This window comes from Ciconia boyciana, chromosome 17 (genome assembly GCF_034638445.1).
Source record: "Ciconia boyciana chromosome 17, ASM3463844v1, whole genome shotgun sequence".
In the NCBI taxonomy this organism is placed as follows: domain Eukaryota; kingdom Metazoa; phylum Chordata; class Aves; order Ciconiiformes; family Ciconiidae; genus Ciconia; species Ciconia boyciana.
In genome coordinates this window covers 6570295-7026128 of record NC_132950.1, presented here as the reverse complement: position 1 = coordinate 7026128, position 455834 = coordinate 6570295, and the positions used below count along the sequence as shown (strand labels likewise).

Genomic DNA, 455834 nt, shown 5'->3' with positions numbered 1-455834 from the left:
GAGACCCTTTCCTTGCGGGGTGATGCTGTGGTAGGCAATGGGACCCCTTCCTAGCAAGGTGATGCTCAAGTGGCTGAGGGACACTTCCTCGTGGGGTGATGCTCAGATGGATGAGGAGACCCTTACCCACAGGGCAATGTTTGGTGAGGCAGTGGGACCCCTTCCTTGTGGGGTGATGTTCAGGTGCGTGAGGGACAGAATCACACAGTGGTTGAGGTTGGGAAGGACCTCAGGAGGTCATCATCCAACCCTCTGCTCAAGCAGGGCCACCCAGAGCCGGTTGCCCAGGACCGTGCCCAGAGGGCTTTTGGATATCTCCAAGGACGGAGACTCCACCACCTCCCTGGGCAGCCGGTGCCAGTGCTCCCCTCCCAGTGAAAAAGCATTTCCTGATGTTCAGAGAGAAGCCCTGTGGTTCAGTCTGTGCCCATTGCCCCTGGTCCTGGCACTGGGCACCACTGAGCCCGGCTCCGTCCTCTCTGCACCCTCCCTCCGGGTATGAATATACACTGATAAGGTCCCCTGAGCCTTCTCTCCTGCAGGCTGAGCAGTCCCAGCTCTCAGTCTCTCCTCATAGGAGAGATGCTCCAGTCCTTTAATCTTCTTCATGGTCCTTCACTGGACTCTCTCCGGTATGTCCACCTCTCTCTTGTACTGGGGAGCCCAGCACTGGTCCCGGCACTCCAGGAGTGGCCTCCCCAGCGCTGAGCAGAGGGGAAGGATCCCCTCCCTCGCCCTGCTGGCAATGCTCCTCCTAACGCGGCCCAGGAGACCATTCGCCTCCTTTGCCCCGAGGGCACATTGCTGGCTCGTGGTCAACTTGGTGTCCACCAGGACCCCCAGGGCCTTTCCTGGTGATTTACCCCCGGGATATCGCGGTGCCTGGGGCTGTTCCTCCCCAGGGGCAGGGCTTTGCACTTCCCCTTGTTGCACTTCATGAGGTCCCTGTCAGCTGGAGGGGGCAATGGGACCCCTTCCTTGTGGGGTGATGCTGGGGCAGACAAGGGCACCCATCCCTGCAAGATGATGTTTCCTGGGGCAGTGGGACCCCTTTCTTGTGGGGTGATGCCTGATGGGGCGATGGGACCCCTTCCCTTTCAGATGATGCTCCGTGGGGCGATGAGACCCCTTCCTTGTGGGGCAACAACTCCTTCCATCCTCCTCATCGACCAGCACCTTCCCACCCCCAGGCTGACGCTCAGGCAGGTGAGGATCCCATCCCTGTGGGGTGATCCTTGGTGAGACGATGGGACCCCTTCCCTTACGGGTGATGCTTCATGGGGCAGAAGGACCCCTTCCTTGTGGAACAATGCTCAAGTTGGGTGAGGAACACTTCCAGTGGGGTGGTACTTGGGGGGAGAGGTGTTAAGACCCCTTCTCTGTGAGATGATTCTTCATGGGGCAGTGGGACCCCTTCCTTGTGGGGTGATGCTTGATGGGTGATGGGACTCCTTACCTTTCAAGCGATGCTTCATGGGGCAGTGAGACCCCTTCCGTGCGGGGCAATTCTCAGTCAAACAAGGGCACCCATCCCTGCAAGATGATGTTTCCTGGGACAATGGGACCCCTTTCTTGTGGGGTGATGCCTGATGGATCAATGGGACCCCTTCCCTGCAGGGTGACGCTCAGGCAGGTGAAGAGCCCATCCCTGTGGGGTGATGCCTGATGGGGTGATGGGACCCCCTCCCTTTCAGGTGATGCTTGGTGGGGTGATGGGGCCCCTTTCTTGTGGGGTGATGCTCAAACAGGCGCACCCATCCCTGCAAGATGATGTTTCCTGGGGCAGTGGGACCTCTTTCTTGTGGGGTGATGCCTGATGGGGCAATGGGACCCCTTCCCTTTCAGATGATGCTCCGTGGGGCGATGAGACCCCTTCCTCGTGGGACAACAACTCCTTCCATCCTCCTCATCGACCAGCGCCGTCCCACACCGCCCCACACCCCCTTTGCAAACCCCACGGGTGACCTCCCCCTCTCCACCCACAACAGAGGGCCTCCGCTACAGCCCCTCCCGCGACGGAGACACGGCTGCAGCCGCTAGTGGAAAGCCCACGAGATGGCAGCAACGGGCCACGCTCCGGGATGCGACACCCCCCCCCCCCCGCCCCCCCGGGGGCCGATCATCCGCCCCCTCCGCCCCCCCCGCCCCGGTCCCCCGACGCGCACCCCCGGTGCGCGTCGGGGACCGGGGCGGGGGGAAGGCGGCCCCCTCGGGGGTGGCGGCGGCGGAGCTGCACAGCCGGTTGCGGGTGGGCCGGCCCCGGTTGCTGACTAATCCCGGGGCTGAGTCACGGTTGCGGCGGGGAGCGCTGCGGCAGCGACCCCCCTTCCCGAACCGGAGAGCCCCGACGGGGCGGGCGCCGGTCCTGCGTGGGAAAAAAGGGGAGGGATCCCCATACCCTCGGGAGGGGGGTAAGGAGTTTCGGGGGTTCTAGGGGGGTGGCAGCACCCTAAGCCGGACTTGGAGGATGGAGGGAGCTGCTGGCGGGGGGGGGTTGGGGGGGGTGTCATTCTCTGAACCCCTCTGCAGGCATTTGGGGGTGTAAGTGAGGAAGGGGGGGTTGTGGCCTGGGCCCCCCCATAGCAGCGTGCGGCCTTGCGCAGCTGCGGATGCTGGCGGGCGCGGATGCTGCTGTCAATGACAACGCCGCTGTTGCTGTGGCGACCGGTATGATGCTTCGCCAGAGCAGAGTGAGGTCAGAAGGCTCCAGCAGGAATGGGGAGGGGGGGAATGGATGGATGCATAAGGGGGGGAAAGGATCCCCCCCCCCCACGTCCCCCTGGACACGGCTCTAGACCCATCTTGGCGGGGGTGGGGGGAGCTGGCATTTGGGATGGGGGAGCCAAAATTAATTCAGCCCCAAAGCCACAACCTGTCTGGTTCTGGGGCACCGATGGCTTTTGGGGAACCCAGCCCCAGTGGGAGAGCGGGCCAGGCCCTGCTGCGAGGCCGGAAGGGTCAGGGCAGCACGGTGCTGCAATGGGGTGCCCCCCCCCAATACTCTAAACTTGCCCCCACACACCACTTTGTGCTGCCCCATCCTCCTGCAGGCCATTGGGCTGGCACCCATGGGTGCTCGTGGCACCGGAGGGATGGGGGTTCTTACTGGGGGCAGGTGGGAGGTGCTGCCCAGGAGATCGCCGTGGGTGGGAGGTGCAGGTGGGCAGGGGGCACCCCCAGGCTGGTACCCACGTGTGGGCACCCCTGGGACCCTGTGCAACCCCTTCCCGTGATGGGGGGGCTCAGGCAGCCCCACATCGCCAGCCCCACGGTGACACTGCGAGGCCACGCACTGGGCCCAGTGGGGTGGTCAGGGGGCGATGGGCGTCCTGGGCCCCTGTGGGTGCCCCGGGTGGACACCTCGGGGCTGGGGCAGGGGGTGCCCCACGCCGCAGCCCTCGGGGTCACGGCCCCTCTGCTTGTGCCTCGATGGGCGCACAGCCGTGGGTCCGGGGGCAGGTGGAGGAAGGATGCAGGGCGCTGGGTGCTGCTCCTTTGCGCACCTCGAGGAGCCGGGGCCCGGCGGGTCCAGGGGGGCCGGGGTCCCGGTGCAGCCCGGACCCCCTGCCCGGCTCCGGGCCGCTGTCCTCCCCCCGCGCCGATATAAATAGTAGCGTCTTCCCGTTCCCTAAATTTCCTCGCTGACGTAGCGCTCACGTCATTGTGTAGGTTGATGCTTTTCTATGAATGAGCCGAGATCCCCGTTACTACGAGCCCGATCCTATAAAAGCCCCGCGCTCTGCGGACAGCGCAGCACCGCCACCGGCGCCGGCCCCGCCGGGAGCCGCGGGGCCCCGGGCCCGGCCAGGGAGGCGCCGGGGCCGGCAGCAGGTAAGGCACCGGCAGGGCTGGCCCCAGGTAAGCAGGGACGGAGCCCGGTGCGGGGGCGGGAGGGGGCAGCGGAGCCCCGCGGCACCGGGCGCTGCACCTGCCCGCCCCGGGGCGGGGGGAGGGAAACGGGACGGGCTTGGACGAACCGGGGGACCGGGACCGGGGCCGGGGCGGGGGGGACACACACGACTCTGCGGCGGGCGGGGGCGGTGCGGAGCCGCCTGGCGCAGCCCCACGTGCGGGGCCGGGCGGCGGGGGCGGCGGGGGCGGCGGGGCCGGGGCGCGGCGGCGGCGGGGGCGGTGCGCGGGGGCGGGCGCTGTGCGCGGAGCCGCCCCGGGGGCCGCACGGCGGGGCCCGGCCGCCCGCACCTTGCGGGGGCTCGGGGGGGCGGGGAGAGGTGACGAAGCGCATCCGTGTGTGTGTGTGTGTGTGTCCCGTGTCCCCCCACCCCCCCCCCCCCCCCCCGCTGCGGGTGACACCGGCGCCCGCTGTCCCCCCCTCCGAGCCTCGCCGGATCCGTCCCCGACGGGACCCCCCAGCTCACTCCCACGGTGCCGCCGTGCCCAGAGACCCCCTCCCCACCCCCTCCCCTCGGGTTCCCCGCACCCCGGTGCCCCCGCCCGGGTGCTGCCAGCCCCGCAGCCCCGGCGGGTCGATCGCCTTCACCCCGGTGCCCCCCCCCGGGGCGTCGGAAGAGCGCGGAGACCCCGTCGAGGAGAGCCCGAGTCAGCGCGTCGGCACCTTGGCTCTAGACTGCTTACTGCTGCGTAGGGACAGGACAGTAACAGTCTACAGTCATGGCTACTGAAGCATGACCCACCGCCGGCACCGGCACCGGCACCGGCACCGGCCCCGCCACCGGCACCGGCCCCGGCCCCGCCGCAGCGCGTGGGGGGGCGGGGGGGGGGGGGGGGGGGGGGAGCTGTCCGTGGTGCTGAGCCGTCGGGGAGCGCTCCCCGTCGGGCGGGGGGGGGGAGGCGGCGTGGCGTGGCGGGGGGGTGTCCCGGTGCCCGCCTGACCCCGCTCTCTCTTTCCCCCGCAGACACCGACCCCCCCACGGCGGACGCCCCCCCCCTTCCCGCTGCAGCCCAGGTAGGGGGGTCCCTCCCGGCGGGGCGGACACGCGTGGGAGGGCGGGGGGGCCGGGAGGGTGTGTGGGGGAGGATGCTACAGACACTCCCCCCCCCAGCCCCGGGAGCCCCCCCCCCGCGCCGCGGGTGGGGGTCGGGCGCGCTCGCTGCGGTGGCGGGGCCGCCTCCTCGCCGTCGCCAAGGCACCGGCTGCCCCCCTCCCCGGTCCCCCCCTCCCCGACGCCGCCCGGGCGACCGTGGCTTTAGATTGTTACTGTGCCGCTGGGGGGGTAACAGTCTACAGCCATGGTCGCCGGGCCCGGCGCACTCGCACCGCGGGCAGCACCGGCCCCCCACCCCCACCCCCGGGGGTACCGGAGGCGGCGGAGCAGGGGGCGGGCGGGGGGCGGCGAGGGTCCCGTCGGGGGCGGCCCGCCTCCCGGGGCAGTAGGAGCTCACATGCAGGGTGCAGCTCGCCGCACATCAACTCTTACTGTTCGGGGGGGCGGGCGCCGAGCGGCTCCTCCTGGGGCAGCGGGAACGGCGGCGACTCCCCCTTGACCCCCCCCGTCCTGCCCCCCCCCCCCTGCCCCGCAGCCCCTCACCTGCCCTCCCGGCGGGGCCCCGGGGCCGCTCGGGGGCTGCCCCCGCCGGGCTCGTCCCGCCGCATCTGGAAGCGGCTCCCGGAGCGCGTCGGCAGCCGCGGTCCCGTCCCGTTCCCCCCCTCCGCCGCCGGTGTGCGCGGTGCTGCGGCGGGGCGGGGGGGGCCGCGGGCCGTTCCCGGGAGCGGAGCGCGGCCCGGCTGGCGCGGCGGGGACTGAGCGCGGCCCGACGGGACGGGACGGGACGGGACGGGGCGGGCGGCGGCCGGGGGCGGTCGCAGGTTGCACAACCCGCCCGGCGCGGCCAGGAGATTCCTGAGCGGCGAAGTCAGAGCGGCCCGGCCTGCCCCGACACCGGGCACCGGGCCCTCGGCAGCCGGCGGCGACCGGTGCCGGCCGGGCAGGGCCCCTCGCAGGGGGCACCGGGGACCCGAAGCCCCGGAGACGGGGCAGGAGGGGGGGGGCTGGAAGGGGCGCAGTGACTGCAGAGAGCCCGGAGGGGTGGGGGTGCCTAATCCCATGGAGGTGGGTGCGGGGGACACTGGGGAAGGTGGGGGGACAGGCCCAGGCGAGATGAGGGTGGCAGTGGCAGGACAGGGACACAGCCCCCGAAAAAGGACCTGCAGCCCTGGGGGAGGGCTGCAGCCCCAGCACGGGGTGCCCACGGGTGTCCCCCCACTGGGTGCCACCTAAACCCGGGTAAGGGCTGTGCCAGGCGGGGCCCCCTGCCCACGCTCCCCCTCTCCAGGTCAGAGCAGCACCCTTAGGAGCACCCACCCGTCGGGGTCCTGCGCCCAGCAGCTCTGCCCTCACCCTGACGGGCACAGCCACCCCCGGGTCCCCAGGGGCCAGCGGGGCCGTGGTGCTGCAGAGCAGCCGCGGGCAGGGGGATATCGCAGGCCCCGTCTCCTGCCGGGTCCCCTTTGCCTCCCGGTTTTCCCATCGCTGCCGCTGGCAACGGGCCGTGCGCTGCACACCTCCAGGAAGGGGGTCTTTGGGCAGCCCCGCCAGCGCCCAGGTAAAGCCGCAGCTGCATTCAGCACAGCGCACCGCGGCCCAGCGCAGGCGTGCTGCCAAGGCGCTGCTGGTCACGAAAACCACCCTCCGTCCCCCGGAAAAAACCTCCTTGCTCGTGCCCGGGGTGGGCAGCGGCAACGGCAGCGCAACGAGGTCCAGGCCACAGTGGCATCTGGATCCCCTCCGGGGCATCCCCAGGTGAGGGGACACGTCCCATGGGCTTCACCGTGCCCCCTCGGACCCCACGCTCCGGCCCCGGGAAGGCTCCGGCTGCACTGTTGTTGTTTTGAAGGCCAAGTCTCTCCCGCTGACACCTTGGAATTAGTTTTTCTTCCAGAGTCCTTAAAAATATCCTGGATTTCTGACACCGGGACTCGGCTTCCAACGGCACTTCCAAGCTGCCGGGCCTGGGGCCAGCCGTCGGCGCCGGGGGACAGAGGCCGTCCAGCTCCCATGCTCCTCCTCAGCGCGGAGATGATGGCGGTGGCAGGGAGGAACGCGGCGCTGCCGGGGAGGAACGCAGCCCCTGCCACGGCCGAGCTGTTACTTGCCATTTCTACGGCAGGATGGTGCTCAGCGGGGCACGGCGCAAACGCTCCCTTACTTTGGCCTCGCTCCCGGCAGCTCGCGGCACTTCGGCGAGCGTCCCTGCGCACGGCTGGGAGGGTGGGAAGGCTCTTCCCTGGGGACCTCCGGCAGCCGTGACCCTACGAAGCCCCACGGCTGAGGACTGGGCCACAGCGAGGGTCCCCGAGGGACTCTCCCCAGCCGGGATTTCTCTGTGCACCCCTGGGAGAGCACGTGGCCCCCAAAACCAGCTTCTGGTTGAAGCCTTTGACCCGCTCCCGGCTTTGCCAAGGGGCACCCGTGACATGCTGGCACGCCGGGATTTTGGGGCGGGCCAGGGCGGCTGAGCCAGTGAGGCTGGCGGGGGGGCGCAGGGAGAGGCGCTGCTGTTGCCCCCCAAAAGGGCGGGCAGCTGCCTGCCGCCCCTGGCTGCCCGCACACGGCACGCGCTGTTGTTGCCATCTGACAGCTCTTGGCGAAACGGCCTTTTGTGATTCAGCCGTGTTTATCCCAGCCCGCGGCCCGGCCCAGCGTGGGTTTCCATGGAAAACTTCCATCCAAAACAAGGAGAGAAGGAGCTACAGCAGGAGTGACTCAGCCACAACTGGAAGCTTCTGTGGGTGAAGCGGGGAGGGGGGGGCTGTTCCCAACGGCTCGGTCCCGCTCTGGCACCGGGGCCCGGGGATGGCCCCCGGCTCTCCCCTGCCCGTGCCACTGCGTCCTCGCAGGCAGGAGCCGGGCAGGCCTGGGGGGAGCTGTGTTGTATAACCGTCCGTGAAACACGTCACCTTCCCGGATCGTCCCCTCCCAAGCCACCTGCGTCAGGCCCCGCTCGTGGGGACAGGGGAGGAAGAGCGTGAGATGAGTAAGGCTCAAACCCCAGCAAGATCTGCACCCGATGCCAGGCTCGGCAGCAAGTTGCTTTTTCCAGCGCTGCCCACGGGAGCGCCTGCCTGTGCCCGGCGAGCCCGCGCGGGCGGCTGGCGCGGTGGGCAGCGGAGGAGGGCCTGAGTCAGCAGCGGCGCAGGGGGAAGGGACGTGGGGAGCTGAGGAGGAGGCGGTGGGTGTTTGTGGGGAGGCAGCAGCGCTGGCAGTGTCTCTGCTCGTGCTGGTCTTCTCCTGCCCTCCCTGGGACACCGGGAGAGGGCTGGGGGCTCTGCACTAGAGGCTCTGCTCACCCGGGACGGAGAGAGCAAGACCGTGCCCCACCGAGCCCCGGACCCCGTGCCCACGGCAGGCTCCTAGCGAGTACAGCCCTGGGCAGGGACCTACTGGCCCCGGGGCTGGCACTGCGGCCACGCAGGGGGCTCTGATGGCTGCGCTAGGGGATGGGAAGGGCCCCATTTGGGAGCAGAGGGGTGAAGCCTACCCTTGCCAAAACACCCAGGCTCCCGGTGCCGCTGGGTAACACTGGTGGCCGTCCCCAGGGCGCCCGTGCGCCAGGCCAGCGTCACAGCTGCCACCCAGAGCCTGGGCTCGCTCCATCACCCTCCCAGCAGTGCCCCTTGCTCAGGGAGAGCAACCGCCACACGCTCTTTTGGGGGAAAAACCAACTCCCCTGGGGCCACGCGGGGTGGGGGAAGAGGAAAGCCCCAGACACCAAGCCGAGCGAGGGGCGGGAGGACCTTGGTCACTCTTGTCTCCAGGTCAGCTCTGCGGGCAGCCGACGAGGGCAGCTGCGCCCCGAGAACAGCAGCACGGGAAGAGACCTGGACCCGCGAGAGGCAGGCAGGGGCCGGCACGAAGGTGTCTTGCCATGGAAAAGGAGGCACAGGGCAGGATTCCCGGGGCAAACCCCTCTGTCCGGCAGGGACACGCGGTGACGGCCGCAGGAGCCACTTCCCTCCTCCCATCGTGCCAGGGGCCGAGCACGACCTTCCTCCACTGCTCACCCAGGCACCTCCCGCGGCTGAGGGTCGTGTTTATTTGTTTTTATTAATTTGTTTAAACTGGTACAGGAGCCACCTGGCAGGAACCATCTTTTTACACACCCTGGGAAGAGGAGGCAGGTACTGTAGCACCCCAGCTCAGGTCACCCATCCCTCAACACCCCTCCACAACCCGCCCGACAGAGCTTCCTGCAGAGCCGGGACCGTTCTGCTCACTCACCGCACGCCTGGGCTGCTTCCCCCTTCACCACACCAGCGAGCTGCGGCGGTGCCTCCCCCCGGGAGCGGGGAGATGCCGATCGGCGGCTGCGGGGCCGCAGTGCGGGCTGGCAGCCGGGCAGCGCCGCTCGGCAGCGGCCGCGGTGAGTGGACGTAGCTGCAGTGCCTCCTCCGCACCGTCCCACGGAGCCGCTGTGAGATGCTGCACCGGGAGACCACCGCGGCAAGCTGTAGCTCTGCGATGATTAAACGGCTAACGGCGGGCTGGCGAAGCGCTGTCTGCTGCCATCCTTCCCCAGCGGCCGAGGGCTCAGGTGGGGGGAGCGGCGGCGGAGACAAAGGCCCTGGTGCTTTGTCACAGCTGGCCGCCGCATTCGGCCTCACTCCCCAGAGCTGCTGCTGCTGCAGCCGGGCACGCAGCCCCAGGCTGCATCCCTCCCCCCGCCAAAATGGCCTCTGGTGTCCCCACCGTGGTGACCGAGGGGTGACAGACACCCCATGCCTTCACATCATCTGAGCAGGCAGCACAGATGCGACGCAGCCCATGTGGCATTGCTCTGCGAGGTGGCAAAGAGGGCAAGCACTGCCTGAGCCCCACTAGCCCCCCGGGACAACGCCAGCCCAGGGCTGGGATGCAGAGAAACCAGCTGCATCCTCCTACCGCCATCTCTGCCGTGCTGCCGCACAACCAGCAACAAACCAGAGGGCAAAAAACTCACAGGCGTGAGAACCACTCGCTTCTGCTGGGTTGGTTTTAGCCCGTGGCAGCTCCCAGGCCTGTTCCCAGCTGAGCGAACACGGAAAGCGCTTCTGTCCCCTGTCCCGCTCCTGCACCACAGCCTCCACTGCCCCTCGCCAGCGCCGACGCCACGCTGCCCGGCCACTCCCCAGCTCCCAGCGCTGCACAAGCAGGGGGCAAATTCAGAAAGTTTCATCCAATTCCTCTCTTTTACCAACCAGATTGCACTGTATGCCCGAGGAAAGCCGTGGTTAGAGAGAAGCCCTGCGAGCACAGCCCGGGGCGCGATACCTCTGGGCTGCAGACTGGAGAGCCCAGCCTGCCCCAGCAGCAGTCAAGCAGGACGCCTGCTATTGTAACAATAAAGATTTCCGTGTGCTTCTGGAAAACATCAGAGCCAAAAATGTAGCGACAAGCTTTTCTTGGTCATGAAGGTGCTTCGTACAGAGGAAAATACAAAAGTCTCCCAACACACACACGCTGAACCAGCAGACATTTCATTCCTGAAACGAACACCAGCCCTGGCACTGCCAGACAGACAAGAGGATTTTGTAGACCCAGACCAGCTGGAAGGTTGGCTTAATAGCTTTCCCTATATATTAAATATTAAAACCACAGATCTTTGGGGTGTAACAGCTGCAGGAGCTGTGTGCTCTGCAGACAATTCCTGTGGCCAAGCTGAGGGACCCTAATTTTGAACGGCTATTCAAGTCTCTAAAAGCACCTCACACACACAGAGCAGTATCACCCTCCTGTCCTCAAACTCCTCACTCTCATGCATACAACAAAGCTGCAAAAAAAAGGGAGATAACAAAGACCCATTTAGCCTGGCCCTGTGTTAACACTGCAGAGCAGCACAGTGAGCTGATGAGGACTCTTTGGCCCCTCTGGAAGGCATGGAAACACAGTGATGTTTCACCAAGATGGCAGGCTGCACGTGACTCACTGGAGCCCCATTTATTACAGAGACTGTTATCAAACGGCCCCAGCCCTCAGGGGCTCAGCCTGTCCCTGTCCGGGGTGGAAGCGGTCCAAGAAGTCCAGGTAGGCCTTCTTCTGTGGCGCAGCCGCAGGGACGAAGTGCCCACCGGGGTGGGTGAGGACAACAGGCTCCACGAAATGCTGGGCCAGATCCCTGCTGAGGGGGGCAGCGATAACGGTGTCAGCATCGCCCACGACGTGCAGCGTGGGCAGGGCGATGGGCTCCTGGTAGAAGTGGCTGTGGGCTGGGGCACGGCTGGCGAAGCCGGCCACCAGGATGGCGAACGCCACAGGGAAGCGGGGGTCGCCGCGGGCCCGCAGGGCGCACACCATGGCAGCCAGTGCCGCACCCTGGCTGAAGCCCAGCAGCCCGTCAAAGGGCCCGTGCTCCGCCAGTGCCGCTGCCACGGCCGACAGCGACTCCTCCAGCCCCGCCGGCGCTGCCGCCACCTCCCCCGCCTCAAAGGTGCCGGGCCCGGAGAACCACCAGCCGCGGGGAGGGTCGTCCCCGTCGTCATCCTCGCCGCCGCCGGGCACGGGGTGCGGCGCGCTGACCGCCACCAGCTCTGCGCGGCCACGCAGGGCCTTGCGCAGCGCGCCGGTGCGCTGACGGAAGCGGCGCTCGCTCTGCCGGTAGCCGTGCAGTCCCAGCAGCCGCAGCGGCCGTCCCCCCGACATGGCGCCCGCCGCCACCGGAAGCCGAGAGAGCCGCTTCCGGCCAGCCCCCCCTTCCCGCCCAAACACGTCGCGCTCATTGGACGGCGCGGAGAGCGGGGCCGTGCCCCTCCGCGCTCAGGCGCCAGCGCGCCCCCTGGCGGCGGGAGGCCGCGGCGCGGGGAGCGGGGTGGGGGGCGCGACGGGGCGGCACCGGCGGGACGGGACGGGACGGGACAGGGACGGGACGGGACAGGGGCGGGACCCCCGGTGCGAGCGGGGGGCTGCCGGGGGCAGAGCCTGCAGCACGGGCTGGCCTTGCAGGGAGGCACTCCCCGCAGGCAGCCGGGACAGTCCTTGCGGGCAGCGTTGTCGTCGAGGTACGGGGTGCGTCCCCATCCATTCCGGTGCCGGTACCGGGAGGCCCCGGCGGTGCTTACCCTCGGGGGGCCGGTGTCAGTGCCCGCGCCCGGTCCCGGAGCGTGGTGGCAGCAGGACAGAGTGCAGGCTGCGCTCACGAGGCTGCTGGGCCCCCGGTGCTCGGCCTCTCCTCGCCCTCCGCCGGGGTGGGGGGCGCGGGCGGCTTCCCCTGCAGCAGGGAGCGGGGGGGTCAGGATTGGGCCCCAGCCCCCGCCTGACCCGTGATGAGCCTGCCCGTGCTCGGCCCACAGCACCCCATGGGGCACGGCTGGGGGGATCCCCCCTCCCGGGTTGCCGTGGGGCCTGGTGGGCTCTTGCCCCGTCCAGGGCTGGGGGGAGCTCGGGTGTTGGTGTCGTCCCCCCCCCGCCCCGGCCGGGCTGGCACCGGCCCCGTTACCGTTCACCGGGAAGGAAGCCACAGGGTGGCGCTTTTGGCACGCGGCACCGGGCACCGTACGGCACCGCACGCCGTGTGGCACTGGGTGTTCAACCTGCGACAATGCTCCCACCGCCCGTCCCCTCCGCCCCGCAGGGCCACCAAGAGCGAAGGGACAAAGTGGGGACCCGCTGCCCCGGTGACATCCCACCGCCCCGGTGACGCCACGCTGCCCACCTGCGCCGGCCGGCCATGGCGTGGGGGCTGCGTGCCGGCGTGGTTCACCGTCCATGGCCCCAGGGACTGGCTGGCGTAGAAGTCCATGGGGTAAGGCTGCTGCCACTCGATGTCCTGGAGAGCCACCGCAGCCTGCGGAGGGGACAGGGAGCTGAGTCCCCGAGCAGTGACCGCCGCGGGGGAGCCGGCAGTGCTGGGAGAGGTCCCAGCGTGGTGGCTTGGCATGCCGAGCAGGGCACGGCTGGAGGGAAGCTCGCGCCACCGGGAATCCCACTGGTTTCACAAGAGATCGGAAATCCCAGTAGCACACGCAGACTGTGCACGGAGCACAGACGGGGTGAGGAGGGGACGCTGCCTGGCCGCAGGGACGTCCCCGTCCTCGTGGCTCACAGCACCACAGCACTGCGGGAGGCTCCAGGGTGTCACCCCAAGCCAGGGTTGGTCTCCCCAAAATGGGAGGGGGGTGCTCACCTCGTAGGGTGTCAGCAGTGGCTTGCTGAAGGCTTCTCCCCAGTCGATGGAGAGTCGGGGACAGGCTACCTGCACCCACCTGGAAGAGAAACACGTGGCAACGGATGGGGACGAGCATTTTGGGAAGAACAAGATGCAATGAAGCCCTGCAGCAGCTCCCTGGGGAAGGGAACGGAGTGGGCAGGGAGTGAGGTCCCCACTGTGCCGGAGCCACCCTGCCAAGGACAGCCATGTCCTCAGTGCCCAGCCACCCCGTCACCTTTGTCCCCTCCCTGCCCTGTGGACACAGCGCTCGTGGGGGTGCACGGTGCCAGGGCCTGCCCAGGTGACAGCAGGACAGCTTCCAGCAGGAATCGGAGGCCCAGACAGGGATGGGGAACCCTGGGGACCCCGGCATGGGGGACCGGAGGGGGATCAGCAGCACTCACGCGTCCACGTCAGGGAAGAGCCGCAGCTTGCTGGGGAAGATCTCGGACAGCAGCACCCGCACGAAGGGCCGGCCCAGGGCGCAGAGACGTGACTCCAGGTGCTGCAGGGGGAAAAGGCACCCGGGGGCGTTAGGGGAGCCCAGGCTGGTGCCCCTGGCAAGCACCCCAAGCCCTGCCCACAGCCCCTTCCTGGCCATCAGACCCTCTGTGGGTCCCAGCTCTGCCCCACGGCCACATCCCCTCGGTGGTCGCAAGCCAGGCGCAGTGATGGGGACGGGGGCCATGGCTCCGGCTCGTGCCCAGCTCTCCCCAGCGTGTGCCTCAGCCTAATGAAGTAATTACCGCTCAATGACAACAATCTGTTCTCGTTAGTGGCTGTCTTCCCTGGGACGCCTGCCTGCCACGGGCTGGCCACGGCCAGAGGCTGCAGGAGGAGGAGAGGGGCCCAGGAGGGGCCAGGGACGTCCTTGTCCTCGTCCCCCACTCCCTGCGGCCACAGTGGGATGGTGGCTGCTGGGCTCCTGCTGCCCTGCTCTGCCCACCGGTCCTTGTGCTGCCCCAAATCTCACCTGTGGCTTCCCAAAAATTTCTGGGTGTGAGCAGGGCTGCCGTGCGCAGGACACCCCACTCCCATGGGGCAGGACACTGTGGTCCTGCTCCCCTTGCCCGGTCAGGGTGCAGAAAGCGGAAGCGTGGCGGCTGAGCAGGGACGGTGAACCCGATCAGAAGTTCATCCAATTAAAACAAACCCAGGGAATTAATTGCCAAGCTGCCCATGCCGGGGGGGCTCTCTGAGCTGGCCAGCTCTCCCCAGTGACGGGCAGGTTTAATAAGCCCTTGTCTGGCCTCCCTCATCCGCTGCTAATTGCCCTGCCTGCTCGGCTCAGGGGCACGCAGACCCCGGCCAGTGGCAACCGACGGGCCACCAGCAGTGCCAGTTCCACCCCTGCCCCGGCAGCGAGGCCACTGTGCCCATGGTGCCTGGTCCTTCTCCCTGTCCAGGAGCAGCGGCCGGTGCCCAGGTGGGGGCCATGGGGAGGGGGCTGGTACCTGCAGGATGCCGGGGGAGCCCTGCCGCCCCAACGTGCCCAAGATGAGCCCCCAGCAGCGGGCGCTGGCGGCGGTGTGGATGGCATCCTGCCGAGCACGGCGCATGCGCTCGTGGCCGTAGTGCTCCTGGGAGAAGACCTTGCTGTAGGGATCGTACCTGCAAAGCAGAGCCGGGCTCACACATGCCCCATCACCTGCCCGCACCCCATCACCCTGCCCCCCCAAATGATGCCCCTCCCTCCTTAGCACTAATTGCCTCCCAAAGCGTATCTCCCCCCGGGCCGATGCGGGGCCCAGCTGGCTTGTCACGGCGCAGAGAGGGGACAAGGACGGGGACAAGGCAAGAGTCCCACCGTAGCCCCCCAACACCCAGCACAGCCTGGCTGCGCGGTCTGCTCCATGCTTGGCTCCCCCCTGTCCTGGCTCATCAATTATGAAGAAATCTTTGATTTGTTGCTTTGTTTGACGAGGAGAATTTTAATCAAATCCCGCACGGGTTTCGGCAGCTTCCCCAGCACCATAAACCTGACGCGCGCCTCCCGTTAGTAACAAACGACCTACTAAGAAATTCAGATTTTGCCAAATGGGCCCAGCCTTTCACTCTTGATATTTCATCTGCTTTCAGCGGCCTCATCATTGCGCTTTATGGCCTCTGCCTGCAGCAGCCAGGCTTTAATGGCTGCACCTCCATGAGCTTTCACAGGTACTTGTCAAAATGTTTATATTCAGCTGGAGTAAATGGCTGGCGTTCGTCTCCCTGCCGCACCTCTTCACCCTCCCCACAGCCCCTCGCCTGCCTGTGCCCGCTGCAGGCAGCTGCCTGCCCAGCCGCGGGGTAGGGGTTGCTCCTGGTCCCCAGTGGTCCCCAGCGTGCCAGGGGAGCTGGGGTGCTCCCTGCCGTGAGGCTGCTGGGGACCGGAGCAGGGGCCCGTGGGCTGCCCGTACTTACAGGCAGGTATCCCCTGGTTGCCCGTACCTGTAGGCAGGTATCCCCGGGTTGGCGATCATGATGGACTCCAAGTGGAAACGCCCGTCGCCCAAATACCTGCCAAGAGGGGAGGGAGAGCTACAGCACGCGGGAAACAGCAGTGCCCATCTATGTGCCCACTGGTTTCCCAAGCCGTGGTGCATGGAGATGCCGGGAGCCTGAGCTCCCATGCTGGGACCTGGGGGCAGTGGGTACAGCCAGGGCTCCCCGTCTCCGTGCAGCCCCCCGGCATGCCGGGGCGGGAGAGGCGGCCGCGCTCGGGGTGAGGAGGGATGCCCACGCTGGCGTGGGGCGGCCAGGAGCTGCTCCATCTCAACGGCTGGTTCTAGACGTTGCTGCTTCTATTTCTAATCGGATTTCAAGTCAGCAATTACATTTCAAAGCCTTTCATTCAGCTGCCCTAATGGAGTGAGGGCTTGGAAAATGAATTCAGACGTAAAACTTGACTAGATTTTGCCCTTAATTGGAGAATGACATTTTGGGAGATCAAAGCTAATTTGTCTGCAAAAGTTAGCCCCAGAGACGGGCAAAAGAAGAAAATAATAACACGGGGAGGACGCAGGTACGCTGGCTGTGTGCACAGGCGGCCGGTCAGTACCGCACCGCGGCTCCTCCGGTGGTGGGACTCGCTCACGCTGACATGGTGCTGGCCCAGCCACCCCTGCCCGCTCCCGATGCCCTTGAGGAGAGATGGAAAGCAGTGCCTCTCCCCCAGCCCTGGCACGGCTCAGGGCAAAGCCAGAGCCCTGCCAACCCCCTGCCCTGGCAATCATGAGCCCGGGTCCCTGCATGGCCGTGCTTGGAAAGGCGCTGGCGCTGCTGGCTCCTGGCAAGGCAGGCGAGAAGGGGCTTGTTGGGGCCTGAACCCACACCTGGGCTCCCCGGCTCCCCCCAAGGGTGGGGTCCTTGTATTTATTTATTCTGCAGCACACTGTATTCACAGTACATTAAGCATTTCCATTACCTAAAATAATTAGGTGATAGGAAGCGAAGTGCTCCCTCTAATTTGCTGTCCTTAAATAAAATTAATGTTGCTGTGATGTTGGGCCCCAGCCATTTGTCTTTTCCGATTATCCACCCGCCCTTCCATCTATTATCTATTCTGATATACGACTCAATTATTTCCTCTGTGCTACGAGCACACGCCACTCCGAGCAGCGTGGGGAGTCAGAGGGGGCCTGTCCCAGCCCACGGACATCCCCCCGCCACTCAGAACAACCCCACGGCCAGGCAGGGGGTACAGGCAGGGCAGGCAGCCTGGGCCAGGCAGGAGGGTCCTGGAGGACCCCGGGTACTTACACGATGGCGTCCGTGTCCTGGGCAAGCCGGGGTGATGTGCAGCCCAGGATCTCCCCTGGGGACAGTGGCTTGCACTGGGGCACACACACTTTGTACTGGGAGCGCAGCTCCTGCGATGCCGCCTGCGGGAGATGCGGGGTCAGCCAGCCATCAGGGACAGACCGTGGCACAGAGCATGGCTGAGGCTGGTGGTCCCTGGCACTGCTGGGGACCCCTGGGGACACCCTGGCTCTGGCAGTCCCAGCTCCATGGGGCACCAGCAGCAATGGCCATGCTGTTGTGTCCCAGCATGGCGGCAGCGGAGGGGAGCCAGTCTGCTCGGGGCGGCACTGTCACGGAGGGTAACGGCCCCGCACAGTCAAGATGCTCAGCGAGGCTCAGCCAACGTATCAATTAAAAGACAAGGGAAAACGCTTAACGCTTCGATAGCCCCATGTTTAGATAGACATGGCTCAAGAGGCTCATTCATCTCCTCCCGTCCTGCCCAGCCGGCCATTCAGGGGCAGACAGACAGACCCGCTGGAGCTTCCCCTGCCACTGCTGGCACTGCATCAAAATGCCAAGTGCTCCACCGCCTGCCCTGACATTTACAGAGCAGCTCCCAGGGGAGCCAGGGAGGGGTGCTGCCATGAAACATTGATCAGAGTTATTATAAAGTACTTGATCAACATTACGGCAGCAGCATATTATCGCAGCGACTCGTCGGAAGGGAACCGTCACCACCAGCACCCCGGGGCAGCCACTCCAGCCCCGGAGGAGACGGGGCAGGGAGGGACCAAGCCAGGGCCAAGGTGGGGGGAGGCACAAGCTGTGTTCCGTGCCCCACACTGCCGGGGGTCCCCATCTCACCTGCACCGTGGAGACGAACTGGATGGTGCTGACGAGGGCCAGGGAGGTGCCTGCTGTGAAGTTGAAGCGAATGGTCTCGAGGAAGTGGGATGTGTCGATCTTTATGTCCACAAACACGTAGAGCATCTTCAGCCCCTGCGTGGCGTCGATGGGAACTGGCAAGAGGAAGAGAGAGAGTGTGAGGGCGAGGTACACGCAAGGCCCCGACAAGACTCTGCCGCTGCTGCCCGCAGCTGGGGGATAAAGCACATCGGTGGGGCTCCCTGCATCCCAGCTGCCCCAGTGCGGGCAGGCCAGGGTGGGCTGTGCCCTCTGCCTGCGCTGGCACCCCCGGCACCCCGGGCAGGGGGTGTAGATGGGAGCCGCGGAGAGCACCCGCTCATTTCTCTCCGGATAATGGCAGCCTGGGGAATCAATGAACACAAATCTAATTACCCCCGGTGCTAAGAAGCCTGTGTCACCACGATTAAGTGAATAATTAAAGTACACAGAGTCCACATCGATCCACAGCTCCGCGTTCACTTCCCATTTTGGTGCTCTTCACCTGATCACAATTAAGTGCAAATTACTCCCTCCCGCGGGGCACGTGGGGCTAGGAGGGAGAGGACAAGTGCCTGTGTGCTGCGCTGGGATGCGCCCTGCCATTGGCCCCGGGGCTCCCCACCAAGGCGGCTGCACCGAGCCAGTGCCAGGAGCACCATGGGCAGCCCGAAAGGAGCCCAGCACCCTCTCAGCACTCTGTGGGCACCCCAGGGTGCCCTGCGATCCATCCAGCCCGGTGCAGGCAAGGACCACACAGCCATGGGCAGCGGATGGTGGCTGGCGGGGGACAGGCAGCCTGGCAGTGCCTGCCCGTCCCTGCAGGGAGCAGCTCCAGAAGATGTGACTCCCGTCCCCCAGAGCAGCCCAGCTCTTGCACTGGTGCGCTCCCGAGCACCGCTGAATACGGCCCCTTCCTCCCCTTCCCGCTGTTCATTCATGTAATAGCAAGCTACAAACCAGGGGTTTTATACTCCCTGTTCTAGTGGTGCCCATAACCTTCCTTCCATAACAAAGCACCTAGCACAGATATTTATCACCGCGAACGCTCACGCTGACGTGGCTTTCGGGACACAGTTCTCGAGCAGGGAGTCAGTATTTCATACGGAGCCCGACGCAATTCTTCAAACCCGTTTATATGGCCCCATAAACGTCCAGGAGGGCCGCCGGGTGCTGGGAGCGCGGAGGCAGCAGCGATGCACGCGCCTGCCGCTCGCTACGGCAATTCTGCCGATCCACCTTAAAACCCAGAGTGTCTTATTGTTATTTTTGGGCTGATTCCATCCTGGGTGGACTTCAAAGTTAGCAGCATCTGGGACAGCAGCGCAGTTTCCATGGCAACTGGATCCAGAGTACCGTCCGCCTGGGGAGCACACTGCCTCCTCCTCCCTTCCCTTCCCCGCCCAGCCTGCGCTGCACCCGCAAAGCAGCCTTCCCCCCGGCCCTGCGCCAGCCTCCGGGCGAGCGGGACCCCCAGGCCATCGCTCCCCTCCACCGTCGCTCCCGACTTCCCCCAAAGCCCACAGCTGTGGAGTGGGGGGCGAGAGCAGCCCCGTCCCCATCGGCGGCTCCTGGGCGAGCGGGGTCCTGCCAAGCCATGGCCTTGCTGCTCTGCTTTTGGGCACAGGGCTGCGATTTGGGCACTGTGGCAGCGCATGGCCGAGCAGGACAAGCATGCCCTGCTACCTGAAAAACCCTGCCCGCGGGCAGCCACCCAACCAGCCTGGCCCCATCCAAAGCCAGCAACCGAGGCTGAAGAACAGAAATCCTTTTGGGAAGGGATTAGCCCTTGGCACTAAGTCTACAAGCTGGCGTCCAGCGGGGCGGGGAGCTGCTCAGCATGGCACGGTGGCGGTGGTGCAGCCTCCACGGTGCCACGCGCGGCCGCCTCAGCAGTGCCCCGGGGCCAAGTGTCACCTACTCAGGCAGCTGTGTCCATAGTGCACCAAGAAGTCAGCGCCCAGGGCCCGGGCCGTGTAGTCGTCCACGCAGCACGCGCCGTAGGTCACGTCGCCCATCACCACCGCCTCTGCATCCGTGAACCTGCGGGGAGGCACAACAGTGAGGGTCACGGCTGGCTGCCGTCACCACAGCTCACGTCCTGCCCCCCAGCCCCGTGGCACGCCACTACTGGGGGACCCCGCGCTGCCATCGAGCCCCTCGCCACGCACCAAAGAGGACGAGCACTGGCTACTCTCCGAGATGTCAACATGATTAAGCTCGAGAGCGGTAATCCGCCTCTTCAATTGGGTAAAGCTGTTTGCAATTCAGCGGATTATCCGCTCATCAAACAATACGCTGCCAGCTTCCTAATGCTCCAGCGGGAGAGGAGCAGAGGGAGACCCGGCACAGCGCAGTGCTGCCGCTCCCGCCAGCCGGCCCTGGGGACCAGAGCTACCAGGACAGGCATCCCCAGCTGTGCCAGCCAGGCCGGCCGAGCCACCTGTGCCCGGGCACCGCGCGAGCCGGTACACCCCAGCCCACACCCGGCTGCGTCACCCGCAGGTGCCAGTTTGGCCAAGCTGGGTGTGCTCCAGGAGCAGCTGGTACTTAGGTAGCCCTTGGCGAGGAAAAGCACCGAGCGAATGCTGGCGCTGTCCCCCATCCCTGCTCCGGCATCCCGGCGCTCCGGCCCAAGCCCACCCGGCACACCCACCAGCCAGCGGAGGGGCACACACCGGCACCAGGCAGCAAAGCCGGGGCTCTGGCATGATTTAAAGGCACCACCTTTCTGGGTATTTTATTGCACCATTTCGGGGGATTATTAGCTTGGCTGCCTTCCCAGGGAGCTGCCGTGGTAGTTTACGGATGAAAGCAGGTATCGCAATGACAAAGCCCCATGCCTGGAGGGGCTGCTTAAACCAGATCCTAATTCCTTATTTACGCCGAGGTTCGCACCCGCGGCCGTAGCTCGGTGCCAGCGCGGTCCTGGTGCCAGCGCGGTCCCCCCTGCCGCTGGCGCGGGGCTGGGGCAAAGGGGCCCGGGGAGGTGGGTGACCTGGCACTGCATCACCCCCCACCGGCACCCAGCGCTGGCTGGGGGCCAGGGTCCCGTGCGCTCCCCCCTGGAGCACCAGGCAGGGAGCGTTATGTCGGCAGCAAGAATAGAAATGGTGGGCAGAGCTGGGCAGATGGCAGAAGGTGGAGAAATGGCGGAGCGTGCTGAATATTAACAGCTCCGGCCCATCCGTCAGCGCCTGGGGAGGGGGACAGGGGAGCAGCTCTGCCGGAGCATCCCCGGAGAGGGGGCAAAGCCATCCCCTCCTCCTGCGTCCAGCCCGGGCATCTCCCACTCCCCGCGGTCTGCCAAGGGCTGGGGACGCAGTTGGGGACCATCAGAAGATGGACCAGATCCTGCCAGCACCCAAATCCCATGGTCCCTCGCCACCAGCGTGGCCCGGACGGGAGGACGGCTCCTCCACTGCCTGCACGGCCGTGCCGTGGGGCTGGGGGTTGCCGGCAAAGGTTCGAGAAGGCTCTTTCCCACCCCCCCGAGCCCCCAGCCCCCTCCTCTAATGAGAGGTGATGAGATGAACATGAATCAGACTCCACACATCTCAGCAAAAGTGGAAAATTATTCAGCTCCTTAAGATTCAGGACGGGGAGGTCTGACTCAGAGCAGCAGCCAGCGCCGCTTAATTTTTTATAGATTAAAATGTATGCAAATTGGCCCAAACCCCAGAGAAAGTCCCTGGGGGTGAAGAGCAAGAAAGTGAAATAGCAACGGCGGAGGGAGGAGGGCAGAGGCTGGCAGAGGCACCCGTGGCCCCCGCCTGGCGTGCGGGACTGCAGCCGGCAGTACGTGGCCACCGGCCCACAGGCAGGGAGAGAAGGGGCTGGGCCCTGCCCCGGCCACGGGGAACCGTCGTGCTCCGGCTGCGGGGAGCGGAGCCATGGCTGAGCAAGGAGCAAAGTGGCTGCGGGACAATGCCTGGTGAGGAGGGAGCCCAATGGTGCTGCCATCGCGGCTGGTGAGGCTGGAAAGGTGCCGGCAGCCTGGCGGTGCCAGCAGGAGAGGTGCAGAGGTGCCAGGACGGCACGTGCCGGGGTCACTCGCGCCAGCCGGGCTGGATGGTCGAGCAGAGCAGCAATCATCTCCTGAGACAAATCAAAGGCAAGTGCGGGGGCCTCCCCTTGATGTTTTAATCAGTTCGGTGTCGCCGGAGCCTTTCATCAAACTACAGAGGAAGGAAACGTCAATTAGCAGCCACCTGCCTCTGACGTGGGCCGGGGAGCTGCTCGCCAACCAGACCGGACAGGGATGCGGGCAAGGGGCAGCCATGGGAGCGTCCTTGCGGGTGTTTCGTGTCCCTGCAGCTTGTCGTGGCCACGGATGGGTCCCAGCGGCGTGCCGGCAGGGAGGACGCGGTGACGGGGCTGTCCCCACCCAGCGCCGAGCCAGTCACTACAGCTGAGAGCTCATGAATATTGAACACGTGGGGAGGTTATTCATCTTTTACGTCCCGCAAACCCCAGCTCATTCTGAAAAACCGCCCGGTCTTAGCATTTTTCTCATCTCCCCCTAATTCATTATCTCCTCCTTTAAACAGATGGCTCCCGAAATCCCATTTATAAAGCGCCATGCTCAGCACTGGCAGGATGAGCGCTCGGGCAGGCCAGGTCCTGGCCCCAGTCCCAACTGCAGGACCCCTGGACCCTCCCAGCCCTGCTCTTCCCCAGCCAGTGCGGGACAGAGGTGACAGCAACCTGGGGACAAGTTTGGGGGCTGAAAACGCTGGGACAGACAGGCACACACAGGGCCAGCATGTCCCCAGGCACAGGGCGGCCAGTCCCTGTTACCCGAGTGCAGGAGCCGGGCTGGAGCAGCCCTGATTTATCCTGGCCCCTGGACAAATAAATGAGAGTGTTTGCTGCCAGCAGGAGCACGGAGTCCCCTGACATCGTGGTGGTGTGTGAGTGATACCGTGGTCATCCTCACCCCATGAAGCAGAGCCGCTCTCCCCAGCAGAGAGGAGTCCTCAGCCCTGGCATGTCCATCGTGCCTGGCTCCAGCAGCCCTGGGCAGGGAGGGGACTGCAGGGACTGAGCTGAAAGCATCAAGTCTTGGCAACGCGAAGCTGCCAGAGGATGGAGGCAGCACCGAGATGCTGGGGCGCCCGCATGTCCCGCTGGGGTTGGGGATGTGGAGCGGGCTGCTCCTTGCTTCACAGTCACCTGCTTTGCCTGTGCGTGGCCCTTCAGAGCACGGTCACACTGTAACATGGTGTCACCTCCCTGCTGGGAAACCCCTGGGGATAAGCAAGAGGGTTAAGCCCTGCAAATACCCCACACCCTGTCCCTCGGGGTAAAGGCAGAACCCATGATCACCCCACAAACCCTACACCCACTGCCTGCACTGCGGCACCCAAGCCCAGCCCATCCCAGGGATGGGTGCCAGTGGGTGCTGCTGTCCTGGGGCGTGGGGGCTGATCACAGCCCCGGCTGAGAACAATGAGCTTAATTAGCAGAGAAGCCCGTCACCAAGCCCCATTACCAGACTCCCAACTTCATTAGCACAGGAAGGCTGCACGTAATTAAAATAATGAGTTTGCAATTTTACTGCAAACGGCCCTGGAAGAGCCCCGCTGCAGCTGGGCAATCACGGGCGGCGCAGGGCCCTGCAGAGCATCTGCAAGTGGGTCAGGACAGAGAGAAGTGTGTGTCCCTGCAGCCCCCCAGGAGCAGCCATCTCCAGCCAGGTCCCCTCCCTTGAGAGGACCTCCCCCTCCATCCTCACTGGAGGTGCCACGGCCAACCCCAACCCCACCCCTGTCCCGGGGGTACCCCAGCTTTGCTGGCCTTGCAGCTGCAAAAAAGCCAAAGTAAGGCAAACCAAGGGCCCAGCGCATGGTAGTGGCAAAGCCACCGCGGCCGTCCTGCACCCAGATGGTGCCTGTCCCTTCTTCTTCCTGGCCGGGCCACGGTGCTGCCTATCGGTTCCAGCTCCCCAGGCTCCGTGGGGACACGAGGAGGTGGCACAGGGCACATGGTGGTGGGCACCACACCTGCGCTGGCACGTCCCAGCCCTGGGAGGTGACAGCCCTATAGATGCCACACACTCCCCCCTGCCTGGTCCCCCCCACGCCGTCACTGCCCTGGCTGAGGTTAAACATCTCCAGTGAAGTGAGAACTTCATTCTCCCTAATGATGCTGTTGTGCGGTTAATGACGGTGATTAAATTCCCCTGCACAGCGTGCTGCACCGCGCTGCCAGCGCCTCCAGGTTGTGCTTAAAGGACGAGGGGAGAAGGGAAGGCAGCGCTGGCCGGCAGAGCTACAGCACTGTGAAGCTGAGGCCAGATCCTGACTTGTGTTAGTGTCCGAGGATGGTCCTTTGGGACCTCCCGGTGATGCCTCCGGCTTTGCCGGGGTGCTCAGTGCCCCACTGTGCTGCGGCATATCACAGACCTGCCTGGCCAGGGGACCGGGTGCCCTTGTTCTGCGCACCCACCAGCCCCAGGAGGAGACAGCCTTCATGGCACCGGGGACCTGCCAGGCACATGGGTCTTCAGGGAACACTTTGTCCTCACTATCACAGCCACTGGCCATAGTGGGGCCATAGCGGGGCATTTCAAGTCGTGTCAGAGCTGCTGGGCTGTGTGCACGATGTTTAACTCTTTGCTGCTCAACCAGAGACGATTCAAGAACCCCTGTCACTCTGAAATGTCCCAGTATGCTCCTGGGTACACCACGGCACTGTCACCGGGACACTGCGCACCCCCAGCACTGCCTCGCACGGATGCTCAAAAGCCATCGGGCCATTGGGAGGTGCTAAGGCCGCGGCATGGCAGCCTGCGCAGGCATCAGGATGCCCATCGCCCGTCCTCTCCGCCATCGCCCGTCCCCGCTGCCGAGCCACGGCTGATTATCAGGAGCCACTCGCCCCGTCGCGGCGCAGAGAGACAGAGGGATTGGCAGCTGCGAAGCCTGACAGCCGACTTTATTAACAAGGAATCAAAAGCCCAGCTGAGAGCCCAGCTGATCCGTCTGCTCCAGCCCCGGCGGAGGGAGAGGAGGGGTCCGCTCCCGGTTGCACCCCCCCTCACCAAGCTGGCGGTGCAGGGGGCACCGCTGCCGCCTCCCTGGCATGATGGTGGGTGGGCTGGGGGGCTGCCCCCCTCCCCGAGCCGTGGTCCGAGCTCCCCCCACGCACCTCTCCACGCTGCCGCCCCCCAGCACGAGTTACCCTCCGCCGAATTACATCAGCCATGACAAACGGAGCCAATTTGGAAGGTGCCGCGAGAGCGTCGTGATGCGGTTTCGGCAGCCCGCCGCCCTGCCAGCTCAGCAGACCCCGGCCCTGCCACCCCCCCAGCCCCCCGCAACCGGCCGCTCGCCCCAGCACAGGTTCGATAATGACAAACCTATTAACGCTAATTAACTGGGCCTCACACTGGTCAATGCTGTAAGTGCGCTCTCAATTTCAAAGGCTCCAGGCTAAGTACCCCACCAGCCTTTCCGGAGGCAGCGGCTGTGACACTTCGGCTACATCTTCATCCCCACAGCCCCTTGGGGCTCAGCAAGCACCAGTGCAACACTGCGGAGCCTGAATGAGGCATTGGGGGGTCCCCACCTTGCAGCCCCCTCCTCTCCTTGCCCCTGCCGGGGCTCCTCAGGGGCCTGCTCACTCCCACATTGCAGAGGGGGACACAGTGACAACGCCATTCCCTTGCATAGGGACAGACGGACCCACAGAGAGCACCGCATCCTCCCCAAGCCACCTGTGCTGCGGCGGAGCGAGGCCACATCCCCGCTCTCGGCCCTCCCCAGCACCACCAGACCATGGCGCAAATATTTTATTAAAAGGCAGCTCCAGCAGAAGGGATAAATATTCCATCTGAGCAACGGCAGACACGGATCCGGTTGAGCCGGAACACACAGGGATGGGCACCGTCACCCCAGGGACACCAGCCCCAGGCACAGCTCTGCAGCCATTACCAGAGCATGCAGGGGAAGGGGAGCTCGCTGGCATCCCCAAACCCCAACTCCCACCAGCAAGGAGGAGGCAGGAGGCATCGGGGATGGGCTGGAGAGAGGGGCTGCTCGCTGAGCAACATTCCCTGTGGGCGCAGGTATCTCCAGCATGCTCAGCCCTCGCATCCCCTCTGTCCCCAGTGAGAAGGGGACATGACACCCCAGGGTTGATAGTACCCCGAACCCGTCTCCAGCCTGGCCGTGGCAGCCACTGCCGGAGCACGCGACTGCAGTGATTCCCGTCACGTCGGAGGCTCGTCCGGCCCCAGCGCTGGGTGAGGAAGGCCAGCAGGAGCGGCGGCCAAGCTGCGATTCCACATTAATGCCGGCGATGAATATTAATAGCAGGAAGAGGCAGGCACTAACGAGGCCACCTGCGATTCACACCTCACCTACGGCAATGTAACCAGGTCCCAAGCGCATCCCTGAGAGAGCGGGGACAGGGCTGGACTCAATCCTGCCCATGGCCACAATCCTCCAGCCGGCAGTTCTGGTGCCTGCCACGGCCACGTCCCCAACCAGAATCATGGATGGCACCCGGTGCCCCCAGCAAGGGACTGGCAGTGGGGTGTCTCTGGGTGCTGCGCGGTGGCAGCGAGGGAAGGATATGGCCCATTTGCTCGGCCTCAAAGACATCCCCCATCCAATCGCCAACCCATCGGTGCTGCCACGTTCCTCCTCTTGGCCAGGCACCTCTCCCCAAGCAACACCCATCTCCCACCAGCACCCCTCGCCCCGGCACCCAGCAACCCCCCTCAGCCCTGCGGAGCACCTCCGGCAGGGAGGGCAAGTCCAGCAGGGATGCCAGCACCCCGGCATCCACCGGGAAGTGGTGCTTACAGTTTCATTCAGATAAAAGAGCCCCTTAATCCGCTGCCTTTGAAGTCGGAGACATGAAAGCGGCTGGGTGCCAAAGCCGGAGAGGAGGCAGCTCCGCTTAAAGGGACAAGCCCACGCAGAGCCGCCCGCACTCGCACCCGTCCCCTGCCCCCCGCACCCATCCCCTGCCCGCGCCCACCTTCCCACCGCTCCCTCACCCAGCCCGAGCTGGGGGCTGCCACGGTCCCGCGGGGGAAACGATGGCAAAGCGGGGACAAAGCCCGCAGGAACGGCTGCCTTCCCACCTGGCATAGAGGCGGCTGCTCGGCTAGTGGCGGTGGGGAGGCAAGCCTGCTCGCCCCAGGAAGGCAGCTTACTAATGAGTGCTGCGACCCTGATGGCAGACAAGGCACGCCGTGCTATTAGCACTAATTCACTGTGCGAAAACAGAGAGGGGTTGGGGAGGGGGCAGCCGCAGCGGGGAGAAGCCAGCGGGCGGGGAGGGATGGAGGGAGGGTGGGAGGGAGGGAGGTGCACTCGGCAGTAAGGAGATTACGGCCAATTTCTGCAAGGTGTCTGCATCTGCTGCCGCTGCAAAGCCCAGCTCCTCTCCGGAGCCTCCAACTTCACCTCCCAAGCGGCACAGAAAATCAGGAGAGGAGCCACAGGGAAGGGGCCGCCCAGCAGGAAACGCTTGCAGTCACCCCCTCTGGGCCATCATCATGGCCTCGGGCCTCCCCAGCTGGAGAAAGGCTGCCCCCAAGCACCTCTGTGCTGCCCCGAGTCTGGCTGTGGGGACAGGACAGGGCTGTGGGGGAGCAGGGTAGGAGACCTGCGCAGCAGCGGTGGCCCCGCTGCCAGCCCTCCCCTCACCAGCTGCGCTGCTGCGGCGAGCGCACAGGCACCGAGCTGGCGTCAGCCGGTTGTTAACACGGCTGCTCCCTGGCTCCATCACCCCGGCGAGGGCCCCAACGTGCTGAGCTTGTCAGCAGCTCCCGGCAGAGCGACGAGGGGAGGAGAAGCTGAGCAGCGAGGGCCGGGCTGGCGCGGTGCCGGTCCCTGTCCCCAGGGCTGGCAGCAGGTCCCTGCGACCTGCCGCAGGGCAGCAGCGTTGCCCGTGCCCAGCTAGGCTGTGGCTGAGGTGTCCCTGTGAGGGCAACCGTGCCAGGGCCCCCTGCACCCCCCCTCGGCTGTAGCCCTGGGCCACATCCTGCCCAGGCAGCCCTGTCCAGCGGCCATCCCATTTGTGGCAGCAGCCCCCATCCCCTCACCAGCCCCGGAGCCAAGCAGGGAAGCACGGAAAAGCCACTGTCTTACCGCTCAACGATGTCTGCGATGGTACAGGCAAACATGAGGAGCCCTTCTGGCATCTGCAGGGCAACTGGGAAAGAGAAACAGCCCCAGGGTTAGGAGGAGCTGCAGGGGATGCCCTAAAATGGGGACCTGGGCACCAGCCCCTGGGGCCAACGTGCTAAGCTTGAGTGACAGCCGCAGGAATGACCCTCCCCAAAACAGGCAGAAATTGGCCAAAACGCCCAGCAGCTCCAGCAGCTGGGGTGCACGTGGTCCTGCCTCAGGCCGTATCCATTCTCCCTGCTCGCACCCAGCCCCTGCGCACACACCTCATCCCTTTTTGAACCCGCTGACACTGCTGGTCTCTCCCGCTTCCCGCAGTAATGAGTTCCAGATTTTAATTATGTGCTGCACAGGAAAAGGTGCTTTCTTCTGTTTATTTTAAACCCACTCCTAATAATGTAAACGTGTGCCTCTGATTCTCCCGGTACAAGAAAGAGTGAATAATCATCCCCTATTCAGCTTCTCCGCATCATTCACAATTCTATCATATCCCCCTTCGTTCGCCTCTTTTCCAGCTAAAGGATCTAAATCTATTTAATCTCTCCTTGTACAGAAGCTGTTCCAAACCTTTGATCGTCCTCGCTGCCCTTCTCCGCACCTCCCCTCCCTGCTTCTCTCCCCCTTTCGGCATCAACGAATGATGTTTCCTGGTTTGCTCCCTCCTTGCAGCTCGGAACAATCCCTTTGCCTCTGCAGCTCAGCTGGGACCCCCAGTGCTTGGGGTCCAGCCAGGAGCCCCCCACAGGTCCCCCCAGGCTGCCCCAGGGCAGTGGGGAGGAGCAGGGACCATGCTGGGGGAGATGAAGGGAGGGGGCCCCATTAATCCTGTTGTCATTTCACCTCCCGATCCCACTAAGACATCCCAGCTCCAGCAATATCTACCCAAATGTCTTCTCCAGATCCCCCTCCAACAGAAATCCCTGCGCTGCCAAGCCCAGCCTGCTGGCCAGCACGGAGGTGCGTAAAGACCTGGCCCAAACGGGGCTAATCTCACCCTGCTCCAGCCCGCAGGCCCAAGGAAAGGTGCACACGCTCTGCCAGGCCCTGTCCAACCTGGCAGGGCCGGGCAGCTCAAGGTCCCAGCGTTCCCCAGCCTGTTTGGGACCATTTGGGACTGCCCTCCGCCCTGGACTACCACCAACAAGCAGACCTGCAAACAGCTCTGCCTCCCCCAGTGAGGGGTTGGCAGGAGGCAGCTGGGTCACCCTCCGCCCACACAGCACTATGGGGACAGGGGGTGACACACCGGCCCCCCCAAACCCCGCAGCAGGCAGGGCGCAGGCAGGGCTGGCCACAGCCCGGCAGGAGGCTGCGTTCCCCCAGCAACGAGCCCCTGGCTGGGCTCTGCACGCGAAGATTTTTAAATCCCAGCACGGCTGGCTGGCTGATGGGCTCCACTCCCAGCTCTGAAGCCTAAATCCCAGCCGCATATTTACATTTAATTAGAAGGTGCCAAGCAGCAAAACATGGCAACGAAAGCCGGAGCGGCACGGCTGTGCGGCCTCGCTGCATCCTGATGGGCAGCCCTGCCTCCCGCACCACAGCCGGGCTGGACCAGGCGGCCCTGCAGCCTCCAGCCCCTTGGCCTTACAGCTGGGACCAGCTCAGGCAGCAGCTCCTGGAGCGTCCCCCGTCACGCCTGCCAGCTCCTACCAGCCCAGTGGCAGCAGGCAGAGACATTCCCTGGTGGACAGAGTGTTTCAAATCTGGCTCTGCCCAGAGCCCCCAGCACCGCACAACCTCGCGAGCAGCCCCTGCCTGCGTGTGAAGTGAGGGTGGGGACGCTGGTGACACCCGGGGACGGAAGGGGAGGCTCCATGCCCTGATGCCGGCAGCCGATCACACACCGAGAGCCAGCTCGGTCACAGTGGGATGCACATGTCAGGTCGGGGACAGCCCTGGCAGCACCCCGCAGCACCTGCTCCAGGGCCACCATGGCTACTCCCCACCCCTCCGGGGCTACAGCAAACCCCCGAGGAAGGTTCAGACCAGGGCGTAGCATAGCTTAGCTCCCCGTTCAGCCCCTCAGAGCCGGGTGTTGTGGGGCTCCCCCTGCCCGGCCCTGGCAAGCATGGCAGGAAAGCGCAGGGAGAGAGGAGAGCAGCAGGGACCTGGCCAGTGTCCCAGACACATCTCGCAGGCTGACAGGTCTGCGCAGCTCAACCTGTCCTGTCCGATGTGATTATAATCCAGAGATACAGATCTATTAAGCCACCTCGAGGGGAGGAGAGCTAAACATGCCGGGACACGCCGGGGAGCTCGGCACCATCCTTCCCTCAGCAGCACCGGCCCCGTGCCCTGGCCCAAGCGGGTCCCCTCGCCGCCGGGGAGCTCAGCGGCACCAACCCGCCACGCTGCAGCCCCAAAACCCCTCGTCCCCGGGACCGGCGCTCACCCTTCTTGGCCTGAGCCTGCTGGATCCGCCAGATGGTCTTGGGGATCTCAAAGTTGTAGTTTCGGGGCAGGGCCTCTGCCGCCTCCCGCAGCTCCGCGTTACTGAGGATCTCCTCAGGGATCTGCTGCGCCGCTCGCCGTGCAGGACCTCGGGCTGCAGGACAAACGGGGTGGCCTAAAGGAGTGACTGGGAGGGCAGCGCACCCTGTACCCCATGGGCGACCAGCATCCCCGCTGCCCTCACGCCACCCATGGGGACGAGCGGGCCAGGAGAAGGGGGTGGGCTTCTGCCCTTCGTGCTCGGGACAGGTCGCTGGCACTTTTGGGAGGAAAACACCTATTTTTTTTGCCCAGAAAGCACCACTGTAACTATGTGAAACCCTGTGAGTGGGGCTGGCTCCCCCTAAGACGGGACAACACCAGGCACAACCCCCCATGGCTCATCCCCAAGCACCCCGGGGGCACCCTGGGGGGTCCCTCCTGCCCCATCGAGGGGATCCCGTTATCCCACCGGGGAAAACGCAACAGCAGCGGGTGAGCCAAGCCCGTCCCCGGGAGCCTCATCCTGAAGTCGGCCCCCGCCAGCAACCGCCCCCCTACAGCTCGGCAAAGCCGGAGAGCGGCGGGGGAGTGACAGCAGGGGGATTATTCACTATTTCCAGCCCAACACCGGCACTCATGAGCCACCAAACCCTCCGCGCACGGCCCACGGTCGAGCCGCCAAAGGGCCAGCTGGGCCGGGCCGGTGGCGGGGGAGGCCGGGCCGGTGGCTCCGCCACCGGCCCGGCCTCCCCCGCCACCGACCCGGCCTCCCCCTCCGAGGCAACCGAAATAGTGCCTCGTACCGGCACCGGGAACCCAGCGTTGACCCGGCCTCAGCCCACCTGCGGCGGGCACCGGGACCGCGCTCCCGACCCTCACGGAGGCCGCCATGGCTCTGGAGCACGTGAAGGCGGGAAGGCAGCACTAGGCGAGCCCCGCGCTAGGCCAGAGCAGTCGCTGGACGAGAGATCGAGTGCGGGAGCGCGCCGCCGGGCCCCGACGGGACGGCCGGCTCAGCCGGTGACCGATGGGTCCCGACACGGTCCCGCCCGGCCCCTGGGTATGCAGCGGGCTGTGCCAAGCGCTGCGATGTCGGGGCTGCCCCTCCTCACGTCGGGGCCGTGGTCCCGTTGCGTCCCCCCCGGTGCTTACAGCCCCGGGGCTGCCGGTCCCACGTTAACGCAGGGACGGGGCGGGGGCGCCGGGGCCGTTGCCATGGTGAAGGGTCCGTGTTCCGCCACCCCCGTGTCGCGGGGCAGAAGCCAAGACCCTGCGAGGCGTGGGGCAGGAGGGATCCGGGGGTAGCGGGGACCCCCGGGGGCGGCAGGGGACCGGGGAGGCAGCAGAGACCCCCCCGGGGACAGCGGGGACAGCGGCAGGGCAGTGGGGACAGCAGCGCTCCCAGTGGGATAACGGGACCCCCGGTGAGGCAGAAGGGACGGGGCGGAAGGGACCCCCGTGGGGCAGGAGGGACCGCCCGGGGGACAGCGGGATCCCGGTGGGGTGTCGGGACCCCCATGGGGAGTGCGGGTGCGGGGACAGCACGGACCGGAGGGGCAGAGGGGACAGCAGAGCAACCCGCTGGGCTGTCAGGGACCCGGAGGGGACCGGTAAGGGGCGGAGGGCACGTAGGGGCAGCAGGGACCCCGGGGGGGCGGCAGAGACGGTGCCGGGGCGGAGGGGACAGCGGGGACAGCCGGGACCCCGATCGGGTGGCGGGACGGCGGCGGGACACCGGCGGGCGGAGGGGGCGATAAGGGCCGGAGGGGATGGCAGGTCCCCGGGAGGCGGCAGGGACGGCGCTGGGCAGACGGGACAGCGGGGACAGGCCGGGACGCCGGCAGGCGCGGGGTGGGCGGCAGAGCCCCGGTGGGATACCGGGGCACCGGGGCGGGGGCGGAGGGGACGGCGATGTGGTGGGGGTGACAGCCGGTCCCGGGGGGACAGCAGAGCCCCGGGGGGGCGGCGCTGGGCCATGCCCCCGGTGTGGCGGAGGGCCGGGGGCGGGGGTGGGGGGAGAGCGGGCGGCGCGGGGAACGGGAGCAGCGGCACTTTCACGAACTGTCCACGGGAGGCGGGAGAGGCGGTGGCGGCGGCGGCGGCGGAGGAAGGGGGGGCCCGGCCGGGCTCGCCCAGCCCAGCCCAGCCCTGCCCGCCCCCTCGCCGCCCCCCCCCCCCCTGCCCAGCCCTGCCCGCCGCTGCAGGCAGCGCGGCACCGGCACCGGGCGCCCCTTTATAGGCTCGGCCCGAGGGGGTGGGGGGCGGCGGCGGCCCCAGCCCCGAGGGGGCGGCTCCCCCCTAAAAGCCGGCGGCGGGACGCGCGGCGGGCAGAGGCGCGGCCGGCGCTTCCCGGTGCCGCTGCGGCTCGGCCCGCCATGCCCCCGCGGGGGCCGCTCGCCCGGGCCCCGGCTCCGCGTTCCCGGTGCAGCAGCAGCCACCGCTGCCGCCGCCGCTACCGCTCGCCGCCGCCGCGCCCGCGGCTCTGAGCGCCGCCGCCGCCGCCGCCGGGAGACCGCGCCCGCCCCGGCCCCAAGATGCTCCGCCAAGGTGAGCGCCGCACCGGGAGGGCACCGAGTACCGGGGGCAGCGGGGCCGGCCCCGAAGTTTGTCTCACCGACGAAGTTGGGGCCGCGCCGCCGGGCGCCCCCCGCCGCCGCCCCGTTACCGGCGCCGCCGCCGCCACCGAGGCTCGGGCACCCCCGGGGTCCCCGGGGAGCGGCACCGGCAGCGCACGGCGGGAGCGCAGCGCGGCGGGGAGGGGGGGTGGGGGACCGAGAGGAGCGCGGGGGAGGGGGCACGGCAGGCGCCGGGTCCCGCAGGACCGGGGACGCGGCGGGTCCCGCGGGTACCGGGGACGCGGCGGGTCCCGGAGGCAGCGGGGCTGCGGCGGGCGCGGGGGGGCACGGGGGCACGGCGGGTCCCGAGGCGCCGGGGGCACGGCGGGTCCCGGGGGGGGTCGGTGCCCGTCCCCCGGGGCGAGGGAAGGGGAAACGGGGCTCACCGGGGGACGCGGGGGGCTCGGCGAGGAAGTTGGGGCGAGCCGTCCCGTTCCGCCCCCCCGAGGAGATTCGCTCCGCTGTGACATCACGCTATTTCCATGGCAACCGCCTGGGACATCATAGGGGAGCTTTTTGACATCACAGCGAGGGAAGAAGCCGGCCCTCCCGGGGGTCCGGGGCGGGGGGCGCGCAGGACCCCCGGCCCCGCCGCGTCCGGGCCAGGCCCGGGGAGATGCCGGAGACAGCGGTGCGGTGCGGGGGGACCCTGGCCGGACCCCCCCGCTCCCGTCCCACTCCCCGGGGAGGGGGCGGCCGCGCAGCCCCGGGCCCAGCCCTCGCCGCCACCACCACCACATGCCCCTCTCCGGCGAGGCTCCAGCAGCAGGAGAAGGTGCCAACGCCTCGCCCGCAGCCCCCTGCAACCCCCCGCGTTGGGATGCGGACCCCGGGGCAGGGCAGAGCCCCCGCTGCCGCCCTGGGGATGCTTTTTCCCGCTGGGGGGAATGTCACCTTGCGGCTGCGGAGCCTCGCGCTTGGATGCTCCTCTCTCCGGCTCCCGCCTCGGCTTTGTTTGGCGTATTAACCCAACCGGGCTGGCGGTCTTGAGAATAAACCCCGAGCCCTCGGAGCGGCTCCGGTTCCCAGCCCCGGTTCCCAGCCCCAGTGCTGCCAGCTGGAGGAAAAGCATCATCCAGGCTGGGAAATGGGGAGCCCGAGGTGGAGGCAAGCGGCGGGGCTGCCGGCAGGGTTGCATCCCACCAGGGGTAGGCTCTTAAGGTCAAGATCTACAGCTTTCATTTCTGGAGCTAGAAAAACAAAATGCAAATTGAAGAGCCTGTGGGCTAATGCAAAACCTATTCTTAAAGTTTTTGTCTTGTTAAGCAAGGAAATAGAGTGCCAAATAGGCTTTGTTAAGTGGCAGTCTAATTAATAATTTAAAATCTTGTAGCTGTCTTTCATTAGAATTTATCTGTACATCAACCACAAAATCAGTCAAACACACTCATTTATAAGTTAATGCCATTCCTGAATAATTCAACAGGCAGTTAGAGGAGGCCTCCATCCCAGCAAGAGGCTCTCTCCTCCCCGCCTTGCCGTGGCCAGGTGTCCCCAGGTGGGGGGTCCTGGTCCCCAGCATTTGCCCCAAAGGGGGGTGTGGAGGGGACACCCCATGCAGGGGGCGAGGGGAGACGGGGCGAGCTGCCGCCGGGGCGCGGGGCTGGGGCCAAACCCCTCGGTGGGGCTCGGGGGCAGCTGGCTTTGTCGAGGGACGTGGCAGCGTGAGGCTGTGCTGGTGGGAGGCAGCGCAGGCTGGTGGTGGTGCTGCCACCGCCTTCCCCGTCCCGCTGCCGGGGACCGCGGTTGGGCTTGGGGCTGGGGGAGGTGGCAGGGCTTGGGGACCCGCAGGCGATGTCCCTGGGGGAAGCAGCTCCGTGTGCCCGCTCGCGGGGGGATGGCTTCGTGTGCGGTACCATGCAAGGCAAAGGTGTTTGCTGCTGGAGGTTTGCAGTAGGACGGGCAGTGGCAGTGTGGCCAGGGCAGTGCTGCGATGCCCGGGGGCATTTTGGGCCTCCTGTGGCCCGTGAGCTCCAGCCGCGGAGGCACCGGCCACCCCCGGTGGGATTCGTGGTGGATTTTGGGCACTGGGACCTCATCATCAGTGTAGCAGTGGGTGACAGCGCAGGGTGCAGCTCCAGCCTGGGCAAGGGTGTCGGCAGGGCCAGCGCTGCGCTGTGCATCCTGCCGGACGTGGACGCAGGCAGGAGTGCAATGCTGGCGATGCAGGCTAAGGAGATTTCCAGGTCAAGGATGACACCAAGGTCACGGGCAGCCACATCCCCATCCCCGCCGTTACTCAGCCCATCGACGGGGTGTCCAGCCCCCATCCCTCCCTGCAGGGGAGCAGCCAGCGGACAGGGTACGGGCGCAGGCTGGGCTGCGGTTCCTGCGCCGGGGAGCCGAGAGCCCAGAAACCTTTCTGCTTATAAAAGTTTAATTTCCTAAAGAGCTGAGAGGAAGCCACAAGCTCTCTGTGCCCAGCGAAGCAAGGGGGGGGTCAGGATGCGGCCCAGGCTGTCCCTGCGGTGGTGCTGGGGGGAAACGAGGGGGGCTCGGGCAGGTGAGACCTGCCTGGACCTGGAGCCGGAGCCGGGATGTGAAGGAGCCGTTGCCGCTCGGTGACCTGCGCTGATGGAGCCCGGCGGGGTCAGAGCTGTGGCCACGCTCAGCTGAATGTTATTCCCACCTTTTGCCTAAAGTGCCATACCTGGTGTCCTGCGGTCCCATCTGGGTGCCCAAGGCCACGGGTGACACTCCAAGTGGCCTCAAAGCGCTGCCCTAAAAACACCAGTGAACCTGCCGGGGAGACATAAAAATATGCATTTTCCGCTGTGATTTCACACCCACCTTTCCCCAAGGCACCTGGTGGTGCCGGAGCCGGTGGCGCGGGCCAGAGCCGCAGGCAGTGGGTCCCTGTGGTTTGCAGGATGAGGCTGTGAGTGGGACATGGTCACCCTGGGGCCGGGCAGGGACTCAGGCTGCTGAACACAGCTGGGTTTTGGCAGCAAGAGCCAAAACTGCGTTTGGAGGCAAAAACCAGGCAGGGGAGTGTGGGAGCCTGGAGGGATATGGTGGTGGCCAGGTATGGCCAGGGCCACCCCGCATCGGGGTGTCCCCAGCTCCTGGTGGTGCCCCTGGCCAGCCCTGGCGCAGCATGGAGGCAACCCCCCCTTGCAGAGGAGTGACCCAGGACACGGCCGCTTCAGCCCACATCACTGGGGGCAGCCACCCATCCTGCTCTGTCCCACATTGGGGCACCCCAGGGTGATGCAAGGAGCTGCTCCAACCGCCCCCAAACAGCCGAAAACTCGGGCTTTGTTTGCAAAGTACAATCCCGGGGCTTAGCTGCGTTCAGTATAAACTCTGGTTATTAACAGCAGATTATGTCTTTAAAAGCGCTTTGGTGGAGCGGCAGGCGGGCGAGGTGCTGGCACCCGAGCAATGGTGGCTGTTTGGGTTCCCTGCGGGGCGGGACGGGCAAGGTGCTGCCCCGACCTGGCACCCGTCGAAGGAGGCTGGCGACTGATTTACAAGCAGAGGCAACAAGTGGGAGGCTGGGAGGCCGTGGGGAGAGACGTGGGGCCGGCAGCAAGTGGGATGCTGGTGGGGGTCAGCGAGGATGAGCCGGGGGGGTCCATGTGCCGGTGTGGGCAGGGGGTGCAGGGCATGGCCCCAGGGGCACCACTGGGGTGCAGGAGCATCCTTATCCTCTCTGGCGAGGGTGCTCCTTCCCCGCTATTTTGGGTGACGCTGCCCGAGCCCAGGGGGGGATGAGTCAGCTCGGCCCCAGGTCCCTCCACCAGCAGCGCGGCTGGTGCTGTCCCCGCTCCGGACGTCGGCACCACGTCCCATCTCCCAAATTGAGGAAGGGCCGATCCCCCGTACCATCCCTGTGGAACGGCATCGCCATGGAAACCCACAGCCCTGCGCCTGCCGCCCGGCAATTGGGGGGGACACTTTTAGGAATATTATTTTTACTGATGACAAATGATTGAGGCTCGGTGCTGACGGAGGCAACGCCTGTGCCTGGCACCGGGCATCGCCTGCCCTCCCCAGCAGCCGGTCTTTCTCCTGCCTGTTTTGCCGAGGGCAGGGCACAGTTTGGCACGTGCCAATCCGGCAGCCACGGCACTGCCCGCGTGTCAAGTGCGGGCAGCGGCGAGCGGCAGATGCAGGACGGGGAGATGCAGGGGGCAATCTTCTTTGCGCAGATTAGGATTGGGGGGTTATTAAGCAGAAAATGCTCCATTTGGTGTAGAAAGCTCCTTTTCCTCTTTAACAGCACATGTGCCCACTGGCTGCTTGCGTCCCGGCGGCACTGGCACGGCGGCTCGGAGCCGGCACGGCAGCTTGGAGGCAGCCCAGCTTTGGCGAGCAGCTTTTTGTGATGCTCCTGCCTGGGCTGGTAGTGCCGTGACCACCCCAGTGGCTCCCAGCACCGAAAGCTAGTCTCTCCCCGGCTTGTGGCCAGCAGGACGGGACAGCAGCAGGTTTTGGCCCCGGAGAGGTGATGGCATGGTAGGCTGGGGCTCCATGCTGGTCCATCGCATCCCGACGGTGCCTGGCTGTGGGGAGAGCGAGGCGCCGGTGCCAGAGGGTATCGGAGATGCTCCACGTGCACCCCAAGTCCCAGCATCACCATCACACGGGGAGGCTGCGGCCGTTGTTTACCGGGGAGCAGCGGCAGGAGGGAATTTGGCTGCTGCGCTGGCAGGGCTCCTTACGGAGGCAGCCCTGCAAGCAGAGGGGAGGTGCCAGCAGCTCCGCCAGCCCCGTGTGCCGCACTTGGGAACCGCTTTTTTTTTTTCTAGCTGTGTTTGCACCGCGTTTGCACTGGTTTGCTGGGGGAAACCCCAGCCCCATGGCCACGGGACCCCCATGGTGCCATCCGAGGGGTGCAAAGCCCATCCTCATGCATGGAGAATATCCTGGCGCTTTTTGGCCCCATGACGAGCCTGCGGTGGCCTGGGTGAGCTCTCGTCCACAAGACTTTCACCCAGCCGGGCATCAATGAGCATCTGGGCATGAGGATGTGCTTGCGCAGGGCAGAGCCCCTCTGATCCCCCGGTGTGAAGGCAGAGGGGGGCAAAGGCTGCCGGCTGCATCTGCTGCCTGCCACTGCCAGCTCCTGCCCACCCCCAAGCCGCCCTGCCTCCTCGCTGCCTGCAAATTCAGCAGCCCATGGGGTGCTGATACGGCCACCCCCTGGGCAGCACACCGGAGCCGGGAGAGGGGCCGGGATGATCCCCCCTCGGCAGGGATGTGCCGGGGTGTTTTTGCTAACAAGCCCAGCGTATTATAATTTCAATGGAATTTAAAAAACAAAATAGTCCTCAGACAAATGGCTCCGCAGTGCCTCTGCCAGGGCCTAAGATCTGCTGCTATCTATTTTTTAATAATTGAGGGTAATAAATATGTATTTCTTTCTCCTTTCTCTCCGTACTCCGCAGCTTGTCAGCTCCCTGCGTCTCTCCTCTGATCAGACCCCATCTTTGCTGTGTGAAAAGGAAAAAAAAAAAAGGGGGGGAAAAAAGAGAGGGGGAAAAAAAAAAAAAAAGATCCTTTAAGCAAAAAGGATTAAAGCCTTGAAAGTAGGTCTGCCCGAGCTGCTCTGCTCTCCCTGCTCCCCACCAGCCGCAGCCAGGGCCAGGGAGGGCTGTGCCAGGGCGAAAGCAGCAGCCCCAGGCAGCTGAGTCCAGCCCCAAGGGGTGTCTGTGGGTGCGGAGCCCGGCTGGGCAGCGGCAAAGCCCCCGGGAGCCAGGCAGAAGTGCCGGGCAACTTGGCAAACCGCTGTTCAGAGCCAGTTGTGCTTCAGCGGCAAATATTCCCCAGCGCTTTATTCCCTCTGGTTTTTCAGATGGGGACGTTGGCCTGAAAACAAGGAGGGGGTTTGATGGCAGGGCCGAGCGCGGGGCAGGCTGTGGGACCCCCCCGGCCGTGGGATGCTGGGGCGGAGGAGGAGGCACTGGTGTGAAGGAGGCGGCTATTTATAGCTTCCCTCGGCTTTTGTTCCTTTTCCAGTAGAGCTCCTCTCGAAATAGAAACAGCGCTGGCTGCGTGGCCGCTCCCGGGGCCCAGCCTGGCCGTGGGGGGCAATTCCCGGCCCGGGGTGGGGGGATACCCCCTACCATGAAGTGCCGTCGCGTTGGGCATCCCCCCGTCCTGCATCCCTTGAGATGGGGCTGGTGTGGGATGGCGAGGGAGAGCCGCCCCGCTGCAGCCCCCCCCTGCGCTGGCAATGCTGGTCCAACCCTGGTGGGGGTGAAGGGCTCTGGGGGGAGCAGCTCTGCGGGGGGCACGGCACCGGGTGCCCCCGGGGAGAGCGGGTGCAGCCTTCTGGAGCGCCCTGGCAGGTTCCGTCCCCGTCTTGCAGCTCAGCCGTTGCCTCTGCTCTTCCCTCCCAGCATCTGACCGCCCCCCCCTCCCGCTCCATCTCTGATCAATATAGCTGGGAAAAACAAAACAAAACAAAGTAAATATTTAATACGATCCAGGGAGCCACGGCGAGCGCTCCCCCCGTCTGTCTCCTCCGCCAGCCGCTTGCAGCAGCTCCCCGGCCCTAATGAGCCTGAGTGCAGCAGGGATCGATGGCGAAGGCAACCTCCGCAGAGGGGTCAGGTCTGCCACGCTCCCCCCCTGTGCCGCGCTGGAGCTGGGGCTTGGCCCCCCGTGCTCCCCAGGGCCACCAGCCCTGGCCCCCCTCCTCCTCCTGCCCTGCTTCTCTCCTGCGTCCCCTTTGTCCTCTCTGGCTCCTGGGAGGGATGAGGGCTCTGCTGCTCCAGCGCAGCATCCCTTGTCCTGCTGCCACACAGGACACGAGCTGCGTTGGGCATCAGCTCCGGGCTGGGGGCTTCCACGGGGTTGCGGGACGGGGCGTGCATAAGGCTGGGTCCAACACGGAAAGCTGGTGTCTGCCCCCGCACTTGGGGAGCAGCTCCTCGTGGATGGGGTCACGGAGCCCAGGGGGAGCCCCAGACACCCCCAGAGCTGGCACCAGCTTCCGAATTGGTGCCAAGATGCTCTCCCTGCTCGTGGTGTGACCAGACCTGCCTCCTCCTCCTCCTCAGCAGCCTCTCGCCCCCTCGCCTCGGTCCCCACTGGGACCCCAGGCACTAACATCATTCGGAACGCACCAGTGCCGGGCGGCTGGCAGACTTGCTCCGGCGATGCTGACGTGGGACCTGCCTCATCCTGCTCTGGCTCCATGTGTTTTCTGAGTTCGGATGGTCCCTGTTGCTCCGACGCCAACACCGACAGAGGGGCACTCGTTAATGGGAGCTGACAAATCGCCTATCGCCCCGACACAACCGACCTCCACCGGACAAAGTCCCCATCGTACCCCCCAGCCTGTGCCGTGGGTTTAGGAGAGGGGCGGAGCCGTGCCCCCAGCCCGGCATTCCATCGTATGGACCCGTGCATCACCACGCGGCCTCATCCTACCCCAGGCCGTGGCTGGTTTCCCAGCGGGATGCAGACGTGGCACACTGAAGGCAAAACTCAAGAGGAGCACCTGGATGTGCTTCTCTGCCACCATTAGCACTTTGCAAATTGGTTTTCCATGGAAAAGTCAATTGTCCTTGGTGGCACCTGGGATGAACCCAGGGCCGAGCGCTGTCCCCGTGATAGGACTAGAGGAACGGCCGCCCTGCCCGATGCCCCTCGTCCAACCCTGCCAAACCTCCAGCAGCGTGAAGCCCCCGGCCAGGCTGCGCCTGGGGATGGTGACTGAATTTACAGCTGGAAAACAACCTGGTGCGCCCCGAGCACAGAGCGGGAAAGGTCCTTCCCTGGCAGCTTGGGGACCATCTCATGTCTCCAAGGTGACACCGAGCATCTTTCATTCCTGGAGGTATTTAAAAGCCGTTTGGATGAGGTGCTTAGGGACATGGTGTAGCGGTGGGCTTGGTAGGGTTAGGTTTACGGTTGGACTCGATGATCTTAAAGATCTTTTCCAACCTATACGATTCTGTGATTCTGTGATCTTCCCGCAGCTCGGGGGTCTCTGGGCAGGCGGGAGAATGCAGAAGGGCCGGGACACGACTCCCCGCGGGAACTACGGCAGCAGCGGTGCGAGCTGGGACAGCGGCGCAGGTCCTGCGTCACAGACGCAGGCTTGTGGCAAAGTGCCGAGGAAGTTTTGCAGCAGCATTAGAAAATGTTGACATGTTTTTTGAAACAATTTCAGATCTGATATCTGCGCCAGATTGAGTTTGTAACCAGCTTTATTGTTTAAGCCTGCTGGGATTTCATCAAAGGCGTCTGCTGTTTACCCAGAACCATTTCATTGGAGAAAACAGCAAACAGACCTGCATTTCTATCTGATTTCACTTTTTCCTTTTCCTCCTGAATTTAAGTGCTTGTGAAAAGCATGGCTGATAAGGCAGAGCAATGTGGATAAATCCCGAGGACCAGCTCAGCGGAGGCTCCACCAGCTGCTTCGAGTTTATTAATAGACCGAAGGCAGTTGCGGGACCGGCTGCCAGGCTGCCCTAGCTGGTTTTGGGATCTCCATCCTGGCAGGTCTCGCTGGGTCCTGGCTCCTCGGAATGCTGAAGGCCGGGGAGAAGATCCACGTGGTGCTTTTCTACCGCTTTCAGTACGACTTCAGATTTAAGCTATGAAGGAGCTGATGTCTGTCCCTCCCCAGGGAGCGGCAGTGACCCTGGCAAGCGATGTGCTCCACGACAAGCTGAACCAAAGCCGATGCAGCCATGGGAAGCAGAGAAAGACGAAGGAGATACCAGACTCGAAAGGAGCCTGGCAAAAACCACATTAATCCTTCTTGCACCTTGGTCCCTGGGGGCTGCGGCGGCTGCCTGCCCGGCTCTGCCTTCTGCCCATCGCTGACCTTGGAAACACGCCAGAGAGGAGGGCTGGGGGCTCGAGACGGGGCCCAAGGGGGTTTTACGAGGAGCTGACCCAGGGGCTGTAGCCCCCTCTGCCGCCGACTCCTCTACCCCAGGCATCCTTCCCACAGCTGCTTCATGGGTGCTCCTCATGGTCACCCATCACCACCACTGGTTTCACCAGGGTTCGGCATCTTCCCCGCTTGGGAATGGCCTAAGGTGGCTGTCCCCACCTTCCCTGGCCTTTGGGACAGGGACACGACGGGCTGGGGTCGGTGAAGCGCACTCCGCCGCCCTTCCCCAAGCCCCTTCGGCATCTCCCGGGGGCTGGTGCTCCCTGGGCGGGTTGTGCCGGTGGCACCTCGCCGGCGCTCCAAGGGCTTGTCTCTTCCATCGATCACACCTGCACGGTGACAATGTAATTTTTATCTCCGGTTGTTTATTTCTCAGACAGAACTACTTGTAAATTCCAAGAAGAATATATATCCCCGCGCGTGACAGATCCAGCACACGGCGATTAATCTGCCCTCTTAAGACCTGAATGCAAAAGTGTCCTAATGTCACTCCTGGACAGGGTGTCGAGCCCTGGGGCAGCGCTTTGGGGACACGTGGGGACCCAGTGGCAAAGCGTGCCCTGGTCCAGGCGATGCTCCCCTACTACTCATTGCACTTGCTACCAGCTCCGGTGGTCCCCGTCCGACGCTCGCAGCTGCTCCGGCTCTCCAGGCTCAGGCTCCGGCTCCTCTTTTTGGGAGGTTTATGCAAATAGAGCTTTTTTTTTTTTTCCTTTCTTTTTTTTTTTTTTTTAATTCCTCACCACTGCTGCTCCGCTGTGCCCCAGATAGCAGAACTGCTGAGGACAGGCGTTTGCATCAGGTCCTGCGGCACCCGCGTCCCGGCTGGCCGCCTGGCCGAGGGGAGGAGGGGTGTGGTGAGGGGATGCCCCAGGGGGAAAGGGGCAGAGAGCAGCCGGCAGAGGCCAAGGGTGGAGAGGTGAAGGTCCTTTAATGGCCGGTACCTCCGCACCACGCTAGCGTGGATGGGCACCGGTGCCAGCGGGTGTAGGTCTGTCCCCAGCCCGAGCATGGATCTGTCCTCAGCGAGGGGCAGGACGGGGATCGGGGTGTCAATCTGGGCTCTGCAGCAGCCCGCAGCCCCGTCGGCAACACCCTCCGTGCCATAAAGCCGCTTATTTACAACCTCCTACTCGGGAGCATCTGGGAAGCGAAGCGCGTCATTTCCAGAGAGAGCAAAATGCTGCATATTTCAGTGTCTTTTGAATTTTTTAGGTTTCCCTGAACTGTGCTAATGGGTTGGCGGTGGTGGGGGGGAGGCGAGGGCCCAGCCCCACTCCCGGTCTCCCTTGCTGCTCCGCCGCGCGGCCATGACTGCATTGCTGCTCTTAAAATATTCAGTGCTGTTGGCCACAATTTCACAGCGGGTCAAAGCGCGCCGAGCCAGCAAGAAGGAGGGAAAGTGTGACAACGAGATTAACCCCAGCCCGGCAGGCCCCTTCCGCGCTCGGCAGGCTGAGCACGATGTGCTGCAGCCGCCTCGTCCCAGGGGACGGGCAGCGAGGCTGGGGGGGGCCATGGCACCCAAAATGCCTCTGGTCGCCCCATCTTGCTGCGCCCGTGGCGTCACCTCCAAAATGCTGCGAAGGGACAGTGGGAGCATCCCAGGTCTCGCCAGGAGGGCTGAGCATCCCCTGGGCTCCAGCATCTTCCCCAAGCAGGGGACGCTCCCCTCCTTGCTCCAAGCTGCTGCAAAGCCGGAGCCGTGCCGGGCGCCTGGCATTGCCCTGGCCGTGGATGAAGGGCTGAGGACACGTCCCGGGTCCTGGGGACATTGCTGAGAGTCCTCAGCGCTTCTGCACCCTGAGACGTCATGGTTCCCAGGCCTTGCACAACCATCAGTTAGTGCTAATGATGGAGCGGCAGATTTACGATGCAAAAAAGCAGCCGCTTGAACCTAGAGGGGATTGTGGACGGGGATTTAATAATCCTGCTGTCAGCCCGGAGTTTGCTCTGCAGTTGCTGGCTTGTCTGCCAGACTTTTCTAAGAAAACTTCTGTGGCTGGGGGAAAAATTGAAGAAAACCGAGTGGTCTGTGCCACCCGTGCAAGGGGGGATTGGTGGAAGGTGTCCGGGCACCGGCACAGAGCCCGGGGGGATGCAGGATGCCGCAACGGGTAGAAGGGTCCATGCCAGGCTCAGCCCCAGGAGCCACGTGGTGTCCGGAGGCTGGAGACCCCCAGCAATTGCCCTTTGCATGGGCTGCGTGCCCTGGAGCTGGGCTACTCTGCATGGCCAGCTTGGCTGAGGCTTGGTCTTGCATCTCCTGCACTTTCCTTGGCTTCTCAGTCCCATGCTGTAACTTTGGAGCTCACCGACAGTGGCACAGATGATCTGCAAAACCCTTCTCCTTGCATGCAAGCATGGTGTCATTTGCGGGAGGTGCTGCAGCTGATGGATGCTCTCCCAGGGTTTTAATGACGCTATGGCTGAGCTTATTGGGGTGTCCTCGGGGGTCAGGGTCAGCCCCTGGCACCCCACTGGCCTCCGGATACAAGAGGCGGCTGCTGGGTTGGGGACTCTGGCAAGTGCAGTGACCCTTGTCCGTCCCGAGCGGCCACCTCCAGCACGAAGGCAACCAGCCCCATGGTGACAGTGCCGGCACTGCCCCGTCCCCGAGCACACCCAAGCACACCCCGAGCACACCTGAAATCTTGCTCCCCAAGCGTGCACGGCCACGTTGGCATCTCTGCCGCTGGACCGGCGGTGCCCCCCTCAAGCTGGCCCCGGGGGTGCCCTCCCGCGCCCCGCGCCAGCGGCGAGCCAGGCTCGTCTCCCTAATTCTGCTTGATCCCTGCTAATGTACCAGCAGATGTTCTCATTATCCATTTAAACATAATCCTCCCCTGAATCCTGCTAAGCTCCTGGCCTCCCCGATACCTTGTGGCAGTGCGTTCCACAGGTTAATTATGCATTTTTAATTAATCACCGAGCAGAGAGTGACCCATGAATAAGGGATGCGAAGCTCCAGCGGCTGGGAATAGTCGGCAAACCGTCCCCAGGCGGAGCTGCGCCGATGTCGCGGTCTCCCTGAATAACAAACCCGGCTCTAAAATTCCTGGTTTGTGGATCTGACGTGACCAGAGGATGGGATGGAGCCATGCCCCGTGCGGATGGGAACCCCACGCCCCACGTCCCCCACCAAACGGAGAGGAACTGCGTCCGCACCGGAGCTGTCTGGGCCCCACTTGGGAGCGATGGAGCGAGCACAGGGGGAGGAGGAGCAAGGCAGAGAGGGAAAAAAAAATCACATGTTGTTTTTAAAAGGCATTTTTGAGTGAATGCTGAATAGGGTTTGGGAAAATTGCCTTAAAGGCCTGTTCTCTGCAGGGATGGAGCTTTTCATGGAGCACGAGTATTTTGAAACTTAATTGCACATTTGCACGGGCTAGTGTTTTTATTTCTCTCAGGTCTCCGAGGTGGTCTTTGAAGATTGCTGTCTCTCTGTAATGGTTTTCTTTATCTCAAATAAATTCCGTACACCTGCAAGGTGGAGCTGCTTGAAAGAAATGATGTCGAAATTGGCTCTCGATTTAATAAATCTGCAAATGGAGCTGGGATGCAGAGAGGCGAGGTGGCTGGTGGGGCTGGCTGCGCCTCCTCCCCGCTCCCCACCTCTCCCTTCCCTTTCCTCTTCTGTCCTCTCCATCGGCTCGCTTTCAGCCTCTCCGCGGGCCAGGGTGAGTGCAGGACTGAGCGATGCGGGTCCAGATGCCGCCTTTCCCCCCCGGCAGCCGCTGCCGGCACGTCCAAGAGGGCTCCAGCTGAACACCCTGCCATGCAGACCCCTCTAACCCTGCCCGGCCGCCTTCTCCGGCAACGCGTTACCCTGGCACAAACCCGCCTGTGCTTCCAAAACCGGCGGCAAAATCCATCATGCAAGCGTTTAGAGCCCTGCCACGTGCCATGAGCCTGCTGGGCTGTGCCAGCCAGAGACAATGCTATAAGCCAAGTGCCAACTATCCCAAGGACCCTCCTTTGAGGACCCTCCGATGCCATTTTCTCTCTTGGCCTCAGGTTTGGGGTTTGGAGCTGTGGTTTGCTCCGACAGCTCCTCCTGCAGCCGCCCACCACGTGCTGCCACCATTTCTCCTGCTCCGGTAATCCATGCCATGGCTCCCAGGCTCACCGGGGGACATTTAGCCGGCTCTCCATTTTGGAAGCAGAGCAAAGCACTGGAGAAACGCCTGCGGCACAGTTCAGCAGTGCTGGCTGTGCCGCTGCAGCAGGCAGAAACAAATCCCCAGGCGCTGGGGCAGTGTGTCCCGGGCAGCCCGGCTGTCAGGCGGAGAGGAATGGGCAGCCGCGGGAGTACACAGACAGGTTAATGGCAGCTGTGGATGTTGCACAATTGGATTTTGCCTCCCCGTTTCTTAAGGAATCAGCATCTCTCCCTTGCTCAGAAATCCGGCAGTCCCACTCCTCTCCCCAGCAGCCTCGGTGGCAGCGGGGTGACCTGTTGCCTGTGGAAAGCACCCGAAAGGCCATTTAAAACCCTCCCTCCCTTTGCTGGGCTCCCCAGACACGAGGTTACCCGCAGAGGCCGCGCTGCCTCCTGCACAAACCCCAGCTGCTTGCGCTCGCTCGGCTTCAGGCGAACAAGACACCGGGCGATTTTATTGCATTGCTGGATTTTGTTCCACTCTCTTATTCGCCACGATTGAATTTGCTGCCACAGAGGCAGGAGCCAGCCCAGCCAGAGATCCTGCGCCGCCCTCGCTGCTCCGGTGGGACCGTGACCTTGTCTTGGTATCTCACGTAGCCCTCGGCTGGGTAATTTGGTGCCGGCGTGGGAGCCGGGCGTTTGTCTTCCTCCTGCCGAGCATCCCGGTGCAGTCTGACTCCCTTGCCTGAGCCAAATCCTCGCTCTGCTCCACTTTTAATCATTGACCTTGTAAATGCTTTCAGGGAAAGCATCTGCCTTCCCAGCTCCCTCCTCTCTCTTTCTCACCCAATTGTGTCCCTCCATCCTCATCTCCCTGAGTAGCTGTCGAAGTTTCGATGCCACGCACATCACCATGGTACCTGAACCCCTGGGCAGAGCAGAAACGCACATCCCCATTATGCAAACCCTCCCCAAGTTTTAGTCACGCTCGCTGGTTCACGGTGTCAGTTGGGAAACGGCACTTCATCTTTCTCCTTCCCTGCTTCTTGGGCTTATGTAAAAAACACCTTGGGCTCTCCTGAAACGGTGGTTTCTTGGCCCCTTTGCTCTTTGCGCTGGAAGCTGTGAGGCCACGGGGTCGGGGAGCATCCCACCTTTCAGTGCGAGTGGTCTCTGATCAGTGCAAACCCATATGGTGGCACCGATGCCCACTCCTCCCTGCTGGCACCGCAGCCGGACTAGCCCCAGGACCGTGGCTTCTTCACACCCCCGGCCCTTAACGGAGACACGGAGCCGTTCCCGGTGTATTAGGAAGCACAGCTGGGAGCTCCATGAGCTGCTGGGGGCAGAGCCGGCCGGGAAGGCTGCCGAAGCCTCGCTCTCTCCGTATCGACAGCGACGGCTCTTGTCCCCCACCGCCTGCACCATCGCCTCTGCTCCTTGATTGAATTAGGGGGCTGTAACCTGCCTCCCTCCCGGCTGCGGTCCCTGCCGCGCCGGGCTCAGATGCTGAACTTGAGAGCCATAATTTAATAAGTCTCAGGCAGACAGAGCGCTCGGATAGCCGTCGGGATCTCTCGCCTCCTCCCCGCCCAGCGATGCACTGATTTATGCTCCCAGGCAACAGCCGGGATCTCGCCTGGGATTTTTGGTCTGCCGGGATGCATTGCTCTTTTCCCAAAGCGGGAAGCTCGTGGGGTGAGGCAGGAACGGGAGCGGGACCGTATGTGCTGCAGTCGGTGCGGTGTTCACCTGCACGACCCTTCGTTAGGCTGGGCCTTCGTTTGGGGAAGGGAGCAGCGACGGGGAGCGGAGGGACCCTGTGTCCTTATGGCAGCGGCTGCTCTCGGGCTTCCTGGGCACAACGAGTTAAAAGTTGCAATTAGTAAAGTGCTGACGATGGGAAGGTGGGGTGGGAAGTAAGCGGCGCTAAATGAAACCTGAAAGGTTATTCCAATAAGCGGCAGCGCAGTTTGCAGCTGCGCTCACTTTCCTGGGAGCCAGGGGACGAGGGAAGGGATCCAGGGAAGGGTGAGAGATGCTGGGCGGGACGAGGGAGTTGCTCGAGGATTCTCAGGCGCCGGCAATGCTGGAAGCACATGAGGGCTGCCCTGTGCCCTCACCGGGAGAGCGACAGCATGAGAAAATTTTGCAGGGGTTTCTTTGTAAGTGCCCCCGAAGGAAGCCTGTCGGAGGCTGGCAGAAGCTTGGCACTTACTGGAGTGAAAAATATGGCAGGGGAATCAAAGCAGGAGGGGGACAGGCCACTTGCACCCAAGGATGCTCACGCCAGCACGGGGAACATGGTGGGGTGGGTGCTGCCCGTTCTGTGGCCCCGGTGGCTCCTCTGCAGGGGCCGAGTCCTGTGGCGGGCAGGGAGCCCGGTGCCCCCGTGTTTGCACAGGGAGGGTTTTGGGGAGCGGCGCGAGCCATGATGCTTTGTGCAGGGGATCTCTGTAGCATGGAGAACTGGCTGTGAGCCGCCGTGGGGGCTGCAGGAGGGAGCAGAGTGGAGCAGGGTGCTGGGATGGAGAGGAGCTGGGCAGGGCAGAGGTTCCCAGGAAAGGCGTTTCTCTTCCAGCTGAGCAGGCAGGAGCCCAGGCAGGCAGAGGCAGCCGGCGGTGGCCTCTCCCCGTTCCGGCTCTGCACTGGTGCGACACCACGGTGCTATTATTAGACTCCAGTAGGGCTCTGTGGGTAGCCGTGAACTCCCCGATGCCTCCAGTAGCTCAGCAGACACAACAGCAGAGTGGGATCTGCCAGCACCGGTGGGGACGAGAGGCTCTGGCGAGCTCAGAGGGGGTGTGGGTGGCAGCGAGGGGTGGCAGAGCCCCCCCGGCACGAGGGCACGGGGAGCCGTGCACCACAGCCTGAGCTGGAGCAGCAAAAGGCAATTAGTTGTCTAGCAAGAGGTTTGGCTGATGAGGAGGGCACAGAGCCCCTGGGAACGCCGGCGGCGAGGAGGGCAGTGCTCGGGGGTCGGTGGTGGCCAGGAGAGATGCTGCCCCGGCAGACATATGGGACGCAGGGCTCTGCATGAAGCCGCACCTAAAAACCACATCTGAATTTCACAGCATCGCTCTAAAATGGAAACACGATGCTCCATCAGCGATGTCTTCGGCAGGAGGCATGGGGGAAGTGCGGTGGGGCTGTGGCACACCGGGACAGCCCGTCCCGTGCCGGAGGAGGGCTGGGGCTGAGGACACATGGCGTCTCCCTGCTCCCACCCTCTCCCCCAGCCTGGTTTCCAAGCAGGAGTGTTTAAATGCCTTTTATGTTGTGACTCAAATGATGAAAGGCCCGAAAATGGGACTAACAAAGACGAGTTGTACTTCAGAATAAAAAAACCCATGAAAGCAGCAGATGCTGTCATAGGAATAAATTTTATCAACAGCGATCAGATGGGAAGTGAAAAGTCAGAATGGAGTTGCTCCCTCTTTCCTGTTTCCAGCAAAAATGTCTGGGTCCATGAATTTAGCCAGAATCAGGTAGGATGAAAGGCTTTGTCTGACAAGGCATTTCAAAGCATCTGGAAGCCTCCGGAGAAGATGTGGCCACTTGGACAGGGAAACAGAGCCCCTCAGTTTTAATGAGCATTTCAGTTGCCTTCCTTTATCCTTCTGCCAAGATCTTCCCTTCCCCCCCCCCCCGCTAAAAAAACCCGATTTCTGCTGTTTGCGATTTGTTTTAACATTGCAAAACGTGCATTTAAGCAACACGACATGAGGAGGCCGAGGGTAAAACGTCCCTGTCACTCCATACAGCCTGGCCTGTTGCTTCTCGCCATAAATACCTCCCCACTATGGCTGGCCCCGGCCATTGCGGCTGCTGCCAGATTGGCACCATGTGCCTGCAGCCAGGACCCTGGCACCGGGACCCTGGCACCGGTGCAGCCACAGCCCCTTAGTCCTCAGTGACAGTGCTGGGAAGGGCAGCGGGGCCAGGGGAAAAGCGGCCGCTCCCCCCAGCCTCCCCCAGCCCCTTTTCCAGGAGCTGAGCCGTCCATCAGAGATGCTCCTTTGGGGACGGGTTGTGTGTTTTAGGAACAGCCCGGCTGAGCATCAGTGAGCAGCGCTGCATTCCCAAAGGTTGCGTCCGGTCCCCCCCAGCCCAGTTTGCATGACCTGCCCAGTCCCAGAAGGATGCTGGCAAACTGGGAGGGGGAGGAAAGGATGCTTGCTCACCTTGCAGGGAGCAGGATTGCTTTCAAAGGCAGATGGCAGTGCTCAAAGCAAACTCTTAATGCACACTGTGAGCCCGTGGGCACAATCCCCACGGCCATCCCACGTTCCCCTGCTTCTGCTGACTCAGCAGCTCCAAAAAAAATGGGTGTCGCTGCCCCTGCAGCCGGACAATGCGCCCAGCGCATCCCCCCAGCCCTTCCCCAGCTCCTTCCACAGCGCAGCCAGGTCGGATGCTCTCACTGCTTGGCCATACCCCACTTCTCTCCAGCTCGCAGTATTTCTCCACAGCAGTATCCCTATTTTGGGCTGTGGGCTCCAGCCCATCCATCCCCAGCAGGAACATCTGCTCCTGGAGAGGCTTGGGTACACCGGTGTGGAGGTGCACACCTGCCAGCCTGCGGTACACCCCTCTTCGGATGCAGCTGTAGGTTTTTTCCTTACATTTCTGGCTCATCCGCCTCATCCTCGGACAGTCTTGGGGGATGGACTGGCGAGGGTCCGATGCCCGACTTGTCCATCCCACTGCTAGCACAGACAAACGCTGGTGTGGGTGGCTTTACACCAATGCATGTCTCGCGCTCACCGTTATTACCTAGCGGAGAAGGGATCATAACAGGATTTGTAACGACTTACTGAGAAACGGGCTCTGATTAGCTTGATGGGAAGCAATGGGCATCACGCGAGGGATGTTGGCAGCTGCCGGCAGCAGGGCAGGGCTCCAAAAAGTGGAGGGTGAAGGAGGCCAGCCCCCCCCGCATCCCCCCGCTGCAGCAGCCAGGCCGTGAGGGTTGTGCCGTGCACTGAACAGGAGCCCTGCCAGTCACGAGGAAAGTGAGGATATTGGCTTTGAGTTTTTAATTGGCTCCTAAAGCAGTAGGAAATCGCCGGAGCCAGCGGAGGGGCAGGACTGCAGAGCCAGCGTGGTCTCCTCTTTGCCCCCTTACACATTTAGGGGGGCTTTGGCGGCTCAGGCAGCACCTCCCTGCCCGTACGCTCCCCTCCAGCCCCTCCATGTGCTCACGCGTGGCCCCATGCTGCGGTGACAGCCCAGCCTCCGCAGTGGCCGCAAGTCACAGTCGCTGCAAGCATTGCCTCAATTCCCATACACCCCCTTCGGTCCATGAATACTTTTCCTGCCCCTCCACTCCATGCGCAGAAACATTGTCCTCCTTCCCCACCAGTTACAAACCACCCAAATAATACACCCAGTTTGGGGCCGGGGTCACATCCCCTTCCCCAGCCCCCCGCCTGCCCTGGGTGCAGAGCGGGTACCACTTCTCAGCCTCTTTCAGCATCTCCTGTTCCCTCCCCAGCCCCTGCAATGATTTACCATCTCCCCGTCTCCCCTTTCTGCTGCGACTGGATCACATGTGGGCTATAATTAATAGAAATTAGACTGTTGAGACCTTGCAGCCCCCATCCCATAATTACTTGGCCTTGCTGCATTCGAGGCACAGAGATCGGCAGCAAGCTTGCAAGCCACCAGCAATGGCAACGCATCCCGTTAACAAGCTATTTTTATTAAGCTTTTAATGCAGGCACGTGCATGGCGCTGGGGGATGTGCAGCATCTCCACTAAGTCCGCTCCCGGGGGGATGCACGGGGGGATATTTTGGGATGAAATGCCGGCATCGGAGCTAGACAAAGCAGGATATTAGCAAAGTGCCGTGTCCCGACCACGTTCATCGCCCACACATTAACTCCCGGCAGCCAATCGCTCCAGACGCCCGCTGTCCAACCATACAGATTTCAGGGGCTTGCCAAAGCGTTGATGCTTAGTGAGCGGTGACCCCCTCCTGGTCCTCAGCTCTCTCACATCCCCCCGCGCCCCGAGAGCCGCACGGGAGCGTAACGATGCCCGACATCTGACTGGGTACGCAGCATCTCCCCACCGGCTCATTAAACCTCCTAACGGCCCCCGTGTGAGGCGCGGGTCGGCCCCGGATGATGGGCAGAGGAGCGGAGGAGCGCAGCTATTCACACTGCTCTGCTTTTATCGCTGTGCTTTTTGCGAGCCAGTAAAAAGTTCAGCGTGAAGCACAGGACCGGTCTCTGAAAGGCAGCTGCACTCACGACCCAGCGTGCCGGCACACGTCTCCGGTGGGGATGGGGTTTTGCCGGTGTCTGCGATGCTCACTTGGCTGCTGACCCGCAGGGACGTTCACTTGGAGGGTGCATGGCATCACGCACCCACCCTGAGAGGAGACCAAGGGCCTGGGGAAAGGTGCTGCTGCCCATTTCGGGTGCGGAAGAGAGACCTGAGGCTGCGGGCTGGGCTCCAAATGACGCCATTGCTTCTTTTTTTTTTTTCTGTGGGAAGAAAAATGTGACAGAGACGGTGGCTTTGATGCCCGCCCGTCAGTCTCCTTCCCCCCTGCTGCAGGCAGAATGATGTGCCGCTGAATGGGGAAGAAGGTACATGACAGGCTCCAATTTGCCCTCTTCTCCACCAAACACAAGGACATCCAGTAAATCTGAAATGCAGAAAGACTGAAAAAGGATGAAAGGGAGCCTATGCGGTATGGTATGTAATTGGCTTGTGGATCTCAGTGGCACAGGACACTGCTGGGGTCGGGACCTCAGCAGGATTACACGTTTATAGAGCTAATTCTCTCCCTATTAGCCATGCTAGCATAGAAACACCGCAGAAGAGCCCTTCACCTCCCTGTTTCAGGCCGTCATCCACTCCCTGCTCCATCCAGGTAACGATCTGTCCGGGCCAGTCCATCCAGTGTATCCCTGGTTTTCTGCAGCCTCTGGTTTTTGCATCTCCTGTGGACATGGGCTGGATGGCAGGGCAGCCGAGCGTGCACCGAGAGCCCGGGCAGCTGTCACTTTGCTCTTCCGCCTCACATTTGCTCTGTTCTGGCTGTATTTCTGATCCTAAAGAAACTCTTTGTAGGTCCCAGCCAGCTGCTGGCAGGGAAATGAGCTGGTGAATCTGCTTTCCCTACACATGAGCTTGTTCAGCATTTGATACCGATCTGGCTGGTGCTCATCTGGGGTGGGTTTTGTCATTTCATCTGCAATTGTTTTGCTGGAAAGCACCTCGGAGGGTTCGGTTCGCTAGCTAGCTGGCTGTTTTAGAAAGGACACCATCCTTATTACTCTTGTGAATGAGCTACTTTGCATTTCTGTGAATGGGAAGGAAAACTTGTCACCTCAGGACAAAAAGGGAGTGGAAGTATCTGATGATCCCCTGAGAGCCTCAGACAATCCACTAAGCTCAAGTCATCCTCCTGTATTTCTCTCTCCTCGGGGGCAATTGGAATTATTAGTCTCTTCTCAAGGACCTCAAGATGTCTCTGTCCTTTGCCAATTCCCGTCTTCGCTGCAGGCTGGTGGCGTGTCCCTCCGGAGCCCTGTCCTGCGCCGGGGACCAGCAGAGGATGCCTGGTGCCTGCTGGGGGTCAGGACGGCAGCACCGGGAATCGGTGAAGCCCCCAGCTGTGCCTGAAATCCTGCAGTATCTGTGCATGCTGTGCTCGGGCTGTCCCCCGGGCCACGCCATCCTCTCCCAGAGGAGCGGGAGCATCGCGGTGTCCATCGACACCTCCAGCTGCAGCAGGACCCAAGGACTCGACTCATCCATCTGTGAAGCCAGACGTGCCGTTTCCCTCCGGCGTGCCTCCGCTCCAGGAAGGTCCCAGTGGCTTTTGAGACGCTGGTCCATCACGTGCAATAGGATGAGGCGCAGGGGCACAATAAACCCTCCGGCAGCAGGGCAAGGAGAATCAGGAAAAGAAGATGATCTCTTCTCCCTGGCATCCAGTGATAGGATGCATGGGAATGGTTCAAAGCTGCACCGGGGGGGTTTAGACTGGATATTATGAAGCATTTCTTTACCGAGAGGGTGGTCAAACACTGGAGCAGGCTTCCTAGCGAGGTGGTCGATGCCCCAAGCCTGTCAGTGTTTAAGAGGCATTTGGACAATGCCCTTAGTAACATGCTTTAACTTTTGGTCAGCCCTGAAGTGGTCAGGCAGTTGGACTAGATGATCGGTGTAGGTCCCTTCCAACTAAAATATTCTATTCTATTTTATTCTATTCTATTCTATTCTATTTGATTCGATTCGATTCGATTCGATTCGATTCGATTCTATTCGATTCTATTCGATTCTATTCTAAAGATTTACCTCCAACCCCAAGCAAGCAGCAGCCCAGCCTCTGATTTAGCTAATCTTCTCCCAAACACTGGCTTTTAGGCTCTGCACTGAGGTACTGGGTTTGTGCCCCGTGCCTGCAGCTGTAGGACCAGCAGCATCCGACCGCAGCTGTACTCCAAGGGCATCGCTGCAGTGGAAGGCGTACTGCAAACTGGGGTTAAGCAGAGCAGATTACACGGGGAAAACCCACTCTACACTCCATTTCTGCATATGTTAGTCCTGAAACAAGCATTTAAATTAAACAAGTTTCTATAGCCGAGTTTCCAATCCCACAGCCACTTCCACCATTGGCCTCCTTTTTTTCTCCCCTTTTTCTTTAGCTGGAGTAGAGGGAGGAGGAGATGCAGACAGAGAGAGGAGTGCTAATTAAACAGGGAGTTCCACATTAGGGTACAAATCCTCTGGACCAGCACAAACCCTGCCAATTTCTGTATTTATTTATTATTTTTTCAGTACAGTTGTAATTTCCAGTGGTGCCTCCGGCACCGGGAGAGAGTTCAGGGGCTGCTCTCGGAGAGGATTAGCGCGCTGGAAGCATTATTACTTTCCTTCGCTGTGAATTCAGGAGTGATTCCCTGATGGCTGCACTCTATATAGAAGTGAATCGGTGCTAATTTGTTTTTGAGGATCACACATCCACCAACATGTGAAAGACAATCCTGCCTCTCGATGTATATTTCGAGTCAGTGCTACAGCAAACAACGGAAAATAAGCAAGCAAAGGAAGCCAGACCTCCCTTGCCCGGAAAGCCAGAGCTGGAAAAGAACAGACTTTAATCCTTTTTTTATGCTGATGTGAGTTGGTGCTGCATCTTTCCAGGAGTGTTTTGGGTTTTGGCTGCGCTGCCCGTGGCGATGGGCAGCGGGGGCTTGGGCATCCCTCGCACGGAAAGCCTCAGGGACGTTGCATCGGACGGGATGTTAAAGAGACTGAGCATAGAAAGCTCCGTTTTGTTTTTTTTTTTTTTCTTTTAAATCATCCTCGAGTTTAACTGCAAGAGAGGAATAAATTAACTAATGGAATCTGTAATGACGGAGGGGCCGGGCACCTGGCGGGAGAGCAGCCGCCCCGCCACCCATCGCTCCTCTCTCTTTATTTGTGTGATTCAGAGGGACGCGGTCCATGGGGAGATATCAGAGCTGGCTGAAATGGAAGACAAAGCTATTGTTTCAAACAGAGTTATTGATTTTTACATTATTACACTATGAAATTTATGGTCTGGTTTCAAACTGCAATAGGAGTTAATGACCACCATCCAGAAACTTCCAGGTGACCTTGGCCTCGACTTTGGTGGAGGAAGGTGAATAGCTCCAGATACCGGGTCAGCAAATGTAAAATGAACTTGCAGCACTCTAAAGGACTTGATTTTGGGGTGGTCTCTGCCCTGAGCTTTAGCTCACAGCAAACTCCAAGCTGGTTGACAGCAGTGATGGAGGGGGGGAAATTGGACCTTCTCAGCTCCAGACAGCTGAGAAGGTTAAGCTTCTCAGCTGTTAAGCAACATTTTGCTCCTCTTGAAGGACCATGATGTCCTCAGAGCTCCTGAGCACAGTTCTCCATCCTCAACCACCCGCCCGGCGCAGCCTGGCTGACCAAGGGTTTGCTCCAGTCAGTCACCACTGGAGAAATGCAAACCAGGGGGCTCCGGGATGGCTGAGAAGCACCTGGGAGAGGAGGAAACACAGCCCGGAGCAAGAGAAACCCCGTAAGAGGGGAGAGCAATGGGCAGCACCCGCAAAGCAGGCAGCTGCCTGCAAAGGGCATGGCCCGTTCCCGGTGCCGGCTGGCTCTCCCATCCCAACTACGCAAAGAAGTTTTGCTTTTTAACGCTGGGGCTACCAAAGTGGGGTCAGGAGGGAGTCCAGTTAACAGATGAGATACTGGTGCTACGGAAGGGTTCGTAGGGGCTGCAGCACTCCTCAGTCTAAAGCCTTTTCCTGGCTTTTCTTTACAAGGTACCTCCCAATGCATCTTTTGGCACCAGCCTCTTCCCAAAGCTTTCCTTAGCAATATTCCTTCCAAATTTCCTTGTATGCTTCTTCCTCTGGGAACAGTCTTTCCACTTGCCAGCAAAGAAACGCAATTTCCAGCTGCTGGAGAAGGATTTTTTCTTGTAGTACCTTCTCCCTGGAACATCCCTGACGCTGCACCCCGAGCTAAAGTCGTGTGAAGCCAGTAGCCTCCAAGCTCATCTTCTGCCTCGGAGGTCATAATTGCCATTAAATCACAGCTTGCCTAACCAAATTATGCAAAACCGAAATTATCTCCAATGATTTTTATGTTGCTGAAATGTTCCAGAACTGCCGGGGTGATGACTGGGGGATTGGGAGCAGCTGTCACTCCATCAGAAACCATAACTCCAAACAGCTGGGATCTGTCAGTTATTTATGACACGGTTCACGAAAAAAAAAAAAAAAGATGAAGGTGGATGGGTGGTTGCCACTCTCCGGCTGAAAGGCAGCTCGTGCAGAAAGCAAAGCCCCATGTCCTGGCGCTGGGCGCTGCAGCCGATGCTGTGGGGAGCGAACCCACCGAGGATGCTCCTGCTGCCGAGCGCTGCAGGGCTGCAGGGCAGCACCTGAAGGGCTTTGCAGAGAGGCTGAAAGCAAGCTGGGGAATTTAGTCTTCATGACAGTCAGGATGGGCCTGTTTGTTTTATCCTCTGTGTTGCAAAAAAAAAAAAAAAAGAAAAAAAAAGAGGAAAAAAAATATTACGCAGCTACTAAGCACAGGTCTGACACCGCTTTGTCAAACCGTCCCAGATCTGAAGTTTCACTCTTGGCTCGCGCCCAGTTGCCATCGCTGCTCCGGCCTTGCCTTTCATCGTCCTTCACTTGGCAGATGAAATTGTGAACATTTGAGGCTTCTTTTTCTCCCTAAACAGTTTCTGTTTAGGAAACTCTCTATGGCGGTGCGAACGTCCCGTTCTGAGTTAGTTCCCAAGTTTCAAAGTATCTTTTCCCCCGGGGATCGTAGTTGTGTCTCTGTGCTCCAGTTCATTCGGGGTGGATTTAGAAAGCATCCTTTGATAGATCCAGGGTGTGAACGGGGCAGGAAAATCTCTCTCTGGAGCTCCTTGACAGCGAGGTGGTGGTGTTACACCAGGTGTGAATTTGGCCTCAGAAGAGGGTGAATGATGAGTAAGCTTCTGCCTTTTTGATAATGCCGGCTGTGAGCAGAAGCCAGATGCTTTGTCCCCACTTGTAGCTCGTTCTGGTTAAGTATTATTATTTATATTATGTAGTAGCTATACATAGTGTTTTATGGCAGTAAAGATACATAAATCAGCAACCAGAAGACGAGGGCTTTGCTCTAAAGAGCTTATAAATCTAACAGCTTGAGCAGCACCGGTAATGGACACAGTAAGCAGGCAGTCAAGTTGCATGTAGACATGAGCTAAGATAGGTCTCCCAAAGCAGATGGCGGTTTAGGAGAGATTTGAAAGAGAAGCAACCTGCTCCATCCTCAAGACCAGATCCTGCCGGAGAATTAGACGGGCCGTGACCCATATAACTTGCCTGGGTGGAGAGGTGAAAGCGTCCGTCTGAGAAAAGCAGCTCGCAAAGAGGGAACGGGCAGGGGGTGGCGAGGGCTCGTGGCAGGGCTGCCTTTTGGGGGGCTCTGCAGGCGCATCCCCTTGGGGCTGGAGCGTCTGTTCTTGTCCTAAGTGATTTCTTCCCCTTGAGCCTGAAGACTCCTAATGATAATAAGTGGCATTACATCTTCCTAAATAAACCAAGGCTCTGCCTTGCTCCCTTTGGGGGTCGGTCTCTTCTCCCAGGTCACAAGGGATAGGACGAGAGGAAATGGCCTCAAGTTGCGCCAGGGGAGGTTTAGACTGGATATTAGGAAATTTGACTTCACTGAAAGGGTTATCAAGCATTGGGACAGGCTGCCCAGGGAAGTGGTTGTGTCACCACCCCTGGAGGTATTTAAAAGCCGTTTGGATGAGGTGCTTAGGGACATGGTGTAGCGGTGGGCTTGGTAGTGTTGGGTTTACGGTTGGACTCGATGATCTTAAGGGTCTTTTCCAGCCTATACGATTCTGTGATTCTGTGAGATACAGTAAAGCGTTAAAAGCCTTAAAATGCAAGAAAACTGCCGGCACAGGTACCCCCTGCTCTCTGGATCGAGCAGTGCCGTGGGGACAGGCTGCCTGCAGAGCAGAGCCGAGGCCAGCGTCCCTGCCACGGTGGCAGAGAAGTGCTCCAACCCTTTGAACCTTCCCCCCCTGATCCTGGGTATCAAACCAGCCTTTTTTAAAAAATTTCTTCCTGTGCTGGCACTGGCCCGGGAAGAACCAGGTCTGGGCTGGAGAGAGATGTGCTGTGTCTGGCCGAGCACGCTGGCTCCGGGCGTCTGCATTCTTCTGGCCGCTTTCAGCTCTTGCACAAATTGAGGCTTCACGCTAAATGCATTACGCTGTATAACAATTAATCCCATGCTACATATAGAAAGTCCTTACTCATCAATAATGCATGCGGGAGGAGTGATTTTCACTCTCAGTAATAAGGCTAAGACAATGGAAACAAGCAGGTAATGGAGAACATTTATAATGATGTTAATCTAATAATGAGTCTAATGCTGTTAAAAGTAAGACTGCAAACTGGACGCATCCAAAGATAAATTATTTCAAGCATTCATTAACTGATGTCTAATTAATGCCCAATTAGAGAGATGCTACATGGGAAATGGTTTGGACAGTTGGACGAATTCATTCCAATCACTGAAACCTCAGTCAAAAGCAGAAGGCGGCAGAAGGACACGGCAAGCAGAAGCCGGGGTGACACAGCGCATCAGTGGGAGAAAGCCAGGATATAAACACCCCCTTGCTGGTTTTATCTGTGTCAGCAGGGCTTTGTTGTTATTCACTTCACTGGCAGGTTTCCGTAGGATTTTTCCGTGCCGCTTTTGAAGCTCTCCCTCCCTGGTGAGCTCCGACACACGTGCTGGTGACCCTCCATCTGCCTCGCAGCCTTTACAAGATGAAGTCAAAAGGGCTGTGTCAGGAATAACGAGTTCAACAAGTTAGGCAGGGTCTAACTCTCACGGGAGCCGGGCTGGGACCTCTGGGAAGCTCCCACCAGTGCTTTCCAGCCTGGGAAGCCCAGCGAGACCCAAGTGCTCCCGGCTGTCTCGTCGCGGTGGGCTCAGCTGCTGGCCATCACGATGCCGGCGTTACCAGCCTCAGGAGCTTCATGGCGCCATGACCACAGCCTCCTTGTTTCTAGCGGGTCTCATACCTGGATCTAAACTGTGACCAAGCCCAGGACATTCCAGGAGCAGCTTCTCACAGCACCAGGCAATCGGCAGGTTTTATGGGCTTGGAGGGAAAGCATCCTTGATGAGACCACGTGCCCATAGTGCATCCACACGTTTCCTCTTTCCAAGTCTTGCCTGCCTAATTATTATTTTTTCTAAGCATCCATTCTGTTTCCCCATTCTCCTTACCCCCAAGTTGCAGCACATAGGTAGAAAGACATCCCTGGTTTTTCTTCCTACCAGCCTACTCTTGGGAAGCCGAGAACCAGAAACACCCCAGCCTATCCCCGCCACCATCCACGACTGCGGGAGTCACATCGCCCTCTCCATAGGAACTCCAGCCATTAACTCACAAACGCCTGTTAATTAAAGAGATGGACTCAGTTCCCTCCGACCTTCACCTCTGGAGTTATCCCTGCAGGCAGGGAGCCATTAAACACCGCTCTCCCTTTCGGCAGGAGCCTCTACCTTGGCCGTGCTCCAGGGAGACCCAAGCTGCCTTCGTCCATCGCCGCACATTGCTAACAGCCGCCTGTCATCACCATCCCTATACGTGAAATCGTGTATGCTCCGAGATCCCTGCCCGGCTCCACCTCCCGTCAGTAATCCCATTAGCCTGGCAACTGTCATGTCACGGAAGAGCGCATAAAACTGTTGTTTGGAAGCAATATGTAATCTTCCAACCTGCTGCTTATAGCTGGGAGATGGTTTATTGATTCAGACCCTTGTGATTTGGTATTTGCAATAACAGACTCCGCATGTGGGAGATCGTCACAGCGCTTGTGCCTGGCAGGATTTTACTGATAAACATAAGACCTACAGAAGGCTTCGTACTTCAGTGTCACCGAGGTAAGACGGGGAACGTGAAGCCGTCCCACCTTGGCGAAGCACATCCGCGGGTACAAAACCCAGCAGAATGTATCTGCAAATGTAGCTTTATCTTTACCATCATTATCTGGCACTCAGATAATCACAATATCCCCAGGATACCGCTGTTTCCCAGGCTGTGCTTGCACAGCGAGTTGCAGCGAGGGCTCCTGTTTTGGCAGGGAGCGCTCAATAGTCAGCACCAGCATGATGCTCCCACCAGCACAGCCCCTCTCTCATCACAAAGGCACGACAGCAAAGCCAAAATGGTACGGCGGTGACTTGGAGAACGTTCCTTTTCCTACACAGCCGTAGGAGTTGTCGCAAATTAAACGTTCCTGACTTACAGCCCCTTTCTGGCAGTGGCGCAGGAATGAGACATCCCTCCTGGTAGCCGATGCTTAATTTCTGAAGGGCAGTGCCTGGAAGAAGTCCCCCCTTCTCATCACAGCCAAGGCTTGGTTCAATGCTTTGGCTGGCGATGCTATTTTTTTTTTTATTAACAGCCCAGTCAGAGATGACTGCCTCTTACTGGTGATTTATGGAGAGTCTGAATAACCCAGTTTATCTCAAAATGCGACAACTTTGCCTTGAAAGGATGGGTCCAGATGGACGGGTCACCTGCTGTTAACTATACTGTAATAGATCTCCATACCAGGCAAAAGGCAACGGTATATATTTCAAACACGGCAACGGAGTTATATTTCAAACACAATTAATAAGAAAACAGTGAGGGTTTTTTTGCCTCCCACTTGTATTCAGCTGTAGGCACTGAAAAGAGGGACTGTAAAAGCCCAAGGGGTCCAGGCTCATGGACTAGCTCGTGATAATGACATGGAGTAATTAGAGATGAACTCCACTTCCACTCTCGTTTTTCAGATTATTACAAGCCGAGTGCAAGGCGAGGACTCGTGGGCAGGATGGCACCGGCAGCTGTACGCTGCTCCGATGTTACTCCTTTCCCCTGTAAAGTCCAGAGGCAGAATTCATTAGACATGAGCAAATTTTGCGTGTAAGAGGAAAAAGCCAAATCTAGGAGGAAAATCTGAATGAGAAATGACAAGTCTGGTGCAATGAGTCTGAAAAGCCACTCGGTGCAGAAGGAATAGCCTGAAAGCAAGCCTGGTGCGAGGAGTGGGAGCGAGACGGGAACGGGGCGGCGAAACCGGCACTCGGAGAGCTGAGCAGAGGGAGGGGATGATTACTGCCTTGCTCACCGCTGCTTCTCTGCAGCGAGAAAGCCCCGGTCACAAGCACATACTGTAGCATTAGAGGATGCAATATGCTTTGCCACAGGACATCCATTTAAAAATATGTCTGAGCATCCCACTTCCAAACAGAGTTTTCAGCTCAGCCTTTTCCACCAACTGCTGACAACATATTTTCCTGCAAATCACTTGGTTTTCAGGGTGGATGGTGGCGTCTAACAACTGTAGTAAAAAGAGATGGTGGGGATGGGTCTGTGGCTTTGGGGGAGCTGGGTGTGCTGTGCAGATGCGCTGCACGTGTGTGATTTTAGGTGATTCGCTGGGAATTACTAAAGCTTTTCCTCTCCGACATGTAAGCGCGGGTGATTTAAGAGATGCATTTCAGGAGGGGTGGACACCTATGAGGGTTTGCATCTCCTCTGTTTGCTCTCACACATTTGCACAACTGCCTTTCCCCTGACTGCGCTGCCTGCCTGCAGGCAAAGGACTTTGCTGCCTGCATGGGTAGCGTGAATTCCCCCAAGAAAGTTTCTCCTGCATGGCTGGGGCTGGGAGCGCAACCACCTGCCTGTTGCAGGCAGGGCGAGGAGGCAGGGAGTACTCCATACATCACGTTTAAACTACCGTGGGTGATGAGCCCACTCATCACAGCCGCGCGGGTAATTCACGAGCAGAGAGGAGGGCTGAGTTAATTGGGGGTGTTTTTCACCCGGAATAGTCCCCGTGGCAGCAATGGCGGGGCGGGGGGTGCCCGAGTTCCCGCTGACACCACTCTCCCCTCTCTCCGCACAGGGGGGTTTGCAGAGCTGCTCCTGGTGCTGCTGGGGCTGAAGGTGCCCGGCACCCTGGGCTGCCCCACCGACTGCGTGTGCTACCCGTCCCCGATGACCGTCAGCTGCCAGGCTCACAACTTCGTCACCATCCCCGAGGGCATCCCCGAGGACAGCGAGAGGATCTTCCTCCAGAACAACCAGATCACCTTGCTGCTGCGGGGCCACTTCAGCCCCTCCATGGTCACCCTCTGGATCTACTCCAACAACATCACCTTCATCGACCCCAACACCTTCGATGGGTTCGTCAACCTGGAAGAGCTGGACCTGGGGGACAACCGCTACTTAAGGGCTTTAGCTGCAGACACTTTCCAAGGGCTGGTGAAACTCCACGCCTTGTATCTGTACAAGTGTGGGCTGAGCTCCCTCCCCAGTGGGATATTTGGTGGCCTCCACAACCTGCAATACCTTTACCTGCAAGACAACCACATCGAGTTCCTTCAGGATGATATTTTTGTTGACTTGGTTAACCTCAGCCATCTTTTTCTCCATGGAAACAAGCTCTGGAGCCTCCATCAGAACACGTTCAGGGGACTAATAAACCTGGATCGGCTGCTCATCCATCAAAATCAGCTGCAGTGGATTCACAGGCGGGCTTTTCATGACCTCCGAAGATTGACCACCCTTTTCCTGTTCAATAACAGCCTCTCGGAGCTGCAGGGGGACTGCCTGGCCCACCTGGGAGCCCTGGAGTTTCTCAGGCTGAACGGGAACCCGTGGAGCTGTGATTGCAAAGCCCGTTCGCTCTGGGAATGGCTGCACAGGTTCAGAGGCTCCAGCTCCAGCGTCATCTGCGAGTCCCCCGAGCAGATGCACGGCAAGGACCTCAAGGTGCTAAGAGCAGAAGACTTTAGGAACTGTTCGGGGTCCGAGTCGCTCCATCAGATAAAAACACATACTTTCTCCACAGCAGACAGAGGAGCCTCCAAAACCCACCACCCTCACCACTCCTCCAAGGAGAAGGGGAAGGAGAGAGGGGCCGAGAACAGTTTGCACAGCAGCCAGCCCGCCGCCCCCCCCGGCTCCCGGCCGGGCTATCGCAAACCCGGCAAGAACTGCACCAGCCACAAAAGCCGTAACCGAACCTCTAAACCGGTATCCTTGGGGCCGCGGAAAAACGGGCAGGAGGTTCCAGACTATGTGCCTGATTATCAGCACAAATTCAGTTTCGGGGTGATGCCAACGCTCCCCCCAAAACGCAAGGGTAAGTGTACCCGGCGGATGCCCATCCGCCCCCCCAGCGGGGTCCAGCAGGCAGCCGGCTGCTCGGGGCTCAGGGCATCGCTCCTGGTTTTTATGATGGTGTTAGCGGCCGTCATACGCTGAGCCCCCGGCTGCGGACGGAGCGAATCTGTACTGCCACCAATCTACAAAGGACCAGAGTTTCTTTTCTTCTTCTTTTTTTGTACGTGGCGAGCATTGGTCTGGCGAAGGGAAGAACGTTGTCTCGGCTTCTGACGGTCTCTCCGTGCCTGGCCGGGCTGCCAACGTGGACTGTGCGAACGCAGCGGGAGCAGATTAAAAGGCATTATCACACCTTGTCACAAACAGCCTAACCGAGCACCTACAACAAAAAAAGCCAACCTTACAAAAACCCAGATAACAGGGATGGTAGCCAATTCGTCGGTGACAACAACCGGACAAATGGACTGTATCCATGCTCTTGTGAAATCCCGTTCATTTGAGAGCGCTCTGAGTGACCCCTCCAATTACCGAAAGGAACATAATTGCTGTAAAAACGATGACCAATTAAGCCTACACTGTTTCTCTGAAAGCGAGTGCAAGGACACTGATACCGATGTAATAAGGACATTGGTTCTCCCACGTTTTAGCCCTTTTGGCTCCAAACCCAGAGGCCAAAGTTGGCTAGGAATCTCTTAGAAGACAATCTCAAACCCCTGAATATCTCAGGCATTACAGCAGAACAGGGCTTGCCTGCTGGGCTTGGAGTAGCCAACAACCAAAGGAAAGACTGATTAGAGGTGGAATTAAACAAAAAAACCAACAAACCCAACACTTAAAGAAATGAGGTACCCGCAGGAGGTGTGTTTTTTTGTAACCATGTTCACACATCTGAAAAAAACCAACCCCAACAGATGCACAGGCTCCCCCCTTCCCCTCAATTATCCATATGTATGTCTTATAATGTTTATAAACTATATGGAAACTATATCTTCAGAACTAAGGATTGTATTGTTGAATTTATAGCAGACCAGTATATGATTTTTTTTTTCTCAAGAAAACAAACCGGCAGCAGTGCCTACAGATGCTGAAAGCCATCGGGCGGGCTCAGTACGCACGGGGGAACCACAGCGGACCAATGTTCTCAGCAATTCAGAGCACTAAACTTTGGGAGGGGTGGGGGGGGTTGTATGCAATGCAGCAAAGTCCATACCCAGAGAGCCAAAACTCACCCTTACATCCTAATTTGTAACTGGGGGGAGAGAGAGGTTAATTAGTCCAAATAAATAGAGCCATAGAGCTCTGTCTCCAGAGAGCGCTGTGAGGCCCCGGGGAGGAGAGGGGCTTTTTTGGGGCTGGAGGCAGAGAGGGGCTTCCCAGCCGTGTTGGTGGCGTGAGGACCTTTATAGCTGGACTAAGGTTTTCACTGGGGCAGCAAGGAGCAGTTCCCAGGCTGCAGATAGTCCTGACAGCGTCAGGAGGGGTTTTGTTTCTTAAAAGGAACAGGTTGTGTCACGGGAAGAGTCAGAGAGGGGGGAAACTACAGCTCGTAGAGGACCGGCGAGAAGCGCAGTGCCCAGGGCTTCTGGTCCACCATAGGAGAGAAAAAGAAATGGTCCAAGACAGCTATACGAAGGGGGTTGTGGCAAGGTGGAGGAGAGGGAGCAGATCTGCTTGTTCCCCTCGTCCCGAATTAAACCCCGCGGCAGAGGGATGCATTTGCTGGTCGGGGGCACGGCAGAGCCGGCGGCATCACCAACGGCAGCCCATGGGCTCGGGGAGGTGCTGCCCAAATTCTGCAGTCGGTGTGAATTCCCTGTCAGCGTGGATATGTGAGACCAAACAGACACTGAAGTTAATGAAACAAAGGAAATAAAAGTGATCTTGGACAAGAAAAGGTTGCTGTTCATTTCATAATACTATCCCAGTGGCGGCATGTTTCTAGCCCGTAGCTCACGTGTGGGGCTGGAAAGCCCAAAGGAAATGGCTCGTGTTTTCCATCAGACGTACCACTAGCTTCAGGAAGAACGGGCTGGCTCGGGAAATCCGCTCTCCCAACTGCTTTGGGGACGGGGAGAGGGTATTTACGCAGCGGCACATCCCCTGGAGGTATCTGGAAATGAAAAGGGAAACTCCCAAGCACAAAAAAGAAGAAAATTCTCCAATGCACTAATTTTTAAGAGGGGTTGGGTGCTGGGAGTGGACAGCTGGGCGGGGCACGGCGTCTTCCATCTGCCTCGCAAGTGGAGGGGCAGGGGCGTGGATGCTTTGCTTTTAAATACCCTTCTTGGGGAAGAGCAGGAGTAACTCTGGGAGGAGAAAGGAAGAGGTTACTTCATCAAGCCCTCTCCTTCCCAGCTCCTACCCAAACTTTTCTGTCTACAGGGCTCTAAAGCTCCACTAAAGGGATGTCCAATGCAGCCAGAACAAATAATCCGTGATCTGAAATAGCTCCCTCATGTCCTACTCTCTATAACCAATAGCAACTGAATGAGTCTGGCACTGTCCCTTAGAAGTGGAGAATGTTGTTATGTTGGTTATTTCCTTTCATACTCTGGAAATCAAAGCTCTCAGTGGGAGAATGAAGAAGAGAAGCACTTTATTAATTTTTTTTAAGTCTGTGTGTAACTCCTGTAATATAGGAGTGAAATGTCAGCACAGGAGATGCTAATGTTTTATAAATGATTTGGGTGCAGCAGGCACGATGGATAGGCTTTGAGATGAATTATATTAGAACAGACTACGCCTGGCTCAAAACCATAATTGTATTTTTAGTATCTTTTCCTTTAACATGTAGGAAAAATAAAGGCAACTCCATGGTGTATTACAAGCCTTGTCAATCAAGTGCTCTAACTCCTAGCAATAAAGGCTACTGTTTAAAAACCAGAAGGGAGACATGATACACTGCTAAATAGGAGGTGTCACTTGACATGGACTATAGATTTCTGATGTTCCTCCTGCCTTCCCCTTAGCTGCCATCCCTCCCCGCGCCCATCCTTCCTCCACGACCACAGCTCTTTGAGGATAAACTAAATTTTTATGGCATGCTCTGACACTTAGCCTCAATAACTAACTTCCCATCTGCATGCTTCAGCTCTACCATGGCCCCTGGTTCACTCTCGTGTGTTTTTTCCCCAATCCCTTCATACAGCATGTCTTCATGCATTTTGAATGTTGCTCTGAGGGCTGGCATAAATCCCCTCTTCTCTGAAGCAGCGTTCCCACAACCTCAAAGCAAACATCTCTCCAGTCGAGCGGACGCAGGTATAACCACGACTTGCCAGAGCTAGTCTGGCTCAGGTTGGAGAAATTTGAGATTTAATTAGAATCACTCCCAGGCACCATACGTTGGGCAGGGAGGTCCCTGGGGTGAAGGGCTGAACCCCCGAGGTGGTGGCAAGCACCTTTGAGGCGATGCTGGGCAGTGGTCCACATGCTCCCATTTGGACAGGCTGGGTCAATGGGCCAAGGCCAACAGGATGAGGTTCAACAAGGCTCAGTGCAAGGTCCTGCACTTGGGCCGCAACAACCCCATGCAACGCTGCAGGCTTGGGGAAGAGTGGCTGGAAAGCTGCCCGGCAGAGAAGGACCTGGGGGTGTTGGTTGACAGCTGCCTGAATATGAGCCAGCAATGTGCCCAGGTGGCCAAGAAAGCCAATGGCATCCTGGCTTGTGTCAGAAATAGCGTGGCCAGCAGGACTAGGGCAGTGACCGTGCCCCTGTACTCGGCGCTGGTGAGGCCGCACCTCGAATGCTGTGTTCAGTGTTGGGCCCCTCACTCCAAGAGAGACACTGAGGGGCTGGAGTGTGTCCAGAGAAGGGCAACGGAGCTGGGGAAGGGTCTGGAGCACAAGGCTGATGGGGAGCGGCTGAGGGACCTGGGGTTGTTCAGCCTGCAGAAAAGGAGGCTGAGGGGAGACCTCATCGCTCTCTACAACTGCCTGAGAGGAGGCTGTAGAGAGGTGGGGTCGGTCTCTTCTCCCAGGTCACAAGGGATAGGACGAGAGGAAATGGCCTCAAGTTGTGCCAGGGGAGGTTTAGACTGGATATCAGGAAATTTGACTTCACTGAAAGGGTTATCAAGCATTGGGACAGGCTGCCCAGGGAAGTGGTTGAGTCGCCATCCCTGGAGGTATTTAAAAGACATGTAGATGTGGTGCTTAGGGACATGGTGGGACAACCGTGGTGGGCTTGGCAGCGTTAGGTTTACAGTTGGACTCGATCTTAAGGGTCTTTTCCAACCTAAATGATTCTGTGATTCTATAAACCTAAACTGCTCCGTGCTCCACCGCTCCGCCTGGGCTGCCCTGGCCGTGCCACCGTACCCCTTCCCAGCGAGGGGGGAACGAGCCGTGAACTGGTGCAGTTCACTATCGCAAGCTCAACCTTCGGACGTGCATCGATTCCCCTCCCCGGGGTCCGGGCAGACAAGCTGCCTGTTGCCAACGTGGTTAGACGCTGCTGATCGCTCCCCACAGCTTGGCTGCAAGCTCTAAATGCCTCCCTTGGGAAACATGTCACTTGAGCATTTATTTGCTCATCGGTTTCCCATTCCTTTAGCGTTCTCCGGTCTGCCGCCTGCACCATGCACTGCTCTGGCAGACAAGACGAGTCCCTGTCGGTGCGGCTGCCTTCCCCTTATTTACCTGATTGCATCAGTGAGCTTTAATGCTCTAACTTTGGGCTGTTCCTGCAAATCTTTTCAATTTAAAAAAAAAAAAAAAAGCTAGAGAACCCAGAAGAGACCCCAGACTGTGCCTCTGGAAACACCCCTGGCAGCAGAATCCTGTTTCCTGAGTCGGAGCCAATTTTCTCTCCATTGTACCACTTTTCCACAGTTTCATCCTGTAATCGCTAATACGGAGCTTTTCATACATGCTTTGAAAACACAAACCGTACGACACTGCATGTCTTTTATCCTCCCAGGCAGGAGGAAAACCAAACACCTCTCGGATATTGAGAATAAATTTTTAGTTTATCAGTCTAAACCAAGACCACAAGTCCGCAGTTTCTCCTGTATTCCCCATCGCTTTCCAGACAACGCTTGTGCACCCCGGCACCAATTCCAAATGATTTCCTTTGTCTCAGAAAGTTGCTCTGCAACACGTACCCCCCTTCAGAGGGACAGAGCAGAACCAAAGCATCACTTCACATTTCTCATAAGCTAAAGGACCACTTTTTGTGGTCCTTCAAGTTCACCCTTCCCTAAATCCTCCGTCCACGTATGCTTTCCCTGCCTTAGCTTCAACTGCACCCCTGGGAACACTTCCCAAGATCCCATTTCCCATTGCATGGCCAAGAATATTTCCCTTTCCATTGCTTACTATCTCCGTGAGGTCTTGTAGGTTGACATCATTCCTCTGTTCCACAGCCCTCTTCTCTCCCTTAACGTATCCAACAGCCCCTGGGCTCACGATTGCTTTGGTGAAACACGAGATCGCCGACACCAGACGATGCTGACAGGGACGGCGATTACAGGCGATGCTCTTGTATTGCTGACTGCGTCGGAGTTTGTGGGTTACAGATGGAAGCAAAAGCAACTATGAAAACAGGACACAGAGGACTGCAGCGGTGCTCACGTTCTGCAATGTGTGTTTTTGGGAAGGTGTCACGCTGGCGAGCCAAACCACCTCTCTACCCACATAAAAGCAGCCCCAGGAGCAGCACCCCTCCAGGGTCCCCATCCATCTCGCTGTCTCCCAATACACTCCGTCCTCCCCTCTCCCAACAAAACTGTCTTCAAAGGGGAGAAGGATCTTTCATCACGGCAACAACCTCAGTCCCTGGCCCCCGCTCAAAACCGGCCAATTAGGCAAACAGAAGTGAGCATTATAACGCAAGCCCCTCGCTACCTGGCTCGTTGCTGTACGGAGCCGCTTGCTAAAATCCATTTTTTTCCCCACCCCGTGAATATGGGTGAAATTCTCCTGACGTCCAGCCGCTCTGCAGACACATCTTTATCTCTCTGCAGGCTCCTCGGCTCAAACCCACCCTCATCCGCACAACCCGAGTCCTTTCCGGAGCTGCCCTCCATCCTCTTCCTCCTTTGTGAAAACAGAATCAAAATAACTGTTTAACAAATCAGCCATTACCTTCTCCCATGTCACCAATTCCCCGCTATCATTTCGTAATTGGCCAATTTTCTCTTTTACCTTCTCTCTGCTCTGAATACATCTCGGGAAGCTCTGATTGTGTGTTAAAATATCCTCCCTAATTCACTGCTCAATATCTCTTTCTGCTCTTCTAATTGCCCTTTTAACTTGCTTCTAATTTTTTTATAAATCTCCTAATCCTCTTCCTGCACAAGTTGTTTACACGCACTGGAGAATGTATATGTATTAGCAGATGTTCCTGGGTAAATAATGCACAAAAGAATATTACTGCTTCACGCAAGCTGCAATTACTGCTTTCCTCAGAATAAGCCCTGTTTAACCCTCCTATTTAGGGCACACGCCCCTGCTCTCACTGCACATCTCCAGGCTATTTCACTCCTGCTGCAGAACATTAACACCACCAGCTCCACCACCACAGCTCGCTCGCTATCTTCTGGAAAAAAAGAATAAAAAAAAAAAAAGAATCAAAGGATAAAGGGAATGGTACAGTTACGTTCCAACAAATCTTTTTTTTTTTTTCAGGAACACAGCTAGAAGAAACGAAACAAAATAGCTACACGACTCGAACACAGCGGCACAACCCCAAGTAATAAACAAATTTGATAGTCTCGGTGCTTTTGATTTATGGACAGCTTACTGCGCTCCCTGCTCTCAGGGCGTTGGTGGTCAAAGCCCTTGTGCCGCAGACAGGCAGAGGGTCAGGCAGGCATTGTTTGCCATCCGCTTTGTAAAAGACTTCCTAAAATTACTCAAAATTTCTCCTTTCTCTTTTCCATTTCTTCACTCAATTTGCTTGCGGTCTCCTTCTCACAAAACACTGCAGTACCCGCCAGATGCTTTGAATTCTGTATTTTCCAGCTAAAGGGTGATGCTAAATCATGGGTTTAAAGTTACACATCTCATTCAGATGAAAAGACTTGGGCCATCGTCCAGGGAAAGCGACCCTGGGTCCAGGCAGAAGTCAGTGTTTTGCAACCCAACCCTTGACCTCGCTCGGGGACAAAAGGCATCGCTGGTACCGGGAAGCTCTGGGAGATGGGAGCTATTTTGTACTTCCAACCAACACTTACGGAGGCACCTTGTTGCTGCCTAAATACCAAATTGCGATTATCAAGAATGTTCTGGCCACCAGAACATCTCTGGGCACTGCGTCCACCTCCGTCACCTCCATCCTGCCAAAACCAGGTCCTGCTACGCCCCACGAGGCTGCCTGCACCCGTGCCGAGCATCGTGCCTGCCTGCAGCCGCCTGCCCGAACCTGCCCAGGGGACAGATGATTAAAAAAAAAAAATGGAGCGGGAGGAAAACCAAAATCAGATGGAAACAGTAAAAGCTCACCTCCTGCTTTTCAGAGGCTGCTCTGCCACACAAGGTCAAAAGCAAAACTCTTCTATTAAAATACAAAATTGTTCTTATGACAGACTGCAGATTTCTGAGGCCATTATGGAATAACGAAACTCTTGGCTATTTGCTGACTTGCCCGGAAAGATTTCCATTTCTTCCCCACATCCGTACACTTTATTTCCTAGAGAAGCAGATCCCAGCAAGGGCTGCCATCCCCAGAGACGGATTTTGTTTGCTTCAATTTGAGCTGCACCAGTTTCATTTGATCCCCCTCCACCCCAGGGTTCCTGCGGGCAGGTATCGCAGCATCCTTAGCACAGGACTTTGTGCTGCACCTTCCCCACCTCGCAGCCGAGATTTCACACCTCTGCTTCAAGCCTACCAGCGTGACTTGGTTATTTTTTTTTTTCCTACAGACCTAGTGAAACTTCTCTCAGACCTGATTTCGCAATAGTGCATACAAATTGCTCTCCCTGGAAAAGGTTTCCGTAGTTATTCCCTCAGTCAGTCCTTCTACAGCTAAAGTATCCTGTAATCAAAGGTCTTGGCTTCTCACAGGTCTTCTCTAAAGAAGTGTTTCTAGGTGGGCTGTCTCATGAGCTGCCTTGCGTGCCTTCGCGTCTTCAGAATAAGCCCTGTTTACCCCTCCTGGGAGTTCACAGGGTATCTGTATTATTTTCTACTCATGCATTAACCTCATTCTAAAAGATAAAAATTTTTAAAAGGTAATGAAAAGGCAAAGCAGAGCGACCCTTTTGGCACATACCCTGCCAGAGGGTCCTGAGAAGGACCAAACGTGCAAAACCCAAAACTCATCGGCACACAGAGCTGGCTGCCTGCAGGGTACCATTGCACAGCCCTGTGTGCCCTGTCCCCCAGGAGAATCCCTGTCGCTGGAGAGACCTTGCCACATTTTCAGGGGTTCCCGATAGAAAGAGACCCTGGGACACTTGCTCCTCTCCAGCTCTTATGCTCATGCTTTTCTAAAGGCAGAGCTCGGGGAAGCAGCCCCACAAAGGAGAGCGGCACGCGGAGCAGTGTAACTGCATCCTCGCCGTCACGGGAAGGCTTCTCGACTCCTTCCTGCATCTACTTAGCACGTAGAAAGCAAAAGGAAACAAGAGAACACACACATATGGAGCTCCCATTAAACCTGAACTAAATATACTGTGGGATGCTAACAGCCTGCCTCGACTTGCTGGCGCTTCAGCTGGCACGGCAGGACCCCGACCACCGGGTTCGCCGGGCAGCTGGAAGGGTTTTGCACAGAGCAAACATAGGAAACCTCCAAAATCCCCCTCCGAACACACTGTGAGCACCGCTACTAGCACAGCACCGCCCTGACATTTTGATGCAAGCATCCAGATAACAAAGGCACGCTGGGAGAGACGGGGCAGCCCTGCCTCACAGCATCTCTTCTGATACTCCATCGTCCCGCGTGCTTGTGGGAGCCCCTTCCCCGCAGCGCCCGAGCACGCTGGGTGGGGAGCAGCACCGGGACCAGCCGAGGAGATCTGCGTGCCCGAGCTGTGCAGCACACCAAGGCTAAGGAAGCCCTCGCCATCAACCAGGTGGATCTCCAGGAAGGGAGATGGGAACTCTCAAGATTAAAACAGTGAGAGATGAGGCAAGTGCGCAGGAGAGGCAGGAGCAGCGGGAAGGAGAGCATACGTGCAGGCTGGAGCGGGTGCGTGCAGCCTTGTAAAGGGGAAGGTGGTCATATTTGACTCAAGCATGAAGGAAAGCCAGCTGAGAAATTATTAGAGGCAATTATGTGAGTAGAGTACGTGAAAAGTAATCCCAGCTGCAGGGAGCTGGGGGGGGAAAGAAATCATGATGTGATTCAAGGGGGCCCAAGAGAAAAAGCGCAAGAGCAGCGATGACCTGGTTTGCAGATGGATCCATTTCTATTTCTGCTCGGATGCTGAAGCCGAGCCTCATCCAGCGCACTCGGCTCTCCGATGGCTTGCGTGACTTCTTCCCTGACTGGTGCAAGTGTCAGGCACGTGCGTGTACTGCGTGTCATCTGGGAATCATATTTGCCTTAACAGTCTGCACAAATGCAAGTGCAAACAAGAATTCACTATTAACATGAACCGTTTTCCTTCCAGCAGACCTATGGTTTTTAGTCCTATATAATACCCTGTCCCTGGGTGTCAATATTTGTGACATACACTAATCACTTTATTTCTATTTTCTCTTTCTTATTTTTCACATCTTTGGAAATAAAAACCAACTCATTGTGCTGATTCTAATAATTTCGAGTCATGCACTAAATACAGCAATTCTCAAATAGATTTTTTTTTCTTTCCCCCAGCTGCGTAACTTCCCCCAAGTTACACTATACACAGAAAAACCAACAACAGCTTCAAAGACCAGGGCAAGAAAACAAAAAGCAGCTCCTACATCAAGTCAGATCCCAGCTCCTCAGGCTTCCAGCACATCTCAACACAGAACTAGAGCAAAAGGGCAGATTATTTAAAGCCATTGCATGTAGGCCAATTTTCACTGCAGTTCCTTTTGGCTCTGATTTTCAGGCCCCAGTGGAGTGGTGAAGTCATGAATAAATGCAAGTAAACTGAGCTTATCCACTCTTATTTTGAGCAGTGGAGTTTACTCACCTCATGCTGCTTCAGCTGGAACACCAAAAGGTAAGTTTAAAGGAAAAAAAAAAAAAAAAAAAAAGAGGGGGGGAGCAGGGGATAATCTACTGCTGCCCTTGCCTACCGACTCAGCGAGTCCAGCCCGGAGTAAAGGCAGGGCCAGGATGCTGCAGACCTGCAGCGTTTCACGCTCCAGGTATCGAACGTCCACGGTTGCCTCCTGGTGCTGCGGAAGGGCTGGAGCTGGTCCCCTGCTGTGTGATGGGCAGGGTGAGGCTCCCCGTGCCCCCGCCGCGCAGGAGGGATTTACAGCGGGATCCCTACCGAAAACACGGCACGCAGAAAGCTTCGTTTGAGGAGAAGACATCCTCAGATGATATTCTCCGTCAGAAGGCAGTGTTTGGTGGAGGAGGGCTGGATTTTGACTGCAAACTGCATTACAGCCTTACGAATTGAAAATAAATAGAGCAAATATTTGAGACTTTAAGAGGTCGCTGTTAGTCTCAGAACACTTCACCCGGCCATCGGTGTCCTTCCAATTAAGAAAGCAGGACCAACAACCAAACAGTGCTCACCTGAGGACTTTCCCCAGGGACACCGCAAGCTGAAGACGCTTTCAGAGCTGGCCAACTACGGTACTGCAAAGGTTGTGTAACAAATTAAATATGCTAAATATCGTATTCTGCTCCTCGGAGCTGGGACCATACTTGCCCACTCGCCTGCTTTGTGCGACCTACAAGTTCCTCTGAGCTCTGCCCAAGAGCGGCGGAGCCTGTGGAGACCCACGTAGACAGGATCTGAAGTCTACAGAGATAAATCCATTATGATTATCACATTAGGGAAAAAAAAAAAAAGGAAGGAAAAACACCCTGCAATTTTATCTCCCTGCAAGCATCCCTTCCGCTTAGCTTTGACCATAGCGGAGTGACTGCCGCACTTGTCTCCTTGTGGTCAAAACAGCAGCGAGAGCCAGTTTCTTCAAAGTTAAAAGAAAATAATAATAATGGAGTCCCCACATTCCTGCTGTGTTTATAAAGAGATGTTTTCTTCCTGAGCTATATAGCATGGCAGGCTTAATCTGAAATTTCTTTTTAATCATAGCAGGAGTCCCAATTAACGTGTCAGGTAATCGTTCAAGTAGAACTGGAGTTTCGTGGCTGCAGCAAGGCAAGGAAAGGCACAGGATCAGGGTACCAGGGGATGGGCAGGGACCGGGCGCACACCCGGGTGCCGCTGCCAGCCTCGCACCCTCCCTGAACCACAGATGGGCTGCCGGGGAACGGCGCAGATCCCCCCTGCAATATTACATGCAAACAGGTCCCCCAGCTCCCCAAGCATGGGGGATGCAGCAGCTCCGAGAAAAATGGCATGGCGAGAGCGACCGCACCGGCACGGCGAGAGCGACCGCACCGGCACGCCATAAAGCGCCAAATTGCTTTTACATGCACCTTCCCAAAGGAAAGAAAAAAAAAACCCCATCACGGTTGGTCCTGCTTCAATCTGCAGGCGTGTAATCCAACACATGTGCTTCCAGCGCGCAGGCGGGGAGGGGGACCTGGCACTGACCTACTTTCTTTTGTTGCTGGAAGTGCTGATCTCTATGCAGAATTCAGCGAGCAGGCAGAAGCCGTTATTAGGATCTGGCTTCACCTCTGCCTTACACCACTTCTTACATCACTGCAACCACCAATTCCAGCCCAATTACTCTCGATTTATACCAGTCCCAGCGACAGGACGCTCTGACCTCGTCCTGCCTGCAAGCAAAGAAAATTGCCGTCTGTCACGCAGCAGACTTTGGCCATGCAGGGGGGTTACCTGCAGCTTTAGTAGCTAAACGCTGTACTTACCCGGAGGATGCTGCTGCGGTCAGCATACCCTAACAGCCTAAAGCAAAGCGGCACGCAGGCAGCCTTACTCTACATCTTTTTATTTTTCATTCACAGGGAAGTTGGGTCCGAGTTCGGCACCACGCTGACCTGGAAAGCAAAGCTCTTTAAAATTCAAAAGCGTACACCCAGGGTGGATCTCATTGGCAAGCATTACAGAAAACACGGGTACACAAGCTCTTAAAACACGCAGGCTTTCTTCTTCAGGTATAACAGGTCCGGCGCGGGCGGCTGACCCTCCTCCAGCTCTCTTGTGGTCCCCGAGCATCTCCTGTTAGGATGCTGAGCCGCAGCCCTGAGGTTTGGGAGTTACAGGCTCACTGCAGTCGCTGGGGCTTGTATAAATTGGTCTTCAGAGACAAGCAACTCCATCGCCTTATGCAAAACCACTCCTTAGTAACCTACTAAAGAGCTTCCCCTGAATTTCTCTTCCCTGTTCTCCCAGGTACCTGGGTAAAACATACTGCCTTGATTCTGCAGATTTGGAGATAAAAGGATGTTATGTTTAACTCGCATCCTTCAGACCTCGTAAGGCAGTTATTCGAAACAAGCCTTCCCTTCTGCCATGGCTTAAGAACGGACCTTTTTAATTGATTAGTTTGCCCATTATGGATAAGCAGAATAACAGACTTGCAATTGAACTTAGGTCCTTGAAATGCAGAAAGACATCAGCCTGCAGTGCATTTGCAAGCCTCAGAGGCTAATTTCTACCCTTTCTGCTGTTCCACTCTCCCAGTCTGGGATTTACCTAAGCACACAGGATGCGTCTCTACACCAGGCGGGGGGAATTGCTTCGCATTGACGTTCAGTCAACAGATTCTAATGATAAAACAATTTCAAATCCGCACTTTGATTAAAATCAAAGCCATGGAAAAATCATGCTAAGGTTCATCTAATGAGTTTTTCTTTCCAAGACTAGCAGAAGCCTGCCAGGGACTAAATCCAAGGGGCTAAAGCTAAATTTGATAGTCTGATAGTCGTCTTCACCCCAACTCCTAGAGCAGGCTTAGCAGCATAAATAAATCTGGCATGGCCACCGAGAAAATAATCCCATCTATTTAGCAGCAACAGTCTACTGGGGAGAGGATAAGAGGCATTTGAAGACAAAACCAACAATCTCAAACTGTATATATATGAAATTAAAGGATGTAGGTAATTAATTGTTTGATAAGATAATAAAATCTGCACTAAGCTAGGGCCACATGAGTCAGAGAAATAAGAGCTAGAAAATACGTTCATCACTCAGTCCACCTCTTTACCAACACATATTTTCTAGCATTTGTCCAGTGTAGGTTTTGTTTTGTTTTTTAAGTCAATGAATCAACTTTTTTGATATTCAGCCCAATGCCAAACAGGAGCTACTGGCATTTGCCGAGGATGAATAAATAACTAGTAATGGTGCAATCGCGTGAGATGGTCCAGGAAAATCCTGGGAGAGGTTTCCCCAGGACACAGCTAGCTCAATCACACTACCCTCTGCTTTCTAAAAGGACATATAAACCTACATATATATATCTCGTTACACCAACCGCCGACGATAGCCGCCCATCCTTCACCTCTCCACTGATGCTTTTTTGCCTGCTGCTCCCATCTCCCCTAAATACCAAGTGACTTGTTTTGAGAAAGCTCATTTCTCCCGGCACCCTTACCTCACTCTTAGCAACCTTCTATTTAAAGTCACAATCTGTTGCAGCAAACCAGCTTAGGAGTATATAAACAAGCTGTTATGACCCCGCTGCAGGAAGGGGAGGAAATGGCCTATGCTTTAAAGTCAGCTGCCTTCAATAATTAGAAGCAAGTAGACAAGCATGAAAGCAATGATGCTTCAATGTTCTGTTATTTAAAGGCTACGCTGGTGCTCCAGTCCCTCCTTACCGCCTAGGTATGCAGACCCAATGCAATTAGTCAAGCAAAGAAGAGTGTCACCTGCCACAGGAGGGGGTCACAAGCTTTTTCACCATTGCCATTACTGGAAGAAGTATGTGGGGCTTTTTTTTTTTTTTTTTTAAACCAGTCTTTGTTTCTTAGCATGCAAGATCAGCTGCTTCTCACATCAGAAACCCTGAAAGGTTTTTATTAGTCCTAATGCTCCACAGAAGAATTAAGAGGTAACAGCACATATGTTCTGCTCTGCCCCAAAGAGTGGGGAAAGGGAGGAAAATTAGCTCTTCTGCAGCAATACAGCTACGCGCGTATGCCTTGCTCGTACCATAGTCAGCTGTTGATGAAGTGAACGCATCTATGCACAAAGCACTCCCTTTGCAAAGGAGCAGTCTCTGCGTTATTGGCCTGAGAGGGGGAAGCTAAAGGTCCCATAAAGAGGGGACGTTCTTTTGGAGCTGTCAGCAGAGGAGACAGTCTCCTTGAGAAAGGCAAAGCGGGGCTCTGCTTTATTCCATCTCCCAGATGGAAAGTGGAGAAAAAGGCAAAATCAGCACTAACATCACACCTGGGAAGCTTACAGTGCTGCACGGTTTAAAACTGAACGGGGCACATATCTCCCATTAGGCTGTCTTGACATTACACTCACAAATAACCCTCAAATGCTCTTAGGGTAAAAGCCTGAAACTTGTTTGCTGAGGGACTCATTCACATCAGCATCCTGAGCAGGGAGCAGACTTCTTCAAAGCATCTTTCTTTAGGGAAACACAACGCCAAGGAGAGCAGGCACTCAGCTCTTCCAGGAGAGATTAAAGAGGAAAATTAGCAAAGCTACAGTTTATGCCCATACCAATAAGAGCAGGCATTTACCACCACTTAAATAATTAAAAAGATTTTTCACTAGTGACCAGGTTGTCACTGACTCATCTCCCAGCACCCATGGATGCAGGCAGCAGAGTTGGTGGCTGGGGGCTGTCGCAGGGCTCTGCTCCAAGGGGATTCTGCAACCCCAGTAATCCCAGCCCAGTGAGAGGGAGGGAAGAGAGGAGGCAGAAGAGAGGAGGAAAAGCTCCCCGCTTCTCCCAGAAAGCTCTGACATGATTTCTTTTGGGATGGGACCCAAGGTTTGTTCTGAACAATTTTTAGCTAGACCATGTAATACTGACTACATTAAAATGCTGAGACTTTGGGAGCAATTATCCCAAAAAATAGCATGTCAGGCGGCGCAGTGCGAGTAGGCAATTAGGCTGCATGTTAAGAGGCAGAATCCAGGCATTAGCACACAAGCCAGCGTGCACGGGATGCGTACCGCATTTAGTGTATTTACAACACATGACCTAATAGTAAAAGCAATAATTAGCTACTATTAATACCAATGGAAGAAAATAGAGGGAAAGGGAAGCCGCATAGCTAAACGCAAGTTTTTTAGACAGAGGTGGCTAATGCAAGCCAGGAGTAAAGATGGCACGGTGTTGCGGTGCGAGCATGCTCGTCCCAAGCCCCAGCCACGGAAAGCGGGGACGGGATGGTCCATGGATGAGGGACGGTCTTTGGGAACCTCTGCAGCTGCATCATGGGCACTCCTGCTCGCCGGGCAGACGGGTACTCTAGGCTGAAGTAGGTGGCTTTGAGTCCCACCTACATCGCCACTGCATGTACTGAGCTCGGCCGTAATAGCCGCTTTCCGTGGAGAACCTCTCCCAGAATTTCCAAACGAGATGAAGTCATCTGCAACCTGCGGAGGGTCAAACAGAAGGATGACATCCCCCCGCCTTTTTACCTACCCAAAGTATTTCCAGGCAGTTGGGCAAGGCAACAACCGCGATGATGCAAAGCAACACTGCACCGTCTCCTAGAGCAAGAAACAGGACTGGCTCAAAGCTTTTGTTAGAGAGAAGAGGGTGCTTTCATAATACAGTCCTTTGTTCTGCCGGCGGAATTCAACTGCTATAAATTCATTCCCCTGGTAAATGCAGCAGTTATCAGGCATTTTACCACGGGATTCCTGGTCTCCTAGTGAAGTTAAATGCAGTGCCATTACAGCAGCACTTTAACGTGTAAATATTACATTCCCGGTTCTTTAGGAGATGTTCATTTAGTGAAATAAAATCCTGCTAGTAAAACACCTGATCAAACCCTTCAGCTGAACTGGCCCAGTAATTGCTCTAGGACTGGAGGGAGTCCAATGACTGGTTGCAATTTATGACCACTTTAGAAAAAAATCTACCTTGAAGCATCCGCTAAGGACTGAGTTGTAGATGAGATCATGGAGTACATTTACATCGCAGCTTTCTATAACGTTAAGTGGCCACTAATTTGTGCTGAATTCCTTTGTAATTCTGACGGAATCGCATCTGACAATCACATAAATAGCAAAAAATTCCTCGGGAATAATGTTACTACAACAAGGAGTAAAAGGCAAAGGAATGATTCATCTTTCATGGTGAGACATGCCCTTTTCTATCATCTCTACTCACCCAAACCAATTTGCCCAGCCCAAATTTCACAGCCGGGGCTGACAGACACCAAGTTGTAAAGGGGTCACTCTCCTGAGCCACAACCAAACCACAGTTGTAGTTTGAGGGAAATACAGTTAAAAGATGAAGCTGTGAGAAAGCATAAAGACAATTAAGCAACGAGATGAGCTGCCTGAGGGAGGCTGCAGGAAAACCTTGATGAAGATTTTGCTGCAGGCAGGGGGCTGCATTAAATGACCATCATCTCCGCTATTATTAAAAATCCAAGGGTCGTGGTTGGAACCGGCCAGAGAGAACGGATGCAAAATACGACCATTTTAACCATTTCAATTCAGCATAGAGAATCAGGATTAGAAAAGGGGGGAAAAAAGACCACAAAGCAGGAAAAAGCAGAGTCATAAGCATATCAGAAGCCTACGATCCAGCTGGAGATCTGAAAATGTCAGACCAGAGTTCAGAATAATGTCAGAGAGATGGAGCGGTGGGACCTATACAGATTTTAAGGGGTTTGGTGTTTTCTCCTTCCTGCAGTGAGGGTGCATCCTCACCGCACTCTGGAGCCAAGGAGTAAAGGTGGGCTTAGGCTCTCTGCATCCCCCCGGCTCCAGAAGGCAAATGCACTGCTTCTGCCCTGGAAGAAAAGCGGTTTCACCACCTTCAACAGTACAACCCCACTCCAAAAGGGCTTTACTATAGAAAGGCCACGATCCTTTGGCACTTGAATAGCACCAAAATTAAAAAGCCAGCTCAGCGCCCAGTCGAGCCTGTGCACGGGCAGCTTTGGAGACAGCAGATTCCCCTCCTGCCTCCACATCGCGCCTAGGAGAAGAAACTCCTGGGGAAGCCACCGGGATATCTCCTCGTCTTGCTCCGTGGACCAGAGAAGCCTGGAGACGGTGAAAAAGAAGCCGTATTTTGACTGCCTCAATTAACCAAATAGCTTAAAACTTTGTTGTTTGCCTGGCACTAGTAGAAACAGCGTCCATATGCTGAACTAGAACAAGAACTTGTTTGAGGAATCGCTGCCTCAACCGTGAGATGCCAAAAGCCAGATGGGGGATTTAGAACAGTGCAAGGCTGGCTTAACGGGTAGGGGCAGCTACAGCACAGCGTGTTCCTGGAAGAAAGCAACAGTCACCAAAGCTACGGGAAAGGGTTAAAAATAAAAGCGAGCAACTTTCTTATCATGCACTCCTTGCCTTCCACTAAATTAACGTTGGAATCAGAAATCAGACGACACTCCAGGCTGCCTGAAAATTGTTTTTACACTTCTAGTACGCCTGTGGCCAAAACCTAGACAATATATGTTCAGTGTGAGGTGATTATTTAATGAATTAAAGGAGCAGATACATTAGGAGGAGCTGAAGCTCCGTTCTGCTGTTCTCCTCCTGAACAAAGACTTCAGGACCAGCTTCACCCAAATAGCACTGGCATCACCGGAAAGATGACTGGCTGATGCCCCAACTCTTTTGGAGAGCAAATACGCCCTCCGTCTCTCGTTGAAGCTAAGTGGCATGGGTCTGATGCAAGGCAGCGCGATACACAACGTGAACTTGCATTTTTAGATTCCCGTTGGGTGCAATAACTATGGGTACGGAGTAGCAGCAGCATCTCTCCTTAAGGCTGTTAATAAAGTTCACCTTCACCACTAAGCCCATTCCTCTTTCCTAAAGACTGGAAGAGATTTTATAGCAGATTCATCACCTCCACCCTTTAATTCTATTTCTGGAGTCTATTGAACTTTTGCATATGTTGAAATGAAAAGAGTCTATATTAACACAACCACTTTTTTGTTACTGTAATAAGAGCCTTGAAACCACCACAAAGAGAAACATGCCTTTTAGCAGCTGAAACAAATTATTACAGCAACTGAGTCTTAAAAGGAATTTCAAGTAAAAATATAGTATTGCATGAAGTTGTTATGGCAACTGATGTTGTAGAGTAACTGCACTGGGGCAAGTTTTCCTCCTTCATCCTGCTCAGCAAAGTCTGGGAAAAACTTTATGATAAAATTGTGCCTTAATTAGTCAAATAAGTCATAAATATAGCTTATCCCAAAATCCTTAATATTCCAGCCTCATGCAGTCTGCGTGCAGCTAGTCTACTAATGAGAAAATATATCTACTAAAGCCCCACTTACCATTAAAAATCCTATCCAATATTTTTCTAATACAATTTATCAATTTAAACACATTGCACAATGTAATATTCTGCAGCATTCCATTAAAATGATAAATAGCTATGGAAAAAACAAGGGATTAAACATACTGTAACGTAATCTGACAGTATTTAAACGTAAATAAAAACTTAAACACAGACAGGGAAGCATACCGTATTTGAGAGCAAAAAGAGCGCAAGTTCAGCTACCGCTCTCTGGATTGGAGTATTAATAGGACAGAGGAAGCAGGGCAATGAGAAATGACAGTCAACTTCAGAGGATATAAAATTTCCATTAGGCTTTGTTATAAGATTACATCAAAGCAGTTCATATGTTTTAATCTGGGGAAAGAGAAAGCAGCTACTTGGGGTCTGTGCCTGGGGGCTGCCTCTGTGTACTGAACCAGACAGTTTGCATAATGAACAATTTTTATTCAATCAGGATTTCAGCACAGATAGCTCCCACTCAATGGGCTCTAGCACAAATGGGGTTGGAAATTGATGCTATTCTTCAAGCTCCACCTGCTGGCTCCGGAAGAAGTGCCGGTGGCTTTCGAAAGGACCAGTTTTTGGAGGGAGACCAAGTTAAAATCCCTGCATTAAGTTATTGGGATCAAAATCCAAGCCCAGGTTCTGCACTTCTTGCCTTTCTGAGCTAAAAAACCCAAACCAACCCCCCCCCCCAATCCCCAAAAATAAAATAACCACCCACCCCCAAATCCCCAAACCCTAACCCCATGTTTTTCTTGGGTTGTACCAATAATTTAGCTGATTTAAGTTTGCTTAGACAGCTCTTGAGCAGCAATAGTGCTCCTAGAGCAAAGGTGCGCGAGCTGCCAAAATCTGCCTGTTTGAACCCACCTGATTACCGAGGGAGTTGTCTTGGGCTCAGAGTGCAGCCAAAAGGGCAAAGCAGCCAGGAAAATCGTTCCATTTAGCGTGCGCCTTCTGCACGATAATTACTTATTTAAATTTTACTCCGCTGGTTGAGCCATTAGAAAATGCACTATAAACAAAGGTGATTTTATGCAGACAATAGCTGAGCCAGTCATTTTTAAAGACAGGCGCACGATGACTTATCTCCCAGGATGAACAGCTCTTATGAGATAGCTGAAACGAGGTTTATAGCCTAAACCCTATTTCCAAGGGTTATTCCAGTGGCTGCGCTGCCAGATCACCTCCAGCTTTAGCAGCAGCACGGAGCTCGCTTGCCCCGCTGATGCAAACCGGGGTCACTAACAGCTTTATGGGCAGGAAGAGCCCAGGCAACACTTAGCTGCACAAAACTGTTTGCTACATCCTAGGATGATCATTTAAGGGTTTCAAATATCCACCTGATAATTCAGAGTTAATTACCGCAGGCATATTAGAGACGTTTCTGCCAGCACCTCTGGATTCTGCCTATTGATTAGGCACTGTGGCTGCTCTCCGGCTCTTAGAGAAACCGTTGCAGTGAATTTAGCTTCCTGCCTGAATCGGGTAGGCTTTGCTTCTGACTGGCACCAAATCCCTTCTTCCTATTTCCAGAAGAAAAATAGCTACATTTTAATCTAGACCTTCCAAAGCTCCTGCCATGCCTGTGACGTCCTGAATGCAGAATTATGGCTTTCCCTGGTTTTTGCTCATTTGTCTGGAAGCCTGTAGATTGTTGTATCTCACCCCCAGTACTTTTTGGCTCAATCCAGAAATATCCTTTTATCAATTCGTCTGACAGCGATCCAACAAGAAGGGTGTGTTGGAAGATGATGCTAATCCAGAGAGACTATTGTTCAGTTGGAGCATTCATGAAGTCTAATGAATTATTGGCAGAAAGGGACTTCTGTAGCGCAATTAAAACTTGCTTCTGCGAGACACAAAATATTGCAACTAAAAGTTAACTGTGCCAAGCAGGGGAGGTGGATTAGCTCAAGGAACATAAATTGGTGAGAGAAGCCACCTCCTTCTCCCCCCCGCCCCAAGCCTTATGCATTAAGCAAAGCCGAAATAATGAATATGCATTGCAAGGTGTTTGCTACCAGCCTACTTACAAAGTGCACAGCCAGGAACTCCTGGAGGGGGGATTTATGGCTGCAGTCACACACAGCTGGCACACTATGTTCTGCAAGCTTCAGTTGGGATGAATGCCCCCCCTGTAAGCACTTACGACCCACCACAATAAACTAAGGTGTATAAGCGGAGTCTAAAGTTTATTTTCAGGAGCATCCCTTGGAGGGAATGCTAAATCATCGCCCTTAGGTCTGGGAAATTTAACGAGAAACCTGAGCTGGGAGAGGGGACGCGGCACATCTCCCGCCCTTCGTGCTTTCCTTTCGGGAGCAGCCATCGGAAAGCACGAAGGGCGGGAGATGTGCCGCGTCCCCTCTCCCTGCTGAGATACCAAACACCCTCGAAATGCTCAAAGAATAGGAGGCAAGGCATGGGAATAGGTTGCTGCTTGGGGACCGGACCTGTCATTAACACCAGATGACATCTCATTAGTCATAGGAAACGACACTAACAGGGATCATTAAAATGCTGTGATCTTTAAAAAAAAAAAAAAAACACACCACCAAAACCCATTAGAAACTAAATATTAAAGTTTCAAAAAGAAATTCACATTCATTGCTTCATCCTTTTGTGTTTGTTTCCAAACATGGTAAGTAAAATTCTAATCAAAATACAGGGTTTTTTTTCTTTTTAAGGAAAAGAGTAAGTTACTCTTTTTCTTAAATCTTGCTTAGTAATGAGCATGCTCTCTCCGCAATCCGGTACAAGACTAAAGTATAATGAGAGCAAGTCAAGCAAAGCTTTCTACAAGGTGAAGGCAGCTCCCGGAGCTTTAGCATCCGCGAGAGCTGCGGCGATACAGGCTTCCTACCGCCAAGGCTGGCTTAAGGACCGATACTCAAGGCCATGTCCACTGATGGGTGGTCTATTAATGCCATTCCTTTCTTCAAACCTCGTAAGTCTGTATTGCTTCATGGGAGAGGTTTGAAATTAAGCTATATTTTTTTGTCTTATTAATCTCTTTGCAGAAGCTGTACACTTGGAGACAGCACAGAAAATAGGTTAAGGCTCACCATAAGCTGAATGAGTTAAATCAGAATCAGGCAAGTATGCTGACAGCCAGTTATTGCGACTCTTAAGCTTAAGGGCCAAGGTATGAGCACAAAGGAAACGGCAGTATCAAGTCAGACAAAATGAATATGTTGGGTTTGACTAGTCTATAAGCAAGGGTCAAGTATTGTACTGGCTGGTGGGACCTATTGCCAACATGAAATGACTGGCTGAAGCAAAGAAGGACTGACATTACTCCTCCAAATTATAAATTCTGCTTCCCAATCTATCTGAATGGATTAACCTCAAAACATGAGATCCGGAATTTAAAGATTCAGAATTCAGAAGCTATTATGAGTCAAGAGCAGGAATTAGCATTTGAGTTATAAATATGCTCTAGCAAACTGACAGGAGTCGGCTTGCTGTTCCTTCCCTTTTTGAAGATGGTGGCATCAGGCTCGCAATATTTAGAGATATAAACCTAGAAGTGATTTTCACATCCCAGCTGGATGTTAACAACATGGCTTGTTGGAAGAACACTGCTCCTCATCTTCTAACCGGTGCCACCGTGCAGTAAGCCGTTACGGCAAGGGAGGGTCTTTGCTCTCAGCACAGGGGATGGGGTTTGTCCAAAGAAAAAGCACTTTCCCGGGCCGTGAGGCTGTGGCATGCCACCGTGAGCTCTACAGGTCCTCACCTATCCAAAAGACAGGCAGAAGAGAGGCAGACACAAGCACGCCCTGAATAAACAGGAGCCACTAATATCAGCGAAAGTCTCCAGGCAGTAAGTAATGAAGGCACTAAATAACTGTACCCGCTATTTGGATTTTCTGCCAAACATTAGCCAATTTAAAAGGCAGCAAGAGGCCTTTTACAGAGAGAATTTCTTTGAGCGCCGACTTAAAAGCTGGAGTTTGGCAGGAAAGTGTCTGAGAAGGATGGGGGAGAGGTAAAAGCCAATTTTACCTGGTAATCTGCTACACTATTTGTGTCCTACCCAGACCACACTTCATGCATTAAGAATACACTGCAGCTCTCCTCTTTGCTGGGGTAGCGGAGAAGCTAATGGTTTCTATTACAGGCGTGTGCAGAGGGTGGCTGTGGCATGCACATCTGTCTGCAAAATAGATGTTAGCTTTGGAAACTGCCTAAATACCTTCATTCCCCAGCAAACGGGGATGGCAGCAGAGCTTTTTGGGCCCCCTCCCGGTGACAGGCAGGTGATTGACAGGGCTCGGAGCTGAAAGCCTGCATGTGCTCCCACTGTAAATAGTAATGCTTAAAAGCAGCAGCCCTAACAGACTATTTCACAGACTTAAACTCAGTGACTCTAATGAGGATTTCCACACACACACACACAAAAAGAGTCTACACATTCTCAGTGCAAGGGGGAAAAAAAAAACCCAAAACCAACACAACAGCTAAATAAACAGCTGGTGAAGTGAAATATGAGGTTAGAGCCCTCTCTGATTCAAGAGAAGATTATTAAAACAGCTATAAAGATGGTGTTGGCATCTCTTGAAATGAGTTTGTTACATTCAGAAGAGGCAGTTACACATGACAAACCATTTTCTGTTTAATTAGAGGGCTCTGTGTGGAACACTTCCAGGCGGAGGAGGGGAGCAGATTGCTACCCAGCATCTCAATTATGGGACAGCGCCTTAACGATTCAACATGCAAATGTTTTTAACTGACCGCAGAGGAAAAGAAAGAAAAAAAAAAAAAAAACAGGCTTTGTTTGTTCCGCAGGGTTAAGGAATAGGAGCTTTCCGCTAACCTTCAGCAAAGTTGGGCTTTCTTGCAATACGTATTATTGCGTAAGGTTTATTTCTGCCCAAAGAATGGCTCCTACTTGCTGGCTAAAAAAAAAACTTCTGTGAGGGACACCACAACAGAGATACCTGGCTGTCCAGCCCTGCTTAAAAGCTCTCAATTATTCCAACCAGGTAAAATAATACGTGGTTCGTGAATAGAGAAGGACCTCGGTATTTGCACCAAAGCTCTGAAAGTAAGCAAGCATGGAAAGGAAATTCTAGCTAATACAAGTTAAATATAGGTTATGTTAGCTGCATTTTACAAGCACTAAGAATGTTATTGGAGAAAGCTGTCATTTTTAATGACAGCACAAGCTCCAATTACCAGATAGCTGATACACTTGGGATTTGGAAGGTTTTTTTAAATCACTTGAAATCTAAAAAAACCTTCATTATCAGCTTCTGAGTTCGATGTAAATAACTTCACCTGGTGCTAAGAAGTTTAACATTTCACAGGGCACACGAACAACTTAAAGCCATTTACAAATGTAGCTTCAGCTTCCTGGCAATTTAAACACAGTTTATGGCAACTTAAGCAGCAGCAAAGAACACGAGGCTGGGCAGCAAGCAGAGCCCGCTGGGGAAGACGAGCAAGGCTAAGGGAGAGGGGGTGAGCTACCAGCCGAGGTCAGCCAAAACGACGGGGACGCAGCACCACCGACTCCTGGAATAAGGCAGGAACGCGCACTGGGCTGCAGATCATCTGTCACTTCAGGGAGGAGACTAAATCTTGCTGCTAGGCTTAAAAAAGGACACTTTAGCTTAGAACAAAACCACCTATCACCTTGAGCCTAAACCAGAGCATGCGCTCCCCAAGCCCACATGAGGGCTGCTTTAAACACACAATGCAGCTATACCAATAGAAACGCTCCGTCTGATCGTACCCTCCCGGGTCTATCAAGGTGTCCCTTGGATTTCCCGTGTTTTCGTCACTCGCCAAGGTTAGCAAAACCAAAAGCAAGTCAAAAAAGTCTTCAAACTTGCTTACATAAAAGCAGAAAGCTGCTTGGCAAAGTCTGGTTTCCCAGCTGCAAGAAACAGCACCGCGCACACGGACGCTCCAGCTCCAAAATCTAATGCAATAGGCAGCAAACCTAAACACTGAAAATTTTAGTTCCCCACAGATAATACGAAAGCCTTACAGTCAGCAAGAAGAACGGCAGCCTTCTAGCTTGTGGCAAGCAGAAAGTGGGATTGAATCATTACTTGAAGAACGTGTTTCAATGTCTATAAATAAAAACCTGCGAGGCACGTTGCCAAAGAAGCGCAAGTCAATATAGCTTTTCTATATGCGCTGTCAAACTTTACTTTTAGACAGTATATTAATTACATAGTCAATAATTGCGGGTTTCATTAGTGTATTAAATACCTCAATCAATAATATTTATCCTTCTCAGAGACAGTCTTCACCAAAAAAAAAGGGAGGAGTATTTTTTGATCCTGCAGTTCAAAAAGTCAGTGCAGCATACCAGCAAGGCTTTAATGGAAAACATAAAACACTAGAAACAGACAAAAATCTGATTATTACTCTTATTTTTCAGCCTTTTGTACAATAAGCCACGAGGGAATTCCAAGAACTAAACTGATGGCAAAAAAATTAGATTTCTTTCTCTTAATTGCTCAACGGTGATGTCAGAGTGGGCATGACAAATGTTCCCATCTTTCATTTCTACATCAGATAAACCAGCAACCCAGCTCTGCTCAGCCAACTTCCCGAGGATAAACTCTCAGAGCAAAGAACCCATTTCTGGTGCATCCCCACAGGGTCGTCTGCTGCAGCGCAGCTCTCGAGGTGCCCTTATCGTAACCTGGACCATCCCTGGAAAATACGTCCCTGAGAAGTAACAGACTCATGTGGGAACTTCACTGAGCTCAGCCAGGCTGAGCCCAAAGAAAATCACATCAGGCAACAGAAAAGGAGTTCAGGAGGATTTTTGTCTTTTAAAATCTCCCTTTAAAGGGCAAGAGGTTTGGGAGAAATTAAAAACATGCCTTTGCAAGTGTCCGGTTTATTTTAATTAACTTGTAAGAACAGTTATATACAAGGATGGATAAAGAAAAGTACTACAAGCCGCCTAGAAACACTCCCAAAGGCACACTTTTGGCATGGCAGAAAGGCTGAATTTAACAACAAATCAATGCACTATAAACAGGAAAAAACTAAAAACAAACAACACCCCACCCCCCAAACACAGACACCTAAGTATTCAAATAAAATACACAGAAAAATGTGTAACAGTCCTCAAGAAAAAATCCATCTGGTAATTCAAACCACTTTTTTTTTTTTTTTAAATATGCATATGAATGAAATGTCAAAATGTAAACATGAAAAACAGACTAAAAAAACTGAGAGAAGGTCTGTGGGCCTCTTGCATCCTCACAGATAGTATATTAAAGAGAATTTCCACTCCCTGTAATAAGATTACTGATATTTACTGCACTACTCCAATATTTATAATGCATAATACGCTGCAGACCACTCCCTCCCTGAACACAGGCTTTGGAAGTAGGCAGCCTGCTCCATTTCACATTTGCATGAGCTTTTATACAAAAAGCGATACCAAATTTCTCTTTCTTTCCCATCTGAGTCACCTAGGCAGCCCTACAGCTGCCTGAGAGGCAACTCCTGCAGCCAGCGAGGCCGGCCACGGTGAGGAAGAAGCCCTATGGGGTGGCTCCTCTTCTCCGAAGCAGCTAGTTCAAGGGCTGGAAAAAAAGAAGGCAAAAGGAAAGGAAAGATGACGAAACAGGACACGGAAGGAAAGTACGTCTTCCTCCCCCCCTCAAGATGTTATGCTGTATCTTGGGCAGCAAATGCAAATATCACCAAGAATCAAAACATCAGACTCATCAACTTCCACTCTCACACCCGTTGCACTAAAAGGACAATCCGATCATGCTGGAACACGGAAGCCCACACACACACTCATCCAAGCTGCCAGGCATAGCATACACAGCGTAAAGCAACTAGCTACCAAACACACGCAGAGCAGTCGCTTCTGATCCGTGCAAGACCACCATTTATTTTTTACAACAGCTCTTAGAATATATGACTCCTCGAAGCTTTATTTTGGGAGGGGAAAAAAAAAACCCAAACCACCTGATGCATCTTACAAACCAGATCTGACTCAAATGGAATCTCCCCTCCAGAGACTTGTAAGGGTCACTAACAATTAATTTAAAATTCATGTAGAGTGAAAACATAGTCAAATCGTAACAGTGGGAATGAACACAAACAGCAAACTACCTGAAGGCAGCATGTCAAAGCATGCTCCAGATCTTCCCTCAGCCATGCAGAACTTGACGTTCTCATGTAATTGCCCTTGCACCTCCCTGTTCAAAACCAGCAGCCTCCCAGTTTCACCTTCGCTTTGTACATTTAATTTAAAGCAAAACCTTAGCGGCCACAGGAATCTTCACAGAGATCTAGTTACAAAGTATTCCAGCATCCTTTCAATTGAGCAAATACATATTCAGCCCAGGTCATGGTTAAAGCCATCCAGCGATAACCTGGACGCTAGCAGGGGGAGATTTATGATGAAGGGAAGGAAGACACAGGCTTGTTTGCCAATAATCCCAATTAGCATTGTGAGTCCACTCACTTCTCCTTAATTAGCACAGTCCAAAGAGCCCAGAGCCTTCTGAAGAGTCCCGTTTTCCATGTCAGTGCCTACCGTGATCTACCAGGGTTTGGATGGCTGCGGCCACCTGGCAATGAGGTGGGAGAGAGAATGGAGACACCTCCATAGCTTCCCTGCCCTCGCTCCTCAGCGAGATGGCTGCTTCAGAACCTCACTTTCTTTTGATTGACAAGCTATTTATTAACCAATTACCTTCAACAGTTCTAGCCTATGATCAGGGGAAGGAAGCAAGATATATAGATATATGCATATATATTTTATATGTGAGAAATCATATCCCCCTCTCAGGATTCATTTTGCTAAATTAGCTCTTCTAGGCCCCTCCTAAAAAAGATCTTCATTCTCCTACTCAGCAGTGTAGTCCTCCTCTGTACTCGCCCCAGCTGAGATTCTTTTTTGCCTCTATACGTAGCAGACCAGAACTGTACATAGCATTCAAGATGAGATCTCACAGCAGAGGCTTATATAATGCTATGGTACTTGTATAGCTATACTAGAAATACCTTGCCTTACATAGCTTGATGTTTTTATCATATACTAGCTGATTAAAGCATGATTAAAACCCTCCAACTCTTCAGTCACTAATGAGCATCCACTTTAGAGTAGGGTTTTTTTTATTAGTCCTCAAATAAATGACTTTTCACACAAACTGTTTTAAGTTGATTTTCTGTTCCAGTTCTCAAGGTCATTCAGCTGATCCCGTAAGATACCTTAATACCCTTGAGTATTGATACCTTCCATCTCCAGTGCTCTGGCTGCTGGCATAGTAAACCCAGGGATACGGATGCACAGCGATTCCCTCTGGGGAGAATGAGCTACCCCAACAGAGGCAGGTGTGCAACATCACCTCATAAAGCTGCAATGCCAGCAAATACATGCTAACACAAGTGCCATAAAGACACTTCCTAGTGTATATGGGCCTGAGAATTGGAAATAGCCTCAAGGAACATTTTGCATTATCACTTGCCACCGGTCCCCTCAAAGTGGGAAGGAGGGACAGGAAGGGAGGAGCAGAACTAAAAGACTGGTTAGCAGAGTGGAAAGATAGATTATCACCGCTAACCTACCATTTGTCAATGCGGACCTGTGCTGAAGACTGTAATATTATAGTCGATGCTTTATAAGCAAGGTCAGAGGGAACAAATACTTCAACAAAAAATTCGAGACATCAGCAGAACCCCCCAGTCATGATCCACAGAATCAAAAAAAAAAAAAAGAGGAAGGGGTTGTTTGTGCAATTAATGGGCCCAGAATAACGTCCTTCATGTCCATCAATGGAAATGGCATTGACAGTTCTTAAACATAAAGACTTAAGATGACAAACAGGAAGTTATGGGAAATAAAGGGCACCAACTGAATACATGAAGAAACAGTGCTCTATGGAGCAAAATAAATAAATAAATTTCAGTTTTGCTACCAGAGACCCACTTCAGTATTGCCTGGATGCTTGGAGCTGTGCAGCAAATGCCAAGCTGTGAGCTGCAGCCAGGGAACACATAATTAATGTGATTAGGAGCACACAGAACTAGCATGCTCTGCTGACTGAAAAGCCCAGTAGCATAATTACTGTTTTCTGTACTAGCTCTATGTCTGAACAAATCTCAAAGCCTGGTTAGTTTTAGACTGCTGTGTAAACGTCAATAAAAATCCCAGAAGTGCCAGCTCATCAGCATTCTCAGGCACAGAAATGGTGAAAATATCACTGCATTTCCATGCTGTTAACATCAGGCAAAGAAGTCTCCATTCTTCAGTCTAACCTTAGAGTTTGTAATAAGGTAACATCTCCCCCAAGTGAATGCTTATTATGAAAGCTAATTAATTGCTTTCCAGTAATGAGAAGTCTTTGGTGTTCAAAGAAAGCAAAATTCACTACACAGGAATTAAACAGTGTTTATTGAAACAAAGCTCCCCCCATTTAAAGACCTGTTTCTGATTAACATCATTACAAATAAAACCAAAGAAACTGAACATACAAACATACAAAACATGTATAGGCAGGAAATGTGTGCTAAAATCAGTCAAAAACCCATAGTATTAATTGAAGAGAAAAACTAAAGCAATGCTTTGTAGTTGCCTAGATTTCCCTGGGGGATGGAGAGTCAATGCTTATCTGCCTTCCTCAGAAGAGACAATTTTGATTAATATCAGACCCATCTGACTCAGTCTATTAAACCCTGAAGGAAGGATATTCTTCAGATATAGGAGATATGTCTTTGATTAATAATTCTACCATATTGCCATTCCAAGCATTAACAACTGCATGGTACCTGTGGAAAGAGAAAACCTTTGAATTCTATGGAAAGGAACTAACTTGTGCTAATAGACTTGTTCTCCTTCGTCCGTATCTGAAAGCTGTATGACACTCTTCCTCCTACCCTCTGCTGAACAAGTCAAAGTGTCAAGGTTGTCACTACTTTCTTGCAAAGAAGCCACAATGGTTATATAATTCAGCTTTACATATAGTAAGAAAGCAAAGTTACTTCAGACATTCTGAACGGTTTGCCTAAAGACCCTGGCAATCTGTCTAGAGATTCCTCTTTAGAGCTGTCACAGCTTAATAGACCACAACAGCCTACAATATCGTGGCCATTAGAGTGCACCCTTATCTACCAAGGGCATATCTTCAGAGAAACACATTAAATGACTTAGCCCACTACACTGGACTACCATGCATGGTGTAACTAATGCCAAATTGTCACACACAGGGTGGGGAAAAAGTCAGTTTAATATAATCTATTGAGTTTTTCCTGGAAGTTCTAGCTTCAATCAGTCAGCACCAGCCTCCTCACCCCAGCTGAGCATTTCTCCTGATGCTTGCGATCAACCTCTTGCTGTATTCTCTGTAGTTGACAGGTTTGACGTCCACTGCTGTAGCCTTAATACGAGACTCGTCCTGTGAAAGAGAAATATGGCATGTAAAAGAAGAACACTAAGCACTCCAGGCATTTGGTTCTAACCTCCTTCTGCCCCAGTAACTTACTGCTCTTGGTATCAGGGTTAGCTGGGAGTGCAAACTTGACTCCCAGAGCAGCTATGTTGTTTCCATTTGAAAAAAGCCAGGCTTGATGAACCTGAGAGGGAGCAGCGTTAATGAGTGGATCCCTCCTTCAGTGCTCAAGACTGACAGTATTTGTGTGAGCAAGTATCTTTGGAAAATTCTCCCCACAAACGTAAGAGGAGGAAGCCACCTCCTATGGAGACAAGTCAAACTACAAAAGCCACATGCTACATCATTTGCCTTTTGGGGGATACTTACGTTGTAAGTCTCCAGTTTTACTCGGATCCTGAACTCATACGTGTTGAAGTTTGCATTTTGGAACACTTCTTCAAATGCCTGCTCGTTCTGTGAGGACAAAGACAGGTATCAGCTGCAGACACTCCAGGCTTCTGGTTAGTACCATGAACTTTCAGAACAGCTCATCTTTTGCTGATGTTGGTAAAACGGTGGAACTAACTAGATCACGTAGGCAGAGCTGAATCTTCCGTAAAATTTTACATGCCAAAACCGTAACTTCTAAGAAAAATTTTAGTTCAAGGTGAAAACTTTTTAGCTACCTAAACAGAGTATTGTACAGTTGCACCGAATCTGCAACCAAGTGTACCGAATGAAAATACTATACATCTACCTGAGATTCTCTCATGCTGCTTACTGGATAATTCTGCTGTTCTGCTATGATCACGAACACTGACAGAGTTAACTATTTCCCTATTAATTGTCTTATTAGGCATTCTGTTTCTCTGCTTATCCGTCAAGGCTGTATGTATCCTTCACACCCTGACACAGACCTATTTAAGAGGGTGTTCTATAAAAAACTGGATGCATGTTTTGAACATGCTTTTATAACCATTAGAAGACTCTGTCATATTTATAACATAAGCTGCTTCTAATTACCATATGAACACTAAACATCATCATCATTTATAACAGACAATTTGTCAAAACAGTAGAAAAGAAGCAGACAAGTTGGAGACTGTGGAAAAAGTTTATTTTTGTAAAAATTAGTTGTAAAAACCTTTGCTGACATTCCACAAAAATCCTGCAGCCCCATGATGATACAGACAAGTAATTATTAATGCATTTATCTACCAGATGCACTTGACTTGATCAGTCACTCCAGCAGCAGACAGAGCATCTGATCTGGAATTGAACCCACCTCAATTTCACTCATATTCCAAGTGTTACATCTGCTGTTTTTAAATGTGTGCAGCACTATTTTACACTACACAGTGATTCTCCTAAGATTTAGGAAAGCACAACAAATGAAGGTGAACAGGAGTAGCTAGTTTCACAGACTGCAAAATTTAGGCATATCTTTCCTGAATATTAAAACCCCCTTCGTCTGACCATCGTATGGATTAGAGGATAAGAAAACTCGCTTAATAAAGCATTTGGCTTCTGTTTCCAGCTCTGCCGCAAACTATGCTAACCATTAGTGAGTGGAAAATGCCATTAGCACACCAGTCACTGCTACCCTACATTACCTCCTTTGGTGACAAGCACAGTGGCGAAGTAGATGAAAAACCATGCATGCATATCTATGCTTAGCGTGGTCACTGGCTGTACGTGGACTCAATACATACTGTGAGCAGTGGAAAGACTCCCACCAACTTCACAGGATACTGCATCAGGTCTTCAGAGAAAAACCACTAAGAAAAGCTTACTGAAAATGCATCAAGTACCATTTTTTTCTCACAAAAGTGTCAAATCAAAAACAATTTCTCCTGGCACACAAAGCATTCCCACTGAAGGGCTCATTCCATATTATGTTCCATTTTCTATCCTGAGCCACTTCCATTAGGCAGCTCTTCAAAAGACATTACATGTTTGTACTGTTACATAGGATCTGCCATCTCTCCCTCCCCACCCAGTTCTCTTCAGCATTAAAAGTGACTAAGAAAATTGTTTGAACTCTAGCAGAGATTAAGCACAACCAAAGTAAGAAAATATTAACAAGTTAAGAATGTGTGAAAATGGAAATGTAAAAGTGCAAGCACATGTAATTAGAATGCCCTAGCAATACATCTTCCTACAGAACAAAGTGTCCAGCCTTCATAATACCACAAAAACTTTTAGCATCCCAGAAGCACAAGCTTTGTACCACTTATCTTAGAGAACCAAAGTGCAGGGAATTTCCAAAAATCATTCTTGTATGCAAGTTACAGGAAAACTAGCCCTGCTTTGCAGAAGCAGATGAGGTCTACCACAGTGTCTCAGGACAACCAGGACTACAGCCTCAACAATCCCTCCTGCTTCATTTCCCTCCCACAGCCAAGCAATGGGTTAACCAACAACTGGTGCATCTGTAGAGCCCTAGTATCAACAACCAGCCTCAGCCTGGGAGCACAGCAATGCTCACATGCAATTCAAGAACTTATTACGCTTTCCACATCATCCTTTAAAAAAAACAAAAACAAACCAAACTAAAACAACACAGTTTTTATATAGTAGACAACTAAAAATCAGGAAAAGATTATTTCGGTTGGAAGAAAGGAAAATGCAGCACAGAAGTGTATAGTGACAAAGGGAGGAAAATACTGTCTGTCAGTGTTTAATGGCTTACAACCTTAAAAACTGTTCTAATCTGTCAAAGAAAGATCACTTAAGCATCTCTGCCAATGACCTATTTTACAAGTCATGGTTTTCGTATGACCCACAAAGTTTCTAATGATACTTGGTGGGAAAAAGAGCCTTCAGAAGTGGGCTAACACACATTAGTTCAAAAAGCTTCCTGCCTACTAAAGATACATACAAAGTGTTCTGGAACTTTTTGGTTTTGTAAACAAATTTTTGGAACACATTAGGGATAATGTTGTTAGCGTTCATGGCTAAAACTGTTTTTTTTTGCTGATTCTTCCAATCTAGGTACAATGATAAAACACCCTGTCCTTTCTATTGGAGTCAACATGTGTTAAAGCTGTCAGCCCTCTAAAGGCTGTAGTCCTAGTGACAAGTAATCAGCTGTCTCTCGAGGCCCAGGTGATAAGGACAGGCTGATCTCCAGCTTTGAACAGCCAAAAGAGCTCAGAGGTAGACAGACTGACTGTGGGAGCAAACTATGGGGGAAACCAGGCAAATCTCTGTTCTCCAGGCAGATGGCCCGTGCAAAATAATCCTGAGGAGAGTAAACAAGTCCCTGCCAAGAACTTCAGACTAGGGAGAAGCAATGATTTGTGAACTTGTAAAAGATACTGAAGTCCAACATCTGGAGAACAATCTTGGGCTGCCAGGCCCCTGAGCTGGCCTACCACTTAGAGAATGGGCGAGATCAAATTCTTGCCAAATGAAGCAGAATATCCCTTTCTTTCATATGGCACTTTTGTATTTGTTTTAATAATGCTGTTAATTTCCACAGCAACTGCATGAACATAACCCACTGCCTTTGCCACCTCTGCTGACTTAGGAATGCTATATGTGCACACACAGGGATGAGATCATGCTCTCTGATGGATCAGCACTGGTGTTCCACACATACCTCACATCTTTCTCCAAGTTGCCTTCAAAGTCAACGTTACAAGAATATTTTCTTACCAGGGTGATCAAAAAAAGCAAGAAATTTTAGGACAGCCCAGCAACAAGATGTCTGAAGCATAGTTCAACTTCTAGACATTTACTAAAAATACAATATGCTAATTGACTGACCTTTTCCTTCAGTTCTCCCAGGAAAGCTGCGTTTTGCCCAAGAATGAATTCTGCTGACTCTTGGAAACAAGTCACCCACTGATACTCTAGACAGTCTGCAATGGTCACCTAAGAAAAAAAAAAGTCACTTCATCCAGTTGCCTATTTCTCAAGGAAGACAGAAGACAATACAAAAGAAAGATTTATTTCACAGCTAAAGAGTTTTACATTTCCAGTAACTATCAGAGCCCTATGCACCATAGGAATTTTCCATCACTGAGGGTAGAAGGCAGTGACTTACTACCCTTTTTTTTTTTTAAGCTCCACAGAATGCCACAGTAACTTAACGCAAGTTAATATTGACAGTACATCGTGTCACAGGAAAAGGCCAACAACATCACAGTGCTGTACACCGATGGATATTCAGCTCTGTTCCGCTGTCACTGATGAGCTGTGAGCAAGAACAGGTAGCCCAGAACAACAACAACCAAGGGGGACACCAGAAAAACCGCAACGTGCATTTATTTTGTACGTACCCGAGTATAAACACGTGTAATACTACATTATGAGGAAACTATCAAAACATTCAAGGACAAGACAGAGCAGTAAAAAGATCAAGTACTAGCCTTGCGTGCATTTCCTGGCTGCTTTGACAATTAGGAATGGGAAAATAGGAGACACACTGTTCTGAAGGCCATGATTGTACCCTCAGTATCCCCTTTATATTCTGCGAGAATGATTCTGCTATGTAAAGTAGTTCATGCATTCCTAGAAGTTATCTGTGAGCAATTATTCAGAAGCAGTTTGTGTTTTAGTGAGACTGCAGGGATAGTTCCCTTCTCTCTGCATGCCCACCTGGCACAGCATTTCCAATAAGCAGATACAACTCTAACTTACAATGTAAACCAGAAGAAGGTTCAATGCTTACGGTGTAAGTGGGCATCACAATAATAATCCTCAGACAACTTTCTGAAGCAGGCTCCATTAAAGCATGAGACAGAACAATACCTACCAAAAAAATTGTACTAAATATAGGTAGCAGCTGTAAAAGTGCAATTACTGCTCTCCAGAAATGCCATTTTACTTCAGTTTATCTTCACTACTGAAGAGGCGTAGGCCATCTGTACTCTGCACTGCATAGTACACTTGGAAACCAGAATCAACTGAGCTAGCATCAACTTTTTGGCAAAGAGAAAAGCTTTTAATTGGAGCACTAGGAAAACAAACTGCTAATCAGCTCAATGAAACATCCCTCACTCAGGTACAGCATACAAGCAATTTAAATATCCTCTAACCCACAGGCACCACAGATAGACAAACAGCACTCTAACACCCCATTCTCTCAAAAGATTTCTATTTGGACTGTACAAAGAAAACAGCAAGAAACACACTCTCCTCTAATCCATTTACTTACCAGAAGCATCATGCGGTACTTGAAGTTGGGGAATTCGCGATCACACTTTTCACAACGATACAGTCCATTTTGTTGGTCTATCACTTTCTTATTGCAATCCTGAGAGGGACATGCCTGGTACATACAGTTCTCTTTGCGCAGATGTACGACAGTGCCCACACAGCTAAAATAATCTGCCTAGGAGAGTGAGTGTGCAACATTAGCCTCAAAATACTCAATGTTTTCCAATTCTGAATTAACTACAAAGCAAGGCACCCATACTTGGATATTTAGGATTAGAAAGCTTAACAGCTATGGATTATTGGGAAACTGTAAATCAACCCCTCTGCTGCAATCATTTTCAGGCTTCCATTATGTTAACTAAAGCCCCTACAGCAAGATTATTTTGTGTTTCCATTGCAGGAAACTCCAATTGCTAGGTTTTCTTTAGATAAAGCATATTTGCTTCTCCATTGTGTCTGTTCAAATCTCTACTTTTTCACAGGATTAAGATTCTGCACTTTCCTATGCTTCTTTTGGGAGTCAACACAGAACCCAGAAAGCCTACTGTGTAGTATTACAGATAAGCATTTGATTAAACTATAGCCTACAGAACAAAATACCCACTCACCATACTAAAATAGTAATCCTAATGGTTTAAGACCACGGTCAAGTCTTTCAACAGATAAACAGAGGTTGCTTAAGGAGCATGTGCAAAAAATCTCACAGAAAACAGATTAATTACAGGTAGAGGTTTTTTTCCTTAGACAGAAGTTCTTGCATATCTCAAATGGCTTAGCACTTAAGTTTGGGGGAAAAAAAAAAAAATTTAAAAATAAGTCAAGAAGCAGTATAAGCCTAGACAGGTTACTGGACTGGAATGCCAGAGACCTGGGTTTTATTCCTAGCTTTTCTATTGACCAAGTGTGCATCCTTGAAAACCACTTCCTCCTAATGCACCCATTTCTCCTAGAACACTTTGTGCTATTTATATAAAGATCTTTGGGGTGAACTCCCCCCCGCCCCCATTTATACAAGGCTTAGAATTCTCTTGCAAACACAGTATCACGTTGCAACATCAGCAACAAGCTTGAATTTATTTGAAAACAAATTATTTAATAGCATAAATTCTGACAGAGTAAGCACATACTGCTCAACAACTGGACTACTTCAATAAGCGGAATGCCTGCATAAAGCCTAGCTTTTTATTTTCTCCCCAATACACAAGGCTTGTACTCAGTGGCCATGCTTTACCTTATCTCCTTGTCCCAAGTTCTCAGATTTGGCTTCAAACAAAGTTTTCCAATTGGTATTCGCCCCAGATGCTGGCCCACCCCTCACATCAGAGATCGAGGCACATTCCAGAAGCTGCCCCTCAGAGTCAAACCTGGAACCACAAAGATGCACTTCTATTTTTGGATAGCAGACCACATAGACTTAGCAAAAGCTTACATTTAGTTTCATGTACTTAATACATGAGAGATTTTTTTATCAATGATTGCAAAGGAAACAATTACAATAATTTGTGTATATTGCAAACAAAAATAGCATTTCAGAATAAGTTAGTCCAACTTAATTAGCACAGTATTTCATAAACCCACAAAAGGAGGACAGCTTTGTTCTATATAACTGCAATTTGTTTGCCAGCTAGTGGTCAAACCTCACACTGCATGCTTCTTAAAGGCAGTCAGATAACAAGATTTAAGGGCATCAAGATATTTCCACAATTAAAATTAAATTACATGGTACCATTATCTTTGCAGCAGCTTCGAAAGAAAAAGCAAGCAGCATTGAACAGATTATGCTTCCTCTGTTAAAATAAGAAAACACTGCTTTTCAGCAAAAGGTTGTACTGCGATCCCATTCTGGTGTTTTTTGTGATTTGAGAAAACACACCAACAAGACTCAAAAACTAATTAAAGTGTGACGGTAATAGCTAAGACCCACAATCAATTTTATCTTCAACAACCCTCTGAAGTATGGGAGAACCACAGCTCAATGACAAATGGAGAATGCCACTGTATTTTATCCATGTTTGGGTGATTTAACTAGAACCTGAAAACCCAGGATTCATGAACCTGATGCTGTCAGCACTTAACCCTATTCGTACATATGCCACATCTCACCATATTAGTAGTTATAGCAGACAATTTAGCAATTACCTACAGTAGAAGCAATGAGCCACCAAGAAATCACTTTGTTTTCCTGACAACAATCAAAATGTTATTTTGCTATCTGAAAAATATCTGATAAGGAATAGACACTGGAAGAAGTCAACATAGTTCCTCCAGTCCATACTAACAGAGTGCGTATCAGATTCCACACAATGGAAAAAGTCTGTGAAGAAAAATATTGTTCTCTCAGATAATGCCTCAGAAAGTAGAGCTGGTCAAGTCTGATTTCATGCTGCCTTCCAAGGCTCTGGGTCAGCATGCACTACTCCTATTTCAATTTTTCAAGGTCTGTCATGGAATTATAAGTTTTTGAATTGAACAACTTAAAAAGGACAGCCTTTCAGGCTCTAGTGCTTTCAAGGAAGAGAAGTTTCTATAACCCTGGAACGCATATCCTCTGCTACCTTTCTTCAGTACTATACAGACTGCTCAAGCACAGAGAAACAGAATAAAACAAATACTCTGCAGCAGGCTGGAATGAATCAACATAAACACACACTCATACCATCCTCGGAGCTTAAAAGCCTCTGGGCTATCAGGGTTGATGACAACTGTACTTGAGGACAGGACAGACAGGCTTCTACCACCAAAATCAGAGACTCGGGCTCCTTTGATGGCTATCACAGGTTGTCTAGAACCATCAAACTGTTCAGCCTGCATGTGTGAAGAGACAGAAAAACATTAGTAGCACGCTACAGTAAAGGTAGTGAACTTGCGGTCATAATTCACAGATCATGACAAGAGACCAAATCCGAATCAAACTATCTTTCTGTATTTAGGAGGTAAGGTTTTAAATGGTATCACTAGGAGTTTAAGAAGAGGCAGCTAACAATTAAAGCTGTAATCCCAACACCCCATTTCCTGGGGAATCAGAGAATCCTTAAGTCACACCACTGGTTTGGAAAAAAAGGACTGGTCCCCTCCATTAGGAGTTTTACACAAGGATTTTAGAAAGGGAGATGGGCTATGGGAATGGAGGTTTCTCCAAACAGGAGAATTTATTTGGTCAGATTAGACTCTTCAGGAGATGAAACAACTCACTTGGCTTGATTGACTCAATCATGTCTATTCTACTACAACTTAAAAAGTAGAAGTGTAGGTATGCTGACCAAACACTTCCCATTTTCTGTTTTTTAATCTCATAAAGCTGCTTTAATGCTGTTCAATTGCCATCAGTTTGTTATCTGAGTAGAGTCTGACACTAACAAAGAACCTTTTGGCATGAGAGAGGTTTTGAAAGGTATAGATTTTCTGGACCCCACACCACTTAGCAAGCAAGGGGAGGATCATGTGCTTAAAGATTACAAAACAAGCTGGAGTTTGCAGTAGCATTCACTATATCCATGAGATGCAAAATGAACACAAAACATATCGCAGCAGTTAGGGCAATGACTGTTATAAAGGAGATACAGATTCTAACCCTAACTGTGCCAGCTGCAAGCCATACGTCACTTCCCCTCAATGCTTGTTGTTGTCTCTATTCTACAAGCAAGCAAACAGATTTAACTTTGTAAAATGCAGACCCCGATCTCTGTTGGAAGAGTTATGTCAGGAATTGATTACCAGTAGCCTCTCCTATAACAACCTGGTTCAACCTCAAACCTTTGTGATATCAAACTTCAGTTTACTTCATTTATATCAGCAGATGGTTAATGGTGTTTAGCTACCTACAATATCAGGGCACTTGATCATTTAGCCATAAAGCACCGCTGTCAAGCTGGCAGGATCGCTCCCATTTTATAGACTGGAACATAAATCCCTAAGTATCTACAACATCGCTGGAAAACAAAGTAGCCTGTTAAAAGGATAAAGAAGCAGTTTACTGCAACTACTCAAACTTTCAATTCCAAGGCTCTGATGCTTTAAACTCCTAGTCTGAGATACAGCCTCTCAACCCCCTAGTTAAGCAGCAGGGTAACATGTATGCCACCCTACAAATAAAACTCATTTCAAATGAGACAGCTGTAGCCACCGGGCTTTTCCATAATCAAACTGCAACTCGTATCCTTTCCTAAACTAGAAGCCTGTTATCTTCAGTCTTTGGGCTTGAGACATAATGTCTGCAGTTGTTCAGAACACATTAGTCGGATCATGTCAGCAGTTTGTCAGAGAAAGGTTAAGAACATCACACCTGAACGAAACCAGACAGTCTTTCACCTTCTCTCTGCCCCAATCCTTAAACACCCAGGACTCTGTCTCAGTGCTATGCCCATCTCAGATGACAACAGCACACTCATTTCCTCATCCTACACAAAGGAACCTTTGCTTAAGAACAGGTAAGAGTACATACCTCATTTCCCCATAGCGTAGCTGTCACCAGTTTCCCTGACATATCCATCAGATGCACATTCCTCTTCGATACCTCCCTATTGTTAGCTTTCACTATAATTTTAGTGACGTCTTCATAGCTCTTACAAATTCCAATTACATCTGAAAAACAGTTACAATTTAGTTAGAGTTACTCAAGGGTCACAATTGGGGAATACAAGATCACAAGAGAAGAATTCAAACCTAGTGTCAGATTTTTACCTTGTATCCTAGCTCCCTATTCAAATCAAATCTGATATGGAAATTAAGTGTATTATGGTAGGAATGCTCCACTACAGAACTCTTCAGTGCTTTAATTTTGTTGACGAATGCATTAAGATATTCATGAATGCAAGCCTCACCACATTAGCGAGATCAAGGCATTGTACTACCTTTCCCCATCACATTCCATCAAAGGACTTCAGCCCTGATCCTGTAACACACACTCCTGCTGTTTAAGCACAAGTCTCTAAGGCAAGGGGTTTCAAAGCAACTGTAACACAACGAAGCAACTGGATAGTGCCTTCACTGGAGCCCTGTGACTGTAAGCTGCAACTTAAACAAGTCTGCATGTTTGGGTAGCAAGAGCTAAAGCAATCCCCTTTGCACTCCCTAAAAATATACCATTTTTAATATTACAGAACTACCTTTAAAATTCCTAGCTGAATGCCTCTGAATCACAGGCATCTTGTGCCTGTGAAACCTGAGAACCCTCGCCCCCACCCAAGCCTCTGATTTTTCCGGAGTACTCTGCCCAACAAATTACAGAAAAACAAACCTCCAATACTTCACAAAGCAAGCCAAACCAGTCATGCAACTTGGACTTGGATGCAACGAATTATGCCAAAATCACTACAAAGATAATTAGATAGCAAAAGAAAGCAAGACCACGGAAGATATGAAACGCACACGTGCTGAGCAAGGACATTTTTCTTTCAGCCCTTTTCTGTGGGGAACAATGATCATAGTACAATAAGCAAGTATCATTTGCTGTCTTTAGTTTGAAGCACAAGTTTGAAGAACTTTGTTAGCAGAACAGGGCAAAGACATCTTACCAGGAAAACTGCCCAAGGTATTTTTAATGGCAACCATCACTGGATAACTTCATTTAAGAGATCACAACACTCTAAGCATTGTACGCTTACTACCTCCCCAGTATTCAGGACACAAAGTAAAAACTTCAGAGCTTTAGAGCTTGCCATTTTGCTACTTAGACTGACCAACAACTGAGTCTTTGGGTGTGTTCTCCAAGTCAGAGATGGGTACAAACTCAAACTGAACCGATGGAAGATGCTGGGCATCATCACAGGGCACAACTGAAGTCTCATTAGTGAATGTAATCTCATAGTCATTCTTAACAGCTGTATATTGCTTGTTAGCAGTCTTCAAATTGCCTTTGGTAAAATAATATACCTACAAGAGAAAGCAATGAAACAGAGGACGTTATCAGAAGTCAGACAGAGAAAATAGATTGTGTTCACCTTTAAAAATCCTTGCTACGCTGAAGTTCCTCTTTTCTAGCTCATGTCAGTCTATGAAAGCACAACACTACCATACCTTGTTCAATTCAATGAGTGGAAAGAACTTGTCTGCTTGATCATTGAATGCAGTAGCTCTAATCTCACCCTGCAGGAAAATAGGAGAGCTGGTCAGAACTGAAATTCGGCATGAAAAAAAAATAAAAATAAATCTTTGCAATGTTAAGTGGCATCAGTTCTACAGACACAGTGTGGTCTGCCAGGCTAGCTCCAGGCACGTGAGAAACAAACAACATTCTCCTCGCATTTGTAGTTATAGCTAAAGTGACATATTCTACACCTGACCATCAAATCTCATATTCAAGTATCATTAGTATATCTAGAGCTTCAGAATGAAATGTATAAGAACTACATATATCATATATACACCTTTGAAAAGGTACTCTTAAAACTGGCATTAATTGCCATTACATAAAAAAAAAATTTAAATAGATCAGGCAGCTCCAGAAGTTAGCACACAGTATATTGTGATATCTCCCACTCGTACATGATGTCAAGTCTTTAAGTAAGAATTAGTAACAATTATAAACTCACTACATATAAATATTGTTTTAAAAAAAATTTGAATACAGACAGTATGCAGAGAAAACAAATGGCTGATGACAACATGTTACATTATTAACCTCACATTTTATACTAAACATAATGTAGCAGAATCTTGTTTGTTTTCATGACAGAAGGCTGTAATTTGATAAGAGGTTTGACACACTGCAAGTTTAGTTAGATTAACCAGATACCGTTCCCCAAACAAACCACAGATGAAATTTCCTCGTATTACAGTAATTTGTACTGTGATTTCCTCATGAAAATGAAAGCTTATAACTTGGAGGCAATGCTCCTCTCACTCCTTGTTTTGTAACATATATCTAAGCAAGTATGAGATCGCATTCTCAACCTACAGGAAACCACCACAAACCTAAGTATTAGGTTGTCAGTTTCCATAAACAAATATATTTTGAAGCTGCAAAAATTTAGTCACACACTATAGACTTTGATGAAAAATAATCAGTAATGCCATACATTTAAGATTTCATTCTGGATAAAAACTGGGTCGTTGATGCTCAATTTAATGAATACAGGAACACAAGCTTAAGTCGTAATAAAAAAACCATTTCCTATAATACACTTTATTTCCTCTATTCTGTCTTTATGAAGAGTTCATCAGCATCTGACATACATTATCTTTTTCTCAACATATGACACTTACGCTTTCATCAACTAGCTCTACAGAAAAGAGCTTTCCTTCACCACGGGAGTTGCTCCATGTGCGGATCTGGCCTTTTTGGGTAACACGAGCACAAATGGTCCACCTGAAATTGTACAAGAAATCACTGCTGTGTGTCTTTTTGGTTTTTTTTTTAAAGAAGCAATTGAATTTACAAACCTTTGGAACTGGAATGTCACTATTTAAAAGCCGGAATCTTTCCACTGCACCTCAGCAACTCTACCTGCTTTTCTGCTGCTTTCTATTTTAATGGCCTAGACCATTAAAGGCAGAAGGTTGTAGAGAAAGCAGCAACAAAGCCAGCCATAAAGCATCTAGTATGATAACAGTAGCGAACAAGCCTTCTGCATAGAAGCAGGCCTCAAGTCTTTTACTCTTCTAGGGTACATTTCTCATACAGCAGTTCGCCTGTTCTGAAAAGCCATGCTAGAACTCAAGAGCTCAATTATAGGATTCACATTTAACTTGGGTAATCAAATCAGTTTGCATAACTTAAAAATGTCATTCACGAAATAATTACATCCTCATGCTTTTCAACAGAACAGTAGCCGAAGTGAATAGCTTACTGAGCTGTTTTGTCATTAAGTTAGCAAAAAGAAGGTTGCTTTAGGAAAAAAAGAGAAGTCAATTGATTTTCAACTAAAATATTAAAAAACCTATCAAGCTCAGCAGGGTAACTTCACCAAGAGAATGCAAAGGCAAATCTCAGATTACCAGAGTGTTGATGAAATAAAAAAATTAAAACAACCCAAACCCAAAAACCAAAACACCACCACAACCCCAAACAAAAAACAAACCAAAACCCATACAGCTGTTTTTAAAAAGGTTTTTTTTTTCTTTGTTTCTTGGGTGGTTTTGTTGTTATTGTTGGTTTTGTTTGAAGTTAACCAATAAAGTCAAAAGAACTCAAAGAATGATTTGACAGAGCTTCATACAGGAGAAAGCAAAAAGAAGCTATTGTTCCTTCACGCATGTGACATGGAGTAATACCTGGCAAACCATGATAACTCACTTAGATTGGTACGGGTTCAAGCTGGCGATCGGCACTACTTTGGCCTGCGATCCCCCTGGTGTCTTCACTGAGGTGGGAACGCTCGCTTTACCAAATTGGTTTGAGGGAGCATGGTATTTCGGAGCAGCAGGACCTTTCAAAAAATCACAACAAAGCATAAAGAGTTTCAGCCTTGCAGACAAAAGCCAGGTTAAAAACAAGTCATGGTACAAAGTCAGGCAGAACTTTTCCCACCATGCTACAGGGAGCTGCATAGAAGGCAAAGTTATACTTAACATTGGGTAGGCACTTAAAGTTCCATTCACGGTGCTACGTGGGCAACACAGAGTGGCTGAAAGTTTGCTGAATCACTTCTGCTCTTGGTCACAAGTATTTTCTAGGCTGCAAACTGCTGCAGAAGAGACACTCAGACCTTTAGAGCACTTACACTGGAAGTGGAGATGTGTCCAGAGTCAATCACTTAAAGACAGTCTAAGTGGGAAACAACTAGTTAGCAGTAAATTCTCTAAAATACGGCACATCAAGCCTCAGATCTACACCATTTGGGGGAACAACTAAGGAATGGTACCCCACAATCAAATAATTCCCTGACAAAGCAATACCGCTAATTCTAAACTGAATCTTGTCAATGTATAAGCACAGAACTCCTACGATCAGCTTTAAGTACAGAAAGGAAGAGCTTGTTTTCTGCTGCAGTAAGCAAGTGTCAAAGTTTTAGTATTTCAAAATACTTCTTAAACACAGTGGTAAAGAATACAGACAAGTTAAAGCAGTACCATGAGCTAGGACTGACAACTTTTTTGCTTCAAAAAACTCTACAGGTTGACATTTAAATTGACTGCCTTTTTCAGTATCTCACTATTTAAAGCCTTGATCAAAAAACTGTTATTTATGGATGTACTATCAAATAATTTCAGTCCTGTACCACCTTAACTGTTTGGCTTCAATATCTCAGCATCAATAACACACCTGTTGGCCCGCTCCAAACTGCAGCCTACTTGGGTGTCCACAGAGCACTGTTTCAAGAATGCAAAATTGCATCAGACTAGATGTACAGTTTACACTGCTTCAAAGTTGTTTCCTGTTTTTTTTTTTCCTTGGGGAAGAGAAGGGGACAGATCCCTCCCCCGCCTTTTTTAAAATTTATTATTAAATCCAGGTGTACAGTAGCCTCTTGAGAGAATTCACCTTGTCAAGCTATAGGTTAGTCTTTTAATGGAGTGTTTCTTGTGCAACACCAGTATAGAAAGGATCTTTTTTAAAATTTAAGCTGTAGTTTTTCACTGTACAAATGGAAACCAGAATTCCTGCCCAGGGTTACTCTTACCTGCTACTGACACATTGTCATTTTGTTGCTGTGGCTGTGGTTTGCTGGGTACTGGGCTTGCTGCTGGAGCTGAAGAACGTTGCTGCCCTTGCCCTGGTAATCAAACGGAAGGAGACCATATAGTACAGTAGGGAGCATAGTAATTAAAACTACCCTTAAACCTTTTCAGGAAATAAGACTTGCATGAAAAAAATAACTTAAAACACAGAGAACACACACTAAAATTCAGGTGTTATAAGACACAGCAGTAGCAAGCTATCTGTTGAACAGTATTACCACGGAGGAATTTCAGTCAGATCTCTTTCCTCAAGCAACTGCTTTCTACTTCGAAAGAATTCAGGGTTGACAGTTATTTAACAGGACAGCACTGAAGTAATCTTGACAACTTCTCAGTTTTTATAGGCTTCTGTTGCTCTGACAGGTAGTTTCTGCTACTACCTAACAACTAAGATAAAAACTGTAGGAGAATTCTCTCTTAAAACTCAGAAAGGGCCAAAAACCCACTGGGTGAAGTCGAACCTGAAGTTAACGCAAGACAAAGAAGACGCCTGCTATATTTTATTTCCAAAATATGAAGATATTTAATGCAGGGATGATGGAGTCTTAATTTCAGCATTCACCAGGGTTCCTCTTGGGACACAGCAGTATATTGCATAGGGAGCAAAGTGATGCCATAGTAAGTACATATCGTACTTTTTTTTTAGATTCCAGGACTTTTACTTGCTTTATACTGATGATAAATTACAAGAGAAAGAGCGGAGTGACATAACTAGAGACATAGTACATTAGAACACTAATCTACAGTTCAAAAATTTGAATTACTTTATAGAACAATTGTCCCATCATATTTTGCCTCCAGATGAGAAAACATGCAACGTTTTTGTCTTTCTGGATGCAACTAACTCTTAAGCCATCGGTTGGCAGAATTCCCAGACCTGAGCAGGCAAAGCCCCCCCGATTTGGGGTGTGAGGAGTAGGACAGTCAGGGAAAGTGGAAAAGAAGGTCAGACCTAGCCCATAAGCACCACAAGAAACAAAAGCAGAGAATCCCCGAACAGAATGGCAAGGAAGGATGGCGCAGAATTAAGGTAAAGGAGCAGAAGCAACACAAGGAGACCCTGATGTAGTGTTGCCCGATGTTGTCTAGTCTACAGAGGTAACCCTCTGGTTATTTTCAATCCAGAACAAGTTCCTTGAACAAAACCAATCTGCTCCTCTAACTTGCCGCAGTAGAGTCACATCGGTGAACTGGTGACAGTCACCCTGGCAACAGAGTGACGTAAAACAGCAATGTGTATTTGCTGCAGAATCCGCTAGATGGAGAAGCCACATTTCACCCTCGCTCAGCTGCCTCAGGTAGTTGGTGGACCCAGTCAGGGTCAGTGCTCAACACCCCAAATTCATTTTGTGTAAGAGGAGAAGTAAAAAAACCCAACAAAACACGTTGAGAGAAAAATATGTCTGGTCAGTGAAAGAATATTCAAGAACAGGAATGTGCATATGAAACAGCAAGAGACTTCCTTGCTACTTTTGTTCCAAATGTTTTTTTCCCTAGAACTTTTTAATTAAAAAACCTCCACCAAAAAACAAACAAAAGACTACCACATACATTAGAACACTTGTGTATTATGAAAGACAAATTCACATTTTAATGGCTGCCTACCCAGCCTGGTGTTTCTCAACAGGTTAAGAATATATTAAACACATCTGTGCATGCGTTCACATACAGAAGTAGCAGAAACAGCTCTCTCATTTTCTCGCTTGTAGAGTCTACGGACTCTTAAACCATGATTTTTGGTGGCTGGTGGCCTACAGATCACTTAAGGTGCTCAGAAAACTGACTCCTCTGCCTGGTTTTCGCTTGTTTTTTAGTAGCAGAAGCTGAAAAAGACACTTGAAATACCTCGTCACATTTCTGCTATATATACTGGGTTAGTCAAACCCAAGACCTTTGGCCAAAGCTAGCCACGCAGCCCACTCTAATATAAAAGGCGTATAACAGCAGTCCTCTGCTTCCAGTAATTTGTTACCAAGAGGTACTGCTACAGTGCCATGGTGACAGGAGACCTGTCCCAGGACTGAGCAGCAGCATGGGGGGAGGAAGAGGAGGGAAGAAAATGCACTTTGAAAGAGCACACACCCAATCACAATGGTGGGAAGGGCAAGAATAAACAGTTCAAAGGAATGTATAGGTATACAAACATTTCAACATTGAAAGATTAATGGCAGAAGTTAAACATAAGTAGCAAGTAATTGTCATAGTAAGAAGAAAGTCAAGCATCAGAGTAATCTCAATGAGATTAATGACAGTAATAACATTACTATCTAGTTTTCAGCAAGAACTAAACTGCTCAATCTTAATTTTCAATACTATTATGAAATGCTGCCTGAAAAGTTTTTATGATATGTATTAAGAAGATTGTGTCTCCAGCTTCCTTGTTAGGCAGATTAACCTCCTACTGCTCAAGCATAAAGTGGCCAAAAGCCAGTTTCTCACTCCCCAGGTCCTACTGTGGTATTACAGTCTAGGAAAGAATATTCCTTAATCCTAGGTCTAGCAATTTGAGATCTGTACTTCAAGTAAGATCAAAAGTAGGACTAAACATTATTTTTAAAATACCTGAACTTTTTTTCCATGAAACCCACAAAGTGGTCTTAGATACTCATTCTGCATTAGCTGAGTGTTCCTCAAAAATACAATCTCTCAATATATACAGGAACTTGAATCTGCAACTTGAAATACACCTCTGCCATTTTATCAAGGCTTTCATGACAAATCAGGCAGCCCTGCAGAGCAGAAAGGCTGGGTTAAGCATACTTAATCTAAACTGTTACTCTCTTCTGTAACTGAAACCTTATTTAGCATCAAATAAAAGGGTATGAAGTCTGCAGAATAACGTCAGTGTTAAAGTGAAATACACATCGCATCAAATTTGGCATCTCCTAAACTATCTAGTGCAAGACCACACTTACTATGATCATAGACCCGTATCATCTCCAAAAGCATTTAGATTTGAAAACTTCATTGCCGAGTACTTTTGTAAGCCCAAATGAAGACACAACTTTGATCAAAGTCATGGTAATTTTATGAAAATTTATACTCTTAAAGGTATATTTTCAGCTCAGTTCCGTAAAATATCACATTCCGAGTCGTTTCTAAGCAACAATATGGTAACTGAAAAACACTATAGTTCACAAGCTCTTGTATCACACAAGCAAGGGAAATGGGAGAAAGACACAAAACAGTCTGCTCAATAGCTATTCTGAAAATCTTGGTCTCTACAGCAACTGTGGGATTAAACGATAAAATCTGAGATGTCAACACATTTTTTAAACAGCAATTAGCTAAGTAACTATCAAAGGAACAAAGGATTCTTTAGGCTCATTTAACAAACGCCCCTCTAATTCCCTAGGAAAAAGAAAAGCTAATGAAGAAAGATGTCTTTGCCTTTGCAATGGAGTCGAACTTCTACTTCGATTAGTAAAGTAGATTTTTAACCAGAATGGCAGTTTATCTACCACCACTGTTTGTCCAAAATATCCTACAGAAAATTGTTGCCGCTAATGTGTGGTCCCTTAGTAATAAAAATATATTAATTCACTTCCACCAGGAAAAAAAAATAATTCTTCAAGAAGAGCTATTTACTATTAAATTTCAACCATTATCTGTATATATGTCAATGACAGAGCTGTTCAAATATTTTCTTTAAGCGCTTATTATCCTCTCTCTTTTTTAAAGATTAGAACTGGAAGAACAGAACATACTTTTGAATATATCTCAGGGGGAAAAAATTATATTAATTCAAAAAACGTTTGCCTGAGAACTGTAAGTTCAGCATATTAAAATGAAGAACACAGTTATTTATGCAACATGATAAAAACAAAAGATTCATGGCAGGTCGGATAAAGGTCCGCCCAGCGCATCATTGTTTTTCAGATGGCAGGGTAGGAATGGGTGCTTAGGAAAGTCTGTATGCTGGCCATGTTTTCCTACCAGTATCTCATCTATGTACTTTGAGCAATCTAAGTTTTAGTGCTTCCTGAACCTAACATTCATGCAGAGGATGTATTGTTATGTTTAACAGCCTTTAATGGCTTTTTCTTTCACGTCTAATTGCTTTTTGAACCTGTGCCAATTTTTGGCACCTACCTCAACAAGTTCCATAATTTAACTACGCACTGTTTGGGGGTGCGGTACAGCCTTTGTTTTAATACCACTACCTGATGATATGAGAACTAAAGAGCATCAAATGAACACAGAGAAGAAAGAGAGATTCATCATTCTTTATTCATCCCCTCCATACCATCTTATACTTTCATAGATCGTTATTACATCTTCCTCCTGCTGTTTTCTTTCCAGACAGAAGAAATTATCATCTATTTGATTACTCATTATGAGGAGACATAGAATAGCTTCCGCATACTTACTGGAACTCTAGGTAGAGACTACTAACATATAATAAAAACCTGTCAATGTTATCATAAGGTATAGCTACTTCCCAATACCATGTAGAGACAAGCTTCAGCCATGGTGTAGAGTTTATGAAAACATGAACAAAACCCATTTTGTGTTACACAAACAGAAAGTATTTTCAAGATCTGGACATCACTGTTCCAGGCATAAGAAAGCTGAATATCTCTGACTGCTTCTTTTTAAGCGAAAAGAAACAGACAGCTGAAAGACTATCATAACAGACAGGCTGTTCAGAAAGGTATTTGTTTACAGAGGACACTCACCTTCATTGTATGGCACTGGATTGCCAATATTCCCACCAACCTTATCAGCAGTTTTCAGAACATCTAAATCCATCAGTATAACCACTCTCCTACAAACATAGAATAGACAGCAATAAAGACTTTCACTCCCTCTGCAAGTCTATCAGACTCTGAATATCCTTTGCGTGCAGATAAGAGAACCAACCATTAGGGGCTGATTCTTTGGACAAGGGATCTGGAAGACAAAAGCTCTCCACTGTCAACTTAACCCTCTCATGAGGTACAAGTAGGCTTGAAACAGTATCACATTTCATCAAGGACAGCAGATGGCAGGCTGAATAGGCACCCAAAAATGGCTTGACACAACATAGTGTTTTAAAAGTATCAAAACCATGACAGATTTTACAAGAGAGAATACATTCCCTGCCTCAAAAGAAGTTATATTCCCTCCACAAAAACGCCGAATAAAGAGACACAGAACCTCAGTTCATATTCTCCTGGACACATACACAGTTTTTATATAATCACTTCACTCAGATCCCTTCTCATTTTGCAGCATCCTACCTCCCTTCTCTCAAATTTTCATAAAAGGCCAGATTCCACAACACCTAAGTAACAAGAAATCTTCACTGTTTCTTTTCCACAGCAGATAATTTTAAGTTAATTTTAATGAAACTTTGTACAATTTGGAGTATTCCAACTGGAAACTTTAAATTACTAAATCACAGTACTAGACATATCTGAACCCACTGCAGTCACATTCTGTAATTTTTTTTATTTCTGCTATTGCTTGTGCTGTGTACTTTCCCTCCTGCACCCTAAAGACCTTATTTTCAGATAAACCCAATCAAAAGCATTTGGCCTCTGCTTAGTCACAAAGGACAGAGCATCCACTAGTGCAGCTGCCTTTCTGTAGAACCGTACTTTAAGAAACGCATATACCTTCCATCTTTCAGGCTGTTGACAATGAATCTGTTAACCTGGCAAATACATTGGGCTGATAAGTGTTCCTCTTCCACCAGAGAGTTCAGCTGTGTCGCCAACATGAATGCTGCAGAAACAGAAGAAAAACAATTAAACAATTGACACATGCCAGCCTTAAACGGGGCTGCCATGGCTGGCCACAACTTTTCCAGCCAGTCTGCTTACTGTTGCATTAGCTCCGTTAGTTAACACATAGAAAACAGTCTAACCACTAACACGTCACCAAAACTGAGCATAAACTATACTGTATTTATTCCCCAAACTTCAGAGTGCAGTGATAGCTAGAATGATCATATATCAAATAAGTCAGAGAAAGATTAAGCTAAGTTACTTTAAAATCACTGTTACAAAAACATGTACAGGTATTCTATATTTTCATTATACCCTGTAGCAAGTTAATTGCTTAAAGCTCACAAAGAGAGTTCCAGAAGAGAAGGATTTTGTCCAAATCTTAAAACGCAGCTGCACACTTCAGAGTCTGTGGTCCCCATCGAAGCCACATTCTCCTTCAGTACTCATTTCATCACTACGCACCTTGACACTAGACCGGAAACTTTAGCACTGTTAGCATCTCCACACTTGTAAAAATCTCACTGCAGCTTGTCATACTTACAGGAAAGTGTGTTAACCCCATCACTCATCAACACTCGGTAACGTGGTGGCCCGTTTCCTGTAGCAATAGCCCGTGTATTCTATGCAGAAACAACAGATTATTAGTTCTCATTTCTTCGGAAACTCTTCAAAAACATAAAGTGACATCGTTAGCAAATGACCTATCTGTTCAGCTTTATTTTTTGAGCACTGATGTCAACAGCATAGCCCAAGTCACGTAAAACGAAATTAAGAGTGCATCAGCCTTGCTGGGCTCCTCTGCAGAGGAAGTTTGGCTGCACTCAGAAGCACACGCAGTCACTAACAGACTGGCACAAGAGGTAACGGAGAGTACTCACGATGACTTGCAGCACAGGCTTGGGGACGTACTGCCCCTGCATTATGGCCTGGAGAGAAGAAAAAGAGACCCTCAGAAAGGTGCCACCACCACCTCGCTCAGGAACGCTTCGAGACCCACAGCTGAGGAGGAATTGCCGTGGAACGGCCACAGACACGGGAACGGCCGTCACCGCTGGACGAGGACAGGGCTCTCCCCGCCTCCCGGAACCGGGCCCAGCTCCGGGCCTGGTTTCCCCCCCTCAGGACCGGGACGGACTCGGTGCCCAGCCCCCTTCTGCCCGGGCCCAGGCCCGGCGTGGGCCCCGTCTTCACGCCACACACCCGTCAGGACCGAGCCCAGCCCAGGCTCCCCCAGCCCGCCGTGCGCGGGCCCCTCACCGCGATGGCGCCCTCGCTCAGCCGCACGCTCATCCCGCCGCGTCTCCCGCCACGCTCCGCCGCTGCCGCCAAATCCTCCCGCCGCCCGGAGCCGTGACCCCTCCTTCCAGCGCGCCCTTACGTCACCGCCGCGCGTCACCGGGCTGGCGGCAATACAGCGCTCCTATTGGCTGCCCGGCGCCGTACGGCGGAAGCGCTTCCGGGCGCGTCGTGCCGGTGCCGCTGGGCGCCGCCATTGGGGTATCGGTGATGGCGCTGCCCGTGGAGGAGTGGCGGCTGTGTGCCGCCGGGCGCTGGGCCGCGCTGGAGCCGGCCCTGCGGGAGCGATTGGCGGCGGCGTCGCTGCACGACTCGCTGCGCCTGGGCTGCGGCCTCCTCCGGTGAGCGGCGGGCAGGGCAGGGCGGGACGGGACGGAACGGAACGGAGCGGGGCGGGCGGTGCGCGGAGCTGACCCCCGTGTCCCGCAGGCCCGAGGCGGAGGCGGCGGCTCTGCGGCGGTTGTGCCGCCGGGCGCGCGCGGGCAAGGAGCCGGCGGCCGCGCGCTTCTACCGGGAGGAGGGAAACCGGCTGTTCGGCCGCCGCCATTACGGTCCCGCCGTGAGGCTCTACTCGCAGGTAGGTGGGGTGGGGGCAGCCCTGGGGCGGGCCCCTCACGGCCCGGGGCCTCCGTCGAAGGGCTCCTGCTGAGGGGTCCGGCGAGCCTAGCATGAGGGGCGGCTCCCGTGAGGGGATCCCCGGGGAGGGAGGACCCGCAGCCCCCGCTGAGAGGGTCCTGTTGAGGGGTCTCCGCGGCCCCCCCCCCCAGGCAGCAGCTCTGTGTTTTCCACAGGCGGCGTCCCATGAGCTCCCCGGTAGCCCCGAGGTGTCCGTCTGCTTTGCCAACCGCTCCGCCGCCCTCTTCCACCTCGGGCGCTTTGAGGTAAGCGGTGGTGGGGCAGCGGGACCCACGGCAGCCCGGCACCCCCCCGGGGGTCCTGGGTGCCCCCGAGCAAGTCTGCACACCCAGAGGGTGGCCTGAGGCCTCTGGTGGAGCAGGAGCGGGGATTGGGGCAAGGAAGAGCCCAAGCACCATCTGAGGTGTTACCGCACAATATTTGCGCATAGGGTTCAGGGGGGTGCTTCTGCAAACCCCGCAATAACAGGTATTTGATTGTTAGAACAAGAGACTGTAGATCAGATGTGCTTCCAAAGCTGTGCTTAAAGCATCTATCATGACTTAAACTTTCTGAAGGGTTCCTGCTTTCCTTCTTGTTCTATGTCAGGAGGCTTTATTTGGCCAACAGATTGGCTACGCACATGGAATTTGCTGATTAACATAGTCTTATTGAAACATTCTGCGTCTTAGATGGAATAAAAGAGTGCGAGACTCAGCTGGTTTTCAAGTACATTTAAAAGGCCTTGTCTTCGTTTCTAGGTTTGTTTGGAAGATATTGCCAGGGCTGAAAGTCATGGCTATCCAGACAGGCTGCTGCCCAAGGTCTTGCTGCGGAAAGCTGAATGTCTGCTGTGTTTGGGGAGGTTACAGGATGCAGCAGACGCCCTCAGTGTGGTGGAGAATAAAATTGCTATGGATGGGATCATGACTAGTCCTACACACCAGACACTGCTAAAAAAGTTAAGTCAACTGAAGATTAAAATACATGAGAAAGAGAGCTGTCCAGAGCCTGCACGAGAAGCATGTGGTGACATTCAAGAAAAGTCAGAGATCTGGGAAGAGAATGACAGTATTTCAGGCGCATCTTCATCTTTGAGCTTGAATTTTGATACAGAGAGAGGACGTCACTTGGTGGCTTCCCAGGACATCCTGCCAGGACAGAGCCTGTTAAAAGAGGAGGCCTTTGTAAGCGTGCTCTGCCCGGGGGAGAGCCTCCTTCTGCAGGACAGCAGTGAAACAGCGTGGGATACTCGAGTCACTAATGCAGATCTTTATTGCCACCGTTGTCTGAGGCAGCTCTTAGCCTCGGTGCCTTGCCGTGGGTGCAGTTACGCAAAGTACTGCAGCCAAAACTGTGCAGATATGGCATGGGAGCAGTACCACAGGACAGAGTGCTCCTTGGGAGCATTGCTTCTCACATTGGGGGTCTTCTGCCATGTTGCCTTGAGGACTGTTCTGCTGGCGGGATTTGCAGAGGTTAGCAGGCTGGTGGAATGGTCCCGTCATGATGACAAGGACCTTCATAACCCGGAGGCAAGATGTAAACCTCCCAGTGAGGCACCAGATACCAGAGGTATCCCTGGTTGTAATGACAGTGGTCAGTACCAGAGTTCTTACCGAGCTGTCTTCAACCTTTTGCCACATGCTGAGAAGCATAGCCCTGAACATAAGTTCCTTTGCATGCTGAGTGTAGTAGCTATATGCAAACAACTGCAAGAAGCTGGTCTAGAGGCTGCTGTTTTGAATCAGGAATCATCTGAGAAGTGGTCCAAACCAAAAACACGTGAAAAAACATCGGGTGAATTGTCTCCAGAGCTGAAGATTATGGCAGAAGCGATGCTGAGGCATGTGTTGCAGCTGCAATGTAATGCCCAAGCGATCACTGTAATGCAGGAGTCGGGTAAGATGAAAACTTCTAAGCCCTTCTCTGTTGTCCTTGCTCATCTAGCTTGTGTGGAGAGATTGAATTATCAGTTGTAAAAAGCTCCTATTGCAGATGGGAATGACTTGCTTCGAATTTAATGGCCTGTCCCATGCTGGCTTGTTATTTGATGCACATGTAGAGGGTATTTAGATATTATTTATTGCAGCAGTGTACCAGAAACCTATTCACTGCTATCTGCAATTGGTCACAGTGCCCGTTGCATAAGTTGCGTGGGTTACTGAGCATTCATTCTCAACCTATTTGTCTTTCCTCTGTCTTTAGGGTCCGGAGATGGTGCTGTTGTAAATAAGAAGCCTGTGCGCCTGGCAACAGCCTTCTTTCCTGTCCTCAGCCTTCTGAACCATTCATGCTGTCCCAATATCAGCGTGTCATTTAGTGGGACAGCTGCCACTGTTAGGGCATCGCAGCCAATCCCAAGCGGCCAAGAGATTTTCCATTGCTATGGTAAGTATTAACTCTCTGTTTGTCTCAAGGCACAGACATCCTTTCACCTCTACTTGGCATGCTAACTGATTGCTATTAATATCATAATTCCCAGTATAATGTTGCTAGAGTCTTTGTTTATGTATAAGCTTTGATCAAAGATATCAATGCAAGAGTTTATCTCCTGAGCCCACTGTTACATTTTCAGTCTCCAGTTATGTCCTCTCCAAAATTTGATATGTTTAGTCTCAATTATAGCAAAGATATATTTAGTCTGATGTTATGAAATGTACCTGTTTAGTGATTTCTACCCTTGCCATCCCATTGCAGGGCCTCACCGATGTAGAATGAGGGTTGCTGAGAGACAACAACTTCTCAGTCAGTATTTCTTTGAGTGTCGCTGTCAGGCATGCCTTGATGAGTTAGAGTCTGATGTCAAGAGTGTGGTGTCCATGAGAAACTCATTCTGCTGTCCCAGCTGCCAGGCTTCAATGCAGGTAGTTACGATTGTATAACTTACGGGGATGTGTAACGTTTGGGTCTCTGGGAAATTCAAGAGTCAAAGACCCGAGTCCATGACCTCTGCTCAGAAGGCAAAAGCCCCTTTAGAGTCAAGACAGTATCTCACTGTTCTTAGCAGCTTCCTTGTAATGTTCTTGTATGTCAGTCTTCCAGCATTATAGGGAAAATAATGCCTTTTAATAGCGAGTTAAAATCCCTTTGAACTTGCTGAGGGAACCTTAGAATATCAGGTTGGGGGAAGGGAGATATTTAGGAAAGAAAATGGAGGCCTGGAAGGTGTACATACAGGGGCTGTATGTAGTGAGAATCACACTCTCTGCAGTTCACAGGATGTGAATGAAAACACCTAGCCTGGGTTAGATGAGGAGAAGTCAACATAGTATGTAGTTTGTATCAACATTATTTGTGTACCACATGACCCTGCTTTGGCCTAATCTATAGCTTACATAGGTATTCCTGGAAGTTTCTCATAAAATCCAATAAGCTAATAGCAATTTACAAGCAAGTCACTTTGCTTAATGAATGCAACTGAGAAACTATTTAGCACCTCTCTAACATAATACAGAGATAACGGAGATGGAAAGTAAGCTTTGAGTTGAACGTGAGCAGGAATGATCACAGGGATGATTTCCACAGGGGGAAGACATGCTTTGTTGTTCAAATGAAGCTTGTGCAATCTCAGTCAGCAGAGAGAGCCTGTCACGGCGTTTACGGGATCTTCAGCAACAAATCAAGAAAGGATTAGAACTGCTAAGAGACAGGAAGGCTGGTAAGGCTCAGCTTTCTGCTTTAAGGTCAGCAGCTAATGAGTCCACATCGGGAGACATAGTTCTAGCCATGAGATGGCACTGTTGCTTATGCAGTTGGGGTCTTCTGGCATGCAGCCCGGTGTCCCTGGGGACTTGAGCTTTAGGTTTTTTATACCCCTGATCTGGGTGTTAATCTAAGTCACACGTTGTTCCATAGTAACTAAAAGAACTCAGGGTAACATTGGAGTTACGCATTTCCAGGCCTTGCTTTCCTGCAGCGAGTGTGGCCAACACTGCGTTAGAATAAGCAGGGTTGCAGATGAAGTCCATGTTGAATCCTAACCAAATCAAGATCTAGCTGTGTAAGATGCAAAGATGAGATTGGACTGATTTTATTTTATGAATCATGGAAAGCTGGAGACTGGCCAGTAGGATGAATTTTATACTCTGTGTTGTTATAGAGCAGGCTATCAAAATGCTCCTAAAGTGTCAGATGGATGCTGGAAACTTCTTGTCTCCAGAGCATTTGCTGATGGGAGAGATGGAGGATCATCTGGCACAGGTCTATGCTACTCTTGGTATGGCATTGTCTTCTCATTATCTTTCATTTTCTGAACTTTGAATTTAACATGACTAGCCTTTTCTCTGACTAGCCCTTTCACTTTTCTCCTACTGCGTTTCTCTAGTTTTGACAGCAGGGCTCTCAGAAAGACTACTTTAGCCAAAACTGTGTTCCCAGCAGCCAGTGAACAACAATGTGATCTCATGTTCTAGATTCCCTGTCCTGGTTCTGAGGTCAGCAGCCTCCCAAGAATGCGGTGGACATAGTTCATCACATTTTGCATAATGCTGTCAGATTGTTTGGGTGGCAGTAGCTCTAGAAAGTATTTATTCATTACTCATTTTTTGGTTTGGTTTGTTTTTTTCCATCAGGGAAGTGGCAGGATGCAGCCAGACACCTGGAGAGGAGTATTGAGATTGTGGAAATGCATCACGGGCCATCAAGTGTAGAAATGGGTCATGAACTTTTCAAGCTGGCACAAATTCTCTTCAATGGGTAAATCTGCTTTTATTCTCTGTCCCTTCCCTGCACCACTCCTGTGTGTCTGGCACAATATCATGGCAGGTGGTCCTTGGCACCTTGCAGGGTGTCTCACAGGACCCTGAGCAGTCTGGCACAGGTACAAAAGTTGGCCTCAAGTGCAAGTTCGTTAACCGCATTGGGGTTCACTTATACCTCATGACTCTCTTTGGACCCATTCCTCTGCTTTATGCCTGTCTATTCTTTTCTACTCCCTGGCTCCATTTATTCCCTGTCCTATTGTTTTATTTTGACAACTAGTCACCCTTGGTTTTTACACTTCCGTTGTACAGTGTTGCTGACACCTTTTCAAAGGAGGAAATAAAATCCCCTTGCTGTATTTTGGCCCTCTTTTGGCAAGCAGATAGCTTGACTGCTTCTGAAAATCTAACAATACCTGCCTTTAACTGAATGAATTTTAGCAGGAGCTGCAGTGATGAAGCAGTGGGTACCTATACTCAATGTTTTAAGTTTTTGTCCACCTCCTTACCTTTTTTTTCCGCCCATCCTCCCTTTGCAGCTGAAGTGCATGCTATTTGCCTGGTGCTGAAAGGCAGTGGGATCCCTCGTAGGATCTATACCCATGAACAGGTTTAGGTTTTTGTTGGGGAGGGATTGAAGGTTCTGGAAGTCAAGGGAGCTGAATTAAGTATTTTGTATACTCTGTTCTTATTCTCTTCCTATTTCAGATTTGCAGTTTCTGAAGCTCTGAGCACGATTGAAAGAGCAGAGGAGATTTTGTCAGTGCACTGTGGACCTCAGAGTACTCAGATTCAGGAACTACAAGAGATGAAGACCTGTCTGTTAGCACTTCCCAGAAGCATCCTTCAGAGGACTTAATTTCCCTGTCAAAGGAAGCTGCAATGTGATCTTTCATCAAAGCTAAGTTTCATGTGGTAAGGTAGTCGTGTAGTACAAGCTGCAAAATCATATGTAACAACAACTTGAATGAAATCTGAAATGCTTTTTAGTGAGACTGTTGTAAATAAAATGACCAATTCTAACATGAGGGGTCTGTGTGTGGTATGGTGGGAATAGATGCTGTTGTATAATTTCTGCATGTGGGTTTGAAGCAAATGTTTGAGATGCTTGTGTATGCGTGTGTTTCTAGAGACGCGAATCTCCCATGTGTGCTACCCTGATGGTTATGAATGTGCAGTCATCCAGACCACACTGCTTTTATTTCTAATGCTGTGAAGCACTTTTCTTCTTGCCAGCGCGAAACATAAATGGTTGGAATGGGTGAGGCAGCAGGCTGGGAAGTGCAAACTCACAAGCTATAAGAGGGGGCACTGCAGAACTTGGAGGGCTACCAGTGCAGACCTGTCAGTGATGAGGGATTCAGTATAAACAACTGGCGTCAGGTTGGAAGACAGGATAGGGAAAAATGCAGCATACACCAGATGATGCTTGCATATAGGACACAGAACTGCATTGTGGCTCATCTGGGGAAAATGGGAATGTGAAGGCATATGACGTAGGCAGACAATCGTTCAAGGGAGAGTACTGGGGCTTGCTGAGATTAATAGCAAAAGCTCTTTTATTGCAGCATGAAGGCATAAGATTTGCAAGTTGTGTCTTTGTGCAGCAGAGCAGGGAGCCAGTATCCCTCCCAATACCACCTTTTCCATTTGGGCCCTACCATTGCAGATTATTGTGAAGGGATCTAAACACTCCTGGGATCCAGGATCTTGCCAATGAAGAGGAGGGTTCCAGTGGTATCATCTCGCAGTACAAGCAGGAAAGGTCTGTCCACGTGATATTCTATGGGGAAGGTCAGACGAGCAGCATTCGCCTCAGGATTTGGTGTGGATCTTTCCCCATCTTCACTAAGCTCCAGAATTGCCTTGTGTTGCACATGAGATAGCTTAATAGGTTTGGCAGAAATCTTGGTAAAATCAGGTGATGTGAAAAGTGATTGGAGCCCTGGAGGAAAGAAAGAAAATTCCATTAGCTGAAAGCATAGATTGCAGGTGGGGGAGCAGTACTGCTAATGCTGTGATCCAGGAGGGCACGTAGCTGCTCTGGTAGAGTTTATTGGGGTAACAGGGAGAAGAAGCTTACATCTGTTTGTACTGAGCTTCTCCCTCTCAATCTCAGAAGCGTTGTACGAGCTTGGTGGAAAGATGTGATAAAAAGCTGAGGAGTCCTGGACCAAGGTGATTTAGTTGCTGGTGAAATCTCTACAGACTGACAGCAGGACCTAACTAATAACCCACCAGCTTCATATTCTTCTGAGAGCAGGAAGCAACTTGCCTGCTGCTTTGAGCCCTGGCAGTCTGTAGAGAGTGTGTGATGTACATACTTGTCTCCTTTAGCGTGCTGCCAAGTGCCTCTTCATAGTTCAGCTTTAGTTTGGGCAAGCTTAGCACAGCGTGGACTGTCTTCAGCTCCTTGTCTACATCGTGGACAAACTCTGAAGTAAGGCTTTCCTCAATCAGAGTCATATTCTGGGTCACCTTCGTAGGCAGGAAGAACATGGCACTGATTCCCTCTGTCAGTGGCAGCTGGGCGATCTGGAAGGCCGGTTATAAATAAGAAAGGGTCACATCAATAATAAACAGTTTTACCTGTCCCATACCAGGCACAGGCCTGAATCTCGACTGCCTGGTCAGCCTTTCCAGTTAACATTTGGTCTTTTTCCCTGTTTGCTTTTATCGGACATGATGCTTCCTGACCCCTCTGGCGCCCAGGCTTTCATCAACCCATGCTGCACTCTTTCTGCTATTACACGGCAAGTGCTCTCTCTCACCTGTTGACTCCTGTAATGAACTGCAGTATTGCTTTGGGGGATTCTCAGCTGGAACACCTTTGAGCTCATGCTACAGTTGAAATTTGTTGAAAGAGGCAGAGATGGAAAAGTTTTGAGGAGTGCGCCCTGCCCTTCTTGCCCAACTTTAGGTTGAGCAATACAGGCTAGTAGGACCTGTGCATTATTTAAATTCTGGGCTGCTTGTCACATAGCCAATGTAGAAGTAGGATATTCTAAGAATCAACATACTGCCTTTCAAAACAGGGATTGCAAAACTAGCCTGATGGGAGGAGCAAGGCTGTCTTCTGGAATGGGTTAACAGGTAAGTGTAGATGAGCCTGTTCCTCAGTAGGTTTAGGAGATCTTGTGCAGTATTTGCTCTCTGACCTTGCAGTTGAGTTCTGAATCAAAACCATATCGCAGTATGGCTTTGTGGTCTGACATCATGGACACCTTCACAGTTCTGTCCTCATCCAGATGGAAGTCCTTCAGGGCAGTCTTCTTGGTGTCAAACTTGGTTTTCCACATCCCTATTTTTTAAAAGATAAAATGGAGGGTTTTTCTGGAATAATAGCATATGAAACCAGGCTTGTGTCTGTTGCTGAGTAATCTTGCGCTTTATATGTACAGTATTTGTGCTTTAAGAGTTGAGGCATAACTGAATGATGATCGAGATGGAAATAGACTGATTGGAGCTACTGATTTACTGCCACTCTTTGGCCCCTCCTTTTCATCTGAGAATTGGCTAAATGGGAAATAAAAAATCAAGCCAGTGTATGGGTGGAGTAGCTATTGGGAAGTTGATGTCTACTTATGTAATTACAAAACTATTTTAAAGGATAACAATTGTGTCAATGCATATAAAGTGCTTCTCTCCCCACCCTTTATTTTGCTCCTTGTCTCTAAGCAATAATTCTCCAGGACACTGGCTTACAACATGTTCTAGAACAGCTCTCTAGTATTTCCCTCCATTCCCTCTACCGTGGTAAAAAGGCTTGGTACACTCTTTAAGCTGTGCCTTCCCTAAACGGTAATATTCTGTCTCTTGCTGGGGAGTTTTGTGAGCTTAAACTTTCTTCTCTGGTCTCTTACTGTAAACAGGTCAAGATTCAGCTTCCCAAGAGTAATAATTCCTCCCTCAAGGACTATTTCTGTTCAGGTACCATGCATTTTTTTTCCTTTACTAAACGTTCTTAAACACTTTCTTCTTACACTCTATCTCTTTGGCAGTCTGTTTACTCCATTGGAAATGAGAACATTCCGTCGCATCTCTTCTAATACACGCTTAACAGACTCTCTCTGTAACCAAGTACACAACATTCTTACCCTTGAAGTAAGCAGCCCCAGCAAGGAGAATACTGACATCTGTGGGCATGTCCTTCATAAACCGCATAATCCTTCCCTTTGTCTGCTGTCGTACCCAGTTGTTGATTTCTTGGAGGTCTAACTGGTTATTGCCACTTAGTGCCCTCAGACGCATCTTGTAGGACTTCTCTAGTTGGCTGTGAAAACCAGTCTTCACCCTCAGTCCTGGGGAACAAAAACATCGATATTGCAGCTAGCTCCCTTATCAAAACAATCTCAAGGCAGCAGATTGCAATCCAAAGCCCAGCAGCAGTTCTCTCATAAAACATCTGTGGCTGTGTGTATACAGAAATCTGCTTTGAAGAATAATGACTGAAGGCATATGGAGGAAACTGATCCAAATCCTATAGCCACCCATGCTGGAGTATGGGATAACTCTCTTCTGAAAAGTAAAGAAAGGAGATAAGAACAGGAGGCTTGGACACAGCTTTTCCTACATCAGTGTCTCTTCTTTCTCCAGCTTGCTTTATGAGTACGGCTTATTCAACCTATTGGATTCTTGGAACCAGGAGGTTCCAAAAGATAGCTCTTAGCTTTCTCAGCAAATATTTATTGCACGCCTAAAGCAGACATTTCAAATAGTTCTGCAAGGAATTAAACAAAGGAATATGGCTGAATGCTATCAAAAATAGAAAATGTGATTTGTTGTTCCTGGAAGTTAGCAACACCTGCCAGAAAACCTAGAGCGAAGGCCAAATTCTCACCAAGTTTTTTCTAGGTCTTCCACGCGTTAGCTGCTCTGTCACCAGTGTCTTTGTGTGCATAAGTCTGGTCTTTTATTTATGTGCACACAAACTTTCCAGGCTTTTTGTGGAACAGCAACAGCATTCCATGCACTGTCTGCGTCTTGGCTCAACAGTATGTCAGAGCCAAAGCTGTTAGTGCGGTGTTATTCAGTGTGTTCTACCTGCTGCTAGTTATTTAGGTAAAATTTGATAGAGGGGAAGAAGGACTTTTACTTTTCTCCAAGACGATACGGGAGGCACTTTTCATGCTCTTCTCTGGTCCAGTCACGCTGGTCAGTAGGTCCTTGTAAGTGTCGTGGACCTCAGCTTTGTTAAGCAGATCATAGAAGAGAGCGCGAGAAATCACATCTTCTGTTCGTTCTCCAGCCCCTGCCAACAACAAGGACAACAGTATGAGGGAAGGCCTGTCAAGCCAAACAGCGCGTGAGGAAAAGGGGCAAGAACTCACCAAGCGAGAGACCAGAAAGTGCAGTAGCCAGACTGAACGGAGACAGTAGCACATTGGCAGTGGCTGTCCGGCTAGATTGCTGACGGTACAGGTCATAGCCAAAGTTGGAGACTGCAGCTGCCAGCTTGTTTACAGGGCTCTTATAGAATGGATCTTCCTCTTCAGCCTCGCCGGCGTTAGCTCCATCAGCGGTGGCAGAATTCTAGCAGGTACAGGGAGTGCTTTGGTTAGACTTGCAGTTTACAAGGGCAGGTACAGTTGTGATAAACATTTCAAAGGCAAGCAATCTACAGATACTGTCCTATGATCCACAGAAATACTGGCTTAATCTTACTGATAGAGAGAGCGTAGGAACAGTGATGTGACTTGAAAGTGTCCCAGTAAAGCCAAAGGCAGCGCTCAGATTGGAATCCGCTATTTCTGCCTCACATCCCCTGATGTAACTACTGTGGTTTTATCTAGGTAAAGCAGGAGTTAGTCTCATTATGTTGCTAAATAAAATCCTAGTAACTTAGAAGGGTAGTGCTTAATCCTTCCGTAAGATTCTCTAAAATTAAATTTCCTACTCCAAGTATCTCTCCCTCACTCTCTGCTGTTGTCTTCTACTCACCTGCCCAGTAGCTGAGTTCTGGGATCTGCTTGGGACAGTTAAGAGACCCAGGAAAAGGAGAACCAGTGGAATCTGCATGCTTGAACCTACAGAGTAAGAACATGACAGAGGTAGTTTGAGCAACTGAGCAAACACATCTCTACCACTACTGTTCACTGTAGCTGGTTGTGACAGGAACTGCAGTGATACATGCTACTGCTTGTCCTTTCCCAGTTGTGAAACACACACCTGATCTTAGCTGGGTTTTCTTCTTCTCTAGTTTGAAGTATTCAGCCAGCGTGGCCCCAATGACTTTGAAATTGGGCAAGCACACATGCGTGGGTGTGCCTGAGCACAAAAGCAGATGTGTGTGGCCTGAACCACACTGATGCTGGCAGTTACTGAGTGCCAAGGTCCAGAAAAGCACTAAATCATATCCTCTGAGTTTCAGACTTTAAAAAATTCAATACTTCATTTATAAAAGGTAGCAAATCCATATTGTTGAATGGGGCAGAAGACGAAACTGACTGGTTACTGCTCTGCTATACAAGTTACCTGCCTCAGGCAGTAGTTTGTCATGTTTCTTGTGTCTGCATGTACCTGGAAGGCTTTACAGCCTATATGCATCCTTTGCTTCTTATTTGCAATTCGATAAAGTAAAAGTAGAAGAGTTTTCTTAAAAGACAGTAAGGAAAGGAGCTGGGAGTAAATACCTAATGCTGGGCCAGATCTAGAGAAGAAGTAAGAGACAGAGCTTGGCTTATTCAACATTTTTCATGGAGGTGGGAGAAAAGTACCAAGCTCCCCAAAGCTGTTCCTTCTGCGGAATCCACTTTTAATCACTCCAATATTGGCATATGTGGCCCTTCCAGACAGATCTGTCTGGTCCAAAGGGCAGTGTGTAATCCAGGGTTTCGCTGTGGGTAAACCAGAGCTACTGCAGAAGTGTCATGCCCCTGAGAACAGACGCCACTGAGGCTGGTCTGAAGCAATGTTTATATAGATTCCCAGAAATTAAAGGAAGAGGGTTGTATTTAACTAACCTCTGTGATCCAGGCATCCAGTGAAGTAGGAGAAAGAACATGTGTTTCAGATTAACTTCAGCTATAAAGAAAATGCCTGCTGGTAGAAATACAACTTAAAGCCACGTGGCTACAACAGCCCCAGTTCAGGACCCAGTCTGTTCAGGCAGAGGTTTTACTTCAGTGAAAAGCAGTTTACTGTTTCCCTTTCCTGCCAAAACCTTTTTCTTCTGGAGGTAGTTCTGCCTGGAGAAAAACGTGTCACAGTGGAGGTTTTAAGTTTTCATCTATGTTTAGACAGTGTAACACAGAAGTGGTACCCTTTTTTCCCTGTGCACTTGCATCCTGTGACCTGCTGCTATCCTAGCTGCAGAGTAGATGAGGTATTCTGGTGCAGATGTGTATCAAGAGTATTTACTATACTGGAACAAACCAATGCGTTTGGTGGTATGGCAGTGGAAATGATGTTGGGATTGCTCATATCATCACAGAGTTTTACAGTGAATAGGCACCGTGCTGAAAGAGAGATGACAGAAGCCCTGCGTGAGTCTAAGTTAAGCAGGTCTTAGCGAGGGCTTTGTGAGGATGCCTGCACCAAGCAGTACTCTTGCATGCTGAGCGGAAGAGGTTTGGCCCAGTCTAGTTTAGAGATGAAGGTTTTCCATGGAGCGTAACCTTTTCTCTGAAAAAAAAAAAGAATAATCTCAACACAACTTCTGCTTCCAACTACGCTGAGCTCCTGGGAGCATGAGAGCGGAGATGGGTTTTGCAGATTTGTATTGTTTTTGCCAGTACTGTCACCAGCTTCATATTTCTCAAACTTTGCCAAAAAGCAATTTCCATTTTAGAAAGACAAAGCCTTTTGCGTTTGAATTGGCCTGCACATCTGGATTCTATTTGCATGTCTCTTAGCACACAGCCAAAAATGCAGAGAAAAGAATTTGGTTGGAGCAGAGGTGGGATGGTTTCAGGCATAACATTAAAATCCGTGGCTGCCTTTAAAGAGAAGAGAAGGAGCAACAGTATGCAGCATGTGATTTTACAGTCAGGAAGGTACAGGAAGAAAACTTTGAGAAATGAGCTGAGAAGGAACTTTGTGTCTGGGAGTTGTCTATTTGTGAAGGCCTGCAGGTGCAAAGGAAGTATTTTGCTTTCCATGTATAGCGGTACAAGTCTCACATCATTTATAAACAATTCTGATTTTAGGGGTGCGATGAAACATCACCCATGAGTTCAGACTGCTCGCTGTGATCGCTCCGCCCCACAGCACTAACTCCTTCTGAAGCATCTTGCAACCACTAGCTCTAGAGGATTTGACTATCACCAAAATTGTTACCATCGCAAAGAAAAAGTTCCCAGCTGCAACACAGATGCTAGAAGGGCTGAAAACCACCCCAATTCCCAAGCACGATTCAGCCCCAGAGGCAAAGAGGTGCCCTAGGATGCTGGTGGCTCCCAACCCTTGGTGAGATCTCTCCTTTGGTGGGAATCCCACCCTTTCACACCTGCAGAAGAACCGTTCTTCCCGTTTCCCAGGTCCTCTGAGAGCTCCCCGGCCTCAGCCCCTGCCCTCTGCTCCCCTCGCTGCGGGCAGTGAGCAAGGGCGAGCTGCCCCTTACCTCGGGCTCCTCTCGGCCGCTGCCGTCGCCGGCTCCAGCGGGTGCGAGTCGGGGACAGTGTGGGTTTGGTGCAGCCACATCTGCTTTTTGCTGCTTCCCCCAGCCCAGCCTTCGGCAGGCTTCAGGTTACAGCTTCCCAGGGCTCTCTTAAAGTGCTCTGCTCCCATTTTCCGCTGCTGCCATCCTCCCGCTGAATTGCACTAATTTTTTAACCCCGCATTCCAAAACACATGTGCTCCCTGTGATAAGGGCAGTCTAGCGGGTAAAGCGCAGGTCGGAGAGGCAAATGGTCCCTGCCCTGTATGAGCAAGTCTTTTATTCCCGTGGTTTTGACATATGTCACATGAGGGAATTTCTTCTGTCTCAGAGGTATGGTTAATGCAGCAGTGTTTAATGGATTTATGGATTTATGTCCAAGATTTAATGGAGAGCCTTGTCGAGTGGAAGCAGGATTCTGTTGCTGTTTAAAGCAGTTAAGGGGAAGATGTTCAGAAGTGCTTCTATCCAGTGATGGTTACTAGTTAACAAGAATTTATTAACATAACTGGCTTAAAGTTTTTGCCCGAAAAGAAAGAGACTAAAAAGCCAAGGACTCTTGGTAAAAAAGATGAATGAACAGAATGTTGTAGGAGCTTACAGAGCAGTAAATGATGCGGAGAAGGGAAAGGGGCAGAGGGGTTTAATTATTTTTTGCAATAGAAGACTCTAGGGGAGCACCCATCAGTGCACATTTAAATCCAGAGAGTGTATTTTTCATAAGTATTAAATTGTAAAACTCATTGTAACTAGATATTGAAGAAGATGAAAGGTAAATAGATTGGGGCGGGGGGGGGACACCAACGCAAACCAAATTAGTGGAAGATGGGTCCATTGAAGGCTAACAATGGTCGGATGTAACATCAGACTCAGCAGCTGGGCGACACAACCATAGAACAGTTGTTTTTCTTTGTTCCTAGTCATTCTTGGCTTTTTTTTCCCCAGTCATTAGTTACCGGCTACTGGGCGAGCCAGGATACTGGGCTAACTGGACACATAGCTAGCCTGATCCAGGGCAACTGTTTGTCTACTTGGAAATGCGGAAAGTAAATTGTAGCCAGTAATGTCAGTGCCCCCGGTCTCAGCTTGCACCGGGACATCTCCTTTTTGGGCTGCCAGCCTCGCCGCTAACAGGTAATGAGGAGTTACTTATGCATGCTGGCACTGAGCTCGTACCGTCCCTCAGCAAAGAGGAAAGGATGGTTTTAGAGGAGCATTAGCTGCTGGTTTTGCAAGCCAGAAAGGCAAATCAGGTAGTCGGCCCTGTGATTTGTCAGTGCTTCAAAGGTGACCCTTTCTAACAAGAAGAGTAACAGCTCTGCTTTCAACTGCTTCTCAGCTTGCTCTGTGAGAAGTCGTCTGCAGAGAGATGTTTGTACTTGTTAGTCTTCCGTCGTTGGCCCAAGAGTAGGCTGTGGAGATATCTTCTGGTGGTTTTCATCTCTTTTTGATACCTTATTTGTGGTGTTAAAATGCCCTTTATGGAAGGACCACTAGAGAAGTTTTTACATAGTGTCTCTATCTTCAAATGAAAGCCCATCTGTTTAAATACAGGTTTGGTTTTAAACCCTTTAAATCAGAGTGGCAGTTGTATAGAATGTTATTATAGACCAAAGCAAGCTTTGTTCCTGTAGGTGAAGGGTGTCCCTGAAACAGTGCATTATACTCATCTAACTAGATGCAACTGCTTAAATCAGTTTTGTTAAATCAATACAAACATTTTACTGGTGTTCTGGTTTGGGTTCAAGATAGTAGGCAATATGCTGTCTGAACAGTGTTCACCTCTGCTGTGGAAGTACTGATCACGTTCGTATGAATTTGCTCTAGTAAGGAAAAAATACATCTAATATTAAAGATATTGAGACTTATTTGATATTCTCAGCCAGTGGTGCAGATGAGCTATAGAGCAGATGCCCTGCGCTAGTCCTGTCTTTTCAGAATAGAGCTCAGTCAAAATGAAAGCTGAGCAATGCAAAGTGGAAATTCCTGAGCAGAGACATTAATATTACTTTGCATTTTACAAACTGCCTCTTCTGGAGAGTAGGTGGAGTGAAAAAGAGTCTTAAGGTTGGTGTAACTGATAATTTGTTGAGCAAAGCACAGCCATGGAGGGCTGCTGTACTGTCAAATAAGATGAAATTAATAGTTTGACAAGAATATCTTGGAGGAGGAGGGACGGCAGAAAGATGGAAAATAGGAAATAACAACCAAGCTGTTCGGGAAACTGAGAATGAGGGGGAAAAACTTTATAGAAGAGGGGGAGCTGGAGGGCAGAGGCATGAAAAGGAAGACTTGCACTTCAAATTTTGCACAGGTTGCAGTGCAACAGGGTGGAACTCAGGCAGGTTAGCACTGAGGTTGCAGTAGCCAAAGCATGACTTACCTAAGGCATGGGATGGTATTTCTAAATGTTAGGAATAAATCTGTATAAATAAATAAGCTAAAATGTTCCCTGTGGCCTAGAGCTATGCCCTCATAGTAGGGCTGAATTCTTGTGGGCTTACTTGTTAAAATTACATGGCCCCATAATTACACCCTCTTTTTGAAGGGTATGTGTCATTGCATTGGTTAGAGGGGTAGACATTATCTTTAGCCGTTCTTCCCCTTTTAGACTGCAAGAAATGTGTAATTGCAGGTTTGAGCCAGGACTTTTTATTCCCCAAAGTCTCCTGCATCCCCGAAATTCATGGGTAGTGAGTCAGTCCTTCTCTTATTCCAGCAGATGGTGCAGACTATTCAGGGACGGAGGCTCCCAGAAGCATTCTGCTCCTTCCTTTGAGGGAAGGCAGACTTCCCGAGTGAGGAAAACACTGCCAGAAGGATGGCCCTTGTGCTCTGTAACTGCTATTTCATAAAAGCAAAGCACCATTCTTTTTACCCAGAAGTTGAGGGAGTTCGGAAGCAGAATCTACTACGGACAGCAGTAGTTTTGTACAGAAATAGCTGCAGCATGGCAGGCTACAGTGAGTTAGACTAATATTTTTAAGTGGTAGGATGGCTTGGTTGTGTGGAGGGTTCCCAAGATTCTTTCGTGGTAGCTTATTTCAGACGTGCACGGCTACCTCAGAATGAGGACCCAGGGAGCTATGCCCATCTCAGACAAAGGTGAAGCTGTGACGGGACATTGCCTTTTGCCAGAACAGAGCAAAAGCAGTGACATTCAGCTACAGGTGTCAAAATCTGCCCCTCCTTCCCCTGGAAGCTGTCCCAACCATCCATAGCATTGTGCTGTGGAGCCAGGAGTATCCCAGTAGAAGAACAAACTGCAGATGGCAGATGCCAGATCGGCACCCTTGAACCTCGTAGTAGATACCGGCAGTGGTCAGGATTTGCCCAAGAGAAAGGTTAAGGACTGTCACATCCCTGCTTATCACTGCCTTGCTGCTCACAGGCAAAATACTCTCCTGTCCCTATGCCACTGAGCTCATGCCCTAATTCAAGGAATTCTGCCCATTTCATAGCTCTGATCCAGTGAGTGTTCCCTGCACACTCTGCAGGTGAGATGCCCAGAGCTTACTGGACTCGGTCCTTGGACAGTCTTTACAGATTAGCCATTTCACCTCACAGCCCTGTTGTCCTCCGTGATGAGGTGTAGCAAAAAGCAGATCCTTTGCAAGAGCCCCTCCTATCTTTCCATCTGTCACGCCCAGACTTTTTTCCTCCCAGTCTTTGCAATTATTCAAGTTGCATGCCTTTTTCCTTTCTCTGTTGGGTCTTTCAATGCAACACCTTAAGGAAATATATTCTGCTTTACTCTTTATTATTCTGCCAACATAAAAATTACTAAAAAACACTTTATAAAATATGTCTCAAAATCTAGCATTACCCAAGAACGTAGAGTTTCCCAGGAAAAGGGCTGGACTTAAGGATCCAAAGGGGTTTCCCACTGCAGACCCTCCCCCATCAGATCCCAATAGCCAAGGAGTGGGAAAAGGGAATCTTTGAAAAGAGCCTGTGCCTGGAAATGGCTGTGACACATCCTAGAGAAGACAACTGGTTACTGGTCCAGTTGATCTAGAGGTCGTTTTCAAGGTGGGTACAGACGGTTTTCAGAGGAACACTTTGAGGGAGACATGTTCACAGGAACTGCGGAAGGAAGAGCCATATTAATATCTCTGGCTGTTGTCCAAGCTGCCAGATGCTAATGATGATTCCAGGCTACGGGGGACTCTAATAAGAGCTTAATAAAGACTCTAAGAGTCTGGGGACAAGGAAGTCTGCCTTCTAGGACTGAGAGCCCTGGAAGGGAAATCCAGGCAGAGCAAGCTTTTCAGGTTCAACAGAGGGGAACCCCAGCCTGGAGAAGCTCATCAAGGCTAGAATGGGCTATCCCAGGACTTGTCTCTAGGGATCTGTAAAGGAAAACAGCAAGGGATTGCCTCCTGTGGCCTCAGAGGGAGGTCTCCAAGGACAGGAAGACTCTCTTAGCTGGTCCAAAGGGTCAGGTAGCAGTCCCAGAATGCTTAGGTTCTGCTCCTCTCTTATTTGGGCATGGGGTACTCATTGTCATCTGTTGCTTCACGTGAGTCCCGTGGCTCTTTTATCTGGGGAGCAGCATTGGGGTTAGGGTTCTGGACATTGCCTATAAAAAGTGGGATGCCTGTTTCATCTTCAAAGATAATGAAGACAAAGGGCCGGTCAAGGCTGAAGGCAGAGACCGAGCGTGAAATCGCGATGCTGGTAGCACCAGATGCTTCTACCCCATCTTCTTTAAGCTCCAGGGTAGACTGATGCTGTATACTGGATATGAAGAGAGGCTCATCTGTGATCTTCTGGAGATTTGGGCTTGTGAACAGCTCCTGGAGGCCTACAGAGAAATGAGACTAAGTTAACCTTTCCCAGCTGGTGCCACCAGCTCTGATTTTTCTCAAAGCTGTCCGAAGAAAGCAATTCCCTGACCTGTTGCTACATGTGTTGCCCACCATGGAGGACTGGAGAACTGGCAGGCAACAGAAACAAAAGCTACAGTCCAGTCAGGTTCCCCAGTCCCTCTCTGTGTGAAGAGCTGAGGGTGCCAAAACCAGAACAGTTTTCACAAGCTTTGTCCACCTCTTTAAGAATAGTAGCATAAGAACTTAAAGCCTGCCTTAAAAGCAGCAGCAAGTCTGAAGGCTCTTTCTTGCTAGGCTGGAAACACTTTTACAGAGATTATTTTTTTAAGCAGTTCTGCAAAACAAAGTGAACTCTTAATTTATTCTCATCTAGAAATGCAGTGCATGGTATTTTATTTCAGTAAGCTCTCAGGTCCGGGTTTTGTGATCTGCATTCTCTCTGTTGGCAATTTCTATGTCCTGGACACTATGTTAAATGACAAAGTAAGAGATAAAGGTTGATGCAACAGGAGGAAGTTGGTCTTGGCTAAAAACAGGGGAATAGGAAGAACTCATAAAGATTATGAGGAACTGTGAATGCTGCCTTCTCTATAGTATAATCTTGTTGGAGCAAAACATTTGGTGCTAGGAAAGCAAAGAGCAAGGAGGAGGAGAGGAATAAGATATGAAAGAGTTTGGATGTTATCTGGAGCAAGCTGTGAGGCACAGCTTTAGAAACAAGGATGGCAGTTTTTAGTGTCAGCGAACAGATGCCATATAGATTGATCAGCTTCACTTATCCTGTGCAAATCCTGTTAGAGGCCTTACCCATTTGACTGAGAACCTTGTTGAGTTCCAGCTGGTAGTCCAATTTTATTTTGGGGATCTTCACTGTGGTGGGTACCTCTTTGGGCAAAAGGCTGCACAGTTGTTCATAAGGGAAGTTCTCCAGCACATGAGAGGTATTCCAAGTATACTGGTTTGGTACAATGACCACAAAACTCATGTTACCCTTAAAGGGAAACTTGGCCACCTGGAAATAAAACCAACCAGAATATTTTATGGAAGAGGAAGGAGAGTCCAGAAAGTGATGCTTTTAGTCTTTTTCCAATTGGTCTACAGAGCCAATCTAGCTATCGGATGAAAACAGCCTGGTGGGAAGGAGGTATCTGATTTCTTCAGAGAAGAAAGTTTGTTGGAATAACAGCATCAGATTTCGGTATTTAGCCACTGACTGGTAAAGACTGAACACATGGCAGAGTAGAAGCCCACATGCACAAACATTGTACCCACTCTGGCAGTAGCTGTATTCTGAAGGGCTCCAACAGTACCTTGTCTGAGGGAATTCCTTTCCATATTTCCTCATTTATCTTTAACTCAGGGCTTTAAAACTCCATTAATTCCCACTTAGTGGGAATATCTCATTGTGGTTTTTCCTAGATACTGAGAGTGAAGACTCAACAGTCTTGCTAGAAGCAAGGACAAAGGAAGCTTATTAAATTTTTGTGTGCTATGCCTGTTAAGAGACATTTGTTTTTTGGAGAGAATACTTGCAGTCAGTAAAATACCATAGCATGAGGAAATTCCAGTCAAAACTTGTAGTGCTCCTAATAGAGCCCTACCTGAATGTCCTGGGACTCCAGTGTAAACCAGCTCAGGGAGTACTTCTGGGCTTTCATCATCTCAACCGGGACCACAAACTCATTGTCAAGGTGGAATACATCTGGCCCAGTGAAGCTAGCATCAAACTTATTCCTCCAAAACCCTATCAAAATAAAAGTTTAGAAATCAACAAAGTTAAATTTGGGCAGGAAAACAGAAACTGCCTAGCTGACAGTCCTCCTATCATGAGTTCTCCAACAAGGCAGATAGTGACCAGGCAAGTAGAAATACAGCGAAGAGAAGTCAGTACCAAGGCTGGAAGAGCCCTAACAGCAGGAAGCTCTTATCTTCCAGAGAGGGACTATGGAATAACAAAAAGAACGAGGATTAATCCTCATGCCTCAGCGTGGGAGATTACCGAAGGCTATGAAGATAAAGTAATGGATGTTTGTGCTTTGAAAAATGAAGAATATTGCATTTGTGCTGTGTATGGTGAAACAGTGCTCTGAGACCAAGCTAAAACACTTGCAGGTTTACACTGGAAGTGTTTGGTCTGTGTTTCGATGCAGAAGCCTCAGGGAGTTAAAAGAGGAAGATGTGCCTGGCCACTGCGCTGTAGTCAGAAAGAAATCCACAGAAGCTGCCTCCGAGCTCTGTGGTTGGTGTGTAGTGAGTTGCATGTGACCTGGTTAAGATGAGCAGTGATGTGCCACTGTCTGGGATCCTGAACCAGGAGGCAAAAATACTGCAGGTTCCCCCTGCTGCATTCTGGCTCTGCTGTCAAGTAACATTTTTAGCACATGTGAAGCAGTTGGGAATCATTACTGTAAAGAAATCTAAGCAAGAAGAACAGCAGATGTACAAGAAAAGAACAAGCAGATTGACTAGCAGGAAGTAATGAAAGGAGATGCCATTCAGCTACAGTGCTTGCAGAAAACTAGTAGATTTCTAACTATTCCTCTTGAAAAGGAAGGCCTGTGGAGCTCACCATGGAAATGGATTGCATTGAGCAAGAGCATCACTGTGTTTTCAGGGAGCTGCTGTAGGAAGGTGGGTATTTGCCCATTAGTTGCTTCCTTTACCCACTTGTTTATGGCTACGAGGTCATCCTCACTGATCCCAGAAAGGGTCATGGGCTTTGCTCCGTAGAATTTCTCTGAATCCTCCAGGAACTTCTCTTTCACCTCAAATCCTGGCAGAGGGGAAGAATTCTACATGAAGTCATCAGACATTGAAAAAAATTTTCTCAATGGCTCAGCCAGTGGCATGACACTCCCCAGGAGGAGTGCTTAGGGAAACAGAGACGTCTCCCAGTATGGCAGCATGGTTCCATCACTCTCTGTCACTGAGAGTTTTATTCTACGACAGTACAGACCCCCCTGTGCCAGCTCTCACCTTTCTGCAGGTACAGACGCGACGCAAGGCTGAGGGTGGATTCTGTGAGCCTTCTGCGAAGGGTGCCCAACATGTGGTGGAGACAGGGCAGCGACTCCAGATGCATCGTCTCCAGCAAATGCTTCTCTGTCTGATTTGCTGCTCCTAAAAAGCAAAGTCAAATTCCTGTTAGGTCATGCCCGTGTAGTGGAAAACAGGGACGTTACTCTAGCTGCCTCCTGTTAGAAACATACTGTGCCTTACAAAAGAGGCTGGAGAAACCTGAGAGTAGGAGCCTCAGCAGGGCCACAGAGGGCAGCTTCAGCTGTAATCGTACCTAATTAAAGCTGCAGGAGTAAGATTAAGTGGAAGGTGCCATATTTAATCTTTTCATTTTGCACATTGGTTCCTAGTTCCTCCAGGAGGGGGTACAGGGAAGGGCAGGAAACGGTGCTTTTGTAACTAAGAAGTTACCCAGTGCCAGGTGAGACAAGGCGAGGGCGATGCTGAGGGGTGACAGGATCACATTGGTCCTGTTGGACTCCAGCTGGACCTCTTTCAGGAGATGGATGCTGAATCTCATCAAGCCACCTGCTAGCCTCTGGCTCTTCTTCCAAGTTATCTCACAGCTTTTATCTTCAGTCTCTCCTTCCTCTTCAGAAGAGGCAATTTCCCCAGATGGTTGCTGTTCATTACAGCCCACAGCCCCAGCTATGGCTTCATTTTCTGGGTTCCAGTCATTCCTCGTGTCTGGCGGGGTGGTGGTGAAAGGTAACATGGGTCCATCAATCTCCTGGAAGTTGTCATAGGTAAAGTCTGCCAGCTCTGCATTCGGCAGGGTTGGGATGTCTCCCAGCAGAGCAGACTGTACAACTCCAGCACTTTTCACGTCCTGGGGAGAAATGAGAAGGATAGCACTGGGAAAGCAGGAGCACGGCGCTACCTTCCCGCATGGGTTTTACTGCACACCTAAATGGGTTGAGAAAACTCTCCAGCTTCTCTACTCTGGTGGTGTATTTGCTTCAGTTTGCCTTTTAACCTTGAGGTTAAAAGCAATTCAATGAGTATGGAAAACAGGTCTTGTATCCTGGGAAAATGGACTGGGTGAGGGTCTTGCAGTGGTTCCTCCTCCACTTGCTCTCAGGGCCTGCCCCAGGCAAACGAGCCCAACAGGCACACTTTGAGGGCAAGAACAACCACCTGCTCAGCACATGTCCTGTGCCTTCACCATTTATAGATCCATCATCCCCAACCTTGATTTCACCACCTCCTCTCACATATTTTAGGACTGCTGATCTGCCTCGTGCATCGGTCAGCACCCTCTACTGCTGTCACAGCCTTGATCCATTTTGGCTCAAATCCTCCTCCAGGCATCTGTCTCTTCTTGACTCGTCTGTTCTATTCCATCCCTTTTTCTCTCCAAATTCCTCATTTTCCAGTTTTGTAAGCTTTAGCCTATAGCACTGCTGCTACTGTCCTCACATTTGCATGGTCTTGAACACATGCTTTTTTCCTCAGATCTCTCTGTTCCCACTGGCATCCGGATGACATCCCTCTACTGCAGGAGCGCTGCACTGTCAGAGCCAGGCTTGACGGGTACCATCAGCTATGGGTCTTTCTCCCTGTCACCTGCATAGCTAGCTGTTTTCCTCACCTTCCCTTATCCATCAGAAATTAAATAATCCACCTGCCAGGCCCTGTACACACCAGCTACTGATGTTTACTCCATACACTGCCCAGTTATTTAGGCTGGAGCTTCCAACATGAAGGAGCACAGCGCTGGCAGCAGCAGCGAGTGAGGTGGGGAGGGAAGCCTGCACAAAGATGGACTTTCTCATTGCACTGGCGCTGCTAGATTGCACTGCCTGGACTCATCCTATCTCAGGACAAACTGGAAAACCATTGCAAATACCACAGCATAACTTCAGTCCTCTTGGGTGGAACCAGTCATTGCTTACCCTCAGCTCCCCATCTTTGTCTAAGAAGAGATGCTTTTGCTCAATGACGTATGCTGAAGAAAACTGTAGGGGGGGGGGGGAAAACAAAAAAAAACAACAAAGAAACAAAGTCAGGTCCTAGATAATTTCCTCTGAATTCCCACAGTCAGTTTTTGCTCCCACTCCTAACACATTCCCGTGGGGCCAGGTCAGACTGGCACCAGCCTGGCTGTAGCAGTCCTCGCATGGCTACAGCACTGGAAGGGCTTTAGGATGCAGACCCAGAGGCAGCAGGGTCCGCCGTGGGGAGGTGGAGTGAGCAGGAGCTGGGAGAGAGTGCAAATGCTGGATTTGTTTAGAAAGGGACCAGGTCAGAAGAGTACAAAATAATGTATCCTCTAGAGAGTGAGCAGTGCGGTTTTGCAATCTCAGATCTGACGGGGATCCAGATTTAAAATGGGAAGGAAAAAAGCTGTTATTAAACAACCTCCTGTTAACCCCTGAAGGTCATGGTCACTAAATACAGTTGAAGCCAAGTTTCCAAAGATTTTCTACAGAAATCCACTTGAATAATGAGAATATCCACAGCTATTTTAGCTGGGAAAAAGATTAGAAACCTTGCTGCACTGGGGCATAGGCTGACCCCATAGCAGAGAAGCAGTGTCCTCCACCAATCTGCCTTCCAGGGCTTCTCATGTAGAAGCATCAGGTGGTATTTGCCCCATGGTCTGGTGCAGGAGAGCCACCTCGCTCCCCCTGCCCTTTGCTGGCTGGGGAGAGAGCTGTGCTCACACCATTGCTGGAGTGAAGCAACTTACCCGTAGGTGACTGTGCAGAGCAGACAGGCAGAGCAGCAACAGACCCCAGAAGAACACCATATTTCTGGAACAGAAGGACCAGCCGAGAGAGAAGTTATTTCCAGCTGCCTGGCAGCAGCAAGCTGAGCCTATTCAGGTCTACAGGGAGAAAATTATCAACCTGGCCAAACAGGTTGGCGCAGGAGCTTGCGGAAAGCAATAGGGAGATGAACAATGCTGCAAAGAAACAACACAGGACTCCTGGGTCCAACGCCAAGGCGGCGAAATCAGAAAGGAACAGGGACCTGCGCCGGAGCAGAGCTGTAACCCCAGCCAGGCTCCTACATGACACTCTCCTGCTTGGATCCTGCATTTCTGACCCCATCGCCCTCATTTCTCTGGATTGCAGATGGTATTTCCCTAATCAGTCCTGCACACACTGTGCCTCTGGAAGAAGACAAGAGCCTCTGCTCCTTTCCAGTGCAAACCACCGAAGTATGGGCACAGCATCCTCAGCTGTGCCCCTGGCTCTTAGGAGAAGGGATACTAACCTGCCTCACAGGGGCTGTAGGCACTCAGCAAGTGCTGTCTGAGAAGGACTTTGCAGGTAGAAAATGCAATACCGGAGCAGTTTCTCAGCAATATGTCCTGGAACAGAGAGTCCTCCCCTTCCCAGCACTCGCCTTCTCTCTTTGCTGGCAAACCCAGCCTCTCCCACCCCCGCCCTGCGGTTCCTGTATGGGACAGTGGGAGCAGGGCTTCCAGGGCCATGGATGAAACCCCACCCATTCCCTGGCCACCGCTTCACCCAGCCACTTTTCAAACAGAAATAACATATCGTCTTCTTAACATAAAGCCTCCATGCCAAAGCTCAGCTGTTGACACACTTAATTCCTCGGGCTGCTTTCCAGTCTCTGAGCTCTCCTTGCTTTCACCTGAAACTGCTGGGCTGCAACCCCAGCTGCCAAGTGGAAGAAGCAAAACTTTAGGTCATTTCATTCCCCCTCCTCCCTCACCCCAAATCCTACAGCCACATAAAACCCTGAATACCCCTTTCCTCCCTGCTGGTACCTATCCTTTAACCCTCAGCCAAATTCACCCCCCTTTCCCAGAGAGACACTATTGTTTATTGGAGGAGCCCCCATTTACTGTCAAATCCTCATTTATTTGCCCCTTACCTGAGGTTGTTCATGTCCACGGTGGAGCTGGCACCTGCTTTAGCCCGGCCGATAGCTCTGCATGGGGCAAACGCAATCTCTTGTCCAGCCCACCCCGCCTACCCGCCGGCAGCGACCTTCGGCACCACCCCCTATTTGGGAATTTGGCAGGCAAATATTGACCTACAACGTCCAGTTAAACATTTGTTTGGGGGGTAAGAGTGAATTTGTGGTGCGTTTGGAGATGGGGAGACGCTTTAGGCTGCTGTACCCTCAAGATAATGTTAACACTGAGTTTTACCAGCTCCAAAACTCCCATCAGCAGAAGTAATACGCAATGTCAGTTGTCCCTAGTAGTGGCTCTGCTTTCCATACACTCCCTGTGCTGGGAACACGCTCTTTTATTCATAACCTTTAGAGAAAATGTAGGGCTTAGTATTTATTACCACAGGGCTCGCTCTGTTTTTGGAATTTTCTTTGCAGAAAACCCCAGATGTTTACTCCCTGTATCCCAGCTGCTTCTGCTGCAGCAAGGGCAAGGCACTGGTTTTAACAGATGGCAGGTGCCCAAAGCCCCGTGGCCGTGTAGCCGAGCAGGAAGCGGTGATGCTCAGGCTGGGCTGAGCCAAGAGCAGCTGGTACCTCCCTCGGGGCACAGCACGCACCGGAGCCTTGCCAGGGGACTTGGCCCCGGTGCCGGGCTCCACAGCACGCACGCACCGCTGTGACAGAGAGGAAGCCTTGGGGACGGGCAGGACTCCAGCCGTCCTGTCCTGTGCGGTTTTGTGCCATATGCAGAAGCGATGGTGATCCTTCCCGGCTCTGTCCATGTCCTCAGTGAGAGAGGAGTCACTAAGGAGCAGTGGGGAACGCTACCGGGATCGCAGTGTTTGCAGGAATCCATTCCTTGCAGCAGCCCTTGGTTCCTGAACTCACCCCAGACACTGGGAAGGAGCGGAAAGGAGACAGGTCTGCGCTCTGCAACCAGAAACTACTTTGGGACATGCCGCTGCAACATGGGGAGATATTTCCTCTTGGAAAGCAGATCCAAGTCCCTGTGCAGCAGAGTCCCACCTTACATCCAGGGCATCTTCACAGCATCCCTCCTCCAGCTCACCCAGGAACACAAGAGGTGCCTGAAGGCAGAGCTTTAGCTTTGGCTGCCAGAGCAGGAGAGCTGCAGCCAGATCACCCAGCCCTGTACCGCACCGCACCTGGGCCCCTCCAGCACAGAGCTTCCCCACACACCCGTCTCTGCATCTCTTTCAAAGAGTTTATTAGAAGTAAGTATTTACATCTATTGCAAATGGTTAATAGGCAACATGGGACTGAGAGCTCCCCTTGGGTAGGGAAGGACAGCAAGGGCCAACTGCTCACCTCCCCACCCTCCCTGGAAGCGGAGGGCAGCCTTCCCAGCTGCAGGTGGCTCAGATGAACCAGCAGCAGGATGAAAGCCCTTTCCTCTCCCAGGACAACCCACAGCAGGCTCCTCCTCTGCCCAAGATAAGAGCTTCCCGCTCCCCTGGTACTGGCTCTGACTAGGCTGAAGGACGGATGGGAAAAGGGCTGCAATAGAAGTGAGGCAACTGCTCCTACTGCTGGGTCAGAGAGCACTCTCCTCGCCTCTGGGGTGGGAACAGACGGTGCTGTCCCAAAGGGAAGGTCAGAAGGAGACCATGCTGGATGATGCCTCCTGGCTCTCACCCTACAAGGGCAGGAGGAGACAAAACTGAGCACCTTTTTGCTGTCCTCTCTTCCCCAGGAGTCTGACCAGCACAGAGGAGAGGATTAGGAGGATTTCTTGAGAAACACTGCCAGTGCGTGGCACACAGGGCATTCCTCACCCCTTAGATAATCACGGGATGCAGTGCTGCTGGGGCAGGAACCAACAACTGCCCATCCCTACCCTACTGCTCCAGAAGCCAAAATCCTTATGGAAGCATCTAGTTCTGGCCTCCCTAGAGGGTCACGTTCCCATCCCAAACTGTCCATCTGCAGCAGCCCATTCCTAAATGAACTGGCGGAGCAGATGGGGTTTGTGCCTTGGCTGACTTCCATTCCAGTCTTTGCCCTGGAGCCAGTAAGGCAGCAGAAGTGCTCTAGTTAACCTCTCCTCCTCCCATACAGGCTCTAACTCAGCCAGCAGAACCTAAAGTTAATAGAGTACATCCTCTGGGCTTTGAACACAGACCACAAGAGGAGGAGACGCCTGGCACCACGCAGTTCCGAAGGCGGCAGTTCCCAGGCCCAGCTTATGCTATCCTAGTAAGACTGTTCACTGGTTCAGGAGTGGAAGTGAAAGGTAAGTGCAGATGGCAGTAGCTATACTGTCATGTTCTTGTCAAGAGGCACCTCTTACCCCTTAACTGAAGGAGGGAGGATACCTGTGGTCCATATTACTCTGGAGGGCAGCTCACAGTCCCCTGGGGATCAGGCACACATGGTACGGAAAGCTCCAGGCCTCTCTGCAGGGGTGACAGTGACCTACAACACCCAGTATTTCTCCCAGCAGCAGTGGAGGTTTCTCAGTTATGGCTTTTTTCTTTTTAAAGATACAGAAAGAGGTTAGAGATGCTTTACCAAGTGCTGACTAGCAAGTACACCTCCCTCCTGCATCCTCTGTTCAGAAACATCTAACTCTGCCTCCTCCATAAGAGACACTGCTGGCTTTCAGCTCTACCACCAGCGCTGTGGGACAGCCACCAGCTCCTGGGCCGGGGGTCACTATGCCAGGAGGCGTATGACACTGTTGTCTGAGCCCAGCAGGAGATGGCATTTCGTGGGCAGCACCGCCAGGCTGGTCAGTGTACCCCGAAAATTCTCCGAGCTCAGCTTGGTCGTGCTGATGGGCAGGGCTGAGGACTCCAGCATGGAGTAGACACCAATCTTGTTGGCCACAGTGCCAGTGACCACTTCGTTGCCATAGAGGTCAAACGCATGGATGGGTTCAGATGCAGATTTGTAGTGGTGCAAAGGTTTCTGCTCCAGTTCCTTCCAGACAGTCAGGGAATGATCCGAAGAGGAGCTGATTAGCACATTGCCCTCTGCAGCCTGCAGGAGAGGAAAGGCTAGTGAACCAACACTGCTGCAGTAAAAACTCCTAATCTCATCCTGCAAATGAGATTAGCAGGTAGCTGCCAATAATCCAACAGTTGCAGTGCAATCCCTTGGGACAGTCCCAGCCATTTCCAAGCAACTGATGGTACTGAGCAGTATTAACAAGGCATCCAGGTGGACGCTGCAAGCTACAAGACTCTCTGGTAGCTGGCAACTTCCTCTAGCGCTATCCTCCAAGAGATGGGCTGTGCCTCTTCGCAACAACATCCTGATACCCAACACAACTAATTTATCATCTGTTACTACCGCAGCGGGTAAAGAGATTATTATGCGGTCTCCCTCTCCATTAAACCACCTGCCAAATTATCTTCCTTCTCAGGAGAAGGAATTGGGAGGCTCTCTCACAGTAGAAAATACTGCTGAGGGTAGAAGAAGCCCGGAGCTGCTTATTAGCAGAGCTAGTGAGAGGGTAAACAACTCACACCGCTGAACTTTGTTTAACCTGCATTTGGGTCGAGGACACTGGAGCCCCAGCGCTGCTCCCTGAGAGTGGGTAAATATAGACAAGAGTTATTCATTAGAGCAACACTCTCCCAGGGGGGCTGAGAGACCTGTGGAGAAAGCAACACATTTGCTTCTTCACGGGAGACGTGGCTCCTCCCTGCCCCTGCTGCAGACCTGCTCGGCAGGGACTGACACCTGGGAGGGCTGATCTCCGTTCAGCACAGCTTGGACCAAGAACAGCCGCCCACAGCACTAACTATGGGGCAGGAGAGCTTGAGCAGCCTCTTAGGGACACAGCAAGGGATGGAGGAACGCCCAGAGGATGGAGCAGACAAGCCTTGCCAAGCAGCACGTGCCAGAAGGATGCTCCACGCAACCTCAGAGGATCGATGAGGCCCACAAAGCAGCCCCCCACCCCGATCCCAGCTGAACCTCTCACCTTAATCTGCAGGATGTCTCCCTCATGGGCAGGCCACCCTCGCATGATGAGTCCTGTCCTGGTGTCCAGCAGCACAATGAAACCAGAGGAGAAGCCAGCCATAACGCTGCGCCCGTTAGGACTGACAGCCAAGCAGCGGATGAGCCCAGCGCTCACCCCACTGGCCAGGCGAAACTCGTGCTGCAAGAGAGAGAGTCCAGCTACTGGGGGACGAAGATCAGGGGATCCTGCATTTAGGGGACAAGAGACCCTGGGGTCCATCTGGCTTTTGCAGAGTCATCACAGCTGGCTTTGGGCCAGCCATGATCCCATCATTAAGTACACGGAAGAGGGTGACTCGCAGAGCGCCAGACTCCCTACCTGTAGTCCTGGCTTCCTGTGATCGATGAATCGCAGCACAGAGTCTGCGCTGGCCACAGAGATGCTGTGATAGGGAGGTGGCATGGTGGTCACAGCTGTGATGGGGACTTTGCTGTCTAATTCATCAAAAGTCCGGAGAAGTTTGCCTGTGAAAACATGATGGAGAAGTTACAGCAGTAGATGTACGGAGCAGGTACACAGGAAATCTCCAGTTCTGCACTGTTTTTTAACCGGAGCCATCAAAACTCAGTATGGCCCCTCTGTTCACTCCAGCCAGCCCTCACCCTTTCCCTTCTTACCTGTGAACTGGTCCCAGATGTGTACGGTCCCATCACAGCTCACCACGTGCTGCGATGCCTCCAGCTGGCTCACGTAGAAAACTGACTTCTTGTGCTCTGCGTACGTGAAGCGCGGTGGCACCTCACTGGTGCCATCCCCGTAGTTGTACAAGGGCCAAAGGCGGACAGTTTTGTCCTTGCTGCCACTAAGAAAGAAGTCCTCGCTGCTGAGCGGTGCCACGCACTTGATGGCCCCTGAATGCCCTGAGAAACTCTGCAGCTTGATCTGGTGGAAGTGGAAGCGGGGGTCATGTTGGCTCACCCCAATCTCATACTGCCAGTAGGCCAGCCAGTTCCCACACAGCATGTGGGTGCTGCGAGGAAGGTCATGCTTCAGGGCATTCTCCTCGCTGGATGAGCTGGGAATAAAGCCATCAGTGCCAGCACCGAGGCGAAGTAAGCCAAGACCCTCACGCTGCGTGTCCACAGGGACCTGGATGCGGTTGCCTACCAGCACGCTCCCAAAAGTACCAGAGTGACTGTCCTCGTGGTGGCTAGAGAAGGGCTCAGTCCCTCGCGTATCTTGGTCTGAGCCCGCTGCACTCCGTGTTTGTTCCAGGCTAACCACCTGCAGGCTCTTGGGGTTCACGTTCTCCAGGTAGAGGCTGGCCAGCTTCTCAACCAGCGCGTGGTTGGGCACAACCGTCCGGATAACATCACCTGAAGAGAGAGAATGTGGCTTCAAGGGAAGGAATTTCCCCATCGTCATTCCCCCGCCACCACCGACAGAACAAGGGTCAGCACAGGGCTGAGAACACAACGTGCCCCACAAGCCACTCACACACTGCTCCCAGCCAAAGCAGCCTGAAGCCCAGTGGGCTCCCGACCCAGCAAGCAGACCAAACCACAGTGTAGAAGCTGTCGGTTTCTCCCAGCAGCCTCACACCCTCTGACTTCTCCTGCGTTCAGGTCCAGCATGCCTGCGCAGAGCATGGAGCGCTCTCACAAATGCCAGGAGATGGTGGCCAAGCCGTACCTAGCAAGCAAGAGAACGGGATGTAGGTGATGTAGGCCATCTCAGGGTTAAACACCTTCTGTAACTCCATCAGCACAGCCGGATCCATGGCCAGCAGCTTCCCATCCGAGAGGGGCACCTCCATCACCGGCACCTCACAGCTGCTCAGTGACTCTGCCGTCAACCCCTAGAACAAGAGAAAACAGGAAGATACCCAAGATCAGATGCTCTCACCACATAATTAATTACACAAACACAGCCTGGGATGGATGCTGCTGACACCAGTGCTGGTGTATGCAGGTATGCCCACCACATTCCTGCGACTGGGTACTGGGGGATGGCAGGAGGACCTCTCCCTCATCACTGACCTGGTCTTGCAGCTCCTGCAGCAGTGAGAATGCCCCAAAGAAGTTTCTCACTGTGTCACTCAAATGCTGCTGCACCATCTCCTGCCCAATCCGCAGGCAAATCAAGGCAATGAGGCTGATTGTCTTAACGCACAGGACAATACGGGCCTGGGCACCACTGGGGAAACTGAAGAGGACATCCATTACCAGCTTGCCCTCCACATATCCCTTTTCCCCTCCTCTGCTTCATGCTTCCTGCCTTGTCTGTGTTATCAGAAGGTCTTGAGCAGCACAAGCTCTACACGCATGCTCTGTACCAGTGCAAGGAGGCGCACATCAGGGCAGGAGCAGCCCCACAACCCCATGAGCGTTAAGGCCCTCAAAGAACCGTTTCCAAATCCCCGATTTTGATTTGTGCCGATCCTGGCTGAAGGCACGGCAGACTGCAGTGCTTACCCAACGGCCGGCGAACTGAGGAAGCCCAGCACCGGGAGCAGCACCTCCTGGCTGATCTTGGGGAGAATGTCCATGAGTGTGGTGTCCGAGAGACACACCACGATCTTCTGAGTCAGCGTCACAGCAGCCAGGAGCCCTGCCTCCTTCCGACTGTTCAGCCGGCCACCACCGGCCACACTGCTGGGCGCAACCTGCAAACGGAGTCCTTCAGTGCCAGGGCCACCATCTCCCCAGCAGGACACATCAAGGGTGATCCCAGGATCACCCGAGCTCAGCCTCAAAACCCAGCACGGTAGTGCTGGTCACAGCTCCTGGGAGAGGAACCTGAGCACTGAGTCTCAACAGCAACTCGTGTCTTGCACTCAAGGGATGAGCCTGAAAACTGACGGACAGCTGTCAGCACAAGAGATGAGCCTGGAGAGAATGGGGCACAACATCCCGACATCGCACACGTCCTCTGGAGGGCATCTCCCTGCAGGATGCTCCCGCAGCTGGGAAACTCAGAGGGGAGAGAGACAACCCTGGACTGGCCCAGACCGTCACCAGCCAGGACACCGCAGAGGTGTCCTGAGTTTGCCAGCACAGGAAGAGGGCAAACCTATTGCATACACGCAACTTAAAGCGAGAATCAGTGTCTTCATCCCATGCTACGTTGAGCCTGGATGCACAGACTGCAGAGGAGCAGTCCTTGCAGGAAATATCCAAGCACAAATTATGGGCAAACCTGCTGCTGACTTTGAGAACTCCAGCTGTTAATAACTTCATTAAGCAGAAGAGCGCATCCTTTTTTGCTGACAATGTACCGATGCTGGTTACAGCAATGCCAAGGAGTTAACATCAGCAGCAACACTAAAAGATTTCTTTCCAGATTGTCCTATTTCCTAACTCCTAGACAAATCAAACACCCAAGAAGAGAGAGCCAATAGCAAAAACCACAAACAATTCCCAGTTTCCACTATATTTCTTGTACACCTGCCATCTTCCAGCTCATCACAGAGGCTCTTCCTCTCACAAAATATCCACTCTGCCAAATCCTGCAAGAAGGATTGACTTTATCCTATTTGTGACCCGCAAGCTTCATCGTTTTAATATCAGGTTGCCAAATGCTGTTCACAGGGGTATTAATCCCCCCAGCGCCCCCAGGCAATTAGTAAAGCAAAGCACAACAGCTGGACCAATGATTGCAACTGGGTGGAGAATGATTTTGCTGAAAAATGGGATTTTTTCCCCTGAAAAATCTCCCCTTCAACACTGGAAAAACTGACAATGTCTTTTTGTTTTCTTTAAATGAACAGCTGTGGCCTCTTTTCCTCTATGTTTAAATTATCAAAAAGCTATTGAAGTTTTCCATTTAAACAAGAATCCATAACCAAAGTGTTTATAACCACTAAAAAGGGAGCAATATGAAAAATAAGCCTGTTTAAAACATTTTTTTTAATGAAAAATTGGTTTGTTTTTCAACCAGCTGCATTACACACATTTTCTTCTTGCTATTCAGCTATGAATTGCAAGCTGAAAAGTTTGTAAGTCTTGCCAGTATTTTTCATACAGTTGAAAAACCTCCTTTAGCCTCTCCCCAGCTCATCCCCTATCTACCCATACAGACCTCTAAAAACACTCCGGCAATCCCACAGCAACCCAAGCGGCTCCGCCTGCCTATTATCACAATCCCACCCTTGTGCCAGCTCTGTTTCGGCACGCTCACCCAGCAAAGCAAAAGAAAACCTTTTTCTCCGGCTTCGCGAGTGCCAGCAAAGGGTCTGGACAGGGAAAGCCCCCGGCTGGAACGGGGAAGGAGGGGCTGCGGCAGCCCGATGCAGATCCGCAGCGGCTGAGGCTTGCTAAAGAGCAGAGCCCACGTACGCAGCTGCGCGCTTCACTGGAAGCAGATGGGAGCTTATGGCTGGGGGTGAAAGTGCCTCTTCTGGCTGCATCAGCACAGCCCTTCTCGGCCAACACAGCAAGAGCTGCTCAGCCCACGCTGGCCCAGACGGAGCTCAGCCAAGCACAGATTTCTATGCAGGAGGCTCCCGGTGAGGCTGGACTATTTTCTGCGTATCCTCCTTTTGTGCCTGGACGCAGCTCTCGCCCCAACACGCACAAGAAGAGGAGAAAAGGCAATACTAACCAGGTAGCTGATGTAGGGCAGGTACTGGTAGGTGAGGACAGGCTCTCCGTACAGGTACGCCACGTGCACGAGACAGGCCAGCACTGGCTTGGACACCTGATCTCCCAGCACTGGCCGTTTTTGGTAGATATTTCCTGTACTCAGGGGACTGTTCTCATCGTTGCTTGGTACAAACTGCTGCCTGGTGGGGCCTGCCCAGAGACAACATCATGAGCTGAAGCAGCAGGCTACACCCAAGCCACAAGGCACCCAGCAGACTGTTTTGGGGCACAGCCCACCCCAGGACCCTGGGGTCCGAGGAGCAGACATTACCAACGTAGCAGGACGTGAGCAGACGGAGCAGGTTCCTGGCGATGAAGCGGGACGTGACGGTAGGGCCCAGCTTGGCTGAGAGCCACCTCACCATCTTACAGGCTGTGTCTGCAAAACAAAAACAGTCGCAAGGACAGAGCCCAGCACAGCGCAGATTAGCTATCACCCGCCTGCTGCCCAGACCCTGCCTGCTGCAGGCAGCTCCCTGGCTCTCAGATCCACACGCTTCAGTGGAGACCTGGCCTTTTACACTGGTTTCATCGCTGTCCCCAAGCTGGGACCATAGACACCCCCAAATCTGGACCCACTTCTTCCCAGGCTCTCCCCTTCTCCCGCTCACTGCTCTACTGGGTGTTTGCCACGCTCGGCAGAAAGGCTCAACACTAGCAGGGTCTTACCCAGGAGTATCGTCTGCTCTTTGTCATCGGAGTGATCTGGCAGCTCCTCTCCCTCTCCATCCTCTGGCTCGCTGCTGTCATCAGCCAGGGTGACATCCACAGAGGCACCAGCATCCACAGCCACTGTCAGCTCTGCATCAACTGCAGCGTCATCGTGCTCCTCTTCATCATGCTCCTCTTCCTCCTCCTCCGAGTCCTCGCTCTGTTTCAGGTCCTGGCTGCTGTCCATCGACTTCAAGCTGCTCTTGTCCTTCTGGGAATCCCCGTCTGCAGGTCTGTCCTCTCCCAGGGACACCTCGCTGGCACTGCTCTTGTCGCTCAGCCGCCCAAGGCTGAGAGATTCCTGCTCCTGAGGCTGCAGGGACTCCCCGACATAGAGGCCGCTCTGGAAGTCCTCACTCTCGGGCAGGTAGGCTTGGTCGTGGAAGCTGACACCAGAGGTGTAGTCAAGGAGGTCGAGTGCAGCGGAGCTGTGCTCCACATCCATTTTGATCTCCTCCCCAAACACGCATGACACTGGGCTTTCCCCTCCACTTTCATCATCTTCAGCCGTGCCGAGGAGGGACTTGCTCTCCTCCCGCGAGCTCTCGATGCCAACAAGAATCTGCAGGATGTGCGGCAGCAGGTTCAGGAGGAAGGACTGCAGCCCCAAGCGCACTATCAACTGGGCGACAAAGCAGTCTGTGTAGAGGTAGAACCTGCCGTGGCGGTAGCAGGGAGTCTCATACGCTCCGATCAATGGCTTGAGCAAGTATTTATTGGCATTCTTCGGACCTAGGGATTTAGCTATAGGTTCAAAGAGATACCACGCTGCGTAGACAGCCGTATTCTCCTCAGACATCAGAGATAATATGAAGGGCAGAAGAATCTCCAAGCCTTCAGGAGTGATTTCAGAAAGGATCCCCTCCAGCTGCTGCCACAGCTGGAAAACAAGTTCCCGGCCCTCACCTTCATCCTCTATCTTCTTTGCCTGATAGGTGAAAATGAATTTGTGCAGGGCTGGGAAGTATGTGGGGAAGGGGACAATAGAGCTGAAGGGACTGAGGAGCTGCGTGGGACAGGGTGGGGGGAGGCCCTGGGAGATGGGGTTGTATTCAAACAACTGCACCGCGCCCTTGCCCGGCCTGGTCTTCAGAAGCTTCTCCACCGGCACGCTCAGCTGCAGCAGGACGTGCAGCACGTGCTGCAGCGGGGCCGGGATCTCCTTGGGATGGTAGCGGCACAGATTGCGCACCATCAGGAACCGCTCCAACAGGGATGCATCAGGCTTTGAAGCACGAATCCTTGGTGCAAATATAATCTCAGCTACCAGAATGCCCAAAGCTTGCATGTCCCTCTGGAAGAGGTCCGAGAGACCCAGGGGTGGCTCTTCCCATGGCTGCTCCATTAGCTGCATCTCACTACTTAAGCCTTTAACCAAGAAATTGTCCAATTTCTCCAGTTCTTCCAGGGCCTGGAGCGGATTGAAGCCTTCAGGAAGCGTGATCTTCATGTCAACCTGATCCACAGCACCTGCCTTGCTCCGACGGAGAGGTCGGACACCTGAGGTTTTCCCTTCGGTGCCATAAGCAGGAAGGGTGGAGGGCTGTGCTGAAAGCACAGTGGCACAGGGCTGATCAGCAGCTCTAGTAGTAGCAGAAATCGAATCCAGGGCTTCCATGCCTTGCTCTAAATCATCCTCACCAGCGAGGGGTTTCTCCCCAGACCAAGTGGTTTCACTAGGAGTAGCCTCCAGGACCAGTCCATTCACCGCATCCGTCACCTGGCCTTGGATATCCTCCAAAAACACAGTCTCCCTGATGTTCTGGAGAAGAGGCCGGGCGATGGCTGGAGCTTCAGCAGGTGTGTAGGCAGGTCCCACCATGCGCCTGGGATGCGGCTGGTCGAAGAGCTGCACGACCCCGTAAGTCGTCAGATGCGTGTGGTTGTCTACTAGATGGAGGCAGACGTTCTTCTCCTTGACAGCATCCTTCCCTAGCAGCTTGTACCCAAAAGTCAGATCAATCCAGTGGTGGAGGTCCTGAGAAACTTCCCGGCTCTCAAGCAGCATGCGGTGGACTTCGATGAACTCCTCGTAGGAGCTACACCAAGACGGCACATCCAGGTCAGGCATGTCCGGATGGATGGATCGGAAGATGGAGGGGTCCGTATAAAACTCTGGGATGCACTCATCCGGGGTCCAGCTCTGCATGCGCTCCATGCTGGCTGGATACTCATTGGGCTCCCACTGCGACCTCACGTGGCAGCACAGCACTGCCTTGGGTGTCCTCCGAGCCGTGTACACATAGTAGGTGATATCCGAAAGGACATCGGAGATATGGTGGGGCACGTGAAGCTGCTCCCCACTTGACCCACCAGCAACAAACGCCTGCTTGGTCATCTCGTAGGTGAAGTCCAGCTGCTTGTCTCCCTTGTTGAGTCGGAACTTGGATTTCCTTAGGTCCCTGAACTTGCCGTTTTTGGTAGTGAAGTCCACCACCCATGGAAGAACCGGGTGATAATTGGGGTCTCCCATTCTCCTCCCAGCCAAACTGTTTAGACGCATAAGGTAGTCAAAGTTGCTGACCTGCCCATGCACCCACTGTAACACCAGGTCTCGGAGGTCCTTCTGGCAGGCGGCGCACCTCGCCTCCTGCCCCTGCACGCCAGCACTGCTTTGCTCGCTCGTTCGTTCCAGACCAGCCTCCAGATTCACTTCCTCCTTCTTTGGTCCCTCGTACTCTCTGAAGTTCACACGGAGCTGGCTGCACAGCTTCTCGTCCACAGCCACATCCCGAAGGGAAAAAGCACCGCAAGCCAGACCTGCCTGGTGACAAGCCTTCATGGCCTGCAGCACGTGGAAGAGGAGGAAGAGGATTTTGGCGTGGCTGTTGGTGAGCTTGGCCGGGCTGAAAGTCACGATGTCATGCAAACAGTACTGCACGTAAGGGTAAACGACGTACAGCATGTTGGCCGACTCCAGCAGAGCTTCTGCCTGCAGCACATTGGGGCAGGAGGGCACCCCCTTGGTGGCCGCCACGCTATCCTTGGCGGGAGAAGCACCGGGTACGCTCTTGCCCACCTGAAGGACAGGGCAGCCGTAAGCCTTCTGCAGGGCGGCCCGCAGCGCATCCAGGGCCGGCACGGTGGGCGGCGCATCAGCGTGCCAGTACTGCCGCACATGGAGGCAGTGAGCCCGGCACCACAGGTTTCGGTAATTCTGGGAGGCGACGCTCTGCATGAAGCCGTGCAGGGTCTCCAGGCTGCCGTTACGCTGGTCGGAGGCGGGGGGCTGCACCCGCAGGGGGTACGTCAGCCGGTCCTTCCGCAGCCCGTGGATCTCCACCCGGGTCCAGCCCGTGGGCAGCTTCTGCACGGAGTGCTGCAGGAACGTCCTTACCTCCACGTCACTCAGGCCCTCCGGCCGCGGGCACAGGCCGGGCAGCACCCGGCGCTCTTTGAGGCTCGCCAGCCATTTCACCGGGACGAAGGCGGTAACGTGGGTCCCCTCGGCAGCGGCGGCCAGCTGCCGGCAGTCGATGTTCAGGTCCTTCTCCACGTTCTGGAGGAAGCCGTCCATATCGGCTTCTGCTGGAAGAAAGATGGCCCAGAGAGGCTGCGAGTGAGCGGATGAGCGTGGCACCGTCCCTGCCCTCCCCGTGGGAGCCCCAGCTCCCCCGCCAAGCAGACACCACGCAGCAAGTCTCACTTCCCCGTTGCCACCCGGGGAAAAAAATGCTGGTTTTAGGAGCTTGCTCAAAAGATGCTATATCTGGGAGGAGCGGGGGGGTTGAGAAGGGACCAGCCCTGCCTGGGGGAGGGACAAGATGGGACCTCCGCAGCCAAGGAGGGGGAGCCGGTGGGACCTCTGCAGCCCCACGGCCATGGAGGGGGACACGATGGGACCGGTGGGGGGGGCATGGTGGGACCTGCAGAGCCACAGGGCTGGGGAAGGGGACACGATGGGACCCCTGCAGCCCCAGGGCCGGTGGGTGGGGGGAGACGATGGCACCCCGCAGCCCCCGTGCTGGGGAAGGGGGGCCCGATGGGACCTCTGCAGTGCCAGGGCCAGGGAGGGGACACACAATGGCATCTCCGCAGCCCCGGGGGGTGACCCGAGAGGTTGCCCATCAGCAAGGAGCACGTCCCCAGCCCCAAGCCAGGGGCCACGGCCGGAGAGGCTGCCGCCAGCGCCGTGCCCTAGCCCCGGGCCCCCACAGGACTCATGCTACCGGGGGGGGGGTGGGGGGGCAGAGCCCGGGCTGGGCCCCACGGGCCCGAGGACTCGTCCCGGGAGCCCTCACCCGTCCCGGGGGGGGCCCCTCACCGCCCCGGGGCCCCCGCAGCGCCCGGCCCGCGGCCCCGCGTTACCTGGCGGCGGCGGCGGCGGCGGGCTCAGCCGCGGCGGGCGGCGGCGGGGGCGGCGCGGGCCCCGGCCATGTTGGTCAGGTGACGGCGGTCACATGCGGCCGCCGCGCCGCCATGTGCCTGGGGGACGCGGGGCTCGGGGACACACACACACGGGACACACACCCCGCCGAGCCCCGGGGCCCCCGGAGCGGCCGCAGCAGGGGCCGGGAGCCCCACTCGGGGCGCGGGGCCGGGCTCCCTCCAGCTGCCGCCGGGGGGGGGGCGGGTTGCGCAAGGCCGGGGCGCGGTGCCTATACATGGGCAGGCGGCGGGGCATGACGCGGCAGCGCCGCCGCCGCGGCTGGCTGAGGTCACCGTGACGTCAAAGGTGCTCCGGGCTGTCAGCTGGAGTCGGGCGAGCCGCGCTGACGAGGCAGCCGGCCTTAAAGGGGTCCCCGCGGCGGCAGGTGGACCCCACCGGCGGCAGGTGAGTGCCGGGCGGCCGGCGCAGGGGAGCGGGGCCGGGCCGCCCCCCTCCGCCCCGGGGCCCGCCTGCCCGCCTCTCCGCGGGGCCCAGCGCAGCCCCCGCAGGCTGAGGGGGCCGGGGCGGAGCGGGGCGGCCGGGCACTGCCCGGGCCCGGCCTCTGTGAGCCGGGCCGTGTCCCGTAGCCACCGCCCGGGCTCTCCCGCCAGGCGCGGGGCCGCCGGGTGCGGCGCTGCCCGCGGGGGAGGCTGCCTGGGCACCCTCCTGCGGCCGAACCCCGCGCGGCCCCTTTAAGGGCGCGGGAGCTCCCGGCGGGCAGCGCCGCATGGCGCGGCGGCGGCAGCGCGTGGGAGTCACGTGGGCGGGACGTGGAGGCAGCCCATTGGCCCCCCGCCCCCTGCCCGCTGCAATCAGCTGTTACTGGGGCGAAGGGCAGGAAACGTCCTTAAAGGGGCATCGCAGCCGCAGACCCCCGCCCGGCCCCCCCCCCCCCCGTGCTCGGCCCGCAGCAGCCAGCCGGAGCCGGGCCCGGGGCGGGAGCTCCGCGGCTGCCCGCGGGGCTGTGGTGGGCCCCCCTCGCCGGGCCGGGCCAGGCCGGGCCGCCCCTGCCCTCCGCTCCCCACGTCCCCGCGGCTGGCGCGGGAGGGCGCGGCCCCTTTAAAGAAGTTGTCCAGTCATCGCGCGGCGCTGCCAAGTCATCGGGGTCAGCCGAGTTCCCGCGGCCCCGCCCCCCGCGCCCGCCGATTGGTGCGCGGGGCGAGCGCTTACTTCTGATTGGCCGCCGACTTAGAGCAACTTCTCGGAATCGGGGCTGTGCCCCCGGCCGCAGCGCTGCAAGGCGCGGGCGGCGCCGCCCGAGGGCGGGAGGGGGAGGCCGGGGCGGCCCTGCGACAGCGCCGCGCCTCGCCAGGGGCCCTCCGGGAGGGCCGGGCCCTTTAAGAGCCGCCCTCCCCCCCCGCCGCCTGCTTCACCCTCTTGAAAATGCCAACTCACAGCACGCGGGGCATGCCGGGAGCGCCGCGCCGCACTACACCTCCCGGCATGCCCCGCGGCGGGGCGGGCCCAGCCGTTTCCTAGACAACCGCCGGTTGGCCGGGGGAGAGCCCAGCGCTCCCCCAGCGGGGTGGGCGGAGCAGAGCGCCTGCTCTACCTTCCCATTGGCTGGGCGGCGGGCCGTGCTGCGTCGCCATTGGCGGGAGCGAGCAGCAATCGCGGCGGGGGCGGGCGCGCCGGGGGCGGGGCGTGCGCCGCCCGTGCCGGCAGGCGATTGGTCGGGGGTGGGGCCGGTGGGTGGCTGCGTCATGACTCCGCCAGCTGATCCGAGACGGGAGCCGGCGCGCGCGGCGGCGGGGGGAGGCGGCGGCGGCACCGAGCCGGGCCGGGCCGGGCCGGGCCCCAGCGGGGCGGTGGCGCCGGGCCGCGCCGCGCAGGTGGGTCCGGCGGGGCCGCGGTGGGGCCGCGGTGGGGCGGGCGCTAAGGGCAGCCGAGCCCCGCGCGGGGCCGCCGGTGCGCCGGGGGGGCGAGGGGCTCGGCAGCCCCGCCGCGCCCGGTAGTCCTGCTGGGGAAGGTCACCTTTCCCCGGGGCAGGGTGGCGGCGGGGGGCTCGGCTCGGCTCGGCGCGACCCTCCCGGGGCTCCGCGGGCGCCGCCTGGGCCCGGCGGCCTCGTCCCCACTGGCGGCGGGGCGGAGGGGAGGGGGGTTGGGGCCGGGACCGGGGCGCGGTCCCCGCTCCGGGGGGTCCCGGTGGGACGGGACGGGCCGCGGCCGGGGCCGCCCCGCGACGGGCGGTGGCCGCCCCGGGGGTGACCTTCACTCTGGGACTGGGCGGGGCAGACTTTGACCCGAGGCCGCTCCCCGCCGTGGGCACGGACCGGAGCATCCCGGGCGGCGGAGGGGGCGGGAGGTCGGCGGGGTGCCCCGGGGGACAGCGGAGGGACCGGCTTTACTGTGGAGCGGCGGGGGGGGAGGCTGTCTCCGTTAGAGGGGGAGGGGGAATTGGTTTTACCGAGAGGGGGGATGCTTGGGGGGGAGGGTGACCCGGTTAAACCGGGAGTGGGGCACCAGCTGGGGGCACAGCGGGTTTTATTAGCGGGGCGAGCTCCCACCGGGGCCCTCCCCGGTGCCGGTGGGGTCTGTCGGTGCCGAGAAGGGGGTTGGTAGGGCCCCTCCCGTTACCAGCAGGACCCCCTCCCCCCTCGTTAGCCCCCGGTGCCGGCGGGGCCGGTGGCTCGGCGGCGGGTGCTGATTCACGGGCCGGCGGGGGTGGAGCAGGGCCGGGACCCGCTCACTGGAATCCGGACCAGATGTACCCGGCACGCCAGGAATGCTCGGCATCCCCGCCAGGCCCCGCCGCCGCCGCTGCGCCCCGGCCACCGGCCCCGCACCGGGAGCCTCCCCGCAGCCCCCCGCCGCGACACCCACCGGGACTCCGGCCTTCCCCCGCCGCCCGTGAAGGCTCGGGGCCAGCCGGGATCCCGAGTGCCTTTGGGGTGGCGCTGGCGGGAGGATGCTGCGGGGCAGCTGCCGTGGTGACCCCGGCTGGGAGGGTTCCCGGGGCCGTCTGTCCCCACACCGGGGCCGTTTGTCCCCGTCCCCCCCCTCCCCCAGCGGGGCCAGACACCCGGGGGTTTCCCAGAACTCAATCCACGCTGGGCGGTACGGAAAAGGGGATTTTTCCCTGAGTGGAAGGGGAAGCAGCGGGGTCCCACAGCAGGCCCCGGGGCTGGCGTCCTCATTCTCTGATAAAATGACACGGAAAAAGGCTGCGCTCCCCGAAATTCCCCTGGCAGTGCCTTGGCAGCAGCCGCCTGACAAAGTGTCTCCCCGGCGGCAGCTGGCCCCCGGCCAGGTGGGACCCTGCCAGCTCGGATGCCCGAGGTGAGCAGCCGGGGAATGCCTTAACCCCTACCTGCGGTAGCCTCCCTGCCGTGGCCACCGGTCCCTGCCGGAGCAGGTTACCTTATCTCTTATTTTCTGGCAGAAATGGCCTTGATTTCCCTGCCCGTCGCTCGCATTTTAGGGCTGGCTGCAGGTGCCGGAGCTGATGCACCAGCTGCTTTGGGAGAGGGGAGGGATGGGAAGAGTCAAGGTCAGAGCTGCCTCTGGATCCCCTGCGACAGGGGGGTGATCCTGTGGGATCTCTGCCCTTGGGGGGGGAAGGACGAGGAGGTGGATCAGGACTTGGTGCCGGGGTGGGGAAGAGGAGCAGCTCTGCCGTCTGGGCTGGCCGCTGTGGGTGACAGCTCGGTGCGGTTCAATCCTGGCTCTGATGTGCGTGTTCCCTTCCAGGTGCTGCCCTGCCGCCCCGCTCCTGGCTAACCAGCACCAGTTCTTCAGTGGCAAGCTTTATGTCCTTCTCTAGTAGCTAAAGCTGCCAGTTGAAGAACTGTTGAATGTAGCCACTCTCTTCTCGTCACTGGGACCTTGGATGTCAGCCGGACCTGTGCCCTGAGCAACCGGGATGAGCCAGTCTGCAGCATCCCGTGGATTTGAGGGCTGAGGATGAGCCTGACCGGGATGAAGTCTCCTTGCAGCCTCCAGACAGAGCCTTGGCTCTGGCAGCCCTGGCAGCGGGGCTGTCGAGCGGGGTCCCCCCTGCCGGTGGGGTGGCACTGAGCTGAGATGACTAGAGAAGACCAAAAGAGGCATTAAACTTTCTGTTTTGCCCAACAGTTCAGTTTTAGGAAGTTTGTTGCCTGTGGGGTGCCTGGACCTGCCTGGTGGGAGGATGGGGGGGGCTGTAGCTCCGGAGCTCAGTCTCCAGACGATGCTGCGCTGGGGTCCATGGGTGGAGGGTTGGTTGTTCAGGTCCCCTTGGTTTGTCCCGAGCAAAAGAGGTGACCCAAGGCTGGGTGTAACTCACAGGACTGACCTGCTGCTGAGCTCAGGAGCAAGATTAATCCTGCAACACTCTGGGCAGTGGGATGGAGCCAGAGGAGAGGGCTGGCTCCACACCCACGCTGCCCTGGTGCGGGTCAGGGCTGGGCTGCCGGGAGCAGGTGACTCAGGGCCGAGTCACGCATGGCCCCAGACATCTGTTCTGGGAACTGCCAGGCAGCCCTGTCTGCAGCTGGCCCTGGGGCAGTGCCGGATTCCAGGTATTTGGAACCGGCAGCGCTGAGAAGGGCCCAGGTGAACCTTGCTGGGCTCCTCCGTGGTCCAGGCTCTGCCTCGCTGGTGGGCAGAAGCAGAAGACTGCCCCAAAGGGGACTTGGAAGCTGCTCTCCAGGGATGGAGACCCCTCTGCCTTGCACCGGGTGAGAGGGGAGCTGTATGGCTCTCCTACAGCTCAGTGCAGGGTGAAATGTCTCTGTGTGGATCCAGCAAGGGCTCCTGGGGGCCTCTGCACCCCCGGAGGTGCCTCTCCCATGGGCCTGCCGGGACCAACACCTCCCAGGCTGCCTTGGTGGCTGGGAAGCAGAGGAGCGTCCGGGCGCTGCTGCTCGGGACCTGCCAGGAAGATCACTGCTCATCCCAGCTCCGAGGGTGGGCAGGGAGGCATGGCCCTGTGCTGAAATGAGTCTGCACAGTCTCAACTAAAGCTGTCTGTCCAGGCTTCAGTCACCCAAGGTAAGGCTGCTACCAAATTTTGGCACCTGGTAATGTGCAGAAAGTGACCTGGTGCCCATTAAGTGGTAGAAGTGGAGCAAATCTGTTGTCCTGGGGTTCTTCCTTATATAAAAGCTGCTCTCCTTGGTGTGTGCTTGCTGATGGCTACAAGAAGCCGAGTTTCTTTGGGGTCATTGTCACCCAGAGAGAGAGGGGCTGCTTGAACCCCTTCGGATTGCTCTTTGAGCAGAAAGGACCGCAGATGAACGCCTCCAGCCTGAAGCAGAGCCAGACTCTTCCACTGCAGCTGCCCTGCTGCAAGTCCATACAAAATAGCTGGTGCCTGCTCAGCGCTCGAGTCCTGGAGTGCACCGAGGGGGCAAGAAGTTGTGAGTGCGTGTGTGCAGGATGCCCGGGGGCAAGGAGGAGCAGCTCCCGGGCCGTGCTCCCCCTCCCATGCATCACGCGCAGTGCTGTTGATGCTTGATACGGAGGGGAGCTGCATGCCCTGGCCACCAGCGTCTCCGCCCTTGCGTGCTTCAGCAGACGAGTAATGCTTAGGTTTGCTGCTTCCTCCTGTCGTTGCGAAGGACTGACCTGCTCTGCTGAAAACCAGCTCTTTCCCCAGTAAGATGTGGCTATTTCAGGGCAGAGAGTTGCTCTGAGCAGCAGCACCAAGCCCTTGAGGTCAGGAAATGTAGAACACCACCTTTAAGGTCAACTTTTCATACGTGAGAAGGTGAAGAGTGCAAGTTTGTGCGTTTAACACAAAACCAGCATTGCAGTAGCTCACCTGCTGAGCAAACAGGCTTGGGCTCTGGCTAGCCTGCGTTTAATGTAAAAGCAGAGGGGTTTTAGCCTGACAAAGTAAGCGTCCCTGTGGGAACTTGCCCCGCTCTCCAGGCTTACCCTTCCTCCTGCAAAGCCCCATGTGACCGGTGAGTAAGTGCAGTGTTTCCTGTAGAAAGCACAGCCTTGCTCACTGTTGCCTTGCAAAAATCTAGTAACTCTTTCCTCTAGCATCGAGGCTGTTTCCTACAGCATCTGGCCACCTCCTCGAAGCATCCAGCACGCAGGAACATGGCAGGAGAAGGGATGCCGGCCAGGGCTGGGATTTCTCTGCTGGAGCCTGGCTGCTGTCAGGGGGTGGGAAGCGCTTGCTGCGGCAGCTAATGCAATATTCAAGACCTGTAGCAATGCCAGCAGGTGCTGCTCGCTCAGAGGTCGGATGGCAGCCCTCTGTCCTTAGGGGTAGGACATTTCGTGCAAGTTCCTGCACACAGACTATCTAGTTCCCAGCTGGGAGAGCAGCTTGCCTCGGTCACAGCTCCCCTCGCTGGGAAAATGTGCTTTTGCAAAGCAGAAGGTCAGCGTGACCGGTGTGCTGAATGAAAGCTCCCTGCCAACAACCAGCGAGAGGAGCAGGAGGGGTTGGTGGATCTGTGAACGTGTGGCTGCTTCTGCCTGCTCAGACCCTCAGCTGAGGACCAGGACGTAGACATCCTTCTTTTATCCAGCCCAGAGAGGGGAAAGTGCTGCTTCACTTTGCCCCAGCACGCAAGCGAGCAGCCAAGGGCTGTCTGCAAACACAAAATGCAGGCGCTGGGTTCAGCTTTGCTCGTGACTTTATTTCTCTTGTGCCAGGACGGGAGGATGCGGAGCTGTTAACACTTGGTTGACTCTGTGCCCCTCACGGCAGGGCATGTACCGAGCTTAGGTTTCTGCCAGCGAGGGTATATTGCAGATGTCGCAGGCCCTGCAAATGAGAGGTATGTTGGGGATTTGCAGTAAATCGTCTTGACTTTGTGTCTCTCAGTGGGCTCTGCTAGCATGGGGAACGCAGCGCAGAGCCGCCCACCAGCTCGGTCAGGGTGTCACTTACTCTGCTTCTTCTTTAGAGATTTGTTTCCCTAAGTATAAAACTTCTGCAATCAGAGACACCATGGGGTCACAGTTCAGGCTGGCAGCTGCAGTCACGAAGCCATCCCTGAAAGGGAAAGCGGAAGAATGTGGATCTCTTCAGTGTACGTAACTCAGCACGGCAGCATCCCTGTGGCACCCTGGCTGGAGGCCAGCTGTATTTTGGAGGGCTCAGGGCAGGGTGCCTGGTACTGCAGGGTGCACGGGGACTTGTGGCAGATCGCCTGGCGCTGCTGGGAGCTGGGCACCCAGCCTGGGAGCAGTGGGGCAGAGGGAGAGGAGATGTGTCCCAGGCTCCCTGCCCAGCTGGTGTCTTCATCGAAGCTCATCCTCTTCTGCTTCCCTGCCCTGCTTTGGTTTGCTCTGCAACCACCTCACTGCTGGTTCAACGGCCAGCAGCTGCCTGCAGTGCGCAGCTGTGGGAGGTGATGTGCAGCCTCGGCGGGAGCTCTGCAGGCCGTAAGGGAGAGGACGGTGCCCTGTTCCCAGGGCGCTGCCGTGTGAGGGCACAGACTGGCCACGGATTCACTCACCTGATGTAAAAGATCAGGAACTTCTGTTGCTCCAGGCTGCCCTTCACAACAGTGTCCGTGTATCCCTTCCCACAGCCTGCAAGAGAGAGCAGCGCAGCCTGCTCGGGGACCCTGGTACAGCAGCTGCCACCCATCCCACCTCAGTGCCATCACAGGTAGGGGCAGAGGGGACGGTGACTGGCTGGGCCAGGGGTCTGGGCTGGGGCTGGGACAGGGCTGGGGAGCAGGCATGAAGGCTCTGGACAAGCAGAACTGACCCCAAGCCTCTCCTTGGCTTGGAGAGGGAAGTTCTTCCTCCTTTGTGACCTCTAAGCCACTGGAGATCAGCAAAGAACAACAGCTCTGGGTAATGTGCAGGCCCGGAGCTCAGAAACAGGGTTCACAAACCCACCGTGGCAGTCAGTCCAAAACTTGAGCTGCTTCAGGTAAACTCTGCAACCGCTGTGCATTTACAAGCCCCAGACCCAGCTGGTGGATGAGCAGATGGGCTGGGAAGTGGTTCGGCTGTTCCCATCTCTCTGCCCTCTCCTACCTGCGTAGCGGATGCTTTTCCCAAGCATCGTGGTCCAGAAGAAGGGGACGGTGTGCAACTCCTTCTCTTTCTTCAGCATGTTTAAGGCAGCAACGTGACCTGTGGTGAACCAGCAGAAGAAATATTTTTGTTTCTTGTAGGTCCTCAAAGAAGTGCCCCCTGCCTCTTGTTATCCTGCTGTCCCTTCTGCCCCGTTGCCTCGATGCCCATCTCCAAGGGGAGCTGGAAAGCGAGGCGGCTGCGCTGTCTCACCGTGGGCCTCGGCCACCTGTTGGTGATGGATGCTGGACCGGTCCCCGTTGAGCAGCGCTACAGGAAAGGAGACCACATCCCCCGCAGCGAAGACATTTGGGATGTTGGTTTGCATGCGCTAATGGGACAAAAAGCAATTAGTGCGATGATGAGAGGGATGGGACTGGGTGGGGACCGGGAATACTCAGCTGGCACTTACCAGATCCACCAGGATGGCACCGCTGTCATCCCTGGCGATGGAGGTGCCCTTCAGAAATGCTGAGTTGGGGAACACCCCTGCAGAGAGAGGAGCAAGGACAAAGGCAGCAAAGCTCTGCAAAGGCAGGGAGGAAACTTGGCCTCGGCGCTACAACAGGCACGTGCCCGTGGTGCCTGTTCAGCCTGCTTGGAGCGGAGCAGCTCGCAGCAGTGACCGGCGCTGGTGCTGCGCTAATCCAGGGCAATAAAACCAGGGCCCAGAACAAGGCAAGCTCTGATAACACAGCAGGGACCTACGGAGCTCAGCAAGCGTGCCAAAGTCATACTGAGAGTGTAAGTAGCTCCTTTCCTCCTGCCATTGCTCACGGGCTGCTGACTTTCTCCAGGTGTTTGAGGCAAGAGGTATGGTTGGATGATAACAGAGTGGGAAAGAGACTGTAGGAAATGGTGTCCTGGGAATGCACTGGGATGCTCTGCGTCTGCTGGCTGTTCTCCCTGTTCCCAAAGCCGCCTCTTTCTCCTCTCTCTCTCTCCGCCTCGCTCTTACCTATTCCCACCACTACCACATCTGCAGGTAGTTTCTCTCCACTGGCAAGAACAGCCTCTGTGACCTAGGAAGGAAGCAAGAATCATTAACAAAGGGTTAAAAACTCTGTCCTAATTCCTGCAGCCTCCCTGCTGCCTCTTTCTTTGCTGTCTTTTTTCTTCCCCAGGTTCAGATCACCTTGTCCAACTAATGTGTGTTGCCAGGAATGTAAGAGAAAATGACGCTGTTGTCCCTGAGATATGAACACATACTTGTGCCCTTGGAGCCCAGAGTTGTGCTCAATGAAAAGAAATGTGAGGGTCTAGACCTGAGAGAGGAAAGCCTAGATGTAGGCACTGGGTTATACCTCAGTTAGGGATTTTTTCCCCCTAAAATTAGCAGTTCAGGGATCACAATGGCATGACTGACCTTTCCATCCTTTCCTTTCAGCTCACAGAGTTCTGTTTTCATGTAAAACTTCACCCCTTTATTTTGCAGCAACTGAAAAGGAAGAGGAAGCTGGTTTGAGTATTCACTAGGAAATTCCAGGCTGTACTGCTGTAAAAACAGCCGTACCCAGCCAAAACCCCGGCAGGCAGCTTAGCTGCTGCTCCAGGCTGCAGGGAGGTTTCATTTGTGTCCCTGGCTGGTGCAGGCCGCCTGGAAGCCTGGCTTTGCTCTGCTGTCCTGGTCAGGAGTGGTGCATGAGGTGGGTCTAGGATAAAGCAGGGCTTGGGGACGAAGCTGAGCTGAGGAGCGTGACGTGTGTGGGAGGGAGGTTGGGACCAGCCATGTGTGCGCAGCTCCTTCAGAGAGCTGTACATGAGCAAGGTGGCTGGGCACACAGGGTTATGACTCAGCGCAGAGGCTGGATTTCCTGGGCTGTTGCAGATCACAGGGCTGCTTGGGTAGCATACGTTCTCCATCCTAAAAATTAGCACCAGGTTTTCCTTACCTTCATGGCGACACCTCCAACCTGAGGACCCAGTGCATTCTGGAAAGGGAACTCCTTTTTTTCCACCACTGAGATGTCACCAGCCTTGTCTGAGAGGAAGGCAGCTACCTCCATTCCTGCAAGGGAAAGGCATGCTCAAGGTAAGCCTGCTGCAAGCATGAACCTGCACCCTCTTCCTTTGAAACCTTTTCCCTTCCAGGTAAGGAGAGCAAATCTGATGTAGTGCCAGTGCTTAATTGCTCTTCCATGCATTTCTGGGCTGAGGTATTTAGCCCCCCCGTTCTTCATCCTCATGCACTATGGACCCAGATATTAGGAAATGCAAAGACCAACTCCTGGTTGTGTATAAAATAGCTCCCTTTCTGTGCCTTACCCCCTCACTTTCTCAATGCTTCTGGGGAGTCCATCTCCTCTGAAGGACAGTGACCTTTTCATAAGGCACATTTCCCTCTGTCCATGTCCAGGAACTGTTTATAGCTCTCAAAGTTTCTGGCTATCAGAGGAAAGAGTGAGCGCGTGCTGTGTAATGCATACCCCCACCAGCTATAGGGCTCCGGGGAGGAACCCAGCCAGGCAGTGAATGAACATCCCTTCCCCGAAGGCCTGTGGTTAATCTGCACATGCAGCAGAAGCAGATTTCAAGGCTATCACTGATGACTTGATATCCACTCCAGCATGGTACCTATGAATGAAGCTCCTATGATCACCAGATTCTTCCCAGTTGCCAGCTCTAAGATCTTTCTAGAGTTTTCTGGGGTGTGGAGAATGCACACGTTCTGCAGGTCTGCACCTGGGACTTTGAGGGAGTTGGAGCTGAAAGAGAGAGAATCCAGATGTGTCTCATGATTAGAAATGAAACAGAAAGCATGAGGGGGGGAGCACAAACCCATGCAATCTCTTGGCTGTGTCATCCCATCCTGTCCTTTTATCTCACCTCCTACCACCTCCCTCTCACACGCCTCTAGAAGACCTCCAAGCCCTCTTGTCCTGTATAAAATTTTGTGTGTGGCAAATGCTTTGTGTACTCACTGGCTGCCTGTTGCAATGAGCAGCTGGTTGTACGTCTGAGAGGACCCATCCATGAAGCAGACCTTCTGTTTCTGGAAATCCACTGATACTGCCTGCAGGAGAAAGGAGGCAAAGATCAGACAGGTACCTTTGGTCCACTGGTGTCCTGCCACATCAACCCATTCTGCTTGCCTGTGACTGCATGCCCTAATTCTGGACACCCCGGTGAGAAGAGGAACGCTGGAGTCCTCTCTCTCACTTCCTACAGGTCCTAGGCTTTAGGAGCACAAAGTATGACAGCACCAAATCTGGGTTCCTCTAAGGGGTGTGCAGAAGGCTGGTTTCAAGGGCCACCCTCTTTGCATGTGACAGGCACATCTGTCCGCGGGTAGCACAGGTCAGTGTTACCCCCAAGGCATGCACACCGTGCCTAGCACTGGCCTTGGAGCGCTGTCCCAGATGATAATGTGTGTACTTAGAGCCCTAATTTCTATACATATAGCGCTATGCCTGCAGGTCTGGGCACCCCCTCCCCATGGCAGGGACAGGACCACCCACTGAGGACTGAGCTCAGCTGCTCTTGTACCTCTTTCTCTGTCCAGAGCTCTATGCCATGAGCATTGAGGAATTCAGGTTTCCTCAGGTAGATGTCCTCAGCTTTCAAGTTCATTTCCTAGAAACAAAACAGAAATATGAAATAAAGCAATTCTTGCAGCAGCAATACTCTTGCAGGGTTTACTGGGAAGTAAGTTTGCATAAGAGGTAAATTTTGCATTAGTAAATCACAGCTCCCCACACTGCCCCATCCCCATCATCTTCTTGTCCATCCTCAGAAAAACCCATCAACTCAAACTCTAGTGGGAAGAACTCAGTGAAAGGGGATAAAATCATTAGCTTATGGTGGACTCTGAGCAAAGACTTTCTGGGAGGAATAAGTGAGATGTTAGCTGGAAATTATACCCCTTCTCCTCGTGGGTGCCTCAGCACTCCTGCTGCTGTGCCAGAACAGCTTATTCGATTGTTCAACCTGGTCCTGAGCGTGGGCCATGTCCCTAACTCACACAGGGTACCCAGGCACAGTCCTGCCCTTCTCACGTACAAACCTTGCTCAGTTTGGACTTGTCATATGGCGCATGTTTCTCTTTGGTGGCCATGATGATCCTGCCAGTAAAGCCTTCTTGGCGAAGTGTCTCTGCACACGTCAGGGCAGCCACACCTACAAGAGATGCTCGTCTCAGCCCTCTTACATGTCACTATGGAGCAGGAGGAAGACGGCAAGTCCTCCCTGGAGAAGAGAGTGGCAGCTCACAGCATCTGTGGGGAAGGCACGGTACAGACCACTTCACTGACCTCCCCCTAGAAGCAGCTTCGTGTCCCGGTTGAGAAGGCATCGCTTGCTTGTATCCTTCACCCTCAGGCTGCTTTCAAGATCCTAGAAGAAAGTGAGAAATGCTGAAATCATGCCTAGCCTAAGGTGCTGCTTGTGCTTAGTGACAGCAGGCAAGGTCAGTACCTTCTTTTTTGCTGTAACAAACACCTTTCCGTCTTTCACTGTTACCTGCAGGGGTGAAAGGAGAGTGCATTTAAGTGCTGCATTCATGAGGTTGTGGTAGGGGCTTTCCTGGGGGGGGGTCTGGTCCAGCGGGCCATCTGTCTCTGATACACCAAGAATGACTTGTAGGGATCTTGGATGTCAAATGATGCTGAAGAGCTCATGAGCTTTTCTTCTCATCCCAAGGGCACTCAGGAAGAGGTGTAAATCCTTTTTTCTTTCCAAAAGAGCTGTGCTGGCTGTGATGTGTACCAGGATGTATGGCATCACCTTTGATTGAAAGGAGCTTTAGGGCAGGGAGTTACATGATTCCAAGAAATCATCCCACATGTAGCTCTATGTGACCTGGACCATGGAGCCGTGGCCAGGGCAGGATCCTTTCCGTTGGTGTCGGGAACACGGAGCTTGTGGGAGTGAATGAATGTGAATGGAGGACGTGGCCCAAGCTGGGAGGAGGAAGAGCCAAGAAGTCACCTTAAAGCAGGGAAGGCAGTCCAGAGAAGGGTACTCCTCAATGTCTCCAGTTTTGATATTAAAGCAGGCACCGTGCCAGGGGCAGCGCAGCCTCTCTCCTTTCAAGACTCCTGCAACAGAAAAGCCCCCCCACAACCAAGCGGTGAGAGCTGACCTCCCTGACATGGCTGCTCCCCCTGCCCAGCACCAGGGTTACCTTTGCTGAGCGGGGCACCATAGTGGGGGCACTTGCTGCCCAGGGCGCTGAACTCCTTCTTGTTCCTCACCAGCAGCACCGGGTAGCCGGCCACCATCACCTCCCACAGCCTGCGGGACAGGCGGAGAGGTGGTTGCCCTGGGGAGCCGAGGCTCGGTGCCTCGCAGCCAACATCCTGCTCCCTCAACCAACAACATGGCGGCCACCAACATGGTGACTGTTGCCATGGCGATGCCACCCCTGCTGCCTGCAGGCCAGGCCTCGGCCTCCCCTCTGCGCTGGGTACTCACTCTCCATCCCCAACATCAGCCTCCTTGCAGACCTCGGCGGTTACGGTGTCGTCGCCGTCCATGCTGCGGGTGAGCAGAGGGAGGGGTTGGCTGCCATGGATGCTGTTTTCTGTAGGCGCTGTCTTTCGCCCCTTGGCAGACGGTCCTCCCCGTGCGCCCTTGTGCTGTCGCTGCAAAATCCCACCCCAAAATGTAGGGCCACCACCGCCCCGGCTGGGAGCAGGTCAGCACCGCATTCTCGAGGGGTCCCAAACTCCTGGTACCACAGGAAAAAACCCACAACTGGCAGAAAACCCACATTTCCCCCTCCTTTTTAAACTTTGTCTCCAAGCCCAAAGCCCATTCCTCTGCCCTTTTTTCCTCCAGTTTAACCCACTTTTTTGCATTCAGCCCCTCGTCCCATTAAACTCAACTGCAGCGCAGGGTGAGCAAGCAACTGTGATTAACAACAGTCGTGTCATAAATCAATACAATTATTTATGGCAAAGCACTGCCACCGTAGCCCGTGGCTCCCCCAAATCGGGGTTCTTCAGCCTCTCCCAAACCTCTCCAACATTTGGGCAGAGTCGTTATTTGCACTAAATGCCATGAAAGCTGTAGTTCCTGCCCAAAATTCCTCCTGGGCTAGAAAGGAGCCAAAACCCTTGGTCCTTACTGCTGTCCCTACCTTAGCAATCAGCTGAGAGGCTGATTAGAAATCTCCCTCTCTGTTTTGGAGGAAAAAAAGCAAGAAATGGAGCAGAGGGTTGTTTGAGGCAGGTTTTGGTGCAGGGTGGTGACTTGCTCCTGCAAATCCCCACCGTGCAAACGCCCCGCTCCTGGGTCCCTTAGGAGAAGCATTGGTGGGTACTCACCCGGTCCCGCCGTGGGGGACTCTGGTGCTCGTCTCCCAAGTCAGAAAGCCACCACCACCACCGTCCGCGAGTTTCTCTTCCGCCAAGGTGACACCCTCGTGTTTTGTCACAAGTGCTCTCCCTGCCACCAGCCCACGGCTGGGTGATGCTCTCCCCGGGTTGCACAACGTCCCTGTCTGTCAGAAGACGCATCTCCTGCAAGCGGCCACCTGCCAGCGAGTCTTATCTGATTTCTGCAACTGGTCTGCGCCTAATTGAGTGTATTTTGCTCGGGTATAGAATTGCAAAAGAATTGAGGGCACGTAGGAATTATGGCGCAGGTGTGGTCTAAAGACCGGGTGCGTTGTGTGCAATGTGAACAGAAACCTGAGCGGATGCAGTGATACCCTGCTGCGGCTTCCCATTGCCCCTTTTCTCGATGGAAAGCGCTCTAGCTCAGCGCAACGCGTTTTTGCAGCACTTTGGAAGGCTATCACTACTTCTTATATATTTCTATAAGATTTAAAATTATTTCATTTGATCTTTTTGTAAGACACAGCCTCTCCCTCCATTGGTTTTAAGGAACATGAAGTGTTCGGCACCCCTGCACGTGCCTTAGGTGCCAGCTCTGCTTCTGGTTCAGTCCGCCAGTGTCCAGGCATGTGATCCCATCGTCTCTTGGTCCGTGAAGGATGGCACAGAGCAGCGTGCTGCTTGCTGTACTATTTTTGCAACAGAGTGGGAGTTACAAAAAACTGGGAGTAACGCCTACGCTGTTTGTGTCTACTCCAGTTCTTATCTCTATTTCACAGTCAATATGTTTCACAACCTTAAAATATGCCTCAAAATTTAGGGGGGAAAAGTTACTAGCAGTGTGCTTCCATCATCTCCATTGCAGAACCGGAGCTTCGCAGGGACTGGCTTTCTGCCACACAGCATGTTCCCAAATCCAGCGGGCAAGGGGACAAAAATCCTTCGGTGGGCATGGCCCGGAGAAGAGGGCGTACACAGGGATGCTCGGTAAGCACAAGGTGGCTTCTTTGTGAAGCAGCTCACTTCGTCAGGCCTGCCAAGCCGTGAGCACAGCGCCGGGTGCCGGGGCGCTGCCGTGTAAGGAGTGATCTTAGCCCACGGGCAATGCACGCCCATGATGGGCGCAGGTGCGAGGTATTTTCTCACAGCGCCAATGAGCAGCTTTTGGGCTCTGCCTTCCTGGCCAGGAGCCTGAATGTGAAGCAATTTGGCTGCTAAACGTCCCTGTTTAAACTCTCTGTAATTATTCCCCAGAAGCGCATTCCCACGTGGAGAAGCAGAAGCAGCAGCCCTCGCGGAGACATTCTCTGACTCAGCAGAAATCACTGAAAAACATTGTTTGCTTATGGATGAAAGCTGCAGCGCACCAGCAAAGTGGCAGGTACAAAGGCGTGCAGCTGTGGGAGGCTTCAGAATGAGCCAGGTGGAGCTCGGTTCTGTGCGGTGGCGTTCACACTGCGGGGCTGAGCAGCTAATTCGGCTGCTGGATGCCGATGGATGCTGCTGGATGCAGCCAAGCACCCGGGGAATCACAGAATCACAGAATCGTATAGGTTGGAAAAGACCTTTAAGATCAACGAGTCCAACCGTAAACCCAACGCTACCAAGCCCACCGCTACACCATGTCCCTAAGCACCTCATCCAAACGGCTTTTAAATACTTCCAGGGATGGGGACTCAACCACTTCCCTGGGCAGCCTGTCCCAGTGCTTGATAACCCTTTCAGTGAAGTCAAATTTCCTAATATCCAGTCTAAACCTCCCCTGGAGCAACTTGAGGCCATTTCCTCTCGTCCTATCCCTTGTGACCTGGGAGAAGAGACCGACCCCCACCTCTCTACAGCCTCCTCTCAGGCAGTTGTAGAGAGCGATGAGGTCTCCCCTCAGCCTCCTTTTCTCCAGGCTGAACAACCCCAGGTCCCTCAGCCGCTCCCCATCAGCCTTGTGCTCCAGACCCTTCCCCAGCTCCGTTGCCCTTCTCTGGACACGCTCCAGCCCCTCACTGTCTCTCTTGGAGTGAGGGGCCCAACACTGAACACAGCATTCGAGGTGCGGCCTCACCAGCGCCGAGTACAGGGGCACACAGGGCTTGTGTAAAATGCAAAGGGATAAAGGCAAAACAAAATGCCTATCTCTGATGGGGGCAAAGATGACGACAAAGGATAGAAAGTTGAAAAGGGCATTGGATGTAAGAGGGAAGGTTTGGGTTAGCTGCAGGGATGCTGCATTACTGCGTCTCTGAGAGCCAGCACCTAGGAACACGCAATGTGCCCTCGAGGGCATATTGCAAGGGGATGGTATTGGAGGCAGATTTTCGGGAAGATGCTCTGTAGGCATCTTTTGGCCCTTTGTTAGGCTACTTTGTTAAGCTAGGTTACTTTGTTAGGTAACCCAGAGGTGAATACTCAGAGTGGTTAAGACCTTTGCTTGTAACACACAGCAGGATTAAACATAGGAAGGAAGAGAGCAAAAGGAAGCGGTGCCCTCAAACACAAACAGAGCCCAGGTAGGCATCGGAAATCTCTGACCAGACCTGCCGCCCGCATTGGTGCTGACTCACATCAGCCGCTGAGCTGCCCTCATATTTTATTAGATATCTTTGCTTCTGCTGTGTCTCTCCAGTGTGGTCAGCACTCCGGAAAATTCAAGTTTAGAGGCGAAGATTTAATGGGATTAGCTCTCCTCCCTTCAAGTCCCTACTACCATCAGCTGGTGTAGCACATTTTTTCATGCTGCACGGCAGCTGTGGCTGTATCATTGTCCCACCTTTGCTTGCCCCCAGCTTGCTCAGGTCAGGGTCCTTCCCTGCCCTAGCAGATTTGCGATTTTAACTGAGCATTACCCACAGAGTCGAATGTTATTGAAGACTGTTGAGGCGCAGGAAGAGGAAGCGAGGTGAAAACTGCAGCAGAGCTAAAATGATTAATGGGACACCGCTCTCAGAACAGCTTGGTTTGTGATATTAATAACAAGAGAATTCAGGAGGGAACCTAACCTGCTCCAAGCTGCGGAGCCGGCAGCAGCAGGAGACGTAGTTAGGAAGCTCCTGTGCTTATATTTGTAATGCAGGAGGAATCGAGTGGGCTCAGCAACGTGTGATACTGCACAGAGCGCATGTAGGGGCTGAGACGTGCTTCCACCTTGCAGGGCTCATTCTGAACCTGTCTGAACTGCCAAAAAAGCATGCAGTCATAAATACATCATGATGTAACCAGAAAACACATAGTTATCCATCAAAAATTACTTAAGCTTGAGAATGGTGAACTAAACAGGGAAAAAAATGTTTATCCCACAAGGGAAGAAGACATGGAAAAGGGAATACTTAGTGGGAATGAATTTGCTTACAGGGTAAGAATAATTATACATGCTCTTTCACATTTTCTTCCTGGGTAAGAATAATTATACATGCTCTTTCACATTTTCTTCCTAAGCATTCATGTCTGGCAATGGTGAGAGATGGGATACAGGCTGGGTGGACACCAGCCCCACGTTTCACTGTTCACTACAAGGAAAGAAGGAACCTGAAACCTTACTAAGAGCAGCAGATAAACAATTCAGAAAGTAGACAAATTTGGGGCATGTCAGCTACTGAAAGCAGAGGGGAAATATAAGAAACTGCCCATGCTGCTGTGCTTGAAGGGATTTTGCCAGTCAATGAGTCTGTCGATGCAATTATTTTTTTTTTTATCCCATGACATACCTGTGCAACCAGAATGAGAAGGAGAGAGCACATCCTTTGCACAACCAAATCATGGCAGCCGGTCCAGCCCAAGCCCTTGAGAGACAGCTGAGCCCGCAGCATCCTTAGGGATGCTGTACTGTTGTCACAGGTTTCTCCCACAGGTCCCTTGTGCCAAATCCTGAGCAAAAAAGACTTCCACTCCTGGGAAAAAAGAAGGAGGCCAGAAGCAAGAGCATCCAGAGCAACCTGCCATGGGGTTGTTTATCACATGGGCTCTGCCTGGGTGGTTCTGGCTCTCAGGTGACCGGGACATTCCTGCACACCAGGCTGCAGAAGGCAGCATGCTGTGCCCGGCCAGGCAGTGGCCAGCAGCTGGCACCAGAGCATCCCGGCACTGTGCATCTCCCAGGAGACATTGTATTATTCAAGGAATGATCTCAGGAAGGATGACCAACCTGGGCAGCAGAACACCTGCAGGGTGGAGGGAAGGGAAGAGTCTTCCCCTCGGGAGGTCGAGGTTGCAGGCTTGAGCAGGGTGAATGGATGGGCTGCCGGTGCAAAGCCAGATGATTTCCTCTGCCGGACAAGATCAAATCCTGAAGTCAGTGGTTAAGTGGTGCGCACTTTGGCACTTCTTGCATCAAATCCTGGAGCTCTGTGTGTGCGAAACGGAGCTAAGGGCTGGGGAAAAAGGTAGTAAAAACTCTCTGCACTGTCAGTGCTAGCAGAAACCCTTCTCCTGCTCACCGTGCTCACAGAGACTGATATGCCTTTCTCCTGTGGCTACAGTGAGTATATCCCTAGTTCCACCTGGAGAATATCCAGCTTCCACATCAGGAAGGTGTTTCTGGCTGGAAGGGGTAGACGCTCAAGTTTGCATTGATTTCAGCTCTCTTCGCAGCTACCTCTGCAATGCCTGGGCACGCTTTGCCATACACGGCGTGCATTTTGCACAGTAGATCCTTTCATAACTGTGGAGTTACAGACTTTCTGAATGAAAATGTGGATATATAGAGTAAAGCTTTCCTATATGGTCTGACTTCCTATGGCCTAGCAGATAGAGCAGTGACACACTTCAGATAGGGATGAAGACGATGGCTAAAGTTTGGAAGCCAAGCTGCTTGATTTGTGAGATCTTGGATTCCTCAAATTATTTTAGGTGTGAGCCAGGTCTGGCAGTAGATGAGCAGATGGGCTTTATGCCTCCCTGGCTGGAGAGAGGCAGATTAAGGGAGTGAGGCTTTCCAAAAACAGGAGCTTGACTTTTGCCAGGAGGACTTTGCCATGTCAGAAGCTCCCACATCTGCTGGATATGGAGAGCCCCAGGCGGTGTTTGGAAGCAGAGCAGGCTTCTTCTCGTGTAAGGGATGGCATTGCTGTGAAAGCACACCCACACCCCCGTCCAGAAGTAGTGGGGAGCATCTCGGGGAGGACACAGTTTATCTGGCAGAATTCATATAGGGGATTATCAATAAACTGCCGGCCCTTTTTTGTGGAAAATTAGTTCTCTCTCCCAGATGTGCTGCAGAGAAACTTCTGCCTGTGAGAGGGAGAAAAAAAGCCACTGTCCAGCTATTGAAAAAACTGCTGCACCTTTGATTTACATCCCGGCTGGTGCTGTAGAGCCCCTGCTATGGGCCTAGCTGTGGTCCCCACCGCGTTACGGGACGGACCTAGGCACGTCCTTGCTGGTATCTGGAAGGAATCCCCTGCCCTGCTGGGAGCAGGCACCGGCAGCGACCCGTCACCAGGCTGAGCTGCCTCCCTGCAGAAAATGAGGCCGTTTGGGGACTGTTGGAAAAACTTCTCGAAATTTGGGTGAAAAAGGCAGTATCTCCAAATAAGGTGTGAATGAAGAGTCCCATCGGGTCGGGCTGCTCTGCCCGGCTCTCCAGCGAGCGTGCAGGGACCTCTTGTGGCAGCTGCGCCCGAGAGCTCCTGTCCTGCTCTTCTGTACGGCTGCTTCTGGGACAAGCCCGGCCTCCGAGCCTGGGGCATGTGGCTGAATATTTGGCCTGATCTGGTGTCAAGGGACCTGTTTGTAACTGGGTTTGGAAGTCTCCAGCTCCGAAACCATCCCCAGCTAATGCCATCGCTGCAGAGGAAGGAAGACAAGGAGAAAAGGCTGGAAACAGGGCTTGTGAGAAACCACTGCCCAATGGGAAGTCCTGGTAAAATTAAGCAAAACCCAGGCTAAAATTATCTGAAAAGTAGTATTTACGTAGCTGTTGCTAGTGCTGTAGCAGCGGGGTCAAAGCCCCTGAACCAGAGGCTCAATTAATCATGGCTTAAATTCCTCCCATGCGGAAGTAGTAGGTAAAAGCTCTCCAGTGCCCAGAAACATTTTAACTATTCCTGTCCCCAATCCAACAAATATTCATCTTTAGAAGAAGAACACCGTGAATGGAGGAGCCCAGACAAACAGGGCCGGGCTCACAGGCGTTCCACGGTCTGGGACTTCTCCCGCAGGCAGGCGGAGGGGAGGGGAGGGTTGTCACTGCGGAAAGGGGCAGTTGAGATTTCTGAGGCTAAAACACTGCAGATGACTCCTCATTAGGGATCAGCTCTCTGCAATTTTATATTGCAATTAATTGTTAAATAATTTTCCTCCTCGGTGCCCTGAGCAGCCCGGCATGTCTCCAAGGCATGTCTCCCTTTCCTCGCCATATCTTATGCTAAAGAGAAATGTCTTTGCATTTGGCCTTCTCAGTAACAGATTAGCCTATGTGATCCTTCAAGTCCTAATACATGAGATTATTTATAATCCCCCGAGCAGTCAGGTCTGCCGATTACTTCAAGCAACGTCTCCCCGCCACTTAACCACTATGAAATTACATTGTCTTTTCCAGCTTTTAAGCAAATTTCTGCAGCATGAACAGATGCTTTTCTATCGGTTGGGACTATCTTGCCCCTCTCCTTCAAGTCTGATTTAATCACTCCCCTCCTCAGTGTCCCTTCCATCGGTGTATTACTTGTTGATGTTCTAGTGTCCATCACCCCAGCCAGGGCAGCGACTGAGGCTCAGTTTCTGTTTCAGCAAAGAGAAAGTAGAAAATTTCATCCAAAATTAATACCTCAAAGGGGAAGCAGAGTTTGACATTAATCAGTGTGTACACAGTGACTCATCCCGTCTGCAGAAGAGAAGCAAGGTCTGTGCAGCAGCCACACTTCTGGTGGAGACATCAAAAAGCAGCAAGGGAGCGATCAAATTACGGGAAGCTGGAAAAGCAGCATAGTTGTAGGATGGAACTAAAGAAATTGTGGGTGAGGGATCCTGAATTCCCACAAACCCCGGACAGCAGAGCTGGGGTATCCCAGACGTCAAGGAGCTCCTCTCGGGACCAGACACGGGACAGGGGGATGGAGGACAAGAGGGCTGTGGGCAGAGCGGGTTTTTTGGCAGGGCAATTGGACCTTCTTGCTTGCTTGATGTGCAACCAGATCTGGCAGAGCGTGTGTCTGCGTGAGGGACGGCTCTCCAGCACAGTGCAACGGTGCAAGAGCTTCACTGGCTCATCCTGTGCCGGGGATGCTTTGGGGCGAAGGACCACCGGCCGCAGCACCTCACGGCTGAGCTCTTCAGCCACCCGGTGTCACGGAGGTGGAGGAGGAACCTCAGGGGGACGAGGAAGGTGTCCCCAGCTCCAGCACGGCGACGGGACACCCAGGCCCCCCGCTCTGTGGCACGCTTGGGCCGGCCGTCGCTTCTGCCGTGCGATTCCTGGGGAAGCTGGCGCACCCCCCGGGGTGCTCGCTTCCCATCCCCCCCTCCCTGAGTCACACGCTCCGGGGGGAAGCACTGCCCCTGCGTGTCCGCGTCTCTGCGTGGGGGAATGCGGGAAATGCCGGCGCCAGCAGCGGGGCGGCTCCCGCAGCCCACCCGGCCCTTCCCTGCGGGGACGATGCTCGCTGCCCGTCCCCCGGCCGGGGCAGGGCGGTGCCGGCGCGGCGGGTGCGGGCCGAGGCGGCGCCGGTGCGCTCGGGGCGGGTGCCCCGGAGGTGGCGGGGCGGTGCCGGTGCCCGGGGCGGTGCCGGTGCCCGGGGCGGCGGCAGGGCGGGTCCCGGGGCCGGGCGAGGCGGAGCCGTCGAGCAGCGCGGCCGGTGCCCATGGGAGCCCGGGGGAGGCTGCGGGCCGGTGGATGCCCATGGCTTTCAGCCCGGGGCTGCTGTTGGTGGCCGGTTCCTTCGCCGCTTTCCGCCTGCTGAACCGGGGGCTGGAGCGGCTGGTGCCGCCGCCGCCCTCGGCCCGGCGCAACCGCTGGAAGTGGCGCAACATCTGGACGTCGCTGGCGCACAGCGTGCTCAGCGGCGGCGGGGCGCTGGCCGGGTGAGCGGCCCGGGCACCGCGGGGCCCCGGAGGGCACCTGGGGCCGGGGGCGGGCACCGGCCTGCCGGGGGGACCGGGAGCACTAGAGGGGAATGGGCGCGTCGGGGGACCCCGACGGGAACCTGCAGCGAGGGGGGCACCGAGGGAGATTGAGCCCACCCGGGGCGGAGGGGGGGGGGAATGGAGGTGTTGGGGGACCCTGAGGAGCACTGGGGAGGGTGTGGACCTGGAAACTGGGGGGCACTGAGGGATGGCGGAGGGATCAAGGGGCACAGGGGGACCGAGAGGCACTGGGGCAGCAGGGGACAGGGAGACTCGGGGGGAAACAGGAGGACAGGGGTGCTCATGGAGGGATTAGGGGAACAGGAGGGCTCCGGGGGGGTCAGCAGCACCGGGCGGGCACCAAGGACACTGGAAGGGAATTGGGGGACCAGAGGCACTGCCCGGCACTCACAGCCCCTCTCCCCACAGGTTCTGCCTGCACCCCGGGCTGTCCGAGGACCTGGTGGGCACGCACCCGCCCGGGGCACACAGCCTGGTCGCCATGTCCGTAGGTGAGGTGAGGGGAGCGGGCTGCCCCCCATTCTGCCCCCCCCGGGGGGTCTTCCAGGGGCTCGTCGGTGCCTGACACCAGTTCCCCGAGCCACGTCGTGGGCAGCGATGTCTCGGGCACCCCAGACAATCGCCCTATTCTTGGCAAAGGACAGTGCGTCCTTTCTGTCCCACGACACCCGCAGCCAGGAGGTACTGGGCACCAGGCTGCCCACCACCGTCCTCGTGGGGCAGCCAGGGCTTGGAGCATCCAAAAAGTGCCCATGATAGCGGGGCAATGCAGATCCCCCCAGAGCCTCGAGCTAAACCTGCCAGTGTGGAGGCCAGGAGCTTTGAGTCCTCTGGCTGTGTGAAGCCTTTCCTCCCCCCTCCCCTTGTCACCTTCTTGCAGATCTGTCACCAGCCCTGTGGTCAGTGCTAACAGGCTTCCCAGCATGGCTACAGCTCAGCGAGGAGGTTTGAGTATCTAAAATGCCAACATGGGGTTGGTTTGGTGGCAGCAAATCCTGCAGCTGTTAAGGGCTCCAGGCTGAAAGGATGTGGGATGGGATCCAATCCCGGGACATTAACGTGGGTGAGGGTCCATGTGCTGCCTTCACTCTCACCCTTCTCCAAGAACAGACCCAAGTGATCAGTTAGTTAGTGCCTCTCCCGAAGAGCATGTCCTACAGAGCGATTGCAGGAGGGACCCGAAACACAGCAAGTCCCTTCTTGCTCTGTGTGTGACTCACCACCCACCCAGGGCTTGGGCTGAGCTGTGGCCATCACTTCCGTGGAGCCCAGTCAGGTGCAGAGCCTGCTGCGGGGGGGAGTCCCTTGGCACAGCCCTTCCTGGCCCCGCTTCTTCGCTCACGGCCTCTCTGTTCCCAGGTTATTTCCTTGAAGACTTTGTGGACATGTTGTGCAATCAGAAACTTCACCAGTCCTGGGAGCTGCTCTTCCATCACTCTGTGGTGAGTCCACCGGCCGCTCTCCGAGGGACAGACCTTGGCACTTGTGCCACCAGGAAGGCTGGGGGACCTGCTGTTGCTAGTGTGGGTGTTTGCTACCTGTTACAAAATCTGATTTTTCTGCCTGGAGAGAGAAGCCCGGCAGCCCAGACAGCAGCGCTTGGAGCTCCTCTAGGTCCTGTGGGACTCTTCAGGGTCTGCAGAAAGACACCCAAAGACGGAGCAGGAAAAAACCCCAAGTGTGTGCAGAGTAGGGGGGCAGAGAGCTGGGCCAGGCGGCTGATCAGTAACAGTGGCATGGACAGGCAGTGAGTGACCCAGGTGTCCCCACCGGCACAGGCGAGCAGCTCAGCTCCTGCCAGCTCTCGGCCACTTGAGTAGCTGCCAGGAAGGGCTGCACATTGCCTCCTTCTACCTCCCGCTCCTTGGGGTGCTTTCCTCTCATTCGGGTCAGAGCTGTGGCCACGGGGCTGGGGTGGCTGGAGCCACATCAGTGCCCTCTGCCTCCCTTGCTCCTGGCTGTGCCCGGTGTGGGTTTCTCTTTGATCGCCTCCAATGTCCGGGTGCCAGAGCGTTGTGGATGCTGCAGAGCAGGGGGGTGGCACGGCCCGGAGCTGAGCAGCAGAGATGCTGTGGGGTGCAAGGGAGGCACAGGGGTCTGCTGGGGCTGGAGATGGGGGACAGGGACAGCGCTGGGACCTACCTGGGATGAGGCGGGGGAGGCGATGGTCAGACCTGCTGTCTCGCAGAGTCCAGCGAGCCCTGCGGCTCTGCCGGCTGCTGCTTGCGAGTCAAAAGGTCATCTCCACAATAGAGCTAATTCAGGCCAAGATGGTGACTTAGCAAGCAGGGAGCAGATAATCTCATTAAAGAGCCAATACAGAGAACAGCATTAATGGTATAAACTGAAGAAAGGACCGAGTGTGCTAAGGCGCAGGCAGGCAGAGCCTGTCCCCCAAGCCGACAGGGAGGGTGCGGGGCAGGAATCGCGCCCGCTCTGCCCTCAACAGCCCTGTCCTCCGCTGCAGCCTCCAGCAGCCCCAGGGTGCTTTAGGCCAGGCTTGGGGCATCCCACAGGGCTCTCTGATGCACCAAAGCCGCTTAATCCCTGCATCGTGCCTGTCCGGGGGAGAATCCCTGAGCCAGCAGCAACCCTAGCCCTGGGCTACGCGTCTCCCTTCCTGCCCGTTCAGCCGTTCACTGTGTGCGGAAAAACCTGCTGGGCCACAACCAACTGTGTTTCCCAGGCCACAAAAGCAGGGTTAGGTCGGGCTGCTCTGTCTCCTCTGCCAACCTGGAGTTTATAGAAGTGTTTCTTTCTCCTCCCACTGGAAAAAAAAAAACACGCTCAGGTTTCATGCAACGGTGGGGAGGCTTTATCTCGTGCCTGAGGCTGCAGTGCTGGCTGGAGGCTGCAATGCTGCAGAGATATGTGTGGGGTGACGAGCAGCGGTTTGGCACTGGCACGATAACTGTTTCTGTCTCTGCTCCACGCTGCGCCCAGGCATGGAGGGCTCCAGCTTCCACCAGCTGAGAGCAACCAGCTCCAGGGCTCGGCCTCTCTTCTTTCTCCTTCCCAGGTGATTGTCTGCTTTGGTATTGCAGTGCTGCTCCATCAGTACATCGGGTTTGCCCTCGTGGCTTTACTGGTGGAGATTAACTCCATCTTCCTCCACCTGCGGCAGATCCTACTCATGGCTAACCTGGTGCACACCGCCTGCTACCGCCTCAACAGCATCATCAACCTGGGCACCTACGTGGTGTTCCGCATCGCCACGCTGGCCTGGATGACCCGCTGGCTCTTCCTCAATCGGGAGAACGTGCCCCCAGCAACATATGCCGTGGGCACAGTGGGCATGGCAATCATGACGCCCATGAACATCATTCTCTTCTACCGCCTGCTGCGTAGCGACTTCTTCAAGTCCAGCCGGGATGTGCAGCGGGAGAAGCAGCAATAGCCCCCTTCGCCGCAGGGTCTGGGGGATGAGCAGCCCCGAGCCCATGGAGGAGGACAGCAAAGTGCAGTGGAGAGTGAACGTGGCTGTTTCAGTACCTCGCGTGGAGGGTCCACACTAACAGAGCATCCAGGCTTTTCTTGTGGCTGCAGATCCTGGGCCCTGCACAGCAGAGAAGGTGCTCAGGGACCAGGCACTGGGGCTCTGCTCCCCCCGCACCTTTGGATGACGTGGTCAGACGACTGGGAGCTGCTCAGAGAAGCCTCAACAGCTCTCGCAGCTCCTCGAGGCACCGCTGAGATGAGAAGGGAGCAGAAGAGCACTGTTTCCGCACTGCTCTTCCGGACATCCAAACACCACAGTGTGTTTCTAAACCCTTCGGTGGTGCAGCCCGCAGCGTCCCATCAGCCAGGGGACACTGCGCTCAGCCCTGCGTTCTCTGTGGCACTTCCCACGGGAGCACCACCAGGCAAGAGAGGCTCCAAGGCTTTGCCGTCGAGGCCAGGGCCAGTAAAAGCCAAATCCTGCACTCATGAGTCCTCCCCGAGGAGATTGTCCCAGGTGGGTGATGGAGGGAGAGGCTGAGACCTGTCTGGGAGGGATGCTGCCCGCTGTGGGGTCCAGGTCGGGGGCAGAGCACTGAGCAGTGGTGCTGTGCTTGGGGACGGGCTGCCAACTTCTCCTGACAACTGGAGCTTTTTCTGTGTTGTTTTGTTCCCAGATATGTTAAATGTCCATAAATGAGCGTGGGAGAGCGTGAGTCGCTGGCCAGGATGATGCTATGTGATGGTCACTTCCCACAGATGTGGAGTTTTCAGGCATAGGCATCTATTAGGATTTAGGCATCTATTAGGAATGAAAAGTTCTGCTGCAGAGCCCAGTGTAACGCTCTTACCCAGCAGCAAGAGCTCTTAATAAAAGCTCTAACACGAGCTTTTAATAAATGGCTGCAAATAAAACGGCTCAAGGGGAAGGGGCTTAGAGGGAAAAAGGGACTTGGCATCCCAGCCTGCTCCAGGGGTGTCACTGCTCAGCACAGGGCTTCTTATCCTACGTCTCCCCACCACGGAGTAAAAATACACTGTACACCGGCAAAGTCTACCTCTCTTGGGGTTTTTCCCCCTCTCCTTTCTATGGAGGAAGATGAAGGTTTCTCCTGTTCCTACTGATGCTCTCCTGCCCTCCTAGGCAAGGGGAGGCTGCGCTTTCCTTGCAGCTGGTAACTGGGAGGCTAAACGGCAGCAGGATGGGTGCCAGCTCGCACTGTGGCTCTGCCTTTAGCCCTGCTGCACCAAGCCGCTTGAGACCTGCCGGGGTTAGGAAAGTGCCGGCTGTGAAATAGGGCAGGCTGCAGGCAGAGCAGACAGCACGTGGCTGCGCTGCTCTTTCCCGATGCTGGACGCCAGCTTGCAGCAAAGCTAGGATCCTTGTGGTTTGCTCTGCCCGTCCCTGGAGGCTTCCTGGGACAAGGAATTGGAAGTTTTTAATCCTCCCCCCCCCTCCATTTCCTTTTCCCCACCAATTCCCACACACTGAACTGTTCCCCAGCAGCCCAGCGCCGTGTATAAAAGCAAGATTATCCCACTCGGGGTTGCGTGCACTGGTTTTGAGAAATCCACTGGATCTGTCCTGTTTTCTGTGTGGCAAATAACCTTTAACTCAAAGTCTCTCCTTTGGTTTGAAAAGCTGGGGGACAGGCTGAAACAACGCGCTGCTCGGAGTGGGCAGCACTTGTTTTGAGGAGGAAAATAAGGGAACAGACACATTTCTGCCTGGGTAGGGAAAGACGAGCGATGCATGTGGACAGTGGGAGCCTGGAGACGACTTGTGGCCAAAGCCGCTTATGTTTCTATTTGTGGAGAGCACAGGGAAGCTTGCAGGTGCCGGAGACGCCCACTCCCTGTTTGGTTTGTCACCTCAAGCATTGGTTATGTGCCTTTGTGCTGCTTGCGGCTCCCAGCCGGAGCAGAGCTAGCAGCCAGGGCTTGCTTTCAGGGTTTGACCCATTTACACCAGATTTTCAGGAGCCGCTCCGCCAATCCCTGCCCTTAGCACAGCCTCTGCACCCGCTCAGCAACGCTGGCTCTGTCCTCCGGCCCCTGCCCACACCAGGGACATTTCTCAAGGCCTGGATTGTGTTACCGCATTCCTGCCGTCACGTGGATGTCACGTACCCCGGGCACACGGGGTTAAGGGCCAGGGAAGCCTGTTTTTGGGACCCTTTAATCAGACGTGATTTTCCCACAGTGCTATGGTGGGATAAGCGGTGGCTTTGCAGCTCACTGCAGCCGGGCACAGGGGCATCCTGTGCTTGTCCGTCCTGATGAAAAATGCCACAGCCTTGGCTCGAAGGGCTTTGGGAAGGAACCTGCCCTTCTAATCCCCCCATACAGGGGTTCGCAGGCCTAGAGGGAGCGTCTCCATCAGGGAATTAGTCGCTGGGGAGCTACGCCCCAGCCTGCCACCCGCCCGCACCCCCTTCAGCCCCATCCCACATCCCAGGAGCCAATATCCCCTCCAGCACAGGCCCCTCTCCCTGTGGGGACCCCCCAGGGATCCCCCACCCTGCCGAAGCCCTAAGGCGAGCAACCGCCCAGCTGCAGGGTGGCCCGTGGGAAGGCGTTGAGCCCACTTGTCTGCCTGCAGCGAGCTGGACCTCGGTTGTCGCAGGGCAGTGGGCGAGCACAGAGGGCCGGGGGGCATGTGTGCTGCTGGGGGGGGGCAGGAAGGGGGCACTGAGCCGCTGGCTACTTGCTGAGGCATTGAGGGCCATAGTATGGCCACGGGGACAGTGCTGTGGGGGGGAGACATCGCTCCCGGGGGGCTCTGGGGTGCTCCTGCCCTGCCCTGCCTGGGGCTGTGGGGTGGGCCCAGCCCGGGGGGGGGGAGCACAGTCCCTGAGAGGGACGGGACACGGGGGGTGGCCGAGGTGGGCACGGCCCCCACTGAGGGGGCACTACAGGCCTACGCCCCACGCCATGCCCTGCGGGATCGCCCCACACCGTCCCGCGGAGGGTCCCCCTCCACCCTACAAAGGCCCCACGGGGGGGGGTGGGGGGGTGGGGGCGGCCCCACACGGGCCCCCCTCGCCTCGGGGCACCGCCTGCCCCACAACGCCCCCTACAGGTAGCGTGGGCTGATCCGCGCCACACATTGTCCAATCAGAGACGGCGCCGAGCTGTCACCGTTGCTTCTCTCCGCCAATCGAAAGCAGCGAAAGGCGGGACCGGAGAAGGCCGGGCATCCCACCGGAAGTGTACTCCAGGCACAACTTCCTTTCCTCTTCCGCCCTTGGTCCCGCCTCTTACCCCTCCTCCGCGTTCTGATGGGCTCCGCCTGCTGTCTCCGGGGCTACCCGAAAGCTGATTGGACAGACCTCCTAGCTGCGCGACCCGCCCACATCCGGGTCTCTGAGGCGCGGTGGCGACGGCGCTGGGCCGCCATTGTGGTGGGGAAGCGCGGGGCGTCGCGGCAGCCGGTGAGGGCGGGCAGGGGGGCGATGGGGGCCCGGGGGCGGGCAGGGGGTGTCGCTGGGGATGGCGGGGAGAGGCCGGGGGTGGCTCCGTCCTCGCCCTGAGCCCCTCTCCACCCCCGCAGGTGCGTCGCCATGGCCGCCGTCTTCCCGTACCGCGGCGGCTGCGCCCCGGTGCCCAGCCCGCTGGCGCCGCTGCCCGACTACATGTCTGAGGAGAAGCTGCAGGAGAAAGGTGGGTAGGGCCGGCCCCTGCACCCCCATCCTCCCGAGCGGGACCGGGCCTGACCCTGCCGCCTCTCTGTCCCTGCAGCTCGCAAGTGGCAGCAGCTGCAGGCCAAGCGCTATGCGGAGAAGAGGAAATTCGGCTTCGTGGACGCGCAGAAGGAGGACATGCCCCCCGAGCACGTCCGGAAGATCATCCGCGACCACGGCGACATGACCAATAGGAAATTCCGTCACGACAAGCGCGTCTACCTGGGGTAAGGGAGCCCCTAGCTATGTGACACACGGGGAGCCGAGCTGAGTCCTCTGCTGCCCTGTCAAAGCTCCTCGTTGATCGTTAAACGGAGAGCCCGTTCTCCAAAGGGCTTTCCGTGTCAGTTGTGCATAGAAAGCAGCATAGTATCTCGAGGAAGATGGGATGAGCCATTGCCCTAGGGTAGCAATGCAGAAGAGGATATGCGAAGGAAGTTGTTGCTTTGAATTTTTGAGAAAAGCATTACGCTGGATGACAGATTACCTTAGAAGAAGTTGGGGGAGGGTATGAAGTAGTCAGCATACGTTTTTTGCATGATTGTGAAGCACCATGAGTGCTTCTTTGCTGTTTGGGTTCAGAGAGCTATCTCACACAGCTCATGATCCATTGCGCTAACTTACCATTACCCATAAAAACTCCAAAAACTCATTCGAAATTTCTCGTTTTCATTTGTAACATTCTTAATGTGTGACAGTCTCTTGGAAGCCAAACCAGTAGAAAACTTTTTGGTAGTGAGATGTATAAAGCACAAGGATAGAATAAGAAGTTCGTGGATTTGTTACTGGAGGCCTTTATGAACAGGTTAGATGAGCAGTTTTCAGGAGTGAAAGGTGTAGAGGTAATTGGGCTTGCGGCAGATGGATGGCTATTCTCTTGAGATGCCTTCCAACCCTGATTTTCCTTGTTTTGTGATTGTAGTGCTCTGAAGTACATGCCTCATGCTGTTCTGAAGCTCTTGGAGAACATGCCCATGCCCTGGGAGCAAATCAGAGATGTTCCGGTCTTGTACCATATCACAGGTGCCATCTCTTTTGTGAATGAGATTCCCTGGGTCATAGAGCCGGTGTACATTGCTCAGTGGGGGTAAGTGCCTTCTTCCTTCACCCCAGTGGGAGCTTGTGAGCAAATACTCGTGCAGCCACAATAAAAGTAATGTTTAACGGTCTCTGGGTTTCTGCCAGGTCAATGTGGATTATGATGAGGCGAGAGAAGAGGGATAGGCGTCACTTCAAGAGGATGAGATTCCCCCCATTTGATGATGAAGAACCCCCTCTGGATTATGCTGATAACATCCTGGATGTGGAGCCGCTGGAAGCGATTCAGCTTGAACTGGATCCAGAGGAGGATGCCCCTGTGCTGGACTGGTTCTATGACCACCAGCCACTGAAAGACAACAAGAAGTATGTGCCTCTGTGGTAGAACAATTCACTGGGAGAGAGGAAAAACAAATGCACTACATAAATTAACTATACATAGCAGTATATAGCCTTTGATTGTGTTATGCTGGGCTGTGTGTGATGTTGGTGGGCAGAGAAAAACCTTCCCTCAAGGATGGGAGGGAAAACCTGATTGTTGTAAAGCCATACCTCTTGTCTTCAGCATCCAGCGAGGGCAAGCAAGGCCTCTCTGTCCAGGAGGGCTACTGCCCAGTTAACTGCTAAAACTCTGATATTTCTTACCATGCCATAAAGATGACAACCTGGATTGTCTAGTTGGAATTTGAATTGATATTTGCCAAGAGCGCACAGATGTTGTGTATCAGTTTGGATCTGGAGGAGGAAAAGAACTGGAGCAGTCAGTATTTTCTGGGCAGATGTAGTCCATAGTGGTCTTTAGCCATCCTTCAGCCTTTCTTCTGTCTAGAGGGGCCGGTATGTTAGCCGTCCTTAGTATTTTCAGCAAATGATGGGCAGTGAAAGGTGTTTGGTTATTTCTGGTCCTTTGGTAAAGGCCCGGTTGTCTTCTGGCTGTGTAGTGAGTGTCTGTGCTTTGTTCTTTTGCAGGTATGTAAATGGTTCAACGTACCAGCGTTGGCAGTTCACTCTCCCGATGATGTCCACGCTGTACCGGCTGGCCAATCAGCTGCTCACTGACCTTGTGGATGACAACTATTTCTATTTGTTTGACCTGAAAGCTTTCTTTACCTCCAAGGCGCTGAACATGGCTATTCCTGGAGGTCCCAAGTTTGAACCTCTTGTTAGAGACATCAACCTTCAGTAAGTGTTGGGTTTAGGAGGAAAGATAAGTGGTTATCTGGGAAAAGGGCTGGGAGGGTTAATCTGTTATCAAGTGTCTTGCCTTGGGTGAGCTATTCCTGGGTGTTTGCTCCCTTTACCATTAAGTCTGTGATGTACGTGCTGCTTTGGACACTGAATGGTTGTTAGTGTGAAGGGAAGGCTAAAGGAAAAGCACTGATATCATGTCTTCAGTCAAAAATGTTTGCCTTTCTGTCCTCCTGAATGCTCATATAACTATTTCTTTTTGTCTCCTTTGAGGGATGAAGACTGGAATGAATTTAATGACATCAACAAAATTATCATCAGGCAGCCGATCAGGACGGAATACAAAATTGCTTTCCCATACCTGTACAATAACCTGCCGCACCATGTCCACCTGACCTGGTAAGTGCAGTAGCCTCAAGAGCAGGGAGAGGAGGGGAAAGCTGTCAGCATACTCTAACGCATATTTTGCATTGTAGGTATCATACTCCAAATGTTGTTTTCATTAAAACAGAAGATCCTGATCTCCCAGCTTTTTACTTCGATCCACTGATCAACCCCATTTCACACAGACATTCTGTTAAGGTGAGTCACTGTCCAAGAGAGCCTGTGATAAACCCTACGAGTGGAGGTGATTTGGCTTGTAACCTTGCTTCTGATAGCAGCACACGCATAGATATTTCAGGAGAAAGAAAAGCCCTTTCACAAAAAACCCCACAGTTGCCATTTTAGCTTTGTGCAACTCTAGAAGTAGAAAAAAATTATCTCCTTTGGTCTCTGTAGGATAAAGCCCAGTGTGTAATTAACAGTGTTATTTTAGAGTCTTCTGATAGGTTATTTATCTTTTTGGTTGCTCTTGGAGTATTCATGGAGCTCTCCCTTGAGTTACCTCCGTAACGCCTAGCTCGGGGTCTAGTAGCCAAAGTTAGTTCTCCACCGGCCCACTGGGGCCTTGCAGAGTGCTTTTTGCTTCTCTGATGCTCCGTACTGTCACACTTCTTCCATAAGAGCAAGGAGATGATTTTTACTTGGTTAACTCAGAAAACTGAGCTGAAGCAACCAGGAAACAGATATTGTGTGGTGTTGCTGCATTTCAGAGTCAGGAGCCGTTGCCTGATGATGATGAAGAGTTTGAGTTGCCAGAGTTTGTGGAACCTTTCCTGAAGGATACCCCGCTCTACACAGATAACACAGCCAACGGCATTGCGCTGCTGTGGGCCCCACGGCCCTTCAACTTGAGGTCTGGGAGGACTCGGAGAGCTCTTGATATCCCCCTGGTCAAGAACTGGTGAGTTCTTTCCTGGGAGAAGGGGTGTTCTAGTGGTTGTGACGTTATTGTCTTGTTACAATGAAAATAAAATAAAGAGATCCTGTGGTGACTGGTTTCTGGAGATTTTAGGAGAATTTCTGGAGGCTCATTGTTTTCTAAGGAATATGAGTTATCTGAAAATTTGAAATATGTTTTATCCCTAGGTATCGTGAGCACTGCCCAGCAGGCCAGCCAGTGAAAGTGCGAGTCTCCTATCAGAAGCTACTGAAGTACTATGTTCTGAATGCGCTCAAGCACAGACCTCCCAAGGCCCAGAAGAAGAGGTAAGTGGGGGTCTGTTCAGTGGGGAACTGCTGATGAGGTGATGAGGATTCAGCGATGAGGATTCAGCGATGAGGATTCAGCTGATTTTTCTCTCCTCTCTTCAGGTACTTGTTCCGCTCCTTCAAGGCTACGAAGTTTTTCCAGTCGACGAAGCTGGACTGGGTGGAAGTAGGCCTGCAGGTGTGTCGCCAGGGCTACAATATGCTGAATTTGCTGATCCACAGAAAGAACCTGAACTACCTTCACTTGGATTACAACTTCAACCTGAAGCCTGTGAAGACCCTCACCACTAAGGTATTGGCCTATATGCTATTTTACTCAAGAGTAAAGTTTACCTGAAGATTAAGTAGCTAGTGTGGTAAGACAGGCCACAGCGCCTCAACTGTTCAGTTGTTGTACAGACTGACCAAATTGGACCTGTTTCACTTTTATATAACACTGTTACATAAATTCTGGATTTTTGTCTCTTCCAGGAAAGGAAAAAATCTCGTTTCGGTAATGCTTTCCATCTGTGCCGAGAGGTTCTGCGGCTGACTAAGTTGGTGGTGGACAGCCATGTCCAATACAGACTTGGAAATGTGGATGCGTTTCAGGTAGGCTTAATTTTTTTTTAATTTTATTTTTTTAAAGGTGAGGAGGGGAAGTGAGAGGAGGAGTGGAATATCTGGACGGGCTTATATAGGATGCACAAAATGACTGAATGTTGCAGTGTTACGGAGAAGAGGGGGAACAATGAAGGCATGCAGCATTGCGTGAAATTCTGCTTTTACCCTAGTTTATAAGAATTGATCATTGTGTGAGTCAGTGTTAGGAGCTTTGTATGGCCTAATACGCTCTGCTCCTGGCTGTAGAATAAACCTGGCTTCTTGAGGCAACGTATGTAGTGTTTATTGTTATCTCTGACTGTGCTCCCTGTGTTTCAGTTGGCAGATGGCTTGCAGTACATCTTTGCCCATGTGGGTCAGCTGACAGGAATGTACCGATACAAGTACAAACTGATGAGGCAGATTCGTATGTGCAAGGACCTGAAACATCTCATCTACTACAGATTTAACACCGTAAGTTCCACCTTTGCACGTGATGGTGACCCCACATAAACAGCAACAAGAGAGGGATTCTGGAGTGTCAGTAAGTGACCTGCTGTTACCATGTCTCTCTTCTTCCAGGGGCCTGTGGGCAAAGGTCCTGGCTGTGGCTTCTGGGCTCCAGGCTGGAGAGTATGGCTGTTCTTCATGAGGGGCATCACGCCACTGCTGGAACGCTGGCTGGGGAATCTGCTGGCCAGGCAGTTTGAAGGTCAGCAGATTGTGTAAAATCTTGGACCTGGGAGGAGTGTGTGGTAAAGATTAATACTGTTTACTTGCCAGCTTGAACTCCAGTTTTCTCTTCCAAGTGGTGGTCTGTATCCATGCTCCATGTCAATCCCAAGAGCTATTGACAGGTTTAGAGCTCTTACGAGACCAGAATAGGTTCCAAATGGCAGTGGGATTCCCTGCTCCATAGCTCTCTGGGGTCCATAGCCTCCTAATCGTCAGCTCCAAACTCATCAGTGATGTTGTGGCAGTGTAATTTCTTCAGACATCCTGCACCTCTGTGCGAGAGACTCCTGTATTAGGAGCCCTGCCCAGTAATGTCTTGAACTGCTAAAGTATTTTGCTTTTTCCAGGCCGTCACTCAAAGGGTGTAGCAAAGACTGTCACAAAGCAGCGTGTGGAGTCTCACTTTGACCTGGAGCTGAGGGCAGCCGTTATGCATGACATTCTGGACATGATGCCAGAAGGAATCAAACAGAACAAAGCCAGAACCATCCTGCAGCATCTGAGTGAGGCCTGGCGGTGCTGGAAGGCCAATATCCCCTGGAAGGTAAGTCTCTCCCTTGGCCTTTCGGTTCAATTTTAACATCTCCCGGGTAGAACTGCTCTTCTCACTCCTGCCTTCCTCATGTTACTGTCCCTCCCCAGGTGCCAGGGCTGCCAACTCCTATTGAAAACATGATCCTGAGGTATGTGAAGGCAAAAGCTGACTGGTGGACAAATACAGCTCACTACAACAGGGAGCGGATCCGTCGGGGTGCCACTGTAGACAAAACCGTCTGTAAGAAGAATCTGGGCCGGCTGACCAGACTGTACTTAAAAGCTGAGCAGGAACGGCAGCATAATTACTTGAAGGTACTTCTGTGCTGCCTGAGGTTGCCCAAATCGGTACTATTTTCATAGGGAAGCTTTCACTGACTAATGCTGGTGGTGTGGTTCTGCAGGATGGGCCTTACATCACTGCGGAAGAGGCTGTTGCTGTGTACACAACCACAGTGCACTGGCTGGAAAGCAGGAGGTTCTCACCCATTCCCTTCCCCCCGCTGTCCTACAAGCATGACACCAAGTTGCTCATATTAGCCCTGGAGAGGCTGAAGGAAGCTTACAGGTAAGCAGTGGGAAGTGACTGTTCTGCCAAGGCACAGACATCTGCGCTGGGAAAGGCTTCTGAAGCTGTTTTGTTATCCATTTTTCCTGGAATTGAGTGTGCTGTAAAACTTACCCTGATGGGCTGGTGAAGGCTGTAGGTTGTGGTATTGCCAAGGCCGCCTGGGGGTTCTTCATGGATTCTGCCACTTAGGGCAAAAACAATGCTGTGTTTGTAAGGGTCATTGGGCATCTTGGGGATGTGGATTGCGAAGAGTTACAGATCTTGTCTTGAACCGCTTGGTTGAACAGCGTCTTTCATCACTTTAATGCAGTGGCCACTAGTTTGTTCGTGCTTGGGTGCATGAGCTGTTCTTTCTCACTTTCAGTGTGAAATCTCGCCTGAATCAGTCACAGAGAGAAGAGTTGGGCTTGATTGAACAGGCTTATGATAATCCTCATGAAGCTCTGTCCAGAATCAAACGACACCTTTTAACTCAGAGAGCCTTCAAGGAGGTAAATATCCTGGTGAAAACCAGACAACAGTAAAAGTTACGCTGCATTCAGGAACTAAATGGCGCCAAGGGGACTTTGTGTTCTCTGTCAAGTATAAGCCTCGGTTTTGCCTCTTCTTTTCTAGGTGGGTATTGAGTTCATGGATCTCTACAGCCACTTAGTTCCTGTTTATGATGTTGAGCCCTTGGAGAAAATCACAGATGCTTATCTGGATCAGTACCTGTGGTATGAGGCCGATAAGCGACGACTCTTCCCTCCATGGATCAAGCCTGCTGACACTGAACCTCCCCCACTGTTGGTGTACAAGTGGTGCCAAGGTTAGTGGGGTCTTGTATTCCATGCAAAAACGAGCTTTCTTATCGGGAGCTTGCTTCCTACAAGTCCCCTTGGGAGCTGAGTTTTCATATTTGCAACTTGCAGTCAAGAGTCATTACAATCAGAGGCTATATTTTGTAGGTTAACATATATATGTATATACTGGAGGAGGAGAACTTCCATAGCTTTTGCGGTTGACTACATATTTCTATTCCCATTTCTGCATAGACTGGAAGGACAAAAGGCTGAAAAATCGGGCATTGCAGGAAATATGCTGACTTCCTGGGCCCAGAAGGGTGCTTCTGCACTCTCGATGTGTCAGATAACATGACAAGCTTGTTTGTCTCGTCAGGCATTAATAATCTGCAAGATGTTTGGGAAACGAGTGAAGGTGAATGCAACGTGATGCTGGAATCTCGATTTGAGAAGATGTATGAGAAGATTGACCTGACGTTGCTGAACAGGCTGTTGCGTCTTATTGTCGACCACAACATTGCTGACTACATGACAGCCAAGAACAACGTGGTGATCAACTACAAGGTAATGATTGCTGTCAGGAAAGGGGGTGTGTGGACTGTAAAATTGAGAGCTTTTGGACCCATGGGGGAGGAGGGCACACAAGACTTGCCAGAGAAAGAAGTAATGAGGGAGTAAGAAAACCCTTCTGGGTCCTACTAAAGAGCAGCTCCTCAGGTAAAAGGTCTCTCGTGTATTGTCACAGTCAGGTTCTCACAATTCCCCTTCGTTTCCTCAGGACATGAATCACACAAACTCCTATGGGATTATTCGTGGGCTGCAGTTTGCTTCCTTCATTGTCCAGTATTATGGGCTTGTGATGGACCTGCTGGTGCTGGGTCTGCACCGTGCCAGTGAAATGGCTGGGCCTCCCCAGATGCCAAATGACTTCCTCAGCTTCCAAGACATTGCCACTGAGGTGGCCCATCCCATTCGCCTCTTCTGCCGATACATTGACCGTATTCACATCTTCTTCAGGTGAGAGCTTTCTGGGGCCCTGCTTTCCTCAGGTGAACTTCTCTTCTGGCATCTTGCAGCAGATGCTATGGAAGCGGGAATTAGTATGCTCTTACTCCCAGCTTTCGTTCCCTTTGCTAGGAAAGATCAGGAATATTTGAATTGACAGACTTTCCAGAAGAACTGGGTGTTCAGATGTCTCCTCTTGCTTTCTCAATTTGCTATGTTAATAGAGGAGAGCTTTTTTACAGCTTCATGGGACCAGTAGAAAAGCAATGATGTGAAAAGTCCAATTGTTACAGGTTTTCCACTGGTAAATAAGCCTTTTCTGGCTTCCTAGCTAGTGGACATAAAATTTTATGTCTGTTTGTGGAAAGATAACCCAAACTGTCATGAGTTGGACTGTGCTAATGCAATTAAAGTCCCCTTCAATGGGAAGATCCAGGAATTGGATAGTTACCTTCAAACATCCTTGGCTATCAGCTATCCATAAGCAAGTCCTTGTCTGTCTGGGTGTTCAGAGAAGTTGGTCACGTAACTTCAGGTCCTCTTCTGTACATTTCCAGGTTTACAGCAGATGAGGCAAGAGACTTGATTCAGCGGTACCTGACCGAGCATCCAGATCCCAACAACGAGAACATTGTGGGCTACAACAACAAGAAGTGCTGGCCCCGGGATGCTCGGATGCGCCTCATGAAACATGATGTGAACCTGTAAGTGCTGCAGGAAAAAACTGCTGAAAAAAACAAGTGGTGGGAGGGTGGGAAAATTAATTGTAATAAATAACAGTTGGAGTAATAGGCAGGTGCTCAGGAAGAAAAGTAAGAAGAGGTGAGGGGTCTGTGCTGTAATTCTGACAGTGAGTGATGGGTGTGAGAGACTGTAGTGCTGGGAAAGCACTGAGAACTTGCCCAGTTTCTATTTTGCTTCAGTAGTGACAGCCTGTCACTGTGCACATCTTGTTTTTCAGTGGTCGAGCTGTATTCTGGGATATCAAGAACCGTTTGCCTCGATCAGTCACCACAGTGCAGTGGGAGAATAGCTTCGTATCCGTTTACAGCAAGGATAACCCCAATTTGCTGTTTAACATGTGTGGGTTTGAGTGCCGCATCTTGCCCAAGTGCCGTACCAGCTATGAGGAGTTCACTCACAAGGATGGTGTCTGGAACCTGCAGAATGAGGTAGGGGGAGGGTTTAACAGGCTGGGAGAGCAGTCCCTGCTTGGCCTATACTGGCATAAAAGCAGGGCTTATACCTGCTTGTGGAGGGTGCTGAACAGCATGTGTTTGCCAGCTGCGTAGCTGGGACCACTAGCAGGTAGAGTTAAAATGAACTGGGTATGAACTTTCCTTCCGGGGAGGGATGGGAAATCCTTGGCTGGGGATGAGCGGAGGACCTGAAACTGTAGAGGTGCTGTTCAGCCTCTTCTCTCCCCGTTTCATAAATGCCTAATAGCAAGAGCTCACCTTACTGTCTGTATTGGAGAGAGGGCTCCCAGGAGGGTACTGATGGGCCTGTGCTCTTGTAGGTCACCAAGGAGCGCACAGCTCAGTGCTTCCTGCGTGTGGATGATGAGTCTATGCAGAGGTTTCACAACAGAGTGAGGCAGATCCTCATGGCATCTGGCTCCACAACCTTCACTAAGGTAAGATGGGAGGAGGATGTGTGACAGAGCTTTCTGCAGATGCTTGGAGAACGGGCTGAGAACTGATCCTTTGCTTTCCTTTCTAGATTGTCAATAAATGGAATACAGCTCTGATTGGCTTGATGACATATTTCCGGGAAGCTGTTGTAAATACTCAGGAGTTGCTTGATTTGCTGGTGAAGTGTGAAAATAAAATCCAGACTCGAATCAAAATTGGTCTGAATTCCAAAATGCCCAGCCGTTTTCCACCGGTGGTGTTTTACACCCCTAAAGAGCTAGGAGGGCTGGGCATGCTCTCCATGGGCCACGTTCTCATCCCGCAGTCTGACCTGAGGTGAGTTGTGCTGCTCTATCCTAAATGCCCACATGAGCTGAGTGTTTGTTAGGTACTCTTTCCCGTAAAAATATGTGAGAATGCTAAATCGTGCCTTGTTACAGAGATATGTTGCCTTTACAGTAGGTCACGGCAGTGTGACCTGTGAATTCCTGTCGCTCCTACCTCACTCTTGTGCCTCGTTGCTGCAGGTGGTCCAAGCAGACAGATGTTGGCATCACTCACTTCCGCTCAGGAATGAGTCATGAGGAGGACCAGCTCATCCCAAATTTGTATCGTTACATCCAGCCATGGGAGAGTGAATTCATTGACTCTCAGAGAGTATGGGCAGAGTATGCCCTCAAGCGACAAGAGGCTATAGCCCAGAACAGGTATGTTCCCACGTGCAATCAGATCTCTCTGTGTGTGGGGACAGGCGGTGGGGTGAAGCACCACACTGTCTCAGGGTTCTGGAGACCATGCTGGGCCTATGATACATGCTACAGGCCGCCTGCAAAGCTGCTGTCTTACCTCTGGAGGAGGTACAGACTCTGCAAGCAGATAGCACACCCATGGCACAGTTTGAGGGAAACGGTATGCCAGGTGGTGCCAGGAAAAGCTGACAACAGACCCATTTGTAGTTAGCTCTGCGCACGTACAAGGGCAGGCTTTTCCTTTTGGCTGTTTGACGTCAGCGTGTTCATAGTGATGGCTGTAGATGCTTTCCTGAGCCTCTGAGTGCTTGGCATTTTAGAACATCTCCTGCCAGAGCCCTGAGGTCTGTACTATTTCTGTGATCTCATCACCTGAAACACTCATTAATGTATTGCTATAAAATTGAGAGGTAACAAAGTGTGGGGATTTTTTTTCTTCAGGCGTCTGACGCTGGAGGATCTGGAGGACTCATGGGACAGGGGAATTCCTCGTATTAACACCCTTTTCCAGAAGGACCGGCATACCCTAGCTTATGATAAAGGATGGAGAGTCAGGACCGACTTCAAACAGTATCAGGTATTGACTGGGAATTTCTCTGGCTGAGTGTGAGGTTCAGACAATGTCCTTTCCCCTTGCATTATTGCAGGTGCACTTCCTTGTCTGTCTGCTGCAGGAAGAACTTAGAGCCATGGGTTGGGACTAGTAGAGGCTGTTGAGAAACAAATGCTCCAAAATCTGTAGCTAGCCACTTCTGAAGCATTTCAATAGATGGCAGTGTCTTGGGGAACACCACGCTTAGCGCAACTGAGTATTAAGAAATCAGTTCTGGGGAGGGAAAATAAGGTCCCAAAACAAACATTCCAAAATCTTAAGTTCTAATAACAGTGGAAAAATGTATTATTTAAAGCCTCTAATGGGGGCTCTGTAGAAGGCCAGTCTCTGAAAGATAAAAACATCGTCTTAGATTCTACCCAGTCTGAATTGCATAGTAGTACTGACCGAACTCATGTTGTAGATGAGCTGTGTCCTCCAGGACTGCGGGCATGAGGCTTTTTACTTGTTAGCTGACATCATCATCATCATCTTGGTTCCTACAATCAGTGCAGCCAGGTTAAATGATCTGAATACAAAGCTGCTCACTTGTGCACTGTTGTCTCCAGGTCCTGAAACAGAACCCGTTCTGGTGGACACATCAGCGCCATGATGGCAAACTCTGGAACTTGAACAACTACCGCACAGATATGATCCAGGCGCTTGGTGGAGTGGAAGGAATCCTGGAGCACACTCTCTTCAAGGGCACTTACTTCCCCACGTGGGAGGGTCTCTTCTGGTAAGAGAAACCTTGATGTGGCCTTGTCTTGCAAACTGGAGCTTAGTGGTGCAGCACAAGGAGTCCTTGGCTCACGCTGTAGTGATTCTGTTGAGCCTTTTGCGTTTTTCAGTCATCACTTGAGCACACTGTATAGTTCAGTTGTGAGGGCACCTGGGACTGGGCTGTAACTGAACTTCAGCATGCAAATCTGTGGAAATTTCGTTCCATGAAACAATCTTCCCCACTCCCGGTGTGTGTGTTCTCTGCCTCTATTATATGTGGCACATGGCAGTCAGCGGAGATGAGGGACATCTTATGCAATTGATTGTCTGCCCTTTCTAGGGAGAAGGCCAGTGGCTTTGAGGAGTCCATGAAGTGGAAGAAGCTGACAAATGCCCAGAGATCAGGTTTGAACCAAATTCCAAACAGAAGATTCACCCTGTGGTGGTCTCCTACCATTAACAGAGCCAACGTAAGTGTCTGGAGTTTGTACCTATAGAAACTTCCACTAATTGAGAGCAGTTAATTGATCTAACTAATTCTTCCAGAACATCTCTTACAGATGAACTAAACCTCCTTAACATTAGCTGTTCTGTTTTCGAAACTTCATCAGTTGTGCTGTTGCATGTTCTCACAGCTGCTTTTCCTTTGCAGGTATACGTTGGGTTTCAGGTGCAGCTGGATTTGACAGGCATCTTTATGCACGGCAAGATCCCCACGCTGAAGATTTCTCTCATTCAGATTTTCCGAGCTCACTTGTGGCAAAAGATCCATGAGAGCATTGTAATGGATTTGTGTCAGGTGAGCAGTACGTTAACTCGGTTTGTTTCTGTGCAGTGCACGCGTGCTCCTTGTGTACCACCGGCCTCCTGCTAGCAAGAGAGATTGTCCCAGGGATTGTAGCAGGGCTACCCCTTCTTCTGCAGTTTGATGGGGAAGGGGAGGAAACGGGATTTTCCTGGGTGCCTGTTTTAGCTCTGTGTTGAGGATAGATTCTTTAGCTAGGTTGCTTGAACACAACTCATCTTTGACTGCCTTTTCCCCAGGTGTTTGATCAAGAGCTGGATGCTCTGGAGATTGAGACAGTGCAGAAAGAGACGATCCATCCCAGGAAGTCATACAAGATGAATTCCTCATGTGCAGATATCCTTCTATTTGCTTCCTATAAGTGGAATGTGTCACGTCCATCATTGCTCGCAGATTCCAAGTGAGTGTTTCCCTTTTCCCTCTCCTTGATCTTGCTGCAGAGCAGAGCTGCTGAGCCTGTCATCCTGAGCCAAAGCCCGTATCTCTTGGGCACCTAGGGTTGGTTTTCTTTGGGGACGCAGGAGGACACAATCATGCCTGGCGAAGTGCAGGGCTCATTTAGGTAGATGGTTGCAGCACCTCCTAGCGCTGCCTTCTGCAAAACATGAAGACTGTCTTTGCTCCTGTTCTCTCCTCCAGTTGATCCTTCCCTTGAGCCAGAGCTCAGGAGCTCTGAAGGGTCCTTCAGAAAACCCCACAAAACCGTGCTGTCCTAGGGGCGGAATCTGGAGTGAATTGGACACTATCTGCAGCCGTGCTCTGTTCAGTTTGAATGAATCCTCACCAGACAGTCCCTGGGGGAGATGACTGTTGTGACTACACAGCAGAGGAATAACTGTGCTGCTTTGTTTAAACCTGCATCTGAACCCCATTGTCTGAGGGTTTCTCTGAACAGCTTCTGCGTTCGGCTGCCCTATGGAGAGAGTAGTAGAGTCCCTTTTCAGGATGGTATGCAGATAGTAGCTGGCTTCAGTGTTCGTGCTTGGTGGCAGTTACTCTCTGTCAAAGACATGCAGCAACTGCAGGGGAGTTTTGTGCAAGATTAAATTGTTCTGGCTTGCTTTCTCCTTAGAGATGTGATGGACAGCACCACCACTCAGAAGTACTGGATAGATATCCAGCTGCGCTGGGGAGATTACGATTCCCATGATATTGAGCGCTATGCAAGAGCCAAGTTCCTGGACTACACTACAGACAACATGAGTATCTACCCGTCTCCTACTGGTGTGCTCATTGCCATTGATCTGGCCTATAACTTGCACAGGTGAGATCTGCACCTTCTGTATTTTAACTGTAATTGGTAGTTCGTGGCTCTGTCTGCATCTTCGAAGTGGGTTGTATTCTAGGCAGGAGGATGAGGGAAGAAGGCAGAAGCTGGAGGTAGGCAGGGAATGGGATAAGGCATCTAGGCAGTCCTTTCAGGTTGCCTGATGTCTGCTCGTTCAATAATAATGGTTCAGTTCTCCCAGCTCGCTAATCACTTGTCTTCTTAGGAGGTTTCTGTCAGGCTGTTCTTGGAGCTGAAGGACAGGCCTTGTTTCAAGGCCCCCTATAAGTGGGGACAACTGTTCTTCACTGGAAAGCTAGGGAAAAAGTCCTCGCAAGCAGGCCTCTGCTCCAGTGTGCTTGTTGGAGAAGATGCAGCTTTTCTGGGATTGCAGCATGTGTGTGCTGTGGCTTCCCGCTGAGAGGAGGTGTGGGGAAAAGCCGTAGGTGAACAGGTGCCAAGGACCACCGCAAGAGAAATCATACAGTAGTATTCAGCAGGCAGAAAGGTGCCTGGCTGCTGCATGGAAAGACTTGTGCATGGCTGTTGTCTCTTCATCTCAGACCTGATGGCAACAGCTAGGTCTTCTGTTTGTTTTCTTCTTCAGTGCTTACGGGAACTGGTTCCCTGGGAGCAAACCTCTGATCCAGCAGGCTATGGCCAAAATTATGAAAGCAAATCCTGCGCTGTATGTGTTGAGAGAACGAATCCGCAAGGGGTTGCAGCTGTACTCATCTGAGCCCACAGAACCATACCTTTCCTCCCAGAACTACGGAGAGCTCTTCTCCAACCAGATCATCTGGTTTGTAGATGACACCAATGTGTACAGAGTGACCATTCACAAGGTGAGGCCAGAGGTGTATCTGCAGGGGGAGAGGACAGGGACTGTAAATGTCCTGTGCTCAGGATGGTTGTGGAGGCATGCATGATGGAAAACTGGGAATCAACATGGACCGAAGTTTTTGCGGTGTGCGCAGAGCAGCTCTTACATTTCCCGTACAGTTCCTGCTCAAAGCGAGTCGGCTGCTGTGTAAAGGTGTGGATAGGCTACATTTATCTCCCTGTGCTTCTCACTTTCGCTTGTTTTCTCAGACTTTTGAGGGGAATTTGACCACAAAACCCATCAATGGAGCCATTTTCATCTTCAATCCGAGGACTGGACAGCTATTCCTGAAGATCATCCATACCTCTGTGTGGGCAGGACAGAAGCGTCTAGGACAGGTAGGGCCTGGCTGCCTGTTGTGCTTTGGCTGTGAGCTGGGGATGGGCTCTGACCGCTTGGGACACTCACTTGAGCAGAAGACATCACAAGGGTCTTCAGCTTCCTGCCTCTCAACAAGTTTGGAGCTCCAATTCCCAGTGTGTAACCTGTGCTCAGGCAAGCATTAGCATGGGATATAAAAGTAGAAGAATGCAGGCATTGATGTTGCAAGGTTTTCGAGGCGCTGATCTGTAAAGAGCTTACATCTTCAAGCAGGGCTTGAGAAACAGTGCTGTGCTCGCTGTACAGCAAATCACGTTGCAGTTGGCCGTACATCCAGTGCAGTGAGAAGACTCTCAGGTGGCAAAGCCAGGGAGGCGGTGTAGCCAGCTATTTTTCTGAGCCAGTCAGGAGTAACTGAACTCCAGGAACGGGAACTGCCCTCTGTGATCAGTAAGAAGGAAATGCTGGGCCTTGTCACTAATCTGGAACAAGCCATAAATTCCAGTTGTATTTTTAGAATTTGGTTTGAGTCTCTCGAATTCCCAAAGGCATGGAGATGCTGCTGTTAGCAGAGAGAGATTTCCCTAACCCTGCTGTCTTTCTGTAGCTGGCCAAGTGGAAGACTGCTGAAGAAGTGGCTGCCTTGATTCGATCACTTCCTGTGGAGGAGCAGCCTAAGCAGATCATAGTGACGCGGAAGGGCATGTTGGACCCACTTGAGGTAACACTGCAGATACTGCTTTGTGAGGACGTACAAAAACTTTGGGAGATGACAGGACAATCCTGCGTTTCTGTGAAGGACTTGATCTGGACCAATGTTCTGCAGTAGTTGTGAGCTAATTCCTCTTCTCAATAAACTCCAGGTGCACTTGCTGGATTTCCCCAATATTGTGATCAAAGGCTCAGAGTTGCAGCTGCCCTTCCAGGCCTGTCTGAAAGTGGAAAAGTTTGGTGATCTCATCCTGAAGGCTACCGAACCCCAGATGGTTCTCTTCAATCTCTATGATGACTGGCTGAAAACCATCTCTTCCTACACGGTAAGCACAGCATGCCTAGTCTGCATTTTGCTTTGCCGCTGATAAATGAGGCAGGAGCCAAGCCTTCAGAGATCCCTCACAATTTGTTGCTTGGGAGCACTTGGTTCTGAGTCTGCCTGGATTTTTCTTCAGATCGATTCAGCTGGCACTTATGGAAGGTGGAGTGCTGTACTAGGGCCTTGTATAGTTGGTTTCCTTCTTTCTGACTAGCTGCATCTTTTTTTCTTCTCCAAGGCATTCTCTCGTCTGATTCTGATTCTCCGGGCACTACATGTGAATAACGATCGAGCCAAAGTTATTCTGAAACCAGATAAGACAACCATAACGGAGCCTCACCACATCTGGCCAACCCTGACAGATGAGGAGTGGATCAAGGTGGAGGTGCAGCTGAAGGATCTCATCCTTGCTGACTATGGCAAGAAGAACAAGTAAGCCACTGTCCAGCTGCAATAGTCCTGTCAGCCTTTCCTTCCTGCTCTAAGGACTGTGTGGCCAGAGTGCTCCTTGTGGAGAGTAGACTTTCAAGGGCCTTTGGCAATGAACTGTCAGCTTTGTAGGGAAACTGGTTACTATTATTAATTGCTTTCTAGTAAGGCAGATACTAATGACTGTACCAAACCTTTTCTGATCTGCGCATCATGTGATTTGGTCCCTCCTCTTGTCTAAAAACTTGTGGTTTCATTTTTCATACATCCACTCAGCGCCCTGAGTGGATGTTCTGAGCTTGTGCCTTGGTGAGAAGGGTCCAGAATGTATTTTGCAATGTCTGACTCGGGTGGATTTTCTCTTTCAGTGTGAACGTTGCATCCCTGACACAGTCAGAGATCAGAGACATTATCCTGGGCATGGAGATCTCTGCCCCCTCTCAGCAGAGACAGCAGATTGCAGAAATTGAGAAGCAGACCAAGGAGCAGTCACAGCTGACAGCCACGCAGACCCGCACTGTTAACAAACACGGGGATGAAATCATCACCTCTACAACCAGCAACTACGAAACCCAGACTTTCTCCTCCAAGACTGAGTGGCGAGTCAGGTAGGAATGCAGGCAGAGCTGTTGTGCAAGGAAAAGGTCAGAGTGCTTGGGAAGGGATCTGTGCACCCTCTAATAATTGTCTCCTCTTCACAGAGCAATTTCTGCTGCCAACCTCCACCTGCGAACAAACCACATTTATGTTTCATCAGACGACATAAAGGAAACAGGCTATACCTACATTCTTCCCAAGAATGTGTTGAAGAAATTCATCTGCATCTCAGATCTGCGGGCCCAGGTGAGTGAGCACTGAGTCCATTACAGTTGTACTCCACGCTGCTGGGGCACACACCAGTCCTGGGCAGTCAGGAACTAGTGGCGAAGGGCTGGGAACTTGCTGCTGTCCGTGTGAAGCTCTCTGTGCTCGAGACAAACACTGGCAGTGTGGCTGAGCACACAAGTTCTAGCCAGGTCCTCGTGGCTCCTTGTGGCCCACACTTGGGGGGAAACTCAGCACTGAACCAAACTATGATGTTCTCCTGTAGTGAGAACCTGCCGGCGAGGAGATGCTCTCCTCGGGAACTAAGGGCAGGGCCCACCCACTCCACACGGTTACACAGAGGTCTCTTCTGGGCTTCTAAGGCGGGTGTCTGTGTTCCTAGATTGCAGGTTACCTGTACGGAGTGAGCCCTCCCGATAACCCCCAAGTGAAGGAGATCCGGTGCATTGTAATGGTGCCCCAGTGGGGAACACACCAGACCGTCCATCTCCCGGGGCAGCTGCCGCAGCATGAATATCTCAAGGTGAGTTGAGCTTCTGCTCCCGGTGGGGGTGGAAGATCACCATCTCCAGTAACGGGGACCTAAGGTGGTGGGGCAGCTTCCCTTGGTGTGTTGGGGATGTGGGACTCGGCCTGAAGCCAGCCTCATCTGGGATGAGGTGAAAGGGAAGCCTTTAGTCCCTGCGTGCTTTTTGCCATGCTTGAAGCCGTCTTGTTTTAAACGTCTTTCATTTCTCTCTCAAACACTCCTTTTGTCAGGAAATGGAACCTCTGGGGTGGATTCACACCCAACCAAACGAGTCCCCTCAGCTCTCGCCGCAGGATGTCACCACCCATGCCAAGGTCATGGCTGACAACCCCTCCTGGGATGGGGAGAAGACTATCATCATCACCTGCAGGTGAGAGGCAGGGAGGCTTCTGTGTGCCCCGTCTGCTGAGGGGGCCTGTGGGTGCGGTGCTTGGGAACACACTGAGGTCTCACACTAGAAGTTTGGCAGAAAGGGAGTGTCTGCTCATTCCTGGTTTCCCTCCTCCGCCCCACACCACTCTGACTTGCCCCATCTCTCTTTCAGTTTTACGCCAGGCTCCTGCACGCTGACAGCCTACAAACTGACCCCGAGCGGCTACGAGTGGGGCAGGCAGAACACGGACAAAGGGAACAACCCCAAGGGCTACCTGCCATCCCATTACGAGAGGGTGCAGATGCTGCTCTCGGATCGCTTCCTCGGCTTCTTCATGGTACCAGCGCAAGGGTCCTGGAACTACAACTTCATGGGTGAGCTGGCACGGGAAAGGGAGAGGAGGGGAGGCAACGTGAATAGCTTGGGGAGGAGAAGGAAGTCGCTCCTCAGGGAAGCGTTCCTTACCCTTTCTGAAACTTGACCTTCCTTGGAGCGGCTGGCAGGGCTACCAGCAGCGTGTTCTGACCTTTCCTTGGTACCAGCACGGGGATGTCAGTTCTCAATGATTTTTTGGTGGCAAGAGAGCAAACTCTGATAGAGGGGAGAAATAGACATCTTCTCTTTCTGGATCCTAGTGTCTGCGCTGTTGCCACTGAATAATTAATCCTTGTCAGGCGGAAGAGAAGGTAATGGAGAATGCGAGAGAAAAGCTGTGCCCAGTAGGGGAGTAACAGGAGGTCCTGGTATGATGAACCACAGAGAGCTGCAGAAGGGGTCCGGAAAGGAGGAGAGTGGCAGACAAAACACTGGACTCGCAGAAAAGGACGAGGGGGGCGTTGCTCTGTAAATCTCTAGGGGGAGGAACCCGAAGGGGGATGATGATGTGGATATAGAATTCTCTCTCCCTGCGTGGTTTGCTTAAACATCACCTCGTGAGGGTAGAGGCCTTCACTAAGCTGCCGGTCAGTGGTGGAGGCAGGAGGGGCTTTCGGGTGGGTGATGGACTCTCTCTTCCAGGTGTTCGCCACGACCCCAACATGAAGTACGAGCTGCAGCTCGCCAACCCCAAGGAGTTTTACCACGAGGTCCATCGCCCTTCTCACTTCCTCAACTTCGCCCTGCTGCAGGAGGGGGAGGTCTACTCCGCCGACCGGGAGGACCTCTACGCCTAGTCCTGTTGATGGGCGTAGTCCTGCTAGTCCGCCTCGTCCTGCTCTTCGTACTGTTGATATTCAACAGCGTGTGTCTGTCCCCCGCCGCTCCTCGCCCCCTGCCCTGCTCGCCCCCGCGTACCCCCCTTTGCCCCCGCGCCGTCTCTCGGGTTGTTGTACCCTGTCCGGTTCCTCAATAAATTTTTTTAACGAACGGGAGCGCTGCCGCCGAGGTCCCGCCTCGGGGGGGGTGGGGGGACGGACGGCCCCGGACGGGGCGGGCCGGGACAGGGCGGAGCGGAGCGGAGCGAGGCGTCTGCGGGGCCTCGGGCGGCGGCGGCGGGCGATGGCGGAGCCGCGGCGGGGAGCGGAGCCGCTGTGGCGGACGCCCCCGGGCCGCCTGGCCCCGCCGCACGTCTACCGCATGGCGGGGGCGCTGGGCGCCGAGCTGCGCCGCCTCTCCGCCCGCTTCGGGCCCGAGGCCGTGGCCGGGCTGGTGCCGCCCGTCGTGCGGCTGCTGGAGCTGCTGGAGGCGCTGGTGGCCCCGGCGGGCGCCGAGGGGGAGGCGGCGGCACCGCCGGCCGGGCGGCAGGACGCGGAGGTGAGCGGGGCGGGGGGGCTCGTCCGACCCTTCTTCCGTCGGGGGTCCCCTACGGGGTGGCACCGGCCCACGCTTGTCCTCGCAGGAGTGCCTGTGGGGACAGCACTGACCCGGCTGTCCCCGTCCCCGGGGGTGGCTCTGACCCGGCTGTCCCCGTCCTCCCGGGGGTGGCTCTGACCCGGCTGTCCCCGTCCCCCAGGACCCAGAGTGGAGGCTGTGGGAGGCCGAGCGCCGGGAGCGAGCCCTGCACGGCCGCCTGGCCCGCCTGGAGGAGCAGAACCGGCAGCTCCTGGGGCAGCTTGCGGAGAGCCAGTCCCAGGAAGGTGGGTGTCCCGGCGGGTTCAGGGTCGTCCCCCCCCCGCCACCGCGGGGTGTTCTCGTGGAGGACGGCGGGCTTGGTACAGGGCTGAACCTGTTCTCTGTGCTGCCCAGCCCTGGAGACCTGTCCCACCAGGGAGCATGAGCACTGTCTTGTTCTGCAGGCCACAGGGACCCCAAACACCCAGAGCACCCGCAAGGCCCCGGGAGGGTGGTGGGGGCAGACGCAGGGTGCAGGCTGCTGCTGCCAGCGTAAGGATGCGTCGGGCACAGCCTAAAGCTCTCGGCTCCCCTCTTTCCACTGTTCCTACTCTGCCGTCTACCGGGAGCAATAGTAGAACGATGCTTTGCAGAAGCATCAAGAAACCCCATAGCGTCGTGGGGCTGGGGGATTCCTTGGGTCTCGGGGGCCACTCACGCCTGTCCGCCCGTGTCTGGGCTCAGACAGCACGGCGCGGAAGGAGCGGGAGCTGATGCTGCGGCTGAAGGAGGTGGTGGACAGGCAGAGGGATGAGCTTCGCGCCCAGGCCCATGAGATCGTCTGCAAGAGCCGAGACACAGAGGCGGTGAGCGTGTGGGAGCTCGTGGGTGTGGTGTGTGAAGGGCCTGGGGACCTGCTTTCATGTCACCTCCCCCTGGGGCTGCCGTCACGGCTGGTGAGCCTGCTGGGGCAGATGCCTTTCCTGTGGCTCTGCATGCGCTGATGTCCCTGGGTGGGGGCCCAGAGCTGAGGCCGTGCCTCACTCCCGGCTGTCCTGGGCCCTCCAGCTGCAGGAGCAACTGCATCGCTTCATGTCCATGAACGAGGACCTGCGTCACAAGGTGGCCGTGGTGCAGGCTCAGCTCAAGAGCGCGCTGGAGAAGAAGTCAGACCTGGAGGCCATGATGCTGCAAACCCAGAGAGAAATGAGCAGGAGGAGCAGGACCGCCTCTGAGATCCAGCGGCCAAAGCCCAGCCTGGTGAGTCCGAGCCTGTAGTCCTGCTGCTGCAGGGCATCGCTAAACGCTGATCTGACCTTCCCGTCCCTGCGTGGGGCTCCTGGCACGCCCGGACCCACCGGCTGCCAGCAGGACACGGCTGCTCGAGTAAGCCCCACTGCTGAAAATTGAACAGCGTGGCATCTGCGATGCCAGTAACACCTTGTCCGTAAAAATTGGTAGGGGTGGAGGCAGGAGCGAGTAAGGCGAGGTGATGGGAGGAAAAGCCAGGTGGGACTCAGAGGATGAGGAGGGTTTGCTGTGTGTGGTGATGGGTGGCGGGTGCTGGCTGAGCTGGGGAGCCACCATGGTCCCTGGAAGGCTGCAGGAGCTCCAGGCTAGCAAACTTATTCCTGAGACTTTTCCATCTCTGCTTGCACGTGGCACCCAGCCTTTGGGTGGGGGCTTTGGGGTCTCCGCTTGCCTGCTGACTCTCTCTGTCCCTGCAGGAAGGAGCGCCGTCGTCCACGGAGGAGCCGCAGCACCAGGACGCGGATGCGGGCAGGAGCCCTGCTCACTGCTGCTTCTCCAAGGAAGAGCTGCAGCAGATCCTGCAAGAGCGGAATGAGCTCAAGACCAACCTGTTCTTAGTGCAGGAGGAGCTGGCCTATTACCAGCGGTGAGTCCTGCCACGGCGGCGTGGGGCAGCGAGCCGGGTCCCTCCTGTCCCTGCAGCCACCTGTGGCCCATCAGAGGCTGCTCCCGGCACAGTCGGCGCGGATTTCTTTGCCAGGCTCTCGGTTAACCAGCTGGATGCTTTTTGCCAGGGAGCTGCTGAACAAAGAGAGAGTTCCCAGCTTCTTCTTGGATGCGATGAAGTCGACTATCAAAAGACAGAGAAAAAAAATCAGAGCCAAAATGCTGGGAACGGCAGAGGAGTCGGCGAGCAGGTGAGTCCTGCTCACCGGGAGGGAGGATGGGGAGCGGCCCATGCAGGGCGGATGCCGGCTGGCGGGCTCCGGTGTTTCCACGTGGTGTGACGCCCTGGAAGGGAACTCCCCCAGGCCAAGAGCTGCCTCCTCCCTGCCTCCTTCCAGAGACCAAAGGTTTAGTGTCTGCAGTGAATGTCTTGCTCTGGCTTAGCCCTGGGAGCACCGCAGGGGCTGGGTTCTTCTCTGCTGCCACTTGCGTGTCCCTGTCACCAGTCACACATGGCCTGGCCAAATGCCACTCGTCCCTGCGTGGATGTGGCAAAAGGGGAGGCGAGGTGGTGGCACCGGGACCACCGGACGAGGCAGGCCGGTCCCTGCGCTGTACGGTCGGAGGCTGTCCAGCGGAGAGCCTTTGAAGATGGCAGTAGCGGTGTTCCCTGGAGGCTCTGCAAGACGTTCGTGGGCAGCGTTGGCTCCAACAGACTTCTCACGATGGGGAGGGGAGGACCCTGCCAGGCACCAGCCCTGGCTCTGCGTGTCTGCTGGTGGCGGGGGGCGAAGGCTGCGCTAAAGCTGCTGTATGGCATGGGGGGAGCTGCATCTCACGGGCCTTGAGGGGCTTTAATAAAGGTCTGAAGGGGGCTGAGCTCTTCTGTGCTACTGAAACCTGCTGCTTGCTTGCGTCAGGGTCTCTGCTGGCAGTGGGGGGGTCTGGGGGTGTTGGGTCCTGCCTGCTCGCCTCCCTGCCCGGCAAGGATAGCCTCTGCCATATGAATGCTGCCCTGCGGTCACCTCTCGTGTGTCACCCTGCTCCCCTACAAGGCCTGGCTGTCACCCGCCTCGGTCCCGAGCCACAGCCAGCAATGCTAATTGTCAGGCTGTTCCCCTGGAGAAGCAGGCGCTTGCCGTGTGGGGTGAGATGCCTAAAGACTTTACTGCTGTGGTAACCGGGGACACACCGTCCGCTGACCAAGCACCGGGGGTTTGAAGCCAGTGTCTGAAGAGCCTTGTGGCTTGAGATCACCGAGCTGGGGTTGGGCTTGCCATGAAACGTGGCTGTGTCTGGGGCACGAGCATCGCTACAGCTGGCTGTGGGTTTGTGGCAGGTGACAGCCCGACAGTGAGTCATGGGGACAGCAGCTCCGGTCCGTCTGCCCCAGCTCTGCGGCCGCCTCCGCACGTGCGGCTCTGCGGGGACGCTGCTCATCTCGGGAGGGAGCCCCACGGTGGCTCTGGCACTGGCTCGTGGCGAGCCTGTGACTCAGCGCAGGTTTTTCCCCCGCTCCTTTGTGCTGCAGCGATGAAGATGAGGGCTCCTGGCTCCCAGCTCGCAGCGCAGACTGTGTGGATGCTCAGCCTCCCGAATCCAAAATTAGGACCTTGTAAGTTCGCTCCCATGCTCCGGTGCTGCTGGGGACGGGTGGCTCTGCTGGCGGAGAGGAGGTTTGGGGCTCGGCTGTGGACCCGGTGCCTGCTGAGCTTGGTGCCTGCCCTGCTGGGTACGACGGGGACGGAGCCGGGGTGCCCGGCGTGGGGCTGGCAGGGATGCTGCTGCAGGGGGGTCACTTTGTTCAGGGGGGATCTGCCTTGCGGGCAGGCAAGGGCAGCCCTGGGTGCCGCCTCAGGGGTGCTGCACGCTCCCAGAGGCTCGCAGCCGGGCTGCGTCCTGCTGCTGCCACCAAATGCAGAGGGAGGTTGGGATCTGGCCGCTTCCCTGGGAAAGCTCTTCTCCCCCACGGCCGTTATCTGCTCTCTCTGCAGTTTTGGGCCGTGGTATCAGGGCAGCAGCAAAGACCCCCCCGCATCCAGCTGCTCTGGAGCCTGGGAAATCATCGACTCGCTGGACACGCAGCTGGAGCAGGAGGGACAGAGCGAGGCGGCGGCTGGCTCCCCCGACAGAGCCACGCCACCCCTCTGACCCCACCTGAACGGGAGCTGGATCTGGCCTCGCAGCAGCACTTCCTGGCTCCTCTTCTGGCATTTTCAAGAGTGGCACAGCAGCCCTGGCCGCTTCCCCCACGCCGTGGTGACAGTGAAGCCGCAGCGTGGGCAGTCCTGCAAATCCACTGGGATGCTCGGCCACGGGGTGCGGGTCTGGCACAGGACGGCTCGGCACCTTCGGGCATCTCTGCCCATCGGCCACCCTTGTATTGTGCCCACGGCTTAACTATGGGTGTTCTGCACAGCCGTGCCCCCGCTCCCCACTTCTCCGTGCTGCTCAGCGTGGCGGGGGTCTGCACCCGCTTCCCGCTGCCGCACCCCAAAGGGCTCTTCCCATCTGCTGGCGGCTCTTCCCGCCAAGCACCTCTGCTCGCAGCTCAGGATCCCGTCACCGGACCCTGCCCTGCGGGGGTATTTCGCTTCACCCCTTTCCACTCATACCTCCCCCCCATCCCTGCAATGTGAAGGTCAAGTTGGGGTGCCCGGGCGGCTGGGTGCTGTCCTGGGGTCACCGCGCGGCTGGGAGGGGCTGAGCACGCTGCACCGGGTGTCCGGGTGCTCCCATGTCTGGGAGCAGTCAGGATCAGCACCGCCAGTGCCACTCCTGCACTTTTCAGTCGTGGGGTGAATCGGTTTTGTACTGGGACCTCTTCCTGCTGCTACTGGGAACTGGAAGACTGAAAGAATCCTTGTGTTCACAGGGGCGAGTCGGTCCCCTCAGGTCAGGTGCTTTCTAGCTCTAGAACTGGGGTCAGAAATAAACGTCTCTTGTTTCTCCTCCGAGGTACCCACCGCGGCCTCTGCTCTGTCCTTGCTTGGGAAGGGCTGGGTGATGCTGCCAGGCTTCGGTCGCAGTTCTCCAGTGTAGCCGTCGCTTTTCGTGCGCTGATGCAAAGGGCTGTGGCCGGCCGTGCTGTGCCAGACCCCGGAGCCCCTTTTGGGGGTCAGCTACGATGGGGAGCGGGGCTACAGGGGCTGCAGCGCTGGGTGCGGAGGAGTTAAGTCCCGCGTGGCAGGGGGAACAACGCGCTTCCAGCCTGGCCCCCCCCGCCAGCCGAGCCGGCCTTGGGTAGGAAAAAGGTGTTTCCTGTGCATCTGCTGACACAAAGCTCCTGGGGAGACGGCGAGTTGGGATGGCGGCCAGCAGCGGTTCAAAGGCCAGCCTGGGGCACGCCGTGTCCCCGGGGGGGACGTGGGGACCCCGCTTCTCAGGCTCTGCCAGGGATCGGCAGTGCCATGGGGCAGATCGCAGGGGTCGGGGCAGGGGTTGGCAGCAGATGCCACGTGGGTTGGGGGGATGTTGGCTAAAACCGCTTTGGGGCGATGAAGGATGGCACAGGGGGAGCAGGACGACCGCGGGTGAGATGTTCGGGTGGGTGCCAACCCCTGCGTGGCCATGCCGAGCCTCTGACCACCCATTTCTGCTACCGGGGTGGCAGCAAGGGCCAAAAATATCCCATGCAGCAGCATTCCCTGCCTCCCCCTCCCTGCCGCACCCCTGACGTCTGAATCGGGGCGCCTCCTCCCGCGTTTCCTCAGGAAGAAACCCAAGGCTGGCGGGAGGAAGAGGCCGCACCACGGGAGGGACGGGACGGACGGGACAGACGGACGCCGGTGCGGGGCTGGGGAGCTGCCGGGACTTGGGCCCTTGTGCCCCGGCGGGATGGGGAGCACCCGGCCCATCCTCTGCCTCCAGCTGTGGCTGTGGGTGCAGAGCTCTGCCCAGGAGCTTGACCCTGACGGCAGGAACGTCTGCAGGTAGGTGCCGTGGGGGTCCCTGCTCGTGCCCCTCCATCTCCTGGGGCCTCTCAGTAGCCCCGGGGGGCCGTCATCCATCTGTCCTTCCACGGACAGAAATCTGCAGCCTGGCATCGCGTGGGTGCTGAGACTGGGGTGATGCTGGGGAGCGTGGTCGGGGCACGCAGACCCCTTCTCTAGGGGTTATTTCTCGTGTACCCGCAACACACGGGGCAACGGGGGGATGTGGGAGCATTGGCAAAACTTTCGTCGTGCACCAGGTGGGAAACATAGGCATAGCAAACCCCAAAGGGCTTTTGGAGCTGCCATCCCCTCTGCTTTGCTGCTGCGTTGCCTTTCCCGTTGGTCTTGCCATCAATGGCAGCGCCTTTGGTTGCCTTCACTTCAGTGCCTTTTTTCTGAGTTGCTGGCAAAGCTTTGAGCTGCTCCCAGAGCATCGGGGACCCGGCGCAGGCTCCGTAACGGCAGTCCCAGCAGAGCTGGGCAGGCCTGCCCCAATGCCCAGCCCCGCCGCCCTCTGGGGCTGCAGCCTCTTAAATTTCCTTCTATTTTGCTGGTTTCCTTCCGGAGCGATGCTCCCAGGGCCTCGCCACCTCCCCGCCCGCCAGGCCCAGCTGGGGCAAGCGCCTGCGTTCACTTTGCCTTAGCCAAAGCTGCGAAGCTGTGTGCAAACCCGTGCTGGCCCCGGCTGATGGCCCCCGGGTCTCTCCCGCAGGCTCCCCGCCGGCCCAGCGTGCTGCCCCGGGTGGAAGCAGGAAGGGCGGGAGTGCACGGCCGGTGAGTGGTGGATGGTGACGAAGCCCAAAGCTCGGTCCCCGTGCTTGGCTAGGTGGCTCCTCCATGGTGCTGGGTGTTGGGGGGAAGCCCTACAGCTCTCCCCGAGCAGCGGCAGTGGAGTCCTGTGCGGTGGGAACCCCCAAACGCCCACCGAGCAAGCTGCTAACGGTCCTGCGTCTCGGCCGGAGGGATGGAGCGGGAAGCGGGATGGCGGTTTCCCCGGGAACGCTGCCTCTGCGGGAGGTGGCCGGGTGGCGGGTGGTCTGGCAGAGGGGCGTGAGCCCAGGGGGGCCATCGTGCGCTGACGTGCCTGCCCCGCTGCCGACAGCGCTGTGCGAGGGGGAGAATGCCTGCGGGGTGGATGAGGTGTGCGTGAGACCCGGAGTTTGCCTCTGCAAACCCGGCTTCTTCGGAGCAGACTGCAGTTCCCGTGAGTATTTCCCCAGGGCTCAGCCCTTGCCACCCCCTTTGCCAGCCTGGATGCCCGGGGGGGAGGTTGGGGGCTGCCGGGCTTCCCCATCACCCCTCATCCTCGCCGTCTCCTTCCCTTCACAGCCTGCCCCAAGCAGTACTGGGGCCCCGACTGTAAGCGGAGCTGCCCGTGCCACCCCAATGGGCGCTGTGACCCGGCGAGCGGGCGCTGCACCTGCGACCCCAACCACTGGGGAGGGCTCTGCCAGTTCCCTTGCCAGTGCGGCCCCCACGGCCACTGCGACCCCCTCACTGGCGCCTGCCGCTGCGAGCCGGGCTGGTGGGCACCCACCTGCAAGAAGCAATGTCAGTGCAACCCCGCCACCTCCCACTGCGACCCGCTCACCGGCCACTGCCGCTGCCTGCCGGGCTGGTGGGGCAGGAGGTGCAGCTTCAAATGCTCCTGCAACCTCTCGCCCTGCGCCCAGGAGACGGGCAAGTGCGAATGCAAGGCTGGGTTTTGGGGGCCGGCGTGCCAGCGGCGCTGCGACTGCGTGCATGGCTCCTGCAGCCCCCTCAGCGGGCACTGCAGCTGCAGCCCCGGCTACCAGGGCAGGAGCTGCCGGGACTCCTGTCCGGCGGGGAAATATGGGTCTCAGTGTGTGCACAGGTAAGCCGGGGGCAGTGGGGGGGTCTTGAGGGGGTCCAGGGGCCGCAGTGAGACCTTTGCGGGGGGGGAAGTCATCAAAGTCGTGTCTGTCCCTTTGGCTGGGCAGGGAGACATGTTCTGGGGGGTTTGAGCATCCCTGGCTGGATGCAGCATCAGTGTTGCCCCAAAAGAAATATCTGCTAATGCCAGCAGAAAGTGCTGGTGTCACCCCAAAATCTGGTTGTCCTCGGTACCGCTCCCCAGGGCGATAAAGCAGCATCTCTCCCTGCTTGCCTCCCGCCCCGTCGCTTCTACAGCGCATTAAGTGCTGTAGAGTATTTCCCCGTGATCCAAACTGATGCTGAATGCCGGTGCGGGGTGAAACCTGTGTTTCAGGGGGGCCGGGGGGCGGGGGGGGGGATGTCAAGTCTTCACTGCCCCTCTGCCCGTGCAGCTGCGGGAGCTGCAAGCGTAGCCAGCCCTGCTCACCCGTGGATGGCTTCTGCCTGGCCTGCCAGCCCGGCTGGAACGGGACCCTCTGCAAGGAGCCCTGCGCGCCCGGCTTCCACGGCGAGGACTGCCTCCAGCCATGTCCCCACTGCCGGCACGGGGAGGTCTGTGACCCAGAGACCGGGTCCTGCCCGCACTGCGAGCCTGGCTGGACGGGACCCAGGTATGCCCAGGATCAGGCCACCGGGTCCTTGCGGGGGGGTCCCTGCTCCGGAGTGCAGCGGGCTGATGCTTCACTCTCTGTCTTGGCAGCTGCAACAACTCCTGCCCTGCGGGCACCTTCGGCGATGGATGCCAGCTCCTCTGCCCCGAGTGCGTTGCGGGGAGCTGCGACCCTGTGTCAGGAGCTTGCATCTGCCAGGCGGGCTACTGGGGAGCCAGGTAATGCTGGGAGCGGGACAGGGCCGGGACCCCACTCTTCCCGGGGGCATTTCCCTCCTTTTCTCTCTCTTCCAGCTGCAACGATACCTGCCCGGAGGGGTATTTTGGCGTGAACTGTTCCTCACCCTGCCAGTGCTCCCGGGGGACCTGCCACCCCGTGCGGGGTGACTGCGTGTTGAGTAAGAGCAACCTCAAATTTACTCCTTGGCAGCGGCCAAGGGATCGTAACATCCTTGCTGGGGATGGAGGTGGTGGGAGGCTGCAACGCAGCCTCCTGGCCGTGCCACGAGTTGCCAGCTCCTGCGCGCTCTGTGCAGGGCAGCTCTACGGGCTCGGCAGCCACAGGATACGCCAACTCAACCCATCTTCTCCATGCAGGTTTTAAGGACCATGGGGCCCTGGCAGCTGCCATCCTTGTCCCTCTCCTGCTGTTGCTGCTCTGCATCACCTGCTGTTGCTGCGGAGCTGGCCCAGCGGACGCTAGAGACAGGTATTTGTTATATTTTGCAACCTTCGATGCAAAACCCCGTCTCCCACATCCCTTCACGCCCATCTCCCTGTGCAGGGCAGCCGTGCCGGATGATGATGTTGTGGCCCGGATGAAGCACCACGTGCGGGGGGTGCTGGCGAACCTCAGCGCTATGATGCCTTGCTTTTCCCTGGGTGGCTACAAACTTCCCAAAGTCACAGGTAAAAAAAAAAAAAGCAGAGCTGCCGACAGCCCTTCCAGGGTGTCACTCCCACCCTGTGCTCTTTGCACCGTCACTGTTTGGGGGGGAGCCTGCGCTCATCCTACTGCACAGCTCGGGACAGATGTTGCTGTCCCACCCTGGCCCCGAGCACCCCGGGGTGCCCGAGCTCAGCGGGGTGTCTTCTCCTCCCCAGTTTCCCACCACGACACAGAAATCCCCTTCAACCCCAGCTTCATCGAGCCGCCGTCAGCCGCATGGGTTTCAGACAGCTCCTTCTCCTCCTCCTTCGACACTGACAACGAGGGACCCGAGTACTCCATCCCTCCCAGAGAAGGTGACGTCCACGGCTGCTCCTCTTCCCGGCCACCCACAGCCCTTCTGGGCTGCCCGGAGTCAATCCTCCCGTTTTTAACCTTGGGCATCCCCGGGATGGGTGCTGGGCACAAGCAGCAATTATTTTCATACGCTCGTTTTCCTGTCTGCAAGGACACACCGGGGCCGTGCTTGGCCTCGTGTGATGGGATGTGCCCTGTGTGGGCAACAACATTTCACAACCTCCTCCCGGGGAAACGTTCCCAGGGACAATCCTATTGCATCAGCCCCTGTCCCCATGTCCCCGAGCGTGTCCCTGGGCAGGGGGGTGGCTCCAGCAGCCCTAACCCTCGCCCCTTTCTCCCACAGGCGTCCTGCTGCTGGCAGGGGCCGAGCTGCAGGATGGGGTGTCCCCCCTCGGTGAGACGCTCCCGGACCCGTCTGCCTTTGACTCTGAGGACGTCTCGCAGCCCTTCGCCATCCCCCGCACCTCCAGCATTGCCAAGGCCAAACGGCCCTCTGTGTCCTTTGCTGAGGGGACGAAATTTGGGGCGGCAGAAACCCCCAGCCCCGGGCGGAAGCCCAAGACCCCGTGGGGCCCATCCAAGCTGTCCCCAGCGCCAGGGGATGCGGCAGCTGAGCCCCCCACTGAACAACCAGCCAGTGATTGCTATGAGAGCCCCGAGCCCCTTGGCAAGGGGGAGGAAAGCCACCGGCCATCGCCCCGGGCCACCCCGGGGGGACGCCGGCGGGTGGTCTCCAGCACCAGGCATGTGGCCCAGAGAGTGGAGGCGCTTGAAGCGGCTGCAAAATCCGGCAGCTGGGAGGCGAAGGGAAAGGAGCCCAACGTCACCACCATCTACATGATGGTGGGAACGGCCGGGCAGGACCCCAAGGCGGAGGGGGCTGGTGAGGGACCAGTCCAAGCCGTGCTCAAGCGGCTGGGCAGCTTGCAGAGGGGCAAGTGGGCTGCAAAGGAGGAGCCCAAGGTGAGGAGGAGCGTTGAGGCCATCCAGAAACCACCCCGCCGGGCCCTGGCGCAGTGCAGAGACTCGGTGAATAGCTGCAAGCAGAGGGAGAGTGTCCCGGGAGCTCCCACCGAGCTACCTCCTGGCAAGCACCAGCATCTCCCTGGGAAGAGACAGTCCTTCCTTCTTGCACCTTCCTTGCCAAAAAGCACCGGGGGCCAGGATGGGGCCAGCAATGATGTAGGTGCCACAGAGAGGGGCAAAAGCCCTGAGTTAGTCCTCAGCCTCGAAACGAAGGGACAGGCTGCCCCGGAGGAAGAGCCAAAATACGAGAACGTGATCAGCGGCAGTGCCGATTCGCCCCCCAGCCCCGCCAAGGAGCCACCGGCTGCCCCTGCAGCCACCTGAGCCACCACTGCCCGGGCTGGGGCAGCGGGAGCCCAGGAGGGCCTGGGCTCTGACCCCAGCGTGGGGGGAGCTGAGGTCCCCCTCCAAGCTGTGAACTGTAGAAGCATCAACCCTGCCCATTGACCCCCTTTCCTCCACGCCGCGTTGCTGGTGTGGACCCTTGCTGGCCGGCGCAGCCAGCAGGATGAGTGATGCTGAGAGCTGCAGCAGCGGCAGCCCCATGGGGTTGTGGTGCTTCAGGGCTGTTTTCTGCTCCCCCCTGCCCTCTGTGCCCCATTTTGTGTCTGCAGCAGCCTGGAGGGACAGCAATGCTCTGGTTGCAGTGGTGGCACGTTCTTGTCCCTGTCGGCATTGGGTTTGGGGACACATATCCTCCTCATAAATGGGAGCGGGGCTACTAGGGGCTCAGCTGGGAAACACACGGGCAAAAACAGGCAGGCAAAAAACAAAAACCCCATCAGCTTTCACCTTTCCCTGTCCCGGCTCTGGTAATGCTGCTCGGAGCCTCTTGCTGTAAAGGTGCTTCTTGCTAGAGGGGATTATTTTGTGGAGCCGGGCTGGGGAGAGATGGTGGGCTGTCAGAAGCAGCTTCAGCGAAAATTAATTTTAGCTGCTTATCTCGAAGGGTATCTGGGTCTGCAGGGGTTTATCTGCATGGCTCTGGCTTTTGTGGCAGGCTCTGGCTGCCTTCGTTTCTATGTACATGCATAGTACATGAAAAGGCTCATGGCACAGCACGGGATTTATCGATGGCCTTTTAAACTCCACACGATACCAAGCTGCAATTGTGCAAGAGCAAACATGGCAGCTGGGCTGTGGCCATCAACCTGTGCACCCGGCACGGTGCTAGACCTGATAAGGACGAAAGCTGCATGGAAAATGGCATTTCCATGGGTGCTCTAAGCTCCTGCCATCTCCCACGCCTCGTTCCTGCTGCAGCAACGTGTGACGACGGGTGGCCGAGATGTGATGAAGGTGCTGCAGCATCTCCAGCACAGTCAGAGGACCTCGGGCAGCGCGGGTGAGATGGGCACGAGGGCTCTGCTGCCTGTGTAAGGCGGTCGAGATGCCAAAGAGGATTTGCAGCGTGAACTGGTTTTAGATGTATCTAAGTGGTAGAAGTTTCTTGTATATTTTTCTGTTATTTCGCACAGCATGAAAACCTCTGAATGAAAATTAAATGTTACCAAAGCCCTTCAGGATTTGGCTTTCCCAGCTGCCCTCCGAATCAAAAAACATGGTCAAAAATATTCTCCAAAGTGTGGAAACTGTGGGCAGCCTTAGGCTTTCAGTTTGTTTTTTTTTTAATTTTCTGGTTCTGTTGAGTTCTGAACTCTCACTTAGGGAGCTGAGCCCAGAGCAGTGCCGGAGACTGGAGGGCAGAGGGAATGCGAGTGGGCTTTGAGCGTCCGGAGCACCTACGTTGCAGGCTGCATCTCACGTGTCATGTGCGGAGCTCCGTGTGAATCCCTCTGGTCTGGCACTGCTGAGTTGGGGTTTAGGGTTCGGGGTGTTTCAGAAAACAGAGTGGGTTTTGCTTTTTCCCTTTGGCTTTTCGTGGGTGCTTCTCTGCAGCGCAAGGCACCGAGTCCCGACGGTCCCACATGGGTGAGGCTTCCAGTTTTGCAGAGAGCATGCAGCACTTCTTCCTTCACTGGTATAACCCACTGCTGTGATTATAACACCAAATATTCTGGTATACAAATGAAAATGCTCATCCTGGCAAGACTTGAGCAGCAGCCTGGCCAGACCTCTGTTCTGCACAGGCTAGTTTTTGTTCTGACACTATTTTATTACAGTGGCAGGAACAGTCCCACATTTTATTTATAAGCAGCCATTTTTTCCTAATCGGTTGGATATTTTCAGCCTGTGAGCCGAGCAGCGTTGTGCCAGAAGTGAATGTCACGTGAGCCCGTTTGCCCTGGGTACAGCATGTAAAAATAGCTGACAACAACCCAACAGCCTTCCCTGACGTTCATAGCACCCAGCTTTGAGAAAACGCTGCTGCTACTGCGAGAACCTTTCATGTTCACGGGCTGAGCTGTGAGGCAGGATGTTTCCCCTGCTTGAAGATAAAACATCTTCACCCTGTCTGGGCGGTGCAAGGAAAACAAGCGGTGGATTTTCAGCGCGTGCCTGCTCATGCACACGCCTGCAGCGTGGTTGCGCTGGTGTCTTCTTGTTAGGGATGCTTTGGTCCGGCTTTGCTGTGGTTTTAATTCTGGATTCGGGAGGTCCGTGAGCCCGAGCTGGTGGGTGAGGGAGGGGTTAATGTCTTCCCGTGCTGGATCTCTGATTTTCCAAATCCTGCTGTCAGCCGGTGGGAAGTGGTTCCTGTGTGCAGGTCCTGTCCGTAAGCAAAGAGGTGTTGGGGAGCTCTCTGCTGGGGCAGCTCTTGGCCTCCTGGAGGTAGGAGCAGAGGCTCAAGCCACCTCCCATGGCCACGAGGGTCTGTCCCCCATCACTACAGCCTTGTCATCTCCTTTCCCAAACCGTCTGAGCTCTGCCTTTGAAGAAGACCACGTCGTTTACCCCAGTGGCTCCGTCCGCGGCTGCTGAGGACCTTCCTGCGTGGCCGGGCAGGAGCTGTCACCTCCCTTCCAGCCTAAACTCATTCCTTGTCCAGTTGCTCTAAATGTGTCTTTGTGCCAGTGCTGTCCTTCAGCTTCACTTTATTTTTTTTATCTCCACGATGTTTACTCACTCCCCGAGTGTATTTATAGATGGCAGCGGATCACCTGATAGCTTCTTTTCTCCTTCTAGGATAGGAAAACCGAGCCTCCCCATGTCCTCGCTGTAGCAAAGGGTTCCCGTGTCCCCGAACAGCCTCCGAGCCCTCCTCGTGCTCCTTCCCATCGCAGTTCATGTTTCTTGGAAGCAGCGACCGGGTCTGGGTGCTGAGGTCTCCCGGGGCCTCGTGCTGTCTCAGCCTTCCTCTACCTCTGCTAAAAACACGGTACCGATCCAGGCTGCCTTGTTTTCTTTGGGCTTTTTTTTTTTGTTCGTTTGCTTTGGCTTAAATCCACTTTCCAGCTGTTGCAATATTGGACCCTTATCCCACAGCCAAGGCTGAGGAGTTTCCTCTTCCCACCCACCGCAGCCCGCCCCTTTCTCAGGGATGCAGTGGTGGGTGCATGTCCGTCTGTCCGGGCTCTCGGCTTCCGCTGAGCAACTCAGAGATGTTTACCTGGCACAAGCACCGTTTTCATCTCTTTTGGCCAAGAAAAAATCCCCTATAATGATTTCCAGGGATATACGGCCACCTCCTCTGGCCCAGGACCTCGCTGCTGAGTGACGGGTTTATGGCAGGACTAGAAATCCCGCAGAGGAATGCTTGAAAAATAACGTAACGTAAGAAGAGGGCAGAGCCCCGGTGAGCTCGGATGCAGAGCCGCTCCCGTGGCTCGCAGTGCTTTGACTTCTGTTGCATGGAGCAGCTCACTGTGCTCCTGGGCCAGGGCATCTCGAGGGCTCGTTGCCCGTCCGGCCTTGCCGTGACACCGGTCAGCCCCGGGCTGCGTGTTGGATGCCTGCCCCCAAAATGGCCTTTTAACGGGGGACAGCTTCTCCGCTCCCTCCTCGGGCGGGGGAGCGGGGCGGCTGGGCTTCGCCGGACGGATCCGGTGCCCGTAGCCGCAGCGGATGAGACATAACGCGGGTGCCGTTACCGAAATGGCTCCGTGTGCTCGGCTGGGGCCGTACGAGCGAGAGCCGTTCCGCCGTTCCGCGGGGAGCGGCTCTCCCGGCTGCCGCCCGGGGCCGGTGGAAACCGGCAGCAGCCGGCACCAAAGCCCGCGGGGACTTTCCCGCTGTCCCTGCGGGACCGCGCCGTGCCGGGAGGTGGAGCGGGCGGGCCGGCGGGGCCTCGTCCCGCTCCGCGCCCGGCATCACCTCCCGCCGCCGGCGGGCTCCCGTTTTGCTCCCTTTTCCCTTCTTTTTTCCGTGGAAGGCGGCGAGTCCCGTCACCGCTCGGGCGTCGCTGTCCCCGGCGGTGCGGAGAGCGTGCGGGGGGGGCGCTGGTGTGTTTCACGGTCCCCGCGGAGGGTTTCCCCCCTCCCGCTCTGCCCCGTGCCCAGCCCCGCAACGCCGCCGCGGGCTCCGGCCGCGGAAACAACGGTTGTTGTGTCCGGGTGTGTGTGACCGTCCCGGCCGAGAGAGCCTAGGCGCAACCCGGGGCGGGACTACGGGGGGTAACGGGGAGGGAGGGGTAACGGGGGGGGGGGGAGGGGAGTACCGGGGGTGCGCGCGTCCCTGCACGCGCCCCGGCGGCAGCGGCACGCGCGACTCGGGGCCCCGCGGAGAGCGCGGTGATTGGCCAGGGCGGCGACCAATCAACGGCGGCGCCTGTTTGCTCCGGAGGACGGATAAAAAGCCCGGGTGGGACCGCGGCGGCGCGGAACGGGGGCGCGGTGGAGGGTGAGCGGCGGGGGCATGGAGGGGAGGAGGGGTGTTGTGTGGGGGAGAGCGGGGTGCGCTGAGGGTTTGCGTGGGGTGCACGAGTGGGTGCACGCGGGGTGGGGTTTGTATGGGGGAAGAGTGGGGTGAGGTTCCCGTGGGGTGTGAGAGCGGGGGCGTGCGGGGTGGGGTTGCATGGGAAGGGGGTGGCGGGGTGCATGGGGGGTTGTGAAGGTGGGTGAGGGGTTGTGGAGAGGGAGGGGTGCGTTGGAGGGGGCAGGGTTTATTGGGGGTTGGTCAGGGGAGGGGCTGTATGGGGGATTCGTGCGTGGGAGTGGCGTGTATTGGAGGAAGAGGGGGTTGATGGGGAAGAGCCGGGTGCGTGGGATTGATCTGTGGGTAGGGAGCAGGGTGCGCTGCGGGGAAGGAGAGGGCAGGATGCAGCAGGGCTGTTTTGGCAGAGCTGGGTGCAGGGGGAGTGATGAGGGGAGGGCAGCGCATGGGGGGAGCGGGTAGGGAGGGGGGTGTGTTGGGGAGGAGTGGGGTGCATGGGGGGTGACTGGTAGGGGAGAGAGAGGGCTGCACCTCTCGCCACAGAGAGGATCTGTGCTGAGGAAGAACGTGTGGGACTGGGGAGGGGGCGTGCGGGTGCGGGGATGAGGAAGAGGAGGCGGGGGAGGAAATGCGTCGTGGGCTGCCGTGGGCTGCGCTGGGGGAGCGGGCCTGCGCGGTGGGTGGGTGTGCGGGGGGGGCACGGCGGCAGGCTGGCTTCCTGGGGCAGGGGTCTCTGCACCAGCCTCTGTGGCTAGAGGGTGGCCCTGTCCTCCTGGCACCCTTGCGGGAAGCTGGGCCAGACCCCCACCCCCCCACAGCAACCCCAACCCAGGGCTGGTGCCTCTGCCTTATGGAAAGCCCTGAGAAACTGTGTTGGGCTGTGGTGTGTAGCCAGCTGATTTCCCCATAGCGCCTGATCGGGACATGCTCTGGGCTGGGAAAAGGCTCAGTTTGTCTAAAATGGCCACCTGCCTTATGACCCAGGGTTGGCCCCGGTGCTGCACACCTTTGGGCTCCCTGGAGCAGCCCCTCGGCCAGCCAGGTCTGCTCCCGAATCTGCTGCTCGCTCTCATGGGCCCCAGGGATGGGGACCGGCGGAGCTGGAGACAGTTAATCCAGCCGCAGCATCTGTGAGGCAGTCCGGGGATGCCAGCGTGCTGAGGTGGAACAGCATGTGCCATGGGCTGTCCCTGCCAGTGCACCTGGCTGTCTGCACAGCTAGGATGGGGCAGGATGCGACCCACCTTGTCTGCCAGCTGGGTGGTCTGGCAGTTAGCAAAAAGTGCTCCTTGCTGTAAACTTCTGTGCTATAAACTGCATCTGTAGGACCCATGGCACACACAGGACCCATGCTTGCTTTCCAGAGCAGGTCTGTGCCCCTCTGTGGGGCAGAGCAGACCTGGTGGGTCACTAAAGCCACTGTTAGGGCTGTGGGGCTGCCTCCCCGGTCCCAGCTTCTGCCTGCAAGCGGCCAGGAGACTGGGGTGCTGGCTGAAGCCCCCCACTCTGGCACGTGTTTCCTCGCTGCCTTACAAATGAGCTGCCTGCCCCATACAGGTGATGGGGGAGTGGGCTCTGGGCAGTTGATATTTGCTGCATTTTCATACCTGTTGCTCAGGAAGTGGAACGGAGTCCTTGAACGTTCCTCTGTTGCATGGTCTGTGCACTGGAGGGGCTGCTCCAAGGGCACCTGTGCTCCCCCATCCCTCCGGGTAACTCAGCAAGCTGGTACCTGCAAAAATGAGTTTTACACCTGAGTGCCTTACATTCAGCAGGCAGGTTTGCTTGCATTCCAGTAGAGAGATCTCTTAAACCGTGCTTTTTTGCACTCTTTGAGCAGCACGTGCTGTGTCTGTGGACTCACTGGACGATGTTCTGGTCCCTGCAGGTTGAGACTCTGAACAAGGCCACCTTCCCACGCAGCAATGGCACCCACGCTTGCTACCGCCCATCGCCGGCGCTGGTGGATGGCATTCACAGCCATCATTGAGAACCTGTTCTTCTCTGCTGTCCTGCTGGGCTGGGGGTCCCTCCTCATCATGCTGAAAGCAGAAGGGTTTTATTCCTACCTGTGCCACGAGTCAGGTAAGGATGCTCTGGAGACTCGTGTGAATAAGTTGCTGCTGAGGTTTGCTGGTGTGGTTCCCTGTCTTAGGGTGGTGCGGAAGTGGCTGGAGTAGGGCTGAGCTCCAGGTCAGTCCTGGGGTAGAAGGAAGGGATGTGCTCTCCTTTCCAAAACCAATGGCATCCTTGTGATGGTGTAATGTGCCTGTAGTTGCTGTTGCTTTGCAGAGTGATTGGAAAAGAAGCCTTAAAGATTAGGTAAAGCTTTTCTGGACAGCCTTTTCCACTTGACCATGAGTTCTTCCTTTGCATGGTGGCCTGGCTGATCTCTGCAAGGGAAGGCCCAATGGGTTCTGGAAGATGATGATTTGTGGGGAGGGTGTCCTGAGTTTGTAGGAGGAAACTATGGGCACTCTCTTCTTAGTGGTAGGAAAGAAAAGAGCATGGGTGAAAATGAGATTGGGGGAGTCTAGCGCTGCTGTTGAGGAGAAGTTGCAGAAGTAAACGCTACTGATGTTTTGTTCCTCTCCCTCTTCAAACACCCAGGATGTGCTCAAACCAGGCTGTGTCACTTAGGGCTTGAGATCCACCTTCTGGCCCAGCCAGAGGAAGCAGTTGTCCATGTTGCAGGCACAGCCTTGCAGGGACGGAGGCAATCTTGTGGTGTGGGAAGGATAACCCTGGGAAAAACGATATGTAGGTGGACATATATGCTCAGCCTAGGCATGGAGAGGGTTGTGGTCTGGGGAATCCCACAGTGTGGTAGGGTGGACAGCGGAGTTAAAAGGAACCTGAGGGTAAAGGTGTGGTGTGGGTTTGGAAAGCTGCTTTAGTGACAGAAGGTTTGCGTGTGCTCAGAGAAGGGAATAGCAGAGTGAAGAGAGGCAGGAGCTAGGTGTTTGGGCTCTGTCCAGAGATGTGTGATGGTGGATGAGATGAGAAGGTGGATCAGCCCATTCAGGGCTGGTGAGCATGGAGATGGAGCAGGAAGCAGTAGGGGAAGAAAGAGGTGGAAATAAGAGCATGGACCCCAGGGCTCTCAATGAGTAATGGCTGAGAATAGTGGGGGGAAATCTGAAATGTGGGGAAACAAAGTCCAAGCAAAAAGTGATTGTGTATAGTTGTGATGATACTTTGTTGTGGGTTTTTTTTTCATTCATCAGCTACTTTTTATAGTCTTTTCTGCTTTGTGTGCCTGTGGGTGGCTGCCTCAGTCTTGTACAGCCTGGGTTGCTACACCTGGCAAATATGCATGTGTTTGAGTCTTCTACTGGCTGTTGCTTGGCTGCTTAATCTCCTTCCTGTCCTTTGCTCACTGTGCAATGCTTCCAAGCGTGTCTGTGCCACTTAGGTCTCCAGTGGCGCTCCAGACTGCGTGAGGGAGAGTCCTGAGCGGCTGGAGACCGTTTAGGACTCTGTTCAAGGCTGATTTGTTCTTGCCAAGCCACAGTGACTTTGTCATGGGCCTGTGTAAGAGATCTCATTAAACTGATCAGGTGGAGGCTTTCTGCCACCAAGATAAAACACATGAGAGTTGATAAGCAAATGCTGACTGTCTCCAAAAGCAGCCATTTTCCTATCTGCTTCCTGAGATGTGCCCTGCTGACAAGAGCCTTGCTTCACTTGGGGCCCACCTCCTGCTCTTTGCTTTGATTGCTCTCAATTCATCCACCTTTGCCCCGAACCAGTGAGATTCACCTTGGCTTCTCACCCGTGTTTGCCAATCTGTAGTCTGTCTGGCTCTCTCTGTGGGAGTGCCTGTACCACAGACCGCAGGGAAGATGCAAATGTTTGGACAGTGGTGAAATTGCTGTCCTGGGGGCAATTTCTTCCTTCCAGTGACCAACCCGTGCCCTGAGGCAAGAGAACTTAATGCCTCAAAAGAAATTTATGTAGTCAAATGTTCTCATTGTCCTCAAATATCTGGCCATCACTGCTGAACTCAGTGATGGCTTGTGATGAGCATCGAGGACCAGTTATGCCGGTTTCTTCGTTCATCCATGCTCACTCACTTTTCTTTCTCTGTTTTTGTCCTCACTGTAATAATCTCGGCGATTTGGTAGGGAAGAGTCCTAGCTCCAGGAGAGCAGACTCCCTCGCAGTTGCCCTGCAGTGGCCACTGAATGACCGGCACCAAGCTGAGTTTGACCTTTGCTGGGATTAGGATGGCCAAGCGGTTGCCTTTCTCAGCATAACCTATTGAATCCTGCAGCCGGAGTGGGTACTTGGCTGGAAGGTTGCTGCAAACAAATCCTAACTAGTAGCCTTTGGGCACTTGTTGTTCCTAATGCTGCTGTGTGCATGTAAGTATTGCAAAAAAAAAAGACTTTTCCTAATGAGCCAAAGGTTCTTGGCAGGGCTTTTCGTTTGTCAGCAAAACCTCTTGCACTTTGTGATGCCTTCCAACAAAAGAGAAAACTAGACCTTGTCCCTTCTGCAGGCTCTTCTCTGAAGGTAGCAGCAGCTGCCCAGAAAGTGACTGCAATTCATGAAGGGCTCCTTGTCTTCCTGTTGAATCCCCCTGCTTTCCCTGCCTGCCTTTGGCTTCTGGTATTGGATTTTACTCAGCCACTGTGCAAACATGTGGGGTCTGCCGGACTCTTAACTGGGTTGCATGAGGGTGGAGGTGGACACCTAGAAAAAAATCCACATCAAAATAACAAATGGTTTTAAAGCAGTTGTGCAACAGGGTTTGAGTGGGGGGTTGTACCCGTTCTGGGCGGCAGGTTTGGCCACATCCTGAGAGGTATGTTTGAAATTTGCTGACAAGGAGTCTGGTGGTGGTACTTTGTTCCCTTTTTAATTTTACTACGCTACTACTTGGCCTTTAACCAACTGAAGCAGCATCTTTTATTCGGTACAAGTGCTGATTCCGCAGTCTTTATCAGGATTCAGGCCTTATCAGCTGTTGGGGAACTTGCTCTGTTCAGGGTCTTGCATTGCTGTGATGTTACTGGGATTGGGAAGCTCAAGGCTTGGGTCTGAGACATGTTTGGAAAAAAAAAAATTGAACTTGATAATCTGTTCACAAAGAGCAGAGATAAGGAGCCAGTTGGACAGAGGGCCTTCCTCTAAGACAGGGCTGCAGAAAACCAAAGGGATGATAAGGTAATTCACCTATGGCAGGTTAATGCGCCTTAACATGGGCATAGGAGGAAGGTGCTGCCTTACAGAGCTCTGCTCTTATTTATTTGGGGTCTGTGGTGGGGAACTTGCAGTTTGAAGGTCCCTTTCAAGCTGGTAAGATGTGACAGTGGCTTGTGGAAAGGCTGCGCATGCCACCCTGTAAACAGGAAAAGAGTAAATGTAGTAAATGTTTGATTTCTGCAGGAAACATGCTGTGTTGATTAGCAGCTGTCGGTGGTATCCGAGAGCTCCATGGGAAGGTGCTGGCCCTGGGTGAGAATTGCTGCAAAATGAAACCGCAGCTGGGGATTGAATGGGAGTTTAACTGGAGACTGTGCCTCAGTTACCAGGCTTTCAGCTGGGTGCCCAGAGAGGGGGTCCTGGAGGTGCAAGTGGACCGGCAGAGAGGGAAACCCAAATTAATTGCATTTGCAGTGGTATAAAGCAAGAACATCTCCTCCCAGTTCCCAGAAGTATGACACCATCATGAAAAGAGAAAACATGTTCTTATGTGGGCAGACTGCAGATCAGTTGTTTGCACATGCCTTTCACTGTGATTTTTTTTTTTAACCCATGCTCCCAGACTCTTTGGCCCTGATTTTTTTTTAATATCATTCTTTCTTTCCCTCTTTTAAAAAGAGGAAGGTGAGGCTGTGCAGGCTGTGTTCCACAGAGCTGTTGCCAGGGTGGCTGGGGGTGTCTTGCCTGCTCGGCCCAGTCTGATCCACAAAACAAGATGAAAGGAAACATCCTCTCCGCCGTCTGAGATGGCAGTCACTTGAAAAAGCCAGACTCATTCCTCTGGTAATGTGGTGTGTGCCTGGGATTTGAAGAGGTCAGCAAAGAGTAGTTAATGATTGACCCTCTCATGAAACCTACAGCACTTAATTTGGGAGAAAGGATGACTTTAAATGTTCCAGTAACAGCCTGAACAAATCCCAGCGATGAGCTTGACATAAATGATTATCGAGGCAGCCTTCCTCTCACCTAAGCTGTCATTCTTTAAATAGTAACTTGAACTACTAATTGGGCAGTAGAAATCCTGCTGCTTGTACGGGGAGTGCTGTAAAAATAGGCAGTATGTTCTTGTAATTGCTGATAAAGATTTGCAGCTTCTTCTAACTTGACAGTGAGACAGCAGTGAGCATACATGGACTGAGCCTGTGCTGCTGGCTTACCCGGGTGGCACTCTTGCATGTCAGACCTGGCGTGCTTGTATGCAGGTGGACTTGGCAGGAGAACTTGGGGAGGGCACCACTGTCAGCACAGAGACAGCCCTTCCCCAAAGCACTCTTGCAGATGGAGCCAGGCACGTAGGAGACTTTCCCCAGCAGTGTGGCGTGCACTGATCTGGAACAGGATCTGAGCTGTGATTGAGGGAAACTGCTGTTTGCTGTAACCAGGTGCATTAGGTAGGTGAGTAGTTAGGCAGGTTCTCTGCCCCATTAATCTCCTCCTAGCTGCATGTCATATGCTGCCACTTGCTCTCCTGTGTTGGTGACCTGCTGGCACATGAATCTGTGCTCCCCAATGAGACAGCTCTCGGCTGGACCTTGTGCATGCTGCGCACACCTGCAGCCCCTCCAAAATTTTCTATTTATGGAGGTGGCTCAAAGGATCAGAGCATGTCAGGGTGCCAAGGGCTGCTTGAATAATTTCCATTACGCCTCAGTGGATCTTCTCTTGTTGCTCAGGGGCTGCTTCTATTTTCACAAACGATTTGTATTTCCACATAGTGCTGTTGCCTGGCCCCTCCTTGGAGCTGGTGATGAGCAGCTGTAAACAAGGTGGTTGGTACAAGCAGGTGCCCTGTTCCCAGCCTTCCTGGTTGCAGCAAGTCTTCAGAGAGGGCCAAGTTTCCTTGCTGTTTGAGCTGTGTCCTCTTTGCCTCCTGGTGTTGCTGCTCATCTGCATGCCATCAGAGGGTCTGCTAGCAGGCGTATGCTGTGGGAGCTCCTTGGGGTCATGTTGCAACTGTACGTGTCAGTACATTAACAGTAACAGTAATTAATCTACTCCAGCTTTAAATGCTGAATATTTCTGTTTTCAGATCTCTCCATGGGGAGGGTTGACAGGCTCTTTAATGCATGCAGCCAGAAGTTATAAGGTCACTGCACTGTCCACATCCCTCCACCCTTCTTCAACTCCACAGCTGAGCTATCTCCGTAGAGTGCTGACACAGGGAAACCACTACTACTTTGTCACTCTCCCCCCCCCCCCCCGCCCTGTTTTCCTGAGTTTAACCTCTCACCCACATCTGTTTCCTATGAATTTATCTTTGTGGAGAGCCCAAAAAGCCTTGATGCTGTGGGTGAAGCTGTGTGCCTGTGCCTGCCTCATGGTGATGCTGTCAGAAGTCAGTGGTTAAGATCCTGGGCCACACCAAGAGGAGATTGTGAGGGAAAGATGGATTAAAAAGATTGAGATGTAGTGTGAAAACTGCAGAGAGCCTCCCAAGTCTGTCCAGGACTGATTTTTAAGATGTGACTTGGGATCTTCAGGCTGGAGTGCTGTCCTCCCTGCAGGAGGGATGCTGATGGGACATGTGGCCTTCTGGGAATATCTCTGTTGCTTACTCTGGCTATCCATGACTAGGAGGGCAAGAGAAGGGACAGATGAAGTTCTCAATCAGGAGAACATGGCAAAGGGAAGGAACAGTCATCACTGCCCACAAATGGTTTGAGACCATGTTAGTAAAGGTGTTGGTGAGAGCAGTGTAAATGGAGAGAAATGCCATGTGCCTTCCCTGGAGTGCTGGGAGGGGACAGAGGAAGGTTTGCAGGCAGCTTGTAAGCCTCAAATATCAGCATCTGAATTCCTGCTAGTACCTGATGTCTGGAGGGTGCAGCATGATTTGTTTGCAATGGACACAAAGCTGGGAGGGTTGTTTTGGCCAGCTAGGAGAACCAGGGTGAAACCAGTAACTGTAATGGTGCTGAGGCTTGAGTAGAAGGGAAGGAGTTGCAAGATGGGGCTGTGTGATCTCCAGAGACACAGAGAGGGCAAGAGCAGCCAAGGGGATCTCCTCGAGCCGCACCAAGCAGTGAATGTGAAGTCACTTGTACGTGAGGGATTCCTGCTAATTAACTAACTAACGAGGGCTCGCTGGGAATCTCTAGTCTTGCTTCATGTGGATGGTTATGTAGGTGACTTCTCTCTCTATTCCTCCTTTAATATTGAACTTTGTCAGATCAATTATTAAACATGGAGGAGAGCGTTTTATGTCACTGGCTTGCGGCAGCAGTAAGAAAGCAAGTGCTTTGTCATACCAGCAAAGGTTACTTATAAGTCAGATAAGTGCTGGGAGAAGGAGAGGTGGAGTGCACTAGAGCTCTGGGTTAATGAAAGTCTAAAGGCACATGTGCTCGCTTGAGGAGTTGTAAGCCACCTTGGGATAGGTTTGTAACAGGAGCAGGGTTGACATGAGGCAGTAAAACTGCTGCTGCAAAGAAAAGGGAAGTTCTTTCTTTTTTTTTTAACTGTCCTGTTTCTGTGTCTATTACACAACTTGGGCTCTGTTCAGCATGGGAGTTTGCATGCAGAGTTCCTTATGTAAGGGCAAGAACAGAAAGCTGGAGATATAATTGATCTGTATGGCCTAAACCCATTTGAAAAGAAGAGAAAATGCTAATTATGGGGCAGAAGTTAAAGATGAATCAGTCCTCTAACAAAACAGAGAAGGCAGGTGAGCTGCCAGCCCTCCTGGGAACAGGGTAGTTAAATCCAGGAAGGATTTTTCAGAGCCAGGGCGGTGGGGGAGTCGGGTGGCTACTGCAAAGCCATTCCTCATCCCGATGCCTGCAGTGAGAGTAGGAAGCTTTTTGTTTGAGCAGGCTGTTGCTCTGTGCCAGGCCTTGTCAGCTCAGTGTCTGGACCCGAAATAACTGATTTGGCTGTAGTTATGGCTCCCAGTTTAGTTAGGGAAAAGATCTGTGAGAACATGCCAGTTGTAGATTAGGAGGACCTTATTTTTGTATTAGTCCCTTCAGGTTCTGCTGGGTTTAGTCCCCTGTAATTGCCAGGGCCTTGCTGTATAGTTGTTTTCATAAGTTAAAGAATCTCTGTCCTTAGGTTGTTACCCTGCTGCTGCTTGGGATAGTTGTCCCCTGGGTGCCTGTGCATCCTTTTCCTGCTTCCAGTTGAGCTCATCAGGTTTCCCTTGTCCTTCTGCTGCTCTTCTTTCCCTTCTCCATTTCTCACTGATTCTAATAAAAAATGGAGCGTGGAGGGTGTATGCCCAGTGTGTTGTGGCACCCTGCATGCAGGGCTTTTCTCTTCCCTCCTTCCTGCAACGCTGCAAGCCTCATCCTAACACACTGCAATGATGATCCTCTATCATCCCGTGGTAGGAAACACCACCAGCAGCCCTGAACACGAAAACAGCACAGCTTCAGAGTACAAATGGCCTTCCTGCAACGCCCAGGATGAAATGCTGAACTTGGCCTTCACCATTGGGTCCTTCCTGCTCAGTGCGATCACGCTGCCCCTGGGAATTGTCATGGACAAGTACGGCCCTCGCAAGCTGCGGCTGCTTGGCAGGTTGGTGGTCTGGGCTCCCCGGGTGGGCTGAGGGGCCAATTCATGTGTTGTCGGGGGCAGATGGGTGCTGTGCCTGTTGCAGGGTCCCTGCAGCCTGGGGAACTGTATGAGGGATGGGGCTGGGATCTACTGGGAGCTGCTGGTCATGCACAGGGTACTGGAGCAGATCTGGGATGATTTTGGCCAGCACAGTGAATTGCTCCATAAGGGAAGGGCCTGGGACTCCATGTCCACACTTCAGCTCTCCAGTGTTGCTCTGTGCTCCCTGGCCAGATGGAGCCTGGAGGAAGAGCAGAGTCATTTGTGAGTCACAGAGAGTAGCTTTTTCCTTGAGCTGGGAGCTATGTCCTGAGAGGCACAAACCCAAGATGTTACATCATCGTTTGCAAGCTGGGGAGTTAACTTGGGGATAAACACGTCCTGCCCGCCTCTTCTAGGGCCCTTCTCTGCCATGTGGTGCATGTTGGTTTCTGCCTCAAACAGCAAGGTCGTTAGCTGCTTCCATCATGGCATGTAGGGATTAGTGACTTGTTGGGCACAGTGGACCCCAGCACAGCTGAATTTTAATGCACTGAACTGTACTGGAAATCAAACTGGCCTGTAGGCAGAGTGGGAAAAACAGGACAAGTCTCTGATTCAGACCCTACCAGAGAGGAGCAGGTAAAGGCTGTGAGTGCTGTGACCACAGCTGGGTCTCAGGACGAAGGCTGCTGCTGTCTTTGGTCACCTTGAGGTGAGGGCTGGCAAAGCTCTGTGCTGGAAAACCAGTGGGGAATTTGAGTCCAGCAAGAGCTGCGTCAGTACTGGGAGGAAAGGTTGCTGCCTCAGCCCTTGTGCAAGGCTTGTCTGTAATATTTGGGTATTTCCCTGGATTTTTCTTTCCAAATCGCCAGCTTCCTGCCCTCTTACAGAAATTATACTGCGCTTGCTTAATGAGGTGCTGAGGAGGTAGAAGCATATGTAATTTACTATGTGTAAGGCCAGCTGTAAGAAACTCAGGGTTTTGGTTCCCTTTCAGTGCCTGCTTTGCTGTGTCCTGTGTGCTGATCGCGTATGGTGCCAGTAATCCAGACTGTAAGTAAGCTGAGTGGGGAGGGCTTTGGGGCTGTGGCTTGAGTTTTTTTGGGGAAGCAGACAAGCATATATGGCACTGTGTGCTCTGACTGTCACACTTCCTGTGCTGTACTGGGGTCTTGCTTAGGACACAACCCAAGCATCTGCTGGCCTGTGGGAGTTAAGTGGCTCTGAGGAGGACTGGTGTTTCACACCTGTAAGTGGAGAGCATAGGAAGGGCCAAATATCTGAGATAGCCAGGTCTCTCAGCTTTGCATTTGGGCAGGGCCAGGTCCTGTAAAGGAGCAATTCCAAACAAGTTTATGGCTTTTTCAGGGTTGGGAAATAGGTAATAGCACACGATGCGTAATCAGCTGCTTTCTCACCAGGGATACATGGAGCTTGCTTCTCAAGACCAGATAAGTGAGATGACACTTTGAATCCAGTTCTTTCAAGTAAATCTTCCTTTTAAGACCCATTCAGACAAGCTGCATCAGCAAGTCTGTTCATTAGAGAAAAGAAACCCTTCCATCCTGGAGAGAGATGATGCCATCCCAAACTCTGTCTTGCAGGAGAGGCCTGGCCCTCCCCCTCTGCGTGGCTGGGGAGATGGGTGCAGGGTCAGGAACAGTGTGGCACATCCCGAGGGTGTTGATCCACTGGGGTTTTTGTGTCAGGACCAAAGCTCTCAGGGCTCTGTTTCCTTTCCCTCTCCACCCCAGTAAAAGCTAAGGGTGTCTTCTTTTATTGTTGCAGCTCTGTCTGTGCTGATATTCATTGCGCTGGCTCTGAATGGTTTTGGTGGGATGTGCATGACCTTCACATCGCTTACGGTAAGTGAAGAGTTATTACCTGGCTCTATTTTATTCCTTACTAGGGCTGTGAGCTGGGCTAGCAGGAAAGAACAAAGTGGATCTTTTGCCTGTGGCTTGAATAGCACGTTTTTGTTTGGTACAAAGGGTCAGTCACTCTTTCACCTGAAAGGCTCAGTACTAGGTGGTTATTCTAAGGCTTTTTTTTCCCCCAGTCCTTTTTTTTACCTGCCCCTTGCATCTCAGGTGAAGGTGGGAGGAAAAAAAGGAAGTGTTTTTGTCTAGGACTCAAATTGTCATATGCCTGTACATGCAGTGCTCAGTTACCTGGCACAGGATGGACATGTGTTTGCACTGGGTTTAGCATTGACATACTGCAGGAAGAATCAGCAGGGCATAAACCCTTGCAGCTGGGTATGACCAGCTTTCTGCAAGTGCAGTTTGCATCTCTCCCCAGGAAAATGGTTGTTCTTGAGCACAAAAGCTTTTGCTCTCAGAAGGGTGAGAGTCCCTTCCAGGTTTCCTTAGGAATGCTGCGTTGTTGAATGCACTGAGCTCCATCTGCACAGCCTGCTTAGGTCTGTTTAGTCCGTGGATTGTATTGCAAGCATTGGTCAACGACTGTCAGCTGGATCTCTACATTTTGAGGTTCTTTTTTCCTGGAGACAGAAGCAGTATCATCCTCCAAGTAGCTGCTTTATTTTCTGCCTCATTACCCTGATCCTTGTCTGTGTGGCTGAAACAGGGCTGGGTGGAAAGTCTCCCAGAAAACAGTCTGTGAAGCACTGATGTTTCTTGAGGTGTAGTTGAAAACTTTCAGATTTAGACTGCATTACCTTGAACTTGCTATTGAAGGAAAACTTTCTGTTAAGGTTACCTCTAATTTAACAAGGCTCAGACACTGGCTGAACTCCTGAGACCTAAATTTGGCAGAGGCTGGGTTTACAGATCACTGTGTACTGTGATGTTGCTGCTGCTGTTGCTTTCATATATTCAAAGCTTTCAAAACTCTGTGCAGATGTCAGTCTCTCCTTCGTATGTAGTGTTCTTCACTGGAAGCCTTGGCCATGGTCCCAAAGAACTATGGGGCAAATGTCATCTTGCCATGCTTCAAATAAGAGCACGGAAGAGAGGAGCACATCAGTACTGCTGTGGGAGAGGAGAGGATTCCCATGCTGCTGCTGCCAACATTGGTTATTGTGTCTCTGGGTGGTTATTAAGGTGTTGCAGGTTATTTTAGAGCCACTGGTGATGATAGAAGTGAGGGCAAGGATAGGGCAGAAATATATTGGATGTGCTGTACTGTGGCTTTTAGCACCAGAAGTAAGCAAAGCCACTTATTAGTGCCCTCATTAGTGAGCCAGTTCCACAGCACTAAGGAAGTACAGCAGCAGGAAAAAGGTCAAATCTTCCAAGAAGAGATCCAAGCCTTGAGGAGGTCTGAAGCAAGTAGTGATGCTGTGAGTTCACAGAGGGAGACCTCAGGTGGAGCCCATCCCCTCCAGACAGCAGTGTGTCTTGTAAAGAGCTGAGGTGGCTTCAGGCCTGACTTTTCAAATCCAGATTCAGGTGTAGCTGCTTGTGCCTCCCTGCAGAGCTGCACAGAGACATTTCTGTACCTGAGGCATGTGAATGTGATTAAAAATAGTCTAAAGGGGGAGGGAAGCACTTCTTCACCTGCATCACAGTGTAGCTGTGGTGGTGACTGTTAAGCAGGTGTATTTTGCTCATTGGCAGCTTACTGTTTTGTCCCTGTGTGGTTCTGCCTGCAAGCTGGGGTGCTCACAGTTGGTGTGTCAGTCACAATCTTCTGTGGTGACATGGTGATCTCTTGTGGGTCCCTTCCACCTGTGGCTCATGGAGACAGAGAGTGTGGTAAGAGGGACACGAGGATGACAGGTCTGTGGCTTGCAGGCTCTGGGTGATGTGGCTTGCATGCACTGTGCTCTGCACTGTGCCCAGGAGAGGCTGAAGTAAGCGCTGAAAGGAGAGACTCAAAGACCTTTTTAAGGACGTTCATTACACAGAGGTGGTGAGCACTAATCAGCTTCTGGTGCCAAGTAAGCTTGTTCTGGCTGACACAGGCACTGACTGCCGAGCGCGCACGTGCACGCACAAATCAAAGCAAGGTGACTTCCTTCTCCTGCCAGCTGCAAGTGACCTGAAGTGCTCCAGGAAATGGGTCAAACCCACTGGTGCATGAGCTGGTCCTCTGCCACCCCAAGCAGATTACAGCTGCTGCTTGGTTAGCAGGGTGGCTGTGAAGGGAGCCCCTGCAGCATGTGAGGCGGGGATGCTCCCCGAGTGCTGCGGCTTGCGGGGCTTTGTCGGGTGTTGAAACCTCCCGGTACACCTGCATGCGTGGGCATGGTGTGATCTGACGGGAGGGCAGGAGACTGGGATCCTCAGTGCCTGTGCAAGGGATAAACAGGATCTCTGAGGATTACAGCCTGGGACAGTACTCCACGAAGCTTTGCCTCTTGGGTTTAAAGCCTTTTTCAGTAACGAGTCTCCAGGGTATCATGAAAGCACATGGCAAGCTGTGGAGCCAAAGCAAGCTGCCGTTCCTGGGTGCCTTGCATTGTGGCTTGGGGAGGAGGGTGAGTGAGTGAGCGAGCGGTGCTGTTCCCAGTTCTAGGAACAAGGTCAGACTGTGCCTGTTGTTAAAATGCAGAGGGGAGATTTCTGCCTCGTGACTTGGTCTTAGCCAATATACGTGAAGATTGGAAATGGAAACAGATCTGTGTTGGTGGCTCTGACAGCAACACAGGAATCTGGCACTGGTTCTGCTTCGAAGCTATTTCACGCAAAGAAATAAACATGTGTGATAAATTACCACAAAGAGCCTTTTATAGATTGTTTTCTGTCCTGTTTTCCTTTCAAAGATTACAGCTGTTTTGCTCTTATTTTCTGCTACAAACAGCACCCTTTATTCAGAGCGGGGGGGGGGGCATCTCTGTGTAGGGAATCTTCTCTGCTTGGAAATATTAGGAAAACTTAGGGCTCTGATCTTTTGTTTGTTGGAGAATGGGAACAGGAATTTCCATATGCTTTGGACAAAGCAGGCAGTTTGAGGCTTTCCTGGAGAACATATTTTTAGTGTCTGTATAACTTCCAAATATACCCCCGATAGGGAAAACAAAGTTTAGCTTGAACAAAAATACCATTTTCCAGTAGTCTAGTTCTCAATCCCTTGACTTTTTCCACTGTTCTTTCAAAGAGTCCTTGCAAGAGGAGGGAAACTGAGTTTGGTAATACTGCTGTGGTATCCTTTGTATATGGATTGTCTCCAGGAAAAAGCTGACAATTATAAAAAATGATCGAAGGTCTTAAACTTCCTATAGGGCAGATGAGAAAATAATCTGCAAGAGGAAACTATCAGTTTACAATTGCATACCTGTAATAAAGGACTCCAGGAAAAAAGTTATGGTATGGCAAAATTAAGTTAGTATCTTTCAGACAGGGCATAAAGTTAATAATACATTGAGTATTATTGACCTTTAAACAGAAGGCATACGAATTTTTGTCACTGTAGGTTTTGTGGAATTGGGGCTGTCATACCAGAATGGGCAGAAGTTAGTGGAGGAATCCCTTCTGGCCTGCAGGAATAAGATCAGAGTGAAGATCAAATCTGTTTGGTGGCAGAAAAACAAAGAGCCCACTTGCTCAGTGGCTTGGTTTTTTTCTCTGTGGTTCATTTTTTCCAATGCTTGCTGCTGCAAAGACAGCATGAAAAATGGCTTAGTAAATATTGTGTGTTATTTTAGTAGCTGGTCTTTAGGTGAGACCTGCAGAGGCATTGCCAGTGCTGGCACTCAGTCTGAGAGGTTTTCTGTCTGGGTATAGACTATTTCTTCCCTTTGCCTCCCCTCTGCCCCTCCAGGTAGTCTCAGATTACTTTTTCCTTCCAAGTGCTCAGTGTTTGCAGTTTCTGCTTTGACTGAGTTGGATAAGACCTTAAATCTCCTATGTCCAATTTTTATTCATCTAGCTGCTTGCTTGGTGCCAAATAGGATTTTAGGAAATCTCTAGCCTTTCTAGGACTTCTGTCCCCATTGAGGCAGAAGCAGACTTGGGTTTTCCCGGACATGACTGCTTGCTTTCAGGCCTGCTCTATGTCTCCAGTAGCCCTCAGAGCAGGAGGATCCACCTGGGAGTTGCTTGTCTGCTATATGAAAAAGGCTTTTTGTGATCTCTGGGGCTCTGGGGAAAACGAGCGTGAGCCAAGAAGCAGCTGTGTTTGTGGAGCTCTTGCCCTGCTCCGAGCTCCCTAGCAGGAGCAGCTGTTTGTTGTAAGTTCTGGAGATTATTTTAGGTTTGGGGTATTTTAGATCAAATGAATGCCCTGCCTGGTGACAGTGACTAGCCTTTTTGCAACCTGCAGATACTGTATTCTGCAGATGCTATTTTCTGGGGTGTGTATTTAGGCCACTGCTTCCAAGGAGAGATTTTTGTGCCTGGTAACAGACCTTCGGATCCTTTGCTGTTTCCTGTCTGCAGCTCCTGAAAGCAGCCTGTTGGCAGCTCTCCCGCATGCAGGGATCTGGGGATGGGTGTGGGGATCCTCGCTGCAGAGGAGTGCAGTGTTTTCTGCCTCTGCCGTGTGCGTCTGCTCGGGGTTCACCAGCAGCATCAGGCTCGGCACATCATTGCTGCTGTTCCCTGGCTGGGGTTATCTGAGGACCTGGAGGCTGCACTGCATAGGAAGCTCTGCAGTGAGACAGAGGGATGATAAACAGCCAGATGGATCCTAGAGTGTTCCTGCACAGGAATACTTGTGTTGTAAACACGCTGGTCCTGCCGTGACACAAGCCAGATTTGCTTGCCTTATATGCTACTCCTGGGAAAGATGGATTTGTTTTTCAGCAGTGGAAGGGGAATGTGATGACAGCATTTGCTTGCTCAGACTCGGTCTAATGTTCTCTGAATCATTTTGTTCAGCAGCATCTTTAAACAGATAAAATGCTGGTTATGCTTTCAGTCCTAGAAGGCACCCACAGTGTCCTGCTTTGAGGCCCTCTGAGGCTGACGTGGTAGCGATGCCCAAGTGAATTTGGGGAGTAAGTGACCCAAAAAAGGAGGTGGGAGGGAAATCTATCTGTCTGCCTGCAGCAGAATCTCTGCCCATTGACCAGCTTCAGGAGGTATCAGCTGAGCTCTCTGTAGACTACAACTCTCTGTAGACTACAACTTTGAAGCTTCTCCCTGTAATTTCCAGTTTGCAGGCCATCATTAGTCAGTGATGGAAACTTGTTCACTTCTGGTTTTTAGAAAAACAGAGAGTTCCTCCTTTCCCAGAAGTGGGAAGGTCTCACAGCTCTTTCTGCCTGCGCCACTCTGCTTTTGAGTCCTTAGTGGAAGCAAGGGCTGGAGGGCCAGCCTGGGAGTGCTTTTGTTGTGGAGGTGGCAGAAGTGGCTGCTGTGAGCTGCTTCTAGCTGCCCCTGCCGAGAGCTTTGCTTTCCCAGCAGATCCTTGCAGAATCAGCCTGGTCTGCTCTCAGCAATGCCATCACATCTGATAGGAGCCCAGGCAGCAAAGTGGGGTGGGTGGCAGGAATAGCAACATGAGGTGCTGTTGCCTGTTTCTTGCTGCAGAGTTCAGCAGCTTTGTAGCTCTGCTGGGTAATAAAGCCTTGGATATCTAGTGTTTGTGATTGCCTTCCTGCACCTAGCTCTAAGCTAGTGCACTTGGGCATCTGAGCCATCCAACTGATGGAGAAATGAGGAGGTTTATCTCCTTTTGTAGAGAGAGTCTGCTTTCACAGAAGGAGCCAGAGACCTAGCTAGAAATGGAAATGCAAACAGCAACACAGTTTGTGTTTGTCTCTGTTCCTTCTTGTTATAACAGGAACTTTCTGGTCTACTGCAAAGATTTGGGTGCTGACCCAAGGTGCATAAACAAACCTGGTAGTTCAAGGTGCAGGGTGTGTTAAAGATTGTGCAGCAGTCACAGCCTGCATCTAACAACTCTTGACTAAAAAGAGGGTGATATGTAGAGAACTTGGGCACATATTTTTTGGAGGGGAAAAGAGGTGGTGGCTACAGGCTTGGGGTAAGGAACTCTTAAAGAAAGCACAAGGGCTGGAGCAAACACTCCTGTTCTAAAGGTAACCAGTGCAAAGTATGCTGTCAGTCTGGAAAGAAGCAGTGTCATTAAGCACATAAATCTTGGATTGCAGATGTTCCCTGACACTGGAGACACCAATGCAACCTGCAGAGCAATATCCTGAAGAGCTAAGTCATTCTTGAGTAAAACTGGCTGCTTCAGATTCTGGTATCCATAAGTCTTAATCCTAAATGCCAGATTTATGTCTGCTATTAGCTTTATGTCTTTTCAAGAAAGCCTCCTTCCCGCTTCTTCCCTTCTCTTGGCAGCAGTCTATTTCAACAAATTTTTCTTTCCCCAGCTGCCCAACATGTTTGGTGACCTTCGTTCCACGTTCATTGCTCTGATGATTGGCTCCTATGCTTCCTCTGCTGTGACTTTTCCAGGAATCAAGGTGAGGCCGTGGGATTGTGACTCATGACTGGTGGTGTTTTGCACCATTTAGCAATAATGTGGCAAGAAAGAGGGACTATTTGTTAAAGCACTTGTCTAGAGATGTGTGTTTGCAAGATTCAGTTCCTGTCAAGACTTCCCAAGTGACTGCCTCAAGAATGCAACAAATAAACTGCAAAGAGAATGATCTGTTTGCTAATAGATGGTAAAATTTTAAAGGTGCTAAGTAAAAGTGAAAAACTGAAGATCTTTTTTATGAAAGGTTGCTTTTTTTAAGCTCTCAGGAGCGTATATATGTGTATTTTTAATACACATGTGTATTCTGTGTAATTGTCACTGATGGTTGGCTTTGAACATAGTTCAGAGCTAGCCAACAGCACTGAAGGGACAGAAGAGATGGTCACTTGGGCTGCCTTGGTAGGTCGCTAGTGATTCTGAACCAGAGATGTTTCATTGCAGAGTTAGCGTAAGGGTGATATAGTAAAGGTAAGGCAGCCTCAAGTGTGCAGGGAAGTTTCTGCAGGCTTTCCAAGGACAAGGTCCTAGATGAAAACCTTTGGCAGTCATCTGCAATAATACAGCTGTGTGCTATTCCAGCTGGACATCATGTTGTTGTTGCTATAGCTGCTGTTAAAGATGTGCATATACATCTTTCTTGAAGCCTGCGTGTCCCAGGATGTTCTTTGTTACCACTTGAATTAAACCCATTTTAAATGTAGCATGTTGTTCTTTCCCACAGCTTCCTCTCAGACCTCATTCAAAGAATATTGAAGTATCTTTCTGCTCTTATAGCCAAAACCATATTCCCTTGTGATTTCCAGGTTATATATGACTTTGGGGTCGCCTTCATCCTTATTCTGCTTGTCTGGGCAAGCTGTGCAGGACTAGTTTTCCTCAACTGTTTCTTCAATTGGCCACTGGAGCCTTTCCCAGGACCAGAAGACATGGACTATTCGTAAGTGTCCTCTAGACAGGCTTTGAGGGCTAATCCCATTCTTAATCCTCTAGAAAGTGCTGGCACAGCTAATTTAGAGGAGTGGACAGGGAACTCCCTTGCATGTTTTTTATTGCTGCCACTGCTGCTTAGGTTGAGGATTTATGTCTGCCATGAGTGTTATGTGTTGACTGGTGAACAACTGTGGAAAGTTGAACTTTCCAAAGTGTAGGAATTATGAAGGAAAATGATCTGTAAGTAGTCATAAGTGTTTCTGTATTGACCTGTGCCAAATTGGCCCAGGGCAAGTATCTCTCTGTGCTCTGGATCCAGACCATTTGTGGGTTTTTAGATGGAAACTAGTGCCTTAAATCCACACATAGCCTTTCTGACTCCTGCAACTTTGCTGCCTCTGATTCCCCGCCCTGTGTTGCAGCTCTCATGCTCTTTACTGCCCAACAGGGTGAAAATAAAGTTCAGCTGGCTGGGATTTGACCACAAAATCACTGGGAAGCAGTTTTACAAACAAGTAACGACTGTGGGGCGCCGTCTCAGTGTGGGGAGCTCCATGAAGGGCCCTAAGGAGCCGACAGCCTTGCAAGAGAACAACAAGCTCTGTCTGTCTACAGTGGACCTAGAAGTGAAGTGCCAGCCTGACAACACAGGTGTGGTTCCATGGGTGCCCCAGGGATGCTTGAGCTGGCACAAGGCCGTCAGCCTCTCTGCTAGGCTCCAGACCTGTTTAAGATAGTGATATGTGATCCATGCATTGCCAGGGCCACACGCCAGTCACCATTATTTAAATACAAGTTCAGTTATATAAGGAATCCTGTCCTTGTATACTTGCCTAAATACACCATATGTTGTTGTTGGTGGTGGGGACAACAGCATAGGTAACTGGTATGGCTGCAGAAGGACAGTGCAGTTGGTCACTGCTGTCTCTTAGGTAGACTGTTGCCATCATGACCAAGCCTTCCTTACTCAGGGGTATGGCAAAAGCAAATGGCTTGAAGCTTCCTGTTGCTCTAATCCACAGAAATAGGCGAGTCTTCCTTCCTGTTTCCCTTTCCCCAGTTACCGGTAGCCAAACTCCAAGCATCTATAGCTGTTCATTATGGAAGTTCGTAAGGCACCAGATAGTTGCTAACTGTGAACTCCTTGGAGATGCCACTGGCACGCAGCGTTGGAATGACTAGCTAGAAGATGGGCTAACCCAGAGGCCAAAGCCTCTTCTGAAATGGTATATGTTTACAAAGGTATGCTGCCTTCTTCAGAGACTCTATTTCTTCTGCAGCTTCTCCCTCCTTCATAAAGAGTGTCTTCAGTCCTATCTTGTTGCTCAGCCTTATCACCATGTGTGTCACTCAGCTACGGCTCATCTTCTACATGGGGGCCATGAATACCATCCTTGAGTTTCTGTCTGGAGATGAAGATCAAGGTAGGGTAACCTGAAGATTTTTATCTGCTTCCTTGGAACTGGTACATGACCCAGACTTGGTCCTTGCAAGAGGCCAGCAAGCCTGATTACTCAGCAGATACACCGTGTATGGCAATTAGTGGTGTCAGTGTGGCTGACAGCTGCTGGTAGGGTCTAGTGGAGGGCTGGAACTGGCCCAGGACAGAGGGGCAGTAAGGTAGACACTTGAATGTCAACCTAATTTTAGCGCAGTGTCTGTTAAATACTATTCCATGTTATTTCCCCAGATGGGTTGTTGAAAGTAGCCCCTCAGGGTGGACTGTGATAATTTTTTTTTTAACTGGAAACCCTATTTCATCAGGTATTTGCTTTGCTTATTCTAAGCAAGCACAAAGTACAGAGCAGCTGACTCTCATGAGTAATGGTTGGACTAGGTGTCTCAGCCCAGCAACCGGGGGTGGGAGAAGTGAAGTCATAGCTGTTTTGTGTAGCTTTGTGTGTGCCGGGGAGGCTCAGGGGTGCTCACTGCGCTGGACTCGTCTGTATTTATAGCTCTGATTCAGTACATGGAGCAAATGGGAAAGAGTACATTAGTTTACTGTTGTTGAAAATATCCAGGATTGCAAAACAAGACTTAGCAGACTTTTTTTTCTTCTTGTCCTTTGTAGTAAGATCCAGTTTGAACTTGTTAAATCTGGATTGTGTGTAGCTGATAAATCAAGAGGCACTCCTCTGAAAACAGGAGTGAGCTCTGGGGGAGGGAAGGAAACTCAGGAAACTCCAAGTGCCCTGGCATTCCCTGAATTGCTTTGTTTCTTGAGCCTTTGACAGCTTGCAGCATTCAGTTCTTTATCTCCTGGCTCAAGAGCCAGTTTAGATATTAAACAGTAAACAGGACAAACTTCACACTGCCTACCTTTCCCAACACTGCATAGTTTTCTGCTTACCTTGTAACTCTTTCACACTGACTTTTTTTCTTCTTTCTTTTTACCCTGGCTTGCTTAGTTATTTCTCTTTCACTTTTTCCTGTCCTCCTTGGTATTTTAGAATTAATATTAACTATATAAGCTGCCAATTCTGTTCAGATCAAGCTCCATATTAAAAAAGGGATTGTGCCCCTTGGGTATATTGCGTTTTTTCTGTGCCACCTTTGAGATTTCTTCCCATTTTCCCCCTCCTCCCCCTGAATGTAGCCTGGGCTTGCAGTGCAGTCTGCTCACTGTCTTGGTGTTTCCATGGCATCAGCAAAACAGTGGTATTGTCTAGGCGCAGCAGTGTCAGGCTGCAAGAGCAATTCCAAGCTGCGTGCAGCTCTCGAGAAATGTAATCTGTGTGGATCAGGAGAGGATGGGATGCTGCTCCCTTGGATTCCTCGTTCTTCTTGCAGTTATTTACTCGAACGTTGATTTGTTTAGAGAGCTCCCTCCACCCACAACTGCTCTTGGGAGCATTCAGCAAGGGAAGAGGAAAGTTGAGTCAATCCTCTAAGTGTTATGGTCAAAGAAAACTTAAATATTCCTGGGAGCAGAACAGGAGAGAAGGGTGTGGAGAAAATAATTCTGATAGGGAGTAAAGTCTTTAAATTGCAGTGAGGCACTGTGTCCTTGAAAGTCCTGCTTCCTGTGCAGATGATGGTGACTTAGACCTGTCATTTCCACCTAGAGGTGGAAAAAGCACTCAGCCTTTGGCTACTTGTCTTCTGAAAACCCCCAAAAGATGGGGGAGAAGCTAAGGGCTTCAGTAGCTCTGTAAATGATGGTGTAATTGTGTTGTGGGAAGGCAGGAGAGAGTAGACTTGTGTCTGGAACCTGAAATTTGGATGCATCTTTTGTAAATTGTCACCTTGCTTTCAAATGTGGTAATACTTGGAAACCTTGTGTAGAATCAGGCTGGGCTGGAGAACTCAGCTGTATGGGGTGCTTGCTCAGGATAGTTTTGAGGGAAAGACATGTAGAACAGTGGATGTAAAGGGTTGTGCCCATGTGTGTACCCTGTGTCTGTTTGCTCTATCCAGGCTTCTACTTCTGCCATATCTACTTCTGCTGGTATTTGCTAGCTATTGTCCATTTTTTTTCCCCTCCCTCCTCAGGAAAGAATGTTTTTTAAGATGATAGATAAATTGAGGAGGCCCTGTTTTGTAGCAGCTACTGTCTCTCCTTCTCTTCTCTTGCTGACCCCATAAATTTAATTCCCTGCTTCAAGTTGGCTTCTGCTCTTGCTGTTTAGAGCCCAAGATTAAGTGTTCAGAATAGCATGAAGAGGCAAAACATGACAGCGTGGCTTGCTTCTTACCCTCTATTAAAAAATAACCAGACAACAGCAAATCAGCTCCAGGAGCGTTTGTAGAGGGTGATGCCACCTGTCTCTCTTGGCTACAGCAGTTGCTATAATGAGATGGGTTGCGGGGCCACTTCAGGGCTTGCCTTTGCGGAGGTAATGGGGGCATGAATGTGAGTTTGGAGGTTGGAGCTGGAAGTTCCTCTTGGTTCCCTTGCCAGCAACTGGAGCCAGGAAAGTATCATCAGGTGCCATGCCTGGGCACAGCAAGGCAGCCCTGCTGGTGTTTACTATAACTGTATAGGAGAGAAGGGCTTGTTGGAAACTTCTCTCCATTACCAAGTTGATTTTGGTATAAGTCCTGGCTGTACTGCTTTGGCTAGATCTAGAAATAAGTTGGGAGGGACAAACTACAATTCTCTTTGGTTGTTTTGCTTACAGTGGTGTAACTTGTAAGCACTCTGTGCTGAGATGGGCAGTTTCAGAATTATGTCCTTATTTCAGAGCTGCGGTACACCGTGACTCACCAGCCCTTCTGCGAGATGCTTAAAAATCTATCACGTGGGCTGCAGAGAGGAAGTAGAAAAATCATTGTGGGGTGGGAGAACTGTTCAGTAACAGGAGGGGACAGTTCTTCTAAGTCCGCTGGCATCAGCTTTCCCTTAGCAAGCCTTGTAGACACTTCTCCCATCTTTAACACATGGGGAATTTTCATCGCTTTGAGTTTTTAATCATTGCTCTCAGATGCTGTGTGTTTTGCTGCTAATCTCCCCTCCCCCTGCCTCCAAACTTGTCTGTTCTGCACAAAATGGGTTAGTGCTCACCTTCCCAGCCTGGCTTGTCCTTGCTGGAGCTTCCCAGCTGGAAAAGATGCAGCTGGAGCTCCCAGGAAGGCAGGAGAGGAGATGACTAAGGCAGGGTTGGCTGTGCAGGATATATTGCTTGTACGAACTTTCCCTGTTGGTCCTAGCCAGAAGAAACCTCACTGGCACTAAGCAGTTGCTGGGTCCCATTCCTGGAGCCCTACTTGCTGTTGGGCTGATGCTGCTCAGAATACTGGTGCAGGATCAGAATGGTTGAAGCAAGGGCGCTCAGTATGTCCACTCTAATGTCGTGCCTCTGGGAGGCTAAATGATGAAGTGAGGCTTTGGTGTCCCAGCTCCTTCAGCCCTGCCTGTTAGCCTGTGAATATGTGGGGTCTGTGCTCTTAATGAGAGCGTGATCAATGGGGAGGAACAGTTTCTTTTCTCTCTTTTTTCTGTTGCTGCTATGGTACCACTTGGACCGACTTTTTTTTAATCTTTTTTTTTCTTGCAGTGGCACTCTACACTTCCATTTTTGGGGTGTTGCAACTGCTGTGCTTGCTGACAGCGCCTGTGATTGGGTACATCATGGATTGGCGACTGAAAGAATGCGATGATGGCTCAGAAGAGAATGAGGAGAGCAACGCTGAGCAGTGCGTAGTGTGCGCCACACGGGACATGCAGCCACGTAGCCGGCCCCCTCTGCTCTGCATAGTGTGTTTTGTGATGAAAGACTGAAAAGAATATTGGTTCTTCAGTATAGAAAAGAAAGCCTGAAGGAAGACTTGCTAATTGCAGAGGAAAGGACCAAACTATCTTCTGTGTCCACTAAGATCAGTCAAGAAGAGCAAATTTAAATTGTAGCAGGGGAGGCTCAGCCTTCCCTTCTAGCCTAACAGTAAGAGTAACAGCACTGAAATAATTGCCCAGATGTTCCTCAGATTCCATTGATGGAGATCCCACCACCTCCTTAGGCAGACCTCTAGCCAAACTGGTTTAGATAAGAGTTGATGTGATATGTGGAGAATCTTGCTGTGAGTTCCAGTAGCTGCTGAAAGTGCTTTTTGTAACATAGGTTTTGCTATCCTTCCAGAAGTGACAAGAAAAAGAAAAAACGTGATCGTCAGATCCAGAAAATCACCAATGCCACCAATGCCTTTGCATTCACAAATGTCCTGCTGGTTGGATTTGGAATCACCTGTCTTATTCCTAATCTACCGTTGCAGGTGAATAGGTCAAATGGATGGGTGTGCTGGAGGGGCTGGCAGCATGGGTCCTGACAAAATGACAGGCAGGACAGTGCCAGGAGTTCCTGCAGGCCAGCAGAACCAGCTAGTGGCAGGAGGGCTTTCTGGTACTGCTGGGAGACTTCTGTACTGCTTTGGGAACCCCAGTCTTAGAGCTGCAACAAGTAATACCATGCAGTTTATCTCTCTTGAGAGAACCTAAAGAAGCAGCTATAGTTAAAGTGTCAGAGTTGATCCACAATTTATTCAAACTTAGAACTTTCTGCAGCTGAGCTCTGTAACAACAAATGCTTTCCTACTGAGATCCTCTCAGCAGTGCCTGTGCATTTAACCTGGGCTTGATTTAAGCTGCTGACGGTCAGAAAGGTTGCTGTAAGAAGCATGACACTGATCTATACAGCAGGTTATTTCTGCATCAAATGCTATGCCAATGGTACCCATGGGATTATAAACCTGTTAAAATATTTATTTTGTGGCACCACCTGTTTTTTGGCAGAGGAGTTTAGTGATTTTATGCTGTACTTAAACATGCCTTGATGACATAGGCAAACAGATATAGCTTGCTTATACTTGCATATTGTCTGAAATAACTTGTGGAAGATTAACTAAATAGGCCACAAGTGCAATGAAGAAGCATTGTGACCCTGTCCAGAGGTTGCTGGGGACGTGTCCTTGCAGCAGTGCCACTTACAAATGAGATAGGTCTTCTGTGTGGCTAACCTCAGGGGGTACTACATGTTAGCCTTTGCAAAGTAAGGAAAAGCAGTGCTTTTAGAGAGGAGTACAAATTTCTTCCCTTGTGCTGATCTTTCAGGTTTTGGTTCTGGGTTCCTCAAGCCTACCTTTGTATTAGAAAGGAGAACAGCTTTTAGGAATGGTTGTACGTTGGGGTCTGGCACACCTAGGTGGTATCTAGGATGTGACATTTTTCTCCTTCTCTTTCCAGATTCTTTCCTTCATTTTGCACACAGTCGTGAGAGGATTCATCCACTCAGCTGTGGGAGGCCTCTATGCAGCTGTGTAAGTCTCTGCTTACCTATAATATGTGGCTGGCCAGATAAACTGGTTTGGGATGGTAAGCTGTCCAGGTGAGAGGGAGATCAGGAACTGAAGTCTTCGTGGTCAGAGGGGAAAAATGATGCAACTTGGTTCCTCGGTCACCACTGGATATGACAGTAGCTGGACTGAAGTCCTAGCTGATGCGTTCCTTGTGTAGAAACAGCTAACCCCTTTGGCATAGCTACTGCAGTGAGACAGGTGCAGCTATATATGGGCCTCAGGTGAGACTAGGCTATCAACACTAAGGTTATGTAGTAAAAACTCAAGGCTTTTTTTGTCATATAATGAGTAGCTATGTGCATGTGTCCAGGTAAAACATTAACATAATTGAATACACTGCTACTGATCTGCTCTGAAATTACTTTGGTAAAGCATTGCTCAAGATGCCATTAGTGATGCCTACTCCCTTTCCCAGGACAGATCATCCATCCTGTTTCCAACTTATCAAAATTATCAATAGCTGAATCTAAATACTCTCTTTCATATTAAGCAATGGTTTTGAAAACAGATCTGCCCCTCTGTCCTGAGCTGTTGGACAGAGGAACAGAAAGAAGCAATCTTTCAGAGAATCACAAAATTGTTGAGGTGGGAAGTGGTCTCAGGAGACTATCTAGTCCAACCCTCATGCTCAAGGAGGGTCAGCTAGAGCAGGTTGCCCAGTACTGCGTCCAGTTGGGTTTTTAATATCTCCACAGATGGAGACTCCACAACTCCACAGACTCCTCCTGTCAAAGGTTTCGGTCCCAATGTCTGGGGAATCCAGACTAGAAAACCCATCTAAGACTCTGCTTCAAAAATGCATAAACTTTTGGTTCCCTGGTAGCTAAAAGCAAAAGATTTTTGTCTTAGGCAAGGTAAATGCCTGTTGCTGTACATATCAGCTTTCTTGTAAACTAATCCTGTTTGACCATTGCAACTCTCTGGAATTTCCTGGAGTGAGGTGTTTTTGCTTTGAATGTGACTTCTTTGAATATTTGAAGGTTTTGATCCACTTCTTTCTTTCTAAGCTTAGTTTAACCTGACCCTTTTTAAACACTGCTCAGTCATGGAAAGAGAAAGATTTTAGACTGTTCCTGAAATTTATTTTTCCATTAGTAGTATCTGATATTCAGCACTTTCCAATCAACAGTATTCTTTAGTTTGACATAAGATCAGACTTGTCCTCTAAAAAGGAAAACACATACTAACCTGTTGTGCAGGTTTCACTCACTTCTAAAGGGAGCAAATTGTTATGACCAGATGAAAATGATTGCTCAGCCGCAAATGCTGTCATCTGGATGAAGAGGCCCTGCTTTTAGCCTGTAAATATCAACACTCTTCTCCCTTTGCAATAGGAACTGTAGTTGCATAAGCACTTCCACCTGCCTACAGTACAGCTGCAAAACAAGCGCTGGATCTGATGCTTCTTAAGTTTGAGAGCTCAGGATGAGAATAGTCTGGAGAGGAAGGCTCCAGCCTTGTCACCAGCTGCATTCTGCTCTAGAGCACTGTGCACGCCATCGGGTATAGCTAAATACTCTATAAAAAGAGGTAGTTATACATAAGTCCAGGAGAGAGAAGTTCTTAATATTATGCCTGTTTTGGGACTGTGCTTTGTTGTGTTAGTCGACTGGGGATGTAATCTGATCTGGGTGGTGTGAACAGTCAAGGTGACATATAATAATGCTGTTGCTTTCTCTGTTGACAGATACCCCTCTACTCAGTTTGGCAGCTTGACAGGGTTGCAGTCGTTGATCAGTGCCCTTTTCGCCCTTCTGCAGCAGCCTCTTTTTATGGCATTGACGGGACCTTTGGAAGGAGATCCTCTCTGGGCAAGTTCTTCTCAAACTTAATGTGAAGGCTTGGTGGTTAAGATTTTGGCTTGTTTCTTTGAAAACAAAAGGACTCCTGTGCATGGACCAAGGTTAAAAACAGCTGGAATTTTACATGTCCCTCAGTCTGCTGTTACCTTGGTACTGTCCAGGAGACTCTTCCCTGTGTGAGTAATGATCCCGTGGGAGGGAAAGCCATTAGCCCTTATGCTGGTGTATGGAAAGGGAGGAAGGGAGCAGGCTGCGCAAGTGCTTCCTGCTAACAGTTTGTGTGGCGAGTCAAAATCTGTCAGGTAAAAGTGAGTGAACCTGTGTGGACCTCAAAATGCAGCAGAACTACTCTGTTCTCTTGAGAGCTATTAGCTCCAATTACCAGTAAATTTGGGTTTGCTGATGCTAATGTCCGAAAAGCCAAGTGGCTATTGAGGGTAGGGTTAATGTGGTGTCTTGATGAGAGTCTGTCTGGGCAGCTCATTAAAATCATGACATGGGTGGTCTTGGGGAGAGTCCTGGTCTCTAGGCTATATGTGCCCACCCCAGCAAGCCTGTTGTCCTTCAGTCAGTGAACTTGGTGTAAAAGAACTGCAGCTTAAACAGCCCTGCCTGTTCTGTGGAACAAGACTCCTGCAGCCATAGAATCATTTAGGGCGGAAAAGACCTTTAAGATCGAGTCCAACCATAAACCTAACACTGCTAAGCCCACCACTAAACCACGTCCCTAAGCACCACAGCTACATGTCTTTTAAATACCTCCAGGGATGGTGACTCAACCACTTCCCTGGGCAGCCTGTTCCAATGCTGGACAACCCTTTCAGTGAAGAAATTTTTCCAATAAATTTTGCTGGAATGTGTCCAGAGGAGGGCAAGGAAGCTGGTGAAGGGTCTGGAGCACAAGTCTGATGAGGAGTGGCTGAGGGAACTGGGGTTGTTTAGTCTGGAGAAAAGGAGGCTCAGGGGAGACCTTAGTGCTCTCTACAACTACCTGAAAGGATATTGTAGTGAGGATCCAGAGCAACAAATTCTTGCAGGATTTAGCTTATACATGTGGTGCTCTGGGCACAGGACTGGAAATATAAATATGGGGGGGGTTGTTGCCAATACACTGAGCAGGGCGTCTCCTGGTTTGCCTGCAGCTGAGTGACATGGGCTGGGTTCTGACACTTTGGCATGCGTGACTGGGTTGTTGTCTTCCCGGCCTGCCTAATTTTGTTTTGTCTGTCTTCCTGCAGGTGAACGTTGGCTTGCTTGGGTTGAGCTTACTGGGTTTCTGCCTTCCAATCTACCTGGTCTGCTACAGACGCAGGCTAGAGAGAGAAAAAAAACAGAAGATGGATGATGCCAAACTTTTCTTCAAAATCAATGGCACTCCCAATGAGGAAGCCTTTGTTTAAACTGGTGCTTCAAATACAACCTCCCCTGTACAGGTTCCTACCACATCCATGGGTTCTACCTGTGATGTAAGCCAGGCTTTTTCTCTCCTGGCTCTGCCAGTCTTTGCTCATCACTGGAGTGAGGGACGGACATAATGACTGAGCTTTCCTCAGATATATGGCAGGAGGAGACTTTCCACTCCTTACTCCAGAACTTGGGACACTTTTCCTTTTTATAAAGGCCACGCAGATGTTGTGTCTTAAATTATCCCCTGATCACACTCTCCAGCAGCAGAGTTTCTGCATAGGAAATTGAGGAGAGAAGGAATAGAGGGATGGGGGAAGAAGGAAGAAAGACCATAATTTGAGTTTGTGAACATAACACACTGAAGTCTGTGTTTTCCCGCTCTTTCCCCAACCTTGGCTGACATTCTCAGATGCAAGCTGCACTCTCCTCCCTCTCTGAGGCTTCATAATGGTCTTTCTGCTTGATATGTAGCTGGACCCAGTGGTTTTACTGTCTATCCAGACATACCCCAGACTGCTTCTGAGGCAGGGAAGGGGGTTTTATTCCTATGTGTATGAGCACAGCTTCAGTGTATTGCTAAATGTTGGCTGCTAGCACTGACAGCTCCTAAATCTTTTATTACTGCAAATGACACAGACTGTGAGCAATGGATCTGCCTTCCACACTGAAATGAAGAGCCTAGTGGACTGCTTGGTCCTAGACCAAGCCTTCAAAGGCCTGGAATTCCTCTTCTTCCTGGCCTGCAAACCACCTGTATGTGTTTTAAAACCGTCAACAGTCCTGGAACCTTTGAGATAGGAATTGGATCTTGTTTACCGATGAAGTGCTTTGAGACTTGTTGCCTTTTGCCGCCTCTTCCCTCCAACATGACCCTGGGAGGGGAGCAGCAGTGTGTATTTAGTAAAGTGGACAAGCTTCTTGAAGCTGAGTTCTGGGGCTCCAAATACCTTGGTGTTCACATGTCGTGAACTGACTTGCTGTTGAAAAGAATCAAGAGTGCAGAACACTCCTTTGTGTCTGGTAACAATCCTGTGGACATATGGCAGGGTGATGTGGTGATGTAATTCTTCCTCTAGCCATAGCTTATTTACATTGTTCTGATAATAGCCCCCAAGCTGCTGAACACCAGGTTACTGTGACTGACCAAAAAGCTGCCAGTTTGGCTGTATTAAGAGCCTTCTATGATGTTGATGCTCTGTCTGGACAGAGTATGTGGTGATTGATTGGATGGTGAAGCTGACTTACAGAGCAATACATGTGGGTAAAGGTGCCCCAGGCCTGTTCACCATGGAGGGAATACAAAGGGAATTATTAACCTGCTTATTTTTTTTATAGAGGTTTTCCTAAGTCTTGTCCAAAGTTGACTTTTCTGCCCTTAACCTTCTTGTTGAGGTTGGTAGCTTAGCCTCTGTAGCCTTGTGACTAGCATGAACCAGTGCACCATTTGGACCTGCTTGGAGCAGGACTGTGCAGCATTGAGGATGAACATCACCAGTGGGTGTGCAGAGCTAGTGGCTGCGGGAAGGTTGGGGACAGAAATAAAACAGTTATGAAGATGTAGTGGTGGTGCTTTCTGAACTGCCAACTCCTAAATTACTGCAAAGCCTGGCAGGGGGTAAGTCATTCAACTTCTTTGTCTGGTCAGAAAAGTACAAGACTCAATCACTGCCCTGTTAGCTCTAAGCTGGGGATTAGAAAAAACAGTGCAATCGGACCTTCCTTTGAGAAATTACCTGGAAACTGGGTGTTAACTCCTTTACTGATGGTTTGAAGCATGCAGATGCTCAGCCCAGCCAGGCCTTCACCTTCCCAAAATAGCAAGCTTGGCGACCTCTTGCACAGAGCCTTGGCAGGACGGCTGGAAGCCCTGCGGAGTCCCTCGCTGGTGGCCTTGCCAGCACAGGATGACGAGGCAGCTTTGTGGGACAGCAGCGCCATCTCGAGTCACTGCCTCCAGCCAGCCTCCTGCGGGCAGTTCAGATGCTACTCCACTTCATGGTACCTTTTAGTCCTCAGTCAGTCGTTTGGAAATGACTTGCCACTTGAGTATTTTACACATTTGTGGAATTTTTTTAATGTGTTGCGTTTATTAAATGTGTTTGTTCCAAGACAGCCTTATTGCCTGCTGTCAACACTTTACTCTTCTAAAACTTTTCGTCTTTTGTTGGCCTCTAGCTTTGGTGATGATTTAGCGACCTTCCCAGCTTTTCTTTTGTGTCGAGCAATAATTAAGGGGGCAGAGTTTTGATTCATTTACCTGTTCACCTGGCATTGTCTGAAGTGCATGTTCAGAGACCCACCAGCAGTAGTACAGCTTGCCTGGATTTCCAGAGGGCTTTCTGCAGATTTCTACATTTCATATTACTCTACTTACTCCTAAATATTTTGAGAAGAAGATTCCTACTCTTGTTTCAAGATATTTGTGACATGACAATGACAGGTTAAATATCTTTTTTTAGTAAGAGCTCAGACAGGTGAGTGTCTGAGCCACAGTCCTCAGACTCAGTGTCTTAATAGAGACAGCTGTTGGAGGGTGTCAGTGTGCTAACTCAGCATTACTTCCACCTCAGTTTCAGAACATTGAACGTGATAGCTTCCACTCGTATGTCACTTGAATTCTTGATATAAATGTCTTTGCAAAACGATGGACTAGAGTGGCATATTTTAATGAGCTCATAGTGGAGATGATGCTGCCTTTGAAGTATGTGCAGCTAAATTAAAGAATGCCCTTTTATTCCTGCCGTCTACCTCCCTGCTGCAGTTCCAGTTCCTGTCCTTTATTAGGAATATCCTCTAACGCAGTTTCATCTGATAAATGGTGGATATACGTGGTTGGTGTCTCTGCTGATGTGCCATGGTGTTTAGAAGCTGCTGGTCAGCTGTGAGGAGTAGAGCTCATGCCTTTGAGTCGCAGTTGCAGATTCTGTTTGCAGATTGAGAGTAAAGTGTGTCTTTGGCTTGCAGTCACAAGGACTAGTGGGTACACAATGAAGTTTTAGTTGTTCAGGGTTGAACAGACAAACGGGAGTGCTTTCTCATGCAGTGCAAAGTCAAACTGTGGAATTCATTGCTGCAGAATATAGTGGGGAACAGAAGTATAACTGTTCTTTAAAAAGGGGCTGGTTAAACGATGGCCTGATGCATCCACTAACTCAGGGAGATTTTAAGTTGCTGTAAATAAGAAAGTTATGCCAAGAAAAGATTACTTTTTCTACATGCTCTGTCTCTTAAGAATTGGTCAGCGATAGAGAAAATATATGCAGGGCTAGGTGAAACACTGGTCTGATCTTCTGGGTTTAATTTACTCTGACAGTTGTGAACCAAACTAATTTTAAAAGCAGTCTTAAATTTATCTATCAAAAAACCCGTATCTGCATGCAAGATGTGCAAATACTCTACTGATTGTGGCATAACTGTTTAAATGCTGCACCTCCTGCAGGGGTGAGCCCCTCAGAGGACAGAATATTCTGGCTTCAGCCTCTTCTAAATGTTGTCTTGCATGGTGCAGAAACAAACACTGGGATGGTCCTGTTACACATGATTGTTCATGGGCAGTTTGCCTTGTTCTTTGATGCTTATAGAAATGTTACTGCGGATTACTTGCGTTTGGAATGGAAAACAGCATCGCTGCTTTCTAGCCAAGTGATGCAGGACCAAGAAAATTCCTGATGCACTCTATATGCATGAGCCGCCTTGTGGAAAAAATAAATGGGCTACCAAAGACTAGCGAGCCACATCAATTTAAATCAATAATGCATTTACCTGTATAGCTCAAATATAGGTCAGTATGTTTAGCTACTTTCATAATTCCTAAATGTTAGAATTTGTAGGGGGTTTTTTATGCCCCTTACCCTCATCCATATGAGAAATACAAGGAGGGTGGTCATGGGAAAGACCTCATCTCCTCCACAGAAGCATCCCCAACTGAATGTAATGAAGCAGAAACCTGATCTGTGAGTACTTGCTGTTTGTAGGAGCCCTCGGAGTCAAGGGTGTTGCTGTGTAAAGGTGATTGCAGCTTCTGGAAACACTGTTCCTGGCCTCTACAGACTCTTACATGCATTTAGTATGCATCTGTATAAAAAAAAATATATATCTAAATTAAACAGAGTGGGGAAGGGAGGAATGACAGCTTTTTCCATTCACTAATCTGTCAGTACCTAAGCCCCATTGACACAGTCTTTATAGCACTAACACAATGGTGCTATCGAGTGGCAGAGAAAATCTGTGGTGGTTTGCTTAATAGGACACTTTAACTTTATTCAGTTACTGTTGTAGAGTATCTGGATCCTTGAGATGAAACTGGTCACAGATATCTGGAAAAAAAAAAGGTAAATCTTGCTGAGACTCCAACTTAACTGCAGTGCTGCTACACCCATTGAAATGTTTAACTCGCACACCAAAGCCCAGCCTCTTCATGCTCCGTCTACAAAGGAAAATTGTAGGATAATGAGATTTTAACTAAGTCAGTAAATCACTAAAATGTTTTAAAGTAGGATATTTCCCTCTTGACAGGCTGCTGAATTTGGAAAATATGCCACAAAATATAAAGTTGATACTGTAGGGTAAAAAGAATGAAATCTTTAAAACTACAAGTTTTGTTACTCTTTTTTTCCTTTGAGTCTTTTCTGCATCTGCGGAGCTTTTGGTATTCCCTACTTCCCAGTTTAGAAGTGCAAAGTATTCATAATGGAAACTAGTATTACAGTAGGATTCCTGATGGGAAGGGACTGGGTTTTTTTTAAATTTAAAAAAAGCCACTTCTGATTTATATTTCACAATGTTATCTTCTCTGGAATAGCTGAAACAATGATGTTATGTAGATGCATTCTTACATGTTAATTATAAACCCTACAGGTCCTTGTTTTTCTACCTGTGCTGCTCAGCCCATCTCTGCGCAATCTGTTTCTATCAAGTGTCCTGTGATCCATGTTATCATCCTTCCTACTGCTGCTTGTCACTTCCTTGTGCCTGACTTTGTCAGTCACTTTTTATTCCTGGGACAATCCCCTTTTTCAGAAAGCCCCCTCTTTTTAACCTGACAGCATTACCGTCCCTGTTCACAAAATTTTTTTTGTAGTGTTTGTCAAAGTTGAATTGTAAAGCTCCATGTGGCAGGCCTGTGTCATCTTTTCTGTGTTTGTAAAGTGATGTGCACTCTTGCAGTACTATCTAAAAATAAATGTGGTATTAAGTTAATCATTAGTTTTCCTTTTGAGACTGAACATAATAAAGCTATTGCTTGGTTCCTATTGAGACTGTGTAAGCATGAATGCTTTACACAGTGTCATCTGCCACATTGCTTGGCTGCATATTCAATCTTTCCTTGACTTTTTCTTCTTGAGGTTAGGAGGTAACAGCCAGATTTGAATTAATCTGTAGCTGAGGAAAAAAAATTAATCTCTTAATTTTTTTTTTATTTATGTTGAGAAAGAGATACAGGGTGAACGGGTATGAAATAGTGAAAGGTGAACAGCTGTGGCCTTAGACAGGAATACTGCAGAAGAGATGCAGGGTGTCAATGGGAAAGCCACACATCTCAGTTATCCATGCTTGAGCTTGATGATGCTGAATGTAGGGTGTTTTATTCTTCCAATCAAATAAAGACAATCCTTGCTCTGTGATTCCAGTGGCAAAGTATTAAAACTAGTGCTCTTTAGCTGTTTTTTATTGAGTACAGGTCACATAAAAGGGTTTTTTTTGCCATTGTCTTCAAATAAATATCTGGGCTTATTCTTAATGCCAAGTACAGCTCTGGTGGCTGCTGCTCGGCAGTAGTACCGAAAACGAAAGAGAACTTGAAAACATAAATCATGACCTGGTGACCAGGTGGCGCCCCATTCCCAGAAGACACATTTACCCCATCTGCCTGCAGCCTTGGCTTATCCCCTAGCTATTTACCTTAATACCCACGTCGTTTGTCAGCCCCAAGAAAAGAGAGGGGGTTTTTAGTTACTGACCAAAGGTGCCACAAACCCCGAGGAGGGAGCGTGCAGGTGTTAGTGCTGGGGAGCGCGTCTCCCTCAGCCCGGGCTGACGGAAACGCTCGCTCGCGCCCGCCGGCGCGGAAGGGCGGGAAGGTCTCGCGCCCGCTCCCCCGCCCTCACCCCGCGGTCAATGTCCTCCCGCGCGGCGCGCGCGCGCTGCTGAGGTAAGGGCGCCTGCGTGGCGCCATGACGCAGCCGTTGCCGCAGAAACGCCCCGCCCCTGCTCCCGCCGCCCCGGCCCCCCCCACCCCCCCCCCCCGCCGTCCCGGTGCGGCGCGGTCCAGCGGAGCGGCCGGGAGGCGCCTGTCACCTTCAGCGGGGCCGGCCCGGGCGGGAGGCGCGCGGCGGCGCCGCCATGGTGCTCATCAAGGAATAGTGAGTGCGGGGAGCTTTACCCCCCCCCCCCCCGGCCCCCTTCACCCCTCCGGCTGTGCTCCGGTCATCCCTGTCCGCTCCCGGCGGCGCTCGCCCGGGCCTGGCGCGGTGACCGGCCGCGGGGGGCGGCCCGGCCTTGCCCTGCACTGCGGCCGGCGTCGGGCCGCGGAGAGAGGGAGGGGGGAGCTCTGTGTGAGGGCCGCGGTGCCGGTGGAGGCGGGAGTGAAGGTCACGGCGGCGGCGGGGTGGGGGCGCCCCGGGAACCGGCGGCTGCCAGCGGCACCCTCCGCCTGGGCAACCGGCGGGCACCGGCCTCCCGCTCTCCCCCTCAGCGCACCGCCGCTGCGGCTCTCCGGTGCCCGGCCGGGCGGCTGGGGGAGCCCTACGGCGGGCGGCCCGGCTTGTGCCCCCCATGGCCTCCCCGGCCCCTTCTCCTCGCCGCCGGCTCCGCACTGAGGGGGCGGGTGTTCCCGGTGGCCCGGGGGGGGACTGATGGCGCCGAGGGCCTTGCCGGAGTCGGGAGCTGGGCTCGCACCGCGGCTGGGAGCCGCCGGGTCAAGGCACAGCGGTTTCTGTGGGAGGCGGCGGCACGTTGCCTCCTTCTCGTTGTAACAGGGCTGAGTGTCCAGCCTGGCTTTGATCCCCCTCCTCCCCTTTAGCTGTGTAATTTCTAACTAGAGACTCCAACAAGAGCGAATGTGGCAGAAATTGAGACAGCTCCCAAATATTTCTTGATGTGGAAACCTCACCTTGGAGTTCTTTGCTGTCCCTGAGCCTGCTGCGGTTCTTCTGCCCCATAATGGGGAAGAAGGGGTGGAAAACAGGCTGGACGATCTGTGTGAGTGTGTGTGTGTGTAACTATTAGTCATGTCGCTTTTCGTAGTCTTTCGTTCAGCTGCTTTCTGCTTGCTAACGTGGTGTGCTCTTTTGGACCCGTGCGCTTTGGCTGGGTGTCTTCAAGCTCTGCATACTACTGCACATATTTCTTTCCTGAATTCTTAAGGTTAACTTAAGTGCATTCTTAACTGAAGTGCATTCTATCATTTTAAACTTGTTTTGGACTGATGGAAGAGGGTTTTTTTTTTTTTCTATTTTTTTTCCCGCTATAGAAGATAGCTGTGTTCCCAATGATAAAGTGGGTTTTCAGGTCTTCTCTTAGATACATTTACCTACATGACAGTGTCCTCCTTATAGCAATTACTTTGCCAGATCGTGGACCATGGTGTGGATTTAAATATTAAAACTATGTTAAGGGTTGTACTGATCATTGTCTTTAATCTTGATTAACTTACTTTTTTTCACCAATCCTTAAACACTTGCTGTTTTTATCCAACAATAGGGATGTAGAATTTAAGAGCAGCAGCAGCGCTGGTCGTTGTAACATCAAGACACCGTTACTTTCTGTAGTGTTAAACTGGATAGCAGACAGAAGCCTGGGCTAAGTGCTTAGTTTTGGGTGCATGAAAAGATAATTAACTTGTTCTTCTATAACATCTGTTTTGTTGATATTTTCCTATTAATTTAGTTGGTTAATGTACTTTTCCTCTTACAGCACCTGTCTGGTTTATTTCTATTCACATTCATGTATCTTTTTCATGCTTCTGCTTACAATCTCTTGCCCTGTACTGCAGTACAGCTCACTTGCCAGTGAGCTATGCTACCTACAGGGTGTCTCGTAAAGATGGGAGCGTACGTACTTTGAATTTTCAGATTTCTGAGAGTATGAAAAATTCATTTTGATGAGCATTACTTCCAGAAGTCATTTTACTTGGTATTATAATTTACCTCACCAAATCAACATATCTACTGGTCTTTCACATTGCCTGTTCCAGAAACAAAATGTGAAGTGTAAATGTTAAGACTAAAGATTAAAAGACCAGAGTTACTAAATTTGTTTCTTTTTACAGGTTTCCATTTCTATTTTCAGAAGGGTCACCAAACCTTTTAAGTCTTGTCATTAGCTGTATTGTCCTGTTTCTTTTCTTCCCTTCCTTGTGTTTTGATTAAGACATAAGTGGCGCTAAGGACAGTCAAGGTTGCTACTGTACTTGAGAAATGAGCATTTATTTTTGACTTCTTGGGATTCCCACCCAGCTCTAACAGTTGCACATTCTGAGTTGTGTCGCTGTATTGGTTCTGGTATATATCTTCCTTGATGTTGTATGTGAAAGTTGCCCATTTTACATGCTATTTGAGATGTTTTATGACTAAACCTCATGTTCCAGGAAGCAGTTGTTTAAGGCATATAGAAACTACTTGTTTTGGTGTGACCTGGATATTTGAAGTACTTTGCTATTGTTGTTTTATTAGTTCTGGTTGCCCCAACACTGCATACAGGTGCCTTACTGCCTACCTAGTGTAGGTGGTAAAAATAGAAGTGAGCTGTAACTGCATGTCGACTGAGCAGATTGTTCTTCCATCTCTGTGACCCCTTGTCACATCCCCCCTACTAAATCAAATGGGTATTATTATGTGCTCCATAGGTATTTTAGGAGATGTTACAGAAATAGAGCAATATAACAAAAACCTGATGTCACATCTTTTATTGTCAGACAATCTGTATAATCTTTTCTGTAGAGTGTCTTGTACTGTTGGTTACGCAGTGATAGCTTTAATGTTTTCATTTGATGTCTTATCAGTCTTTCAGACTTATCTTTCATTTCTAGCTATCCATGCTACAGATAAGCTACATGGGTTTTGTTCATTTGTTTGATTGTATTTTTTTGGTTGCAGGGTTTGTAAATGCTGGTTGAGGTCTTGCTTGCTCTCCCTTTTGATTTAAACTGCATCGGAAGACCTTGAGGAGAATCAGAGTGTAGAGACTCACTTCCCTTTCCTGTTAAGTTACGATAATGACACTGACCTTCTCTGCAGCTGTACTTTCCTTTGCTGTCATTTGAGGCAGATTTTAATCTAGGAGGGATCTTAAGCGTTCTTCATCATTTTCAAGCCTTTGATATGGCAGGCAACCACATTGTATAATTTATCATAAGTTGATCAAGTTCTATCCCAAAGTTAGGAGTCTTTGTTCCTGTTGCTGCTCCTGCGAAGCTTTTCCTCTGGATCCTCTTGAGTAGTCTTCCCTCCTCCTTCTTTATCACTTGACTACCTATAAGTATTAGTCATCCCCCGCATTCTTTGTTTGCTAGGCTAAACGAATTGTAAACTATTTAACTTCTTTGTGTTTCTGTTTCTCCATTCATGAACATTGAACTCTAAGATAATATTCAGATCTAGTGTCTTCCAGTTTCCTAAATGGAATTTCATTAGCTTACATCAATCTTTTTACGCCAGGTTTTCTAAAGAAAAATACCTGAACTCCATTCCAAACCCTTTGTTTCCTCCCTGTTTCTTGGTCTTTCGCCTTTTCTTATCATCCTGTCCCTCTTTTCATTCTTACTGCAGTTTTATCCAGTTAACTAACCTAATGTCATGCTTGATGGCATGGTCTACCTGTGGAAATCCATTTTCTTTTTTTGTTCTCCCTTATTTAAGGAATACCATGCTGAATTGGACCAAAGGTCCTCTTCCATCTTGCCTTCTAGCAGATATTTTTAGGAAACAACATATAAATAGTGAGTAGAATGATTGCTGTTCAGTATATCCTACCAGTAAGTGGCATACGGACTTCCATGAATTGATCAAATCCCATTTATAAATTGCTTATACTTCTTGTGTTTGGCAAGGAATCCCATAACTTAAGTATGCATGATGTAAAGAAGTACACTTGATTGGTCTTAAATCTGCTGCCTAATGATTTTTATTCTGTCCTGACTCGTTCTGTTGTAAGACATAGTCATTGTTCATTCTCCATTCAGTTTTTCACACCATTCATGACTCTCTAATGCTTTATACCACATCTTAACCCTTTAACTGTTTTTTCTTCCAAGCTGAAAAGCCTAGTCTAACTACTTTCTTCTCACACAGAAGCTTTTTCCCATCTCCGATGATCTTTTTTGCCTTCCTTCACTTGTTCTGTATCCTCTTTGAGGTGAGGTGACCAGAACTATATGATTGCAATATATATGCAATATTCAAGATGTTGATGCATGAGAGATCATAGTGGCATAACTGTCTTTTTTGTGTGTGTGTGTGTATGTATGGTGTTCCAATTTCTGATGTTGTGTTTAATTTTGCACTGCTGCTGAGCTGATGTTCCCAGATGCTTTTCCATAAGGACACCAAGATATTTGTTGGCGATAGCTAATTTGTGGCTCATTAACCCCATGTGTTTGGGGAAAACAAGTGCCTATCGTGCATTATTCTGCTTTTATTGACACTGAGCTTCCTCTGCAGTTCTCAGTAGCTCTTTCTGCAGTACTTTGCAGCCAGCATAAAGCATTGCTGTCATCAGTAATCTTGCATAATCTGTAAACTTTTGCCCCTCTTAGTTTGGCCTGTGGTATCTTATTGGTGACATTCCTCTAGCATAGAAGAAAAATTCAATTTTCACCAGTATTGCTTTTAAAAATCAGTTTATTAATAAAGGGGACTTTTTTCTGATGCCATTATATCCTAATATTTTTGAGACTAATTCCCAAAGAACTGGGAATTCTTCCACCCACAGTAGCCGTATCGTTTCATATCTGTATCTTGCTTTGGTTCCTTGTTTCAACATAATCCTTACTGAAAGCAGAGGTCAAATACAAATCTAGTTTTGGAGATATATATAATATTTTTTTTTAAAGGTCTTAACATGCATGCATCTTTATCAGCTTTAAATTTAGTTTTCTTCTTGTCTTTTTAAAAAAAAATCTCAGCGTGACTTCTGGCAGTTCTTGCTCTGTAGTCTAGTCAGTTGATTCTAAGAGGCATTCAGGAAACCACAATGTGAAAAAAAAGTGACTCATGTATAGAAATGGCAAGACCTTCCTTCGCAGTCAGCTCTGAGAAAGCCTTCCATATAGTTCTCTATTTAGTGTTGTTTCCTACTGGATAGGACAAATCTTGCAGTGGCTTGTGGCTATCACAGATCTCTGCAAAATTATTGAAGCACATAGCAATGCTCTACAACAACTTGATGACAAATAAGATGTGACTGTTGAAAGGATGTAGTGAGAAGGAACATGCAACTGTTTTGATGCTGTGTAGATTTGTAGGCTGGTAAGATATTACCAGTAAGGGTCTCTGAGAATTATACAGTTTTAGTATAGGATTGCAATTATGCTATATCATGTATTGATTCTCTTTGAAGCTATTGTATAAATAGTCTTGGGACTAAAGAATAAGTGCTAGGGATGCCAGCACTAGGTGGATGCTGGAATATTGGGGGGAGAGGAGAGCTGTGTAGCCATTGCCGTGAGGAATGTGTCATGTAAGTTTTGCAGCTGCAGGGATATTTGTTAACTTTCTGTTTCTGTATTTCCTTTCAGCCGTGTTATCCTGCCTGTGTCTGTGGAGGAGGTAAGTCCTTTTCTTGTTGCTTCCTTTCTTTAGGACTGTAAATAAACTTGTGCTCAAAGCAGTTTGTATGAACAAAAACTGGAAAATGCAAGAGAAGAATATAGCTGTCTTCAGGACCCCTGTGTGCTGTTACTCATTCACCATAATTTTGACCAAATAATTGAATTTCTTTAAGCCTGAGGATACTGATACCCTCTCCTATAAAGTACTTTCAGATGTGTTGATTACAAATCTTGACTTGTCAGACTGTTCTGAAGTGCAATTTCCTTTTGATTAATATTATTGTTCTCTTCTCTTTTTTTTTTTAACATAAAGAGGAAGCTTTAGTACAGATTTAAATTACCCTTTAAACTGTGTTTTGCTGGAACTCTTTTGTTTTAAACTCTTAGACAAAGAGCAACAGTTTCTTCTGATTTGTGAGGCTGGTATAGCAAAAGAAAGATTGTGTATATCTTACTTAGGACTCTTTAAGACCTGTCTTCTCTAGCTTTTGCAGAAATAAAACTTTTTTTTTTGTTTAGATAAAGCTCTAATTGAGAGAAGAAATGTAGTTTATGATGGAGATGGTAATTTTGATTGCCAAACCGGCCGTGGAATAGCTGTGCAAAGTCTGTGGCTGATTCCCTGCTGTTTTCTCTGGGAGTTGCAACTTACCTTTCCCTCCTCCATTCTGCACTGAACAGCACACTTGCAGAGAATTTGACCATATCACCGTTTTCAATTTTTTAATGTTCATGCTAGCAAGGTAGATGAGAAATTGAAATGACTGAGTCTATAGCATTTCTGTAGTAGATTCCTTCTTCTGGAGGTTTTGTTTTTTTTTTTTTCCCTTGTGATCCTCAGCTGTAAGCCTTTGGTTCGTGAGCTCCGATCAAGAGCTTGTTCTAAGTCTTAAGGAGAGCTGCAATAACAGCACTCGTGCATTTTTCTTTCCCCTGAATATAGCAGCTACTGTGGCAGAGGCAGTGGTGAGCCGGATCATGGCAGCACTGTTTTAAGCACATCCCTTTTATAACTCTCTACTCCTTTGACAGAAACGGTTTAGAACTTGGTGTAGTGTATTCCTGCAGCCATGAGACTGGCTAGTAAAAGAAAAGCAATGTCTAAGCTGAGTTCCTTGTTCCTGTGGATCAGTCTTCTGTGACAGGCATCACACGCTGATGGAAAGCCTAGACCTCTGATCAGAGAGTGGTTTTAGGTCTGTGTACTATGTTGATGAGACTGTTAATGCCAGAAGTCTGTCTTGTGCTTACTCCTTACCTGTAGATTATATGCTTTCTGCATGAATCTGTTTCAAGCAGTTTTAACAGAAGTCCAACTAAAGTTTGAGAGTAGGTATGTTTGGATCTTTTATTGTGCCTGAGTGCTACTTGTGGGTGGAAGTCCTTGACAAAGAAAGGACCAACATGATAAGCTTTAGCAAGTAAGCAAAAGATGTAAACTTGCAAGTTAGAGAAAGTTATGGGTAAATGGTAATGTACTCCAGAGCTCAATAAACAGAAGACCTGAGCATGAATAGCAGGAGCCCTGCCTCGTAGTGATATGCCTCCTAGGTATCAAGCTGTGTAAAGAGAAAGTCAAAGCATCAGTATACAGATTGTTTCTTTGAGGGGGTTAGACTGGACAGAACCCAGCACAGGGTTTTTCTGTGTTCTCTGATACTAGGATTAACCTTCATCCAGTTAAAGCGAGTCCCTCACTATGCTCTTTTCCCTCCCTGCCTGGCTGTTCAGTGCCAGGCATGTTTGAGCCTTGTGTGTAGGCTGCCTGTGTGGAAAATTGAGGTTTCGGGCGGTATGTAAATCTGTCAGTCTCTAGCAACCTCCCTGTCTGAGGATGCCCTGGGGTCATCTCTTTAAGAAGGTGTATTCCTCTCCTCTGGATCGGAGGAGTTCCAGAGAGTTGATTAACCTGCTGAAAAGTCTATAAAGTGAAGAGCAAATAAACAACATTAGAAGAGAAGGAATGAAAATACTAGAGAGAACACCTTAATGTGCTTGGATTGTGGATAGAGTGCCAACCTGACCAAACTTAATTTCTCCCTAGATTTCCATATGGTCACCATGTCGCCTGAATGATGCCCCTTTTCAAGGTTCTCAGGAAACAGTTCCTTAAGTGGAAAGAGTTCTAAGTTAGCTTAGCTTTGCATATGTACTTATGTGATATGGTAGTTTTAAAGGTATGCTTAAGGAGAAAGTTTATTTCCAATATTGACTCAAAGGATGACTACTGCTTTAAGTTTGTGTATTGCTTCATCCCCCTTCTTGTGTGGAAAAATGCTGACATTATCTGTGCATCACTTGGTCACTTCACTGCTGTCTGTACTACAAAACAGCTCTTAGAACTTCATTGCTTTCAAGGATTTCCTTGAGCACAAAACTCTTAAATAGGGCTCTGGAGACTTGTTGTGGCTCTTGACCATGTAGCTGCTCATTAAGCATCTCTGGCTAGCAAGAGGACTTCTGATTTCACTTTAATATGGGTAATTTTTGCTTGAAAGACTTAAGAGTTCACACCTTCAGCATGTAAATTGTTGCCAAAAGTCTGATGCCAATGCGTAAGATAGAGAATGAATTAATTGTGACTTTGAGGCATTGTAATAGGGCTGAGGGAGTCTTCTGTGTCATTCTGTGATATGCTGGGGATTTTGTGTTCAGTCCCCTCACCCCTAGCAAATGCAGCTTAACCAATAATAAGGAATTCAAGAGGAAACCAGTGATCAGGAAGACACTGGGGAGATGTGACTTGATGAATAAAGAGATCAACGCTGAATAGTTAGCCACGTAACTGCTAAGATGGGAACAAAACGGTGGAGGAGAAGCCCTGGTGATGACTAAAACTTGAAGGCTGGGATGTAGGAGTTAGACTGTAGCAGACTGTCTTCTACTAGGAAACTCTGCCAAAACATGGTCCTGCTCAAGTGCAGGCTGCAAGCTGCGCTCCTGTGTTGTTTTATACATAGTCGCACTGCAGGGAGCAAAAAGAAAAAGAACCTTGTTTTATCTTAGGTGCTAACCTTTACTCTTGTACTCTGACCAACATCACGTTGCACAGTGCCAACTTTGAGAGTGTGGACTTGAGCGGCTGTGTGGGTGTCTTGCCAGCTGCCACTTTGAAATGCTGGTATGGATTAGAGCTGTGTGTACACATTCTGTGCTGCCTCTTTGTTCCTCTCACATCGGAAGGAGCTTGCCAAACACAAAGGACTCTTATTTATTAATTGTGTTCAAAGCTGCTTTCAGGAGAATAACTGTTCTTGAAGATGGCTACATTGAGATCAGACCTTCTGAAAGAAATTTGGTGTAATGAAGATATGCTGTCAGCTGTATAAGAGGTGTTGAGGCACAGATCAAGTGGGATAACGTCCTGCAGAAGAGAAGAAGGTTTTTGGGAGCTCTCGGGTCTGCAAGGATGGGTCTGCCTGACACTTTGGACTTCATGGAGCCAGAATCAGTTTTTCTGTTAACTTTTGTGGGCAGATGCTGTGGGATTTGTTCATTGGGACAGTTTTATTTGGGCCTTTTCCTCTTTTTATCAATGCGATTAAAGGATCAGAAATAACAGGGAAGATTAAATGGTGAAGATGCCAAACCAAAGGGCTTATCCTCTTAGTGTCTGAACTTTGACCCACGTATTTAAAAGGGAGAAGGAATGAATGAGAGACTGTTACTAAGAGGAATTAGTTTGTGCCCCTGGAGACCTGTCCTGAGACTTGCTGCAAAGCAGTCAAAGCCATTCAGTCTTCCCCTCTAATGCTGTAGTTGCCAAACTCATGATAAGTTCTCTTCTCTATGAGTGGACATGTGTCTTACTCGACTAAATCAACTCGCTTCTAAGGTTTCACAACTCTCATGTGTTGCTCTCCTGGAGGGAGGTGAGTATTCTGTTTTGTATGGGTCATCTGTAAGGAGTCATAAGGAAAGCAATGTAGTGTATGAAATGTCAGAAGGCAGAGAATTGTATTGCAGCCCAAAATCCAGACTGAAACCCAATCTGCTGGTGACAGTGCAGGAACTGTCCAGCCAAGTGAGGGGTCCTTATATAACCTGGGCCAGTACCTTCTGGAGAGAACCAGCAGAGCTGTTGCTCTTAGCTCTGAAGTGGTCTGTAGACTGCTTTTCTTACAGATTACTTTTACTGGATGGCTGTTTGTTTTGTTTTGTTTTCAGGGATAGTCTAACAGGTAGTCAGGCTTACTTAATATGCCTATGCGTTGAAGTTGAGACTGTATAGAGCCCTTGTTTAAATCCCTCTGGTATGCTTTTTGCCCTGCCCTAGATTGACTGAGGCCAGGACATCTAGCCTTATTACTTTGGCTTACCATCTACTCCTCTTCTAATAGGAATAAATGTTTTCTTGGTCTTTGGTAGCACCAGATGGTACAAAACACCATAGAGCTTGGGTACTGTTTTTACTTTGGATGCTCTGACAACAAAATTTAACCACTGTAGAAATCTTCCTTCATTGCTGAAGATGTACCAGCCCAGTGGTTGGTATTTCTGGGTTGTCAGCTCTGAGCAGTATTCCACTTTTCTAGCCTGGGTTTCAGTGTAGGGAGTGGTAAGTGCTATTCCTGATTCTGATGCACAGTCCTATGCTGGGGAAAAGGAAGAAGGCCTGAACAGTGTTCCATTGCTTTCTAGTTATGGTTTGGAGTTTTTTTGGGATTTGGTGTGGGTTTTTTTTTAATCATTGCACTTTTGATGCCTAACACTTTGCGGATTAGCTTTCAGACTGCCTCTCTCTACTCCTTTGGCAACAGTTGCTGGTTTTGCTCACTTTCAGTTTTGAAGACTTAACTGTGTTAAGTTTGAACGCTTCCTTTTGACTTAGTGCTTTTAGCTTCTTCGTCCTCAAACCTTGTCTGCTCATCTGACTTCGCCTCCAAGAGTCCTGTGTGAATTTTCTTCATTTGATCGTATTTCTTTTGAGCTCTGCATCCCCTTTTTTAGCTACCAGAGGCAAGAATGTGTTAGTCTTTACATCTTCTGCAGAGAAGAATGTTCTGTTTTGCTCACATTCTTGATTTTCCTCTGCTATTCCCTGTGAATCATTTGGGCATGCTTCTTATGAAAGGGATTGTATAGTATGAAGTAGTTTGAGTGATTCCTGGGAAATAATACTGCCATTTTGTCAAAAAACTTCATGTGAAGTTCTTTGGGATTCTTCTGGATAAAGTACTGTATGCTTATTAATTTAGGACTGGCAGTGCATTATTTTCCATTTGACCTGAACAATTGAGACACCTGTGTGCCAAAGAGATTGAAAAACAATGGATTTTGCTACTGTATGCCTGAGGTCTCCTGTGTTTTCTTTAAATGTTGTCCTGACACTCCTTTAATCTGTTTTACTTTCTCCTCAATTTGTGTTGGTTTGGAGCTTGAGATTTAAGGGTTAACGGTAACTATCCTATTGGCGGTGCTTTCCTCCTAACTACCACTAAGCTTTCTATATCAAAATGCAATTAAATGAGCAGCTTATCTGGACACACAAGTGGATGTCCTTTTCCCTGTCATCTCCCCAGATAATAAATTTATCCTTGGCTTCTTCTGGTAAAGTTATTACTTCTGCTAAATTATAGCTATCACAACAATGTGTCTTTAACTTCTTTAGTATCAAGTGGGACAGCTGTATTCTGTGGCAGAAGCCAGTAAAAATGAAACTGGTGGAGGTGAAGGAGTGGAGGTCCTGGTGAACGAACCCTACGAAAGAGATGGAGAGCGTGGGCAGTACACACACAAGATTTACCACTTACAGAGGTATGTGAAACATTTTATTCCCAGAGTTGGGCAAGAGGAACTGGAGGAAGATGCAATAGGGTTGCAGCAACTGTGTAAATCACAGATGATGCAAAGGCTGAAAGTCATGGAGGTAAGACAGGAGTATAACAGCAGCTGGCACATGGTACAGCTGGAAGTGAGCATCACTGGTACCCCTGTCCGCCCCTGTAAGCGTGGCTGTTGTCCCAAGAAAATCTGGCTCTGAGCTTTTCAAAGCAAATATGATCCTGTTACCCAGTATTTTGATACTTGAATTTGGCTAAGGAGCAGGATGCCTCCTAGATTTCAACCTGTTTTCAGCCTCTTTTTTTTTTCCCCCTTCTTTTTTTCTTTCATTATGTAAAGAAGGTTTAGATTAACCTGTCCAATTCGGCAGTCTCTGGAAATCATCGTACTGGGCATGGGGAGAACCCCACCAGTTCCACCAGTGTGCACACGTGCAAGACTCTAGTGTCTGCATTTCAGGTGTATTCTGCCTGTCTCTGAGTGTCTGGGCCATAGCTCTCCTTACATGTAGTTCTTATCAATGCCTTCCTTCCTATTTCCAAATTCTGCAGCAAAGTGCCAGCATTTGTGAGAATGCTGGCCCCTGAAGGAGCTCTGAATATACATGAAAAAGCATGGAATGCCTATCCCTACTGCAGAACTGGTGAGTGAGTGGGGAAGGATTGTGGATTGCTGGCTTTTTGGTTTCTTGGGGGTGGGAGGGAGGGTAGGAGGGGATAACGAAGGAGGCAACCAGTAGGGAAGCTGTTTCAGCTCTTACCTTAGATTTCTGTTCTCTAAGCCCTTTCTGTGGTCAGGAAAAGCAAAATACAGTGCTGTAAAATAAATGCTGTTGTCTGATATGCTGCTAGTGAATGACAGTGGAAAAGAACAGACCAAGAAACGGATGTTAGTCCTACTAAAGGAACAGGTGTGTGACACTAGTGAAAAGAATGTACGAGGGATTATTTTATGTACTCAAGCACAGCATAGCCTGGTGGGGAAAAAAATGGAAGGTGCAAGCGGGGAACAGGGAAGATCTTGGTTGCCTCTTGCTTAGTGCAGTTTGATGGGAGCAGCAGTATTATGCGATTGATATTTGCTCAATTGCAGTATCCAAGGTTCGTGAAGGTTGAACAGGTAATGCTACAGTTGCTTCTGGGTTGGGGACTTGACACAGATACCCAAATCTCATCCAACAAGCGTAAAGTGAATCCATCTGTAAAGTCTGGAGTGAGGCTCTAGAAGCTGTGCAAAGTGGTGAAATAATGTCAAACTCATTTTCTACAGGAGTGTTTAGTATCTTATTTACTCACTGAAGTTATCAGCCACAATGTTTAACCACTACTGTTTTTCTGATCTTTGTTGCTGTAGGAACTGCAAATTTGACTTTGCCTCCAAATTTATGTAGTATTTTTGGCTGTGTTTTATGCTGTTTGTGTCTTTGAAAGATACATTTTCTGCTATTTGGTAGTGGTACAGTTGCTATGGGAACTGTAAACTTAAAAATTCCAACTGTTCTTGAAACTCAGTATAGAAAAATCTATTTTTCAACAATTTACTTAAGAGAATTTTAAATGAAGTGTTTTAAAAGAAGGAAAAAGCTTTGCAGTGGGAGAGGATAATGTTACTTCAGTACATGCAATTACATGCAGCAGTCTAGTGGAATGGATATTTCAAATACAAAATTCAGATACTGTCATCATCGACTACATAATAAGTTTTTAATGTGTCACATAATTCAAGATGCTGAAACAAAGTTATTTACAACCTGTCTTCTCATTTTAATGCAGTTTTCTTGCTGCATATTACTTAAATTAGCTAGTAAATGTCTAGTTTATTTCCACGTTAAGTACACTGAACTGGTTTAAATGCAAACAGTTCTTTCATTAATTCTTTAAATTGGGGAAACAGATCTGACGAAGTCAACTTCAGTAGGTTTTGTTAGACATAATGCCTAGCTATATCCTCCTCCTCCTCTTTTCTTCTCCACCAATTTCTGAAACAAAGGTATGGAGTTAGCTTGTTTTGTCACTCTTAGCTGCTTATCCTTCAGTTACACACTGCTATCATTCTACTTAAGTGGAAAAAATGTGACACTAAAATCAAGTACATGACTTGCCAACACAGTTGAAGAGATTTCAGATTTTGGTATGCTAGAAATGATAACATAACAAAAAAAATTCCTCAACTGTAATAAACACCAATATAATATGAGATAGAAAGTGCTTTGTTGTGGGGGTTGGAGCAGAAGGCAGTTTTTATGCGGAGGCTGACAAATCTGTTTAGAGAATCTGCCAGCCTGACGTGAATCAAGAAAAGCTCAGAAAAGTTGCTGAAACCTTCACTTGCTAGTACTGGGCAGGAGGGAAGAACCCATGTATGTGGTGTAGGCTGCCTTGTGCATTATCATTTTACTTTGGGACACGCTCAGATATTTTGGTTGTACGTGAGAAGACTTGGATGGCCTCATGTGAATCTTTGTGCAATGTAAAATGCCATGCTCGCATTCAATCCTCTGGCTAGAGTTTGAAACTTAAGAGCCAGGGACACAGTAAGAACTAAACCTGGTTTGACTGTGTAGGAGTCAGTGGTACTTCTCCCTGTGCCCTCCTGTACCAAGGTGATATTAGCATGCTGCTCTCTGGAGCACTGCTTGCTTGCCTATCAGCTATCACATAGAGCCTTTTAAATTTGAATAAAGCAATACTTTTAGTTAATTGTGCATCATGGTATTTTTTTAATTATATGAGATTATTCTTCTTACACTTCTGTATATCTCCTCTGAAAAGCTCAATTATTACTTTAATATGCATATTATGTACCATTATCAAAGAAATACTGAAGGCTGAGGGAATTTAAATACCTAGCTTATAACTTCCTGCAATTCTGCACACTTGTTTGTGCTGTAATGTGTTGGTTTTATGTACTTTGAATGGAAGCCTTGCTTTGCTCCTTTGAGAGTATGAACTGTAAATGAGATTGTCGTCGTATGGATTTACAACTTCTACAGTAAAAATGAAGTGAGGATTGCCTAATAGTTATAACCGTGGGCTGGTGCCAAGGAGAACAGTATTCTTGGTTCTTTTCTGCAGCCTGACTTAAATATTAATGTCGCTTAAATGTTTTTAGAAAAGCAATTTGATGTGTGTTCCACTCTTCTGGGTGTCAGCATGAGATGCCTGTGGCCAAATGTCAAGAAATTGAGAAGTTATAACTGCAGCTGAAATGTGTAGGAGTTGCTGCTGTAATGCCTCAAGTGCAGGCGGTAATTTGTAGCAAGCTGAGCATCTAAGTTTTAATGGACATATCTAAAGAGATTAATTTGTTTGCTTTACAAATGGGGAGTCTTCCCCACAGAGAAGAAATTAGGAAGGTGAAGGAACCTGTTTTAAGGCAGCTGCATGGTCATGGTGCATAGTGATGGAAAAGCAGTTTGTCATGGGAAGGTGGGAAGGCTCTGGTTGATAATTACTGCTGGTTTATTCAGTATTTTGTGTGGACTAGCAGGAAAAAACTCCTTCTTGCAGAAATAATGAAATGTTCTTTGAGATGAAATTCAGCCTTTTAAAAATTAGCCTCAACTCTGCTTGCTTGTTCTCTCCCTCCACCCCAACTTGTCAGTCTAAATAATTAGCCTTCTGTAAATTGCTGTAAAAAGCAATTTTCAAATTGTTAGGGGTTTAGAGCAGTCCAGGGCCCAGCAGTGGGCAATTAAGGTAGCTGGATGTGCATGATAGCTGATAAGGGATGGTACTGTCTACAGGGTGTTGGGTTGGAAACTCACAAATTGTAATAGTACCTTTAAAACAAAATTGCTTCTTGCTAAAGCCCTCATGTTAAACTTCAGAACAAACCAGCAAAGTTCAACTCTAGCTTCAGACATCCTTATTCTTAGAGTAGAATTGCTAACGTACTCTGATGGTTCAGGTAGAACAGATGCTGACTGTTACGGGATCTTTAATTGCTTTTCTGTGTTGAATAATTGAGCCTTACTATCCAGGGAGTTTAGTTACCATGAGCAGTAGAGATGCAGAGTGTCTGGTTACTGCATGCAGGAGTGATGAGGTCTGCACTGGCCTGAAATCCAGCATGTGTTTGCTTCAGAACTATGGAGATGTTTCTTATCTGCAAGCTGAGAAAGGATTGGTAAAATGCCGTCAGCTGAACATACTTATTCCACCTTCTCATCCAGCTGGCTGGAGTCCAGAGAGCGGTAGTGACAGTACGTAATTAATTGCTGCTCCTCTGAGAATTTCCAGAGAAGGGGGTGAAGTTAGCTGTTTTTTATTGACTTACAGGGTTTTTTCTTCAGTAGTGTCAGCAGCGCCCTGGGAAGCTGAAGTTGTCCCTGTTTTGCTAATAGGGGGAGGAGGGCGACGGTTGCTGTACATTCTTTTTTCACTAAAGTACTGTATCTCTTTCTTTTCATGTGTTGATTTCTTGGACCAGTTATTACAGTAAGTATTGTTTTTACTGATGACCTATGGAAGCATGTGTAATGTCTGAAATGAAGTGTTCCGGGTATAAGAAACTCTTTAGCCTGAGCTAAAGGCACTTTAGCTTTTGTCATTGGAAGATCATGTAGATTAAACCCCCTTACCAACTGTGGCATATCCACAAACAGTTTGTAGCTAGGGACAGAGATCTTTACTGCAGCAGTGCTCAGCTTTACACATGGGAATGTGCCATTGCCTAGATAAACTGATTAAAATAAAGTTAGCTCATACCATTATGTCCCTTTGAGTAATGACTTCTGAATATGATATTTCCTTTTTACATGCTGAGTGTTTCACTGTCTTGTGCTTTTGTTTCTACTCCCTTGAGGGAGGATAGGGTTACCTTTGGAAGTCCTTTTCTACTCACAGTAATAATGAGAAATGGAAAGTTTTTTGCTTACTTGGCAGAACTGTGCTTCTTGTCCCTTCCCTTTCCAGAGTCAAAAGCTCTCAACACATCAGTTTAATATTGTTGTTCATTTGAAGAGTTGCATCCAAATATGTACTCAGTGCTAGATCAAGAATCTCTTTGAAAAGACAATTTCTGCCTAGTTAACTTGTTACCCCTTCTAAACTCTAGAGTGGCAGATATTGTCCTTTAAAGAAAAAGCTGTTTATAAACTCCAAATATTTCACTAAACCAATGGAACTTACATTTTTTTCAGTGAACAGCTTGTGGTTTATTTGCTCTTATGTATTTAGTGATCAAACAATTTTTCTAAAAGTAATTATGTGTTTACAGATAATTCTGAAGTTCCCTAAGTCAAACCCCAGTCAAGTTATAATTCTTTAAGTTGACTTTCCTACTGCTTATCTAGCAAATAAGAAGACAAGTTATATATCCAAAGAATAACAAGAAGCTTTATTTTGATGACAGAATGAGTATATGAAGGATGACTTCCTGATCAAAATTGAAACCTGGCATAAATCAGATCTTGGAACACAAGAGAATGTAAGTACTTGTGTCGTGTGTTTTATTCATCTCTTTAATGTCACAATGCTGCTTTCCGTGCTAGATTAGAGAATTGCTGTGTGAAACTGTCTATTTGCTATGTTCCTGGATTTGAAATGCTTATCACACTAGCAGGGCAGAGACTCCCTCCCGTTGGCTTCTCATATATGCTGAATAAAATTGTCCCCCAAACACTTGTTCTGTGTGAGCACCTTTGCTTCTTTAGAAGATCTTGTATTGTGTGTTTACCATGGTGTCCTCTCTGTGCGTGGCAGGGGAAGACTGGGTGTCTGCATCTCCGTCTATTTTTTTATGGTCTCAGAATGGGAGTATTCTGTAGTTGAATCAGTTACATTAGTCTTGTACTTTCACTGCAGGTTCATAAACTGGAGCCAGATGTATGGAAGAATGTAGAAGCTATTTATATAGACATTGCTGATCGGAGTCAAGTACTTCCCAAGGTATGGTAGGTGGGTAAGAGCTCCCTAGCGTGGGAGGCCTTGTGCTAAAAGAGGGTTAATGTACAAACTGTGTTCCCAGGGATGGTCACAGGTAACAGGACAAATGAGAGGACGGGAAGAGGAGGAAAGGCATTCCTTAGAAGTGTTTAAGCAAGCTAGAGGAAGAGCTCTTTTAAAAGCTATGTCAATACCGTCTGTAAAATGTGTTGCTTAGCCTTACATTGCATGTAACAGTGTGTATATATGTAGTTATACAGCACTGCAGCTGATTATAATGCTTGAATAACAAGAAATGGCACTGCCCTTTCCATACAGGATCTTTTTTAAGCTGTGTCCTTTTGAAACTGACCCATGGCTTCACAAGTGTATCTTGAAATCATGTAGCTAATGCTTTGTTCTAAGAATCACTACAGTTACTGTAAGAAACTAAGGGATGTTTCTGTACAGTGCTGGGAAGAAAACCTTAACTATATAAAAATGGAATGTTGTTTGAGTTTCCCCACTTAGTATTTCTGATACCATTCAAATACGGCTAATTTACCTGTTATCAAAATTGGCCTTGGGTATTAAACCAGAACTAGTACTTATTTTAGCTTTTCTTTCCAATAAATATGAGTTGGAACATGAGTAGAACATGAGTAGCATCTAATTCTGATAGGTTAGGCAGGTACCAAGCTGTATCTGCAAATACAAACTACTCTGAATTAAATGCTGCCAGAGAGCAAGGAGAATTCACCTGGAGCAGAAGAAGCCTGAAGAAGATGCTACCAGTTGATCACTTATGGCACGAAACTGAGTTTGTTTTCAGTTTAATTGAATTGGGGGTAGGAGTAGAGTATGCACCCCAGTCTTAATCCAACATGCAGGAAGGGAATGCTGCAAATCATTTGCTGTGCAATAGGGGGCATAACTAATGCCTCTTTCTTTTTGGGGGTATTATGAGTTTGACTGCACTTCTTCTTCTAGTGTGCAATATGTGAGCATCCTACTGATACAGTGCTGTGAAAAATACTAGATACCACAGAGCATAGCTATTTCCTGCAGCAGCAGTGTTTAGCTCCCAGAGAATGAATGGTTACAGGAAACCTATCCTGAGGGTTTACAGATCTTCTGATAGTCTTAACCCAAAGGAGTCCTTACAAAGGTCATATCAGTTTGTTACCACTTCTTCACATAGGTCTAGGACACAGCACAGGGGGGAGAAATATGTTTCCTTGAAGAGTGCCTGACCTAATGTTGAAGTCTGAAAACAGTAGCTCTTGAGAAAGCAGTTAGAGGTTAGTCTTTGCCCACCAGAAAAATAAATCCTTTGTGACAGTGAGCAGCTGGGTAATAGTAGGATAGTTTGTGATTAATCTTGTGTGTCTATCCAATAGGATTACAAGGCAGAAGAAGATCCAGCAAAATTTAAGTCTGTCAAGACTGGACGTGGACCTCTGGGTCCCAACTGGAAGGTATGTATTGCATGAGTTCAGGAACTGTATCAGCTTGCATGACTGAAGTATAGATACTGGGGCTTGGAGCCACAGACATATATGTAAAACATTGCATTCACTTCTGTAGAAGGAAACATAGAACGCAGCTGGTGATCTGTTCTGAAGTTAAAGGAAATAGAAGAGTTTGGTACAAATAGAATGAGTTCCAAGAAATCGCCAGAGCTGTCTGGTGTTCAGCCCAAGGGTTCACCCAAGAGAATTCAAGGATGAAATAGCTGAGTTATGAGCAGCAGTGTTTAACCTTTCACTTAAATCCTTGGAATCTGAAGACTCTAGAAGTGCAAATGTGATACCAGTCTTTAAAAGGGACCCTGAATGAGATCTGGGGAGCTACGGGTGTGCAAGTCTGATCTCTAGCAGGCAAACTTAGAAGCTGGGGTTGATATGATCCACTTGGGAAGAGTGGATATGGCTCCTCTAAAAGGAAGTAGGAAAGTCCACCTTACAAACCTTGTGGAGTTTTCTTTAAGGCTTGATAATTATGTGGATGACTCAGATGATACCTATTTCCAAAACGTTTTAGATAGGGACTTTGTCAAAAGATTTTTAAGGAAACTAAGTAGCCATGGTGTAACAGTGAAGGTAAGGAAAGACATAAATTTAATGGAAGAAAAAATGGAGAACAGAGGAGAGGAAGGAATGGTCCATTCTCAAAATGGAGGGAAGGCCACCTGTGGAGGAAACTGGGGTCTATTTTCATTAGAAAATTCTAAAATCACATTTCATTCATGTGGTCGTAAATACCCTGGAAAAGGGGTGAGCAAGGATGTGACAAAACTTGTTGATAAAAGGTAGGCAAGGTGTAAGGATGCAAGATGATTGTGAGGAGTTGTGGAAAGACTTCATAATGATGACTGAAGGAGCTGCTTTCTTGGAGACACCGGACCTGAATCCTGCTGTGATTATCTTTTGTGTCTTTGCAGAAGGAGCTGGGGAAACAGACAGATTGTCCATACATGTGTGCTTACAAACTGGTAACAGTCAAGTTCAAGTGGTGGGGTCTGCAAAATAAAGTTGAGAACTTTATACAGAAGGTAAGTGAGCTGTTTGATGGAGAGAGATGTGGAAATGTTTCATCTCCCATCTGCTTTAGCCCCTCAGCTTCTTCTTATAGTGTATCCTGCCTGGAGATACTAACTTGAAACCCAGTCATGTCACCTCAGGCAACACAGTCAAGGCCTCTGCCTGATATACTGCAGTCAGTTAGAGTTGGCTTCAATTTGCTGCTAATCCCAGGGCAGGGCTGGCTGATTGTTCTGTGAATTGGCTATTGTATGAGGGTAATGTATGGGGGGTAAACTGGCTGTTTTGCTTTGTTTTATAGATCAGCCTGAGAACTGCAGTCATTTGGTAGTTGATTTGTGAATGATGAGATGATGCGTGTATACTAGGGTTATTCTGGTCAGGGGCAAGACATGTTTTTGTGGGGAGACAGCTACAGCTTCAATTATCTGATCCTAATCAGCTGAGGTTCTTTCTGGCAAGTCCTAGAGCTCTAGTCATGTTTTCTTTCTGGCATGTCCTAGAGCTCCCAGTCTGCTGCTTGAAAAACCTGTGTTAGAAAATAAGCGGATGGTGGGAAACTTCATTAACTTAAAACATGAGTAATTGTTGTCCTGAAAAGAGCTTTTTCTGTGGCAGAAGAGTTCATAACCCATGAACTGCAGCAGGATGCTAGACCTCGGAATCAGTATGCTAGACCTCGGAATCAGTATGTGCAATTTTCCAGGCAATGCCATGTTCATAAAATGCCTATGACTTCAGATCATGGAGACTTCTCAGTAGTTAATATTGATAAACTACAGTGCTGCTTCTGCAAAAGCAATTCTCTGGTGATAGAATCTAAAGAGAGCTCTAAGGGGGAATGACCATGCTGCTGCAGGATTTCAAATACCTGTAACAAAAGCCCTGAACAAAGCGGTATCTTAAATCCCTTTCTCTTTGTGAGTGTCTCTTCACCTAGACATTTGTGTCAAAGTAGTTGAGCTGCTTTTGATGAGAGCACGTTATCAGATGGGAAACCATAATTGGTAAAACTGAAGTGTCCTTCCTTAATGAGAACTTTCCAAGAAGCATTGTATACCCCTGTCTAATATAATGATTTGTCTAGCTTATCTCCTATAAAATGGAAATAAATTGCTCCTACCTTGAAGTAGCTTGTGCACATTAGTTACCTCTGCTGAAAGGTTTTCAGCTGTGGAAAACAAGTTTAGGCTTTTTTTTAGGTCACTGCAAAAGAAAAAAGCGAGATAGGCGCATGTCAACCCTTTGCGCTTGCTAACCTCCAGTTTTTAGCAAGTCAAGGATTATTTTTAAAATACTCTTATTCTATTTCTCCTTTTTTCTGCACTTTCAGGCCAAGTATCGTGCGCTAAGTAACCCCAACCTGGAGCACTTTATTCAGTCAGAACAATACTGTCAAATCAAAGGAAGTTACTAAAGCATTCACTAATTCTTTCAATGCAATGTGCAGGCTGCTGTCTAGGCTTGGGGAAAAAAAAACATTTCTCTGGGGATTCAAGTCTCTAGATATTCTGTTAAAAGAATAAAAATTAGCTAGCTCCAGTTTCCAATTGTGACAGCTGTATAGAAAGGTGGGTGAGGGAGCTGGTTCTTCAGTGTACACGTCTTTGAAAATTGTTATGATCCGGTTAGATCCATGTTAATTGCCCTATGAGTAAGCTTGCTTGTATGTTTTATTCCTCCTCTTTTTGCAGCAAGAAAAGCGTCTCTTCACAAACTTCCATCGGCAGCTCTTTTGCTGGCTTGATAAGTGGGTTGATCTGACTATGGAAGACATTCGTAGGATGGAGGAGGAGACCAAGAGACAGCTGGATGAGGTCAGTGGAAAAGCAGGGCAGGTGTAGGTTGTGTGAGAAACTGTGTCTACCCACTCCAGTAGAGAGAGGAAAGACTGCTGCATTGTCATAGCATAGTGTGTATTGTCCTCCTGCTATTTAGGTCATGCTGCTTGTGATTTGAATGATTGGCTATGACTCCGTTGTGTTGGCATCGCCTTCTAATCATTATGGACTTCTCCTCCTGTTTGTTGTTAGGCCAATAAATGTATTGAACCACAGGTAATGAGGGTATGAGTGGCAATGATTCATTTACTGCTTTAATATCTTCTATTAGCTTTTACCCAAAGCTGAATGGTCATTTTTGTCCTCATTAGTTTCCAAAAACCATTTCAGTAAAAGGATTTTTAGCTCTTAAGTAGTATAAGCAGGTAGTAGGGGTATGTAACAGGGTTCTTACTGTGAGAAACACGAATTTGGTAATAACAAGTACATTGTTCCATGATTTGTGTCCTGCACTGCACCCTTGTCTTCCTTCATGCCTCAGGATATTTCATTATAGTTTCATGTACACTCTGCCCTTTGGAGAATGGTTCCAGATCCCTAGCAGACCTGCAGCTTAACCAAAAATGGTGCCTGCATGTACACAGTCACAAACACTGATTTGGGATGCTCAGATATAATCAGTGTCTTACATAAAGGAGGTAGCTTAACGTGTTTCATACCAATAAATTTGGAGATAACATAATGTGAGAATCAGTACTTGAATAGCGTTTTCTCTTTCAGATGAGAGAAAAAGATCCAGTGAAAGGAATGACGGCTGCAGATGACTAACATGACTTCTTCCTTGTGCACTGTAGGTATCAAGAGAGTTTGACAAAACTCTGTATTGCTCTGTTTAGGAGAAAAAATACATTTGGGTAAGAAATGATCCTGTTCATAGCTTCTGGCAGGCAAATCTGTGGTATTAATTGTTTTTATAGTGAACCTGTTTCACTGACAGGTTGACAAATAAGTTTACTGTCTTGTTTCAGAATTATTCTAAAGAAATGTCAGAGAGAAAAGTGTAAGAAAAATGTATTAGAACATTTTGTAGACTTTACCGCTATTCTTATTTCTGTAATGCATGCATTACTTTTCATGACTGGCAGAGAAACTTTCGTCAGTCCCAAAATAATAAGTTACACCTGCAAATACTTAGAATACATTCGGAAATTGAAAATTCCTTGCAAATATGCTTGGAATGTGTTTCTTACGTTGTTTATGAACAGTATTTACTAATGGGCCAAGGCCTGGAGCAACACTTGCACATTGCAGGAGAAGCAGCAATGACAGTTTTAAAGCTTTTGACTTGTTTTTTATCTATTTCACTATGAGTACGCTAACTTGGCAGGGGAGGGGCTATCATACTGGAGAGCAGATACGAATTTTCCTTTGTTGGCCAGACCTCTAGGCTGTATTCTAGACAGCATGCTGGATGATAACCTGTAAGCAGTGCTGGGAACATTGAACCTTATTCTCTTAAACTGTGTAATCATTTTGGCATTTGGTTTTGGTGTGTTTTTCTTAAACACTGTACAAAAATGTGGTATAGTATTAGGCAAGTAAGAAGGCTTAATGTTTTAATGCAACTTAAACCTTTTTAGTTTCTTCTTCATTCACATTTGCCCTAGTTCTTAGAGAAATTAGTTGGTGATCTTCTCGATGGTATTGTAGCCTCTGGACTTGTTAGATTGTTTAAATTGCAATTTCTCTTTGTAATTTTTAGGCTATGTTGGAAATTCTGCTCTGGATTAGTGCTGCAATGTAATGCAGTGGTGTATTGCCATTGCCTGCACTGGTGACAGTGTGTCTCACATTTGCTTTCTGAAGGTTCAGTCTGACACTCCTTTTTGGCACACTGTTCTTCCAAAGTCGTTCTAAAATGTTTCCCTCTTGTCTCTTTATTTTAGTTTGCAAGACAGTCATCAGGAAGGCCCGGGGAATCCACACTCTTGACTGACGGACCATCTCTGGATCAAGCCTTTCTATATCCAATCGGCAGGCGATTTTAAATCTCCCATAGCTAATTCTAGATGCCCCTTAATATTGTGAGCAAATAGACCGTCTGGTACTAAGCACTCCAATGTTAGCACGTATATGAAGGAGGTAGCTCCTTGGAGACGTGTGACTTAGAGATCGCTGTATTTACGACTCCTCCCTCCTTTTTTTTCATTGTGTTCAGACCAATTTCCATGTGGCCCTGTTTGATTTCCAAGTGACATTTTTAGCTAAAATAGTCTTGTGATGTGGTGACTTAGATTTTTTTCTTTTTTTTTTTCTTTTCCAAGTGGGATAAACTGCCACCTTTGTTCCTGCCCAGCCCTTCACCATTCTTTGAATGTCTATTTGGAGAGGGAAACTGTCAGTATTTTAGAGTGCAAAACTGTTCCACAAAATGCTATGCTCTGACCCTTGCTCCCAGGGTAAGAAATTTAATGGCATGTAATCTGAATACATAATCAGGAGTGGCCAGATATAGTTCTTGGTCTGCGATGAATCGTGATGTGTGGCTTCTGCACGGCATTACTTTGTTCTGTCTTAGCACATATGAATTAAAGACTGCACAGAAGCTGCGTTCAGCGTCCCCATGCTAGGGCCTTCAGCACATCACCGTTGAGTTTCAATTTAGTGGTACATGGTCCCTTTGGCCCATGTAGCTATCTTGTCCTTCAGCTGCGTGTGTCGGTCTTACAAAACCATTATGAAAAGTTGCTTGACGTATGTTGCAACTTCCTGGTTCTTTATTTACTAAGACTTCCCATAACTTAGAAAGCTAAAATTATTTTCACTAATAATGTGATTCTCCCTGGACAAATTGGGATGTAGCAAAAGCTGGTGTACAAGTGAAGTCTTGGTATCTGATTACATCCAGGTGCCTGGGTCAGTGGTTCTGCTCAGCAATAATATTCTTCCCACTGCAAGACTGACTAAAATATCTCCTTCCATGCTATGAAAAAGCAAGTTATAAAGACCTGCAGTTGTTTTCTAGTATATCTGTCAGTTACTATAATTCACAAAGGATACTGTTAAACAATGTAAAGAGCTCTGGTTATTTAATGAACTCAAATACTTACTGTAACTATCCTTATGTTGATATCAGCTTTAGACAATCAAATAAGCAGAACAGAATCAAAGAAATGCTGCTTTATTAAATACATATGAGAAAAAAACGATTTCTTTGCTTATGCCTAAGGCCCAATGTTTGATTTTTTTATTTTCTTTTTTTCTAGTAGTAATCACTTTATTTTCCACTTCTGTATTTGGCGGCACTAACATGAAATACTGAATGCCAAATGCAGTCGTGGGTGTATCGCCACTTTTGAGGAGTCTTTTTGGTATTCCGTAATACATCCGACTCCTTCAGCCCTTCACATTCCTGCAAGCAGGAGATCCTGAAATGATCCCGTGCGATGCTGAAGAAGTATGTGCTGGGATCTGAACTGTTTTCAGTGCGAGGGAAGATGAGGCATGCTCTGGAGGGAAAGGATGGCGTTTGGTTTCTGGGGAGGGGGCAGTTTATCCCTTTATTTTTAGTTTGTTATTTTGCCTTACTCATGTCTAAGTGCAATAAGCTCTGAATTGTACCAGTAACTCTGGCAGGCTCTTGTCAGCGACCTCAGACAGTTTTGCAGGGTGGGGGTGGGGTTTGAGGGATTTTTAGCAATCTCACCAGGCAGAAGTAAAACAAATTTATTGTAAAATAGGTGAAGAAACTAAATTTTAATCTGCGAGGCTATTTGGGACCAGGATGTTTCGTGGCATCTTCTATAGCTGTTCAAGAAGTATTCTAGGAGTGTAGGCCCCACTTACAGTTTAAAGTATTTTTAACTGAGAATTTATGCACTGACTTCTGTTCATGTTTGTTGGTTATGTTTTGAGGGATTCTTACACTTGAGGACAACCTGAGAATACACATAGCACACTTGTTCTTTCAATTTGTGTTACCCAAGAGGCTTTCTATCCGATGACACTAATCGCTATGGAAGCAGATTGTAACATTCCACCATGCAATCCTTTTTTGATCCTCTGATTTCAGAGTAAGAGCTTTTACAGAATGCTTTCCTGATTAGTGGAAAAACTGGGGGGGGGGAATGCAGGAACTCCAGCCTGAATACTTCCCCCCTCCCTGCCCCTTTGCTTTCTTTCCTTCCAATTTAATCCAAAGTGAAAGCATCCCTCAGCCTTGGGATAGACAAATCCTGTAAAGACCTTTCAGCCTCGACGCTTGGTTCCTGCTGGCGAGCGTAGCGAAGATCACGCAGCATTACCCTGCTGCGTCTTTCATTGGCTTTGGCAAGAACCCCTCAACCTGCTGGCTCCCGCAGGGGTTATCGCTGGGCTGTTTGTCTGTTCTAGGGCGACGGTTGTGCTGGGACCCTCTCGCCGATCCACGCTGGGTGGGTTTCGGGGGTCCAGAGGCAGGTACCTCGCCGCAGCCCGGGTCAGGCCCGTTTGCTGGCGGGGCCGCTTGCCCCCTCGCCACTGCACCTCTCTGGGTTCATCCCCACTGGGCCTCCCCGACACGTTCTGATGGGTTCATCGTGCTCTTTCCTTTGGCAACACACACTTTGTAGAATGGGTTAGATTATCTCGTCGTTTCTTTAAATGTGAGTTTGTGCCTTTTTTGTCTCCTAATCTTCCAATACAGGCATATTGGAAACGAAATCTAATAAAATACTAGACAGAGCTTTACGCCTCCGCCTCCGTTGTTTTGGGTGCGGTGCTGGGGGGGGGGGGGGGGTCGCGGTGCGTCCCCGGGGTGCGAAGGCCGCCTCGATGCTGCCAGGCGCCTGCGCGAGCCGCCGTCCTTCCGCAGCGCCATCCCGCCTCCGTGACGCGGGCCAATGGGCGCGGAGCGCTGCCGGCACCGGCCGCCTCGCCGCTGAGGGGAGCGAGGAGGCCGCGGGCCGGGCCGGGCCGGGCGAGGCCGGGGCCTCCGCTGTCCCCTTCCCAGCGCTTCCCGACGGGAACCCCGGGGATGGAGCCTGCGGGCCCGGCGCAGCGCGGCGCCCTCAGGGAGCTGAGGTGAGCGGTCGGGGGCGGAGGGGCGGCTCGGCGGGAGGCGCTGGTCTGAGGGCGGCTTTTCCGAGTAGGGGAGAAAAGTAGCTAAGTCGTTACGTAATTAGCTGAGAATTAGCGAAACTTGTGTTTGTGCTTATTAACAGGGAGTTATATTAATTGGTGATGTTACGTAGTCGTATGAAATCGAGACGAAAAGCTGATTTTCTGGTTTGAAAGCGTCGGTCCTGGAGGCGTTTCAGGGAGGCTTACTGAGTATTGTTTGGGTCCTTAGGACTTCCCAGAGACCTACTTACGTTTAATGAGGGCAAGATCTACTGTGCTTGCTATTAATGTATCTAGTGCCTCAAATTCCCCACTTGTCGTGAGGAGGAAGGAGCGTGAATAAGTCTTCGGCTTCTGCTTTTATGGTATCTTTACATTGTGTCTTCATGTTGTGTTTTCTGTGGTGATAAGCTGCGGTGTCACGCGCTGTGGGCTTGCTTCACTAGAGAAATCTACTTAAAGGGTAGTCGAGAAGCTGTCTGTAACAGAAAAAAATTTTAAAAATACCAACAAACACTAACACTTGCTCAAAGATCCTAGAAGTCATGTTAACGCAGTATTATAAACACTGTGACCCTAAAAAATTCTCTGTGATTCAGTAATTCCAGGAGTCAGTGACACTAAATAATGTCTTCCTTAGTTTGCTTGTATTTAGGAATGTGTTTGCAGAAAGGATAATTGAGGCTGTACTCTAGTGGTACTGAAAGCTTCCAGAGTAGTTTGAGCAATATCCTCCTCCCTTTGGTGAAGGCTGCCTTTGTGGCATCAGATGAAAATTGGTACCACTCTAGTTTCCCCTCCTTACTGCGAGCAGTACTTGCACGGCCTTGTGAAGCAGTCGGGAGCATCACTAGAGCTTTGGGACTGCGTAATGCTGTAGGTTATTTGCTTTGCAGATGCATGTACGTTCCTCACTATTAAGTTTTTCTTGCAGACGTAGTCATAACCTACAGTGAAACTGAATTATTAAGGATGTTCTTGAAATTTTTACAAGTAGTTTTTCTTTTGGTGTAAATTCTAGCACTGCGGTCTTTCCTGTGTTCTTATCAGTAGTGTGGATACTGGGCACTTTGAGGAATTTAATTTCTGTTCAGTAATGACCGATGACTTCAGTATTATTTCAGTTTGTTTAATCAGATAATTATCTTACAAAATTAGTAACTGAAGAGTGTTCCCAAGTGATACATCTCTGATGGCAGAATTAGATCTGCAGCATACATACCTTTTCCCCCTGCCCCTAGAAATTTGTTTTAGAATAGCTTTTGGCTGACTTCAGCATAGTTTTACAAAGAGAAAGTATTGGTGAGAGAAATTAGGGATCATTTTAGTCTGGTATGCAAGGTCACTTTCCAGCTCTTCCACATACATTGTGTGTCACCTTGAGCAGGCAGTGGGGGATAAAAATATGGCCTTAATAATGGATGTATTGGTGGGATTCACTGTTTAACTATCTGTGTTTATAAGGTCCTTATAGGACCCTAAGATGGATGGAAAATTAACAGCTTATTATTTTTTAAGTCTGTCTGACATGTAACAAGACTGATGGTAAAGTGAATCCCTTTTTAGAAGCTCTGATATTGAATTTACCATCTTATAAAGAAACAATAGGCAAGTCCTATGACACACTAATGTTTCTGACAGTGCTCGAGAGGAGCAGTAGCTTTGCTTGGTTTTGGTCAGAACTGTGTATTTGTATGTTTGGGAGCTGGAGATTATATTTCTACTAGCCTGCAAATGGAGGCACATGATTGATTCAAATCAACAATAAATTCTTTTAAATCCTGAGCTTACAGAATTAACCACATTAAATCTATTATGAAGAAACAATTCACTGTGTGAGGTAGGATGTGATTGCAGCTTTTGTAACAACCCATTGGGTGTGGTGGTAATGCTCCAGTTTTTTTTCAGCGTTGCTGCATCTACATTTGTCCTTTTGCATTAGAAGCAATGCTGAATTTCACATGAGTGAAAACTTGATCTGGAAGACCCTTAGCCATCTATTTCTTTTATACTTAGGATTTTAATGGGCTAGTCCTTCGGACTGTAGTTATTATTTTCTTTTGAGCAAATGGCATCCTTCAGTAGTGAAGATGCGTTTCAAGATTCAGCAGCTCTCTCCCTACACGATTTAGAAAGCCTGCACAACTTCCGCAGCCGGTCTGCAAGTTTCAGCAGTACAGGGTCCAGTGGCCGCTTGCAGCTCCGTCAACGAGTAGCCCAGCTTATGGCTTGCGTAGAGGACATCAGCTCGGATGATGAAATTCATGAAGAAGTGTCTCGCACTCTAGATGAAGCTTTCCTTATCTGGGGGAAAAAGCTGAAGGAAAAGTGGCAAGAATTCAGGTTTTGTTCCATCTAGTTGATTGGTTTTGTGTTGTTGTGCTGGGTTTTTTTTAATGCTAGCTAATAAATAGATTTCTGTTTGATGAAAAGTGACAGAAAATCTTTGTTTTTTGTAGGTAGAAATTCTGTGGGGAAATTAGATGCTCTTAGGGTTGGTTACCTGTTCACGTTTTAATGCTAAAGCCTTGGTTTTGTGTGATGTTTGTTTGTAGACTACACATAGTTACCTGGAATGTGGGCACAGCTTCTCCACCTCCTGATGTCACTAGTTTACTTCAGCTCGATTCACTGGGCCCAACTATGGATATGTATGTTATAGGGTAAGTATACATGTATAGGGTAAGTATGTTATAGGGTAAGAGAACTTGCTTTCTAAATTTATTGCAAAACTGCTAAGTCTCAACAGCTTCCTGTCTGTTTTGGGAGGACTGTGCTATGTGAATCACTGCCTGGGAGGTGGTTTAACATTATTGCTAACAGAAGATGAAGACTGGAGTTAGTGACTTAGAACAGAGATAATTCATAGCAAGAGAATCTTCTCTCCTTTCTGTTGTTTTGTGACAAAATATGGAATATCTTTTTTCTAAACACACAAAAAGTTTTTGGCTGCTGTTTTCTTTGTTGGCACGTAGAGGCATATTCATTTTGCTATGAAAGTTAGCCAAAATTCAGCATGTTTTACAGAAATTAGTGCAAACTTATTAGGCACAATCTGCCATCATGTTTTCCAAACTGTCTTGAAATTTTAAAGACCTGACAGTCAGGTTATTTGTCATAACATATCTTGAGTCTAGCATTGTCTTAAACTCTGTCTTCAGGTGTATATAAGCTCCTTTAACTTTGCTTTTCACAGTGTTAGATGTGTTAGACCTGTGGATGGGTTAAACTGCTTGTAAATGAGAAACTGAACAGCGAGAAATTTCTGACTTAGGCTGCGAGAGGTCTGTTAGGATGTTGTGGTCTGTATTCTGAAAAGGTGATATGAATTCTGTCAAAACCAGGTGATACAGTGGAGTAATCTTGATGTATTCAGCTTACAGGAGGTGAACTCAAGAATCACAAATTTTCTGTCTGACTTGGCATTTGATGATCCATGGAGCATTTTTTTCATGACTGTATTGTCTCCATTGGGATATATCAAGGTAATTGTTTACATCTCTTAAGTGTCACAACAGTGAAGGAAAAGGTCTTCCCTTTTTTTTCTTTTTTTCCCCTCAAACTCTCCATAAAAGGTAAGTTGATGGTGTTTTTTGCAGGTGTCAGTCACTTCCACAGGTACATGTATGTTGGAAGTGACTCTTCATCACACTTGTGTTTTCCTGGTTTGTTGATAAAGGCAATTTTAATTTTTCTCTATTAATGATAATGTCCTTAATTTTAGCAGTAAAAATTGGACATACGGTTTTGCATTTCTCATCTGGAATAATTGGGCAGTTTTGGTGCTTTTGCACCAAACAGCTACAAGTTGTTCAGATACACTGGCAATGGCCTGTGTAAGTGCTGCAGAACCACATGATGAACAGAAAAATACTCCTGTCCTAATAAGAATCCATTCTCAAGGAATAGAGTAATGAAGATTATTTAAAATGAAATGTGATGTAAACTTACACTCAACAGCATATTTCTTGTGGCCACAATATCTCTATCTCTCTCTTGTTTGTAGAAAATTTTTTTGCTCTGTGCAATATTGGGGAACTGTATTGTGATGCTTCTAATGTAGTCTGCTTAAGTACCTGCTTTCACTATAAATATCCCAAGCAATGGCAGTGATTTTCGTTAAGATTGGTAAGGTTTCTTTTTCTTTTTTTTTTTTTTCCAACTTGTTTGCAGGTGAAAATAAATTGCATATATGTAAAACAGGATTTTAGTTGGTATATATATATTTTTCTGAGGACTTTTATTTTTTATTGAAGACCTAAAACATTGCATGGTAGTTAAACTGACAAGATTTTTGGTAATATCTGGGGCATAAGATCGGCTAAAGTACTAGCTATTTTAATAATGCAAATGATAAACATAGGAGGATATCTTGAGTTTCTCTAATAAAGAGATATTAAAAGCCTTTTGAATGTTGTATTGGTTTTCTAAATCAAGCATTATTTCAGGGTGATTTTGCTGAGATGATTGTATTATCTGCATGCTAATCAGACTCAGTAGTTGTGCCATTCTTTTAACTGTAATTAAACAAAACAAAGGACCCATTGGGAATTATGAAAAGGAAAAAAAAATCGTTCATTCTAGTGTAAGTCATTGCTGATAAACTTTCAAAATCTGGCTGTGGGCTGACGTTCAGGCTCTGTATACAGACAGTTAAAAAGAATTCCTAGTAGTATGCATGGTTGATTTTGAATTCTAATTTATAAATGTGGCACTTTGGACACACTAATGAGTGGATGCTGCCACCTAATGGCTTTCAGCAGGACTTGATTAGCTCTAATAATAAGAGGGAACTGTCAGGCCAGGTCAAAATCAAAACAGGCAGTGAGGAGAGCTTATGCTAGGACTTAGCTGGGAAGTTGGCTGAGGAGGAGAGGAACAGTTACCCCTTCTTTGCTGACCTGTGACAAGGTTGGGTGTAGAGGGGTAGTTGTCATTCTTGGGGCATTCTGTCCCTTCAATAGCAGGGTCCATTTTCAGAGTGTTAAGTTGTTGGAGTCAGTCAATTCTTTCGCCATAAACAGAATCACGTCACCTCTATGAAAAGTCTTTGCTTGATTTGGCACTACGTATTGGTGGGACTAGTGCTAGTTCCAGCAGAGGAGGGATCCATTGTGTTTTGATGTTCAAGATCTACAGAGAGAAGAGGTTTCATATGGATCTTGAGAAATGTCTGGGGACTGGCCCACAGCAAAATGGAATGTAGCAAATAATAAAGGGACTGAAAGATCTTGGTATCTCATGAACATAATTATGGGAAGGAGAACACTGGTTACTCCAAATGTCTGATCAGATACAAATACTTATGCATTATCTAGTAATTGTGATCCATCATTTCAATATACTGTTTAGTATTTTGTTGGGTTCAAGGACAATGAAAACATTAACATGTATTCTGAAATCATTTAATTGTGTAGATGTGGAGGCAAAGAAAGGAGGAATTCTGTTTTAAATTTTGGGCTGAGTTTGTGTACTTCTCCAGCAGTTGTATGGACAGTGTTATTCTTAATATCATGTTTTATTCTAATGTAGTCTTTCTCTAAGTTTATCCAGCATAAAATTGAACTACAATTAATAAATTTCAATGTCTGTATTTTAAATCATTATCATTAAACAAAACACTTAAAATGAATTTTGTGTCTCATGCCAGGAACATTGTAAAGTTCATAAATTTTTAATGAAGAACATCTTTGTTGACTATTTCCACACACAAAAAGAAACCAAACCACAAAAAAACCCCAGCATCTTAAAGTTTAAACAGTGTCTTACATGCTCCCTAAGCGTCTTTGCTTTGGAAGTGTTCGGTAAATCAGTTTTTACAGGCATTGCAGGCAAGAGTTACTGCTGTTTGCAGCTCATTGCTTTTGCAAATGCCTAGAATTAACTGCTGTGCTTTTTAGGCATTTTAATGGCATTTAGAATTATTAGTGTCTGCTGCAGGATGTTTCAGTTTGAAAAACTTGCTCCTGGTGGAGGACTTGTAGGTGCGCACTGTTAAGATTATAGGTGAAAAATCAAGGATTTGGTTCTTCATGAACAGGATGCTTAAAGATAGAAACAAGAGGCTGGTGAGGCAGAAGAAAAGGTTTTTAAAGATGTTTGGGCAAATACACATGTTTTGAGGTCAACTTCAGATTTGTAATATAATATTACACCTAATGTTAATTAGTTGAGAGATTCATCAGAATTTTTTATAAGCAAGAGTCTACTGTAAGAATGTATTCTTTACAGCACTGAAATGCATCTGCATTTACTGTGTCATAGGATTGAAGCCAGGCTTGACGAGGGAATTGCATGATTTCTGCTACAGCATTCTTCACCTAAAAGCAGAAGTGAAGTAGACCCAAGGAATTCCAAATACCTCCCTGGAAGTGACCATTCCCGCTTTTGTATCTCTTCCAGCTCTCCTCCGTTCGCATGCAGGGATTACTACTTCTGGTCTTTGTGAAGCATGTCCACCTTCCTTTCATACGGGACATTCATACCCACTACACACGCACAGGCCTGTATGGATACTGGGTAAGGAAGTATCTGAGACTTGATTGCCTTGGTTACTTACGCTTATGGTGGCGTGTGCCTCTAAATGGTTTCATGGTGGGGAGAGGATATATGGTTTACTTAAAAATGAATAAACTGACAAGTAGTGAGACTCACTTGTTTGAACCTTGCATGCAAGTGCGCAGCAGACCATAGTTTTACCAGTTTATTAGCTGATATACAACAACTTCTGTAGGAAGAAATAGTATTCATTTAAATCTGAATAGCAAGATTTTAAAATTTATAGGTGGTGTTAATAGTTAGGTTTGCAGGTGTTGACTACAGTTTCAGAGGACGTTGTTAATCTTCCATACCAGGGGAACAAAGGAGGAGTCACCATTCGCATGTCCCTCTATGGTCATACAATTTGTTTCATGAACTGCCACTTGCCAGCTCACATGGAAAACACAGAGCAGCGATTGGATGACTTTGAGAAAATTCTGGAAATGCAGTTTGAAGGAGAGAATATTCCAAGTACCTTGGATCATGAGTGAGTTGTTCAGACCCTATTCTGTCTGTATTGTTTTTATCTCTTATATGGTAAACTCATGCACTGAAGAGTTTTGGTTTTGGAGTTTTCATCCATCGTTTTTATTTTAAATGTCTTTTCAGCCTTGACCCTGAATCCTGGGAGGAAAAAAATAACCTGGAAGGTGGAGGTCTATTTTGCAAGACTGTTCTCTTCCACTCTTATATTACTTTAAATTTGTTAGCATATGCACTGCACGTGTGATGTGCTGGAGAGCTTTCGAAGCTAAAGCCTGTTTATATCAAAAATCCTTTAGATCACTATTAAATGTTTATCTTCCGCCCTTTTTTGGGGAGATCTATGTTATGTTTTGAGCCGGTTTTATTCCTGTTGTAATTTTAGTATCTGGCCGAGGGCTTCTCAGCCTTTAAAACCTTGATTGATGATTTCTGTAGCTATATGAATTATATTTCCCTCAGGTGTCTCACAAAAAAAAAATCAACCCAAACAAACCTGATCTACGCCACTAATTGAGCTCTTGTTCCTTAATTCTGCAGGAATTATTATTTGTATGTTCCATTGTTTTCATGTGCTGGAATCTAAATATGGTAATAGAACCACTTAAAAAAGGGTCGAGAAAAACATTTTAGTTTGGTAATTTTTAAATTTTTTTTATACCCATAAAACTGCCAGGACAGATAAATCCAGAATAGGTATGTAAATCACTTTAATTGTTAATGAGTTCATTAAAATTAGGTAAAAATGTATGACACATGAGTTTCAAAATCATTACTTTTCCTACCTTAGTACAAGTGTTTGATATTTCAATTTAATGTGTTTCATTTTCTTGATTACGTGCATGGGCATGTACCAAATCACCTACTGTCATCTTCTCAGAAGAAATTACAAATGGCATTAAAATAAGTGTTTTTTGCATAAGATCAAGTTTGGGGTATCCACCCCTGAACAAAATGTTGAAAGTAGGGATTTTCAAAGAGAAGTTAATTTACTTGAAAAGACGGCTTTCCTGTTTCAAACATTGCTGATAATACCCTCCAGTGCTTCGTAATATTAACTTTCTTTCCTAATAACGATAGAACAAACACCCAATATGTATCCCTGCTTTCCCAAGGCACTAAACCAGAGCTCTGAGTTAGTGGATTAACATAACCAACTGGTGTATAGGTCATGAATTTTGTGAATTATTTTACCTACTGTTAAAATTTAATTCTGTCTCTAATAGAGATTTAAGTTGTTAGGAGACTTGGTATAAGTTAATACCCAGGCAGTAATGAGCAAGCGGCAAGAATGCAAGGGACTTAATTTACTATTTCAATTTTTAAAATTTTTTGTTTAGCAGCAGGTTATCCCTGTGTAAGCTTATCTGTAACTACTTAATGTTTGTGTTTAAGCTGTTTAGATTGAGTAATACAAGTCATTAGAGTGCCTAATTAGTGTAATGGCTTATATTCTATTGAATTCTTCCCTTGTGTTAATGGATTCCTATAAATATTCCTTGGATTTTTGCTTTGCTTTTTTTTTTTTTTAGTGTTCTCTTCTGGTTTGGAGATCTAAACTTCCGGATAGCAGATTATGGCATACATTTTGTCAGAGAATCAATAAATAACAAGCGTTACAATCTGCTGTGGGAAAAGGACCAGGTATGTTGTCTTAATCTGTTTGTGGGGTTTGTTTGGTTGGTTGGTTTGGTTTTTAATGCATACATACAAAACACTGTAGTTAACATTACCTCTTGAGCTTCTAATTTCTATTAAAGAATACAAATTCAGAGTAGTCATGAGCTGGAACAGATCTAGCTGTTCGCGCTCTCACTTATCAGTCATAAGTCCCAATTAATTGCAAACTTCTCCTGCTTTTGTTTATTTTCTTACTCATTTGCAATGCTTGCGTTTGACTGAAGCTTTCTTTGAACTTCATGGCTTGTGAATTGTTCCTCACCTTAATTTCTCCTCCTTTTTTCTTCTCCCAATAATTATTTTTAAGAGAAGCTTATTCTGGAATTTGTTTTGAGTAGAACTGCTACAAAACTTGTAAACAGATCATGTCAAGAGTTCTGGCAGTAACAGAGAGGCACTCTGAATTTATCTTTCCAGATATGTTGTACTGACTGAGATATTGAATTCTTCTTGGAAGATGCTTTCTCAGCTCCTTTCCCAATTGCCCTTTAAACTCTGATTTTTAAACATAATTTTTAGAAGTTGCGTTTTATTTCTGCAGTTAAATATGGCAAAAAAGAAGGAAGCATTTCTTCAGGAATTCATAGAGGGTCCTCTGCAGTTTAAACCCACCTACAAGTTTGACCTTTATTCGGATGTATATGATACAAGGTAAAAGTGTAAGATGAGTTTAGACATGAAATATTGAAGTGAATGTAGTGCTTGACTAAATATCACTTTAATATGCAAACCTGAATCTCCTGGTTAACTGGGGCTATTGCACTGTTCTGTTAGGCTCGTTCAGTGGTCATATCTGAAGAAATGAGTATTTCTGGCTGAAGAAGCCTGAGTGTGCTGATTGCATGAGGGAAGTGGTGAAACAACCCAGCTTTCTTTTTGGAAGGACTAGATTAACAGAATAAACCAGCGCTTGTTTAAGCCACTTCTTTTTTGTTCTTTAATACTAAAAGTGCCCCTTGGTTCTCAGAAATGAGCAAAAGGAAAAAAGTAATTGCAATTTTTGTTTTCTTTCTCTATTTAAGCATTCCATTTGATACTGCTGGTATTTCAAAATAAATGTAAATGTGTCTTTATAAATCTTTTAAAGTTGAAAATGGAGTAGCTTAAGTTTCCAAAGTTTTTCTCTGACAGTAAAGTTTGTTGTTAAGTATTAGTCCTATGTTTCAACAGAAGGAAAAGTTCCTGTCCAAACAGGGGTTTTGTACTGATCTTTTTCTTTACTTCCAGAGAGCAGAAGTCCCTGTTTTGGTTTAAGTAAGAAGAGGACTTTCTGGATTTCATAGTTTTGTAAATATTTCAAAATCAAAACAATGCTCCTTCCCGAGCTTTTGATTTGATTTTTGTGAAATATTTGAAAATCAGATGACAGCTGATTTTCTTCAGGGATTTTCTGAACCTGTCTGAAAGCTGTAGTGTTATCTACTCTGCTGTTGCACTTTAATATTGGAAGTTTATTCATTTGGATCCAAAGCCGTTTTGCTCCCTAACTTGAGTGTGAAGAGATATCATGGGAACAGCAGTAAATCCAGTTAACAAAAAATACTTATAATAATCCAAACCTAGACATTCTGAGAATGATTCATAGCCTAATAGTCTGTATTGGCTCATTTAAAGAACAGAAAGTATGCTTACGCATACTGTGTGCATTCTGCTGTTGTTAAAGCTAGCAGAGATATTTTGGCTGGATAAGGGGTGATCAGTAGATCTCAAGGCACGCACCCTTGAGAAGTGTGCTTTATATGAAGCACACAGTATTTTGTTTTCTTTGATACTTTTTCAATGTGGATTTTGAGGTTTTGTTTCCCATCTAATATGCCATTTTCTCTAAAATAGTGTATTAACTGAAGCTGTTCTTTTAGTATTTTCTTGCACAGCAGAGCAGACATTTGGCAGCTCATAAAGATTTCTGTCAGTTTATATAATTACTGGAGTAAGTGGGATATGGCCCCTTAGTCATTTAAAATCTTTCCACCTTATTAAAGGTGAGTCAGACTTGTATATGGGAAGGGGTAAACCAAAAGTATGTTGAATATTGAACTAAATGGCATTTCCAGTTTATGATGATTTTGATATTCAAAGTTATTAAACTGACAGTTTTCCTTACACATCCTGCTCATTAACTTTTGTAATTCAATCCAGTCCATTCTAATTCCTCTTCCATAGGGTATGATCTTTTCTCCATTTCAATTTGAAGTGATACATCCATACAGAGAGTTGCTGTTAAGTCTTCCTTCCACTACAGAGAGAACCACGAAAGGCTCATGTCTTCTGTTGTTATTGATATGGTATAAAAGGAAACTCTGAATTATGATTACAGTTTGATGTATTGCACAGTTGCAGGCTGCAGATGCAGTTTTCTTGATTACGGAATTTTTAAAGCCTTTTGTTATGAGACAGCAATAGATTACAGACTTGAAATACAGGCTAGTACAAGTTAGAGGAACTTTAAATAAAGCATTGCTATGTCACCTGTGTTTAGTATAAGCTACCTAAGTTTGTCTGGTTTTTGTTATTAAAAGAAACTTGTTTTCAAATGTTTTGAATAATTTCAAACATCATTCAGACTATTCCTCCATCTTCCTTAAGTTTATGCCCCTTTTCTGAGAATGACTATACGTTTGAAACTTCGGGCAGTTGCTCTATTATCTCAATTTTCTTGCATGTTTTTATGGAGTGTTTTAGGAGAAAGTATCATTTCCTGTACAAAGCTGACTAACCCATTAAATGCCCTTCTCCTCTTCATTTTACTCCTCTCTCAGAAACCTATGAAACTTATCTGTCGTAAATGGAGTTGAGTTCAAATTAAGGAAACCTTGGTTGTAAAGCATAATGAACAGAGATGTAAAATGAAGCTTGGATGTGATTGTCTTCTTTTATTAATACATATCTGACAGTCTTTCAACTTTGAGTAGATTTTGCACAGTATTCTTAGCTTTTGGCAACTGTTTTTCTACTCATTTCACTTTTATCTTATACTTTTGCAGTGAGAAGAAAAGAAAGCCAGCATGGACTGACAGAATTCTTTGGAGAGTGAAAAATCTCTGCCAGCGTGCATCAAAAGAACGCGAATTCTCTGAAGAAGAACAGACAATTTCTGTTACTTTGAATAACTATGTCAGTCACATGAGCTATGGCATCAGCGATCACAAACCTGTTACAGGAACTTTTGGGCTTGAGGTGCTGTCCCAGTTACGTTGTTAAGAAAAAGTTTGTTTTACTAACTGTTGCCTTACAGAAGCTGGTTTTCTAAACTTTGTAAGTCATAATCTCTGTTTCATTCTGATTATAGTGAAGGCAGCAAATTGCTTTCAGGTTATTTCCATTCAGTTAAGAGTCCCACAGCAGATGTGGCAGAGAACAACTTGAAAAGAATAACTGAAAGAATGACTGACTTGACTGACTTTAAATTCTGTTCTTTTGTCTAGTTGAAGCCTCTTCTATCAGATCCTTTGGTGATGCTGAATCCTGAGGGTGAGTGGAGCGCAGACCATGATGTTCTAATCAGCTATTCTGCAGTGCCTGAATTCCCAAGCAGTGCTTGGGACTGGATTGGACTGTTCCAGGTAATGTTACTGCATCATGGCTCTTTACTCTAATGAAGATGGTGAATATGACTGGAGGAGGTAGTTGATAGACTTCTGTCATAGGACATTGTGATTCTTGCTAGTGCAAAACTCTCTGAAATAGTCGTGTATCCTTGATTGCCGTTAGTTTCTGTATGCTAACAGTTTAGTTGCATAGAATGCGAGCTCTTTTGCACCCTTTAAATTCTCAGCTAAGATAATGTGGTGATTTATTTCAGTAAAATGGTGCAGAAGCTGCGAAAAGGAATTGTCCTCCCCTAATGCCTGCAGTTCAAAAGATTTACACAGCAAAGAAAGAACAAAAATAAAAGTCAGTGGAAGGGTGAGAGAACAGAGCACTTGCACCCTCTCAGAAGCAAAAGATTTGCGCATGCCCCCAAAATGTTTTGATCCTAAAAGTGAAGTGTTTTAATTACTTCAGTGAGGTAGTAAACATCTCTCTCACAACTTTGAGTTTTCCATGTAGTATGTTTTTTGTTTCTTTCAGAAAGCTGATGGTTTGCATCTTTCTTTGCAGGTGGCTTTCAGGCATGTGAATGACTATGTTACTTATGCTTGGGTAGAAGATGATGAAATTTCTTCTAACAAAGACAGTAAACAAGTAAGCCAGTTACATTTCTTTCTAATGTAGTTTTCCACAGAGTAGCTTTCAAGGCCTATTTTCCATATCCCCTTCCTCTAACGGGTTTTATATCCTCTTTCCGAGTCAAAGCTAATGGGGAGTGATATTATTGTTTAAAATTCTTCTTCCTAATTCTTATTAATTTTCAGGTAGTCTAGCACACCTTCTCAGGTGTGATCATATTGCTTAAGGGAATCGGTGAAAAAGCAGTTTATTCCTGTAGTGACTTTTCATTGTATTAAAAACTACTATCATTTTATATTTTGGTCTGTTTCTGCCCCTGAAATAAGTAACTGGCCATTTTTTCATCTGATTGTCAAAGTTGCTTAATGTATCCTAAATATTTATTGTGTGATTTTCCTTACAGTTGTAAGTACCTAATGTTACTAACACAATTAGTTCCAGATGTCTAATACAGCTACAGATTAGGGTTTCTTAGACTTTTCTTCATTTTGACTATTGAGTGTTTTGGTCCCTCTTTAAAAACTGCTGTCTGTTACATAGCTTTCTAGTAGTGAGTATCTAAAATTATTTAAAAGAAACAAACAAAACTTATTTTGAATACAAATTACTGTTTCCAGAGGCATTTATATGAACAACCAGAGATTCAAATTTAGTTTTGGAGACACAGTGAGTTCAAGGATGGATGACATTTTCCAGACAACAATGGAAAACAGTTATTTATTGTTAGAGATGTTGTAAGTTAGCATCGAGTTTACTACAACAAGAGCCCAAATTGTATTGTATCAATATTCTGAATATCAAGATTTCTCTGATATCATGCTTTCCTATCTCTAAGCTTAAAAATGTAAGCACTATGAGCTTTGTTTTAGCAGGCTGCAGTTTAGGAACTTCAGGATCTTTAGGGCAGTACAAAAGCGAGGTGGTGGGTTTGCTCTGCTGTTTCATGTAACAGCTTATTGCCACCAGAAGGCAGTTCATCTCCCTCCTCGCTGCTGGTGTGGCCTTGCCCCTTCCCTTACAAGAGCTCTGTGTTTCTTCTCAATTCTTGCTGAACCAAGTCAGCTTGCTTAACATGGTGAAGGATATTCGCTTTTCCTCCCTGACTTCGTTTTCAGATGGTTTCATGAGTTATTTCTGTCCTCATTCTTTTTAGCTTACATTAAAAAACTTGCTTTTAAATAGTAAATACTGATTTTTATGGTGTCCTGAATGACAGAGACTGCTTTTTTGTAAGCTTCTTTCTCTGTGGAAATTTCCCGTCGCCTATTTTTATTCTTGTTGACAGGTTTACATGAGTGCTGCAGAAATACCTGATATGGGAGGAGAATTTTTGCTTTGTTATTATAGCAATAATTTACAGTCAATAGTCGGTATCAGCCAGCCTTTTCAGGTAATATATTTGGAAGTTTTGATTAATGTTGATGTGATTTTTATTTATTTTGCTTTCATATGCATCTGAACATAGGTATGTGCAGCTGTATTAATCCTGGGGGAGGTGGCAGCAGAAGTAATTGCAAAAAGGGTATGCACTGGCTAACATCCCATAAAAGAATTTGCTGATATGCTAAAAGACTCTGAGTAGCTATTTTTGCAACATGTTGTTGTAATGAAATAAGGCAGGTTTCTCTCTCTCAGCTTTCATTTTTGGAACTTGAGGCTCTGTCAGTTCTCTAGTTTCTGTAAAGATGAGAACTCAACTCAACTTAAATGCTGCCAAGTTTCTGACAGATTGTAAGTGAGCTCTGTGCTCCGGTAGATTTGCACAGAAGTGCTTCCTGTATATTTAGGCACTTGAATTTGGGAAAGACAGGACAACTAGAACTCAAGTTATTTGTTTAACAGGACTCTCTGTTTAATTTCTGAAAGGATGACTTAACCTGCACAGACTAGATGAAGCAACCAAGCATTGCTTCTTCTGCACAAGCACTTTTTGCCAAAATAATTTTTTTTGTGTATCATTTTCCATGGTGTCATGGCTGTGCTAATGCGTTGTAGAATGGTTGAAGTGGAAGTTCTGCATTGTTGTTGGATGAAGGGGTTGAGAAGACTATGAAACTCCATTACCTTAGGGGATACAGTAATGAAAGTTGCTGGGCTGGCTGGTATATCTCAGTGATACTGTTCATATTTTTCTTTCTATATTGGTGAGAAACATTGCAGAGTCCAGTATTTCAGTTGTCTCTGAGCTTAATCTCTACCACAAACTCTGCAGGATGGTTGTCAGTTGTATGTGGATACAACACACCATATGCCTTTCTTTTTGCATGACGCTTAATGTTTTCATATCAGTTTAGTGGTTTTTTACTAGATTCTTTTTTTAATTTCATAATTGCTGCATAGATGCATCAATTCTAATTTTCTCAGTTTCTAGCAAGTATGTAAGACATCTTTATATAATGGTGTATTGATAGTATAGAGCAACACAGTGTTTCTGAATGTGTTAATTTGTTTTTTAACTGCTGTCTGTCTTCTAGATTCAGCCTAACAGAACATTAATAGAAAAGGATCTGACACAGGAAGAGAACAGTTGGATGCAGAAACCTGACAATCTGGAATCGCATGATGAGTTCTGAAGGCAGAAGGAGTATTTAGTGGTCCTGATTCAGGAGTCAGCTGATTCTTTATGTCTTAGTGATTATAAGCTTTTACTTTTAGAAGGTGGAGTAAGACAGGTAGGATTGTTCAGAAACTTTGTTAGCTCATAGAAGATAATTTATTGTGGAAACAGATATTTTTATTGTTATGGGGAGAGTAACTCTTGCACTGGATGAGAATGATAAAAATAGCACTTAATGAATGCTGTATGTTTTAAGGTGATAGACATTTCTAATAGAATGATTTAACCTAAGTAAGTTGCGATCTGTAATAGATTTTTAGGCTTGCTCCTTTTTTGCAGAGGATATTTTATTTACGATACAATATTTGCTATGCTGTAACCACTTAATCATTGATTTCCAAATTTTGAGTTTAAATGAAGTTATTTAAAAAAATATTTATTAGACACAGCTAGTTAGCTTGTTTTAAAATTTTATTTGATTTTCAAATGTAAGCTGATTACCTTTTGGGAAACACATGTGGCAACAAGTCACAGGAAAACAAAATCTTTGGAGTGTGTAAATTCTCCTTTGGTAGTAGATCCCCTTTCTTCATGCCTTACTGATAACTGTTTGTAGGATTTTCTGTTTCTGATTTTTCCAGATTGAGATACATTTATCAGAACACACTTTTCCTGATTTTTTTTTTTATTCTTCTTTTATAAAATAATTTAGCAATTTGCCTATTGCGTTTCTCCCTCTAATTTAAAGAAGTAAAATAAAACCACTTTTACACTAGTCCCTGGCTCAGAGATAACCAGGATCCCACAATTTCTGAAATAAATTGCTTAAGTTGAGAAATGCTTTAGCATAGGTGAGCAGACCATAGTTCGTGAAGCACTTGCTGGCAAAGAGCTAATGATCATGGTACTAACCCCGATTGTTTTCTGTTGTCATATTGAGTTTGGAAAGCTAAAGCCATATTTAAGTACTTCCCCGATACCATCCTGCCACATAATTGCTACATTTATTACAAAGATGATGGGAATTACAAATAGGGAATTTCAGTGGAACAGGTTTGTTCTTATGGCATAATCTGTGCTACCAAAATTGTAAATCTCTTCAATTTATAGCAACCGGTCTGCAAAGTTTCTGTTTTTCTAGAGGTACTTAGACCTTAATGTATCCTGGGCACTTGAGGGTGGAGATGGAATAAGAAACATCATGTACCTTTAAAAACCTGAAAGGTAGTTAGCTTCAGAAATGGTTTTGTTTCTTGATGAGGAAATTGAGATGTTGGGAAAGGATTGGAAGAGGCACCAACATTCCACAGAATCTCAGACTGCAGTGCTGGAAAAGAGCACTTGTGAGTCTCCCATGTTCTAGATACACAGCTTTGATCTACCTACTGTGTATGGTAAGTGGAGTTAGTTACTAATCACTGTCGTGTTGGTTATGGATGGAAAAGAGAAAATTTGGTTCAAGTGGAAGAGCAAAGCAAGGGATGTTGGTGTGTTTATGCTGGAATATTGCTTCAGAACTGAATGGATTCCTTTTTGCTCTTTTTCTCAAAGCCTTAATTTTTTCGTGATTCTTTTGAGATAGAAAGTTAACACCTTGATATGACATTTGTTTTGCAGTTACTTGCTTATATAATTCACTATATAAAATCATCTAGGGTCTGGGTGTCTTTGTATACTGTGGAAACTATAACCTATGTTAACTGGTTAGGTAGTTGCAGTGTGGGGTTTAAGAACACCTAGCCTCTGTAAATTTTATTTAGTTGTATCTCAGCTTAATACTTGGTGTTGGGAACTGTTTCCAGTTGTAAGTAGTGACAGCAGGTTCAGAGGATACTGTGTTCATTGCATGGATTAAAACTGCCTTGAGGTTTACAGTTTGTACATTCCTATTACACTTTGGAACAATATTAGAAACAGTTTTTAAACTTGTACCAGTCTTACAAGAATTTGTTTTGCACTAAATCTTTCAGATATGTGACTTTTCATGGCAATTAGGGCATCAGACAAATCCCTACCGAATTACAAAGAGCTTGCAGTTCTTGAGTTGTACTCTGTTTCTGATTTTACTTGTGTAACTGTATTACCGTGCTCCATGCAAGGGGATTCTGTGGAGAGCTCAAAGAACAGTGGTCTTTGAATTCCAGACCACAGCTGGCAATTTATTGTGGACCAAGATCCAGTTTCTTCTAATCAGGGTGCATCTGCTGTTCATGAGCAGCTCAGAGGGGGAGCCATACAGCCGCTTTACATGGGCAAGAAACTCAAGATCCTTAATGCTGTAGGAGGGCTGATAACCCCCTCAATCACTGGACATAGAAGCTGCATTTTGTAAACTAATCCTTTGAACCACAGGACTTCACTGAAAATGCCCACAGCAGCTGTGATTGAATCTGCTTGTGTGTTAGTAGGATGCTGCACAGAACTGTATACTTCTTTCTTAAGTATTATGCACACAGTAGCACTTTTGTTTACTACTGTTACCTATGGTAGCTTTTCAAAGTATTCCATGACCTGTAATGATGCAATTTCTGATGAAATTTATCTTTCTTAAAACACCTTTAATTGGATGTTATAATCACTGGAAATGTTTTTATACTCATGCATTTTCTTTTCATGTACCACTAAAATAAATCGTGGCAGTGAAGTGTTCTACATGGCCTCTATTAATTTGAGAATGAACACATTGGTTTAGGTGGGGAGGACTAATTCATGCATGGTGACCAAAGTTTCTTGGAGAAAGGCTGTGTTTAATGTGCAGATACAACAGTATTTTAGAATGGAAGTATGTCAGTAATAACATGTGCGGTAGGGCTTTGGACTGCAAAAGAAGGGCAAGGACAAATACTACTTTTCTTTTGGACAAAGCAGATTCATCTAATATTTTTTTTCCATTTAAATGAATCCAGTATTAAATGGATTTCTGTTGTGGATTTTCTGTCCCCCCTCCCCCATTGAGGAGGTTTTGATATTTTCCTTGTAAAAATGCTCAAGCCACTTAAATTGCTTTCCTAATTTTTGAGAACAGGTTCTTCTAAATTCACCTTTTCACAGTGAATTTTTCGCAGTATGATTTGAGATGTCTTTTTTGTCTTTGTAAAAGATCTGCTACAGTGTAGTTCATATTTTAAATTTTGTATGTTTTAATATAAATTTGCTATCAGATCATTTCCATCTAAGGGTAACTTTTCGTAATTCCCTGCTGTGAGAGAATTTATTTTAAAATAGGAAATATGTCTACCAAGGAATGTTGTCCGGTATAGCCTTATTGAACTTCCATATATTTCTGATTCCTAGCTAACCTCAGGATGTGCAGTATCATTGCACATAGATAGTACAGCTCTGTGTAAACAGGAAATATTTCTAAGACATCTTGCATGTTTGTTAGACCCTAAAAATACGTTCTGATAAAGACTATTGTTTCTACTACCACTACTTCCTTCTCTGCTCTTGGACACGAAGTGACACTAAGATGAACTTGTCTTAATTAATGTACTGCAGTGGAAAGGCCAGTTGAACAAAGCTTGAATTAGGTTTTCCTTGAGAGAGGAAATGATACCTTTTTTGAGAACTCTGCATTACTAACAGGAATATTTCCGATTGCCCTTTCTGCCCTTGGATACAGGGATTCGCTATTTAAAAGTGATTGAAATGAAGCAGTTTCTTTTGTAATAACTAGATGCAGAGACCACAAAAAGTTCCTGGTACTCATCGCTGCATGAATACCAATGTTATTTAACTTTATTATCTGCTTAATGCATGAGTTATATCCTAGTTTCCTTATACCTGTTTTTTCTTTATACCAATCTTGAAAGACAATGGAGAAAAAGATTTTTGTGTAAAGATGGAAGTGTTTGAGGCCAGTTGTCTATATGCACAGCTTGCTTTCTCTTTTCCTTAACTCTTTCTTCAGGCACAAGCTCAATCATCAGAGTTGTGTAGTACGCAGTGGCGTGGAGTAAGCTATTCCTTGTGTGGCTGCTTTGTTCAGCCAAGGCAATGGCACTTACCGCCTGATGAATCTATGCAGTACGCATTGAGTTACTCTGGAAACTGATCTGCTCAGGAGCTATACTGAACTCGTTTGTTCAATTGCTTCAACTTAAGAAAAGTCATGTATCTGTGTGTGTACATCCCACCTCCCTGTATTACAGTGGAACAGTCATCTTCCCCTTACAAGGTCTCTGCAATTAAAAGTGAGAACATCTCATATGTGCAATCTGGAAAGTAGCAAGAGAACCTGTGTGGGAGCTTTTGAAGCACAGGTTGGAAGAATCACTGGAGGAAAACAGTGAAGTCGGAGGAAATATGAGATCTGGGAATGCAAACTGGTGAGAGGAAATGCAGAGGTGTGGGAAGAATTCAGAAAATAAGAATTTACTAGCACCACAGTTTTACTGTAACCGTGGTTTTAGAGTGTACTGCTTGGTCTCAGCAGAGACCACGCTATGTTCCTCTCTTCCCTCTTCTATTTTGCTCTTTCTTTTGTATATATTTTTTTTTCTTCAGGCTCTTTCTACTTTCTTTATCCTTTTCTTTTTTTCCTCTTGTTCTCACTTACTTGTAGCCCATTTTCAGAAGTGTTTCTGCACATAATTCTGGTATCTGCGTCACAGAAATCATTCCAGTTAAACAGCCCTCACATCCTAGACTACTAATCTTTGTAATTTCTCTGTGTAGGAAGAGTAGATAAGATAGGCTAGGTATTGCTCCATATTACTGAGTAGGGCAGTTTTGTTTGGGGAAGTGACAGTGATGTTTTTTTTAAATGTGATAAAATCTCTTTTTCAGTAGAACCCTATATTGGGAAGTAAGTGGTCAAGGAAACAATTGTTGGACTGGAACAATCTTGTCTATAACAGCTAAGGGAAGTATAAGAATAATTCCAGATAAGAAACACAGAACAGCGACAGGCCATTTCTTCTCAGTTACTGAACAGAATGGTGTTCTCTGTATCTGCTCTTGAATGGCCAGGTACTTTTTAATCGTAACAGCTAGGTAGTTTTTTTGACAAGTGGTATCATCTGGAATTGGTTTGCAGTAGAGCTGAAAATTCAAATTTGGCTATTCCGAGAAGATAGAAGGAATTGTCCCCTAAGAGCAAGTTTTAAAATACCTGATACTTAGACTGATCTTTTTTTTCTCCAGTCACTGGCAGGATATCTGCATCTGTTGGAGGGTGTATGGGGGGTCATAGATCTAGATACTGCATTAATGGGTGGCATGGCTGTAGTAAAGCTCTGTAATTGCACTTAAATCAGTGCTCATCAGGTTGTTTTGCTCATATTCATAGTAGGGATTTTTGTGCAGTAACGTGCAAGTTGATTTCCTTTGTCATGATTAGTTAGCTACTCAAGGATTCAATTAATAATGATTTAGTTCTGCAGTAATTTGTAGAACTTCCTGTAGTTACCATGGGAGCAATTGGTATTTTCTATTGCTCTATCTCTAAACCAAGTGTCTTGGAGGCAAAGATGAAGAATGTTTTCTACATAAAATCCTTGGTAGATTTGTAAAGTCTACCATATGATTGTTTCGTGCCAATACCTATGAAACGGCATCCGCAGCGACTTGACTTTTCTAAGTCCGCTGGGACTGAAATGGAACATCAACAAAGTTTGCGGCAATAAACATGAATATAAATTTAGGCTTCTTGGAACCGTCTTGACACATTGTAACTAGTGGAAACTAGTCTTGAACTTAATTGTTTCAGCTCACACCTACACTTAGCATAAATACAGAGGCTCATCTCTTCCTCTCAAAACAGGGCTCTGAACCAAAGATTGCAGTTAGTCAAGGTCTTCTCCCAGACTACTTGGGGAGTTCTGCTGCTGTGCTTTGAAATCGGAACTACCCGTAAAGAACAGAGAGATTTACTAACTTACCTTGGAAAAATGGAACTGCAAATTGAATGTATTCCTACAGGAGAAATCATCCGCGTGGTTAGTCGCAATGGAGAACACAAGACTGTAAGCCTGACTTTTATTGTTCTCTTTTCCCTTCTTGTAGTGTTGGTTACACGATAACCAGCTTAGCCACCATTGTTCTGAACTGAGAAGTGCTAGTGCAAAAATAGGAGGCTTCTGCAAGACTAGTTGGTCATTGGGGTGACTGAAGCTGTGTTGCGAACAGTTTTCTCTCACTAGGATGAAATTAGTAGCAATGAATGTTAATAAGTGACTGGGAGTTTAGAAAATGATTAAAGTGTGTTTCCTGTAGAAATACTTCAGTGTACCAAAGTTGGCATGACTTCCAGTTGACGTTTGGCCTGGCCGTATTCATTCTATCGGAATTCTGGAAGCACTTTCAAACTGCAAAGGGAGGGAAACGGCTTTGAAAAGAGTATTTTGATCCTCTTCAATATTGATTGTTCATGTTGTCACTGGATTCATGCCCTGAATGTTATAAGAAGGTTCACACATCAAAGATTCAGTGGTAGGGGAACATATTATCGGGCTGTTATGAATATCTCGAGGAACTGAGTATTCTGTTACTTGTGACTTTATTGACCTGGGTTCAGGGTCTGTATGTAAGCGAATGGAAAATCCAGGAGCTGATTATTTCTGGTTTGACACGGTAGATGTAAATAGTTAAGAAAGACACAGTACTTTTCTAAGAATAATTTTAGTTTTCAGTACTTGGAATGAATGACCCTTCTGTGTGTTTTGCTTCAGAATATTTTCTAACTGGATCTGTTTACTTTTTAATTAAAGGAGGCTAAAGAGAAGGAACAATGTAAAAACTTTTTCAAATCCTCCTTATGTTTAAATGTACCTAAATGCGACTGTGAATTTATCTCTCTCTGTCATATATACTTAGAAACTGTTTAATGTATCTTCAGTTCTGGTAGCAGATTGCTCTGGGCAGAGCCATCGTGTACTGAAGTACACATCTGTGCATGTTGCTCCAGTTTCCTAGCATTGTCTTTCTAGTAAGTAATCTGAAACTCGATCTGAAAATTAGCTAAGATGTTTGCTGTGTGCATTACACAATCGTTAGGTAGAGTCATTTCGCTTGAGAAAAACCTGAGAGCTCTGCCTTGTCAGAAGAGGAGACAGGGGCAATTCTGGTATTCTTTGTTTTCCAGTAAATGGTCCGGGAATGTTACTGGCTTATTTGTAGTGACAGCAGAGGACACTGGCTGGACTGAACTGTCTTTCCCAGAGGGAACTGTTGCTTTAAACCTTATCCTGAATAGCATGTGCCAGGATCCTGGGGGAGAGACATCAGAGGGAGAAAAGCTATTAGTTCAGCTTTCTAAAAAGTTTTAAATACTCATTAACAGTCCATAAAACTGTAATTTGCTACTTTGAGAACTGTATTTGTCAAGTACTGTTGGTGTGGCAGGAACAGCCAGAGAAAAGTGTTTTCTGATGTAGCGTGCTTTAATACGAACAGGAGCTTCCACTTGAAGATACTCTGAACTGCTGCAGGAATGGAAAGTGCAGATCTTTACTGTTCCAGCTCCCTATGCTTCAGTCTGTTAGAATGAAATCATACGCAGAATTCCCTGTGGATCCTGGCTAGACTGCCTCCCGTGTTTCACATGTATGTGAGACGAACCAAGACGCGCGTTGCCGCGCAGCGTGGTTACCTGAGTTCCCTCTGGCTTTGGGCAATCGCTCCAGAGCGAACTTCACCCTTCGTCCTTCTCGCAAAGATACGCTTTTTGGTGATTCCCACAAACAGGCGTCGGTGGGGAGGGGATGGTAAAATTATCATCGGCCTCCGCGGTTTATCTCTTGCGCGCCTGGAGGAGACAGGTGCGTCTGTGCTTCTGGGCAACAGGAACGCGAACCGATTCGGTGGAGAGGCTTATCAGCAGGATGCTGCTGTCCCGAACAATGCAATCAGGGCGAGCGGGTTCCTGCCTCCAGCGCCGTGCGCTCCGGGACGGGCGGAGGGGCCGAGGAGGGGTCACGGGGCTGCGGGGCCCAGCGCTCCCACCCTCCGGGCTGCGCGGCGCCGAGGCGGGCGGGGGGGGGGGGGGGGGGTGAAGGCTGCCGGGCTCCGCGGCCGCGGCCCGCCCCGCCGAGCTGACGGCAGGTGAGGGCGGAGGCAGGGCCGCGGCCTCGCCGCCCGCACTCCGCATGCCCGGCGCTCGGACATGCTCACTAGCGGCGCGGCGCGGGCTCCCGTGGGCAGTCGGCGCCGAGGCGCTCGCGGAGCCGCCGCAGGGCCCCGAGCCGCGCGTCCCGGGGGGGGCGCGGAGCGCAGGTGAGCGGGGCGGGGAGCGGGGGGCGAGCGGCGTGCCCGCGGAGGGCCGGGCCGCAGCCCGGCGGAGGGGTGACGGCGGCCGCGATCCGCCGCCCCGTGCTCGCCGAAAGGCGCCGGGGCTCGGGCACATGGCCGCGGGCTGCCGGGAGCACGCTGCCGGCTCCGGGGGCTGCGCCGGGAGGTGCAGAGGGGAGCCGGGGGCGGCACCGGACGGCGCCCCGGAGAGGGCGGACAGCCGCGGCTCGGCCGCTCCCCTTAAGGCAGCGACCTTCCCGGAAACTCTTAAGATTTCCACGGTAGAAACAAATGACCCTTTCACGGCAGCCGGCATCCTGGCGGCGGCACGGCATGTCCCCGGCCGCCCGGCGGAGTCCCTCCCCTCCCCTTCCGTAACGTTGCTAAATACGCTCCGGCAACGCTTCCCTGATTGCACCCCAAATGCAGCGAGCTCCCCGCCGGGCTCCTGCCTGGGACGGGGTGCCGCCTGCCGAGGCTGGCGTGGGGAGCCGGAGCGGGAGTGAGAACGGGTGTGGCTGGGCGTGGGGGCAAGAGAAAGGCAGCTCCTGAGCTGAAACGTGGCCGGTGTGCCAGGGAGGTCCTGCCTTAATCTTCTGAAGAATGGCTTTCTGCACATACCTAACTTGTTTTCTGCATTCTCCTCCTGTTGTGCGCTTACTGGTGATATGTCCTGCTGCGCACAGCGCTTACATTTGTGCTGGAATAATTCTTCCTCGTTTGCCAGTGCTTGCACAGGTGCCTAAAAGCACTTCACGAAGAAAGCTCGGTGTTTTTAGTCCTCTCTTAAAAGCGGAGATGTTGTCAAACACCATAACTTCTCCAGCTTAGACCACAGGTCTGTGTCCCCGCTAAGACTCGAGGGTCCCCATCTGTTGTGCTACTTTCTATGCCAGTTTTTCTCTTTTCTAATGTACCTGGAGTGAATTGCTTTAAGTGACAGTGATTTATGGAAGGAACCTGACTCTGCGCTGAATGAATGTCTCATTCTAGTAACTTGAACTTTCCAAGTAAGCCAGCTCGATGTGCATCCTCATGTTTGGGGGGATTACAGAAGAAAAATGATTCTGAGATACAATACAGAGATTATTCTGGTATTTATTCTTTCTACGACTGTTGCTTGAAGTGGAAGGCTTCTCCAGAACTACTTGTAGAGGGCAGCTGCCTAGTTTAAGAAAGTGACAAACAAGAAAATTTGCTTGGTTGGTGGGACAAGCCATGAAAGCAGAACCACATCTTAGAGTTACTGGGAAGAAAGGCATTTTTCTTTCATCTCCTTTTGGAGCAATAGACAATTACCAGTTGTCAGCACCTTTTCAAAACTCTTTTAGAAACTGCCTGAGGCTTACAGAACTGATGAGTTCTTAATTTCTACAGTAGGCTCTGGTATAGCAGCCACTGTCATAACACTTAAGGATTTTCAGTTTTGATACTGGATATAATCCTGTGTTTTAGGGAGGGCTAGTGTAAATATAAATCTTGTCTTCTATTCTGCCTGGCAGGGACCAGTGGAGTGCTAGCCTGTACGCATGCTATCCTAATTTATCATGTCATAAAGGATAGATTTTAAAAAAAAAAAAAAAAAAGTCTGAATCATAATATACTAAGGGAGAGGTCGCATGTGACTCAAGATCCAGAGTGTGCAATTTCTTTTGTCTTTTGCATAATTAATAGCAAAGAAACTTGTGGTTTACGATGCGCCCTCAGAATTTATAATATCTATAAGAGAAATCATATAGATCCCGACAAAATCATTCAAGCCAGGTAGAAGTTTTTTGTTTTTTTTTTTAATTTGATCTAAGCCCACTGGAGGAAGGACAGTAAAAAAACTGGGGGCGAAGGAAGCTTAATAACAGATTAAATATGGTGTTTTTTTCTACAAATAAGCTCAAACTCTGTGGATGCCTTTATGCAAAGGTAAGGTGGTATTAGTCTTGTTCCAGTAGTGTTCAGACATTTGGGATTTTTCTGTTGTTTGTAGTGTCATGTTGCTTATAGGACCTAGCCTTACTGTGTCGGGAACTGCGTGCTTTCTAGGAACTGTACAAATTCCTTTACCCCTGTCTGCAGACAAGTCTGCACCAAATGCAGGAGAAACAAACCGCGGCAGCTGGCCCCAGTCACAGAGCAAGGTATGAACCATAGCTCCTGTGCGTTTCAGTCCGCTGCCCCCTCCCTCGGCCGACCGCTCTCACCTGGCAGCTTTGAATAGTTCCAGCATGCAAAACGTTGAGGATCACTGGGCTAGAGCACTTTGCCTCCCAGTTTGAAGGAGTAACTGGTGAGGACTGTTCACAGGGTGCTTTCAAATAGCTAATGCCTTCTGTAGGACAAGTTTATATTTGGGAAAATGCAATGTATTACTGGTGCTGCAGAAAAGGAGGTGGAGAGAACTTAAAGTACGGGGGATTTTCCTAAGGATGGTGTGTCCTACTGCCCTTTGTAAGTGATGCAAATGTAACTAAATCACCTGTCCTTTCAAACAAGCTGAAGAACCGTTTATAAAGGCATATTTGTATGTTTCTAAAATGTTGCTGTAGGGAAAACCATTTGTATGGTGCTTTGGCTTACCTGTACTGATGGCAGTCAAATGCGGTTAACTTTTCAGAACTGATCCAAATTAAAACTGAATAGGCAAAACAAACAGGTAATTTGTCTGGAGCAGTTTCCCAGCTCAGCTCATTGTGTGAGCACGTGAACATCGCCGCCTGCACAAAATACGATGGCATGGGAAGAAATGGCTGGGATCAGGTGGGGACCGCTCCCTTGGTAGCAGCAGTGCTTTGTACTGGCGCAAAGCGATTGCAATCATAGCATGTGTTTGTCTTCCGTCAGGGGTTTTACTGTGTTATATACTGCTTTACTGCTTTATAACCAACTTGTGAGTGATGTGGTTGGCTTTGACGAAGATTACTGTTCCTGACTTCGATAGAAAGCATACATCTAATCTTCTATCACCTTTTCTAGTGGATGAGGTTTGCATGGGTTGTCTGTAACACAGTTCTCTTTCTGCCCGGAGGGAGCCACTTTTAACGTGCCTCTGTCCCGACTGAATGATCTCTCCACTGGAAAACATCCTGCTATGTACTTTGTGCCCTCCTCTGCATACTTTACTCCTTGTTGATGCATTAGTGGGGTAGGTGGCCAGCTCTTCCCGGAAAGCATTAATAAATATGTGAGCAAGCAGTATAAGCAAATGTGAAAGGCTAACAAAGCTTGTTATGACAGAAGGTTCTGAGTGGACGATCTCAAGTAATTTGTTGCAACTGAGTCATGTTCTGTGGGGGTGGAAGGTTTAGTATTCTTTAAAGCCCTGCCCTGCATTATTTAAATACCCTTAAATAAGGAGCAGCAGGGCCAGTACCTTTTCTGTTTAATATATATCTTCAATGCAGTCTGTCCTATATTAAATTCCTGTAGTGGAAGGCAATAAAGGTTAGTATTTAGAACTCCTGTGGCATTCATGCATGCATGGATAGCTCTCCCTGGCAGATTTTTTTTCTTTAGGAAAGCACTTGGTCACATGTGAATGACCAGCTAGCTGTTCTTCACTGGGATACTTGCAGCCCTTTAACCGGTACGTCGACCTTGGTCCAGTTTGGCCACCGCCCTTCCTGTAATTCAGTTCAGCAGCTGATAATAAATGGACATAGATTTTTAGCCCTTGGCAGTACCTTTGGAGTACTAGAGTGTTTGCCTTCTAGGCTGTGAGGTCCTGGCGCTGGACGATACAGCAGCCTGCAGTTACTGGGAAGTTTTGTAACCAAAGAGGCAGTGTAATTGTTGGTGGCAAAGAATGTTATGTCAAAATGCGTTCTCATTTTTGCCAGGAAATGGATAGTCTATGAATGACAAAAAAATCCTCCATCCATGCTGTCCCAAACAAATTTTTTTTTTTTTTCCCTTCATAAAAGAGCTTTCTAAAGTCACTGCTAGGCAAAAAGATGCAGGTGCACAAAAAGACAATTACAGTGGCATTCAGCCTGCTCTTTGGATGCTGACTGGACCTCACAAGCTATAGCTGCTTTAAAAGGCTGTGCCTTTAAATTACAATTTCAGTAATTTCTTTTGGAGGCACTTTTCTGGTAAAAGTTTACCATGGATGTTTGACTCTATTTCCTTGTAGTGTTCTTACATCTGACCAGAGATTTCACCCTTACAAAAGGTAATACAGAAATGTGGTCCTAATCTTTGAGACAGTGTGTACTCATAGCTGGAGAACAGCCTTTGTAGCGGTTTTAAGACTTGAGGGAAACCGTCGCGTCTTAGCAGCTGAGGTTGCATTTCATTAGTTAGAGTGATCTGTGGTGCCTTATGCCAGCTGACAATCACCAGGTGTATTTGGCCATTTTACTAATGAAAAAGAGGATTATTGAAGGAGCTGTAATTCAACTGGAGACCACCATTTGTCAGAGGATTTTGGTGAGCTTACATTTGCTTTTTTTTTTTCTTCATTACCATATACTCAATATTTTATGGTTGTCTTTACGTCTGTTTTCATTACCACCAGCTGCCTGGTCTAGATGGGATATTCCTGTCCAAGAAAGAATGATCTTTACTTCAGAATTATAATGACAAACTGAGAACAGCAAAGAGGGTAAACTCAGCTCTCTCGCTGTGCTTATCGTTCATGGCCAAAGGGTTCAGTTAAGTCAATGTCCAGTTATATAATAAAGAGACAGTGATCTGTTTAGCTTTTTAGAAAATTAAATTCCACTGAAACAGTATAACTGGAACCATAGAAGTAGGAGGAAAACTATTTTCCATTCTAAAGTATGTCGTTGTATAGTGTTGCGAGTTGGGTTTTTTAAACTTGCTAACAGTAACTAATAGCTTCTACATTATACAGCCCCACACTGAGTCATTGTTTACTCAGGGAAATGACTTTCAACAGCCAGACTTGTTTGCTAACTTTAATAACTAAAATACGCAGTTCCACACATTATAAGGCAGCACACTATAATCAACGTTTTTTAAAAACAAAAACTGATACATATTTGCAATGCTACACGATGTTGCATTATAAGTAGTATTGCTGCAATTCAGGTTTTGATATGCGGCAGAGGCTGATGTGTCCAGTGGTGCAGTTTTGAGAAGAGGAAAGATTATTGCACAAAATTATTGGGTTTTTTCTCCTAGAGTTTTATTGAACTTTCCAAATTAGAGACCAGAAAGCCTTGTTCTCTGTCCACACATCATCTTGTTTTAAATAACAGGTTGTCTTATACACTTAGGATTTTGGAGTCTGTCAGAATTACCTCTTCTGCATCTTGGGAGGGAAAGCCACACCTTTGCACCAGGAAGCCAGGAATTCGCTTTCTGACAGAACTGGAACTTAGACAGCAAAACAGATGTTTCTTTTACCTTATTTTAAGTGAGCGCTGAAGTTCAGTTGCAAGCAGTTTTCTGCCTTTCTTGGCTGTTTATCTGCTGTTTTGTGTTAGCACATTATTTTCTCACAGATGTTACAGGTAGCTTTCCTACCTACCCATTACGTCTATTAAGATTATAACAACAACCAGGGTTTGTACACCTGATTGTTTTTTGGTGTACTGAACAATGTCAAGTGCACACAATGCGATATAACAGGGTTTCTCCATCAGTTTGTTCATGCGGGAATGAAGTGGGGGCAGCTAAGCGTGCCTGACTGGCATGTGAAGGGACGGTGTGGGAAGAGGGTTTGGACTGTTGAAATGTAACTTTTGAAGATATTTCAGATCTTCCTTTTGAATTTAGGCATTTCTGAATTTTGTGGTCAGTTGTTTTTCCTTTTCCTTCAGAGCTACTAAGTACCACGTAATTAGAAAAATATCGCAACTTGGAAGAGAAGATTCAGAGCAGTATGACTGCTGGAAAAGTATAGTAATGTATAATGAAGAACTGCTTTTATATCTGTTGCACCTTTCCAAAAACAACAAACAAAAAAAAGTACCTATCACATTTCTCAAGTAAACCAAACACTGCATTTTGAATAGTGTATTCAAACTGTATATTTTTGATTTCTCCTAAAGTCACAAGCTTTTTTGTCCACAATTTTGTTTGAAAATAGAAAGGAAAACTTAAGGTCTTGTGTGAAAATGAGGGCAAATACAAAATATGTGACTTCCAAAATCCCCATTTTATTTGTGCATGGAGTTGTTGCTCTTAAATTTGGGGGAGGGGGATCAAAAGCAAGTTCTGCAGAGAAGTACAGAGTGTGTTTTGTGTGCCTGATTGTAGCGCTCTGTGGGAATGCAGATGATTTTTAACTTTAATCTTGCTGATCTTCTGTCCAGAAAGCTGGTGGATAGGAACTGGGAACAGCAGCTTATGGAGCCGTTAGCAAAGCTAGAACATCTATATTTGTTTAAACAAGCATGGTGGGATTTGCATCACCCCTAAACTTTATAAAAGCATTACTCTGAAACTCTGATTTTTACCATCTCAGAATTTCTCATGTTTTACTTTTGTACTTCCATTAACACAATTAACTACAGTGCTATGAGAGTCCTAGCAGGATTTGGAGTGACTGAGAGAGCCAGCATGTTTTCTTGGGCTAAAATCGTGCTGTTAGGACTGCAGGATGTCTGTATGGAAGCTAGCTTGTTTCTGGTCAGCTAGGGTGTAGAAGGAGAAGTCAAAGCATGGATGCACGTATTAAGGTGAGACGCTGTTTATTGGATAGGGAATTTACCTATTCATAACCTTAAGGGGATTTGAGTATTACGTGCTGGCTGAAGGGGTGGGAGTCTGAAAGAAAACTAGAGGCCGAAAAACGTGTGGGAGGCCAGAAAGAAAAATGGAAGCTGAAAAGGGGTGGGAGACCAATAAGAAAAGCAGAGACCGAAAAGGAGTGGGAGGCCACAATGGTGTGGGAGGTCAGCAAGAAAAGTAGAGGCCAAGAAGAAGGGGAGGCTGGAAAAGTTTGAGGGGGATAAAAAGGCGTGGGAGGCAGAAAAGGCTGGGAGGCCAAAATAAGCCTGTGTCAGATCCGACCAGCCTTATTTTGCTCTCCTTTTTGTTTCTGCATCCTCCTGAAGTAGTAGATCCACAGACTATTTAGCTGAAGAAAATTAAAGCTCAGCCTTATGAAATAATGTAGGGACAAATGCCTATTATTTTGGCTCTCTTATTATTTCAGCTGATCCTTAGTTTCAGCACTTAGAATTTTGGTTTCCAGCAGAAAGCATTTCTTTAGATTGTTTGAAGTCTTGGTTGTTACAGAAGTACAGATGAGAAGTAGTGCTGCCTGTCAGTTAGATGTTGGCTACCTTAAAATACTGTCCTTTAAGATCACCAAAAAGATGTCTCCTCAATTCAGAGAAGAAACAGTGCTCTCATGACTGCTGATGCAGGGATTGGAGAAAGCTAGGAGCAATTTGGGATAATAGGGATAATTTATGCACTTTTATGAGGTATTTCTAGAACAGGTGTGTTAAGAGTCCCTAGAACATTTAAGAAAAACGTGATGATGTAATGATACGAGCACAGTATCTTTTCTTTTTGCCCGATATAATTAAAGAATACACGGGTTGATGGTTATGGGCCATTTATATATTTGGGTAAAGCTTTCAGACATTATTTGTCTCAAGTATAAACTAATCTGATTTGAGATAATTGTGTCCTGATACAAGGAAGAAGTATAAAGGAAAGGAGAGCAAAACAATAAAGAAAAAAAAAGAGCCAAAGATGAGCAGCTTTTCCTGGAGATTAGCGTAGACAGTGACCACCTTGAAACCTTCCTCTGCTGTGTCGGTGAGAGCTACCAGAGCAGCGGGTGTCCAGTGCTGAGAGCCTGGCAGGTGGTGAGTGTTGGGAGTGAGGGCTTCTCTGCCGCGCTGGCAGCTTGGTCATGAGGGCACCATGTGAAGAGGAAATGTTGCAAGGAACGTGAAGTCTGTATGCAAAAAACTTGCAGAGCAAAAGGGGATGTTTGATGTCTCTCTCTCTTTAAACTGAAACCTGATCGGTTGCCAAGTGTCTGTTTCTGCTCTGATGATTCCGCGTCTAGGTGGGGAGATAGGGGAGCTCCTTCCAACCTTAAGCCTTGGAATATATTTACCTGGCAACTGCTGCTATCCAAACCACTTTCTCAGCTCAGCTTGCAATGGGAGGAAAATTCCTCAAAGTGGTTCCGTGTAGGATGAGAATGTGAACTATGTCCAGGCTGAAGTCCATGGAACTCAAAAGCTGCACTCATGTAACTGTTTACTTTTTTTTCTAGAGGCTTCAGTTAAGTTGGGTATTTGTCATCAAATGCATTTTTGCCTGAAATATTAATTGTCTGCCGTCAGAAATAGGTAGCCTCTGTGAAAGGATCACATTGCCACCTGAGTGGAAATGGGGATGGGAAGAAAATCAGCGTCGCTTCAGGTTGAGCGCATGTGTCCAGAAAGAAATATTTTCTGAGCATTGTACAAGCAAGCTATTACTTTACAGGGAAAAGTGCTGTTGTGACAAATCTTGCTTTTTGTTTTGTATAGGCTGGAAAGGTAAATTCTGGTATAAAGGTCCAAAAGCAGCTGTCAGCTTGGTACCTGGCTTTCTGTTTTGAGGAGTGAATTTCTCTGGCTAATCTCTCTAGTACTGTGCTGAACTCTCGAAAGGGCTTTTCAGGCCATACTTTCACTGGCCCCAAACTAAATTATCTTAATTGCAAACCACTTATCTGAACTGATGGTTAGCCCATACAAATGTGACACAGTGCTCGTTAGAGTAGAAAATCAATCAGTGTTTAGTGTGGGCTGGATTGAGATTTTCGGACTGATAGGGAATGGGAAGGTTCATTTGGGTCAGTAACTGGCATAGTGATGAGTGTGTGAAGTGAGCTTCCCCCCTCCCACCCTCCTCCGTGCCTGCAAGCAGAGTCCAGCATCAGCAGCCGTCATTTCTAAGGCACCTGCCAAAAAGTCAGTTGTTCACAATCCTGTTGAATAGCAGACCCGTGTATTAGCTAGGCATCTTTCTGCTGGCAAATCTGGTGTGACATATATACCTGCATGCGTCGTTAGGTAATTTTATATTGTTGATTTCCTGATTGTGGAACACTACAGCTGACAGTCCGTAGCCTCTAGTGTCACTCCTGGCCTTGTCCTGGAGGCTGCTAGTGGTGATAATATACATGCATTACTTCTCAAGGTTTTAAACATCTGGAGGCACATATATGTGTAAGGGGTAGGGGATGAGGCAAGCAGCCAGAGAGTCTTAAAGCTTCATCCACGTCACTCTCAATGAAATGCCCTTTCTTTACTCGCCGGCCAGGAGGATGTATTCCCCCAGTATCTAAGATAAGCTTATACTGACATGAGGTTTTATTTAAATTGGTTTTGCTGTAGTTCTCCAATCCCTGCCTTGTACCTGCACCAGCATCCATTTGACCCTTTGGTGAATGAATTGAAACAAAATTTGGAGAACAATAATAAAGGGAAAAAAGTTTTCTGTTTGCTTAGTTCCCTGAACCATCTCACCACAGAGCTGAACAGATACTGGCCCCAGTACAGAGGAGAGAGAGGGCCAGGACAAACACAGCTGGGGACAGGGGATGGACTGCAACATGGTAGGTCCTACACTGCATCAGGTGTGTAGGTCAACTTACAGCAGCCTGGGACGGCACCCTGGCACCTCGGAGGACACTTTCTGTGCTCTTTTCACCTTGGAGAAGTGTCTGTAATGTAATGCTGTGGGAACGATGGCTTGTGTAGCTGTTCTCTTCTTATCCTACTGTTTTTTCATCCTTGAAGTCAGTGGTAGTGAGGAGAAGTTTGAGTTTTCTAGAAGGTTCTGCAGTTGTACTGGGGGACTTTTGTGCCCTGGTGTGTGGGCTGATTGGCACTAAAACCTCCCAGCCTGTGGATGTGGAGCTAGGCCAGCTGTTTGGAACATAAATGGTAATTAGTTGTCTTCTAAATGTTGGCTTTATTAAGATTTACAAATAGAATACACTATCTCCACTTCTTGTAACGGGGATTCCCAAGCTATAATACCTATTATAGCTCCTAAGCAGTGCAGTAACCAGCTGCCCATGGAGAGCCTGTGTTGCTGTTGCCCATTAACACGTATCAGATCAGGAATCAGATCTGATCAGGTATCAGATCAGGAATACAGCAGCACTGATAAATGCTGGTACAGACAGCCAGGGTAAACACACTTAGACATTGAGTCAAGAGCAGCTGGTGTCTGTTCTGCCTCTTCCCTAAGCAGCACACTGAGTAGCCGCTGTTCAAAGCGGGGAGCATAGCCCAAGTCAGAGGGGTCCAGCTGGGCACTGGTGTCTGGTGTGTTTTGCTCTCTCTGGAGCAGATACACCTCTGCCGCTCCGCAGAGCATTGCCGTTTGTGGAAGGAGGTTGGGAGAGCCAGTGCGATGGGGGCCTGGAGGGAGGACACCCTGCCCAGCTGAGGATGCAGGGATGCCCACGTTTGCACTGCTCTTCAACAGATCTAAAGGTTCAAAGGACTTCTGGGCCCTGGGCGACCCTGGGCGAGGTGTATGTGTGGGGTAGTAGGACAGGGTTACTGTGTTGTGGTATCTGAGCATGACGTTGTGATCGACCCAGGCAGAAAGGGTAAGGGAGAAGGAATTCATTTTGCTGCCAAAACCTTTCGTGCGAGAGGTTGGATCTGGATGTCTGCCCTTTCTGGGCATACATGCAGGTTCCTGCAATTTGTAGCTGCTATTGCTGTCACCACCAGTAGTGGCACCCAAGTAAACAAAATTTGGGAACGCCATCCTGCAATAGAAACTTCAAGAGGCTATTTCTAGATGGAATTGAAGCTCCATGTGATTTAGTGGACTGTAGCCTCATTGTGAGGGTGGAAAGCAACCAAAAGTTGTTTGAACTGGAATTCTTTAGAGTATTGTTGCTAACACAGTAGTGGGCAGCTGGATTAAACTATTTTGGAGCTTTACTCCTTTTTGATACCATACTAGCACTCTTGTTAAAGAGGCTTCATAACAAGCTAAAAAAGCTTGGCAATTTCTAGTGCAAGCCCATATTTTTAGATGTTCTATTGATTTTCCCCCCCTGCCCTGAAAAGAGATATTCTGGCAAAAGGCAATTAAAGAAACAACTTTAAAATGTGTGTACTAAACACAAAGGTTATCACCCAGCAGGCAAGCTGGAGCAGCAGAGGCAGTAATGGGTTAGCACTTGGATTAGTGAATTTTGGAATAGTGGGGTTCAGCTTTGCAGGGAAAGGTAGTACCTGCATGTAGCTACTCCTGTGACCCATCAGCTGTTCCAGCAATTCTCCAGAACGTGGAATTTGTCAGATCACCAGACAAGCCTGTGCTGCCTATCACAGACACCAGGAATCCTGAGAATGTGAAGGATTCTCAAATTCCAGTTCTGTGTGCTTGCCCTTCCCCTCCTCCTCTAGGGGCTAGTGGAAGCAGGAAGGGAGGTCAGGCTTGAAATACAAAGTCAAAGAGGAGGAATTTGTGAATATATAGCAGATAACGCCCATCACTCACTGTACTTTGCCACTCCCCCCCCCGCCCCCATTGTGGAAAGTGTGATTAAAGTCAGCCGCTCCGCCCTGACTGTCTGAACCATACATACATGCACAAATGCCAGATTCTCTTCATTCCAGGCTGCTGACTTCAAGAAGGACTTGCTCTGACAAGCTGGAAATGAGGTCTGGCAGCTTCGTCTGCAAGTCGGAGGCTTTATCTCTCTTAGACGCTCTTCCTAACATTTCCCACAAATACTGTTCTGCTGGTAGGAGCTGTTGTATACACAGGACGCCATCAGGCACTTATGAATAAAGCCTTACGTTGTGTAACGCTCCTTAGAACAGGCCAGGAAAACTTCATAGAGCAATTGGCATCAGGCCCATAGGAGAGCTTGCTCTCCTTGTGCTTCAGCCTCATTATTTGGGAGTGGTAGGGAGAGTCAGCTCAGCCTTTTCATTCTTTTGTTCCCCTACCAAGAGCTGGTGTTCTTTCCTTCACAAAACTTCTCTGTCCAGCCTTCATCTCCCACTTTGACTATTTCCATCAGCTGATGATGCATTCATCTCCAGCTTCCACAGCATATTCTCTGCGGTTCATCTCTTCAGCCTCTCTCTTTCCTCTCTGACCTGAACTCCCACCTGGGTATCCCTTCACTTCTTCCCCACTTCACCATGGCATGCACAAGTTGTTTGACTTCTAGGATCGATCGTTCTGGCTCCACCAGCAACTTCTGTTTCCCTGATCTTGCCTCCTAGCATTATTGCTTCGCTGCTGCTTCTGCTCAGTGAAGGATGCCAACTGTGTCCACCTGTTAGGGGTTTTTTGCACGCACTTTTAAGCTGTCTGCTTATGCTGCATGTGCAGTCTTTCACTTAGAGTATTTATACTCCCTGACCTATCTCAATCAGTTGATGAACTCAGCCTTCAATAAATGCTTTCCTGGAGTGAAACCTATTTGAGAGATGTAATAATAGTTCTAGAGAGCATCTGTGCCAGTAATTGCAAGACGGCCAAGCTCTTCTTTGGATGTTGTTTTTATTTCAAAATTAGTATTAGAGCAGGTATATTTTTACATTCATATAATATTTAACACGTGAAATTGAGATACTGCATCAAGCTTAAAGTTAAGGCATACACCCTGATATAAAAATTTTATCATAAATCAAATTTAAGTAGTCATTATGGTTGTGATGTGATTTCTGCTTGAAAGGGTATCTTTGAGGTCATCATCACATTGCTTCAGAAGCAGCTTGCCAGTGTTATTTCAGGTTGTGGAGGGTGTGTACATGTATATATTTCCTAAAAACCGTAAGACCTACCAGTATCAAATGTCTGCCCAGTACTTCACAGATTTCACTGTTAGTAGACAAAACTTTTTTTTTTTTTGGTCTGATTTTTGAGGGAGGGCTGTTCTCACAGGGGCTGTGGCCTTGACTTATGGCCATATAACTAACCCTGTTGAGCAGCAAAGGGATCCTACTAGTCTCAGCTCCAAATCTTCCCTCCTGACCACGGGACTGTGCTTTCTGGACATTGTGTGAAAAAGACTGGTGAAAAAAACCCCTCTCATTTCCCCTTATCTAGCTTAATATGTGCAAAGAGCATGCAGCTCTGAAGCAGCGATAGAAGAGAATTAGAATCAGTGTTGTAGTGAGGATTTTGAACAAGAAGCCGGCATGAAGTACCCATAGCATTTAACCTCTGTGTTTTATTCATCCTGGAGCAAGTGTAATTTAAAGTGACACCTCTATAATTGATGAAGTATCTTTTTACCATTTGTTTAATTACCAGTTTCAAGGTCTAGAAAGCAGCGGATCAATAATTTACAGTGATGAACTTCCCTGTGTCCCTCTGTTTTTCTAGTTCAGCCATACAAACAATAGCTCCTGAAACAAACCCTCAAGTTTTGATGCTTTTCTTTTTCTTTAGGTGATTTAAAAGAGCTTAACCTTTTTTCCTGCCACAGGTGTACTCCAACACAACTGAAGCTGATGGCAGAGCTCCCACTGACCTCAGTGAAGCAGGGTTAATCTAGGCTTGCCATGCACACTGTATCAGCTCTCACCTTTTTGCAGCCTCCTCTCATTATTGTAGAGTGGCTAAGCTGGGCTCATGTTGTTGCTACAATAGCAGATGATGCTGCCCTGGCAATATCTGAGAGCTGTTAGAACAGAAAATTTAAGCAAAGGAACCAAAGCTGCTGCCTGCATTTTGTATGTATTTCTTACATTATAGTCTTTGATAGCATCTACTGATTTTCTATGGGAGATACCTATTCTTGAGACTCTTGGACCCTTCTTTCAGGTTAGAGCTCAGATTCCCTCATGGCCCTGGATCTCTCACTTTCCCCAAGGGGACCTAGAGAATCTATGCTTGTCAAATCCGAGGAAAGAAAGTGTTTACTTCCCAGTGGGATGAGACTTCTGACAGTTCCTGTTGTCATCCTGGCTGCCATGGACAGTAGGGTTTGCTCAGACAGCATCAGAACAAAAGATCAAAACATATCTAACTTCCAATGAGCTCTCCAAATCCATGCATTTCTAGCAGGGTGTGGCCTTATGCGGAAAGGACTCCCACCTACGCACTGGTAGCCTCAAGGCAGAAGGATGCCTTTCACTTTTTTGAGGATGTGCCCATTATCCGCATCAGCACAAGTGGATGCTTCCCCTTTCCTCTCTCTTATTCTTAGGGGTGCTGGTCCTCATCTTCTTATGGAGAACAGAACGCTGTGGGACAGTTGGTATTTCTGTTAATGTCACAACTGTCACAACCAGCTGGTTATACCCAAGTAACAGGAGCTATGGGAATTCCTTCAGGATCTCTTGTTTGAGTTGGAGATCACAGCCCAGAAGAAGTTTTTGTTTATATGGGAGATGTAAAGGGTCAATAGGAAGATTGCTGGGCCTGCCTGTGACTACCTATTTTGTCTGTCTCAGCAGGATTTATGCAGTTTTTCAACCACCCAGTGTAGGACTATAAGTAAATCAGAGAAAGAAAGGATTTGGACCTAGCCACCGCTGGGGAATCAATGTTTCCATTCACTGCATAGGCCTATGTTTATCCAGATGTGGAACATGCATTCCTGAGAACCACAAAGGAATGGGCTCCTTGATTATTCTTTAGTGTGTATTTTGTCTTTGTTTTTGATTAAATCTATGTTCCTGATAATGCAGAAAGTCTTGAAAATGCTATGAGCAGGATAGTGTAGTTCTCCTGAGTGAGCAGGGAGTTGAAACCAAGTCTTGGAGGTGAGATATTCCTTACGCTTCAAAGGGTGCTTACTAAGTTGTAAGCAAATTATTTCCTCCCCCCCCAACATCAATGTGATTACTTCTTCTTTTACTTTTAAAAATCTTGATTTAATGTAGTTTTGATTAAATAGGAGTATCCATTTTTAAAATGTTGGAAAGCAATATTCTGGATTGTTTGATGAGTGCAAGCTAATGCCGGTGGATGTGGGATGTCCTTCTGAAATGATGTCTGTATTTTCCAGGCATCCTGGAATACTTTTGCCAACACGATGGCAACTCATCATTCCCTGTTTACTGTTGATACATCTATTTTAGGATAAAAATGTTTGCAATTCACGAGAACATTGAAGACTTTGTTCGCTGTGGGATCTTTGGGTACTGTCAGGCTGGTCAGGAGGAGATTACCTCAGACGATACCCTTCATCTGGTGGCTTTTACCCTCCTTTTCAGAAGCAACAGAATAGGCAGGGTAAAGGGAAGCAGTTCAGACGTCAGCCAGCTGCAATATCATCTGCCCACATGCTCCTCTTGGTTGCCAGGCCTCAAGTCTGACATGCTGCCAGATAGCCAGTCTGCACGCTGTGTGTCTACTTTTCTTTCGTCTGCTTTTGGAAACTGCTTAGGCCGTTTCTTTTAGCATAATCTGGAATTTCTACAGATCATTGGATTTTCTTATTTTGGGATCATGATCTAGTTTTACTCCAGACTGTTGTTGAAACTCTTTCCTTAAACTTTTCATAGGGGACTTATGCCGTCACAATAATGTAAAATGCTCTTTGTTCCTTTACAAAGAAGGGTTTGAAAGAAGTTCAATACCATATGTGTTCCTAATAGTTTTATTAGAACTTATTTATAACTTTTCACTGTCCCAAAATAACTGCCTGCCTTAGGCCAACAAAGTCAGTTTGTGACAGAAGAAAAAAAGTGGTGGAAGTACAAATTGTGCCTGTAAACTCTACACTTACAAATCATCAAATTAAAAACTACTTTGCTTGTTTGAATGTCTAAAGCAGTGAATGTGCCCTTTTTCTGGGCTCACCGAACTTGGCTCCACTTGGTAGTTTGTAGTTTGCTTACAGCATTGCTAAGTTTGCATTAAAAAAGAGTCACACCCAGAAGGAAAATAAGAACTCGTTTCTCCCAGGTATCACCCGCTGCTGGCCTCGGAATGAAATGTCGCAAGAATACCTGCAGATTGGCGTGTTGGGTTTTTTCCTTAAGGAACCTATAGACATTACATGGAACAAACCTGTGACAGGTGCCATTATACCAATATGAAATGTTGCTCATAGCAACATTTCCCTAAATTTGGGATGCAAATTATACTGGTATATATATCTTTATGCTACTATAAACTTTCCATACTAGGGATTTTGTTATTACACTATCAGGAGTGCGGAGTAGGAGTAGTTGTTGGGGCATCACTCATGTCAAGCTATTTTATAAAAAAACCCCAGAATTTCAGGAAACATATTCCATATGTGATCTGCTCTCCTGTGCTTTTCAGGAAAGCTTTAGCCATTTGGCCTTTTATTTTTCTGACATTGAAGCTTGAATATATTAATATAATCTAGATATTACCAGTGCTCCAGTCTCCACATGGCAGAAAAGTTCATGACTTTGACAGCAAACTAGGAGTTCAACAATAGCTTTATTCAGACTACGAAAAGGAAAAGTTTCACCTTAACTAAAAGAAACAATTTCATTTGTCCATTTTGGAGGGAAGTATTTCCTTTTTAAACTATTTTTCACAGTACCAAATGGTCTGGGTTTGGGTGTGGTTTGTTTTAATGCAGAACTGCATTGATGAAGGTTGTCAGTGAAAAGAAAAAAGGACAGCATAGGACAAGTCAGTCAAGTTTAGTTGTTTCCTATAAAGCAGTCTGATATAGTAGATAAATCTGTTGTTTGGATTCCTGTAAAATGATATGTGTTGACACAATTAGATAGCCTTCAGATAGCCTTCCCTTGGTTTCAGATTTAACCCACTAAAGAAAATAAAGCAGCTTAAACTTACTGTTTTGGTGTCAGCAGTTCTAAACAGACAGTTCCTATATTTAGAGAAGAATTTTACAATTATCATTGGTGGCATGGGGGAAACTTGGGATCCTATCAATATAACATTAGTAGGGATGGTTGATCTCTACTTCCAGACTCCTAGTCTCATACCTGCGATTCTTCTAACTTTTTAGAGCCAAGACAAATATCTTATTTCTCCTGGAGCAGACTTTTTGAAACTGAACAAACAACTTACTGACTACGTCCTTTGGCTTGGCATGAAAAATAAGTAGAGAAGACAACAGCGTTAGGGTTCAGGCTTAAAGTTGAGACTTCGTACTGACTTAAATGAACAGGGAGCTAGTTCCGAAAACGTTGTTTTTTTCCAAAATTAATTAACTTTCAGATACCAGTGACCACAAGCAATACCAACACGGGCCATCTTTCTGAATTGCTTTATAATTGTTATGGAGCAGTTGTTACATGAGAAAAGAGGCATAAGGGTGTTTAATATAAATGCTTTCTTGCAGTTGGTTTTAAGAGTCACAGCCACTTATGTTTACTGGTTCTGAAAAAAACCTGCCTGTTGCCTGCACTTGTTTTGCCCCTCACTGTGCAGGCAAGAATGTGAAGTATTTAACTGGGCAAAAATTAAAGGTCAGTTTAAAAATCTTCAGAAATCAAGATGTCCCTAAAGATTTGAGTCAAATATGAAACACCCTCTTGGGACAGAATTGCTATATGCCCTGAAAAGCTTAACACACCCTTAAGCACACACCCTTTTCTGGCCAGGTAGTATGGGGACGAGGGCAAGGTATGAGCAACTGGTGAAGGATGTACCTGAGAGCCTGGGTACACTGGAGCAATCCTCTGGAACAGTATAGGGGATTGTAAATCTCAGCCGTGTTCTCATCTGGACTGTGAAGCTCCTGATGCTGTGATGTAGAAGAGTGCTTCTGCTGTCAAAACTCTGTCTTGCTGTCTCATCAATGAGTCTTTCATAAGGGTAGCCTGGCTTGCTTTTTTTTAAGGCTCTCAGCCTAGCTTTGCTGTGGCAAACTGACCGTTTCAGCTCAAGGAGGTCTTACCAGCTAACAGGTTGATAATCTTGGCTGGGATTTGGCCTCAAGTTCCTCTAGAAGTGCTGCAACTCTGCAGGGACTGCATTTGTAGACAGAAGAGAGAGAGGATGTAGCATGGCTACAGATACAAAATTATTTGTGTATTTTGTCACAAGCATCTATTGCTGTCAGAAAAAAAGTCTGGGTGATAAACCTCTCTAGGAATGTATATTGTACTCCTTTCCATGGCAGCTATGGGACTGTGTCAGACTGTGTTTGCTCAGCAAGCTTCTCTGCACTGGGAGCCGAGAGCTTCTGGCCTTATCCAAAGACAAAGCAGAGATGGGAAGATACCCCTCACTGGGGATCACGGGGAAATGTTCCAGTTACATCACTTTATCCAAACGAGGACTTTGTGAGCATTGTTGTAGGAACTCCCTTTCATTTGTATAAGAAGAAGGAAAATCTGTCTTTAACCGGGCTTGCAGGTTTTGTGTCTGCTGCAGTGATAGTAAAAACGGTGCATTGGAGCTGCAATTACAGCTCCAGACCGAAGTCAGTTTGACAGTTTTGCGGAGACGTATGCAGCTTGTTGTAGCTATATGCAACTGTTTGCTGCTGAAACTGTTGGCCTGCAAGACATTAATGCATACAATTATGCGGCAATGCTTTCAGAATTAAGTTAAATGGCTCCTTTCCACGGGTGCCCAACATCTTTATGGTTTAAAACAAACTGAGTAAGAGAAAGCTGTCCAGTTCACAAACACAGCAGCGAACCGTTGTGCCCCATGGATCTACTGCCCGGGAAGGGCAGTTAGGGGAGCTGTCAGCCTTCCTTCTGCATTAGCACTGGCCATGTCATGCTTTAGGACGCGGCTGTGTCTTTTCCTGCCCTTTCCGTATCAGCGATGTGCTCAGCCTTCCTTTGCAGGTGCTATTTTGTAGATTTAAAGGTCTATTCTGTCTGTCTTTTTCCTCCCATGAAGAAAAGCAAGGGCACGATAGAAAAAGGACATAGCAGCTCTCAGGTGTTCATTTAGTTTTCTATTTTGGGCTGTGGGAGAGGCCCCTCTCTACTTGGGAGAGAAGAGTCACAGGTTAAATGCTGTCCATCTCTATGGAGGGGAACCTTAGGTTACTGCATGCTGCCTTCCTCGGTTTCAATACAGGCTGGGGGATGATGTGGTCGAGAGCAGCCCTGCGGAAAAGGACTTGGGGGTACTGATGGACGAAAAGCTGGACATGAGCCGGCAATGTGCGCTCGCAGCCCAGAAGGCCAACCGTATCCTGGGCTGCATGAAAAGCAGCGTGGGCAGCAGGTCGAGGGAGGGGATTCTGCCACTCTGCTCTGCTCTGCTCTGGTGAGACCCCCCCTGCAGTGCTGCCTCCAGCTCTGGGGTCCCCAGCACAAGAAGGACATGGAGCTGTTGGAGCAGGTCCAGAGGAGGCCACGAAAATGATGCGAGGGCTGGAGCACCTCTCCTGTGAGGACAGGCGGAGAGAGTTGGGGTTGTTCAGCCTGGAGAAGAGAAGGCTGCGGGGAGACCTTCTAGCAGCCTTCCAGTACTTAAAGGGGGCCTACAGGAAAGATGGGGACAGACTTTTTAGCAAGGCCTGTTGTGACAGGACAAGGAGCAATGGTTTTAAACTAAGGGAGGGCAGATTTAGACCGGATTTAAGAAAGAAATTTTTTACAATGAGGATGGTGAGGCACTGGAGCAGGTTGCCCAGAGAGGTGGTGGAGGCCCCATCCCTGGGAACATTCAAGCTCAGGTTGGACGGGGCTCTGAGCAACCTGATCCAGTTAAAGATGTCCCTGCTCTTGCAGGGGGGTTGGACTAGATGACCTGTAAAGGTCCCTTCCAACCCAAAGCATTCTGTGATTCCTGGAGAAGGCATAGTGATGTGTGAAGAGCCCTGCTCTGCCAGTTGTGTCCCTCCTCAGTACTCTTGTGTGTTCTTCTTTTCCAGACTGCGAACAGTTTAGTGCTGATCTGGCCTTATATAGTAATTTCCTATTATTAGAAACATTTCCTTGGGATCTTGCTCAGGGAGTAGCAGAGGGAAATCCTGTTTCCTTCATCTAACATGCAGGCAAAGCACCAGTGTTCACTCTTTCCTTATCTAGTGTCGATAGAAAAAGAAGGTTTTGTTATGATATGCTTTCCAGTCTTAATCCCTTTCTAACGCTAAGCCTCTTTTCAGAAATGCAGGAAAAGAAATTTTAAGGAATAGGAACTGTCAGCCACCAATGTGAGCTGTAAAGTTTTGTCTACAGCCTGTAAGTTCTGCCTGTTCTTTCTCAGCCATGTTTTTCTCTCTCGGATTTAGTCATCCTAATGCTTTGGAAAACCGATTCTCTTTTTCATGTTGGCTTGTGTGAAAAATAGTATGATAGGAAGGATGTTTCACCTGAGTCTGCCAGGGTATCGACAGAAAGCTAGTGGCTGTGTTAAAAAAGAGGAACAACTAAGGAGGGAGAAGTTTTTGTTTTGTGTGCAATGAGAACGTGTTTTTAAAGGAGAGATTGGTCACTGAAAGCACAGAGATATACACAGGCTTTGAACACTTAATTTTTCCTGTGAAAACATTTTTTCCCCTTAAAAGGAAGATGTAGGTCCTGCCACTGGGAGTGACTGTTTAAAAAGTCAGTTGGGAGGAATGCACATCAGCTGAACTGAGTCAGGCTGTTTGTATTAACAGCTCTGTCAAAACGGCTCTTCTTGTTCTTGCCACAGGCTCTGCAGGGGAGCTGCTTAAAGTGATTGTATCAAAGTAAGGGCAAAGCAATCCAACTGAATTAACTGTTGTTTTTAAACTCTTTGCTATTGAAGTTAGTTCAACAATTACTGTTGGATTCAGAATGGGCAGAGTGTGTTTGTAAAATCAGCCGAAGAGGCGACTGTCTTGCAGTCCTGTGAAACAACCAACAGAGCCGTAACACAGGGCAGAGCGAGAGTAGGCACATGCATGAGACAAACTGGCATCATATTAAGGGCATCTGGTAAGTATAAAGTGGGACTTTGTTCTGATGGTCCCTGTCAAAGCCAGTCATCCATTTCTGTTTCACTGGTTCAGCAGAGAGCAACAACAAGGAAAACTTATCTTAATTTGTTAGATTAACCCAGTTTCGGTTTTCACGCACGTCATAGACCCAGAATTATTGTGTGTGTGCGGGAGCCATAACTAAGTACGAGTGCTGCATATGTGCTTTTTAATCTGCCGTGTCTCAAACGCATCTATCATGAGAGATATCGAAACAGTGAATAGCGCTTACAGAGAAAGTGTAGGAGTCCAAGGAGAGGTATGCCTCTCCATCTTCATTTTTTGCAATATTCTTTTTTTTTTTTAATATTCTTGTTTATTTGTGAAAGACTGAGCTTGGGAAGGAAAGAAGTTTAGTGTTCTCACTGTCGAAGCTTTCTTGAAACAAACAAAACCAGTATTGACAGTTTTAGGCATTACAAAGCATAAATTAGAATCCAAAATAATAATGTAAATATTCTTTGTCTTCTGGTTTTTGAACCCTTTTGGCCACACCTAACATTTTTAAGCTTTTGTCTATAATCGTGCACACACATTCACACGGAATCAGAGAATTCCGAGAACTCGTGATGTCATGAAGTTTGCCATAAAATTAAAGAACTTTACCATCTTGAGACACCTTTTGAGTGAGTATAATGGGCTTTTGATTTAACCATTATAGGTCTGCAGTTTCATAACTGACCAGGAATGTTGTGTCTCGAGGGACTGATGTCCTCTGTGCAGGCTTCTGTTCCTAACTACTTGTTTGGGGGACAGCTGGCTACTCTGCGTGGGGAAAGAGGAGATGCATGAATACAAACAAAAAGAGGGTAGAAAACAGACAATTCTTAGCAGAGCTAATGGTATGGGGAAGAGGTTCTGCCTCGTTATCAAGCCTGTTACAATATTTAGTGTTGGTTCTTTGGCAGGGCATTGATTTATCCAGTTACCGTGCAGTCAAATGTTCATCCTCTGCTGGAATAGGGCTTTTGTCCTAAGCAATGCGCCAAGTGTCCTTCAGAACCTCCAGTTTCTGCTGTAGGGTGTCTTAGGAATGCGAGGCATTTTAATCAGTTTTAGATGAGTATAGTCTGGACAGCAGGACACATGTGACAGGTTAAAGAAATTTCTATTTTTTAGGACGTTCCTCTGACCTGCAAGAGGAAGGGCTCTTGAATTCCTGGTCTGTTTAGGGTGGTTTGTTTCCCATGGTATCTTTGCCAAGTGCTTTCTAATTATGGAATGTGTGTTATTCTGTAGTTCTTTTGCAAGGCAGAAATAATGAATATTATAAAAATCCAGAAAAAATATATGCATTGATAGATGAACTTGACATCTTTTGGTTTTGGAATAATGTAGATGTGATCCACATTGATTTTTGAACAGCATAACCCCAAGCCAGCATCTCTTACATCCAGATTTATAGTGTGCAGTGGAATCTGCACTGCAGAGGGGAGGACAGGTTTGCTGATGCTGGTTTCATGGGGCCAAACTCTTTTTTTTTTTTTTTTTCCTTTTCTTTTTTTTTTTCTTTTTTTTTTTTTTCAGTAGAGCCACTGCTTGCCGGGTGTAGCTTAGCAAGTCACGCACTGCTCTGTGAGCCTGTCGGAGCAGGGCTGACAGGAAAGGTTTCCAGTCCCCTTGCTTTGAATGTGAAATTGTATGCAGGGAATCAGCTGCTTATCAGCAACGAGCAGAGCAATCCCAGTGCTCTAATCCAGGGTTTATATGAGTCACTTCTAACTGGTGAGGCCTGGAAAACTTGATTCATACCTCTGCCTGTAGTTGCCTGTAGTAGTGACACAGACCTAGCCAGCCATCCTCAGCAGAAATCACAGACAAGGGTTGGGCTCTGTTGCTGAAAAGGAAGAGCCTGGTTTTATCACCTTAATACTCCGTGATCAAGATCTTTTAAATCAAAATTATGTTGGTTATCTCTGCTTTCCAATTATTGTTTCTTTTCCTCCTAATTTAAGTTGACCCACAGGCAGGAGTGTTTTCTTTGCCAACAAGAGTTGGGCAGTAGTTGGCTACAGAAAAAAACGTTTTGAGTAAAGGTCTTCCCAGTAAATAAATAAATAAAAGGTTTCTCCTGCATAAAAAAGCCAAGGGAAATAGGTAAAAAATGTACTTCTGAATATTGGGCTCTTGTATATTCTCCTCTTATGTGGCATTTTCAGTGATGAGATGTGTTCTGAGAACTGTTAGAAGGTATAAACTCGGGGAAAGGTGAAGTTGTTAATGCAAAGGTAACTCTGTGCTAATACATAACTTAAAATTGTAACATGAGTTTTATTGACTCTGTTATCTGGCTGCAACTAGACTGATTTGAGAAATTATGATGGAGAACTGACATTCTCTTCCTGAAGAATTAAAGCCACCAAGCTACAGCTCTAATTACACTTGGAAAACTCCTGGCTCAGGGCTTGCTGTTGTGATTCAGTAATGGCTAATGTGGCTCAGTTTGGGAAATGTAGCTTAGATTACCTTTGGTCTTACGTGTGCTCCTGCACTGAGCAGGGCTTTGGAGTATTGTCTATTTCTTTCAATGCTCTAAAATAGACCAATGCTAACCCACCTCTGAAATGTGTCCTGAGGCTGCCTCCGTTAATAATTCACCTAACTCCTCAGTTGGTTGACGATAAGAAGTGAATACAAATCATGCCAAATAGTTGTGCAAGAATTGAGAGGTACTACGAATAATTTTCAAAATGGAATCTAATGAGAGCAGAACAGCTGGTGGCACCACAGCTCTCTTCAGAAGCGTTATTCAAGCTTCATCACGAATCCTTGTAACCGCTGGCACATTCTTCCTGTGACGAATGACATCCACCACAGTGCAGGATCTCTGGGATCAATGCCTGGGTCAGAGCTAATTAGAGAGGAGTGCTGCACGGAACCACTGACAACATCTGCTACATTTCTTGGGTTTTAAATAGCCTCCTATCTGAGTAGTGGCCATGCACAGTCTTGTTTTACTTTAAAAAGCTTTAAAGTAAAGCAAGTAGCTTTTTTATTTCAATCTTTTTACTTTAAAGCTTGACTTTACCCTTTCTGTAATAGAATTTGAAAAGTATGCATTTTGGTAAGAAAAAAAAAACCCAAAAAATAACAACCCTCTTTAAGCAGAGCTGACTCCAGATAGTGGCAGTCATGAAATATCAGCAGTTGAGCTTGGGAATGATTTCATGGCTCTGCGTGTTTAATGGGTGGAGAACCTGCCTTTTGGTGCTGCAAAACTTGGGTGATGACTGCCACGAGGTACCACTTTAAATGGATTCCAACAACTGAGATGCTTGTTAAATGTTCGTTCTGGGCAGATAAGTAGTGTAGGGTTTAGTAGTGCTGCATGCTGCCTGGGGTCCTGCAGTCCTATCTGATCTGAGAATAATACACCTAAAAAGGCTCTTTGGCCCTTAGAGAAAGAGAATTGGTTTATTTCCGCTTTCTTCTGTATCCTATGATCATGAGAAAAGCCTTCGCCCCTTAAGAAAATAAAAATAATATCTTCCAAAAGAGTTTTATGATGACAAAAGGGCATTATTCAGTTTGCCGCCACTGTTCATCTCCCTATGGTAGTGAACTGGTGACGATAGCTGACATTGCGTGATAGTGAGTTCAGTGTGGTACCTAAATTTCAGAAGTATTTGAACAGATGCAAGAGAGAGTCTGCAGTAGTCTCTTTTCAGAAGATGATGCACAGCAGGAAAGATTATGTTCCCATTAATTTTGATAAGGTTCTTGTGGAAAATTAGGTGTTGTTTGGATCCGGCTGATGTTTGCTCAGTGCAGGTGTGGCCGCATGCATTTAGAGCAAATGACCTCTGAAAATTCAGCTGATGAGTTTGTAGTGTTAGACTAAGTTTGAGACCTCCTAACTGCAGGTGCAAGTTAGGTGTTTTGCTTTGTGTGTACGGGCAGGGCCTTGTACGCTGTGGATAAACCCACGTTTAGTTTGTAGCCATTTGCCATGCTCTTGGCTAATTGTAGAGTCCCATATTGCAGATCACTTGGAGAAGGGTCCGTTAGGAGGGTGGTATAAAGGAGAAACGGGTGGCAATATGCTTTGTGCAGATTGTCATTATCTGTGCTGGGAGACTTGCAGACAGAAACCCATCATCTTCGTTAGCTGCTATGAGTCAGATCAAATGGCTGACTAACTTTTTAGTCGCTCATGCTTGGAAATGGAAGGTCCTCTGGCTCGGGGCAGAAGTCCTCTCCTTCAGGGGTCTGCCTGGCCTCCTGTGCAGCTGCCAGACAGCAGCTTTGTATGTTCATAATGTGAACTACTTGTGACCTGACATACCTGAAGGGTGGTATACTTTGGCTGGGCCCTCTGCCAGGGCAATGTGCTATCTCTAACAGATCTATAGCTTTATTTGCTATACCTGTAATTCGTTTGAGGATGAACATATAGCTTAGACCATCGGGGAGCAAAATAATTAATAGAATCATAGAATAATTTTAGGTTGGAAGGGACCTGTGGAGATTTCTGGTCCAACCCCACTTCCAAGCAGGGCCAATTTAGATCAGGTTGCTCAGGCATTGTCTGGTTGAGTCTTAAATATCTCCAAGGATGGAGTTTCACAACTTCTTAGGGCCCCTGTTCCAGTATTTGACAACACTCATTGTGAAAAAAATTTCCCAATATCTCATTGGAATTTCCCTTCTTCCAGCTTGCGTCCATTGCCTCTCGTCCTTTCACTTTCCACCTAATGCTAGCAAAGGCTGCGTATACATTTTGATTTTTGTCAGAATGCCCTTATCTCTGGGTAGTGGTGGTTTTTCACACTCTTGGTGTAGCTATAGCCATTAATTTTTTTGTGTGAGACCAAACCCCGGTGGCCTCAGAGACAGCTTAAACGTGCTACTTCTGTTTACAAAGGCTGGAGACTAAGGGCAACAGTGGCTTGACTGTGTCCTACTAGGAAGGGTCTTACTTGGTCGTGCAGGTTATTTTGCGATGAGGACCTCGGAGACTTCCATATAGAGCGGGTGTTAGCCAATATGCTAAGTCCTTTGCAAGGGCAGACAAGGCAAACTGTCTTACCCCTGGACTCTCTGCGGTCCTTCGATTTGCTGAGAATGACTGCAAGCGTCCTTGTACGCCCAGGAGATTTTGCTGTGGTTGGGGTGAGTTGGGAGTGGGTTCAGGGAGCCCTCTTGATACTGCTGCTGTTGCAGTGCAAAAAACTTGCCGTAATGGAGCATACGGCGAGTTTCCTGTCCTGTTTGCTGTGGTTTTGCGTGTTGGGCTCTGCATCAGGTTTTCCAGTGCCTGTAATTACTTTTCTTTCCGTTTTTCCCTGTCATTGGGCAGCGGGGACTCCGCAGGCAGGCTGCAGGCAGAGGACAGCTGGCTTCTTTTCTCTTGGACTGCCTCTCATGATCGGTGCGCGTCGGTCTCTGCTCTTTGGGAGGGGAGGAGAGTTCCTCTCCCTCTCCTTGGAAAACGCCCTCTCCAGGATGTTCCAGTAGGAGCTGGTGGGAGGGAGGGAGTTCTGACTGCACCGAAAATGTCATGAAAAAAAAAAAAAAAAGGCAACTGACAGGAGAGAGAACTTGTCCTCAGATTCCTGCTTTTTGCAGCAGCTTAAACTAAGTCTCTGCAAGTGCTGCGGGAGTTGGCAGGAGGCAGAAATGAAGTTCAGAGGCGCGGTAAGATTTATTCAACTGTTTTGGTGGTTTTGCAGCTTTCAGATGTGTATCTACTCTGAGAAGAAGGGAGATAAATTTTCAAGGTTTCAGCAGGAAAGTGAAATGCTTCAGCCTGCTTTGCGAAAGACCCCTTCATTGGAAAGTTATGTGAAAGGGGTTGAAATAGGATAAAAAACCCAGGAGGTACACGTTTTGAGGAGGAAGCCAAGGTGGGAGTTGAGAAAGTGGGAAGAGAGGGGGAAAGCCGGGCGCTGCGTTAGGGGAGAAGAAAGGGTGGAGCTTTTGCTTGGGTGGAAGGGGCACGAGGGTGTGAATGTACCGTGCTGGTGCTGGGCTCTGCTTGGGTCCTTCCCAGGGACATGGGCTTCTTTCTCTGTGGCTACCACCCTAGGCAATGGCAGGAAATACCTGCTTAAGGACTCGTTGCCACTCGGTTCCTCCAGGATCTATTTACTTTAGCACAACTTTGTCCATGTTTTAGCAGCAACCAGAAAGCCTGGGTCTGCGTACTGCGTTGCAGGACAACCGCCGGGAGCTTAGGAAAATGAGTATGTGGCAAAAGATTGAAAAGACTAGGATTGTTACCTGGAAAAAGAGATGAGCAAGAGAGGAGGAAAAAAAAAATATACACGATAGTGCCACGGAGAAGGCAGATCGTGAGCTCCCTTTTTTTGTGTTGTAACATAGGAAGAGGGACATTCAGTTAAGTTACAAGTTGCCAAAGAGATGCAAAGATTATTTTCATACAGTGCATAATTGGGCCATGGAATTCACTGACACTGGAAGATGTTGAGGTCAAGAATGAGGGAATGTTGTAAAAAAGAGTGTATGTGGGCTTTTGTCTGGATAAGAATGTTGAAGGCTTTAATTGGTGAACTTAGCAAATTTAGGAAGAGAAGGCTTGAAAATGTCATGTCTGTAGATTTAAGCATTCTGAGTGTTGAAGAAGAGTTAGCATGGGACTGGAGTATCTCATACCTGCTCAATCTAGTGATCCTTGCATGTTTTCCTGAATAGTCTAGTGTTTACCACTGTCTGAGAAAGGGTCTTAGTGATGATGGGAAGCGGAGAGCTTCTGGAGGACCTACCTAGTCCCTCCCCGTGGCACTGCACTTGAAGGTGGAGCAGATAGTGCTCGAGAGGCTTGTGCTTGGATATCTATTGGCATGGAGGACTGTAGAAGCCAGCCAACCTCTGTACAGCAGTGGATATAGAGAAAGGGTTTTCGATGTGATGCATGTGAGCGTGATGAGCAGTGATGTTCTCTAGGGTGGTGCTTGATGTTCTCCGAGAGAACGTGTGGGTGTGGAGGTGCCCTTCACATGCCCTGGGAATGCACTGGAGTGCTTGTTCTGTTTGGAAAGTTTTACTATCTTTGAAAGACATAATGGTCTGAAATGATTGTGTGGGGCATGTGGAATCCAGCGGAGAAGGTGGGAACGTATGGTGTGGGGAAGGGCAGAGCGCTGCAAGAGTAACAGTGTGAGACCCGCAATATCGGTAGTGAGAGAGGCGAAAGGATGTGTGCGTTTCGAGAGGAATACCATAGCAGTTACGGCAGAACAGTGAATACGGGCGCAGGGTCAGCACCCCGTTGCTGCAACCTGGGAGGCAAGGGGAGCAAGTGCATGCCGTGATTCTCATCTGTAGGCCGGTGTTTGAGTTTCTGCTCCCCTCTCACCTGCTCGGTCTGATCTGGAAGTCAATGGCAAGGCTTACTGGGAAGGGCAGTGATCTGAGTGTCTGCGTTTTATGCCATCTGTTTGTCTTGTGAAGCCACTGTGGGATGCACAGGCCTGTGACCTGGGGTGACAGGTAGTCCTGCTGTGTATGCTGTGCTCAGCAACATCTTTTAACTAGCGACAGCTTTTGTCATCTGTTCAGGAGCAAAAATGTCAGCTCCCTAAATATAGAAATTCAGTGTATTTACTTTTCTAGCCTTGGTGATCTTGCTGGTATGCCTTGTTCATTTTTCTTACTGCTATTTTATATTTAGCTTGTTGATTGAAATATCAGCATCCCCTCTTAGGGCTAAACATTTTTCTTCTCCTTCAAATCAGTTCTTACAACTACTTTTTTCATTTCACTACTAGTTCCTTCTCTTTTTTCCTAACTTACTTCCTACCCCCCCAAAAAAAAGTAAAGTCTAGAAAATACAATTATGTTATAAACATTGAACAAATTATATTACCTGCTTGCCATGCAAATCTCCATGGCTTTGTTTGGTTTCTGGTCCATCATAATTTGCATTTCTAATTTACATTTGAGCTCCTTAGATATGGAGCTATTCTAAATGTTGCAAGTGTCAAACGTCATTGATTAATATGTTAAGAGTCATAAGTAATTGCAGCAACATCCACACCCTGCATTATTGTTTTTCAAAAGATTAAATTTTTGCTTTCACAGTTCTAACTCCCCACGATCTACATGCATTTAATAGATACTTAAAATAATGCACACAGTGTGATACGCTGCTCATTTCCCATTCCGCTTTGCACTTCAGGGTGGGAGTTAAATGGTTCTGTAGCTTGGAAAGTGAGAGAGGCAGAACTTTAACTTCTAGGCAATTTGCTAGTGGGGACATAGCAAATCTTTGTGAGAGCAGAATAAGCTTGCTTACCCTGTGTTTCTGATTATTTTATGTTTTAATGTATTCCGGTTTGTCCCTACTTAAAATATGGAACATTTCAAAATAAATTGTTTACAGAAATTAGTCAAGGCAGTGGCAATTCTCTCTCCTTAATATCATTTTTTGAATAGCGTATTCTATAGTTAAATCCATTCAACGTGTGGTTTAGGATCGGGAGGGAAGTATCAGAGAGGGAGAACCAGGTTCTGAGCATGGGCAAGTGCTCCGTGACTCCAGACATTCCTTTGGCAATATATTGCTCTAAAAAAAGCAAGAATAAAAACTGATTCTGCTATAGATGGTCTTTGACTGGAAGCTGCTGACATGCTAACTTTTTTTGCAAGTGGAAGTTGTTCCCTTTAACTCTGCTAGTCTGTGTCATCAGAGTTGTTATCTGGTTTTGATCCCGTTTGATCTGACAGTTCTGATTTTTCTCAAGTTGTCTGCTCAGAACAGCTTACCACCTTCTGGGAAATACTGCACTCTTCATTGGGCTTACATAATTAAAAGCAAAATAAAACATTTCATTTTGTTATTACATTTTTTCATTAAACAAGTCTAAGACATGAGATTTGGGTCGTATAAATTATTGTCTGAGCCCAGATGGCTTCAGAAAGCGCGGATAAATCCATGTGGTTGGGTGCAGAGGATTTTTACGTGAGATGCGGAGCCGCCTCTCAGGGAACCCTCTTTCCAACCCAGCCGTTGACTAACGGAGTTTTCTGTGTCCAAAATGTGCAGCTAACTTTCAGTGTGGCAAAAGGGAGGAGGATCCTAAGTGGCTGCACTTCAATCTGTCAGGGATTCGCTGGCAGGCGGCAAGTGCTTGACTAAGATCCCTTGGTCCAGGTCCACCTCAGTTGTTTTCATTATTGCTTTCTCCATGTAAAAGGAAAGAAGAGCTATCCCATTCTGCACCTCAGGAATTGAGGCCCGGGATAAAATAGTTGATTTTTGTCTGCTCTGCTGTCTAGCCCATGCCGTGTCCAAACCCCTTCCCAGGCTGTAGAGTGGAGTAGAAATCAGAGGATTTTTTTTTCTTCTTCTTCTTCTTCCTGCAGCTTTGGCGTGGCAGTGAAGAATGTCATACTATCCAGGAGACAAATGTGTTTTAACTGCCACCTCCCCGCAAGAAGTTCGTTCTTGGTTCAGACTTCTTATTGTCTTCCAGAATCTAATCTGAATTTCCCTTCCCACTCACATTTGGTTCTTGCCTGTTCTTCCGTTCCCGGCTTTGTAACTATTTCTGGAACCTGCAGATCAATCACCTTTCACTTGATACCAAGATAAAGGCGCCTGCCTCTTTCCATACGGCACCCGCTTCCTGCGGTCTTTTTAGTGCAAGTCTCCTGGTCTACTGAATGGATACTAGCTAATTTGTAAAAATGCATTGTCAGAGGAAAATATTAAAACATACATTTTGAGATGTTGAAGCAGAAATCTTGTTTCCGTCGTGTGACTTTTCTTTCTAAACCAGATTATTAGAAAGCTTCCCTGCTCGATGTAAGACCATTCACGTTGAGAGCTCCAGGTATTTTCACGTGCATCGCTCCTGGATGCTCCGGGAAGGAGTGAGAGTTGCCTGAGCTGCCAGGTGCTGCCTGTTCCCTCAGTGGTCAGCAGCACTTGTGTGTCTGGAATTGCTGTGCCAACGCTGACCATTCAGTTGCCCCTCTGGGAAAATCAAGGCTGGGAAATTTTGGTGTAAAAGACTCCTTCCTACACGCGTGTTGGGCTACGGGGTATTACACAGCCATAGACCAGCCGATGGACAAAGCCGTGGGGGAGTTCCTTGCTCAGTTCACACCATCCCCGAGCTCCTGTGCTCGTGGCAGAGTTGCCCTCCATCGTCTTTCACAAAAGAAAATTTCCCCGATGTGCTCAGAGTGACTGCGTGGCTCAAGTACTTTGGATTTTGTTGTGCAGAGCAAAAGGTCTTGGTTTTCATTTTTGAAGGTGTTTCAGATCTCCCAGTCTTAAGCAGAGGAAAGACTTTATCATACTTCAGCATTTAGCAGCTTTTAAAAGAAAAATATTTCTTTACACCTCCACAATAATGTGTCAGAGACTTACTAGTTCAGTTTAGGAAACTCTTTGGTGTAGTCTTGAGTGCTTTTGTACTCCCAGGAGTTGTTTGTGAAGGGTATTTTCTGGTCTTGTTGACTCTGTTGTATGAATACAAAGAAAGGCTGGAACCTCAGCCAACATAAACCTGGCTCTGCAGGCTGCCTTGAGCAGCACCAATTTACACCAGCTGAAAGTCTTTCCCAAAATTTAGTCACACGGAAGAAAAAGGCATGTGGAAGTAGCACGGCTTTGGTAATTGCACTGGCTTGGTCCCCACCATTCAGGAATGATGGCTTTTCCTTTCCTGGCAGCGAGCCACTGTTGTGCTAACGGCTCTGGAGAAGAGATTAAAAGCAAAGAGTGGGTTAAAATAGTGTGGGAATGAGTCCCTTGGAACTGTACCTCGGGGTGGGTTTGAGAAAGGCAGTGGCAAAAGCCAGCTTGTACTCTCTCAAGCAGGAGTGACCGTCGGGTCAGTGATTTTAGTAGGGATAAAAGGCCAGTTTGAGAGGAGGCACAGGCACTCCTAAGCCCACAGGCACCAAGATCAGATGGAGATGGCTCAGATTTTTGCAGTTCCCTGTTTGCAGCCTGTGCTGGGTGTGGCATTAGCACGGTCTATCCTACAACGGTTGGGATTCTTAGCCTGGTCCTCCTTTTGTTCCTGTAGGCAGGGTGAAGTCGCACATAGCTGAGCTAACCTACCTACGTGTTACTGTCAGAAGGGCACCTGTGCTTCCTTTCCCTTTGCCCTGGGCCTGACACTCGCCTTGATCCCATGGGAAGGCGATTCAGCTCACTGGATTGACGGAAAACTACCAGCTGCTTTTTTTCCTGGACTTTGTGTCTCTGATTTAGTGAGTTGCATTGGTTTGGCTTAGAGACAGGTAATTGCTTGCCTTAACCCATGGCAGGGAGGCAAAGTCCAAAGGAGGGGATGTGTTCAGAGTGGTGGCAGTGAGCCATTAGGCTGCACCTAACGTGGCGGTAGTTTCACAAGCACTTAAAAATGGCAGGAACTGGCCCTGCTGCTGAAATGTTTGCTCCGGCCCGTCTCCGCTGTGGTTCCCGATCTTGTGTCACCGTATCTGCCGGACATTGCGAGTGGTTATGTGTGGAACCACTGTGGGAAAATGACCGGGATTAAAATAATAATAATAATAATAATAATAATAATAATAATAATAATAATAATAATAATAATTAAAAAAAGAGTTAGTTTTAATCCATGTCAGATTTCCAGTCTAGCTTATTGCACAACTACTAGAGCCAGTGCAAGCCAAAGGGTTGCAGCTGCAGCGGGCAGGTGGGACGGCCCTTTCGCCTGTGTTCTCACCCTCAGAAGGGCTCGTCTACCACCGTGGTCTCTTAGCAGCTTCAAGGAAAACTGATTTTCACAAGGAAGGGTCTAATCAGACCCTCACAGCCTATCTTCTCCTAATTATCTGGAATACATACTCCCTGCCACAGGGCTTTCAGAGTTGTCCAAGCTGACCTCTTGCATAGCACAGAGCAGAGGATGTTGTAAATGAATTGTACGTCAGCCAGAGGCGTTTTGGCAGAGATAGATCTATCCACTGCCACGACGCTGAGGGAGCCCGTCCTGTCCATAGGCAAACTGCTTTAATGGTTAATTAGCTTCACTGTAACATATTTAACCCCCCAGACTGGGTTTTCTAGCATTAATTTACAGCCACCAGATTTGATGTCTGCCTGCTAACATAAAATCACAAACACTTCAGTTATTTTAATTTATTCAGTGCCTTACCATCACAGCATAGTTCAGTAGGAACATATGGTCATCATAGTGATTATTTTTTTTCTAAATAGTGTCTTCTTTCCCCACTTTCTTCCTTCTGCATTACTGTTCTGTTTCCATTTTGCAAAAAGGATTTCTTTTCACCTCCTTTTACATTGCATCTGTTGAAGTTATTTGCAGTCAAATAGTTAATGTTGACATTTTAAGCTGGTGGTAGGCTTGGACATAAGCAATAAAGCAAATGAGCAGTTGCTGGCACAGAGAAACGCATATTGCTGAGCTGTGGTTTATGAGTGACGTTTATATTTGCATTGAACTTAGGCTTGGGAGGGTACAACACTGTGATTAAAGTTTATATTCTGGAGAATCTGACTGCATCATGTCGACTAGGTAACCTGGTCGCATTTAATTATTGCTGAAAAGTTGCATTTAGGTTTGTTGGGTTTTTTTGAACTGACTGAAAATTTCAGGTGGTTATTTTGTTCTCACGGAGTGAGGTTGGAGTTGAATGAGAAGAAAAAAGCGTGGAGGAAACTGAAAGCTACTTAGCCTTAAATGCCTGTCCCAGAGGAGGTGGCTGAAGTGCAGTTTTCTGTGTTGTAAGTAGGATAGATTGCTTCTTCCTTAGGCTGGATGTGTACAGCTGGGATCAGTGTGTCCTGAGCTGAGGGAGTGGCTGATGAAAGAGCTGCTGAAACTGCTCAGTGACGTTTTCTGTGGAAGCCTTTAGGATTCTATAAACTTGGATTGACTCTGCGAGGGTGAAGTTTCTCCTCAGTCATTTTTGAGGCAGTTGGGTTTTAAAACTGTGTTCATAAATTTACCCACTTGAAAACTAGTTATTTTCTTTTGGTTTTGGCTTTGTTCCCATTAACCTTGTCCAAAACCTGCTCCAGGATTGCACTGCTCTGATAGAAGGATTTTAATTTCTAGGCAGAGTTTATTTGTATGTGATTTATCTCTCTCTCTTTTGCCAGTGTTGTCCTTTATCTTACCAACTCTCTTCTCCAAGGCTTATCCCTTTCCTCTTTGCCTTGGCACAGAGGGTAGAAGACAACAACAAAGCACTTTGCTGAAGGTGTAGGGGAATTGGCTTGGAAAGTTTTGGGCATTTTAAAAAGATTACTTATGACAGTACCTGCAGAATTCCTCCCAAACTGGATCTTTCAGAGCTTAGAAATCAGGCCTTCCAGACCATGAGACTAATTGGGAAAAAAAAAAATAATAAAAAGGGAAATTAAAATGATGTTTCTTTGTGGTGTTTGAGCCATTAGAGTGGATCTGGATTTGAGATTTCCTAGTAGGAAGTTGTAGGAACTAATTTTTCTTTCTGAAAGCTGCTGGTTTTATGCAATCACTTATGCCCAGGCACTGGGCTTGCGGGAAGGAAGCCAATTATAACTTGCAGAATTAGCCAAAACTGCATTTGTCAATGATTGGCAAGTCTAAACAACTGCAGACTGAGGGAATTTGCACCCGTTTGGGCCCAAATTTATACTTCATTGGGTCTTGCCTTTATGACTGCTTAACAAAACTTAAGCTAAATTTTCTTCTGACCAAGGTTGTTTTTATTTTTTTTCCCTGCACGCCATCAGTCCCTGTGCTCTGACCACTATTATATCTTGAGAAGGAGCAGAAAGGAACTACCTGACAACGTGAGTCAGCAAAAATCACCTACATCATTGTGCAGGGTTTTGGGGCTGGACGACAGTGTTGCAGCAGGGGTCCGGCATTCCTGGTTTGTAACACCAGTACAGGAGAGGGTGCCTGGGTATTGCTATTAGTGCATGAGCCCGTTTAGGAACAAGCTCCGGTGGCGTTTGTGCCAGTGATGGCAACATCCCAGAATATAACAACAGATTCTCTGAAATGCCTTAGTGCTTTAGGGAAATGATTTAGGAGAAGGGTGCTTGCTGTGAGGAGTTTGCAAAGTAAGAAGGATTTAAGAAGATGATAAGAAGATGCAGACTGATGTGAGGCAAATGGTTTAACACGTTGTATCTCCTGTCTCTGATTTCTGTAGTGTCTCTCGTCTTCTATGCTTCGTACATCGTCTGTCTGTCAGGTCTCATTGCCTTTAAGAGAAATTTTCCCTGCGAGTGGCGACTGAGTCACTTGGTGCACATTTCCTCTCCCCGTTTTAGTACGTGAGGTTGAGTGAAATAAGAAGTCAGCAGACCTGTGTTTTCCAAAGACGGTTGTGTCTGAGCCACGTCACATTGAAAATGTAACCTTTAAAAGAGGGTCAGGGAATAGAAGTTGCTTGATGCATGGGATAGATGTTAGTGTCACAGTAAATTCAGTGGCATGGGATGCAGAAGTGCCCATTTCTCATTAGTTCTGAATTTTCCCAGAACTTTCCCATTGGGTATCTTGCTAAAGCTTTTAAATTGGTCAGCAATAGGAAGCTGTTTGCTCATGAGATGAATCATCGTTAGTCATAAAAGATTCCTTACCTCGAAAAGACTTCCCGTCATGAAATGAGAGAGAAAAGTAGAGAGAACACTTTTCAGTCTCACTCCTGCTAAAGGATGCCTGGGAAAGGAAATCCAAGTTTTATTCTCTTTATGAAATGCGTGTTTGATTGATTGATTCCTTTAAAGAGATTGGAAATTTAGCAATAACTTTTCCCTAATGCTGGCTTGTCTTCCATCAAAGCAATTAGTATAAACCAATTGACGAAGTGTTAGTATACCTTGACTAGCGTTTTCAACAGTAGTGGGGTTATTCTAATATCCTCTCCCGTTTTTAGGTTGTCCATGGGTAATTGTGGTTAATCGTTCTTGTGGACTCAGTGAGCTGCATACAAAACCACAGACATCCCAACCTTCCTCTGCTTTTGGTTGCAGGGAGCGGGGACTAACGGCATTCGGCTGACCATGGAGAGCGCTCTGACGGCCCGCGACCGGGTCGGGGTGCAGGATTTTGTCCTGCTTGAGAACTTCACCAGCGAAGCAGCGTTTATTGAAAATCTGCGTAAGCGCTTCAAGGAGAATCTGATCTATGTGAGTAGCAAAGTGACAGGAGCCAAAGTGTTCACCAGTGACCTGAATTTGGGTGTTTGCTACAGAAGACGTACCGTAGCTTTGCTCTGCAGTTGGACTTGGAGATGGTGGTATCAGCTTCGACAAACCATGGTTGCTTGTGTCAGAACTAGTCTGGGACACGGTCATGTTAACAGATGCAGGGACTCGTTGCAGTGCTCCATTTGAGGTCTGCTGGCATTTACAGGTCTTGCCAGCACTGAAAATCTTAACTCGCACCACATTCTTCCATTTCATGAATTCACTCTGTGGTGGGCTTTCAGCAACCCCAGGTTTGAACTTGATCCCAAATGGTACATCAGAAATAATCCAGTGTTCTTGCTTGTTAAAACGGTTTGTAGGTGCTGTTTTTACAGCAAGGATAACATGTCTAGCATAACTCCTGCAAAGTCATTCTCACTGCACTAAGAAGTCGCTTCTGCAGCACCCTTGGCCTCTTTGGAAGCCCTCAGCAGCACCCCGGTGCACCGCTGCAGGCAGCCCTTGTCAACAGCACGCAGCCTTCAGAGCAGTCTGGGCTCTCAGAGAATCCGCTGCCAGACCTTCTGTAACCTCTCTGCTTTGTGTTCTCTTTTTCAGACATACATTGGCTCAGTTCTGGTGTCTGTTAATCCGTACAAGGAACTGGAAATCTACAGTAAACAGAACATGGAGCGATACCGTGGTGTCAGCTTCTATGAAGTTTCTCCTCACCTGTGAGTGGCCTGTGGGTAAACAGTGCAGTTTGTGCCGTTCCCACACAGGCATGTGCAGTAATGACACGTGAAAACAAGCAAATAGGACTGCTCCTTGTCCCAGACGCGGCGCTAAAAATCATAGGGATATAAAGGATCCTTCGGAGGGTGTGGTGTACGGCTCCTTCTATTCCTGTTCCTCTCTCCAAAGAGGCTGAGTTGCCTTTGCAAGAGCAGTATTTGGAAAGGGAGTCGGTTCCTTCCTGGCTGGAGGAGCAGCGCTGCTTACCCAGCGCTGGCAGGACAGGAGTTCATTGTTCCAGGGTTACTTGGGGTCTGCGTGGCCGGGCGGTGAGTTTCCCCGGCTGCTCCGTCGCTCCTTCAGCGCAGGGCTGACTGGGGGAAGCAGTGGGTCTGTCTGTGCGGTGGTTTCTTCCCTACCTCTGCTGTTACTGCCTGACCAATATTTATCTGGTATTTCCCTTGTTGCTAAGATACCGTCAGCCTGTTGGAACAAGGAATGTATTTATTTACATGGTCTGGCCTGGTGAGCATTCCCAATTTCCCAATTTAAAAAAAAAAAAAAGTTTGAGGTTGAAAGTTATTTTTGAAAGCATTTAAATTTTTTTGTCAGACTGAAAGAGAAAGATGACTGAGAGCTGAGGCCATTTGGCTCCAAAATGCTTTCTTTTGGGGCCAAGGGCCAAATTCTGAGCACCTCTTGAAGGTTTTTTGTGGTGGTTTTTTTATTTTTTTATTTTTTTTAAGAGGTCTTGGCAGAGCGAGTGATATTATTTTTGAGCAAACTATTTGGATTGTTTCTTATTACTGGCACATAGCCCAGGAGAGTAAGCAAAACAGAATGCGCTGCAAGCACAGAGGAGGAGAGAACACCATTATTTGGGAAAGTCTGAACACTTGAAGTCATATTTGTTTATGATAAAAATGTGATTTTTATAGTGTTTCAGCTTCTTGTGTGGACTTACATGGGGGACGATCAAACCTGAAAAACCCCGCATTCAAACCTGCTAAGTTCTGCCCTTGATCTAGATGTGTCAGTACATCATGTCCATGTGCCGGTGCCCCGAATAAGAGATCTGCCCCCAGAACGTACCTGCCGGTGGCTTAAATCAGCACCAGGCGGCTCCTGGTGAAGCAGCCGAGAGGGTGCAGAGGTAGCAGCTCCGGCCGCAGGCTGGCCAGCCTCACCCCCAGCCGTCACTCCGCTGTCAGCTCTTACTTGCAAATTGTTGTGGGGTTACCTTCAGTCCTGCCTTCCAGGCAGAGACCTGGCCTGGATGCAGCCACTTGCGCCTCTGATCTGGGCACTCTCAAGGGCTTCTTTGTCCTTAGGTGAGAACTTTGTGACTCTGGAAAATCGTTGGGATTGTGGCCACCTTTGTATTTGTGCGCAGGAGGTACGGGACCGAGCGTGGTGGCAATGCCTATGTGTAACATGCAGTGCTAAGCTGCTCTGCTTTAATTCCTGTATGTGCTACACAGAGTGACTGAAATCACAAAGTAGCTGATGATTTCTTAGGCTGTTCTCTTTGTTGTTTTAACTAGTCCTGTAAGGAGTTGTAAAGTGTGCGGCTCATAAGTAAACCCTTGAGAGCTGCGGTACTGAATACCAGTGCTGCTCCAACTGAGAAAACAGTATTTTTTTATGAACTGTTTTTATCATTCCATTAAAAAACATTACATTATTTGATTATTTATGCATCTTAAAATATTCTGAGGAGCACTGAAATGCTTGGTAATGTAGTACTCTGTGCTTCTCCTTTTACAGTATTTCAGGTGTCTTTTTTCCTCTTTCTCATATTCTAAACTGATTCTAGAAAGCCAAAATACTTCAATATTGCTATTCCAGTGTCAGAATTAGTTTAAGGCTAGGCCTGAGCGCTGGATGCTCTGGGAAGTGCGTCACACATAGTCATTCAAAGGAGAAAAGTTATCCCTATGGGCTTGAAACACAGCATACTTCCCAGAGTGATCTGTCACATCCTGTCCTATTTATAGCCTGCCAGGGGGTTCAGAGACGGTGACTACAAATGAGACCATAAACATCTTTAAGTAAAGTGATTCTGTATGTGGTATGCATGACTGCTAGCTTTCTGCTTGAACTTACAGTACTATAAAATCACCCAATAAAGGCACGCAGTCTAGAGGCAGTTCTTAAAATTTAAATTAAATTTACATTTATTCAGCTGTTTTCAAAATACTCCAGAGACAGAATGTGGATAGGAAGGGAAGGACTTGATGACTTTAGTGGGGTAAGTGTGCAGTTGTGTTGCTAGGTAGCTCATTGGTGTTGCCTTAGCACCAAGTATTAATAGACTTGAGAAGGCCGCGACTGTTATTTTGGTGTGATTATTTCTAATTAATTTCACAGCATGAGAGTTTAAAAAAAAAAAAAAAAAGCCAAGCCACTAAAAGGTTGTCAAGCGTATGAAGACAGGATATCTGCTTGAGCACCATGTGTGAAACAGCTGAAAATATTGTTATGGAGGTCGCCCTATACGAGTGCATTTTGAAGGGCTCACGCTCCTCTTTTCTCTTACCCTCTTCCATTGCGTCTACCTGGTCCTTCTTTTCCTCTCTCCCTCTGTAAGCAGTTGCCAGCATTGTCGGGCTCATCCTCCTGCTCTCTGGTGGTGTAAAAGTGCGTGTGATTCTCGGTGTAAGATCCTGCGGGCAGGAAAAGAGAAGAGAGAGAAAAAGCAGCGAAGGAAGAAGCAGGGCTCCAGAGCCAGCAGCGATAAACCCTGGCTGTATGCAGGCAGGAGGAACCGTCTGGTATTTTGGGGAGCGTTTGGCCCAAGTGGGATGGTAGCTGAAGTAGCCTGCAGGATGCTTATCAGTCTGTGCTGGTTTATCCCATTCTTTCTACATCCAAGAGAGGCTGCGAGAGGTTGGGCTGTTCTGGTGCCACGTTATAGGAGCCACCCAGATAGCAGAGTGCAGTTGTGACCTTCTGAGTGTGTCATCACTTAAAAGATAAGCTAGAATAAAGATCGATGGAAAACAAGATGTTTCCCGAATGTAAAGCTTTTTTTGTCCTCTGGGACCAATGTTGAGAGATCATGTATATTTAGAAAAGAAAGTTTATCTGCACCATTTAGTCTTCTACAGAAAGTCTTCTGAGTCAGAGTCAAAAGAACAGTTTTTAAAGGAATTTCATAGGTTAGAAACTCGGCCCAGTGGTTAAGATGTGTATAGAGATGTCAGAAAGTGTTCACAGCAATCTCCTGTCTCATCACCAGCGTGCAGAAGCAATACGCTCTTGCCCATCCTGTGGACACAGACTTCTTTTTGAGGTGTCTCTGCTAGGAGTTCGCGGTGCGGGATAGTCTTAGCTGAGGAGCCTGTGCCCTTTGCGTGTGGAAACAAACTAATGCCTGGTTGTCACTGTCCCTTAGCTACGCTATTGCAGACAATTCATACCGCTCCCTGCGCACGGAGAGGAAGGATCAGTGTATTCTGATCTCTGGGGAGAGCGGGGCTGGCAAAACCGAGGCCACCAAGAAGATCCTGCAGTACTACGCCGTGACCTGTCCGGCCAGTCAGCAGGTCGAAACCGTGAAGGACCGCCTGTTACAGTCCAATCCCGTCCTGGAGGTAACTCTGGAGCCTGCAGCGTGGAAACTTGACATTGAGTCATAGCAGCAGCACTCACATTTTCCAGCTGAGGGGGTGGGGGCAGCTGGACCCCGCTGGGCACGGCTGAGCTGTCTGTGCAGAGCGGATAGTGTATCCTGGGAACGCTGGTTCACGGCATGCGGATTGTTTGCACTGCACACAGGGGAATCCCAGTCTGCTTCCCAGCCAAAGAAATGGCCATCTGCTGCTGAACTCGCTTGGCCCTTTCCAGTCCACCAGGAGCAATCCTGGAGTGGCCAGGCTGCGGGGAGAGGGAGGCAATTTGGCGTGGGAAGAGTCCTGGTGCGCTGCATAAGTTTGCAAAGCCAGGAGTGGCGGACGCATCCGCTGTGGGCAGCGTTGCCCTCTGATAAATGCACTCGTGGGTGCATTTTCTAGTGCTGTGGTGTCCTCTAGTGTCCAGTCCTGAGCTGTCTTTGTAGTTCCCTTGATATTTCCGCTCCGTACTCAAATGTGTGCTGCGTGCAGGGGAAAGGTGTGCTCCCCATGGGAGGGGAAAGCCTCCCCATGGCAGGCCTAGGCCTGTTAGGATAGTGCCCGCTGTGAGCGGAGCTGCGGGTGACTGTCAGCAAATAGCTGTGATGAAAGAGGAAGCTTTGAAAAGACTGTCAGACATGACATATGTTGTCAGCAGTGAACTGGCATTAAAATAAGCTTGCCGGGGGGATGGAATTGTTTTCAGAGGCATGCTCCATCTGCAGTGCTTGCGCTGGGTATAAAGATCAGCATTAGAATTTGGGTAGCAATCTGTTTCCCTTTTGGTTTCCCTTGCAAACAGGAAAAACCGAGGCTTTAATGGCTGTAAATAAACAATGGGCAGCTTCACCAAAGTGTTTATAAATAATCTTATTTGATATTTATTTATTTTTCTCTAATCGTTTTCATTTCAGGCCTTTGGAAATGCAAAAACCCTGCGGAATGACAACTCCAGCCGATTTGGGAAATACATGGATGTGCAGTTTGATTACAGGGTAACTTAAAATCTGTTGTATACTTCAGAACTGGTCCCGGTCATAGCAGGTCTCTTGTTGCCTCTGCTTTCTTGTACTGATGTGTGCGTGGAGCGATTATTTTGCACTCCCTTGACGACGGGGTAAGCAGAGTCTGTGGTAGCAAACTTTGGTTCCAGAGTACACACTTTCCTTTTTTTCTTCCCTCATTTCTCTATATAAGGAGACAGTGAGATTAAATCCTCTTATTTCTAGGGTATATGTGCACCATGCAAATAGATACTCCCAAACTAAATCCACGTAAGCCAGCTGTGATCTGAAGATAATCTCTGTCCCGTGTAACTTTGCGTAGTGTTTGTTTCGATTCCAGATTGCCCCACGCTATGAAGAACATAGTGCAAGAACTGAGTAGCTCAGCATACTGCAGTTGCTTAAACGCCTCAGTATGTAATCCCTCCACACTCACAGTTTTGTTGCTTTTCCTTTGTGCTGAATTCCTTCTGAGAAGGAATTTTACACAAGTCAAGATCCCATGCAGTATGTGCGGTAGCCACGATCTGCATAATGGCGTGTTATTTCCATTTGATAGCTCATTTTGCATACACTTCAAAACTCAAATTGCCACTATGTTTTAGCTGAAATAGAGATTTTGATACAGAATGACAGATAATTTTCCGTCTTTTTGTAGGCTATCATTTTGTATCCTGTTTGTCTTTGAATAGACCACCAAGAAGCAGAAATATTTTCCTCTATGCTGATGAACTATTTGAATGTGTCTGGTTTGATTTAGGGGGCTCCTGTTGGGGGCCACATCTTGAACTACCTCCTGGAGAAATCCCGAGTTGTGCACCAGAATCATGGAGAGAGGAACTTCCACATTTTCTACCAGCTGCTAGAAGGAGGGGAAGAGGACTTACTGCGAAGGCTGGGCCTCGAAAAGAGCCCACAACAGTATCACTATTTAGTAAAGGTGTGCATTAACTAGTGATTCTTATAATATTGTTATATTATAGGACCGATATATTCTCAGCCAACTTTGTAGTTTCCTTCCCTCGCTTCAAAAATAATAACACTGAGATGACTGCTATAAAAAGAAATACATGGCAGAAGCGCACTGAGCATGAGTAATATCCTTTACAATTATTTACTTTTTTATATCAAACTGTGTCTTTTTAGGGTCACTGTGCCAGGGTCAGCTCCATAAATGATAAAAATGATTGGAAGATTGTGCGAAGAGCCCTGTCCGTTATAAGCTTCAATGACAACGAGGTGGAGGTAAGACATGTTTGACAGCGCAGCTGATTTTCCTACTCTTAAGGAATTTTTCTGCTTTGGTTTATTTCTGACCAAAGGCAGCCTTCAGAATGAATGTATTCTCTGCAAAAATCCTGAAAAAAATACAAAATGTTCTTGTAAAATGTTAATTAACACAAAAATCTCACTGCCTTTTCTCATTGTGCATTCATTTCATCATCTTGATTTCTGACTGTTGCTTCCATCCTAGGATTTGCTGAGCATTGTGGCTAGCGTTCTGCATCTGGGGAATGTGCAGTTTGCTGCTGATGAGCAAGGAAACGCTCAGGTCACTACAGAAAATCAGATTAAATACCTGGCTAGGGTGAGTATCACCAGTTAGAGATATATTTACATTAAAGATGAATTAGAGAGGTTTCCTTATTCTGAACCTGGTACCATTGTATTGTTTTGGAATACAGTTTAGAAGTTGTCATAAATTTACTTTTATTTGACCTAAATAAAATGCAGATGTTAACATCAAAACCCTTTAACTGACAACTTCTCTATTTACCATTTGATGCACCCCTCACTTGCGGTTTTTGCCTTCAGGCAGTGGGATAGGAATAGATCTACTCCGGAGAAGAGTTTTAAAGGAAGAAGAACCGTGGTGGCTTTGTTTAGTCAGTTCTTTGTGCCAGAACAATCAAGGCAATTTATTTGTTAGGTCATGTCGCTGGCAGAAAGGGGGTGGCATGCGGGAGGAAAGGGAAGGACTGATGCTGCAAAAAGTCTTGCAGTTGTGAATGGGAAATGAAGAGTTGTTCCACAGGACTGTGATTTTGGGGACTAGAACTGATAAACTGAACATACTGCTTCATAAATTAATATTCTACTGCTTTGCAGCTTCTAGCAGTGGAGGGCTCTGTTCTTCGAGATGCATTGATCCACAAGAAGATCATAGCAAAAGGGGAAGAGGTAAGAACACGAACTGGGGATCTGTGAGGCACATGGAATTAAATCAAGCTAGTGATACACCGTCAGCTCTTACCAGAACTAAACAGTTCACTTCCCGCTGGTCAAAGGAGGTTGTCAGTGCAAGGGTCCCCTGGCCTTCCGGTGACTTGCTGGGAGACAGTGATGTGAGCTGAGCCCAGACAGGATGCCATTAAGTGGCTGTTTACTAACAGTGAACTAGGGAAACTCAATCTCTCAGTGGAACGGCTGTTGAATGGCTTTTTTTCTCCTTCTGCGTGCAGCTAATCAGTCCTCTGAACCTGGAGCAGGCAGCCTACGCAAGGGATGCGCTTGCTAAGGCAATATACGGACGCACTTTCTCCTGGCTGGTGAACAAGGTTAACAAGTCTCTTGCTTACAAGGTAAAGGAACTTTTTGTTTGTTGATATCCAACCAAGCGTGAAAGGAAGTTTCAAACCTTTTAGCTGCAAAGCAGAGAAATGGTAAGGTCCATGCCGTACAGTGATTTCTAAATTAATTTGTTTTCCATTAAGAAGAGGGTAAGGAGTAAATGCTGTATCTAAATGGGTAGGATCCAGTGATGCATCGTAGCTGTGAGTACATATCAACATTTATTTTTTGCCCTATTGCAGGAAGGAGAGTTTCCGGGCTGGAGAAGTACAACAGTTCTAGGATTGCTTGATATCTATGGATTTGAGGTTTTCCAGCACAACAGGTTTGTTTCAATCGATGTTTCTGAGTTTTGAGTAAACTCTGCATGACTTCATTCATTATAGTGTTTTCTCTCCGTTGTGAAATAAGACATTATTCCATCTCTGGTTCTCGATGAGTAAAAGAGAAAGAGATTATGTTTAAACTTCAGGAAATCAGTTGCATAACTGATAATCACAGGGCTTCTAACACTTGGGGCATCCAGCTAATACTTAGCATTTACAGCTGTTAATGTTCCTGGTATTTTAATATGCCACTTTTTGGGCCATATTCATGTGATACCTTGAACGATGCCTTTGTCCAGCTCTCTGGGACAGTGGCGGCTGTTGTTCTGGCATCTTTCCATGGTGGTGTGAATGGGAAAAAACCAGCTATAAAACAGTGTATGTCAGGGTCTGGAACCTGACTCTGGCAGATAGCAATGAACTGAGACTCTCAAATTTGCGGTGTTATTGGGCCCTTCTTAAAAGTTTTTGTGTTCCTCTGTGTTCCACCCTTTGTGTCTGTTTTTCCCTCCTCCTGGAACTCTTCCTTGAGATTCACTACACTTACTAAACTTATACCTTCCATAAATAAACATTTCACTAGATCTCTTCTATTTCTCTTGATTTACACAGAGATACATTCATGCTGCTGCCCACTGATTATAGCTTCTTTTACTTGTGGTACGGCGTTAGTGATTATTTTTCTGATTTTTGTTTGCAGCTTTGAGCAATTTTGTATTAATTATTGTAATGAAAAATTGCAGCAGCTCTTCATAGAGCTCACATTAAAGTCAGAACAAGAGGAATACGAGTCAGAAGGCATAGCGGTAAGAGCCAATATCATTGCTTCCACTCTCTCCTTTGTAGCACCTCCTGCAGGCCAGAGGACAGATTAGAAAAGGAGCTGCTAATAATGGTCTGCAAAGTAAAGGAATTAAAGAGCTTTCCTTTTTCCTTTCTTTTCGAAACACTTTGGTAACGCTGTGTGATACAGCTAGAAGTGAGTAATGCCATTCCAATCCTTTACTCTGATAGAAAAAAATGCTCCTTAAAGGGAATGCTAGGAAAACAAATTTGATGAGTGAAAAAGCTTTCTTTCAAATTTGACAGAAAGATTATTTAACTAAGGTGCTGTCTGAAATGTTCTGAGATTTTCATGGTTTTTTCCAGTCTAGAATTTTTTTCACCCAAGTGTGATGTCTTGTCTTTGTAGTGGGAACCAGTTCAGTATTTCAATAACAAAATAATTTGTGATTTGGTGGAAGAGAAATTCAAAGGCATCATTTCTATTCTGGTGAGTTGACAACACCTTTTTAAATTAAAAATTTGGGGCAGTGTAGTGGAAAACAAGGGGAAGAACATGGGGGAAAAAAAAGGTCTAAGCTTGTGTTAGGATGATTTGGGCAGGTGGGAAGAGCTACGATACACTGAACAGGGACACCATTAAAAGTCGTATTGTATCGCTTCCATCTGCTCTCGGGAAAGAAGCTTCCAATCCAGGCAGTCTAGAAGGAGGGAAGTGTTTTTCCTTTTCAGATCAACAATTCATTTGTTGAACTAAGATCTGGCCTACCTGTTAAAAGGCCAAAGGGTCAAACTGGGACAGTGTTTCAGTGAGACAGAATTAGAGCTGGCCTGTGCGCTGACGAGCACAGTAGGAGATCACTACTAGAATGCACGTGTTTGTAGGATGAAGAGTGTCTGAGACCTGGGGATGCCACAGATACAACATTCTTGGAGAAACTGGAGGAAACTGTGAAGAACCACCCTCATTTTCTCACGTGAGTGTTCAGATAGCTGAGGGCAGTTATACTGGTGGGATCAAGTGTGTGATAGAGCCTAGAGCTTTATTCCTGGATAACATCAGAACTCATTGTGTGTATGGCAGTAGCATCCTAGGTATACTGGGTCCCACATAAGATGATCGTGTTTGCTTTTGCAAAGAGATTAGATTGTGAGTTAAGATAATACAGAATAAGTTGTCGAGAATAACTGCCTTGCTCAAGACTACGCTTCAGAATACAACAGGAGCAACAACACTCTTGTTACTGACTTGCCTCTTCACCGATCTCTTCCTGGCATCCTACTGCTAATATGTCCAAGGAATTTGCAGGCTTGCAGCTTCTTGGCTCTTCCAAGATCCGGCCCAATACTTCAGGTGTGACAAACTCTCTGGTTTGGAGTACTAGGCCAGATCATTCCCCAGCATTGATGGGGGAAGATGACTGAAGACTCAAGTCAGGCCTAGGAATAACTAGAACATGAAGCAGAATTTTACTGGTAAAAATAGTGTTCAGAGGTATATATGCATTAGCATGATTTCAGCAGCGTTAGCGCTTTTGAAATCCAGAGGGTTATATTGCACTAACTCACCTCTGTGCACATCTGCTTCCCAGATGATGCTGATACCCTCCTCTGACTCTGGTAACCTGCCCATATTGCTGCCACTCCAGTTCAGTGGGTGTGAATTCTATGTTTCACCTTTCAGATTGTTTACTTCTGTTTTGGAGCTCCAATTCTTACTGAATGCTCTGCTTGTGCTCAGATTAGGATCTGTACGGCATCTCAGGAGGATGCCAGCCCGCTGCCGGCATCTTCACTGCCCTCTTGCCTGCTGCCTCTACTCTAACTTGGTGTGCACACAGAACCATTCTGCAACCTCACCAGGAAGCTGAAAGTTCATCCATTTGAAATAAACATAAATACATTTTATGACATTTTTATGATTTGCTGGTTGATAACTCTTTATTTACTTGTGGTCTTGAAAATCAGCAAGTCAGATTTATTCCCCCCCTGGCTCTGTGTTCACGTAGTCCCACTCTGGGATCAAATGCCATAGTGCTTTTTGAAGTGAATCCCTCCCATGAAACAAATGTTTGTTTCTCATGAAGCTTCTTCACTTTCTCACCAGACACAAGCTCGCTGACCAAAAGACTCGCAAGTCACTGGGGCGGGAGGAGTTTCGGCTTTTGCACTATGCTGGAGAGGTCACCTACAATGTGGCAGGTAAGCGTGTGCATCATCTCTGCTGTCTCCTGCTCTTTTCTCCTCCTCCCATCCTCTGCCCTTTGAATTAAAACAGCTTCACTATATAGTAAAGAAAAATCTGGGCTTAGAATACATCCACGCATCATTTGAGTAACCAGATTAATTCCCATCTCAAATTCCTGCCTTGTGAAGTTCCTGTGGAACGGCGGTGGCAGCCTGAGCGGTTTCTTTTTCTTCCAGGTTTTCTAGATAAAAACAATGACCTTCTCTTTCGGAACCTGAAGGAGGTGAGTGTGGATAGAGGACGTTTCCAATACTCAGCAGAACGAGGAGTCAGGTTTAAAATGGGGTGGCGCCTGAGGGAAAAGATTCTTCTAGACTCCACCTGGAGAATGCGTGTCCATAGGCTGCGCTATGAAAAGACAAATTGAGGTGCCCAAAGTTCATTTTACTATTAAAAAGCAAAGCAAAACAAAAAAAAACCCCAAACAGTTTTGTCCCGTGTTTCTTTGATAGTTCTCTGAAGAATACTCTGTACTTTATCTCTGAAAATGTCTCTCTCTGCAGACCATGTGCAACTCTGAGAATCCTATCATAAATCAGTGTTTTGACAGGACAGAGCTGACAGACAAAAAGAGACCTGAAACGGTAAGAACACCAGAGCTGGATGGAAGTGTGGCTATTTCCCCTCTTTTAAAAGACATGTCCTGTCTAACATGGTAACCGAAATGCAAGCCTCTTACATTTAAAGCTGGGAGACTGAGGTTTGTTCTGCAGTCACAGGTACCAGCTGTAAGTCATCGCTTCATACATAGTTTTCTTTCTTTTCTCCTAGGCAGCAACTCAGTTTAAAAACAGCCTCTCCAAACTCATGGAAATTCTGATGTCCAAAGAACCCTCCTACATCCGTTGCATTAAACCTAATGATGCTAAACAGGCTGGTATGACCCTGGTGACTCTTCCTCTTTTCTACGACAGCTATATATAGACCGTTAGATCCCAGTCAGTGAGGCGCAGAAAAGAGCTCAAATGATGAAGTCCTGCAAGATTTTTTTCATTTTGGATCTGTGCCAGAGCTTCTTGCAGGGAGGTGGTGGCAGCACCAGCAGCCAGGAATCAGAATGGGAGCACTGGTGTTGGGTGGAGTAGGGTTATGTTTAAAGTGAAGAATTATTAACCTGCATAACTTCCTTTTAATGACCTTTATTCTCCCTCCTTTATGCACAGAACACCCTAAAGGAGAACTTCTTTTTGGAACTAAATATAAATGTATATTGGAGGGGGGGGGACACAAGAGTCACAAAGTAAGTTGTGTGGGACTTGCACCATGAGGATGGGTTAGAGGTTAAAGATAATTGTGTAAGAAATAACCAAGAACTGAACATTCCCCTTCTGCAGATGAAGGGACAGCTATACATTGATCACGTTTCTCTATTTTCATGCTCTCTCAAGATCGATTTGATGAAGTTCTAATCCGACATCAAGTGAAATACCTAGGGTTGATGGAGAACCTGAGAGTGCGCAGAGCTGGGTTTGCATATCGAAGAAAATACGAAGTTTTCCTGCAGAGGTAGGATTACCTTGGACTTCTCTCTCCCTGCTGCTCCCTTCCCGTCTTGGTCGCACAGATGTTGAGGCCGGGGAGCTGTTCTGAACAGCACAGAGGCAGCCCTTACACCTGAAAGACTTACTTTCTTGAGGGAGCGAGCGAGAAGCGTGGCCTCTCTCCATTCGCATTGCCCTGTATGGATTGGACTTCTCTCTAAGATTTCTTCTGCTGTCAATTTACAGGTACAAATCACTTTGTCCAGAAACATGGCCTACGTGGGATGGACGGCCCCATGATGGGGTGGCTGTACTGGTGAAACATCTTGGCTACAAACAGGAAGAATACAAAATGGGACGGTTAGTTCTTCTGTTTTCTTAATTTGAGATGATGAATCATGGGACATCCATGTCATTGCTTTTAAATAAGGCTTCTCTATCTAATGGGTGAGGAAAAGATTAGAGATCCCAAAGGGGATGCTAAGGGCAGGAAGCAAACTTCTCCGGCACATTAAACATAATTCTGCATTTCTATTTCTAGAACAAAGATTTTTATCCGCTTTCCCAAGACCTTGTTTGCAACGGAAGATGCTCTGGAAGTGAGGAAGCAGAGTCTGGGTGAGTCACGCACACGGCAGTAGCTTCATGGGCAGTTAGCTGTGTGTTTTCTGATAATTTTTTTCTGTTTGTTTAGGGGGATTTTTGTTTAAAAAGTTGACCCTTTTTCTGCCAAAATCTGCTTGGTCACAATTTCAAATTGCTGCTTTTCTTGCAATTTCAGCAACAAAAATGCAGGCCACATGGAGAGGTTTCTACCGTCGGAAGAAATTCCTGCACATGAAACACTCAGGTATGAGACAGACGAGAGGAAACTGCAGTGCTGTGTAATTGTATGGTTTGAAGTGGCCGTTGTTGTCAGAGATGACTTGAGTTTGATGTGCAAGGAGGAACATTCGCAAAGCCTTGCTGGAAGTAGAATGGAAGATGTTGGTGTGGTACCCATTCCTTCCCCCTTTAGTCTGTGAGACTCTGAGCAAGAGACGCAGACTTAACTCAAGTTCACCCAGCAGCCCCCATACAGCAGTTCCCACCTGCCAGCGTTTTTTTATTGACGTTTATCCATTGTATTGTATTGTTAAGAACTTAAATTATATTCTTTCCCATATGCCACGTTGAAGGCTGTTTACTTACAGAGCGGGCTTTCTTGAGCACTCTTTGTTGCCAGTTTTGTATGGAGTCAACACTGGGACAGAGGAGCTCACTTAGTGCAAAATCTTTGTATTATTTTTAGCAATAGCGATCCAGTCCTGGTGGCGGGGAACCTTGGGACGCCGAAAAGCTGCCAAGAAGAAGTGGGCAGTAGAGACTATCAGAAGGTGCGTAAAGAATAACCCAAGCCATCAAAGGGGTACTTATTTCTTAACGATAGGATGATAAGAATAAACTTTGTCACTACAGTATCAGAGGCTTTTTTAATAAATTACAACTATTAAGTAAATCCCAGAAAATGGTTTGGCTGGAAGAGACCTCTAAATATCTCCTATTTTGATCACTTTTCTAATTTTCTAACAAAATTTTCTTCTTCCTCAGGTTCATTAAAGGTTTTATTTACCGGAACCACCCTCGCTGCCCAGAGAACGAGTATTTCCTTGATTACATCCGCTTCTCCTTCCTGATGAACCTCAAGCGTAATTTACCAAAAAATGTTTTGGACAAATCATGGCCAACTCCTCCTCCATCACTCTGTGAGGTAGGCACAACTGCACCAGGGTCAGATGAATGGTCCGCAGGATGGAGGAGACTAATAGCAGTATTGAAGACCACGGGCCATGGGCCACCAAAGGCCTGAGGGGACCCTCCTGCTACCAGAGCAAGAACGAACCAGGTTCTCGCTCAAGTTCCACGCTGCATTAGCATCTCTACTAGTAGAATTAATCCACACATCATCACATGGGTGTAATTATAGCATATCTGTAAAATTGTTAGAGCTCTAGTATTGAAAGTTCTTGAGAGTGCGGTGCTGTTGCAACACCATTTTCTACTGGTTTTCTCATCTGTTTCTGAAATTTTCTTCCCTTTTGCTGTGAACAAATTAAGTTCCCTCTGGACAGTTAAATTGGCTGCAATGACAATGTGGTTGCCTGTGAAGAACATATTAAACTTCCTCTGTTGCCATTCTTACTCTGCATCTGGTAGAATTCGGTTTTTATCTGATCAAAACCAAATATTGCAGAAAGTCCCACTTACCTTACCCAAAGGTCCTTGTTTGTTTGGATTGCAGGCACAGCTGGAAGCAAGGAGGGACATAGTGTAAAGTGGAGTGCTCCTGGTATTCATTCTCCATTCTAAAGCAGTTGGAGAATGTTGTGGGGCAAACTCTCTTAGAAAGGTGGAAAACAAACCTCCTATTAGTTAATTTTAAAAGCGACTCTCAGTATTTTAATTCAGCAACACATTTTCTGCAGTTGCTTCTCCTCTGTCTTCACTGTTTGAATTGATTTGTCAGTAATTTTGAGCTATTTTCATTTATTGTGCAATTTCTTCTTCAGGCATCCCAGCTCCTGCGACAGCTATGTATGCAGAACATGGTCTGGACTTACTGCAAGAGGATCAGCCCAGAGTGGAAGCAGCAGGTACAAGACAACTGTACATTATTTCACAAACTACGCTGATGTTCCCAAGAACAGGAGGGGGTTCTCGGCATTATTTATTGTAAGAAATGAAGGAGGGGAACAGCTGGATGGGAGGGACACAGGTACTACTACAGAGGGAGGCACAGAAGCAGTGGTGAGATGGAGGAACTCTTGAATCACTGCATTCTTCGGTGGTTGGTTAACAGTTCCACAAGAACACTGTGATTTTGGTTTTTTTTTTTACATTAGAGACAAAAAACTAAAATACCAGAATGTGCATAAAATAAAAGAAAAAACATTATAGACATATTTCAATACATATTATTTAAACAGTGTTGTATATCCATGCCCCTATATAATTTCTATACTGAAAGGCCCTGCTGTTCTTCCCATGGAAGATAAAAATGTTAAGAAGCCACATTATTCTGCTTGTACCATATAAAGTAGAGAGCAAGAATTCTGCAGACACAAACCTAGTCATTTTCCAAACCGAGGAGACACACAAACAGTTACAGCTAAAAAGAATAAAAGTTATACTGAAATTTGATTGATCTTAGTTACGGAAAGGTAGGGGGAAGGAATTTTTTAAAATTAAAAAAAGCTCAGCGAAGGGACATAATAGGAAATGTATACATTAAACAGTTTAGATGTAACTTCCGAGATAATAGTAGTCTGTCTTTAAGCTTTTTTTTTATTGCATAGTATATCATACTGCTTATGAAGACCTGCAAACTATTGAGCACATGTAGTGAAATGCTTAGTTAGTGACTGAGCCTCTGATTAAGGACACAGGATTAATACCAGCCATTACTGAGCCAGAGGCGGAAACTCAGCAGAACACTTTCTTTTCCCCAGCAAACCAAACCCACTGATAATGAGTATCTTTTACCCACATTTTTACCTGTAAATAATCTCAGGTATTTTATACTGTGTAACATGCATTTGCCTTAAGTAAAGCAAACAGGATTTCCTGTTTCCTCGTTCCCCAGTTTTCTTCTTATTCTGAAGGAGCGCAAGTTAGGAGCCAAGAGCACAGGTCATATTTACAGTGTGGGGGGACTGTATCTTGGAGTACTGCCACTCTGAAAGGGACCAAAGGTTTATGGTGACTAATCATTTAAACAGGAACTCCCAAGGCAATACAGTAGCTAATTGAATCGTACTATTTGTCAGAGGATAAGGCAGAGAATGCTGAGTAGATCAGAGCGCTGTAATGAATGTGTTACATGGTACTAATAAGGACCTAACTTTTTCCTTAATACTTCAAGTGAAGATGTTGACTAGCTGAAAGGCTATAAATAATAATATAAATAAAAATAAACAAACATGAAAAAAGCCACATGGGGCAGAGCAGGAGAACAAACTGTTTAAGCTGAAGGAGGAAGAGGTTAAGAGAATCACTGCAGTGGGAGGATTCTGAGACTTTTTAAACATGGGCATTATCAAAATCCAGAGAGTAGAGGCCATGTCCAGATAAATTCAAACCAGAAATGAGATGCATGCTTTTGAGATGAAAGAGAAAGGGAAAAGGGAGGGAGGGGGAGGGGAATTTCTTTTCTACCCTAAAGATTGGGTAGCTGTTGAAAATGTAAGGGATGTATGGAATATTTTGTGACTAGTATGATTCAGGAAGTCAGAACTAGATGACAACTGCTAAAAAACCAAAAAGAGACCATCTCTTTTAAGACAAATTTATCTTTTTATTTAAGGAGACATTTTTTACTAAACAAGAATATATCTTTTGTCCTTGCAGTTGGAACAAAAAGTAATTGCCAGTGAGATTTTTAAGGGTAAAAAAGACAATTATCCTCAGAGTGTTCCTAGACTCTTCATCAACACGCGACTTGGTGAGTAGGTGTTGCCAAGTTTAACAGGAAGAAGAAGGGGGGGATTAATCTACTCTTGCTAGAAATTTCTCTTTCTGACCCCACCTCTTTGGTTTTAATACAGGTAACGAAGAGATAAATGCTAAAGTCCTTCAGGCTTTAGAAAGTGAAGCAATTAAGGTGAGATGTGTGTCCTAATACTTTTGTCAAGCTTCTAGAGTTATTCAGCAGAATATCAGAGGATTAGATTTCTGAAGAAAATATAGCAAGGATTTTAGATTATACTAAGCTTGTCATACCTTAGTCTATGGGAAGAGCTGATGCCTCAGAAATATGATTTTGAGATTTGGGCAAGTTTATGTCAGTTAAGAATTGAAGGGGTTGCAGCTGGCATGGCTAGAGAGGAAAGGAGCAATGAAGAAACCTACATAGACCAAAGCTAAACCTGGCTTTTTCAAGCCCACAGTCAGACAGCTGTAGTCAGTGTGTTATTTTTCAGAACTCCTCTAGGTCAACAAGGAAGTCTGTGGCAGGACTCAAAAGGATTGTCTCCAGTCCCAGCTTACCAACTGCTAGTCAGTACCTCCTGCAAGCTCTCTAGACTAGAGGGAAGGTAGCTGACAAACAAGTTGCATTTTTAGCACTGTTAACACTTATTTCAGTATGCAGTTCCTGTGATCAAGTATGACCGGAAAGGATACAAAGCAAGAGCACGGCAGCTGCTTCTTACTCAGAATGCAGTCATCATAGTTGAAGAATCCAAAATCAAACAACGAATCGACTATGCCAATCTGACAGGTGAGAACGGTAACATAAATGGGGTTTGGCTCACTTGACTGAAGTCAGACTTCATCTTGGCTACAGTTAAATAAGTAATAATAAAATAACCAATTTGTCTTTGTCCTGGACAAGAATGGAATTATCCGATACTGACAAGCACTTTAAGTCTGTAATATCTTGAAACTGAGTTTTTCTAAAATTATACTCCATAAAATGTCACAAAAATTACAAAATTCATCTCCCCCAAGCCTCCTCCTAAGTCATTTCCCAATTGCATATCACCACCACAGGGGAGTTGCACCATTATTACATAGCAGCAGCTTGGGACACTGCTACAGCTTTCAGCCCTCTAAGTATTTGACACAGACTTGATACTTTTAGAGGGGGGAACTTGGTCAGACAGAGAAAACTGCTGAGTCTGGTACACTGTAGTCATTACTTGGCTTTGTCTGAAACCTCTCACTTCACAGCCTCAGCTCCAGCTCTGCTACAATTCCTCTTTACAGCCAGTTTTGGTGCTAATCATTTCAACGTTAGCCTGATGCAACTAGCTACTGCATTTGTAACTGTCACCCTTTGAAGTGGTTTCCAAGGGCAACACTAATTTGGGGTTCTGTGACTCCCATAAGGTGCTGTTATGGCAGAGATGTATGTTTATCTCTGCTAGGGTTGAGCTAGCTCAGTTTAAATAGCTAATCTAGTTTCTATCTTGTGTCAAGATATTAAAGTCCAAAAATAAACTATGAAGAAACAGATGTTCCTGAAGCACAGCACAGTGCTCCTGAACTAATCCCTACCCACCTACCCCAGGGAGAGGATTTTTTTCATTTAGCAAACATGAGCAACTCATGGCAGAGGCTAAGCCTCTTGCTTACTGTATGGTCAGAAGGCACTGCTGGCTGGATGAGTAGAAATGCCAAATTCAGAGCCCGAGTCGGTCACAGTGCAGCATGAGAACATGCAGCAGCTCAGGACTGGATCTGTGAGGACCAATGCACCAGCAAGCGGGTGTGGGTTCAGCCTGTCCCCAAGCCTAGCTGCTGGGCAAGCAAGGAATTCACAGCAATGTCAACTTTCTGGAGCCAAGCTCCAACAGCAGCTCTGGCCTTTCTTACCACATGTTGGCAGTGTGGGGAAGACACCAGCAACCACACAGTTCCAATTGTCCCTCTCCTTCTTAGTACCCCAGCAATTACAGCACTCCTCCACCTACTGGGCTGCAATGAAGTATGTGTCCAGTGGGTGCTGAAAAGTAAAATCGTGGTCATAGGTCCCTTAACTGGCCAAAGTAGCTCTTTGTCAAGTCCATGAAGGCCATGACAGTTCGTAAACAGGCATTCTTCCTACTTCTGACAGACAGAGACATCTGAAAGTTCCTTTTCCATCTTAAAGAGCACAGTTATAAGCTGATTGTCTGTTACCTTGCAGCCTCTTCAGCCTCTCTGCTGGCATGTTAGCACAGTGCTTGTGTGCAGCTTCTCAGCTGTTGGGTTTCTTGGTGTGGGAACAACAGTTGCTGCGTTCCTGGGAGAGGTTCTGAAACACATGCAAGAATCCTAGTAGAGTTGTGTTGGGTGTCAAATGGCCATTCTCTATTGCAGGCATCTCCGTCAGCAGCCTGAGTGACAACTTGTTTGTGCTGCACGTGCACTGTGAGGATAACAAACAGAAGGTAGTGGGACTCATCCGTCATTTCTCCAGCCACCTCTAGAAAAAGTTTTAAAGGCACAAAGAGCAGAAGATCCAGCTGGGGGTGGGGAGGGCACACGTGGTGACATGTGTACACCTAGCTTTGTGCCAGCTCTAAGTAGCATTTCACTTGTATATACTTGTGCTCACAGATGGGGTTCACCAGTGACTTGTTCACCAACAGGATTGGTGCTGTCCCTTGCCCCCATTACTGATACCTTGTAAATAAATTAACTGCCATAGGTGCAGTGTGAGCCACAACAGAGGCCCCAGAGATCTCCACCAAGCCTGGTCCACTTACTTGGAGAAGCATCCCTCCATGCTAACCTAAGGAGATAGTTCTGTCCCTGTTAATTACAGGATAATATTTTGGTATACTGACACTGTAAAGCCATGATCATAAACCATTGTCTCTCCTCCCAGGGAGATGTTGTACTTCAAAGTGACCATGTGATTGAGACACTAACAAAAACAGCCATGCAGGCAGACAAAGTCAATAATGTCAACATCAACCAGGGCAGGTGAGTGAAGCCAAGCCCCTCTTGGGAGCTGCCTTGGTTTTCTTGTGTTGGTTCTGAAGAGAGCTCTGCTTCAGCACTCAAGGGCTACAGAAACATACCTATACAACATCAAAATGTACCTTAATTAAGGCTCCGTTTCCTTGAGCAAGCAGATCTATTGCAGCCAAGCATCAGTACAAAGCAGCCACTTACACAGGAACTAGTGGACAGGTCACAGATACTCATCAAATCTGTTCTTGTCTCTTTCTCTTCACAGCATAAAATTTACAGTTGGGCAAGGCAAAGAAGGCATAATTGACTTTATATCAGGATCAGAACTGCTTATAGCCAAAGCCAAGAATGGCCATCTAACAGTGGTGAGTACAGGCTGAGGTTGGTAAGAAATGGTAGTTCACTTACAGTGGATCCAAACCCAGATTTTGGCATTAAACCATATTTGCAGCAGATGGACACAGGCCACACAACTTTCTTGCTGGATGCACTGCCCTGGTCTACCAGCCTTTTCCCTAGTTGGAGCTGTGCATTGTACTTCTCTTCTTGCATTTTTGAGAGACTGCCAGGCTTACTCAAACTCATCAAGTGGTTGTCCTATCAATCACCTTCCCCCCCCAAGATTTAGGCTATAATGCTATATACTTTGTTGCAAATCAAATTTTAGAAAGACATTTAAAAACACAGGAAGAAAAAAAAAATCCTCTTCCCTTCTCAGATTGTTAGTAGTCTTCCTGCCAGTCATAGTCATGCAACTGATTGACTGATGCATTGTCACATTAAAGGTTATTCAGAAATAAATCCAGGACACATTCAGACTGCACTCACTCCCCTTCCAGCATCAGAGCTAAAAGAGTGAGCTCCCCTGTCCTACTGCAGACTGACTAGCCTCAGAACAGCACTCAACATTTCCACTTTGCTCTTCACTGAAACAGTCCATCCTATAGAAGGCCACAAATGGAGCACTGCCAAAGGACTTCCTTGCTCTATGAAATGCCTATAGACTGTACACAGTTAAAGCAATTAAATTTGCATAAGCATGCTGAAATGAGGATCAGGCTGCTTTATTTGCCATCAGTAACAGCAAACCAAGTAACTTCTTAGACTATGAAGAAGCACATCCCATAATTTTTTCCCCCAGCCTTTTCAAACCATCCCTAGGAACAAGTTTTTAATATAACCACAGGCACTGGGGCGTTAAGAGCACCGTGGACTGCTCTAACTTACTGAATTGCCAATATCTTATTTCCTGCTGAGACTGGCCAACTTCAGAGTAGAGCAGACTTTACATACTGTGGCCTATCAGCTTAATGCTACAAGCCAGTCTTTGGTGCACTTTGAAGATGTTTAGGACCTAAAACTGTTACAGCATCTTTTGTTTTCAACACACTCTAGCTTGCTTGTCCTTCTCCTCCTGCAGGTTGCTCCTCGTTTGAATTCTCGATGATAAAACGTGCCACCACACCAGGACCTTTTCCTCCGTCACTCTGACTGTACTCTATAGAATTGGCTGGACATTGTTCCCAGAAAAATCCCCCCCCCTCCCCCCCGCTTTGCTCATTTTGTTTATTGTTACCAAAGACCTGCACTTTCAGAAAAAAAACCCACAAAAATACATCTTGCTTTCTTGTCTTAATATAAAAGTTCCAAAAGAAAGGCCTTCTCTTCCTTACCTTAGTGGCAAACGCATGGGTCCAACGCAATGTCTGTGAAACTGTGGCTCATGAAACACATTCAGCTGGGCTTTGAGGGAGAGGTAGCTCTGACTCTATTAGAGTTTAAGCCCTGATGGAAACGACCAAAATTTGTGCTTGTCATCATCAAAAAGCACAATCAGAAAACAAGTAACTCTGCTGCTTTGTCAGCCAAATCAATGAAATGCCAAACTTTATATTCAGAAAGAATGTTTTATGAAGAATTTTGCTCCGAGATGTTTTGATGCTTTGTGTTACAATATATTAAAGCCATATTGTGTAAATGAGTAAAACCCTGTAAATACTTTATAGCTGAGTATGAGAGATGCACTACAAGAAATGGAGTTGATGTGGAAACTTCTGTGTTTTAGATTTGGAATTTTTGTTGTTTTTAGTTTATGATTATAAGATATTAACCCAAGAAAACCCATCATGTAACTTCTTCACCGATCTGGATCCAGAGACTTACCTTTTTTGGAAGTCACCTGTCCCATTTCTTGCTCCGTAGTGATATTTTTATACTGTAGAAACTTTTTCATATCCACACATCCAAACAAAAAGTAATACAAACTGCAGAGGCCACCACTTCTCTATGCTGCTCTAGGCTGGAAATGAAACCTGTAGTCCTGGCCACAGGATGTGCACGAGCTTTCCTTCCCACCTTGTACCTGTCTGGGGGTCACCACTGCCCCTTCCCCCACACAGCTCATCAGGCTCAGAGCAGCACCTACAGAAAAAGTTGCTTTTCTTCTTGTTTTTAGCGATAACTGGAAGTTCGAGTTCCCACAGTAAAGCTCCACAATGTTTATACAAATGCCTCTCAGTACTGCCTTAAAGAGGAAGAGAGGGCTAGTTCAGCACTGCTGGCATTACTGACCAACTGCTGACGGCTCCTTTGCATGGAAGCATCTTCCTAAGCAAGCTGTGTCACTTCAATTCTAACCCAGCGCTAGAAGGGATATGCGTTTTGAATGCTAACTGGTCTCAGACTGCATCACAGAGGTTAATACCAAGCACCTTCATTTAACAAAGAACCCAAACGGCTACAGTGTGGACAGCTATGTGTCAAATACCTGCCGACTGCAAATCACAGCTCCAGCTTCCATTTCCAAGTTCTAGACCTCAAACAGTGCATTTTGCACTCTACTTGCCTTAGAAATCCTTCACGTTCCACCTCTATCCTGATGCAGTAGCAACAACAGTTACAGTAAGCCCCAAATAAAATATAACCAAACATGTTGCCACTCACATACCATCGGCTCAGTCTCCTACTTTTTGGTTTCTGACATTATGCAATTATCAAACACTGCCCCAGGCCTGGAATGCTGTATACACTGTAGTACATATACACTATGTATGTACTGTATATGCTAGAGTGTATATGCTATACAATGCTGTATACGCTATTATATAACCTCTTCAAGACTGCTCTCAATAAATTTTTACAAAAAAAACCACACTGTGTCTTTGTTGTAGAAAGTGTTTCACCACATTTCTTAATTTTTTGAGAGGGAGGGTATGATTTTGTTTCCTCACAGTCCTGCTGTGAGGGATTGTCTCACAATCCCTGCTCAATCTCTGGTTCTTGGGCCCAATCTATCTACACAGAGGATAGCCCTGCTACCGTTAATTACACAGAGTAGATTATTCCTAGAGATTTCCAGGACATCATTAAGATAACATGTTTCCCTTCTCACCATTTACATATAACTGGACTGGATGAGAAGTGCTAAGGGCAAGTGAGAGGAATGCAGCAACCAGATCATGGTTTTTTGTGCACTCAGGTAGGGAAAGACTGAATAAATGGTGTGGAAGAGCTTTTGACTCCTGATGCAAAGCAGGCTGTCTTCTAGGAGGCTGGCCTCACGGCTATACTACTTACGCACAAGACTGGGATCTTACTTTATCTCATGTCTGAAGAACAATGCTGTTACTTCTCTTTCTCTCTCTCCCCCTCCAAATGTTCCTATTACAAGCAACAAAGGAAAGTTATTCTTGCTGAAATAACTAAAATGTAAAAGAAAGTCATAGTAATATTTGGCATTTTTAATTTAGGTTTGTTTTATTTAAGTTTAATGTTAATTCCATGCTGTGTTTCAGTAAGAACAATACAGATTCTGTATCTGTGGCTCCAGTCAGATATCCAGTAGTACAAATTAGCTTCAAGTTACACATACTGAATGAACAAAAGAGGTTGAGCGAGCGAAGGGAGATGGGGAACGGGGAGGGAGAAAGAAAAAATATTGAACACGCATGCAGGCTTATCAATGCCACCTTCAATGCTAACCTGCTTTGAGGAAAAGTAAAGAATAGGCAAGAATGAGCAGCCACGGATTGTTGAACTGTTACCAGCACCATGATTTTCAGCAACATTTCAGCAGTTTGGAAACTTTTGTTTTTATACAGTAAAACCACTACAATATATGTCCCAATGCAACCTGTAACTTCAAGCTAAACACCCAATTAAGTTTAAACATTGGTATAAAATTCAGTTTAAACAGTTATAAAAAAAGAAAAATGCCACCACATGCGCACTACCTTGCCATAACAAATCTCTCCCCTACAAGTCTAACGGCCTTCGGGTGTGACATCCACTTCTAATGGCAATCTCGCCACATCTGGCAGGAGACAATACAGTAATGCTGAAAGAGCCTTTACATAGTCCTGTTAGTGTCTTAAAGAACCTAAAAGCTGGCACCAGTAAAATCCACAGAAATTCACTCTTGCCTTTAAGAACTTTTAAACTGTGTAAAAAAAATAAAAATAAAGAAACCCAACAGGGCAGGAACCTAAATTCTGAGACCCAATGTAAAAGTCAGATTTGGTGGTTCTCAGAGTGACACTGAGGGTTTTTGTGGGAAAGGGGAAGGGTGGTCAGAGATGGGTTCTCTTGTTGGCCTTTGTGTCTCACTGGTTTTCATCTTCCACATCCTGCAGCGCTTCTTTATTCTGTTCTTCACCTATAAAAGTGTTTAAAGTAAGGAAGACGTTAACTTTTAAAAATGAGACCTGCAGAATGGCTTAACAAGCATCTAGAGATTAATAGTTTCATGCAAGTACACACGCTCACTCACACACTTGCATAAATGACACACACACATTCATAACGTAGCTGGTTCTGGAGTGAAGTGTTTCCATGGAAATTAAGCCTTATAATCACCTCATCACATTTCATACAGAACTGTAGCACAGGCTATTAGAAGACGTACTCTGTCATAAGGACAAACAACAAACCACCATTTCTGAAAACTGAGACTGCGCATGTGGTCAGTCCTGTTGATCAAGAGATGAACAGCCAAGACAAAAGTCATCAGAATGGCTGCAGATCAACATCCTTAAGTCAGAACATACCTTCCCAAAAACCTCATCTCTACTCCAGAGAGTGCTAATGACATCTACTGCCTATCTACAGAAATGAGACCAAAACAGTTTTTAGAAATTAAACTTTTTTTCTGCCCAAGTCCACTCAAGTCTCAACAACAGCAAAAGTAGTACAGTCAATTTTATAAAATAACACTGATGGCATGTATTATTAAAGGTACCAAAAGAAGTATGAAAAAACATCCCTACTTCAAGTCCAACATGAGAAGAAACCCTAGGCTTGAGGTTATTAAAGGAAAACATTCTGTGGAAATTAATTTCTCTTGAAAAATGGCCCATTTGGACCTATTCAACCAGGCTGTGACATGCAGTGAAATGGAAGTCTATCCATAAAGACTCATAGTAAGTGTTTGGTTATACTTCAGTTGCCCCTGGGTGAGATGCATGCAATGCCTTCTGCACGTCTTTGCCCAATTCTCTACTGCCATGGGAAAAAGTTTAACGTACTTCAGCTAGTGCCATAACACATGCATGATTAAGTTAATTGATAAGATAAACTGAAAAATGTTTTCTTTACAATTAGCCTTAACCATGGGAGATGGTACTCTCTTAAGGGCAATAAACAAAAACTACCCATTCAAAAAATTAATTTGCAATAAAATCCAATCAAATGAGACTAATGACTTTCAGCATATAATCAGAATGCCTGCTCAGAGCATGTCCAGATTCAGAATGATCACCAGGTACAATACAAGGCAGATTTTGGAAGAGGTGGCCTAGGAACACAAGACATCTGACATTCAACAATAAAATTTACATTTGAAATCACGTAACAGATCATTTAAGAGAGGAAAGCAGAGGTCCTAACCCAGGAAGATGATTAAAAGAAGATCTGAGCATGCTCTAGCCAACGCACTTAAGCAAATACTCCTGTAACAGGCGACTGTGAAAGTACTTTTCATGCCCAAATATTCTTAATATCCATCCAGGTATGCAGCTCAATTCCCAAACATGTAAGTTACTTTGGATCTTAGTCAAGCATATTGGACCTGGGTAGGGGCAACAGGTCACAAATTGGTAGAACATTGCTTAGCCCTGGAATGGAGTCAAAGATACAAGCAATTTATCAGCAGCAAGAGGGTGACAGAGGCAAGCATGATTAGTAATCGGAAGAAAACTGACACTGAAAAGTTCATTAAGCCATGACGAAGACTTACAAAGTAGAGTTTTTAGGAAATGAACAGTTGGACTTTCCTTTAGGAATCTATACAACAGGAAAGAAGGGGAAAACAGGAATCATATGAAGACGACATTACAAGCGTGAAAATAAACTAAACAGCTCGTCTATGACATGGTTAAAGGATACAGTAAATGAGATGGAAAAGTGTAGCAGCTGAGTAACACCTCATTTTAGAAAGTCATTCCCTACAACCTACACAACTGAAATCAAAACAGGCAAAAGCTTAATGCAAGAGAACAAGCCTTTTTCAAGTCTCCCCCACCCCTTAGGAAACTGGTAATTGTGATGATCTTTCTCAGTGCCACTATTAACTTTCACCAATCTTCAAAGGCTCTACCCATTTTGGAAAGATGGAGTTCTGGAAGCCAACGGTTTTAAATGCACTCAGTCAGTGTATTAGCATGGTATGAGGAAATGAGAAAATTTAACTTTGCACCTTGTCTAAACATTATGCATAAACACGGTATCTTTTGTGGACCTGAGGAACTGCACCATGATTTTAAGTACTTCTGCAGTATTTTAAATTTTGTAATCATTATCCTTCTGACACACATCATAAATGGTAACTAGGATAATGTGAAATACTTCAGGAAGAACAAAAATGTCTATTTTTCTATGCTATGGAGTTAATCATGAAACAAGAATTTGAATCTAGATTATGCAAAGAGAAATACAAAGAGCCTCTAAATAATCTTGTTGAACTTCTATGATATACAAGATACATGAGACATGTTGGTCAGCTCACATGCAAATAAAGATAGCTTTTGGAAGATGTTCTAATGCTACTATCTTGCAACAGCAATCCAGCCTTGTTACTTCACCAAAATGGCTTCCTCAGTGTTCCCACAGAGCACCAGGATATTTGGCTCCATTAAAGAAAAAAAAATTAAAATAAAAGGTCCTATCTTAATTGTGGAAATTGGGAACAAATTTATTTTTCCAATGCCTAACCATGACAAGGCAGGCATCTAATAATACCTGCAGTATTTAGAGCAGAGTTTGTACAGCTCCATCCAGGATACATACATATGCTTCTGCACCATTAGATAATCTTAGATCTTTGAAAGCAAGGTGTGGTCCCTTGCAAGAGACTTAAGCACTAGGATGTAGGGTAACCTAGGAGCCAAGACCCCGCACATCTACAGTTTTCCCAGTTCTGTCAAAACCCCAAAGAAACAGGGGTAAAACGTAACCTGCAACATTCAATACTCATGATCTACGCAAAGAGCTAGAAGCTATCAAGTAACAATACTTCTTTAAAACAAACTCATCAATCCTACACTAAAACAGGTAGTCAGTAAAAAGCTGAGATTCTACAATTGCTTTCAAATGGACACTACACCAATAAAGTACTCCAAAGTAACACTAAATGGCTATCACCACACTTCAAGTAACATCTTAAAAAAAAAAATTTAAGACACTCATTTATCTGAAGTTAAGCAGCAATGTTGTTTCAAACCTCTGTGCCTTTCTAAGTACCTAACATACTCTAAAAAGGACTTTTTTTCCCCTCCAAGTTAAAAGTAAAGTTAGCTCTTTCCACTTGTCTCTCCAGCACATCACTTTTGCAGAAGAAAACATAGTTGAATCTTTCTAGATAAAGAATATGTTTAATTCACTGCCAATAATCAGTGAAACAGAAGGCATAACTCAAAAAACTAAACAAGAGTAAATTTATACTTAGCATTGTATGCAAAAAGTATAAGAGGAAAAAGTCCATTCAGTATGCCAAAAAAGCACTTTTAAAAATTTAAATAACTATCCGATGTTAGTAAACAGAAGCAACCAATGTCCCACCCTCTGGTACTGCCAGGGGATAGATTTGGTATTTGCTCTGGCAATAGCTCGCTTCAGGAGTTGCAACCTAGCATTTTTGTGAGTATTAAAGAAAGTACTTCAATCATCTCAAATATCAGATTAGCTTTTTTTTTCCTGGTAAAAAAGTATTTTATGAAATCCCTTTTCCTTTTTCCTCTTCTCTTTGTACTCAATTCTTCATAAGAAGAGTGAAAGATATGGAAAGTGACCTGAAAAAAAAGGGGAACTAGATCATTTGCAACACTTCCTCCTGTATTGGAAATTCACATCTGGTTGGAATGACAACCACAGATGAACATGACAAGCCGTATGAAAGAAAAGCTGAATTAAATGAAGTCACTGCTTTTAAAATAATCAGATGCCTAAACAGCCAGGCGGGGAGAAAAAAAAGAAAAAAAGAACATTACTAATTCCTCACCTCCTTCCTTCAAGTGAGAGCTGAAAAGCTTCTCAAAAAAGCTAGTATCACCCTTATCAAGTGTTAAGAAAGGACAAAAGTTCAGGAAGGTCAATTATTAGGAAAGACAGAAGTAAAACACCAAACCAATCTACATTTCCATGCTCTGTTTTCTGGGCAGAGATCAGGGGACAGCAGCATTTTACAGCAGAGTTTACTTACCATCACCCTGCATGTCTGAAGTCCATAGTGTCAGATTATCACGTAACAACTGCATGATAAGTGTAGAGTCCTTATAGCTTTCTTCACTCAGTGTATCCAGTTCTGCAATAGCATCATCGAAAGCTGCTTTTGCCAACCTATGAGCAGAGAATAAATCAGATGTAACATATATGGCTAAAGAGAATCCAGAAGCACGCAAGTTAAACCTGTGCCTCAGAACACCTATCTTCTAGTTTGGCTACATGACATCCATAGCTTCCATAACAAGTATTTGTATTATTTAACAGTGTTTATATGTTCATCCAAATATCTCCCATCTTCAAAACCAGTCACTTTGTGTGCTTAAGAACAGTATCTTTTTACTCAATAATATTGGTTTTATTAACCATTTCTACATCTTGCAGTACAACTGATCAAGGTCTGCTAAAAGCTTAAAAGAAAGTATATTACATGACCTGCAATGACAGGAATAGAAGACAAACGGTATTTGCTTCAATCCTCACTTTTATGCTCAGATAAGCTGAACCCCTACAGATAAATGAGCTACTGTCATTCTATACATGCTCACAGTTCACAAAAATTAGTAACATAACCCCTCTTACCTTGCATAATAGCCAACAGCAAGAGAGGCAAGTTAAATCACCTCACACTTTTTGCAGGATAAAGGCATGCAGAGTTAACATGGCAAGCTGTATAAGCTGCCATTAGTTGATCAATCCAAGGTTATGACTATTCTGCTTCTCATACACGATCTACTCCCAGATAAATAAATGGGTCTGGCTCGGAAGAAAACGGCAAAGTTGAAAATCTTTCCGATGAATTGACCTCAAACAGAGCAAGTCATCAACGACTAGCAGGAAAAAAGCCAGCCCCGAGTTTCTGTTGAGGAAAAGCAGTTACCCAAGTAGCAAGCACTTCTGGCTTGTTAGGTATTCACATCAGTTTTCTCCATCTTCCCAGTCACTACCTACCTGCAGGCACGATCAGGAGAATTAAGAATTTCATAGTAGAATACAGAGAAGTTGAGCGCAAGTCCTAAGCGGATAGGGTGTGTTGGCGGGAGTTCTGTCATTGCAATATCACTAGCAGCTTTATAAGCCACCAAGCTATTCTCTGCAGCCTCCTTCCTGTCATTTCCTGTGGCAAACTCAGCCAGATACCTATGGTAGTCCCCCTTCCTGAAAACAGAAACAGAATGTACAGTAAGAAGTCAGTAGTCCTTATTTCCCCACCAGCCACTAAATAAATGGCCCAGTTCTGAAACTGATGTTTATATATTCACACACTAAGGACACTGCTGCTGAATTACTGTCTAGACAACAGCGCATTAGTACTTAAGTGAATTTTAAACCATCAGGCAGGAAAAACAGTCTGGGTTCACTTATCTTCTTGCATTAGTACACAAAATCATAGTACTACCTTCTCCATGACCCAACTGTTTCTCTGTACAACTGGATCTCATCTAAACTAGACAAGTTTTTGATCTGAAGGACAGAGATAATTCAACGAGAGGGGAAAACACTCTGATCATTTCAAGATTTAAACTATGCTTCAGAAAGTACAAAATATGCATCAAACTAGTGACTACACCAACATACTGCAAGGCCAAGCTTCACTTGATAATGCAATTTTGAAGTTGACAGTAAATGACAGTTATCTGTCTACCTAATTTTCTTCTCTTTGAGGAGTGTACAGCTCATGCAAGAAAACACGGAAGCAGGTATGTGATCTCTACATTATTAGCTCAATTAAAGAAAATGGTTGTTTCTTACATCTAAGAGCTGTACAACAGCTTATGTTAAGTTCTCGTGACCTTATTCCAAACATCATCATCTATCTGAAACCACACAATCAGGACACTAACACCTCAAAGGTAGCCAAAAAGGGATATTGGTTAGACATGACTGAACTGCCCTTTTTCCAGAAGTTACCATTGTTGAGTGGGCAGAAAACACAGGTATAGCTACTTTATTTCTGTCTCTAGTTCAGATACAGTAAGAGATCCTTGCCTTGCAAGAAGACACTTACATTTTGTAATAGAAAACCTTGGACTCGCCAGTGTTAGCTGCTGGAATGAGGTGTTTGTCCAGTACATCCAGAATGTCACAACAGATTAACTTCAGTTCAGTCTCAACCTATTAAAAAAAACAAAACAAAAAGAGGAAGCGAGGTTAGCACATAAGACTAAGAGCTATTTCAAAAATATCCACATTACCAAACAGGGAACATCATAAAAATCCAAGGAGGGAGAAGACAAAAGAAAAGCAACAACAAAAAATTCAGCTGCTCCACAGGTGCATTAAGCAAAACAGTTCTGCATAATTAGCTGGCACACAAAAGAGGCAAGGACTCATGTATGATGAAATGCATATCTGAATAATGGAATTATAAATTCCCTGGAAGACATCTTGCTAGACAGTTGCATTAAGTCTGTCTCAGGATATAATTCCTTACAGCAAGGCTTGCACAACTTCTAATTCCTTAAGTTTTTGATCCTGGAAGGCTGCCCTAAAAGTGGCAATGGTGAAGGGGACAATTTGAAGGTAATTAATACAAATCAGCTAAATTCCATTCCACCCCAGAGTTTAAATGGCACCTTCAGAACAAGTTTCTAGTGACTACTTGGGAGGCAAAGCTCTAACAGAAGAGCCTTAAGACAAAAATCATGGAGTATCAGAACAGAATAAAGATGTGCCACACAAACAAAAAGGTCAGATACAAGAGGAAAACAAATTCCAGAAGACACAAACTTCAGAAGCAGGCAAAAAAAGCAAAGCACAGCAACTCAGAGAAAGAGCAGAAATCACCAACACTAACAGTGCCATCTGTGGCCAAAGAAAACCAATACATAAAGCCTTATTTAAAAACAGATACTGGATTTTAATAGCCAAAGTTGAAAACATGGTCACATCACCTTCATTTTTTCCTAATTTAGAATATAATAAAGCAAGGTCTATGAGGTTAGGTTTTACCACAGGGAGTTTCACACCTGAAAGCAAAGAAACTAAGCATACCCCCCCCCCCCCCCCCCCAAAAAAAAAAAAAAGCTAAAAACTGTCTTTTGACATCAACATGGCTAAAACCAGATTTGCTCTGAACATCACAGTAGGAGTGGCTGGTTAAGTGCATATAGTAACCTATTGCTGCTCTTTCATGATTTCGCAGTAACTTTCATAGCTACAGCTGAAGACAACTCTGGCCCAAGCTACTTTTATGTACTATAAAGTAGAGATTTTCAAGCAAAGACATCAACATTACTTACAAGAAACTACCAGTAACTGCATATCTTGGATCACAAGAGCAGCCCCACTCAGTCCACTATCCCTTCCTATCCTCCCACCCACGCAGTTTTCTTTCCTTCTTTAAGTATTTTTCTTGCCATGTAGTATTTTTATCACCATATAGCTCCCAAACTATTAGGGTTTGTAATCACATCATCTATCCTCAAAAGCTGTTAAAATTATAGATCCAAAATAAACGTTAAACTGGCACATACATACACATACCGATTTGTACAAAATGACTTAACAGATTAGCAGAAGTTCCTTTAGAGAAATTAATCTACAGCAAATTTCATATACAATCAATGTCAGAATGCCCTAACATTCAGAGGAAGAGTTAGATGCTATACTTAAAGTTATGTGACAAATGCTTAAGGAAGTTGCTGAAATAGGGTCACTTGAGAAGAATCTACTTCATATATTCTTGGGCTACAAAAGCTATAAAACCTTTGGCCAGCAGTCAGTTCCTGCAAACTTCTTTCCTCTTGATCCTCTTTTTCAATGACTTCTTTTGCAGAGAGATCTTCAGCAAAACTGCAAAGAATTAAATCAGTTTCTAATCCTCTTTTGTTAAATAACCATACATGTACAAACTTCTATTTCATCTCAGACAGACCTTTTTCAGCTTTGCTTAAAGGATCAGTCACACAAGTTATCAGAGATCAGCTGCTGTCCAGGGCAATGTAAATGTCCTGACCAAGCTTAGTTTAAAAGGATTTAATACAAATAGAGTTGATTAAGAACAATACAAAACCCCCCACACACAACAAAACCCTAAAAGCTCTTTTACGAAAGGGATCTATTCTAGACAGAGTGGCTCAATGAGCTCTGCAAAGCAGCAAACCAGCACGAGAGTCCATGCTAAGCCTGTTCAGAGCATTTGGAAAAGGTAGGCTTAGGGTCTATCACCACTCCAGCTCCAAATATGACGTATGGTACTACAGGCTCTGACCGGCAAGAAAAGACTGCTCATCCCAAAGGATGTGGGGTGTGTAAAAGCCCCCACAATCCGCCCTGCCTTGCTTTATTTTAGTGGTAGTGCAGGCTTAATCAGATTCCAGACTGTGTTCTTAGCTCTGCAGATACAAAAGCTTGTAAACCACCTGGTAATCTAAATAAGGAAACTTATTAGAAGCAACCAGGGGAAGGGTAGCCTGTACTAGTTCTTTGACCTGTTTTAATATGTAGCCCCCAAAATAGCTGCACCTCACAACTGAGAAGCAACATGAAACTAGAACAGTAAGAGACAGTTGCTAAAGCCTGTAACCTACCTCCCTGCCAAAACAGACAGACCACCCACATTTATGACAATTCATAGCCTAACCTTTCTAAGAAGAGGGGGGAAGGAGAAGAGAGCCCTGCAGCTGCCCCAGAATACAACCCAGGTTCTAAGTCAGAGCACTAGAAACACACACTCTCATATGCCACAAATACAGACCAGTAAGAGGAAGGTGAATACTTGTCCCATGCTATTAGGGAAGGGATTTGGTTTTACCGCAAGGAAGTGAACTGCATTATGTGCAGACATACACCACTTCATCCTCTCAAGGACGAAGAATGCAAGCTTCAGCGTGTTCTCATCTACAGAGATGCAGTCAGATGAGAAAGCCAGGGGCTCCACTTTTGTGTATCCAAATGGCCACAGGACACAGAAAAGCAGCCTGTCTACAAAGGAAGTAAGTGGCATTTTCCCCTGTGGCTATGTATGTGTTTTGCTACATTTATCTTAAGTGGCTTGGGTAAAGGCACAGCCTGGCGCTTCCGTCATCTCTCAGTGTTGTCTACTGTATGCCTCAGACAAAACCATCCCAGCCCTACTCTGACAACACCATCATCCCTTGAGTTCTGCCTCAAGTCATGCTGGCTAGTAGCTCAAACAAACTCCAAGCATTTTTAAAAGCAGTGTGCCAAATTATAATACTGATGTAGACCAAAACTGTCAAATAATTACCTTCACACAAACTACACCTTCCATTTTAACTCAAGCAGCACTCTATAGCTGAGCAAGGTCACACCTGGTTCTGGTGGTAGGTAAGAAATGTGTTTTTCTTGAGATGCTGGTTCTCTCCCACTCCCCAGTGCTTTAAACTTGGCCTGTCAGTCCGCAGACAAGTGTTTCGGTTTTGTTTTTTTTTTTTTTCTTCTTCAGAGCCTTTCAAGCCTGGGAAGGATCTCCCAACAATATTGAACTTACTCTAAAAAATGCTATGGTTATTTGTTGACAAGGTACCATAATAACCAGAACTGTGCTGAGTCTGTACTGGACCTTATCTGTTCAAAGCACTGAGCATGACAACAGGGCAGCTGTGCTACTGTTGCAGCGGCAACAGCGAGAAGCATCATCCAGACCTTTGCAGTATGTCTTCAGGCCCTTACTGCTCCCGTGCCATCTTGCCAAACCCATTAACACTCTCCTTATAGCAGATGCTAACTCACATAGTAAGTATCCCAGTAGCCAGAAACAGGACTTGGTCTTCAGCTACAGACAATACATAGAAGCCTCTTGGAAAACTCAGGCTAGAGACCACACATCTGGTTTTTCTCCAGTACAGAACTACATTACAGTTCTCCTCAGCACTCTCCCACCTAAAGCAACTGTGATAGCTATTCCCTTTAAGGATTTAACAGCTGAAGATACTGTTGGCATGGCACTGCACTTCATGTGGCCCCTCTCTCTCTCTCGACAGATACCTCAAGGACTACATACATTTATTTCTTGCACACCAGTCTGTTCTGCATGGTACTTGCTCTCTTTGTAAAGAGAGATGCAGAACAACGTCTTTTTTACAGTCCTTTCAAAAACAAGAAAAAAGTCTTTTCACTATTAAAGGATCTTTGGCAGAAGACAGTAACCACCCACAAAACGTTGTGCAAAAAGAACTGGAAGCACACAGTGTAAGACGAATTTAAACAATCATCAGATAGCTATTGTCTTATTTTATATGTTCTGTTAGAAAGATTTTAGAGACCCATCAAGAAGTGGTATTTGGGACTGTATGTAACTGGCAGAGCCTCATCCCATCAGCATGCCAGCATAAAATTAGAAACTCACAACTTTAACAATTCCATGGAGTGACAGAAACCCTATGAGTCAACAGAACATAGTCCAGAGCCATTCCTGAGAAAAGATTTCCAAGCCAACATCATTTCCATTGGTGGTATATGAATCAGTGCCAGGTGATATAATAGACTCAGTCACTGTTTCTCTGGAAGTGAAGATCTGTACCATGTGGAGGCACTTGTCCTCAAATAATGGAGATTAAGTCTCTGCAGAAACGTGTGGGATTTAAATAGTATGGGAGCATGCCTGCTCCATACTAAACCATCATTTAAGGAAGGGGGGATGGAGGGAACAACAACTCACTGTTCTAATAGTGAAGGTTTCATTAGCCCTTACTGATGAAAGTCAAAGCTTGCTCCAAGTTCTCCATTTTAGGTAAAGTTACACAGGCTGACTAGACTCAGCATGAAGTTATGTGCATCAATTTTTCCCCCTCTCAAGAGAGAGAAAATAGCAAGGCCCTAGAGGTTATTACACATGCAAGTTTCACAGTTGAGATGACCATGACATCTTAACATCCCCCATCCCCAGGAACATGGAGTGCTCTATCTCAAACTGATTGCTTTAACTGCTATCAGTGTAACTGACCAGCCGGGGGGGGGGGGGAGAAAAAAATTAAAAATCTGTATTGTAAGAACTAGGTGTTATCAGAGAAGCCATGATATCTCAGCACTCATTTAAACGCAAGCACAGCTGTCTGAGCTACTTGGTCTGTCAGTTCAATTGTACAAGACTAACTAGGCATCTATTCTTCACTGTCACTCAACTGCTAAGCACTTAGTTCACAGCAACTCCTGCCAAGTTTTCATCTGGGGGAAAAAGTAACAAAACAAGGCCAACGTACATGAGATGCAACTATCACTGTGATAAGAGACAAGGTAAAGGAGTCAAAGAAAGTGGCCACTTGGCTTACAATGCCTGTCTTTATGCCAAGAACAACACTGAAGATCCCTCCCCATTGGCATTTCAACCAACCATGTTAATATTTTGAACTCTGTAGGACAGAGTACTGCAACAGCACCAAGTGTCAAAACCTGTATGAGCCAAAGCAACTTTTAGCAGAAGTAGCTTAACAGCCAAACACCTCCTTCAACATGGTTAATTTTCGAAAAAAGTTGCCTGGGATAAGTAAGGCAGAGGGGAAAGAATAAGGCCTCCTGAGCACCTGCAGCCTCACACTTGATTAAGTAGGGAAGAAACAAAGTGCCAGCACCATTCAAATACTTAGCAGACAGGTAGATGCACCAAAGGAAAAGCCCTCCCTTTCTCTTTCGAGTCTACTGCCCTTTTGAGCATTTACACAAAAACACCCAACCTCTCCCCTTCACCAAGTATATTTATTCTCCAGACAAGGAACAAAACTTCATTCTTTCAAGACTGTCACCTTATTACAGGTCACCACACTGCAGGCAATCTAGAATACCAGGGCACTTTATGGGAAGGGTAACAAAACTGGACCTTAATTAAAAGGCATTATGCCACAACATCAACTACATCTTACCATTTGCCGATATTCCCGAATCATTTTTAATTTATCTTCTCCACCTTTGTTTTCTTCTTTCTGTTCAATGCTGCTGATTATTCTCCAGGAAGCTCTTCTGGCTCCAATCACGTTTTTATATGCAACAGAAAGCAGGTTTCTTTCTTCCACTGTCAACTCCACATCCATTCCAGCCACTTTCTTCATTGATTCAACCATTTCTAGGAGGAAAAGGTCAGACAATTATTCTCATAGCTAAAGCATCTTTCAAACCATTCAACAGAAGTTGTATCTTAATGATACCTTATGAAAATAGGCTCGCTCCCTCCTTTCATACACAGCTATTCCTCACTTTTATACTGGAGTGTTCCAAACAAATCCACGAGCACGTATACAAAGGAAGTATCTGATGTTCTTTTAGATGCATTTGACAAGGGTCCCCAAAAAAATTCTTTAAAGATAGTTGATTTGGTTTTGTTGGTTGTTTGGTTGGTTTGTGGTTTTGTGTGGGGTTTTTTTTTGTTTTTGTTTTTTTTTTTTCTTTTTAAGAGACAGACAAAAAGGATTTAGCATTAGCAGCAAACACATTTTTCACGGTGGGTAATAGTTATCAGTACAATCCTACAGGAATGCGTGTTCTTCAAAGTGCTTCAGAAAAGGCAGTGAACAGTAAGAAAAGCACAAGCAAATGTAAGCTAGCTTTCAACACAGTAAGGATAAACAGAAGAATTACAGAATGCTCCACTGATTTGTCAACTGGAATACAGTGTAACACAGTAATTAACCAAAAAATAAAATCCAGATTTGAATAGATGTCAAGAAGTATGAGCACTGTTATTAGGGAAGCAAGTCAAAGTTCCAAAAGGAAACCACCAAAAGAAAAATTAGGTGCTTGGAGAAGTAACAGAAAAAGTCATCCTGAGGATAACCAGAGCAACCAAATCCACCCATGCCAAGCAGCTATTTACACTGAAAAGTCACACACAAAATATAAATGAATGTTTATAGTTTAAACCTTTTGAAAACAGGTTCTAAACGTGAGGTTAAAAAAATTATTACTAAATATAGCTTTCCTATACTCAAGTGGAAGCAAAAGCTTGAACTACTTAAGGAAGGTTATAATCCTTTCATTACCTAACCACATTATGATTGCTTGTGACATATTAGCAAAATAAAAGCCAAAAATGTTAAATATACACTAATTGAAAGCCTAGTATGAGACATCCAGGAATCCTGGGTTTTGTCCTGCCACACAGTGCTTTAGTTCATTCACCATTTACCTTCCAGCTTCAAGAACTGGTGGGAATCCCACAGACAGAAAGTAAGACCATTAATGAATGAGACTAAACACCAACTATCCCATCTACTCAACAGGACAACTGTTTCATAGCTATCTGCCCAGTAGAGGGATACTAGAATGACATAGAATCATAGAATCATTTAGGTTGGAAAAGACCCTTAAGACTGAGTCCAACATATTCAGCTTCTGCCAAGAGCATGATGATGTGATTACGCTATGCCTCCCATAATATACTGCTTTACTGTTCTGTGGCCTATTTACCTTGCCCACTCATCATCCCTCCCCCATCATTTTACCTCCTTATGTTCTGTTGTGTCATGGCAGCACAAGCAATGGGAAACTAATGAAGCTTAACTGTCAATTTTTTCCCTGGGTGCCAAAACTCACAATCTTAACAGGCATAAGCTATTTCAGCAATGGAAACTGTAGGCTCAATCTTTTTCCCTGGCAGGAACAATGTTATCAGTCTCCAACAGGTCTCCACACGTGTAGGACAAAATTTTATAGCGGCTCCATTCTTACTAGAAGTGGAAAAAAAAATCCCTACCTCTACCAGTAGATTTTGCTTCTCCACATCACAGAAAGTAACAAAACACCCACCAAAGATTTGATAAAACTTTACAAAACACCACCCTACTATTGTAAAATGGTTAACTGTTTTTGCTGAAGACTTCAAGAGCTGTCCTAAAACACTCACATACATATAGCTAATATTAACAGAAGCATGCAGTCTTGTAATTTAAGCTAAGTTAAAGGCAATACGATATAGTTACAATATGGAACTTAAATTTATTGCAAGCACTATGACTTACTTCCTGAAGGATGACCCTACCTTCTATACAAAGAATTTACTTCAAAGCTGTAATTTTGTAAGATTATGCAAGTTAAGTAATCTCATATTTCGAAGCTTCTTAAAACAGCAGGGCTACACCCAAGATAACTGTGCTGGCTTTGGCTGGGATAGAGTTAATTTCCTTCACAGTAGCTAGTATGGGGCTGTGTTTTGGATTTGTGCTGAAAACAGCACTGATAACACAGGGATGTTTTCTTTATTGCTGAGCAGTACTTACTCAGAGTCAAGGCCTTTTCTGCTTCTCACACCACCCCACCAGTAAGCTGGGGATGCACAAGAAGCTGGGAGGGGACACAGCTGGGGCAGCTTACCCCAGCTGACCAAAGGGCTATTCCATACCATATGACATCATGCTCAGCATATAAAGCTGCGGAAGAAGGAGGAACGGGGGATGTTCGAAGCGATGGCGTTTGTCTTCCCAAGTCACTGTTATGCCTGATGGAGCCCTGCTTTCCTGGAGATGGCTGAACACCTGCCTGGTGATGGGAAGGGGTGAATGAATTCGTTGTTTGGCCTTGCTTGTGTGCATGGCTTTTGCTTTACCTATTAAACTGTCTTTATCTCAACCCATGAGTTTTCTCACTTTTACTCTTCTGGTTCTCTCCCCCATCCCACCAGGAGGGAGTGTGCGAGTGACTGTGTGGGGCTTAGTTGCCGGCTGGGGTTAAACCACGACAGTCCTTTTTGTCACCAAACACAGGGCACAAAGGGTTCAAGACAATGACGGATTTGACTGGAATGCACTAGATCAAGTTTATAGCTGTTATTGCTGTTTAGCTATTAAATGGCAGGCTCCTGTGCTCACCACAGGGCTTGCTTGCCTTACTGTCTATTAGAGTCTAGTGCTCATTAGTGGCTGCTTACTGCTTGCTGTACTGCTGATCATCTTACTCTGCTGTGCCTGGGAACTTTTGCTAACAGCAATGGCGATGCACCTGGGCTGGCAGATGGCCAGAGCATCGCTGCTGTTTCTGTGCTGCTGTACTGGATAGGCTGGAACTCCAGTGTGAGCTCGAGTTGAAGGGACCATGACCTGTGGATGAGTCCACATGGGAACAGGACACCCCAAAGTGCCTGTGGCTGTGAATAAGTCCATGCCAGAGTACATACATCTCAAAGCGTCTGTGGCCATGGTTATGTCTGTGCCGCAGCAGGTATACCTCTGAAGAGATTGTGGCCCAAGGATAAGTCCACACTGGAGAAGGTACACCTGAAGCATCTGTAGCTGTGGACAAGTCCATGCTGCAGCAGGTACACCTTGAAGCATCAGTGATTGCGCACAAGGTCATGCTGGAGCACCTCAAAGCGTGTGGCCATGGATAAGCTCACAAGAGAGCAGGTACACCCCTGGAAGGACTGCAGCCATGGGTAAGGGGTACACTGGAGCAGGTCTATCTCTGAAGGCATTGCAGCCCATGGAGAAGGCCACGCTGGAAGAGGTGCACCTCAAAGCAACTGTGGCTGTGGGTAAGTATGCCGTAGCAGGTATACCCCTGGAGAGACTGTGAGTCATGGATAAGGCTCCACTTGGAGCAGGTACACCTGTAAGGGACTGCAGTCTGTGGATAAGTCCAAGTCAGAGCAGGGTGAAGGGGAGGAGTTCATTGCAATGTTAAACCCTATGGTCTGGTCCAAAGGGACCAGGGGTGGAGACTGTAATGGAAATATCTTTAAATTCTTCTAACCCATGATTTGAGTTGCATGTTAAAGGAATTACTATAGCAGGAACCCCCTGTATGCTAGCCAGGCTAGGAGTAAGGGGAGGAGTTCACTGCAATGTTAAACCCTATAACCTGGCCCAAAGGGACCAGGGGTGGAGATTGTAATGGATATATCTTTAAATTCTTCTAACCCATGATTTGAGTTGCATGTTAAAGGAATTACTATAGCAGGAACCACCCAAACCAGTGGAGGTCAAGCCTTACAAGCAGCAGTGCAAGTGCAGCAGCAACCTGACCTGAGCTGGCTTTGGTGCCCAATAACTCCATGCACCACACCACCTCTCCTGTCCTGAGTGACCACCATAACAGATGGAGCCCAAAGTCATGGACTAAATGAACTCACTGGACATTTTAAAGCCATTTTACAGGGGTGGTCCACAGACTAAGGGAATGATATCTGTGTATTATATCAAAGGATAGGAATGGGGGAGTGGTTAATGAGGATGTATTGGATAGTGTGGGACCTTAGCATGACGTAAATGGGATGGAACAAGGGGTGGAGAATGTGCTGGTTTTGCCTGGGATAGAGTTAATTTTCTTCATCACAGCTAGTACAGGGCTATGTTTTGGATTTGTGCTGAAAACAGTGTTGATAATACAGAGATGTTTTTGTTATTGCTGAGCAGTGCTTACTCAGAGTCAAGGCCCTTTCTGCTTCTCACACCACCCCACCAGCAAATAGGCTGGGGGTGTGCAAGAACCTGGAAGGGGACACAGCTGGGACAGCTGACCAAAGGGATATTCCGTACCATATGACATATATAAAGCTGGGGAAAGAAGAAGGAGGAAGTGATGGCAGAGTTCAGATGACGTTCGGAGTGATGGCGCTGGTCTTCCCAAGTCACTGTTATGCCTGATGGAGCCCTGCTTTCCTGGAGATGGCTGAACACCCACCTGCCGATGGGAAGGAGTGAATGAATTCCTTGTTTGGTCTTGCTTGTGTGCATGGCTTTTGCTTTACCTATTAAACTGTCTTTATCTCAACCCACGAGTTTTCTCACTTTTACACTTCCAATTCTCTACCCCATCCCACCGGGGGGAGTGAGTGAGCAGCTGTGTGGGGCTCAGTTGCCAGCTGGGGTTAAACCACAACAATAACATGTCCATTAATTTTTGTGAACAAAGATGACAAACGGGAATTAAGACTTGCAGTCTCTGCTACTTGGGTACCTTTGCCAAGCTCCATAAAGAAATGCAGGGCTTGTCTTTAAGCTTACTGTTTAACTGCCCTCAGACAAGAGGAGTAATTGAAACTGCACTACATCTGCAGTTTAAGAAATTAACCTGTATTTGTGAATGCACAGCCCTCCCTTCAACCATTAGCTGTAGAAGTTCATGAGCTGAAGAGATACCCTCTATGTAAATACAAATAATTTAAAGTGTAGAAAAAGGGGTAGTCATGCTGTACTATTCATCTATGATGCTCATTCCCAGGCATCCACCATCACTCTGAAGATCTTTGGTCTGACCTAGTATGACCATTATGCTTTAATCAAACACACATGGTTTTAGATATGTGGCAAGCTTAACTAACCAAGATCACATTAACTTTGACCCATTAGATCCTCTCCGAAGTTATGAAAGCCAGAGGAAACTGAGTAACACTAATACCTTCTCTGGAACTGGCAGGTTTCTGAAGTACACCGTGTCTTTTTCAATTATGCTTGCAACCTTGTGCACCCTACCTGTAGTCTCTAGCAGTCACACAGCGACGCACAGATTAACGAAGATCTAGCTTTTCTTTAAAACAGAGTTTATAATCTTCTGTGCTTTACCAATTGGGATTAATTTCAGTCATACTAAGGGATGTACTATAACACTTCTATAGAAATCCTGCTTCTTGATGAAGTAAAATAAATACTCACACTTATCTCTCATATAATAAACAATGACACACATGTAATAATTACTCCAGAAGTGTGGAGGTGAAAAACATGTACAGTAACAGTTTCCAATATCTTCTGGCCTGTATCAGGAAATCGCAACAACTGGGGAAAAAAAAAAAGGGCAAGTTTTATCAACTGTACTATAGGTTTACTTCATAATCTCTTCCCTAGAAGCAGACTTGTTTAACAGAGATTTAAAAGAAAAAACTATACACAAGACTTGCTGTTCCTTGTAAATGAGTATCTGATTCTCAGAGCACATTCAAACATATCATTACAAATTTAATCAATTGCTTAGCTTCTGCAGGATTTTATCCATTGCTAGCCTAAACATCTACAACCCCTTGAAACAAGAGTCCAACATCTCTGCACACTGGAGGACAAATCAAATTTAAGCTGAGCAATAGCTTTTACAGAGGCATACCTAAGACCCAGTCCTATAAGAAGCACAGCCTCTGTCAGTACATATTGGCCCTGTTGCAGCTCTTCAGTCTTCTGCAAAGAAGGTCATTAACTATCATCTTGTAGAACCACCATAACCACAAAAACAATGGTGCCAAAAGAAAACAGTCAACTGCTCAGAACTACTACCAGAAAACAGGCCTTGTCACCCCAAGATTTTTACAACCACGAGTTGTTAATGAGCCAAACAGACTTTTGCCAAGTGATAGCTATCAAGAATAAGATGCTGGGGGGTCGGGGGAAGCACCTGAGGTTTTCTTCATTTGTGCTGAAGCCCAAAATCCTCAAGCTTCACCAACTCTTCATACTAGGTACATAGCCTCTCTTAATACACTGAGATAAAAGGAACTGAAAGGTCTTCTCTTCAAAATCTTGATCCTGGTACTAGTTAAATGCACAACCACAGATTACAATTCCACCCATAAACAAGCGTTTTACCCAAAGAGAAAAGATTTCTCAGCCTACCCACAAAGCTGTTGGAGAAAAAGGTTTCTAGTTTAGTGAAGAGCCCAATTTTACTCACAATACAAAAATCTGGGCGGTATTTCAACAAGACAAAATAATATTATGCATATACCTTGGTCTTCCACAGTAAAGCCATAATCCAGCCCTGAAAGTTTAAGCCTGATGAATAATTTTAAGAACTCAGGCAATACAAAAGCAAGACGACAGCACATCTGTATCTTCTCTAAAGGAAAACTAATTCTATACAAAAATAAAGCCATATATGCCTACCAACAGAACAAATATTTTATATTCTAAGTGCAGCTTTACCTATCCAGAAGATTCCACAAGGAGGTGAAAAGCTCAGACCACTCAAGACAAAAAACAAGTCTGAGATTACATTTCAGTAAGAAGGATTACTGCAGTAATGACAACTCATTGCATACACAATCCAGAGATGCTTACACTGCATTATGGAAAAAGCAGTGTTATGCAGATTTGAAAAGACAGAGACTGTAGTTTAAGTGGTTAAGTTCCAGCCTTTCAGTTGATTGTGGCTGTCACCTTATTATGCTACTGTCAGATAATGCTACCACCAGAGCAGGAAATCCCAAAAGTGTAAAATGTGGAAGGATAGGAGAATATTCTGGAGAATGACACACTTGCCTTAGATTTATATCCTTCCCCAGGCATTTGCTGTTGGTTGTTATAAGAAATATCACAGTAAGTAGACATTTGGTCTGATCAGGTTTGTATATTCTTACAGAAAAAAGGCATTTCACTGAGACTCAAAACAACTGCCTAAAGATACTACAAAACTATAATAATGCCCATGCCATTTTATTAAGTTCCTACATTCTACTACTATGATTAAAATGCTTGGCTCCTCATTGCAAACATTGCTGACTCACCTCCAGCCACTGCAGAATAACAGTAGGGACACACATGCATAGCTTGTAAGACACAAAGGATTTGGACAGTGGTTGCCACTACACTGAGTGCAACCTACAAAAGATTTTTTAAAAAGGCCGGTACGTGGCTCAGGATTCTTTTTTTTTTTTTAAATATGAAAGACAAAGATCATGCCTTACTCTAAAAAGTAATGGGGAAGTTTACAAGTGTTGAGAAGCATATGTTTGATAATCATCTACTAGGAGCCAACCCACAGAATTTGTACAAAGGGCACAGTTGATAATGAAAACTACTAGGTCACAAAATAATGAATGCCTCTTTATCTGGTAAAGATGAGAAACTAAGTATTTGTTGCTTCTCAAACTCCAGAAATCCAAGCAACTCAGGAGAACTGGAATGTCCCTCCCTGTGTAAGGAAACATGGAAACAGGTGATGTACAGCAAGCTTAGTGGAAAGACTAAAAACCTTCCCAATATGGGACACAAAACTCAAGAAACCATAGACCATACAAAAGGAGTAGCACCATGTATCAAACATCAGTATCTGACAGTTCTATCAGAGTTTGTCCTTGTAACAGAAACCACTTGGCCTAAACAAGGGCTGATGCACTAAAGAAGAGAACCTGTTGGGGCAAAACTACACAGTATTCGCAACCTCTAGTACAGGTATCATATAGTGCTTAAATCTCACATTAAGCATAATGCTACAGTGTCTTGATTTTTTTGTTTTATGAAGCATCTAGTTATATAGCGTACAACAAGGCACTCCTAATCCGATTTTCAACAATACACAGAATCTACTTCAACCTTACTGCTTAAGTAACTAACCCTTGCCACAGCACACATTGGTTCAACGTTACCACAGGAAAAACAAGAGCTAGAAAACCTATCAGTGGTGTGCTTAACTTACGAAAGAGGAACTACTTAAGTGAGAAAGCTTGTTAAAATAAGAACAGAAAAAGAGCTTGCTGAGTAAAGGTGGGATGGAGATGACTTGATGGTCACCACAGTGAAGGCTTAAATCAAAATGAACCTTAGGAAAACCCAGAAGGTGGCATTCTTAAATACTATGAAGCACAGCACTTCAGAAAACTGAAGATGTGTTTTAAGTTTAATCCTTTCTATTCCCCTTATCCAAGAGGAATAAAGCAGACCAAGATCTTCAAGCTTCTAAGCTGCTGCTCAGTATCTATTTCAGCATTTCAGGAGCTAAAGCTGCAAATGAGCACCCAGTGTGATGTGAGGATGTGAAGAATACAGCAGAAAAAAACAGTCTTCCCACATGTTCATCATAGAAGATTGTGCACCATAACCAGTACTCAGAGAAGACTCAGAACAAGTACTAGTCTTGTACTTGTTCGTTCTTGGAACAAAGAAGATATGATCAGTAACAAGTCACAAGAACTCAAAAGTATCTGATCCTAAACTGTTGTGTATAACCTCTCAGTTAAGACTTCAGTAGCAGCAGCAAACACAGTGACTAACACTACGTCAATTCTGAAGAAGGGTTCCGGCAGACACTCAAGAGGAACTACAGACCCATTAACCTAACACTCACAAGGGGTCAAGTTAACAGGAATTACATTAAAAAACCTGAATGACTGGGTATATGCATGAACACTGCTGTAGAGCACAGCCTTCTGTAAGTGCAAGTAATGCCTCACAAATCTACTGTGATGCTCTCAATGAGTCAAGCATATGGACAAGGAAGACACAATTGATATAGTCTACCTGGATGTCCCAAAGGCATTTGACAAGGGCCCTCACCCACGGTTCTTTAAGGAACTCAACTGCCATGGGATAGGAAGTAAAGTCCTCACATGGATAAACACTTGGCTGAAAGACAGGAAAAAGGGTATGAATATAAGACTCAAGTGTTCAGAACGGAGAAAGATCACCAATAGAATCACACAGCGATCTGTGCTGGGAAGCATGCTAACATTTGTAAGCGATCCAGAAAAATGGAAGCAAATAGTTACATACTAACTTAGCAGCAGCAGCAAACTGCTAAGAACAAGCACAAAGACAAAGAAGAGCTGAAGAAATAGGGGCAAGCGTATTTTCTTCATTAAGTAATGAGTGTAACTGAAGATTAATGCCCAGAGACTGCATCTTCCCTAGAACTGCAGGCCTCCACCTGGCATCAGTGGGCATCATCCTGTTCACTACAACGATTAGCTCCAAATTCAAGCCAAGAGAAGGCAGGGCTCACCTTTCCATCCATTAGGAACCCTTCTTCTGAACACACTATTACACTGCCTGCATTACGTTTTTCTGTTAAGAAACCCTGCATTTGGCAAGTAAGATTTAAGAGATGGCTAAACCAGTCCAGCAGCTTGCGGGGAGGTGGGCAGGTGGCTGACTTTCCCCTCTATCCCTATCAATTCCATCATGCCAGCTCAACACTTCTTTGACCTCTTAACTGGTTGATTCAGGTCACCAGTGCAGAAAACAGACACTCAGAAAAGAAAAAGTCTTGCTTATAATTTGGAGAACTGAACTGCTTCTCAGGGTCAGACTAGAACCCAAGTAAACATGAGAAACAGCCAGGAAAGAGAGGACATCCCTCTTTCAACAGCAAGCTGTCAGATTAGCCCACCCCACTTCACAGCACTGCACCTTTACTTTCTAAAAGCATAAAATGAACACAACGTTTACCCTTACATACTATGTAAACTTCTGCAATTTTTCTTCAAAGGTCTTCACGTGCTTGAAGCACCCCAAGTAGATTATTACAGGCAATTAAAAGCAGGGTGCCACTACTAAGGTACTAAAAATTGATAATCCTATCTTAAGCTATCTAGTGCATGCCACGCTTACCATGATGGACGAGTTTTATAAAAACAAATGTAAAAGAACCTAACAACTACATTCCCAGAAGTTAAGACAACAGGCAGGGGGGGAATACCAAAGAATAACCATCCTGCACAGTGGCTTAGACTTTGATTTTGTGGAGAAAGCAGCAGGTTATACTGTTATTCCTTGTAGAAGATTTATAACAGCTGATGCAGCCAAGACTTCCAACATTTGATTGCATGACTCTGCAATATACAGTTCTACAAAGCATACTTGTACTTTTATGCACTCAGAGAAATAGATGGGTTAAGGCCAAATTATCCAAGCAACAGTGGTATTTTCTGCATAATCAATCCTATAGACTATCACAAGCCTTTCTTGCAACAAGAACATGATTTCCAAGTCATCACCATCATCTCTTCAAGCTGTGAACATATGCTTTTCTAAATAAAAGAGGATTTCTCCAGTATTTATAACAAAAATTTTAGTTTGAAAGCAAACATAGGCAAATCTAAAGACCAAGTCTCATCATACTTTTCTCTGCTTGATTGAGATCTGCTATGAAATAATCTTCTAATACAAGTACTCAAGTAACTTAATGGACACCAACTCAGCTTCTGGACTCCTCGTAGAGAACCAAACCATATAGTTGTAGAGGTTTGTCTCCTTTGGTTGCTCTTGGTACCTCAAGAGATTCAAGAAAGCCATTATAGCAAAAGGCCCTCCCTCAAACAACTCTTCATGATCAGAAGTTAATTTTTATGGCCCAGTATGTAAACAATTATCATTTAAAAAAATTAACAATCTAATTCCTCCAACATTGCATTGGCCATACTCTTATCTACCTCAGATTCCTACATTTCTTCGGGATACGATAAGATTCTTCTGCCTTTTAGCACTTTCACATCTACCCAATTCAGAGACAAAGACGGCAGTCATACACCACATCACTACAACAGTAAGACCTTCGACAGACAGGTATATGTACTAACCACTAATGTGGGGGGAAGGGAAAAAAAAACCACCAAAAAACTTCAGTGTGCTTGACATTTGCTTGAGACAGACAGGTCCTCTGCAAACTGAAATTAATATGCAACTTACAATTCTAATTTGAGACTTAGTTTACTGATTGATTCTTCATTAAGCTGTAAGTTCAAGACCTGTTACTATGAGACAATTTTTTCTAAAACAGGTTCAAATCTTGAATTGAGTCCACTGCTGCACACCTTACTGCCTTCATAATAAAGACATTTCCCTGATAGATAATTTTTAAAAACACAGGAGTCAGCTGTTAGCTTGCTGTATTGGGAGTCAGGAAAGCTGTCAAATAGGGTTGGTTTTTTTCCTTCCTACCTATACCTTGACCTATTATCTGGTTTGGGGGGAAAACAACCCCCACCTATTTCACCTCACCTAAGTTATACCGTATGTGAATGTGAAGTCATATACTTCAAGACCTGTAGTACAAAACTGCTGTTTAGAGTTTAAGTATTTTCTTACAGTCTACCTTGTGTCAGAGCATGTTTCTCACCTGATTAAAAGAAAAATGTTACCTAGCTTCCACAATGAAGAATTGGTTTCAACATTCAGCACCAGTCTACAGGAACCCAGATTCACACATTCTCTTGATATAAAGAACTCAAATATTAGTAAGGTAATTTCACAAACCAACACAGTGTTACCTACTCTTTTTTTTTAAGACAATTTATAGTTATATATTTTATATTAATAATAGCCTTTGAAGAAACAGCAGTAAGTGAGATTTCTCACAAAGCTTCCTGAATTCTAAGTAAGCTTCCTGGCATTTTGTGATTTGTCATGACATGCCTAAGCAGATCTGTGAAGATAGTCAGACACCCAAATCTCTTAATATCTCTAGAGATCAGGGCTTAACTGCTACTTACACTGCAGAAGTACCTAGAAAGTTGTCCCCTTAATCTGGGACAACATACTGAAGACAGTACAGATACAGGACTAGATTTCCAACTATTCACAAGTACAGCTTCCAAGACTTCATAAATTCTGTAAGTCGGTCAGGTAAGCAACACCAAAGAAGCTACAGTTAGATGCCCACCATAAGTGCTGCTATAAATGCCATGAACCATACATAAAAAACCACCCACCACACACTACTCTTTTCAAGTCTCAAGGAGAAAGACGATGGGACAGAACGCTATCCTAACATTAAACACAAACGTCATTTCACACTCGTATTCAAGTTACACAAGAGATTCGTATTCCACGTATTTGTAGACAGTACTTACCATCACACCATTTTATATGTGCCAATTAATAACACTGACCTTTATGATCGTGTATCTCAAAGATCAAACTGGAGAGCAAAATTAAGAATAACTTACACTTCCACCATACTGCTTCCCAAACAATTTCATTCACAGAATTATTTAGCAGTCTCAGCTATGATGTTGGCAGAACTGCAGTATTTCATATAAACAAGAACAAATTATGCCAATAATTTTTAATTGTTTCAGCTGAACAAGAATACAGAATTAGATGCTAAAACAGTATCTACAGTACATATTCTTCCAGACAATGGACATGAAGATGCATTTAGAACAGCTAGCAGAATTAGAGGGTGCACCTTAAATTTGTTTACCCAACTTGATTACAACAAGCTTTGGAAGTCTAAAAACCACAGCATTGATCTAAACATGACAACTTTAAGTTTAGTGTTCCCTCCTAAATGATAACAATCTAATTACCATTCAGAAGCCGAGATAGCATAAGAAGTCTTACATTTTGATCTAGCCAGCTTGTTTTGCAAACATCCATGATACTGGTAGAACAGAAAGCCCATTGAGGGAAATGCTGCACCAAGGCAATCCCTACTAATCAATTTATATTAGTTGACAGGAACTCTGATTGTTTTGCATTGCAGATCTCTACAATGGGGTAGAGTCTGATTACTTTCTAAAGAACTGATTTACCGCTGACTTAAGTAAACACCAGAAAGACGAGGCATGCCTCAAAAGCTCCCAAAGCTAATGAATCCTCCAGGATGTCAGCCAAGCATCCAACTTGGGTTTCCACTCAAACCAAAGCCAACACTTCCAGTTGCACTGACTCATCCATACCAGGTGGAGAACCCTTTCCTCCCTGCTCACCAAACCAACTCTAGGAATGCTGCTGGAATTGGGACTGGGGGCCAGGGGAAGGAGATGCATTTTCCCATCTCACACCCTTTATGGTAGGCAATAAGATACTGAAAAAAAAAAAAACCCACACCCCAGCAGAAGTTGCACACTTACTGTGGAATATGGAATTGCATGCTTCCCTCCACCCAAGTCAATTAATTTGTACCCCAATATGGGGGGGGAGGAGGGCATTTTTTTTAAGTCCTTACAGTTATCGTGGAGACTGTTTGACTCCTCTCATTTAATGGAATTCTTAGTTCTACCCCATTTCCCTACCGGAATGGTCACAGAAGGGAGTTTTATTTAGGCTTTCCTTTTTTGTTGTAGTTTCTATTTTCCTCCCCAAAACATACATTTTTTCAGACGTTTTGCAATAGGGCTATTAGAAGCTTTCTAAGCACAACTCAGTAAAAATATGTCATTTGGCAAGAACTTGGCCATGTTGTCTATGAAAATTATGAACCGAAAGTATGTGGAGTGTCTTCCTACCTCTAAATGAAATGTAACTGCATTCACGCTTTTTACATACAAAGGTATTTATTTCACTTTAAATGAATAAACATAAAATCTTAGGGCAAACATAACAGTCCCAGAAGAGTAACGCCATTGAGAAAATTAAAGGCCCCTTCTATTATATGCAAGGGGAACATATCTAAAGAAACAGTTGCAAGACAGACATTTTAGGGGCAAGACACACCATCCAGGGTTGCCAGTTCCTCCCCTCTACCACTTTTTCCCCAGATATGAAATGATCATGCATAGTGCCCAACTTCCAGGGGAAAAGGGATGAAAAGACGATGCTGGAAAAGTAAAATGGTCTGTAATAATTTCTACCACATAATGAAAGCATATGGATTTTCTTTAGGCAATGAATTATCATGTACTCGATCCCTCCAGGGTGAGAGCTCACTCTCTCTGGGTTTGGCAGGGGCAGCAGTATCTCCAACCGAAGGCAAAGGAAGAGAAAGAAAAGCGCTAGCCCCCTCCCCCGGGACCCAATACGGCGAGCAAGCCTCTCCCCAGCATCGCCTCCCGAGGGGCCGAGAGAGCCGGGCACCCACCTTCCGGAGAGCACGGCACTGGGCGTTGTCTGCGGCGAGCCGACCTCAGCCCCACACTGCCGAGCTCCGCGATGCCCGGCCCGAAGGTAAGCAAGGCCCGGGCCGAACAGAACCACCTCAAGACGCGCCAGTCAGCGGTACGATGAGGGGTAGTGGGGTCTCCTCGGCGGGCCCCCCCAAGCGGGGGCGGCTCCCCTGCGCCCCCCGGGACTCGCCCTTCGCGGCCGCCATTTTATTCCCGGCTTCTGCCGCCACCGCCCCCCGAACCGGGCCCCGCCCAGGCCCAAGCCACCCACTCGTTCAGGCCCCCCATCCCCAGCTCCACCAGCCCCTTGGGGCGCTCCCAGTCGCCATTTTGTCTGTGCCCCCCTCCTCCGCCCCTGCCCCCCCTCCCCCGCCCAGCCGCCATTTTGTGGCCGCTCCCTCCCTCCCTCTCCCCTTGGCCTTGCACGGCCTTCCTAGCCAGCGCTCACCATCGTAGCGCTCAGCCTGCTCAGCCAACTTGGCCTGATAGACGAGGTCCTCCCGATCGTCCATGTCCTGCAGGCGGGGCGGCGTCGGGGACTGCACGGGGCGGATGGAAGCCGATGGGTCTGGGGGGCTCAGCGGCTACCAGCTCGCTGCTCTCCGGGCAAATATGGCGGCAGCACCTCCTCCCGCTGCATCCGGGCACTTCCGCAAATGCGCGCATGCGCTCTGTGGCCTCCCATGGCAACGGCGGCTCCTTGGCAACGGGCGGGAGGCGGGGGCCGGAGCCGCGGCGGCGTGAGGCGGCAGCCCGGGGGTGGCGGGGCTGGAGCCGCCCGCTCCTCAGCCCGGTTGTGGAGGGGCCGCAATCGAGAGGGCGCCGTTGTTCTAGGGAGGCGGAGGGGGGAAGTGCGGGGCCGCCGATGGCGGGGTGGGGCCGGACGGCGGGTCCCCGCCGGGCTGCTGGCAGGGGGCCCTGCCTCGCGTGAGGGCGGGCCGCTAGCCAGGCCCCGCGCCGCGGGCTGGGGGTGCTCGGGGAGAATGGCATTTCCCTCAATGCATCTCTTTCTCTCAGGGATCGTGTTTCTGCTGCCCTCAAACGCTGACAATACTATTTGAATACGTCCCTGTGTATTTTTGTACAAATCACCGGGTATGCTCCATACATATATAATAGTGACTCTAGAAATGAGTGAAAGGCAGGAGGTCTGATTTAGCAGGTTTCTGCAATCCCTCTGGGGTGTTTACTCAAGCAAAGTATCACCTCCAATGCTACCTCTAATGTAGGACATGATAATTTCACAGTTTTAATTCACTAGAAGAACTAGAACTTAAAACTGAATGTTTCACAAGTTCCTCACAGAGTACTTCTGAAAAAATGGAGCATACACTTAAATAATTGAGATAACACCTCAATTTCCAAAATCAGAATGGTTTGAGAAAGCTAAAAAAGATTATGCTTGGCTGGCACAAATTTCATCTTCAAAGATTTACTCAGGGTAGCTGTGAATGAAGTCTTTTTCTCTCTGAATCGCTCTTTTTCCAGTGCCTCCCAGGATGAGCGGGCTAAAGACTCTCAGCCTTCCTGAGGTGTAGAAGTACACAAAGGCCTCTGCGGTTTTTGATACACAGCAGAGACTGAGCAGGCCCTGGCACCTCTTGGACACAGTGTTGGGTATCCTTCTATTTACTTTTTTGTATTGTGCCCACTGAAATGGGCTCCGGATGTGTGACTGAGGGCACGCACCTAAAGCACAATTTAAAGCACTTTTTTAAAAAATAGTTTATTGTTTCCTGATTTAACACATATTATTTCAGCTGGTGAACAAGAGCTTTAGGGTATGTAAGATTAACATAACCTTATGGTTTTCTTACAAATAAATCTAAAAACATGACAGAATGATTTTTATATCACTGTTTGCTTACCCAGAAAATCAATGGTTTGTTTACATGGGACATTTTGGCCCCCAGCTCTTTTTAAAATCTCAGGATTATCTAATCAGAATTCCATGAAAGAAAAAACAAAGACACTAGCGTGTCTGGACTATGGTGAAAATTAGGTGTCAAGTCCAGAAAAAAAAAAAATTTTTCAATTTAGCCAAAATATGATCAGAAAATGCAAATTTTGTTGAAACTGGGAATCACTATATACTTCTACCTCTGAATTGTTTGTAAATACACGGTACCATTACCAAGGCAGTTCTGGTACACAGCTGAAAGATCCCAGCAGTACAGAGTCACCATGTATTTGGGTAAATATACTAAAACTTGTTGTGAGACTTGCAAATCACCCCTGCACTTCATAAATCTTGACCATAAAAGTCTATTTTTCAGCAACTGAGACTTAGTTTTGTATGGGAGCTGTGCACAATAAATTAGATTTGTATCAATTTAGGAACTTTTCTGTGATCCTCGTGTTCAGCAGGTACTCAAGTTGTAGAGAGCTCAACAATATAAATAAACCAGGTCACTGCAAGCATACTTATTTGCCAAAAGTGAGGTGCATGCTTGATACGCTTGGTGAATTATAGCGTATTGTCTAAATACTTCAAATACTTTTTAATGCACTTGTTACAGATGGCATGCAAACATTTAGAAATTGTTCAGGGATTTGGCGAAGCATGAGGAGTAAACAGTCTAATGCAGGGAAATACTCAAAGTGTAATTTGCTGATGCAATCCTTGCTTGTCCCTTGCACCCTCAACTTTTACATGAGTTGATTCAACCACTATTGCAGCCAAAAAACATTGTTGGAAGGAGAGGGTGAAAGGTGGGGCAATAGTTTTCTGCATGAGCCCTGCGTTACGTCAGTTCACAGAGAAGTTCTGCAAATACCAGGCTGAGGTTAAGTAGCAGGAAGGCATGGCTGTCAGGGCAGTGTGGAAAGGCGTATAGAACCGCTTCCTTTTGGCTACAGTGAGCTCTTAAATAATCTCAGGTAATCTCATTAAAAGGCACTCTTGGATTGCAGCTCTGCTGCAGCCAATTTGTATGAACACTGGAGCAAAGCTGGGGTCAGTACTTCTACCTATGAAAATTTAATTTTTTTCCATCTGAAGCTGATAGAATAATCTTTGTTGTGCAGAGACGTGACAGGAAAACTTGGCTGGCATCTCAGTACACTTAAATGCGAAGTCACTCATTTAACAACTAATGTCCCACTTGAAGACTCCACAAAACAGCAGTGACCAGGAAAGTTATCTGTAGCAGCCAGCCAACTGAATATGAATCAACTAAAACACGAGAAGCCACCACTGTAATGTAGTGACTAAGAGAACAAATGCTGCCCTTGCCCTTACAAGCAAGGAAAATGATTATGGCAGTACTAACATTAACAAGACCGGTCCTTGTACATCTCTAGGAACAATGGACAGTGAAGTCATGTTTTAATTGGGAACATACAACATGGCCTTTTCCCGTGCACCAAGAGCCTGTGGAACTAGGGAGCACCTCCAGAAGGCCAAATGCTTGGAGGGATTTTGAATGCCTCTAAGTTTTGGTCCATTATTAACTATGGCACACCATGCTAAGGAACCCACTGGTGTGGAGCTAGACCTGTTCTTTGGTGTAGACCCCAAATTAAACTGTCTGGCTTTAGATATAGTATTGCCATCAAGATTCTTATCCTTGGGGGGGCCTAGAGGCCACTTCCCCATGCAGCTTTTAAGGATTACAGTGGCAAAAGTAGGTCTAATGCAGGTTCATGTTACAAATGTTCTCCCACATGGGATATAGGCATTCTGGTCCTCATTTTCTGTGCCCCATCTTGTGACAGTACATTGCACATCTTAGTCTTTCATTGAAACAGTGCTCTCCCACTACCACACTTCAAAAGAAGTCCTTCCGAACCATTAGTAGACTCGTGTACAAGATTCTTGCTGGTTACCAATTTGTATCCTTAATGCACATTTTTACTGACAAGTCTAAGAATGAATAAACAGCTTTTTATCTTTCCAGACACACATCATTCAAAGAATCCCCAAACTGTATCCTGATACAGCTGTGGAGGTAGAAGTGAGACTAATAGCTACAAAGTCTCCTCTTAACATTCCTCATGACTCCTCTTCCACAGTGAGGATATATTTTTCCCCCCACCCCCTTGACTCAAGGAACTCATTTGATTACAGAAAGTCACCTTGTTTCAAAAATGCCATATTTTTTTACTGGTTGATAAGTTATTTTAGTTACCTTGGCTTGTCTTACTTCTGCAGGTGTTAATTGATTTAATGTAAGTATGGCCAATTAAAAATGGCCATACCCGCAGTTCTATTTTTAGATTCTTAAATGCAAGTATTCCAATGACAGCTGATTGACAATGACACCAAGTCAAAGTTTTGGCTATACTTTTATTTACTTCACGTACTATGAACATATACATTACATGCTACAAAAAAATAAAAAAAGACTTTAACTGTCAAGAAAGTGGATAGTGTTATAATACAATGGCACATGTTCATATTTTTCTTCAAACTGGTTTGGTTAGAATCCTTCCCCAAAACCATTAACAAAAATGAAGTGTTTTAAGATGATTAGAAATATTTGCATTATTAACAAATACAATTCAAACAGATTAACAAGATTTAACCAGGTCAAATATTAGTAAAAAGGCTGGGGTTTACCAAAATGAAATATATATTAAAAAACCATAGCAGCCAGTTGTACTTTTTAGTGTGATATAATGTGTAAATGCACCAGAAGAACACAGTGTAATTGAGCATTCTGCTTTCACGGTGTATTTCTAGAAATGATTATTCTAGTTCTAACACCTGCCTATGCACAAGAGACCAAAACCACAGCCAAGTAGAGACAAAAGATTGTGACCAACATTCTTAGCAATGATTTTTTTGCACGCATCGGGGATAAGGGAGGGAACAAATAGAAGAGGATAAACCAAGGCCACAAAAGGATTTAATCTACATGTTAATGAACATATGTTCTACCTATTTTCCTTTAAGAGCTTGGTAGGTTGAAATGTCTATTTCGTCCAAATGCAAACATACTCATTTCTATCACCTATGAAACAAAATCACATTTCAGCTTAGAACTGAATAGTGGAAAACAGTTGCATTAATGTATCAGTTGACTGAGAAAAACTGCTTGACAAGAACTTAGGATTCTAGTGCAACAGCAGCTATTAAGACTCCTCTCGTTTCTTTTTTTGCTCTTTCAAAGTGTACAAATATCTGCAATTTATACAGCCTTAAAAACACATCTGCAAAGTTTGCAGGGTATTTTCTAGTTAATTCAATTTATGTCTTTCATATTAAAAAGACAAGATTTGCATAATAAAATTCCTTTCAGAAAAAAGTTCTTTTGGTATCTTAAAATAATTGCCGATTGGAAAGGTACAAACATATGGACTTTCATTAATTGCAATTGGAAAAAAATACTTCAGAACAAACTGTGTTACTCTAAGAACACAGAGTTTGTTATGTTTCTTTTGCAATACCTGAAGAAAAATATAAGCATATACGGGCAACCGATAAATTCAGTATTAAGTCTGTTATTTAGAGTGCAGCTATTGAAAAAAATCAGTCATAGTAAATATCAAGGTCAGAGGAAAAATACAAGTTAGCCTTAAGGAAACCAATGTGTTACAGAACCTACAGTTAGTTTCTCATTTTTTTTCCTCAAAGTAGATTTTGTACTAAGCTAGAAGAGATCCCACCATCACTGGCATACCACCCTAACCAGAATAGCAACCCAAGCTAGAACAGTACTGCAATTCCTTTGTTACCATTCTTCTTGCACCACTGTCACAACTGTCAGTTTTCTAATAATCTTCAGTAGTGCTTACGAGATTGGTGATGGAAAAGTATAATTAATGTACATTGGCATTAGTCTACGGAATTAATGAGTGCCCATTACCTGAAAATTAGTCAGACTTGCTGATGGATTAGTTTGGAAGTAAAACAACTAGTACTTAAATATAACAGAAATACTATAATTTCCAGCATGTTACACAGTTCTGAGGTAAAGTGTTACCAGTATTCTGTTGTACGGGTCGGTGCCTTGCAGCAATAGCCTTTGCAGTGGGAACTAGCCCCTGCAGCATTTACAACCAATGAGCCATTCTAGTCACACAGTTTGTATCATCCAAAAATAACATTTTCAGTTTGACACTATTTAGAAAAAAGTATGGATTACACTGTAGTCAAAGTTACAAAATTTGTTTGCTTAAGTTTGGTCACTAGAGTGCTGTGTTTGGAAAACAATCCAGGTACAGGCAAGGGATAGTTACTTCAGTGTTTAATTTCAGTTTACAAAACTTACTGAATCCATTCTGATTTATGTTAGAGAAAACCAGATAATTAGAAGAACAGACAAAAAAAAAATCAAGCAGTGCATAATACCACCTATTCAATGCACTGATTTGCATTATGAGCTATGAAGCCATATTTACTCTATTATGCCTTTTGAGAATCAATCCAGAAGCACACAAGTATTTTCCATTAGTTTATTAAAAATAAAATCCTCATGAATTCACTATCAAGTACTTTACAGATGGGAATTAAACCAGAAGAGTCCCCAGAGTAACTTTAAAATAAAAGTAATATTTGGTTTGTCAGTTCACCATGTTTGACATCGATTTGTACTGTAAGAGTATTGTACAATAGGAGTATTGAAGAATTCTAGAAAAATTAAACTGGCCCTATATAATTCAATTTTATTGGAAAGCAGTGTGAATATTTTAGTATATTTAGTGACTCAAACACTGCTTTAAAGCTATGCATTAAAGTGCTACGCACATATTTTTCAGCACTGATGTGGATGTTTACACTTCGTAAGCCTTATATTTGCGGATAAAAAGAGATACTGGTGTGTTAATAGAAATCTTAATTTAAAATCAGCTGCTATGTTTGAAGCATCAACAGTACTGAAGAAATCAATCTAGTGTCCACAAACTTCTAGAATTCTGAGGTTGATTGATCTGTCATTTACCATTAAAATGGTAAGCATCTGTAAATCATACGACTGTCCCCAGTGGGCTCTACATAAATCTGTACTGTGCATAGTTAACTGACCATGCAAAGCACTATACAGCCTTTCTAGGACAGAGAATTCAGGATGGAAAAAAAAAATGGAGAAAGCTCCAGGATAAATTTGTGAAATTTCTACCTACATGTTGAATTGTCTAAGGTTGATGTTCATTGCCTGAGGAAGAAGCAACATAAGCAATAGGACTGGAGAGAGCTATAAACGTTATCGTAACATCTACGTTACTGCTTTCTCCAACTGCTGCTGCTGGCAAGGTCCAGTCTGCTGTGCACATGGACATAAGCAGGCATTACAACCTATAATCATGTACTAGTTCTGCCACTTGACACACAAGTTATCTACTGTCGTACCCTGAATTACATGACCCTTGATTAAGGAATGGTGGTGTTCAGTCCCAGGGGTTTGCAGGTTATCAGAATGCTTATACAAGCAATACCGCTTTCAACATCTGTTGGAACATAGTCTTGATGGCATCTGCAGTAAAAACAAGTTGAGAGTGTTCCCATCTGTAAGCGCAACTGTTGAGCCACACTCAGCTGAAGTCCTCGTCAGGATTCTGTTGATCCAGCAGACGGACATGTGTGAATGGAAAGTGACCACGTCTGCCATTACATTCTCCTTCCCACTGACCACTCACGTTAATCTTTGTGACCTTTACCAGCTCACCGACCTGCAGGGTGAGAAATAAGGAAGTGTTACAATTCATAAAAACACACAGGATGAGCTGCTACCCCTCCCCTTTGGTGTCAATCACCCAAGTGTACCAGATACATTTCTATAAAAAACAGTTTTATAGTCTTGACCAGTTTGGATACACCAGCCTACCACCCAATGTTATTAACTCCTGAAGAAAGTAGAGAGAGAAAGAAGCATACCTAGATTAGGCGAGAACTACCTAAATTGAAGAGCTCCAGTCCAACACCCAATCTTTCAGAGCACTCTTGGGACTCGACATCAGCTGCTATCACAATAAACGCATCTCCCTGAATCGACATAGGCTTGCACTCTGTACTGCATCAACAGCCTCCTTAAGGGAGGGAAGGCTTGCAGGTGTACAGAGCGAACACTAATCTGCAAGCTGAAGGGCTCTTTAATTTTGAAATTCCACTAAGTGCTTCTCAGGTAGTATTGAAAAAGTTCTGGGTAAGTGGGGGACACATATATATAGATATAGATACACACACACACCCCCCGCCCCCTCTCCACAGGTCATAAAACACTGGGAGAATATGTGGGGCAATAAGAAGTAGTGCCGTAAGGCTGCTCTGTTCTTACTCTGAGCATCCACAACTAGCCACTACTAGAGGCAAGGCCAGATGGTATTTCAGTCTTGCCCACCATGGATTTCTCACATAAATAAATTCCCTGGGTTTAGTAAAGACAATTGATGCCCTCTCCCTCTTATACCCAAATTGTTTGGCTAGAAAAATAAAAGAAGCGTTACTATAGACCGATGAAACAATATGCTCTAGTTTAAAAGTATCCAGTTCTAATGTACTACACTAAATAAAAGCACAGTAATATATCCCATGTTCTTATCTCCAACCTAATATTCACATAACCAATTCTAAAGGTATTGTCTCCCTTTGACAAAGGTGGAAAACCGCACAGCAGTCACATTCCCAAGGCTGTGCACTCATGTAGTTCAAGTCAGGACCACAAGTCTAGGTCTAATCAGTCCCCAACTCTGTTGTATCTTGAAGGGTACTTTTATTAAGTAGCACTTATACAACCTAAGAAAGCACAATTTACATTGTAAAGACAGTCACTTGAGAGTTAATAAATGCAACACTGAAAAACTGTCTACCCATTTCTACCCCTCTGCGCAGAATTTTATCAATAATCTTATTTACAAGTAACATACAATGATTTTCAGCATTCTTCCCAGGGCACAGATGGGGAACCCTTTTGGGACAGATATATTCTATTTTCTTTCACTAATACTGTAAATAAACTCTCAAGGCATGGCCACAAGCCTTACTGCACTTCATCCAGAAATTCACTGAATATACAGTTACTAGTTTACACAGATGCTCATCACTGTGTTCCAAATCCATCCAAAACAGAATCTCATTATTCTCACTTTCCAGGCAGTGAATGAAGAACAAGGAAAACAAGTTAAGATGTTACCAATCTCCATTAACCTTACAGGTTTTAAACACTTGCAATCTTTTGCCAGAACAGCTTTTAACGGTTCATAAATTCAAACCACTACATGGACATTTAATTAAGCTTCCCATACTTCTGATGATTACTTATCGGGTAATGAGAGGCACGCTTGGGACTCTGTCTGTAGCTCTGTTTTTTTCCTTTTGTAGTCATTAGTATAGACATTTTAATGAATCCTATTTTGAAGAAAATCCTCTCATGGATTTGCTACAGGCAAAAAGAAAGCCTTCCTCGACTACTGAATGCTAGTTTCAGCTTTTTAGGAATTTAATCATGCAGTATGTGTAATTTTACTACTGCTAATAATCACTGGGGGGTTGTACCAATAAAAATACTCTGTTGACCAAAACTAAACATCAGCTATAATTTAACAAGGATAAGATTAAATGTGACAACACTAGAAGCAGAAAACCTTATTTCCTAATCACAACCATTACAAGAACACTACCCTACATAACTTTAAATTGCTTCACACCTGGATATAATCTATGTATCAGCCTTCAACAGAAAAGTATATAACCTCCAACCCACTAGGAAAGAAAAAGCCCAAGCTGCTCTGAAGCTTGCTATCTGTAAGATATTTTTCTTAAGACTGCTGGCCTCTGTGCTCTTACTGAATATCACCCACTACTTTATGTTCATATAGAGTTTATCTTGGATACCTTATGACAAACTCACCTGCAAAAGGTGGGTTCAACAGTGCAATGATAGTGAGTTAGGATATGGGATGCTTGTGACACTCCCTCACTCCCAGAAGCATCCTGTCGCTGTTTGTTTGGTTTTCAGGGTCATTGCAGCAAAGGGACACCCATTTATAAATTTTCCTTACTGTATGAAGCTACACCCGAAATTCGCATTTCAGTAATTGTTAGAAGAGGAAAGTCCTCTGAGCTTAAATATTCCTTTTTTTACCATTATGGTAACATAATTTAGCAACCACTCTCTCTTTCTGATACAATCTTTCATTCACATTTCATTTATATATATATATCTTTACACCTATCAAAGCAGGACTGACTAAGTAAGCATGGGTCATTTCACAAATGCTAGCTTAATAAAATGGCTCCATTAGTTCCTTAATAACTTACAGATCTTTCTAGATCTGCTTTGAAACTCTGCATATTAATCTATAGTTCAAATATGCTCCTGAAGACAATACAGAGAACCTTTAAAAAAAAAATTACGCATTATTACAAGTGCTGGAATTTTAAAACATTTAGACTAGAAGTGGACTCTCTGAATTCTCCTCACTTTTAATGTTGACTTATGGTATCATTAGTCTTATTGTGCATCATCCCACCAAGCACAGCACCTCAGGAACAACACTGTACCCTGCTATAAAGCCAGATTTGTCTCAGTCTTCATCAGAAGTTTTAAAACTAAATATATCCCATATGCTTCAAAGGAAAACTGAAGGTTCATGTGAAGACTTCTGTATGCTGTGGTTTTATTCCAAGTATTCCTCTTTGGTAAGGTCAAAATGGCAGAGTTCTGCTACTGTTACAAAGAAAAAAAATAAATTGATCGATCTCAGAGTCATTCACCACATAGATCTTCCCTTTTTCTCCTCTCTTTTCTCTTAATTAATATAGACTGACAACTGCTCAAATAGGTCCAGTTACAAGCAAAATAAAAGTTATGTTCTCCTGCTGAATCTTTTTTTCCATAATACAGCACAGCCTTTATTAGAACATCATTTGCTCTGTTTCTCCTTCCTTAAGCTCTTCAAAACCATGTCAGTTTTAAAATAATAGAACAGTACAGATACTCTGTTTGCAGTTTGGGCCAAAAATGTTTCATGTTAAGAATCTATTTTCCGAAGAGAAACAGTGGGATCCACCCCCACCCATGAATATTGCCAGATTTAAGGAGTTTTCATTTGGAAAGAATCCCACTTTCTATATTTATAGTTATTAAGAGGTCTGGGCAAAAATGGACTGATAAGATTTACATAATGCTTTCTAGCAATTTATCTAAGAAAGAGATCTCTAAATAAACAGAGAAGGAACACCATGAAGTGAAAGGGAATGTGAAAAAAGGAGACAACAAGAAACAGTACTTTGATAGACAGGATGAAGAAAAACTTGGAGAAAGTGAAGTGCATATTGCTATTTTTTTCCTGTACAGACATTGAAAGCAACTCAGTAACACTGTGATCTGAAATGATAAAAGCTGCAAAGAAGCGAGGAAGGCCTACTAGAAGCAGTGATAAATGGCTCACAATTTAAAACTAAAATTTCCTAATATTATATACAGAATAAAGAACCACCACTATTATTGCATTTCATACATGTAGAGCTGTAGCAAGAGAGGAATCCATCACCCTAACCAAGAGGTTCAACATGTCAACTAGTAAGTATTTAAATAAGTTTACAAGGCCTACAAAGGCCATTGTTCTAAGACAAAGGTAGAAAGATGCTATAAATCTTACTTACATCCTTACACAGATGGGCAGACCCTACACACTTCTCAACTCCTCCGTCCCAAACACTTCAGCTATCTAGCCTATTATCATGAGTTAGTAAAAGACACCAGTGGTGCAAGCTAGCTCAGAATAGAGATGTTCTCCGTGAAACTACACTCTCTAAAGCACAGCATGCTTGACAGATCATGAGTTTTACTGAAGAGGATTGAGCTAACAGATCAGCTATGGCACTCACAAGCTGTTCTTTAGTGTGTAAAGGATTTTGCTTTCACTCCAAGTTGCTTATGATGGCCTGGATTATCAGTATTTTCTCACTCTCTCTATTTCACTCCATGCTACCAAACTGTGACTTGCGCAGTGCTGTGGGGTTCTGCTTTAAGTGAAATAAAACGTAAAGTTAAGCTTAAGAGAACACTAGTAGCAGACTAATGAATAAAAGCTTAAAAACAAAATCCAGAAAGAAAACCAAAAGGTTTTGATAAATATGTCACAACATAACATCCAGTGGCTCAAAGAAAATCTAACATCTGGTAATTGCAACAGTCCACAACAACATTCAGTAATATTTCCAAGCTCCAGGAGGTGTCTGGGTGGAGACAGTGAGAAAAAGAGGGGACAGACAGCATTTTAGGCTGTATGAAAGTCTGAAGGTTAAAATCTTCACATCTTTCCCCAAAATCTGGTGAGTTGGCATTAATTTCTATACATGCTTCTCAACCCAAAAATTTACGTTCTGTATCCTGGCTCTCTTTTGATTCAGAAATATAACAGAACGTATAGTAACTCAGAGTATATTTACATTGTTTCCCTAAACAAATTTTTACCTACAACGGGGAAAAATTTCACATCTCCCAGGTTGTACATCAATTATCAGATCTGTAGAATGTGCTGCATTTGCCAATTTCTGTACTAAAGACACATACCTATAGTTGCCACATCACTGAAGTACTGAAGTGCCTTTTGCGCTATACACAATTAAATGAAGTATTTGAGAGTGAAGAGGAGATGCTCTGACTCAGCACAGAAACTGTTTTTTCCCAAGTACTTAAAATGTTATATAAACAGGAAGTCAATTAGGTATCAGGAAATTCCAGAGCCTTTAGCTCAAAGAAAGTCTAGATTAAAGGATACAATTTACATATCATCCTAAGGCAAAGGTCTGCCACTGAGAATACCTTAATCTCAATTTCCTCAAATGTAACTTGAGGGATAACTATCTGATGTGTAGAGATAGAGCACTCAAGTCTCTGTTTTAAGAGGAAAAAAAAAAATCAAAAAGGGCACGTATAAGTATTTGATCATATCAGGAAGTGAATCAACCTTAGGGAAACTCACTGCTTTATTACAAATCATACTCCATCAATCACTGCTTTACACGAGACCTCCCTAATGAATTGTAATGTATGTTCCTGCTTCACAAACTAAAAACCGAAGTAATCTGCTTGAGGTCAAGATGTTACAATAAAACCCTATGTGTGATCATCACCATCATCTCAGTCTGTGTAATTTTAAAGTGACTATCAGTGTTTCCACTGATTGCTTTTAAACTGCTGACAGACTAAAAAACAAAACAAAACAAAACACAAAACAAAAAACCAAACAACCCAGCACACCTTTTAAAGATTGGGGTGAGGCAAGCAACAGTGAACACAGGTTCAGACACACAACTTATGAACTGCTCCCTCTCCCTCCCCCCTAAAATAAAGACTTCAGAAGTGAAAACATGGATGGGGAAACACTTGTGTTAGTGATGTTTGACAAAGACATGATATTGGTTCAGTAACCTAAACATGCTATAATAATCAATCTCTAGTCTACAAGTGACTCTAGTCACTTATTAATTAAAAAAAAGCCTTTATCCGTAACTTATTTAACTTATTAATCATGATGTAAAATCAGTATTACAATGCTTTTCCCTTTCTTATTCCTACAAAACTATAATGTGATTGAAAGGGAAATCCCTTGAACAGATCTCTTCTTTCTAAGTTTTGCCCATTATGTACCTCCAAAGCCAAGGCTGTCTTGTCGTAGGCATTAGGGACTCGCTTCTGGATAACCCGGGCATAAATAGGGCCATTCTGAAGGTTAGGGAGCGGAGTGTTGATGCTGGGCTGGGCATAGGGCCCTGGCTCCGGCCCACCCAGTGGTTGTGGGTGGGAACTATCCTGGTTACCTCCAATCAGAGTAGATACTGAAGCAGAGGAAGGTCTATACTTCTCGACGTAAGGAACAGGTATCATTCCCCTCTTTCCTTCGCTGTCTTCTGCATTCCACCATTGCTCTTCAGGTTTATCCCGGATTCTCAGTATGTCTCCTTTCTTAAATGGAAGATCTTCTTCATCATTTCCATTAAAGTCAAAGAGAGCTCGCACATATTCAGCTTCCTCCTGCCTGAGGATAACACCACTATTCTGCCTGGATCGGGAAACTGGTTCTATCAAGGTTGTAGTGTCCAAATAGTGTATTTTGTAGAATTCCAGTAAAGATGGCAAAGAATCAAACTCTTGGTCACCTATTCGAAATCTGGTGGGATTCAAGCCTGAAAGAAGAAGGCAGTATGTCAAAGAGAGCAAGCAACAGTTACAACTGTAAATTAAACATTTGAGAAGACAAATGAATTCTGTCATCTTTAGATCAACATTCATCATATTCAGCTCTTCTGTGTATTTCTAATCAAAAGCAGCACTACCGTGATCATGTAGATAGAGTTTTATTTTTAAACATTTTGTCAAAGAAGGAAAAAAGAAATTGTTTGGTACTGCCAAACTTCCCAAATTAGGATTAAAATATCTTGTTTCCTTGATTGTTTTATGGACCCAACAGATAAAAATGTTCAGTACACCTGAGCTTCTCAGGAGCCTATACAATTTTCAGTAACAGACAATTCCCTTTTTCCTGTTTTATACTCTAATCTAGAAGGCAAATGAAAATTTGGTACAATTTCAAGGAATTAATTTTTTTAACTCTCTTTTGCAGTTCAAAGTTATTTCAAAAGGACAACACCGCAATAATGGTTATTTACCTGTTGTAATGTATCTTGGGTTAAAGGCATGGACACTACAGAAAACTGCTTAGCACAGCAGTAAACAATTTATGTGAATGAGCAAATTGAGTTATTTTTCATTTTGATAAAAGGTATCATTAGAGTAAATTACGTAGATTTTATGCAATGCAAAGCAGCAACATATGTTTTCACAATGGGTATAATTCAGTCTTTTAATCTCAAGTCTTGTAGTTTCTTTGCCATATCTGTCAGATGGAGCCTAAGCTATAAATCTGAACCTCAAATACATTAAAATACAGATGATGTTCATATCCAAGTCATTAGAAGTATTGAAGTGCAGATATGCATTTCAGTTTTCAATCCGTGAGCTGCACTGTTTTTCCATTTTATGTTCTTCAGGCTCAGCTGGGGAAAAACATACACATGATGTTCTATTTCCACCGTGCACCATACACTGTGTAATCAGTTATGGGAAGAATTGTGGAAGGCTGGGGGAGGGTAGTGAAGAGGAAAAGATTTATGCTTTAATGAGTAACTCTTTTAGCAAGAAAGAGATGCTTACTTTGCAAGTCTGTGTCTCTCCAGGGAATATCTAACAGTTCCGAGACTTAGCTCTCGAGTACAAAGCTAGCAGAATTCTTCAAGCTGTCACTGATCCAAAACCCCCTTCAAAGTAGCACTGTCAGCATGGGAAGCTAACATTACAAGAAGTTCTTTCAAGAGAGCAAAAAGGGGTTCTAATAGAGAAAAGGGCAGATTCAATAAGGTCAATAAGACAAACACCCGATAAATAAGTTCTGAAGTATCCTGAAGGAACATAAACATCAGTGAAGCTGGTTATAGGAAATTCAAAGAAGCAGAACTAAGTCATTGGAAAATGCATATTTGCATGCATTAACAGCCCTGAAAGACTTTCACAAGAAATCAGCACAAATGCGATGAGCCAAAACCCAAAAGCAATACCCTCAAAAAATTACAAAAAAAACCAAAACACAAGCTGGCATCACCAAGAGATAAGGAAGCTAATGCAAATATCAGTAAGAAATATGAATCCAGCATGGAAAGAGAAGATTCCACTCTATTCTCTCAAAGCATAATGCTGAAAAGATGCAAAACCCTCTCAACTGTTGTTGATGAGATGCAACTTACAGCTCTGGACTTAGCAAGAACTCTGGAATTTCATCTCAGTGGCAGTTCTTAGCTCTGTGGTCTCACAGCAGATGACTTCTGGCTGGACAGGCAGTGTCCCTACAGCACTTCAAAACAGCTTACATCCACTACATAAGCATATAATATGATCTGGGAATGCTGAACTTCTGCTAGCATTGGAAGTGGGAAACCATACTTTGTAACAAGTGGTATGGACGTCAAGTTTCGGACAAACCTGGTACAGAAACACGAGCGTGTATCTGCTACTATTTTAGATGTGAACCTTTAAGAATCAAGGCTTATGCAGACACTTATGTCAAAATAAAAAGTCCTAGAAACTTAAGAGGACCAGGGCAGCAAAGATCTTTGAAGTCATATGGAGAAGACTGAATCTCAGGTCTAAGTTCACTGACATGGAACTTATTTCACATGACAGAAATCTAGAGCCTGGAACACTAATTTACCTTTGGAAAACCTGCTACCAACTGACTCAGTTGGGAGGCTGAGATCTCCAGAAAAGTGTACACAGAAAAATCATAAACTCAAAGGAAATGAGCAGTTCAACAGTAACATTCATCAGCCTTGTCAGCACCAAAATCATCACTAGGATGAACAAGGTTTTTTGTGGTGTCTTTTTTTTTTTTTTTTGGAACAGGTTCACCCTCTTGAATTAATGCATAGCAGCCTTAAACAGCTGCAAATGTACCTGAATAAAACCAAAGTTGGACTCAAAGAGGAAAGTCCACTGGAACCTTATATATGGGGAAGGAGTGACTGAAATCAGTGTACTGTATCCTGGAAAATCATATTCTAAAAGACATTTTTCACAATTGAAGAAGAGTGAGAGAACATAGACACTCCAAATACATTCTAGGATCAGAAAGATCAATGCAATCCTTGAAGGGACAGATAAGCAGCAGAAAGGAGAGACATTATCTTCACAAAGAGAACACTCCCAGAATACCACATGCACTTCTGATGCTTTTGTTTTAAAAAAAAACAGAGGGCAGCTACCAAATTCAAAGGCCTGGAAAACCTCTTTGCAACAAGAAATCTACAAGCTTAATCCAAATTAATTACCAAAGAATATAAAGGCAGAATGTCTGGAGAATTTACACAGACGACTTCTACATTCAGTTAAATAGGCATAAAAAGGACAAACTACTTGAAAGTCACAGGTTGGAAATAAAATACAATTACACCTTACCAAGCACGCAGTAAGCTCTCCATCAGTTTAAGTCTTTGTGTATACTCTTGCTCAGCTACAAGGTAATGAGCTGAATGATGCTCACTTATGTAGCAGGGAAATAATTCTATTCACTATGGGCTTTGAAGTTTTGTCATTCCCTGGTATAATGAAATTCAAAGATCAACAGATTTCAGGCTCAGAGGAATTCTTCAGCTTCTTGTTTGAACTGCAACACTTCTCATACCTGTAGGCCAATGGAAAAATTAAGGCAAGATCTACCACAAGAAAAAGTTACAGCAACAAGGCAAGTGTTTCTTTGAGAAGTAGAGGTGTTTTTCTTCATGATTCTGGGACAGTTTTCTTGAAGGCACAAGTCTGAGCAGCACATTGTCCACATCTTCTGAGGGCTCTCAGGAAGAGGAGAAGGCATGTAAAGGTAAGTCTAGCTACTGGAGGAACTTTAGTCACTTCCTATTAAAGTTGGACAACCAGAGTACTAGAAATTCTCTTCCCTTCTCCCCACGTCTGCACAGCCAAAGGAAGAATAGCTGCTCAGCTCGCACCTCTACCAGCAGCACTACTCAGCTCTGCAAGATGACTCCTTTGAATGAGAAGCACAAAGGGCTGACTATCATCTTTCTTACTTATTCTATCCTATGGCTTCATCTATGCTAGGACTTAACCTGATTCCATCCATTTCAGTGTGTCAGAACAGCTAGCAAAACCTCTGCTCTCAGGAAGGTGAGGAAAGAGTTAAAATCCAAAGTGTCCCAGAATTAAAGAAAGTTTCAAATCTGGACCCTATCAGTTCTGTTTACCACGCACATTCCCTCCTGACAAAACACTTTCACACTGTGTTGGCTGCACGTCAGTCTGGAAAAGATTGCTTATATATGTTTTAAATATTGTACAGGTACTGGGGAAGTAGAGGCATAAGCCACCTAATATTCTACTTCTTGGGAGTGTGGGCAGGTGGCGTAACCACAAAGCAACTTCTCACTTTCTCAGATGTCTCGGGGGTTTTACATTTCTCTCTTCACTCCAATTGTGTTAGTGCCACTAGGCAGTTTCCCCTTTATCCCTAAGTTTTGGTAAGCTTTCCTTTTCACAACAGGGAAGACCTCACAGAAATACAGGTTTTCATTTTTGTTTCTAGATCTAGTCTGTAAGGGTGCCCTCCTCCTCCCCCTCAACTTATAAAGCATGTTTTGGGCAAGAAAAGCTGTTCTTATCATGCAGGGTACTGAGACACAAGGCTCTCATTTCAAAGTAAGTCATCACAGTGATGTAAGCCAGGTTCCTCCTGGAGCATATGGAACTCTGCTGTGAAGCCATCACATTCCAGCCTGTGTGTTTCCCCCACCCCCACAGGGACACCTTTTTTCCTTGTTCTTAAGTACCTCCCTACTCATGCCTGAGCAAAACAAATAAGTACCCATGAACACCCTATAAAAACAGTAAAACCCCATTCACTGGCTCCTGAGAAGAGTTCTAAGCACACCAGGAGAATATTCTTACAGAAGTTACATATTGCCACTTCTGCAGATAATCAGAGTATGAGGAAAAAAGTAGATGTCTAATGCATACATTTTCCAAGCTTCCAATAGTTTGCATTTTAAGATCTTAATATAAAAAAAAAACCACAAAAAACCCCCAAGTGTCAGAGTTAAATCATACTGCTCACACATATCTAAAGCCATTTCATATAGAGCCGAGTATGGATATCGTTATGTAAAGATTTGATTCCAGGAAGTACAGTCTGAATTTTTTTAAATCACAATGGAAGTGACTTGGAAGCGTAAGTGAAGCAGCACATTCTTAAAATGCATACTTAGTGAAAACACCACCTTCTACAATGTATCTGTCATACTTCCCTACTTTAGAGAGACAAAGTTGACAACTCTAAGGTTTCTGGCCTTATTACATAGTACTTTCAATAGAAAGCATATCTTTCTTCAGATATTTTAGGCATTTTGTTTTAGTGCATATGATACAATTCTACCCTGGACTCAAGTCAAATTGCGAACATATGATGTATTTAAATAGTTCCTCTATTGTCCATTACCATGCTAATGCCTGCATGGAGTACTTTGTCTTGTTTGGGATTTCTTTAGCCTGTGACTGTGATATTTGATCACAAATGATATCCTAATTCCGATTCAGTTGTTAATCTCCATCTCCACTGGAAACAGAGTGTTTTTCTTTCCCATAATTCAGCGATTTATCCTATTATCTTTTAACAGCCTTAAAACATTTCAGGAAAACGTAGCTATTTTGAGAAGTTCTGTTAAATTCTTTTTTCTTTATGCTGAAAAATCACCTACAAGAAATTATAAACTGCAGTATATCAGGCAAAAGGTGAATGTAACAAAAAGTTAGCAAGTTTTATACTTTAGAAATGGAAGAAAGTATCATGTTTTTGTGACACTATGGCTTTTTATATTAGAGAAGCCAAAGCTCCTCATCTCATTCATTCCGTATTGAAGCTAGGTTCCTACTATCATCTGCACACAGCAGTGTTAAAGCAGTCGTGAACTGCACACACACTGAGACAAACAAAAATCAACCTAAGAACCTGATATGGCATATTCTGATTTCCCAGTGACAAGCGTGCATTTGCCAGTCAATTGCTTAAAAAACTATACCATACAATTAACATAGTAAAGTTGTTCTTCCTAATGTTTTAGCTTGACCACAATAAATCAGCATGACAATCTGCAAACATTTACCTCATTTTATTGCATTAGCTTCCCTATCCAAACATGAAATAATCTTCTATCTTCTACCAATGTTTCCGTCTCCCTCCCAATGCAGAACATCCCCTCACTTACTTTTTTCTGAAAGAAAAACTTAATTACACTTTAAGTGTAATTTAATACACACCCCCCCATGCCTTCTTTCTTTGGTTTGAGGGTGAAAAGAGAGCAATATCAGCATGGAAGCATGATTTATTTAAAAATACTAAAATCTCAGCATAGAAGTATCTGTGGTGCAGGAGTGATGTACCACCTATCCTCATAACATCCAGGGGGGAGAAAAAAAAAAAAAAGAGACCAACCAAAACATAATTATATTTTTTACCATGTATTAGGGCTACAGTGCCAACAGCCTACACAGCTACAACTGCAGCTACCCTTCTAAAACAGATAAACATTTAAAACAGAAGGGGATTACCTAAAGGGCATTTAATGATTTTTAAAAAGAACACCAAAACTCCAGAATGTTTTAACACTCATAACATGAGCCAGCCCACAGAATGCCACAAAATGTTACTGAGCTTAAGAATGTAACACAATTTAAAAAAAAAAGTTAGGATAGCTATGTGCTAAACTGATACCACAATAACATAAAAAATACTGTTTGTCCAGAGATGAGTTGCTCTCCAGAAGACAACTGCCCAGAAGTGAGAGGCACACATACTCTAGTGTTTTTCATCACTACTGTCTTTAAAATCCAAATAGTCTGGATTCCACAACAAACCAACCTGGTGACTTATTCTGCTCTACATAACACTAGTCATGCATTTCAACAATCCTCGCATCAAGCCTCGGCAAACCTATGGCAATAAACCTCTGCCTTCACAGACACGAAACAATGGGGAATCCACCACATCTTGTAGCAAACCATTTTACTACCCACAGCAGTAATGACTTCCACTTTACTTCCAGCTCAATTCCACCACCTTTAACTTCCGCCTTGTGGAGCTTTTTGTGACTTGAGTGCACTCTGCAGCTGTAGTAGATTCGTGGGATAAACACGATGACTTCAGGCTTTTCCAAATTTGCCAATTTGAAATGTTCCCCTGAGCAGGGGAAATTACTGTATAACAGTGCAAACCTACTGGCAACAGTTTTGTTTTTTCTCAGATTATCTTCTCCTTAGTCAACTACAGTCTGTGCAGAGACTGAAAAATCCTTTCCATAACAAGTATTGTTGCATCTTCCCAATATACGTCTCTTATTCCAACCACAGATCTACATCAGAAAGTGATTGTCTCTGTAGCAATTCATATGCTGTTTACTTTCTGCCAAATAAGTTCACCAAATCTCTTATTACATAGTTTTAGTACCCTTCAAAATTATGTAGTGGTTCCTTTCTGAGAAGCTAGCAATACACCCACATCATTTTGCAAGCATTAATATCCAAACTTGAGCAGTTCCGCTACCAGCTTCAGTAATGCCCCCAGCAGGGATACTGCTGCCTTTGTATTACACCTTCTTACATATCTGAGGACGCTGCATTGCTGGGGGCTCTCATCCATTTAGTTACACTTGTACTTGCAGAAATGCTGCTTCTCATGGTACAGTTTTCCCTCTGACACAATCAACATATTCTGCTCTATAAGCGTTACACTTAAACACGTTGTTTTCATATTAGATGTTAGGTTGATGAGCAATAATATCAAACCTTCCCTTTCAACACACAAGGGAAAAAAAATGAACTTCACATCTGATTTAAAGGAACAATTGCCTTTACATTCCTGAAGAGTTCCCACTACTTAAACCACCCACGTAATACTTTGATTCATGACTTGAAATTTAGCCTCACAGTCTGCCTTCTAACGCAAAACTATCTTGTCAGAACTCAGACTTTTAGATGACGCTTACACAGAACTGTCCCCCGGCTGACATGACATGCAAAATCCATTAACTATCGTTAACTGCTCTATGAAAACAAAAGAACGTGCGAGCGCTACAGCTATAGGATCTTTCAGGAGGGCTGCAATAAGCGCTCAACTCCAGTATATGTTTAACTATGATATTAGGTCGCTGCAAGGCAGGTGCAGACAGACGGCTCTGCTCAGTCAGTAGCCCCCGCTGCAAAACGCGACTTAATTCCACTACAAAGAGCTTCCCGACTTGAAACACCGCCCGGGAGGAGAGCGGAGCCGCCCGTGGGGAGGCGCAGAGCGGGGCTCGGCTGCCCCAGCTGCCCTCCCCGGGGCGGCAGGGGCTGGGGGTCACCACCAGCCCTGGGGGTCACTCACCCGGGGCCCCGGGGCCCTCGCTGCCGGCCCGCCGGCCTCCCGCCGGCCCCAGGCTGTTGACGATGTAGTGCGAGACGCGGGAGCTCTCGGATACCGAGAGCACGAAGTCGCCGGGGATGGTGCCCGAGTCGCGCACCAGGAAGGTCCCGTGGCGCTGCCCCTGCAGCAGCGACACCGCCTCGGCCCGGCTCAGCCGCCCCCAGTACCAGCTCGCCCGGTCCTCGGAGTCGAACTGCCCGGCCATGGGGGCCGCCCGCCCGCAGGCCGCACTCGCTCCCCCCCCACCGCGGGCCGCCGCTGCCCGCGGTGCCCCGCTCCGCGCCCAGCCCTGCCACCCAAAATGGCGGCCCTTGCCCTGACCTCACCTACCGGATGTGACCGCACGCGGGAGACGCGAGGAAGGCGTGGCGTCATCTCCCCGCGCGGCCCGAAGGCGGGGGTGGGGGGGGGTGGTTGGCGCGCTGCGCATGCGCTTTGAGGGGGTGGGCGGGTGCACGCGCGCAGAGCGGGCTCAAGGGGGAGGCGGGAAGGCGGCGCTGAGGGGAGCGGTGGGGCTGTCGGGGGTCTTCGTTCGCTGTGTAGGTATCGGTGGGGCCTGCCCGCGACCGGGATGGTCTGCTCTGGGTGTCTGAGAGCAGCAGCGACCGCCTCCGGGGCCGGTCTCTCCTCATGCCTTGCTGGTGCTCTCACATCGGCTTCTCTGTCACGGCCCGGCGGGAGGAGGGTTCAGGGGCGCCGGTGTAGCCGGGCCCTTGCCCCAGGAGGGCGGTTAGGACTTGTCTCTGCAGTTGGTACATTCTGTTAGGGGGGCTGCAGGGTGTCCCCTGCAGCGTCCCAATTCCCCGATGGTTTCCCAGCTTCTGCAGCTCGCTGTAGTAGCTTGTGTGAAGCCAGGCTTGGTCTGCATTGTTAAGGGTGCAGCTCACTGTGCTTTTTCCTCCAGAGCTATAGCAGCAGTTCCTGCCCTTATCTTCTCTGCCAGCTGCACGTTCTCACCCCAGGGTTGTGCCAGCACAGCTGTTTTCATGGAATTACATGCTGAGTTGGCCCAATGAGCTGTTCTGGGTTAAAAATAGCCCTGCAAAAGAAAATGTTTATTTTTATGCAGGGCAGTTCACTGACTGTGTTACCGCAGGGGCCTGCAAACAGGGAAGAGCTTATGTCCCACTGGTGCCACAGAGGAATATGTGTGTGTGCGTGTACAAATTGAGTGATGTCTGTAAGAATGATGCAATATTTACCACTTTTAATTGTTCTCCAAGATCTCTTAAATTCCAGCATAATGCCTGTTGAGCCTGGATAAATGTGTATTGAATTCTGTTCCAGCTCTGCTCAGTTCTGTGAGTTTTTTCCAGAAAGGAATGTGCTTTTTCAACTGCGTGGTCTCCATGTGGCAGCACTTGCATAAACATAATGTTAGAGCACAGCTGTCCTTAACTGTGAGGGTGCTGTGTTCCTGCCTGGCTGATAGCATCTCTACTTTCTTGTAGGGCACTTTGGAACCCTGTAACTGTCTCATGGATGGGACTTTGGCATTGTGTCAGGTAACTAGGGTTGTATTAACCTTCACAATATCCCAATGAGAAAAATTCTGTCTTACAGGTGGGAGCCCATGGTTCACCAAATATATAAGAAAACACCAGGTGCTTGATTTCAGCTTATCTGATGGTTTAACAAATTAATGTCCTTCCTTTGCTGATCCTGTTCTCTCTTCAGATGGACTGTAGGTAGGAGCTAGTCATTATTTGGAAGCTAGAGTTCCAGTTTCCCTGGTGACGTGGTGTTCGCTAGACAGTTGCAGAAGTAGCACACTTCCATGCCCAGGTTTTTCACAGAGTTGAAAAGCTGCAGATCCTTCTTGAGAGCCCAGGACAGTAGGAGAGTTAAGTCACAGCAGCAAGAAAGATGTCCATTCTGTTCAGTCGTTCACAGGCTTTGAACAACAAAGCAGGACTTTCTTACAATGGCAAAATTCACCATTTTTCTGACTCCTGCTAGACCACTGTAAAAAAGGGCCCACAGACTGCTTTTTTCCCCTCCCTTCCCGGTCCCCACCCTCGCATCCCACCTCCCCCTGTTTTCAGCTGAACCACAAAACTACGGGAGTTGGTGGAGGTTTTCATCAGGTTTGGTTTTCTCTGCTGGAAGCAGTTGAGAATCTTGTTGCAAGAGTTCCCTCTGGTGGTCAGCGGTGGGAAAATGAGTAAACGCTTCCCTGTCGTAAGATGCTCCTTTTGCTACTTTTATGCTGGAATTATTTCTTGTTCAGTCACTTTCTGGCCTTCATTATTTGTAACAGCCTTTCCTTACTTAGGGCTTCTCCTGATAATGACTGGTAACCTTTTCCAAATTCCTTTTTCCTCCCGTATTTAACCCCTGCACTCCTCAGTAGTTTACTACCCTTGACTCATCCTTTCTGCACAAAGGCTGCAATAAAGGTGGAACCCTTCTGCCCAAACCTGCTTCCTACGCTGGTCTTTCACAGGCAGAGGGATTGCAGCCTGAGATGAATGTGAAAGAAAAACAAAGCTTTTGGCCACAGTCTCAGAAGAATAAAACTAAATCAGCTTGTAATTCTGAAGAATTCACTGTTAATAACAAGATTCTGGAAGAAGTTGTACAATATCAAGAGAATATTCCATTCACCTACTTGGCAGTAAGAGCCCCACCAGCACCCAGGCCTGGTTTTCCTTTCTCACAGCCTGGTTTTCCTTTCCTGATTTGACTGTCCCTGCCAGAAGGCCTAGAGATGATTTTTTTTTCCTAAGGAGATCTAAAACTTTAGCAACTGATCTAAAGCCCCAGTTAATGGGTAGATAGAAAGTTTTTTGCTGAGTTCAGTGAGCAAGTCTTGAAATTGCGGTGAGCGCTGTAGTATAGCCATGGCCTGTCCTGGGCGACAGTCAAGGATGTTAAAATGAGGAAACATCTGGGTTAACCGAAGGTGTCATCTGCTGATGACAGCAGCGCAAGGCAACCTGGTGTCACATAATCCTGCCCTAACCGTTACTTTGAAGGGTTGGGCTTTGTAAATCTGGTCTAGATCGCATACATCGATACTGTGCCCTACTTATAAAATTAAAACTAAAGGAGGAAAAGGTGCATCTTGTGGTTTCTTTTCCCTGTGACCTCAAGAAATAGCATTTCTGCCCCAGAAATGTGTTTCCTCTTGTAATTATTTCAGAATCTGCTCCTCGCAGGAGGTGTCTATGTCCTGTTTACTACTGATGTTCACGTTATGTGTGTGTGGCCTCTGCCATGACCGTTCACACCTGGCTTGGAAGTATCACCTGTGTCGGAGGTTCCTGCCAGATGCTGGCTACGTGATGTCACCACCAAATATAGCACTTTTGGTGAGTGCAGGTGACATTAGCTATTGTACAAAGACCTCTGTGCGGAGACTGTTAAAAATAAATAAGCTTGGAGTGTGTGATGGGTAGCAAGATCTATTAGTCCCACTGGGTTATGTGTAAGGGGAGGAGCGTTTCTGTTGCTAGCTGCAAAATTTCTTCATGATAAAGTCAAAATTTGCTACTGAATTTTGCTGGGAAGTACCGTCAATTTGGAGGGAAAGTGACATATCGCAGGGGATGGGCTGAGGGTTTTGGTTTGAAAACGTGCAGAACTGAGGAATGGAGCAGTCTGAAACTGAGCAGGAGGAAGGATCCTGCAGCCGGAGAAATATTGGGAATTCTTAGTGACATTGGCTGGGTGTGACAGCCAAGGGGGCGATAACTCACGGTGACGATGAGATGCGGCCGTGGAGCCCGTCAGTTGTGGCGTTACGCCACGGATGGGGAAATAATGACGCCAAGGCAGGAGCAAGCCCTCAGCTGGAACACGGTTCTGTGTGCGAAGAGGGATAGAGCTGATGAGCGTAATTAGGGGAATGAAGAACTTGTCTCGTGGGGACAGATTAAACCAGGGTGGTTCATTAGGCCAAGGGGAGATGGGGCTTCTCTCTCCAAACAGCCTGAACGCCTTGGGTGGGAAAACAATACCTGACAAAGAGAGTACCTGAGCCCAAGAACAATAGGATACAGGCTCACTGTGGAGAACTGTAAGCTGAAAATTAGCTTTATTTTATCAGAGATGTAAAATTCCGGAGGGATCTTCCTACAGTATGGAGGGGAGGGGAAAAAATGAACATTTTAAGAATTCCGATCGCTTGTTAAAAAATCATTGTAGGAAGCAGAGCCTGCTATAACGAGCTCTGGATCCTACAGCTCCCACCTCCATCTGGTTCTGTATGTCTACGCACACCGTGTATTTTTCCCCGGTGAGGCGGCCCCGAGCCCCGCAGTCCCTGCGCTCCCGCGGCGGGGCTGGAGGTGCCTGGGGAAAATGGCGGTGCAGCCCTCCCGCTCTCCGTAGCCCTGGAGGACCGGCGGCGCCGCGCTCTCTCCGTGTCTCTATGGCCGTGCCGTGCGCCTGAGCGCCTTGGCCCCCAACCGCCTCTAGCTTCGGGTGGCGCTCTATCCGCCCCAGCGGCTCGGTGGTGGTTCTGAGCGGCGGCGCTCTGTGCCGCGGCGGTGCCGTCTCGCTGGCCGGGCGGAGGGCGGGCCTGGCGGAGCCATGGCGGCCGTGCGGGGCCTGCGGATCTCGGTGAAGGCGGAGGCAACGGCGACAACGGCGGAGCCTCGCGGCCCGGAGCCTGAGCCTATGGAAGTGGAAGAGGGCGAGCTGGAGACCATCCCTGTGAGGCGCTCGCTCCGGGAGCTCATTCCGGTGAGGGGCGTGCGGTGGGGTCACGGGCGGGGGGGACGAAGGAGGGACCAGCTCCTGAGGGGGGGCAGGGTACGTAGGTGGCGGGGTTGAGGGTGGCGGGGAGAAGGGGTCTGCGGGGCTCTGTAAGGGCAATTGGAGGTACCTTCGTGGGAAAAGGGGCGACGTGGGGTGGGGAGGTGCATGAGGAGAAGCGATAGGGTGAGGGTGGCGGGGAGCGGGGCTGTGAGGGGACGTAGAGGTATCTGAGGGGAGTTTGGGGCAAATTGTAAGAGGAAGCGGCCAGGATGTGCTTGGGAGCGAAGGGAATAAAGGAGGTGGTGGAAAAGAGGATTTGGGGTGTAGTGATGGGCTGTAGAGGAAGGCTGTGGATGGGAGAGTGTAAAAAGAGTGCTTGATGCAAGAAATATAGGGGATAGCTGGAGCAGGGAGGTGACTGTGGGAGAGCTGAGTCGGAGGCAATGGGGATGTGGGCTCTGATAGGTGGGTTTTGAACGTTTTCTTCCCCCCCCCCTCCTTCGTTTTTGCTAATTGTGCCTGTATAAGTTTTAGTAGGATCAGGTTTAACACATAAAAATGGGTCAGAGTTCTTCTAACCTCCTAAATAGTCTTTTGCTCTCAAAACTTGTGTGGAAATTGCTTTACAAACTAATCTGTAATTAGCTGATTTACCAATATGCTTGAGCTTCTACCAAATACATGGTCTAAGAGACAGCACCCTACTGTACTTCCTTGTGCTCCATGAGTCAACCTTAGACAGTGGGGGTTTTTAACTTTAAAAATAATGTTTATTTTGCTTTTCTTTTTAATAGTTCTAAACATTTGGCAGCCTTAGACAAACTTTGATGCTGTTGCTAAGAAAAGCGGTTAGATTGTGTGTACTTCGGTATTTCTAAACTGAGACTGGCCTACTTTCTAGAAAAAATTCCTTAGCCAAAGTAATTATTGCAGCACAAGTCTAAAGAACACGTTTGCTCCTCAAGAAAGCAAGATGTGTGCTTCCAGCTCCAAACTTTTGCCAGGTGATGGTCCTGAGGGTGCCAGAATGAAGAGGTGCTATTTTTACATATGCAAACAATGGAAGGGACAGAATTGGGTCATTGGTCCAGGGTCTGTGTGGTTTAGTGCAGTCTTGTGAATTCGGCAGTCCTGACTGATGGAAATGAAACTTGTAATTTTTTTCCCACATCATTCTCTATTCTTACTCTTTATCAGTAGGGTTGTATCAAACAGTAATGTTTCATCTTGCTGGTATTTGGAAGTTGGGTTTGAAATCATGATAGGAATAAAAAGTTACTTGTTTAATTGTGGATGTGGCTTGGTGTTCTGACTTTTGAGACTTAAAGCTGCAAATTGACACTTCAGGAGTCAGGTATCGCTGTTAAGTCTGTTCGTGGGAAATTATACCCAAAACCAAAATTGTGGAAGTTTTAGTTAGGAAAGGTGTTTGATGACTTCCCCTGTATTGCTTAGAGAGAGTAAGTAAAAACCTTAGCAGCGGTAGACACAGAAACTAAATTTTGTCAAAGGAAAGAATCCTTCTAGTAAAGGAAGTTTGGTTCAGTTCATATGCTTTTACCTTCACTGACATCAGTGAGAGTTATTGCTTGTGTACCTGTCTATCTAGGGATGTAGCTTGGAGTAAGGATCAAGGAAAAGAGGATGTATTTATTATACAAATGACCAGATTTTTTTTCAGCATAGCAAGTATGTTGCTTTTGGTGTTCATTGAGATTTCACCACCATTTTGCTTTGTTTCAGGACACTAGTAGGAGATATGAAAACAAAGCTGGAAGTTTCATTACTGGAATAGATGTAACCTCCAAGGTAATTTTTGTGCTATGGTTCTTCAACCTGTTCTAATTATTGCTACTGGAAAGGAGGAACCGTTTCATTTATTTCTTCCCCAACATGCACAGAAGCTTAGCCTCATGTTCAGATAGCTGGCATTTTTCAACAACTTTCCGCTTTTGTTGGTTGTGGCCTGCATCGGGACCTGATATCTCTTGTAAACTCTGAGAATTAGCATTTTTAAGTTACAAGAATTTGTGCACCAAAGCCTGAAAATGTTTCTATTGAAATTGCCTTGGTGCCACTCGATATTGCAAAACAAAGCCCTCTGAGACAAGTCAGCTGCGGGTTTTCCTCTTAGGTGAGTGACAGAAGGAAGAACAAGTGCTTGGCAGGAAAATCTGGTTTCATTGCCTTGTATCTTCCAAGGGCATCTTATTGTTTAATTATTTAAGACATAGTTTGGAGAATGTGAACAGCTGTTGCATTTAAATAACATAAAGTTACATAATTCTGTGGAACTTCCGAAATTTAATCCTACAGCTCATCTTTGTACATTTAATACTGAATTGGCTGTTGTTTCATATTGTACAATTGACCACTATATCTGGCATTTGGTAGCGGAGAAAAGGCATTTAGCCATATACTTTATAGGACTGATACAATTTTACATGTTCTAACAAATATGAATCCCCACCACAGCAGTGTGTTGACAAGGGACATGAATTCCCATTCCCAAAGAGTACAAAAAGGATTTGAGATGAAGACTGAAAATCAGCTTTTTGTCTTCAATATCTAGCTTCTGTGTATTGTAATTTGAAAAATAAGTTGAAGTTCCCCTAGTCAGGGGAAAGCTGTTATCTTTTGTTGTGTTCTTTAATGATGCAACTCTGAAAAACTTTAAGAAATGTAGTCAAAGATGTTTTGGCAATCTTTAAAAACTAGTAAAAAACCTGTGTTTATTTGGGTATCATTGGTGGCAGTTTTTGCTTAATCACAGTTTGTGTTCCAAATTTGACTTTAGTTAGTAACATCCAAAAATGTATAATGCTACCTAATAAGTTCTGTAGAATAAGGAGCTTCTCAGTCAGTTTCAAAAATTGCACAAGATCCACATAAGCTGTTGCTCATGAGCTACTTAAAACCAGTTTGAATTGCCAGTCTAAATAAGATCTCTATAGTCAGCACTCCAGCTAGTATTGTTAAATTCATTCTCACAGAGACAAGTTTACATTTTTGTATATATTTAAAAAACAGATAGGGAAAAATATCTTAAAAAACTAATTTTCCATGTGGTAGAAATACTTGTTTTAAGAGAGGTTTTTTTGAGCACAGCCTCTGTACATTTGTTAAGAAGGAAAAGGTAATGTTACTGTTCCATCACGGAGTCTGAGCATTGTCTGAGATAGCTTGTTTTCCATGCATCTTGATTCCTGTTATGTTGCTGGACCTACATTAAAACTATTATGTGGCACAGAAATGTTTCAATGAATTATTTCTGCATTCTGAAACATACAGGTCTCTTTAGAATTAATAGAATTACTAATATAGATTGTTGCTGTCTGGTAAATTCTATTTTAAATCTCTTGTTGGGAATGCTGCTGTGATTCCTGTTTTGACTGCATTGTTTTGCATTTTACAGGAAGCAATTGAGAAAAAGGAACAAAGAGCAAAACGCTTTCATTTTCGAGCTGAAGTGAATCTCGCCCAAAGGAATGTGGCATTGGATCGGGACATGATGAAGAAAGGTACAAGTTTATCCAACAGTCAAGAAGAAAAGATCCCTTTGTTTACTTCCTCACAGTTCCTTTACTTGATTTATCCTATAATATTTCCTGCATCCCAGAGGTTTTCCCAGATCATTGCCAAAAGAAATAACTTTGGGTTTTTTTTTCACATATTTATTTTAATGTCATTACTTTTTAAACTACTTGACAGTTATCATTTCACTCCTCATTTTACCAACCCCAGAAAGAAGAAAACATTTTTTGTGTACCCTGTTTACTGTTTGGCAATGGCACCTAGTGCTACATGTCCAAGATTCATCTTCTGGGTCAGTGCTGCTTTAAGAATCTTTAAATTCTTTGAAAAGACCTTGGTCACTGTGGATGAGTAGAGGACTCTGTGTCCCATGCACAGTGAGATCAGATTCTGTGCTGTACGTGCAGTGAAGCTGGACTGATTGCGTATGTGCTCTTAGATGGCAAGCTAGGCATGTTGGAATATAAGCAGATCAGCCAGGAGATGTGTGCACAACAGATTGGCACTTTTGGCATCCACTTAGTTCTCAAGGCTTTTTTTTCCAACTGGCAGCTTGGACCCACTAAGCTGTGGCCTATAACAGCTCTCTGTCAGATGATACAAGTGGAAGTGCTTTGTACACATGTCCTGGTCACAGGCCTCATTAGTGTTCTGGCTCTTTAGTACTTAATGGTAGCACTTTGGCAGCATGTTAAAAAAAATGTTTTTAAGGCAGTTTGATTGCTGTGTAGTACCTGCATCTACCAATGTTTGTAATGTTACCTCTTTTTAATTCTCAATTTATTAAAGTTTTGCATTGTGGAATAATAATTCAAGTTACGGTGGTTTAGAATGGTGTACATCATACTTTGCTTTAATTAGCTTCCCTTTAGCTTATTTAAAATGTTTGCTTTATAAACCCATATGTTACTAATATAAAAGCTTGCTCTATAGAAATAAGTACCAGTTTTGTATCTCTTTCTCTTTATAGCAATTCCTAAAGTGAGACTGGACACAATTTACATTTGTGGGGTGGATGAGATGAGTACACAGGACATCTTTGCCTATTTCAAAGAGTATCCTCCTGCTCATATTGAGTGGTTAGATGATACATCATGTAAGTAAACGGAGTCTTTTGCCTGTAGTTCTTACTCTTCTTTTTAGTATCGGTCATGGCTGTACCTCAGATGTCTTAGTGGCTTTCAGAGTCACTGATCTTTGTCTCAGTTTCCCTGTCATTTGCCTTAGTCAAAAGAGATTAAGAAGGAAAGAATTAATAACATATGCTGAAAATCAAACCCACTATCCAGTTGAGTATTTATTATTGGAAAGAGATAGCATAGAATAACTTGCAGGTCTCTAAGTGGAAAAAAAAAGGTCTAAAATTTTGTGCTGCTTACATCTAGATGTAAATAGTATACCTGCTTGTGAGTGTCACAAAAGATGACATTCTGAGAGAAGATTATTGAGCTGTGTGCAGTTAGGCAGGTTGGTATGGTTTTGTGCTGCGAAGGAGCAGACTTGTTGCCATATTTGTTTAGTGGATTCTCAAGGAGAAATTGGTGGAAGAAGGTGGCAGTTGAATGTGATTTACATAGATTGGAAAAGGAATGTAAATTCACATTGCAAGGGCTGTTTTGGGGAGTAAGCATGCAGTGCGATTGCCAGAAAGATACAAGGTTGTTGACAGTCATGCTTTTTTCAGTGATACTAAAGACTGTACAAGAGCTGTTTGCTACCGTTGGGCGCTGGATCATGGAACTGGAAGGGTCTGGGATTGTCATGCGGCTAGAGATCCTGTAACTGAAATTGTAGAAAAAGAAGTAGGAGCCAGGGCAAGTTTTCCAATTGGATTGGGATCGCTGGAAACTGGTTTATTGACAACTATGGCTGAGACCTGAGAATTAGTAGCATGGTTCCCTGGAAGGACCCTGAAGGAATTACGTTTGAGTGCCAAACAAAAGATACGGTATACTACGAAATATTGGTAACCTTGAAGTCACTGTGTATGATGGCTTGATATACTGCCACAGTGAGCAGTGAGTCCTGGGTGGACAGTTGCAGTAAAGAGCTGCTAGATGAACCTCTGGTGATGCATAAGCTAGGAAGTGCACAGCTTAACTCTGTATCTGAAGTTACATTTCTAAGATTGTCTGATTATCTTTTTTCTTAAATGTTACCTGTGTGAATTTAACATGGAACCAGAGTGAACTTGCAGTGCAAAAATGCAGGCTTCAGAGTTGTAATGGTACTTTACCCAATTATAGTTAAAACATATTTTTTTTAGTGATTAATTTGTGATTCACCTAGGGAAGTGATCGTGCCCCTGTACTCGGCACTAGTGAGGCCGCACCTCGAATACTGTGTTCTGTTTTGGGCCCCTCACTACAAGAGAGACATTGAGGGGCTGGAGCGTGTCCAGAGAAGGGCAACGAAGCCAGTGAAGGGTCTGGAGCATAAATCTTATGAGGAGCGTCTGAGGGAACTGGAGTTGTTCAGCCTGCAGAAAAGGAGGCTGAGGGGAGACCTTATTGCTCTCTACAACTGCCTGAGAGGAGGCTGTAGAGAGGTGGGGGTCGGTCTCTTCTCCCAGGTCACAAGTGATAGGACGAGAGGAAATGGCCTCAAGTTGCGCCAGGGGAGGTTTAGACTGGATATTAGGAAATTTCACTTCACTGAAAGGGTTATCAAGCATTGGGACAGGCTGCCCAGGGAAGTGGTTGTGTCACCACCCCTGGAAGTATTTAAAAGCCGTTTGGATGAGGTGCTTAGGGACATGGTGTAGTGGTGGGCTTGGTAGTGTTAGACAAGGGTTGGACTTGATGATCTTAAAGGTCTTTTACAACCTATACGATTCTGTGATTCTGTAATATTCGTGCTGTGTCTGAGTTAGCATGCCAACTACACTCGGTGAAAATTCCAAGAAAAAGCATTGTCTTTTCAGCATAAATTTGTGTTACAGCATGGCAAAAATTTTAACATTCCCAACTGAATTGCATCTCAAGATGTCTTAGCGCAAAGGTGAATTTACACTGTGTTCTGTGTTTCAAACTGATGCACATAAAATGATAAAGGCTTTGAAAATTTGGAAATGTTAGTATCCAGTACCCAGTTAGTGTCTGAGGGTTCTTCACCTTGTAAATCTTGTCTGTTGGAGTAATTTAAGAGAGAATCTTTTATTTTGGGACACTGTATAGTTTTCTTGGTATCTGAATACACTCTGCTTAACAGCAGAGCAGTAAATGACATTTGTTGCTGTATTTGCATTGAATGCATCCATGCAGAAAGCTTTTGTTCAAAACCTGTTTCTAAGCAGTTTTAGCTCTTTCAATTTCGGCATCTCTAAAATGCTTTTAATTGGCCTAAGAAGTTATATTTTAGTACCATCTGCTGGTACTTAAGGCATGTGTGAGCCATGTACTGAATTGTATTGTTAACCTGTGTACACTATAATCTGTACTTGAGCAGTCTCCTATTTTTCCCTATTTTCCTGCTTTTTGGAAAAGATTAACAGAATTCTGCAATAAGGTCCAAGGTTCTGTTAAATTGCCAAAGGGAAAAAAATCAAGGCTGCTTTCTTTTTTTTTCTTTCTTCTTTTTTTCCCCCCTTTAATTCCCCCCTTTTAATTCCCCCATTTGCGTGCTAACACGTTCATGAAATACACTGACACTGATTCAATATCCTAATTTGCTGTGCTCAGGAAGCAGTCTCTAATATATACAGTTGCACATTTCAGTGATTTTGGTTGTGATCAGTTGTTTTATGTGTTTGTGGTCATGTGATGAAAGCTGTGTGTCCTCCAGCTTACCAAGTATGTTAAAGAATATGACTTCCTCTGCAAGAGCTATGTCTGGTTACTTTTTCGTCATGTCACTATATAAGAGCACTTCTGAACTTTGTTAGCAATTTCCCTCCAGTAAGGCAGTGTATGTGACTGCTTGATTATACAAACTGTGTTTTGTTTTTGTATGTGTTTATGTATGTCATAGGTAATGTGGTCTGGCTTGATGAAGTAACAGCAACACGGGCTCTAATAAATATGAGTTCCTTGCCTGATCAGGAGAAAACGAAAAGCAGAGAAAACAATGAAGAGAAGACAGCTGAAAAAACCAAGAAAGGTAGATTGAGATATGCATATGTAGACATCATCTAGTTAAATCAATGAAACTTTAAACTTGTGCTTGGGTACTGCATAATCTAAATTACTGAAGGAGCTTCTATCATATAGTTTCAGGTAAATGTATTCTGCCACTTTAAAAAAGGCTTTCATCTTGGAAACCTTTTGAAGAAGCTGCTTCTTAAAAGGTGGGTTGGAGCTAGACCAAAAGCAGTAATTCAGTTGATACTGAACATGTTAGATGCAGGGTCATATTCAGATATGATATTTATAGTGGTACGTGTTGCACAGAAATAAGTCTGTGTGATGTGCATACAAAGGCAGGAAAAGGATGGATTCTAAGTGTGGAAGAAGCAGGTATAAGAAAATGTCTTATTTTTGCAGTACCACAGTTGATTCCTTTCTTGATACACCACCATCCTTTAAGTATATCGTTCACACTAATGTGACTGTTTCACTTCACCACTGTGTATATCATCTGTAAATTTGGCTATTATACTTTCAAGAAAGAAGCACACTGAAAGGTCAGTTATAAAAGAGCAAAGCAGCGAAGTACATCTTAATGTTGTGATACATCTGGTACCTGAATGCCTTAATTGTAAGTTTATTTCACTTTTATGGGTGTAAATTAAAAATCAGGCTTTTGCTACCTCAGGACTGTTTTGCTGTTAGGCTGGTGTGATAAATCGCTGTGGTTCAAAGTACTGTACCACACAGTACAAAGCAAAGAGAGATGTTGTATTTATTAACTCTTCCGTAGATTTTGCTTAAACGTGCTATGTGAACAAAATGCAAATAGCCAATCTCTCTGTTAGATATTTGCAGTGCTACTAAAGCCTTTCTAGAAAGTTTGGGGTTTAGGGCTTTGTTAAACTTGTGGATCCTTCTAACTCATCCCCTTTTCTTCTTGTTGTTTTTCTCCACAATGCAGTGGCTCCTCAACCATCCATGTGACTTTAATTTTTGGGGAAATGTTGATAATGCTTGAAGTAAGACTTGTTACAAAGTTTTGGAGATCAGTGACTGTCTTGGTTAAATGGAGCATAAATATATGTATTTAATCTTGTTGGCTACAGATTACATATTGCATCATCATTGCACCACATCTCAAAATAAAAACTGTAATCTAAATTACTCCTGTTCATCTGGAAAAGTGGGATATTAGATAAAGTAAAAACTGTTCAATTACATCTTAAGGCGTGAGATGCAGACATACATTGGAGTAATTGGCTGAGTTGCATTCCTTTTTTAGATAGGAATTCGAGGGCTATTTAGGCATTTAGGGAAGCGAGAGACTAGTCTTTACTGTGAGAAGCTTATCATTTTGGGGAAAAAAAAGTGCTTGAATGCTGTCCCTGATGGAACTTAATTATTCAGGTTTGAATTTGATTTGTTTGTTTACCTAAATTCTCGCTTCCATTTCAGTTTGGTTAATTGTGCTTTACTCTTTTCTTTGAACTTGGGTATATTTTCAGGATCTTTTGAACAGCTACTGCTCTCTTAAGTTTTCAAGTCTCTTGTTGGATAAGATTAAGATAAGGAACTCTGAAATATAGAAGAGGGGTTTTTTTTAGGTACTTTGAGATGTTTGCAAATGATATTGGTATATGCTGATAGCTGTCCATATTCTCTACTTTTTTTTTTTTTTCTTCTCTCCCCTCTGAGAACTGTTTGGAAAAAAATATTCCAATATCAGTTTTCTTACTCTGAGCTAAAAAGAACCCTGAAAAATCTATGCAAGCATCTCACAATTTTAGTGATTCTGGAAGTGTGCACTCTTCTGTTAGTTATTTCACTTTGAAATTAAGTCACTAAAGTTTTGGTTTTTTTCCTCCTGCTCTCTCTCAGAAACTTCTAAGCTTTTGAATAGTGACCTGGTTTACATTTTTCATATCGGATACTTTTAGGTACCTGCAGCATTTTAAAGGGAGGCTGAAGGAAATAGGCTTTTATATGCCTTTTACAGTCTTCGCCTTGCTGATCTCTGTCATACCCTGAAATGCAGTGCCATTTCATTTGCTTTCAAAGAATTAATAATCCACATGTGCTGCCGCAGGCAGTTATCTGCACAGAGGCTGCCTCGTTAATGTTATTCTGTGCTCATGCGTGCTTCAAATTTCTGTAGACATTTACTGTTTTGATTGTTCTCTAGGCTGCACAGAAGAAAGGGTAGCACCTTCAGTTTGATTTTAGAGAATGTAGGCAGTAATAATCAAATATGACTGACACTAAAATGGAGGTTATTTTTTTTCCCCAATTATTTTCCTTCTTAGAAAAACAGGAGGAAAGTTCTGATGATGAGACAGAAGAAGGCGAGGTTGAGGATGACAATCCAAGTGACGTTGAGGTCGGTACAGAAGGAAAGTGAAAACACTGTTACAGAAGTTGTGCTCTGACTGGTGTAAAGGCTTCATAACATTATAGTTTTAACAACAGATATTTGCAATTCACAATTTAATTATCAAAGTAAACTAGATGGGGAAATGACAGGAAGTGCAGATATGCTGTTGGTGAGAATAGCTATGTAAGAGTGTTTTGTGAAAGTAGATTTTGAAGAGTGCTAGGGCATCCAGCATGTAAGAGCTAGACCGGCTGCTCTTTTCTGCTGAGCGGAGGCAATGAAAGAACAATAATGGAAGGCAGCGGCCTTTCAGCAGTGAAGGCAGTACTTAAAGAGACAAATAGGATTTAGGCTGTCCATAGATATGTGTGGGAATCAGCATACGCATTGGTGTTTTGTAAGTGATTTAATCTTCACTGGCTGAATATATAATAGGTGTGATTAGTATTTTCTTTAGGAATGGCTCAGTGAACACTCATATATCATGGAAGTCTGAATTTTAGTTTCTATACAGCAGATATAAATGAAAAAAAAAGCCTTTTAGTCATTGTGTGAGGGCATGAGAACCTGTTAGTAAAACCATTTAGATATGAAACAAGCAAAAAAAAATCAAGTAGTTATTTTCAGTGTCCAAGTTGTGCTATTTATTTTCTGCATTTTGGTGAGTAGTATAGTGTCATTTGAAAGTTATTTGATTTAATAATCTGAGATAATGTTATGAAGGAAGAGAAGGAAATATTTTAAATCTTTTGGGCAAATCAGTCTAAAAATTCACATCAGTTTGTCAAGAAAAAAGCAGAGTTCATGTGAACATAATTTGAAAAGTAACTTTCTTAATAATCCGTTGATTGCTTCTCTGTAAGCAATCCATTTTTGTTCAACAGTAATTTTATTTTTGAGTCCAAAATACCTTTTTTGCCCCCCAAAGTTGGATGCCCTCTCCCAGGTAGAAGAGGATTCTCTCCTGCGTAATGATCTTCGCCCTGCCAATAAACTGGCTAAAGGAAACAAGCTATTCATGAGATTTGCTACTAAAGGTAAATGAACAGCTTAACAAGCATAATGAATTAATCGCTTGTTGTAGTTTTATTTGTTGACTAATTAATGACTTGAAGCACCTAATTTTTATTTGCAAAATTGTTAGGTTTTTTGTTAATCATTAGGTATTAAGATTTTGCAATAAATCCACACTTAATGTGTGAATTAAATACAGTTCAAGTGGTATGAAAATTATTGTACATAAAATTTTTATCTTGGGCTCAGGGCATTCTTCCCAATACCATAGAATAGGTTTTATGATGCCCTTCTCTACAGAGGTAAATTTCACATTTTTAAAATATGAAAATCATTTGAGATACTGATGAGGTATTAGTGGAAATTATTGCTAAATACTAAATATTGCTTAAATGATATTATGAGTGAAATGAAAATCCATATGATTTCTGGGCCATGTGGGAAGTGACACATCCATAAAGAAAAGAAAGGTCATGAATAAGGTAAGTATAGCCTCCAGCAGTTACGGTGGGATGTAATGCTCTGTTGAGATGATATGTAGAAACTCAGTCTCCCTAGAATTAAGTTTCTAGACACAAATAAAACTGTGGCAGTAGGAGAAATTTCAGAGGTGTCAGCAAGATTGTATCCTTCATGAAGGACATTGGAGTAATGCTGACCTGTAAGACATATTCAGTCTTAATTTCACTCTCTATGTGTTTGACTGGATGGTTATTTATTTTTATGCTAGTGTTGTAAGATACATTCTAAGAGGTAAAAATTCCTTTATGTTTTTTTCAGATGACAAAAAAGAGCTGGGAGCTGCAAGGCGAAGCCAGTATTACATGAAATACGGCAATCCGAATTATGGAGGCATGAAGGGGATTCTTAGCAATTCTTGGTGAGTATTGGATAGAGGAGTTGGAACATTGCAGGTAATTGGACAAGATAGTCTAAAACTGTTTTAATTTGTGGATTTTCTTTCTGTTCAGTTTATGTAGATGCTTCTTATGTGTAAATAATGTTTTTGCAATGTGACTGTGAATTTGCAAGGGGAGTATTTTTTCATGAAAATAAAGAATGTTTATATTCAAAACATTCAGAACAGATCTCTGACATAAATGTATGTCCGCTATTAAAGTGAGTGATAATTGCATATGCTTAATCCAGGACTGAATATGGCTTATTTGTGGTGCCTTTTCTGTGACAGGTATGTCATTCTTTTTGTGGTGTTTCAGGAAACGAAGATACCATTCACGTCGAATCCATCGGGATGTGATAAAGAAAAGGACGCTTATTGGGGATGATGTTGGCTTGACTCCTCCTTATAAACATCGTCATTCAGGTAATTGATGCCAGTATGTTGACCCTGTAAGAACACAACTGGGGAATGGAGGGCTGGAAAGGACCTTAATCCCCTGTGATGTGTGAAAGTGAAGTGTACTTTTAAAAAATATATCTGTAACTGAATCACATGTTAAGAGTTTGCAGGGAACAACTGAGGCAGCAGAAGCTTGACGCTGCTCAGTGTCTTGCCAAAATAGCTGCTACTTTTTATGTGATATTTTTCTTTTACAAATTTAGGACATGGGGGCTATAGCATCAAGGGCAAAAAGAAGAGCTAACTTCCTTAAACTTCTTGGCAATTTGTCGTACTTGCTGTGTCAATTCTTCTGTTCTATGAAAAAGCAAGCTCTAGATGTAGAACAATAAAGATTAGAAAATTCTACTAATTAGGCTTGAATATCTTCATCTGCTCCCAAAGGTAGGGGGTGTGCATTAGAAAAATAATTGGTGTAAAAATCTTTGACGTGAGACAAATATAGTGTCAAAGTTTCATACGAGTGGCCTGTTAAAAATACAGTCATGGATGTATCAAATCTTGTGGAAGATTTTGCATGTTGATAATGTACTGCTTTCTGAAAAGATGCTTGCACACTGATGGCTAAATTGAAGTTGTTGATTTATATTTAAATCAGTATATGTGATAAATTCATACTAATGATATGTGCGTTCTTTTTGGCGTTACTGTTTACAGGACTTGAAAGGATTATCGCGGAGCCAGCAGTTGGCACATTAAGCCCCCCAAGATCATAGGAATTGTTACGTTTAGTTCAGGAAGTATGAACTGCCCCTACTACAAGAGGCAGTTGTACTTTATATATTCAGTCCAGCTTCATGGTTGAGCAGGCTTCTGAGATAATGAACACCATGGACTTTTTTTTTCTCCTGTGGCGATTTTCTTCCACTTAGGCTGTTCTGTAATATAGATTCCACTCATAATATTTTGCAAAATATTCTCTCTCTTTAGCCTTAGAGAACTACAAAGACTCATTTGTAGTGGATCATTAATTACAGTGATTTTTTTTTTTTTGGCCTTGCTTTTAAGGTACCTTATATGAATGATAAACTTCAGTTTATCAGAATCAGTTTGTTTTGCTACAGGCTTAGTAAATGTTCCTGAGGAGCCTATTGAGGAGGAAGAAGAGGAAGAAGAAGATCAGGATATGGATGAAGATGACAGAGTTGTGGTAGAGTACCGTGATGAACTGCAAGCTTTCAAACAGTCCCGAGACCGCAGTGCAGCAAGACGATCGAGTGCTAGTGCATCTGATTCTGATGAAATGGACTATGATCTTGAACTGAAAATGATATCAACACCCTCTCCCAAAAAGAGCATGAAGATGACAATGTATGCAGATGAGGTGGAATCACAACTGAAAAATATTAGGTAAAAGTTTCTTATTCTTTGAAAGTATCAGTGAAAAAGCATTCTAAATTTTAATTAGTGACAGAGCTGTCAAAGCTTAAAGACAAACTATTGAAGCTACTTTTTCAATTCTTAGCCTAATTTTGTAGTAGGTATTTTAAAAAGAAATACAAAATACAGAAAACAGTGATACAGGCTTTTAATTACAATTAACATTTTTAAAATATAGCTTTCTTTGCAGATTTCTGTAAACCTCCTTATTGATAATAATGAAGCTCAAAGTGGAGTCAATAGAAATTTATGCAAGCAAGCACAATTAACTTCTTGCATTTTACAGCTAGGCCAGGGAGAAAGAACTCCTCTTTCTCTTTTCCCTTTATCCCGTTCCTCTTTTCTCAGAAAGAAGAATAAACCTTAAGTGATGATGACAAAAAGGAATTTATGTTCATTATGGGCATATTAGCCAAAATCGCATATATTGGAGATTATTAAAATAACTTTAACATGTGTCCCTTCAGTAGTATGATTATACTTCATTATAACGTCAAGTGCTTTAACAATCTTGAGGTTACTTATCTGCTCTGAATTTTGACCCAGAGGCACAGCCTTAAGGAGACAAACTCAATACCTGCCTTGAAATGAATACTGAGTTATTCATGTGATTATTGCTAAACTTAGGATTCTGACTGGAGCACCTGCTCTTTTAAGTCAGTGGTTTTTACCACTGTTTCTCAGTAGAGAAATCCTGATATTACTGTTTTCTGTGATGTAATTTTACATACAAGAAGACTTAAGAACTATACTAGCTTTCATTTAATTTAAGGGATGTTAAATCTATTATTATTTTATTTAGGAATTCCATGCGAGCAGATAGCATAGCAACCAGTAACATCAAAAATCGGATTGGCAATAAAGGATCATCAGAGAAAGTTGCAGATGTAAGACTACTGTTAGAAGAAAAGCGTCAGAATAATACTGGGCCACGTCAGCCAAACAGCACTGTAAAATCAGGTAATTTTAAACTCTTACATCGTGCAGAATTGTGACTGGCTCATTAAAATGGATATATTCATTTCACATCTGTGCTCCACTGCAACTTACAAACCGGAGGGAATTCTGTTCAGCAGCAGTTTCTGCATCCATACAGTTAATTCTTCCTTGCTAAGAGACTGAGTTGGGGATTGCTTTGGGGAAAAATGAAGTACATTTGAGTGAAAGAGTGAAAGAGTGACATTTATTTTTATCTAATTCATTTGCCTGTTTCTATTTCCCCCCACTTTGTCCTTTTCGATTTGCTTGCTCCTTGAGGCAGAGATTCTGAGAAACATAGCATGTGGGGAGGCTCACGTACAAAATGAAATGTGAAACACTAGCTACTTACATGAAAGAACACGTATTACATGAATATAGATGTATTTTTCAATTAGCAGGGTTTATTTCTGGGCTTAATTGACTGTTGCTTTTTGACTCAGGTATGTGTAATTTTGGCTACTTCTGACATATGTAGTATCCAGAGGATTATCTGACTGATAAGTGAAAGATACTTTTTTGTATCAATGTAATGTAGAAGTTATGTTAGTATATTTTACCCCTCCTGCACATTTTTGGGCTCTGACAAATTGGCACATAAATCCTATAACTTCCTTTGCCTTTATGTTTTTGTTTGAACCTTCTTTAAGACTAGGAATATCTCGCTAAGCCAGACAAATTTCAGAATGTAAGACTCACATCATGGGTTAAGTATCAATATATTTAGGATTCTTATATTCTGTATTTTATTCTGCAAAATATCAAGCAGTATTAGAATTCTAAAGCAAGGTATCTATTATCGGAAAAGAATCGTTGAAGGCATACCAATTTTTCTGTAATCATACCTCATGCTGGATACATACATGCTGTGCTGCTAAAACAGAAATGCAGCAAGCCATGGAATAACTTACTTTTTTGATCTTCTGGACATAGCACAATCTGAAAACATTACATGTCAAATTTATTGCCAAAAAAGAGAAAAATGAAATCTGGATAAATTTTATTGCAGACATTGCCAGGACTGAAATCTGAGTATGAAAGACTTAATGAAAAGACTACAGAAAAGATAAAAACAGAGAATCTGTCTAATTTCAAGTTCTTCAAATTGCACAACGAGCATAAAATTAGCTGGCAGAACTAAGGTAAATGCATCATGGTTTTTGTCATTTTAATCACTGAAAATATCCCTAGATGTGCGGCAAAGACTGGGAAAAAGACCACATTCTCCAGAAAGTAAACCTCCAAGTAGTACAGCTGCTCCTCGTCGAGAACCAATATCAGATGTACACAGCCGGTTAGGAATCCCCAAGCAAGATGTAAAAGGCCTCTATTCTGATACCAGAGAGAAGAAATCAGGTTAGTTTTTATGGGGAAAATGTAATACTGCAATGCCTTTGATTTTAGAGTATAAGAGAAATTTCAGCAGAAAATCATGAAGGATGTTCAATTGAGTGCAATTAAAGATGAATTAGCAAATGTTTGTTCAGAGCTTTGAAATCTAAATACATGTAGGTAGGTTGAGCTGAGTATTTTTATGAGCAGTATTTTTATATAGGTATGCTTAAAAGTAGAGGACTACTTTAAAACTGTGGTCAAAACAGGGCACTAAAACAAGTGTAATGAATGCAATGGCACTTCAGACCTGTGCGTAGCATTCTCTGCAAATGGGAAACAGTGAACGGAACTGCACTGAGCCTCCCATATTTTAATTTTGACTACTGCTTCAGAGCATAGTAAGTTCCATGCCAAACATTAAGGTGGGAGGAGTGTGAGGAGTTTAAAGAGATGCAGTGAATTTAAGACTAGGTTCCTCAGACTTCCTCCAGAATTCCTTAGTCCTGTCTTTTTTTAAAAAAATGTTTGTTTTTCATCTGATCAGGTAATTTATGGACCCGATTAGGGTCTGCTCCGAAGACACAAGAAAAGACTACAGATAAACCTGAAAACTCTGTGGCATCTCCAGAGGAAGATGATTCAGAGCTCCAGCGGGTTTGGGGTGCTCTCATTAAGGAAAAAGAACAGTCTCGGCAAAAAAAGAGTCGATTGGATAATTTACCATCTCTACAAATTGAAATCAGCCGAGAAAGCAGTTCTGGATCAGACACTGAATCATGATTGTTTTTACATTCTGATCCTCAAGATTGTGACTCTGCAGTGTGGCAAGATTTCCTTTGCCCAAAAGCTGGACACTGGCAAAGACTCTGCAGTGAAGGTTCCAGAAGTGTCTCTGTTCCTTTTATACAAAAATAGAGATGCATATACCACTTGAAACCTAAAGCAATCACGTTTGTCTGGAGTCTGTGGTTGGCCCTGTGTTACGTAGGGCATTGTCATATATGTTTATTACAGCAAACCTGTAGTTAATTCTAGCAAAACACTTTTCCCCAAGCTTTGAACTTAAAAGAAGAGGCAGAAATGCTCCGTATTTTTAAGAGGACCATTTTGTTCTTAATATTTTTAACATGGAGCCTTTTAACAAAATATTTTACACAGTTCATCCAAAGAACAGGGCATTTCATAATCAACATCATTGCCTTGCCCTTCTGGCTCTTACCAGCACCTTTCCTTTCCTCTTGAAATAATAACAATAATGCTTCTTGGGTAGGCAGCCAGCATGGATAAAGCATGAAGGGACTATCCTGTTCCCTTCCTCCAAAATACTGAATGTAAATCGAAGTTAAATGTTTTAATACAGTGAAATTTCACATAGTATCCAAGTAGCATCACTGCTCTCAAGGAATTCTGCTCATTTATTTTGGTGCTACTATGTTCTGCTGTAGTAGGGATTGAGATGTTCAAGACTGCAAAGCTGGATGTTTGAGAATTGTGTAAATTCCCAAGGGTTTAATTTTCTTTTTTTGTTACATGATGAGAAATTACATTTCTTTCATCTGTATTATGTTTTGAAGAAATCTAACAATTTAAAAACATACACTTTTATATTTGTGAGAATTTTCCTGTTGGCCACAGTGAAAACTATAGTGGTGTTTTCCTATGTGCTGTTTAATTATATATACATATATATATATAACTGAAAGAGAAGAGGAAAACTATAGGATCACTGTCTCATGTCAATATTTTTGAATGTTCTTATCGTATAGTACATGTGGATGTGCACATGGTTGACTTGTTACATTCAGCTTTTTTACCCGCATACCCTCTCTAGGTAGGAAAAAGTTCAGATCAGTGTGCAACTGCAGTTTTTTCTTGTTGCCTATGGCATCTATTTTGATTGCCAGTAATTCTAAATAAGGAATAATGCTAGCACATCACATTCTGGTAAACAAAACAGGTAGCAAAAACATTGTCTGCTACATTTTGATCATCTGAAAATTTGTTTGCATTGTCCCTATTTCATAGGTTCTGTCAGTCCAAAATGTCTATGAATATCTCTTCCCCTTTCTGCTTTTTAACAAACAAATGTTTTATCTTTTTTTTCCCTGTTTTTGTACTAAGTTGAAGTAGGTTTGAGGCTTCACAAAAGCAAGGAATCTGCAATTAACTCTTCTTACTGCTTTATTATGTGTAAGAATAGCAGCATGTAAAATTCAAGGTAAAAATGAAAGGTGCAGTGACTAGAAGGGTAATCTGGGGACTGACTGGGCTTCAAGCCTTATTATTTCCTTGTTTTGTGACACTCATCTTTGATTTTATATTTAATTATTGAATATATAAATATGTCTCATAAAAAGTACTGTTGAGAGTAAATGACTGCAATGTCTGATCACTGTAATAATTAATCTTAACGTGTGCTTTCATTAATACCCCTTCCAAAGCTTTCAAATAGAATCATACCCATACCGTACTCATTTCTCAAGATCTTGATAAAACTTATTTAACCAGTGTCATTTTGCCAGTAAACCTTTGTGTTGTATTACTGCTTTGAATCCCTGATGACCTTTCCTTTTCCTGAAAGGAGATGGTAGATATGAATCATGCACCTGGCTTATGAAGACAGGCTTCTGTACTGTTGTGAATCTTTGCATGTTTTTAAGCTCAGCAGCTGGCTGCGGTCTGCTGTTAATGTTGCTGATACAGCCACTGTGTTTCCATGTAAATACTCATCACTTGAGCCTGGTGAAGGACAGACTAAGTGGTATGAAGGGCAGAATGGGAATAGAGAATTTCTTCAACTGATACAAAAGATCTGAACTAATGGTTGTATGAAATCAAGAAAAGCGATGTAGGCAATGGCTTGTGTTCAAGGAAGAGGAGCCATTAACACGGTCTCTGTCTTCCAGGTAGTCATAAATACGCCTTACAGATGCTTCCACGTTAGTCGGGTCTGTTGTCTTTATGGTTTGGAGGGAGGGTTATGTGTGTTAATGAGACCATGGTAGCTTCGCTGCAAGAAAAACAGACGTTTACTGTTGAAGGGACCTATAGAGAGGTGTTTTTTGTAACTGATTGTGTGCCTGGTTTTGTTTTTTGATGATGTACAGAGAAGCCTTGAAAACCGTTTGCTGGTATCAGGAATTCTAGCTTTGGTCTTCCTTAGTTACCTGAACATGAAGTGCTGGGTTTTGATAATTAAAAATGAGCACTGAATCTTTAGTGAATGCTTTTTCCTCAACGTGGTTAACTTAAATCTATTTGACCTAGAGAGAGATTGCACAGAGAATTTTGTTGTAAGTCCCCTTCTCTCTGTGGTCAGCTGTTTTGCTCTTAGCTAATGTGTTCTTGATCTTTCACTGAACTCCCAGATATTAGTGTATTCCAGGTTAGACAAATTACCATTTCAAGGTAAGGAGCAAAATTAAGTAATTGGAATTCTTTGCATAATAAAAATAATCCAAGGCCTACAAAGGTCACCTTCAAGGAATTTGGTGCAGAAATTAATGTTCAGATACTGACAAGTGCAACCTATGTATTCTACTAAAATGAACTTGGGTTGAAAATTGCAAGGAGGAGAAGTTCGGCTTTGGCTTTTGCTGGAGGATCTATGCCTCGGAGGAAAAAATGGTTCTGAATTTTAGGTGACTCGTTATAGGACCACACTAGTCCTTCTAGGACGTTTTTGCTGTTTTGAAAAGGTATTTTTTTGGTAAATGGTTCAGGTGACTGTTACGTTGTGCAAAAGAAATTGTCGTGGGGTCTGTGGGCTCTGTGCCTGCAGCTGTCCTCAGGCAGACTCTGAACGTGTGGCCTTGATGGTGAGACTTGAAAGCGAGGGCTTTTTTTTTTTTTTTTTTTTTTAAGATGATGGCTGATGTGTTTGAGAGGGAAAAGGAAAGCAAAAAAAACCCCTTATTTTCAGTTCAGGATGACACTGTAACGTGAAAATAGTGAAACTTTTATTTAAACAGCTGTTCTATTCCAAGTAGAAGTGGTCTGAAATCACACTGACCTATCCAGTTTTGCTGGAACATACGCAATGAAGGACACTGCTGCACCGCTTCTTGGTGAAGGGCCCGTAGCTGGGCCCTTCCTGGGCTTGTGCTTTCCTGGGGCCAAGATGAGGGGCCCTGCTTCGAGGTGTAGCCTGTCCCAGCCCAGACTTAATGAACCCACGCTCCTGCTTTCAGCCGAGTAGAGAGGTGCCTAAACTTAGGTCCTAGCGAGGCCGAGAGAAGCCCCAAGGCCCGGCTCCCTCCCGCGCAGCACTGCAGGAAATGGACGCCTCGGCCCACCCCCGCCTTGCTGGAGGAGTGGCACGGCCTGCCCCCTCCCGCAGGTTGGTACGTCCCAAGCCTTTATAAGCGGCCGCCGGGAAGATTCGCGCCTTTTCGTCCTGCGTGCCTGGCGACAGGTAGGGGGCCGTGCGCGGGGCTCCCGCGCGGGGACGGGGCACTCGGGCGTCGTGGAAGGCGGGCGGGGGAAGGCGGAGGCCCGGCTTGCGGAGCGAGGCGCCCTTATCATTTAGCAGGCTGAGGTGAGGGCCCTCCCCTCCCCCCGGCAGTGGTGGCGTCCGCGGTGCCTCCCCGTCCCCAGGGCCGCTCGGGCTGGGCCCGACCATTCGAGGGAGCGAAGGGGGGGTATGAGGGAGAATGGGCCGCGCTGGGAGAACCGCCCGAGTGCCGCGCGCAGGGGAGGGGTGTGGTCTCGGGGCACGTGGCGCCTGACTCCCTTGTCCCCGCAGGCCGGCCATGCAGGCGGCACCGGGACCCCGCGAGCGGGGCCGGAGCTGCCCTAGGGCTGCTGAAGCGGCTCTCCGGTAAGTTAAAAAGGGGCTCGGTTGGGTTGGGAGGCCTGGGAGCTCGCTGTGTCTGAGGTAACGCCGGGTATCGCTGCTGTTGGCTGCCTGAGCCGCGGTCGGGCTGGTGCTGCCTTGGGCGAGCCCCGCGGGAGGGTAGAGCCTGTTCACAGTGGGTTGCTGCCTCCTCATGAGCCTCCTGGCTGCCCTCCTGCCGGCCCCTGGCTGCTCACAGCCTCACATGCTGCGGGAGCAGAGTCCTGCCGAGCTCGGAGCTCCGTAAGGGCTGTGGAGGAGAGGCTTGCGTGGTTAGTGCTGGGCGTTCGTATGCCTTCTATGGATTTTTATTTTTAGGGCGCTATTTTTAGCGAACAGGTCTTTTTTGTTTGTTTGTTTGTTCGCTGTGCCAAACCCTTTCGGTGCAATGAACGTTACAACCTTAGAATTGATGGTGTGTGGAATTTCAGTTTAAAACTTGCCCTTATGGGGAATGCAGTCTGGCAAGCTGCGTAAGGGAGATTCCCAAGTTTCCTGACTAAAAACAGTTTAGAGAGGATTGTTGACTACTAAAAGCTCTCTGATAAAGATTTTGGTGCTTCATGATAGAAGCACAAATGTGAGTGGAATTACAAGCAGGCTGTTGGTGGTGAGGTTCTGGGTTTTTTTGGTTTTGTTTTTCTGGGTAAACCTACTTTATAATTTTCTAAAGAGTATTCTAGTAACGCTTCTCTTGCTTTTATTCCTACAGCAGAAAGATGTCCTGAAGTAAAGAGTAAGTTAAAGTTTATTTTGTACTAAGGTGCTCAAAGTGGTTAAGAAAGTTCCAGGCCTTTACTTACATGATAATGATGTAAAGCAGTTAAATACAGGACTGCTAGTCGAAAATAACCTGTAACAATTACATCTTAAAAAGTTAAATAAAAACTAATTAAAACTAATTTTACATACCATTAAGGTGACAGAGCTAATGCCTTTTATAAACAGAGGGGAGAATGTACAACTGTCCGTTCAAGACAAAACAATTACTGCGTTTTAAGTAATCAAATACAAAAGTTGTTGGCTGTTGATGATGATAACCCTGAATAGGAAGTGCCGTCAGATGCGAGAACTGACGATAACCTTCTTATTTGTCTGAAATACAGCTACATGCATGCAGAGTTTGAGTTCTAGAAATTAGTCTTCTAGAACTAATCAAGCAACTTATGTATGCTTGCTTTCTGTGAAAAGTGTTCTTGTCACATGTAACATAGCTTTACGTCCATCTGTTTCACTTTCTCTGCAGAGCCTGGTCTTTCCAGATAAATGTGACACAATTAGGACTGGGAGCAGGTCGCTCTTTGGAGATGGCCCTAATGTGAAGGTAAGTGATGAATTTCACTGGACCGTGTAGAGCTTTATACCAGGTGGAACCTAAGTCGAGAATAAATGAGGCTTATAGGCTGCCAAAAACTTGAGAGGCATATTTTGTAAGGTTCAAACTTTATAGCTTAAATCAATCTGCTCTCCCCCCTCTCTTCCTCAAAATTTAAAGCCCTGTGATAGTTATTTTCTGGGTATCTCCATATTTAGGTATAGCTTGCAGGTTTTGGCTGCCATGTACTAATTGTTACTAATGTCTGCCAATTGATGTTACAGCTCTCCACAAGTCCTGTGGAAGGCATTGAGACAGCAATAGCAGGAGATTCTTCTGGGTGAGTTTAATATTTGGTGTGCTGTTAGTTCTATGTGATGTTTTTTTGGTTACAGTCTCGGAAACATTACCTAGTTGAGAACATTCTCATTGGCTATGGTTCTATTTCTGTACATTCATAGCTCTAAAGGTATAATTAATGAAGTTCTAGGCCAAAAAATACTTCTATTAGACTAAAATATGCACAGTAAGTGTATAAGAGCAGCTGTCTACTGCACTACAGTTTTGCTGACAGCACTGTAGAGCAAAAGGATAAAGGTCTTGCTTCTGCTAGAAATGTATCGATTTACCTAAAGATATCATATGATGAAACTAACCAAAAATTGCTGGAATTACCGGCAGATTGACTGGTGGTGAGCAAAGGTTTTTCTGATGATATCCCTTACATTAACAAATGGGTTAATACTTTGTGTTGAATAGTTAACTGATCCATGCTGTTGTATTACAGGTGTTTATGCTGAAAACATCTCAAGAAGAAGGAATCCTCCAATAAAACGTGTTTATGGGGACTAGTGTTTGTAAAGACTACATATTTTTCTGCCCTAAGATGTTAAGAAATGGTAACAGTTACACTGTTTTGATTACACATATATTAAAATTCTCTCTCAAAAAAAAAAAACAGCTGGGTCTGCTTTTGTCACTTTACTGCCTTAAGGAATGACTTTCCATTATGCAACACATTTTTAATAAACATGCTGAGCACTGCTATAATTTGCTATATGATAAAGTAGATGTATACATGCTGCAGTATAATTACAGCAGGTAATGTAAATGGGTTTCAGCTGTGTAAGCATTCTGCCTGATGTCTGGTAATTTAAACAGTTTAAACAAGTGATACTAATACTGCTGCTGTAATTACTGGAGAGATTTGGCCTTAATAGCCCTAACAGCAAGAAGAGCAAATGCAACTATTTCTGTAGCTTGCTCCAGGCTTGCTATTTCTTCATTATTTTGGCCTCAACTTAAAGTCTGCTACAGAGGTAGCAGAGTCTGTTCCTGCAGCACTGGCATTCTAGCTAATGTTCTGCATATCTCCTAAATAGTAGTCCAAATGTGCGAATCTAAAATTAATTACCAGATATGGAAAAAGGGAAAAGAGACTCATACTCTGCAACTTGTCAGCATTCTTCAGTGTCGCTAGTAAGAGGAAAAAAGGCTGCTTTTGTGATAATGTCTCATTCTAATGTTGGTCTACAATGGAGATTGATAAACAAGGTAACAAGTTTTGGAGGCATCTTGGGGACTTAAAATGGGGAGGTGCTTGAATGAGGAAAAACAGCATCTGAGGCTGAAACTTTACAATTGGATTCATTATGTCAGTATAACTGGCAGGCTATAACGCTTCAATGCTCTCTTTATATAGATGGGAATAGTGTCTCATCAAATCTAGAGTAAGTCTCATCAAATCTAGAGCAATTGAGCATGTCCACTGAGACAAATTTAATGCAGATGTTGCTGATCATTTTGCCCACTTGGTGTCACCAAGTGAAAGATTTTAGTACAGTCTTCTTTAGTCTGTGCTTTTGGAAAAAGGTAAACATCATTAAGAAACTAATTCCTTGTGCGTGCATGCTCATTCTGTGCCAGAAAGGATTGAAGTAATGTTCACTGTACAGCTCCAAGTAGAAGATACTGCTTCTGAAAGTGAACAAACTTTCATCCAATTGGAAATTTTCCCAGAGGGGATGTGGCTAGAAAAAAGCCATTCAGGACAGCCAACAAAACAGTCAAAATGGTAGTTTGTGATGAGTAATATTTTTACTGTAGTAATTTAGGTGAACAGTTCTTAGTTGTAAAATAAAAAGCAGGGCTACAGCTTTACCCAGGGGTTCGTAGTCCATAAAACCACTGTGACAGTGTGAGCTTGCTTATTTTCATGATGGGACAAGGCAAAAAGTGGTGGTGACAGCAGAACATAAATGTTATTCCAGTCCTGGGTCACAGATGAGACTTCAGGGACTGCCCCAGCTGTGACTGCACTTCCCTGTGTAGTTTAGGTAAAGACATGAAACTTTTCTTGACTGTAGTACCTCCTGACTGATGACCTGAAAGAAAGATGATGCTATGACTTGGTGCTGCCCATCTGGCATCATGAGTCGGCTTCCCTGTCCCTCTAATAGCACCGGTGTGCCCTGATGGCTGTCAAACTAGTACATACATCTGTGCTTGGGGCGTAAATTGTATGAAATGTGGTGTTTCACAGAGGTTTTTCTCATTGAGAAGTTAGTTACGTACTTTAATCATGGAAGAACAGCTTTAACGTTTTTCAGAGACATGTCAAAAAGCCATAGAGTGCCCCATACTCTAATATGCAGGTAAATTAATCTGGATTTTTCCTAGGAACGTTACTGTGATACACGCAGGGTTTAATACAGACATTCAACTTGGGTAATGGAGTATGCAAAACTTGTTTGGAACGGATTTATTTCTTTTTATCCAAATGTGTATTTGAGCAGTATGAAGAACAGGTTGCTTCAATGTTTAATTAAAATTCTAAAGTTGAGTTACATTCTGTTTGAAGTGTTTAACGAAACAAAACTTTTTGCATGATTTTAAGGGCTTGTGTTTTAGAACATGTTGACAGAAGACATTTCTTAGCTGCTATGATACGCATTGGAAATAAAAATAGTTTTAAAGGGTTTCAGAAAGAGCACAAGGAATCCACCTTTTTTTAAATGAGATTCTGTACATCATTAATGATAATAGAGGTAAGTGTAGCCACACGCCCTCAGAAAACAGAAACAACTCAGCAAATTTTTGCTTGACTGTTTAACGTGCTGTTCAATTTGCTCAAGACAGCTTCACTGGAACTTGTTTTTGTAATTGTTCTTTCTTTCTAGTATGTATCAGAATTATCTCATTAAAATAGAGAAGAATTGATTTGGGAATACTTACGTAAACAGGAAACAGTTTATCTGGGTTTATTGAGGTTACAAGTTGGTGGTATCTATTATAGTTAACTATTCATGAGTTTCATTTTTGTAGTACTTGTTTATTGTTTTCATCAAAAACAAAGTTCCTCAGCAGGGATCCTCTAACAGGCTGGGTTTTGCTAAGATGAATGAATGTTACTGCTATTAGAATATGGTGCCTTTTGAACAAAACAGGTGTCTAAACATTACTGTGATCTTACATGGGAGCATATATAATCTTACTATTTATCTTACAGTGCTTGGGGGGATGGGAAATAAAATTCTCTTTTGATTACATTTGGAGCACATCAACTTTACAGTGTTGAGGAATAAGCAACAGAAAAAAAATATCCTGATTTTAAAATATAATTATTTTGGATTTTCTAAAGGTTTAAGAGAACAGCTGGCAGGAGTCCCTGGCACTTAACAACAGCCAACAACCACGGATAAATCTAAAATAGATGAAGGGATTAAAGCAGAAAGAAAAATATCTTACGCAGTGAAGCTAAGAATGGCTGAGTGCCAGCTTTTAGCAATAAGAGAGATGGCAATGTCATGTAGTAATTCATTTGTGAGAGAAAACACAGTGATTATGTATTATCCACAAAATACGTGCTGCGACTGCTGACCTGAGGGAGAGGGGCTGCTCTGGGTAATGGCCTTCCCATCCGCGTCTTTCCTTCTGTACCGAGATGGTGTAGAGGATGCCAGCTGCAAAAATCACTTCTGTGATGTGAATCTGCATTTAGTAGTAACGACTCAAATCCTCAGGCTCCTTTTTGTATAGGGCACTAAAGATGGGATGGGACTGACCTGTAATCTCCGTTAGTACAGAGGGAATCTGTCGTGTGCCTATGGTAAGAGGCAGGGACTGCAGGCAGCTCATGGCATGTCATGCTTGAGGTAGAATGAATTGGAATGGGATGCTGTGCAAATGGTTTCCTTGCTTGTGCCAGGGAAGGGGCATTGGTTTCATCCCTTCTTTCCAGTGTTGCATGAAAACGATGAAGGGCAGGAATGTAAGTGTGGTGTGGCTCGTGTCACCGGGGGAAGAGAATTAACCTGGGGAAATGGCTGTCTTGCAAGTACTCCGTTTCCTTTTTGTAAATCACAAGCTTCACGTTTCATATAAATGCTGGTTATCATCATTATTTCTTGATTAGTATTATAAAGCAATCGTATCTGCATCAGCATTAAAATAATCACTCATGCAAAACCATAAATTACTATAATTAATATGTCCCAGCTATTAACTGAAATGTAAAGATGTGTTCTTTCTTGGCTTGGTAGCTGCAGTTTCAGCGGAATCAGTTTTAGCTGGCTATATCCACTTAATGAGAAGGGAGGCAGGGATATACTGCATATTTTACCTTCTCAGAATGAAATAGGTCCTGAATTGTGAAGCTTCACTCCTCTTCTCTTGAAGGCAGATGGAAGAGCAGTTAATTTTTCAACTCTCCCTCATTTCAAATTAGTGAAAGAAAAGCAAGGCACTGTCAAAGGAGCTGCTGTCTTCTAGCAAGGAACAACTAAGATGATATTAGGAAAATTTATGGGTTTGTTTTCTTCCAACTGCCACATTAGCAAATGCTTTGTCTAATTTCTCAGATGCTACAGGCAGCGACTCTCAAGTTGCTCTGAGCAAAGAGGGAAGGCTCAAAATAGCTGGGGGGTGTTTGGCCTTTCTCACGCTCACCCAGGGCTCAGGCTCCGCAATATTCCTAGACCTGATTGACTTTGTGCTGCCAAAACTTTATCACGTTTCACGTGTTCCTGTAAAGAAGGACAAGGTTGACGCATCCTTTAGTGGTCTCGTAGGACGAACATGCACCTTATTTTGTCAGTTCATGTAATTTAGCATCTCAATTTTATGCTTAAAATCAATTTTAGCCCAAATGTTACGAACCACTCATAATACTGCTTAAACTTGTGAGAATTTAACAGGTGGCATTTGATTTAGAGCATGCAAGGAGGACATATTTAAAAAACAGTAAGCATTTTGTGCTCCTGTACTCTAATTCAGGAAGAGGGAGAATAGCATTTGCCCTGTTTCACCTCCCAACGCTCGAGCCCACAAGATGGTGCAGCAATCAAGTTCAGAACATTTATTGTAGAGAAAGAGATTTTGCAACCTTGGAAGATGCTTGTTTGGGGAAACATGGTTTTACTGCTGTTTCCTTCCTGGCTGGCTAAGAAGATTTGCAGCTTTCGTTAACATGCAGAGAATCCCCTGCACAGTGAAAATATCACTGTTTAATTGCCTGTTAATAATGTTTCTTAGTGTAGGACCAGCAAAGGCTGAGCCTCCATTTTCTTTGACGCTATGCAAACCTGTTAGAGTAATGGTCCCAATGGTCCCAGCCCCAAAGCGTTTCTGGTCTAAGCAGACAGCAGTGACACAAAGAGTGTGTGAATAAACAGCGTGATGAGGAGCCAAAGGCATTAAAATTTAGTTTTCTTCAGTAAAAATAAAAATGAATGAAAAATAAAAACTACATGAAGAATTACTTGCCCTTCATTACCTTTCACTCAAATGCACGCAGCCTCAGGACTTGCAAGCCCGGCTGCTTGCTAAAGCCTGCGACTAACGCAGCAAAGCCCTGCTGTGTCTCCTTGGTGGTGGGTGTTGAGCTTCGGCTCAGCTGAAGTCAATAAACACCTCGCAGCACAGCACCTGTGTGTGGAACTGTAAAACCTGAACAAAATACAAATGAGAAAATCATTTATGCAATGGAGACTGAATTTGAAATCCCTGCTGTTTTAATCAACTTGAAATGTTAGAAGTTTCATCTCCAATAATTAAGACCTTTCCTGTACGTGCTTTTTTTTTTTGTTAGACTCCTGTTAGGTTTTGCAAGTCAATACTTAGATTTTTTTTCGTATGAGGGTTTTTCTTTGTAATGGTTGTTGTAAAAATAATTGCATAGCACAGCTGCAATGTGAACTCTCTAAACAAATGAAATAATGATCTGTATTTCTAAAGCTGCCTATGGCTTTCTGGTGGGCTGTCCTTGTGGGTTTTTTTAGAATTTTAATTTATTTTCTAGATTTTTGAATTACTTCCTTGCTTGTGGTTTTCCAGATCCTGTAGGAGGATAGCTTCTTCAGGTTTGGTTGTCTTCATTTTTCTTGTATTCTGTACGCGTGCTAGCTGCATTTGATGGTTTGTTTGTGTTGGTACTGGGTGCCGTTATTATCTGAACGGTGGAATAGGTGTGAGGTTTGATAGCACATTCAGAGACAAACTTCCTAGCTAAGAGGCAAAATCGAAGCTTATCAGCTAGATAATAAATTTTCCTGAACAGCTTAAACTTTATTAATAAATACCTGGGTCAAGATACTAGTGGTATAGAATACTTCCTATAGTCATTAGGTTATCACAGCCCTTATCTGACAGCAAATACAATACTGGTGTTCAGCTGCTCTATGAACATGTCCAGTCGTTTAACATGACCCACAATGACAGCAGATGAAAGGCCTGATATAATGCTTTACGTCTCTTGTGCCCCCATCAGATAATCTCGAAATGGTGTGCCAGCGTTCCTGTGAAGCCGTATTACCTCCTCATTACGGACGAAGAAACCAGAGATCAGAGCCTCGCTGGGGTGAGCGAGTAAAGGGAAGGCCAATTTGGTCAGTTGTTGGATAAAGCAATTTTACTTAACTGTGTCAAATCAAGTATTTATTACCTTCGACTATAGCAGTAAATAATAAAATCTTTGTGCCGAGTGCTCCTCGGGATGTGAAATGCATAGGATACCTGCTGTGAGGATGATGAGAATTGTTTCAAAGCAAGGTGTGAACTGGGAGCTTTGAAATGCACGGTGATTTCGGAAGGTAATGGGAAGACGCTGTGCCAAGGTACGTGCGCTTTGCATTCGATTTAATGTGTATCCAGTCATCTCCCTAAACCAGCCTGTACGCTTCCGTACTGGGGGAGGAAGATGCTCTGTGTTTGCAGGAGGCAATATAAAGCTTTTGTGTCAGCGCCAGGCTGTTTGGTAGTCCAAAATGGGAGACCACATCAAGGAGAAAGTATTTCAAAGCTACTGCTTTTAAGCTTCAAAAAGGTCTTTGGAGATGACAGCAATACTGTGTCACTTGGCAGCATCTCAGCAGCTTGGAGGCTAAAGCTGAGGAAGAAGAAGGGTTTTGGGGAGGAGAGAAGGACTGAGGTAACAGCAGTGACACCAAAATTGTTTGAAGAACTGGGGAAATACCTGGAGCTGCTCACACGGATGAAGGGACAGCTCTGCTCTGACGGCTGCCCCTGCTCTGGGTGGCTGTTGGTAAAGTTCAGCCCATTTTTGGGGTCCGTTTCTCTAGTGGTTGTTTAAAACTTGTTAGCTTGTGTCTTCGGAGAGAGGTTCTGGTACAGAGGAAGGTGGAGAAGGCTGCTCTGCTTCCAGGGAAACTCCTCTCGTCAAGCAAGCAGCAAGCTAAGGTCTTTGGGTTTGCAGATGGGATGCTGCAAAAGACACGTAAAGTACACAGAGGAAATTGGAGATTGTGGAAGTTAGAGGAAACAGATAAAAAGAAAGTAGAAAGCGGCAGTAAAGTTATACTGTACTTGGGGAAACTTTTTCCCTCCTTAGCACCTCTGCAGAGCACGTTAAGGAGCCCAGTTGCTGTGGGTGCAGATTTTTGGTCAGTTCAGAGAGGATATTTGTGCAGAACTGTAAATACAAAGTAAGATTTACACAGTTGGATGCAGCAGAGACTTTTCCAGCAAAGCTCGTGGGTTCATCCTTCACAGGCAGGTCTTCCTGATCTGAGGGATTAAAACTGCATCCAATCAGTCTGGCAATTTCCCTCATCCCCCCCTACAGCCCCTGATAATCTGATCACCTCTTAAAAAGCAAGGTCGTTGCAAGAAGGGGTGGCCCAATCTGTGTTGAACGATGTTAGAGCTTGAATAATCTTATTAAAAGGCTGGAGGCTGCTTGCAGACTGATGCAGGGCTTGGCTTGAGGTCAGGACATTTGCTGACCCTTAGTGATTAAATAGCTGGTGCTCGCTGGGGCCCCAGGTGAGGCTGTTTACCTCCATTTCCTTTTAAACATCCAACCCCATTTAACGTTCCCCCTGATAGCTCAGGCACAGGGCAAGGATTTTGGGATCCCCTTCCCCTCTAATTTCTCCTGCTGCTCACAGAGTGGCAAGCTCCAAGGATGAAACAGCAAACTTCTGGGCAGTGCTGGGTGGTTTTGGAGGTAGGCGAGGAGGAAAAGCTGCATTTCTGATCAATGATTAAGCAAGAAGCCTTTGAACTTGTAGACTAGCAGGCAGAAGGTCACACTTGCAAGACAAAGAAGAGGTGGTACCTACATCCATTAGAAGAGGAAATTAAAGCAGGTAGGAAAAATTATGGTTTCCCAGAGAAGCTGGTGTCTAATCACACCCTTCAGATTTTCCTCGAAATTAAGGAGGGAGAAGGAAATAATTGGTGGTCATGGGAAAATACTGATCCTGGTGTACAGAAGGATTTCAAGAGGAGGCTGTTAGTGTCTGTTACTTGGGAAGAAGTTTTGGTGGGCTAGGAGGGAAAGGGAAAAGAAATGGATGATTTGGAGGAACACAAAATAAGGACAAGATAATAGAGACCTCTAGACACTTAAATATGTAAGAGTTGTACAGCACAGGTGATGTTTTGTTGTGAGCACGTGGCACTGCTTCAGAAATGCCCTGGTCCGGAGCTTATTTCCTATCAGGTCTTACCAATTGCTTGACTCTTGCTTGGCAGTTATCATCAGAGAATGCTGGTTTAATCCCTTTCACGTGAGCTGTGCTGAATTTGTGTGGAATTAACTTTTAAATGAGGGGTGGCCCACGTGGAGTGGAGCAGACTTTGCCCATCAGATGAGTAATTTTGCTGAGATGCAAACCTGAGCTGCTAAGATCAGCTGCAAGACGTGGTTTATATGAAAAGCACCACCTAAATTAAAGCTGCAGTTCTGCTGCGCGTGTGTACTGCGTGTTGCGTAGGTGTGGGGAAAATAGCTCTTGCCTTTTACCACTTCCTAATGAGTATTATCGCTTAAAGAAGCAATATCCACTCAGGTTAATGAGCTAGAACGAGGACGACTTCAGCAAGAGATGTGCAGAAGACTGGGTTTAACTGCCTCTGAGGTGGGAAGCTGGGTTTTCTCCCAGCAACGCTGGGGACTGGGTTCATTTAGCGCCTTGCAAACATCTTCCTGTGCTGCCAATTTACCGAATGGGCCTGACGTACCGCTGATGTGAGCTGAGGGTTGGACCTACGCTCTAGAAATGAGCAGTAATGAAATACAGCTCGTATCTCCCAAGTGTTGCAATGCTTTAAGCTGTTCTGCTGGTTTGTGTTTTGTTTTTTGTTTGTTTGGTTTTTTTTCCTGGATGAACAATGGAGTGATTTTTACAGTAACTTTTGCCAGTTGTTGGGAAAATGCGTATCACCCAGTTGGCTTTAAGCACGCTTGCAAAGCCTCTCTTCTTCAGCTGCTTGGAAGGGAGAAGTAGGTGCTTTGTTCTTTTGAAAATCTCCCCCTTATAATTTGCCTAATTATCTTTTTCTTTCCATCTCTTGCAAAGAGCCTGAACATAGTTGGCAGGTTTTCTTGGCAAAGGGAGGCACATGAGGGGCACAAAGGCAGGCGAAGTTTTGCATTTTAGCCTGCAGCTCTGTGCAAAGCTGTTTCCAGTGCATGTGGTGGAGGGGAGTTCTGAGCTTGCAAGAAAGCACAGCTTCCCCCAGAGCAGTTGGAAAAATACTTAGCCTTTAAATTCATAATTTAACAAGCAGGTGTATACAGTGAAGGAGATGAAATAAAACAAAAAAGTAATGGTGGTGATGTCCTCCTATTGGAAAGCGATGTGTGGAGGCACGCAGTCTGAAGCAGATGCCTTTTATTTTGTGTCTTTGAAAATCTGTCCCCCTCTGAGATTTTCTGCCTGCGTCTCTATGTGCAGGATTCAATAGGAGTTTGTTTGATAACAGCCAGGTTAGTATGTACCCGGAGCATGATGCACATGGTACTTGGAGAGCAATTCTTTACTGCCACCTTATATAAATGAAATATAAGGCCAGCTGGAATTGCAGGTCTTACCTGGAGGTAGTAGCAAGACAAGAGGCAGCTGCAAAAGAGGAAAAGGGAGGCTCATTCCCATGGTGATGTGTGATGTAGCTGGATTTTCCATATGTTATAGTCAATGTTCCTTCCTTTATCCTGTAGTTTTCCATAGAAATTCTTGTAGTTTTCCATCTATATCTGAGTCTCTGTATATCTACTCCAGGAGCTTACACCTGTAGGACAGGCACGCCTGTAATAAGGTGCTTTGAGGTCTAATCATGTAGCCGTGATCTTCACGTTGTGGTGAGCACATCTATCAGCATTGCTTGTGGTCCTGCTGCTGGCGGAGACCTTTGGCTGCTGCTTGCAATGCAAAATGCTCATCACAGAGCACCTCCGCAAAGGCTTGCACAAACCCAGGGGAGCTCTGGTTTGCCCTGGGGAAGGACACAACTGACAGGTAACACAGTGAGCCGTTGGGAGAGCCAGAAACAGAGCAGCCTCACCTCAAAAAAACCAGTGATAAATGCATGGGCCAAATCTTCAGTGAGTTATATATTGATTTTTCTCCTCTTCTTGGCACAGTGCAAGGCAGTGGCCCTCTGCTTCTCTTTTCTAAACCTCAAATGCTATTTCTGCTTCCGCTAACAACTCACGGAGGGATGCAGCATGCAACAGGCTTACTGGAGAGCTGTGCTGGTGTCGTGGTTTAGCCCCAGCCAGCAACTAAGCACCACGCAGCCGCTCGCTCACTCCCCCCTGGTGGGATGGGGGAGAGAATCGGAAGAGCAAAAGTAAGAAAACTCGAGGGTTGAGATAAAGACAGTTTAATAGGGAAAGCAAAAGCCGTGCACGCAAGCAAAGCAAAGCAAGGAATTCCTTCACTACTTCCCATGGGCAGGCAGGTGTTCAGCCATCTCCAGGAAAGCAGGGCTCCATCATGCGTAATGGTTACTTGGGAAGACAAACGCCATCACTCCAAATGTCCCCCCTTCCTTCTTCTTCCCCAGCTTTATATACTGAGCATGATGTCATGTGGTATGGAATAGCCCTTTGGTCAGTTTGGATCAACTATCCTGGCTGTGTCCCCTCCCAGCTTCTTCTGCACCTGGCAGAGCATGGGAAGCTGAAAAGTCCTTGACTAGTGCAGCAACAACTAAAACATCTCTGTATTATCAACACTGTTTTCAGCACAAATCCAAAACATAGCCCCATACCAGCCACTCTAAAGAAAATTAACTCTATCTCAGCTGAAACCAGGACAGCTGGCAACTGATTGCTCAGCCAAACCTGCCAGATGCAGCTCAGCAAACCCTTCTTGAAGGATGCTATAGAGGCTCCACAGGTTTATTTTCTCCTCAGATTGAATTAATAAAATAGCAAAGAAGAATGAAAGATGGCACAGAAGTCACAGAACCAAGAAGCTATTAGGAGGCAGAAAACCTGGGGAATGAATTTAGAAATCTGCACAAATAATTAAAGGTGGTGATGAGCAGATTGCATCTTTTCTGACTCTATTAAATCAGGCCTTCAATTTTATGTAAAACCATAAACTAAGCCAAAGGTAAAAACAGCTGTCTCCTCTGCATATTTACAGAAGAGAAGGCAGAAAAAGCAAGCCCAGAACTGCCAGAAGGGACTATAAACAAAGCGTCTCCAATTCCCCATCGATCAGGAGTAATCGAGCCACGGGCTTATGCAGTTTTCATGCAAAAAGTTGGCACTGTATTCCTAAATACCTGTCCTGTGGTGTCAGCTTGGGATCCAGGGTTCCTCCCGTCCTTTCCAGTTAGCAAAGCTCTTGCAGTTTGTCCTTGTGAACAAATTCTGCGCTAACATTTGTTAATGGTAATGCACAAGCAAAATAGATTGAATGCTTTCTTTCCCTGCCAGCTTAGTGATTATGGCTGCTCAAAGAAATAAGCTAACATCCACATTTTATTTCCAGCAAGCCTTCAGCTCAATATAAATCACGTATTTTGGATGTACAGTTCTTTTTTTGTCATTCTTTTACGATGTTGCTTGGAGACGTTGATTATTGTAACGTCTGAAAAAGGAGGTCAGTAAGTTTGGTTATAAGCTCGACCATCTCACCAGGTAGCAGAAGAGCAGTAGTTGCTACAGCCTGGCCAACTGCTGCTGCCTTTCTCTGTGATAAAGCTTCCTACATGTGGTCTGTTGTAAATTAACCGGTCTTCCATCATGCAGCAGCTTTCTGCTTGGCAGGCAATTAATGGCGCAATCAATGAAATCTACTCAATTTAGCTGTGACCTCTGAAGGCTGATCTGCCAACTCAATACTCGGAGGCTGAGAGCTGCTAAGCGAGCCTTGCAGGCTTTCCCTCGATGCTCTTACTAGGGCAGGGCACATGGATTGCATAGCAGAATCTGCGAGATGTTTCCAAAGCCAGTATTAATCCTGACGGTTTAGGAAAACTGGTCTTCAAATCCATCTTATTTCAAGAAGTCACTCGGGAGTCACTTTTGCTGGTGGTTAGCTTTGAGTGGGTGGTGGAAGGATGCTGCGCTGCCCGTGGTCGGGGCAGACGGCAGGCAGGGGCTGTCGTGTTTGTACAGCGTCTGCTGCAAGAGAGCCCTGAGCCTGGCCAATGCCTGTAGCGTTGTCATAAGCATCAAAACAATAGGATACATCCTTTTTTTTTTTTTTTAAATTGTGGTTCTAGTAAAGGGGAAATTTCACAGTTGGGTGGAATATTTGCTCACTGAAATGTAGGAGATAATTGATGGGCTGGAAGGGGAGGGTGGCCTGACCCATCCATCCCTGGTCAGGGGAGGCTGGTCCTCCCCAGTGCTCAGTACTTGCTGTCTGGCACCTTTGTCCGGGGCCCTGAAGTATTTTGGCATTGGCCTTATTGCTCCAGCAAGGAAAATGATTCCAACAAGAACTGCACGCATCTGAACTGCAGTGTAATTGTGGTTCAGGGCTCCTTGATCAGCAAGAGCTAAAGCCCCTCTGGTTTCTAACTGTGCTTGCTCAGTGTTTTGTATGTAAAACAGGTAGTCCTTGAGGGATAGTACTTAGTTGCTTTTCCAGATGCCACTGTATACGTTTTCCTCTATCAGCTGAGCTGGAGCAGACTATTTGCTTTCTCCAGGACCAGCGTTAAACACACCAGCATGAGCTGCCAATAAATAATGCAAAAGATTCCCCTAGCCAGGACTTTTTCTTCTATTAGGAAGGGAAAAAAATACCAGGCTTCAGGTAGCATGGGAGCAGCTGCAAGTTTTAGCCTAACCTCCTCCTGGGTTTTTATGCAGATAGTTTTTTAATCCCAGATATTGTGGGTGAGATTTGCCCAGATCTCAACCTTCTCCCTTTTTGTGTCCTGCATTGCAACCCCATCAGAGTCACCTTTCCGTGGGAAAACCACATCCTGCAAGTGTCCTCCTTTGCTCCTACTGGTTTCTTCTCTATTTAACCAGCTGCAGCTGAAGCGCTCTCGCAAGAGTGTATTTTCCTCGCAATAACCAGGGTGTTCACATAGGTTTTGTTATGGCCTGGCTCACAGCCTTCGAAAGCGCTCCCCAGCTGTTGAGTTATGTTTTAGGTGGAAAAGGCCTGATTTTGCCTGCGGCCTGACTCATGATTTTGGAAGGAGAGGCTCTGGGGCGTACGTAGGGCTGGTGGCTCTCCTCTGGACCTGTCTGCTCAGGAAAATGGCAGCCCAGCGTTCCTACATTTTGAATACTGGGATTTCCATTGAGATGTTGATGTAGCTCCGCTCTGGGCAGCTCGCCACGCTCCTGCCTTCAAGGGTTTGTTTGCATCCGCACCCGGGAACAGCAGCGTCCGCTGAGGAGGGTGCTCAGTAGACACCTACCATGACAAGGGTAGGAATCCTCCTTGGTTCCTGCGGAAGCACTCTTCACGCTCCCCAGGCACTGCATTTTCCAATAAATATTTGTAACGGCGATAGAAGTCAGCCAACGTGCTGCTCTCTGGGTTTTCAACTAGGTCAGCTTTTTCTTGTTTGAAAAACATGTTTTTCACATTGAAAGCCTACCTTCTTTTGCAGCAGTTGTGATTATTTTTCATTCGCCCATTCCCCATAAACAGCCATTTCCTATGAACCTGCTTCTTTACAACCCAGAGGCTGCAAAATACAGATGTAAGGAAAAAACCAGCCTGTACCCACCACTTTAATTACTATTTCAGTTTAATTACTATTTCAGTTCTCCCCTGCAGTGCTGTGCGTTCCCGGGGAGCACACGGGAAATCCTCCACGCGCTGCAGCCCTACAAATATATATTTCTTTCTTAAAGCTTGGAAGGGAATGAAAATAAATACAATTCAAGTTGGGTTTTGCTAAGGCAGAGAGGAGGCTGCATCGGGGAAACCCCAGTTCTTTAGCAAGTGCAGACAAAACCGTTTGCCTGCCCTGCCCAGACACCTTCCTGTGTACCTGGTGTTCAGTTTTTCCTCTGAATAAAGAACAGGAAGGATGAGGAAGAAAAAAAAGATGATTTTTCCTAAAGGTGGATGTGATGGGTGTAAGTAAAATGGGAGAGAATGCGAGAGCAAAGGCTGCGTTGGGCTGTATGCATCAGGGAGAGGGGCTTCAATCCCTCCCAGGGTTTGGTCCCGGTGGGGAAGGGATTTCACCTGTGTGGATTTGGAGGAGCTTTTCTGGCGCAAGCAGAGCGTGGA

At 47.9% G+C, this 455834-nt stretch overlaps 20 protein-coding genes, 5 long non-coding RNA genes and 2 other non-coding genes across 43 annotated transcripts; 17 read left to right on the top strand and 10 right to left on the bottom strand.

Annotated features, from left to right (window-relative positions):
- Nucleotides 1-10854: 10854 nt before the first annotated feature.
- On the bottom strand, nucleotides 10855-11594 carry OVCA2 (OVCA2 serine hydrolase domain containing). Its single transcript, XM_072882336.1, has one exon. It carries the CDS (start codon nucleotides 11592-11594, stop codon nucleotides 10911-10913), a length of 684 nt encoding a protein of 227 aa, XP_072738437.1. The 3' UTR covers nucleotides 10855-10910.
- Nucleotides 11595-12022: 428 nt separating this feature from the next.
- On the bottom strand, nucleotides 12023-31228 carry DPH1 (diphthamide biosynthesis 1). Of its 2 annotated transcripts, none has more exons than XM_072882335.1 (12): nucleotides 31154-31228; nucleotides 30271-30423; nucleotides 27837-27900; nucleotides 19649-19770; nucleotides 17689-17843; nucleotides 16840-16961; nucleotides 15529-15597; nucleotides 14553-14709; nucleotides 13503-13603; nucleotides 13075-13153; nucleotides 12604-12735; nucleotides 12023-12159 (listed from the first exon to the last, which is right to left on the bottom strand). In XM_072882335.1, the coding sequence occupies exons 1-12, from the start codon at nucleotides 31200-31202 to the stop codon at nucleotides 12085-12087; spliced, it is 1278 nt and encodes a 425-aa protein (XP_072738436.1). In that variant the 5' UTR covers nucleotides 31203-31228; the 3' UTR covers nucleotides 12023-12084. The 2 variants fall into 2 exon arrangements, with proteins under 2 accessions (XP_072738436.1, XP_072738435.1); XM_072882334.1 differs by having other exon boundaries at nucleotides 31115-31216.
- A 1533-nt stretch (nucleotides 31229-32761) lies between these two features.
- On the top strand, nucleotides 32762-63736 carry RTN4RL1 (reticulon 4 receptor like 1). Its single transcript, XM_072882239.1, has 2 exons — nucleotides 32762-32858; nucleotides 62373-63736. The coding sequence occupies exons 1-2, from the start codon at nucleotides 32846-32848 to the stop codon at nucleotides 63734-63736; spliced, it is 1377 nt and encodes a 458-aa protein (XP_072738340.1). The 5' UTR covers nucleotides 32762-32845.
- Nucleotides 63737-92424: 28688 nt separating this feature from the next.
- Nucleotides 92425-115303, bottom strand: RPA1 (replication protein A1). The gene is made up of 17 exons (XM_072882286.1): nucleotides 115169-115303; nucleotides 114790-114837; nucleotides 114453-114531; nucleotides 113798-113906; nucleotides 112877-112965; nucleotides 108140-108232; nucleotides 106813-106945; nucleotides 105783-105885; nucleotides 104595-104663; nucleotides 104258-104450; nucleotides 103021-103160; nucleotides 101236-101384; nucleotides 99811-99943; nucleotides 98578-98754; nucleotides 97185-97292; nucleotides 93801-93887; nucleotides 92425-93437 (listed from the first exon to the last, which is right to left on the bottom strand). Exons 1-17 carry the CDS (start codon nucleotides 115199-115201, stop codon nucleotides 93330-93332), a joined length of 1851 nt encoding a protein of 616 aa, XP_072738387.1. The 5' UTR covers nucleotides 115202-115303; the 3' UTR covers nucleotides 92425-93329.
- Nucleotides 115304-115347: 44 nt separating this feature from the next.
- Nucleotides 115348-121542, top strand: SMYD4 (SET and MYND domain containing 4). 5 transcript variants are annotated; one of them, XM_072882459.1, is made up of 10 exons: nucleotides 115348-115548; nucleotides 115637-115784; nucleotides 115999-116088; nucleotides 116584-117724; nucleotides 118031-118213; nucleotides 118523-118689; nucleotides 119351-119483; nucleotides 119925-120041; nucleotides 120397-120520; nucleotides 121234-121542. In XM_072882459.1, exons 1-10 carry the CDS (start codon nucleotides 115418-115420, stop codon nucleotides 121382-121384), a joined length of 2385 nt encoding a protein of 794 aa, XP_072738560.1. In that variant the 5' UTR covers nucleotides 115348-115417; the 3' UTR covers nucleotides 121385-121542. The 5 variants fall into 5 exon arrangements, with proteins under 5 accessions (XP_072738560.1, XP_072738564.1, XP_072738562.1 ...); XM_072882463.1 differs by having other exon boundaries at nucleotides 119925-120025; nucleotides 121234-121372; XM_072882461.1 differs by lacking the exon at nucleotides 115999-116088.
- Nucleotides 121543-122047: 505 nt separating this feature from the next.
- On the bottom strand, nucleotides 122048-129237 carry SERPINF1 (serpin family F member 1). The gene is made up of 8 exons (XM_072882499.1): nucleotides 129086-129237; nucleotides 126466-126551; nucleotides 125856-126057; nucleotides 125621-125776; nucleotides 124623-124826; nucleotides 123684-123826; nucleotides 122850-123060; nucleotides 122048-122470 (listed from the first exon to the last, which is right to left on the bottom strand). The coding sequence occupies exons 2-8, from the start codon at nucleotides 126541-126543 to the stop codon at nucleotides 122211-122213; spliced, it is 1254 nt and encodes a 417-aa protein (XP_072738600.1). The 5' UTR covers nucleotides 126544-126551; nucleotides 129086-129237; the 3' UTR covers nucleotides 122048-122210.
- Nucleotides 129238-132777: 3540 nt separating this feature from the next.
- On the bottom strand, nucleotides 132778-141940 carry SERPINF2 (serpin family F member 2). 2 transcript variants are annotated; one of them, XM_072882633.1, is made up of 9 exons: nucleotides 140821-141940; nucleotides 139664-139727; nucleotides 138867-138929; nucleotides 137383-137800; nucleotides 136930-137073; nucleotides 136523-136726; nucleotides 135555-135697; nucleotides 134761-134965; nucleotides 132778-133928 (listed from the first exon to the last, which is right to left on the bottom strand). In XM_072882633.1, the coding sequence occupies exons 1-9, from the start codon at nucleotides 140832-140834 to the stop codon at nucleotides 133603-133605; spliced, it is 1581 nt and encodes a 526-aa protein (XP_072738734.1). In that variant the 5' UTR covers nucleotides 140835-141940; the 3' UTR covers nucleotides 132778-133602. The 2 variants fall into 2 exon arrangements, with proteins under 2 accessions (XP_072738734.1, XP_072738735.1); XM_072882634.1 differs by lacking the exon at nucleotides 140821-141940 and adding an exon at nucleotides 140194-140635.
- Nucleotides 141941-142054: 114 nt separating this feature from the next.
- WDR81 (WD repeat domain 81) lies at nucleotides 142055-154703 on the bottom strand. Of its 2 annotated transcripts, none has more exons than XM_072882630.1 (11): nucleotides 154444-154703; nucleotides 150094-153663; nucleotides 149696-149803; nucleotides 149384-149574; nucleotides 147256-147446; nucleotides 146821-146986; nucleotides 146474-146639; nucleotides 145459-146157; nucleotides 145160-145305; nucleotides 144800-144979; nucleotides 142055-143850 (listed from the first exon to the last, which is right to left on the bottom strand). In XM_072882630.1, the coding sequence occupies exons 2-11, from the start codon at nucleotides 153650-153652 to the stop codon at nucleotides 143524-143526; spliced, it is 5733 nt and encodes a 1910-aa protein (XP_072738731.1). In that variant the 5' UTR covers nucleotides 153653-153663; nucleotides 154444-154703; the 3' UTR covers nucleotides 142055-143523. The 2 variants fall into 2 exon arrangements, with proteins under 2 accessions (XP_072738731.1, XP_072738732.1); XM_072882631.1 differs by having other exon boundaries at nucleotides 150094-153660.
- Nucleotides 154704-156243: 1540 nt separating this feature from the next.
- Nucleotides 156244-158577, top strand: LOC140661048 (uncharacterized). Its single transcript, XR_012045579.1, has 2 exons — nucleotides 156244-156336; nucleotides 158195-158577. It is a non-coding gene; the product is annotated as an uncharacterized lncRNA (long non-coding RNA).
- Nucleotides 158578-161043: 2466 nt separating this feature from the next.
- LOC140660901 (uncharacterized) lies at nucleotides 161044-162691 on the top strand. Its single transcript, XR_012045522.1, has 3 exons — nucleotides 161044-161223; nucleotides 161983-162062; nucleotides 162580-162691. It is a non-coding gene; the product is annotated as an uncharacterized lncRNA (long non-coding RNA).
- LOC140660898 (apoptosis-inducing factor 3-like) lies at nucleotides 161073-167952 on the bottom strand. The gene is made up of 18 exons (XM_072882285.1): nucleotides 167891-167952; nucleotides 167601-167710; nucleotides 167405-167514; nucleotides 166892-166936; nucleotides 166729-166810; nucleotides 166482-166594; nucleotides 165965-166051; nucleotides 165400-165491; nucleotides 165053-165183; nucleotides 164371-164486; nucleotides 163845-163916; nucleotides 163437-163500; nucleotides 162891-162967; nucleotides 162692-162809; nucleotides 162440-162538; nucleotides 161908-161983; nucleotides 161337-161441; nucleotides 161073-161210 (listed from the first exon to the last, which is right to left on the bottom strand). The coding sequence occupies exons 1-18, from the start codon at nucleotides 167950-167952 to the stop codon at nucleotides 161168-161170; spliced, it is 1602 nt and encodes a 533-aa protein (XP_072738386.1). The 3' UTR covers nucleotides 161073-161167.
- Nucleotides 164349-173281, top strand: LOC140660899 (uncharacterized). Its single transcript, XR_012045521.1, has 5 exons — nucleotides 164349-164510; nucleotides 166643-166883; nucleotides 169622-169743; nucleotides 170011-170137; nucleotides 172186-173281. It is a non-coding gene; the product is annotated as an uncharacterized lncRNA (long non-coding RNA).
- Nucleotides 173282-176487: 3206 nt separating this feature from the next.
- Nucleotides 176488-181878, top strand: TLCD2 (TLC domain containing 2). The gene is made up of 4 exons (XM_072882284.1): nucleotides 176488-176763; nucleotides 177235-177317; nucleotides 178186-178268; nucleotides 179846-181878. Exons 1-4 carry the CDS (start codon nucleotides 176576-176578, stop codon nucleotides 180221-180223), a joined length of 732 nt encoding a protein of 243 aa, XP_072738385.1. The 5' UTR covers nucleotides 176488-176575; the 3' UTR covers nucleotides 180224-181878.
- Nucleotides 181879-183595: 1717 nt separating this feature from the next.
- Nucleotides 183596-203508, top strand: PRPF8 (pre-mRNA processing factor 8). Of its 2 annotated transcripts, none has more exons than XM_072881864.1 (43): nucleotides 183596-183698; nucleotides 183818-183927; nucleotides 184006-184174; nucleotides 184870-185034; nucleotides 185133-185351; nucleotides 185955-186167; nucleotides 186447-186572; nucleotides 186650-186755; nucleotides 187268-187458; nucleotides 187644-187763; nucleotides 187869-188058; nucleotides 188238-188357; nucleotides 188688-188822; nucleotides 188931-189060; nucleotides 189431-189627; nucleotides 189726-189932; nucleotides 190022-190185; nucleotides 190553-190679; nucleotides 190804-190996; nucleotides 191347-191534; nucleotides 191749-191987; nucleotides 192533-192679; nucleotides 192937-193147; nucleotides 193495-193611; nucleotides 193698-193945; nucleotides 194137-194316; nucleotides 194800-194935; nucleotides 195520-195689; nucleotides 196014-196143; nucleotides 196326-196472; nucleotides 196718-196878; nucleotides 197551-197742; nucleotides 198353-198590; nucleotides 198838-198966; nucleotides 199557-199670; nucleotides 199813-199986; nucleotides 200221-200414; nucleotides 200780-201019; nucleotides 201113-201254; nucleotides 201619-201759; nucleotides 201996-202135; nucleotides 202310-202512; nucleotides 203156-203508. In XM_072881864.1, the coding sequence occupies exons 2-43, from the start codon at nucleotides 183828-183830 to the stop codon at nucleotides 203308-203310; spliced, it is 7008 nt and encodes a 2335-aa protein (XP_072737965.1). In that variant the 5' UTR covers nucleotides 183596-183698; nucleotides 183818-183827; the 3' UTR covers nucleotides 203311-203508. The 2 variants fall into 2 exon arrangements, with proteins under 2 accessions (XP_072737965.1, XP_072737967.1); XM_072881866.1 differs by having other exon boundaries at nucleotides 183638-183668.
- Nucleotides 203509-203591: 83 nt separating this feature from the next.
- On the top strand, nucleotides 203592-208856 carry RILP (Rab interacting lysosomal protein). Its single transcript, XM_072881959.1, has 8 exons — nucleotides 203592-203890; nucleotides 204090-204213; nucleotides 204653-204774; nucleotides 204977-205168; nucleotides 205636-205805; nucleotides 205954-206076; nucleotides 207357-207440; nucleotides 207820-208856. The coding sequence occupies exons 1-8, from the start codon at nucleotides 203636-203638 to the stop codon at nucleotides 207974-207976; spliced, it is 1227 nt and encodes a 408-aa protein (XP_072738060.1). The 5' UTR covers nucleotides 203592-203635; the 3' UTR covers nucleotides 207977-208856.
- A 599-nt stretch (nucleotides 208857-209455) lies between these two features.
- SCARF1 (scavenger receptor class F member 1) lies at nucleotides 209456-216052 on the top strand. Its single transcript, XM_072882016.1, has 11 exons — nucleotides 209456-209757; nucleotides 210473-210534; nucleotides 210863-210964; nucleotides 211090-211615; nucleotides 212049-212267; nucleotides 212357-212485; nucleotides 212561-212664; nucleotides 212864-212975; nucleotides 213051-213175; nucleotides 213371-213511; nucleotides 213859-216052. The coding sequence occupies exons 1-11, from the start codon at nucleotides 209663-209665 to the stop codon at nucleotides 214863-214865; spliced, it is 2622 nt and encodes an 873-aa protein (XP_072738117.1). The 5' UTR covers nucleotides 209456-209662; the 3' UTR covers nucleotides 214866-216052.
- A 3177-nt stretch (nucleotides 216053-219229) lies between these two features.
- Nucleotides 219230-253846, top strand: SLC43A2 (solute carrier family 43 member 2). 2 transcript variants are annotated; one of them, XM_072882289.1, is made up of 14 exons: nucleotides 219230-219281; nucleotides 221203-221399; nucleotides 228854-229043; nucleotides 230062-230117; nucleotides 230853-230929; nucleotides 237316-237408; nucleotides 238229-238362; nucleotides 238804-239006; nucleotides 239636-239779; nucleotides 243353-243491; nucleotides 243932-244064; nucleotides 245032-245105; nucleotides 246832-246955; nucleotides 248185-253844. In XM_072882289.1, the coding sequence occupies exons 2-14, from the start codon at nucleotides 221240-221242 to the stop codon at nucleotides 248344-248346; spliced, it is 1689 nt and encodes a 562-aa protein (XP_072738390.1). In that variant the 5' UTR covers nucleotides 219230-219281; nucleotides 221203-221239; the 3' UTR covers nucleotides 248347-253844. The 2 variants fall into 2 exon arrangements, with proteins under 2 accessions (XP_072738390.1, XP_072738391.1); XM_072882290.1 differs by lacking the exons at nucleotides 219230-219281; nucleotides 221203-221399; nucleotides 228854-229043 and adding an exon at nucleotides 229733-229776 and having other exon boundaries at nucleotides 248185-253846.
- A 719-nt stretch (nucleotides 253847-254565) lies between these two features.
- Nucleotides 254566-280823, top strand: PITPNA (phosphatidylinositol transfer protein alpha). Its single transcript, XM_072882029.1, has 12 exons — nucleotides 254566-254715; nucleotides 260088-260118; nucleotides 265732-265877; nucleotides 266456-266547; nucleotides 268925-268932; nucleotides 271260-271334; nucleotides 271712-271795; nucleotides 273172-273249; nucleotides 274215-274325; nucleotides 276009-276131; nucleotides 276876-276945; nucleotides 278042-280823. Exons 1-11 carry the CDS (start codon nucleotides 254696-254698, stop codon nucleotides 276921-276923), a joined length of 816 nt encoding a protein of 271 aa, XP_072738130.1. The 5' UTR covers nucleotides 254566-254695; the 3' UTR covers nucleotides 276924-276945; nucleotides 278042-280823.
- Nucleotides 280824-280982: 159 nt separating this feature from the next.
- Nucleotides 280983-299277, top strand: INPP5K (inositol polyphosphate-5-phosphatase K). Of its 3 annotated transcripts, none has more exons than XM_072882200.1 (13): nucleotides 280983-281156; nucleotides 283751-283858; nucleotides 284572-284680; nucleotides 287598-287714; nucleotides 288050-288222; nucleotides 289751-289862; nucleotides 290440-290549; nucleotides 291126-291152; nucleotides 292883-293075; nucleotides 293324-293461; nucleotides 294000-294083; nucleotides 295354-295458; nucleotides 296543-299277. In XM_072882200.1, the coding sequence occupies exons 1-13, from the start codon at nucleotides 281110-281112 to the stop codon at nucleotides 296639-296641; spliced, it is 1422 nt and encodes a 473-aa protein (XP_072738301.1). In that variant the 5' UTR covers nucleotides 280983-281109; the 3' UTR covers nucleotides 296642-299277. The 3 variants fall into 3 exon arrangements, with proteins under 3 accessions (XP_072738301.1, XP_072738302.1, XP_072738303.1); XM_072882202.1 differs by lacking the exon at nucleotides 280983-281156 and adding an exon at nucleotides 285202-285323 and having other exon boundaries at nucleotides 283843-283858; XM_072882201.1 differs by lacking the exon at nucleotides 291126-291152.
- A 5422-nt stretch (nucleotides 299278-304699) lies between these two features.
- On the top strand, nucleotides 304700-364084 carry MYO1C (myosin IC). Of its 3 annotated transcripts, none has more exons than XM_072882323.1 (32): nucleotides 304700-304839; nucleotides 340584-340739; nucleotides 341358-341473; nucleotides 344872-345070; nucleotides 346003-346083; nucleotides 346853-347032; nucleotides 347239-347337; nucleotides 347567-347680; nucleotides 348202-348273; nucleotides 348555-348674; nucleotides 348906-348988; nucleotides 349690-349795; nucleotides 350182-350262; nucleotides 350658-350749; nucleotides 351880-351974; nucleotides 352197-352243; nucleotides 352524-352604; nucleotides 352792-352897; nucleotides 353409-353526; nucleotides 353748-353861; nucleotides 354043-354119; nucleotides 354283-354351; nucleotides 354793-354877; nucleotides 355092-355251; nucleotides 356051-356134; nucleotides 357888-357981; nucleotides 358085-358140; nucleotides 358623-358758; nucleotides 360342-360412; nucleotides 360853-360950; nucleotides 361207-361306; nucleotides 362362-364084. In XM_072882323.1, exons 2-32 carry the CDS (start codon nucleotides 340614-340616, stop codon nucleotides 362386-362388), a joined length of 3087 nt encoding a protein of 1028 aa, XP_072738424.1. In that variant the 5' UTR covers nucleotides 304700-304839; nucleotides 340584-340613; the 3' UTR covers nucleotides 362389-364084. The 3 variants fall into 3 exon arrangements, with proteins under 3 accessions (XP_072738424.1, XP_072738423.1, XP_072738422.1); XM_072882322.1 differs by lacking the exon at nucleotides 304700-304839 and adding an exon at nucleotides 331128-331279; XM_072882321.1 differs by lacking the exon at nucleotides 304700-304839 and adding an exon at nucleotides 339368-339389.
- Nucleotides 364085-364667: 583 nt separating this feature from the next.
- YWHAE (tyrosine 3-monooxygenase/tryptophan 5-monooxygenase activation protein epsilon) lies at nucleotides 364668-392725 on the bottom strand. Its single transcript, XM_072882324.1, has 6 exons — nucleotides 392519-392725; nucleotides 377477-377676; nucleotides 371662-371768; nucleotides 370605-370811; nucleotides 369634-369770; nucleotides 364668-365595 (listed from the first exon to the last, which is right to left on the bottom strand). Exons 1-6 carry the CDS (start codon nucleotides 392580-392582, stop codon nucleotides 365543-365545), a joined length of 768 nt encoding a protein of 255 aa, XP_072738425.1. The 5' UTR covers nucleotides 392583-392725; the 3' UTR covers nucleotides 364668-365542.
- A 3615-nt stretch (nucleotides 392726-396340) lies between these two features.
- CRK (CRK proto-oncogene, adaptor protein) lies at nucleotides 396341-414295 on the bottom strand. Of its 4 annotated transcripts, XM_072882527.1 has the most exons (4): nucleotides 413935-414295; nucleotides 405609-406144; nucleotides 402561-402674; nucleotides 396341-399681 (listed from the first exon to the last, which is right to left on the bottom strand). In XM_072882527.1, the coding sequence occupies exons 1-4, from the start codon at nucleotides 414176-414178 to the stop codon at nucleotides 399544-399546; spliced, it is 1032 nt and encodes a 343-aa protein (XP_072738628.1). In that variant the 5' UTR covers nucleotides 414179-414295; the 3' UTR covers nucleotides 396341-399543. The 4 variants fall into 4 exon arrangements, with proteins under 4 accessions (XP_072738628.1, XP_072738627.1, XP_072738624.1 ...); XM_072882526.1 differs by lacking the exon at nucleotides 402561-402674 and having other exon boundaries at nucleotides 405779-406144; nucleotides 413935-414294; XM_072882523.1 differs by lacking the exon at nucleotides 402561-402674 and having other exon boundaries at nucleotides 413935-414289.
- Nucleotides 414296-415626: 1331 nt separating this feature from the next.
- On the bottom strand, nucleotides 415627-418418 carry LOC140660994 (uncharacterized). The gene is made up of 3 exons (XR_012045562.1): nucleotides 418168-418418; nucleotides 417675-417780; nucleotides 415627-415867 (listed from the first exon to the last, which is right to left on the bottom strand). It is a non-coding gene; the product is annotated as an uncharacterized lncRNA (long non-coding RNA).
- A 6-nt stretch (nucleotides 418419-418424) lies between these two features.
- NCBP3 (nuclear cap binding subunit 3) lies at nucleotides 418425-437258 on the top strand. Its single transcript, XM_072882522.1, has 13 exons — nucleotides 418425-418662; nucleotides 420421-420486; nucleotides 422093-422198; nucleotides 423182-423307; nucleotides 426181-426309; nucleotides 428582-428655; nucleotides 429578-429686; nucleotides 430444-430543; nucleotides 430881-430987; nucleotides 432088-432373; nucleotides 433206-433363; nucleotides 434573-434737; nucleotides 435261-437258. The coding sequence occupies exons 1-13, from the start codon at nucleotides 418510-418512 to the stop codon at nucleotides 435494-435496; spliced, it is 1815 nt and encodes a 604-aa protein (XP_072738623.1). The 5' UTR covers nucleotides 418425-418509; the 3' UTR covers nucleotides 435497-437258.
- A 1921-nt stretch (nucleotides 437259-439179) lies between these two features.
- On the top strand, nucleotides 439180-441818 carry LOC140660993 (uncharacterized). Its single transcript, XR_012045561.1, has 6 exons — nucleotides 439180-439253; nucleotides 439461-439535; nucleotides 440263-440286; nucleotides 440797-440874; nucleotides 441150-441205; nucleotides 441653-441818. It is a non-coding gene; the product is annotated as an uncharacterized lncRNA (long non-coding RNA).
- Nucleotides 440577-440651, top strand: LOC140661073 (small nucleolar RNA SNORD49). Its single transcript, XR_012045590.1, has one exon. It is a non-coding gene; the product is annotated as a small nucleolar RNA SNORD49 (small nucleolar RNA).
- On the top strand, nucleotides 441506-441579 carry LOC140661077 (small nucleolar RNA SNORD65). Its single transcript, XR_012045594.1, has one exon. It is a non-coding gene; the product is annotated as a small nucleolar RNA SNORD65 (small nucleolar RNA).
- Nucleotides 441819-455834: the final 14016 nt, after the last annotated feature.

Excerpts from the sequence above, each read along its gene's own strand:
- SERPINF2 (XM_072882633.1), bottom strand. Across the intron at positions 137,074-137,382 it reads CTTGTCTCACCTGGCACTGG|GAGCAGCAAATCAGACAGAG; the intron begins GTAACTTCTTAG and ends TTTGCTTTTTAG. Across the intron at positions 136,727-136,929 it reads GCGTCTGTACCTGCAGAAAG|GATTTGAGGTGAAAGAGAAG; the intron begins GTGAGAGCTGGC and ends CCCCTCTGCCAG.
- PRPF8 (XM_072881864.1), top strand. The coding sequence starts at position 183,828 with ATGGCCGCCGTCTTCCCGTACCGCGGCGGCTGCGCCCCGGTGCCCAGC. Across the intron at positions 193,148-193,494 it reads TCTGGAACCTGCAGAATGAG|GTCACCAAGGAGCGCACAGC; the intron begins GTAGGGGGAGGG and ends GTGCTCTTGTAG. Across the intron at positions 196,879-197,550 it reads TCATTGCTCGCAGATTCCAA|AGATGTGATGGACAGCACCA; the intron begins GTGAGTGTTTCC and ends CTTTCTCCTTAG.
- RILP (XM_072881959.1), top strand. The coding sequence starts at position 203,636 with ATGGCGGAGCCGCGGCGGGGAGCGGAGCCGCTGTGGCGGACGCCCCCG. Across the intron at positions 205,806-205,953 it reads GAGCTGGCCTATTACCAGCG|GGAGCTGCTGAACAAAGAGA; the intron begins GTGAGTCCTGCC and ends GCTTTTTGCCAG. Across the intron at positions 206,077-207,356 it reads GCAGAGGAGTCGGCGAGCAG|CGATGAAGATGAGGGCTCCT; the intron begins GTGAGTCCTGCT and ends TTTGTGCTGCAG.
- YWHAE (XM_072882324.1), bottom strand. The coding sequence starts at position 392,582 with ATGGACGATCGGGAGGACCTCGTCTATCAGGCCAAGTTGGCTGAGCAG. Across the intron at positions 369,771-370,604 it reads TCTCCTGATCGTGCCTGCAG|GTTGGCAAAAGCAGCTTTCG; the intron begins GTAGGTAGTGAC and ends CTCTGCTCATAG. Across the intron at positions 365,596-369,633 it reads TTCAGACATGCAGGGTGATG|GTGAAGAACAGAATAAAGAA; the intron begins GTAAGTAAACTC and ends ACACTTTTATAG.
- SMYD4 (XM_072882459.1), top strand. The coding sequence starts at position 115,418 with ATGGCGCTGCCCGTGGAGGAGTGGCGGCTGTGTGCCGCCGGGCGCTGG. Across the intron at positions 116,089-116,583 it reads TCCACCTCGGGCGCTTTGAG|GTTTGTTTGGAAGATATTGC; the intron begins GTAAGCGGTGGT and ends CTTCGTTTCTAG. Across the intron at positions 118,690-119,350 it reads GCTGCCAGGCTTCAATGCAG|GGGGAAGACATGCTTTGTTG; the intron begins GTAGTTACGATT and ends TGATTTCCACAG.
- RPA1 (XM_072882286.1), bottom strand. The coding sequence starts at position 115,201 with ATGAGCGTGCGGCTGAGCGAGGGCGCCATCGCG. Across the intron at positions 105,886-106,812 it reads TTGAACCCGTACCAATCTAA|GTGGACCATTTGTGCTCGTG; the intron begins GTGAGTTATCAT and ends GTACAATTTCAG. Across the intron at positions 93,438-93,800 it reads TAAAACTGGAGACTTACAAC|GACGAGTCTCGTATTAAGGC; the intron begins GTAAGTATCCCC and ends TCTCTTTCACAG.
- SERPINF1 (XM_072882499.1), bottom strand. The coding sequence starts at position 126,543 with ATGCAGATTCCACTGGTTCTCCTTTTCCTGGGTCTCTTAACTGTCCCA. Across the intron at positions 126,058-126,465 it reads AGAACTCAGCTACTGGGCAG|AATTCTGCCACCGCTGATGG; the intron begins GTGAGTAGAAGA and ends TGTACCTGCTAG. Across the intron at positions 122,471-122,849 it reads CAGCACGCTAAAGGAGACAA|GGCTCCAATCACTTTTCACA; the intron begins GTATGTACATCA and ends TCTTTCCTCCAG.
- PITPNA (XM_072882029.1), top strand. The coding sequence starts at position 254,696 with ATGGTGCTCATCAAGGAATA. Across the intron at positions 254,716-260,087 it reads ATGGTGCTCATCAAGGAATA|CCGTGTTATCCTGCCTGTGT; the intron begins GTGAGTGCGGGG and ends ATTTCCTTTCAG. Across the intron at positions 276,132-276,875 it reads CCAAGAGACAGCTGGATGAG|ATGAGAGAAAAAGATCCAGT; the intron begins GTCAGTGGAAAA and ends TTTCTCTTTCAG.
- TLCD2 (XM_072882284.1), top strand. The coding sequence starts at position 176,576 with ATGCCCATGGCTTTCAGCCCGGGGCTGCTGTTGGTGGCCGGTTCCTTC. Across the intron at positions 177,318-178,185 it reads CCTGGTCGCCATGTCCGTAG|GTTATTTCCTTGAAGACTTT; the intron begins GTGAGGTGAGGG and ends CTCTGTTCCCAG. Across the intron at positions 178,269-179,845 it reads TGCTCTTCCATCACTCTGTG|GTGATTGTCTGCTTTGGTAT; the intron begins GTGAGTCCACCG and ends TCTCCTTCCCAG.
- SLC43A2 (XM_072882289.1), top strand. The coding sequence starts at position 221,240 with ATGGCACCCACGCTTGCTACCGCCCATCGCCGGCGCTGGTGGATGGCA. Across the intron at positions 237,409-238,228 it reads TGACTTTTCCAGGAATCAAG|GTTATATATGACTTTGGGGT; the intron begins GTGAGGCCGTGG and ends TGTGATTTCCAG. Across the intron at positions 243,492-243,931 it reads GAGGAGAGCAACGCTGAGCA|AAGTGACAAGAAAAAGAAAA; the intron begins GTGCGTAGTGTG and ends CTATCCTTCCAG.
- LOC140660898 (XM_072882285.1), bottom strand. The coding sequence starts at position 167,952 with ATGGACGGCGACGACACCGTAACCGCCGAGGTCTGCAAGGAGGCTGAT. Across the intron at positions 166,937-167,404 it reads ACTGCCTTCCCTGCTTTAAG|GTAACAGTGAAAGACGGAAA; the intron begins GTGACTTCTTGG and ends TCACCCCTGCAG. Across the intron at positions 162,539-162,691 it reads ACAGGTGGCCGAGGCCCACG|GTCACGTTGCTGCCTTAAAC; the intron begins GTGAGACAGCGC and ends GGTTCACCACAG.
- NCBP3 (XM_072882522.1), top strand. The coding sequence starts at position 418,510 with ATGGCGGCCGTGCGGGGCCTGCGGATCTCGGTGAAGGCGGAGGCAACG. Across the intron at positions 429,687-430,443 it reads CATGAGATTTGCTACTAAAG|ATGACAAAAAAGAGCTGGGA; the intron begins GTAAATGAACAG and ends TGTTTTTTTCAG. Across the intron at positions 432,374-433,205 it reads TCACAACTGAAAAATATTAG|GAATTCCATGCGAGCAGATA; the intron begins GTAAAAGTTTCT and ends TATTTTATTTAG.
- MYO1C (XM_072882322.1), top strand. Across the intron at positions 352,605-352,791 it reads ACAAAAAGAGACCTGAAACG|GCAGCAACTCAGTTTAAAAA; the intron begins GTAAGAACACCA and ends CTTTTCTCCTAG. Across the intron at positions 360,413-360,852 it reads GTGAGGATAACAAACAGAAG|GGAGATGTTGTACTTCAAAG; the intron begins GTAGTGGGACTC and ends CTCTCCTCCCAG.
- OVCA2 (XM_072882336.1), bottom strand. The coding sequence starts at position 11,594 with ATGTCGGGGGGACGGCCGCTGCGGCTGCTGGGACTGCACGGCTACCGG.
- INPP5K (XM_072882200.1), top strand. The coding sequence starts at position 281,110 with ATGGAGCCTGCGGGCCCGGCGCAGCGCGGCGCCCTCAGGGAGCTGAG. Across the intron at positions 281,157-283,750 it reads GGCGCCCTCAGGGAGCTGAG|ACTACACATAGTTACCTGGA; the intron begins GTGAGCGGTCGG and ends GTTTGTTTGTAG. Across the intron at positions 291,153-292,882 it reads AAGTCCCTGTTTTGGTTTAA|TGAGAAGAAAAGAAAGCCAG; the intron begins GTAAGAAGAGGA and ends ATACTTTTGCAG.
- CRK (XM_072882527.1), bottom strand. The coding sequence starts at position 414,178 with ATGGCCGGGCAGTTCGACTCCGAGGACCGGGCGAGCTGGTACTGGGGG. Across the intron at positions 406,145-413,934 it reads CGAGGGCCCCGGGGCCCCGG|GCTTGAATCCCACCAGATTT; the intron begins GTGAGTGACCCC and ends TTCTTCTTTCAG. Across the intron at positions 399,682-402,560 it reads AAGCATATGGGATATATTTA|GTCGGTGAGCTGGTAAAGGT; the intron begins GTTTTAAAACTT and ends CTCACCCTGCAG.
- DPH1 (XM_072882334.1), bottom strand. The coding sequence starts at position 31,202 with ATGGCGGCCTCCGTGAGGGTCGGGAGCGCGGTCCCGGTGCCCGCCGCA. Across the intron at positions 14,710-15,528 it reads CCGGGGATACCTGCCTACAG|GTACGATCCCTACAGCAAGG; the intron begins GTACGGGCAACC and ends TCTGCTTTGCAG. Across the intron at positions 13,604-14,552 it reads GCTCCCCCGGCATCCTGCAG|CACCTGGAGTCACGTCTCTG; the intron begins GTACCAGCCCCC and ends TTCCCCCTGCAG.
- WDR81 (XM_072882630.1), bottom strand. The coding sequence starts at position 153,652 with ATGGACGGCTTCCTCCAGAACGTGGAGAAGGACCTGAACATCGACTGC. Across the intron at positions 146,640-146,820 it reads TGCAGGAGCTGCAAGACCAG|GGGTTGACGGCAGAGTCACT; the intron begins GTCAGTGATGAG and ends CTCTTGTTCTAG. Across the intron at positions 145,306-145,458 it reads CATCTGGGACCAGTTCACAG|GCAAACTTCTCCGGACTTTT; the intron begins GTAAGAAGGGAA and ends ATGTTTTCACAG.
- SCARF1 (XM_072882016.1), top strand. The coding sequence starts at position 209,663 with ATGGGGAGCACCCGGCCCATCCTCTGCCTCCAGCTGTGGCTGTGGGTG. Across the intron at positions 212,486-212,560 it reads GCGGGCTACTGGGGAGCCAG|CTGCAACGATACCTGCCCGG; the intron begins GTAATGCTGGGA and ends TCTCTCTTCCAG. Across the intron at positions 212,665-212,863 it reads GCGGGGTGACTGCGTGTTGA|GTTTTAAGGACCATGGGGCC; the intron begins GTAAGAGCAACC and ends TTCTCCATGCAG.